The sequence below is a fragment of the Lagopus muta genome, chromosome 15, assembly GCF_023343835.1.
Source record: "Lagopus muta isolate bLagMut1 chromosome 15, bLagMut1 primary, whole genome shotgun sequence".
NCBI lineage: Eukaryota > Metazoa > Chordata > Aves > Galliformes > Phasianidae > Lagopus > Lagopus muta.
The window spans coordinates 2,388,468-2,873,187 of record NC_064447.1 but is presented as its reverse complement, the minus strand read 5'-3'; the positions used below and the strand labels follow the sequence as shown (position 1 = coordinate 2,873,187).

At 50.5% G+C, this 484,720-nt stretch overlaps 16 protein-coding genes and 1 long non-coding RNA gene across 60 annotated transcripts; 6 read left to right on the top strand and 11 right to left on the bottom strand.

Annotated features, from left to right (window-relative positions):
* Positions 1 to 844: 844 nt before the first annotated feature.
* TRAP1 (TNF receptor associated protein 1) lies at positions 845 to 19,726 on the bottom strand. Its single transcript, XM_048961751.1, has 18 exons — positions 19,592 to 19,726; positions 17,087 to 17,254; positions 16,006 to 16,088; positions 15,470 to 15,610; positions 10,276 to 10,347; positions 9,553 to 9,713; positions 8,411 to 8,520; positions 8,158 to 8,231; positions 6,008 to 6,163; positions 5,582 to 5,702; positions 5,383 to 5,452; positions 4,877 to 5,024; positions 4,182 to 4,367; positions 3,512 to 3,650; positions 3,110 to 3,195; positions 2,425 to 2,570; positions 1,968 to 2,040; positions 845 to 1,686 (listed from the first exon to the last, which is right to left on the bottom strand). Exons 1-18 carry the CDS (start codon positions 19,668 to 19,670, stop codon positions 1,585 to 1,587), a joined length of 2,115 nt encoding a protein of 704 aa, XP_048817708.1. The 5' UTR covers positions 19,671 to 19,726; the 3' UTR covers positions 845 to 1,584.
* A 296-nt stretch (positions 19,727 to 20,022) lies between these two features.
* LOC125700672 (CREB binding protein) lies at positions 20,023 to 100,185 on the bottom strand. Of its 7 annotated transcripts, XM_048961733.1 has the most exons (32): positions 99,787 to 100,185; positions 90,921 to 91,456; positions 90,744 to 90,794; positions 75,482 to 75,658; positions 67,980 to 68,229; positions 67,361 to 67,474; positions 60,978 to 61,220; positions 60,270 to 60,369; positions 59,645 to 59,791; positions 59,082 to 59,199; positions 56,745 to 56,937; positions 56,517 to 56,570; positions 55,284 to 55,408; positions 54,514 to 54,702; positions 52,925 to 53,341; positions 52,114 to 52,293; positions 51,696 to 51,882; positions 47,593 to 47,711; positions 47,228 to 47,467; positions 46,655 to 46,743; positions 41,386 to 41,496; positions 40,620 to 40,676; positions 38,650 to 38,727; positions 38,121 to 38,188; positions 34,238 to 34,388; positions 33,289 to 33,435; positions 32,676 to 32,789; positions 31,738 to 31,903; positions 30,971 to 31,138; positions 27,438 to 27,599; positions 26,890 to 27,171; positions 20,024 to 25,386 (listed from the first exon to the last, which is right to left on the bottom strand). In XM_048961733.1, exons 1-32 carry the CDS (start codon positions 99,869 to 99,871, stop codon positions 23,212 to 23,214), a joined length of 7,293 nt encoding a protein of 2,430 aa, XP_048817690.1. In that variant the 5' UTR covers positions 99,872 to 100,185; the 3' UTR covers positions 20,024 to 23,211. The 7 variants fall into 7 exon arrangements, with proteins under 7 accessions (XP_048817686.1, XP_048817688.1, XP_048817690.1 ...); XM_048961729.1 differs by having other exon boundaries at positions 20,023 to 25,386; positions 52,925 to 53,338; positions 90,744 to 91,456; XM_048961731.1 differs by having other exon boundaries at positions 20,023 to 25,386; positions 55,284 to 55,378; positions 90,744 to 91,456.
* Positions 100,186 to 118,775: 18,590 nt separating this feature from the next.
* ADCY9 (adenylate cyclase 9) lies at positions 118,776 to 178,307 on the bottom strand. Of its 2 annotated transcripts, XM_048961736.1 has the most exons (10): positions 176,463 to 178,307; positions 148,029 to 148,201; positions 142,932 to 143,036; positions 139,204 to 139,421; positions 135,873 to 135,975; positions 133,509 to 133,717; positions 129,590 to 129,749; positions 126,504 to 126,652; positions 124,478 to 124,519; positions 118,776 to 120,936 (listed from the first exon to the last, which is right to left on the bottom strand). In XM_048961736.1, exons 1-10 carry the CDS (start codon positions 178,153 to 178,155, stop codon positions 119,748 to 119,750), a joined length of 4,041 nt encoding a protein of 1,346 aa, XP_048817693.1. In that variant the 5' UTR covers positions 178,156 to 178,307; the 3' UTR covers positions 118,776 to 119,747. The 2 variants fall into 2 exon arrangements, with proteins under 2 accessions (XP_048817693.1, XP_048817694.1); XM_048961737.1 differs by lacking the exon at positions 142,932 to 143,036.
* LOC125700684 (uncharacterized) lies at positions 155,267 to 158,278 on the bottom strand. The gene is made up of 2 exons (XR_007380016.1): positions 158,165 to 158,278; positions 155,267 to 157,950 (listed from the first exon to the last, which is right to left on the bottom strand). It is a non-coding gene; the product is annotated as an uncharacterized LOC125700684 (long non-coding RNA).
* Positions 178,308 to 190,375: 12,068 nt separating the features above from the next.
* Positions 190,376 to 209,348, bottom strand: SRL (sarcalumenin). 4 transcript variants are annotated; one of them, XM_048961747.1, is made up of 8 exons: positions 209,126 to 209,348; positions 201,759 to 202,730; positions 200,154 to 200,252; positions 199,500 to 199,595; positions 196,332 to 196,367; positions 192,681 to 192,797; positions 192,020 to 192,253; positions 190,376 to 191,389 (listed from the first exon to the last, which is right to left on the bottom strand). In XM_048961747.1, exons 1-8 carry the CDS (start codon positions 209,184 to 209,186, stop codon positions 190,578 to 190,580), a joined length of 2,427 nt encoding a protein of 808 aa, XP_048817704.1. In that variant the 5' UTR covers positions 209,187 to 209,348; the 3' UTR covers positions 190,376 to 190,577. The 4 variants fall into 4 exon arrangements, with proteins under 4 accessions (XP_048817704.1, XP_048817705.1, XP_048817706.1 ...); XM_048961748.1 differs by lacking the exon at positions 196,332 to 196,367; XM_048961749.1 differs by lacking the exon at positions 201,759 to 202,730 and having other exon boundaries at positions 209,126 to 209,336.
* A 1,312-nt stretch (positions 209,349 to 210,660) lies between these two features.
* TFAP4 (transcription factor AP-4) lies at positions 210,661 to 217,106 on the bottom strand. Of its 3 annotated transcripts, none has more exons than XM_048961759.1 (7): positions 216,884 to 217,106; positions 213,694 to 213,859; positions 213,405 to 213,503; positions 212,857 to 213,027; positions 212,311 to 212,448; positions 211,123 to 211,281; positions 210,661 to 211,029 (listed from the first exon to the last, which is right to left on the bottom strand). In XM_048961759.1, the coding sequence occupies exons 1-7, from the start codon at positions 216,970 to 216,972 to the stop codon at positions 210,835 to 210,837; spliced, it is 1,017 nt and encodes a 338-aa protein (XP_048817716.1). In that variant the 5' UTR covers positions 216,973 to 217,106; the 3' UTR covers positions 210,661 to 210,834. The 3 variants fall into 3 exon arrangements, with proteins under 3 accessions (XP_048817716.1, XP_048817717.1, XP_048817718.1); XM_048961760.1 differs by lacking the exon at positions 216,884 to 217,106 and adding an exon at positions 215,466 to 215,954; XM_048961761.1 differs by lacking the exon at positions 216,884 to 217,106 and adding an exon at positions 215,245 to 215,951.
* A 2,705-nt stretch (positions 217,107 to 219,811) lies between these two features.
* GLIS2 (GLIS family zinc finger 2) lies at positions 219,812 to 223,145 on the top strand. The gene is given in 8 exon segments (XM_048961755.1): positions 219,812 to 220,069; positions 221,135 to 221,234; positions 221,236 to 221,505; positions 221,604 to 221,774; positions 221,890 to 222,023; positions 222,176 to 222,294; positions 222,384 to 222,991; positions 222,993 to 223,145. Coding segments are annotated over 7 exon segments (1,536 nt in total). The 5' UTR covers positions 219,812 to 220,069; positions 221,135 to 221,153.
* A 1,881-nt stretch (positions 223,146 to 225,026) lies between these two features.
* LOC125700675 (mitochondrial import inner membrane translocase subunit TIM16-like) lies at positions 225,027 to 262,498 on the bottom strand. Of its 4 annotated transcripts, none has more exons than XM_048961745.1 (31): positions 262,342 to 262,498; positions 259,229 to 259,325; positions 258,909 to 258,983; positions 257,187 to 257,257; positions 256,877 to 257,060; positions 256,146 to 256,222; positions 255,102 to 255,152; positions 247,988 to 248,074; positions 247,386 to 247,468; positions 232,143 to 232,197; positions 232,010 to 232,067; positions 231,785 to 231,930; positions 230,732 to 230,827; positions 229,891 to 230,010; positions 229,682 to 229,817; positions 229,422 to 229,597; positions 229,224 to 229,332; positions 229,042 to 229,128; positions 228,799 to 228,941; positions 228,464 to 228,568; positions 228,276 to 228,361; positions 228,038 to 228,179; positions 227,850 to 227,939; positions 227,663 to 227,779; positions 227,459 to 227,594; positions 227,293 to 227,384; positions 227,140 to 227,226; positions 226,348 to 226,432; positions 225,995 to 226,134; positions 225,640 to 225,705; positions 225,027 to 225,183 (listed from the first exon to the last, which is right to left on the bottom strand). In XM_048961745.1, exons 5-31 carry the CDS (start codon positions 256,971 to 256,973, stop codon positions 225,097 to 225,099), a joined length of 2,754 nt encoding a protein of 917 aa, XP_048817702.1. In that variant the 5' UTR covers positions 256,974 to 257,060; positions 257,187 to 257,257; positions 258,909 to 258,983; positions 259,229 to 259,325; positions 262,342 to 262,498; the 3' UTR covers positions 225,027 to 225,096. The 4 variants fall into 4 exon arrangements, with proteins under 4 accessions (XP_048817702.1, XP_048817699.1, XP_048817703.1 ...); XM_048961742.1 differs by lacking the exon at positions 262,342 to 262,498 and adding an exon at positions 261,776 to 261,909; XM_048961743.1 differs by lacking the exons at positions 225,027 to 225,183; positions 225,640 to 225,705; positions 225,995 to 226,134; positions 226,348 to 226,432; positions 262,342 to 262,498 and adding exons at positions 226,734 to 227,068; positions 261,776 to 261,909.
* VASN (vasorin) lies at positions 233,872 to 247,371 on the top strand. Of its 2 annotated transcripts, none has more exons than XM_048961752.1 (2): positions 233,872 to 233,952; positions 238,656 to 247,371. In XM_048961752.1, exon 2 carries the CDS (start codon positions 238,666 to 238,668, stop codon positions 240,727 to 240,729), a length of 2,064 nt encoding a protein of 687 aa, XP_048817709.1. In that variant the 5' UTR covers positions 233,872 to 233,952; positions 238,656 to 238,665; the 3' UTR covers positions 240,730 to 247,371. The 2 variants fall into 2 exon arrangements, with proteins under 2 accessions (XP_048817709.1, XP_048817710.1); XM_048961753.1 differs by lacking the exon at positions 233,872 to 233,952 and adding an exon at positions 238,142 to 238,293 and having other exon boundaries at positions 238,656 to 243,842.
* DNAJA3 (DnaJ heat shock protein family (Hsp40) member A3) lies at positions 261,954 to 274,613 on the top strand. Its single transcript, XM_048962234.1, has 13 exons — positions 261,954 to 262,009; positions 262,517 to 262,812; positions 262,902 to 263,026; positions 263,162 to 263,245; positions 264,108 to 264,314; positions 265,341 to 265,493; positions 266,816 to 266,963; positions 267,783 to 267,847; positions 268,687 to 268,815; positions 269,238 to 269,353; positions 270,101 to 270,198; positions 272,665 to 272,769; positions 273,566 to 274,613. The coding sequence occupies exons 1-12, from the start codon at positions 261,954 to 261,956 to the stop codon at positions 272,754 to 272,756; spliced, it is 1,569 nt and encodes a 522-aa protein (XP_048818191.1). The 3' UTR covers positions 272,757 to 272,769; positions 273,566 to 274,613.
* Positions 274,614 to 274,730: 117 nt separating this feature from the next.
* Positions 274,731 to 279,349, bottom strand: NMRAL1 (NmrA like redox sensor 1). Its single transcript, XM_048961762.1, has 5 exons — positions 279,117 to 279,349; positions 278,792 to 279,030; positions 277,852 to 278,101; positions 276,980 to 277,170; positions 274,731 to 275,665 (listed from the first exon to the last, which is right to left on the bottom strand). Exons 1-5 carry the CDS (start codon positions 279,154 to 279,156, stop codon positions 275,495 to 275,497), a joined length of 891 nt encoding a protein of 296 aa, XP_048817719.1. The 5' UTR covers positions 279,157 to 279,349; the 3' UTR covers positions 274,731 to 275,494.
* Positions 279,350 to 279,468: 119 nt separating this feature from the next.
* Positions 279,469 to 296,255, top strand: NLRC3 (NLR family CARD domain containing 3). Of its 4 annotated transcripts, none has more exons than XM_048961739.1 (19): positions 279,469 to 281,250; positions 285,986 to 286,146; positions 286,247 to 286,507; positions 287,267 to 289,010; positions 289,311 to 289,397; positions 290,078 to 290,161; positions 290,476 to 290,559; positions 290,885 to 290,968; positions 291,275 to 291,358; positions 291,714 to 291,797; positions 291,981 to 292,064; positions 292,929 to 293,012; positions 293,104 to 293,187; positions 293,350 to 293,433; positions 293,690 to 293,773; positions 293,889 to 293,972; positions 294,146 to 294,229; positions 294,300 to 294,383; positions 294,498 to 296,255. In XM_048961739.1, exons 2-19 carry the CDS (start codon positions 286,140 to 286,142, stop codon positions 294,586 to 294,588), a joined length of 3,282 nt encoding a protein of 1,093 aa, XP_048817696.1. In that variant the 5' UTR covers positions 279,469 to 281,250; positions 285,986 to 286,139; the 3' UTR covers positions 294,589 to 296,255. The 4 variants fall into 4 exon arrangements, with proteins under 4 accessions (XP_048817696.1, XP_048817695.1, XP_048817697.1 ...); XM_048961738.1 differs by having other exon boundaries at positions 285,983 to 286,146; XM_048961740.1 differs by lacking the exon at positions 291,275 to 291,358 and having other exon boundaries at positions 279,470 to 281,250; positions 285,983 to 286,146.
* Positions 296,256 to 298,176: 1,921 nt separating this feature from the next.
* Positions 298,177 to 353,817, bottom strand: CLUAP1 (clusterin associated protein 1). 3 transcript variants are annotated; one of them, XM_048961756.1, is made up of 13 exons: positions 353,756 to 353,817; positions 353,466 to 353,577; positions 351,455 to 351,539; positions 349,298 to 349,477; positions 348,168 to 348,263; positions 337,525 to 337,608; positions 335,399 to 335,532; positions 334,169 to 334,310; positions 317,481 to 317,553; positions 309,069 to 309,176; positions 300,721 to 300,776; positions 299,127 to 299,180; positions 298,177 to 298,693 (listed from the first exon to the last, which is right to left on the bottom strand). In XM_048961756.1, exons 1-13 carry the CDS (start codon positions 353,775 to 353,777, stop codon positions 298,544 to 298,546), a joined length of 1,296 nt encoding a protein of 431 aa, XP_048817713.1. In that variant the 5' UTR covers positions 353,778 to 353,817; the 3' UTR covers positions 298,177 to 298,543. The 3 variants fall into 3 exon arrangements, with proteins under 3 accessions (XP_048817713.1, XP_048817715.1, XP_048817714.1); XM_048961758.1 differs by lacking the exon at positions 299,127 to 299,180; XM_048961757.1 differs by lacking the exons at positions 299,127 to 299,180; positions 353,756 to 353,817 and having other exon boundaries at positions 353,466 to 353,749.
* Positions 353,818 to 359,764: 5,947 nt separating this feature from the next.
* Positions 359,765 to 363,976, top strand: LOC125700783 (glucagon receptor-like). The gene is made up of 14 exons (XM_048961937.1): positions 359,765 to 359,864; positions 360,164 to 360,296; positions 360,374 to 360,470; positions 360,606 to 360,713; positions 360,901 to 361,022; positions 361,102 to 361,208; positions 361,282 to 361,438; positions 361,783 to 361,942; positions 362,080 to 362,140; positions 362,218 to 362,287; positions 362,395 to 362,483; positions 362,615 to 362,753; positions 362,980 to 363,021; positions 363,150 to 363,976. Exons 2-14 carry the CDS (start codon positions 360,228 to 360,230, stop codon positions 363,219 to 363,221), a joined length of 1,293 nt encoding a protein of 430 aa, XP_048817894.1. The 5' UTR covers positions 359,765 to 359,864; positions 360,164 to 360,227; the 3' UTR covers positions 363,222 to 363,976.
* A 983-nt stretch (positions 363,977 to 364,959) lies between these two features.
* Positions 364,960 to 381,522, bottom strand: ANKS3 (ankyrin repeat and sterile alpha motif domain containing 3). 8 transcript variants are annotated; one of them, XM_048961930.1, is made up of 18 exons: positions 381,431 to 381,522; positions 378,288 to 378,374; positions 377,944 to 378,119; positions 377,233 to 377,431; positions 376,896 to 377,017; positions 376,394 to 376,475; positions 375,595 to 375,730; positions 375,139 to 375,297; positions 373,774 to 373,899; positions 372,480 to 372,595; positions 371,503 to 371,670; positions 370,878 to 371,002; positions 370,509 to 370,650; positions 369,746 to 369,918; positions 368,516 to 368,601; positions 367,580 to 367,663; positions 367,022 to 367,116; positions 364,960 to 366,827 (listed from the first exon to the last, which is right to left on the bottom strand). In XM_048961930.1, exons 3-17 carry the CDS (start codon positions 378,111 to 378,113, stop codon positions 367,034 to 367,036), a joined length of 1,971 nt encoding a protein of 656 aa, XP_048817887.1. In that variant the 5' UTR covers positions 378,114 to 378,119; positions 378,288 to 378,374; positions 381,431 to 381,522; the 3' UTR covers positions 364,960 to 366,827; positions 367,022 to 367,033. The 8 variants fall into 8 exon arrangements, 7 of the variants coding, with proteins under 7 accessions (XP_048817887.1, XP_048817890.1, XP_048817888.1 ...); XM_048961933.1 differs by lacking the exon at positions 381,431 to 381,522 and adding an exon at positions 381,343 to 381,424; XM_048961931.1 differs by lacking the exon at positions 381,431 to 381,522 and adding an exon at positions 381,028 to 381,308.
* Positions 381,523 to 381,606: 84 nt separating this feature from the next.
* On the top strand, positions 381,607 to 467,295 carry DNAAF8 (dynein axonemal assembly factor 8). Of its 14 annotated transcripts, none has more exons than XM_048961940.1 (33): positions 381,607 to 381,673; positions 382,453 to 382,634; positions 384,206 to 384,319; positions 385,461 to 385,937; positions 386,852 to 386,954; positions 387,336 to 387,474; positions 388,705 to 388,851; positions 389,621 to 389,686; positions 392,293 to 392,664; positions 394,423 to 394,579; positions 407,831 to 408,022; positions 410,594 to 410,761; positions 414,905 to 415,099; positions 426,258 to 426,402; positions 428,536 to 428,839; positions 429,736 to 429,870; positions 431,537 to 431,643; positions 433,008 to 433,106; positions 434,151 to 434,305; positions 435,654 to 435,801; positions 438,925 to 439,056; positions 440,504 to 440,698; positions 441,754 to 442,080; positions 443,650 to 443,712; positions 445,250 to 445,303; positions 447,455 to 447,624; positions 452,346 to 452,541; positions 456,023 to 456,117; positions 457,519 to 457,639; positions 459,478 to 459,692; positions 461,216 to 461,301; positions 464,517 to 464,586; positions 465,393 to 466,255. In XM_048961940.1, the coding sequence occupies exons 2-33, from the start codon at positions 382,488 to 382,490 to the stop codon at positions 465,468 to 465,470; spliced, it is 5,172 nt and encodes a 1,723-aa protein (XP_048817897.1). In that variant the 5' UTR covers positions 381,607 to 381,673; positions 382,453 to 382,487; the 3' UTR covers positions 465,471 to 466,255. The 14 variants fall into 14 exon arrangements, with proteins under 14 accessions (XP_048817897.1, XP_048817900.1, XP_048817899.1 ...); XM_048961943.1 differs by lacking the exon at positions 381,607 to 381,673 and adding an exon at positions 381,698 to 381,970 and having other exon boundaries at positions 392,296 to 392,664; positions 465,393 to 467,295; XM_048961942.1 differs by lacking the exon at positions 381,607 to 381,673 and adding an exon at positions 381,700 to 381,970 and having other exon boundaries at positions 429,739 to 429,870.
* Positions 467,296 to 471,206: 3,911 nt separating this feature from the next.
* On the bottom strand, positions 471,207 to 483,535 carry SBK1 (SH3 domain binding kinase 1). 3 transcript variants are annotated; one of them, XM_048962249.1, is made up of 4 exons: positions 482,917 to 483,535; positions 474,042 to 474,244; positions 473,751 to 473,953; positions 471,207 to 473,035 (listed from the first exon to the last, which is right to left on the bottom strand). In XM_048962249.1, the coding sequence occupies exons 1-4, from the start codon at positions 482,976 to 482,978 to the stop codon at positions 472,247 to 472,249; spliced, it is 1,257 nt and encodes a 418-aa protein (XP_048818206.1). In that variant the 5' UTR covers positions 482,979 to 483,535; the 3' UTR covers positions 471,207 to 472,246. The 3 variants fall into 3 exon arrangements, with proteins under 3 accessions (XP_048818206.1, XP_048818207.1, XP_048818205.1); XM_048962250.1 differs by lacking the exon at positions 482,917 to 483,535 and adding an exon at positions 479,240 to 479,421; XM_048962248.1 differs by lacking the exon at positions 482,917 to 483,535 and adding an exon at positions 475,018 to 478,970 and having other exon boundaries at positions 474,042 to 474,239.
* Between the last annotated feature and the right edge of the window lie 1,185 nt (positions 483,536 to 484,720).

Sequence of the window (484,720 nt, the reverse complement as noted above, 5' to 3'; positions counted from 1 at the left end):
AGCATCCAGCTTCAGCATACCAACAGACGCTACGTTTAGCTGCTTTATCAATAAGCACCAGGTGAGCAGCCTGCAGGCTGATGCACTCACCTGCAGCACTGTTAGCATCAGAAAACCAAGGGTTTCCATTTCATCAGTCTGTTCTCAGGAAACACGCTGCAGCACAGAGGGCCAGATGTGTGGCAACACCATACGGCTTCTTTCATGTGCCTTACAGAGCTCTGATGAGAATCTACAACCAATATTTTTTCCTGTGTACTGGCATTAATTTTGACAGTGAAGGATCTTACATCTTGAGAAAAAAGAATGCTGCCCCATCTCCAAAGTCTATACCTGAACTCTACATGCGTTGTCTACTTTCAGGAGCAAAACTTTGTGCGTATTTACCTGTACCAGCTTAGCTGCTGGCTTTCAGTACAGAGTCCCTACACTTAACCAAATTCAGTTCCAGGATCTTAATGTGGCAACTTAAGGATAAGCCAAAGAAATATCACAGCTGCCTCAGAGGCCCTGGTGAACATGGAGAAGAATTCCTGTGAAGCAGTTTGCATGGTGTGAACCAGACACAGTGGGACATCTCTTCTACCAAGCAGCCACTGCTTCTCAGAAAATAAAAATCAAAGAGAGAACCTCAATTTTTCCAAGCACATAGCTAACACTTTATAGCTGGAGTGTCTCTTTTCCTTCCACACTCTGCTACAACCTCCTATTTTCACAGCACTCTCTTTCCACCACTGTCCAACACCCAACATTCTGCAGAACCAAGTAGCTTCAGAAGAGAGAACTGTGACATCACCAGCTCTAAGACACAAAGACCAACAGAGTAAGGGGAAACCAGAAGAGCTTTGGAATAGAAGCAGCATTTATTTACCATAAATACAGGCCAGCCAGACATGCAATTTATCTCAAGAAGAGATAAAAAAAAACCTTGGAGAGCCTCCAGAAAGCCATACCCTGGAAAGCTGTTTCCCAGTTACTTCCCATTCTCTGCAGCAAGACAAGGATGAACTCAACTATCCAGCAGCTTGGTGATCTTTCCTGCCATGGGATTGTACCAACATGTTCAACCACCAGTACCTGCCTGCTAATGACAGCAATCAATCTCTGTGCCTGGTTAGAGGTGGAAGCCTCTTGACAAATTAATGGATTCTGCCAGTGCTAGTGTAGAGCACAGTGGTGCACAGAAATTCATTCTTCAGTGGACAGAGGGTGCACTAACCAGGATTTAACCAGGACTCTTGCTGCCAACACCTGTTTTGGGAAAGGCCATTTCTAGAAACAGGATGAAATGAGATTCTCAAGGGTTGTGTCAGAATTTTATGCATATTGTTTTAGTTGTCATTGCTGCACTTTGCTCCCACTGAGAACAGTGCACTTTCAGCAGGCTGATAACACAACCCAGGAATTATAACTGGCTCCTACCTGTGCAGTGGTGGCTGGAAGTCCCCTGCACTGGCCGTCTGCTAAGTGAACCCCTCACTGTACAGTGCGTGCAAGCAGATGCTGCAATAGCTGACACAGCACAGTGACTGTACTTGAGGAAAGAGATATCAGCACAGAGTTCGTCCTTAAATCTTCTAGAACTTAGTTCTTCTCTAGGATTTTGGTGAGGAGTTCATTCAGCCGGCTCACCATTGGTCTGGGATCTTCATTCAGTCCTGCTGCTATCATGGCATTCTCATAAATCTGAGAAAAAGAAGAAGAGCATTAAATGGTCAGGAAGAACGAGGTGAACGAATGCTGAGGGATGGCACACTCCAGGAGGTGCACGTTGAGACCAAGCAGAATTTCTAGGCAATCTGCTAGGAACACACATGAACCACAAGCAGCAGAAATACCAGAGTGGTGACCATAGAAGAGTGATAATCCAGCTCTGCTACAAGGGCTCCACCCCGCTCCCTTCCACACTGCCTGCAAGGTGGCTCTGGGGAGGATGGCGGTGCCTTTGGAGAAGGCCTGGCTCTCACCTGATCAAGCAACATCTGGGCCAGATCAGGCTGACTGTCCTTCAGCTCATTCAGCTTCTTAATCAGAGTGTGACTGTAACAATAAGAGATCAATATTGAGACTTAGCATTTTTTGGACACGTAAGAAATTTCTTTCCAGAATGAGCCCCTAAGCCAAAGTGGGACAGAAAATGTTCTACCAAAAGGACAAAACAGCTCCATCTTCCTTGCTCCTGTTCCAGGGGTTTCTCTCTTCTCTCCCATCCTGACCCTGTAACCCTGACAGTCCTTGAAGGCTGAATACAGTGAGGGTGGGTGCCTCACATCCATCATGCCATACAGCCTCGCAGGCTAAGGAGCTGTACCACCCTGCACTTAATGGAGAGAGTTCTGCTACCTGGGGGCTTTACTTTGTCCTCTTCTCTACCTCCAGCCCAGCAGGAAGGCAGTGCTTAGCAGTGTTACTGCAATCCCTTACCCCGTGTTGATCTCCAGGGTGGGCTGGAGGAGCTGGGCACGCTCCTCCTGGGTCTTGGCCAGCTGCTGCATGCGAAGAAAATGGCGAGCAGCCCCCATCTCCAGCACAGTGATCATGGCAGGGTGGGTGTCCAGCCGTGTGGTCACCTGTGGCAAAAACAGCAGTTGAGATGGAAAATGTGGGTTAGAAGTAGGGGATGGTAAGGGATTGAGGGTCTCCTCAGTGCAGACCCACACCAAGACTGCACAGTTTGTCCCCATCCCACAGAGCTGCCTAAACAGGCAAGGCAGCTGGCATCCCAAGTGGCTCCACTAGTCCATAAGCAGTATCTCACAGCTGGATCCAAAACATTCCTTGCCAATAAGCCTTTCTAGTCCACAGGCAGGACAGTCAACAGCATGTTCTGCTAACTTCAGTATGAGTGACTAACAGGGGCTCTGCATATCACACATGAAGAAGTCACTATTCCCACTGCCACAGGGACCACCCAAATAACAAATACCAGCATTCACATCACTTATAGAAAGGAGGCAGAGAAAAGAATAATTTCTCTCAGGTTCCAAAAAAAAACAACAACACCCAACAAATCTGTAGCAGCAGATCCCCAGTCAACCTCTACCTCTTCCTCCTAGAATGTGCTCTCTGTGGATCTTCTGTACTCAGCTACCCAGTGAAGAATACCTACCTTAACACCAGTGACTCGAGTGCCTAAGGCATTTCTCATCCAGGCCATCAGGTCCTCAGCTTCCACATCTGTCAGACGTTCTGCAGCTAGCAGAGGAAAGAGGGCACATTTGCTCATGCACCTTCTGTATGTCAACAGACACTGAGTCAATTTCACACTCCCATTTACAGGCTCTCTTGTAGAAACGGGAATGCAGCACCACTCAGCAGACGCCTGTGTGCATCTCCCTGCCCCTAACTGTGCCATAATGAGAGAAGACAAGCTCTTGTCCTGCCTATGCTTGCCTCCCTCTTTCAAAGTGCCAGGTGTGTGCATACTCATATAGTCAGGAATTGCAGTGTACCCTCACAGCCTGACACAGGACAGCATGCAGTGGGACAGGACAGGGGAACCCCACCGTACCTGGGCGACTCTCTTCAAACTTCTCTTCCTTATAGTGATCAACAACAATGTCTGTCTCCACTGAGATGAGCTTCTTCTTGTCAAACTCCCGAAGGTGCAAGAGTGTCAGCTCATCAAATTGCTCATAGCAGAACAGGACCTGTGCCAAAAGAAGACATGCAGTTTGAGACCTAACAGCACTTCCCTTTTCCAGAGGCAACTCTGCACTAAATGGCACAAACATCACAAAGGAAACCAGCAGGTTCAACTCAGAGCTTCAAATAAAAGCAAACCCTTGAGGGGCTTTGTTACCATGGATGGCTGGGCTGCAGCTGCCTCCCAGGGAAGCACCATCCTGAAAGGGCCACCTGCCCGCAGAGGACACCTCTAACAGCACTGCACAGCAGCTCCTTCAGCAGGGTTCAGTGAAGGTAAATCACAGATGTCAGAATGAACAGAAATACCCAGGTGCCTGTGTGAGTAGCAGCCCACCTGCACATGTGCCATAGGTCCCTCGCCTAATAACCTGACCCCAGGCTGCAGTAGCCAGCCCAAGTGGAGACAGAGGGATGAAAAGAGAGGAACTACCGCAAGCCTCACTGCTCTGCTCAGCTCCAAACCCAGCTGAGCCCTGAGCACAGATGCAGGAGCTCAGCCAGTCCTCCCTGGCCACAGCAAACCGCTCACCTACCTCTGTGTCCTTTTTCTTCATGGCCTCGAAGTAGGGTGAGTGTTCGGCCAGGTGCCGGTTGGGTGCACACAGGTAATAGATGTTCCTGCTGCCCGCCTTCATGCGCGAGGCGTATTCGGTCAGGCTGCTCAGCTGGCCTGCAGGCAGGGCGGACGATTCGTAACGCAGCAGCTTTGCAATGTCCTCCTGGAAGAAGTGTGATCTTGTGAGCCGAGGGCAGCCCACAGAAGCTCTGCCTGACCACTCCCAGTCCCAGGGCATCTCTCTGCAGTGGGTACTGCTGCAAAAAGGCTCAAAGGATTCTGAGTTTCCCCCTTTCCTGATCCAGATATTATGGAAGCAGAAAAGTGACCTAAACTTGATGTAGGCCACGCTCTCCTGGAAACGGGAATCCAGGCTGAAGACAACACTAGAGGGAAAGCTCTACTTTATGGTGGGCTGTAGTTCAAATTACAACAACAAGGGCTGACAGTGTGTGGATACAAAGATTCTGCATTGTCTCAACGTAAGTGAGAAGCACTACTTAGCCAGAAAAAGCCAGAGTTAGGATAAGGTGCACTAGGGAACCCTCAGGCCATATTAGATCCATGAACAAGAGTTATGAGCACGTAAGATTCACAGAGAAGTAGCCATCCCCCTCATCCCAGGCAGCAGCCAACACTTTCTCAGCTTCAGCGCATCGGGACAGCTGGTACCTTGACATCCTGCTCTGCTATCGTGACAATTCCCTCTCTCATGAATACTCCGTAGTCCTCAAAGAATTTTGCGTATTTCTCAGGGTCCTTCTTGCTCTGGTCAACGAAGAATTTGATCAGCCTCTTCTGCAAAACATCTCGGAGCTTCCTGCAGCAGGAACAAGCCTTTCTGAAGGTGGCTGCTAGACCAGGGTGAGACTCTAAGTGAACATCTCACTCCCCGTGCAGTGTTTCAGGGATGTACTTGGAAACATAAGAACAAAGAAGAAACTCTAGGGCCACTGTCTCCTTTCCCTCATGGTTCTACATCTGTTCTTCGTATTTCAGTCAAGAGTAGCTCATGTGCTGGAGATACAGCTAGGGCTGTGGCACAACTGCACTGCTGAAGCTGCCATTTTCAACATGAACATAACCAACCACACATGGGACATTCAGCACACTCCCACAGCTACCCAACAGGAAGCCAGAAGAGCCTCACCAGTACACAGGATCTACCTCTTGCTTACCTGATGAGGGCACTTTCCTGCAGCAGCTCCCTGCTGAGGTTCAGGGGTATATCCTCACTGTCTACAACACCTGGAACACAGAGCAACCCTTCAACAGTGAGGCACACACGAGCGCCAGGCTCAGGCAGGAAGCAGCCCCCCCCTAAGCCCCAGTGGAAGCCCTGCTCTACAGGCTGCTATTCCTGTTCCCAGCACACACCTCGAAGGAAGCGCAGCCACTTGGGCAGGATGTCTGCAGCTTTGGTTTGAATGAGAATTTTGCGGCTGTAGAGGGCAACGCTGGAACCCATTTCCCTGCTGATGTCAAACATGGATGGTTTCTGCAGGAAGAAGAGACAGAAAGGTAACACCAGCTCAGCGTGCCCAGTCATTAACTGCACACCACGCTGCGCCAATCGGTACTGAATGTAACAGGAGCTTAAAGCGTGGCTGTCTCCCCTGGGGACCTGAGTCACCTTCAGCTCCTGCCACGGCTCACTACCCCTACCATCTCCCTGTGACACCCAGCCCACCACAAAGATGCTACGCTGGATATTCTTTGCAATTCTGCAGCCTCAGCTGCCTCCTCTCCATACAGAGCACTGCTCTCATCTCCAGAGGAGCTGCACAGTTCCTGGACACATACTTGCTCAGGCACGTAGAAGATGCTGCGGATGTTGAGGGGTGCATCGGTCTTGTAGTGCAGGACGTAGCGGGGCTTGTCGTAAGCCTGTGCTATGAAGCGGTAGAACTCCTCATGCTGCCACTCCCCGATGTCCTTCGGGTCCAGCATCCACAGTGCCTGTGGAGGAGCAGGGAGATGAGTTCCCATCAGCTCTCATCCCCGTGAGGTTTCATAGCACAGGGCTCCTCTTTCAGAAAAAGAGCTACATTTTCTCTCAGGGCAACAAAGCAAAGCAATATCATCTTCCAAACAGTCACACTCCTCTGCACAGCATGAAGGCAGTGGGATGTAGCAGGGTTCACACACTGACAAATTGCTGACCCTCAGTTGATCTCTTACCACCTTCCAAGCAGGCACTCTTGCCCTACAGCAGACATAAGGCAGATTTGTCTAGCCCAAAACAAAAGGGATTTGGCTAACTTCCATCGCTTCACATTTGCCAAAAGCATCCTGAACAGTAAGCACAGCTCAGCTGACTAGCAGTGCTGGTCAAGCATCTCAAGGCTCAGTCCAACAATGAAAAGAAAACTGAAGTTCAGCAGGAGGAGGTTCTGTCTATTTAACAAACACTGGGACCAATTAAGAAACTCTTGCTTCCAGACAGATGAGCCCTCTACACTTAGTGCCACTTTCACCATTTGAGCTCTAATGAGTGGCAGGAGTAATCACTGGTGGCAATACAAACATCCAGCAGATTAGTCCAAAGGATGCAATTCGTGGCAATCCTGCTGCTTTTGCCTCAAAACCTCGTTACACAAATGGCTTCCTAACACTTCCAGCATCCAGGTGCCCTGGAGGCTTTGCAGGATCACAGGTAGGACTACAGACTCAAGTGGGTACTAAGATGCTTCACAGCAGCTCTTAGATAAAGTCCTGCTTTCCTAGAGCCCTACTTGTAGCTACAGTTACCACAGTTAAGACCATAAAAGCCTCTAAATCTACACTGTCAGCTACATGGCAGGCATTCAAAATCTTATCTATCTAACCCATGCTAGGGATCTATGGCTTTGTTTGCAGTGAACTGATGTCGATGTGTGGAAAAATGGGGAAACAAACAAACAAACAAACAAAAAACCTGGGTAAAGAGGTCTGAAATAGGAATGTGGTGAGAATAAAGCTGCTGCCACCTCCCAGTGTGAAAACACACTTTCTGATAAGACAACAGAATTACTCCATTAATTACTTCATTTCACCCCTTGCTCCAGTACAGCTCTTCTCTAGGGAGTGTGCTCTATTGATTGTCAGGCAGGAAGACCAAACAGCTGTCTACATCTATTTCTACTTTTGTAATTCAAGGGAAACAGCTAGAAAGCCTTCGAAACAGAAACATTATAATTGTAGGAATCCAAACAAACATCAGACACTAATCACACCAATTACAGAGCATTAAATAAATTAACATGATAAAATGTTTCAGTACATCTTAGCGACTTGTCAGTGTCACATTTTATGAAAAAGCAAACAAATACACCCCCTCCACCTACTCTCTTACAAGAGGAAGATTGAACCCACCAGAGAAAGAAATGCTGGAAGAAAATGATACATAGGTGGCTTTTTCTTTAAATTTATTTTAAAGATATAAGATTTCAAGTAGCAGACTCCTGCAATTGGGCCAAGAACTCCTGCCTAAGGTGGGCCTGGCTGTATGATTACATGGTCAGTCAAAGAGCTAAGCAGAAAATGAGGTGGTGAGCTAAACCACCAGGAAAACCAACCATTCACCAATGTTGGCTAACCCAAGAAGGGCGGAAAAAACAACAGCAAGAGGTGTCAGCACACACTGACATGCTATCTGGCTTCAACAGTTAAAAGTAGTATTATAAAGCATTGACATAATCACGTGGACTGGGAAAGAACCTGGAAGGTACCTCTAAATAAAAACTGCTTTGCCAGTCTACAAACGCTCTCTCAAATACAAAATAGCAGCATCAGGCACGGCTTGCATCAGATTGCCTCCTCTTGCTTTAATTAACTTGTCACTGCATGGCCTGCAGTGCTCAGGACAGCCCTCCCCTGACTGCCAGGGACAGCAGCAGCAGCTTTGTTTCCTGCCTCCAGCAGAGGATTACAATGGACTCCACGAGCAAGCTGCCCATAGCCATCCTTCTCACCTGCAATGTGTTCATTCGTCTCCCGTTGAGATACAGAGGGAAGCTGATGAAGTTGCTGTATTTTGTCACCACCTCTGGAACGGAAAAAAAAAGACACTGAAGAGTCATGTTGGTGAAACCAACAGAGTAAGAATTCCTTCAGTGAACGGTGCTGCAGGAGAGGAATAACACTGTGAGTTCACCTCCCAGCCATCGAGAACCAGCAGGTCCCACACATCCACAGCACACAGCAGCACTTCCCTCCTCCACTCACCCTTGACTCGGTCTTCATTTGCAAACTCCTTGCAGTCTTCTTTCAGATGTATAATAATCTTAGTCCCGGTTCTGACACCAGATGCTTCTGCGATCTCAAACATTCCTGAGCTAGGATTAGAAACAGAACCCGTGTCAGCCTGTGCCTCAGCCACATCCACTGCGGGACGTGTAATTAAACTGGCAGCTCGCACAACACTTCAGCACCAAGAGGAAAAGGGGAAAAAAAAACATCTTGGACGTCAGAATGTTCTCTGTGCCTGTCAGAGAACTCCCCAGAGAGCGTAGCTGTCTTTCTATGGAGAACCTGGGCCCCAGGACACAGCTCTCTGCAGACCAGTAGCCTCTACAGAAAAGGAAACAAACTTCAAGCAAACTGCAGCTTGCACAGGCCTAACCTTCAGCCACAGCTTGTTGCAATGAAAAGAAGCTGTGCTTTAGTAGAGACAGCATGTTCTGGGTGACCATTCCTACCATTCTGCCAAGTGAATGCCATGCAAGAATGACAACAGACAAGCCTTCAGATCGTACAGAAATACAGACTGCAGTGCACATCAGCTTGCTCATACCCCAAAGCAGTCTGCAGTCTCAGTTACAACATATTTTTTCAATAATTGAAATAACTCAGTAAATACTTTATTTCTAGGAGATGGTGAAGGGATGCAGAGCTCCTCATTCCTAGGAGCTCCAATTTCAACTTGGTGCAGCACTGCACAGCTCTGCTGTCACAAACGTTTGCAACTTGTGAGCAAGAAGCAAAGGCTGAGCACATGGACCCAACCGTGCCTGCAGAGCATTGCATGAGCCCTGCCTGCTGCCCTCAAGCAAAAAGCCAAGGATCAGCCAGCCTAAAGACAGTAGGTTTGGAGCACTGCAAAGCCACCCGCCTGCCAGAAGGGAAGGCACTGGAGAGGCAGGTACTTGCTTTGTCCATACACACCTACTGTAACAAAGCAAGTTTGTCCCTGTTCACCCTGGCACATTTGGCCACACTTTCTTGCCATGTGTAACCTGAGCAGGATGTAAGGCAGTAAACCCAGCCACGAAAGAACACACAAGCCCCATCTTGCTTTGCACAGCTTTCAGCTTGTGCCTGATCTGGACACAGCCCCTGGATGCTTCCATCCCCCCCTGCAGCCTTACCCATCTGAAGACCAGTGGTAGCCCAGGCTCCCCGGCTCCGCAGACTGTGAGAACACCTCCACTTTATCAGCCACCATGAAGGCTGAGTAAAAGCCTACTCCAAACTGGCCAATTATTTTACTGCTGGCTTCAGCTTGGCTCTGCAGTGCATCCAGAAATGCCTGAAGGAACAAAGGAGGACACATAAACCACCATGCAATGACTGCATCTCTGGAAAAGGGGGGCAACGTGCACTGCAACTAGCAGGAAAGGAAAACGAGCAAGGGCTCGGTGAATGAGGAGCAAACAACCTCAGAGTGGTGACTCCAGAGATAGGAAAAAAAAGTATCAGCTAAATACATACAACAATTTGCCAGCACAAGGACACAGCTGGTGCCCTCACGGATGCAATGGGAACACCAAATGAGCCTGTCTCCCTGCACAGACATGGCTCGTGGATGAAGGCAGTTACCTCTGGGAGCGAGGGCAGCCAGGTGCAGCAGCATTGCACACAGGGCCCATTAGAGCAGCTTTGGTACCACAGGTCTCCCTGGCACACAGCAGAGACCATTGTGGGCTAGAAGACTCCATGGGAAGGTTTCACCTTCCAGGAGGGTTGTAATTTCCCAGCTGGGCTGGGGGCCAAGGGAAGAGACAGAGTAAGAAATTACAGGGAGAACAAATGTGGCTGTAAGTGGAGAAGCCTTTTCTAAGGGAAAGAAGGGGCACCTCACCCTGAATTACCTTTGAGCCTGATCGAGCAATGGTACCAAGGTTAGAAACAAGCTCCTCCTGGGTCATCCCAATGCCTGTGTCCTGAAAACAAACAGCAACAGCCGCTGAAATAACAGTAGAGAATTGCTGTAGCAAACAGAACCCAAGCAACTTCTCCTTCTGATCAACAGTCTCTTCCAGCCAGTCAAGCAGTAAATGCAACAGCAGCTTTCAGCTGTGACAACACCTGCACCAGGGCAGGACAGCAGACTCAAAAGGCTCAGAGCAGGGGCCACAGCTGCTTTGTGGCCATAAACCACCAAGACGTTTAGAAACTCAAGTATTACGTGGAGACAACACAAAAACCTGTCAAGACAGGCTGGTTTCTGCACCACTAACAACACTGCATGCCAGTGTTGGAAAGCAACCTCAGCCCAGGTCTCAGCCTCCCTGCACAAGGAGCTGTGCACGAACACTCCATCCCATTCCTGTGCCAATACACAGGAGAGGTGAGGAGCAATGAGATGCAGCTTACTTCCAGCCAGCAGCGGCAGAGCAGCGAATCCCTCAGACCTCAGGCAATGCAGGCTCCTGGCTACAAGGACCACATTCATTCATCTTCATACAGTCCCTGTCTTTTCCTGCCCCCCCTTTTGCCCGTGCTCCAAAAACATGAGAACAGACCTGTCAGCATTCAGGTCCCCGACCCTGAGAGCTGCAGTGCTGCATCCCAGCTGGAAGCTCCTCACCTTGCGGTGCTCTGTGCCACGTTCTCTGAGCTCAGTAAGATGGCAGCAGCACAACTGGCTGAGTGAAAGGTGATTCCTGTCGATGGGAAGAGCTCAGCTCTCCTCACGTACCTGCAAGCAGCTGTCAAAGCTGGCAGCACCGCGTGCATCCCAAATACTGACACACTCACACTTCACTGATGCAGGGGTGGCAGTTTGGTGTGCTGGACTCAGCAAAATGAGTTTGTCTGGAACCAACTACTGTGAGATGGCTTGGGGTGGGATGCAGGGAGATCTCATGCACAGCATGCCTCTACCACCCATATGGGGCACTCAGTGGACCTATTTACCAGTAAAGTAAGGTGGTGTAATTAATACTAATATAAACATTTTAATCTGGTGCTTAAGAACACCAAATGCCCAAACAGTGGACAACCTGTGAGATTACCAAGCGAGGTGCTGTGTGAGCAGACGTTGCTCTGCATCCCCCCACCTTGCAGCCCAGCAGTACCTTCCACAGGATTACACACAGTGAGGGCAACCACACTCATCTTGTTTGAGAAGACGAATGATGCCAGGTAACAGCACAGGAGATGAAAAGCCAGGACAAACAAACAGATTATGGCACAACCTCAGGAATTTGACACGGTTCCTTTCCCCCGGAAAAAAATAGAAGCGCAGAAAAAAAAATGTTTTCAGCATCTGGTTCAGGTTTGGTTCGTGCCAGACCCTGAGCAGAACACACTTAACTCCTCTGATCCGCTCCTATTTATAGCGCAGCACGTCATTCCCAAATTCCACTCTGTTAAAAAAATACCCCATGAATATATTTGGCTATTTAATTCCCAGCCAAACTTACTGCAAAATGCTTAAGGACAAAAACTGGAGTCCAAGCTGATGAGGGTGAATGCAACGAGCAAAGAGCACCGCTGGGCTGTTCATAGGGGAAGCAGAAAGCATGTGCTGATGGCCAAGCAGGGATGTTGGCGTTTCCTAAGGCAGGAGAACTCCTGAGTGGATTCAGAGGGGATCCCCACTGAGATTCACACTGCTCCTGCAGCACCTGTGCTTCCTGCAGCCAGGTTCAGTGCTGCGCTGCACAGCTGCCTTCAGCAGATGGAGCTGCTCCCAGTGCTGGGCTGTCTGTAGCTCTGCAAATACCTCTGAGCTGTGATCAGGCAGCAGAACTGCGCTCTACCACCATTACAGCTTCATTCCCACATAGATGGCTTCAAGTCCTCCCTCCAGGCTCCAGGAAAGTTTTACCTTCCTAAGAATGGCGGTGGGAGCAGAGCTGGTCGTACAGCCATAGAGCCGACAGGCTGCAGACCTCCACAAGTCACCAAACATGAGGGATACGTTCAGAGTTCAAAGCGTGCAGCTTTGCACACAGCTTCACAGCTGAGAACCAGCTGCTGAGCAGCACAGCACAGGACTCAGGGCACGGACACCTCATTAGCTGGCAGCTAATTACAGAAGCCCACCTGCTGCTCTGCTGAGCTGCAACCTACCCACCTGGTTCAACTGTCCTGGGACTTCTCAGGGCAGCCCCAGTGCCACCCTACAGCACTGCTCCTCTGCACTGCACCTCTGTGCTTTCCCTGCGCTTTGTTCCAACCTTCCTGCTGTGCGTGGTGGAAGTTTGCAGAGACCATTCTGTGTGGTTTCAGCTGGATGGCTGCATTCATCACCTGCTTTGTTTGCCCCACAGCCCTAAGGACTCCCCTGTCCTCCTCAAAAGAACATCCTCGGCCCCAGTACCAGTCTCATCACAGTTCTTGCTTTTGCACTGTAATATTTGGTAAATTAGAAAACTGTACACAATCACAGCAACAAATCGAGTTCAAATTAACAAATTGCTCAGTTTAGCTGGTAAACAAGAACCTGGGTTAAGTACCATTATCTCTGCTCATCACCTGAGACCAACCTAAGGAATTACAGAGCCTCGTTATACAAAACAATCAATTAACTCAACAGCCTGCTGCCTTGGCCACAGTTGTACCTGAAAGAACGCTTGAAGCCCAGAACAGGGCAGCAGTCTAAAGGAAGAGCCCCAGGTTTTGCTTCCTTTCCAACGCCATCTCGTAACACTGCAACTTCATCCACAACAACGCCGAGTGCTGCAGCAGACTCAGCTTCCATCCATCCAGGTCCAAATGCCTGCTGTTCAGTAAAGCATTTCCTTTCACGCACGCTAAATTTCCCCTATTTAAATGTGACATGTTCTTATTCTGGCACAAAGAGGAAGAAAACAGAAGATTCTCCACCTCTTTAGCCACAGGTTATTCGAGATGCATGTGCATGTGCAGACCCCTGGCTTTTTGGTTAAAGACAATGCAACACCTGGAAGCTCTAATCCAGCCCTGCAATCAGAGGCACGCATCTCTAAGCTTCACCCCAAGCTCAGCTAAGCACAGAGAGCCTCACCCCTCCACCTCCACTTCTACTCACCCTGCTCCCCCACACCCAAGCAGCAGATGGATGCTGCATGCAGCTAAGGACCCTGCAGGGCTCCCTGCTGCAGCCTGGTAGCACAGCACAGCTGCACAGACCCAGCTTCCACCCGCACCAAACCCTTGGGATGGGTGGCTGCCCCTGCACTGAACTGCTGAAGACCCACACACAGCACTTCTCTCTTAGCAGACACAACGATGGCAATGCTTAGGGAGGATATCCCTCAACGAGGACATTTAATTAAATCTCTGAGTCCTGCAATGCTTACAGCTGAGGTCCTGGCAGAGAAGCAAGCAGAACCGCAGTCACTTAACAGAAATGAATGCTGTCCTTCACTGGAACTAAATGATCACCCCCCGGAGATGGTCCTGTTACAGGGGCACGGAGTGTCACAGAGATGCCACACGGCTTGGAATGGGAGAGAAGGCAAGATTCACCAGCTCCATAGGCACAGAACAGCACAAAAACCTGAGAACAAGGACTGGGGGGTCAGTGTGAGACAACAGGAACCTTCCCAGAGAAAAGTGGGACACCAGACCTCCTGCTTCTGCCCTAGCGAGTCTAAATGTGTGCAGCAAACAAAATGGTGACTATGAGGCACGTCCATCTCTGTCTCAACCACTGCAGGCAAATTCTTTTGCACCTTCACATTCCTGGAAGGTAGGGAACTGTTCTGAACGAGGCTTGGTCCGAGCAATCTTTATATATTCTGTACATTTCTTCAAGAGGTTATAAATAGAGCCCTTGCTGGAGATAAGGAGCTTTAGGCACTACTGAGAAGGCAAATCTATTAAATGAGATTGGAGCAGTGCTGTTCTCTCTCTCGAAGCACGGTGTTTCTGCAGTTAAAGGCTTGCTAGTTAAGACTCATTTAGTCGCATTAGAGATGCACAGACAGCCAGATAGGGCGTTATAAAAAGACAAATCCCTAGCAGCTCTAATTGGGTATGATGTCAAACACATCCAGTCTGAAAGGTGGGCAAACAGGCCTCCCAGCCAAAAAAGAGGACAGCTTGCACAGCCACAAGCTGTAAGCATGTCTGGATGGGGTCAGAAGTGATGTGTGCACTACGATGGCAGAAGGGAAAGACAAGAGCAAGATGACTTCAAGCAGGGAATCATCCCTAAGTGAGAGCTCCTTAATGAATCAGTGTTATACAGCAGCCAGAGGAATGCAGGAGCCAGGTGTGAGAGGGGAAGCAAAGCTTCTGCATCCTGATTTGAGAATCTTTGGGTTGACAACCACGTTGCCCACTAACAATCACCAGCATCCCCATGGCAACCACAGCTGCTTGTTTGGCAAAGAGACAGAAGTATAAAATAACTGAGCAGCCTCTAACAGTGACTGCTTTTGTCACACATGAAAAACACTGCATCGCGTGCTTTGTCTGCGCCACATCTCTTCTGGACTGCTCCCGCCACTCCTCACTGCTGTCTGCTTCATTCTCTGTTCTCCTGAGAATAGAACAAAGCTGCACTCCCACAGCTGACACCGTCCACGAGGAAAGCTGATGGCTTGCCTTCTTTGCATTAACATCTTTGCCACAAAAACACCAAACACAAAATCACCTGAAGCGGGAATATGCAGAGATGACGAGCAGTGGAGGTTCTGACCACCACCCTGGCTTCTTTCCCAGCGACCCATGTGGGAGGTAAGGAGCTGCCATGCAACACCTCAGCCTTGAGGAGAATTCCTACCCAAAGGTCACAATGAAACCAGGATCCCAGCTTTTCTACTAGTAAGAAGTGCACATATAACCCAGGAAGTGCACCAGAAAAGATACTGGGAGAAACACGACTGGGAGTTCCTGAATAGAAAACAATTAGAAACAAATTTTTCCACAGGGACAAGTGAGGAAACAGATAAACTGATCCAGAAGTTACAGCCCCATGAAGCATCGTCCAGCTGAGGGCAGAACTCTGCTTCAGGCAGGCTTGAGAATCCAAGGGACTGCACTGCCACTCAGCTTCCACCAGTCTCCCACCAAACCCAGAGGTAAGAGCAGTGAGGAACAGCACTCTCCTGTTACCAAAGAAGGTACCTGGATGGTGATGGTTCCCTTCCCACTGTCCGTCTGCAGGTGAATCTCCATCTCTGGCAAGGCCTTCCCTTCTGCCATGAGCCGATGACGCAGCTTCTCCAGCGCATCGCTGCCATTGGAGATCAGCTCCCGGATGAACACCTGAGGAAGACCCAACCTGACAGCACAGCCCAGCTTTGCTCACTGCACAGAGCTCCCAGCAGCTGTGGAACTCAATGCCCACCCACAAACTAATTCCCAGCCCGCTGAAAGGTAACAGCCTTTCCCCATTATCTGCCAGGAGAAGGGCTGCTCTGAGCTCACTGGTGAAGGGCTGAGGTTCTGAGGAGCACAGAGGCACCCCGGCCATACTTAGATCTCCTTTTCAAAACACATTCTGAAGGTGTCTTAAGAAAACCACATTCAAGAAAATGTGGGATGTGAATAGCACAGGATTTGCTGGGAAACTGAGTGAGTATGGGGGATATAACCCATGACACAGACAGGGCTTCAACAACAGAAAATCTGCCAGCTCTGGGCAGGTAGAGGTGCCCTACCTCCTTCTCCGAGTACAAGGAACGGGCAACAATATCCAGCAGTTTCTTTGTTTCAGCCTGAAACTCATGCTTGGAGGCTGCGCCTAGAATAAAATCACAAACACACACGTAAGGTGCTTGATCACTTTCCTGTGGGAAGAAAGGCAAAACTGCCTTCTCACCATGTGCTTCGGCTGCCATGAAGCAGGACTGAACACAGGCAGCTGTGGCTTCAAAGGGGTGACACCAAAGCTGCTGTTCACACACCCCTAACGAGGCAGCACGCTTGCCAAGCAGACACTTGGCCTCTGCACCTCAGCTCCTTTCAGGCAGACCTCAAGACTCACTGCATGTTGGTCACAAACTCCAGACTGCAATCAGTAAAGCCCAAGTGAAAACTGATTCCAATTCCCCTTGCTCCTAACGTGTGCCTCCTTGCAACCCCACACACTTTCTGAAGCATCTCCTGTAGCTTACAGCCCACCTTCCATACACTTCCCAGACTCCACCTGCATGTGCCCTGCTCTGAGAGCTTCTACAGCTCTAAGCTGGCATTTCTCATGCCCAAACAGCTCTCTAAGCCTTAAACAGAAACATCCAGATTCTCCAGTGTCTCTGTGGGGCATGCTTGGGAGTCACTTATGCAGGTAGGGACCCAGAAAGAGACAAACACAACACAATACCTCAGCTGAAAAAACCATCCTTGGCTTTTTAAAAACAGCATTTCTCCTGCTAGAGGCATCAGAGAACCCCAGAGCCACACAGGGAAAGCCATGATCCACCCACCACACGTCTGTAGTGCCTTGCTGGTGGGCACCTATGTTCCCCTGTGATGGGGGCTAAGCTGGGCTGTGGGCAGCAGTAGGAGCAGCACACGAACCCTACTGGGGCTCCACAGCCTGCAAGCTGCAGAAATACTTGCAAGATAAAACAATGGGAGCACAGAGCCAAGATGGTGTTTCTGTGCACAAATAACTCACGTGGCTTTGCTTTAAAGCACCTCCCTGCAGTGCACAGTTACACCCAGGCAACATTTTCACACTGCTCTGGCTCTGCCTGCAGCTCAGGAATGCTCCCACAGGACAGCAGCATTCATGCCCACCTTTCACATTCTCTGTGTTGCTGATGATGGTGTGCAGAGGCTCTTCTTCCTTGCTCTCTGCCGTCTGCGTGCTGTACGTCCGGCAAGCAGAAATGCAGGCAGCAGGAATGTGGTGTGGGAGCCTCCAAGAATGGAGTCCTTCTCTTTGGAGGCATGCTGGTCCTTTTGCTAGAACACACAATTCAAGATATTTCAGTGTGAATCAGAAGCAGCAGCACCCTCTGAACAAAAATCCTCGTCAGAAGATGCAATTTCTAACTTCCACCATAAATTAAATGGGGAGGAAGAGGCATTCTGCAACCTCCATTGTTACCTTCTCTGGATACCAAGCTAACAAAATTCATTTCCTTTTGCTCATTTTCATCCCTCCAACAGCACTCAGTTCCTCTGCAAGCTCCCAAACCTCAGGGCAACTCCACCAAGCCCCGCTTTGCCAGTGAGAGTCAGCTGAGCAGCTCCTTCGTGGCAACAAACACTGGGTCTGTGACCATCAGAGCACAGCTAACAGCACTGGGATTACATCTTCCAACCAAGCCAGCTCTGGGATAAGCAGCACATGGAAAACAAGAAGTCAGGAAACAGCACAAGTCTCATTAAGAAGTGGGATTCCCTTTTCTCCTACTTCCAGCCCTCACTTCACGATGCTCAGGTGAACTGAAGTCTTCCCTGTGCTGGGAGATGGAACTAGAGCCAGAGCAGGACACAAGAAAACCATTCCCAGCACTACAGAGCTGCCCAATGCCAAGTACTGGGGGTTGTTTCTCAAGTGCCCAAGTGCCGGCTGCAGCACTCAGCTGTGCTGGGCCCAGGGCAGGACAGGAGGAGTGAGTGTGGGCCTTCCCCAGCCAAACCCAGAGCACAGAGGAGCTGGGCTCTGTCAGGAGGAGAGGCACGAGAAAAGAGCACACCAGTAGCCCTTCATGCATCTGAGCACCTCCCACACAAACTGCTCGCTCTCGGCACCACAAACCTGTCCCAGTACCACAGGACTCATCCTTACCCCTCCCTGGCTGCCTTTGCTGGGTCCATGCAGAACACAGAGCAGCTCGTGTGGCTGCAGCTGTGGGACACGCAGAGCTGTGGCTGTGCTGCAGAGAGAAAGGCCTGAGGCAGCTCGGCGCTTGCAGATTTTATGCCCACACCAGATGCTGTAGAACATCAGGAAACACGGCACTTGTATGTATGCACACATGCAAGACAAGCTCCCTGGTGAGCAGATAACAGAGGGAATGCTGCTTCCTCACCGACATCCAGAGGAGCAGCAAACCACGAGCAGCTCCACACCAACCTCAGGGTGCTTTCTGTTGTCAGAGCTAAAGCAGCAAGGCCCCGGGGCTGAGCAGTGCACCCCCAGCCCACAAACACCAGCTGTCTCCACAAACTATCTATACTTTTTCATGTATTTATGTTCTTTTTTTGTCTCCCCACCACTAAAGCGCAATAACAAATCACCACTCATCAGTTTAGAAGTTACTCTGGGATCTGTGCAACATCTGGCCTTATCACCCTTAATTAACAGCCTGTCCCGTGTCAGGCAGCCAAGGCTCATTAAGTGCAAGCTGCAAGGCTTTCAAACCATTTCTCTCCTGCGAAGCCTTCGCCTGGCAGCAGGAAAAAGCTCCAGGTGCTTCTGGAGACAAATTCACAATTAGCAGCTCAGAAAAGCAAACGAGAAAGCATCCTGAGTTACCAAGGTAAAGCAACACACAGAATGAGGAGCAGGGGATGGATGGAAGGCCCAGCTCAAACCTCGGCTGAGCACTGAGGGCAGCTCAGACCTCTGGGTGCAATTCATCAGATGCTGAGCACTGCCACAGTCCCACAGCTTCCCGTGCGCCCCATCGCCACCCCACCTGTGTGTCAGTGGGGCAGGCACCTCTCTGAGCCTCGTGCACGGCGCTGTGCAGCGCAAAGGGAAGAAGCCTCCAGATCCCTGTGTCTCCTGAGCTCAGCCGTACCCCAGGAAGCGGCCCTCGCACCGGGCACGCAGCCAACCCAACAACGGCAGCTCGAAATGCACGGCGGGTCACTGAGCGCCAGGCAGCGCTCAGCTCAGACCGCACAGAATTGAGGCCAGCGGGCGCTATTACCACAACAACTTCATCCCCGTGCAGCCACGAGCCCGAAGGCGCTCCTGCAAAGAGGACGAGGCGCTCACACAGAACAAGAGGAGCGCGGCTGCGTCCCGCACAGCCCCGGGGAGGAGGCTGCGCTCCCGGCCTGTCCGCTCCTCCAGTGCCCGTTTTCACCCCGCACGGCCCAGAAGCGCCGCACGAGGACGCCCCACAGCAGCCCGACACGCCGCACGGTTTCCTTCGCCGCGTCTCGCCGCAGCCCGCACAGACGCGCTCCCGCGGAACGGCCCGGACGGCACGCGGAGCCCCGCCGCTGGGCGTGAGTGCTTCGTGCGAACGGGGCTCCGCCGCCCCAGCGCCGGGCAAGGCCCGGGGCCGCAGCCGCAACCGGGCCCGGGAGCGGAGCGGTACGGCACGGCGCCCCGCTCACCTATGGGCACCCGCAGCCCGGTCCCGGCACGCAGCAGAGCCGCGAGGCGCCGCCCACTCCGCACCACAGCCGCCGCCATGCCGCGCTCCCGCCTCACGCGGCGCCGCTGCCCCCGGCGCGTAGTGATGACGTCACGGGTCAGAGCGTGACGCGCCACTGACGTCACCTCCCGCTGCGCCTTCCCGCCCCGCGGCGGGGCGGTGTTCGTCCGAGCCTCGCCGAGGCGGCGCGGCGCTGCCCGACACCCGCGATCCCTTCGCGAGGGAACGGCGAGCGCGTAGCAGAGGCAGCGCTGCGAGTCCGAAGCCGCGCGCGCAGGGCCTCGTGCCTGCAGCCCGTCCTCCGCACTGGCTGGCGCCGCTGTCGCACGTGGCGCTGCCGGCTGTTAGCGGCGGCTGCAGTCATCCCGGTGCAGCCTCTGCATCGCTGCCGGCGCCTTCCGCTGGGCTGCGCTTCCGCCTGGAACAAACCCCCTGCTCTCCTCGGAACCCCCGCGTTGTGCCCAAGCCCCGAATGACTTCCGAGCCCGTTCGAACCGTTTCCCCCCACCTGCTCTCCTCGCCGCCGCCTCTGTCTGATCGCAGCGCACCGCCGTGCTGCGGCCCGGGCCGCGCGTGTGGAACGCTGCACCCCGCCCTCCTGCTTTGGTTCCGTTCTGACCATTGAGCCACAAACTGCCCTCCTGCAGGAAGCCTGCGGCCCCAGGTGATCTGGCGGGGATCCTTTGCTCTGTTGAGGCTCGTTTCTATTCCCTGCGTGCTGACCCAAAGGCACATGGAGCTGCCGCAGCCATGGGCCGCTCCTGGCTCCAGCAAGGGATTCCTGTCCTGTCCCCAACCGTTCTGTACCTGCTGCGTGCCCTGCAGGACGGCTCTTCCTCCTCCTGCCTGCTGCCGCCGGCAGCCCCTCACCCCCCTGCTCTGAAGTATGCAGGAGAAGCAGCAGCAAAAAGCGTGGAGATAAAACCTCAGCTGCTGTTATCTGCCACAAGAAACACGCTCACGGCTCCTTGCTGTCACAGTGGCAAGCTGGGTCAGCAGCAGAAAGCACAGTGCATTGGAAAGGTAGAAACGAGGAGCTGCGGCTCAACGTTCAGATTTGAGCTCTTTTCCCTCCAGAATTCAGCAGTCTGTAAGGCAGGAGGCCTCAGCCACCACCTGCAGCCACGAGGACCCAGCACCAAACACATCCTTGCACTGTAGATGCTCGTGTTCCCGCAGTGCCGTTCCTTACCAGCAGCACAGCCCCATCAAAACAAGGACCTGAACAAGCCCAACTTGAGACACACTGAGTTCTGTACCCAGGCTCCAAGCAGGCCAAGCTTCCTTCATCTGCAACCCAAGCTCTGCATCTGCATGTTTCACTTCAGCTCTGTGCCTCCCTGCTCACACCTGCTGCTCTGATCCGAAATCAAGGAGCCTGGGTTGGGTCAGGCTCTGCTTCAGCAGCCAGGTGGAAGCATCCTTCAATCCAAGCAGTTTTACCAGCTTTTATTAGAAACACCAGCACATTCAAGGCTTCCTCTCTTTGATCACAAATACAGTATTTTCCCCCTTTTTGAGTACGCAGCACGAAACACAGCATCAGGGCTTCCCAGCTCGTTTCCTTTTAAGCAGTGATTGCTTTTGGATTAGCTTCGGGTTGGTGCTCGCTGACCTCACCCAGCCCCAAATTCTGACACACAGAACTGCTGAAAACAGCCGTGTGGGCAGACGAACCCAGCGGTGGCGATGAAGGTCCAACAGCTGAAGGTTTGCAAGAAAGACTTCAGCAGAGCCTCGCTGTAGTTCAGGAGGGAGCAGCGCTGCAGTGCGCAGCCGTGTGCAGCACGGGGATAAAAGAGCTTTCAAGAGAAAGCAGCGCTGCTCCCCCATCCTCGCCCAGCAGTGCTGCAGGGGATGCTGACCTGCTGCGAGCCGGGCTGGAGGAGCCCTGGGCCACGCGTGGGCTTTGTCACAACTCCGGCCTGGGGGGGAAGCGGCCCTGGGTTGGAACTGGAAGGAAGGAATGCGGTGGGAAGGGGGGGGGCAGCGGCCCAGGAGCGTGAGCTGACGGGATATGAAAGGGAACATGTACATGATTTGTTATTTTTTATTCCACAGAAAACCCTCAAATCTAGACTCAGAGTTAACAGCAGAAAAATAGTGTTAAAGTCAATAGGTTCATATTTTACCATAGACTAAATAAATTAGCCTAGAATTCACTCCATCCTCTATTCTTTTTTCTCCTTTCGCCGGTGATCCTTCTCTCCATTAACGCGGTTTTTAGAAAGCAATGGCTGTTAATAATTTATTCCAGTTGCCCCTCATGGATGAAGGCCTGTCAGCATTAAAGGGTTGGGGCACCGATCCCCTGCGCTCCCCTCCCGGCCCTGCAGCCATGGCCAGCAGGCAGCGCTCCCCGCAGCCCCGCCGCTCCTCCGCAGCCCCGTCGTACAAAGAACATGATCCAAAAATAGATAAATAAATAAAAACCTTCCACATTCTTACATGGATTTTTCTTTTTTTTTTTTTTTAAAGAACAGAATACATGTTAAAAACTTCAGTAATTTATATCAATTTTTTTTTTTTAAGCAATACTTTATATACAATGGAAAAAAAAGACATGCATAGTCCAAATACAATGTTGAAAACAGCATTTTCATAACAAAAAACCCAAACACTAAGTGTTAATACCATGTACATGGATTCAAGAAGGACCACCCTTTTTGTTTTTCTGTTGCACACAGTTTATTTAACAATATGATATTATAAGTAAGAAATGAGTTTTTTTTTGTATTTTTTTTTGTATTTTTTGTTTTTTACCATTCTATACAGTGATTGAATCTTCTCGGATTTTCTTATTTATAGTAATTATAGCGCTCGCATGATTTACACTAGAATTGCTTTTCCTCATTTCAAGTTTCACATAGAAGAAAGAAAGAAAAGAATGCTTCTTCTCTATTCAAATCAGCACGGGCTAAGAGTGATCATCCCTATTTTCACCTAAAACCAGTTTTATCAGAGAAACAAAGCAACGATTTCTACATCTGCGAGCCCAGGGTCGTGGCTCCGGGCGCTGGGAGTCCGTCCCATCTCCCACCTGACACCTCCAACGCCTGCACAGTTTGCTGTAGAAAAGAAGGAGCCGTTCCCAGGGCGGCCGCCCCGCCTCAGCCAACAGTTTGTGAATATTCTTCTTTTTTTCTTCTTTGAGACGCGACGTCTTGGAAATACAAATAAAAAATATGAATATAATGAACTTGCTTTCACCCCCCCGCCCCCCGTTTAAAAAAAAGGTATGAGTCAACAGCAACAAAAAAATAAAAACCAAATAAACCCACAAAAGAGACCAGATACCTGTAACTGCCTGGCGTTAACAAAAAATATATTCTTTGTATTGTTTTCTTCTTGTTGTTTGTGGTTTTTTTCCACGCTCTGTTGGTTTTTTTTGTGTGTGTGTTTTTCTTTTAAACAGCAATTCGTCCTTCCCCGTGTAAGGAAGCAGCAGTTCCATCCGGGATCCAAAACAGCCCGGATGTCTGAATTCTCAGTACAAAATGTCCAAGAACACCAAAGGAAAAATAAAAGAAAACCAACCCCCAAGAACCCCCCAAAAATAAAAGTGATGCTCCCATAATGCTACAAACCCTCCACAAATTTTTCTAGCGTGTCCCCGGTGGTGTCACCGACCAGAGACAATTCGTTTGACAACGCACTCCTGTTGGGGGTGTTTAGTTGTGGAAGCATTGCACTCTGTTCCGGGTTGCCCAAGTGTCCCTGATCCATGGAGCTAGCCATAGTAACTGCGAGTCCCGGGTGGGGGGAACCAGTCTGGGGCGAGACGTGGTGCGGCGACGGCTGGGGCTGAATCCGTGGGGACGGGCTGGAATGTGGCGGCTGGGACTGGGGGCGGGGAGACTGAACGGGCGCCGGGGAGCGCACCTGGCTGCCGAGGGAGGAGGCGATCTGCTGGCCGGGGAGATGAGACGCCTGCGGTTGTCCTGAGAGCATGTGCTGCTGTGGGCTCATGGGGTTGGGCTGGCCCGGAGAGCCTATCTGCTGCTTCATCTGCTGCTGCTGCAGGATCCTCTGCTGCAGCGCCTGCTGAATGTTGGGAGTGCCGTCCGCCCCCAGGCCGGGCTGGCCCATCTGGTTCAGCTGTCCCATCTGAGCCATCTGTCCCATGGACCCCCCCTGTATGGATATGTGCTGCTGCATCCGCTGCTGCTGCATGGCTTGAGGGTAACCTCCCGGCCCTTGGGGCTGCTGGAACTGGCTGTGGCCGGCCATCCCCGCCGCCATGCCAGCCCCTCCTTGCTGCTGCTGCTGCTGCTGTTGCTGCTGCTGCAGCAGTTGCCTCCTCAGGATTTCTCGGTACTGCGGGTGATTCATGCTCGCCATGCTAGTGTTGTGGCCGGGGTTCATGATGTTGATTCCTTGTGCCTGCGGATTCATAGCTCCTATCCCTTGCTGCTGGGGAGGAACGCTCGGTCTCTGCACTCCTGCTTGCATCGCGTTCATGTTCTGCAATCCCGGCTGAGCGTGCATGCCCGGCTGTTGCATGCCGGTCTGCGGCTGCTGCATGCCGGCCTGGGGCTGTATCCCCGCTTGCGGCTGCATCCCGGGCTGGTTAGCCACGTATTTGGCCGTTCTTTGCTTTATAAAAGCTGCCATAAGCTGAGGGTTGGACTTAAGGATATTAAGAACCTGTTGCTGCTGCTGCGGAGAACTCGGCGATTTCAAGGTCCTCAGCAAGTCCTGAAGTGCATTTGGAGGGATGCTCCGCGGCGGCTGCTGCACGCCTGGCATCCTCGGCCCGGCCACTGCTTGCGCCGTCGCCATCGGGATGACCGGCCTCGCCATCCCCGGCTGCATCGCCTGCTGCTGCGGCATCGGAGGCGACTGCCACTGCCCAGCCTGCATGTTGGACATCACCGCGCCGCCGACGGGGCCGGGCCGCGCCACGTTCATGCCGACCTGCTGCATCTGGCTCACCGAACCCACCGTCGGGTTTACCAGCCCTGGGCGACCGGGAGGCAAACCGTTGTTGATGTTGTTGACCCTGTAGAGCTGCTGCTGCTGCTGGGCGGCCTCTCTCTCGATCTGCCGAGCTGCTTCCACCGCGGCCGGCGGCGGCTGAGCCGGAGGTGGAGGTGCGGCGACCGGGTTGGTGGGTTTTCCTGTTGAAACGGTGGTGGGGGGCTGAGTTCTGGACACGTTGGGAAAGCCAGCCGGTGACATACTTACGGGGGAAGGCTGGGGCTGGGGAGGAGGCTGCGGCGTCTGCGGCGTACTCGGCTGCTGAGTGGGGGTACCAGGCGTTGCTGAGGTAGGAGAAGGCAAACTTTGCTGAGGCACGTTTCGGGTGTTCATGGTAGCCATCCTTCTGCGCATGAGCTGAGCCTGCTGCAGGCGGTGCTGGATCTGCTGCTGCCGGAGCTTGTGTTTGATGTTGAGACAGAATGGCACGGGGCATTTGTTCTCTTGGCAGTGTTTGGCATGGTAGCAGCAAAGAGCTATGAGCTGTTTGCACACCGGGCAGCCGCCGTTGGTCTTGCGCTTGCAGCCCTTGGTGTGCTGGACAACCCGCTTCATCTTCTGGCAGGATGGCAAGGAGCAGTTTGCGTTGCGGCACTGACAGGCGTGGACAAGGGACTGAATGCAGCGCTGGATGCTCAGCCGTCGCGACTCCTGGGGGCTCTTCGACTGCTGCTCCCCTTGGCTGTTGCTCTCATCATCCAGACCCAGGCCCCACTTAACCATCTTGTGGTCATGGCTCTTAGTGTTGTAGCAGTTAATGCACAGGTCGTAGTCCTGAAAGCAAAGAAAATCCAGAGCTCAGTTGTCTGCAAAGCTCCACCTGCGGCACTGGGAGGGGAGAGCAACACCACCCTGGCGTGGAAGCACACTTGGTTTCAGCAGGCACAAACACAGCCCAACAGAGGCAAGACAGCCACCCTGTGCTGTGAAGAGCTGCTGGTTTCCATTTATGCTGGGTGCACTGAGGTGCAGAGGTGGCTGCACAGCCCACACACAGCACTGGGATCGACTGGGAGAGCTGGGCAAGGAGGGCAGAAGCACCATCAGCTGCCTCAGCAAAGCCAGCTCCAGTCCCAGGCCCCATGGAGGGCAATAATGCAATCAGGCACTGCTACCGTGCCTTCACTTTCAGACACTGCAGGTTTGGTTGTTCTGCTGTAGGCTTGGTGGGTTTTCCCCCTTTTTGAGGATGGCAACTTTACGTCTCTGGAACATCTACCAGAGCACTTACACAAGGGGAGCCAGAACAGTGCAAGCAGCTCTGAAGCGCTAAGAACCAGGGGTTTGTCTCCATTCTTGCTGTAATTACTGACTAATAATTACTGACCTGAAATACGTTTTTTAATCTCTAAAATAGCCCCTGAAGCAAGTGCAAGTTTCATGGCAGGACAGACACTTATCTGAAAACCCGCTCAAACACCCACGTTCTCACTGCCCTGCATGCTTTTTTTTTCTGCTAGAGAAAGATAATCCCCCCTTACACACAAGTAGCCAGAAGAAACCTAATGGCCACACTTCCTTTCACTGCTTAACTCCAGCCTTGCCTCAAGAAGCCCTCTTCAGCGCTCTCCTCAGAGGGATTAATTAAGACTCTTCAACCACGAGGCTGGCAATAACTTCCAGTGTGAAAACGAGGTTGCACTTATTCAACAGTTTTTAGTTCAGCTACAGCCAGAGGTCATCAGCAGCCCTCTGGAGGATACCTGCCCCTCACGCCCACCCGTGTGACTCCACACGTAATTAACTGCTCTCTAACACAGCTCAGTAGAAGTGATCTATACTGTAACAGGGCCAGACATCAGAAGTATAGAGCCAGGTTAGGGAGCAATTATTTGGGTTGATCCAAAGGGCAAGCAGCCTCTAATGCTGGGCAGAATTGAAAAGCCTCCTCGCCCAGCTGCATTTGCCTGGCTGCACTCAATGCAACGCCAAGCACCACATGCAACGTGGAGCCAACTGTCTCGTGGTCATCAATTTAACATGGATGAGCCAGCCCTGCAGATTCAGGTTACTCTGACACTATCACTGCCCTGAAATTCTGCCACAATAAGCTGAAGCCTGCCTATGCAGAGGAGTTTGATGACACGGGAAGCAATTCCCCTGCGGCCATTCTAGCACACTACAGCTTCCCACGTAGAAAAACAAAGGCATCTACTCTAGAAGAGATTAATCACAGTGGCAGTCGCCTTCCCTTAAAGCTTCACACTGCTTACATCAGGACAGGGTTAATTTTGAGGACATCCAGGTGAGAAGTCGTCCCAGGGGATCTACACATACCTCACAGACAGTGCAGTGCCACCTGGTCTCCACGTGATGCTTGCACTCATTGCACGTGTAGACAAAGCGGTCCTGGCCCTGGGTGTGCAGCTCCACCAGCATGCAGAGCGTGGACCACTTGGATCGGCGCAGCGAGGAGAACTCCCAGTGCTTATCTCTGGCTAAGGTGAGGAAGGCATCCCTCCCATCCATCAGATCACAGCTCAGCAGTGGGTCGGGGTCCACAATGGGAGGCAGAGTGTTAATTACGGGCCCGGCATGTAAATGAATCACAAAAAAGACCTGCAGATAAACGGGAGGGAGGGAAACGAATCAGTGATGTTAGGTGATCTCGCAGGAAAAGCTTGTGTTCTGTTGCAGAAACACAATGCTGCAAATGTGATCTAACTGACTTGGCTTATAGTAATCTCACCAATACGTCGTTACACAACTACAAGAAACCTTCAGCATAATCAAAAGCTTTACTGCCCCTAATTTTCCAGTTCTATCATCACGCCTCTATTTACAGGAATCGAGTTTCCCCTGCACGCAGCACGTTTTGACAGTACCTCTTTATGCTTCTCCATGGTGGCATACAGCTTCTGAGACAGATCGTTGGACACGTTTGGCATGCTGGGTTTCTTCTTGTTAGCTCTGCTGATGCTACTCTTATTCTTGTTGGTTTTTTTGTTGTTCTTTTTCTTGGCGTTTTTGCTGTCACCCTGGCTTCCCTGCAAGAAACACACGGGGAAGATGTTCGACTTTATCGAGCTCTCTCCCATTCACTGCAGCTGAAAGCAAAGCACAGCTGCTGTCAGTAACAGAGCTTTGGTCCAAAGCCTGAGATCAGCCACACTGTGCTAAATGCATCCCATCTTCAGGACAAAAATCAGAAACCAACCCAGCAGGAAACAGATTTCAAACGTGCTTTAAAAATAGTCTTGATTTTTTTAAGTGTACACATACAGTAATTTGTGTCTTCTTCCTTCTCACCGTACTTCAGCTTCCAAGTCTCATACTGAATAAAATGTGTTAAAAATAAAGCATACTTTCACAGATTCTGCAAGTGCAGCACTTTGCTTTGTTGTGCATTCAGGACTTCACACACTTGCTCAAGTTCTAATTCATTTAAATCCAACAAACCGAGAGACAACGCACAGAAAAGGAAGCACAGGACTTGGATCTACCAGAACACATCTGTCCCCACCCTGAAGATGTGCTACTGCATAGCAACTCCAAAAAAAACCCCAAATTCCAAACACTCCATGCCTTCACTTGTGTCTAAGTCACAACACAGGTCCCAGGGAACGCAGACTGAATGCTAAATATAAGCAGGGTGATAAATAGCAGATGGTGCTGTTTGGGTGACCTGGGAAAACAGACATTAATGTGCCTGAAGAACTAAATAGAAATAAAATAAAGAAGCCTCCTGTCCTCGCAACACAGCACTCACCACAAGTGCAAACCCTACCTGCTACCATGCTGGTTGGCATAATGTGAAAACAATCCTCCCATATATCTATATATGTATGTATACACAGACACACACACACACAGGAAAGTCTCCTGAACGCTCTGTACAGGACAACAGGTTTTATTTGCAAGGGTGTTTATTCACACAAAGCAAAAATATTCCAACTGAGGAAACAATTCTGCACTAAGACTGCATGCCTCACTGCCATCCTTCCCTCTATGCACTGGGTTTAGACACAACTTCCCTGCCAAACCTCAGGCTTTCAGTAACTGGTTTTAATGGCTTTCTGATCAAACCTGGTTGGAAATTAAAGCCATTCTACTTCACACGGAGCCAAAGCTCCGTGCCATTTGAAGGCATTTAGCACTGAATTCAGTGCTGAATTCAGAACTGTGGTATATTCCCATGATTTCTCCTCCCCAACATTTCCTACTGCTTTGATGGAATTAGGGGTTCTGTTCATCATCTCTTCATCCTGGAGCATCAACACAGATTTTAAAATTAAAACACCAAACTGAAGAATACAGGGATAGAAACTTAGCTGACACTGTAATTCTAAGTCTCCTTTCTGCTACAGAGCTCCTGGGGTGGGTCCAGAGGAGGGCCACTAAGATGATCAGAGGGCTGGAGCACCTCTCCTAAGGAGAAAGGTTGAGGGAACTGGGACTGTTCAGCTTGGACAACAGAAGGCTCTGGGGAGACCTCACTGTGGCCTTCCAATACTTGAATGGAGCATAAACAGGAGGGGGAACTGCAGTTTGTAAGGGTGGATGGCGATAGGACAAGGGGGAATGGTTTTAAACTGAGACAGGGGAGGTTTAGGTTGGATATGAGGAGGAAGTTTTTCCCCCAGAGGGTGGTGAGGCACTGGCACAGGTTGCCCAAGGAGGCTGTGGATGCCCCATCCCTGCAGGCATTCAAGGCCAGGCTGGATGTGGCTCTGGGCAGCCTGGGCTGCTGGTTGGCGACCTGCACACAGCAGGGGTTGGAACTGGATGAGTGCTGTGCTCCTCTGCAACCCAGGCCATTCTGTGATTCTATGACACTATGATTCTATATCTTTAATTTATACTTTAGTCAATAACACTACTCAGCAGCTCAGCCTGGTACTTTTGGTACCTGGAGAACAGATCCCTTCAGGTACCATTGCCCAGATCCAGCCAGCTCTGGCAGAGAAGCTGCCAGCAGGCCGGTCAGAGGGCCTTGTGCCTTCAGAGCCTTTCCCAAGCTATGTCCCACCCCTCAAACCTCTTCTACCTGCTTCCTGCAGCAGTCTCACACCAATTCCTCCCCTCCCAGGGGGCACACTTCTCTCTACAAAGTGATGCTGCTTTAGGTGACAGCACTGGAGAGCTTCCCCTGTTTTCCTTACTGCTTCTCCTGAGCCAAGGGCCAAAAGCACGCTGCTGCTTTTCTGGGTGACACCTTCAGACATTTGGATGCAGACTTTATCCCCCCCCACCCCAAGCAGCATCAGTGCATGATGTGGAATGTACAGATGGTAACAGTCAAGGCTGTGTCCTCCCACGTGAGGCAGACAACTCACATGAGTCTAACAGCTGTTTCTAACTTCTTAAAGCCACTTTCTTCTCCACCCCTTAGATGTACCTGTGTACACTGGTTCCCCCCCTAGAAGGACCATGCTATGATTTATTGAAAGCAATACTGTGAACAAGAGGACTGCAACGTGCATTTCAGGCCTTGCCTTTCAGTTCCTTCTATGCTGCTCTTTGTTAAAATATCTCAACATTTTAAATTATGTTCAGAATAAAAAGGTGAAAGCCATTAACTTTACAGCTCCATAAAAACAGCAGCAAACTAGAGCAGCTTTGAGGGAGCTGCTAAGGTTTAATAGAAGGAACTTTCTGACACACCTCCACATCAATCACACGTAACACACACAGCCACAGCACAGGAGCAGAGCACAGCTTCTCCCCAGTTAAACCTTTGGGTTCCACCTTCAGTTCAGATCTTCCTACTCTATTTTCAAAATATCTGGCTGTAAATCACAAGCAAAAAGCACCTTTTGCTTGTAGGTAAAAGCACTGTGACCGTTTGGTTGCAGATCCAAACAAATATAAGTAATGAAATTCTGGCCAGGAATTAAGAAAAGATTTTTTTCTTTAAGTTACTCAGAGATGCTGATGAAGGGAAATCACCAGCAGGATCAACACTTCACACCAGTGCAAAGATTACAAACAAAAGAACTGTTTGTAATTTAGATGTGAAAGAATTTTCTCCAAGGGAGTGCAAAGTACCTCAAATAAAGGTAAAATCCAATTCAACTCTGAAAAATATTGCATCTTTCAGTAATCACCTTTGCAAAGGTGTGAACCAGGAGCTCAACCGAATGACTGCAAGCAAATGCAGCAGTTGTGGTGTGATCCCAAAGTGGCTCAACACACTTCTCTGAGAACATGAACGCTGAACTACACAACTCACCTCAAATCCTCACAAAAACAACAACAATCCATCAGTGTATTTCTATCCAACAAAAAATTCCAAAATAGTGGCAGAGGAACCCCAGATGTAAGAATGACCTCTTCAGCTGATTAGCCAGCAAACCAGAAAAGTGTAGCTATCAACTTTATGATCCAGAAGCAAGTACAGCACATGAAGCTAACTCACCTCTGTTGTTTCACTAGCTGCAGTGCTTTCTTCCTTCTTCCTTTCCTCCTCCTCCTGCTCCAGCTCTTTAATGCTTTCTTCCAGCACATTGGGCCAGAAATCACCTTCAAAGTAAGGCAGCTCCTTGGCACTCGTCAGCCTGTCTTCAGTTGCTTGTTTGAAGATGTCCTGTTAAGAGCATCACAGAACATCAAGAATAAATACGTGGAGACCACTTTGAAGAGATGGGAGAACCAGAGACTTGACTCAGTGCTGCACGGAGCCGTGCTTTGCTTCTCCTTATTTTCTGCTCTGGGAACTCCCGCCATGTTTTCCTACAGCGTGCTCTGAACTGATGATGAGCCCAACCTGTACAACTTATAACCATGTACCACGACCCTCAATGATGCACAGCTTCCCCAGATCCTATTTTCAACGCACTGACAGTCCAAAAGGACTGCACCTCCTGCATTTCTATCCCAGCTGTTCTCTAACACTGGTGCTCAAAAGCTTGTAAGAAGATTCCCCTGGGTGAAACATTCCCCTCGGGGTGAAATTTGGTTCTGGTGGATTTGTTAGTAAGAAATTCTCCTAGGACAGAAGGCATACCTTGGGAAATTTCAATCTGAAAGGCAGAACTTCCAGAAAATTTAATGAAAAGGCAACACTGGCTGACAGTAAGAATGCTTGCACAACACTGTGACCGTTCTGCATCCGATGAGACAGTATTGGCCATCTTGAGGTGAAAAAGTGGTAAGAATTAATACAGCAAATGAACAGCAGCAAACCTTGTAGTCATGAATGATTCTCTCAGCAAAGGCCTTGTCCAGCATCTTCTTATACCATTCTTGTAAGCGTTTGGGCTTGGGGATTTTCTGATCAGGTGGATGGCAATGAAAAATATAGTCATCTCCTTCACTCGGGGGACAGGCCCAGATGTGTCCTGTCACATACCTGCAATTTACACACACAAAGGATCCTTAACAGTACTGCCCATCACCTTACAAGCTGAAAACAAACCGAGATGTGCATTCAGAATGTTTTTTGTTCCTCTTTTCTTTTTAAACAAAGGTGTTGAGGCAACGACCTGTGTTTATGCAAGAGATGGGAAAGAGTGAGGGATATGAATGTGAAGCTTCAAAGCTCTGAGTAACCAGTGAGAGGAAGAATCACAGAATCACAGAATCACCCGGGTTGGAAGGGACCTCAAGGATCATGTAGTTCCAACCCCCCTGCCTGGCAGGGCCACCAAACATACACATTCAGATCAGGTTGCCCAGGACCCCGTCCAACCTGGCCTTAAACACGTCCAAGGACGGGGCATCCACAACCTCCCTGGGCAGCCCGTTCCAGGGCCTAACCACTCTCCTTGTAAAGAACTTCCCCCTAACATCCAACCTAAATCTTCCCTCCTTCAACTTGGATCCATTTCCCCTAGTCCTGCTGTTGTCAGCCCTTTTGAAGAGTTTACTCCCCTCCTGGGTGTAGGTTCCCTTCAGGTATTGATATGAATGAGCCAAGAATTGATAAGAATGAGCCTAAGCAGTGAAATGTCTAGGAACCCTTATTGACAAAATCCAAACTCTCTCCTCTCTGCAGAAAAGTGTTCCACGCGTGTCAGTGGGCAGAAGGAAAGAGCCTACTGCTAAGTGTGAGGCTACTCGGCCTTGTGGACGAACAAAATGCTACGTGAGAAGACTGTTTTCTTTGAAAAGCTTTCACTTACCCAAGTTTCTTCACGTACTCCAAGTATCCAATGAGGATTTCATGATAAACTGCAGTTCGGAGACAACGGGGGCGGAAGAAATGAATACTATCTAGATACGATATGTACACACGTCTACAACAGTGAGAGAAGAACGACAGAAAGCATCAGGTACAGCTGAACTTGTGTGCTGCCCACCGAAAACTGACTTGTACAGTAGATAAATCTACAGCCACACCAAAGAAAAGGGATGATCAGGGATTGTTTGACTGAACAAGTGAGCATCTTGCTGTAGTTAAAATAGTCCTCAAAAGCAGAAGGCTGGCGATGCTTTTGGGACAGCAGGAATGTATCTCAAAAAGCAAAATTAAACAATAATAATAAAAGATTGTTGATATCGTAACGTTTTTTGCTGTGATATTTGATTTCCCCTTTGAAGCCATCTGCAGTCACACAGCAGAACTTAGGGAATTATCACAGAATCACTGTTTGAGCTGCAGGGGATCTCTAAAGGTCACCCAGTCCAAAATCTGAGCCTCTCTCCCACTCTTCCGTATTTCAAAGTGAGCTCCCAGTGAACGTAGCTCAATATCCTCCTTATCTATAAGCCACTGATACAGAAATGAAGCAGTACCTTGTGTTTGGAGGGGGGCAGTCCGAGCCATACTCCTGCACATGCATGCCAAAGAAGCAGACATCTACTCCATCTATCTCCTCAAATGCAAACAGAGCTTTGGTACGGTAAGGGAAGGATTCTGACATCTCACCAGAATCCACAAATCTGAAGAAAAGGGAGATAGAAAGGAAAAAGAAATCAAATAAAGCCAGTGATAAACCACTATTCTTCCAGCAGAAGGAAACTCTCTTATTTTTAAGTTCCTCTTAACTCATTAGAAGCATTTATACAGAAGTTAAACTAGGGTCAAACCAGAGCTGTATTAAAATAGAGAGCTGTCAATGCAAGGCCTGTTGCTGTAACACTCATGAAGAGAATTTCCATACAGTTAACACATGACTGAATAGCAAAGCACCGAGCAGAAGAGCACCCTCAGAAACCACCAGCCTTTAAACATACTGCAGAGCGAAAGATCTGATGCCCTCTGATGACGTGATGTCAATGCTGGCTTTATGAATTAAATCCAGCATACTTCACAGAATAAACATTTCAAGCTCCTCGTTTATTAAGTAGATTAAAAATAACTTCTGAAAACTCAAGTATTTATAAATAAATTGAAGGAACAGTGAGGACCAAACCGTTCCAAACTAAACTTGAATTCAGTAACACCACCAAAGCCTGCTCAGATTCTCTCCTGATTCAATTCAATGAAGCTGCAGTACCATAACCAAACCCAGCACATCCCTCCACACGCCCAGCAAACAGTTCACACACAACACTCAACCTCCTCCAGGTTCAGCTGCTACAAACTGCTCTTCCTTACCCTTCATAAGCTGCCTGCTCATGCAGCACTCTCCAGTATGCGCAGAGGGATTAAGGTGCAAATCGCCACAGCTTTGCCACATACATGCAGGAAAACATTGGAATGAACATTTAAGACACCATTCATTGCAGCTAATAAACCAACCTGGATTTCATCCCTGGTTTAACTTCTACTGTCTTATCTGAACTTGCTACCACTCTGACAAAGACCTCTCCAGCTTCAGGATGATTCTGTCGCCTCAGAAACTTGTTCACTCTGTCTTCCAAGTGGTTTCCTAAGCGGGTGGTCTGCAGCCCTGGAATTGAAAAGAGAGAAGACAACAGCACACATGAATTGCTGTGAAGCTCAGGTCAGTCCCCACGCCTGTTAGGTGCCTCGTACCGCCCTGATGCGTTTACGAGAGCTGCTTTCTTCCTCTGCTTTCCCTCCGCATGACAACAACCACGTTTTTATTTCTACAGCCAAAACGGGTTGCTTTGCTTTCTGCAGTGTTTTTAACCAAAGCTCAAGCATTCGTACCCTCATGTGGAAACTCAAACCGCAATAGTGGAACAGTTCCTCACTAAGTGCACTAACAAAGGCGGCTTCACGTCGCATTTTTAAATCTGTGGGCTTATTTTACCAGTGCTGCACATGTTTCCTCCTAACACCACCACAATCTGGCTGCTTGACAGAGATGACATCACTGTACAGATCTGGCTCGACGCCACACCTTTTCAAGCAAAACGAAGCGAAGCAAAGCAAAGGAAACGAAAATGTGACTTCAATGGAGATTTCACTGCACTTTCTTTTATTTCCAAGAGAGCTTTTGGATGGAAAAGTTACAGTAACCTGCACAGAAAGCTTAAAGGGCTCTTGCACAGTGACGACAGAGGTCTGTACAGTTCAAGTTGACGTGCTGCCCAATGCAGTCTCCAACCCTGCACACACACAGTTGCCTTCTGTGAGCACAGCTGCTTTGGTAGCACTGCAGGATGCGACCATTTCCAAACAAAACCCACCACAAATTACAGAAATTAAGATGAGAATTTCAACTTCAGTAGCAAAAGGAAAAGCAGCATGCTGTTCTGACTTGAAGATTAATGACCATTTCTCTTATTCTACTGTTTGCACATATTTCACCAGTGAGTGTTTCTGCTTCATACTACGGTCCACCTCCTGCCTTTGTGGAACAGGTGGTTCAATCTCCAGGTGTTCATTCCATTTCACTAACATGCCTTTAACTCTCAGCTCTCCAGTGCTCCATTCTGCAGGCATTCCCAAGCCACCAACACGAGGCTGTTGGTGCTCCTGACCACTGAGCTCGCACACGAATGCTGCAGAGAAATGTCTCTGCTGGAAGTGATGCTTGGACACCAATCCTGGAAATGAGCTCTTGCTCTGAACACACCTGGCTCCCTTTTTAAGGAAGCCATACAGCTAAGTGCTTACTTTGCAGTCAGTTTACACAAGCTGTAGAGCACAACAACCTTGTTTTACACCTTTTTACCTTGCCCAGTTCTACCATTAGCAGTTATACTGCCAGCAACCACAACATAAATTGAAAGAGGCCCGGAGTGAAAATACACTTATTCCCTTAAGCATTTTCTATATGCTGACAGGAGATATTGGGCTTTCTACATGTAACAGAAGGTGGCTGATTTAAAGGAAATTAAGCTATGCTCCAAAGAAATGATTTGGTTTTGTTGATTTCTCTCAGAACAAACAGGAGAAAACAGAAACAGCTCCGTTCCAGCTAACAAGCTGGTACAATTTCAGAAAGCTCTTTCAGTTGGATCCACAGTCTTACTGTGTTTTCTTCCTACCACCTCCCTAACGCTGAGAACCAAAGACTATCTCCCTCCTCCTTATGCTGTAACGCATAAAGATGTGAAAAACTGAGAAAAAAGGCCAAATAGGATGGATTTTAAAAGCAGCATTAAGATTATACACACTGTAAAGCACGGATCCAAACCCCAGGTTTGGATGGTTGAAATGTCAGAACATGAGAAAGCCTTTTAAAAGCACCTGCATTTTACTTGTTAAACACGTCTAACAAACTTCCAATGAAAGCTCAGCGCCCAATTCAAACTGTAGCTCAAATCTGAAGAAGGTAACCACACCAACAACAACATGGCAGGCTTCCAGGCAGCCTGCTGCAGAGTTTTTGCTGTTGTAGCAATGGTGAACATTTGTTACTGGGTGAGCAACAGGACAGACAGGAATCCAGTCCCATTTCCAGCTTACTGGGACTTTTGTAAGGATGCCTCAAGTGCCTTTCATTTAATACACAGTAGGAACAGGTTTCAGCTGACTGATGTGCTTTCGTGAGTGTTAGCAGTGGTGCCAAGCTTGAAAGACTACAGAAATCTTGGTGGTGAGTTGGTATGGGCTTTTATGAGGAGTGACAGGAAGGGGAAGAAAACGCGTTAATGCTTCCAGCATTCATCACCTGTTTGCTTTTAGGTCAGCAGCCCAAGTTTTGACAAGAGGAAGCTTTCCTTCCCTGTTCCTGCATTTCCATCAGAGGTCCCCAGAGCTGAGCCCACCAATGGGCTACACATCATCATGGGACAAAGAATAGATGGTAGGCAAGGAGTAGGGAAAGGAGATTAAGGGAGAAGCTTTCCATTCCTTCCCTGTCCTAATGCCCCAAGAACAAAACTACTTCAAACTACACGCTGGTTACTCAGACATTTCCAAGCTTTGTTACAGGAAAACTGCACACTTGTAAGAAATGGCACATGTAAGAATTTCAATCGATACACTCTGTAAAGTCAGCATATAAAAGGAAAGGCAGCTATTTAAAATGGTTACCTACAATGACATTTTTATTTCTTCACTTCATTAATGTTCTCTTACAATCTTCATCTGTCTTTAATGAGAGCAATTTCCATCTTTTCAGCAATAGCATTTCACATGTCAGGTTACCCCAGAGATGGCTCTGATTACTGTAACCTGATAATGCTGTATGAGCCACGTTTCCCCCCCACCTCGAATATCCTGCTTCAAATCTTCTATGGTGCTGAAAATGCAATCAACACATGCAATCATATCAAGAACTTAGCTTAATGCAAAACCACTCCTTTATTAGAAGGAATTTGGAAGAGTCAGGCTTGCAAACTTTCAGTACAACAAAGTAACCCAGAATTCAAAGCACCAAAGAACAAGGGAGAAAGAAGTGCATCCACAAGTGCTTGTCAATGAAGTTTGTGCCCATTTCTTCTGAGTGCACCTGAATCACTCTATTTCTAAACTCAGTCATTTTCCACTCTAGGCTGTTGATGCTGCATTTCCAATGCCAGTCCCTACCCCTTTCTTGTTGTTGTTTTTGCCCTCCACTACAAACAGAAGTCATTAAGATGTGCTCTGATGCAAAGAGTGTCTGTGTTAGGATTGCTCAGGAGATGGAGACAAGTTGACCCAGAAGCTTTTGGCACACTTCTCAGTGACATTTCCAACAGGTTATAACAGCAGGTACTTGTAAGATGGAGATTATAACACTACAGCTTACTTATTCCACTGGACAGTTCTATCACAGTCCACTCAAAGAGCAAGAAAAGCTCTTCAAACACATCAGTGTTTGGCACCACCACAGTGCACCTGAAATGCAGCACAACCTGTTACTACTCGTTACTTCCAGTGCACAAAGGTGATGGTGATTTACTGTTACTTCAACACTACAGGGAAACGTGTCTAAATACAGCCTGTAAGTGCATGCAGCCTGTTTCTGTTTCCTTTTTTCCCCCTTTTTACCTCCTCTGTCTTCTTGTTTCTTTTGCTTTTTGTCTTGGAAAAACAGGCACACAGATGCCAAAGGCCTCAGGCAGCATTAAGGCTGACTACAAACTCAAAGATCAAGTCTTTAAAATACTGACAGCCAGCAAAACCTCAGGTGATGCCATTCCCCATTTTGCAAATGCTCCTGTACTACCTATCATGGCAAGTCTCAATCAGAAAGCTAATATTTGACAAATACTTGCAAAGGAAGAAATCCTTTGGCAGAGAGAATGAAAATCAAACACAGAAATAGAAACATCAGACTTACTTTTAGCACTGAACTTGTTTTCTTTACGTGTTCTACCAGTTTTCTTCAGACAATTATCACACACAAACCTGAAGAGAAAAAACAGAAGTGCCACAAACTTGACAAATCCAATCCTGGCTGCATGCAGCTCAAAGTCTGAACCCATAATTTTAACCATCAACGTACAGTGTATTTTCCTCTGGATTTGACCTTTCCATTTGAGGGACTTTATGCCCTGCTGTGTCAGTTTAAGTCTGTCAAACAGCTACACCTGCATCTGTGTTTTTTAGTACACAAATCTATTGTCAATCAGGTCCCACTGCTTAGAACCACAGAAATCTGAGTATGTAACAAATCTGTTTCATGTACTTTTTCATCTGTATGTACTGAAATGAGACCAGACATGCAAAAATTTAGAAATGCTTTGTCCATTTGTACTCAGCTATTAAAGGACAGTGTTGCATATTAAAAAGCAAAAGCAGAAAATCTTAATTATGAAAACAACATCAGTCTTATCACACAAGGCTTAGAAAGCTAAGAAACATCTTACCCTGAAGGCCAAATAATATCATAATGTAATACACAAATCTGGTGCATCTTCCGACCACACTCTTTGCAGTCAACAAACCTGAGAAGGAAAAGGAACAGCCTGTCACTTCTGTTGCTAGGCAGGTAATATTCCAGAATTCAGCAGAAAGAACAACAGCCAACCCTCCACTACTCTTCATGCACATAGAAGACCTGCAAATTTAGCAGTTACAAGTGTCAGATGTGAGCTCCTGAGTTCTTCTTGTGGTGTTCAAGAAACGTTTAGATGTTGTATTGTGGGACAAGGTTGAGTGGGAAATATTGGTGATGGGTGAACGGCTGGACTGGATGATGTGAGAGGCCTTTTCCAACCCTGGTGATTCTGTGAGTCTACGATCCTATCTTTTTCTAAGCTGAGCTCTGAATTTTCCCAGCTTCACAGAATTCTGCTTAACAAAACCTCTACAGACTTAGCTGTCAGTTTCTGCATCAACCACAAGCTGACTAAATGGTTGCTCAACTTACTGTAGATGTACAAGGGAGTCACTCATGAATAAGCACGCCAAGAGGACGTGTATTAACATGCCTCTGCCTGCACGGGTCTGCAGTGGAGTTTTCTGATTTTTTCTTTTTAAGATACTTCAAAATAAATGTCTCTTTTGTCTGGGCTGCCACAGTGTTTATGGACTGCACCGCAATGGTGAGCTCAGCAGCCTGCCTGTAAAAGCAGAGCAGCTCTACCAGGTACCTGCAAGCATCAGAAAAGAGGAACAAACTGCCAGAGAACAAACGAGCAGTGATTAAATCTTGCAGCAGCCACTTAGGGACAGCAGGAAGCGTAACACTGCTGCTACAGAAATATCCCATGTGACTTTTCCAAGGCTAACAAACTCACGAGAAGGATGCCCCTTCCAGTGGCTAAGTGCTCCAGTGAAGTGAGAAAGGAGTTCCAGGAGTCTAGCTAAATGGGGAGAGAACAGCAAACTGCCAGGTGCTTGGGATGAAATGCTCACTATGATGGAGGGCAAGGCTGTGCAGCACAGGGCAGAACACACCTTAGGAATTACTTCAGTAAAACCAGCAAGTAAGTTGCAAGAAAGGAAGTTACTTCAAACACTCGCCAGCTTTTTGCTTCACACAACCTTAAATTCCTTCAAGCTTTCTACCCCACCTCTTTTTTCCTCAGCATTCAGCATGTATAGCTGGGTTACAGGAGGGACAAGTTCCCCGTGGGGTTATGGCAAGGCAGCAGGTCAACACCAGGAAAAGAGATCATGCTCTTCTGTCACTCCCATGGCAATGCCATTCTGGTGCTTGCTGGAGCTTTACTGAGCCAATTCAGCACTGCAAGGATGGAATTCCCCCTGCTTATTTTGTTTGTCCTGGGTTAGTTTGTCACTTTATGATGTGGGCATCCACCAGTCTCTGAATAAGCTCCAAGGGACAGAGCAGCACAGAGTGGTGGGGCAGAACCCCGCAGTGCAGAGCAGGACCTTTTTCAGCAGTGGCAGCCATTGGAAAGGTCCACATTTAAAGAAACAAACGTGTAAATTTGCCCTTTATTTGTAGGATATTAACAATTATTCTAAACTAAGGAACAAAACAGCCCTCTTAAATTGAAGGCTTCTGCTGAATCTGAATCTCTTCTGCTAGAAGCACCCATATCTCTAACCTCCTCCTTTTTGGCTACCTGTAAGTACCCAAACATTGAGGGGAAGAGCATGGCACTCAGATGTTAAGGCTTCTATTTCAGCCAAACAGAAAGAGGAATGGCCACTGAAACAGGGTCACACTCAGGTCTTGGTACCAAAGGCAGACACCAAGATCACATGGGGTGCTGTGAACTCTGGAGAAAGATTTCACCGTCTGCTTGGGCAGAGATGGAAAAAAAAGGAAGAGCTCTTTATTCTCTCTCTCATTTCTGAAGCGCTGGTTAGAGGAGAAATGAAAGCTGTGAGTGATCTGAGCAGCAAGAGTGGCCTGGTTACTTACGGCTCAGGATCTAGCGTGTCGTTCTTCTTCTTCTCAAACTGATCTTTAGAGATGGTTCTAGAGACAAAGAGTTAACATGAAAGCTCAGTAGCACTGTTTTATCAGAGGCTGACACTATATCATGCTATTCTGAACTGCAGCAAACAAGTAAACCAAATCTGAAGGAACTGTATCAGCTTTTGTTTTCAGAGAATGCAATTCATTTTAAGCTATAGAAAATACTTTCCCCATTTCATTTTCTGTGGTAAATTAAAACCAAAATAATAAACAGCATATATGTAAATTTAAAATATCAAGAAGGAGGCAAGGTACAGCCAGTAAAGCAGCCACCCTCCAAAGCAGCTCGTGCTGCTCATGTGTCTCACAGCACCCTTCTGGCTGGGTTAAAGGCAAGCCATTGGTTTCATAAAGAAAAGCTGTGCTTTGCAAGGTGAGGCACCAGGACTGGCAGAAACCTTTCATGTGAGAAGAGGCCCAGGGACAGTCACAGCACAGCCCCCTTCTCCCCCTGAGCGTGCTGCTCAGTGCCAGCCCTGCAGCCTGGGGCAGCTCTCAGGCAGCACAACTGGGCACCAATGGCACCTGGGCACCAGGCACAGGAACAGCCATCAGATCATCAGTTACTGCAAAAAATCACCCACTACTGAGAAACACAGCATGTCCCCACCGACACAAGTGGCCACAGTGCCAAGCTAGGCATCAGAACCACCCACTGCCCCTCCTTTAAGAATAAAACAAAGCGTGAAGAAGAAAGGGAACTACTTACGTTTGAGGCTGGGAAGGGTCATCACCCAGGGTGACATTCTCCCCCTGGATTTCAGTGAAACACTTCTCACAGAAGTGATACCTGTCAGCAAGAAGGCCATATTTGGGTGAACTGGTCCAGCCCAACACACAGCCACCCGAGCACGGAGGCAGCAACCAGAGCAGGGCAGATCGCACGCCGAGGGGGGTTTGTTGGTTGATTGGTGGGTCAGTGTGCACAATGAGGAGGAACAGGGGACGGCAGGGTTAGAGAACAGGGGAGGGAACAAACAGCACAGACGTAAGAGGTAAGACGCAAACACCAAGACAACACAGAGCAGAAAGCCAAGGCAAAGCACAGATTAGCATTCGGTCTCATTTTATACATTTCGGCCATCATTACTAACAGAGTGGAGGGTCAGATTCCAAATTTGGGCAGCATTAATGCAGTAGCTACCAAGCGCTACGTTTACAGAGGCCTCAAATTGAAGAATTTGGATTTGATTTGCATTGCTTAAGAAAAAAAAACATTGTGATTGCAGGCTTGAGACTGATTGGGTTTCCTTTGGTTAAAAAAAGCAGCCTGTCAAGAAGCCTTAGGAACACACTTGTACAGGTTTAAGCAATTAGAAAATATGCTGAAAGCATTTACTGGCTGTCAGTAAAAACTATAAAAGCAGAAACACTTGGTATTGAAAAAAAAATAGCTATTAAAATATTCAATTCAAAAGTTATTTGACTGTAAGAATAAATGTGACCAATTGCTCAGCTTTTATTATTTAATATAAATGAAACCAAATCCATACTCTAGACAAACATTTAACAGAAATGCAATTATGGGTCAGAGTTTCCAGCCATTTATCTATATAAATACAATATATGTATATATGTGAACAACATCAAATATTGTACATACATACAATATATTTATGGGTACGTTAACGATGTGCAATTAAACTTTACAAATCGAATACGAGACTGGAGAGAATTTCTGGTCCCCAGACCAAGAGCCAATCCCGCCGCACTCAGCAAACCAATGGTTTCACAAACCAAGCTGAGTACATTGGAAGGCAACTCCACAAAAATACAATCTGCATTTGAAAAAAAAAAATATCTACGTTTCACAGATTAATTTTTTTTATTTATTTTTAAATAGTTCGTTTTGTTTTGCTTCTGATGAACTGGAACCAACGTTGTCCGGGTCATTAAAAACGAAAGGCTAAATGTTTGGAAAGGATATGAATTCACACATGAACAAAGGTAACAAAGAGAGGCCACAGCTGTAAAATGCAGGAAGGCCACGAAGGATCATCAAAATAAGGGAGCTTTATGGAGGTTCAAGAGTGAGAGAGTATAAGCAGCAACGGCAGCACAGCAAATGCAGTTTTAGTACTCAAACACTACAACCGTACGAACGGTGAGCACCAGAGGCATCAAACGAGACTCAGTGTCACAAGGAACCGACAACCGAAGGGATGGAGGTCAGCAGGCAGCTCTGTCCCTTACAACACATCCTCACACGCCTGAACTGCTGTGAGCCTGGGGCAGATCCCAGCACTGCGCTTCCCAGGAGCCAACCACAGCCACCGAGTGGCCTTTGCTGAATCGCACAGGCTGGAACTGCTTGCTGTGGCAGAGGCAGGCTGTGACACCAGCGCTGTGTGCCGTGAAGCACCAGGTGAGCAGCGCCTGGTCCTTGGGCAGCACCCAGCACATCGAGGGAAGGAGTTCTGAAGAGCGCAAAGCCAGGGCCGCGTTAAGGCAGCACGGTTTTAGGAGCCTTCCAACCGCTGCAGCCCTGCCAGCTTGGCTCTGGCTCCAAGAGCCGCCCAGCTTGCCAGGAACCACTGAAACACAGCAGCACGCTCAGAGCTCCTTCCACACGGGGCTGGGCGTGCAGTGACACAAAGAGGAAGGAGGGTTGGGTTCCTTCTACTTCACACAGCACATACTGACCGAGCCGTGTAATAACTTCACCAGCAGGGCAGTTGCAGTTTTGATAGCAACCACGTGAGCTCAGATGCCTGCTCCCTGCTCACAGCCAAGCGCACGCTAACTGCCCATGCCTCATCTCCTGCAGGTCAGCTCAGCTGGGATTAAACACATCATCCTCTCGAGCAAAACCAGGAGCTGCTAATGCAACTGAACGAGGCCAGGAGAACAAAAAAAGATCGATTCTGTTCATTTGTAGTCTTTGGGAGTGATGAGTGAGTGCCTCATGATGAGCACAGAGCAATTCCACAGCAGAGCTTTTGAGGAGTGGGCAGCGATGCTGCACCTCCCTCGTGCTGAGCCCACACTGCCCAGGTGACAGAGCCACAGCAGGGCCGGGGCTTATCTGCTTTTTACATACTGCCAATCCATTCTTGTTTCTTACTACGTCATTCTATACAATTTAATTAAAAAAACAACAACAAAAACCCCATGAGCTCACAAACGCTGACTCTCAGGGTTGATCATTTTAGGAGTCAAAGGGAGAAGCAACGAAACACAGGATGACCCAAATGAAGGGGCTTGTAACCAGAAGAGCCCACCGGCACAGCTTCCATTCATATTTGGTTCAATTTCAGCAAACCCAGACGTAGTTAATTACCACTCATGTTCAGAACAACTGACACAACCACCCCAGCTCACACGGCAGCCACCCTGGGCTGCTCCGTGCTGCAGAGCCAGGCCTAAAGTTAGCAAGAGTTCAGCCTTCATATGTGGTATTAAGATGGAGAAAGAGAAACTGAGATAGAGTGAAAATGAATCATCTGAAGATCATGAATGCTGGTCCGTAAAGTAACTCAGGTGAAATAATAACTAAGTTATTATGAATATGGACCCGCAGAAATGGAGACCTTCTTGTAATTTATTGGTTTTTTTGCATGCTGCTACAAATATTCACCAAACACTTGGGGAAGCATACGACATTCTAGCTGTAACAGTCAGACAATTCACGGAAGGTGCTCACTGCAACACATGAAAAATGGAGAGCTTTTCAAATGCAGACTGTTCAGGTGACTGATTCCCATCTATCAGAGACAAGTCACATTATGGCTCATTATCAAAGTCCTGAGAAGGCTCATCTGTGTCAGCACACCAATTTCCAACTGCAACTGAAGTGTATTTGAAGGAACTTTTAGATTAGCAATTGGACACGAGGACTCACCTGAAATACCCACTGCTTTACCCACAAGAAAAGCATGTTCTCTGAACCCTTGCTCTAACCCAAGCTTCTGTGTTATTTGTGGAAGCCAAACGGTTCTATTCTAAATGATTAATTTTCAATCCCTGAATTGCAGGGGCAGAGTTCATTTATTGAACAGTGCCTAGTTCTTCTTAGCTGCAAATACACCTGGTTTCCAGTAAGCCCAATGCTGTCTGCTCTGTATGCTGAAGAAGTCAGGAACATTCAAACAACTACAGTTTTGTTGGAATGACAGATTTTCTTTCCACTAATTTCTTTGTTAAGAAAAAATTAAGATGTGAAAACCACTGTCACAGGAAACAAACTGACTGTTTTAGAGTGATAGAGCTGACGAATGAGAGGTCTCTATGATCCCATCAGCCAAACACACGCTTCAGAATACAGCGACTGAGCACCAGAAATACCTTGTTAAACTAACCTATAAAAAGATTTCTCTCTTGATTTTAGCAGCCTGAAATACAAACCTCAAAAACAAGCCAGGAAAGCCCAAATCCAAAAGCGCCCTACTCTTTCTCAATACACCTGTGCCCATTCCATCTCTGTCACTGCCCACTGACACTGCAGTGAACTCCCCTTTCACAGCATCCCTTTCTGACCTGCCACCACCACCCTTTACTTCTAAACCTTACACGAGGGACCTGCCTCACCCCTAAGAGATGGGAAGCTGCCACAGTGCATCACTGAGCCCCGAGGAACCCAGTGCAGCACCAACCACGTGCTTCACATCAGCACCAACACAGCCTTCCATTGAGCAACCGGGGTGATTTAGCACCCAAACAGCTTGAAAGAGAAATGACTTCTCCAATTATTTTTGAAGTTGCTATTCTTTTTATGCACCACACTACCCGGATGTATAACATGACAAGCATTTTAAATCCTATCACAAAGCACCGGTATTTAAGGACCACACTGAAGTACTATCCATTTAAATGCATTTTATTGCTGTACTTCTCTTCAGACAGACTTTTTTGAGAGTTCAGAGCAGCTGTGTGAAACCTTTTATGATTGCTTGTGAATCGACATTCCTCCCTAACAACACTATCTGCATTGCTCTGTAACACTGCAGTCTACCTCAGTCCCAACACACAGTGCAAAGCAACACCTTTTCATCTCCCACATCTGTGCTGCTCCAGCTCAGTGGTACACAACAGTCTTACACCATCTTACAATGCATTTGGTGACGTAGGGACAGCCTGCAGGGAGACTAAATGCAGGCACTGACTGCCTGGATTCATTCCATAACTTTGCTCAGACAACAGCCTGCTGCACACTTCAAAGCTGGCATGGCTTGCGGACTGTGAAACCCTCAGAAGGAAATCTTTTAAACAGGGAAATGGAAGCTGGTGCCACAGCACATCTATAGTTTATCATTTTTTTCTTTTTTGGGGGAAAAAATAAATGAAAGAAGGCAAAGTGAGAACAAAGCCATGTTCTAAGTTCGCTTTGTTATTCAGTACAGCAGTGATTTACGTATCAAATGGAAAATATTACAATGCTATTGGTTAACAATCATACATCAAATCCTAACAGTAACAAGGAAAAAAAATTCAGCATCAAGTATTATTTTCTGATATTTCCATGGAGTCCAAGAAGTTTGTAAACATAAGTCCAAGCTAGTTTAAAGAGAATTAAGTACTGAGAAGATAAAAGAGAGACTGCTAAACTTTATTACTGTACCATACACTTCCTAAACTCTGACAGTAACTCAAAAACAAAGCTGCACGTTTTTGTCATTCTCCAGACCAAGGCAATTCAGCCATCTCAGTCCCTCTCGGCAGTTCCACCTTTCTCCCTTCAGCGTGCCCTGCTATTGGTACTGAGGAGAACACAGCACTTGCACTTCAGCAGCACGGCCTCGCCAACAGCAAGCAGCTAAGCATCACGTCTATCTACCTGCAGTACAGCAAACTAGAGGGGCACCTGCAAAAGGACAGCATGCAAGGGTAAGCAACCAACTTTCTCCTGACTGAGCAGACAAAGGAAAGAGAAGGTTAATAATCCTCCTCCACGCTTGCAGACAACACAAACAATACTGCTTTCCTGAGTGAGGCAAAAGAAAAGGAAAAAAGAAAAACAAGAAAAGCAGCCAAGGACTTACCTATTCTGGTAGCTGTAATAGGCAGCATCACGAGGGATAGTACACAGCTGCTTGCCATAGCAGCACAAGGTCTGTGGAGAAAACTCATACTGCAAAAAAATGGTGAGAAAGGAAATGTTAAGATGTAATTTTTTATTAATCAAATATCTATTAGGCTAACTTGAGGATATCACAATACATTGTTATTACACTTTCTTAAGCTACTGTGAATATACTAGCAAAGCTCTCTTAATAGAATTATAGTAATTGGCTTTATGAAGTGAAGAGCTGACTTCTCTAGCCACCTACTTGACTGCAATGGACAATGGAAGCAAAGAATTTTAGTACTGCTTTGATCAGAAAAGGCCTTCTCTCTCTGAGGGAGATACAGACAATGACAGACTAACAGCAAGAAGGATACTACTAATGCTTTTTTTTAACTCATAGTGTGGTGAAGAAAAGTCCAACCCTCACAAGCCCGTCCGTTTCTTATTTCAATTAGAAAAGCTAAGGGACTACACAAAGCACACGTCTGATCAGTTCAGTCAGCTCTATGGAAAAGCATGACTGCGCCCGAGTCCCTGGCAGACCTACCTTGCGCCCACAGCAGTAGCCAAGGGATTGCATAACGGGATCAATTTCTTGTTCAAACACCTCTGCAAGTTTAGTGCAAAACTTATAGACCCTGGAAGTCTTGCGATTGTAAAGCCAGGCGTTGTTGAACATCAGCCAGACATCGTCCACATACTGCCAGGGCTCCTGGTACTGCCCCGTATCCAATTTACGTTTGATGGTTGAGAGGTCCATGGGATTCTTCACAATGTCAAAGTAGTCCTTCAAACAAACACACAACGTCTCTCAGATACCGACTGTTCACACCGCGTTGCGCAGAAACAATGAAACGTTTGTGTGAGCAAAGGCACAGCAGTGCAGCACTTGGTGTTTCACTGCCAACTCACCGGAATCCCTAAGAGCTGGGGATCCACGGGCTGCCTGAAAGGCAGAGACTCCGGGTCCTGCCGGTACAGGGCTTCCAGCGTAGGCATCAGCGCCTGGCGCAGCTCCTCGGGTTTGAAAACTGTTAATGAAAGATGGAAAGATTAGGAAAATTCCTGCTGGGTATCCTATCCGCTTCATTCCCCTAGAAAAATAAAGAATTGCTGTAACAAAAAAAATCCTACAAGTGATTTTCTCATCTACATTGCTGATTAAAAGCAACATGTATCATCAAGAGACGGCTGAGCAGCTTTTGCATTTAATTGAATCATACTAGATTACATTCTCAGTACAGGGGGATAAGAACAATTCAGTGATGCATCTTCCAGAGGATGCGAGATTTATCCAGAAGCAAATTAACCATCAACATGGATGAAGCTTCACCATTCACAGAGGAGATCAACAGCGTATTTTCTCTTTCCCTTCTGACACCGTTAGCTGCTCCTGTGTCAAGACTCTTCCAGTAAAGGAATCCCGAAGAGCCAGCTCTTCAGAAGGTAACCAGATGTCTTGAGAGCTGGCACAGGGATTTTCTGGCCATGGCATCCAAACAGTCCCAGTCCAATGGACCGTTAATTGGTTTTGAAAGTGTCAATACCTCCAAAATTTATATGCATCATTACAACCACTTGGCAACAGTGGCATGGCAACAGCCGTGTTTCTTTCAATAGTGGATGACAAGGACAAGAAAGGCAATGCATTTTCTGAAAAATAATGATAACTTGGAGAGCTCTTAGAACATCTCAGCAGTGTAATTACATTTATTTCCTTAGGAACAGGGGCTTTAAATAGGGAAGAATGCCTATTATTCAGGAAAAAAAGACGACAACTTAGAAGAGCAGGATGGCATTTAATATTTATCTACCTGGCTGAAATGAGAACAAAACCAATAAAAGGGAGCAATTAGGAGTTCTCTTGAAAGCACTTAAATCAATAGGGCTACAGTGACCCCTTTGAGGCTGATCATTGCTTGTGTTGTTCAGACGGTGCTTTATTAAGATATAAATTGGATCTGGGAAGGGAAATTTCTGGTTAAAAAAACAATGGATTTTTTAAAATTTACTTATTTTTTTCTTTTTTTATTAGTGTTTTATTTCTGAGAGGATTTCTTCTCATCTCAAAACACTGAAATAAAGCACTGGAAGTTGATGCAACTCAACAGTTTCTGAAGCATTAAGGTCTCAACGCTTTCAGGCACCTGTGGATGCCGAACCTCCTAGAAATCATTAGGCAGGATGAAAACTGTCCCTGCAGGGCAAAGGGAAGCTGGAAGACAGTTTGAATGCGCTGCCTGTAACTGGGAGAGGATTGCTGCTTGTTACAAGTGGCAACAGCCAGCTAAATCATGGCAAGGGCTATGCAAGCTGCCAGAGGAGCTGCAGCAAGGCCCTGCTGTATGCCTGCATTGAGCCCTCACCAGCTCTGCTCTTATGGCACCACACAATACGGCCGTCACTTCAGCTGTTCCACCACCTCACTCCCGACAACAGTGATTTGCTTCCACTGCACAGACACTTTCCCATGGAAAGAATCCTAATATCTACTCTCAAAACTGTATAAACAAAGTTGTGCTACAGAATTCGAGAACAGTGGGAAATACAGTCTAAGTATTCTGTCCTGTTTCTGCAACTGTTCATTCATGTACTTTATAAATTTGATAATCCAAATGACCTCATGTATTTGAAAGTCAGAAAGTCTCTTTAATGATCTATTCTGGACATCTGCTTGACTCTGCTGTACGAAGTTTCCCTGCACTGACCCACACAACAACACACCACCAGCTCGAGCATCCCTCCAAGCACATCTGATCTCACTTTAAATCGGAACAGCAGAGCTTCAGCAGAACTTCTGTTAAGTTCCTTAAAGACTGACGATCATTCCTGAGAACATTTCTCATCTACTTTCATTTTGGTTTAAAATACAGATGTATTCAAAATCCAGTTATTCAGAGCTATGACTTCACCTAAGAATATAAAGAAAAGTTGCCTTCATCTTTAGCTCCTAAGGTGGTGACTAATAACACAGCACTGGAACACAGCTTCCTTCTATATGCAGATCTTACAGGAAAGTCACCGTTCTCTCCTCTTCCTCAATTACATGCCCTTGGTTCTCCTCCTGCAGTACATCTCTGCGAGGAGCTGGCACACCCAGTTATCCCAATTTTGTCTGGGGTGTGGAGGTGGTAAGAAGAAAGAGGGATCTCTGCCTGCGCCATGATGTGCTACCTGCCACAGAAGAGCAAGATGCTCCCTTTTTTAACCTGTAAAAAAAGTTTCATTTCCACAAATAGGAAATTCTGCTTATAATTACTAAGGAGAAAATTCTGAAAGGAAGATGAAGACATCTTCAAAACAATAATACACCCGGGAAGCTTCACTCAAACCAGGCCTTGCATTATTATGACTTATAATAAAGGAAAAAACCAATAAAACTCATCTTGCAGGCCATCAAGCTGTAAGGCAGGCAGCTACGATGAGAAGAGGTGACAGGATCACTTTTTCTTTTGAGAAAACTGCAAGGGAAGAGGCAAGCAAACAAAAGCCTTCCCTTCAACCTCCAGTGCTCAATACAACTGGTTGTGTGGGGTACTGATAGACTCCAACTGCACAGCAGAAGCCACTCAAAAAGACACTCCTTTAAAGGCACAGGTGAATCTGTTCAAACACAAACACACCTGGTGACTGTTTGCTAAATCTCACAGCACACACCCTACAACCACTTCCAGCTCTGAGACTCTCCCCATAGCAGCTGCAGCACCAATCTGCATCCCAGGTCACTCTGGAGTGCAGCTCTTCATCCCTCCCATGCTATCAGGAGTCTCAAATACCAATGGAAAATGAAACCAATGTAACAAATGAGAAAGCATGAGACGAGTCTCATAAGCAGTTTTAAGATACCATAAAACCTTTAAGCACACTTCACTGTATTTGCTCTTGAATACCTCTTGGTTTATTTTGTGTTTAAATGCAAACGCTCCGTTAAAGTTGGATGAACTACTAGGTGAGAAAATGGCTCAGCTTAAAATTGTGCATGCAGCTGTACCTGCCAGGGCTGCACATAAATTACTCTATATGGCTACTTAGCGACAATATTTCTAAGACAAGAACTGTGTTACTAAATGAGGTGCTGGAAACACACAGTAACCCAGCCTGAATCACCAGAATGACAAGGTACAGCTCTGCAAGAACCATCTTCTCCCAGCTACTGCCTCCATTTACTTGCAAGAATACTGAGGAGAAGCAATGATTCTTTCCACTGGGACTCAACTTGTTTATAATTGTTAGTTTGAAACGGGCTCTGCAGCTCACTCTAGTTTGGCTGGCACACTGTGCTACAAACAGAAATGAACACCTACAGGAAAACGTGCTTTATTATAAAACTGTGTCTAATAATTAAATACAATACAAGGCATATTTATAAGAGATCAAGATTCAAACTGTACAAACTAAAACTATGTTTTCTTGATCACATTCATACATCTGTAATGTTCTTCTAATGTAATCACATGTAGTTTCCTTTGAAAGTAAAGACAAAATGAAATAGAATGCAACTTCCCATTTTCTTTTTTTTGACATTTACATTATGTTGAAAGCTTACCTTTGGTCAAAAACTGAACACAGAAACGGTCATCTCAAAAAACCAAGTGTCGAGACAGCTAAGGTTTTGAGTTTGAGTCCAAAAAACCTTATCTTGCCTTCATTACAAAGAGAAGTACTTTATTTTTGGCCGTTTTCTTTAGCAATGGATATTTGTTTTTTCGCATCTATACTGAGCTACTGGGAAAGAGTTCTGGCCCAGACGTAGAGGGAGAGATTCATGCACGTCACCCAAGCAGCAAGCACTCCCTTACCTCCTTGGTCCTTCTGGGCAGAAAGTGGAACAGCGAGGACACTGCTGGCATTAAGAACACAACACGCTACTCTCACCTCTGATTTGAGTAACATTGGAGGAATTCTACTTTCAGAAATAAACAAACCCCTCCCAGCAGGAACAAAGACCGCAGAAAACAGAAGGGCTGCATCAAACAAAGTATGCAAGAAAAAAGAATCAGTTTTCATACACGTACTTTTCTTGCGGGGCTGAGACGGTGATGTGGATTGTGAACTGGTTCCATTAGTGCCACTTTCCTCTTCCTCCTTGGCATCTACTTTTATTTCAGGCTTCTTTTCTTCTATTTCCATTGGCTCTTGTTTCAGCTCAGTTCCATCTGTTTCCTCTTTTGTTTGTGAAGATCCTTGTAAATCCTCCTCCACCTTAAGAAAGGAGGCAACGAGATGCATTGTTACATCTGTGACTCAGGCCTCAGTCATTCAAATATTAGCTTATGAGATTGTCAAAGCACTCTCCATCCATGGCTTTCCTCAGGACAGTTACTTTCCAGTAACTACCCTCTTCTCGCCCCTTAGCTCATCAATTCAGACATATCATCAAGTGCTTTTATATCTATCACTGCTTTCAGTTAAGCTGTATAGAATCTCATTTACCTCAGTCTTAGCTTCCACTTGTGTCTCACTAGTCTCTGGCTCAGTTTCTTCAGTTTTAACTTCTGATTTGCTTTCTAGCATTGGTGCATCTGGTCCTAGTTGCTGGGAATTCGTATCAGCACTAGCAACTGAGGCAGGGGTGGGGACCCTGTTATCAATACTAGCTGCTGCCTGGGATAGCTGTTGTAAAAACAGTACAAAAGAAAGACACTGCATATATAGAAATATTTTCCTTTACTAAAAAATGAACAGCACAAAAAAGAGACATGAGATGATATTCCAAAACAGTGCAGAACATGGATATAGGAGCTCACTGTAGTCAAGTTTCCACAGAACACATTCAGTAACTCTGCTTTACAGAGTAAGAGCAAAGGAAGATCTCTGCTCCAAACAAAGAGGCTTCTTTTACAGAGAAAACACCTGCCCAGTAAAACATGGTATATTCCTCCTCACTACAAAGCTTAAAAGAAAAAAGCCTACGCAAATTTTATGATCAGAAAAGACTGATTCTGATTAAGGCCAGATATTATATTAGGCCTGATATTCCTCATCTTTCTAAACACTGCTGCCATTTTTACTTTGAGCAGATTGAAGTCATTCATTACGCCCCCCCTCCTTCAAACAATGCTGAGATAATCTGAACACACGTTTTTACATATCTGGACAAGGAATCCTTTGCTCTAAAGTAGAAGCTAGAATCGACAGCCATACAACGTAGGGACTCTACACGTTCACCATGCGGTGCTATACATAGGGAGGACTTCTGTGGAACGCCACGACACAAGAGGAAACACAAGTGGCTGATACTTACTGGAGTGCCAGGTGGCTGTGCCTGCACAGATGTTGGCTGTTGCTGGGATGGCTGTGGGGTTGGCACAGACTGGGGCTGAACCGGGGTCTGAGGCTGCGGTGTGACTTGAGCCTGCGCTGCAGTCTGCCCCGTAGGCGTGCTTTGTGTTTGGGTCGCGTTGGGAACAGAACCCGGGGTCGGTGTAGGGGTTTGTCCTGAAGATGAGACTGGTGTGGATGGCTGAGTGGGTGCTGCTGGCTGAGGAGGAGTCATTCCAGTCGGTGTTTGGTGCTGAATAGGCGGCATCCCAGCAGCAGTGGACACGGGAGGCGTAGTCTGATGCAGAGGTGGCTGGGTCACTGGTGGGCATAGCTGACCACCCTGTGGTCCTAGCATGTTCATGGAGTTGGGAAGAGCAGCACTGGGAACCTGCCCCTGCTGGAGGGAAAGAGATCTTCTTACAGACACATCACTCCCAAAACTCTGGGAATCACAATCAACGTTTAAGCACTGACATAATCCTTAAAACACATCTAACTGTGCCATGCAGATGACTGTTCTCTCATTTTCCTAATCATTTCTGTCAGCTTTTATTCAAAGACCTTGATGCTAAACTTAGATGTGCCTCACGCATCACTTTCCACAAACACTACCAGTGCACAGAAGGAATCCTCACAGTCTGAGTAACACAAACCTGCAGACAGTCTCTAAATCATGTCATTAGCTGGGCAAAGGTCTCACTTTGCATACAAAACAGCTTCATGCGAATACACATTCTAGCTCAGGACTAGCAGCCCTGCTCTGGAAAAGAACACATTTAATGGCTGCCCTATTGCAAAACACAAGGCTTAAGATGCTTTTTTTGCTTTTAATTTAAATTAAAACTTACTTACTACTTTACATACTATCTATGTAAAGTCAGTTGTAAGAAACATAAGTTCAGGATTCTGTTGTTTGTTTTTCCCTGATGAAGTTGGTCAAGTAACTGAACCAGGGTCCAAGAATTTACAGGTGCTTCATCGTGAGGCTGCTCAAAACTTGCCTTGAGCTAAGTCTCACAATCTAAGTTTCCTCTCATTCGATGATGGACCAGAGCACCTCAGAGGTCTCAGCTAACCTACTTTACTTGTAAACCAGGCAAAAAACAAACAAGAAAAATACAGCACCCAACAAATCTCTTCCTCTGACATCATCCATGAGCCCTTACTTCGCTGACGACGATTACAGCAGCAACAAAAGATCTACTTGTTGGAAAATGTTTTCTGCTTGGAAGTAGGGAGGTTACAAAAGATTTCAGAAGACCTTTCCCAGCCACTTTACTGTAATTCTTGATTTAAAGTGGGCTAATAAAGTCCACACAAACCCAGAGGTGTGTGTTCATATGTGCCCCACAAACAATTTCTAATATTCTCCTGAGCATCTCAAACAGCATATTTTTCAGAATTTACATTGGGAATTATAGGACACTGCCCAGTTAGCATATGGAGGTAATGCTCCTGGAAGTCATGAATTACTGCAATAAACAACAATACACAGAGATACGCAAATAAAACACATCAGACCAAAATTATGAAGAGCATTTAATGCAGGTATTAGAAAATACATCGTACCTGTGCCACCCCTGCCTGGGCTGCTGACTGACCCATGCCAACATTGTTCACATTCATAGCCCCTGTGGAAGCTGGAAACTGATTCTGAGGCAGGAATTGGTTCTGGGTAGGAGCCTGACCCATCATGTTGTTGGAATGGGCTCCCATCATGTTCTGTGGCTGAGGCATTCGGGAAGGAGACATTGCCATCTAGAAGTCAACAGCAAAATAAAGATGTTAACATTTTTTATCACGCAGCAAGACGAAGGAAAATACCATCAAAGTAATGAGGCAAAAGATGTGACAAACAATAAAACGAAAAATGCCTTCAGTAAACCAAATGGAAGCGGGTATACGCACATAATGTTAGCATTTGTTTCATGGTATTCAAGAGGGCGTTATTTTGATACAATCTAATATTCAAATTATACTAACACTTTAAATATATAGGTGTTTTGTTTTTTTTTTTTCCCTGAAGAATAAAAACATGTTTTCTTGGAGGAATAAAGTACACGTACTGCAGCGAAACAGCTCCTGAAAGGACTCTGCTCTTCCACAGACCTGCAGAATATTGCAACTCTGGTATTTACCTCTCCAAAGACGTTCTTTTAAGACACGTAAATAGTGAAAACAAATGCCTCAACAGAAGCTTGACAGACTCGGTGCATGTTCATGAAATTATCCTACAATTTACAGTCCTACTGTGTGACATGGCCTTTTCAGAACAGCGTTAACGCCGTTAAAGATCATCAACCAATTCTGAGAAGAGCTGGGTAACAACAAGTACGAACCGCAGGAACAGCGCCCATGTTGTTCATCTGCACAGGATGGTTCATTGGAGAAGCTGCACGGGGTCCCATGGGTGCTTGTGACATCTGTACATTCCCTATGGACATGGGGTTAAACTGATTCATTCCTGCAAATGCACCCCCAAAACAACTCATTAGGAACAAGTCATCACAAATGACCTATTATTTATGACACTACTATAAAATTTGCATTTCTTATGGCTAAAATTCAACTGCCCTCCGCATCACCTTTTTCCTTGAATGTTGCTTAAATTACTTGGCTTAAGAAAGAAAGCAAGATGCAAAAAATGTTTAGAAGAATGCCAGTTAAGGAGTGTATAATTAATGGTGGCTTAAAGGTGAGCAGTGTGGATGATCTGTAACGACACAATGCTGTATATAATAATATAGGATGGTTTATTGATATAAAGTAATTGGGGATACTCTTCTGAGGGAAGCTGAAACGGTAAGTCTGAGGCTTGGACTCTTTGGGAGAAAGCTACCCACAATCCCATAGCCCTAAATTAGTGATGGCAAACATCAGTTGCACAAAAAAGACAAGAATGCCTTTTTAAATATACTTTCTCACCAGAAACCAAGACAGAATACTGTCAGTTACACACATTCTAGGATGTGCAGGGCTAAAGTGATAAGTTTCCAGCCACAGGTGTATTTGGGGCTTATTTAATGATAAAAACATACCGAAGCTCTCCTGCTCTGCAGTTATCATATCTCTCCTTGCCCTCTCCTCTTTTTGAAACAACTGAACTACTTCCCAGTCACTAGCAAAGTACTGAGCATCTACTGACTTAGATTTACCTTGGATATAAAGAGAAAATATATTACAGTGAGAGTGGCAAGGCACTGGAGCAGAATGCCCAGAGATTTGGTTGGTGTGGTTGATGTCTCATCCCTACAGACTTTCAAGGCAAGGCTGGATCAGGCCCTGAGCAACCTGACCTAGCTGTGCTGTCCTGGTTCACTGCAGGGGAGTTGGACCAGATGGCCCTCAGAGGTCCCTTCCAACTCTAAGGATTCCATGATTCTATGACTGCACTGAGACCGTTACTGTCTCAGAGCAACAACAAAGAACACTGCTGAAAAAGGGACACCCAGTAGTTTCCCCCCCCCCTCCCCCCCCAAGTGCAATTCCAAGATCAAAAGAGACGATCAGCATTCCCCCTAATGCTTTATTTTGCACCCACAAAGTGTTGTTAGAGAAGAAAACACAGATACCTTGAGAAACCTGCATACGACTTATAGGCACAGTTGTCATGGACATCGGCCCATCTGCAACAGAAACAGACAAATGGTCAGAGAAAAGACTCAGTGTCTGAACACGAGATTAGTCCGAAAAGCACAGGGGCACAAACCCTGCAAGGCTGCAGCCGAAGCATAAGAACCAAAACCCCTTTTGCCCCACTTTGCTTTCCCTGGTGCCTACCCCGATGCAGAAGCACTTACTGGGAGGCCTCACAGGCTGTGCCTGGCCCATGGCAGCAGCCACCTGTGGGATGCCAGGGGGCTGAGGTCCTGGTGTCTGTAAGGCTGGCTGCGTTCCCAAGATCCCTTGTTTATGCAGACGAGACCTCCGCTTCTCTTCGAGCTCCTTTTGTATCTTGTAGATTTTTTCTGCTAATAAGTGATAATATTCATCCTAAAAAAGAAAAATAGCACTCGACGTCAAGTACTAGAAAGCAGTGACAGAAACCATGCAAGTCTACCTGAATAGTCAGCTGATTTGCTTTTGTTTCAGTTTTTAATGCACAAACCTGCCAAGGTGAACAGGAACTACTTCTTTTCAGAATTGTCAAATCAAGACAGTCTCATCCCTGCTTTAACCCAGATAAGCAAAACCAAGCTCCCAGGAAACACTTAGGAGACTCGGCTTCATGACTATTCACTGCACCTACTTTGTGCAGATTAGCAGACAAAGGAGGACACTACAGGGCCTCTGTTGCTTGTAGAAAGCAAGATTCAGTTTCTACATGTTAATGATTTTTAAACAATATTTTCCTAACAAGCATTTCCACTAATGCACAGACAAAACAAAAAGATGTCCCTGGAAACACAGTTATGCAAAACAAACTTCTGGAGATAGGTGTTAAGGACAGATCAGTTCTTAAATAAAGATGGGAACTGCTTTTCCTAAAGGGCCTGATTACCGACAGGCATTGCAGGGAATAAGCAAAACCAAACAAAACCTCAGAGGAATGGAGAAAAATCAGTGAAAAATAATCCTCAGGCACAGACAGCTAAGCACTACATCTGCACAAGACAAAAAAGAAATCCATTTTACTGAATCTACCCTGACAACAGATCAAATAAGGCACTCACGCTGCACAGCAAGGGAGACAATTTTGCCTGCCAGCAATTGCTGGACACATCTGCCAAGCGTGAGATCACACACCTGTTAAAGGCAAAAATAATGCCACAAAGCCCTGAGAGCACATTTATTCTGTGGGACACCCCTGCCTGTGAGCCCAGTGTTACACGGAGCCAAGGCTCAGCAATGTATTTGTCTCAGAATTGTTTTATCCGTATCAAACTGAACTAGAATTGGTTATTACAGCAGGATCCAGCTCACTTCAGAAAATCAGGATGAGATGAGTACCCCTCATGAGCCTTGTTAAGAAAGCCCAGCCTGCTGTCCACTCTAAGAGCACAAGGAGCCCCTTTTTCTGCTTGAACGCTTCACCTTCCTACTTGTGCATTTAAGACTGTGCTACTTTCATAACACAAAGACTCCTGGAAAGGGATGTATTTACAGGGAGCACATATTAGTATGCAGTTTGACACCTTATACTGACCCATTTTTCAATGTCAAAGCAAAACTAATGCTCCTCAAGAAGAAAGATTGAATTCCCCATGCAATCACGCAGAATGTCTTAACTATTCCCTTCTTCCAAATTCACTGCTTTGGAGCCAAGTAAGTTAAACAAGTTCCCATAAAGGAGTCTTGTGCCAACAAGGCTCTGACAGCTGTTCTACGTGATGAAGAGAAGATACTTCTGGGTATGTGCCTCTTATCTAATGACAATACCCCAGCATTCTAAACAGGGAAGATGTCACTAGCTATCAGTACAGCACTACTGTTTTTACCTGATGAAAACTTTCAGGGAGTGGTTCCTTTAAGGTGGCAAAACTGCACTGACATAAAGAAATACCATGTTCACTGTGAACCAACAGGGTTTTGTTTTCTGAGTAATACAGATTTGAGCTGACACCTCACTGGAGACAAAGAATTCATGAACAGGTAATTCTGACTTGTTTCCCATGCACAGGACAAACACAGGCAAACTGATCTCTTATTCCGTTAGCTGAAACTGCTAGTTGTCTTTGCCAAATCACCCTCAATGCTGCTGAGTAGCAGAGAATTATTACAACACTGTAGGTAAAAGGTAAGCAGCTTAACATGACTGGGTCCTAGACAAAAGCTCCAATGGTAAAGAGGCATCAGAACTCTTATCTACAGAGACTTCCACAAAATGGAACGTCAGCAAGGGAGGCATCAAGAACTGTAAGCTGTGCTCAAGTTTTCTTGTGCATCAGTCAGACTTTCAGGGGAATGGAAAATGGCCAGCACAACGTTGTTTTCACAGACCTGCAGGAGGTGAATTAGTTTGGAGTGACGTTAATCAGAGAGCAAGGTGCCACACAAACACTGCCACAGACAGAAAGCATGACTCCACTCATCAACACAACGGTGAAATTATTTTCTGTGGGTTTCCTTATGCTTCTAAGATTGGCAATACAACAGCTCTTGAACACATTCTGGATACCCAGACTGAAGCAACCTACCCTACTGTTGGCAGATTCATACATATCTCCTTCAACTTTCCTTGCATAAGCCACCAAGTTCTCCATGCGGCGATCCTTCAGTGCTGCCGGATCCGGAGTGGGGAAGATGGCTTGGACACTACAAGAGATGAGAGAGAATAAGAATTCCTCACAGAAAAACTGGTAATTCTATACAGCTTTATAACCTTCACTCAGCACGTTCCCTTATACATCAGAGATGTAAAAATGTATCAAAACTGGTTAAAATAGAATCTATGTTGTATTATTCCCCACAAGTTTAAAGCAAATCCAGTGATAAAAGAATGCGAGGTTTGATAATCTGGAATCTAAATACTTCTGTTTATTACAGCAGAACAAATTTACTAGCCATATAAACTACTTCATCCCTTAATGAGCAAGGAGAATGAACCAAGGAGGGGAGTTGAAGACAGTGGCTCACTATCAACGGCACAGTGTCAAGAGCACCACTACTTTCATTAACAACTTCCCAGCTAGGAGAACTGCAATACTGAAATTACTTAAAAATATTCAAGAAAAAATCCGTGGTCTTAGTGAATACTTACAGTTTATGCACTAAATGATTGCGCAGGTCCTGAGTGACATGTTCATGCCATGCTTTCCTTACCCCGGTGCTAGAAGGAGGTGCAGCTGTTGGCATTGAGCTGAGGTTTCCAACATTGCCAGAATTTGTGCCATCATTCATGAGGGGGCTAAAGCAAAGAGAGGAAGGGGCTGTTAAAGAATGCAAGTCTCTGTAGTATGTCTGATGCAAAAGTAGTTTTTAATTGCTTTCATCACTTGTAGTTATTGCATCAAACATTCTGTAGGTAAAATACCGATAGCAACTCAACGAGCTACAAAGCATACAGCAGCAAAGCCCAGGAGCTTAAAAGACATGATAAAAATTCGTATCTGCTAAGGTATTTGTACATTTAAAAATACAACACATTCTTCCCTTCAGAATTTATTTAAAACCACTAAATGTTCTGGGGATCTCCTGGTGAACTCTTCTGGGGATCTCTAAAGTGGTAGATGTAGAACTGAAACATGAAAGAAGAGAGCAGCTATAGATGTGACTGATCACTTCAAGCAGCAATGCAATTAGTTTCTAAAGCACGCTCTTTATTTACATTCATAAAGCATGAAAATAAATATTTAAGTGAGCAAGAGTGAAAACGTGTGCATTACTTATTTGTCCCAAGGGATGTTGGAAGAGCAGTTTCAGAAATTAGACTAGCTTGCTGGTCTGTTGTTATTCCTCCTGTGGGAAGGTTCATCTGGTTGGCTCCTTTGAGACAAAATCAAACGTCATTCGTACCTGGTTCACCATTTTGACAACAGCACAAAACTACATTTAACAGACAACTGGTTAGCCAAATAAATAGTGTGCCAAATAGGCACTTTTATGTTAGTTCCCACTGTGGTGCATATGCACAGCTACTGCATATGCTAATTTCAGTTTGAACATCTTCTCCTAGAAAACAACGAGTCTATGAACATTTAAGTCATAACCTTTAAATGTTAGTTCTAGAGGACAGAAAGATGATAATAACAACTAAGTTCCTGAAAGAAGCTAGCATTTGTGATCGTCTGCTAGAGCAAATAACAAACAAAAATTCTGACAGAATTCTATCTAATCACCTTAAACAGCAAAAAGCTGTGGACTGTACTTCAGAAGGAACTTAATCCACTACCATTTAGCAGAAGGAATGCATACAAAGCTTTCTAATATTCAGACATAAATGAATGTTAGTGTTTAAATAGTATAATTTTTAAGTTGCTAATCAGCATTAACAGAAAGTCACCACTCTGCTCCTGTGAAATACAATTCATCCTAAAAAATCCATAGTTTGGTTTATTTAAACGCCTTCGTTTCTTGGTATTTTTTCCACCTACCCAATGCATTAATGGTCCTCATTTGCTGGTGAGCCTGAGGCTGTGCTGGCTGTTGGCCTTGTACCTGGGGCTGCAACTGTGTCTGAGGCTGGTTGCCATATGGGAGTCCAAGAGCAGCATAGGCTCGTTGCATGGAGCTGGGGTCAATCGGATTAGGATTACTTAGCGATGGATTATTCTGCTGGCCTGTTCCAACTGAACCAATGGAATTCTGCATTCCACCAGCTGGAGACCCTAAGAGGGCTATAAAAAGAATAATAGAAAATTGAAACATCAGTGAGGACCATCAAAAACACGATCCCATGAATCAGCAGAATACATGCAGTTACATGCTATATATTTTTGTTCCAAAGGCCTGAATGACGCCTGAGATGCCAAGAGGGAAACTGACTCTGAATCCACAGGACAGAAATTACCAAAGCAACTGATGCACACAGGCTAAAGAAGTGCTGTAAGTTTTAGGAGACAAGCCCATAATGACCATAATACACATGAAGCACAGACTCTAAGGTGAAGTTGAATAGCCTACTTGGAAGGGTAGACTAAAGAAAAAAAATCCTCTACTACTTTCCTTCTGACCAATTCTATTTTAGGTCAAAATATTTGGCACCAGAAGAGAGATCCTGAATTAAGGATCAGCACATTGGACACAAAGCTAGTATTGAACACCTGCTGGTAGGAATTTTCATTCTCAACAATCATTGGATGAATTGGCTGAAGGATGAAGTTAGTCTATAACCAAAAGTTTTTCAGAGTGACAAAAAGCCCTGGTACGTTTCAGACCGTAGTTATAGAATCTAAATCAATGTGGAGAGTCAAAGCCTGCTGCAGGTTTTGGTAAGCAACTTCTGTCATAGTATTTAGGTACTCAGTAATCTATACGACCAGCACAACCAACTGACTACTCTCACCACAACGATGTATGAAAGAGCCATTTTCCACGTTAGACAGGAAATTGAAACTACAAGGAAAAGCAGTTTAATACTAAAGCAGGACTGAACAAATAACTGTATTCCAGCCCCACTCCAGCTGCCATTCCAAGCAGTATTGTGTTTCTCTGGAGGGTCCTTCATTCTGGAGACATTGCACAGTGGTAACTGGGGCTCTGGTAAAGGAAAACATACTTCATGTTTTCCCCCTCAAGTAATTAAGGATGTAATACATGCAAAAGATTGTGATTCAAACATAGCAACAATTAGAGCTTTTAATACAGCAACAACTGAAGCACCGAGAGGCACGTGGTTAGGGAAAAAAAGAAGTAAATCAGGAAAACAGACCTGAGACATTAACTGCACTCTAGGCTTTCTTAAATCCTTACCACTATGGAAACAGAGAACCACTGAAAAGGACACACACACTTCCATCTTCTGCCCGAGAGAGAAAAAAGGCAAAAATATAACAACACCACAACTGCCACATGTATCACAGATCCACGGTTTGCCCTCTCCAGATGGGAATTCAATTCCATCACCTTCCTAAGAAACACAGATAAGCACTGACCCCCTCTCTGCCCTCGGTCCCACAGACCCTCAGTGAGGGCAGAGGAGAGACTCCAGCTCTTCAGACAAACGTTCCTGCAGAAGGAGCACAGTGCAGCGCTTCCAAAGGGCATTCTGCCAGGAAATCCTGCACCTCCCCAGGATTCCTCCATCTCTGAAATCCTCAAAACGCACAAGATGTTTAAGAGACTCACGCCATCTAAGATGCCTTTGCTCTAGCGTAAGCCAACAAATAGGAAGTCCCAAAGAGGTTAAACCACACACTGCTTGTGGCACTTTGGAATTCCAGAGGCTTTGGAGGCTGCTGTGACTGCAGAGGACCGATTTGGGACCTAACAAATGAGACTGTAAAGAAAAGCAGAAGAAAGGATGGTATTTCTTGAGGAAGCTATGATAAAAACCCATGTGCTTTCAGTGCTGGTTGTAAATCCAAGGCCCATCTCCACAGATGTGGCACAGTGACCACAGGTGAAGCTTAAGTTTGCAAGCAGGAAGAAGGCATCCAGTCACCGCACTGAGGTCAGCCAAGTGCCTCCCCCCTCCTTGTGCTCTTTCATGAGATTAAAAAACAGAACAAAAAACAGTTTTCTTGGAAAACTGATACCACCTAAAGAAAGACGTCCTGGCAACCTGACAGACATCCACGTTGTGGGAGATGAGCACAGGCAGCACACAATTTGAAACAGTGGTGATTTGCAAGAAGTTCCATGAGTGTGCACGTACCTACTGAAGCATGCAAAACTCCCAACACTCAGCCAAATGTTGCTCCAGTGCTTCAAACTGGAAGAGCTTCTTACAGGACAGCCTGTGTTCTTCCAGCTGCTGGTACACTTATAATGCTGAGATGAGGGCTCTGACTGCTTGAGGTCAGAGCTTCTGTCTTTTATAGCTCAATTGCAAAATGTATTAAGTCTTTTCACAACAGAAGGAATCTGATTTTCAATATGTTTTCTTTATTTTCAGTGCCTTTTTTTTTTTTTTTTTATAAATATATATATGAATGCATGACATCATCTCAATCTGTCCAACAAGATGGAGGAAGACAGTATTAAATTCCACACTGGACAGATCAAGTGCAAATGCAGTCCTCTGTGACCTATGCCAGAGGAAATCGAGCCAATTAAAATAAATACGAAGAGTAAAACAGACAGGAGTTATCAAATTAGCTTACTTACTATACAGAGCAATGTCTACTGTGATTTTTCATTAACTGATGCTTCAGACCTTGCTAAGTTCAAGACAACTCCATCCACACTCAAATACTTTACAGACAACCAAGCTTCTGTTACAAACTCCCATGTTCATGGACCTTAGCACTGGAGGTGCAGACAAGCAGAAGTAAAGCAGCAGTTGCTGAAGCCTCCTTGGGCATTTGCATTAGGATGTAATCTAAACGACCAAGCACTCCTGCCTGCAGGATTCCTGCATCAGTGTGCAAAGGGGATAACACTACCTTAATGTAACTAATGCATGTTTTCTAGAGGCAGCATCCCATCCCACACTGACAAATTTTAAATTCAGAATCCAAATGCCATTCTAACTATGAATGTCCAGCACTTCCCTAACCTGGCCATCTCACCAAAGGGAAAACATCAATAAATTTGTGATGTCTGCTCTAAAATGTTTGTTTTACTTCCATGTTCTGGAATTAAAACTCATTCAGTGCTGAAGTGCTCTGTCCTGCAGCTTCGCACTCTCATCATTGTAGCCCTTCTTAGAGGCTGGAGCAAAGCCTCTGCTGGGAACCTTGATTCACCTCAGCCTGTCCTGCACCCAAAATGAGGCAGGTGTACACAATGTAAGCATACATGACTGCTGGACTGAAGGCTGTTTCATGAATCAAATCCTGGGTGAATAAAGAGGACATGTGCAACCTAAAATATCAGCATTACGTTTTATCAACGATGCCATTGAAACTTTTTAAGTTAAGCATTAAACTAAAAGCCTTCACATTATATTGTCATTAGTCAACAGATGGAACTTCAATGAATAACTTCTAGCTGGTAGGTCACCATTCCACATGATTTCCAGCATTACAAGTTGGGGGAGGAGGGCTGAAATGGCCATTTTGTTTGCAGAACTTGTAGTTACTGACACTAGGACTCAAGCAAACTGCATTTAACCCCCAGTTTCCACAGGAAACAGTGAACAAGCTGCTGCTCATCACCTCTCAGCAGACGTGTTTCCCTAATACCTTCCTTCTCCTCCACAGGTCAGCTCCTGGATATCTGACATCCACAACTTCCTTTTTTTGTCCATGCTCCGTAACTTCCTCCCTCAGCCCCCTAATACTGAATTCCTTTTCCCCCATCCCATTCCTCTTCCATCTTCATCCCTCAGTCCATATCTTCTGAGTTTCAGGCCCTGCATGCTCTAAAATGGCGTTTTCAGATGATCGGTCATCTCTCATTTACTCTCTTAATTAATCTCTTTCCATCCTCCTCATATTTTTCTCCATGATCAATAATGCCTCATTAATGCTCCAATAATAAAGAAGTACTTCTGGTCAAAACCAATCCTCCAAACCCCAAACACCTGTACCAAATTTCAGGTCATTGCTTGCAAACACAGCAGCCTTTAGCCTGTTCCAAAGAAAAGCTTACATTTAGTGTATGCAAAAAAAAAAATATAACAATAAAAAAGTTATTCTGCAGTTTCTCCCTAGACCCTACCAGACAGATACACGGCACACGTGAAAAGTGCCATTAGGAACAGGAAAAACATTTCAAACTTGTCTTTTGCACTGCAGCTCATAATGGCACAAATGTGCCTTGAAAGAATCTGACATGGAGTGGAGTGAGACACCTCTAAAGAAACAGCTCTGTTCTAACAAACTGCAAACCAGCAGCAGGCATAATGTTCCCAGCTTATTCTGCCATACGTAGATCCCTCTCTCTTCTCTCAATTCGTAGATGCTGTCATTATTTGTTCCTAAGAGAACACCCATTCTCTTCAGTTCTTACACTAACACAACTTAGGTCTCACCTGGTCAAGCAGAGCATTTTCAAATGCACCTGTTAATGTAAATTACTTAAACTTCCTTGGATGTCTCAGAAGTGTTACACCACATAGCACAATTAAACCAGCAGTTTCAGCATTCATCTTTAGCCTTCAAACAACCCATGAGGTCTCACAGGTATGACTGACACAACTCAGGGTAACAAGACTTGCACACTGAACAGCACAGATTCACGCCAAGTGCTGTTGGATTATCAACTACTTGAACAGAGGCAGATTTTGTACGTATTTTCTCCTGCCTACAACAGGAGCAGCAAAGACTGTATTTATTTATCCACTGTAATTCTACTGCAGTCAAAACACGATGCGTTCTATTACATCTCACAACCGAGTTACCTTTAAAGGACTGCTTTTTGATTAAATTGCCAACTCTTTTGCTAGGTTCTGTGAATGATGTAAAAGCAAACACTACCCAAAACAGTTTTCTACTGAAGCCTGTATTAAAACAAAAAAAAAAAACAAAACCACCAACCAACAGCAGAACAACACAAACAATTCTACTGTGTTTGATAATAACTGTGCTGCCTGGGTATGTTATGCACAGACTGTGCCATACTGGAAAGCAAAGCTCTTTTTCAGAGACCAAACATAACAAATCAGGTGCAACACATTGGTTTTCACACACAAGAAATATTTTGTTTGTGAAGGAGAAGTGGTAAAACAAAAACAAAATCCTTACTTCCAAAGCAGCTCTATGACTTAATTTTTTAAAAAATTAATATTTTTGGAGGGGAAAAAACTCTCCTGGAATTACAATGACAGCATCTTCACTGGTTAATGTGGACAGACTTATCAGCTGTTCTCCCCTTTGCCTTCATCTCACCAAACCTAACAGCTCTTCTCCATCCTCCAGGTTTATTAGCTTTCCTCACTGTAGCCTCCACCTAAATGGAAATTAGCAGAGTACTTCCAATACAAATCTAATGTACAAGCTGCACAAGTCCTTCAGCTATTCCCCACTTCTTAACCCTTGTTTAAATAGCCTTAGGGTGCAACACTACTTAGACTTCTAAAACTGCTGCATCTCTGCAGTCAAATGTTCTACCTCAGCACAGTTCAAAAGGAATCTACCAGCCTAAGTTCAGTATTTTCTGTTTCAGAGCAAGAGGGAAGAAACACCCTAGGAACTGACTGTCCCTAAACATCAGTAACAGCTAAGCCATAATGAAAAATAGGCATGGGCAAAAACATGATGGTTTGCAGACTAGTCAATACCAACATCACATAAGCTCACCAATTAAGATGCCCAGACCTTATCTTTTTCCTGTATAAGAATACAGTTCTACAAACATTTTTAATTACCGTTAAATCAACACAGTGATATTCAGAGAGCTAGAGCACCTCTCCTATGAAGAAAGGTTGAGGGAACTGGGCTTGTTTAGTTCGGAGAAGAGAAGATTCTGGGGAAACCTCATTGTGACTTTCCAATATTTGAAGGGAACATATAAACAGGAGGGGGAATGATTGTTTACATGAGTGCATAGCGATAGGACAAAGAGGAATGGATTTAAATTGAGATGGGACATTTAGGTTGGTTATTAGAAGGAAGTTTTTCCCCCAGAGGGTGGTGAGGCACTGGAACAGGTTGCCCAAGGAGGCTGTGGATGCCCCAGTCCTGCAGGCATTTAAGGCCAGGCTGGATGTGGCTCTGGGCAGCCTGGGCTGCTGGTTGGAGACCTGCACACAGCAGGGGTTGGAACTGGATGAGCACTGTGCTCCTTTGCAACCCAGGCCATTCTATGATTCTATGATTTAAGTTATTTCTGGCAGCATGAAAAAAAAAGTAACTTCATTTATTCTTACACTGCACATGTGATTAACTCCATTTTAACAGTATAACTTCATTGTGACAGAACAACTACTCACGCTGTTGGTTTCTCTTGTCACTGGCATTTTTCAAGGGAAGGCACACAGGACAGTCGTGCCGAGTACAATTCTTCCAGTGGGAGATGATTTGTCTCGAAGAAGCACAATGAGCAACTGTGACAAGGAAAGCAGTAAGATTAAGGTCACTTCCTAGATAACTGGTTTGAATAAACTCTTCTTTTTCAGAGCCATTCTACTTCCTCCTCTACAAGCAATTATTTAAATACAACTAAACACAGCTAAATGCAACTAAGCATTTTTGAAACAACAATGTCATTACAAGTGTAGGAAGCAAGTGCTAACATTTAAGACATTCTATATGACTGAGTTATAGGCAATTCCACGTGAATATTGCATCCTCTTTATACAAAGAAGACGAAAGACCCTCAAGCCTACTGTTGGTGATATCTTACTTCTGGAAGGCAAATACTGCATTCTGTTCTAAACAGAAAAATGCAGAGATCAGGAATTGAAACCAGGGTAAAGGTAATGAAAAAGGGAGTTGTGTAATTAAGAACTAGTTATTCCAACTCATCTGCGTTGAGCACAGGGGTCTTCTTGAGAAAAGAGAAACACTGCTGACAGCTGCCCAAGGAACAGCAGTTTTGTCAGCCCTCACCTTGACAGGCCTTCCCAGCCTGGCAGTGCGTCATGTGGTTGAGGACATTCTTCATGGTTCGGCAGTGTGGCAGGGCACAGGCTCGCACCTCTCCGTTGGCCTGCTCACGCCTCTGACATTTGTGGGCATGAAGCAGCAAAACCAACTGCTGCTGGATCAGTTTGCGCTTCTCCGGGTCTGCTGTGGGCCCAGTTGCCATGGCCTGCGTTGGTACAATCCCCACTTGCTGCACTTGACTTTGCATCTGGGACTAAGAAAAAAAAGTCAGCTTAGCATCAGGTCTCCAAATCTTAATTCTGACCTTCATCTTCTATAGTAATTTGAGCATCACAAGCCTGCCCTTACATGACAGGCTCCAAGGATTATCACAGCGTTCTGCAGCATTCTCAAGTATTTGGTATTCTCATTTCAGAACAACAGAAATATGTTGAGGAATTCTTCTGTTAAAACATCTGCATTCAATATTTTAATTAAAAAGCCAACTACGAGTCTTCCATTTATTAGATAGATTGTAACTGCAACAGGTAGGAGCTCCTGTATTATGTTTTACTATTATTGGCAGTACAAACACAGTATTAGACACTTCAACCCCAGTTTACTCTACGTGAAAGAGGTCAATAGAAGAAGACCACAACATTTACACGACTGTCTCTATATGGTACAGTGACAAACAGTGGATTTTCCAAGCCTAAATTAGCATTTCTGCTCTTCACAAACGAGCACTGACATTCCTTTCATAGCAAAAATGTCCAAGGTTACGTGCATACAGTTCACCTCCAGGAAGGGTCAACTAAATCTGGACTGCATTACGTCTCCCCAAGTGCTCTAGAGTTTACTACGGAGCAATGCTAGGTTGTGTCAGCTCTTCGACTCTGCTGCTTTCTATATCTAGCATCCATTCCTCACAGCCACACTTCTGCAGCAATGCTCACGTCCTGCCTGACAGATCCAGCACACACACACTCAGATCTTAAGCCCACGACACGGCTCCTAAAGGACTGGCAATGCTTCCTCGACACGTCCTTCCTTCAGCACACACTTGGGAGTTTCTAAATTACCTACCTTCTGAAGGACAACAGATGCAGAAACCCTATCTTTAGGATGTTCTTATCCCAGAGATTATTCCACTACACTGAACCCACTCACCTGCAATAGCTTCACTAGGAGCAGCAGATATGACAGAAATGCTTAAACCTTTACGACTCAGAGCCTGAGTTAATCTCATGGATAAAGACAGAACTACACCAAGGAACACCTTGATTACATGTTGTTACCAGAATGTTTTAAAATCAGGTTACCAGAAAAAAGACTTCACCAATTCCCAAGCTACCTAAGAAAAGCTGCTGTTTAAAACACACAAGTACAAAATAACTACAGGATTACACTGAGAAGGCAGCAGGTGAAACACTTCAGCGCTTTCTACACAGCTACTGACCAAAGCCTGCTTCCTACCAGAGAAATCAGCCTTACATGACAGAACACGCCGTCAGCAGCCCTCCTACTTCTGACCTTTGAGAAACATTTTTCTGGTAGGACTCCCCGGAAAATACAGTAAGAAAAAAAAAGAGGCCGAGGCAAAGCAATCTGCTGACGCTCCTGGGGCACGCAGATCTAATTTTTAAGCCTTCAGTTTCTGCTGTGAACAAATGCATGTGAGCAGACAGGTTTTGCTGAAACAGTCTGTAGGTCACAAATAGGAAATAATTAGTTCAGCCAATCTGCAGAAAAATACGAGACCGTGCCAAAGAAAATCCTGTTGGAAGTGATGTTTTCATCCCAGTCGAAGAATTGTTTCCCTAGCCAAAATCCAACTTCTGTTACAGCTCTACCAGCTAACAGGCACCATCACTGCTTTGTCAGCACCAACACAACGCCCAGAGCCAAAGGGGTTTTCTGAGCAGAGAAGAACAAGCAATCTTGATCAAGCTGAGAACGTCTGCAGATAGGAACAACCACAGAACACGGAGTACTACTGAAACTCAACAGGGTTCTGTCAGTCACTATTCCAACCCTGCTGAGTCCTACACTGCAAATACCGTGATTTCTTTACCATCTCACTTCCAATGCATGGCTGCTTGAGCAAGTTGGTCTCTTCCCTTTTGCCTTTCAAGAATGGCAATCTGCAGGACCAGTGCAAAATGGGAGATGCCAGGAAGTTACCCCCAAAGGACACAGACCCTGCAGAACAAGCAGGAGCCTTCACACTGTTCACCCAAATAACAAACACCCCTCTTGACCAAGCAGGAAATTCAGGCGCTGCTGCTCCTGCAGTGCTTCAGCTCTCAGATGTGCAGGCAGGAGACAGTTTTGTTTCTCTTGCCACCTTGCTGATCTCCACCACAAATCAAACATATCAGTAACTGAAAATCTGCCAACAGCCTCTGACTGACAAAAGCTTTGTTGACCAGATTTCTAGAAACACAGTAATGTGACCCTTCTGTAGCATACAGTAATGATTAAAACCATTTAAAATTATGGAAGCTCTACATTCTGCAAGATAGCACTGCCCTGTGCCTGCCCCAAGGAGCAGAAAGAGCCTGTGCTTCTGGGTAGTGCAGGCACACAGGTATCTCATGTTCACGGATGTGGAAGGATGGAAAGTGCCCTGGCAGCCTCACCAAGATGACCACTAACCCTCTGAGTTTTGGTAAGCTTGTATTCAGAAGCATCAACACCCTTTCTTGATATCAAGCACCAGCTACTATCCCTCTGAGAAAAGCCAGCACTGATTTCAGTAGCACTGGCAACCTCTCAACAGGTAAACAGCTTCACTCATAAGTCAGTGTCTGTCAGTCACACTTTCATATAGCATTGAATTTTTACAATAGACTTCCATAAATTCTTCTTATACACATGCTCTACCCTTCTCCCTGATAACTACTAGAAAACTACTTCCCACCATCACTCTGTTAGACTAAATTCTGCATTAAAAAAAAGTCTGTTAGTTCTTTAAGACAAGTTTGTGGTCAAAGTGAGTCCAGAGTGAGATGATAAAGGAGGTGCAGTCACAGCAGATGCCCATTTGGATTGACACAATTTGCTCTGCAGACCTTTCACTGCCCTAACCAGAAGACACCAGCAAATCAGTTAGCACTTTATAGTTGGGAATCTCTCAGTTTGTGGATATCCAGGGCTAAGAAAAGGTGGTTATTTACCATTCACAAAAGCTTTGTTACATGCGATCCACATGTGCATTCTATCAATTAAGCCTTTAAAAACACCAAGCCTCACAGTGTCTGCAGGAAGCAAGGCTGCGTTCCACCTCTGCTCACATGTCACAGAGACAAAGGCAAAGCATACCTGAAAGAGAACCCGAACCAAACACAGCCTCACAAAGTAGTTGTCTTCTCTGTGAGGATGTCAGCTTTGGTGGCACGTCAGCCTGCCAACAGACCGAACCTGAGAGCCTGCAATGCAGCTTGCAAGTGAGAAGAGAGGCAGGATGCCACTTCTCAGCTCCCACACCCAAAGCCGACACGATGCACCCTAATATGATCAGTGTGTTTGGAATCCAATACTTATTTCTCTATTTTAACAGCTTTAGCAGTGCTGTGGCTGGAGGCAGGGCTTTCATGTCAAGAGTGAAGAGCAAGATTTCCATCTTTCAACTTTACACCAGCCAACTTCCACCTCTGAAGCTGGTACTGGGGAATGAGCCTTTTAAGACCTCATAGTAGCCACAGAAACGAGAAGGCTCCTACAGTCCTGCCACAGAAGGAACCTGAACAGTTTGTCCTCAGTGGCTTTTAACCCCCGAGAGAGTTTTCTTCCAAAAGCAGGAAGTACCACACTGTTATGCAGTTGAGTGTGCTGGGAATCAATGTCTGTCATATGGGTTCACTTTTGGAGTTTTATTTCCTCGTCCCTGCAAGCTGTTTGAAGAGCAAATGGCAAGAAGTGCACATCAAATACGTGTTTCAAAGCAACAAAAAAGGAAAAAAACACACACAAAAATTTGCAAAGTCCAGCTCTTACAGCCAGGCAGTGACCTGAACAAGATTTTAAGAAGGATTTATACAGGCTTCACTGGGTGATAAAACAAACTGAGGAGTGATTAATATTACACCCCCAAGTAGCAAGTCCATGGACAGCAGATGAAAGAGAAGTCATTAAGTGAAGGAAAGCTACGTTCATCAAAGTTCTGATCACCTCATCTGGTGGAACAGCACAGGGGTGGCACTGGATGTTCTCCGCCATGCTTCTCCTCCTCTTCAGCTCTTTGTCAGCCAGGCATTGTACCTACAGATGGTACAAGAGCTAGGAGATCCCATAGCTCCACTTGTGTTAATTAAACCTGGCTTTGGAGCCTAAAAGCTTTCTTCCTCTATTTAGCAGGCCCACAGCAAGACATCTATTACACCCTCATCCCCATCTTCGCTAAAGACCCTTGTTTTCCTCTCCTCTGATCAAAACCATTAACAAAGAAATCCAAAGGACACAAAAAAAAACAGAACTGAGAACTCAACCCAACATTCAAGGCATGCAGCCCAATAAGAGATCAGGAAAAAAAGAGCAACAGAAGACAAGCTGCTCAAATTCTAAGTAGAGAACTGAGGATACATTATTTTGTTAGCTTTCAAAAAGTAATATTCTCTCAACTCCATCTGCTGGTCAGGAGGGTAACGGTGAAACCACGCTGGTGGCAGCCAAACTTCATCCACTGCACCTCTAACCCTCAACAAAACACCAGATTCACTGTGATGGCCATGAGGAAGCTGCCCTGGAATACACCATGCTGCACACACTGCAGAACTGCAGCCAATTCGATGGGAGAGCCCAGCAGGGCTCCCCTCACTGACTGTGTGCCCCAGAGCTCGAGCACCCTGCAAACAGCAGGCTGTACCAAGTGCAGGCATGGCTCACTTCCTCCATCCAGAAAGCCTGGATCGCCTTCACTGCAGCCAAGTATGGCCAAGCCGGTATCAAACAAGTTAGTTACACAATCTCCATTTGTTGTTTTCTTTGGAAATGAGCCATCTGCTCAAGCCTTCAAGCTGCACATCCTGTAAGGAGCCTGAGCGTTCTTCCAGCAGCCTGACAGAGCAGTAACTACAGCTGCCCACTCCAGGAAGCTTCCAAAAGTCAGAAACATGCAATGAAAATGTAAGTTGGGAGTTTTGGAACTTCAGGAGCTGTTCTATACGTTGATTTTTTTTTGTCCCTTACCTGGTAAAATGGGCCATCAATTCAGTAAAAAAAATCCAGGCAATCAGCCCATAAGAAAAACTGACACAATCCCAGATCCACTACTATACTGTTTGGCCCCACAACCAAGAAAACAAAAAACAAGAACACCCAATCCACCCTGCTGGCACTGAATATGAATACCTTAAAGCTGACCTCTTAATCATTTTAATACCGTAAGGTTTGTTACTTCTTTCCTAATTAAAGAGATTATACCAAATGTGCTTCTCAGGGCTCAGAGTTAGGTCACAGAGCAAAGCTTCACCATTCCATAACTCCTCTCTCTGATTCACACGCTCTTGTTGGTAATCAAACTATTTAATGCCTGCTGGAATCTGGTTTCTCAACCCAGACACGCCATATATAACCAGTGGTTTCATTCACATGGGATTGTTTCTCACACAGGATATTATTGTGGGGGCCCTTTAAGATAAGGGCAGCACAGGGAGCTGGTTGGCAAGATAACAGTTCCTGTCAATTAAAAAAAACTGGAGGTCCTTTAAACAGAAGTGACAAAGCAAGGGGATTGCAGCGAGAAGATGGGGTGCTGCACCGCTCCTACTGTATGCTGAGTAACACAACGGCCCTTGGAAGGAACAGCATATGGCCATGTGTGCACCATGACCAAACAGTTACACTGCTGCCAAGGAAAGGTTAAATTTTAACGTGTCTGGCATTTATTTGTTTTAAATTCTTGGCTTTACAATAAAACATTCAGATGGAAACTTCTGGTATTTTAAGCTGAAAGTTCCACCCCCATGAGGAACAAGCTCTGAGCCTGTGCCACCAGTAAGTGGGGCTGGGACTGCTCAGCCACAATGGCTCTCTCTCTCTCTCTCTCCATACTGGACAGAGGAGGAAAGAGATTGGACATACGAAGCTTTTTGACACCCAAGATGGTTTTGTTTGCTCCCTTGGAAATCTCGTATTTTCGACATTTTAAAGAAAAAATGCAACTGAAAATACTAAAAAAGTTTCCTCCATTTCCCTCTGTCTCTTGGTAAAAGAGGGAGAAAGGAAGCAAAGTTTCTTCTTTTACTTCCTCCCCCATCAGTAGAGAGCCTCGATGGCAACTGCCTTTCCTTCACTTCGTCTGAGTATCTGCCACTTCCCCTGGGCCAAGATGGGTGTGCATTAGGAATAAGGTTTCCCCAGAACCAGCTGTTCAAAAGAGCACACAAGCAGGCTTCAGAACCATCCAACCACTCAGATACCAAACTCTGGGCAGAACTTCAGATTCTCTGCCGAATCAGGGAGTAATTCATTTGCTTTGCACTTGATCCTAACTTAAAATATTTTTAAAACAACATCATTAGAGCATGCAGCTCTTTGTCTTCTACAAACATTCCGTACGAGTGCAAGTGGCACTCTGAACTCATCTCAATTCTAGTTGGCAGCTCCTTTCCATAATCAGAAGCAGTAAATTACAGATGATGAATTACACCAAGATGTTACAGTGCAGCTGAAGGAGAATTAGGAACTGCTCCTCTAAAATTCAGGAGAAAAGAAGTTTACCACATGCATTCCTGCTCATAAATCGCCTTAGCAGCTGCAGGCAGGTAGCAAATTCACTGGTAGAAGATCAAGCATGGCTTGTGCCAAAAAATAGCTGGTTTTCGAGTTAGATTAAAAAATAAGCAATTTGCATCTTATGGAAGGTTTTACGAGTTTCTATAGTAACTGCTACCATGTTTAAGAATATAAAATGCAACAAGCCAGAGTTTCCATAGAAACAACACAAGCAGTTTGATTAATACACAGACATACTGAGACAAATGGGAGTATTTAATTTTGTTTTATAAAGCAAACTCTAGTAAACAGGATACTACAAACTTGGGCAAGATATCCTAATAACTACCTTCATACGCTTGGGTGCTGCAAGTCATGCACAATATAAATTGAAAAGCGTGCAGTGTGCTTACTATAATACAGACTGAAAGGATATGAAAGCCACTATTTGGCTTCCAGAGAAGTTCATGGTGTAACCAGCACACATTTTAATTGATTGAGGAATTTAAACCTACAAGCAGTACTTGCAGGGAAACAGTTTTCATCCAGTTTGGAAACAAACACACCAAACAAAATGAAAGGATGTAATGCAATCTCATAACAAAACACAGTGTTTGCTTTGGAAATTAACTTACAATAGGAAAACAGACAAACTTCCCATGTGCTCCACAGAGCAGCAGTGAAGAACTGTAGGGGCAACCTGTGTTTAAGTGACCATGTCCATAATGCTGCAGAAGCCATTACACCCCAGAATTCAGGATGTACAACGAGGACACAGCCACTGAGGGAAGCAGTAAGGTACAACTCACCATATTGGGCACACTGGTGACTGGAGTACTCTTGATGTCAGCAGGGAAGGCAGACAAACTGTTGGCCATGCCCGGCTTGTTTGGTAACTGAGGATTCACCCCCGTTGCTCCCATCTGTTGCCCTCCAGTTTGACTGAAAGGCTGCCCAAAGGGGCTGGTGTTACCTGCCATTCCCATCTGCAAAAGAATGACATTATTGTAACTTTATAGATTCTGAAGGAACATTAAAAAAAAAAAAAAACCAACATGTCAAATACTCATTTTTGTATCCACAAAGGCCAAATTCTGGTTTAAATTGTTCAAAATTAGATTTTCAACTTCAAAACTTTAAATAAATAACAATAATTTTAAAAGATATATCAACATTTGGCTTTATGCAATCTCCCTGCGTGCATCTGAAGATATGCAATTTAACTAACAAAAACACTGTACAAATGCAAAGGAGACAGTAAGATTACTCCTCCCAATCTGCATAGAGGAAAAAACCTACTTTTTCCAATGCTGTAACAACTCTCGAAAACCACACAAACCTCAAAAGCACTTTGCTGCATTCTGAGCACAAAGCATGACTTTGTGTGCAGAGGGGAAGGGAACACACCGAGCTATCAAGTAAATGCTTATCTGCTTGTTTGAGCAGTTGAGGGAAAAGGTCTAAACAAAAGGCCATCTATGGCTGATATCCTCCACAGCTCACAGCCCCCAGACCCTGAGGAACAGCAAGCTGAAATACAGCTCGTGCTGAACCACTAAGGAGAACAGCGTCCATCCCAAGGAGCCATTTTGTCTCAGCAACAGCCTCCAAGCGGTGACATCTCCATCAGCTGAGCCACTCAGTATCACAGCGGACAAAAGGTCCCCAGAAGACAGGAATGACTGCAGCTGAGCTCCCACCCCTCAAAGGAACGCAGCGTAGAGAGTGGAGCAGACAGCGTGCGTGTGTTCTTCACATCGGGAAGAACCCTGGATGACTTTGTCACCTGTCAGAGCGCCCTGAACGGAAACCAAGCAAGCCTTTGTTTGAAAGGCTAAATCCCATTTCTCCCTCCCTTTGACCTCCGCAGCCCTCCCATGCACCACACGCTGCGCTTCTGATCCGCTCCCACTTCCCAGGGCAGCTCCTGGGGCAGCAGGCAGGCCGGCCCCACAGCCCCAGCACCGCCAGCAGCTCTGACAGCAGGGGCAGAGTCCAACACACAGCTCAGCACTGCCCTTTGGCCCGGGCCTGAAGCCTGGTGTCAGGATGCACAGCACTTGCTGCTTCGTTTGCACCAGGAAAGACCACAATTCCAGCTCAGCTCTTACACTGAAGGCACTGCAAAGCCCGACACGTGCAAAAACAGAAATACAGAAGTGCTTCTGAAAAAAACCCACCGTTCTGACTGAGGTACCTATAGCAGAAGCCTGGACAGTATCACCTGCTTTCTATACAAACGGTTTTCTTTTCTGGACTTGCAAATGAGCCATAAGTACAGACAGCCTGCAGTATCACCTGAAAGTTAAATCGGTGCTGGGAACACACCGCTGCATGTCCAAAGCCATTTTCATTTTTTCTATTTATCCAGTAAGGCCGTCTCTGAAGTATTCATAGCAAAGCATTTAATAAAGATACCCACTTGTCTCAGCCCACTATTTCACACCAGGTACGAGAAAGGACCGTGCAATACCCAGAGCTGCACACTTGTACCCTGACAGCCTACCAGGTTCTTCTGGGTGAGCACAGAACATTTCATTTTAAATTTGCTAAAATTTGAACCACTGAGACTATCCCAAAGCTGTGCGGCCTTGCAGCCCTAGCAGGTAACATCATCCTTGCTTTACCATTTCGTAATGTTTCATTTTCAATAGATTTCGTTATGAATCATATCAGAACTAAGCAGAACAGCAACAAAGCAGCCCTTCAAGTCACCTAAATCGAGCGCTTAATACAACGAGGATAATAATTGCCTTTCTAGCTGATTGCTGAGGCACAGATATCTGATCACAATTCTAAGGCATTCCTTGCTGCTCATTCAGCCTGAGCTGGGAGCAGACTCCTGCACAAGGAAGGGAACCCATGGCTACAGTTACACCAGCCTAAAACTAATGTACCTATCTGATAACATTGCACATCGTCAGACATCCCCTTTCACCTTAACTTCGCTTCTGAGCACTACTGCCTCAACACTCCAATTAAAAAAGGTATCTCAGGAGTGGAAACTCTTATGTGGCAATCCATGAAGTAAATATGGAGACAAAAGCCATGAGACCACGCACCAGACAAGTTCATTAGAACTCACAGATGTTCCCAGGCTCACCAGCTGTGACACTTTTCAATCCCATTTCACGTGGGAGGAGCTGAGCTTCTCAAAGGAGACCAGGAGAAGTGCACAACACGAGAACAAACTCCCACCTGTCTGTAACAGCATTCAGCTGAGGCCACGATGGAGGAGGAGCTCTAGCAAAAGCAGCTGCCAAAGAGCATCAGCTCCCAGCACTTCAGAACCACTGGAGGAGGAGCAGGGCACACAGTGCAGCTGCAACCTCCCCAGCAAACAGCTGGGCAGCAGCTCGGCACAGGAAAAGGAAGAGTCAGATCCTCTCTGTAACAGGCAGTGAAAACACGGCCAGGCATCAGCTGGCACTTCCCAGTTAACAAACCCAACATGAGTTCTATCTAGAGCAGCAGCAGTTAGTTGAAATCTCACAGACAGCAAGCAAACACAGCCGTACAACTGCACACGTGCAGCCAGGGTTTCACACTGCTCATTTGTTCTGCAAAGCGAAAGCAGCAGCTCACAGCAAAAGCACCAGAAGGCACACAGTGCCACGGCACCCTGCCCTGCCCCAGGAAATGAGGGAGGAGAGGGGGACAGCGAGCCTCTGCGTCTGTGCTTCTCAAACAACTCTGGTCCTGGTGTGTTGGCTCACACGGAGGTGCACGGATAACCCAGCCATCCATAAAGCTAAGGCAGCACTGAGGGCCTGGTAAGCCAGGCAGCAGAGCCACCCCGTAGGGCTGCAAGAGCCTCAGATGCACCGAGCATAGCGCAGGCAATCCCAAACACATTACTTCTACTAAAAACCCATTCTTCTCAAAAGTACGATAAATGCTCTTCTCCTTTAAGGTGGAAGCTGCATTTAATTGGATAACCTTGCTATCCCAGAAAGACAGGCAGATTCTGCTCCCCTTTTTCATCACTATGGAAACTCCCTGAGATGCTGCGACCTATTACTGAGGACGGGTTGGAAACCAGAGCATATCACCTGACTGACACAAACCAAGGAATTCACCAACTTCCAAGCTGAAAAAAGGTAAAGCCTGTGTTTGGCCAACGTGGACAGCAAAGGACACCTCATGCTGCAATGCACTGGGCAGCGGGTGAGGGTTCTTCTCCTTGTTTTGCTTTATAGCTATTTCGAGAGCAGAACTGAGTTCCATTCCCTCTGGTTCCTGGAGCTGTCACAGATGATGTCTGAGACCAAATCTGCATACTCAGAGTGGATGGGACAGAAACGCGCGCTCAGGAACTTAACTCCAAGCTACACCAGCACCAGATTGCATCTGAATGCTGCGCCACTTCTATTTTTAAAGCTTACTCGCTTCCTCCCTTTATTACTGCTGACAAACCACAGTATTTCCTCCCGCCAGCACCAGGAGTTCCTCCCCCTTTGTATCTGAGTGTCTGGGCCATCAATAAATCCCATCCTTTCCTCCCACTCCGAGTTTTTATTAACTGTCCCCTCACCTCTGCCTCTGCCGCCAGCTCTCATCCAGGCAGTTACTTCATTACCACTCACTCCTCGGAGGCTTCCAAGACATGCAACCAATACAACATGCTGCAAAATCCATTCACAGTTATAAGCACAATTTCCTAGTCAAAATCCATGTGTTTTCTGCTTTTTTTTTTTGTATTCTATTACTACTTAAATTTCCCCTCCAACATGCTATCATAAACTACAGAGCTATATATAAAGTTCTGCTCCTCACTACCCTTTTTCCTTAGGGAAGAACTGTGCTCTCTCTTCTGCCACCCCTAACCCATCTTTCACACCAGGGCTTCCAAACTTCACAAAAGCTCTGGCAGGACAGACAGAAGTTGCTGTTAGCTTTCCTGCAAGAGAGAAAGCCATCCTCATTTGCACACCACAAGAGATGTGCCAAGCAGCAGCACCTACCTCTGACAACACTCCTGCTTTTGTATCTTGCACCACTGTTGCCCACTTACAGCTATTTCTTTAATTATTGGTCCTGCCAGATAATTAAAGAAAAGCTTCTAAGTTGGAATAATTTCAAACTTTCATTAAGTTCTGAATCTCTGACTCTTCTGCACAAGAATGGAAGAAGGTTACGGTGGTCCAGTAGTAAGAAAAAACAAGAAACCCAACCAGACACAGCCTAACTTGACATCAGAAAAAACACAGAAAGGTTGGCATGGAAAAAAAAACCTCAAAGAACTCAAAGCAATTTGGGTTCAGTGGAAAATACGCTTGGCTGAAATAATCTCATTATGATGTAATCCAGTAAACTAAAATTAAAGTTATCATTAACTTATAATGTAGTATCTTCTTGATTTTTATCTAGAAAACAGTCTGAGAAAGAAAGGAAGTCAGCTGGAGGGTTTGGTTGGACCGGCTCTGAAAGTAAAGCTGCAAAGGACTCCAGCTGCACACGTGAGCTGTCAGTGTGACAGCAGGGGGATGACAAGAAGGCTGGTGGAGCACACAGTGACATCCCTGTGCTCCCGGCCTGACCAGAACACTTGTGCAGCAGCAACAGTCAGGCTGCATCAACTCCTCACAAAGGCTACACGAAAATGACAGGATTCTGAAAGGCCTCAAGAAGTATTCAAAGGACTAATAGGCCTGGCTACAATACGTAGTCTAATTGCAGTCTAACAGCCTAATTTAGTTAGCTTATTATTTAAGCTTATTAATTAGCTTATAACATCAAGTAATGATCCTAAAGTACCAATTCTGGGAATAGAAAGGTATAAATATGTACCACCTAGCAAACACACATCAACAGGCAAAATGTGAGGTCCTTCCAACCAAAAATAAGAGAAAGGGTAAATGACCAAACACCACTGAAACTCTGAAGATTATGCAGACCTTTTAAGAAATTTTTCTACTTAAAAACAGGGATTAGCTGCCACAAGCCACACAGCTTTCAGTGAAAGGTGGGATTTTGTATCGCTGTTGTTATATGCTCAGTTCTTTATAATGTGGGACCTACTGATAGAAAGGGAATTAGAAGTTCTGTTCTGCTCGCCTAGACACAATGCAGAAAGGTGAGAAGAAAACGTCCTGGCAAGCAAAAACAATGTAAGAACGTGACCATACTGCCACCTCCACTAACCACCAAAGCCCAGGAGAGCAGCGCTGCAGAACAGAAACCCAAAGCTGCACCACAGCAGAGCACCATCCTCTGCTCCACAGAACAGAGGTGGCTAAGCTCAGCTTCAAGGCACTGCTCCTCCCAGCAGCAGGGCGGCCCATGGAGCTGACTTTCATGCATGCGCTCACTCAGCCCAGCAGCAGGAAAGCAGCTTCTCCACACTGACTGCTGTGAGGCCGGCCAGGGCCCCTGCTCCTCCCCTTCCCCAAATCCATGCTTCACTCACCGCTTTGGAATTCACCAATTTGACCCATTTTTGTTAAAGGCCTTACAGATAAAATTGATTTCCTAAGCTTGCTGCGTAAACAGATGGACAGGTGAGCTACGGTGCTCCGATCAGCATCACCACGAAGAGAAGGCACAAAGATTCTGCCACTTCCCCCAGTGCTCACCAGGCAGTGTCTGCAGGCGCTGAATGAGCCCCCTTAGTGCTGCCAGCACAGCACAGAGGTAACGTGAGGATGGGGCAGGGAGCATGATGGTGCATGCAGGGGATCAGGAAGGACTCGGGCCCGTATAGTAGCAGCATGAAGGCACTCAGCCCACACCACACTTAGGTCTGGTCTGCCTGTGTTCTTGGCAATAGGAAAAGAAGAATGGGAGAGTCTCTATTCTGCCAATTTGCTCCTGTACCTCTCACTCTGACAGAACAGCTGCAGCAGGAAGACAAAGATGCCTTTTAGCAACCAGCACCATCCTTATATCTCTCTGAATTTAGTCTGTGAGACAAAAGCTACAAATGATCTCTAAGCTCAGATTAATCATTTACATTATTATGCCTGCAAATAGAACATATATGTCAGAATTAAGGAGTGTAGAGGGAAATCGGGCATCCTAGATGTGACCTGGTTTGACAAGAGGCCAGGTCACAAACTAAGGGCAGTGTCACCAAGCGGGGCACATGAGAACTGTGTGTTCAGCAGCAGGAATGGCTCCAGGAAGACAGAGCTGTCACTGCTTTCCCCTACATCTTGTGCATCTGCAAGGAGAGATGCTCCCCCTGTTTCCTCCTATTTATCCCTGGAAGAACCTGACGTGAAACACTATGCTAAATGCTAAGCAGATAATAAGTGTTTCCACCTTTCAAGAGCTACTTGTGAATGATGATTCAGTTTTCTGAACGTTTAATCTACAGCTTTAAGGTTACGCCATAATCAAGAGCCTTAGGTTGACTGAACAGCCGTGCATCACATATGAGCATCTCAGAGAAAATGAACCAAATCTTTCACAGCCACTGCTGCTCAGCATCTCACACGCCTCATCCAAAATCCCCTATTACATCACAGGCATACAGGGGATGTTATTTTTCCCTTGTATTTTTTTGAAGAAACAACTAGCATGACATAAGAATCCTGCACTTCGTATTTTGACCCAGAGATTCAAAAAGCATCCTTTGGGCTTGGCATGCAAGGAACAATTTCACACAGAGGAACAGCTGAGCACTTCTGCCCTGAGCTCTGCTGCTGGCAGTTGCCACAGGAGCAGGGATGGTCCGAGCTCCTGTGCCTGCTGCCACCAGGTCACACACCTGCATACTCTTTATCCCACCCTCCTGTAGGTGGCATCACCAAAACCAGTCTCTTAACACACTACCATTGCACTGAGCCTTCAGGTTCTTTGCCATCACTGAATGTGCTTAAAACGTGGGCTTTCAACAGATGCTTACAAAGCTCAGCACTGTGACCCCCTTCTCCCTTCCCACCCACTGATGCCTTTTTGCTCCCAGAAACAATATCACCTTGCTTTGTTTAAATCATTTTAGCTTACCTACGATTTTCCTCACTTTGACAGAAAGGTAAGGAAATGGAGCACTGAGGTGTCCTGGTGCTCACCAATGATAACTGGCAGCACGCAAAGCACTGGCAACGCAGGAGCAATGTGTCGTAACGTAATGGAGGAGCACCAGGAATGCAGGCTGACAGCAGCCGCTTTCAGCACTGTTAGTCAGCAGCAGGACAGAGCTGTGCATGGTGCCCTCCTGCCTTCCAGCGGTCACCCAGTGGGAGGCAGGCAGCCCCAGCTCCGTGCTGCCATCCGCAGCGCCCCAGCCAGCAGGACAGCCGCCAGCTCCCGGCTCGGCCCCTGCAGCCAATCCCTCCTGGTGCCTGCGAGCTGCAGCCCCGCACTTTGGACTCTTATCTCCCTCTGGAATGAAACACAAAGCTATGGTGCGAGGCAAGGTCCACCTGGCTGATCATGGCTACCAGGGAAGCATGACAGAGAGGTCCGGTGGGGATTTGTGCACGCTGGTGAGGAGGGAAGGACAGGCTTTCTTTACTACGCTGGCACCATCTTCTATCTGTTTGCTGACAAAAATGATGTCAGCCTTTACTAATTGCTGTTTTATCCTATAGGAACACGTTCCAAAAGAAAGTCACCATGGTGCTTGCAATGTAAATGCCAGAGGGACAGATGGAGAAGCAAGGAAAAAATTAATCATTTTGTGGCAAAGAGCCAACGGCAACACCAAAAAAAAGAAAAGGAATTCAGTTTGAGTGCAAGAATGGAGACAAGGCCACTGCCTGCACTGGAGGAGCGCGCCTCACCCCCACCAACATGGCAGGTTGACAAGAACAGCACTTCAAAAATACTCACTTTTAAAGTCAATTAACAACAAGGATGCCTTAAATAAATACACAGGAACATAATTTTTAACTGTTCAAGAATTAGTTCTGAGAATTCCATTGTAAGCTGCCTAGCAGCACCCAAAAGATGCCTGTCTTGTGCCACCTCCGCTGCCCTTGCTCACAGGCTGCTCTAATGAAAGCCCAGAAACAGATCCATGAGGTTCTACAGCATCTTCTCTTCAGTACCAAAGAAATGTAAAAAAACAAAAAACAAAAAACCAAACAAACAAAAAAACAGAAAAAACAAACCCAAAACAGCAAACCCCGCAGATGCAGGAACCATTGTCATTTGCAGCACCTGTTATTATAGCAGGAAAAACTGAGTAGAGCCAGAACTGAAGTCTAAGAAATACCATTACGAGGAAGCCAGGTGCTTTATTGCCACTTGTAGTACGACTTAACCTCTTCCAAGAACTTCTCAGAGGTGAAAGACAAATTTAAGCATTGCAAGGCAACAAAATGTCTTAAAAACCTACAAATATTCCAGCATTATTACTGACATAGAAAGGTCAGAATTTTGTGGAGAAGTGCTCTTTAGGGATGTCTATACAGAGAAAAAAAAGCATTTAATGTGTTCAAGTTGACACTTTCAAAAAAAAACAAAAAAACACAAAAACCAACAAAACACGCTTAGTCTGTATGCATGCATGCATAAAACACTTTTAGACTTCCTTCTGAGAAGGCCAGCACAGGTTGATAAAATGGGATACACCACAGGAAGAACTAAAGCCATTTCTGCACTGAGCATCATTGCTGTACATCAGGAAAGCACAGCTCCGAAGGCTCACTGAGTGCTGTAACCTCAGCAAATAAGAACTCTAAGCTTTAATGAACAATTAGCAGCAAGTGACCACGCATTCTAATCACTACAAGAGCTTTCATGGCTTCCAATCAGAAAAAGGCACCAGCAGCCCTACAGAGTGTCTCAAACACCGTGAGGAGAGGAGCTCAGCTTCCTTTCCTTCCCTACGTGAGCTCCTCAGCAGACACAAATCCTGCAGGAAATTGGTTACAATGAAGGAAAAAAAACCACAGTGCTTCTAAAAGACATAGGTAATTATTGTATTTCAACCCAGAACCAGAGGAAAACAGAAATCAAACCGACAAGGAACAAGTTTCCACTCCAGGTTACAATGCATACACAAAAAAGAGTCAATATGGTTTACTGAAAACAACCACTTAGCTTAAATATCATAGCGTGACATTAACAGTAACCAGAGAGAAACCTAAATATAAATATTTTATACCATTGAAATAATTTGCAAGCAGTAATTTTAAGATCCAACTGTGTTTATTTGGAAACACCACACAGCATGCAGAGCTGCCCTGAGAGCTCCGGAATGCTCCTCTCAGAGGACTTCACAACTCACGTGAAGCAGCCCAGAGCTCTCAGGATGTTTTAAAGCCAGGTGAAGATGTGACGGTCATGTGGAATGCATGTGTTTAAGCAGGGTGGTGAGAACAGCCCAGGGCTGCAGACAGGGCTTGCAATGAAGCAGGAGGATGCTCAGAACAAAGGGCTCAGCACCAGCCGCGCGCTTGGGCACACAGCACAGAACCCCAGCGTTAGTCTTGCTGAGTTCTCCAGCCCTTCCAGGGTACAAAGATCCTCTCACTGTAAAGGGGTTATTTCATTTATCCTAATTGCCAAAAGTTTCAAAGGGCATTTGTTCTAGTTTGTTTGTGTTTAAGGCCTGTTTGAGAAGGACAGGATACGGCCGGGCCTGCACTGGGCTGCAGCTGTTCTGAGAGCTCCTCTGCTTCACACAGGGATCTTTCTGTCAGTGAGCCCCAATATTTAGTGTGCCTTGCCTCCATTACGATTCACTGCAAACCAGTTCATGCTGTGGCACTGTATGTGGCACAGCTAAAGCACATACATGTGCTCAGCAAAGAAAAAATGCGGTTCAGTGCAACTACGGCTCTGGGCCTGAAGCAGCACCAGCACGCAGAGCAGCACACGTTTCCAGGTGCTGGTCCCAGGCAGCTCTTCTAAGTAGCACAACTTCCAGAAAAAACACCCAAATCCTCATCCATCTAAATCTCAATTCTACCAACTATTTCCAATCTCAAAACCACAACTGGGATTACACAGGAACACTGACAACACAAGCAGTAAGCATGGCACACTGCTCCCTCCTGCAGCTGCAGCAACTCCCCAAACAGGCACACCTTCCTGCCACAGTATGCCATACCATACATGTCATTTGCAAAGTTTCTTCCCTTCTCTTTGTTTCTAAGAAAAAAGGACACCAGCATATAGTTCCCAGGCCATACCACAGGCTCTTTGACACATTTCTCTACATACTTACGACCATGCGATTCACAGTGCCATCACAGCTCACTGTCACACACAAATGATAAGTGCATTATGACATAAGGAGAAGGTTTTCAGACCTCTTAAGAGATCTCGTCACCAAAAATGCTCCTGCGCAACAGGATCTGTATGTACAATTGGGATTTATTAGAAGAATTACTACAGAACAGACAATTCCTTCTGCAAGAAGCAACCTGCAACCTCTACACAGGCACACATCAATAGGCAGGCTGCCCTCTCTCAGAGAATCTTATCTCTGTGCATTAGAAAAAACAAATTGAAACGCAGCAGCAAGAAGAGACGTGGAATCAGCCTAAAAATCAGAAAGAAATCATAATGAGGATCTGAAGGTTTGTCATCTTCATAAAGCTTTGGAGACAATATCACTTTTAGTCTGTGGGTTCCAAAGAACTGGTGGCTCTCTTGATTTTACTACCAAAGTCCTCCTTCACATACACTACTGAGAAACGAACTCAACTCCAACACCAGAAACAGAAGCACTACATAACGCTAACCTAAGTGACTGAGAGTTGGTGGCAAGATCCTTAATGTCAGTGCTGCGTTACTGCAGCAGAACACAGCAGCACAACTCCGCTCTAAGAAGACACCGAAATATTTCATTTTCGTCAGCTGGATGACTTGATGCAGACCGGCTCCTCCAGCCCGAGCTGGAAGCAGAGCAGAGGAAACCAAGCTGTGGTTTCCCATGAAGGCTGACTGCTCCGTTTCGCACATTCTTTCAGCCTGCAGCATTAGTCAGACACAGCACGGGTACCGGCGTGAGCGTAAGAAGCAGGCAGAAGCCAAGCAGCTATCGCTTCAAGGATCTTCAATGACATTGCACAACTGCAAAGGCAATTTAGCTCGCGTACTAGAAATAGGAAACAACTCGATTCCAGGTGCCAGGAGTGACTGCTGTGGCAAGAGAGCATTTTAAGTTACCAAATCTGGTGTATCAAGTGCCAAGTCACCCACCAAGCACCGCTTTACATGGCCATGTTTCAAACCAGAGCTGCGTTACAGATATCTTCATTTTACTATGGGTGAGTTTTGCTGTTAGGCACTTCTATATATTTATATCCTCCTCCTGCTTGTACTACAATAAAGGCACTGTAAAAAAAAACCATAAAAACACTGCTTTGGTCATCACAATATTGACTAGGGAGCCGAGCAGCTGGTCCAGTCGGTGAGCACACAGCAGCAGGGCTGGGTGGGATGCGGCTCGCGTGGCTACTCGTGCTTGCCAGGGGCTCTGCTTGCAGCCAGCCTGCTTGGCAGCCTGCTATGGACAACGTCGAGGATAAGCTGCAAATTAAGCGCAAGTCATGGTAAAACAATTCAGGCAGATCCAGACAGATTGAGAGTCACCAGAGAAACAAACGGCAGCAGCAGGCTGCGAAAACAAACACGGCGACCACGGAATGTGAACGTCTTCGGCTGACTTAATTCACAATCAGCGAGTGCATCTCAATCTGCTACTCAGCAACAGCAGCCAGCTAATCTCTTCAAATCTTTTTTTCCCTCTTATTTGCCTTACCTCAGATTCCTCAAAACACAGAGTCAAACATTAGGACGCATACAGAAGTCTTGCTCTTGTTCTTCAGAGAAGTTCACTGCACCATTAGATGTCCTGAAGATTACTATCCAACAGCAAACCACTGCTCAGCAAACTACAGGGAGCAAAACCGTGACTGTGCACTGCTCCAAAGAACACACACATACACACACAGCCTGGAAACAGCAAAGAGCAGAATCCAGTTTTTACACAGCTCAGCACCAAACCATGACACAACCGGTTGTCCTGTTGGCAGACATTACAAGGGATGTGACTGTGTGCTGAGCTCCTCCTACTCTTTCATCTCAAAATTCTGCTGCAAAGTGCAACGCCATGCGGCTATTTTGATTAAAATAAAGTTAAAGCCACGAAGAACATGAATTAATTAGGTCAATAAAGTTAAGAGGCAAGACTACACTGAATTCATAGAGAAATCTAGCACACTAGATCTGGTTTTTGCCCATTAGTGCCGTTTTGAAACGCTAAGATTTGGGTACCAGAACTCTATTACACGTGCCAGATTCCCAGAGGCAATGGGGCTTAAACACACTGCACACAAGCAAGGAAAACACAACCAACCATTTTCCCGTGATTGATGTGCTTACAGGCTCAGACTAAGATCTGACCAAACAGTGACATCCATGCACACCATACAGAGCCCCAAAAATCAGACCAACCTGCAAAGGAAACCAATCTCAACGTAGGTTTAGTAGTGCTGAGATCCACGCAGAATAAAAGGAAACCTTCCCAGAGCTTTCACAGCAGCAATAGGAAGAAAGGAACGCACCACAGCAAGAGGCTGTGTGACATCCAACCTCTAAGAACAACTTCCAGCTCCAGTGCCAGCCACCAGGAACCACACAGAGATTGAATCTCCCTCATTTTATAACGATGAACTCAATGATGATGGCAACAGAAGAGCGTGAGGCACAGAGCACGTCTGCAACGAAGCGCTGGTTTCTAGGGAAGCAATAAACCATCTGCTGAGCTTTGTTGCTACATAAGACGTTCCAAAGCCGACAACCTTCAATCTTCCACACCACCCCTAACTTAAGATGATTCTCTAGATGGTCTGAACACGTTTTCTAGACCTAATGGACTTTGCAAAAGCGATTACAACAAAAAGGAACAATTTCACCAGTGCTGGAAATGACTGTGACTAAACAACCTGTTCCTCTACCCCCCACCCCATGATATTTGTTCAGAAAAGAAGAATCCTTCCGATCTTTTCATCAGATTTCTTAAAGAACTTCAGCCCAAATGAAAACTATCCTTGCAGCACTGTCCATGTCCCACAGTTAGAAGCAAAACTGTTCCAGGAAAGGAGTCTGGCAATGGCTTGCATGAAGAAAGACACAGCAGTGTACACAGCTTTCCTCAGAGGCTTCCGTAACATCTCAGGTCAAAATCACAAGGCAAGCACTCCATATAAACCCACAAACCGCAGTTATGGCCAATAGAGCATTCAGATCCTTGCTATACTAATCTGGTGTATCTGTAAATAACTCACACAATCTTTTCAACAGAAACATCAGTTTCAGAAGAACAGACAAACCTGCTGAACTGTTTATTTACATTCCTTGAAAGCCTTCATCACAACTGGCTGACACACATCACCGTTAGGACCCTACTAGGATAACAGACTCAGCGATGGGAAGAGACTGCAGTAGGATGCCAAACTGAAATGCCTATTCCAAAAAGGAAACAACAAAACCAAAAAAAATGGAGAACACCTCTGTTTGTGAGATGGAAATCCAGGGAGCAAGACGTTCGGAAATGCACTACACAGCAGGAGAAGCCGATGATGTAAGGACCAGGGATTTTCTCACTACTCTTTTCCAAAGTAATTCTTGCTCAATCTAACTTACTCCTTGAACTAATGCTGAGAACACCCAGATCATCTTCTCAGCTCCAGCATCCCACTTGCAGCTGGCTCCAGACTATGGCTCACGTCCATACATTTGCACTGGCCTATTCCTTACCAGGAGTGGACAGGCTTACAAGAAACCATGGGACCACAGAACCTCTCCCATCAGTTTCATACTTGGTCAGATAAAACCTCAGGCAAGACCCTTTGCTCCTGCGTAATTCAACTTGGATTAGTTTGCATCAAAAATCAGTAGCTTAACCACACAACTATGTTGTGGCTAGGGAAAATCTGCTCCATAAATTTATGGGAAAAAGAGATAAGGTTAAAATAAAAAAAAAAAAAAGAAAAAAGAAGCAAGCAGCTCCTTTCTTTCTGTTCAGCCCAATCCCTCCCCATGGCCAAATTAACTGATTTGGGGCTGGAAACGGATGCACTCATTTTTCTGTGCTCTGACCTTCACTCAGATCACAAGCATCTCTGCCTTCAGCAGCGGGATCCCTTTTGGTGGCATCAGAATGCTCTTTGTACTTTTATGTTTGAGAACCAAACAAACCACCCAGTACTCCACCATCCATATTTCTTAAGAAAACACCATTCCCAACTGGGCTTTCTTTTGTCAGGCAGTGCAATTTTTTCCAGAATTCTTAACACAATGAATTAACACACGCACACCAATAAATTACAGTGACGAGTGGTGTGCGGATGGATGAAAGATTAGAGATGGAATTCCTTCCCAATAACAGAATATTTCACCATCAGAATCCAAGGGAGGAGCTGCACCAACGCCACACCAGAGATGAGGCCCAGTGCTACCCAGCTGAGACAGAAGGAGCAGCACTCTTCACCTCTAATCACATCTCTGAGCTTAGACCAGTGATGTCAAGGGCTAAAAAGCAATGACTGTATCAAGCAGGGACCACAGCAGTGCCCCAAGACACAGGTAGAAGCTTCCACAGGTATGCACACTCCCTGCCCCAGCCTGCAAAGGCCACTAAGTTGCTTCTTGCCAATACTGTCCCTCCCTTTTGTAGAATTCAGATTAGCTTTGCAACCCATGTAAAATTTCATGTTTCCAGATTAGTGCTCCTGTATGTGAAAAACATTCAGTGCACAGCTACTGACAGCAGCCCTAAGTGCTATACCTCTCCCTCTTCGAACTCTAAGATCTCACACTGCTTTAGAGCACATTGCTGTCTGGCAGATATAACGAGATCCTGCACAGAAATAATTACTTGTCCCCTTTTTTTGCAAATTTAAGCTGTTCTTTTCTAATCCACACTGCTAAGACAAAATCCAACGTTTAACTCTCAGGATGTGTTTTCACACGATCGCACTGCTGATCACACGACAAAACCAGCTTCAATATTTCATACCACTGCTCTCCGAAACCGGTAACTGCAGACTCAAGAAAGCACATTTTTTAGTTCTGCTCCTCAAAAATGGGCTACTAATTTTTCAAAACACCTGAGTGGGAAAAATGCAAGTGCAAAACACGGAATACGTTAAATTGTGTACATACTTTTGTAATTGCTCCTGTCTGTGCTGTGTTCAGCCCGGTGTGACCAGCCATCTGTGGAGACACTTGGGTTAAAGTCTCTGCCAGCACACTGCCTGCATTCCCCTGCATGGCAGGGGCAGAATATTGCATTCCTGCTCCCCTTCCTCTTCCAGCTGCCCCAAGAGATCCATTCATTACCTGCCCTTGTCCTTGCTGAGGCTGATTCATTAAACTGTGACCAGAATTACTGTTGAGAAGGCTCTGGTGTGTCTGACTGAAATTAGTATTCATACATATTCCAGGTCCAGTCTGTGATGTTGCAGGGCTGCTCGTCACCATCCCCACTTGTTTTTGTGCTTGAGAGTTCAGTGTTTGTGATGCAGGTGTGGTAGGTCCAGAGGTGCTGGCAACTTGCTTTGCCAGGCCTGAAGCAGAAGAGTCTCCCTGGTTTAATGGGCTCTTACCCATAGCACCCAGGTTGCCGATGCTCGCACTGTTCGGCTGCCCCTGCACTTGACTCCCGACTCCCTGCTGGACAGGGCTGTTTGAGTTCACATTTCCAATTCCTGGGTTTAAGGAAGAGCCGCTGCCTCCCCTTAGAAGTTCAGAAAGTTGTTTGTGTTTGGAAGCTGCATCTGGAACGAGGTTCCCACTGCTATTCAAAAGGCCCAACTCGCCATTGGGGATCAGCTCATCAGGAAGATCATTTTCCAAGTCAAACAAAGATCCAAAATCTGCAAGTTAAAACAGAAACACAAGTAAGGAAAACATAACAAGTAAGTGACTAAAACATTCATCTACAGTACTTTGTACTGGTCTGAAACAGCTGTGCATTGAGGAATATCTTCACCCAAGACAATCAATGCTGTCGGCAAGCGAGTGAGTGCTCCCATGACAAGAAGTCCAGGGCCCTTCAGAAAGCAGACAGTACTACTTACTACATACACGCAGAAATAAAGGGTAAAACTTAAGTCATTAAGTATTAGTTTTATTGCACAACTTGGCGAAACATTTTACCATGCTTAAGAAACTGAGGTGGCGGCATCTTACCCAAGTGCCAAGTCTCTTGTGCCTACGCTGAAAGAACAATACAGAAGTATCAGGGGAGGTTTTCTGATTGACTTATGCTCTCCAAACAGCTATTACATCACGTCTCCAGCCTCCTGAGTAATCCCAGGCCACTGCATTCCACCCCAAAATCCCACCACAACACTGCCACTTGGGTTTGCATATGACCTTCCAGCGAGGCCTCAAAGCTTAACCAAAGGGAACTATGCCTCTTGGAAGTGCTGATCCCAGCCTCACACATCAACGTGTTCAATATCAGTCGCTAAGTTCTTTCTGTTCGTTTGTATATACTATGATGTGCTACATCTCAAAGGCTCCTGAATGACACGCTCAGCATGTTCTTCTCACAGTGCCTCACTTCTCACACCCTCAACAGCTCCAATCACTCAAATTGCTCTCTAAGTGCCCATCCCTCATTTATCATATCCCGTATTGACAGAGGTAATCCACATATGCTCCAGATGGGCAAAATAAATCAATCAAGTCTTCATTACAGCCCTTGAAGGAGCTGCTTTGCCATGCTGCAACACCCGAAGTGAAAATACCCAAACACACACCACACAACTCAGTTGTTTTCATTTATTTAAAACAAGCAGCTCAAGTTCACCAAAATGTTTTACTGCACATTGTCAGCAGTGTCTGTGCAATGATGTTATTTCAGTATGCAACTAAAATGTGAAGTTATTTGATTGGTATGAAGGTACTTACTACATATTTGTAGACATAAGAAGTGTGTACATCCATATTAAGAAAGGAAACACACAAGCAGACTACCCCAGCTCATCAGTTCAAACACAGAACATCTCTGCAAAGCTTCCCAATCTGAGGACAGTGGTTCTAAAGCAACCACTCATTACTATTATCTAACAGGACTGTATGAAGGACTGTATGCCTCTCCAAAGCCAGCCCTGAGCAATCCTCATCCGTCACAGCAAAACTAAATCAAAACACTCCCAGGTTAGAGTAAACAGGAGTTATTTTCTAAAGACAGGAATCCCTAATGCTGTATAATCTTAAAGTTCAACTCGGTGCTCCACCACGAGCAATCAGTGCATGGCTCAGGCTGCAGAACTGCCCTAAGAACACCCCACGTGCATTTAGGAACTGAAACAGCAAAACTTGCAGCACATTTAACCTGTACGAAGAAGCCAGGATGCCCTACTATAAACTTTCAGTCCATTGAAACACAGTGCAGGCCATCAGCACTCAAATTTTCAGTTCATCCTGGAGAACAAGCGTTTAGCTGTGCTGCAAAACGACCACAGAGTGACATTAACCATCACAGAAAGGCGCACCCAGGCTCGACCCCTGCCTCTCCTGAGCAGCACGTCCTTCACAGCCCTGCCCCTGTGCCAAGCCCATAAGCCCTAACACAACGCTGTCCCTCCTGCTCTCTTCCAAGCAGGGAAGCAGTAAGCCAACATTTTCTGAAGCCAATTTTGTGCGCTGAAGTATTCATCTTCCTTTTCTTATGGAAGTAACCCTCGACTCATTCAGGTCTCCTTTTCCACCTGCCTTTCACAGGAGCTCCTGGAGCACTGCATCTCTTGGTGATCACTTCACCACCTCTCCCCCTCTTTCACACACAAGCCTGTGACGCTACTTACACTGCAGTTTGTGCCTCTTGCAGTGCATTTTATCGACCTTTCTTCTTACAAGCCAAACTCATGTCAAGCTCTCCCCCCACAGCTGTCTCTCCAAGCCCCAGCACCCACTCCCAGTGGCTCTGCCTGGGCTGTCCCCACAGGGGCTCTGCAGAGCAGCTCCATGGATGGAGACACAGCACTGAGGATCTGGGTACCTTGAGGCTCGCCTCACTTCTCCAGGGAACCTGTGTAAACCCCCCACTGCAGCATCCTTACACTGCTGCAGTAAAACTGCTCGTGCTTCAGGAGCAAAAGGTGGTGCGTGAGTATGTATGGCTGGGGGAGACAAGAAACAAGATGTGAAGACATTGCTATAGCTAAAAAAAAAAAAAAAAAAAAAAAAAAAAAAAAAGGAAGCAGAAAGTTTTTTTCCAGTCCCACTTCCAAACTGAACACTGCGCTCCAGCATCCTAGTGGTTTTTTTTTCGTCCTGCTGCCTGGACGCTTCACCATGCAGTCAGAGCCAAGGGCTGGAAATGTTTTTGCAGCTTATGAGAAGAGTGAAGAAAGCATTTGGGAATACCGCCTCTTAAATCCCGACACATCCCGCCCCTCTTCAGCTCCTGTAAGAAGTCTGTACATTCATGTCAGGCACGGAAAGTTTACTGCTCTGCCAGCAGGAAAACACAGAACAGGTAAACAGCTTTGCATGGCAGCTGTGTAAAAACTCACTGTTCAGATGTTCAGGCAGGAATTAAGCATTCTGCTTTTATACTGCAATCAGAACTGCACATGTTACATCAACACGAGGTGTATTTTACAGCAGTTATACGACAGAAAACAAAAGCCCACCTAAGCATGTCCACCAATCTATGAAGACACGAGACTGTCTTGGCAGTTACAGGTATGTGTGTCTATGCACACAAAAATCTGTCCTAACAGAACACAACCCATTTCTGCAGCAGCCAAATGAGCAATGACCTCCAGCACAAAGGCAGAAGGTCTCCCCCGACACAGAACCAAACCTCGTCCGTCAGGAGGGAGGGAGAAGCACCGAGCAATTCAAACTCTGCCACTTTTCCCAAAGGCCTCCTTTTCCAAGCTGAGAATTCACTGCTCTCTGAGCATCCATTTGCACACAGGAGATAACACGCTTGAGACGCACTCTCTCCTGATTTCAGACTCACGGCTGCAATGTTGCTTTACTTTCCTGGACAGCACTTCCAGCAACCGCTACAAAAATAAAACAAGTTTCCTCCCAGATGTTTTCAGAACTGTCACACTCTCAGGTAGAACACCGCCATCCATACAACTACTTGCAACTGTTACCAGATTCTTTCCTATCCTTTCAAAGTCACGCTGCCCCCTCAGCTGTCTGGAGAGGTGGCACATCCTGAAGTATTCCCTTCCCTGCTCTCTGCCTGGTATGTGGAAGACATTAAAGCAGGTGGTCAGCTGCTTCAATCCAGTCTCAGCTTTGTGGCATGACTACTGTTTGCAACGTGACAGGGCACCTTCCCATGCACGGGGCCACGGCTGAAGCTGCATGCAGGTCCCGGCAGGCAGGCTGTATTCTCACCACGCCGTTCCTTCCATGCCAGCTGAGCTGTTACATTGCAACGAGCCTGGGTTTGTTTTGTGAGGCTGCTTTCAGACCCCAGCAGACAAAGCCCCAACAGTTCAGGGCTCAGCGGCTCTGCAGGCCCCTGGCAGGTACCCTGCTCAATGGGCACACTGTTTGGGGCAGGCTCCCACACCCAACCCACCCCATTTCAACAGGCAAAGATTCTGTGATTTATTGTTTCACAATAGCCAGCACATTTGAAGTTCTAAGAGCAATTAAAAATACCTTTTTTTGGGAAAAAAAAAAAAGATTTCCAGTAAGGAAGTTTTCCATTAATGCCCTCACCTGATGAGGCAAACATACACCAATCTGATGTGCCCAAGCTGGTGTTCAGCCACCAGGCTGGGACAGACAGCAGTGGGGTATGTGGGGCAGGTAAAGAAGCCCAAAAGGCTGGAAGGGGGAAGGATTTACAGCCAAATACTTCTCCACAACTGAATGCCACGTAGGGCACAGACAAGAAGCAACGCGGTGGTAAGTTCCTAAATTGGATCTGCTTGGTCCACTAACCAGAAGGGACACTATCAGCTTAGAACCCAGCTCATTTCATGAACAAGGTAAAGTAGTTTCAAACTCACAGAAAAATCTCTCCACCTGTTTTCGTAAGACTTCAGCAACTAAGTGACTTTTCAAACCTGAAGCTCATTACACTAAGCAAACAAATCAGGAAGTTAATGAGAAAGAATCTGTCCTCTGCTAGCCTCTATGCCTCCTCCACCAGCACTCAGCTTCAGAACTGCTCCTGACAGCAGGCTGCCAGCCTGACTTCTTGGGACACGAAAAACGCACGTAGCTGGATCCTCTAAGCCACATCCAATGGGCAGCACCAAAAAGCTGCCTGACCCCGGGATGTCCAGCTGCCTTCTGTCCCCAGCTCTGCCCTGCTGCCTTCTCACCACCCTGAAAAACAGAACAGAATAAGCTGAAACACACACTGATAACTGAGTTTAATTCCTTGCCTCTTCCCACCTGCACTCTGTGTGTCATCAAGTCATAAACCCAAGTTTGTCCTTCTACTGTATTTATTCAAATCATCTTCATCTTTTCATGCTCACAATGAAGACACAATGTGCTAAAGGTCCCCAAAAACACAACACTAGCTTCTGTCAGATCTGCTTCTACACGGGGGAAAAAAGTCATCAATTACTGGAATGTTCTGCTATTAACACAAAGTAATACGTAAGGGCACGTTAAATGTCCCTGGTACCAAAATGAACATACAGAAGAAAATTAAAAGAAACCACATTCAGGTAAGTGAGCATCTTATCTCTTCCTGGATGCCAGAGGGGAAAAAGAACACATAGAAAAGAAAAACGAAACCACAAAAAATGCGTGGCAGAAGAAACGCAACGTGGTCTGTTCTGGAAGCATCGGACGGCAAGCGCTGGATCCGCTCTGCTTTCCTCCGGTCCTGCACAGCCCCTCTGTAACTATTCTTCCTCTCAATTGCTTCCCAAGGTGTCTCCACTGTTTTGACAGTGCTGCTATGCCTGCTCTCATGAGCAGCTTCCAGTCCTACCCAGCAGCACCAACAGCAGCCTGCGAGCCGGCACAGCACACGCAGCTCTCGGGCTGCGCAGCACAGCACAGCTTGTCGACCCGCCTTGCTGCAGGAGCAGAGCTGCAGGCAGGAGTTAGCTTTGCTTTCAGATCACCCTGGTGAAGATTAAATATTTTAGGGTTCTCGAAGCACATTACTGGAACTGAGGCCTCGCTTTTTCATCCTACCACAAACACATGAATCTTTCCCGGCATCCTAATTTAACAGCTGACAAAACGTTGAAGTTCGAGGTGACCATTTCAAGCAAAATCACGTGAGATGCCAGTAATAAACAGCAGGCACTTGCTTAAGGCAGCACGAAACGCACAGCAAACCAATGCCAGCACGGGAATGCCCTCAGCCATCCCACACCATGACGGATCTACACCGTGCCACCCTCACCACACATCTGGAGAAGACCCAGTCACAGCTCCCCAAGATTTGCATTATCTCGACAGCCTAACGGTGACTGTGACGCTCTGACACTCCCTGCCTACCGGCTTCTTATCAAAGACACGGGTCGACACGAGGTGCTGCACATTTTAAACGGCTCAGTCCTCCATCCTCCTCAGTGTGAGTGACGGCAATGGCAGGGAGAGCTCCGTCCTTCCATCAGCCCTGGAAGGGCTCACCTCTGTGCAGGGCTGTCACACAGCAGGCCTACCTCTGCCCGGAACAGAACAGCGAGGATTAACGTGCACTTACAAGTGTGTCACAAACCAGAAGCAGTATGCAACATTACAGTAAAAAAACAAGTTTTGTGTCTCCTTGTGGCTGCTGCAAATCACGAAGTGATGGATGTTTCCTTTCTCTTTCCTTTAAAGCTTTTTCCCTCCCGACTTCTGGGACCAAATGATAAGTGAGGGCAGTCTGTCAGCAACTGCAATTAGGCTGTGCGAAAGCACAAATCGCAAACGCGCCGAGCACACAGAAGGAACCAACAGCACGCAGGCACTTGAAACTTTTTTCTTTTTAGAATACATCTGACTCTCAAGAAAGCTTCCAACTACAACTGACTGAATACAAAACCGGCATCTGCTCAAATCTGCCTTACTGCAAAGCACTGATTTCAGTGAGCAGAGGCTGTTCTGAATCACTCTCATTAACGCCTTCCTCAAGGAGTCCATGAAACTTAGGAAATGACCTCGCAGCCACCACAAGGCAGATTTCCACATCAGATTTCCAGCTTTCTTTGCCCCATTAGAGAAAACTACACCGGAGATGACACAGAAGTCGTGTCACCCGCACATCAACACCCACTACAGCACTCATCACACACGGACTCTCAGGTGCAGCACAGGCAGGCAGGGCTGCAGCCTGCAGCGGTGTGGCACTGGGAAGCCTGCCCCGCTGACAGCAGCTCTTACTGACAGCACGGCCATTCCCAGCGAGCTCCCACAGCTGTAGGGATACCCTCAGAGAAGCAATTATCTTTGTATGTGGATATGGACATTATCGCAAATCAAAGGGACCGGACCTACCCGGATAATAATGGGAAAGTCTCTTCTCAGTGAGGATTTTGAAGAGCGTGTGTGCCTGGGTTAAAGATTTAGATTCTGAGCTCCCAGTGGCTGAATTAGCACTGATAATATAGTTCCAGATTCCTTTTGATTCACACCCTGGCTCTACGCAATAGTAGTTGTTTGAGACATCTCTATTAAGGACAGCATTCCAAACGAAAGAATTAGGTTCTCTCTGCATCTCAGACATCTGAGAAGACAGATGGAAAACATAACATATGTTAAAAGGAAGATTTACAAAGCAAAAATTCTTGAAAGTGTAAATCAAATTAGGATGGAAGTGTCAAATTTCTAAGTCGTCCCACATGTTTTTTCATTGTATAAAAGACAAACTGCAGAATTTTTCCAATCCCAAATTCTCAGTTCCCTCTGATTCCTCATTAAACAGCACCACGATAACACAGCAGTGCTTCCGCACGTGTTATTCTGCTAGCAGGTAACGACAGAGAGCAAAACCTCCACTAAAAAAAGACACCAACAAGCGGTGAAGTTTTCAGCGTGAAGTTACAGACACAAAATCTGAACACAGCACATCGCCACAGCAATAATTAGCAGCGCTGGACCGGACTCATAACTTCCAGGAGCACCCGGACAGAACAGAAAGCGAATAACCTGCATCAGACAACTGGGAATTATCTCACAGGAGATCTGCATGGTCCAGCAGGGCTGACCCCCGAGCGCTGCCTTATTTATTGCTGTCTGTTGTTGGCCCAGCATCTCCAGCAGCTCTATTGCTACTGGCCAAGGCAGCACGTTCATTTGCGGTGTTAATTTCAAGCATTTAAAGACAAAAAAAGGAACCAACGTAATAAAATCCCAGGCATATACACAGCTATCACTCTAAGCATGAATTGAAAGAGAAAAAGCAGAGGGGGACGAGCATAACACTACGGACTGCCACACAAAACGAGCCCGGCGGGTTATCTGCTCTGCTCCTTCACCTCGTGCAGACGCCGGTGTCAAACTCCTCGGAGACACGCAGGAAATCCCACCCTGCACACAGACCAACGGTACAGAGAGGTGCTGCGCGCAGGGTTTGTGCCGGGAGGAAGGAGCAGCGCGAGGCTGAGCAGAGGAAGCAATGTGCAGCGTGAGGCTGCGCTGGCTGTGCCGGCGCAGATGACAACAGCTGGAGCGGAGTTACGCCGCTCGAGTGCAAAAAGCCCGAGCCGTATCTGAATCGGGGCAGCTCGCAGCGGCGTCAGGCTCTCATCCACCATTACACACACCGGGCAAGTCCCGAGTAACAATACAGCCATTAAGCACCGGGCTGCACGCGTCCCGTCAGCGCGAGCACCACGAGACAAAGGGAAACCCCGTGAAATAATCACGGCCGCAAGCGCCCCTGGAAAGAAGCGGGCGACGAGAAAACGCTTCCTTGCCGACCCGGGTCCGCTCGCCGACCGGGATTACCCTCCTCATCCCGGAAAAGGCCCGCGTGCCGAAGCGCTCCTCGCCGCTACGCCGCGCCGACGCCAAACTTTCGCACGCAACGCGACCGAAGGCCTGCGCCAAACTTTCCGGCTACGCAGCAACGCGCGCCTCCGCAACGCGCGGCCGGCGGCGGCCCGGCGGACGGCAGCCGGCGCGGATCGCCCGCCCGAGCGCCGGTCCGGCCGCGGGCTCGCCGCTCTCAGGCCTCGGCCGGCCCGGCCCCGCCGCTCGGCGCTCCCCGGTCCCGCCCGGCCCCGCCCGCCCCCCCGCCGCCCTCGCCCCGCGGCCTCACCTGTGCTGTCGCTGGCGGAGAAGCCCGGCGAGTTGAGCTTGGCTCGCTTGGGGTTGGGCGGCCCGTCCAGTAAGTTCTCCGCCATGCTTTAACCGCTCGCGGCCCGTCCGAGGCGCTCGGGCGCTCCCGGAGCTCGGCGAGAAGGGAGGAGGAGGAAACCGAACAACAGCGCCGCTCAGTGCCCGGCCGGCGGCGGCCCCCTCCGCTCCCCCATGGCCGGGGCCGCCGCCGCAGCAGGCCGCAGGGAGGAGGGCTCGGGGCGGGCTGGGGGGAAGAGCCCAAGCGCCCCCTCCCTGCCGGCCCGGCTCCTCCCGGCCGCTCCCCCGCCCTGCCGCCGCGGTGCCCGGATGGCGGCCCGGCGCTCACTCGGGGAGCATAGCCGGCCCCCCCCCTCCGCCGCTCCGAGCCCCGTCCCCTCCCCTCCGCGCCGGGGTTGGAGGGGGGGGGGGGAGAGAACGCTCGGCCTCGGCCCCGGCCCCCGCCCGCCGCCGCCCCCACCCCGCGGGGCGAGCCGCGGCCGAGGAGGGCGGGGGTGGAGGGGGGGATTGAGAGGGGGAAGGAGGGAGGGGGAAAAAAAAAAAATTAAAAAAAAATTAAAAAATTTCGGGGGGGAGGGGGAAAAAAAAAAAAAAAAAAAGCCCCAAAACAATGAGCCCGCCGCCGCCGCTCCCGGTCCCGCTGGCGGCGCCCGTTCGGCCCCGGCCGGCGCTGCCCCGCCGCCCCGAGCCCCGCTGCCCGTTGGCGGCGCTCCGCGCGGCTGCCCCGTGTCCCTGCGGGCGGCCCCCGCTGCCCCGGCCCGGCCCGGCCCGGCCCCGCTCCTCTCGCGCCGCGCTCCGGCTCCGCGACAAGATGGCGGCTGTTGATTCCTCAATTAAAAAAAAAAGTTTTTTTTTCTCTTCTCTTTTCCAGAGACCATGGAGGCGGGGCCGGGGCGGGGACTGCGCGCTGCGTCACCGCGCACGGGGCACGCCTCCCGCCCCCGCCCCCGCCGCCGCCGGAAAGGCGCGAGCGGCGCCGGAAAGAGCCGAGCTCGTCCTCAGTTGCTCCGCCGCGTCCTCGGGGCGGGCGGCCTCGGCCCCTCGTAACGCCCGTCCGTCACCTCCGCGCCCTCCCCGCTCACCTCGGTCTGACCCCGCCGTCGCTCGGCACCGCCGCGGCCGCCCGGTCCCTCACGGTCCCCCTCAGCGTCACCGTCGGCGTCCTAAGCCCGCGGTCCTTCTCCGTTCCGCGGCGGCTCCCCTCGCGGTGCCCTCTCGGTCCCTCCGCGCCGTCGGCCCGACCCACCCCCGCCCCGTTTCCCCTCGATGTTCCCCTCGGCCCCGCGCAGCAGCCCTCCGTGCCCCTCTCGGCCCCCCGCGCGCAGCGGTGCGGCTCCGCCTGCTCCTCCCGGTGCGGGCCGTTGGGGCCGTGCCCGGCTGCGCCCTGCGTCTCCCGCACGGCCTTCAAACGGCGCAGAGGCCGCAGGGCCGGGGCCGCGCGGTGTCCTCGCCGTCCCCCCGCTGCGCCCGACTTCCTCCGGCCTATCCTCCCTGCTGCCCGGGCGGTGAATCCCCTGCGGCAGCCCCTCGTGCCCTGTCAGAGCACCCGCTCCAGGTGTGGGTTAAGCAGCCCGCACGAAGCCGTGGCCACGCTGAGGGGTTTCTCCCTGCGCATCCAATGTGCCCAGTCCTCTGCGGCACAGCCGTGCACCAGGGCTGCTCTCAGGCACCGCAGCCATGGCGCCAGGCGGCGGAGGCTCCTGGCTTCAGAAACACCTGCATTCTGTCTAGACAGACTTCCCTGGCCGAAACAGGTTTGTAGGACTGGAGCTCATGTGCTTCAGCGGATTTCCATACTGGTTCCCAACCTGAGAAGCAGGTCCTATAAGCCCCGGTGATGTGCCGTGCCAAAGCAGCAGAGCGCCTCATACCCAAACGAGATGCTCAGGGCTGTTCTCAACACCGATATATCCACATGTTCCCAAAGGCCACACACCAGGGGAGGACGGACTGAAGGGTGGCACTGACACAGCGCTGAGGATGCTGATGAAATCCATAAGCTGGGACAGATCAATCAACAGCTCTACATTGGTTTAAAGGAGATCGATAATGACACCTTTAGCAAAGGGCAAGTCTGTCTTTTGTTTACGACTCAACTCGTATTCATTACATTTACTTCTGCATTTACATGCGTTTCATTACATTTACTTGCAAATTCCGTATTTATTTACATGGTTCCTGTGCAAGATGAGGTCTGATTATCGTCACACCAGAAGTCTCTCACAGGCCTCTGCTCCTATCACCCGTCCCTTACACGGGCAGTGCTCTCTGGTTGCCTGCCTTACCAACGTTTCCTTCAAAGGCAGAGCATTCCCATGTGCTTTACGGCTATGTGGGACAGGGCTTTGGAGGCTCACAGTTCTTCTAGACATAAGAGCGCAGGTTCTGAACTCGGTCCTGCACCAGGGCACCAGTCCTTTGAGTGGAAAGCTCCAGGTGCCTGCTAGCTGCTGGTGGGCATGGTCTGTGTTAGCACAATGGGACACGAGCTGTTGGCTTCAGGTCTCAGCTACTGCCCTGGCTGTTTCAAATCTAGGAGTAGAAAAATGCCTGCTTGTCCGTCATCTTAAAAATGGGAGCAACACAACCACAGAGGAACACTTCATCCCTTTGGTGAGTAGTGCACCTAATACACAGAAATGAAGATCTGCAACAGCTCTCGTCCAGCAGTGTTTTGCTGTAATGTAAGGCATCTTCTTGTTACTGGAGGTGGGTGGATGGAATTCAGGCCAGCCTGTCCATCAGGCACAACAAAAGACAGCCGTGCCCTTTGCTGTCCACTACCTGAAATTTCTAAAAGTGTGGTCAGTGCGTTCTGAGCTGCTGCTGGGTGACTTTGTGCCCCTTCTTTGCCCATTATATCACTTGTGGCCTCGTAAAAAAAAGGGTTTGCTGGAGCAGCCCAGGAGATCCCCATGACGCTCTGCTTCCCTCTGGCCCCCTTCTGTGCTGCTGCAACGACTCTTCAGCCCTGGCATGAAGTCAGGATGGGGACTCAGTGGGGACAGATGTGGGTGGATACACATCTTACCTCCAGGAAGGTATTTGTGCTGCCTGGCTATGGGCTGTGTGCTGCTATTGTACCAGTACAGAGATCTGGCTGTAAAGTTGCTGAGCAGAGGGCTCGGACACCGCCATCACTACCACCATCACCACCACCACCACAACCATAAGAGCAGCTTGCATACCAGTGTGCCTGCCAGGGCAATGCTACCACCTCAGTGCTGGGCATGGGGAGCAGGTGGAAGCAGGCTGCGAGTCCTCTCCCCTTAGCTGGGAGAGCTCCTTCACCCTCACAGAAATACCACAGAGATGAAGTCAGAGGGGGCTGCGAGTCCTGGGGAGCGTAAGGAGGTGCTTTGGAGGGAGGGAATCCCATATCCCAGGGCAGCAGAGGAGGGAGAGGATCCTATTGCTGCTGTGCTGAGGTCTGCTTAGGGTGGCCCCAACTGCCTCCTGCCATGGGATCACAATAGTGTGGTGTACTGTCAGGAGGAAAGGGAAGGCCTTGACCCTTAACCACAGCCGCCCCTAGAAACAGTGTAATGATTACTTGTCCAACAGGCTGCCCAAATAGTATAGGAGCACTCAGGGGAAGAAAGGTACAGCAGAGCATGGCACTGCAGACACACACCCAGTACTACCAGTCGTGGCTCCCTGCTCCCTCAGCCGAGAATGAAGCATGGATTCCTAAGGACCTCACAGGCAGTGCTCAGGAGCAGGTGCTTAATGGATAACCCCTTTATTCAGGGACTGGATCCAAGAGAAATTGCATAATAAACTCTGCACTGCTGCAGCCCATTTCCAGACTTCCTGTCTCCAAAACGAAGCTGCTTAAACACACAGTTCCCGCGATCCTTTCTTCCTGCCCATAGCCAAAACAGGGAAGTATCATTTCTACAGCAGGTGACCCCAGATCCTTAGAGCCAAACAGTTAATGATGTCTGAATAACTGCTGAGGAGCTCCGCTCTGTAACTTGTAATCACTGTGGTATCATCAGTTCTCAGAGGGAAACAGTCTGCTTTTCCTGGCAATGTTGTCTCAGCGGTTGGTGGCCTTACCTGCTGTGTTTGCTGCCCGGTGGGGCTGTCCCAGCAAATGGAAAGCCCAGCATCCACTGCCTCCCCTCCTCCCAGCTGCTGAAGGAGGTGCTGCCCATCTTCCCCAGCACATCCATCCGCATGGATGCCACCTGCGCTCACAGGACTGTGGAGCAGCTTCATTCCATCTAACTGTTGTTTCTGGCTCCTGATGTTCATTGCACGTGTGAATTCTTGTCGTGTTCAGGAAGTGGTGGTAACCCCCAGGACCGCAGTCGTCGTGCTGCTTTGTGTGTAGCTGCATCCCTGTGCACTTCTGCAAACCCTCCGTCAGGCTCTGCAGCCCAAGGAATTAACACCTCAAAGCCTGCCTCCTTCATTTCTGTGGAAGAAAATATCTGCGGGTGGCAACCCCTGCTTCACAGGTGCCATCCAGTAACGTCATGCTGCCAAGCATCAGCCAGATGCCATCCTTGTCTGTAGGCATTTATCATTTTAAAGCAATAACATCAAATCCAAGTGTTTAATAGAGCCATGTGGGGATGGGATGCAAACCGGGGCATTACAGTGAGCTGCTCAGAACTCTGCCCATCATCTGCCAAGAGCCCTGGTGTGATTCCAGCGCAGAGGAATCATCTGTTTAACAAGTACAGATCTCACAGAAGTGCCAACAGCTCAGGGTGCCATGCGGTCTTCTGTCACCAGCACAAGCAAGTCCTTCCCTAGGAGTGGTCCTTTCTCCTCACATCCCACATGTGAAGCCCTTCTGGGCTGGTGCTGGCCTGTAATTTGGCCATGCCTAACAAACTGTTAGGAAAAATGTGTATAAATCTGTCTTTAGGTTCTTATTCTGGGTTGCTGCTCTCAGAAATCATGGTTTGCACTTTGTCTGAGAGACAATAGTCCATTTGCTTTTTGAAAAAATAAGTCACTTAATAAGTCAAAGTGCTATGAAAAATATCTGTCTTTGGGCTCCGCCACACTACAGCTTTGTCTGCCTGCCACCAGCTCTCGCCCAGCTTCACAATCCATCTGAACATGATATTTCTGTCCATAAAATAGTAATCTGTGTAATCTCAGCAAGTTCCATGTCTGCCAGCTTCCTCTTAGCAGTTGCAATTAGTGGTTTATGTGTGGCTGAAGCCTCCCGGGCCAAAATAACGACACGGAACCCTTTTTTCCATGCTTATCACAGTGACAGATCCCTTCCACGAGCACAGTGAAACGCAGGGGGCCCCAGGTACACTTGGCCATTCAAGATGGATGATTTTGGAAGTTCTCTGCCATGAAGACTTCACCTTTCCCACCCAGCTGGTGCCTCGGCCCCTTCTTTCTTCTATCCACTGCACAGCGCTTGGAGCAGTGACACATTAACATACCATGAACGTGGGGGGTTGGGAAACTGCCTGACTTCTTAACAGGACTCTTCAGATTCTTCCTCACCTGTTTCATTCCTCTTTATTCTCTGCACATCCTCTTCATTCCTCTGCCCTTTCCATGAGCCCTTCTACAGGGCCAGGATCAAGGGCTCAGCACATCTTACCCCACTAAGCGTAGCCCCATCAGGTGCAATCCCAGTGTTTATTAACCGACTTGGGCAGACTGTGTATGTCTTTAGTGAAAGTAAATTCATCTCTCTAAATCTCGTAGTTTGGGTCTTTTCCCTCCCTGTGCAAAGGTTTCTGTGTGGATTGGTAGCTGTGCTTCCATGCAAGTGTCCAAGATGGAAATCGTAGAATCACAGAATCCCTGGAGTTGGAAGAGTCACTAAAGGTCATCCAGACCCACTGCCCTGCAATGAATTTGGACACCCACAGCTCCATCAGGGCTCAGAGCCCACCAGCCTGAGCGTGGGGGTCTCCAGGGATGGGGCCCCACCACCTCTCTGCGTAACCTGTGCCAGTGCTTCACCGCCCGTATTGTGGAGAGCTTCTTCCCTCTACCCAGCATAAATCTCCCCTCTTCTAGGCTGAAACCATTCCCCCTTCTCCTATCACAGCAGACCCTGCTAAAGAGTCTTGCTCGCTTTGTGTTCTAGCTGACAGCCCTGGTTTTCTGCTGCAAAACATATGGGATGGTCCCACAAAAACTCCACCTGAGCCCTTAGTGTCACCGCCATGCTGTGAGTCACCTCTGTGCAGAACTCTGGGGAGCCTCAGCCTTCCGAGCCCGGCCCAGCTGTTCTCCTGTCATGGAGGGATGGGCCCCCCAGGACCAGGAAGCCTTCCTGGGCTGGCTCTCTGGCTGTCCTGCTGAACCAGTTCCAATTTGTATAAAATCCTTCAATATTCATCAAGGCACGGAACCCATGGAGCTGGGTTGACAAGGTGAATACATTAACTGCCTGTTTGTTCCTCCGGTCTGCTCTTCCTCTAGCACAAGGGTTCTTTCCATGTTTTAGATCAAAACTTCCCTGGTAGAGAGGATCCTGGGTCCTCTCTCTGGTCCAGAGTCAGGAACTGGATTTCCTAGGGAAAATCAGAATGACCTCTGGTCTCCTCCTCAGCAGTTTTTGGGCACTGAAGAATTGGTTGATGCTTTTCTTCACTTCTTTCTAGCCAACAACACACTGCAGACAGAAGTGCTTTCCTGCAGGTAGACAGCCCTCACGTGTTCAGGTGTTCAGTGATTATTCAGAAGACCCCCTGAGGTTCCATCTCTGGGAATTTGGGGAGCACTGACACATTTTAATCTGCTCACTGACAAACAACTCGTCTCTGCGCTGCGTGAGCAAAGTTTTCAAACAGCTTTGGAGCCGGGCAAATAAAAGGAGCGAGCAACGACAAATAAACCAAATGGCATCACTTCACCAGCTCTCTCCTCTCTGATTTTTTCATTTCAGTTTGACTCAAACCAAATCCACCGTTTTGTTGCTTCTTTTCTTCCAGATACGGCAACAACCAGTTCAAAGCATCCACTGCCTCTCCAGCGCCGTGCTTCCTCTGGAGAGCTTCCCAGGTAACACCTGGCTCTCACGCATTCACATGGCTGTGTCCCATTTCCCTCTGACCTGAGCACCCGAGTTCCCCCATGTATGGCAGAGCCAAACCCAGCCCCTTTCTGCCCACTCAGCCCTGCATTCCTCCCAAACACAGAAGGAGGCTTCAGCTGCAGAAAATTTTCAGCAGAAACTCTTGGAAAGGGTGGATAACAGCAGGACAAGGGGAAATGGTTTGAAGTTGAGGGGGGGAAGATTGAGGTTGGATGTCAGGGGAAGTTCTTTACAGAGAGAGTGGTGAGGTGCTGGAACAGCTGCCCAGAGAGGCTGTGATGCCCCGTCCATCCCTGGAGGTGTTCAAGGCCGGGTTGGATGGGGCCCTGGGCAGCCTGGTCAGGTATTAAATGGGGAGGTTGGTGGCTCTGCACGCAGCAGGAGGTTGGAGCTTCATGATCCTTGAGGTCCCTTCCAACCCTGGCCATTCTGTGATTGTGTGAAATCACCTTTAGCTGTGGATGTGCACAGCAGTAATGGGCTCGGGCAAACATAGAAATAATTGTAATTACTGCCTATAGCTCAGGTAAAGGGTATTGGAGAGGGGCAGCAAAGCCGACTGTGGGAGTGTGATAACCAGCACTGGAAAATCCGGGGTAATTTCCACTGGAAAACCTATGTGAGAGCACCTTTGATGAGGTTCTCTGTTGCTTTCAAGGTTATCAGAAAAAACGATCGCCCTCTCAGCGGTGATGTCCCATCCTGTGACATTAATGGCAGGAAAATTTAAAGCCAAAGGAATCTCTCGGCACAATATGTAATTTGCCTGGGGAAATTAGTTTCAAAAAGGATCAGAAAGTTAAATACTATTGCTGGGCTTAAAACGAAGGCGAATAATTTTACAGCCAAAATAATGTTTTTCTATGATAAATTATGTAGAAGGCAGGAGTAATAAAATGCTGTGCTCCAGGGGATAACGCCGTCCCAGCAAAGGTCAGCAAGTGCTTTCAGTGCACACGCACATCGCCGTGCCTTAGTCCAGGTGCACTGCAATTTGTGTGGGCTTTGTGTCCTTGATTGTCACCCAACTCCTCGAGGCCCAACGCCTCGTTGGCGGCACCAGGAGCCGACGTCCCTTCACGTGTGAGCCTGCAGCGCGCTCCCTGTGCGCTGCTCCCATCCTGTTTGTGCACTCAGCCTTTGTGGCGCCTCACCCTGCGATTTGCCACTCCGTTGTTCTGCTGTTACCACCCTGCCTCTACTGACAGCAGGATTAACTCCTCAAACCCACCCTGCCACCCTACGCCACCGCTTGCTTCCTACGCTGAACTCAACAGCTCATCTTCCAACGCGTGCGGCCACGCGCTCTCCAATACAAGAAGATGCCTGGTGCTCATCTGGGGCAATTTCCCAGGCTGATACGAGTTTGAGAGCTCTGAAATGCTCTTGTGAAATAAAAAAAGACCCAACATTTTTACAATGGCTTTCAGTGACATCCTGAAATGCTCAGGTGGAATTTGCTTGTGAGCTTTGTAAAATTACCCTCTAAGAGAGAGCAAATAGGGAAGGATTGAAGCTAGGAAAGTCCATTCACATTGCTGAAGTGCTAAAACAGGACAGAGCTGTTATCTTCAATCCGTACTACCAAAGCAGCTGAGGACAGCATGAGATAGAGGATTTTGCAAGGGGGACTCTTCCAAGAAGACTTTATAGTGTAAAATACCACAAAGCACACTGAAGCCAGCACCAGCACATTCTTAGAACCACAGAGTCATTCAGGTTGGAGAAGGCCTCTCAGATCCCCAGCTCCAACCCCAGCCCACCCCCCCATGCCCACATCCCCACAGTTCTGGAGCACCTCCATGGACGGTGACCCCATCACTCCTGTGCAGCAGTGCCACTGCAGCACCGCTCTTTCTGAGCAGGAACATTTCCTAACGCCCAACCTGAACCTCCCCTGGTGCAATTCGAGGCCATCACCTCTTGTCCAGGTATTGTTGTTACCTGGCAGCAGAGACCTTAGAGCAAGTTCATTGCCACGAACCCAGCCTACATGAGGAGAGGCACATAATTAATTAACAGGCTACTAATTAAAACTGAATAGTACCAGATTCAGAGCCCAATCTGAAATCTCCACTTGTTGCCGTTGGTATGAACAGCCCTTCTTTTCATGCAGTTTGCAATCTCTTTTCAGATGGCTTTAACCCAACGCCAATCTGTTGTGTTGGCCATAGGGCTGGGAAGGGGTTCGTGCTGAAGACCCCTATGAAGTCAGTTTGCTTCCCTGCTCTTTCAAGAAGGGAGCTAGGTTGGCTAGAAATAATCAACCTGCTGTTTCTTCAATCATATCCCTATGAAACGCACCCCGATGAGCCCCTTTGGGTTCTTTGTGTTTGCCCTTCCCAGATCTCAGCTGTTGTCCCCATGTCCTGGAAAGCAATAGCTAGATGTGTCCTAGGGACAGATCCTGGACCACTGCTTGTCCTGCTGCTCACAGAGCTCCGTACACAGTCTGGCATCCAGGGCTGCTCCCTTCACAGCTTCTCCTCCTACCAAGGCCAGGACACATCCCTGCAGGTCCAGCAGCGGCTGGGCAGCTCCAGGCACACAGACCCCATCCTTCCTGCTGCACATCCTGAGCTTTTGGGAGGAAAGAAGTCTCATTCTGCTCCTCTCTGGGTCTGTAAGTGGCTGCTCTCAAGACATGGCCTTGATATTCTCTTCACCTTCAACGCCTCAAATCTCTCTGCTTCTTCTAGAGCAAAGACCCCATCTCCCCCCTCCTCTGCATCTCTCCCTGTGCCAGCAGGGACCCTTTGCTGTCCTGTGCCAGCTGTGACCTCCCACTGCAACCCCGGGACACCTCTATACCCTTGGTGATGAGTTCAAACCATTGCCCATCCGCACTCCGAGCATCAAGCCCCACTCCTGGCTCTGTATTTCCCTGCAGTCCAGCTGACACCAATGGATGAGCTCTTGGTGAGGCGCCTGTTTCCCCAGAAACTGCATTAAAATGTGTGCTGATGGTCCCTGCTCACACCCTGGAAGCACAGCTACAGTCAGAGCTGGTTTCCAGCACCCGATGTTGCTGTACGCCCGCTCTCCCCATATTCTCTGCTTTTTTTTTCCTTAACATTTGAGAGGGCACATTTTATTTTTCCAGCTTTTCTTTGCGACTGCACAGAATAGATGCATTCCCAGCGATGACAGCTGCGCATCTCATGCGTTTGTGTGGCCACAACCGGTGGCTTTAAAAGCAGCTTCAGCTCAGCCACTGCCCAGGATCCACGTGAGGCTCACGGGGCTGATGCGCATCGGAGCTGCCGACACACGGCACGGAACACACAGGCCTAAAGTCCCTAAAATTATCCCCCGTTGTCTTTTGAAAACGTCTCCACCCTCCATTCGGAATGACAACTTTTGGCAACAACGGGAAAACAGAAATGACAGATGGTGACAAAATCTGGTACACAAACATGGCAGAGAAATAAAATGAACGTCACCCACTCTCCCGTTTGTGCTCATCGCCGCTTCCGAGCCACCGGAGTCGTGAGGACACACAGCACAGCGCATTGGGGGCCAACGGGGCACCGCCTGGGGAGCAGAGCAAAGCCCCCACCGGGGGGAAGCAGCTGAGGGGTCCCTCAGCAACAGCCCGCCCTGCAGCCGCTGCAAATCCTGCCATAAAGCACCGCGTCCGCTGGGAGCCCACCTGCATCTCACCGACATCCTCAGCAGAAGGTGCTGCGTCACCCACAGAACTCCTTTTATTTCCCATAGAAACAAATCGGCCCTTTTTCCCCCCCGCTGCCTTCTGCAGTGACCAGCATTGCTGCCCTGTTACACGTTTCGTGTGGAGGCCCGTGAGGCTGAGGCCGTTCCTCCCCTTCATTCCCTGATGGCTGCTTGCCCGCTGATGCAGAGCTGTGCTGACGTTCCTGGGGTGAGTTTTGGACCTAAAAACATTGCAGAGGGCCACAACAACACCCTGATTCTCCCGAGGGAATACAACGCATTTTTCCCAAATAAATCATCAGTGTTTCCTGCAAAAAGAAGTACTTTTGAGCCACTGCCCCCAGCGCTGGCTGAGCTAATTGTATAGATCTGCATACATTTGTAATTATAAATGAGGCCAGCCCTCCTAAATGAAGATTTCCAGACTCCTCCCTTTATATGCCCCAGTGTTGATTTGCTTACAACACTGTCAGATACCACCTATGTGTGATGAAACGCATTTGCAGGGCCAGAACCAGCAGAAATTCACATGAAAAAAAACCCTAAATTTCAGCCAGAACATTTCAGTTGCTTACAAGGAACAAAACACGTGCGCTCTCAGAGCATGTTCAGAAAGCACAAACCGCTTCTGCAAGTCCTGCACTCAGCCCAGCAGAAGGCAGCAAGGCTGTGCTGGGCACCACGCGCATCTCCTGTGCAGGTGTGCCCTGGGTGGAAGCTGCTCCATTGCTCTGACCATCCCTGTCATCCAGCTCTACTTCTTCCAGCCCTTTACACAGTGTACTGCATGCTCCAGCCCTTCATCCAGCCCTTCATCACTATTTCTGATGCTTGGATCAGACGATCTTATCAGTCTTTCCAACCTTAAGGTTTCTGTGATTTGTTGGGGAATCCAGCAGCAAGGAGCAGCCAAGCCCAAGCCTTCCATGAAGACCAGGGCTTTCTGTTCTGCCCTCTGCCCTTCTAAAAGCAATGCCCCAGCCTGACCTGCAGCCTCGGCCGTGCTGTGGGGCGAACACCAGCCATAGGGCTGGGCCTTTCACAGGTGCTCACACAGTCAGATCTACAGCCTTTTGGAAGCATCCATCCAGGCTCGCTCTAGACATCATCTCTGAGTCACCGCTCATCCTCCCTCCTTTCCTTTGCTCTTAGTAAGACCAGCTTTGCACACGCTGCTGGTGTCCGTGCAAACCAGCATCTCATGGCCCATCTGTGGGCTGCAGACAGCGCTGCACATTTCCAATGGGAATCACGGGACGGAGATCAGGGTGTCAACGAAAGCACAGAATCATCCGGGTTGGAAAAGACCATCGGGATCCCCAAATCCAACCACCCACCTGGCCTGACCTCCACACCTCCCTGCAACGCCTCCAGGGTTGGGGATGTTGGGACTGGGAGCCTCCTGCCCAGCCAAGTCCTGCCCGTGTTCCAGCCCAGGCTCTGCCCGCCCGCTGGACATGCTCTAAGTTCACAGTGCTATAAATACCCTGCGCAGGGCTTGGCAGGGCCGCCCGGCCGGGGGGGTTAGCATTAGCGGCTGCTAAACTGGGGTTTAATTGCAATTAACCCTTTGGCTGCGTGACTCCATGTAAGCAGATGGAAATAAGAGGAATCCTCTGATTCCAAGCTTTTCTAAAGCCACAAGAGTGCAGCAGATTCTTACATTGGGTCGGTTCTAGCCGGAAGCCACCCAGGGCTCCTTTCCCCCCAGTGGCATCAGGGACATGCAGGCTTTGGCCCTGCTGGGGCTGGGGGCAGCGCTGGGGAGTGGGGCATGAGGTGGTGGAGTTGGGGTCTGCCCTATGGGATGGTGACAGGGGGTCAGCACCACTCACATTCACATCACCCCAAACCCTATAGGATCCCACAAGACCCAGCCCAAACCCCTGAGGGCAACAGAGACACATCCAGGTAGGACAAGGCCGTGATTTGGGTCCCTCCCCATCAAGGGGCACATCGACCCCGTGTCCAGCACATCCCCATGCTTTGTCTCAAGTTGGGGACAACTCAAAATGCAGAGCCTGGGGTGTTTCCTGCAGCGGGGTGTGAGGAGGTGAACCACCGCGATGCTCCCATTGCCCACAACCACACAGATCCACTTTCTGGTGCCTGCTGACCCACTGCCCTGCCATGCACCTCAGCTGATTGGAATCCTCATGCTGCTCTTATCCTGCTCCCAGCACAAGGGGCGGCGGCAGCGAAGGGCTGGGGGTGACCCTGCAGCTCTGCTGAGGCCGAGCACCATTTGGTGCACACGTGGGCTCAGGTCCCCATCCCCAAAGACACAGAGACCCAGTGGGGTCATGGCCTGGGTCCGAGCTCTCCTTTCAGCTGGCTGCACAGGGACTGCACTGAAAAAGCCATATTCCCATCTTCAATTTTGCACTTTTTGGGTACCTTTGGACCAAGCATTGGTGCCGTCACTGCATGGCTCTGCTCAGCTCCCTCTGCTGAATGCCTCCTTGCCTCCATTGGCTATGGAGCAATGTCAGGTGCTCAACTGGCCCAGTTTGGGGGTTTGGGTTGTGGTTGCTGCCACCAGCACTTGGGGGTGCCGGGCAGGGTGCTGCAGGGCCCCAGCTGCACCCAGCTCTGCTCCCTGGGGCGGCACTAGGGGGAGGTAAAGGCCAGGACATGCGGGTGCTGCTGGCACCGAGTCCCCATGTCCCCAGAGCCACCCTGCCCAGAGCTGCAGCCACCTGTGGGCAGCTCGGCCGCATCTGCCCCGGTGCTTTGGGAATCGATCCCAGGGCTTTTCTGCCTTCCTGCTGCAGGTGGCACAGGGGCTCCTAAAAACACCCCCTGCAGAAGGAAAGCAATGCATGGCACACAAAGCAGGGTCCAGTGGGTAAAAAAGGCAAAACACTTCCATTCTCCAGGAGAGGTTCAGAGCCCAGTGGCACACATCCTCCTCTAACACGAGACAGAGAGCTGTAACCACACACCACACCGGTAAAGCTCCGCACGATGCTGCCGACCACAGAGCAGTGCGCTGTCTCTGCACATCCCCCAGCCCCCACGAGCCCTGCAGACTCCCCTGCTTTGGCCGTGAGCACCCACAGCCACCCCCGTGCAGCGCTGCCCTCCCCGCAGCCACATCTCCGTGCCGAGGGAGCAGAGGTTTGGCTTCGTCCCCAGCACCTCCTCACTCCTTGCTAACGTACGAGAGTTTCCAGAGTTCCAGCTCACAGCAGTTCCTCAACAGCCGCTCTTAAAGCTGTGCTGCAGGAGAGCCAGGGGGCCGCAACCCGATCGAGATGCTGGCGCCGGCCCAGGGAGGCTGCACGCACAACGGCGGCGGGGCGGCGGCTCCGGGCCGGGTGACACTGGAGCCCCTGCGGGAACAACGTGTCTCTGGCGCGGTGGAGCTGGCGGGGCCGAAGGCAGGGGGGGGCTGTGCCGTCAGCGCTGCGCTATGCGGAGCAGCTCCGGCTCTCCGGCCACGTGCGCTCACGACGCAGCGATGCGATGCCGGCCCCGGGCTGCGCGGCTCCGCGGCCAAAGCGAACGCGGCTGCTCGTCCTACAGCCTCGAGTACAAAGCATATGCGGGACAGATGGATATGAGGCTTATCAGATAATTAAGCATGGTAATGAAGTTCATTTGCATCCAGCTCTTAAATTCCCATAAACTCGGCGAAGCTGTGAAATGAGAATTGCTGCTCGACGCCACAAAGCAACGAAATTTCGTTACCGAAAGCCAAACAATGATTAACAAATGAGAACAAAAGCCCGCTGCGTTCCCAAGCCGTGCACATCCTTGGCTGCACCCCCAGCAGCCCTGCACAGCATTAATTGAATACAAAGTGCTGGTGGGCCTTTGGCCAGAGCCATGCGTTATAAAAGGGGCAGAGCTGGGAAAGCACTGCTCCAGGGGGAGAGCTGGCCCCAGAGATGGGAGGCAAGCTTCTGCAACAAATGGAGAACCAGTCCATGGGGTGTTGGAACTGTGCAGGTGGCCCCTGGACTGCAGGTTTATGGGCTGGGGAGAACCCAACAGCACCCAGAGCTTGGGAAACCCCGAAGAAAACCCCACAGACAAACCATGGAATGGGGCAAGGAGTGCAGCTCACTGCCCGCTGACCCCAGGAGGACACAGCGTCAGAACCAGGCCTGCAACCCACAGCAAAGCTGGAACCAAACAGAGCATGGAGCTCCTGCAGCGCCTATGGGCATGGCAGCAGTTGGGAACAGCGCATCTCCCCCAGCACGGCCCTCTTGAGATGCTGAGAAATGTGGCCCTAGGAGATCTAGGGCTTTTCTTGCCCCTGTTAAACTAAATGCACACATGAGCCAATATCCTTAAAGACATTTGTGTTGGATGTGTCCTTCATCGTGACCTGAAGCAGAGAAAGAGGAAACCCAAAAATAGGGCAACGTTGGGAGAACGCAGACCTGGAAAGGAAAACAGAAAGAGCAGGTTTATTTGAAATACTGTCATAAGATTTATTAAAAACCATCCCTTGGCAGTTCACAATCACCACGACCTACAACAGAAATCCAGCAGGTAACACCTGAGCAGCTCTCAGCCACGGCAGCAGGATGACAGCCAGGGGCACGGGACACACATCCAGGCACTGGTGGAACACTGCTGCTGCCCACCGGCTGTATGGAGTGTGCTCTGCTACTTACCTCATCTTTGGGAAATAAGGCTGAAAGCAGAGGAAGGAGCAATACATCAGCACTCGCAGAAGAACCAGACGTCACTCCTCCATGGCTCCAGGACAAAGCTGGCAGCAGCGTGGACCCAATGCTCCAGGATCCGAGCAGAAGGTCTGGCACAGCCCAGCACAGAGGTAGGGAAAGGGATGTGGTGAGGGTCATGGATGTCTGTGCTCAGCAGTGCCAGGAGGGAGCAGAGCAATGGGGCTCCGTGGGATCCCGAGGACACCTCCAATCCTCCAGGCCAAGGTCCAGCAGTGCACAGTCCTCCACCAAACCACAGCTGAGGGATGGGAGGGCTGTGGTGGCAGGGACACAGTGCGATGCTGAGCCACCTGTGGCAGCCCCAGATGTGTTCTGCTCCATCTTCCCTTCTGACAGAGCCACAGGTACAGCTCAGCTCGCCTTCACCAAGTCCCAGGAGAGCAGATCCTTGTCCTGTGGGCTCTTGCTCCACAATAACGACATCCCAAGCAGGCCGTGGCCGTGCAAACAAGGCTCTGCTGTTCCAGAAGAAAGCATCCACACCGCCTGCTAGAGAACCACCGCCTGCTGCATGCCTGCACCCAGCACAGCAGCTCTGGGCCATGAACTCCTCCAGCATTTCAGACACCGCCTAAATATGTGCCTCATCAGAAATCAACCCGGCAGATTCATGGGTTATCAAAGAAACACTGAAAAGCCAGACTGAAAAGCGAGGGCTCAAAAACCACCGCTCTGAACCACAGGGCTTTGGAGCAACGGGGCTGTGATGGGAGCAGTGCTGAAGCAAAATCAAAACAGCCAACAAACTTCAAGTTGACAAAATGTATTGTGGGTTACGTTCTTGGCTTTTCTACATCTAAGGCAGCGTGAAACGACCTGCGATACAGCAAAACAGTTTAATATACAATGGATTACAGATCGGTAGCAATGAGTCGGAGGCAAGACGCGGTTCTCTATGTACAGGGAGAGCTCTGACACAGCCCGCCTCCATTTCTGCAGGCAGGAGCAGCACTGCTGAGAGCCACGGGGCTGCGTGTGCAGGGCTGAGAGCAGACACAACTCCCAGCCAACCTGGCTGCTTCAAGTCATGGCTACGATCTTCTTTTCCCTATGCAATCCCACATTGCGCCTCAGCATCGCAGCAAGCACAGCCTCACGCTGCTGCGACTGCAAGTAGCCGGCCCCCACATCCTGCACCACCTAAAGCTGTGCTTCAGCAATGGGAAAGTCACACAACCGCCACGCTCTGTAGCGCTTGACTGACCGGCTGCACGTCCCAAAGGCAGAGCTGACCTGCTGCGTGCTACCAGCCAGCACCAGCTGCTCACACACCGCTTTCCGCTCCGAAATGAAGCAGAATTTCTCCTTCTTTTGCTCAGCCACACGGTCATCACCCATCACAGCAACTCCGGGCCCTTCTGTTGGGAAATGCAGATGGGGGCAGTGGAAGCAGCCCAGGTGCTGAGGAGCAAACAGTGCCCAGCTGTCGCTCTGCACAGAACTGGGGTCCCCACACATCCCCTCCAGCTCCAAAGCCGGAGGCAAGCGGGGAGACCAGAGGCAGCTGCTCTGCACAGAAAAGACACCCTGAGCTGCTACAGCTGACCTCAGGTGCTCTCAGCCTTTGCAACAGTGCAAAACAAAGGTGTGAAGCACCCAGCTGCTCCCTTGCAACACAGCAGGGTGAAAGTTTAAGAAACGAGTTACAGTTCAGTGATTTCAAGGCCTGAAGAAGGGATACCCCGAGAGTTACTTTCTGAGAAGCCCTTTTTCTGGCACCAAGCAGACTGACCCAGCTGTGGGGGAGGGTTTTGGCTGGGGGAGCCTCCTGGGCCCACGTTGTGACCTCTGAACCTCAGGGCTCTGCAGCAGCAGGAGCTGCCACACACAGCACTGTGCTGCTGCTCGGCCCAGGGGCTGACCCGGTGCTTTGGGAAGCAGCAGGCAGGGCTCTTCTCATCCCCAAACCAAAACCATCAGGCATAAACCACCAGGAACACCACCTGCTGGCTTACAAACGAGAAATTCATTTTCACGGAAGCAGCTGCGAGGAGGAGATGAAGGTTTTTGCGTGCTGGAAGAAGATGCCACCACAGAAACCACCGAGAACCATCCTCTGCACCCCGTGCTCCCCACAGCGCCCCATGGCACACACAGCCCCAGCTCAGGCCTGCAGCAACCTCATCTCTCTCCGTTAGGACAGTTCAAGACTCCCATTTCTGCTGGGCACCCCAGCCCTACCCAGCAGCATCAACGCACCCATAGACAGCAATGCAGCATGGGAGCAAACCTCACTGGGCAGAGCTCTGTGCAACCAGGGGGAAAAGAGAAAGGTGGGTGGAACGACCTTGAGACCCCAAATATAACACCAGAAGGCAGGTAAGCAATTCTGCAGCACCCTCCTACTGTAAGAAATACTGATAAACATCCAACTGGAACGAGAATCAAGAATACATTCTTCAGATGCAAGAGGTATTTGTAGAGTTATAGGACCTGAAAGGTGGAAGTGCAACCAGCTGGGGATGGGTTTGGGCAGGGGAGAAGGAAGGCTGCTGTAAAACTCCGTGTTACTACAAACTTGGTAGTGCTGCTTGGCAGAAACAGCTCCAAGAGTACGGGGATGTGCACCCCCTGGTTTTTGTATGCTGGGAAATGGAGCAAAAGAGATTCACCCAACACAACTGAGAAACGCGTGAGCAGCAGCTCTTGTGAGAACAGCGTGCAGAGTCTTGTTGGAGCTAAGAGAGCCAGAAATCCCCCAGCTTCACACTGACAAAGGGCTCTGTGCTCACTGGGCAACGTGGACGGAGCTCAGAGGGCTGAAGAGGAACGCAGCAACGTATGTATTTATTACTGGAAGTCCAAAAATCACATCAGGAGTAAAAAGAAAAACCAATATATGCTCTGAATTTGGGTCGGATGGAGAGGATTAAGACACACAAGGATAGGCAGACAGCACAGCACATCACCAGCTCCTCCCTGCCTACAGAACTTATTTGGGGCGCAAAAATTCATTCATTCTATTTGGTGTCGCAAGGAGACAGTGAAACTGGAATAGCTGAATAATGAATATAATGAACAGAGCCAAAGTGGGGCAGCGATGCGAGCAGACGGGGCGATGGAAGCACAGAGGGCAAAGTGGGGCAGTGCTCCTCTGTGCATGGGGACCCACACAGCCATCGGAGGGCTGGAGAGCATCGTGCTTCTCAGCTCACCCAGTGATTCTGCCCTGTTCCTGCTTCCAGCAGGGAGCATGCTGTTCTATTCCCTGCTGCAAGAGCGCAGCACAGGGGGCACAGCCTGAAAAACCATCGTGCAGCACCGTTAGTTGAGTGCAGAGAGAAGCTGGGGAACTCAGAGGCGTGGTGTGGCTTGGGAAATTCCACTGGTTTGGGAACAAATATTGCCTGGGTAACATCCTCACAATGCTTGGTGGCTCAAAGAGGCTGAAACGCTGCCTTATGAACTTCCATTAAACCAAGGGACAAATTTCATCTCTCCTGATCTCCACCAAAAAAAAAAAAAAAAAAAAAAAGGAAAAGAAAAGGAAAAAAAAAAAGAGAGAAAAAAGGAAAAGAAATAAAATAAATAAATAAATAAAGGCATCTCCAAAACATTTATTTGACTTTTCTCTCTCTCTCTCTCGGATCAGACCAGCCTAGAGGCACCGACCTCACCTACCTTCGCCAATTGAGCCGGCGAGCGGAGTGACACGGAACACTTTTAGACATGTAAGACCCAAAGAGCAACGCTCTGCTGGGCACTCGGCTGCTTCTGGAAGCCTGTCCCCAGAGCTGGTGCAGTCCAACCCCTGGTTCCATTCCCACAGATCAGTAACTCAATGGCTATATGGAAAAGAAGTGTATCCAAAGCACACAGCGGCACATTAAGTTTGAAGAAAGCATCGGTAAAGGAGAATAAAACTACAGCAGTTGTTCAGCCTACTCTACCTAAACGTTGAGCCACTGCAGAACTCCTCCTCCAGCCCAATCCAAAGGAAAATTCTGTCACCCCCTTGCCAGACATTCTCTTGTGGTACGTTACTGGCACTTGATGTCAGTCTCACACGGTAGATACATGCACGTTGGTCTGCGTGTTTACATACAAAAGGTCTGATAACAGTAAAATATTGTTCAGATAGATATAAAAAACCCAAGGAGTTGCATCAGCCAAAAAAAGTGTTTTGTGAGAAACAACAATAAAAATGATATAACCACAGCTTTTCTTTAAAATTAGATAAATACCCAAAGCTATGATTTCACTTGGGGCCTCTGTACCTTGACAGGGAGTCCAATGGAGTATATCTGAAGGCACTTAATATCCTCTACTCAGCTGTAAGATGGTTGCACAGGGAGCTGGGGAGCTGGGGGATGTGATTTGGGGCATGGAGGAGAGAGATGGATGAAAACGAGCCCTGAGGAGCTGTGATCCACACAGCACCAGGCGCCGAAATGAAAACAAACGTACAACCCAGGTGTTGAGAAGGTCTCTCTTGAAAAAGAAAACCGCCAATTGCAAATGTCTTTGTGTTTCTATTGACAGAGCACTTCATGCAACTCTGACAGTGCATCATACACTCTTAGAGATATTTAGCTTTGTCAGTTCATTGACCTCCTCAGTTCCTGCTTCCTCACAGTCAGTCTTCTCTACAGCTTTGCCAAACCTGCACCTCTCTTCTGCTTTCGTCGACTCTTTCTGGAGCTTCTTGGAGGAAGGAAGAGCGTCCTTGGTTTCTGAGTTATCTGTGCCATGGGCTATCTTATCAGAATTCTGTACAGAAGGCACCAGGTTGGCAATCTCATCGGTCGGAGATCGCCCAATGCTGCCATCCACCTGAACCCGAATGTCTGGAGATATGGACAACTGGTGATGCGGCACCATCCCGTTGTCCATGCACTTGGGGTACAGGTAGGTCTTCATCTGACCTTTCCCCTTCACATTCACCGTCCCCCTGTAGTCAAAGTCATACCCCATCTTGCTCAGGATGCGGTAGCTCTCCTCACTCACCTGTATGCGACACTCGACGCCGGTGGTGTCCATTCTGCTCGCGATGTTCACAGTGTCACCCCAGATGTCGTACAGTAACTTGGTGGTGCCGATGACCCCCGCCGTCAGGGGGCCGTGGTTAAAGCCGATCCGAAGTTTAAAATTAAACCACAGCATGTTGTTGTTGAAGTCATCCACCACTCGCATCATTTCTTTGGCAAATTCAAACAGGGTCTGCAGATGCCCGTGGGGATGGTTGTTGTCCTGGCACTGCGACGTGTTCAGTCCCGAGGCAGCCATGTAGGTCGCCCCGATGGTTTTGATTTTCTCGATGCTGCTGTAATGCGGTTTGCTCAGCAGCTCGTCGAAATCCCCGATCAGTTCGTTCAGCACTCTGTAGCACTCCTTGCCTCCTTCGTAGTTCTCTTCGTAGAACTCGCTGAAGTTCACAATACTGGCAAAGATCACTCCGCCGCTGTCGTGGTTTTTGGAGTAGCTCTGGGAAACCTTCAGCTGCTCGGCCACGTGGTAGGGGATGATGTTCCTCAGCAGCCAGTCGGCTTGATCCCTCATGCTCTGAATTTTGGTGCGATGAAGATCAGCCTCCACGTCCCCATGGTAGTGCAGGCGGTAACTGACCTCGAACTCTCGGTTCAGGAACCACACCAGGAGCAGCAGGAGGAAGACCACCAAAATCACTTCCTGACCTATCAGGTCTGCAGGCCTCTTCACGTCGGCTAGCATCGAGCTGTTGCAAGGATTCTTCCTGGAGCTGGAAGCAAGAGAAGGGGGAGAACATAAAAGGTGCAGTGAAAAAACACAGAGCTGGGCACTGCGGCTCCTAAGCCAGAAAAACGTGGAGGAAGCGTAGGGCACATCCTGAATTAGAAAAGGTGCTTTGAAATCTTCCTCTGCTACTAAGATGGCTAAAGAATTAATTTCATTCTTAAGCTCACCAAGCAGTGCCTTAAAGGGAACCATCAGGTTTGGCAACGCAGAAACTCCCCCACCTCTACGTTAGCATGAATTGTAAACATTTCACTATGGCAGCAGTTACTGTTATTTATAAACACCCAATTTTAAAACATGCAAATACATACACGTATAAATGCTCAATGATGGTGGTGTGTTTAGCTACATGGTGTGTCTGCATGTCTGCCTGTAGGTACGTGACGTCTGACTGCATGAGGTTCGCAGAGTTCATCACTTCTTTGCACTACCTCCAACACTCAGCAGCACCTGCTTTATGATGTTAGTCTGAAAAGACACCAGCTATGGACCCTGGGAACTAAGTCTGAACCCACGCAGATCGGCACACAGCTTTTCCAGAGCCACTTAACCACATTCCTTCCTATAAAAGCATTTCTGCTGAAGCATGAGACTGCATTTGGGTCATTTGGTCATTTGCAGTCTCATTTGGTTTGATGAAGGAAAGCATCACATCCACATTCTGCTTGAAAAACAGGAAGACAACCCATATCTCAGCACTGTCTCTTCCTCTGATGAAGGTATGTTAGCAAAAGAGATCAAAACTCAGAGCACAGCAGTCGCAACAAATCAAGACAACTCTGAATTGGTTTCTGTAACGCAAACATTCCCAGGTTCAGTTCAGTTCTTTATGCCCATGAAGGACACACTTCCATTTCTGCAATCAAAGTTACCAGCAGAGCCACGTTCCAGACCCAACTTTGTTCTCTGGATGCTTCAAACACCTGACTGACAGCGCAGCCAGGGAGGTGTGATGGAGCAAAACCAGCGCAGGTGAACACACGCCGTCCCTGACAACATCCTGTTACATCTCCACTGACCACCATCCTGGGGAGCCTATGGAGGGAGAGGTACTTAAAGCAAGCACAGCTGAGAAGCTATAGGCTGAGTTCCAGATTGCTGCTAAGGCTGTGTGTTATGCTGGGAATCATCCCTCTGTTTTTCAGCCATAAATCTCACACATCGCCCAGGAGAAAACAGAACGAGGGGGAGCAGGTGAGTACAGCTCTGTGAATAAAGGAGGTAGGGAGCAGAGCTGGGCCAAGGAGCACAACACAGGTTGTGCTCGGAAAGGTTGATTATCTTCTGTGTCATGCAGGGAAAGATCTGAGCAATGCCAAGTTACTCCTCTGAGAGTACATGAGTTTGATTCAGATAATCTGCTCTAACATCAAGCATCCCGGCCACCGGGATTTATTTAAGTCATTAGAGGCTTTTTATTTAGTGTTTATTGTACAAAATGCCCTCAAAGTACTTTAACTCCTCTTAAATAAATTAGGAAGGCGTCACACGCTCTCCATTACAAAAAGCAGCCTGTGTGGAATGCCAGGGCTGCCTTGAGGAGGAAAGGCTGCTCCATTCACAGCTCCACAGTGCTGGCACCCACCAGCTCCCAGCCATCTCAAGCACCAACCTGACCTTGCTCCCACACAGCCCGCAGATCTGCATGTGAAATGAGAGTGACTCACTTGTAAGCTGACCTGATTTCATTAAGAAGGTAATGGGTTAGTGTCTCAAAAAGGAAGGTGTGGGATCTTGTCCAGAGCAGGCGTTTTTTCACCTCCACGTGCATGGGAACAGAAAGCCTCACTGCTAAGCTGACAGAGGAAACCACCACATCCATGTGAAAATCACACTGCTCGAACATTGCAGCACACAGACTGCAGGTCATCTCATGCACTCAGAGATGACCAATGCTGCCCTGGGGAATGCAAAGAAGAACAGAACACCACGCCTGGAGCAGGAAAGGATCACACAAAACCAAATCCTCTTCAAGCTCCAATTTTACAAAGCGTTGCGACAAAAAAAATCATTTTGAAAGACATTGAAACTGAAATCTTGAGCTGATGGTGCTCCTTTAAGTCAAACTTTAGAGCATTTCCTGGCACAGACACTGAACTATTAACTTGGCACCTCCATCCAGCCTGGGCTCAATACAGAACAAGTGAGAGCTCCGGAGATAGAATCTCCTTTGGCTTGATCACAGATCATAAAGATAATGGCTTTCTACTTACAAAGATTTTTGGAAAGCCGTTTTGCTGCTGAGCCAGTAACCTATGTTTGGATTTGGATTTCTTACTGTATTTAAAGTGGATGCATGCCTGCTGGTCTTAAAACAGGCCGTCACGGTGGAATGGTGAGAAAAAGGGAAAATCAAACAGCTGCTTTCAAGGGAGAACATCACAGTGAGGCATCCTACAGGACCCCCAACATGAGCAATGAAACGCTTCCACCACGAGCAGCCCACTGCCCCCTGCCACAGCGCACTGCTGCTCTGACGGAAGAAATGAATGAGAACAAGAACTATTCCTGCTCAAAGCACAGCAGAACCTCTTCTGGGCTGAAGAACTGGTCTGGAAAAGGGGACAAATCCCATGTTTGGATTTATTGAGGACAGCACAGACAGTCCAGAGATGAGCTCTATGCTAAGCCTTCATTACCATTCCTAGTATCTTCCTTCCCATGCTGTATTAATAATTATCTCCACTCCTGATCAAGAGGAGGGAATGGCTTCATCAAAGGCATGCAAATACAGTTTGTCTGGGCCTCTCAGAGCAAAGGAAAAGCTTTTGTGTTGACTTGGGTGAGCACAGAACCTCTTTTATTTATCTATTTCAACGAGAAATGAGCAGCACGAAGGTTTGTTAGGGCAAGAGGGTTTCAACCTTTTCTTGGTACACCACTGGAGAAGGGGCTCATGCAGAGCTCCAGAACTGCAGTGTGTAACTATGCACACTGCAGAGACCAGGCAAGTCCAACTCTGCTGCAAAGCAACAGTGGAAACAACAGAATTAACTCCTACTTCTAACATACGAAGCAGAGAAAAATGACAAATGAAAAATGTCATTCTGAGCAACACCAAACTTCACAAACTAATGAAGAACCACTGAAGAACCAAACCCAGGTTAACCCTCAGGCACTGCTCTCACCCCATCGCTTTACTTCATACACTGCTCCTTCTCCAAACTCTTTCAGTGCTTTGTTCTACAAAGTCAAGCAATCCCCGTTCTTTGGGCTTTGCCTTTCCAACCGTTCTGGCTTTGGTGAGCTGGAATTCCCTCACAAACGTGCTCCTCTCCAGTTCTGTCTCCTGTGAACTGGGTTTAAAAGGAACTGAGTACATGACAACGCAGTGATGCGGCGTCAGCTCCCCGATGAATTCTGTCCGAGTCTTCTAGAAAGGGAATTATGAACACAGGGAGCTTAAACACAACCTGCAGAACTGATCTGATGGATTCCCACTGCTGCCATGCAAAGTTTTGCTGCATAAAACCGTTTGGAAATGTTTCTCTAAACACAAAGATGGTCATTTGAGTCGAGCTTACCTAAGGTTCTGTGCCAAGTCTAGATGCAAGGTTTCCACAGAGCTGAAATAGAAAAGCACTGATATCAGAAGGAAGCACAAGCAATAAACAAAGCGTCCTGCCAGAATTCCTGGCTGCATTTTGAACTCTGGTGCAGCCAGTAGGAGCACAGGGGATCAACTCCAAGCAAAGTGGGAATGTGAGTTTGCTGCAGCTCCTGCTTGGAAGAAGCAACCATGGTCAGATGGAGAGATGCACACATCTCTAAGGAATACCTGATGGTAACGAAGGCAAGGTGATGCCTGGAACAAGTCACTGGTAGAGAGTCCAACCTACCTTGGAACACAGAAAAGCAATATCAGAACTCTACAAACCAGCCATGCCTTCATGCTTTCTCACCAGCAAAATACAAAGCTTTGTAAAAAGGCAAGAACACAAACAGGGAGCCTCTCTGAAAATGTTGTGAATGACAATAATTCAAAAATTGCATTTTTTATAAGGCAATGAAGTATTACAGCACTAAGAACTAGTTGCTTTTGGAAAAAGTACAGAAGGGATTGGCCTGTGATGCGTGTGCATTACTGCTGTGACAAAAATACTGTGCAGAGCATTGGTAAGAAAGGAACAAAAAAGTCATCATTATCAAGTTCCAGGGAGACACAAATTCAACCCTGCTGTTGTCCAGGAGCAGTTCTAAACGGGGCTGCTTCTCAGGTGAGCAGAACAGCTGTGCCTATCACCCAGACTATTTTTTGACATGCAAAAACAACGCATTGCATGAGTTCTGAACTCTGCCCATTAGCAGACAAGTTGCTATCCAAACCTGAACCAACACCACATTATCTTCAGGAAGATTTCTTTACATAGTGTATCTTAAACATTCATAACCACACCTTCAACAGCCAAAGGTGATGCTAGGAACTGATACGCTGCAGGGTCTCTCTGCCTGCGAACAGCTTTTCCCAGCCCCTTCACAAAGCCCCCATGTTATCTCCAGCTTTGTGTCCCTCCCTCTGCACAGTCACAACACGGAGCCCACCTACAAGCTGATGTACATATTGCACCTGTAATGTGTTCTGAGCAGAAACTGAACGCTACTTCCCACCACAGAAGCTCAAAAAGGCTGCCCTGTCCTCTCTGCCCAAGTGCTGTGCTGAGACAAAAAAGGGATTTTCTTTAGTATGAGCTGGAAACCATTTCTCCACAGGCACTGCTTTGGAGCTGTTCTCTCTCTATGCAGGGACATGCTCTTTGTCTTGCAGCCACCTCTGACTTACTCACACTCTGAGCAGCTGTTAAGGGGTGACTTCAATTCTGCTCTTTTAATATAAATTGCATCAAGGTTAAAAGAGTCCAGCAAACATACTGAAAGAGGGGACTGGAAGATAAATACACAAAACATGCATCTGAAAACTATACATATATATAGATATCTTTAAGGCTTTTCACCACGTGGGTGGCTCTTCAGCCTCTGAAGAAGGGTAAAGCAATGGCTTTTGACAGGAACTAAAGGTCCAGCCTAAGAAGCCCCTGCAAAGTCCACTCCATGGGAAGAGCGCCCAAAGCTGTGATATTTCTCAAGCCATCAAGAAGTGCAGGTTGGTTATAAAAACTCTGACAACAGGAGCGGACAGATGGCTGGAAGGAGTCCCTTGACTGTCTTGGTGAGAAAATAGAAGGAGAGTAATGCAAATACATTCTCCTATGGAGAAAGCTGTTTATCAGAGGGCAAACTGGAAAGCCTTGAGGTTACTTCACATTTACTTTATCCCTTCAGTTTGTGTTTTGCAGCACCCCCTGGAAAGACAGGAAAGCAAGAAAGGAAGCAGGACAGCACAGCTCCATCAAATCTGAGTGCCTGCCTTCCGCAGTGAAAAGCTCCTTCCAAAAAAATGCAGATCTCTCCCTGGATCAACTTATTACTTTTGAGACACCAGAGACATTCATGGCAGATACTAATATGGCATGCATATTCTCTGCCTCATTTCTGGCAGAGAAACACAAATTCCTCCTCCCGAACACCGTGGGCGCTGGGTGTGATGCTCACCTGTCTGGACACAAGGAGACGTAGAGCAGAATGAGCAGCACTGCTCCTACTACGGTTGCCAACAGAGATCTCATCCAGGAGCTAAGCTGGCAGAAGTTGCAGTACTGCACAATGGTGATCAGAATGGCACAACACATAAACATGGTGTACTGCAACAAAGAGAGAGAGCGCGAGTTAGCTTCGTCGTGCTGACTGCAGCCCTTCTGCACAAAAGGGTGAGGGAATGAGACATGAAAGACCTCGTTGCCTTGTGTGATATGCACACTGAGTTGTGTCTGTAATGCTGTGGCTGTAACAGGAGGCAGCCCTTGATGACAGAGGTCTTTCCCTTCAGTGTGCAAGCACGTTTTCAGCACATACAGTTTGTCACAGTTTTCCCCAGATGGAGTTTTGCATCACCACACTACACCACTGCTTCAGTGCTATTCAATACCTCCAGCTTACCTTTGCAAAACACTCAGCGCCTCTTCTTATTCAAAGCAAAAAAAAGAAAAAACAGAAGAAAGGAAGAAAGAAAAAGAGGGTAAACAGTCACATGAATCTCCTCACTGGCTACTGGGGTTAGATCCCATTTAAGATCCCATATTTTAAGCTGGACACCAAAATTCCACCGCATTGGAAAAGTGGAACACATTCATCCTGAGAAACATTGGCTAGCTTTTACAGTGCCTTTACAGCACCTCTCAGAGGGTGTCATCCTCCAAGGTCACTCCAAGATCATCCTGCTGCCCAGCAGAAAGAGCTGCTTTGATTACAGAAGAGAGGTGAGAGCTGGTGCTCAGTGATACCACCACCTGTGCCCGTTTGGAAGGACATCAGGTTATCTGCTCCTAATGCCCTGAGAATCTTTTCATCTTTCCTGGACAAATGAAAGGCAGAACAGAGCTATTCTCCAAATGTATCCCTGAGATCAGTGCTGCACTGCTCAAAGCTCTCAAGCTTTCTGGTTTTATCAAGAACACCAAAGACCATCCAGGCTAACCCAGAGACTCCCAGCTGCACGGTGGAGCTGTGCTCTGCTGCCTACTGCACCTTATGGCACCAAATGATCCTTCTCTCCCACTTTGCATTTCCTCTACAGCTGAAATGCAGAAAATGTAGATTAGGAACGCTGTCACATACCAAACAAGTGTGTGATTGGGCTGCAGACACAGCATTTGGGAAAAAACCTCACAGAATTTACCATCTGTAAACCAGACCCATCGAGTGGGTTTTGTTGTTTCATTTAATGACTCAAAGATTGAAGAAAACGAATTTCAGAACCGTCCATAAAGAAACTTAAACCTACTTTTTTCCCCCCATTTCAGGTCTCCTAAAGTGGCAGAGCACTGGTTCTCACTCCAAGTGATGCCCCAGCATGAAGCCAGCCTATAGAGGGTCAGTAAGTGCTGTGTTTTACTATGTATGCATGGCTTTGGAAAGTTTTTTTCTTCATTGCTGTTTTTGTTAATTTTGATTTTGATTATAGCCAGGGAAGATATAAAATGCTATGAGTACAGAAAAAACTTTGCAAAACCATGTCATAGTAAAAGATGACACTTACCTGACCCTCTATAGATTGATTCCACTTCCTAAAGCTCCATGATGGATGGAACATCAGTGAGCACAAGATGGGTGGGGGCATCTCTGGGAGAGGGAGCCAACAGCCCCGCAACTCTGGAGTGCCTGCAAGAGGAAAGAAAGCAATGCTCATTCCCAGCTTGGCAGTGAACAGCACCATCTCACTGCTGCTGCCTGAAGCCTTTAGACTCAGCACCGTGTAGGATGAGGTACTGAGAATGCACTGATCACAGAATGCCCTGGGTTGAAAAGGACCTCAAAGATCATCCAGTTTCAACCCCTCTGCTATGTGCAGGGTCGCCAACCACCAGACCAGGCTGCCCAGAGCCACCAATAACGTGGTTCTCTCAGCATTGCTTTTCCTTGTTTGGAGAGGTGGTCACAGATGGTGATGAACGGGATGATACAAAAATCAGTGCACAGAGAAATCAGGGATTTGAAGGCTTTCAGGCCTTGTCAGTGTAAGGAAAACATTCCCACCATTAGTTTGCTGGTCCAAAACCTTGAAAAGGCACATAGCTTTAAAATAGTTTGTTTTGCTTAAGTAAAGAGAGGTAACAAATGCAGGATGATTTTAAACGTGAGATGTCACAGATCTGCAAGCTCAGTCCTCTGCGACTGTGAATGCATGTGTGCATCAAAACATCTGCCCCACACGTCCCCATGGAACAGACAACAAACAGCATCTGTGATGTGTGATGGGAAGGAGGGTCTGGTTGGTGCCTGCACCAGGGCACTGCAATGGTCACGGAGCTGCAGGTGAGTTCCCTGAAGGCTCACCCTGTGCTACCTCAGAGAAACTAAGTTTCATCTCAGTTTCTCATCCATTTTATTCATAGGGTTTGTAAGAGTTGATTTCATACTATTCTCAGCCTTTCAATTACACTGTCCTCCCCCTCCTCAGTATTTATCTCCTCAACCCCCACTTAGGACTGGTTCTTATCAGACACCCAATCCCTGTGCTCCCATCTCTGGTTGGGCCAAATAATCCACTCTCTTGCAGCTCCTCCTGGGAAGGTACTCCTGTATTCCCTTAACCCTTCCTGCAGCCCCTCACAGTGATCCTTTATGCACCCCAAGAGCCATCTCCTTTCAGTTTCACCACTTATCTCTGCAGATAACAAAGCCCCATGCTAAGTCTGGTCTTACTGTCAAATTCTAACTAACACACAGGCAAACATGTTAGGCTCACAGATGGCTCAGACTAGAAATTCCAAATCAAAAAGCAGAATAAGACACTCCATTAGGATAAGCACAAACACTGCAGAAGTGTTTGCAGTAAAGAGAAAAAAAGTATGCATGCATACAGGAATTTTTAGATATTCCTCTTTTGTTTGAGAGTTTTCAAGCAGTGGACTGTATGTCACACTGTATGTCACACAATAAAATGTGCATTTCATCATACACAGAAGCCCTGTCCCTCCAACAGATCTGTAAGAAACAGAGGTGAAGGAGGAAGGCAAGCAAGCCAACGAGCTTCGTTACATCCAAACCATCAGGTTATGAAATGGAGTTCTGCAACTTACATGAATGTTTGTTTCAAAATCAGAGGTGAAGTGTGAAAAAACTGCAAGAGCTGGGAGAGACACCAGGATGGCACCGAGGAAATGCCGCGGCAGCCAGCCGGAGATCAGCTCCAGGAGACGCTTGGTGCAGGCCATCACCTCCTCCAGGAAGAACACCATCCTGGAACAGACAGAACCAAGAGCTTGGGTTAATTTCAATCACTTCATGGGGCTGATTCACCTGCAGTAGGTTCACCAGAGCTGTGAGGGCAGCTTCCTGAGGGCAGCTCCACAGAGAGGCTTCTGCGGCACCAGACTGTTTGGTGACATTAGAACAGACAGCGCACGGCTGTACGACTTCCAGCATCGCCCTGGAGCTCAAGGAGCTCTTCTCCCATTTGATACGTTGAAATCTGGGAAATAGACCTAAATTGGCAGAAAAGGAGAAACGTGGGTTATGGGAAGGAGGATGCTGTAGGACGGCAGCACCCCACCAGGGGGTGCTCACACATCTCTTAGTTCTACCGAATGCGGTTCCCTCGAAGCCAAAACCCACAGCACTACTACATCACAACAGAGAATTTCTAAAATGCATCGAAACAGAAAACCTTATAGGAAGCAAAATAAATCCAGAGCCTTGCAGAGTAATTTCTGCCTTTTCTCAGGTGCCACACGCTGCCCTGCACAGTGGCTGAGCTCACTGTGCCTCCAGGCCAGGCTGCCTCCGAGTGCTGCTGGAAACGCCATCCAAGTTCATATCCCACAGACACAGCAGCCCTGCAGCAGCCCATGGCTCACAGGGAGCTGGGTGCAAGGCCCTGCACCACAACAAATCCCTGCCCACCAGCAAACCTGAGTGGTTAATCCCAGCATGAGGACACTGCTTTATTTAGGCACTGCATGCTTGGAGAAGCCAGCACAAGCTGCAGGACAACTCCACAATCCCCAGTGGTACCATTTACCTTTTGCATTAATTAAGGCTCCACACTTCAGACCTACAAACCCTCCCAGGGCAGCAAAGCCCAGGCCTACGGCACAGCCATCCCCTTACAGGAGGGCTGCAGACACAAGGTGGCCATGGGGCACACGGTGGGACGGTGTGGGCAGCTCAGCGTGCCGAGATGCTGCAGTGCTGAGCATGGCTACACAAACTGCAGCCCAAATCAGTAACTTGGACATGAATGATTAATGGCTAATGGAGAACATTACTGGCAATTCTGTGCTTACTGGCAGCTGAGAATCAATTCCCGGGTGTGAAATCCAAAGCTTTTGGGACAGCAGCAATTTGGTGGGATATTAAATACCAAAATCCCAGCCGGTAGAAATAAAGGTGAACAGAATGCATCTCCTGCCTGTGCACCAATACTCCATGCACATCATATCGCTAACAGAACCCTTTCATTGAGCTCCAGTTGCACAAAGTGATTTTTGCTCCTGGTCATGAGGAATTTAGGAGGCGCCAGCGGGCCACAGGGCTCCAGCAGCTTTGCGTGTTACTGCAGAGGAACGGGCAAAGTGCAGTCTAACTTTATCAGGCAACAGCAGGTTTCCATCCTCCTGTTTGGACCGTGCTTGCTTCTTTTTTCACCTGGAAGATTTGGTTTGCCCTCTGTGAAGGTAGGTCAGAACGGATGAAGTCACCAGGTGCTCCGTTTCCCACTCTTCTGAACAAGAACTCTTCTGGCACCCAGAGATCCTCGCTGAAGGGTGCTATCAAAAGCAATGCACGTTTTATCAATATGTAACAAGTTTCACTTGAGAACAAGGACTGGATGCCGAAGGGGTCTGGCTAACAAAAATCTTTATACCTAAAACAGTGGGCAGATCTCTTTTACCTCTATTCCTGTGATGCACTCCCAAGAAAACCCAAGTGAGATCTCACATGCTGTCATATGCTCAATGGCATTTCCCAATATACTTATATAAAATACCCGAACTTGAAGATCCCCTGCATTCTAACTGAACTCACACAAGCCCAAGCAGTCATATTCCAAGTGGGCAGAAGGACATTCTATCAGCACTCTATCAGCAGAACTGGAGGTGACACACTCCACATGCTTCCAAATTAAGCACTCTTTTTGCATGTGGTGTTGAACAATTAATTCTAGAGCGCCACTTGTGCTAACAGTGGGATCCTCATCTGTAGGCACTCCAATAATTTATTAGCAGGCACTTCAGAGAAATCAAAACATCCTCCTCTTGCAAGCCTTGCTCCACGAGGCCTTCTGCTCTCACCCTGCTGGCTCTTCCTTGTTTCTCATCGCACAGCCAGACTCGAGCCCTCAGCCCCCAGAGCTGTGCTGCGCGCTCCCTGGGCCAAGCACTGGATGCAATTAAAGCCAGACTGATTTAAAGGCAGGGGCGTTGTGCACCATGATAATGAAAACACAATGAGAAACTCGGGCAAGGATTTTTGTTGGGCCCAAAATAATCCCTTTTCCTGAAATTCTGGGATTGCACCCAGCATTGTAGGCCGATCCCCTCCCTTAAGATAGCTCTGTGGCATTTTGGGACTGCCATCTGGGATGACATTTCTGCACAGGAAGCTCTGCACTGTTTCTGTGTATAACAGGCAGTCAGAGCAAGCAGCTCTTGCTTTGGAGAGGGAAGAAAGATGACACTCCTCTTTCTGCTTAAAGGATGCACAACATCCATCCTCCTGATGCCGGCAGGCCCCACGCTTCAGCAGCACCAACAGAGCTGCCCATGAACCCCCTGCTGTGGATACGGAACGCAGCGCACAATTTAATGCAGCCTGAACTGAATGCAGCCAGCACGTAAGGCACAGCCGTATTTTGAAAGAAAGATGGGGAAGTGGAAGTTGCTACACCTGTGCAGGAGTGTGTGCCTCAGGCTGGGGAGACACCAACACGTATCACAAACTCAACACACAAAACCAGTCCAAAACCCCAAGCAAAGACCAGTTCCTACAAAACACAATTCTGTTCAGAACTGAAAACCTACCAGAAAGCTTATGTGCTTTTCATCTGCTAAAAGAGGCTCTTATTCAGTGTAAAGTAGCAGGCTATTGTCAAGAAAGTACTTTGAGTGAGGTCTCCTCAGTTGGAGATGATCCTTTTCTTCACTCCCTTAGATACCCTGATCAGCTGTGAGCACAAATTACATCTCTCTGAAGGATGGTGGTGACGTGGGCCTGTGGTAGCAAACTGCTGAGAAATGTAACTGCAGTAAAAGAGTCTTCTTCAAGCTTGTGTGAAATAAGAAAAAGTAAGTGAAGATAATAATCTTTAACCAAGATAATGAAGCATTGGAAAAATAGTAAGCCGAAAAAAATGCCAAAATGGAGCTTTTCAATATGGTACCTGCAAAATGAATAAACACCAGTTCCCTCCAAACGTATCTGAGAGCAGAAGCAAGCTCTACTGCAAAGCAGATAGTTCAGTAGAGCTGAACAAACTGCAGGGTTCCATCCCACGGCCCTGAGCCCAAACGAGCTGCTCACTGCTGCCCTTCTGCTCCTCATCCTCAGCTAATGGAAGCTGTGCTAAGGGAAGAGCTGCCTGGGCCCCAAACTTGCACCACTGCAGCTGCTCCACAAACTATGCAACTACAATACAGTTCAAGTTATTACACCAAAATACACCTGGTAGGAAACACCAACTCTCCAAAATACTGCCACAGGTGGTAAGTGACATCCCTTTACTTCAAAATCCCAGCTCTGCTTGCACACCTTTGTAGGTATACTCCAATTACAGCCTGATTCAGGTGACTGAAGTACAAATGAAGTACAACATTTAGCTTGACCCTGAAGTCGGAATAGAAGCTGCAATGTATTGCTTCTTCTGAAACAACAGAACTGCTTCTAACTCGTGATTACAAAAGGATTTAAATTTACACACGCCTGCTAGGTTTGCAGAACTGCAAGTAAAGAGACACATTTCCACACAGCACCCATTCAACACGCTCACGTGTGCTTTACCTGACTGAGATGACAAGGGACAGCACCTCCAGCAGGATGGCAATGACAAACACCACGACAGCAGCGGGTGGAGGAGGGGATGCCACCATGCCATGCTTCAGGAAACACGTGACAGAGAGGATGAGGAAGACTGTGGTGGAGAGGAACACGTCCAGGAGGGAGCTGAAGGTAGCGCTGGCAAACGTCTTCACAGGTGCATTCCTCATCACCTGGTGGAGGGATGATAAGTACAGACTGTTACTGAACTCAGCTGTGCCACAAACAGCAGCTCACAAAAACAGAGCAATGCAGAGCAGTTTGCCACTTCATTAAGCCACTATAAGTACAGCGTTCAAAGCAGAAAAAAAGGAACAGAAGGGGTGGTGTGACAACAATGAGGTCCCTGGGAAGAAGCCTGGTTGGTGGCACAGCCCCCGGTTGCTGTGCAATTACTTTCATAAAGACCACATAAAAAATTGCCAATTCTACACAAAGAAACATAACCCAGTATTACCAGCAGAGAAAGCTGGAAGATTTCTTCCAGTATTTTCATTTAAAGTAATAATAGATCGTACAATAACAAGAAGAAATACAATCCTTTGAGTTCCAATGGGCCTTTAAGCAAACCCTCAGCAGAACCAGCTCCTCGCTGAGCTCCCCCTCTCAGCCAGGATTCAAAGCAGCAATCAGGACACTGTGTAATCTGCACTGATTTGAGGACAGGACAGCACGTCCTGCTCTTCCCCATCCCCTGGCCACACAGCCAGCTCACCCCACGCTGGCCCCAGCACCCGTACAGCTGTAGTGTGCGCTGGTGCGGCCAGCCCAGCTGAAATCCAGGCCGTGAGCTCCCCATCCCAGCTCTCTCCAACCTCACAGTGCCTGAACGGCCCTTCAATCCTGCAGCACAACCCCTTTCACCCACAAAGTCACACAAGTAGAACTCAAGGAGCGAGCACTGCATCTGACAGTGCCAGCACCGAGGGTGCCCTAACTGTGCCATGGAGCACCCGACTTCCCAACCAAGAGGCTGAGCAAGCTCTCCCCACTCAGGAGCCACGGCAGAGCAACCATGCAGCATGGAATGAAAGCTGCACAGAGCTAGGCCAGCAGCTGTGCTGACAGCCATCCCACTCCCCAGGACAGGACCCCTTTTGTTTCATGCTGGGCCGCTGTTGCGCCTTAACGATTTGTTTGCCCCAGTGATGCGAAGCTGCTTCACAAAGTGAAGATGCCCGTTTCCAGATAGGTTTGCATAACCGCCCTCAAATTAACAGCTTATCGCCAACAAAACACACAGACTTCACTCCTGCTCCATCCTCTATGAATTTCCTGCACACCCACATTAATAGGCCAATCCACACTGACGAGCACTGCTTCTCTTCCCAGCCTCCCAGTTGGAAAGATCTGGGTTTATTGTTTTTCTGTACAGACTGTACAAACAGGCCAGCAAACAGTGGTATAAACACTGTATAAATACTGATTTATGAAAAGAGCAAAAAACACTCTTTATCCAGTCTTGATTTGCTCTTGTTGCACTCAGTTCAGAATAGAAAGGGAAAAAAAGCCCCCAAGAGCAAAACAAAACAGATCAATACTTTATGCAGGTCAGTAAAATGAGCTGGCTCACAGCACCACAGCCATTAGGAGGCAGGGGAAGCAACTGTAACTTTTCAGCTGCTTGTGGAAACACAGCCTGAGTTAGTGCTTATGTCCAATGCTGCTACATGTAAACGTGCAGCATCCTGCTGGCTCCTCCCAAGGGGCAGCAGTACCAGCTGCCATGGAATGCCTGCAGAAATAGGAGCTCCCAAGGGGATAAAGGACATTTTTTAATTCCCTGCAAAATCCCGAATAAGGCACCGAGTTCCTTTCCATTTATGCAATGCTCCTTCCAATTACAGCACTTCAAACTGCCTCCTTCTGAATGCTGCACAGTTATGACGTTGAGTCCAGACATGGTTTGAGTACCATGAAGATAACCAGGAGGCTGTGGCATGACCAAGGATCAAATTCAAAGCTACCATTCTCTGAGCTGGAACACTCAGTAGAAGGCAAGTAGTCCTCTGCTTTCATCTTCCATGGTCCAGTGGCCTGCCTAAAGCATTAACACATTAACTTGAAAATGGAGAAAAGGCAAATAAGGTGCTGAGTGTATCCTGGTGGGCTGTGAGAATGTATACCCACTTCAAATACTGCACTAGACTCGGGGTATGGCACAGGACAGGTAAACTGAGACTGTTCTCAGGGGCAACAATATCAAGCAGTGCATCACATTTGACATTTCCTGACACTTGTCATCAGCTGCAACGAAACGCATCAGAAACAATCACAGATATTGCTCAGATGGATCACAGGAGAAAAGCAATGCCAGGAGGAACGCACCTCTTCCTGATAGCTCGTCCTGTAGGCCATCTCCAGATCCTGATCCAAGAAGTTCAGGCTCAGCTTACTGATAGGCGGTTTAAAGAAGTAGTCCTTCATGAGGCTAGAGAGAAAACAGATGGAGTCAGCACCACTGAATCCAGCTGCAGAGCCACCATTCCATGGCTCTGCTGGCAGGGATGCAGGCACAGCCTTGCAGTTCCCACCACTGCTCTCAGCCATGGCACCCCTTACCCACGCTGCTCCTCAGATGGAAGAGATAGAAACACGGCAGAGCTGACATGTATTTTCAGGAAGCTGCTAGTAAGTTCTTCTAGAAACTTAACAGCCTGACTGCAGATGGCTACAGATAGCTGTAATATAAGCTAGAGGATGGTAAAGGTTAATTGCTGCCACAGACGCTCAACCCTAGGAGACGCGTGGCTGCGGGTTATTTATGTTGTAGGTGCAATTCTGTCGGTCAGAGCAAGCCAAGGATGATAAAGGTGACAGAGTGTTAGAAAAAAACATGGCTCGTTTTAGAAAACAGCACTGTCTTGTTATTCCACGGGCACCACAATAACTCAGCTGGGAGCGCTCAGCGAACCATCCAGGCTGCAGAATAACGCAACCCCAGGTGATGGATGGCTTAAATTTACTTCTGCCACAGAAATGTGAAATTGCCTATTGGTACTGAGAATTACTGCAGGGAGCAGAGGAGAAGCACAAGGCAGCACCACCAGGGCTGGGCATTCCTCCCCCCAGTCTTCCAGCACCGTGTGCAACAAGAAGAGCCTTCTAACATTGAAAACATGAAGAAGTTGTTTCCGTTTCCCACCTCTGAGAGCAAATCCAGAGCGCTGGGGAGTTCTGTGTGAGTTGTAAGAGGTTTATGGCAGAAGATTCCCAGTGACATCAGCGACACTTGGCACAAAGTTTTTGCTCTGTGCCCGCGCTTTCACGGGAAGGTGATGCCTGCTGCTGCCATTTACCTCTGGGACAGCCCACCATCCTCTGTTCCACCCTCATCTGTGTCTTCAGAATGCACTCTCCTTAAGAACCTCCCCTTGTTTTCAAGCAACTGAGGTTTTTGGAGTAGGGTGGTTTAAGCATTCTGTGCTCTTCCTGCCTCCCATACCTGTTATCTTTTACAACGCACAGCAGCATGCAGACTGCAAGGACTAAACGGGGGTTATTTTTATAGCGGCTGTAGTAAAGCCAAAGTCGAAGCTCAAACTCTGCACTGTTTGCCAGATATATATAAAATCAACTTCCAAGAAAAGGCAAACTGATAATTTCTACGAAAAGAGTTCTGTTGTAACGCAGCAATGCAAAAATGCCCCACCAACTGCAGCCTTATCACTGCTCCTGTTTAGTACTTCTATTACTGTTATTAAAGGTCACTGGAACTGTGCTGAGATATCAGCTGCAATGCAAAATATGGGCATGGCAGGAGAGCAGCAGCCCTACGCACTGCTGGAGCACGATGAATGCCAACAGCACCCAGCTCCTGCCTGCACAGAGGAGCACACAGGCTCCCAGCTCAGCCCCGGGACGTGTTTACCTCTTCCCAGCTGTGCAGGAAGCCTGCATGATTAATTTATACAACTCATCACCATATCTGGGTTAGACATCTTCTGTTAGTGCCATGCACAATTTCCATTGCAGATCAGCACACCTGTGCTGTGCAGCAAGACACGAAGTGCTCCCACTGTGAGCAGAAGCTCCCACGTGCTGCTGGGGGCTCTGCAGTGATGTAACAGCAAAGCAGCAAATCCTTCCACTGATGGCTGTGAATGACATCAATCTTCATGACAAGTGACTGAGTTTGGATGCCACCACCTTGACACCCTGACCGAACTCCCATTTCCCATTCAAGCACCCTCACTGGGACTAGATCTGAGACCAGCCATGTTACATTCTGCAGCAGGGAATCAGGAATGTTTTTAAATGACTCATTACATATAACTCCACATCAAGAAATGTTAAAAAGGGCTGATTTAAAACGGTAGACTTAAACCATTCGGAATAGACCTAATTAATCCAGAGATTATTTTTGGAAAGTTATGTTTACATGAACTGAACTCAGCAGAGAAGTTTCCCTGGCAACAAGAAATGGCCCACTTAATATGGTAATGATGATATATAGTTGAGAAAAAAAATGAAAAAAGGCTTTGACTGATGCCAAATCACAGTCCCACTGCTTCCTTTTGCCAAATGAGAAGGAAGTACCCATTTTGTTCACGGAGGAGGAAAGCTGCAGGAACACAAGGGCTGGAGGTGGGTATCTTTAGCAGTCCGATGGCATTAACCTGCCTCTGTGTCTTCAAATTGGCCGCATGCTAGTTACTTTTTAAACAAAAATCCAATTTGTTCTTCCTGATTTCTGCAAACATTCCGACTTTCACAATCAGTCTGTCTTCTAAAGTATCAGCTAAGCACTTACTTTTCACCATTAGTGACAGAGCACACATGGGAAGAGAAACCTGAATTCTTAGGAAGCTGCCCCTAGGAGAAAGGGAATGTGAAAAACAAACTAGAAGAGAAGAAAATGGGGAGGGACTGGAGTCCCCATCTCTCATTCCTCTCTGCTTTGGTCATGTTTTCAATTAAGACACCACAGTCACTGCTCTAAACAGCCGGGAGTATATATGAGCATACAGCTTCAAGGATATTTAGATAAAGTGTCCCTCATCTGAGTGGAAGCAGCGAAGCAAAAATAAGAACAGTCATAAATAATAACAAACCTACATTATTGGTTCAGCTGATCCCATCCAATGGCTGCCACAATAAGGGAGATTCAGTTGGGTGTTTACAAAAGCACACACACCACTGAATTCTGGAGAAGGTATTTTCCTCTGCCCAAAAGAAACCTTTGAGTTTGAAGAGTGAAGAGAGGCTAACTTCATAAAATGCTGTAGGGTCTGGGAGAATTCAGTCCTAAAAACTCCATCTCCGGAGAGTTTCTGTCTCTCCACGTGACTTCTAGTCATCAGCCACACAACATTATCAGATGTTGTTCCCTTGCTATGCAAAAATGTGAGTTCTGTGCTTCAGACTGCATGCCCCACTTCTAATCACAGAGGAAGGTACATCTATGTGTATTGGGAAGAACTCCATGCACAGAGTTCAACTTCAGGACAAGTCACTGAAAGATGACTTTCCATTTCCAAAGACTCAAAGGAAGAATGTCTATTCACCACGGAAGAAGAATGATGAAACACGTTATGTTTTGTTAATGACTATTGACACAAGACAAAAAAAAGCACACAAACACTGGTTAGGCATCTGGAACCCGTGTTAATGCCTTCTCTCCTTCAGACACTTTTACAATGTGCAGTATTTTCCTTACCTGTCCTCTTTAATCACATCCACAAAGTGGGCATCTGTCTTTTCTCTGATGTTTTTGAACCTCAAAGGGAGGAGAGCCGACTGATCCAGACTCACTCCCCCCCATCTTCCTTTCTCTTGCAACATTTCATAAAGTGAGGTTTGACTGTTGCTCAGCTTTTCTTCCTGTGGAGGACTCAAAAGTCCATTCTGGGTCTTTGGACTATGTCCTCCTGGAGCCTGCATGACAGAAAGCAAAACAGACACAGGGAACATGAATGGTCGAGAAAACAGACAGGAGAAACTGAACGGAGCTGAAGTCAAAAGGAGCTTTTCTCTCAGCACATAGAATGCTTACCTGGTCATGCCAAAGACCTCCCTCCACCTGCCTTGGAATCACTCACGTCTGCCAGAAGGCCATGTCTATTTAGGTCTTGTCCTTTTGCTTTCTATGTCCCCCTTCCCAAGGCACCAGAAAACAAAGCACATATTCCCACGTGCAACGGAGACCAACCACAATCCAAACTTCATTCACTCATCTTCAGGTCAAGACTCTCCTCCAAACCTCCTTAAACACCCATGTGAACCATGCTGCCTTCGCCCAGGCCATGAGACAGCCCCTCTGCTGCCCCTTCTGCAGACACAGCCCTGCTGCTCTCCCAGGAGCAGGACCAGCCCTGTGTGAACAGCCTCTTTGTGCACCTCGTTATCCTGCACAAAATTACCCTGCCAAAGCCACATCTTCACTGAGCTACACCTCTTTCACCATTGCACTGATAATATATTTTTCAGTTTTGACACCAGCTTGCAATACTGCTGAAATGCGCAGTATTATCAAGCCTGCCTTCATTCCTTTCAGGATAGAAGTGAGTTTCAGCCAAAAAAAAGTTGGTTCCCCCCCCCCCCCCTTCATGGAACTTGCAACTCCTTCCTTCACATTTTGTAATGCACTCAAGCAAATCCAGGATTTTAGACAACTAAACAATGGAATGGAAGTGAGCTGCCATTAGTCAGGATCATTTTATAACTTCCAAAAGCAAACACGTCCCAAACTTAGCACATCTCAGTGCTCATCTCCCCTCTCCACGTCTTATCATTTCCCACGTATCATCCATCCCCGTCCCCAAGCCCACTCCTGACAGAAGCTCCTTCGCTGCTGCCCGCACTGCAGGCAGCACAGCTCCTCCAGAAGACTATTCTTGGATGTCCCTCGGTGACCATAAATATCACATCACCCCATCACGCTCTGAAATATGTTTGAGAGTCGACAAATAGCTGGTTTATGGCCGTGCAAAATTAATTGAAGCTCCTCGTGTCTCTATGGTGTAAACCACACAAGGAACACGAACACGGGCAGGTACAGCTGAATGTGTGCTGGCAACTGTTAATATATCATTTCCAATTTTTTGACAGGAAGATGTTACAACAACAACAAAAAAAAAACCATTCTTCTAACATAAGCATTTCTGGTATCCACTTTTCTAGTTGAACAAACACAACAAAAGCACATTTTGTGCATGTTAAAAACCTTCATGCCTCACTTCTCTCATAAATAATAACCAGTGAAGATACCAGACAGCAGCAGCAGAACATCTCCATGAGCAGAGTGAGAAACTGCTTTGCTTGAAAAGCAGTAAGAGAGGAAATCTGTCTGAGCAGCTCAAAGAAAAGCTACGTGTGCTGTTTGCTTCCCTGCCTGCTCTTTGAGCTCTTCCAAAGGATGCAGTGAAAATGTCTGCTCTTTCACAGAAGGTCAGCTTGGACTGCTCTTGGCCTTTTCTCTTCAGCTCTTTGGCAAAGGCTCAAATCCCTAAGAAAATTCTTCCTTCGGTCAGCTCAAGGTTTTCCTGTGCTGTCTCCACTCTGTTAATCTTAACAGGAGGGGATTAGAGTTCGAAACTGCTTGTGTGTAAGAAGAAAATCCCTACTTAATAAGTGCTGCTCGCTCCAGCACTGCTGAGGTTCCTGATGGCAACAGGCTGTCAGCTGTGCTGAGCAGAGATGCAGTGCACCACGGCATCACCTCCTCTTCTGAGAAGACTTGGGGGCTTCAAAGGACACTGGGACCCATCCCTGCAGGTGCCAGGCAGGATGCAGTTCAGAGCAACCTGATTGTCTCATTCAGTCACTGGCAAAGGTGTCTGAGGAATTGGGGCTGGGAGTAGGTGGTCTTTGAGGTACCTTTCAACCCAAGCCATTCTGTGACTCTATGAAGGCCTGATAAGTGGTTAACATCATTTTTGGAGCTGAGAGAACAAGAGGGGATGTGAACGCTGCGGGGCCAGGCACAGCGAGAGGAGGAGAGGGGGGAGAACAGAGATGAGCAGAGGGAGCTGATGGCTCTTCTTCCTAACAGAGCTGAGACTGCAGAGATCTGTAAATCCAGTGCCGCAGCAACACTGTGCATCTGGCTGCTCCTCAGGCTTTTATTTGAATGGGCATCCCAGACTTACTGGATAGCCACAGAGCTGCTCCAGGTTTGGACTAGCAATACACAACCTGCAAACACAGGAGGGACACGTGATCGCTCTCCACTAGCATGTTTCTTCCACTGAAACCACAAGCATTTATTCAGTGCTGCACAGACTCTTCCAAGCAAGGTTTGATGACTCAGTCATTAACATACCTGAGCCTAATGTAGCTGCAGTAGAAAGAAACTTCAGACAACAATTCTGGTGAAGACAGCCTATGACACACGAGGTGGTTGGTAGCAGAGGACAATCTGTTAGCAGTCCTGCAGACCCTCAGCAGGAGCAGCAGCTGGGGGAAGCAGCATCTCATGCTCACCACCTCAGCAGCCTGGAAGGTCTCCCACAGCATTTTGGCCTTGAAGCTGTCATGCTGTTCAGAGTCCTGTACCTCCTGGCCACTCTGCTCCATCTCCCTCAGAGCTGCAGGGATTATTTTTTTTCCCTTAAGCTGTTTCTTAGGAACCCCAGCAGAGAACACGGCCTACTGTGCCACAGACCATTTACATAAACGCTGGCAAGTTTTCCATTAGCGCTATACACAAGTAGAGTTTTACAGACAGACGGGAAGAAAAACAACCAGATAGCAATCTGAGCATGTTTATAAAGTGAATCTCCCCAGCGAGGGAAAGCATTAAACTCATCTCAAAGCCTAACAGAGAGTTGATGAGCATTGCTATCAGTCTGCAGCTCCATTTTCCAGAAGGAAAGAGCTGGGAGACCACGAAGGCCAGGAACGACAAACAGGCAGTGTCTGGTACTGTAGAGGGAGTGGGTGGCTTCAGCAAGAATATCTAAGCAACAAGCACAGAAAACAATCTTGCCAGCAGCATGGTGTATTTGTCAGAAAAAAAGGACAGGAACAGAGTTAGGTACTGTGAATTTCTGCTGTGTGCATGAACAGGAATGGCTCTTTTAGAGCTATGACACAGGGAACACTGGCAAGACACTTGACATGTGGCCAGGTGACATACAGCTAACAAGTGTAAGCAGCAGAGAGTGATGGTGTTCTTTGTGCCTCTTTCCCTGGCTACCCTCAGCATAGTTTAGAGTCCCAATTTTAGGTCCTTCTCAGCATCAGAATGGGCTCAGAAAACCACTGATTCTTTTGAAAATTTGGGGGGGGGGAGGGGGAAGCCCAACTGAAGTTTAGAAAGCAACTGCCCATAATTGGTTCTGCTGCTGAAGAGCTTGACTAAAGGAACAGCGATGCGAAAAGGAGGCGGCTAAGTGAAGCAGAGAAGTGAGGAAAAAGAAGGGAAGCGGTAAGTACTTAAATTACCTTTGTACTGTTTTTATGCTCATCCTGACAACCATTTTGGATAGCTCCTTCGTCTATGCTGACATCGCAGTGGGGAACAAGGGTGGTACTACATGAAGGGCAAGGCTGCAAGGAGACAAAAAGAATTTAGCTGGGAACATTCTGGTGTCCTCGTCATGTTATGCAATTCATAATGTGGCCCACTTGTATGCTTGCTGCGTGGTTAAAAGACAAACAAAGCAAAAGAAGGGGAAGCAGGGAACAGAATTTTAAAGGACCAGAATGCACCATTTCAAAAACAAATCACACATTTTTTGTTTAGTAAAGCCAAACCTGATCCAGGAAAGCTTTACTGGAATCGCTGCTTAATGGCGAAGGACCACCCCAACAAGAACAAAAGACCCTTCAGTGACCAAAGTGCAATTACCTCATCTAAAAAGTGCCTGCAAAAGGATCTGAACGGCATGGTGACCTGCTGAGGGAAGACTTAGGACAAAATGCAGCACATTCAAGCAAAGAACACCACGGTGCTATAAATGGCAAAGAGAAATGGAAAGCAACGCATCTGAAATGAGTAGAGGACGATACTTTCTCACGTAGCTCTGCAACACAGGGGAGCAGAGCTCTGGCTGTGGAATGCTGTTGAACCCAAACACCGCCCAAACATACAGGAAACAAGGAAAGCAAAATCATCAGGACTTGTAACTTGCAGGTTACACATTTTGGAAGCAATCTAAAATGTCATGGTTTGGCTTTTAAAACAACTTATCCCACTGGATTAAAATGTGATGACCTTTATAGAGGAATGAAGCCCACACCTCATCTTGCAAAGTCCTTCAGACTTGCCTGCCATGCTTGCCACATGCAGGCAGGGTACTGCAGGACAGGAACACTCCATGGATCCCTGGTAACAATTCCTACATTCTTGAGACAGTTTGTTACCAGGCTTGCCTCAGGTCTACTGATGGATGCAGATACAGCAGCCCCTAGAACAGCACGCCAATTTTGGCTCACTGTGAGGTATGGGTTACCTACAGAAACTTCCTGATACAGCTTCCAACTCGTGTGTTTTCCATCACCTTCCCTGTCAGGAGGGACTGCTTGAAGTCTCTGCAGTGCACCTTGCTGCTGTCCCAGAGCCTCCACAGCTCCTCCCTTAGGGTTTGCTCCCCTTTGCACAGCACAATGCCTTTGTCTTTTCAGATTTTCACATTCGCTCCAAACCCCTTTTCCTGCCTCATTCCACACCAGAATTTCCACAAAGATTCACAGATCGTAACTTTCAAGGTTGTCACAGCACTTCTATCTGCCCACTCTTTTGCTGCTCCACCTCATCACTCAGCGATGCCTCTCAGGAGCTGCCAGGAGGAGCCTGAGCCCCCGAGCAGCCAGCCCCACACACACTGCAGTTCCCTACCAGCTTCCTCACCTGGCAATGGATGAGCAGCGTTCATCCAATGCTGAGCTGGTACAGCCTGAACAAGTAACTGCACTTACAGAGAGGAGGAAGTTGGTTCCTAAATGGGTCCATTTAAAAACAAAAAAAGCCAACATTAAATACTGTGAATTCCTTGAGCATTCTGTGGAAGGTGACCCCCATTTGATGCTGGCATAAAGCAGCAGGACCTACCTGTGTGCTTAGCTGCTGGGGTTACACCAGAAGATGACAATCTCAGAAAAGAAGCTTCACCTTTTCAAAAGAAGCTACCTGACTTATGCCACGTGTCCCAGTCAATATCACTAGCTCTATGCTCTGCTGCAGACACTGACACAATCTTGGTGTGGATGTGGCCCAGTCACAATGAATAATTCAGCAATGCACTTTCAAACACCAGGACAAGCAAATAAACCTCCTGATTTCACACTGACAGCCTCTGATCCCCAGTCCAGTACGGCATTTCACGATACATGATAGGGGAAGTAAATTGACACCAAAGTGGTAAAAAAAAAATACCATACTTGATTAAGCAAGTTATGGTGTTTTCATGCAAAAATCAGCTGCTAATAAAGACTTTCATTTCCAGCATCTTTCCTCACTGTTTTAATTATGTACCCAGTGCACGTCCCAGAACTCGCCTTTCACTGAGATCCATAATGCCATGAGATTTGCAATCAAGACAAATGCAGACACAGTGAAGGAGAAGAAGAAATACAATTCCTGTCATGGATCAATTACTGTTGCATTCTCCTTCCTGACCTTCCTTAACAGGTCTTGTCCAATAGCACACCCATTCCAGCCCAAAATGTGAAAGTCATCCTTCTCATCCAATATGGCCACTTACTTCCTTTGAAACAGAAATATTTCAGCTTGCCTGTAATTTTCCCCCCCCCTTCTTAGTCTCTTTTGCAGAGTTGGAGTCATCTCCTCCCACACTGACACTGTTTACAGCTTTGTATTTAAAACAGTTGGCATGTAAGTCATGATTCTTTTGCAAATTATCATGATTCTTCTGCAAATTCTCCCTCCAGACCCTACCAGAAAGCTGCAGGCTTCAGAGGAAAAACACTGTAAGAAAGAAACCCACTCCTTTTCAAAAGCTGTGTTGAACTGTAATTAAATGCCACAGTTGTTCTTCATGGATTTTACACGTATAAATACATATATATATTGTACATATATAATGAAGAATAATGACTTATTACCACCACTCATGTGATTGCTTCATCACTACACTATGGTGTTCTGATGCATTTTGTGGCACGTGTTACAGGGATGCTCCTCAAACCGTAAGGGAAGGCAAATTTCAGTTCATTCAGAATTCATGCCAGCAATGTCCTTTGGGGAAGCAAGCCCACTGCTTTCCAGGCTGTCTGGCCACCTCTGAAATCACTGTAACACCTCCAGAGCTCGTGGAGATGAACAAAACTGCATGCCTACAAGCATAGATTTGCTGTAATAGGAACACAACAGTGCACAGGGTATCTGAGAAGGCTGAAACTGAGCTGGCACTTGTCCTAGATGCTCTTCTGAAGCAATTTTCCCTCTTGAACAGCCAATTTGAGCCTCTCCTTCACTTATCTGGATTGCCATGTTTGCACTTTTGCAGTGCAAAAGACCAGCATCAGCACTCAAACAGCAATTAACACCTAGGCAGGCCATCCCAGACCAGAACAATCACAGAATCATAGAATGACTTGGATTGGAGGGGACCTCAAGGATCATGAAGCTCCAATCCCCTGTCGCACACAGGGCCACCAACCTCCCCATTTCATACCTGACCAGGCTGCCCAGGGCCCCATCCAACCTTGAACACCTCCAGGGATGGATGGGGCATCACAGCCTCTCTGGGCAGCTGTTCCAGCACCTCACCACTCTCTCTGTCAAGAACTTCCCCCTGACATCCAACCTAAACCTTCCCCCCCTCACCTTCAAACCATTTCCCCTTGTCCCGCTGTTATCTACCCCTTCAAAAAGTTGACTCCCCTCCTGTTTATAGGCAAGAGAGGTGATGAGCAGTAACCAAAGCACATCCCAGCATGGCACGCTGCTGGAACAGCGATGTCTCTGTTACCTGTCCTTCTGCAGGCTGAGTCCTCCCTGTTGGAGGAAGCACAAGCCAGAGGGCAAGCCGATTCTTAACACCAGATTACGTCCTGGACTTGGGTCATCTGAACAAGGACCACAAGTTAATACATAACAAACCCCAGCAGGTCCCAGCTGCATGCAGCTCAGCACTGAACCTTGCTAGTTTCACTGCCCTCTGACTGAAGCTTGCTTTGCTGTCTGGTGTTAACAAGGCACACTTGTTTTCTCACCAACAGCACTTCCAGTCTTACTGCCGCATTTAATCTCTCCTCTTTCTCTCACACTTCATGGATGGGCATCTCAGCTGTTACTGCTACATGGGACCTTTGCACAGCCATGCACCTCACAGCACAGAGACTTACCTGTATGCACAACCACTGAATGCTCCAACGATGCATTTTCCTGCTTTTTTTGCTCGTAGCTTTCAAGAGACAGCTGGCAAGGATGCAAATATGCCACCCTCACTCTTACACGGGAGTAGAAGTAGAAAGGTACTGCCAACAACCTGGGACCAGTCAAACCACATACAGCCCATGCTTTGGCTAGACACAAAGATAGCCACAGCTGCCTTCTGTGTCTATATAGTCCTGGTCTGCTCTGTCAGGAGCTCATTTAGCTTTGGACCATACCTTTGGACCAGCCTTCCAGCTTGTCACACTCGTGATCAAGTGTTTTTACTCCAGAATTAAACACAAGCACACTCCACGCTTTCCTGACCCAAATGGAGCTGCAGGAAAGTCACCTGCCACCAGCTCTGTCAGCTGAACAGCAAAGCTGTGCTGGTGAGGTCCTCCCAGCACTGCCCATACACCAATGACTATGGGCATTGACCTGCAGACAGCCTGGCATTAGTGCCTCATTCAGCAACCCAACGCCAGGGACTCAGAGCAATCAGAGAACAGGCATCTGTTGTTTGGGAAGATTGAGAGTAACAGCAAAGCTTCAAAGCAATATACCTTGTTTCACAGATTCCCTTGTCAAGAGCTTTCATAAGAGGTGAGAACATAACAAAAGTCACCATTTCCTTAAGCTGTATCCATACAAACACTGCCCTCCATCTTTATATAGCTTTCTAGAGCAAGCAGATGCAACAGCCTACCAGAACGTGCTCTTCTGTAATGCAAACAATCCTTATTATTTTTCAATGGCTATGTCAGCTGCAGGACCATACAGAAAGGTTCCCGAGTTCACAGCACACCTTATAAAGGGAAGGCAGAAGCAGAGCTCAGCAAACAGAAAATCATAAACGCTATGGCTATGGGAGCTGCATGCAGCATAGCTTCTTTTCCCCGTAGCACCATGACCACCGAAGAAGCAGCGCTGACCTCTTGCTTCTAAAATACAAACATTAAGGAAACTGTGCACCTGAAAACACTTCAGCAACGCCCACCTTATTTTCAAGATTGTTTGTCAACTGCTAAACATTGCATCGTGCGTTTTTTTCCTGAAGCTACACTTTGTACATATACACACATATACACTCACGTATACATGTGTATATAAATAGAGCAAGCAACTTGTAAGCAAACTGGTGAGGTTTCCCATCCACACGTCTCTGGGCACAGTCTGAGCTCTCTGAAGCAAGGACTCACCTTTGGCTTTTCCATGTGTTTGAGAGCCTTTGTGGAGTCAGCGGCGCTCTCGGCTGAGGGAGCTGCCTGCATCCTGGCTCCATCCCCAGCCTCCAAGCTGGGAAGCAAGGCTTGCGAACAGCTGCAGTGGGGTTCCTTCACCTTCTGACCAGAGATCAGATAGGTCTTCAATCCTAGAGAAAAGATATAAACAGTGAGAACTGCGAGGAAACAAAAATAACACTACTTTGGACTTGTCAGATAGGAAATAGAGTAGCTAGCAAAGCACGATGGGGGCTCGAGAACAGCACAGAAGGAGTATCAGGGAACAGACAGTAGGAACACACTCTGCAAAGCAGTGGCAACCAGGATTGCCCAACATCTGCTGCCCCAGATCCCAGAGACTGGAACCCGCAGCAGCAGCCATGCCTGACATGTGCTTGCTTTACTCCATTTACACTCAGACGCTCTGGAAAACAGAGCTTAGGCTTTAGGCATTGGCTTCCAAGCTGTAATTTGAGCTGAGACATTAACTCTTTACTTTTGGAAAGGGTTTGCAGCCTGTTTTTCAGCGAGATCTGGACTGACATTGCACTTTTGCAAAGCAGCGTGTGTTCCCCCCCAACGCTCTCCATTTCTCGCAGAGATGTGGCAAAGCTCCCTTCATGCTTGGAAAAGGAAATGGCGTTTCAGTGCTAGAAACTGTCGGGTTCTCCTAGTCAGAGCAGACTTCACATTTCTAAAGAACAACCTCAATCTCTCACGCCCACATGCTCGCCCTGCAACTGCTGCATGAGCTGAAGCATAATTGGAAGCCAGATCCCTTATTAAAGGCCAGACCGGTAAATACTGTGCTGTACCAGGCCGGTCTGCACCAAAAGCCTGCTCAAAAAACAAGGATCTGAGTCTCGTTCTTAATATTCCTTATTTTCTTTTCCTTGTCTAGGCACAAAAACTCAGGGCTGCAAATCACGCCTCTTCCTGCGCTGAAATGCTCGGCTTAGTTGCCATCATATGGGAAATCTCCCACCTAGCACGGATGGGCACTGCCACGTCTGGTGATGTGGAAGGCGCCAGCTCAGAGCTGAGCAGTGCCCCTGGGTTGGGGTACAGGCTGACGTATGGCCCTGCCCCCCGCGTTGGGCTCCCACACCACCCCAGAGCTGAACGCTCACTGCCCATCGCTGGAAGGCCCACTGACACCACGGCTGCTGGCTCTGCATTGGGCTCAGGAAATCATCCCCACGTGCTGCCTGTTACGGGATGTCTGCCCCGCTCCCATTCACACACAAGGCTCTCCTGACAACTAACTGCGTTCTGCTGCCTCCTTCCACAGGATGAAACCTGGAAGCAAACACAGCGAGCTCCAGCAGCTTTCTGCTCCAATAGCACTGACGTTACGATAAGGTCATTCTCTTAAAACTTTCTTTAGAGAGATTCTATAAACATCCCTTCACCCGTGACACGTAACAAAGACAGTACTTTGTCTGTAAGCTTTCCAATAAAAATAAGTCAGACATGCTGATAACAGTTTTTCAGCTCCTCTGTGCAATTCCCAGCACCTCCAGCCCAGTCCGTGCAAGAACTGACACCCATGTGGCCATGTGCTCAGGGCCCTGGGCATCCTTATAGGGTCTCAGGGGCAGCTGGTCTCTATGCTGGCTGCCCCAAGCCTCACACACACCCTGGGGTACAAGATCGAGCATTAAGCTTCCTACTTCTATTTATAAAAGCTATCTTAAAGCAAGAATGCTATTATTCCTTTTTTTGTGTTGCTTTTTCTTTATTCTTTTAAGCAGGTGCATTTTCTTTGTTCTTTCTTCATGTTTTTCTCCTGTCTTAACGCACTGTGCAGAATTATTTTGTCAGCGCGTGGCATAAAGGTAAGATTACCTCCTGTTTGAGCTCCGTGCTCGAAAAAAGCAAAAACGTCCTTGTGCTGCTGTAACCAACCTCATTTGGAAGAGCAGCCTCACACTTCATGGCAGCTTACTACTGCTGCCTACCTAATACTTGGTTATTGAATCCTTCTTATGATAGGAATGCTGTACGTGCTTTAGTGCTGCTTGCAATTTGGTGACTCTTCACAAAGGAGCTCCTGTTCAGTCTGAAATGCTGTGGTATATAACAAAAATTATTAATGCAGCTGAACTGCACTGATGTAAGTAATGTGTATTACATGCACAGTGAGCTAACGCAGCCATGGAGCCATCCCCGTGCAAACAGTGTGTTGTACAACATCTCAAGACACCACAACGAGGAAAGACACGTCGGTTCTGCAGCTTAGTAAAGTAGAACTCACGCTGCCTCCCCCTCCTGCCAGTCTCCATTTGATAACGATCCCCTTCTCCTGGATTTACACCAAGCAAGTAAAGAAAAGAGCCAAAACCGAGCTGCCTGGCAGCCAATCTGTGCAGCTGCACCCTGAGATGGCTCCTGGAAGTGGCGCTGGGAGCAGGCTCACTCCTGTGGGGAAGTCCTACAGCTGGCTGGGGGCACAGCGACCACCTCAACACACACCTGATTTGGGTATTTTCCACCCAGGACAAAGTGAACACCACTGCTCGTATCGGAATGGCAGGAGTTGCCTCCTTCACCTGTCTTCTGAAGATGCAAAGACACAAACTCATCCCAATACTAAAAATCCATGCCACATACCAACAGCTGATACCACATGTGTGCACCCTCCAAGCATGTGATTTTCTGCATGCACATAAACCAACAAAATTATAAATAGGGCTGTGCATAAACATCCCCATAGGTGAGCCAGTTCTGGCAGTGTGAAAACTGCTCCTCTGGGGAGCATTGCTTGATACCAGGAAGGAAAACAACTCTCTCTGGCAAACCATGTTCTCCCCCTTCTCTCTCTACCCTACTGAACCTCATATGCTTCTGAAACCCTTCCTGTGCAGAACAGCCCCCAGCAGAGCTCCGTTCTGTAAGAATGGGACAGCCCCTCCAGCAGTGCAGTAAGCCCTGCATCACACCAGCCATGCCCCCTTTTGCTTCATATTAACTATTCTCTTTCATTATCCATCTTCCCATTAGTTTCCCTTAAGAATCCATGCACTTTAATCATTTAGTTGTATTTCTTTGCAAATACTAAGTATGCAAGCATATGTTCATAAAATAGTTAATTGAGCTCTGTTTCCACAGCCCCCTGCTTTTGCATTATCCACAGATGGAATCTGCAGAGCTGCCCCAGCCTGCAGTGACCACAGGCCGCTACTCAGTCATTTAACAGCCACTTGGTACAACTCTTACACAAATATCTAGCAGTGTATAGGCAGCTGATACAGAAAGGTGAGCATTTGGGGGTCAGCTTTTGCTCCTTTCTTCCCAAACTTGTTGGTGCTCACTCACTTTTAGGTTATGCATCTTCATCACTTCTTGCTTTCACTTTTTGATAAAATGCAGTGCAAAACTTTCCCTACAAAGACATCATCTCCTTACTTGGCCCCAAATATGGCAGCAGAAGAGCTGCCATCCAGCACCTGCCAATGCAGAGAAAGGGAGCCATGACCTAAGCTGGGGTTTCCTTGTATCATAAAATACGCCACCATACAGTTTAATGCTCCATAAGATCAAATATTGACTGCAATTATTACCGCTGGCATCCAAAAGCACCCAAAGGAGCTGCTGATCAGATCCTGCTCAGCATGAGGAACCAATGGACAAAACTTTCCCCTCCTGTAGAGCACCCAAGCTCCTTCGCAGCCACCCAGCTGGGCATCTTCAGAGCAGGACCCAGTGCAGTGCCAAGGAATGCACAACTCCAATTGAAAAGCTGGGTGCTACTGCTGCAGCAACAATTGCTTTTTTCCCTATTTTGCAATCTTCATTTGCCAACAGATTGTTACGCTGAAGAACAAACTTCTGAGAGTTGTCCAGTCTTCCTGAAGATTGCAGTGATTTCTTACTCAAGGATGTGCGTGCTGCAGTGAAGCAAGCAGCAAATGCCCGAGGGCCATCCTTAGCTGGGCTGCTAAGCATCTGGCAAATACAAACTGTGTGATCACAGGACGTGGGATATCCCTGCAGAACATCTTCCAGCCAACTGAACTTCCCGAGATGTGAGAGCAGAAGCACCGTGTGCCCGTGGTACCTCTGCAGCTCAACCTGCTTAGGATTTGGGGTTTTAGGACTCGAGGATACAAAGACTTACAGGCACAGCCTGAATTCTGGCAAGCTGTAAGGCTGCAGCAGGTCCCCCAACAAACCTATGGGACACATCCTGCTGCAACGCACGCAGCCCTGATGCTTGCACTCTAACAAACCAGCCTACCTGGAACAGCACACGTTGAATGTATGGAGCAGCATTTCCTGTGGCTAAAGTTAGAATGGAATTTATGAGCCAACTTGTTATCTTAAGCCTCTGGAAAGTAGAAACAATGATAATAAGAAACAGAACTTTTCAGGCTGGAAATACAAAAGAAACTCCCCAAAAAGGAAACGCCAAACCTATCTTTGTAATCCCAGAAGAACTGGGAAGAGACAGAGAAATCAGAGGCATCTTCTATGCTGTGGAAAACCAGTTTTCCTTATACCTTTGTTTAGCAGAACACTTCTGATCAGCTAACAGACAGCAACGGGCTTGGAAAATGCTGATCAACAACACATGTGCAGTGTTGGTACTTGACATCTGCAAGCTGTAAGTGGGAGCCCCATACCAGAACACAGAGAACACATTTGTAGGGCTGCCTTTGCTCGCTTGCTGCTCCACTGGTCTGCTGACAGCGTGCCAGCAGCAACGGGTGGGCAGTGAGAGCTCATCCACCTCACTCCCAGCTGGTTTACCCACCCAGCACACTGCCTGCCACGCTTAGGGAAAGAAAGTACAGGTTTCCATCAAGAGGCAAGATGGGGATTTGGTAGTCCCGCCTGGGAAATGGGTGCTCTGCACAAGAATCCAGGCTGCTTATGAATACAGTTGCAGGTAACACATGATCTCTATTCCTATTTAGGATTCCTCACAAACCTTCAGAGATGCACGGCATCCCTACACGCCGTGTATTGGGGATGAGCTGCTCCATGTGCTCTCTGCCTTGTGCCCACACCACTCAGTTCTCCTGTACAACCTGCTGCAGCCTTGCACTCTGGGATGGCTTTAGAAAGACAAATTCCATGATTTGATCACACCCATTAATAAGCATCTCCTATTATCTTACTGGTTTTACTTTTCACTTATTGACCACTCCACCCTGTGGGAAGGAATGAGCACGGTGAGCAACGATGCCATTTCAGAACCCAACAGGTACCACAGCAAGAGTCAACCATGCACACAGGAGCCTGGCTCCTTTGGGGGGAAAGGGGAGAAAAATGCCCTCAGAAATTACAATATTCCTAACACCCAACATGCTTTCTGAAAACGTACCCAAAGAATTCTGGGGACAGCCTGGTGCCCAATGGGGCTGCTCCATGGGAAGGGGATGGGTACAGGATGCAGAGGCACAACATGCCTCTTCTGTGCACTGCAACTCTTTCTTTAGGAAAAAGTGAGGAGGTCACATTAACAGAAGGTTAATACCAGAAGGTATTTTCTTCCAGTTCTAAACTTACTGTGTAAATGTGTTTTTTTTCTAAGAGTACCTCCAAGGTTTAATAACACACGGCTAAGGCAGCAGGCAACCTGAACTCCTGGCTGATGCTCAAGGTACCAAAGGCAGGAGCACGCTCTGAGCCCCAGCAGTTCCTACATAACATCCCAGTGTTATGAGCATCCCTGTATTACCTACAATCGCTGCCAGCAGCCACGCCATGGGAATGGCACAGCAGCCAGCAGCACGGCCTGGAGGTGGAGGTGGGCTCCCTGCACTCCTTTCCATCCAAGCACAGCCTGGGGTGGGCAGAGAGGGAACTCCAGCTAAAGTTCCCACAGCTCCAGGGTGCTCAAGGATGGGAACTGATTTCTTTTAAACCAAAATATGGCCGGACAGAAAGCAATTAGGAGCTCATCAGCAATTTCACACTGGAAAATTTCACCTATCCTTGCGATGGGTATTTTAGAAAGGAAACAAAGCAAGTGTGTACAATGCACGGAAGGACTCCAGTACGAAACAATAGTGTGATGCAACCGAGCCTGTCCAGGCACTGGGTAACAGAGCGAGCTGTTGTGGCTCCTGGTCCTAACGGAGTTTTAATAGAATCCAGACAAGAGCACGCAGCAAACAAGATTTGAGAAGCCTCAGTTGTCACATGGCTGCAGTCTGTGTGCTGACAGGGCCACAGGCAGGCAGTCGCTCCCCAATGCAGCACAGCATGAGGGCAGGCTGGCTGCCAAGCACCCACCAAAGCCAAATGAGAAGGGCAGGCAAACCTGCCGAGGCTTGATGGGCTCTGCTCATGCCACTTCTTTCTGGTTGGAAATTGGTAACAAATGGCAGCCTGATGTTTAGAAGGTAAAGGAAAAATAAAACAACAACAAACAGATGCAATATTCCCATCAGCTGTTTTCTAATCATTGTTTTTTCCAAGCAACGGATCGAATGGTATTGAAAGCACACAGCATGCTCCAATGTTTTTGCTTAGGTCACAAAAATAGATCATCCCAGGGATCTTGTGACCACAAACAGGAGAGCTCTAACTTGCCAGTTCCCAAATATCCATCACTTAGGGGTAAGAATGAGCCCCCTCACATCAGTACTGGGTACACACAGGTACGCTGTGCCACATCTTCCCTCTGCAGAAAGCAGCAATAACTGCAGCAGGGAAGGCACTGCAGAGCTCTAAGCATCGTGAGCACTGCCTCCCTCCTACCTGCTCCTGCTCAGTATCTCAAGGAAGATTCCCTCAAGCATTTACCTGAAAGAACAAGACAGAAACATCCTTTGGACAACGAGAACATAGTGCGAACTTTGACCAAAGTGCATTCACCCAAGTGACACTGAGAAAAGGTTTGTTCATTTGATTATCCAAAGTCAGCCTCAGGAAGATAGAATAAGCACCCCCAGAGGATTAAATCTAAAGAAATAAGTTTGCAGATCACAGATAAGCCCATCTGTTCCCCCTGCAGGGTTGCCTGCTGCAGGAACCCTGCTGCCTTCAGGGCTCCCCATGCAGGTGGGCTGCAACAGACATGGTAGCCATGGAAGTGATGGTGCACTGCTGGGTGCAGGCATGGCACAGTGCCACCCCTGCACCGTGCCTTGTGCAATACGGGCAGGCTTTTGTGATTCAAGGTGAGCTGTTATGAATAGCTCGTGCACTGCTTGTTTACACATGGTCCAGGGTTTTAAACGGTTACTAATTCAGTACTGAAAAATAAAATGCAAATAACAGTGCTGCAGGAGGTACTTTGTGCAGCTCCTATACATTGTTATGGCAAACAGGTCAGGTGGGGAAGAAAGGAGCGCTGCCACCATGTAAGCACACATCACCACACAGCTCTGTTTTCAGTTTGATTGCACATTCCAAGCATGAAGCATTCACAGCACAAAGGATGGAATCGTTGGAGAACCACTGCTGAGGAGCTGCTGCTGCCAGATAGCGAGTGTTGAGTCTCCCAGACACAGGGCATCAGCCTTTCCAGCAGCTCATCACTCCTCCTTAACCAACAGATCCAAACACCCTCCCCAGAATAAAGCTCCAGCCTCCAGCTCCGATCAAGAGGCACCTCAGATCTGCAGAACCACTGCACAAATAACGGCGTGCTAGAACTGACCCGAGCAGTCTGATACAAACCAGTGTACAAGACTAGTTTTGGGACATGCTGAGTGCTTCATGGTTTTGCAAAGATAGAAGCACATATTTAGGGATGTTACAGTAAAAGCAAGTGAAAACAGAGCTCTTCTGCTTTACAGTGAAATACAGGAATCATTTATAGACAAAGCAAAGTCCCTTCAATAAGCAATATGTACAATTCCTGAGCAGGTACTTCGATGCTAATCCTGCCTCCCAACACTCAAGCACGTTCCTGTTCTTATTTTACAAGGTCAACTTGTTCCAAGATTCAAATGACTGCATTTACTACGTTCAGATATTTTGATACAATTCTGTTAAAAGCTGGGAATGAGTGCATCAGCCCCTGAGCGTGGTTTTGGCAGCTGGGGCCAGCGCTGTGCTGTACCTGCAGCTGAAATCCCTCCTTGCTGAACGGGGCTTTTTAAGAAGCTTCAGCATCACCTCAATGTGAAGTGCAGAGGATACAGGGAAAAGATCTCACTTTGGGCCTCCAGAGCGAGCTTCATACGAAACTGCACATTTAATTGTCCAGACCTGTGACAGAAGCTAAAAACCACCCAACCTAAAAACTCAGGTGAAAGCACAGGAACAAACACAACATCCCCAGCCCAGCAACGCCTACGTAGGAAAGCAACACTGACAGAAGCCCAAGGAAGGCTGAGCATTCCCCCCCCCCCCCATGACCCAGGCATTCAAAAACAAAATTCCTCAATGCAGACCGAGGCATTCTGCGGGATTGCTCCCTGCCTGAGGGTAGGGATCAGGGTTTCAGAGAAACGTGATGAATCACAGTGGTTTTTAGCTTATTCATCACAAAGAACTGCTTTTTTTTTTTTTTTTTGGTTCAACTGATAACTTCGGGTTGAAAACAAAAAAGAATTACCTGTTATCTAATCTAAGAAACACTGAGCCTGCTTGAATGAGGGGAATGCCTTTTCTTGCCTTCACATCTGCATACACTATTTGATGCTGAGGGAGCACTGCAGAACAGAGTGCCAGCACTTTCCAGCACCTCCCCAAGCTAAGCAGCCCCATCTCTTGTTTTAGAACCAGCTGCATAACTGGAATATCACAAGGCAGCTGCAAAACTCACAGAGATGCATGGGAAGTTTCAAAACAGGAAAACCAATGGCATTAAAATCTGCTTTCAGTTTGCACGCCTTCCTTCCAGGAATCTGCAATTAAAGAACTGACAGGGTGACAATAAAGGCACCGATCTCATACAGTGACTTTAAAGAGAGCACAAGGCTCAGGTTAGTGTCAGGTTATCCAGGACTTATGTCCCAAATCCCCACCACCAAATCCTCAACCACACCAGTCTGTCTCTCAGCTTTCCCCTCGTTTCTGCCTGCAGGGTTATTTCCATGCTGATTGGCATTTCCCCTCCTCCTGGGGAGGCTGCACTTCTTCCCATCTTCTGCACTCGCACATCCTTCATTCTTAGCCAGAAACATGAAGCAGCAGCAACATGGAAGAACTTTATGTCATAATGAAGAGTCTCTTTGTAAATGACTGAATCTAATCAGCTTTGTTACACTTGTTTAGTCATTAGAAAGCTAAAAATTAGACAAATAACTTGAGAAAAGAGATTTTTAATACACGTCATTGCCATGGGCAGCATGTAGGGGAGAGACTTTTCTCAACACAGGATACCTTAGAAACACCAGGAAAATAACTCTAAAGCAGAGCATACAGACATGCAATGCTAATACAGCAGTCTTCCACTGGAGCTTATCTTGACCACCTTCTTGGCAGCAGAATCCAAAGTTATGGCAAACAGGGCAAGGAAAGCCCACCCACACCATGCAGCCAGTAATTTCAGGTGCTGGTTTGCTGAGCTCCCACCACCAACGCTGTGGGTCCCACTGGGCAGGCAGAGCCCTGCAGGCTGGTGTGTGGTCGGTGGGTTTGCCTCCATGCAGACACTTCCTAGACTTCCATTCACATCTCTCAGAGCATGAGACTTGAGAAGGGAGACTTGAGAAGAGAATCCTCCTGCACAGCACATAACCCAACCTAAAGCAAGCTTCTTGCACTGGCCCGTAATTCGATGTCTTCTTTCCAATTAGCTGCTGGATCCAAAAAAGGACATTGTAATTTCTCATCGATCCAGGCCACTGGGATTTCATACCACAGTTCTCTTGGGAAACCGGAACGAGAGCACATAAGCTTATAGCTGAGAAAGGAAATACTTTCCTAATAGTTACTGGAGGGATCCACTGAGTCACAGCCATCCACTGAAGGCATTACACAACTGGATGTCCTGTTCGGAGAATCCAAAGGACATACAGAAAATGGAAATCACACAGTGCTACAGAATTTCTCACATGAAGCTTATGCAATCTTTTTTTAAAATCTATGAAGCTGTCGGAATCTTAAGGAGCAAGCTCTGGTTTTGAACAGAGGTGTGCTTTTCATCTTCTACGTCAAAAGCATAAGAAGTGGTTTGCTTTAGAGGGAAATGGATTATTTCAAACCTGCTCTCCCATCAGCAGCCTGGCACAGGCACAGCATTTGTCTTTCAGCTGGGGCTGCACAATGCACATCCCCATAGGAGCTGCGCTTTCCCCAGGAGGCCAAAAACCAGCAAGCACGGAAGAAGCCTGGAAAAAAAAAAATGTAGCAGAAAAAAAAAACAAAGAATCTTTCGAGGGGAAGGCTGTGTTGCTTTCAGACTGCCACTTTATCTCCTGGAGGGTACAGCAAGCTCAGGCAAATGTGTGCCAACTCAAACAGGGGAGGGTGCAAGCAGCAGCATGCCAGCCAGGCTGGGCTGCACACAGTGGGTGCTCTGGGGGCTCAGAGGAACAGAGCAGCACCAGGAATCAAACACAATCCGATGGAAAAAAGCCTGGTTTCAGACAACACAGAATAGCTGCTGCTCTCAAAGCAAATAAATAAAGACACTGGGTTCTACTCAATTACATCGAGGTCTATTTTTGCCCGATGCCCTAAAAAAAGGAGCACAAGGGAGGCTGTGGGATCTCCATCCTCAGAGATATTCCCAAGGCAGCCAGGCAGGGCAGCAGCAGCTCCAAGCAGATCCCTGGGAGCAGGGCTTGGGGCCACGAGCTCCAGAGGCTGCTGTAACCTGCACCATTCTGTGAAGCCAATCAGCTGCCGCATGGGGAATTACTGGAGTCAAAGACGTGCTGTGTGCTGGCTTGGGTTAGATTTCATGGATCCTGCAGGTGAAGCTGTAGAAAGAAGGGAATTTTCCTAGTTTTCATTATATAATATTTCAAAAGCCCTCTTCATGCCCTGATCATACAAGGACAGGTCACAGCAAGTCAGCTCAGAGGAACTCCTTCAGTTTGGGTAAATCTCAAACCGACCGAAACCACAGCCTAGCCCCACTCTGCAACTCAGCATGGCAGCCTTACAGCCATCCCACCTTCCATGGGACTGAGTGCTGCAATAGGCACTAAAACATCTTCAGTTCCAGTTTCCACCTGTTTCCTTCGAGGAGTTACTGCTGGCTACAGAAACACCACTGCTCATTGTTGCCACACTCTGCTTTCTGGCTCATACTTCTATGCAAAATGCAGACCATCTGCATCGAAATTATCAGTACGTACTGAAGGAGTCGTGAAACACCCTCAGCAAGTGGCCTGCATGGAGAAAGTCCTTCCAACCACTCCCAATAAGCTGCAATGAGCTGGATTTCGACTCCTGCCGCTGAAACAACACAGATCTGAGAAGACCTGGTTCATCTGGTACATAGCACAAAGGTTACACCTGAAGAGCTGCAATTTTACACACCGAAGCAGTGATTTTCATCACTCCCTCCATGGTAATTTAAAGCAGGGCAGTACAGCTAACATTGCTCCATGCTGGTGCTGCTACAAAGCAACACGAAGCAGTTGTTTTTTTGGGAGCAGGGCGCACAGGCAGCCAGTGAGCAGCTGAACCCTGGTCACCTCTGTGCAAAGCAGCTTCAGCTGCACGTTGGCTGCACAAACCCCAAGTTATCCCCAGCACCTTCCTTCCCTCACTGTCTCAGAAGTCCCCAGCACCCATTCCAACACCAGTTAACACGATGAATTCAAACTTAAAAACCTGGGAACAGCTCTCACAGCTCCGAAGCTGCCACGCAGATTTTGCTGCTCTTTCTCTGCAGACAGGCAGGGTGCACTCGAAGCAGCTGCCTGCTTTCCAGTTCAAAAGAGCAAAGCTCTTATCTCCACTACCATGCACACCTCCAGGTTGAAGGAGCACCCGGTCCTCAACCCAACGAGACAGCATTTGGATTGCCACTCACCATATCTCCAGAAGCTTCCCTCTAAGGGTGTATATCACAGCAATACTCCCTGGTTAAATGGTTAGTCCCTGTATTTTACAGGCTTTCCTTTAGAAATTTGTAATGCACGTGGAGTTTTGCAAGCAAACGTTGAAAACCATCAGGGATTGAGAAAACTGCAAACAGTGAAATCATGTAAAGACCTCACGGTAAAGTCTTTCTGAATTCGGGTTTAATTGGAATATAGCAGCCTAGGAAATTATGGTTCTAACCCACAAACAAGCAAGGGAATGTTCAGTAACCCCAGGCAAAAATCCCCTGGCCTCCCAGCAGCGCAGTTCAGGCCGAAGCTTTACATCTATTTATAGACCTCGGGCACATATCACTACAATAGCTGATTGTGCTTTGCAGCTGTTTTGTATATCTAGAAGGGCAGGAAAGAACAGACTGCACTTTGATCATTCCCTTTTTTGGAGTATTAAAACAACAACAAAAAATGCCATTGGAAAGGACTCGGTATTTTTGAATCACAAGGGTACCTGTTCCAAGAGCCGCAGCTCACGCTCAGCAGGGAGCGCTGGGCCACACAGCCCATTGCTTACCATCACTGCAAATACGGGCTGCAGAAAATATCTGTTCTGGGAGCATGCAAACTATTTCACCTATCACGAGAGCATATGCCAAATCTACTTACAGGGATCTACTCCACAGAGCATCTGCTGTGAAGTGACACACGCACGTAATTAAGATGCAAACTGAAGCACGTAGCATTGCTGGGGAATGCAAGAATGAAGCTTTTGCTCAAGATACTGTTGCAGGATAAGAATTAACTACATGCAACCTGTGAAACCTGTTGGTATGAAAGCTCTCAAAACACACGCACTGAGCTAACGCTGCTGCACACAGAGGTGCAAACTACTCACAAAGATGAAGCCGTGCCTCCTGTGCTGGGAGCTCCATGCTCAGGGCAGCATCCAACCGCTGCTCGTGCCAGAACAGCAGCACGCACTGCTTTGTTATCCATCATCCTGCCTCCTTAGCACTTGCTCTAACAACAAACTAGCCTAGTATGTTAAAAAGAAAATACAATCGTGATAAACTCACCCTGACACAAGGTGCTAAGCCATTCTCAGAGTAAACAGTCCCAGCCATGGAGCAATCAGCATGAGCAAGTCACCTCTGTGCTACGCACAGCACTCCCCAGTCACACATCTGGAGGATGCTCATCGCTGTGGTCAAACAAAGCTCATTCACTGGGCAAAAGGAGAATGGAAATGAGCACCAAGCAAGTGCCTGAAAAGGCCTCACAGCACCATATCCATCCTGCCAGAAAAACATTTCTAACCGACTTCTGATTATTGCAATAAGATGTAAGATGGGATATCCCATGCGCTGCAGCTATCTACATGAGTTTGAAAGTTCATTCCCGTGCAGCCACATGCACTGAATCACACAGAATCACAGAATCACCCGGGTTGGAAGGGACCTCAAGGATCATGTAGTTCCAACCCCCCTGCCTGGCAGGGCCACCAAACATACACATTTAGATCAGGTTGCCCAGGACCCCGTCCAACCTGGCCTTGAACACGTCCAAGGACGGGGCATCCACAACCTCCCTGGGCAGCCCATTCCAGGGCCTAACCACTCTCCTAGTAAAGAACTTCCCCCTAACATCCAACCTAAATCTTCCCTCCTTCAACTTAAAACCATTTCCCCTAGTCCTGCTGTTGTCAGCCCTTTTGAAGAGTTTATTCCCCTCCTGGGTGTAGGTTCCCTTCAGGTACTGATAGGCTGCAATGAGGTCACCCCGCAGCCTTCTCTTCTCCAGGCTGAACAAGCCCAACTCCCTCAGCCTGTCCTGATAGGGGAGGTGCTCCAGCCCCCTGATCATCTTAGTCGCCCTCCTCTGGACCCTTTCCAAAATCTCAATGTCTTTCTTGTACTGAGGGCTCCACACCTGGACACAGTACTCCAGGTGGGGCCTCACAAGAGCCGAGTAGAGAGGGACAATCACCTCCCTGTCCCTGCTGGCCACCCCTCTCCTGATGGAGCCCAGGATCCCATTTACCTTTCAAGCTGCCAGAGCGCACTGCTGGCTCATGTTAAGTCTAAGTACACAAGTAGTTCAAAACACTGCAAACAGACTGTAAGAGATGAAATTAGGACAAAAAGAATACCATAAGCAAAGGGGCTGATATGCACCTCTGCTGCATCTGCCTTATTTACTTAAAGCACAGTTCACAGGGATAGAGGGCTTTCTCTTTTTTTAATGTTTGAAGAGAACTTCAGAAAACATTCTTGACTTCCAATAAGGCTTTCAGGCATTAGTATTATTATATAATTATATAATTGTAGCAGATAATACACTTTACATATATCATACATTGTGTTGTATGAATTAATGTATATAATGCAATACTATATATTAATGTTAACTACATTTAGACATCAACATACATCTATACATGAGCTACAAACTAACATATAGAATAAGAATCTGCTAAATACGTTATTTATATCAGGATAATACAAAAAACACCTCGGCACCACCAAGACTGCAGTGGCACTGGCAGAGCAAGCCCTTATTGCTGAACGTACAGCAGGGCTTTCCTGAATGCCTTTGAGCAATGATGAAGACAGCCCTGGAGCACTTTACCCTCAGGTTCTGCTGCTGACACACAGCTCAGCACAAGAGGCTCCCATGGCTTTGGTGCTTTCCTTTTCTGCACTGCAATTCAGGACTGAACTCCTGCATTTCAAAAATTGATCTTCTACAAGCTGGAGAAGCTGAAATTTAGCAGGAAGGTCTCTCACATTGTCCCTTCCACACAACTTTCAGCCAACCATTTTTTTCACCTATAAAATGAACTCTGCAGAGCAGACTTAGCCGCAGCCATCACTGGAATCAGATGAGCATTACCTGCGACCAAGATAACAGCTCAACAGAAGGACGCCGTAACACCATTTCTAAAGCAGAGCACGCTGAGCATGAAGTTCAAATGTCAGGTTGGCTCCATCTGGGCCAGGTTTCAGCTAGGAGCAGCGCAGCTACTGCAGGGCCTCAGCACCACCGGGGGCCCACGTGGAGGCACAGCCACATCCACCCCCAGCTCACTTCCCCCCATGTCCCTCTCACAGCCCCACGTTCCCTCCTGCTGGCACGCTGGCCATCGCACCATGGCCACCGTTGGCCCACAGAACGGCGGAGCACAGCAAGTTCCACGCTAGGCCCACAGTGGGTGCTAAACTGCTCCAGGTGCAACATTCTTATCCTGCACAGCACAAGCAGCAAAGATCAGCCTCCAAAGAGCCAGCAGAGCCAAGCCCCGGCCCAGTGGGATGCCCACGACCAGCAATATCAGCTCCCAGCACAGGGCAGGCAGCCCAGCACCCCGAGGGCAACAGACCCCGCAGTCCCACTCAGGCCCTCTGACTCAACACCCAGGAACGACTTTCCTCCATGGGACCAGGCAGCCAGCCCAAGCCCAACGCAGGGCAGTGACATGCTCCTAGGGCTACCAGCTCCCTGCCCGCTCCCTGGGCCTTGGGGCCGCGTGCCCAGCGCTGGCACAGCAGATGGCAGCCATCCCAGGCTTCCCAAAATATCGGTGCAGCTGCTCACAGTGCTGCTCTCGGACTGGCCACGGTGCCTACCAGCAGGGCTCGAGAAATATTTTTACAATTAAGACATTACACACAGTGACCACTATTTATACTTCGATATGTCAGCCTTAAATATTTACTTTTCCACTCACTCAGTTTGCATTATATGCCAACAGATCGCTTTCTTGCATCATTTAAAGAGCTTATATGTACTTAAAATTCTCTCAGCAATAAGGCAACAGCATTACTGTAAAACAACTCCCAAGGTAAACTATGAAGAAAAAAAAAAAAATCTTTGCTACTTTTTATCTAAAATAGATTTCTACTGCAGAGATGAACCTTTTTTTTTAATAATAGATTTGTTTACCCTCTTCCGCGTGATAAAGTAAGAGATTATTTAAAGAAACCAGAACTATTTTGAACTTTCAACCTCTGCCTGGGCCTTACAGCTCTGCACGGTGCTCACCCGTGGGCTGGCTGAGTCCCACCCTGCTGCCCGACGGCCCTGGAAAGGATGACCCTGGTTAGGGCAAGGAAATGTTTGCACTTTTAACCATACCACATCCCAGGGCTGTACTGGCAGTTACTGGACATTCTTCCCAGAAAGCAGCCTGCTTGGCAGCCGTATTTCAACATGAAATTGTTTCCTTTTGCAGTCCCAGAGCTGAGTGCTGCTGTGGGCACAGGCACAGCCTCGAGGCCCTGGCAGATGATGGGGATGCCCATCGCCATTCCTCTTGCTCCTTTCCCATTCCTCACTTGCTGCAAAGTACAGAAGAGATGCTCCAGGCTGGATATCACGCTTCTTTATTGTTTTGCTCACTGCAGATCCCCTAAGTCTAGAGGTAAAACAAATCTGCTAGGCTAGAAAAGGTCTACAGATGCCTCTGAGCAAAACAGAGCCAGCTCCTTCCCAAGAAGGAACAGCTATCCTCACCGCTTCTTTTGCCACTGATAATCACATCTTTAAGTTTTCCTGCTATTAAAACCTTCTGAAGTAGATTTTAGAGAACGAAGAGCCCTGAGATTCACTGTCAATCCACCAAAACACAGATTGTGTTACGCTCCAGATCATCTCCCATATAAAATCAAAAGGATGACTGTGACCCTTTCCGATCAAACTTCCAGCTCATTCCTCAGCTCTCCCATCCTGAAGCATGGAGCGGCTGCAGCGCTGCAAGGAGGAAATGGCCACCTGCAGGCTCTGCTGCATGGCTTCCATTCCCCTTCCAGCTGCCTGCTCCCATTACCTCACTCACTCCTCCAGCCATCCCAGGCATTGCACCGGCCCTTTTTGTGCCTTCCATCTCCAGCCTCAGAGCGGAAACCTGGAAGGAAGGGCTGGAAGGAAGGGAAAAAGGCATGGGGAAAGTGAAGATGCTGGAGGCGTGCAAGGAAATAGTTTCTAAGGCTTTATTAAAGCTAAAACACTTTTTCCAACTGGCAATTGGAAAGCAGAAGTAATCCCACAATCCTAACCCACGTGAAGAAGGGAGGCCAAAATCCAGGCAGCCGCTGAGCACCACCTGCATTGCACCACCAACACAGAGCTCACACACTGCACCTCCTCACTCACAGTGCCCACCATCCCTGCAAGAAACAGCACAAGTTGAAGTTTTGCAAGAAGGCGAACTCGAGGCAGAACCTCTGCTCACGCAGTGTTTGTTAAAAGAACCAGCCTCTTGTATGCATGCATTTTCCCTTTTATTTTTTTTATTTAACATGAGTAGATGCTCCATTAATGAGAGGAGAGGGGGCAAAGGGGAAAACAACACAACCAATGAGTGCAAGCAAGAAGGAGAGCAGCAGCAACTGCGAGACAGTGCCCAAGAAGTCAGGGCTGCAACACACCCAGCACAGCTCGCTTTCTAGCAAAACAGCACCAATGAGGTGAGCAAAACTAATTAGAGTTTGCTTTTTCCTCCCAAGCGAGTTAGAAACTTGGGAGTTCACAACCTGCAGGTAGATCCAAGTGTGGTAGGGCAGAGCTTTCATGGGCTCCCAACTGAAACACCAGGGACAGCAAACGTAAGATCAGGACTTGCGAGAGCTCAGTGCAACACAAAATGTTTGAAGTGCAACAAGGTTTGCAATAGAAATTTAAATGGTTAGATGTGGCACTGCTACATTAGAGGTGGAACAAAACCAAAGAAAAGACCCAAGTTCCAAACTCAAAAATAAATACACTGAGGAAACTGGATGCAAACACACACTGCAGCTCTAAGTGTGAAATGTGCCCTTGTGTAGCTTAATGAGAAAACTGAAGGGAACCAAAAATTAAGCAAGTGGTTTTTTTAAGCTATTTTTATTTCACTTCCCTGCAATGAAGGAACGGCCGACACAATGGTAGCTCAGGTAGCTGATGTTCATCCCCAGAGCTCAGAGGCATTACATCTAAGCTATTGCCAGCTTAGGCTCATCAACCCTGGAGAACACTCTCCTATACGCACACACACAGTTTCCACCACTTGCCAACTCTGTCTCAATCAAGTTTATTCTCTTAATCTTTGCTGTGAGCACTTACCATACTTATCTGCTTATCAGTGAGCAAGCCTATACAATCACACCACCAGATAACGATAAAATAAAAATGAGAAGAGAAAATATTTGAGAATGTTTCGCGACACCAACATTGACATAAGGTCAGAGAGATCGGCTTTCCCTGCTCCTGGGTTTTTGGGCTTTGCATCCAAAGCACCTCCAAAAATGACACTGAGGACTACACAAGAACCCCCCTGGTTCTTGTGTTGTCCTGGTTGGCTGACTGCAGATCTCAGCATCCCTCCGACTCACCTTTCTCCACCTCCCCCCATCACCTATGGCAGCACAGGGCTCCTCGCTGCATCCCCCAAGATAAAATCTAATGGGTAATTACAGATAAAAAGAAAACTTAGGATAACTATTTCCCCTTCACAGCTTCCGTCCCGTTAACATATTTTGCTGCTATAATGCCTACGGGGCTTATCTTTGGTTGCAGGAGAACAAAGAAAACAAACAGTGAGCATTTATCTAAACAAGCCGCAATATTTTCAGAGAAGCTGCCACGGTGCTATGGGGCCTTGGGAAGCATGTGAGAAATGGGTTGAAAGCAATATTGCTATTATTTCTATAGCAAAAAGCCATTATAATGGTTTATATTATAATACCAAAAATCCTACCTTCTCCATGTCACAACATATCTGCCATCAGCAAATGGCACTGAGATGCTGCTAGGGCTCACACTGAGCCCCTGCCCCCAACCCCAGCAATTTAGCCTTTTGAATTAGTAGCAAACAAAGAGTAAAGAACATGAAAGTACATTAAAAGGAGGAAATAAACTGCAGCACTCCCATCAGATCGGCTGCAATGAGATGTAAATAGAAGTACGAAGTAATTTGCAATAGGGGGGGGGAACTGCTGGGTTTGTTTACAAAGGAGCCTGGTGCTCCTCCAAGGTCCACGTTCCAGCCTGAAAATAACTCCTTCCAACTGCTGTCAGGTGGGGGGAGGCGACGGACAGGAGCAGGGTCCTTCCCCAGAGCACACAGCAGCTGCCTGGGAAAGGCAGGGAGTGACCAGGCATCAGAAGGGAAATGCACCCAGGAGGACCCCCAGCACCTCGACATGGACTGCAGGAGCAGCACCACCCCACGCTGAGCAGAACCTGCATCCAAAACAGCTCAATGCAAGCAGGGTAAATAGACTGACCCGATCTGTCAGTCCACGCATGGGTCAAGTGGAGGCTCTGCTGAGTTTTAAAGGTCTCAGGATGTACCTTGGGGGAGAGGATGCTGAAAGAGCAGCAGAAAGCATCTCAGCTGAATTGCTGCAGTTTGCTCTTTCTGTCCCCAGCATCCAAAACGCTCAGTTCTGTTCCAGGAAATGTCGCGAATCGCCCCAAACGCAGCAGAAAATGTTAGGCCATTAAAGAATCACTTCCTTCCTCCCAAATAAATGTCATTTAAAAGTCCTCTCCTTTCCAAAACTGCTGTAAAGCTGCAGTAGGAGGAATAAATCATTATCTTTTTTGTATTAAAGGGGAAAAAAAAAACCCAAACACTGGAAAACAGCGCTGACAGCAACTTCTCCCTTCCAGAGGTGGAACACTGGGTTCCCACCATGAGCACAGAGCTGAGTGCCAAGCAGAGTGCTGCAGAAAGAGTCAGGCATCACTGCTACCATAGCAAGGGGCAGGCAGAACAGGGCACAGCATGCAGCTCACTTCCTGCACAGTTCCCAGCCAGCCCTGAGCTCCTGCCTGGCACACGGTCTCCTCCACTCCAAACACATTTGGGATGTGTGCACTTACTGTAGTACCAATGGGATTTGAACCTGCTGTGAGAGCTGCAGTGCAGACTGCAAGGCAGGAATTGTGGTTTGGGCACGTCGCGTTTTGCCGTGACACTTTTGGGCTGCATCTGGTCAGCATCCCACCAACAGGTGACATAGCAGTGCACCAGGGGCACTGAAGCAAAGTGCTGCAGCAGCTTTGCTGGAGCAGGAAGGAGCTGCACAAAGCACAACCAACCAAGCCCTGGCTGCAGCTGTAGCTGGGGTTCGATGACAGCTGGCATTCCTCCACAGGCAAATTATTGAGCAGGCACATCAGAAACTAACCCACTGCAATGAAGGGCTGGCAGCTGTTTTCCAGGGCTGGACTGCACAGCTGCAGATGGGGAAGGAAGTATGGAGAACCTCCAGGCAGCTCCCAAAGCAAGGCCATGCCCCAGTCCCACCAGGGCATCCCCTCCCACCCCCAGCAGCAACACAGTGCACGGCAGAATTCCCAGGTCGTGCACCCTGCTTCTGCAGCTGATTTGTATCCCCTGACAAGAGAAAGGGGAAATTCTAGAGTAACATTTCATCCTCTGTTTGTTATGGTTCAGCTATAAAAGTATCCACATTATACATAGAGTCATTTTCTTTCAAGAAAGCCTGAAATACGGGGTCTGGAAGGCGGTTTTCTTCAATATACACAACATGGTAAAAGCCACTGCCTCCTCTACCAGTCAGAGCAGCAGTGCGGAGAGAGAATTACCAGATGCCTTACTGCAAAGGGGTCAGAAACAACGTGCCATCAGCACAGCCCAGCACTGCACAGCCTCTGCTGCAGCCCTAGCTCACTCAAACTCAAGCTGTACGTCCTCATAGCCATGTACAGCTGACATTTATACCATTGTCACAGCATGGTTTGAGTTGGAAGGGACCCTAACAGCCATCTTGTCCCACCCCCCTGCATGAACAGGGACACCCACAGCTCCATCAGTGCTTGCAGTCCACCCAGCCCCACCATGGGGGTCTGCAGGGATTTGACATCACTGCCTCTCTGGGCAGCCTGTGCAGTGCTGCACTGCCTGTATTGTAACAAACTGCTTCGTACTCCATCCAATATTAGGTTCATAGAAGTCAAATCAGAGCCCTCAAGTTCGGTCCCCAAATACAAATACAACACAGTTCACTAAAATGTTTGTACATACAGTACTGAACAGAAGGACATGAAGCGTGGAAGCCTAACAAGCAAATATACCCAAACCTGAAATACCTTACTTCTACATTTTAAAACAATTTCCAGCTCTGTCACCTCTTGAAACCTCAGATATGGAAACATCTCCCATGACACCTTGAGCACAGGAGATCTCTACAAGGTCCCAGCCAGGTCAGAAGCTTCAAGGCATCAACTCCATGGACCTACACTGCCAGCCAAACTCGGAGCTCAGTGGGGTGGAGGAGGTCCAGCCACAAAGTTCAAAGGCCATTTGCTTAATCCAGGCTTTTCCTAAAGGAAAGCTCAACAACAAAAAGCTTCTCTTCCAAAAAATACCCATCTACCACAGAAATGTTTGTATTGACCTTCCTAAGCCTCCATAAAAAAAAAAAAAGACAAACAGCCAAAGAAAACCAATCTTACAACCATACAAAACAGGGAATATAATCAAAGACCCCAAACAAAGCGCTGCTGTATTTTTTCTTCAGCAGACAGACAGACCCCCAGGCAGCACGTTGACAATCTGACTATTGAGGTGGACAACAGGGACAGTGCTTGCACCCACAATGACATTCAGCAACATAAAGCCTTCAGATGGGAAAGGAGAAGCCATGGGGTGCCAAGCTATCACAGAAACTGAAACCAAAACTGGAGAGATTCCTGGCAAACCAGCATAAACACATGGAAGTGTTAGTGTATGTATGCAAAGAGCAGAACTGAATGTTGTCTTTTGGTTGTTTTTGCTCTTTTGTGAAAAACAATAAAGAAGGCAGACATGCTTTGCACCATCATTTCACCAGGCAGGATTTCTAGATGACACATTCCTGTTTGCTTTGGTTTGGAGGTCACACGCAGCCTGTGGAATGAGACTTCAAGGTTTTCAGACAGTAAGCAGCAGAAGGGAAGCCTCCTCTGTGCAACAAAACAGCTCTCCAGACAAGGATTCCCACCATGACTTCTGGAAAGCACTGAGGCCACGGGCACCCAAACCTCCCTGGATGGATCCAGATGTGAGGTTCAGCTCACAGAGCATTTTCAGAAACACCCTCAGGGTGCACATACTGAAACACCATCCACAACTCACAGCCATTTCACACCATCAAGATTTTGAACTCCCTTGGGAAACGCTACCATGGAACACCAAAGCGTGAGCAAAGCTTCCCGCAGAGGTGGGTGCATGTGACTTCAGCAGCAACTCCAGGCCTTCTGTTTACAGCTCTGTGCCCACGGCAAATTCCAGCACTGTGATGTTTCATAACCACAGACGTACACGTTCGCTTCACATCCTCAGCAGAAAAATTCAATTAGCCATCGCTACGGATTCCAGAAACCGGGCTGAGGCGTGGCGGGTGCTCCTCTTAAATGCTTTACTGGGATTATGAAACGACTATTAATACATTTTCTCATCCTCGTGTGGTATTTTTAAGAAAGCTCTCTGCTTCCAGTTGGTGCCAAGCAGCAAGTCAAACATCAAATATTATTCATACTGTCTCATTAGTATCCTACATGTACATACGTGATAAAATCTGTTTCATAATGTATCATAGGAGTGATGTTAGCCCCAAGACGACGACAGTCAGACTGAAAGCAAAACAAGTAAAAGCCTTTTACATAACGTTATTAAGTAAGAACCAAGTTCTAAAGCCTAGCGATAGATGGGAAAAGCCACCAAAGTCCTAGGCCAAGGCCTGAGAGCTGCTAGCAGGACGTCTCTTAGCAAGGTTCCCCCTCCTGGAAGCTGTGGCCACTCTTTCTGCTGCTGCAGCCCAAGCACTGACTTCCTAGAAGCACTCCCCTCCTGCGCAGCTCCCGTTGTCCAAACAGCGGATATTCAGAGCTAACAGCACACCCGGTCTCCCTGCAGTCATGCCCTTGCAGCAGCATTTCCTCATGACATCCTGTCCATAACACTGGCTGTGGCACAGCACTTCCAGATCTATCTGCTGCAGTCCCATCCAAGTCGGTCAGAGGATAAAGATGCCTCGTACCTCGTGGGATGGACCTCACGTGGCCATTAAACAGCAATTCAAATAAATAACTGCAACAATTGGACTCAGGAACAGCTACACAAAAACTACAAGGGAGCTAGTATACCTAACATAGCATACAGAGAACAGCTAATTCTATTCCATGCATTAGGAATAAGCATTATGCAGAGGGGTAGCAAAGCCCTAGACTACAGCAAGTCAGGATAAGCCCAAGTGCAGCAGCTGTGAGCACAGACACAAAGGAAACAGTCAGCTTACCCTTGGAAAACCTCAGGTAGGCAGGGAACTCCAGCAAACACCCTCACCTCCACTGCCAACCCTTAAATGAGGGCTGGAAAGGGGTGGATCCTGGCCCCAGCCCTTCCAGTCACTCAATACATTGCATGCACCTGAGCTCCCCTGGGCTGGCCCTGCCTTCCCCCCAGGTGCTCAATCACTGCTTCAGGCCATGACTTAGCATTTCCACTACAGATGGTATTGATTATTAACTGGTTTTCCTTTCCTTCTCTCCTCCTTCTTCCTGTTCTGAAAGCATAAGGTCCCATTACCTCTTCAGCAGACTTGACATCCCTGCCAGTTCCTCTTCCCTGCTCCAATTTGGAGGATTTTTCTCACAGCAGTGCTATTGCTATTTCATGACCATAACGTGATCTCCAAATGTATCAAGCAAGCTGAAGACAACAGATTCAGCAGTGGTTGAAGACAACAGCTTGAGCAGTGCAACACAAGGAACGAGAAGCGCTGTCAGACTTGTAGCACATATTTATGGGTGTTTAAATGGTTTGCAAAGAATTCCCACCTAAGTTATTGGAGCAAATACAAACCTAGAAGTTTGAAGGAGCACTTTGAACCCGAGGGATGCTTGCCTAATGAAAACAGCTGGAACATATTGGAACCAAGAAACCTGTCTTTCCCTACAGCCTCATACTGGGAGACTGAGCACTGCAAGGCTAAAACATTTTTGGAAAGAAGGAAAGAGAAAATGTGTTCAGCGCTGTCAGCCTGGGTTGAAGGCAGCACAGAGGCTCTTGGCTCAGCAGTCCTACGGCAAGCAGCTGCACTTGCACACCCTGCACAGCCTCAAGGCAAGTTCCAACCGACTCCTGCAGGGCTGCCCCACGGCAGGTAGGTCAGAGTCCACTACAGTGTTAATGTGGCAGTGCTGATGAGCCGGCCCCACAGCAGCAGCTCCCGCTGGATGTTCAACATTTAAAGGCTGGGATTATTGTTATTTTTCTTCTTTTTGAAGGACAGAAGTGAGATCAAAAATGGTCTAAAAATAGCAGGGAATTTTCAAGTGTCAGCTGCAACGGAAGCAGGAGTCGCTGTCTCTCCTTACAGAGCCAGCAGGGATGGAGGCACAGAGAGCCACACACTGCAGAGCGGGGAGAACAGCTCTAATACACCAAATTGACACTCTACAGCAACCTACAGAGCCATGAAATCCCAATGGAAGTGGTGCTTTAAAGCTGTGGAAGGAAGTTCTTACATCTTCCACCTGCCAGAGGGAAAAGCGAAGCTCAGATTGTGAAATAACTGGAGGGGGGGGGGGGGAAGGAGTTTAAAATAATCTATTCAAATCACACATCCGTCATGACAGGAGATGAACATAAATTATGTGTCTTTCGCTGTGTTTTGTCTTTTCCGTCAATCTTTCCCCCTGATAACCCTCAATATGAAGGGTTTCACTTAAAGAATAGAAAGTTCTCTTCCATTCCAACAGTCCCTCACATGCCTCTGATGACTGAATGGAGTACATAGAGAGCAGGGAGTTCAGGCTTGTGAGCTGCAGCGCACCAGCCTGCATGTCAACAACGATATTTCAGGCAGCCCAAGAACCAGAGTAGAAAACCTCTGCAGACACCATCACAGAGCCAGGCTGTGTCCCGTGCAAGGACAGGGCTTACACATGGCTTTTCACTGCCTGCAGTTGGAAATCGGCGATCAGAACTCAGAGCCTCAAAAGCCAACAGATGAGTTTCCCCTAAATAACAAACCAGCTTAGGGGTGAGTCCTCTCAAGACAGAGGTATTTTTCCACTTGGTCTTGGTTGAAGAGCCACCCAGCAAACATCCTTCAGCATTGGGAGAAGTTCATCTTTCCACGTCTCTCTGCCTGGCACTGAAGGTGATGAGCACCAATACACAAACAAAACCAACCACGTTTACTTTCAGAAGCCCCTTCATCCTATCAGGCAATATTCTGAGGAAATTCAACTACCTAGATCCCTACAGCAGGGGGCTTGGAGCTACATGACCTTAAAGGTCCCTTCCAACCCAAACCGTTCCATGATTCTCCAGTGATTCCACGAACTCCTGCCTCAATAACAGCAGCGAATAGCTCAGATGGTGTAAAAATGACAAGCTGGCTGCTCAGCTTGAGACAGCCTGGGCAAGGAGCTGCCTAGTGCAACAGCCATGAATGTGGGGGGAACTTTGACAACAGTGACTTGCACCAGGCTAACAGCACACACACACCTCCCAAATGGAACCACGGCTCTGTCACACGATGCTCCATAAACAGAGCCAGCATTCTTCCCCAAGATGCTCATGCATTTTGAGTGCTCAAAACCGGACGCCGGTGACCCTGGTATTTCTGGGAATGCGGCTGGCTGGCAAACAGTGAGCGTGACCTCCTGAGCAGCAAGAGGGAGAAATGCAAACAGACGAGAAGAAATGGAGCAACAAAGAGCACAACAACAACATTTCCATAAGGACTTTTTATATCCTGAAAGGAGATCTCTGACTCCACAGAGGAGCCCAGAAGGGACACGTTAATGTCATCGTCTCATGTATTATGTGACTCTTGCTATCTCCCATAGCCCTCAATAAATCTATTTGCTGGGAAGCTTAGCTAGAAAACAGAAAATGCAAATTGTCTGAAATGCTACAGCAAAAGACACAAAGTGGGCTCTGGGGTTTATCCATAGAAGACATCACAGCAACACTGCTCCCCTGTGCCTCCATCACCTCCATGGGGACGAGGTGCAGTGCGGACAGCAGGGCTGAGCAATCTCACAGTGACAGCAGACAGAAATGGGCAAGCGCTGCAAGGCCGTCAGTGGCTGTTTGTCCTTGCAAGTTTGGTGGGGCAAGAAGCCCTGCTGCTCGAAATAAGAAGACATGGAAGCATCCTATCATTTATCAGCCAAAGGGGGAAGAAAACATAATTTCAACCTAGAAACTCTGATGACCCTCAAAGCAACATGAAGAAAGAGAAACTGAGTTATGTCCTGCATCCTCCCAAACACAGGCAGGGCAGCAGGAGGATGACTCAGGCACCTCTGCCACCGCTGTACCATGTCCCAAAACCCAGGGCAGAGCTCACATCAGCATGAGCCCTGAGCCCTCAGCACCCCACGCTGCTGAGGAAGAGCTGGCTTGGCAATGCTGGCTCAGCTTCAGCTAGCAGCAACGGCAGCACAGGCAATTAAGAGATAATTCACCAGGCACACGACATAAAAAATAGGATATCATTAAGATACCAAAGGTTGAAAGGAAGCTGAGAAGTGAAGTGTTGGTAGGGAAATAAAGCTTATGCCTGTTATCTCTGCAGCACTTTGATACTTGAAAAGAATAAGACACATGACATAATTAACCACAACAAACTTCCTCTGTTCTGCTGCTGCTATCAACTAATGCTCAGGGAAAACAGTAAGGCAACGGAGCTGCCTGAGCTGCATCAGCATGCTGCAGGGATAGCAGCCTGCTCGCAGGAAACCCAACCAAGAACTGAAGTCTGAGAAGGATCAAGAAGCAGCAGAGCTGGCACAGGGTACCACTGCTCTACGCAGTGCTCCTGTGGTCTCCTAGAAAACACGGACAAATGCACGCAAGTATTTCAGAGCAGTACCGTCAGTCTCCACAAGTCCATTCACGTCACTGTGATGAATGACATTGAGCACAGCTATAAATTTAGCAAAAACACTTAATTTCACTTGCTGCCAGCCCTTCACTGCATCTAGCCATAAAGTCATATGGAAGAAGGAAAAGAAGAGTTTAAACACCGCAGGGTTGTTTCTCTACAATCAGTACAGAAATCTGTTGTTGATGCTATTTTGTTTGTCGCCAGAAAGGCAAAATTCAGCTTGGGCTAACTGAGAGATCACAGCTGAGCCTTTTTTCTCCAAAGCACACTCCACACGTACGCATCGGCGTCGACCCATTTCAAAGAAATCTGTATTTTTAGAAGTCAAACACAAAGCTCAACCCCAGCGCACACATCTGCTGCGGCTCCACGGCTCCCAGCCGCCAGCATCCGTGTGGATGTTTGTCCTCCCCACGAGCCTCATTTCATGCTGGTGCTGCATGCACACAGCTCGTTCCCCAAAAATAAGTCTCTGTGTCACACCCCCAGCAGCACCTGCCAGGCGAGCGCTGCCGTGGCTCCCGGCGCTCTGCCCGTCCTCATTTGCTGACCTTTCTGCAGCCACTTTGGCCTCGTCCCGTACTTACGGCCCCAAACCTCTCCCTCCCCCACCCACAACGTTCTCCTGCAACTCCTTTGGTTCCTTCCACGCCATTTTCCATTCTTTCCCTATAGAAGGGTGTACATTTATAAACAGAACAAACAAACTCACGCCCTGTTTAAGGGCTTGCTACACAAGATTCTAACGAGATTCCGTGCTCGTTTTCACTTTTCTATGACCGGGGACAAACACCCCTGTGAGCCAGCAGCACGGCCATGGGGGCAGGCAGCTCCAGAGGGAGCTGGGCCAGCGTGTGCAGCTCTGTGCCACAAGCTCTGCCGGGAGTTTCATTGGAAAGACAGTGCTCTGCAGAGAAGTGATCACCAGCCCCTCACTCCAGCCCTACGAGGAGCCAACTGATCCCCAGCTTCTTGTCCAAATCACCAATCTGCAGTTTCATTCGGAGCTGCAGACAGCACAGCATCTGCCAGCACGCTGAGCCACCCCACTAACTTTTTCCAGCGTCACTCTGAGCCGTAACAACTCGCTATCAAACTGCCAAACTCGCAGCGCTCGCTGCGTTCTGCGAATCCAGCTGTCAGCTTTCCCAAGTGCCTCCGCAGTCCCAACTCTTTCGGTGCCAACAAACTTTTCACAGATGCACATAATTTCACCAAACACATATGCTGTATGTATGGCACATGAAGTCAATTAACAAGTTTATTTACTGCACTGAAGGATGACACAACAGCACAACAAAAACCTCTTGCAGACAGCAAGCGCGTTCACCTTCTCCTCCCTACAATGCTACATGCTCACAAGTAGTTTAAAGGAGTTTTGAAGTCAAAGAGTGCTTTGAGTACTCCCCAAAAAAAGGCATGAGCTCCTTCACGCGCCTCATCACCACATCCTTCTCTCCAAAACTCCTTCAGCACCGCTGATCCCCAGCACGCCGACATACGCGTACAGCACGTTCAATCTGCAAGTCCACAAGCCCAAAGCACGCACTGGGGAAAATATATTCCCTTGTAAAAGGAAAAACAAGAGCCGAGTACAAAACAACAGCACGTACCTTTTAACTGGTCAGCCACCACGCTCTGACCGACCCGCTCCGTCACTTTGCCATCCTCCATTTCATAACGGTCGTCCAGATATTTCGCAGTAGCTTCCGAAATATGGACTTTCCCAGCCACCCCCAGCTGCTCCATCAGATTGGCCAGGTTGACGTCGTTGGACCACACGTCGAACTTGAACCTCCTCATTCCCAGGATGCCGCACAGCACCGTCCCGGTGTGGACGCCGACTCTCATGTTGACCATTTCTTTTTTCTCCTGGCAAAACTGCTCAATGGCTTTGATCATGCCCAAGCCCATCTCGATGCAGCAGTAAGCATGGTCGGCCCGTGGCTCCGGGCAGCCGGCCACGCAGTAATAGCAGTCCCCCAGCGTGCTGATCTTCTCACACTTAGTGTCCTCGCACAGGCGGTCGAAGCGCCCAAAGAGGTCGTTGAGGAGCCCCACCAGAGCGTGGGCAGATTTATTGGCGCTCATCTTAGTGAAGCCAACAATGTCTGCGAACAGAATGCTCACCTGCTCTATCTGCTGCATTTTAAAAGGCCGGAATATTATGGGGGTTTTCTGGATGGAGGGCTTCTTCTTTCTGTTCTTGGGGCTCGAGGTGGAATGACGTTTGATGGAGTTCTCGCTCTCATCATCGCCCTGCTTCATTAAGTCATCTGCTATTATTCTGGGCATAACAGAGTGAATCATCCTCTCTTTCAGGGCTTTTTCCACTTCCAAGTCTTTCCCGTGCATGATGGACTGCCCCACCTTCAGGAACGTGCTTCTGGACCTGACTTCGGACATGATAAATAAATGAATGCCGATGGCGTGGATGCAGATGTGAAGGAAGGCTTTGCTCAACAGCTCCCAGTAAACCACGCCACCTCCGAGCGGCGTGAAGCAGTTCTCATCGCGGAAGCGATACCCAAAGGTCTCAAAGAGGACCGAGTAGGACAGCCCCAGAAACAAGCTCAGATACAGGGGTAAGTGCATCACCGTGTAGAGCAACAGGAGCACTTCAACACACATGGAGAAGCTGCCCACCTGCGACAGGCAGGTGTCTGCGGGAGCGGCCGGGGCCGTCCGGTTGGACACATCACCGCTCCCCGACAGGGGATCCAGGGCCTGGAACTGCGGGGCCAGCGTCAGGGCGAACACCAGGAGCGTGAGCGTCAGCGAAGTCCACACGTAACGACGGGCGTAGGCCTTGGTGAACGTGAAGGCAAAGAAGGCCAGGCACACCAAGAGGAAGCACAGGGCCGGCACCATGAACACCATCCGCTTCTCCCTCATGTGCACGCCGAAGTAGATGCCCCAGAGCAGGCAGGCCACGCCGATGTAGAAGAGGGCGTAGCGGAAGCGGCGCTGGGTCTGCGGGAAGCAGCGCTCCATGCACGCCTCCTCCAGGTTGGTGGAGTCGAACTTGGGGTCCCACCACCGGGACGAGGCTCTCTCGAAGAGCTGCGGCAGTTTCTTCTGCCGGCGCGGGCCGGGCCCGCCGCCTCCGCCCGCCCGCCGGGCGCCCCCCGACTCCCCGGAGCTGCAGCTGGACGAGATGCTGTACTTGCAGCGCTTGGCCGAGGCGCAGCCCTGCTGCTGCCGCGGGTTGATCCTCACCGTCACGCTGTTGCTGTCCCCGCTGGAGTCGCAGCTCACCTCGGTGCTGTGGTGATGCAGCAGCTGCTGGTGCGGCGGGGAAGCCATGTTGTCGGTCCCTCCCGAGGAGCTCCTCCGCGTCGGATCCTTCGGGGCCGGGAGCGCGGAGGGCCGCCGAGACCGCCGCTCAGTTTCCCGCCCCGGGCAGCGCCGCAGGGCTCCGCCGCCGGCCGGGCAGGGCACGCAGCGCCGGGGGCCGCGGGCAGCCCCGCATAGTCCCGCCGCCTCGCGCGCCTCCGGGCGCCCCGCGGGGCCGCCGCCCGCCGCCCGCCGCCGGGGCGGGGCGGGACGGACGGCCGCTCAGCGCCGCGGAGGGGCCGCCGGGCCCCCGCCGGGAGGGGCGCGCTCCTCCATGTCGGCCGCCGCCGGTTCCTCTCCGCGCCAACGGCCGCCGTGCGGGCAGCGCTCCCCTCGCGGCCGGGCCGGCCCCCGCCGCTCCCCCCCCTTCCCCCCGCGCCCTTACTCCGCCGCGCCGCCTCCGCCCGCCGGGACTGCCCCACCGGCCGCCCCCCGCCGCCGGGCCTCGGGCCCCGCAGCCGCGCGTTCCTGGCGCCGCGGGCGGCGAGCGAGCGCCTCTGGGCGGACCCTCCGCCGCCGCGGGGCCGCCGCCGCGCTCCCCTCCCGCGGGGTGGTGCCGGCGCCGGGAGCCGCGGAGCGGAGCGGAGCGGGAGGAGGAGGAGGAGGAGGAGGAGGCGGCGGGCGGGGACGCTCGCTCAGGCGCGGCGGAGCGCGGCGCGGGCGGACACCGCCTTCCGCCGGCGGCTGTCACGGGCTGCGGGCGGCGCGCGGGGCTCCGCGGGGCCGCGCCGAGCTAACGGGGCGGGGAAGGCGCGCGGCGCAGCCCTACGGCCCGCCCGCCGTCCTGCCTGCCGCTATCGGGGCCGCGCCCCGCGCCGCGCTATCTCTTCCTCCCAGGCGCTGCCCTCCGCCCCGTCCCGCACGGCCCCGCGCCGCTCCTGGCTCGGCCGTGCTCCGCTTCCTCGGGACCGCGCGGCGCAGGGACCGCAGCCTGCGCTCGTCCTTAATACGGAGCCGAGCGACGGTGCGGAACGTGCCGCGTTCTTTTGGAACGTGTTCTCGTCTCCTGACGCGCTCGGCCGCCGAGGCGATCCATAACCGAGCAGCCCCGTCGCTAGCGGTCGTTGTTTTGTTTCGGCTGTGGCGCCGCCGTCCCGTCCCGGCTCAGCCGAGCTGGGCGCTGTCGCTTGCGGCCTGCCTCGGGCTCCCCTGGGAGCGGCCGTCGATTCGCCCAAACGAGCTTTCAGTACTTCGTGAAGGAATCCTGAAGTGTGCGGGGAGGAAGAAGGGAACTCGGGAATCATTAGAGCCCGAACGGTTGCTGAGTGCCTCAGGGTGTCATTAAGAAGAACGGGGTGGGTGTTCTTCCAGGTAGAGACGTGAGTTTTCCCTCTGGCACGAACCAAGTCGTGACTTCGCTCTGTTCCCTTGTTAAGTAAAGCATTGGTTGTGCAAAGTGTAGGAAAAGCTGACACTATTGTATCTTAGTACTGAAACGTGGGCTTTAATTCAACATCCAAAGTGTAGAATAGTTGTCATTCAGGTTGGAGAAGGCCTCTCAGATCCCCAGGTCCAACCCCAGCCCACCCCCCCATGCCCACATCCCCACAGTTCTGGAGCACCTCCATGGACGGTGACCCCATCACTCCTGTGCAGCAGTGCCACTGCAGCACCGCTCTTTCTGAGCAGGAACATTTCCTAACGCCCAACCTGAACTGCCCAGGCACAGCTTGCAACCTCCCATCCTATCGCTGTTACCCAGGAGCAGAGGCCGACCTCCACCTCACCGCAACCTCCTCTCAGAAGGTACAGAAGGTGATAAGGTCTCCCCTGAGCCTCAAGCAGACTGTTCAATCCCATTTGCTGAGCTGCTCCCCATAGTGCTGCTGCTCCCCACCCCTCACATCTCTGTTGCCCTCCTCTGGAAGGTTCCTGCTTGCACTGTGAGCTGCGCACAAAGGCAGGGCAGCTCGAGCACGTTTACCCTGTACACATGAAGAGGAGACTCAGAAGCAACAGAAATGTGTCTTGTTCCCGTTGTGCTCCATAAAGTAGGACTCTGTGTGTGCTGAGAACAAACAATCACATCAAAGATGCTGCGTACATCACAAGGTTTAACCGGAGTGACCCACATGATCCCAGGTTTTGGTTACTTGCTGCTCAGAGACTGCTTTTGATCTCCACTAATTAAGTCATCTCCTCTTTCCCAGCTTTCACATGCTGGCTTGGAGGACAGTGAGATGGGATAAAGTGGGACCGACGAGACACCGGGCTGGTCCAACCCCACTGGGGAGCTTCAGGATCACCCTGTGTCCTCTGCCCCAAGGAAGCTCAGGTGTCTGAGTAAATTTCTTTTAAACCCATGCCACTGAATCCATGTATTTAGTCTATAGGATTCAGTTTACTTCCCTTCTCAGAGGCACAGCTTTGTCAGCTCTTCTGATGAGCTTTTGTTTGACATTCATAATATTGTACTTCGCTGCTTATCTGGTGGAGCTGTGCGGAACTGTTCGGGGGGGCTCTGAAATGTGGCAGCCCACATGATGCTTTTTTAGGCTTCGCAAGCCGCCTCCACGAGGCACAGAACACGGATGGGAACCGCCGCCAGAACAACACCGGTACGAATGCCTGCCGTGGTGTAGCTGTGCTCTTCAGGAGTTTGTGCTTTTGTTGTATGCTGGCGCAGGGAAACTTACAGCCTGGAAGAAAGGCAGCACCATGGATGTAGACTGTTCATCTCATCTGGCTCTGGAAACAGCATAAATACTGAAGGAAAATATGGCAGAACCTGTTCAGTCCATGCAGAGACAGTAATGCTCAAGGGAGAGGAAGAGATGCCCCTTCCCCGCTGTCCCACGGTAACAGAGAGCAGCATTCGCCCTCTAACAGACTTCTGCTCAGCATCACTGCTGAGCTTCTTCTGGACAACCTCTGGGTTATGGGGAAAAAAACAGACATTTCTGACTTGTGCTTACAGATGAGCAGCTAAACAGTAGGCAGTGTTTTGGATGATTGTCACTCCTCTTAAATTCAGATTCACCGTGATGCTCGCCTCACTTTTCCATGAAAGCAGAGTGCAGGGCTCACCTTTGGCATCTTTTCCATGCAGAGCAAAGGAAGCTGAGTAAGTGGTGCATTCTTCTTACTTCCTCACGGTGGGCAGGTTCTTTGTGACTGCTCTGTATTCTCATCCTTCTTCAGAAAGGGCTCAGATTACCCACGTTACCAAAGCAGCTTCGTCTCCCAGATGAGATGCTCTGCTGCGCCGTGCCGGATGCACTGCAGACCCTGCTCACTTAGCAATGTCTGCCGCTGGGACGTGGCTTCCCCTGAAGCTGCCTTTCTGTAAGACGAAGGCAAACTTCAAGTTTATTGCTCGTTCCATTCATAACGAGAAGTTCCCCTGACTTGCCAAGCTGCTGAATCAGCTCGGGCACCTCACCCTTGAGTCAGCAAAGCCCGAAATAGAAACTCGCTCTGTTTCCGAGCACAGGAAGCACCACTGTTGTCTGCAAACACAGCCACATCCAACATGGTTTTTTATAACTCCAGCTCCTCGCTGGAGGAACTTGAATGACATCCTTAAAAACAAAACAAAGCAAAACTGTTTTCTTACTTGCAGTGGGGAAGTTCAGATCGGTATGAATGGAGCTGCACGGGGTGGAAGCTCTGAGGAGCGAGCAGTGGGAGGACAAGTGGCAGGCAGGGAGGCCAGCCAGCATCAACCCCCAGCGTGGCTGCAGCTGTTCCAGATGGTCAGAGCTGGGGACAAGGGACAGCCAGGCCAGAGCAAAGCCCCAGGCCATTGAGGAGTGGTGTCAGAAACTGAGGAGCTAATTGGAGCTCAGCTGTGCAGATGTCCATCCGAGATGCCCTGAGCAGAGCAGAGTCTTTCCCTAGCAGGCCACGACCATAAAAATAGCTAAAAGCAGTGATCGTGACCAACACTTGCATTCAAGGGGTGTGGGCTTACTTAGCTGTAAAGTCATCAGCAGGACTTCCATGAGTAGGTGGCAGGCAGTGAGAAGCCACGTACAACCAGTCTGTATGTGCTGCACTGGGGAGGAGTTTCTATGACTCCAAGTCAGGCCACTGAGAAATATAATCCCAGTGTTAATTCACATGTTTTCCCTTCTCAAGAGGCTGAGCTCATGTTTTACCTTGCAGATGCACCATTAACCATTTCCAGCACACCACAAGACAAAAATGGCAAACAACACCTTTCTGTTATCGCAGCTCGCAAATTTGAACAAGCTGCCATCACAGAATCATCATAGAATCATCACAGAATGGCCTGGGGTGAAAAGGACCACAATGATCATCCAGTTCCAACCCCCTGCTACCAGGGGGTTCCAGTCCACCAGACCAGGCTGCCCAGAGCCACATCCAGCCTGGCCTTGAATGCCTCCAGGGATGGGGCATCCACAGCCTCGTTGGGCAGCCTGTCTTCACTACACGGTTTCTGTGGGAAGAATCCGAATGGATGAAGGAGCTCTGCTGCATGGGAAGGACCTCAGAGGACATATCAGCCATTCACATTCCCAATAGGCAGTTTCCTCTGAGCGTGGCACTCGGGGCAGAATTTTCCTGCATTACTGTGGAAGAAAGGATAGAGATTTGGGGAAAAATATTGTCATTTCTGCAATGCGGTGTGGAACTCAATTCTGTCATTTTCTGTCTTCTGCAACGGCACGACTGCAACTTGCAGCACGTCTTGTGTTTGATGCTTTGGATTATTCGGCTGAAAAGAGGTGGGGAAGAGAACGTGCAAGCACAATTATGGCCTTATGCAATCCTCTTGTGCACACTGCATGGGTTTTGAAGAAAGACCTGCTACAAATCCACCGAAAATCCTAGCTCCGGGCCTGAGTGCCACAGGGAATTACACAGCTTAAACCTCGGTGCAACATTTGCTGTGTGCACTGAGCCCTTTTCTGAGCGCAGGTTTCTGAGGATGAGGGAATCACGACGTGCTGCTGTTCCTAAGCATTCCCATCTCCTCGTATGGCCGCTTCATCCTTCCAATCTCTGAATGTCGCAGTGTATTTTAACTGCAAATCTGTTCTGCTGTGGCGTGGGTGCCAGAATCATGGGGAAAAAAAAACAACGAGAGAGAGAGAGAGAGATCCGTGGCAATTTTCTATATTTATTTTGCCCAGAAAAGATAGGAGAGAGGCACCTGCTCAGCTCTGTGCAGGATTTCATGGGCTGGCTGTGGTCTTCTGGGCACACAGGTGGCATATGATGTCCTCTGCTCCCCTGGGGCAGACAGGTCTATGTGGCAGTGCTGCGTGCTCTGCCAGCCCACAGCGCTGATGAATGCTTATTTCTGTGACCGTTGCTATAGGCAGACATTCCATAAGCTTGGAAAGAGCACATTTCTACTGTCCTGAAACAGTTTATGTTTGCCCAAAACTTCACTTCATTGCTTCTGAAAGCAGAGCAGGTGGGACACAGGTGTCTCTGTGTCCACAGGGCAAGGTGGGAAGAAAATGATGCTGCAAACACGAATGCACAGAGCTTTGGTGCAGATGGTGACCCTTGGATAGGTGAGTTGGGGAGCAATAGGTACTGAACTTATACTGAAAAATGGTGGAGTGAGAAGTTACAGAGTCTGGCAATGACTAACCAGATGCAGGTAGAACCTCAGAATGGGGCCCTAATCCTTTTATAAACAGGGAGCTGGTTAATGGCAGTACTGACAGCCACACGTGATAAGGAATCATCAAATAATCCCCGTGCTCAATGGCACAAACCCAGCTCTGAACGGCACAGTCAGAAAACCCATCACCTCCACAGGCTTTGGGGACACCGAGGGGTTCCTCCAGCCTGCGGCTCTGGGGGCTGCATGGAGGATTTGCACCCACAAGCAAGGCTTGGGCTGCGTTGGCTGGGTCAGGACAGCTGTGCTGATGGCCGAGGGCTCGTGCGCCCTTCAGGCCCTATGCTCCAACTCAGGCTGCCCAGCCCTGCTGTGCTCAGGCTAGTGGTGCTAAGTGGCTTTTTCCTGCCTGCTGATTCCTCCTCTTTCACCCTCCTTCTTTCTGTTTTGGCTCTGTGGAAGAGCAGTGAAAATATCCTGTTCCTCTTTGCAGGCCGTTCAAGTAACACAAATTTATTAAATCTCATTTCGCGATGCCCCAAAGGCACAAAGGGTAACGAGTTCCGTGTTTTAATTTCAGATACCCCTCGTTAGCAGAGGAGGAGTTTCCCATGATCTTCCTGGCCACTGACAGGACTCCAAGGAGAAGCAGGCAGGTGATGGTGACACCTGGACCACGCAAGAAAGAAGTGCACCTCACGTCAGCCCCTGAGCCATGAAGCACTTAATGGAGAACCTCCCTTAGTCAGGATTCTCACTTCCCCTCCTCAAAGCGCCCAGCTCAAATCCCAGGACTGGGCTCATCGCAATGGAGGTGTGCTGGGTTCTCACCAGACGCTCCATCGTGCCCTGTCTCCTCCGTGCAGAGCAAGGAAAGCTCCAGGAGTCTTCTGAGTAAGTGGGAGAGTTGATCCATTGATCAGCGAAACAGCAGGATCAGCTGGACCGAGGTGTCTGAGGGTCTGAAGAGCTGCCTTTAAGCAGCTTTGTGCACACAATAGATTCTGAGCTATCTGAGTTAAAAGGGCAGAATGTCCTCGCTGAGAAATGCAATTTAGAAGCCCGACAGCTTGAAAACAGCTGGAAGGCTTTGGGACTTCCTGGGGAGAAAAAAAAATCACCTCTGGCTCAATGAGACGTGGAGGATTTCAATCCCACAGTGGAAGTTTTTGGAGAAAGTTAGGACTAATGAAAATGGAGGATTACAGTTTCAACTGTTTTGCAATCGTTGGCCTCGGTCCTTCAGACACTTTCACACATGCTTAACTTTAAATGTGTGGTTAGCTTTGCTGACCTGAATGGGATTATTTACACGTGTAGATCTGAGGACATGCGTAAATGTTTACAGAGTGGCGTTCAGACCGTAGCATTTGTCACCAGAAGTGACACCGTGTCAAGGTCTCACCATGGGCTCACAGAGATCCTTCGTGCTGGAAAAAAAACCCACAGTCAAAAGCTGGGAAATCCAGGAATTCCAATTCCTGAGCCCATCTTAAATCTGCTCTCCTGTGAATGGGACCTTTTGTTGTGCCACATCAGGGCGCTGTGCCACCGACTTGATTTGGCTGCTGTTAAACATGCACCCTTGTGCGTTCTGACTCTATAGGAAGATGCTGCGTGCCCAGATCTGAAGGATGTCAGGGCTGGGGGCTGGGAAAGGACACCTGCCCACTGGTGGGGCACGAGGGGTTTCCTCCCTGATGGTTCCCCTCCCTGATGAAAGCAGAGCATCAGAAGTGTTTCTTGGAGCACAGGAGCACGTTCTACCTGCTGTGATGTGATCTGCTGAGAGCCTCCGAAACACCCATAAATCACCTCTGCAAACTGCGCCTCTAACATTTATCGGCTTGTTTCTGTCTGCAAGCCAAAGTGCCATTAGACTGACTCATATTTTGGCATTTTGTGTTTGTATACAACAAGATGATGTTTGCAAGCAATGGGAAAAAAGAAAAGAAAACACAAGGAAACCCTTCTTGGGCAGCACTGCCATCCCTGCAGGCCTGGCCCTGCTCTGCAGTGTCCCCAAGGAGCAGAGCTCAGCACCTGCCTCTTCTTTTCTTTCCCTTTCCCTTTCTTTTCCTCTTCCTTTCCCCTCCCTTTTCTTTTCCCCTCCCCTCCCCTTCCTCTCCCCTCTCTCCTTTCCCTTTCCCTGTCTTTTCCCTTTCAGTTTCCTTTCTTTTCCTTTTTCTTTTCCCTTTCCCTCCCCCTTTCCCTCCCCCTTTCCTTTCTCTTTCCCTCCCCTTTCCCTCTCCTCTCCTCTCCTCTCCTCTCCTCTCCTCTCCTCTCCTCTCCTCTCCTCTCCTCTCCTCTCCTCTCCTCTCCTCTCCTCTCCTCTCCTCTCCTCAGGGCTCAGCCAAACACCAGGCACTGTGGATTGGAGCTGGGAGAAGAGCAGTGTGTGGGGCATGGGAAGGGGGAATGCAGCAGCCACCGAAGCGGAAACTCTCGGATGCAGATGTGTGTGGAAAGCCAAAGAGCTGACAGTTTACTCTTCCTTCCTCCCACAGCAACACAACTGCAATGATTTTTTAATGACAGGTAGGACAGGAGGTGGGCTTCTGGCTGGAAATCCTCTGTCCTGCTGAAAAACACCAGATTTAGGAGCAGCAACCATTAACCACGGCATCGAGAAGCATCGGGCAGCACCCTCACTCCCTGGGTCACCTGCAGGGGATGCTGGCACTGCAGAAGGTCCCCCAGTGACTGCAGGAGCAGATCTGGTGGCTGCTGCCATGCTGCTGTGCTTTTCCTGTTCCTCCCACTGCTACTCCCGCTAATATTAGCAGCACTAATTGCTCGTCGCATACCATGCGTGTGCATGTTAACATTTCAGAACGGCTAATCGTTGCTTTCTGTAATTAAACGGCCACTAATGAACGTGCTGCAGAAGGAGCAGCCTGTTGGGTTGCACCCTGGCTCCCTGCAGGGCGCCCTCGATCCTGCTCTGATGCAAGGCACTGAGCCGCCAGCTCCCCATGCATGGCTGGCTGAGGAAAGGCAGGCACCCTTCCATGGGAAGCCATACCTGGAGAGCCATGGGGCTCCCTTCACTGCAGGGAGAAGTGTTGGCCTCGTGCTCACTGTGAGAAAAATCAACTGAGTTATAGGCGCTGCTCCTTGCCTCTGCAGCATAGAAACAGAAACGACATCAACCTCATTGCAAAAAGCCAATGGTTTGGGCTGGAAGCGGGTGGCCCTTCAGTCCCTTCCAGCATAAACCGTTCTATGATTCTGTGATACTTTCATCCCTGACATGCAGCAATGCTGCAGGGGGTGATGAGGTTACAGGTGTTACTCTTCAACAGGCAAAATACAAAAGTCTGAGGGAAGCTTGTTCTGGATTCCCTCATGCAGGGAGCAGCCCATCAGCTCCACACACATCAGGGCAGGTGAAGGAGACCTCAGGGCACTCCACGGGGCCAACAGGGCAGTGGCACCATCACCTTGTGCTGAGTGCCAGCAGTGCCACTGCTGAGCCCTGGGCTGCAGCACGGCGAGGCTGGGAGCAATGCTCGTGTTTTCCATCCAAGGGATGCGCCAGAGCTGCTGCCAGCACTGCGTCTCAGGGGAATCAGTTTTCATCCTGCCAGGAGCATTAATTTCTCATGATTCACATCTCTAAAGCAGCTTTGGAAAGAAAATGTGCTTTCGCTAGTCAGACCTTCACGCACGTCAAGATGCCACAGTTTTTTCCAGACTTTCCAAAGGAAGCCACTGCTGAGCGAGACATTCCTCCTCCTCCTCCAGCTTTCCTGCAACAACCCTTTCAGATCAGTGAGCTAGACAGATTGTTGGAAGGACACACAGACAGAGCTGGGCAGCAGGTCCCCAGGCAGGTCAGGCACCGACCCAGGCAGTGCTCCAGGGGCAGAAGCCACAGCCATGAAAGATGTTGGCTGCTCACACGCATCCCTGGGCTTTGTGACGGGGACCTATGCTTGGGGGATCCTCTGTGGGTCAGCACTCCTCCTAGCCCCTCGGAAGGAGACACAACCCCCGCTGTCTGCTTTCCTTGCCTACCTCTTCCTCAACCACAACAGTTAGAAAAACTAAGCAGGCACCCATGGGGAGTGAGTTTGGAAAAGATCAGGATTTATTAAACAGGCTGATGTTCAAACTGACAGTTTCATCCAAATGCACATGATCTGGGCATCTACACAGGCCTGTACCCCAGCTATGCCACTCCCAACAGCATCTGCCCAGCACCCTCTCAGGATAGATGCCTGCAGCCCTGGTACTGGGACATAGAGATTTGGGGTTTCGAAGCAGAACACCAAGGTCTCCACACTCCCCTTCCCACAGCTCCCACAGCTCCCCTAACACAGCTGAGAGGGGCTGGGCTGACTGATCCCACAGCTGGGACCGGCTCAGTGTCACCTGCCCCTCCAGCATGGGGCCAAGGCTGTCTCTGACATTGGGTCTGTCTGCCATCGCTCTCATGTGGAGTGCTGCGTGGGGCATTGCATGGGAACCCCAACGTTCCCTACTGGGGAGGGACATTGGAGGGACATGGAGGAGCCCCATCTGGGACCCTCAAGCTCAGGGGGTGCATAGGGCGTGAGGATGGTGGAGAGAGGGGTGTAAATAGGAGAAGGCAATGAACACCAAAGACAAGCTGGAGCAAAAGGAAAGGGTCTGGGAGAAGGATGGGAGCATCCTGAGAGCAGAGTAATGCTGCCTTCGGGCCCAAGGCCATAGGGAAAGACTGGGCTCCTTATGGGGCCTGAGGCACCCCAGACTGAACCCACCAGCTCTGGAGGGCCAAAGACCGCAGAGAAAGAGATGGCACAATGCAGCACTTGCAAATAGAAAGTTTGCTTCTCTGCGCATTGCTTACCGTGACAACGACACACGGTGTGACAGCAGGAACAGCAACAACATCAGCACATTTCTGTCAGTGTTTCTACTCCATTAGCTCCTAAGAAAACCATGCAAATTCGCCTGGCCGAGGACAGTGAGAGGCGAGAAAGTGGGTGAGACAGAGAGGGACGACGATGAGCAATGGGATCACGTACAAGAAGGAAAAAGGAACAGAGTGAAGGGAGGCAGCAGCTCCGGGCAGGCTTGAGATCTCACAGCACTGACTCATGAGTGCATCACTTCTCTCCAGGCTATCCTGGCTGTGTCCTCCAACACTTCTCCTTGCCTTCACTCATTACCTGCAGTCCCCTCCCATGAGACGTGCCCCTTTCCACACCTAGATATGGAGGTGTCTCCTCGTAACCAGTCCAGCTCCAGTCCCACCACCATGCAGAGGCAAGGAGTGTGGGAAGTCCCTGGGTGCAGTCCCACAAGCCCACCACGGCTCAAGGGACCTCCTGACAGCACCCAGCCCCACTGCCCAGGGACATGGAGCCCCATGGATCTTCTCTTCACCCACATCCCATGGGGCAAGGGAAGACAAGGGGTGCTGCCCTTCACACCCTTCTCATCACTCCAGAACCTTCCATGTCCTTCGTTCTCTTTCCTTCATTCAGAGTCTTTGCCTTTTTCTTGCCTCACCTGGCACCGTCATGTCTTCTTGTTCCTAACAAAGGTAAGTCCTTCAGCACCAGAGCTTTCCTGGAGAGCAGCATACTGGTCATCCATTGGCAGATTGCTGGAGTGCTCAAAGGCACCATTCTCCATCCAAGCCTGCCTCTTGGTGGCTTGCACTGGGCTCAGCGCCAGCCATAATCTCCCAGCCTTACTGCTGGGTTTCCAGGTCAGCTCCCAGGGGAACATCACCTTCTTGAAGCAGTGCTCACTCTCCCATGGCTGCTGGGACTGAGCGTCGATGCACAGAGATGAGCCAAGAAAATCACGGCTAATGCGGGTGAAGTCTGGAGAACAAGCCACAGAAACCTGCCTGGATTGTCCTGGGGAGAACAGGTCAGCAGAGGGGGGAAAGAACACGGCTGGTGATCCTGCATTCCTGTTTCCCTCCGCAGAGCACAAAAACATGGGGGTTTGACTCAGAGAAAACGTTCAACATGGACTGAAAAAGGCCTGCTGACACTCAGGCTTTGCTCGCCAGTAAGGATTTTTGAGGTTAATGGCAGGAGCAGGCACTAGTGCCTCATCTCTGTGCTGACTCAGGGAAGGAAGAGCTTGCTCACAGCCCTGCAGGTCGCTGTGATTTGGGGTGCCGTCCCTGTTCCCCCAGCACAACTAGGCTGTTTCCAGCAGCTCCTTTCCAGACCACTCCTTGCTGTGACATGGACTTGCAAATCTCATCACGACAACCCGTCTGGAGACACAAATGCCCCTGCAAACACCCAGCGGGGGGGACCGAATCCCTTCATATGGCTCACATCCAGTGAAGGCTGCAGAATCAAGTTCAGCTCAGCTGTTACATGAAAGGAGAACTCCACCAGGCAACCTAAAAGTCTCGGAAGGAAAACCAGGGTCGATATTTGCAGGGATTTGCAGGATGTTTGTGCTGTGCCCCAGGGCTCCTGCTGGTGCCCCCGCTTTCTGTGTCACCGCTGTGCTCTCACGTCGTGCCCTCATTCTTGCTCCCTGCCAGCTTCACATCTGCAGAGGTTGAAACTCCTGTTCGCCCATCTCGGCACCAGTGAAGAAGCATCTACAGTTCTATCTCACCACACATTTCTCATACTTACAGCCTAAACATTGCCTTCTACGCGAAAGAACAAAGATAAAATGTCAGGAATTCACAGTTTTTATTCTCTTTCTTATGCCCACCCATCTTCCCCTGCCATTGATGTCAATGACTCAAAGTCCTCATCGTACAGTAGCCTTTGCCAGTGTGGCACTCAAAGGGTTAACAAACCATGGCTTCTTGGACAGATAAGACATAAGCTCATTCACCGGTAGGAACATGAGGATGGTTATGGTACTGAACACCTTATGGCTTCTTGTAGCGATTCTTTGGGGTTTCGCCACAGCCGGTGACGTCGCAGGAGAGAACGTTGGGCTTCTTCCCCAAGCCAATGCTTCCCAGCAGATCGGGAAGCTCACGAGTGATGGCCTTCTCGATCTTCTCTAAGTAGCACCCTCCCATGTAGGAACACTGCTGAGACAGCAGCTTAAAACCAGTGATGGGGTTGATGCCAAAGAAGTCCTTGTAAGCCTCGCGGTTGGGGAGGTCAAATTTGCTGACGTTGGTCTTCGCCAGAATGGACTTAAAAATAAAGAACTTGTCAGGATCTTCCACAATGTCTCTGAACACCAGTTCTCCATCGCTAAAGAAGGTCATTTTGTCCTTGTAGGTCTGCAGATAGCGATCGACCAACAGGGCGTGGATGCGCACCCGGATGGCGTGTTGGCGTATGAAGGCAATCTTATTTTCCATCCTGTTCTCAATCACCTGGTTGAGATCTTCCAGGAGCGATATCTCTTCTTTGAGGAACAGGTCTTTGTGGGTATCCGGGTGGTACTCGTGGGGCCAGAAGGAGCTGACGTACACCCTGGGAGGCTCCGTGACGTTGATCAGAGGAGCCAGGCTCCAGAACAAGGCTCCGTAGACCCTCATAAGCTCCTGGGTAGCCAGGCTGTCGGCTTTGTTCAGGATGATTCGGATCTGAGACTCGCGGCCCTTCAGCTGGCGAAACAGCATCTCCAGCTCCAGGCCCACGTCCAGCTTCGTAGGGTCAAAGACAACAAAGATGAGATCAGCTCTGTCGATGAACCACTGGCACACGTCGTTGAATGGGTAACCTTGGAGAGAGGAAAGAGAAATCCAGCAGAAATGGCCAGCAGGGGGGAGTCCCTTCTGATTAGGGGATAGATAAAGCTTGCTGTCTCACACCCTGTCTGGCTTAGACAAGGTGTGAGGCACAGAAGACCTCTCATGCAGCACAGAAACTGTTTCGTAAGTGCTAAAACACTTCAGAGCTTTTTGGCAGGAAAGCTCATTCCCGTGTCTGAGCCTGTGTGCCTCCCTCAGCCTCACCTCTCCAAGCCCTTTCTCTCCAGGGAGACCTCGTAGTGGATTTCCAGTACCTCAAGGGAGCTTATAAAAATGATCTAGACCAATTTTTTAACAATCTGATAGTGACAGGATGGAAGGAATGGCTTTTAACTAAAGGAGGTGAAATTTAGGTCAGATGTTGGTGGAAATTCTTTATTCAGAGGGCAGTGAAGCTCTGGCACAGGCTTTCCAGAGAAGTGAGGGTGCCCCATCCCTGGATGGACCCATGGGCAGACTGACTTCTCCAGCCCCCACGGTGTAGGAACAGATCCCTGCTGTAGCTTAGGGCTCTTCCTCAGTGTGTCAGACATCTAGGCTACCCGACATACAACAGCATCCTTCCTGGAGCCCTTTAGGTGAAGGCAGAACACCCCTACCTCGTTCTTGCTGCTTGCGGTTTTCAATGATGCCTGGTGTGTCCACAAAGGTGACTCGCTCCAGGAGCTTGTGGGGCACCTCTATTCCAATCAGCTTCTCCAAGAAGTTCTGCCCAAACTTCTCCAGGGGAGAGAAGGAGCGTGCGCTGTCAGCAGCCATCACGATGCCCTCGATGGTCTTCAGCTTGGGGCCGTGCATGATGACAGTGAATTCAGAGGTGGTGGGTTCTGCTCCTGTTCAGCACAAGAGGAGCAGCAGAGATGTGAAACCCATGCCAGGCCCTGGACATTGCAGGCCCAGGATGAGGTGGGGATCTTGGAAGCATCCCTTGCTTGACAAGAGATGCTGGAGGAACACGGGAATTGGGGCCATGACGTTGTTGCCAAAGCTCTGTGGAACATTACAACAGGGCTGTTTTCTGCAGGGACAGGTCCTTCTGGAGGTGGTGTGGCTGAGAAGGGTGCCCTGGAGAAGCACTTTCTACTCAGCTCCCATGGTACAAGTTGACATGGGTGGGAGCAGAGAGGATTGGGAAGGGCTTTTCTCTTGGGAGGCTGAGTGCACTGGCTCCTGGTGGGGAAGGATGGGGAGAAGATGGCGAGGTGCCCTTGCTATGACTGCACCCACCCTCAGGGTGGAGGGCTGCAGTGAGCGAGGTACCTGTGTAGAGCTGGTAGGGGGTGTCATCCAGCCCGAGGAGGTAGTTTATCATGGAGGATTTGCCAACGCTCCACGGTCCCAGGAATAACACCATCGGCTTGGAAGTGATCTCCCCATCTGCAGAGAGGGGAAATAACAAGAGGAAGTGAAGAAACAATGGCTGTGGCTGCTGTGCGCCGTGCATTCCCTGCTGTAATGAGCATCCCATCTGAGCAGCACGGCGACGAAGCACTTGGGGAGCCGTCTGCTCTCCCAGCACCGCTGCCACTGCTTGGTCACACTGAGCCGTGGCATTGCCCAGCGAGCTCCGTGCTGGCACTGCAGTGAGATCAAAGCCTGTCTGCCCTGCTCCAAGCTTTGGCCCTCATGCTATAGAACAGCTGGAAGGTCCTTTTGTTATGGTCTCGCTTCAGTTTGAGTTCAGTTGGAGTGAGCACAAAGCTGCAGGAGTAGTTTTGGAGAGCAGGTGTCACAAAGAACCAGACATGCAAGGGATGTAGCCATGCTGCAGTCAGGTGGATGCCTTGTGCAATGGAGCTGGGGTGTATGAAGGGTGCAGGGCTCCAGCCCAGCACAGGGAAGGCAAGCTCAACTAACAGCCCTGTTCTGTGCCTGGGAAAGATGGGAGGAGAAATAACCACGGTCCCCATTCAATCCTGCAGCTTGCTGGGAGGCTCAGAGAGCACAGATGAAGGCTGCCACGGGGCCCATGAGGACCTGTTCCCACATGTGATATCTGCCTATGACCAACCCCTGCTCCAGGGTGCTGGGACTGACTGCTACCATCAGCCCATGCTGCCCAGCCCCACCAAGCCCCTGTGGTGCCAGCCTGCAGGCCGTGTCCAGGGAACGTGCTGCAAGCCCAAATCAGGACAGAAATGGAAGTGAAAATAGAAGGGTGAGCTCCCATTTCTGGCAACCTTTCCCATACCCTCTTCATTTCCAGGGACCACACTGCTCCATGCTGCCACCCAGACAGGAGCAAGGAACCGCACCAGCAGGCAGAGCAACCATCTCCACGTCAAGGGAGCCCCAAAGCCAACATGATGATGAGCTCTCATTTCCAACGGTGGTAGAGGACACTGCTTGGCAGCTTGGCACACAATTCATCCAACAGCACCCCCAGCACCACTGGAGAAAAGGAACAGGCTGGGGATGTCTCTCCATGGGGCACAGCCTGTGGCTATGCAACTTACCCCCTGCCCAGGACAAGGCATCCACAGTAGGACCAGCAGGACTGGCCCTGAGCCCTGCTTGTTCCATGAGGCTGCACCAGCCAGAGCCCTGCAGTGGGGTCACAGCCCCAACCTGGGGCAGTCAGAACCAGCCCCTGCTGCCTTTCTCTGCCAGCAAACACACAGCCTGCCCACTTCTGCCTCCCTGGAACATTTGGGATCTGACTTTCCGTTCCCATGAGGGATAAAAACAAGTGTTGAAACCTCGGGCTTTTCTTATTAATTATTCCTCTGTGCCGCTGTATCGCTGCTCCTCTGTTTGCTTGCTGGCTTTAATTGGGTTTCGGATTATTATTGTGATTATCCCCTGTGATGTTGTGCCAAAGTTTTGAGGCGGGTCCCCATGTGCTCTTTCATAACAGGCTCCTGGCCAGGTGCGGCTACACGCAGGCTGGAGCCGGCAAGCTCCAGCTCCATGCATGGACCACAGGGTTCCTCCAGGTGCCATCCTCATATGCCAGGGAGGCAAGGGCTGTGCCAAGGCAGGCAGCCCCTCTGCAGGTCACCCAACCCCTCTCCTGCTTTGCTTTTGGAAGCTGCCGGGCCTGGAAAATGTCACCTCATGAACAGTCTGTCCTTGCTGCCTCCCTGGACATGGGAACAGGGAGCAAAGTGCGTGTCCCACCATGCTGGTGCTGGCCTGTCCCCCACTCTGCCCCTCCCGTACGGGTTTGCTATCACCTTGAAGGGGCTGCCAGGGAAAAAAGGGCTCGGGCAGCTGCCAGCTCGTGCACATGATGACAGCAGCTCCGCCGTGCGGCTCTCTCCAGCCACCAAGTGGCTGCTCGCTCCCAGCCCAGCTCACACTGAACTCTGCCACTCGTCTCAGCTCATTGCAACTCATCCTGGTGACTTCTGCAGACCTCACACCGGTAGGTGATCAAGCCCTGCATGCAAGTGGGGGAATCCTTGTAGCCCTCTGCTTTTCATCCACGGCTTTGCTTAAATCACAGTAACCACTTATCTAAACCGATAGGTTTCTGGAGCACAAAGCATGCTGAGAACCACAAAGCACCCAGTGAACAGAGCCAGGGACGCTTTGCAGGGACTGTGCTTGCCCTTAGCCCACGTCCTGGAGCACTGTTGCCCCTGGAAGGGCTACTGCCCCAAAGAGGAGTGCAGAGAACTGCTTCTCTCTGTTATGGAGGGATCATTTTCTACAGCAGTGGCTTTTTGGGAAGTTCTGTGCTGCTTCCAAGGCCAGAATGCCCTCAGGAGGCAGCCCTGATGCTCTGGGGCTGGGATCCCCTCTCCTCACTCTTCAGCCAAACAGAAGGATGGCTCAGCCTGTGGGGCAAGGATGACCCTTCCTGAGGTGAAGCAGAAGGACAAAGCCTCCCTCCTCTCCTCACTCAGGTTGCCCCAAGTGCCTGCCCTCAAACCGTGTGGGTTCAACCCCCTGGGCAGGCTCTCCCAGCATCACTCCCTGCCAACCACCCCTGTGCCCAGACACTGCCAGTCCCTCCTCCAGGGCAGGAACAGCGCATGTGAACCCACAGCAGCCACGGGTCTGTGCACAACACACGTACCCAAGGATGCAGGGAAAGCCACACGTGGATTCTCACCTCCATGTCATGCATTCACCCCCACGTGTGCACACCCACAGCAGTGCGTACGCATGTGTGCCTGCAGTGAGACGCAGCGAACGCAGCTATCTGACATGCTGTTTATACCTGCACTGCTCCCCACTGCCTGCACGCTGGCATCACAGTGAGCCAGCAGCCCCTGGGCTGCACCGGGGCTCTGCCGTGGTACGAAGGAGCCTTTTTGGGCAGGGGCTGTGGGTAGGGCACGAGGTGGGATTTCCCAGTCGTTTTGCCGCAGTACGTTGCAGCAGGGACGCAGGGGGAGGGCAGCGCTTCTAAGCCTCCCTCCCAGCCCCGCTCCTGCGGGCGTTCCTGCCGGGGTCCGGGCGGCTCAGCTGGGCACGGCACGGGCCAGCGGGCAGCACCAGCTCCCGGGAGGGCTGCGGCCGCCGCGCAGGGGCCGGGCGGTGTTACTGGGACAGCTGCTGCCGGGTCATCGGCTTAAACTGCAGCCAGGGGGATCAAGGGGAGGCATTCGGGGAAGTTTGTGCACGTAGCGGGGCCGAGGGTGGGAGGAGATCACCCCGCAGGGCGGGCTCTCTGCTCTGACCCACGGGTGTGAGATGGACCCGCGGGTCCACCGCAAAAGCCTTTGGGTCGTGCATCGGGGAGCTCACGCCTTCCTGAGGTTTGCGCAAGAGGGAAAGGTTTTAAAAGCCCAGGGGAGGTGAGGAGCGCTGCGGGCAGCGTGGTGCTGCTGAGCTCTGTGCTGGGTGATGTGGGACAGAGAGCGGCTGAACCACGGCTCTGCTGGGGTGAGGGAAGGGGAAAGGCTGCTGAGGAGCTCAGGCAGCGCTGGCAGCATGCAGGGGACGGGCAGCGATACCAACCTGTGGCAGAGGAGCCCAGGGTGCGTCCGGGGTAAGCTGTTAGCAGGGGACACGGGGAGAGAGAAAAGGTACCGTGAGTCGAAGAAGGGATGCGGCTGCCTGGGTCTGGCCCGGGCCGGAGAGGGAGCTGAAGAGCGGCCCTGGCCTTCTCGTGGGTGGGACAAGCCAGCAGACGGCCACGTTTCCAGCAGGAAAGAAGGAGTTACAGTTCGTGAGCAACGAGACCCGCAGCTACCAGGACGAGACTCCAAACCCAGCCTGCCCTGCACACAGGCAGCACTGCCACACCAGCGATGCGCTGCTCCCAAACCTGCCCCGCTCAGCTGCTGCCTTCCCTGGCAGCACTCACCAAGCCAGCGGAGCCGTACAAGCCACGATCAGGACAACCAGCAGCCCAGACATGTGCCCCAGCCACGTGGCAGTGCAAGTGCATCCATCCCCGGCGATGGCAGCTGCCGGCCATTCCCCACACAGGCGTGCTGCTTGGCACACGCACAGCAGTCAGGGTCTCTGGAGCACACCATGGCCCCGCAGCAAGCTGCCCATCACCGGGCTGCAAGCTCGGCCAGGAGTAGGCATGGCACAGCAGCCCAGCCGTCACCAAGCACACAAGCAGAACCAGCACATAAGTGTAATGACAGAGCAGACAGCCTGCACTGGGCTGGGGATGGGATGGAATGTCCCTGCTGTGAGCACGGGGCGGGCGAATGCTCTGGGATGTGCTCAGACCCCAACACATCTCAGCCAGGCTCATGGTTCCTACTGTGGGTCCCTCAGGACAGGTAACATTTACTCAGTACTGCAGCAGGGAGACCCTCGCTGGGGCCAATAAGGAGCAAAGCCAGAAGAAAGCAGACAAAATGGAGGACTGCCATGTAATGGAGGGGTGAAGGAGAGTGTGGCAGCACCCCTCTATATTGGCTTACACTTCTAAAGGTCAGGCATATTCCATGACACTGCTGCCCTACTGCTCACCCAGCTGTTCTGCTCTTCCCAGCCAACTCAGCCTGCAGCTCTGTACCCCCTCTACACTACAGGGGATTCCCTGCAGGGTGGCTCAGGGCATCTGGTTCACAGGGCCTCCCCACCCTAACACCAGAACCCCCTTTAGATGATAGGCAGGGCTAGGGCTTACCTCACCACACAACAGGAGAAGCTTAGAAGGCTCAACTTCGTCCTCACCCATCTCACAAACCCAAGAGGACTCCCTCAGCCAACCCTCCAATTTATCTGTAGGCTACTCTAATTACACTGTTAATGAGGGGTTGGGAAAAGCTGTATCAATGGTTATAAAAGGCAAACAGCTGGGGTTGTTTGGGGGGTAGAACAAGCAGTTCTGATAGAGGGAGGGCTCTTATAGCTGCACCTGGCTGAGCTGGGGGGCTGCAGGCAGTGTGGCGTCCCTGTGCTAGGAGTGCTAGGAGCTAGGAAGCTCTGACTCCAGGTTACTGGCTTTGGTCACACCTGTGCAGCAGTGCATGGTGAGAGATCCACCCAGGGCACCTGTCAGCCTGCAGGATGCCCTGGGGGTTGTTCCTCAAGGGGAGAAGGAACAGGCTATGGAGTGGTGGGGTGAGATAAGGCTGTTGAAGAGCACCAGAAGCTGCCCTGATGAGACCTGCTGGGTTTGAGAGGGGCACTGCCTTATAAAGTGTGAGGTTTGGTGGGTCCCAGGGGCTCTCAGCAGGGGCTGTCAGTGCCGTCCCAGAAAGGAGCAGAGAGGTGCCTGCTTAGCCATAGGATGGCTCTAGGGCACACTGGGATGTCCTGAGCGAGGAAGCAACCTGTACACTGAGAGCTGGAAGCTGCATCTTCTGGAGGTGAGCAGCAAAGACAGGGTAGGAGGCTGAGAACCCACCACCTCCAGCCAACTCCTAAATGCAGTGCCCCACAGTGAGCTGGCAGCAGGTGCTGGTTGCTGTGACCCCCAAGCTGCCCTCCCACGTGGCAAGCAGTGTGAGGCAGGCCCAGGCAGCACAAAGGCAGCGACACAGAGCTGGCTGCAAGAGCAGCAGCGCACGCCTCATGTTGTATGAGCCCTACACCCACCCACCCCACAAAACCCATGGGTGAATGGTAGCCAGTGCCAGGGTGTGGGAGCAGGGCTGTTACTGAGGGCTCTACAGCCCTGTTCCCTCCCCATCCTGCTGTCCCCCATGGGTATCCTGTTCTTGCTCCTGCCTCTCTACTGGGTTGGCAGATGTGCTGGCCTTCCAACAAAAGGCCAGAGGTCTGACACTGGCCTAAGAGTGGCATCTGGGCTATAGTGGGGTCCCCTGTAAAACAGAGGTTCTGCTCTCAGAGGATGTATCCCATAGGTTTGCCCATACAGGCGTGGGACCCATAAAGCTTGGAAGGAAGGTCAGGGCCATTTCCAAGGCATGGGGATACGTGACCCCAGCTCAGGGCTTCAGCAGAGGTTTCACCTCAGTGCACTGGGGCCTCGGACTGGGCTGGAGACACTTGTCTGGACAATGTCCTCAGGATCACCAGAGCCAACGTCAGCCTGTGGTTGTTCACATCAAATGGGTCAGAAGAGCCTCCAGATCTGTGAGCATCCTGGGGCTGGAGCTGCACTTGCCTCTTCTGGAGGGACACGTTTACCACTGGGGCTCAGCCCAAGCCAATGTCCGTAGCCACAGGGACCTGCTCACCTGATCCAAAGTGCCTGTAGTTGCCAAGGGGTGGAAACTCTAACTCCCAGGATAAAAGAAGGCTTGAGCTTGAGGGATACCCAGCCCACGTGGCTGTGTCCCATATGGAGCAGGAAGGATGCCAGCTCCAGCCACCACCAGGAGGCTCAACCCCAGCCTTGAGAGGTCCTAAGCTTCCTTGCCAAGTCTGTCTCACTAGGCCATGATCTCTGCTTGGCATGGGTACAGAGCATTGATGTTGAGCAGGTGGAGGACCCAAAGTAGGCAGAGTTCAATGTTCAGCCTACACAGATGGTCCTGACAGCAGATGAGCTAAGGCAGATGCAGGAATGCCTGCCTCTGTGCTGGGTTCACTAGGGCATGTCCTCCAAGCCCAGCATGCTGGTGGCCTTCTTGGGGAGCTGTAGAGGAAGCCAAGCCACCTGAGCCTTTCCATGACCTGCTCTGTGTGCTGCTGTCTGAATGCATCCCAATGACCTGACGGTGCCAGAGACCTGGGTGCCCACAGCATTACCTGTGATCTCATGCTGCCTCAGCTCATTGTATCTGTAGGACTGCTCCAGGGGCTTGATGGAGGCGTGGTAGATCTTCCTCAGCCGCTGCAGTACTCCTGGAGGAGCAAAAGCATGCACACTGGTGACAGGCAAACCCCATCCACCCTTTCGCATCCCTTCTAGGTACGATGCTGGACATTCCCCGCAGACCTTGAGGATGACTCAGCTGTAAATAAAGGGACGCATCTCACACTTGAAATCCTGTGCAAAATGATCCAAGTCACGCATCTTGAAGCCCCTGCCCTGCTGATATTTGTGCTGCTCTTGCCAACAAGTGATGCAGGAACCTCCCTCGTTAATGCTGTTTAGCACTTAACACTCATAATCCCCAAAGCCTTCCACCATGGTGCCCAGGGACCTGGTGGCAGGCATTTCCCAGACAGTTATCACTCCCTTTCTAGTTTTCACTGACAAAGGGACCAGCAGAAGCAAGCCTGATAAGAATAAACCAGAATTCATAATCAGAACAAAAATCAAAACCTTTTATTACGAGTTGCCCCAAGCTTCTCTGAGCAGCAGGGAGCAGCGTGGCTGCCTTGGGCCAATACACCAGTTACCAGCCCCCTAGTTGAATGTCTCTGTGTGCCCTCGTATGTCAGCGTGGGTCCCCTCACCTGAGAAGTCATCTGCAGGTTTGTCTTCGTTCAGCTTGAGGGTGTTCTCCAGGTGGGACCGGTCACGCTTGGTGGGCTCGCTGGCATCCTCAACCTCTTCTGGAGGGAAAGACAGAGAGAACTGTTATGGCGGGGGCTGATGGCGAGGGGCAGTGCGGGCGCTCACACAAGCTGTGCTGGGGAGAGGCTGCTGGGGAGCACGCACATCCCGAGCCCACCCTGCCCGGCACCCACAGCTTCGGCACACCGCTTGGTTTCTGTTCCGCAAATGCTCCTAAGGGGTTTGGTCAGAGCCGCCAGGGGAAGTGCTGTGGGCAACTGCTCTGCTCCGAGGAGGGGCGGTGAGGGAGAGGCGAGGGCCGGCGCCCATGGGGAATGCGAAGGACGTGCCTGGAAGGGGCTCTCGGGTGCTGGGAGTGCTGGGTGGGAACTGCGGCACCTGCTGCCCGCGGGGCCCCTGCCCAACCCGCTGCTCCCCGACAGCTGCAGCTCCCCTCGGCTTTGGGCACTGTGCTCTGCCTCTCTCCCTGTCCACTCCTCAAAAATCACACGTCGAGCTGGAGGTGGGAAGGCTTGCAAGGTTCTCTCCTGCTTCTCCACCTCTGCGTCCTGCCAGGCTGCAGCCCTCCATGGGCACATGCTGTCCCTGCCTCCTTGACTCGGCAACGTGTGGCAGGAGGTGGCCCTGGGCTCGCTCCCCAGTGTCCCCATGAAGGGGGACAGAGGTGTCCCCAGTCCGAATGTGCTAGCAGAGCCGGTACACCAAGGGCCCCAAGGGCTGGGCTATGGGGGCAGCACCAAGCCCCACGCTGAGCCTCAGGCTGGGGTGCTGAGGAGGACCTTTTGACTTGCCAAGTACAGCCACCGAGACCAAACTGGGTTTTCCCTCTCGGCACAAATGTAAACTTTTTGAGCTTGGATGTTACAGAAGGAAGCAAAAAAGAATCAGCTGGGTCCAAAGGTTGCTGCCTTACCTACGGGGCCAAAGTCCGCAAGCATTTCTAGTAAAACATGGCAGGGGGGATCACTTTTCCTGAGCTAGCTGCCTTTGGCTGATTGGACACACCCTGCCCACGGCCAGGGCAACGCTTCAGCAGCTCAGCAGTCTGAATTAGCTCTTTGCATCTTCCCTACAAGGCAAGGGCTGAGGGCCAGTGGCTGATGGACGCGGGGCCCACCAGCTTGGGCAGCGTCCTGCCTGTGTGCCAAGAGAGCCGGGTGAGTGAGCTCTGCGGGCTGATAAATGTCCTCTAACAGCTTTGCAGCTGCTGAAAGGGATTGGAGGGAAGAGAGATTCTTATATGTGTCTGCAGATGAGAAGAGAAGTCATGGGCTTAAAGTGCAGTGAGGGAAATGTCGGCCAACCTCGGTATCAGCGCAACGAGCGCCGACGTCTGCAGGCTCCCACCTCGCCATCGCTGCCCACGGCACGGCCTCCCACCCGTGCAGGTTAAGGGCAGGACAGGAAGCACAAGCATTAGGAGAGGGCCATGCATTAGGCGCAGTTTAATGTGCCAAGCTCAGCTCCGCCAGGTTTGATAGTAGGTCACTCTCGATGCCCTCTGCTCGCTATGTTACAGCACACGGAGAGAAAAAGACTCCAACCTATCTGGCTGCGCCGGGGCTCAGCGGCAGCGGGGCGGGCACTGGCTGGGCTCTCCATTTCTGCTAATGGTGCCTTGTCTGCCGGGGGGTCTCCCACTGCTGCTGGTGGGTCTTCTGCTGTTGGAGGGTCTTCTGCTGTTGGAGGGTCTTCAGCTGTTGGAGGGTCTTCAGCTGTTGGAGGGTCTTCTGCTGTTGGAGGGTTCTCCAGGGCTGCTGGTGGGATTTTGACAGCTGTTGGTGGGTCTTCTGTTGCTGCTGCTTCTTCCACTGCTCTAGATGGGTCTTCTGCTGCTTCTGGGCTGCTGCTGCCAGAGCCAGGCTCCACGTCCCCACAGGGTGGGTGATGGCAGCTGGCAGGGCCATTCCTCTGCTCTCCCTCATGGCCGGCTGCCTTGCCATGGCTCTTTTCCCCTAATGTCTCTTCTGCGTCAGTCCCTTCAGCTCCATCCTCCAGCCCCTCTGGACTGGCACTATCCTCCTCAGACTCTCCCTCCTCTGCAGACTTTCCCTCCTCCTCTGACTCTGCTTTGCCTTCATCTTCCTCAGACTCCCCCTGCTCGTCATCTTCCTCTGAGCTCTGCTCATCCTCTTCCTCTCCTCCCTCGGGAGCAGACACTCTTGGCTCCTTTTCCTCTGAGGCCACTTCCTTGGTGTCGGCCTCCTCCTCCTCCTCCTGGCCACCATGTTGTGTTCCATGCTCTGGGGCGGCCTCTCCCTCTGCTCCAGGGCTGCCCAACGTGGCGTCCTTCCCTGATGACCCATCAGGCCCCTCCTGGCCCTGCCCTGCAGCCTCGCTCAGGCCTCCCTTCATCTCTTCAACCCTCTCGCCACCTCCCTCTGTGGTTCTGAGCACAGAGATGTTGGCAGCTCCACCATCATCCTCCTCCTTGGGGCTGCCACTGACGGCCATCTCCTCCCCATAGGGCTGTGCAGCAGACAAGGGGCGTTGGGTGGCATGGCCGACATCTTCATCTAAACGATGAGAACAGCTCGGTCAGTCTCACCCACGCCCGCCCGTGGCCATGGGGGACAAGAGAAGGCTTGGATGCCATCACCAAGATTTTAACTCCTGCTAAAGCATCTCTGGCTCTGGCTCGCTGTCCTGGCCATAGCAAGAAGCTGGGCACAAAGAGGCGTCTGCGGGTGGAAGCGCTGATGCTGCCTGGATAGGGGAAGTGTCCCCACGGCTGCACACCACAGCCACCCATGGCCGTGCAGCCTGTGGGGTGCTGCAGAAGCTCTATGGGGTGGTGAAGCGGCTCTGAGAGAGGACCCAGCTGTGTGGGGAGCTCTGAAAGCTGGGAGCGAGAGGCCAGGGGTGCTTGGCAGGCAGAAGGGTCCTCCCCAGCCCTGCACAGCACGGTGGGCTCTGCCTTTCCAGTGCAGGGCCTGACCCCGCCGCGGGCATGGAGCTATTTATTGTGCACGTCCCTTCATTAGGAAAACATTTGCCACTCCGTGCAACTGGCTGGAACACAATGAATTTGTTCTGCGGGCCGGGAGCAGGCATCTGTATTTTCCATAGGCCTCCGACTGCAATTTAACATTAGTCAACGGATGCCAAAAATAAAATATCAACAGCTATACTGTCTCCGTTACAAACAGTTGCTGCTCGTCTAAATAATCCCCTGAAAACTCGAGTGCCTGCATACCAGGGAAGTGTTTCAGAGGAAAATAATGCCTTTGTACTCCAGCTGGCAAGCAGATGCCAACCGGGAGCAAGGCCACCGCTGCCCGGGCTGTGGTCACGGCCAGCAGCTCAAGCATTGCACACAGCATGGAGCCAGCCCTCTCTTGTAGCCTTGCACGTGGCATCCCACACCTCTGTGCTGTGCCAGGGACCCACAGGACCCTGCTTGCCATGACACCCACTGCTTTGGCAGCACGATGGCATGGGTGTTAAACCACCCTCCAAGCCACCCAAAGGGGAGAGCTGGGTGAGGCGTGCTCTGCTCACTGCACCCCAAGGGTCCCCATGGCAGATGAGGACAGGGATATTCTCAGCGTGGCCCTAAAATAACCAATGAGCCAAAGGGCTGAGAGGGAAGTGCTGCTTCCAGGGCAGGTGTTTGGGGAGGGTCAGGGCTGGTGAGGAGAGGCTGGGCAAGAGTATGCAAAGGAGAGCTCACTGGGGATCCCTACGTGTCCCTTTTGAGTGGATGCAGAGGACAGATGTGTCCCCTGGGCATTGACATGCTGCATCCCCTGTGCCCAACTGTGGGCCACATACAGGGCACAGGGAGAAAGGAAATGTTCTCCATGCTCTCACACTGGGATATTCCCTGCCACGGGCTTCATTTCCCGTGACCTTCATGGAATTACATAAAGCCCCTCTCCCTCTCCTTCTCACTCCTGTTTCCCCTACATGGTCTCCAAATCCATCGCAAGGCAAATTGTGCTGATCTGCAGATGGCCGGCTGGTGAGCACCGGGTGGCTAAATGGGCCGAAGGTTACGGGCTTAACACCCTTCTCCCATCCTCTGCGGGCTAAAAATACATCCAGCAACTGTATAGTGGGGTCAGCAGCAGCTCAGCAGGGCAGGGGCAGCACCGGACCCTCACTCTCAGGCACCCACTCGCTCATCCCCGGCCCTTTGACCAAGGGTGACACCCTCAGCCAGGAGCTGTCTGCAGCCCCGTGCACCCCAGGATGGAGAGGGACAGCAGTGATGTGCAAACCTGTTGCAAGGTGACATCAAGGCTCCCCTTGTTCATACCTTGCATTATGCCAAGCAGCGTGGAAGAGAAGACCTTGAACCACTCACTTTCAGAACCCTTGGTCCCTGACTGGGAACACAGCAACCCCGTCCTCTGCTGTGACAGCAAGTCGTGGCACAACCGCAATGGAAATCCACCAGTGGGATATGGGACACCGGTGCTGCTGCCACAACAGCCAACATGGGAAGCATGGGGACGGTTCCCCATCCTACAGCTATGATGCATGCATCCCTTCCTGCTGCCGTGCCTTCCTGCCTTCCTTACCCTTGCATGGGACTATATGGAGCAGTAATGCCAGAATGAACAGAGAGAGCCTACCTCTGTGAATGGCATCAGGGCTGGAGACAGCCAGGAGGGACAGATGGGCACAGGTGGCCCTGGGAAGGACATTCTCCCCCTCCAGCAGAAATAGGAGCCCCGAGCGTGGGGACGGCAGCGCGCGGTGCTGCAGGGATGGCTTTTTGCACGCCTTCTTCCCCTGCCCGAATCTCAGCCCCAGCAGCATGCAGGGAGTTATTTCTGACGACGGCTGTTTGGGGGATCAGCAGTTCTGCAGTGGGAGAGTGCCCCGGGAGGTGCAGAATGCCCCAGGGGAACCAGATGCCCTTAGGGGTGCAGGGCCATGCACGAACCCTGGCTTTGCCCTTCCCCAGTGCCCTGTGCTCAGCACTGGGGCTCCCTTCCTTGCTCACGTTTTACACCGTGGGGAAAAGCGAAAAGCCAACATTAACCAAGAGGAAAAGCCAGCGTTAACCAAGGCAGCCTGGTTTCTCTTCTGCTCCTCAAGGCGTGCGAACCCAACCCAAGGGAAAGCTCCAAAATGGGTACCAATAGCCAGAGAGGTGACAGCCACCATCTCCCACTAGAGTGGCTCTCCCCCTGCATTGCCAGTGGGGCTCAGGGGGATCCCACACCCCGGGGTGCACATCTGATCCGGGAGCCGTGCCCATCCTGGTGGCAGTAGGAGTGACAGCAGTGACGATGGCACTACCCAGGGGGACACGGGCACGAGGAGCTGCACGGGTTGAAAGGAAGCCAAGGCCAGGTCCCAACTGCCAAAGCAGTATTTCTTGCCATCGCTATTTTAACGAGGCCTGGTCAAAGAGATGTTCTGGTCAAACGCACTCATTCACTTAGAGGAACGTCTTGGTGCTATGAAAGAAAGACGCACGTGTTTCCTTGTGGGGAATTTTTAGCAGACCCAAGGAAGCCGCTCACCTGTCTCTCCTCTCATTGAGCACAAGTGAGGCCGCACTGAACCTAAAATCTGTGCCCGGTCCTGACAAAGTCCTGCAATGGGCCAGGAACGTAGCTGGGCTCAGAACCACCCAACACCTCCTGGGATTCCCCCAGGAGACAGCGGCCACACCACAGACCCCCTGCAGGCACCTCCTGTGTCACGCAACATCCCTGCCCTGTCTGCCCATGCCTCAGTTTCCCACTCCATGCACTCCCTGCAGCCCTGGGGCATTTTTCCATCAGTTTTGCAGGAGAAATCCCTGTGTGAAAGCTTCCTGCACACAGGAGGAGATGTCTGATCTATGCGGATCACAGCAGAGACATAGGAAACAGATTTGTCAGGCTAACTTGACCTGGTTTGTGGAGGAGATTTCAAGTTTAGCTGGAAAAGAAAATTGGCTGTTGATTTCTATAAATAGTGGGGTAGGGCTGCATGATATTTTGATTAAGAAAGCAGGGTAAGGAAACCTCAACGATTAAAACCAGGCTCGGGGCTTGCTAAATATAGAGAGGAAAAATGGGGAATGGTTTCTGTGGGGTGGTTTTCTGATTGCTTCCCACTGGGGTGCTCACCCCAGGGTTCCTATTGGAGCCTTGGAGGAGAACCTGAGCCTGTGACCGCTGGCTTGCAGATGGCACAAAGATGAGGGAAGTGGTGAAGGAAGAAGCGAGATGGGAAATTGGGGTCTGCAAGCGAGCAGCCAGCGAGGAGCAGCTTGGATTTTGGAGACAGATGGTGCCTTGCCCCACATGATCCCTAAACTTTCGGGATTGTTCAGATGGCACCGAGCCCCAGCAGTGGGACAACAAGCCAAATTCAGCTGGGTCCCTAAACCAGGGCTTTTTTCTGTGGGTGCCAGCACCCGGCCTGGCTCAGAGTGCCCACCCGGAGACTCCCCAGCCTCTCCACCAGCCCCTGCTAGCACACGAGCACACCAGCTTCCTCGGGCTATCACTTACAAGGGAAATGTCCCTGCAGCTTAAAATAGCCCAGCAGAGCCCTGCCAAGCTGCCAGCACCCACTGCCATGCAAAGAATGGGACAATTCTATGAGCAGTTTGCTCACCCTCAGACCTACTGCCTGGGTCGGGATTTGGGACCCCACAGTGCAGCAGGCAGCATGCAGGTCTGTGAGCAGAGACATGAGGTTTCCTGACGTCCATCCACCCTGCCTGGATGGACGTCACCTGCATGGCATGCCAAGAGTGCTCCCACAGATGTGGGGTCTGGTGGGACCAGGAGTCACGTCGCACCAGTGTGTCCAATATCTGCCTTGCTTTGCTCAGCCCATAATGTGGAAGAGAGTCAGGATACCCGTGGGGATCGGGATCTCTACTGTACAAGGAGATGTGACAGGGATGTAGGTGGCACAAAGCACTGAGAGCTGTGGCATCCCACATTCCATGTGTCTGCACCAAACAGCAGTGGTGCCCATGGTTGTGCTGATGCTTGGCTGGAGTACAGTGACCCCACAGCTCTGGGGAAGCCCAGTGCCCCTGGGGGGCAGCTGGATGGGATGGAGATGGAGGGTGCCTGGAATGGCAGAGCTGGGGTCACCATTGGGGTGGTGACACGTGGCAGGTGGAGGAGCTCACCTCAAGGAGTCACATCCTGAGAGCTGGGGCCTGCCCTGAAGTGAGAGCCCATGTCAAAGTGACATGTCCTGGGTGATGGGATCACCCCGAGATGCCATGAGGATGTGGTGGTGGAGCTCACCCCGAGGTGACACATCCCAGGCAGGGGGAACAAGGTGGGGTGCTACGTCCTGAGAGATGGGGAGCGCCTCAAGGGTGGCAGAACCCACCACAAGATGACACTTTCCAGATAGACATTTCCAGACAACACTTTTGAGGAGGGCTTCATCTCAAGGCTCCACGTTGGGTGACAGAGAATCACCCCAAGATGCCACAAGGACGTGGTGACAGCCTGCCCCAAGGTGGCACATTCTGGACTGAGGCAGGAGGGGGAGTCCCAGGGCATGGGGGTGGTGGCCACGCTTGCTGTCACAGGCAGAGCTCTGTGCCAGCCCCGTAACACCCTCGGCACTCACTGCAGAAGGGCACAAGTGTGCCAGGATTTCCCTCAGCTCCTTGCCCAGCTGGAGGTGGGCAAGGTCCACGGCGGGGAGCTCTGCCAGGCCCGGCCACGTGGGCCACGGGCCCTTCCCACCCTTGGGAGCAGTGACAGGGCCCCAGCAGCCCCAGGCATCACCAAACCAGCGTGAAGTAACAGCCTTCAAAATGGCAGCGGCAGCCAGGGTTGCGGGGTTAGCTGGCAGTCAGCGGGGAGCACATCCATGAGCCCGGCTCTGCCCAACCCATCTATCAGACCACCGGTCCCACAGAGCTGCCATTGCACCCCACAGCACCAGGGTGAGCCCAGGCTGGTCACCGTGTCCTCCAGACACCCTCGCAGGGCCACCAGCCATGCCCAGAGAGGACGCCTCCATCACTCATCCCCATCCACAGAGGCACCCCGCTGCCAGCAGTGCACATCCCTCACCCCAATCCCCTTTTATTCACCGGAACGATCAAAGATGCCCTTAAAAGGCTAAAAGTGCACTGGGCCGGGGGTGCGGGGCTGCAAGAAGGCAGCAGCTGTGGGTGCTGCCCGCGGGGCCGCGGGGGCCAGGCGGCCGCAGGAGCACAGTGTCCCCTTACACGGCTGTTTCCATACTTAGCTGCCCCCCGGCAGCGCGGCTGCCTGAGCTCGGCCAGGCAGCGAACCGGCCCAAATTAACTCAAGGGCAAACAAGGGTAACGGCGGTGCCCCAGGGGATGCCACGGGACCGGGTGAGCAGCAGGGTCTGGAGGTTACCCCAACGTCTGCCAGATCCTCGGCGGGTGAAGGTCCTGTGCTCGGTGCCCTGGAGCCCTGCAGTCCTCATGCAGGGGCTGCAGCCTGGCAGCGCTGAGCTGTGCCAGCACCCATGGGTGACGCTGCCCCCAGCACCCCGGCTGCAGCACAGCCCCTGTGCTCACACTGAGTGCAGAGCAGGGACCCCAACCTATGTCCCTGCCAGCCACTCCTGATCACACACCACCTCGGTTCTTCATGTTCCTACAAGTTTTGGGGGTGCCAGCATATCCTGCTGGGAGCACCCACCTGGGGTCAGGCTGGGCTCACCAGCCACCCACAGCCCTCTGGGCACCCGCAGCCCCATGGGCGCTCATAGCACCGCGCACACCCCCAGCCCTGCTGGGCACCCGGAACTCCACGGGCACATGAAGCCCTATAGGAGCCCCCAATCCCTCGTGCACCCACAGCCTCACAAAGCACCAACAGCCCCAACGAGCACCTACAAACCCATTGGGCACCCAGAGCCCCATAAACACTCACAGCTTCTCAGGCACCTACAACCCCAACTGGGCACCCACAGCCCCATAAGGCACCCACAGCCCCTCGGGTACCTGCCGTGCCGAGGAGCAGGAGCGAGGCCACGCAGCAGCACAGCAGGTTGAGGCGCTTCATGGTGGCTGCCAGGAGCTCTCCGCCGCTCGCCGCCCGTATTTATACGCCGGGCCGGGGGCCGGGCTGCCGGCTGTCGGCTCAGCCCTGCGCACACGCCGCTGCCTCCGCTCCCGGGGGCCGGCAGCCGGGGGACGGAGCGGCAGCGCTGCGGTGCTGATGTCGGGGAGGGGTTGGCACGGCGGCGCTGCCGGTGAGGTCACACCGTCCCACGCCTGGAGCCGTCCCTAAGGATGGGCGCAGCCGCTGCGCAACGCCCCGGGGACATCCGAGGATCGGAAGCCCGCTCGCAAAGGCTGAAAACGCAGAGGGTGGTGGGGATGGGGAAAACGGTGTGGAGCGGAGGGCACAGCGGGGATGTGGGGTCCTTGCCAGGCTAACCATAACCTTAATCCTAACCCAGGCATCGTGAGTGGGAGATGGAGGGACCCACAGCCGCAGCGGTGCCCCCCAAAAGGCACGGGAGGGGATAACTGTCCTCAAAGCCCAGGAGAGACACGGCGATCCCGATCGGCCACCTGCTGGGGGACACCGGGTGGGCACAGAAATCCTCGCTCCTGCCACCCTCCAGCCGAGAGGTGTCATCAGAAGCGGCCCCACAGCCCCCCCCAGCGCGGTGCAGGTGAGCCAGGCGCTGCCCTGTGCGCCCTGGACCCGGACCCACCCCCAGAGCCCACAGAAGTAACGCTGGGCCGGAGCTTCTAAAAAACAAAGTACAAACTTTATTTTGTTTCTTTACAAAGGCACAAGCCTCTTTTTTTTTTTTTCACTTTCTTAACAAAATATAATAGCTTCTCAATGAACACAAAGACCTGAAAATCGTAAAAAAAAAAAATACAAAAAAAAAAAAAAAATTAAAAAAAAAAATGAAAGAAACCGAGAGAGAAACAGCTGTGGCTGGGGAGGAACCTACCAAATACCAACAAGGCTCTACACACGACTGGCCTAAACCCTACAGCCAAACGGGGGGGAGGTTGGGGGGGGAGGGCAGAAATGGGGCCCCCCTGCCCACAACAAAAAGTAGAAGCGACACAATCACGAAACAGAAAAGCTCTTCTGACCTGACGAACCCCGCAAACCGGATTAAGTGCTTAAAGGAAGGAGGGGAGCAGGAAGGGGAGCGCCGGGGGGTGGCTGTTGCAAATGGAGCCCAGGACCCCCACGGCACCGACGCTGCGGTCACTGAGAGTGCCCCCCCTATTCCCCCCATGCTTAAAAATGAAACTTTCAAACAGAATGAAAAAAAAAAACGAGAAAAGGAATCAAAAATCCCAACCGCCCCCCCCACAGCGTCCCAAGGGAAACCCGGCTGGCTTTGGTTCTGCAGGGTTTCCTGCAGGCAGGGGGGGAGTTTGGTGGCACCAGGGGGAGCTCGGACCCCCCCCCAGCCCTAAGCCCCTTCCTGAAGCCGCTCGGCTGCACCCCGCTTCCAGTTCTGTCCCCCCTCGCTGCCCCCCCCCCGCCCCAGCCCCCCCTTCTCCCCGCTCGCTGGGAGCTGAGCACTGAACGGCGCCCGCTTCCAGCGTTACAGTATTGGAAAAAGGTCATAAAAGAGACCCAAATCGCGACGTATTTTTTAAAAATTTCAGCATATTCTCTGACGTTTCCCCCCTTCTCCCTGCTCCCCATCCCGGCTGCCGGCCAGGGGGTGTCAGGGCAGCTCTCCTTCCCCCAAAGGGTCTTCTTTGCTCTGGTCCATGGAGTCACTGTCGTTGCCCTCCGTGTCGGAGGCGGTGTCGGAGGCGGAGGGCTCTGCGCAGGCACGTGCGGGCGTCACGATGACGGCACGCCGCTGCTCCTCTTCCTGCAGCTGCTTCTCCTGCGTGCCCTCGATGTGTTGGATGGCCTGATGGGGACAAACAAAGCCATCAGGTGACGAATCCCCCCTAAGCTTTAGGACTCCCCCCACACACACACACACCCCCGCGGCGCTCTCTACCTGAACGATGGTGTCCAGGTTTTGCCGGGACGTGGAGACTGTGTTGATGACCGAGGACGGGCCCATGGTGACCACGGTGACATGATGGGAGGGAGGCGGTGCTGGTACGATCACAGTGGGGTGGTGGGTGGGCGCTGGGGGACCGTGTGCAGGCAGGAGCTGGGGACAAAGCAAACCCTTCCATGAGCCTCCAGGACACCCAGCATGGGGCGATGGCTCCATCCCCAAACTCCTCACCCAGAGGAGTGAGGCTCACCCATGAGCAGCAGCCCCCCAAGGTCCCCACACCCCAATGCGACCTTGCTGTCCCCGTGCCATTGGGGATGCTGTGCCACTGTGCCCAACTCAAACATGAGGTAACAGGCTCGGAGCAAGGAGAGAATCAGGAAAGAGGCAGCCTCAGGGATGTGGAGGCCCTGCACCCGGGCAAGGCAGTGATGAGGAGAGCACTGAGACCATAGAGCTTCACCAGCAACTCAGCTGCTGCCCACCTGCCCAGCACGGACACATGCTAAACTGTGGCATTGCTTTGGCAGAGCAAGAAACACAAGGCTGAACTCAAAGAACTGCCCATACCCTGAAGCTTTAGACTTTTGAGAGGCTGAAGCCAAACCCCAGCAGCCCATGCACACTAACTGTGATCGGCCAGACCCGCTCAGCTGGGAATGCACCGCACCCCTCGGAGCTCCCTGCTAAAACAGCGGATGCAAAGAACCGCCCTAGCAGGAGGCTAAGGAAAGTTCACCTAAAAATAGGCTGCACTTCCCCGGGAGGGATCCTGCGGGGAACATCCCTGCAGAAGCCAGACTGCAGAGGAAGCCAAGCTTTGTCACTGCCTTTTAAGCTCCCCACACTGGGATCCTCCAGCTGAAGGAACCGCTCCAAACCGGGGCGGCAGCGCAGTGCAGACGAAAGCGCAGGCAGCATTCTGGCACCACACTTGCCTGCCTCCTGCCCCAGGCACAGGGAGCACAGCCTGGAGCTGAGTGTGCAATGCAGCACTGCACCAACCCCTTCTCTACTCCCTAAAGGAAAGAGTTTTGCTGGGACATCACTGTGCATACAGCACAGCCTCCCATAAGCGCCGAGAACATCACTGACCTGCTCTAACCTCTGTACATCATTCCTTGCTCATCCCACAGGAAAGCTGCAGGGACAGGAGGAGCAGTGGGGTGCACCCACACTCACCTGGGTTCGGATCTGCTGCTCCCGCTCCAGCTTCTCCTGGTGCAGCAACCTCACCTGCTCCTGCTGCTGCTGGAGCTGCACCTGCTGAGCAATCACCTTCAGCTTCTCGGGGTACATGTGGGCCTCCAGCGAGCGAACCTGGAACAGAGAGGGACACGGTGAGCTGTGGGGAGTGCAGCCCATGTCTTGCACACACCCCGACACAAGCTGGGCTATGCCTGTCTGCAGGGTCACGGTGTGGGCAAAATGGGGACAGAGAGCAGGGCTGAGCGTGGGGACATGCCTTACTCACAGGGTGGTGAGGCACTGGCACTGCTGCCCAGAGCTGTGGGTGCCCCACTCCTGGAAGTGACAAGGCCACGGATGGGCCCTGGGCAGACTGAGCTGGGGGGGCACATCCCACAGCACGGAACCAGATGGGCTGTGCGGTCCCTCCCAGCCACCCTATGGCTCTATGGTTCCATCATCCCCACGGCACAGCCCGCTAGAGGGCGAGCCCTCCCCACACACAGCCACGGCGGTGCTGTGCTGGCCCCACAGCCTCACCTGCTCCTCCAGCATCATGCGGACCGAGCGCTCCTTGTCCAGCTGCTGCCGGAGCTCAATCATTTCTCGCCGCAGGTCCTCAGCCTTCTCATCCTCCCAGATGTCCGGTGAGCCGATGCCCTCATCTTTGTCCTCTGCTCGTCGCCGCTTTGGGGAGGAACCGCTGAACTCCTGCCAAAGGGATGTGGTGTCAGAACACAGGGGTTCCCCTCAATCTGGACCAGGGTGGGCAGTGCCATTCTCATGGCCATCCCCAGTGTCAAACCCACAGCTGAGAGCTCCTGGGGAGGGCGAAACCCCCACGGCCACCCCAACATGGGAATCGCAAAGAGAAACATCTGGGGATACAGGCAGCATATGAAGCCAATGCCTCCATCCGCTCTGCTGGCCTCCCAGGAGGGCGTGAAACATCTCCACCCTGCAGTTACTAGGATGGGGTCTCACCCAGATCCCAAGGAGAAGCAGTGGTGCTCTGAGCCCACCCAAAGTTGTGGCCATCCCTTCCCTGTCTGCACATCACCGTCCCCTCCCAGCGCCCAGGGCAGCACCTGGATGAACCGCTTGAGCTGGGTGTTCTGCTGTAGTAGTCGGGTCTTCTCCTGCTCCAGGGAGAAGATGTACTCAGCCGTCTGCTGGAGGATGGCCGCCTGCGGAGGAAGCCAGGGGCACGGTGAGGCAGCACAGCCCGACTCCGAGCCAGGACGCAGCCCTGCTCCCACCCAGCATCTCTACTGGAGTTCCCTGCGAGTGCCACACACAGCACAGCCTCCAGTCCCTCCTCCCAGCACAGCTCACCCAACGCATCGCCCAGTGCCGTGGCCCCGGCTCCCCACTCACCTTGCTGAGCTTCTCCCCGTCCGTGTGCGGGATGAGGGTTTTCAGAGACTGGAAGCCAGCATTGATGCTCTGCATCCGCCTTCTCTCGTTGCTGTTGGCGATCTCCCTGCGTATCCGCCGCTCCTGGTCCCGCTGGGTCTCCGGAGTCAGTGGGATGTTGGCCAGGCTGTGAGAGGAGCTCCACGTTAGGGCTGGGGGGACGCACCCATGCGCGCCCCACGGGGACCACCTCGCTCCATAACAAAACCCATCCCTGGGCAGGATGGGGAGCAGCTAGATGCAAGCGGGCTGGGGATAACTCTACACCCACAAGGCAGCTCTGGAATGCTGGCAGGAAGGGGACCAGCAGACGCCTCACCAGCAAAGCGGCATCTCCGCGGTGCCGCGCTGTGCCCACGTGCTGGCTGGGACCGCCGGTTGCGTCCCCGCGGGGCCACCGGCGTGTGTGGCCCTGAGAAGGAGGCTCTCTCCGCCCTGCTGATGGCTTCCAGCTGACAGCTCCCGGCGGAGAAGCCCCCGTCCCGCCCAAAGCCGCAGCTCCCGCCTGCTTCCTGCGCTCCCTTGCCCCGCAGCTGGGCTGGGAAACGCCCCAGGGATGGGGGTCCGGCTCTGCGCCCTGCTCAGCTCCTGTGGGGGCCCTGAGTCAGTATGGCGAGCTGAAATCCCAGCACAACGGGCAACGGGTGTGCAGAACGAAGGGGATCTGCAGCGGGAGGGGAAGGGGCAGCACGTGGCCCTGCATCTCGTCTGACCCACGCAGAGGACGGCGATGTGGCGGTACCAAGCCCTGGGTGCCAGGTGACAGCCGGGCACACAGTGACGCACACTGCAGCCCATCCCCGTGGCACAGCCAGGGCCACACAGTGCCGCAGACAAAACAGCAGGGGCAGGCGGCCGGCACGGGGCAGATAAGAAGCGCTGGTCCCACACGGTGCATTGAGATGTATCCAGGTGCCAAGTGGTGCCAAAGGCCAGCGGCACGGCACAGTGACCCTGCCAAGGGGTCCCAGGGACACCGACCCCCCCAGGGCCCAAGGATGGCTGTGGGGCCGCCAAGGCCAGCGCCCAGCTGCAGCCCCACACGGGGAAGCAGCCAGTCCGCCAGGGCCAGGCAGCATGGAAGCAGCTTCTGAAATGGAAAAGGAAGAGGAAGAGCCAGCTTCCTCGGTGGCGGACCTCTCGTAACCTTCCCCAGCTGCTCTTCCTGGGGAGACTTAAAAAGTGACAGCTAAATACGGAAAGGAGAAAAAGAAATGCCTCGATTCAGAAGCTGCCACGCCATGAGTGGGTGCTCGCCCCACGTGGTGCCCGGCCACTGCCCACCTGTAACTGGCCATGGTGCACAACACAGCCACAGTGGGACTTGCTGGCAGTTCTTCTGGGTGCTCATACCATAAAGCCAGGGCAGGCAAAGCCCTGGAGCATCCACAGCTCCATCCCTGCACGCAGCACACGTGGACACAAGGTGAGGGCTAGGCAAGTGGAACTGATCTCTCCCTGCCTGTCTGTGCAGAGGCACCCTGGTGCAACCCAGCAGGATGTCATGCTCACCTGGACCTCAAGGGAAGCAAAACTGCAGAGGGTCAGAGCCAGCCGACCATCCTGATCACAGGGACACCGTGTGCACTCATGGGCATGGAGGGCATCCCTGAGCACCCCGAGCTCTCAGCGGGGTGCTCTCAAGCTCCCTGAGCTCTCAGGCATGGCAACCCTGGGGCTCCCGAAGCTTGCAGGCAATGCAGTGTGACACCGGGCTCACAGGCAGGGTGTACCCGGGCTTCCCAGACTGCAGGAAGGGCAGCGTGTCCCTAAGCTCACAAGAGGCCATCTCCAAACCTTCTAAGCAGAAAGGGATCCCCAGGGCTCCCCAAGCTCGCAGGCAGGGCAAGGCGTCCCTGAGGTCACCGGCAGGGTGCACCCAGGTCCCCAGGTTCACAGGCCAGGTGTCCCTGAGCTCGCAGGTATGGCATCCCCAGGGCTTCCCAAGCTCATAGGCGAAGCAGGGTGGCTCCGGGCCTGCAGGCACGCCGCTCCTGAGATCCCCGTGCCCACAGGCAGGGCGTGCCCGGGTTCCCCACGTCCGCAGCGAGGGCAGGATGACACCGAGCTCGGCTGGGCGGCCCCGAGCACCCCAAGCTCACACGCGGGGCGTCCCCGAGCTTCCCGAGCTCGCAGGCAGGGCTTCCCCGGGGCTCTGCAAGCCCCCGGGCGGCGCAGGCTGACGCCGAGCTCGCACGCAGCACGTCCCCGGCCGGCGGGCGGTCGCAGCGCACGGCCCCGGGCCCGCAGGGCGCTCACGAGCCGGGCGGCCCCGAGCACGCGGCACCTCGCCGCCGGCCGCGCTCGCAGCAGCGGCGCGCCGTTCCGCAGCTCCAAACCCGGCCGCCCTCCCGGCTCGGGCTCCGCTCGGCGCAGCACGCGGGGCTCCGCTCCCTCGGCCCCACGGGCGGGGCGGGGCCGCCCCACGCTACGAGCGGGCCGCGAGGATCCGGGCGCGCCCCGCAGGCCTCCGCCGAGCCGCGCGGGGACCCGGCGGGCCGCTGCGGCCCCACCCGCGGCCGAGGGCGGAGCGCCGCCGGGCATTCCCTGCCGGCCCGCGGCCCGCGCTCGCTTTGTGCCGCGGCGTGGCCCGGCGCGGCCTAGCGCCGCTCCGCCGCACTACATGTCCCGGCAGCCCCGGGGCCGGCCCGCCTCCTCCGGGAGGGCTGCAGAGTCACGGCCAGGCCCGGCAGTAAACACACCCCCCCGCCGCACGCCCCCCGGCAGCGCCCCCCGTTCCCGGCGGGCCGCTCCCGCCCCCCCTTCCCCGCGCCCCCCGAGCCCGGCGCCGTGAGATCCCCCCCCCCACCCCCCCGCTGCGGGGCGTCGCGGGGCCGCGGGGCCGCGTGGTCGCTGTCGGGGCCCGGCCGCGCGGCCCCATGTGCGCGGCGGCGGCGGCGGCCCCGGGAGCGGCACCCACGTGCGGGGAGAGAGGAGAAGCGGGGATCGGGGTGGGGGGAAGCGGTGCGGAGGGGGGAAGGGGGAAGAGAGCGAGAGGGGGGGGGGGGGAGGGATAAATAATAAAATAAAAAAGAACGGAGGAAAAAAAACGTTATTTTAAAAGGTTTTAAACAAAATAATAAATGCATTTTAAAAAAAAAAAAAAAAGGTGGAAATGAATAAAGCGCTGCGGAATACTGCTCGCCCCCACCTGCACAGCCCGCCGATGACCTCCTTCTCGGATTTCCTGAAGTGCTGCAGGGAGGGCATCTTCTGGGCGGGCACCACGAAGTACTCCATGCCGGGCGGGGGGCAGCGGGAGGGCTGCGGGGCGCCGCTGGGCGCGGGGCCGGGCGCGGAGCGACTGCGCCGGGGCTGGAGCGGGCGTGTGTGTGTGTGTGCGTGTGTCTCAAGGCGGGAAACAGCTGGTGCGAGCACAGCAGCGCTCCCTCCCCCGGCGGCGCCGCCTCCGCCAGCCACCGGCCCATGTAAACAAAGGACGGCGCGGGATTCGGCGGGGAACGGGGCGGAGGGGGGAGCGCGGGGCCGGAGGGGCGGCGGGGCGCCGCTGGATGCGGGCGGGCGGCTCCCCGCGGCGCCCCGTCTGTGCCCGAGCCGCGGGGTGCTGGCCCGGATGGTCCCGTCCCGGCGCCGGCCCGTCCTGTGCCGTCCCGTCCGAGCCTGGCCCGTTCCGCCCCGTCCTCTCCCTGCCTATCCTATCTCGTCCCGTTCCGACCCCTTCTCTCCCTGCCCCATCTCATCCGATCCTACGCTACCCTTTCCCACCCCCGTACTGTCCCCGCGCTGTCCCCGTCCCGACCTGTGCCACCCCGGCTGACCCCGCTCAGCCCATCCCGTTCCACCCCGTCCCGTCCCGTCCTATCTCGTCCCATCCCGTCCTGTCCCATCCCGACCTGTCCCACCCCCATCCCACCCCATCTGATCCCGCCCTGTCCCCACCCCAACCTGTGCCACCCGCTCTTGTCCCTATTCCATCCCATCTTGTGCCACCCCTTCTGATCCTACCCCATCCCATCCCTTCCCATCCCCATCTTGTCCCATCCCATCCTCTACCACCCCTCCAACCCTGTCCTCATTCCATCCTGTCCCCATCCCATCCTGTGCCACCCCATCCAACCCTGTCCCATTCCATCCTATCCTACCCCTGCCCTATCCTGTCTCATCCCATTCCGTTCTGTTCTATCCACATCCCATCCCGTTCTGCCCTCTCCCCATCCCATCTGATCCTACTCCATCCTATCCAGTCTTCCTATACTGTCTTCTCCCATTCCCATTCCCACCCCATCTGATCTTGTCCCCATCTCAACCTGTGCCATCCCTTCCAACCCTAATCCACCCCGTCACACCCCATCCCATTCCACTTTGCTCTGTCCTGTTTTCTCCCATCCCATCCCATCCCATCCCATCCCATCCCATCCCATCCCATCCCATCCCATCCCATCCCTGTCCCACCGTGTCCTGTCACCATCCCGTCCCATCTGTCCCCTCCCCATCCCAACCCATGCCATCCCACCTGTTCCTGTCCCCACCCTGTTGTGTCCCATCCCTATTCCTCCTCATGTGACCCTGTCCTCATCCTGTCCTGTTTCCATCCCATTCCGTGCTATCCCATTTAATTTTGTTCCATTCTATCCCATCCTGTTCTGTCTCATCCCATTCCATTTTCTTCTACCCCTATCCTATCCCATCCTTCCTCATCCCATCCTGTGCCATCCCCTTTGATCATACTCCACCCTGTCCTGCCCTGTTCCCTCTCCATCCTGTGCAACCCCCTCTCAAGCTATTTCATCCCATTCTGTTCCATCATTGCCTCATCCCATCCTGTACTGTCCCCATCCCATCCTGTGCTATCCCATCTCATCCTATTCCATCCCTTCCCATTCCCATGCTGTCCCATCCCACCCCATTTGATCCTATCCCTGTCCTATCTCATCCCACCTGTCCCATCCCCAATCCGATGCTTTCCTCATCCCGCCCTGTCCTCATCCCACCTGTCCCATCCCATCTCGCTCTGTTCCATCCATCCCATCCTGTCTCATCCCATTCCATTCTATCCCTGTTCCATCTCCACCCTGTCCCCATTCCAACCCGTGCCATTCCATGCCATCCTATCCCATTCTGTCCCATGCCATCCTATCCCACCCTGCCCCGTCCCACCCCATTCTGTGCCGCCCCGTCCAACTCTGCTCCATTCCATTTTATCCCATCCTGTCCTATACCCATCCTACGCCACACTGCCTGACCCTATTCTATGCCTTCCTGTCCTCACTCTATCCTCTGCCCACCTCATTCTGTGCCACCCCCTCTGACCCTATTCCCATCTCACCCCATCCCATTCCACTCCATTCCGCTCTGTCCTGCCTGATCCCATTCAATCCCCGTCCCGCCTCCACCCATCACCCCCCACCCCCATCGAGGCCGCACAGCTCACAGCCCCCACGGGGCTCACCTATAGGGCCGTGCCCTCGGCCCGGACCCCCCCCCGAGGCGGGTGACGGCAGCCCTCCCCCCTCTCACCCCGGGGCCGGGACCCGGAGCCCCACGGTGGGCGGCACGGGGACAGACGGCTGACAGCTGCCGGCGTGCCGGGCGGGGCGCGGCCGTTGGGCGGACGTCCCCGGGGGTCCGACGGTTCCGCCGCGGGGATGCGCCCGGAGCTCAGCTTCTTCGCCCACCCGTGACCCCCCCACGCGTGACACGGGGCGGCGCGCCCCAGCCGCGGGCAGCCCACATCCTGCCCCCGGAAGGAGCCCCGGGGACACCCCCCGCCCTCCTCCCTTCCCCCGCGGGGGGTGACGTCATAGGGAGGCCCTGCCAGGCGTGACGTCACGGAGCGGCGCTGCCGTCACGCGGGACATTCGCTCCCCCCCCCCCCCACGCCCCCTAAAAAATACATCGAAGTTAACGAAGAGCGGGGGTTTGGGGGGGGTTCCATCACCCCACGCGGGACACCCCGCGGTGACCCCACGCAGCGGGCGGGAGAGATCCGTGTGCGGGCTGTGCGGTGGGGGATCCGTCCTCCTCCCACCCGTGGGTTTTTCTTTTTTTTTTTCCCCTCTCCAACCCCCCCCCCTCCACGCGGGGCGGGCCCAGGCATGCGCTCAGCTCCCACCCGCGAATGGCTGCCGGGGCGGCGGCGCGGCGGGGCCGGTCCTAGCGGGGAGCGCGGCGGGGCGGCCATAAATCACGGCGGGCAGAGCCCCCGCCCCGCCCCGGGGCTGCCGGGGGGGGCCCCGCCGCCACCACCACCGCCACCAACACCGACACCACCACCGCCGGTCCCGGTCCCGGTCCCCGCGCAGATGTGGTGGAGCCGCCCGGTGTCCCATCGGCGGGGGGGTCCGCTCCGCCGCACCCCGCGCTGAGCCGCCCGCAGGTAGGGATGGGGATGGGGATGGGTCCCCAGATGGGTGACAGCTCCGCCTCGGGGGGTGGGTGGGTGAGGGGGATGGTGTCCCCCCGCTTTTCTCGCCTTTGTGTCACCCACCCGTGACCGCGTCCTTGCGCTGTTGGCACGGGGAGAGGCACCCCCCCACACACCGTCTGGGTGGGGGGGTGATGCTTTTTATTATTTTATCAATGGGGAATCACTGATGCCATCGGGTCGCCGGGACCCCCACGGCCCCCCCCGCTGCCGGAACCGGCAGCGGGGGGGTCCGTGGGGGTCCCGATGACCCACGGGGGATGTTTAACGGGGGGGGGGGGCCCGCCCCATCGCGGCTCCTCCGCATTCCTCAGCGTCTGCGCCGAGCTGGAGCCCGGCCAGGGTGGGGGGCCCCCGGGGCGGCGGCGGCAGCACTGGGGTGGGGGGGGAAGAGGGAAGCCGTGTGTATGTGTGTGTATGTAAAAACCGACGGGGGGGTTGGGGAAGGAGAGGTTGGTGGGGGGGGGGGGGGGACGACCGGACCGTGCCACGTGTGCTGGGTGCGCTGTGCCCCCAGCCCGGCCCCACGGCCGCAGGAAAAGGGATGGGGGCACCGAGGGTGGGGTGGGGTGAGGAGGAGCCCGGGGGGGGCCCCCCCCGCAGCAGCCCCTGCGCGGCCCCCGGCGGGGAAGGGGCCCCGGAGGGGGGGAGGAAGCCGGGGATGGGGCCAGCGCGCTCGGGTCACGGCGGGGCTGGAGCCGCCGCCGCCCTGGGAAAGGGCTCCAGAGGGCGGGCGGGCTGGCGGGGGGGGGTACTGTCACACCCCCATAGCGCAGTCTTTTCCCCCCCCCCTCCGGGGGCCCGCAGCTCCCGCACTGCCCTTTGCCCGCAGCGGAGGTAGTGGTGGTTGTTGTGGGGGGGGGGGGGAACAGCAGCTCCGTGCCAGCGCCCCGCGGCCTTGAGTCCTCGCCAGCCCCGAGGGAAGGGGGGGGGGTGGGGATGAGGGTGGGGGCATTGGGGGCTTTACGGCCGTGCGCCCCCCTCCCCCCCGTACCACCACGCACGCCTTTACAGCAGCACCCCCCCGCCCGGCGCCATGCATTCGCTGGACGAGCCGCTGGACCTCAAGCTGAGCATCTCCAAAGTGCGGAGCGCCCGAGAGAAACGGGAACGCGGCCCCCCCCGGACCACGGCCCCGTGCCGTTCCCCCCTCCGCCGCCGCCCCCCCGCCGGTCGGGGAGAGCCGGGGCTCCGCGCGGGGGGGGCGGCGGGCAGGGCCGGGCCCCGGGCTGTTGGCACACTCCAAAGCGCTGGAGAAGCGCTTCCCGGCCCTCCCCGTCATGGACCTCAGCCTCTCGCCCCCCCCCGGCGTAGAGTCCCCGGGTGGGGGCAGCGCTTCGCTGTCCCCCGAGCGGCACAGTGACCCCCCCGTGCCCGCCCTCCCCCACGTGAGTACGGCCGCGCGTCCCCTCCCCCTCGGTGCCACCCCGTGGTCCCGGAGAGGAGCCTCACATCGGCCCTCACCCCCCGCCCCGTCCCGCCGTAGGATTTCCAGTCCCTGCGCTACATCGACGGCATCCCCGGCTCCTTCCAGTTCTTCCTGCCGCTGGGCGCGGGGGGGGCTCTGCACCTGCCCTCCTTCCTGCCCCCCCCCAAGGACAAACGCCTTTCCCCGGAGCTGCCCCTCCCCAAGCAGCTCGTCTGCCGCTGGTCCAAGGTCAGGCGGGGGCATGAGGCCGGGAGGGGGTGGGCTGTGGGGCTGGTGGGGGAGGGGGGTGCGGGAGCTGGGGCGTCTCCGGTCCTCCCTCACCTCCAGCGTCCCCTTCCCGCAGTGCAACCAATTCTTCGACCTCCTGCAAGACCTCGTGGACCACGTCAACGACTTCCACGTCAAACCCGAGAAGGACGCGGGGTATTGCTGCCACTGGGAGGGCTGCGCCCGCCACGGCCGCGGCTTCAACGCCAGGTGGGTGTAGGGGGGTGGGGGGCAGCAAGCCGTGCTGGGGCTGTGGGGGTGGATGGCGGTGGGCGATGGACGGCACCGAGCTGGGTGTCCCCATGGGGGCTGTGGGGGGGCTGTGGTGCTGTTCTCGGCTCCCCCTGATGGTTCTGGCGCAGGTACAAGATGCTGATCCACATCCGGACGCACACCAACGAGAAGCCGCACCGCTGCCCCACCTGCAACAAGAGCTTCTCTCGCCTGGAGAACCTGAAGATCCACAACCGCTCGCACACCGGTGAGCGCTCGGGGCGGGTTGGGGAGGGGTGGGGGGCACGGAGCTGCCCTCTGCGGGGGGCTCAGACGCAGCGCTGTGCCGTCCCGCAGGCGAGAAGCCCTACATCTGCCCCTACGAAGGCTGCAACAAACGCTACTCCAACTCCAGCGACCGCTTCAAGCACACCCGCACGCACTACGTGGAGAAGCCCTACTACTGCAAGATGCCGGGCTGCCACAAGCGCTACACGGACCCCAGCTCGCTCCGCAAGCACATCAAAGCCCACGGGCACTTTGTGTCCCACGAGCACCACGAGATGCTGAAGGCCCACGCGCCCCCCAAGGGCTCTGCGGACGCACCCTACGCCAACGGGGCGCAGCTCCTCCTGCCCAACCCCGCCGCCCTCTTTGCCCCCCACGCGCTGCCCGCTCTGCCCCTCCCGCTGGCTCCGGCCCCCCTCGACCTGAGCGCTCTGGGCTGCGGGGCCGGGGGTTCGCTGCCCGCCCTGCCCGGCCCCGCGCTGCCCCTCAACGGCCCGCTGAACTTGGCCAAGGGTCCGCTGCTGCCGTCGCCCTTTGCGGCCGGCGGCCTGGGGCTGCCTGTCATGTCGCTGCTGGCCGGCGGGGCGAAGGCCGAGGCCGACGAGGCCGAGGGGCGGAAGGGCGGCAAGGAGGGCCGCAAGGCGGGCAGCCGACGGACGGAGCCGGGCCGCCTGAGGGTCCCCCCCCGAGAGCCTGGCGCTGCTGCCGGGGGCCGTGCTCGACCTCTCGACGGGGGTGGGCACAGCGGGCAGCCCCCCTGAGGCGCTGCCGCCCGGCTGGGTGGTCATCCCGCCCGGCTCCCTGCTGCTCAAGCCAGCCGTGGTGAATTGAGGGCTGGGGAGGGGGGGGGGAGGCAGGCCGAGACCCCGGCGTCGCCCCCAGCATCGCCCCAGGCCCCAGCTTGCGGCCACGTTAACCTTCACGAAAGAAGAACGGACTCTTCTGAGAATAGCAATAATCCCTCGGCGACCCCACGCTGTCGCCCCGGCTCTGGGGGGTGCGCCTGGGGGCTCTGCCCCGCGCCGGGCAGCGGAGACGCCGCTATTTATTTATCGCCCAGACCCCCGCGCCGACGGAGCCCCGCTCGGGCTCTTCGCTCTCGCTGACTTGGCGTCTCCCTGCCCCGGGCCTCGGCCCCAACGCTGCCGGCGTGGGGACCCCCAGCTCCACGGCCGGGCCGCCCCGTGCCGCCACCCCCGGCCACCCCCGTGACAAGGCACACGGCCGCGTGTGCCGCTCGCCGTGCCGGCTCCGCACCGGGGCAGAGCCACCGCGTTTAGCTACGTTCATACCTAAGCATGTACCGCAAGCGCACGCAGGCAGCGCGGGCAGGGCTGCGGGCAGCTGCGCGTCGGCACCGGGCGGCTCAGCGCTGCTCAGCTCTGCGCCCGCGTTTGCAGACGAGCCCCCGGAGCCGTGGGGCGACGCTGACGCAGGCTGGGCTCTACGCTGCCGGACCCCATCCCGGCAAGAGGGAGAGGTTGGGCGCAGCTGGGTACGCGGGGCCCCGCTCAGCGGCACCGAGAGGCAGGAGCCTCGGAGACGGGGGACGCCGCAGAGGTGCCCCAGGGCTCCATCCCTGCTCCCGCAGCCCGGACCCTCCTTTTCTGTGGGACCGCCCTCCAGCACGGGGCACAGCCGCCTCCCTCGCCCCGGTGCGCGCAGAAGGTCCGCCGTACCTCGCCCTGCCCACAGCTTTCTCTGAACCGAGGGTCTCCCTGACCCCGACCCGGCTGCAGGGCTCGGGAAGGGCCCCCGGCAGTACGCCCCGCGGGGAGCAGGTCTCCCCACGTCACTGTCCTCGGGCCGGGGTGCGGCGGCCGCCCGGCCCTGCCACAGCATGGCATTTGCCATCGACCAGGCCTCCCCGGCCGGTGTACGTTTTCTTGTTCATTTGTTGGTTTGTTATTGCACATTCCAGGTCATCAGTATTTTAACGGTCTCTAAGTGCCTTTCTATTGTAGTTTCTGGGTTGTTTTTATTTTCCTCCTGTTGGGCTCCATCGCTGTTAGCATAGAGTTTAAGGACTACAGAAGCAAGAGATAAGCTAACGATTATAACACTATATTCCTCCATGGGAGAGGAAGTTTATTAAGAAAACAATAAAGTGAAGTTGAAGTAAGTTCCTGTTTCGGTCTGCAACCACGCTGCCCGCCTGCGCCCAGGGCCCAAGGGCAGCAAGGAGCCAGAGGTGGGGACAAAGCACTGAGCTCCTGCCAGGGAACCGAGGGGAAGTGGGTGACACGGCTGCCATCACCTCACGGCTGAGGGCACAGCTGGCCCTGCCTGGCCTCCTGGGGGGAATGCAGTTGGGGACAGCCCTGCCGTGTCCCCACAAGGCTCCTCACCGCCGTGCCTGACCCAGCGCCCGCCCCGCTGCCCATCTGCATGCAGCTCCCTGCTCTCACGTGGTGCAGAGCCAGAGGCATGCGTGCAGTCAGGCTGCGAGCATCCAACCCCCACTAAAATAGCTCCTGCGGCCTCCCCGGGTGTGATTTGAGCCCTGGCTGCCCTGAGGCCAAGCTGGGGACGCCCTTCCTTCCCAGTGCCACCGCCATCATCTGCAGGGCAGAACTCAGCCCATGCCGGCCCCCTGCGCCTGGGTCAGGTTTCTGCACTGCACACCAACAGCCAGGGCACAGCACCAGGGCAGCAGCACGGCTGGGGCCATCCCCTGTCCTTCCCAGGGAGCAGAGCAGCCAGGCCAGGTGGTGGAGGACACGGCGTTTATTGGCCACCTATAACTTAAGGGAGAGGGAAGCAGGGATACGAGTGACAGGAGTCACGTCTCGGCTTTCCAGCCTTTCTCCTTCTCGTCCTTGGCCTGGATGCGCAGCTCCTCGTCCAGCCGCTCCTTGGCTCTCACCACCTGCAGGATGAGGGGACGGGCTGATGCACAGGGCAGGGATGCACCCACGTCTCCCTGCCCACCAGCACCGGGCTCTGAGTCCTTCAGCAGGACTCTGGAAGGGGTTCATCCATGCCGACTGCTAGTACTGCGGGTCCCTCAGCTCTGTGCTACCCCACAGGCATCCTCAAGTGCTGGAGGGCCTCCAGCGTGATGAAGGGTGGGGATAAAACCTATCCCCAACCCTTTTCTGGCACCGTTCTGCTTGGTTGGTGCCAATAGCCACCATTCCCTCCCTCAACAGCCAGGAAGAGGCAGCAAAACTCTCCCTTTGCGGCCCACTGATGGGTTCAGCCCAAGCAGGAAGTGGTACTGCCCCAAAACATCTGTTTCTGGAAGGTTCCTGCCCAATCAAAGGTAGCTAGATAGGCTGAGGGCAGAGCTGGGAGACTCCACAGCTCTCCTTCCTTTACTCACCTTGGACTGTAGGTAGAAGGAGCCTCCCACCGACTTGTCATTCACCTTGAATAAATGGTCGTAGTTCTGTCAAAGGAAAGCCTCCGTCAGGAGCTGCCCCCTGCACTCGCCCTCCCCAAATCCCAGTGGCCTCTGGCTCCCGGAGGTGAGGCTGCTTCATGCAGTGGTGACAGGCGCCTTTGGAGGAGCGCGTGCCCCTCTCCAGCAGCTCTGCTGGGCAAACCGTGCTGCAGCTGGAGCAGGGAGACCTCTCCCAGGATGAGCCATGCCCAAGGACTGTACCCACACACTTCCAGGGGCCCCCACTACCCCGTGCCAGCTCTCCCCAGCCGCACTGCTCTGAGGGAGCCTCTACCTTTTGGATCTCCTCCGGGTTGAGGTTGGAGACGTTGAGGATCTGCTGAGCTTCCTGGAGGCTGATGCCAATGATCCTGGAGGCGGCGGCGGACTGAGGCCTCTCTGAGCGGCCCCGTGCATCTGCTGCAGCTCGGCTCGCTGCCCGGGGACACCGTCAGTCCTCCACCCACACCCCCAGAATCCCCACAGCCACGGGGCTCCCAGGCAGGGCTGAGCCACCAAGCCCCATCCACGCCAGCCGCCCACTCGTTCCACGGGGTCACCCAGCTCCCCTCCCGGCCCCGAGCCGGGAAGGTGGCAGCAGGAGGGAGGTGTCCCCTCCCTGCACGAGGGGCCGGGCTCAGCTCCTACCTGCGAACTCCTGGCGCAGCGCTCTCATGAAGGCCCGTCCGACCACCTGGGCCCCGACCAGGATGATCTGTGCCAGGTACTTGGCCTGCGGGGACCGGCCGGCTGTCATGGCCCCCGCCCCACCGGAGCCCCACAGACATCCTGCCGCCCGCTGGACCCCGATCCCCCCCGGCCGTGGCCCAGAACCGCCTCCGCCTCCCCTGGCGCCGCCGCTCCGCACCCGACCTCGTCCCACGTCCGCCATCCCCGGATCTTGATCCCCGCGCGGCTCACCGAGCCCTGACCCACCCCCTCCGGCCCCGTCGCCCCGTCCCAGCCCCGCCATCCCCTCCCCGAGCTCTGCGTCCCCGCTGGGGCCGCATAACGACCCCCGACCTGCCGCTCACCATCGTCCCCTCCGCCGCTTCCGCTCCCCGCGAGGACGCGGGGTCAGAGAGCGGAGGGCGCGGGGCGGAGCGTCGCCCTCCACCGGGCGACGGCGCCCCCTGGCGGCGGCGCTGAGAGGGGAGGTCCAGGCCGCGGGCACCGCGCACGCGCGCTAAAGAGGCGGAGAGCGGCCGCCATTTCCCCCCGCCCGCCCGCCTCCGTCCCGTCACACAAGCACAGGAGCCACGGGCGGGGTGCAGCGGCTTTAATGGCGGGGCCGGTGCCCTTGAGATGGCTCCTCTCCGGCGAGGCCCGGCGTCCGCGCGGTGCCGTGAGGTCCGCCTGCGGCCTACTCCTGAGGAGGCCGGGCTCGGTGAGGCCCGGGCCCGGTCCTCGCGGCCTCCCCCTTATCCCCGCCTCGCTTACCCACTCGGCCTCATCCACGCCTTCGAAGGAGTCCTGCGGCAGCGGGTCGCGGCGGTTCCCCAGCCGAGCCACCATGGCGCTGAGGAGCTGCGGGAAAGCAGGGCTGTGGGTCGGGGCATCACGGGGCTGCGGTCCCGCCGTCCCCACACTCACCTCCTCCTTCTTCTGCTCGTCCGTCTTCTCCCCCAGATACGCGGCCGCAGGGACAAACTTCCGTGCCGGTGCCTCCCTCGGGGCCTGGCTGACTGTGATGGCAGTGTGATGCGGGCCGGTCCCACAGCCGGGGGGGTCCCACGCCCGCGAGCCCCCGCGCACCCACCTGGCTCCATGCCGGCAGGACGGAGGTCAGCGCGGTCCTGCTGTCCCTCCGCTCCCCCCAGCCAGGCGCCGGCGCTCAGGGCCGGCTCCCACCACACGCGGGTCGGAGGGAAGATGTCCTCTTGGAAATACTCTTTCTGCAGGGCGCGGCACAGTGAGGACGGCCCGTCGCTTTGTCCCCCACGCGGCCGAGCCCGGTGACTACCTTGACGCGAGGCACGCGGAAAGCCACCGGCTCGAGGCTGCCCTGCCCCAGCCGCAGCGCCCGGGCGAACTCCACCTCCCGCACGTCGCATGCTGTCTTGCGCAGGAAGACGAAGCCCTGGAGGAGCAAATGTGTGAGCAGGCTGGGAGCAGGGCAGGCGGCACGGCCCCGGAGGGCCCCCCCTCACCTTGTGGGGGTCGCTGGAGGTGAAGCTGTTGCACTCGAGGAAATAGGGTGGCTCAGGAGTCACCTCGTAGAGAAAGACTCTGGTGTCGCCCTGGAACAGTGGGATGGGGCTGGTGTGAGGGCACGAGGACCCCATACTGTGGTGCCCTGTGTGAGGAGCCCCCTAGAAACAGACAAGCTCCATCTCACCTTGCCGGTGAGGAAGACAACACTGGTGTCCTCATCGTAGAAGGGCAGGAGTGTGGATGGGGCCACGTCGAGGCCGAGAACGGAGAGGGGCCCATCAGGCAGGGCCTGTGCACGGTACAGAAGGATCTTCCTCTCACTGCGGCTGTGGGGGTGAGCAGGTACAATGGCAGAACATGGTGTGTCCCCATGGTGGGCACTGAGGAATGCCTCATCCCCTGGGGACCATGCCCGCCCTCACCTGTCAAAGCCGGACACGAGGAGGAAATCGCCTCCGCACACCCAGACCACACGTGCCCCACGGCCTCCCTCAGGGCCGGGACCCTCCTGTAGGGGAGAAGGAGGGTGACTGGCAGCACGCCCTGCCCAGCAGCTCCCCATGGTGGAATCTGTCCCCCCCAGCTATCCCATCCCACACTGTGGTCCCACCTGCTGGGGCTGGGGGCTGCACCGAGGCTCATAGAGCCGCAACCGGCCATCCTTGCTCACTGTCGCCAGCTTCTTCCCGTCGGGGCTCCAGGCCAGGCTGAAGATCTGGGAGATGGAAGGTGCCTCTGTCACAGATCTGTTCCCCAGTGCTTGGCTGGCCTAGGGGACTTGGTGGCCAGCTATGTTGCCTTTTGGTAGCCTGAAGTCACTCTCTCCCGGCACCATCTCAGCACCATAATTCAGGAGCCAGCTTCAAGCTGCCATCCAGCCGCACTGCAGTGTGGTAGCCTCGTATGTCTGAGTGCCGCGGCCCCCCTGGTAATCCCTTCCCCTACCTGGTCCGTGTGTCCCTGCAGGCACAGCACCTCCTGCCCAGCACCCAGCTCCCAGATCCGCACCGTCATGTCGTAGGAAGAGGAGACGAGGAGGTCGGCTGCCACAGGATGGAAGCGGATGGAGTAGATCTTCTCTGTGTGCCCTGGTGAGAAGAGCAGAGTGCCAGCACTGGGACAGGGACACCAGCAGACCCACCTGTCCTCACTGCCAGTTCTTGGGCTGTGTCCCTGCACCACGCTCACCTCTCAGCACGGCCTCAGGCTCCTGCAGTGTGTCCTGCAGCCCGCCCTCAGGCACCCGCCACAGTCGGATCTTGGCATCCTCCCCGGCTGCAGCACCGACGCAGGCAGAGAGACACAGGCAGGGGGTGAGCAGCAACGTGGGGCACAGCCACCCATGGCAGAGTGCTGGTGCCAGTGCGTACCGACTGCAAGGCGCCGTGGGTCAAAGGGGTCCCAGGAGAGGTCGGACACTGCTGCACCATTCTGGATGGTGGGCACAGCCATGTCGGGGAGACGGCCTGGTTTGGAGAGCTGATGGAAAGCAAAGCATCACCCGGGGCGTCAGGTGCCAACGCGCTGCTTGCAGTGATGGCACCAAGAGTTGCTCCTGACTGCAGTACCTCAAGGACAGCGATCTGGCCACCAGCAGAGAGCAGTGGGAGGGCAACTCGCTGGTGGTTGGCGCAGAAGCCATCGCTCTCGCCCGGCGTGGTGAGGCTCAGCCCCCGCAGGTTGGTGATGTGGGTGTCACGGTGCAGCACTGTGCCCTGTGCGTGCCGGAAGCGGGAGCTGGGCCCTGCATGTGTGGATGCTGCTGAGTGCCTCGGCTCCTCTGGCCACCTGGACCAGTGACACTGGGCCCACCCTGCTGCCCGCTCACCCAAAATACTCTGCAGTGACTTCTGGCTGGGGCTGCTGATGAAGCCGCTGGAGGGGGCGGTGCTGGTGGAGAGTGAGGCGCCGGCGCTGCTCGGTGAGGTCAGCGAGCCGGAGGGCGAAGAGTAGCCACTGCCCTCCTACAGGAGACAGCGGTGGGCAGGAGGTGCCCCCCAGCTCCGCCAGCCCCGACCCCCTTTTCCCTGTGCTCACACTGCGCTCAGTATCCACAGGGCCGTCACTGGGCAGCTGGGTGCTGTGCACGGCGGCGATGAGCGGGGAACAGAAGGTCTGCGTGGGTCTCCGTGCTGGGTGCAGGCTCACCCTGCCCACCTGCCAAGCAGCAGCACTGTGACCAGCAGGCATCAGTAGAGGAGAGCCTGCTGCAGCATCCCAGCTGCTGGCTGTGTCAGGGAGCTAGCTGGTTCATCCCCCACAAAACCTCCTTTTTCTCCCCCTGGTTTTGTAATCATCCCCACTGAAACCTGCTGCTTGTGGTGTCTGGCTTATGGGGGTGCTCCTGATTTGCAGGAGGCCTCTCTGGCTCACAGCTTTGGAATCCTTAAGTGGTTCCAATACACATTTATAGCGTCTCAGAATGTCTACATTTTTAAGGAAGGTGGAGGGGAATGCCTTTTCTTGATTAGATTTTTACTCTTCGCTGCACCTAGATGGAAATTAGAGCTCAGCTGACTGCAGAAGAGCATTTCAGAGCAGTTTCTTCCTGGAAAACCATTTTAAACTGGGTGGGAGCAGATGAGATCTCCTGAAGCTGCGTCTGCATTCAAAGCCAACTGCTGCAGCCAAGGTGCAGGGCTGTGCATCTCATCCTCAAACGCTTTTCCCACTCCACAGTGAGGAGGGGGCACACAGCCCGTGTGTTCTGCCACCCCAAAAACTCCTTGGCTTTTGGCAAACGTGCAATTTGTGTAAATCTCCACTCCCCTTCCATGCACGTCCTGGCCCCGTCCCAAGGCAGTGCAGTGGCTGTGCCAGCGCTGTGCCCAGCCCCAGGTGCCGCCACCCACAGGGACTCCTCCTGGCTGCCACTCACCTGCTGACTGTCCCCTGCCCACCAGGACTGGGCATCTGTGGCCGGCAGCATCCCAGCACAGTCAGGGAACAGATCCTCGTGGAATTCCTGGTTGGACTGCAGGAGAGGGAATGGCAAGACCGGTGTACTGAGCCGCTGTGCTTGCCTGCACATGGTGGGACATGAGCTGCTGCTCCACCTGCAGTCCCTTGCTGTCACTGAGCACTGGTAGCTCCATGTCGGATACCCCTGGGCACCCTGGCGGTGCAGAACCTCAGCCCCAGAGCTGCATGCTGGAGCCTGTAGGTGTCAGATGCTGCTTGGCTTTGGGCTGTGCTGGGCACCCTGGGAGCATCCAAGTTCTGAAATGCAGCCCCCAGCTGCTGGCCTGCGGCTCCTGGCATTGCAGCTTTGAGCACCAGCCTCTGCTACCCAACACCAGCACCAGATTTCAGTTCCCAGCCCAAAGACTTCAGCATGTAGTGCCCAGGTTTCATCCCCCACAGGTTTCTCTCACCTTAGCCTGGAAACCCGAGTCTCCCCTTATCCCCACCACACCTGGCTGCTCTCCATTCCCCGGCAAGTGAATGGTGAGGTGGTACCCATGAGGTCGCACCAGGCACCCCACCATTGTGCCACCCATGGGGTGAGGGCAAGGGGATGAGTTGGGGGCTCCAGAGTGAGTGGTGGCTGTCTCCATTTCCCCAGGGGCTGAGCCCTGCCTGTGGCAGTGTCCCTGTGGGGGCAGAGCCCTGGTCCACCCCAGCCCGTGGCCGCCCTGCAGCAGTGCTTACGCTCTGTTTCTTTTTTTAAACGTGGGTTTTTCCATAATAGTGTCTGTTTACTGAAAAGGGCATTTTCTTAAGCTGCCACCCTGTTTTTTTTTTTTCTGTCATTCAGAAAAATGTTTCAGGGGAATGATGCCAATGGAAGGAAAAACCTGAGCACATTGGGAGCACCTTTGCCCTGCATGCTGTGGTGAGTGACAGGGAAAGCACCAGGGCACGAGGACGTGGGGTCACAGGGACCAAGCTTGGAGCTGAGGCTCTGTCTGATGGCCCCACATGCGCTCACCTTGCGAGGCACAATGTAGCTGACAGGGACAAGGAAGGTGTCGGTGAGCTGCAGGACGCGGAGCACCTCGCACGCCATGACATCCAGGGCCAGGCGGGGAATGGTGGCCAGGCCCCGTGTGTGTCCCTCCATCAGGCACTGAGTGACTGCGGACAGGCAGGACAGCCTTGGGGTGGAGCAGGAGTGGGGGTCAAAGCACCCCAGTGTAGGATGCGTTCTGTTTACCTTGGGTGAGGGCAGGCTGAGCCGATGCCACCTCCAAGCAGTACAGGAGGTTTTCTCCCTGGCAGAGATGAGGAGTGCAGTGTAAGCAGGGTGTAGGATCACATTGCTGCGTCCTGCCGCCCCGGCTCCTCACCTTCCCCGCCAGCACCAGCAGCCCCGTGTCGGCGTCATACAGCGGGATCACGGCCCTACAAGGAAAGGAAGGTGCTGAGCACTGCGGGATGGGGCTCAGCATCTGCCCTGGCATGCGGCAGCACCCCGATAAAGGCAGGGCTGGATCCTGCCCTCTTGACCTGTTCCCCCATGGCACCCCAAGCCCAGTCCCATTTTCCTGGTGGTGCCAGCAAAGTACTGGGCAGGGTCCAACCGTGCCCATGGCAGCAGGGAGTGCTGGGTGCCCCGGGTCTGGCACATGGGAACGGCCCTTGGCATCTCCCCCATTTACAGCTTCCCACGCTACAGCCCTGCCACGCTCAGCCCCACTGTGACAGCTTTATGGCAGCAAGACCTTGGCGGCGGCCCACAGTTCCTGAAGTGTACCAGTGTGTGGCACGGCAGTGAGAGCACAGGGCATGCAGGTGCCACCACGGATGAGGGAACCCGGGGCCCACCCGGCCCTGCAGGCACAGCTCTGGGCTGCCCTGGCCAGCTTGGCCAGGCTGGGGTGGGCACGGGGCCACGGGGTGCAGCCTGCACACCACACACCTCACTGGCACACGCTGCCCCACCAGTCCTGTGGTTGGGGCTGCCAGCTGGGCTGGCTGGCTGCAGTGTGCCTCATCCCTGTCCTTGTCCCTGTCCCACCCTGCACCCGGGGGATGCTTGGTGGCCAGAGGGGACATGGAGCACTGAACCCCTTCTCTTCCTTCTCCACGATATGGGTGTGGAGGAGAAAACTCCAGAGGCAACTTTCAGGAGAACAAAGGGACAATATATTACTTTCGGGTTGACATTTTTGTGGTTGTGCCGGCTGGGGGAAGGGAGCACGTGCGGTGCCGGGATTTTACACGGATCGACTTTGAGGAAACATAGCCAAACAAAGGCTGCCCGGCCCCGCAGCCCTGCACCACGGCGGGTTCCATGGCAGGGACAGCGCGGGGCAGCAAGCTGACATCAGGGGAAGCCCCAGCCAGCATGGCGCAACCCCAGGCCTTGTCTGTTGGCACAACGTGGACAAACAATGCTGAGTGGCTGCGGCAGGCACGGGGATCGCTGTCGTCAGCCCTGCACTGCCACCACCACCAGGGGCAAAGGCTGGGACAAGGGCAGCTCCGCTGCTGGGACGTCTCGGGGTGGTGAACGTTATCCTGCGGTGCTCAGTGCAGCACTGCTGTCACATGGGCTTCGCCCTTCAACAACGCGCACAGCCCCCGTCCCTACTGCACAACAGCAGTGTGCCCCAAAGCACTCTGATCCCTGGCCAGGCAGGTAACAGGGTAATGGGGTAGCATGGCACTAGGGGTGCTGAAGACACTGGAACACAGGAGGCTGGGATTCCCAGTGGCCATGGGGCAACTGGGACCCATACTTGGGTGACGGGTCAGCTAGGACATGCTGAACAGGAGTTGCTGGGATGCCCAGCCCTGGTGCTACAGGGCTGTCAGGGTCTGGAGGTGCTTGGGGCACACGGGTGCCACACGGGGAGATGCCCGTACCCACACCGGTACCCGTACCCACACCCGGGGTGCCGGCGGGTCCCTGGGGTCCCCCCACACCGGGCCCCAGGTGCGCAGGGGGCGGAGCCTACTTGGAAGCCCCGCCCCGCCCCTCGCCCCCTGGTCCTCACAGCCAATAGGAAGGCGGCGGGAGTGCTGGCCCCGCCCCCCAGCGCCAGACCACGCCCCTCGTCCTAAAAGCCGCCCCCCGGGCCCGGCGCCGCCAGAGAGGGGAGCGTCCGCCCGCCGCCATGGAGTGAGTGTCCGGCCCGGCCCCGCCCGGCCCCGGTGAGTGCCGCGACCACGGGCCGGGAGGGACCGGCAGTCTGTGCTCGGCTGTCCCTGCTGGGTCACAGCGTGACCCTGTCTTGGCTAGGGATGGAGTCTCGGCGGCAGCCCGGTGGCGTACGGGGACGAGGACGCTGGTGGCCGGTCCCCAGCACGGTGGCCTCGTGGGTCTCGTCCCACGGGCAGTCCCTGGTGCGTGTCCGGTGCTGCCTCATCGTGGGGAGGGGTGAGGTGCGGCGGGGGGGACTCCTGCTGTCCCCAGGTGTCACTGCTGCTGGCTGGGTGACAGTGACCCATCCTGCCAGCAGCCAGGCTCCAGGATACGTGTGGGACCCGGCGCGGTCCATCCATGCGTGCCAATCCCAACGCGGCAGCAGGGCTCGCTGCTCTGGGGACAGCAAGCAGGGAGCCGCTAGCGTCCGATAGGGAAGCGTGCCAGCAGGGCCGCCGGCCATGGGGATGCCCCACCGGCTTCCTGCTGCGCCTTCTGGGGTGACCCCGGAGCTGCCACCCTGCCGGCCGTGACAGGGGCTGAGCATCCCTCACTCCTCCCTTGTGCCCGCCGAGCCGCCAGCAGCACCTGGGCATCCCAGCGGGCGACGCTGCGGTGACAGCACCGAGCAGAAGCGCGTCCCCGTCCTCGAGTGAGCCTGTCCCGTCCTGGTGGCGGCGGCCTGGCCTGACCGAGGACCGGGTGCTGCCCACACGGCGCTGGGCCGTGCCGCCGTGACGAATGACACTAATTACTATTTTTCCTCGCACCACGCCAAGCCCGGTGGCCCAGCCGGGTCGCCCTGACGCAACGCTGCCTGCCCGGCTGGCTCCGCCACCCGACGGGACGCGGCGGGAGGAAGCGCTCGGGGACAGCACGGCCACAGTCAGGCCGCAGGAATCCGCGCGTGGCAGCGGGGCGGCACCGCCGGCTCCGGGCGAAGCGGCTCTGCTGGTTTTTCCCCTTCCCGGCACCTGAGAGCGTGGCCGGGTCACCGGGGCAGGAGCGGGCCGAGGGGCTGGCGCGGGGGGAGGCAATAAGCAGGCCTGCATTCCTCCCTGGCTGCTGCGGAAACTTTAATTAAATAGGGAGGGAGCGCGGGAGGAGGTGGGAGCTGCGGCGGAGGGCGACTGGAAGGGAAAGGGGGGATTGGGGGCTGGTCGTGCAGCTCCGCTGGGCACGGGGAGGGGGCGCGCACCGACACGGGTGTGTTGGGGGCGTCAGGGAGGGCCCCGCGATGCTGGGCCCGGAGCCGGGGAAGGCCCCGCATTCCTGTGCGCGGGGCCCGGGGTGGCGGTGGGGATGGAGCTGTGTGTGCCGGTGCCCACCGGGCTGGCTGCGTGCCGGCAACAACGGCGGCTTTGTTCTGCACGGGGAGCCGAGCGGACACGGGGCCTCACTCACCGGGCTGGGGGGACAGGAGGGGTGTCCTGGCTGTGCTGGGTTCAGGAATCCACTGTGATGTGGGGTGCAATGAGAGCTTGTGGGACTGCGCAGTCCCCTCCGGCTCTTAAGGCCCAGTCCTGGGGTTCAGGGCACCCTGGGCTCAGTTGGGCACAGACCCAGGTGAGCACACAGCCCTGCAGGCACTGCTGGTACCAGGGATGTTCATCCAGTGGCAGGGCCACCATTAGCTTCCTTGTGGCAGTGTGGAGCTCCAACTGCCCCCTCCTGCCCAGGTGTCACCCTGCAGTTTAAGGCTGGGGACACACTACTGTCACCACAGCAGCCGGCGCTGCCACCTACCCTGTGCTGTGCCTGGCTGGCATCAGGCTCTCCCTTGGGCACAGAAAGGGGTGCCATGTCCCCGTGTGCACCAAGTGGACACCCAGCTGCTCAAACCAGAGAATGGGAATAGTGCTCCCACTCCCTCAGGCTGGCAGGGAAAGGCTGTGCAAGAGGGGAGGCTGAGCCTGGATCCTCCTGCAGCCGGAAAATATGAATAATTCGGCAAGTATCTGCGGTGCAGGCCTGGGGAGCTCAGCCAAGGAGCAGCGGGCCGCTGCCAGGGCAAGATGGCCAAGCACCTCTGGGAGAACCACTTCTCCCCGGTGCGGCCGTGCTGCCCCTGCCAAGCTGCCAGGCTCCAGGCTGGGCTCACCTCTTGGCCCCACGTGCCCATCGAGGGGCTGGGCAGCGTGCTGGTGTGTGCCGCAGCAGCACGATGGTGCTGGCAGAGCGGTGGCAGAGGTGTGGAGCCACAGGTGGAGCGCGTGGTGCCCGACCGGCAAGGCAGGATGCTCGGCCGCGGTCACGACCCAGCCCAACCTGCTCGGGGCCAGTGAGCGGAGCCTGGCAGCTGGGGAGGAAATGCCAGCATAATTAAAGGGCTGAGAGGCTCAGAGTCAGCAGCTGGTTGCAGCACGGACACGTCAGCGAAACCCGACCCTGGCATTGCAAAACCAGGTCCCAACCCAGGGCCTGTGCCCCGCCGGCACCATGCTGCCCACCCCGGCAGGCAGTGCCCCGCACCGTGCTGCCCTCGAGGCTTTGGCTATCCCAGCATGCCTGCTGTCCCCGCTCAGCTGCCCCATGTCCAAGCTGAGGGTTGGTGCTGTCACCTCCATCCACCAGCTCAGTGCTTAATGCCAGCAGTGTCCCCCAGCCACACGAGGCTGCGTGATGCTCTTGTGGCACAGCCCGACCACCATGGCTATGGCTCGCTGGGTACCCTGCCCCAGGGTCAGCCACGCATGGGGTGTGGGCTGGGGGCTCAGTGACCGTGACCACATGGCCACAGAGCAGCTCCTCCCAGTGCTGGTGTCCCTGGGCCAAGTGACTCAGGCGGCTGTGGTGACCCTGCCCAGCGGCGCGGGCGCACCCCACCCTTGGGCGCACCCCAGGCCCACAGCCTCCTCCTTAACCCTGTCCTGCTGCAGGCGAGCGCGGTGATCTGGGGGGATTTGGGGTGTGGTGTTGCCCCTTGCAACAACTGGTGCTCAGCACAGCCTGGCTGAGGCCCCCCGTGGCGAGGCATGGGGCGGCCAGCAGCACGTGCTGCCGTGCTACCCGGTAGCCCCCCGCGCACAGCGGGGCCCCAGTGAGTTGCAGGGTTTTATTTGCCTGCAGTTATTAACGACTTTCAGCAGCCCGGCAGGAGGGGAGGAGGTGATTGGCGTGCTGGGAAGGGGCTGCTAGGGCCATGCACCCCCCGGAGCCCCCTCTGTCACCCCATGTGCCCTGCCATGAGGTGATGAAGGAGGCAGGGCCCTGCCCCTCCTGCCCTCAGCCCTGCGTCTCACCCCTTGCCTGCACTAATTAGGGCTGTCATTAAAAGGGCTGAAAGACAGGGCTGAGAGACGAGCCGTGTCCTGAGCAAGGACATCAGCCAGGATGTCTGTCCCTGGGACATGGGCACAGAGGAGCTGGAGCAGGGCTTGTTCCAGCCCTGCTCACACCAGGAGCATCCTCTCCTCGGTCTCCTCTGTTTCCAGTCAGTCAGTGCCAGAAGGATGGGGACTGCAGCCCAGGGGCTCTGCAACCCAACGAGGTCAGTGCTGTGCCAGAATCTTGGGATGCCAACAGAGGAAGCTTTTTGGGACGCAAAGTCGCCACGTACAGCCAGGGATTTGGGAGACAAGAGCACTGGAGGTCTGCCAAGGGCTGAGCCCACTGCAGGGTCACAGCTTGGCCCAGGGCCCTTGGAGTAGGACAGGGCTGGGCAAGGTCTCCCCATGGCCCATCAGCAGTGCTGCAGTCCCCAAACTGTCAGACCCCACTCTGCTTCTTTGCAGCCGTGTCCCTGAGCCCCAAGCCACCCTGCTGGGGCAGGGACAATAGCTGCTTTGTCCTCACACCAGTAGCATTTCATTGGCCCGGGTCACCTCACGCCGGTGCCACTGCCTTTGAGTGCCACTGCCACCACCAGCTCCTGTGCTTCCCTGGTGTAGGCGAAACCTCCAGCTCTGGTTGCTGTAAACAGCATCACCATCTGAGTACCTCAGAGTACCGACAAACTCCCCAAAACGCTGTCCTGGGTTTCAGCCTAGTGCTGGGGGCCACACACCCAACCCATACGGGCCACCTCACAGCTCTTACAGGGTGAAGCAATGGCAGGGGCAGAATCCTATGGTGTGGGGTCCCGGGGGGCTCAGGCGGGTGGCTGCTGCACGGACGGCACAAGGAAAGGGTTAAGTCCTGCTCGGCTGCGGGAAGCAGGGCTGGCTCCCACCCCCTTCGCTGGCGGAGGCCGAGCCGGGTGCGTCTGCTGGGATGGAGGCGGCGCGTCCCACATGTTTGGTTTGCACCCTGCCGAGAGCAGCCGGGAAAGGAGGGGCCCTTTCCCTGCCGCCCGCCATGCGGGTCGTGTTGCCCCACGAGCCACGACACCACGCATGGAGGAGCTGGGGGTGCGTGGCTCTAAATCCAGGGGATGTGGGGAGGGGGACAGCGGAGCGCTTAGCAGCCCGTGCACTGCTTTGTGCATGGGGCAGAGCAGCAGCAGAGGCCTTCAGGCTCTGCCATGGTCACTTTGGGGCTGGGGTGTCCCAAGCAGGGAAGTAAGGGAGGTGGGCAGCCGGTGGTGGCAGGGCTGAGCGCAGCTGTCTCTGCCCCACCAGGAGCCAGGTCAGGGGTTCCCACACCAGCCTGGCCTGGCAGCAGTTTGGAGCCAGCCCCTTCCTGAGCGCTGCCCAAAATGCTGTGTGCTTTGTGTGTGAAGCCATGCGTGCCTGGGCGACGGTATCCTCATGCAAACCTCTCTCTCCCACAGAGCTGACACCATGAACCAGCTGGTCCTTTGCACGCTGCTGCTGCTGCTGCTGTTGCTCCCTGGGCAGCCGGCACGGGCATGTCCCACAGGCTGCCAGTGCCAGGACCCCACGACCATCCTGTGTGCGGCCAGGCGGGGCCACACTGTGCCACGAGGGCTGCCCCCCAGCACCCTCTCCCTCTATGTCTTTGAGAATGGTATCACGATGCTCAGCGAGGACAGCTTTGCAGGGCTGCCTGCCCTGCAGCTCTTGGACCTCTCACAAAACAAGATCACTAGCATCCAGAAAAACATCTTCCAGCCCCTAACAGAGCTCGTCAACTTGGACCTGTCCTCCAACCAGCTGCAGGAGATCACCAACGAGACCTTCCACGGGCTGCGGCTGCTGGAGCGGCTCTACCTGCAGAAGAACAGGATCCAGCACATCCACGCCACCGCGTTTGACACGCTGGAGAATCTCCTGGAGCTGAAGCTGCAGAACAACCAGCTCCGGGCCGTGCCTCCGCTTGACCTGCCCAACCTCCTCCTGCTGGACATCAGCTGGAACAAGATCCCCACCATCGCGCCTGGCACCCTCCGCGCCATAAACATCGAGTCCCTGAAGATCGCAGGGCTGGGTCTGACGAGCTTGGACGAGGAGCTCTTCCAGCCCCAGAACAACGTGCACGAGCTGGACGTCTCTGACAACCTGCTGGAGCGCGTGCCGGTGGTACTGCGGCGCCTGGGCAGCCTCACCAAGCTCAGCCTGGCCGGCAACGCGCACATCTCCCAGCTGCCACCTGAGGACTTCCGTGGTCTCCACAACCTGCAGGAGCTGGACATCAGCAACCTCAACATCAACACCATCCCTCGGGACTTCTCCAGGTTCTTCCCGAGGCTCCGTGCCATGACAGCTTCCGGAAACCCCTTCAACTGCATCTGCCAGATGAGCTGGCTCGTGCAGTGGGTGAACGCCAGCGGTGTGCTCCTCCGGCGGCCCGAGGAGACACGCTGCCACTTCCCCCCAAAAAACTCAGGGAAGCTCCTCCACCACCTGCAGTACGCCGACTTTGGCTGCCCCACCACCACCACCACCACTGCTGCCACCACCTCCCCTCCACGCACCACTGCGCCACGACCCCCTGTGCCCATTCCCACTGGCAGCCGCCCGCCGCCGGAGCCCAGCACCACCACCGCCACCCTGCAGCCCCGCGCCGTCCCCTTCAGCTCCACTCCGGTGCCCTTCAGCCTCACCCCAGCTGCCAGCAGCCCCCTGCCGCAGCTGTGCCCCCCACGCACGTGTTTGAATGGTGGCACCTGCCAGCTGGGTGCCCACGGTCACCTGTGGTGCCTGTGCCCACCAGGCTTTGCTGGGGCATTCTGTGAGGAGGAAGAAGAAGAGGAGGAAGAAGAGGAGGCGGCGGCGAGAGGCACAACGCTGTCTCCAGCCACACCAGCAGCACCTCCGAGCCGGAAGATAAGCATCACACAGGTGAGCAGCACCTCACTGCGGGTGGACCTGCAGAACTACTTCCAGTCCAGAGCCCAGCTGAAGGGCATCCGGCTGAGCTACCGCAACCTCTCTGGGCCGGAGAAGCGCCCTGTGATGCTCCGCTTGCCGGCTTCTCTCTCGGAGTACACAGTGCGGGCACTGAAACCCAACTGCACCTACCGCGTGTGTGTGGGGCCGCTGGGGGAAAAGGGCTCCAGGGAGGAGTTCTGCGTGGAGGCGCACACCTTGCCGGCGAGCCACCAGCAGCACTCACCTGTCACCCAGAGCAAGGACAACAACCTGGCCCTGATGATCGTCCCCGCGCTGGCCGCCGTGCTGCTGCTGGTGGTGGTGGTGACCGCAGTCACTTACTATCGCCGGCACCGCCGGGCCAAGGAGCACGCAGGGGGCGGGGTGGAGGCCGGCCCGCTGGAGCTGGAGGGTGTGAAGGCGTGCCTAGAGAATGGCGAGAGGGGCGGGCACGGCTGCCGGGGGCCTGAGAATGCGGTGCTGGCGGGTGGCCCCGAATGCGAGGTGCCGCTGATGCAGGCGCACTACCCCAGCAACAACAATGGTGCGGCGCTGAAGCCCTCCTACTTCTGAGCCGGGAGCGCGGCGTGGCACCTCCAGGCCGAGGAACGGCGGGGAGTTAAATGAGCCGAGGCAGAGCCCAAACCCATAACGTGCAATTCTGAGGGGCTTACACACGTGGGGAGCAGTCACCGATTGCACCGCTCGGCCTAAGCGCCTTGATTCCCGTGACCCGACGCAGAACGCAGGCAGCGAAGGTTTTGGTTTTTAACTCGGGTTTGGGTCGGCCTTCTTGTTTTAGCGAGTGCTAGGAAGGAAGACAGAAGGAGGACGGCGGTGACTCGGCTGAGGGGCGGCGATGTGCTGGCAACAGGGGCCCCTCAGCGGAGCGTGGCCGTGGTCCCCACTCCCTGGAGCTGATGTGAGCGGCGCGGCCCGGCTGAGGAGCTGTGCACCTCAGCACTGCCGGGCTGAAGGACGCGCCGCGCAGGCGCACGGGGAACCAGAGCTTTACAAACTCAGAGAGAATATTTATACGCGGTTATTTCCCATTTCTTCTGGGAAAACTTTTTCTAGTACAGGTTTTGTAAGGCAGACCAGAAGGATGTCATTTTGTAAAAAAAATAATAAAAGAATAACAACAACAACAAGAAATCCTGCCCAGAGTTGGCAAGGCGGGGGCTGCAGGACCCCCCAAAGACTGTGCAGCATGGTTTGCCCCAGGGCCGTGCCCGTGTCCCCGTGTCCCCTTGTCCCCTCCTTGCTGTCAGCAGATGACTCAGAGCACAGAGGGTGGTTTCCCCCATTCTGAGGAGGATCCCCCACGAATCCACCCCCCACTGCGAGTGCTAAGGAGGTGTCACCAAAACAGAGGCGGCGAGCTCCGAACGCGCCCCGGCCCTGCACATCATCCCGCCTGACTTCATCGCGTGCGCTGCCAGATGGCTGCGGGGCGGCGGACACACAGCCCGGCCCACCCCGATAACCTCCTGACGTCACCCTCCTCCTCACTGCAGGGCTGAGGGGCTGCGGGGGGCTCTGCTGGCGCTGAGCCTCCAGCCCTGATATGCCTGGGACGAGCGTGGCCAAGTGCAGCCTGCAGCATGGTTGCAGCCTGCAGCGTGGCCACAGCCCCCTGCCCAGAGGCTGCGACCATGGCCAGGGCTGGGGTAGCCACGTTGGCCCCCACTCCCGTGTGTGCGCCCCTGGCCACGCTCGTGTGCTGGCTACGGCGGGGGCTTGGGGCCGGCACTCGGTTCCTGCTGCCAAGTGCTTTCTGTTCCAACCTCTGGTTTTAATCGTTTTCCAATCCTTTATCTTTCGGGCTGGAATTTTCCAGGTTGGGTCCCTGCCCACAGAGGTATGTTTTATTTGGAGAAAGTGAGCAAAGCAGGCTGAAATGCTGCCACGGCCGGCTGCCGAGAGGGCTGCGGAGCTGGGAACCCCTCCTCAGGTGAGCGCCCTGTAGCCCCCGCCTCGCTGGGCCCCCTGGGTGCACCCATAGGGCACGGCCCCGACCCGGCCTCGTGTGCTCTGGATGCAATTAGGGGCGCGGGGCGGCTGCGGGGCTGTCTGCACCCCCCCGGCTCCCAGGTGGGTTTCCGGCAGGGCTGGCTCCCATTAGGGCCGGCACAGCGGCGGCGGGGGCCCCTCTCCGGCGCGGGCGGGCAGGCGTGAGGGCCACGCTCGCCCGCTCAAAGGGCCCATTGTGGTTCTCTCCCCACAGATTTTTCAAATTAACATCCCAAATTCCTCTGAAAATTGCTGCTGTGTAAATATTTTCACTGCAAGCTTTGTATATTTTCCAGCCTTGCAAGGAGAGCAGAAAACTCCCTGGCGGAGCTCAAGCCCCGTGCCGGCGAGTGGTGGGTGCTCCCTGTGTCACCACTGTGGCCCCAGCCAGGACTGGCTATGGAGCCCCTTCCCTCTGTGCCCCTTTCTTTTCCCTTCCCATTATTCCTACGGGCTCCAGGACCCTGCTGGTTTGGCAGCTTTCAGCAGCTCTTAAGCACTGTGCTGGCACAGCGGTGCCACTTGGTCCCCATCCACCCGTGCCACAGCGTCATCGTGGTGGCATACAAGGATACTGCTGGCACATGGCACAGCTTTCATCTTGCACTTTGGGGTTTCATTCCACAACCCTTCTGCTGCCACCTCCCTGCTTCCTCAGCACATAGCTGCTGTACCAGGGTCCCCTGGGCACCATGCTGGGCACTGTGGCTGAGCACAGCCCTGGCATGTGGGAACACAGCAGCGGCAGCAAAGCATGCTGCACTGTGGCACTTGGATCCCGATACTTGGCACACACTCCTGAACCCACATGACTGCAGGAGGTCAACTGCACCCAAAAAGTGCTGTTGCAGCCCCAAAATTGCCCTCACAACCCCAAATATGCAGCCTCAAAACCCCCGCAGTTCCCTACACTAAGTGCAGAGTCCCCCCGCCTTCTGCCAGCTCCACTGCAGCTCAGAGCAGATGAGCACGGCACATTGTGCGGCGCTGCTAATTCCTCCGAGCTGAATCAGCGCAGGGAATGGATTGCAAAACCCCCTGACATGAAACCAAAAAAAATCCCTTTTGCTGTTCAAGCCCACAGAGTGGTCATCGAGTGCCCTGGGGACAAAGCACTAAGGCTGGGGCTCAGCAGGCAGTGGGACACATCATGGTGCCCCCAACACCTGGCAGCCCATGCTGGGTAGCCATGGCTGCAGAAGTGCCCTGGCAGGGCACACGGCTTAACAGGGCCACAGCAGGGGTGCCAGGGTCCCCAACCCCCTGCCCCGGGGTGAGGGATGTCCACAGGGAGCTGGAGGAGGGTGGCATGTGTGTCAGTGTCCTGCAGCCCCCGCGTATTGTGGTGAAGCCTTGGCTGCCAGGAGGAGCTTGTGGAAAGGCAGAAATATTGCCGGCTTCCTGGAAAGCTGACGAGGCCAGGGCTGGGGAGCGGCGGTCGCCCGCAGAGGCGGCTGTGGGCCAGCACGAGGCTGGGATGGGGCTGTGGCCCATCTGGGAGCGATTTCGGCAGTGACGGAGCTCACCACACTCCCGCCAGAGCAAGGCACAGGGCTATTTTTACACGGCGTGATGAGCGCAGCCGGCTGCGGGGCCACACGGCGTTAACCCCTCCAAGCAGCAGTGGGGACACCTCCATCACTCCCTGTGCCAGGCGCGGGCACCAGGAGCTGGCAGAAGAGAGAAAAGCCTGGGGGTGAGGGTGGGGGTTAGCAGGTATGCTCCTGTTTTGGAGGTGGGTATGGGGACAGAGATTCATCCTGCTCAGGGCTCCGCCACTGAGGCATTGCTGATGGGGTGGGTGTTGTTGGAAAACCCCAAAATGCCCCGGAATCATAGGAAATGGCTGCTAGGTGCTGGGAAAAGCCAGCACATACGGCTCAATGGCCACGTCAGGACAGGGGGAGGTCCTGCTGGAGCTACTGCATGGGGATTTGGAACGGAAATAACCCAACGGGGGATGTGTGCACCCCTAGGTTAAGTCCCATTGCAGCAGGGAGCCTTGAGAAGCTGAGGGTGTGGGGATCACATCCAAATGTGCATTAACAGTCCCATCACAGCCAATGAGTGGGGAAGTGACAGTGTGACACTGGAGGCGTGTGCCTTGGCATGCATAAAAGCTGGAGCCCTGCAGCTCGGAGATGCCGAGTGAGCAAATCCTCAGTCTGAGCTCTGGAAGGGTGATGGGCAGTGAACTGAGCCTGTCCGGGTCAGCATCCCTGGGGGGAACCACCCTGCACATCTTGCAGCCAAACAAAGCTTGAGCTCTCTAAAACTGCCTTCCTTCCCTGCATGTGCCGCCCAGCCCTGAGGACTTCACTCCACGCAGGGCCCCGTTGCTTGGCCCTCCCAAAAACTGTCCCTGACCCAGTGCTTTCATGGCACCTGTGTAGCACAATGGGAACGTGGTGGCACTGAGGGGTGTGAGGATAGGCACCGTACAGGGATGCCAAGCAGATGGGGCTCCTGGCAGATGCTCCTGTCTTTAGAACCCAGCTTCCAGCATTTTTGGGTTTTTGGGGACACTGTGCAGACCTGGTGGTGCAGCACAACAAGGCACCACTGTTCTCATTGCCGCCGCTGTGTGGAGATGGCACCAGGCTGTGGGCTGCTGCATCGGGTCTGGCCACTGACCCCGCAGCTGAGCCCGTAACCCAACCCCACCGGTGCTGGTTACAATTTAGGGCAACAATAACCTATTGAGGCCTATTCCTGCTGCTCCTTGATCTAATTAAAGAGGGCCAGAGGGAAGACAAAACCCGATTCAAAGGGAGCAACAGGCGGCATGCTGGGGATGGCGACATGGAGTGGGGCTGGGGCCACCCACGCCTCCTGCCACAGGGTTTGGGCTGTGCCAGGTGTTGCTGCCCCATGCTTTCACAGCAAGGTTTCTGCACTTGCACAGCTCTCACCCACACAGGTGAGATGGGCACCCCCAAAACACACTTAAAGATGTAGAAGAAAAACTGGGGTGCCCCTTCCCCAGTGATGTTGGGCAAGAACACAACTACCCATAGGGCTCAGTGGGGGCATGGCAGTGCGTCGGGGCTGGGCCTGCTGCAGCTGTTCTCTATCTGCTTTGGGGTGCTACTGGGTACGTGAGGCCACACAGGCGAGGGGCCCAAGGCATGCTGCATGCTCCCCTTCCTGCCATCCGGCGTCAGTAATGAATGGTATGAGCTTCCTGCCCGCCCACTGATTGCTTCCTCAATGAGCTGCTGTGCGCCGCGCAGCCTGCATGCTCAACACCGGGCAGTGCTGCTCAATAGCTGTGTGTGCCCATGATGGAGAGCCAGGGCCCGGTGTGCCCGTGTACAAACTCCATCATGGACAGTGGTAGGATGGAGACGGCACAGCAGGGAAAAGATGGTAGCAACGAGCTGGGGGGCTGGCACCTCTCAGATGGTGCCTGAGAGCAGCTCCTCCACACCCGGCCCCGAGGTGGCCGCATCCCCAGCTGCGGTGGGGATGGGCTGTGTGTCTGTACTACAAACACCTCCCTCTGCTCACTGCTCCCCAGAGCCAGGCCCCGTGTGCTCCCGGCCCCTCTTTGCCGCCGCCTTATCAGCACCGACTGCCATGCAGCTGCAGCCTCACGAAGCCACGGGCTGACACACCATGCGCTGCCTGCCAGCCACATTCCTGGCGGCCGATAAAGCCGGCAGCCAAAATAACTGCAGCCTGCGCAAACAGGACTGAGTGCGGCCCCATGTCTGGATCCAATTTAGATGGGCTGGCTCACCCCAGCTGAGTCTCTGTGTGCACAGGGGCCGAGCAATGGTGGGCTTTGGGGTGATTCCTGCAGGCACTGCACAGCTGTGGGGTTGTGCATAAAGGACTCTGAAGCATCACACCCATTAGCTGCGTGCCACGTGCGTGGATCCCCTGGAGGAGGTTCACTCTGGGCGCTAATGGCACACAGGGAGGTGGCTGCAGCCACAGCCCGGGAGCACCCTGCTAGCACTGGGGAGGGAGTGTTTTCCCCTGCAGCAGTCTCACTCTTTTGGAGGCACAGCCAGCTGAGGCTGCCTCTGCCTATTGTCCCAGTGTAACCAGCAAGCCCCGAGCCCTTGAAGCTTGCAGAAGATGAGCGATTCTTTGAAGCCTCCTGCTCTGCCACCTCTGGCTTCTCCCTGGCCACCATGCTAGGCTGACCTTCCCAGCAGGGACATGCCAGCACTTTCACACCACAGCAGCGAGCATTCCTCTCCCCTCCTGCAAGTCCCAATTGCTGTCTAGGGGCTGATTGACATCTCATGTGGGGACACAGTAGGGCAGCCAAGTGCTGCTTCTGCTGTCACAGCTCACTCAGCTCCTTGCCAGAGGCCATGTACCAGCACCCAGCTGCTCCAATCACCTAGCCTGCTCCATCACTCTGGTCTGTGATGGAGCCAGCTCTCTGTGCTGTGAAGGTCCCAGTGTCCCTGCTGCTTTGCCAGCGGCTCTGGGGAGAGCCAGAGGCTTCCAGCACAGCACAGCAAGGGCCTTGCCCCAAGCCTCCATCACTCTGGCGGGATGAAGACACTACCTTCTCCTCCACCTGCCCCTTTGAGTAGCTCCCATCTTCCTATGTGCACCATAGCCAGCTTGCAGGGGTACATGGGAGCAATGAGGCCAGCCCGAACTGGGGCATTTGTCACCCTGACAGCCCGGGTGGTGCCACAAAGACAGAAGACATCATCATCACACCTTGAAAAGAAGCGCTGACCCCTTACAGCCCTGAGAGCCATTGTACCACTTCCCAAAGGGATGCCCTGAAGGCAGCCCTTGTCACTGGGCAGCCCCTGAGCTGCTGCACAAAGTGTCTAGCCCATCACAAGCAAAGGGCGGGGGCCAAGCTGTGCCAAAGGAGTTCACCCGCATGCAGTACTGTGTCAGAGTCCTGGCTGTTCTCAAGCAACATATGCCACCCACAGCACACGCAGTCACTGCCAGCACTGCTGTTGCCTGTCACAGTGCTGCTGAGGACACAGACGTACTGTCCCTGACACTGCCATCTCTCACCCATCCCAAGTGATTGGTGCCAGGGACATGGCCGTTCCATCCCCAGCCTGGCCCCTGGTTTTCTGGTTAAATGCTGCTGATGCCAGGGGCCACTCACCAGCTCCTGTTGTGCTCACTGCAGGTCCCCAAGCACTGGAGCACATCCCCGCTCAGCACTGCTGTGCTGCTCCGCGTCCCCCCTCTGTCACCCCATGTTAAGTCCCCATCCCTACCCAGATGAGGTATCCAGTGCCAAGGTGAAAGTCGCACCACTGAACTTCCGTGTGTCCCAGAGCTTCACTTCCCGCTCACGCATCTGCAGGGACAAAGACATGGATTGCATCAGTGGCTGCTTGCCTCGCTCCCCATCCTTGCTTTCCTTTGCTTCCATGTGATACAGCACATGGCCAGCCTGCTCCTGCTACCAGGGGTGACACAGCTGAATGCACTCAGCACCTTGGGCTGCAGGTGCAGTGCAGGGCGGGCAGCAGAGGGGCTGTGGGTATGAGGGCCAGTGGCTGCTGTTAGCAGCTCCATGGCCGGGAGAGCCCAGCACGGCCCGACATGGCTGCAGCCAGGGTTCTACAGGGACAGGAGGTGGCTGGAGGCTCTGCTACCCATAGGGACAGAGAGGAGATTTCCTCCTTTCCCAAGACTGCTCTTATTGAGACAGGTCCCTCTAAAAGCCCCTGGGACTGCCCTTGCCTTGCAGCCATCGTGCTGGATGGGAGCCCCATCCAGCGCTGCAGAGATCACAGGGAGGCCGTGCTGTGGCCTTGGCACAGGGTGGGAAATCCCGGCTGGCACAGAGCTGCCCTCCCAGCGAGGCCCGTACCTGGCTGAACCCCACGGAGATGAGGCAATCGCTGGCTCCCATCCAGAGCAGCCGGGAGTCCTTGTTGTTCTCATGTCCTGGGACGCTCTGCAAGGCACACAGCAGACCAGCCATCAGCGCTGCCACTGCCCACACCGTGCAGGACCATGCTGTGTGCACAGCTACAGCGTGACCGTGAGCAACTGCGGGGCTGAGTGCACAGGGCAGAGCTTCTCCCCACCAAGGGGTGCCCAGAGTGCCCGTGGAGTGGGGATGGCCTCCATGGTGGGACTGTCCCTGTGGGGTCATCTCGGTGGTGTTGATACGGTCACTGGGGTGAGTGGAGAGTGGAAGCAGGGAATGTGAACGTGGTGGGATGGCTTCTGGATCCCACCACCACCCATGGCTCTTCCTGCACCAAATGTGGAGCCTGGGGTCAGCGTGCCAAAAAGCTGTTCCATGCTGGCAACAAGATGCATGAGCACGGCTACTGGCAGGGTGCAAGAGGGACTTACTTCCCCAGTTGTATCCTGGGCTCTTCATCCGTGCCAAATCCCAGCTCAGGAGGCAGGTGCCCCACGTATGTCCAGAGGCTACTGAGACACTGATGGTAAACTGCCCTACCCAGCAGCCCCTTTCCCCTTGTGTTGCTGAGAGGCCAGGACCCCCAGCGCACCCAGACTTTGCCCTGTCCTCTGCAGCACCATCCCCAGTCCCACTGCTGGGCCCTGGTGCAGCTCTGCTGAGGACAGGAGCGGAGGAGTTACAGTGCTGGCTCTCACGTGGTACCCAGATGGGCCCTGCGGTTCCGGTGTCCCAGCGGGACCTTGCAGCAATGCTTGCTGTGCGACACAGGAGGTGCTGGAACTCCCTCGCTCTCGCTTAACCAGCGCCAAGAAAACAGCCCAACCACCAACGCTTCCAGAGCCATCACGGAAAGGCAGAGCTGAGCTGAGTGCTGTGCTTCCAGCACCACCACACAGCCCAGCACTCCTGACTCTGCTCCCTGCAAAGCATACCCAGGGTGGGAGGCACGTGGGGATGGCATGTACATGCTCTCCTGGCACCTGGAGGAGCTGTGCCCCACAGAGGTGCTGTGCTTCTGGGAGAAGCCCTGCCAGGAGTCCCCTCAAGGCCCAGCAGGATGCCTGCTCTATAGAGGAGCTGCTGGGGCCCACAGCCAGGGTGGGAGAGGGCACAGGGTGCCAAGCACATCCCCTGCCAGGACAAACACAGCCACGCCAGCCAGCATGGCCTGTGAGGAGCCAAGCCAAGCCTGGCGCTCCCTGCAGCAGCAGCAAGATGTGGGGCAAGATCCAACGTATCTCCACTAGCACCGGAGACCTCCCTGGTGGAACAGACCCCCGATGTCATTCTCCTTTCCTGCTTGATCCTTCCCTCTGCATCCTGCATGGCTCCAGGACCAGCATCCCTTCAGCCCTGTCCCACTTTCAGGTTAAGCAGGTGATGTGTCCCCTGTGCAGTGTGAGGGCTGCGCCACTGCAGTGAGGACAAGGAGGGCCCCAATGTGGGGCAGTGAGGTAGATGGCTGGGGGCTGCTAGCCCTCCCCGCCAGCTCAGCGCCTTGCTGCTAGACAGAAGGACGGAGCCAGTATCAGTGCTGAGAGGGGAAGGAAACCCTGGGAGCCAAAGCCAGGAGAGCTGGAAGCCCAACCCCAGCCAGGATTGTCGGCGAGGAGATTGCTTCTGCACCTGAGCCACACGGCTGTGGCAGCCAAAATTTGACAGCTGGAGATTTGAAAACCTCATGTGCCGGCTCTGCTGGCTCCCAGTCCCGTGGAGCAAGCAGCACCAGGGGAGCCAGGGATGTCAGCCCTGGTGGCACAGCTGGCAAAGGGCAGGGAATGCTCGGTGGCAGTGCCCCTCTGCAGCACACGTAGCTCAGCGGGAGCTGTGACACCCCTGTGAGCAACGTGGTGGAGCCACGGCTGGTCCCCAGCTGGGTGGGATGGGGCAGAGCATGCCAGAAGGTGCCTTCGGATCACTGTGCAGAAGAGACGGTGCTGGGACCCTCGCCCAGCCCAGCCCAGTGCCCTGGCGGGGCCTCGCTGCTCACAGCCCACGTTGCGCACGCTGCGGCGGGGAAACATGTTTTCTGCATTAGTTCCATCCCGGGCTGAGCAGTACGTATGTCAGCAAATATGCGGGAGGCTGGGGCCGGGGCGCTCCGGTTTCGGAGGTGGCTCAGACACCAGGCTGTGCAGATGTTGCCAGAGGTGAGCATGCAGGGCCAGATGGCGCGCGTGCCGCTCCACCTAGCGGCAGCCGGTCCCGGGGGGCCCCCAGGAACCCCCCACCTGTGTCCTATGCAGGAGGCAGATGCCGAGGTCAGGAAGGGGTGGTGTGAGAGGGGTGCTGTGGTTGGGTGAGAGTCCCAGAGTGGACGTAGGTCCATGGGGCTGCTGGAAATGGGCAAGAACGCAGGTTTGGAGACAAACGATGATGGCAGTCTCATTGTGCACACACTGATCAGCTCATCCCCAACACCTTCCTGCTCCCCATCCTGCCCTGGCACTCACACCAAGTCCGCGGGGTCCCCAGCCCTGAAGAGCCCCATGGACGCTGTGGGACACGGGGTGGCTGAGCACTTCACACCATGGGGAGCATGCCTGGCGTGTCAGATGCAGCTGTTGGCAGCACAGCCACAGTGGGTCAGCGTGAGCTGGCAACAGCTGCCGGCAGATTTCGGCTCCTTGGCTGCCTAGGAGAGCCTGACACAAAGCAAAAGCTGCTTCTGCACGAGGGTGATCCCAGCCTCTGCCTGGAATATTTACCTTTGGCAAGGGGCTGGGGAGCCTAGGGCAGGGCTAAGCAGCAGGGGGAAGCCCCTGAGCTCCCTTGGTTTTGCCATGCCCACAGCTGGCAGACTGCAGGTATCCAAACCCTGTGGAGAAAAGGATGGGGAAAGCAATTGCTGCCACCAACAGGCACGAGCCCAGGGGGCAGAGGAAAGGCTTCCAGGGGAGCTGAGGGGGTTAACCATGGTGCATCCTCCCCGCAGAAGAATGTGATCTCCCCTCGCTGCCAAATCCCACTCACTCAAGAGGTGGCCAGGAGTGCAGAGCAGCCTCTGGCAGGCCGGCCCACGTCTGCAGAGCAGCTCCTCCAACAGAGGAACACAGGGAGGGGATAGCACAAGGCTGGAGGGGCTGCTTGCCCCCAAAAGGTGGCTTTGTGTTCAGAAGCTGCACTCCTCCTGAAGCAGAGAAAGGAGGTGCTGGAATTCAGCAGAGCCAGCCTCTCTGAGCAGCCGCATACGAACTACTCTGCTCTGAGCCTCACGGCTCTGCTGAGCCTCACCAAACTACAGCTGCTGGGCATCCAAACGGGATGGCAGACAGAGCTTCTCTGCAGCAAAGCTCCAGCAGCCCTATGCCAGTCCTGATAGGGGAAGACTGGATTTAGTTTGTGGTTGCCACAGTGGAGAGGGACCAATGCGGCACCCTCTACCCTCTGGGCAGTAAGCTAGGAGGCTCCCATGACTCCCCAGCCCACATCAGCAAGCAGTAGCACAGTAAGGCTGTGACCCACCAACCCCACATGGCCTGTATGCCTGCAGGACAGACGGGCACCCAGTGCAGGGTGAGCCCTTTGGCCCACGTAGTGATGCTGGGACTCGGCCCGAATCCTCCTTGACTTCCCCATATCTGCAATACCAGCGGCATTCCTGCGAAGGATAGCCGAGGGGGAAGCAGAGCAGAGGAAATATAAACAATCCCGTGCAGTTACGCTGGGGAACAGAAGCATGAGAGCGCGGAGCGCGCAATGCTATAAATAGGCAGCCCAGAGCTTGGCCAACTTTTTCAAAGCTTCCCACGGTCTCCTTGGGAATGTGGGATGCTGCAGACCTTCCCTCTGCCCAGAGGAAGCTGCTGCTGAGGCTGGGAGTCAGGTACCCCCAGGGTGACCCCAGCGTGGGATACCATGCTGCTGGGGTGGGGAGGCAAGCAGAGAGCCTCCCACGTCCTGGTGCTCCTTCCCCTGCTGAGCGGTGCCCAGCTGGACCAGCAGCCAGGGACAGAACCACCGCCAAAGGAGGATCCAGGGCAAAGGTGTCACATCAGGGTCTGCGGGGTCCAAGTGGTGGACATGGCTGGGTGGCTCCGGCCTGGACATCCACCTTGCCCTGGCACTGCCCTGCCTGCGTGGCCATGCTTGTGTGATGCAGAGCCAAGGCAATGGCTGGGGGAAGAAGGGCTACAGGGGAGCCGCGGGCAGAGGAGGGCACCCCCAGATCCCTACCTTTCCCCATGACACGGCCTGCAAGGCAGGGAAATAACCCTCTGTGAGGATGAACACACCCTGAATTGTCCCCAGCTGCCCTCAGCCCCGGTCACACAAGCATTGTGCTCCAAGGGAGCACTATAAAACGTGAGCACAGGCGTGCACTCGCCCGGCGCGCGCGGCCGTTCCCTCGCCCCCAGTTCTGCCAAAACAGCGTCGGGGGAAGTTTCTCGTGAGAACAAGCACAGTTCCTCTCCATCCCACACTGGCTGCGCTCAGCCGTGGCCCCGCAGCACGGCGTATCGATGGCGCCTGCCCCAGCCCCATAATGTGAGCCAGGTGCCGACCAGATGCACGCAGCCCTGCACATGCCATGCAAGAGCGGGGGTGGATGCGGGACACCGCATGTGGGAGGCAGGGCTCTGCTGCACCAAATCAGGACGCTGGGAAAGCAATCAAAGGAGACATCACCTCCAGCACTGCCAGTGCTGTAAGCCAGATGCCACTTGGTGCCATTCCAGTGACTCACCTGCAGTGCTGGTGCTCTTTTGGCACCCTGACCCCAGCCTGGCACCGTGATCCCAACACTGTCCACACTGCATGAAGGACCACAACTACTGCACAAGCAAACCCCAGGGCTTGGTCTAAGCGATGCAGGAGTGCCTGGGGGCAGGATGCTTTGTTTCTAGTTGCTGCAGGTTGGCAAAAGCAGGAGGGGAGAAGCACCCAGCCCTGCCACGGCTGCAGCTGGGAGAGATGGGATGAAATCTTCCAACACAAAGGTCAAGGCAGAGAGGGAGACAGCAGTAATTATTACAGCAGTAATAAGCCCCGAACCCGTGGGAGGTGAGGGGAAGGGAGGAAAGAGTGGCCTTGGGAGAAGTCAAGACGTCGGATGGGACATGCAGGACCTCACAAAAGGACAACACCCAGATGGAGCAGTGCGGGAGGCACGATGCAACCAGCTGCAGCAAAGAGGTGACCGTGGGCCCCATAGGGCCAAGCAGCCACTGCCTGGGGCTCCTGGCCACTCCCAAGGACAGCTTGAGGTCCCAGGCGTGGCTGCAGAAGGCAGGCAGCCCACACGTCCTCTTCACCATCCCGTGGTCCCTGACATTGCGTGCACTGCACCCGCGAGACCCAAGAGTGACATCAGCCCCGCAGCAGCCACCCCTCCTCCCTGCTCCTGAGGCTCCACTTTTAGCTCCTTCTCTTCCTTTTCCTCTGCTCTAAAAAAGGAATGGTTTAATGAGGCAGGCTTGGCAAATTAAGAAAACCAGCCGGAGGAGCAGCTCTGTGCTGAGCTTTGCTTTGTTGGAAGCACGCTGCAGAGGGATGGAGCTGTGCTGGCAGTATTGCTGAGCCTGCGGCCACGACTGCAAGCAGAGCCGGCTAGAAACCCATCGCTCACCTCCTTCACCACAGTGAGAACCAGTGGGTCTCAAAGCTGGGAGCTGGTGAGGCACTGGCACCACTCAGTGGCCCTGACAGCCCTTGGTTTTGTAACCACGCTGCCCCCAGGGAGCAGGAGCCCTTCCAAGCATCCTGGCCCTCCAGCAACAGGGGGAAAAACACAAAACACAGGAGCGTTATCCCTCTTGGCTAAGCCAGCTCTGTGCAAACTTCCAAAGGATTTATAGCATTTTAAAGTTTTCCCCTTCAGCACAGTACTTCTCCAAGACTAAACATCTTCATCAATTCTCAGCCGGACGGGGTTATGGCTGCGGTGCTGCGCCTCGCGGCAGCAAAGGTGCATATTTCTCTTGGCAACCTCCAAGTGCCGGCAAGGGCTCAGCGCCGGCCCTGGCCTGGCTCAGGAGGCAGCGGAGGGAAGTGAGCTGCCTGCTTTGAACAGACACCATCATTCACACGTTATTTTTAATAGCTCAGCTAGACAGAGTCCACCCGCCCCAGGAGATTTGGCTGGAGCCCACGGAGCTCACAGCATCACAGAAACACCGTTATACAAAGCGACAGAACTGTCAGGGGAAGAACCAGGGGGCAGGGAGAGCAGGGAGCTGGGGGGGAGATGTGCAGTGAATCTGGGAGCAGAGGCTGGCTCCTCCCTGCAAGGTTGAGCAGCTCCCCGAGCCATTCGGAGGGCTGGGAGTGCTTCATCCTGGCTTGTTTGCATGTATAACCGCTGGATTTATGCTTAAATACTGTGTACTGCTGTATTTACAAAGGCTGCCTCAAGGCACCTCTCACACCTGCAGAGAGCACCTGTGGACATTGGAGGCTGTTGGTCTCCAGAGCCCAGGGGCAGGCACACGCTGGTGCCAGGAGCACACTGCAGCCATCCCATCCTGCTCTCTGCTGCTTCCCTCCCTTCCCAAAAGCCTCCCACCCCTTCTGCACGGGGAAACGGCGGCTGTCAGCAGCCAGAGCCCCGAAGCCACAGGAAGCCTCTAATAAGAGGCTGTTTAAACTTGATGTGGATGGCAAGACCCAAGTCATCTACTTATTTCCTAATCACTGTTATTTTGCTGAGCTACGCGAATCCAGCTGCCCAACCTCACCCTTGGCAGGATTTTATTCCCAAAATCCTTTTGCTCAGCTCCAGCATGGCAACACAAAGCCCAGGAGCCATTCTGGAGCCCTCATGCCTGAATGGTTTGGGACTGCTGTCTGCAGGGCAGATAGGCAGCAGTGCCAAAGCCCCTTTGTTGTCCCCCCTGCCAAGTGAACTGAGGCAGTTCACCAGGTGGGTGAATGGGAGGGCAGGAGTTCCATGTGTCCACAGTGGGCTCCAGCAGACAGCCTCACTGCGAGCGGGGCCTCCTGCAACAATGTGAGCCCTGCTGGGGCTGGGTGGGTTGGCTCACTGCACACCCCAGGTGGACAGGGCTGCCTGCACCGTGCTGCACAGTGCAGCTAGGAGGGACAGTACCTGGGATGCAGCTGGGCTGGCTCGAGGGTCAAAGATCCGCAGTTTCTTGTCCTGTTGAGATAAAAAGAAAACAAAGAAGGGTTAAGGACCCTGGGGCCAGCAGGAGGTAAGGCCGCATTATGCAGACAGCTGGAGGGAGCCTCCTGCTCCAGCCCCTCCCCCAAAGCCCACTCCAGTGGCTCACAGCATCCTGCAGGTCCTGCCCCACGGCTGGGCATGGGCACACCCCACGGCCTCACTGAGGCCATGACACCTTCAAAACTGCTCCAAAACACTCCCAAAACTGCTCTGTCTCCAGAGCAGAGCCAGGGTGGCTGGAACTGGACCTTTCAGCCCAATCCTCCCAAATGCTCCCTAGCATCCCAAGGGCAGCATAGAGAGCCTTTCCCTGACTCAGCTCTTCAGCCAAGTGCCTCAGGAAGGGTTGGCTGGGACAGTAGGAATACGTCCTGGTGCTAGGCCTTTTCCATGGGCATTTTGCAGGGACAGAGGAGCATCGGGAGCCTGGTCTGCATGCTTGACCTGCACGCCTGGTCCCATCTCAGGACCACCTCCTTGCTTGGCATGCAAGCTCAGTCTGCATGCTCAGCTGGGCTTGCACAGTCAGTCCTTGCTTGGCCTCTACACACAGCCTGGGGCCTGCCTGTGCACTCAGTCTGCATGCAAGGCCTGCACATGCCCTGCACGCTGGCGCATCCAGCACCGTGCACAGCCGTTGAGCAGCAGGCGCCATCTAGTGCTGCCATCCCACTCACCAGCCCCAGTTCTGCCCTTTCTCCCCCAAATGGGGTCACCATTCCCACCCCACGTTCCTCGGGTGTCAAGCAGATTTATGGTCACCAGAGACATCCCGTGTGGGTGACAGGGTAGGTCAGCAAGTGCTTTGCCAACAGCCTGATCAGCATCTCGCTTAAGGCAGTCAGAGCCCAGCAGGTGGCAAAGGAGGAGGGAGAGGAGGAGGAGGACTGCCCACTCAGAAACACAGTGCACAGCAACGTCACCATGCACAGATGAGGTTCCCAGCCCCATGTGTGCTCCACTCACCTTGCAGGAGGTGCCGAGCAGGCGGCCGTCATGCTTCCAGGATATGCTCTGCAGCTGGTCCCCATGGGCCTCCAGTGCTGGGAGGGGAGAGAACGGTCAGAGCCTACCAGGGGCTGGCACAGGTTCTGTCCTCTGATGTACGGAGCAGGCCCTTTCCTGCCACCCTCTGTCTGGCAATGCTTTCCTTGCAGCGGGAGCTCAGCTTGGCACCATACTGCCAAACCATGCTGGTTTTCCACCTGAACAATTTGTTTTTGCCAAAAGAAATCCTTCTGCTTCAGAAGAACGCCACAGTCAAAGCAGATTTCTCTTCCCCAGATGGACCTCATGTTTGTCACACAGACCACAAGGCCACCGCTGGTTTCCTGAATTCAAATCCTTTCAGTTCAAAACACAAACCAGAACAGTGCTGGCACACTGTGCCCGTGAGCCTTGCCCACATGCCCACCACCTCACACTGTCCAGGGAGCAGCACCCTTCATCCAGCCAGCCTCCTTTCACAAGCCTTTCCACTGAACCTTCAAGACCCAGAGATCTCAGGACGCAACCCTCCATTACTGCAGAGCTTCTCAGGTGCAGTGGTTTGGCCTTTCAGAAGGGCCGACAGCAGCCAGAGCAGACGTCAGGGCCTGCTGAGGGCACAGTGTGAGCATCCCCACAGGGATGAGACACCAGGCCAGGTTGGCTCAGGCACAGTTTCTCTGCTCCCACACCCATGGGGCTGTGCCTACCTGTCAGTGGCTGCTGCTGCCCCATGTCCCACACAGTGACCCGCTTCCCCACGCCACTGGTCAGGATGCCATCTGCCGTTGGGTGGAACTGCAGCATGTCCACTGGGCCCCCGCCAGGACCCAGCGTCAGCCCTGCACTGCTGGGCAGCTCCTGCCCTTCCTCAGGCAGGCGCCAAACCTTCACCTGCGGCACCAGAAAACACGGTCAGACCCTGGAGGCCCATCCCATCTGAACCCATCTCCCCCCACCCTGCAGCAAGGCCCAGGGACAGGCTGGGGAAAGCCACATGGCGCTGCACCTAGCACTCACCGTTTCATCAGCAGAGCCCGTGGCCAGCAGGAGCGGGTCAAAGGGTGAGAAGTCAAAGTCTGTCACTGCATCTGGAAGGTGAGGAGAAGAGACTCATCCCCAGGTCACATGCAGACGACTTTGGGCCCTTCCCATGTGCATGCAGACAGTCGGGGCAGAGGCATTTCAGGGCAGCATGCTTTGCTGTGACCCCCCCATGCTGACCCTCAGGGCCTCACACTCCTCTGTCCCCACAGGCAGAGCACACCAAGCAACCCGCAGCTGCATTTCTCTATTTAAAACAGCTTTCATTTCACAGCAGGCACCCCCACGCCAAGCCCCCGGCAGTGCAGGGTGGTAGAAGTGCCAACGGCGCAAGGGCGCCCGCATCAGCCCCATGCACCCAGCAAACAAGGCTCCTTTGTCCCAGCCCTGTGCGGCGTCAGCAGAGCCCCACAGGAGCAGTGCTGGCACCACACTCTGCAGCCCCTCCAACGCGTTCAGCACACGGGTGAAAGTAGGTCACTGTGTACTTTTCCGCTTCCACGAGGCTGCTGAGATGCAGGCCCCGAAGGCACAAAATGAAAGGGATGTACTCTGGCTCCTGACTTATCTGCTGTGTTTGCCCTGGGAGGAGAAGAAAATCCCTTCTCTGCTTTGAATGCAGAAGGGAGGCGTTTCCCAGGCATCATCAGCTTCAAAGGGCTTCTGCCGAAATCCCATTAAGGGCTGCGTGGCTCCACTGGCCCCTGGAGCGCTTCTCTGGGAGCACAGGCAGCTTAGTGGCACAGGGACACCCGCCAGACAGGGCAGAGATGGAGCTGGGCAAACAGCTTCAGGAGGGACACGAGCCCAGAGGTGATGGGCTGAGTCCCAGGAGGGACGTGGCCTGAACCATAGCCCAGGGTAGCTGGGAAGCTTCAGGCTTCCTTGTTTAAGTGGCAGTTTGGCTGCTCTGATGGCTGTGATGGTGACAGGGCACAGCTCGAAGCCTCCGGCTCTCCTGCAGCAGGAGGCAGCACAGAGAGGGCCTCAGTGTCTGGCTAATCTCCCTGCCTTGGCTCACCTCACTTACAATGGGAGACTTTCCATCGTTTGCCAGCAGGATGCAGCTCCCATCTGCTGCACCCTGGCTGAGTGACTAGAGGGGCTGCCATGCACAGTCTGAGACATGGTGGAAACAGCACAGCTCAGGCACACTGTGTGCTCCTGTAGCCATGCCAAAGCACTGCGTGCACAAAGGCAGTGCTGGGACTGGCTCAGCAGCCTGCTCCCATCTTGTCCCTCTGTTGCAGTTTTGGAGAAATGGGTGCACACTGCACTCTAGACCCCAGAAGGGTGCCCAGACTCCCCCGTCCCCAGATGCCTTCTGCCTCTGTGGCACACACTGCGCTGCCAGCAGCAATGCTGCCACCAGACCATCCTTCTCCCCTCATCACCAGGTACACACTGCTGCAATCACAGCTCAGTGTGGGCAGCCACACTCTGCCTCGGGGCTGCTTGGCAACTGCTGCTTCACAGGTCTGCTCCAGGTGCCTTTGTGCAGGGTGCTTGGTTTAAGTTAAGGATTAGAATTATGCTCCCAGAGTGCTTTTTACACTAGTCTGCCCCACTGACATTTTGTGCAATGAGTAACACGGTGAGGGTGTGCTAAGAGAAGCTCCCCAAGAACTCAAGACTGTTCTTTGTAGGGACTGGGATTGATTTCTTTCCTCTGTAGAAACCCAGCCTTGCCCAGCTTACCTGAGTGGCAGCAGAGCTGAGACACGGTCCTCTTGCCTCCATCCCTGCCCTCCAGCAGCACAATGCCCAGCACCCCTGCAGAGAACACAAAGCAGCAGCTCACCGCTTGCCCGACAGCCTGGACATCACCCATCAGAGCTCCCAGGAAGCCCCCACAATTTGGGACACTTGCAATTCAAGAAAAATGAAGAGACAGTGGGGTGGACAGCACCTTCAGGGGACTTCAGAAAGAACCAGCTCCAGGCCACATGGGCCTCTCGTGCCCCAGGCAGCTGCACCCAGCTCTGAGGGCAAAATTACACCACCCCCAGGCACCTCACCTGCTGCCTCGGCACTGAAGGCGACCCAGTGGCAGCTGGCCTTCACATGGTTCCCATAGGATGCAAGAGAGCTGGCTCGGAGACCCCCGATCCAGGCCTGGGACGGAGAGAGAAACCTGTGTTAAGAGATGGCACTGCTTCGGGGAGGCGGTGTTTGGAGGGCTGGAGAGGAGAGCACAGAGTGGTGACACTGCATCACGGACAGCATCAGTGCCAACAGAGCCCCTTCAACGAGTTACACAGCAAGACCTGGAGGCTGCTGGAGGCACAGCCACGAGGTTCTGCCCTCCAGGAGGGATGGAACAGTGTGGCCGTTTGTGCCCTACAGGCACAGTCATGACCCCTCTATGGGCTGGGGTTTGGGGCCAGCTGGAGGTTAGGGACAGCGTTGCCACCACTCCGCAGAGACAGGGATGGGAGCAAGCAGCCCCACTCTGAGTGCTGCCCCTCCATGAACCCATCCAGGGCCTCAACTGTCCTGTGGTGGGAAGGGCTCAGGGGGTTTTGCATAAACCAGTGGTGGGGAGTTAGGGATGTTGAAAAGGTCTCTTGGGCTATGCTGAGTGAGGCACTGGCAATGGCAGATAAACCCCTTCGGCAGCACACATCCTATGTGGGGACACAGCCAAAGGACTTCCCCACAGCTCCTGAGCCGAAATCTCACTCTGCTACTCGTTCTGCAGCATCAGCAGGGTGCTGAGAAGCCTTGTGACACCGAATACAATCACAGCTCCATGCCCAAGGGCCAAGTCCAACTCTGCACAAACCTGACGCTGGGCATCATGCAAGCGTCCCCATGGCTGCAACAGAAGCCTACAAGTCCTGCAGCTGTGCAAAGCCATTTGCAGGATAGGAGCTGCATGGCCTCAAATGAGACCTGAGCTTCCTCTCCTTGCACAGCTTCCTCTTGGGGCCCGACAGAGCAGCAGTTCCTGCAGCACTTCCTCTGGTCCTTGTCACAGCTCACAGCATGGTGGCAGGCCTGTTAACCCTTTCTATGCCAAGGGGAGGCTCCTGTCCTCAGACTGGGAGGGTCAGTCAGCTGTCCCCAGCCACAAAATGCCTAGAAATGTCACAAGAACACACTGCCAGAGGGGAGAAGCATCCAGCTGTGATCCTGATGTCACATCACACTTTCCCATTCAGTCAGGTCAAGTGTCCGTCTTTGCCTCAGTAAACAAGCAGCTCTGCTCTGCAGGGATGCAACGACACCTGAGCCTTCTGCCCCACGGAGCGGGGTCACGGCTCCCAGCTCCCTGCACCCGGATGGGAAATGCCATTCAGAAGGCTCCTTCATATACAGCCCACGCATACATACACAGCAAATGACTCTCTGCACCCTGTCCTCAACATCTTGCAGAGCACCCCAGCGCTGGAGTCGACAGCACAGTGCCAGGGATGTGCCTGCCTGCGGGATGCTGTAAACTCCCATTGCCAGACCCCCAGGCCCTTTGAAGTGGAGCTATGACAGTCCTGATGCCTGCATGTGCTCCCTGATTTGGTGCAGATGTCACCATGACCCTTCCTGTAGGACAGGCCAGCCTTGCATAAGGATGGTTTGAATGGGAAGTTAAAGGGAATGTGAGTGCTGAAGCCAAAATGCCATGAGTTGAACATGTTGGTGGCCAAAAACAACAAAACCAAAAGACTTTCAGCAGTATCACCCTCCCCACTTCTGGTCATATAGTCTATACCACATTCTGCACCCATCTGTTGCCAAAGCACAACGCATAAGCAGAGTGGTTTGCACCATGCCACCAGCCTGCTGGCTCCAGGTGCCCAGGACAAGCTGCACACGCCAGCAGTGCTCAGTGACACTCAGCACAGCCCATCCCTGAGTGAGCATCTCCTCCCCTTCCCTTCTGAGCGTGCAGGGGATGGGGATGCAGGGACAAGGGCAGAGTGGGCCCTGCAGCCAGGATGGGCCACGCCACTCAACAGGGCTGGTTGTCCAATTTCACCACGGGGCAGAGACCTTGCAGAGCCCAGCGCCGGGCACCGTGTGGCTGCACACCACACGCTGAGAGGATACACTATCACTGACTTCGTGGGTGCTGGGACCCGGCCCCAGCCTGCAGTGCTTCCTCTCTGCCTGCGGAAGCGGGGTGGCACGGGCAGGGCGCGGTGCTCAGAGACCAGTATTGCACACTTCCCTGCCTGATACACACATTGCCCGGGCAGGTTGGGCACAGCCTTACTGCTGCCAGCCGGGAAGCACACGCACGGCAAGCGGCACGCACCAGGTGGGCGGCACGCCTCGCCTCCGCCTGGGTCGCGGGGTGGGGAAGAAGCACCGGGGAGCCTGCGATGGGCAGGAAGCGCCCGCGGCCGGGAGCCCGGCTGGGCATCTCGTGGCTGCAGAGGAGGAATCGCTTAGGGGATGCCGCCTGCCCCGGGAGACGGCACACGGAGCACACGGAGCGCCCGGGCAGCCCCGGAGCCGCGGGTACCGAGCACGGCCGCGCACGGTCCCGCCCCGTTAGAAGAGCCCCGGCTCGCCCCCGCGTCCCCCGGCACGGGCCGGCGGGGGGTGCCCGCCGCGCTCACCTCCCTGCGGGGCAGCCGGGCCTCGGTGTGCCGGAACTTGGACGCCCTGAAGCGGTTCATGGTGCGCCGGGACCGCCGCGCCGCGCCGCCCTCAGCCCTGCCCCGCCAGGCCCCGCCCCGCTGCTCGGCTCGGCGCACGGCGGGTTCCCGTTCTGGCAGAGCTGCTCCACACAGCGCGATGTCGGCAGGCCGCCGCCCCGCCCCCAGCAGCGAGCAGAACCGCCGCGTGCGGCTGTCAGGGAAGCGGAGCCCCACACCCGCCGTGTCACCCGCCCGTTCCCGTCCCGACCCGCAGCCCGGTTCCCGCACGGCGCCGTTTCGTTCCTCCCGCGCCCCGCACGGCGCTTAAAGGAGCCGCGCCCGCACGGCGCAGCGTGCAGCCCCGTTAGCATCGAGGCACGAAACCGGCACGGCCCTGAGCCGGGTGGCCGAAGGAGAGCAGTGAGGACGGCGCTCTCCTCAGGAATCACGGCCGCGCGGCCGCCATCTGCCCGTCCTCTCTCAACCGCACGACCGGGCCCACGCGGGCCTCGTCTCGCAGGGCACCCCGCGGTCGGAGCCCGTACCTCTGCGAAAGCGCAGCCGCTAACGCGGGCGGAGAGGGAACCGGTAGTGCGGCGGCGTTTGGCGCTAACCGCGGCCGCCGAGGAGGAGGAGGAGCGGGTCGGAGCGCGACCTCGCCCGCCTGCCGCCCCCTCGCACCTCCGTTCCCTCCTCACGCGTTCCCGCCCCGGCTAACAGCGCTCCGCGCACGCGCAGCACCGCTCGCCCGCCGGCCGCTCCCGCGCACGCTCTCCCTCCTCGCGCACGCGCAGCCCGGCCCGACGTGGCGCAGGCGCAGAGCCGCGCGCGGGCCAAGATGGCGGCCGGGAGCGCCTCGCGCTGGCTCGGGGCCGCCGCTGCCGCCGCCGCCGTCAGGAGCCGCGGGCCGAGGGACGGGCGGCTGCCGCTGGTCTGGATCGTCCGAGGGCTGGGCGCCGCGCCCGGCCCCGCCGCCCGCCGCCTCCTTCAGCCGGGCGCCGGGCCTCAGCACGCGGGTGAGCGGGGAGGAGACGCCGGGCCGCGGTGCCGGTGGTACGGGCTGCCTCACGGCCCCTCCGCTCTGCTCCGTTCTGTTCTCCCGCAGGGACGAAGCGCTTTCCCGCCGCCTCCTTCCACAGCAGCGCGGCCCGTAGCAAGGAGGACTACTACCAGGTGCTGGGAGTGCCGCGCTCCGCCACCCAGAAGGAGATCAAGAAGGCGTACTACCAGGCACGGCACGGCGGCTGCAGCCCCGCAGCGCTGCGCAATGACGGCAGCCTTGCCGGGATGCTGAGTGCTGGGCTTTGCCCCGCGTGCGCTGGACGAAATTGATCCCGTCTCTAATGCTTCTTTTTTCTCCTTCAGCTGGCAAAGAAATACCATCCGGACACAAACAAGGACGACCCTAAAGCTAAGGAGAAGTTTGCTCAGCTGGCAGAAGCCTACGAGGTAACATGCAGCATTTTGCCATCGTGAAAAGGAGAGAAGGTTGGAGCGGCACTTGGATTAGATGGGGGGAGATATTTCCTCCTCTTGCTTGTGTTTGCATGCACAGTGTCAACGTGTTCCATTTTACACTTCAGCAGCTCTGCCCCACTCATCTCTCCAGCAAATGATCTCCCCCACATTTCCAGCGTAGCTAAACATGCTTTCAGCTCCTTCCATTTTTTCTTGCTCTTAGCAGTGAGTGATTGGCATAGATAGGAAAGATGGTCACTGCAGTGGAATTACATCTTAAATGAGCAAACAGAACAGTCAGCAGGTAGTGGCTCTTTGAGGAGGGTCCATTGCACTGTGCTCTGCCTTGCTTTGTGCTGGCTGTGCCTCTCATGGGCTTCCAAATTCACCCAAGCATTCTTAGCACCAGCTTCTAAGAAATACACAAATGATCACGTATGTAAAGTAAGTTATCCTTGCTTATCACAAACTGGTAAGAGTTTGCCATTTTCCTGATGACAAGATAGCACAGAAGAAGGGGCTTTTCATTAACTCATCCGCTCACAAGAGTGGAATGCTCTTCACAGAATCACAGAATGGCCTGGGTTGAAAAAGACTTCAAAAATCATCTAGTTTCATCCCCCCTGCCATGAGCAGGGTCGCCAACCACCAGACCAGGCTGCCCAGAGCCACATCCAGCCTGGATCTGGTCCAGGCTCTTCCTAACGACACAAAGGTTTGAGTATCATAGCGTTGGTAATGCGGACAGCTTGGAGCTCCCCTGGGGCTGCCTCTGTACCAGACGGTGTGCAGGGCTCTCTGGGTTGCCTGGGATCTGAGGAGTGTCCTGATGGCATCGTTCCTTTGCCTAAAGGTGCTGAGTGACGAAGTGAAGCGGAAGCAGTACGATGCTTACGGGACAGCCAGTTTTGATCCTGGTGCAGCAGGTGCTGGTGCTGGGCGCCAGTACTGGAGCAGCGGTCCATCGATTGATCCAGAGGAACTCTTCAGGAAAATCTTTGGAGAGTTTTCAGGATCCTCCTTTGGTGACTTTCAGAATGTCTTCGACCAGCCGCAGGAGGTACGAAACGGGTGCATTTCCTGACTGCAAAATGAAAACCACAAAAGCTGGAGCGTGACACTAGGCTGTCACAGAGTGAGCTTCAGCAAAGAGTTTGCTTCTGAGGTGGTCAGCATGTGAGCGTCCTGTTGTAGGGGTGGGAGTGTTTTTGTAAGCCATGGGATGCATTCTCCACAGCAGTATTTTTTTGTGGGCTTCATCTGGTGTTTATTCACACCGATCAGTGCTGCCAAACAGTTTCTATCATTGTAAGGCATCTTTCCTGCTCTGATTTGTTTTACATGTCTGCTTTGTAATGCAATGCTGAAAACCACAGAATGCCTTTAAACTATAAAACAAGCCTTCCAGCGTTGGATTTGACTGCTTAATTGGCTGAATTCTTCAACTTAATTGGCTTAACTCTGCAGCAGAGCTCATTTTAAAACCTATTTCTTGTTCTTTGTACTGCGGCTAAATGCTATTGAAGCACTGACAACCTTGATTCAGGTAATGCCTTCAGAAATGCTTGGTATTCAGTACTTCTGTCTTGACTAGAAATGACTTTTCTATGATAAACAGAAATTCCTGTTGTGGAGTCGTCTTTGCTGATGACTTTCTTTGCTGAGTAAGGAGCTCATTGAGGGAGAGCAGATGCTTTCATTAGGATTGAAAGCCTCTACCTGTCCCCATTGCTGTATTCCCTTTAAATAAAATGCTTGGACGTATTAAAGGCCTTTTCTAAGAACAGAAAAACACAACTTCTGCTTTCCTCTTCTCTATTAAGCCATTCCTTCTACAAAACTGGTATAATCATCATTGCTGTAACGTCTGCCATCCTTTTGTGTCCCTTCTTATTCATATGGAACAGACTCTTTCTTCCCAGAACGAGGCAGAGCACTTCTGCACATGTTGTGCACCCACCTGTTTCTTCTCCCTTCCATTACATGGATATAATTTAAGCACTGATATTTGGCCAAAACCAATTCTGCTTTGCTTAAGATCCCATCACACATCGGCTGAGGGCTGATGGCAGTGTTTCCTGTACAGTACATCATGGAGCTGACGTTCACACAAGCAGCAAAAGGCGTGAACAAGGAGATCGTGGTGAACATCAACGATGCCTGTGAGCGGTGCAACGGGAAAGGAAACGAACCTGGCACCAAAGTGCAGCGCTGCCACTACTGCAATGGCACTGGCATGGTGAGTCTTAAGAGACAGCTTCTGCTATGCTTTTCTTGGCACAAGTCACTCCCTTCCACAGTTCCTCATTAACATCAGCTTATCTTGAGTGAAGCCAGGCTAACGTGGACTCGATGTCATCTTCACTGGGGATATTTATTTTAAAAGTGTGCTGGCAAGCTAAAAGCAGGACCAGGTCATCTGGCACTGCGTCCAGCCAGCCATATTTATGGGATGTAACAATTCTGAAACTACTTAGGGCTTAAATAGAATACTTTGAATTGAGGGGGTGAGGAGAGAGGAAAGCAAGGATAGTTCTAGGGTAACCACTGAATGAGAAGTCACTTGCTGCTTAGAGTAAGTAAAGAAATATCCAAGCTTCAGCCTTCAGATTCCTGTGCTTCACAGCGGGAACTGGCAGTCAGTCTGTAACCAGAGTAGGTTCCTGCACAGAGAGGGTATGGCTGCTCAGAGTGGGAGGCAGGCTTTTCCCACTGTCTCCTCCTGTGTTTCAGCCTGAGGGCTGCCTTTCAGAGTTGGGTCCATAGCTTAGTCTCCATAACTTTTTCCTGGATGGTGGCGGTGGCAATCGGACAGATCAGTGTGATAGGAAGAGGTGTTTCACCAGAGATGTAATGACCAATGGATCAGCACAACAAAAAGGTGCTGTAAGGGAAGGGAAGAAAATGGCTTACCTGTATCTGAAGACTCCAAGTTCACAGGGGAAAACTCCACCAAAGAGGGCTCTCCATAAAGAGATCCTTCCTCAGAGGCAGTCAGCTTTTAAATAAGGTCTAAGAGAGGTGCAGCCAGGCTCCAGCCCTTCCCATCACACAGCTGAATTGCCTTCACCTGTGCTCCCTGGGCTGACTGGTCCTTTCCCCAGATGCTCAGTCAGTGGCCTTGGCTCAGTTACCATACAGAGGTAATAATTCATGAAAGTGAATTGCCCTCGGGCTCTTTGGAATACAGATGTTTGTACTGCCTTGTGAATCAGCACTGCAAGGAGCTTCATTCTTGCTTCTGCCTCAAACCCTAGAGGTGAATGTTGTCTCACTTCACCTGGCCATGACGTGCTTGCTCATAGCTGTGATGGTTTTCAGTGGAAACCAGATATGATTCTGATATGACAACTGAATCTGACCCAGCTTCTCACAAGTATCTTTGGATTTCTGAGCCACTTAGCACTGTAGGGATGGAGAAGGTATCACTGAACTGCCCTATCAGGTTTGTGCTATCAGCAGAGCCCAGATATGCTTGCCCAGTTGCTCGTGTGGAAGTGAGAAGTACCATCTTGGTAGCAAATATCTGTATGATCATTTGTGACCTGTTTTCTTCACTAGGAAACAATAAACACAGGCCCTTTTGTAATGCGCTCTACGTGCCGAAGATGTGGAGGTCGTGCTTCCATCATCACAACTCCGTGCGTGGTGTGCCGAGGGACAGGGCAAACCAAACAGAAGAAGACAGTGATAGTTCCTGTGCCAGCTGGTCAGTGTTGGGTTGGTGTGCTGCTGTCTGTTATGCTGACCACAGTTCTTTCCACGAGGCTGTGAGGCACTTACCTGTAAAGTGTGGCTTTCTCTGCCAGCTGCAGGTGTCAAAGCAATATAAAGATGTTTTGCTTTGGAGAAGTTATCTTAAGAACAAAGCAGACTGATAGCTTGGTCATTGAAAGTGTTCATGATGAGAAACTTTCTGACGGTGCATTCGTACGTGGTAGATAAAAATGTTTGCCCCTTTTGGAGCTGAAGTTCTGGTTCTTGTATGGATCCTTCTAGACAAGTTTTGAAGAGTGAAACTTTCAAAAGATTTGGTCAACTTGCATTTCCCTTTGTTCTGGATGAAATTGGTGGGGATGGGAATCTTGAAAGCCTTCGCTTAGCTCAGAAAAGTTTGCTGTTTGCTTTTGTCAGCGGAAGGAAAAAAAAGAAAAAGGAGCAGTGGGACTGAAGACTTGATGCCTTGGGACTGCCCTGAGCATGGAGCTCTCCAGTAGCTTGCAGAGGCTGCCCAGTATGCCTCAGTCTGATGCATTTCCTAGAAGAATTCTGTAGGGCTTGAGGTTACGAAGCTGGGAAGGGGCCCCCCTCTGCTTGGCAGCAGCAATCTGAGGCACAGCTGTGTGCCGCTGCACCTCCCAGACTGGGGCTTGCTGTGCTTTCTGCTGGCAGTCTTGTGCCTCTGCTCCTCAGGTGCTGCTGAGGTGGGATGGCAGGGGGTCTGAGCAGAAAAGCTGCAGGAATTGCAGTAGCACGTGGGTTACAACACAAAATAACTTTCCTCTCTCTCCCCTTTTCCTGCTTGCAGGTGTTGAGGATGGGCAGACAGTTCGGATGCCTGTAGGCAGGAAGGAAATTTTCATCACCTTCCGGGTGCGTATTGTTACTAATGCTGTATTTTATTCCCTTCACAACTGTGAGGGAAATCTGACAGGAGAAAGCAAGTGATCCTTTCAAACAGCTGAGGTAACGTGATCCATGTGAGCTTGCAGAAGATGTGCACTGTAATGTTCATTCTGCTCCTCAGGAGCTGCGCTGCTTGTTCCAGGATGAGGCCTTCATGGTCGTGTGCATCAAAATACAGAGCATTCTCAGTGCTGTGAGATTTTGATGTGGAGATCCGAAGGAGCTTTCAGCTTGCAGTGCCCAGCAGGGCTGCAGGAGTGCACACGGGAGGCTGGGGGGTCAATTGTCCTTCTGCAGATTTGCATTAAGTGCTGCTTTGCACATTTGTTGTAGCTGGGGCTCTCTTCTCCTGCAGGTGCCCTGTTACATGCACCTCTGTCTATGAGAACTTTTTCCATCACCTTCGTGGTGCAGGAGAATTTAATTCTCTTCCAGCTTGTGAAGCTACTACAAAAGTTCTTGCCTTCCTTCTCTGGCTTTCCCTTTTTCAGGGTCCTGGACAAGACAGTGTCATCTTTGTCTCTGCAGAATGGCACTGATTGTAATGAACTAACAGACAGGATTAGTGGGGGAGTTGCAGAGATAAGCAGACATACTCCCAAATCTCTGGCTAATTAGAGTTCTGTAATGATCTGTGTTTTTACAAAAGACTGAACATTAAGCTAAACTTCTTAGTCATGACCATGGATGTTAAGAATGTGGCTGCTGCTTTCTGGTATGTTTTCTGCTGAGATCTTTCAAAGCAGTTTACCTTGTTACCTTTGTGTTGTTCTGCTCACTGTGTTGTGGAATTACCTGCCTTTTAGGTTCAAAAAAGTTCAGTGTTCAGAAGAAATGGAGCAGATATCCATTCTGACCTCCTTATTTCAGTAGCACAGGCTGTTCTGGGAGGGACAGCCAGATGCCAAGGCTTGTACGAGACAATCAATATCACAGTAAGTAGCGTGGCGTGGAAGAGCTCTGCCATCAATCAATGTGGGGCATCAGAGCCTTTTCCTTTTCTGTAAAGATGCTGTAAATCTGAGTCTATCAAGATCAGCTTTCAGACTTGTTAAGGATTGAGTGTCAGGTAGTTTGTGACCTGCTTTGGTCACACCTTTACAGCTCGCTGTAGGGAAGGAGGGGCTGGATGGATTGCTGCACAAATCCCATCTAATACCTTCTAAACTGTGCTGGGTTCTTTTACTCTGTCCTGAAAAAGCTTTTCCATCAGTATTGATGGAAATTTGCCACTGATGTACCAGGTCTGCCATCTTATTTTGAATCTTGCTAGAGAAATAGTTAATTATGATAAACATGTAATAACTATATACATGCATACAGTGGAGTAATGAATGTGGCACCTCTGCGTTCACAGATTCCCCCTGGTATTCAGCCAGACCAGAGAATTCGAATGAGTGGGAAAGGCATCCCCAAGGTTAACAGTTATGGCTATGGAGACCACTACATTCACATAAAGATCAAAGTTCCTCAGTAAGTAATGCAGCTTTCTGTGAAGTCTTCAGCTGTTTGCAAGAAATTGGGCTCAGGAAGATTTTATGAGGATTTCTCACTGCTTTATCAAGATCTGTTTTGAGTCTTCCTTGGACAGTTACCTTAACTTCTCTGCTTTTTATTCTAACGTGAAACAGATTCTCTTTTGTAATTGTAATTTGGCAACCCAGCTGTAAGCAATCCTAAACCCCAGAAATATGTAGGTAGCCCCATACCTGCATGGTATTGGTGTTCATGGTGTTCATGGAGAACTGCCAACTTCTGTCTGGATCCCAGTGACGCAGATCAGCGTTCTGGCTTCTGACACATCTGTGCTCTTAGAACTATAGCTTACAGGTCCTCAGAAGGTTGTTGCCTGACACTGGCTGCCCTCTGCTTGTGTAGCAAAGCAAACTCTTCAGCTTACATTGCGCTAGTCAGCCAAGGAATTGATTCCCTGAGCTCTGCCCTAAGATGTTCCATTGCAGCTCCACACAGTTCCTCTCAGCACTTCAAGAGATTTGGGGTTTTTTGGTGAAAAGCAGTGGATAACACCCGTCCCACTGGGATGATTTATAGATTGCTCACATGAGAGCACCATTGGGATTCTCAGTGAATGCCAAGAGTGTTCGTCTCTACTTCCAGTAGCTGCCTCCTGTGCTTGCTGCCAGAGGAGCCTAAGGAAACGTGCAGATACATTTGTCTCCAAAGGCAGCCATTACCAGTGCTTCTGTCTTTGACCTGCAGGAGGCTGACGGATCGCCAGAGAGCCTTAATGATGAGCTATGCTGAGGATGAGACAGACGTGGATGGCACAGTGAATGGAGTCACAAACACAGCATCAGGTGAGCTGTGGGAACGAGCGTCCCTTCCCCGTGGAGCTGGTGTGGGTGTGCTCAGTGCTTCCTGGGGGCTCAGGCCCAGGAAGGTGAGCTGAGGTGGCGTTCAGGTGGTGTTGGCAGCACAAGCTGCCAAGCACGTTATTTTAGAAGTCATTCCAGTGTGATGCTGATAGGCTGCAGCATAAAACAAAGAAGTAGCCTCTTCCCAAGAAGCATTACTCTGCTATTCACTGGGCAGAGTCTGTGTGACCGAGGAGTAGGTATTGAAATACTGCAGGGTCCCAACAAGATCTGGTGAGTCTCACTACAGTGATGGACGCCTTCTACTGCCTGCTCTCACCCCTGTGCCAGTAGTAACTTCTTCATTGCAGAGGAGGAGAAGGGAACGTGCTTCAGGCCAGCTCTCTGCATAAGAGAATCAGTTCTTCTCAGTGCTTGCTTCTGCCTGCAGTGGGATGTTTCTCCTTGAAAGCTGAAGGGGAACATTGCTGTCAAGGTTGCTCCGAGCCATACTGTGTGCGCGTGGGGAAGCCTTGGATAGAAATGTTCATTGGTGCTGATGTTGGCTGTAGTCAGCAGGCAGCACCAAGCAGGTAGAGATCATGCAGTTAGCTGAGAGCTTTGTAAAGCTGCATTTTCAGCTCCAGATTAAAAAGCTGGATCCAGCAATTGTGTCTCAACTCAATAGGTCTCCACTGAAACCTATCTGGCATCAGTAGCAGCTGTTCTGCTCACAGAGAAGCAAAGTCACTTCTAACACATTCTTGGCAATATCAAGCTAAGTATCTGCAGGTAGACTAATAATCACATACAGAAAGAAGAGTTGAACTCACCCAGCTGATCAAGGAGCTCCCTGGTTACACAGCTCTTCAGGAAGCAGCCAAGATCCAGGGGATGCTCTTCCTTCAGTGGCTGGCCCTTCTATGAGCCCTGGAGGGATCTGCCCTACCTTGGCCCCCTTCTGGTCACACAGGAAGCACAGGTGCAAACAGTTCCTGTGCTCCCTGGGCCAGCTACACCCCTTCACCAAGTGCTCAATCACCAGTTCAAGCTGTGGCCTTGCAGTTTCCTTACAGCAACTAAAGACAAAATATATGTTGAACAGTCAGGAAAGGCAAGGTTTGATCTTTTCTGCTAACAAACCAATGTTTTCTTTGCTCATACTGGAACAGTGAGCTTTTTAATGCCTGATAGACTATGGTTTGTTCTTGTATGAAACCAAAATGGGCATTTATGACTGTGTGCTGCTAGGCAAAGGAGTCTGTGAGAGCTGCCTGGATCCTGGAAACTCAGGTCTTCTCAGCATCACATGCCAAAACCTGAGGATGTAGGCTGAAGTTCAGGATGTTGGAACGTGCAATGAACTACACTTACCAATCTTTTATAGTGCTTTGATAGCACAGAACTTAATGGGATTGTTTTTTCCACTGCAAGTAAACATTAGAGATCAATCTTGAGAGGAAGGGCAGAGATCTCTTAAACACAATTAAGCAACAAGTTGGATTAAAAGCAGTGCCAGTAGTTTGCAGTTTAGAGACAGGCTGCTGCTGAACACTTATCCTTGTTCAGGGAGGCAGAAAGTGCCCTGAGCAGAGGGAGGCACGTTGTGCCACAGGCCTGAGCATTTCACAGCATTGCATCAGCGTGAGCTCGAGAGGCAGCTGGGGGAGGATGGGGAGGGCTGGGCTTTGTGTCCTCTGTGCAGAGAAAGCTTGAGGAAGATCTGGGTTTTTTGTTATTGACGAACTGCAGATAAATCAGAGTGGCAAATAATGTTGGGTTTTGGTGTTTTTTTCTTGCTGTGGCCACTTCTCAGGGCTTTTTCTAAGAAAGAAGGACTTGCTGGATGCTGCCAGTAAGATTCCTTATGCAGACATATGTTCTGAAATACCTGTAGCCTTCATTTTAGCCTGAGTTCAGTTTCTCCTTGAGGCACAAGAATGGCTTATGACAGGCTCCTGCTGTGGTTTCACACTGCTTTGCAGCAGTGATGGCACAGGCAGTGAAGCGTGGGGACACAGGCCATTTTGGGGGCTGCCATGCAGGTCTTTGTTCCGTTAGGCGACATCCATCTGTAGTGAAGTCACCAGCTTGCTTTCAGTGACAGACTCTCACTACTTCCACGCTTGTGTTCAAAGCCTGTCCAGCCCCTGACTTGAGTGTGCAGCACAGGAGTTCCCTTGCTGGTTGGAGGGCAGGGACCAGGGTCATTCTTTCAGAGTTCTGGGCTCCAGGCTGTGCAGCACTTTTCACTGCAAGTGCTCCCAGTCCTGCAGCACTGCCAGGCAGGTGCTGGTGGCCCCTCATGGTCAGAGGTGTCCAAGTGTGAGCATGCTGGCAAAACCAGGCGGCTCGACCATTCCCAGTCTGGAATAACTCTCTCCCTTTGTCAGGGGTGTTGGCTGCTGGTGGGAGGTGGAGCAGGCTGAGGAATGTTTCTGACTGCAGCCCTTTGCTGTTTGTGTCCAGGTGGCAGGGCCACGGCTAGTGCTGACAGGCCTGAGGCTGAGGAGAACAAGGAGGGATTCCTTTCCAAACTTAAGAAAATGTTTAGTTCCTGATACCCCATCTGAGGTAGGAAGGCTCTTACGTTTTGTCGTCGTCTTTCCCCCACACTAAGCAGAATTTGCCATTCTTGAGAGGTAGAGGAAGCAAAAGTACAGCATTGCTTCTTACTTAGCCTCAGGCCTTCCAGCCACTGATGTGAGAAGCCCTAGCTGTCCTGTGTGACAGGAGAGAAAAGCCAGAAACCAAACTGCATCATTGCTGCACCAAAGGGGAAATGCTGGATCCATCCACAGGGAGGTGGTTGGCCTCTCCTGCAGCCCTGCTTCCACGAAGGGCTGTGCCTGATTCAATGTGCTGGGGGTGTTTTGGTGAGCTGGTGAACAGGGCTGGGCACTGCTGCTGCCATGCAGGAGCTTGCTGGGAGGCATGGCTGGGCCTGCAGTGCTTCCAGTGCTGGTCCTCAGGCTGGGCTCACCCCTAATGGGGGCTGAGAGCACCAGAACCTGCCAGGAAGGTTCAGCTGTCCTGGAAAGCACAACGAAGCCCATGTCACACAAACAAGCAGTGTTGTAGCTCGGGGCCCAGCTACCTTTAATTGGTGTTGGGGTGTTGTAAGGGAGCTCTGCAGGCTTGAAAACATCTCTTCAGCCACAGCAGACTGGTGTTCTGGATTCCAGGGTCTCAGCTCAGCTTCCTCTCACTGTCAGCTCCAAGTTCATCTTAGCTGTAACTAATGAAGCCTGACTGCAGTTTGGGTGTGAGGTGCTCTCACTCCTGTGCCTGTAAGACAGTCTGGAGGGGCTGTGCACTTTAGGCTGATGCATTCAGGAACACCTTAGCATTTTGCTTGCTTCACTTGCAGGGAAACGTTCTACTGGAAACTGAGAGCCAGCGGCAGCACATCATCTAAGCAGTTGGGGATGAATCCTGGCAGCAGGCACTGGAGTGAAGGATGTCAGTCAGTAGCACACTGAGAATCCCAGCTGGAGAGGCCACAAACCACTGAGGCACCAACAACCATCATGATTCAGAAGCAACCCGCTGTCCTAGGAAATGGTAACGAAGGAAAATGCCAGCCCTGCAGTAACGGAGATATTTCTTGAGGCTGCTCCACTGTCCCTGATGCCACTGGAAGTTTATTTGTTAATAATAGTAAAAAATTGTTCAGAATCCAAAGCAGTGGAAATGTGAAATAAAAATTGTCCATCCAGCACAGAGCAGTTTGCTGTATGGAGCCTGAGATTGCTGCTGCTCACTCAGGTGCCCTCATGAATGCTAGATGTGCTGTGTCAGCTTGGCACCGCGTGTTTTCTCCTAGGAGGTTTGGTGCATCAGTGACTTCTAACAGTGTCTTCATGACACAATCTCCCTTTTGCTGGGCCTGTCAGAGCCCTGCTGCCCTGGCTTCCTCAGCAGCTCTGGGGGTTCTTAGTCCTGCTCATTTCCTGCAGTGATGGAATCTGCGCTTTGCCTCAGGTTTCCTTCCACACCCGCCCCAATTAACTGAAGTCACAGCACAGACAGCGTTGCTCCTGAAAGGGTGAAAGTTAATCACCCACCTCTTTGCCAGTTTGTCCAAACTATTTTATTACATTAGCACAACACCCACAGCATAAATGATTGGTCAAAAAGTCATTGTTGCTACATGTGAGAACAGAGGTGGAGTGGATCGCCCCTACAGGCGGAGTTGAGCTCTTGCAGTGAGTATTTTCATGGTTAGTGTAGCCTGCTGTTTGCTGTGCTGTGCAGGCACCATCACCCACAAACTGATCGATCAGCTCAACGAGAACGTCGCAGCCCTGCCCTTAATTTGCTGAAATAAAGCACGCGTTGCCTCCTGATTAAACTGTCTGTAAAGTGATTCTGTATTCATGTAAATAAGATGGACTTGATAAAGATATTTAACATTCGCCGTGCTTTGCTGCCTTGTTTACTCTTCACACCTCCTTCCTCTGCTGGTTTGGCTGTTCCTAGGGCTGAGAGGGCAAGGCTAGATAACACAGCATCTGTCTCATGGCTGCAGCTGATCTTAAGCACAACAGCCATGTCCCAGAGCTCTAATCCAAGTGATGCCTTTGGGGGGATGGTGAGGAAAGCTTTGTAAAGGAGTCTTAAATGTGAAGGTTGGACCATCTGGCAGAAGTTCTACTCGGCTAACGAGGGTGGTGTTTGAAATTGGTCCTGGAAGCCCAGAGGCCAGGCTGCAGCTGCTGAGAGCTGCCTAGCTTGAGGAATTGGGCTGTCGGCAGGAGCCTGGCAGCACAGCTGCTGGGTTACACAGCACAGTACCCTCAGTGCTGGCAGCGAGGCTAAGGACACCTCTTTGCCAGGGTGATGCTAACACAGGGCACCATCTCTGCAAGTGTGCTGCTATGCCTGCCGGCTCACCTGTGGTGCCTGAACGCGGTCCAAGGAGAAACCAGAGCTGCTTTTGGGTACCTGGAATGTCTAAGAGAAGGCACTGCTTTTCTGGGCATAGAGCTGCTGACATTTGAGTGCACCACGCTGTGCTTAAAGCTGCCTAGGAAAAGTGACCCTGAGAAATTAAGCCACCGCCCCATAGACAGGAAAACACCCCAAATCACTGAACACCTCCCTGAAGATAGTGTGTAAAGTAGTGCTTCTCCCACCTGTCTGGAAGCAGTCTCCACCAAGCAGGGTGGCTACAGGTGCAGCACAGCTCTTCCCACCTCTCCCATCAGCACGCTGCTCCTGTGGGGCAGCCCCCAAGCACTAAGAGTCAGCTGCATGGCTCACGGCCAGGATCCTGCTATGGCTGGAGAACAAAAGGTCAGAAAGCAGCCTTGTTGTCTGCCAGCCACTGTTGGAAGGTGCGGGCCTTGGGGTTGAGTTTCATGGTCAGCTCCACATTGCGGTCTGGCTTCAGGGCGTAGAAACGGAACATTTCAGCCAGCTCCTTCGCTCCAGGGAAGCCAAGTTTCTCGTACTCCTCTGGGGTGATCTGCAAAGAGAATTGAGCAAAAACAGTCTCCGTAAGACAGAGTCTGCTGGGGCCTTTCCCTTACACCATGCAGGGAAGCTCAAGAGGACTGCGTTAATTTACACTGGAGAGGGGGGATCTGCTGCTCAGCAAGTCCATTTAGTTAAGTTTGTATAAAGCAAACAGCAGCCCTGTGGGCAGAAGAAGGGGTGTGTGTAGGGGAAAACATGCAGCACAGATGCTCAGGCACTTTCCACACGCCCCAGCTGCCTCCCAAACCCACAACCATTCGGCAAGGCAGCGTCACCGAGCCCAACCTGCTCAGTGCCAGCACAGCCAGTCAGGGCTGGGGGTCAGTGCAGCCACCAGGAACTCCTTCCTGCCCCAAGACCATGGCTGAGCTCCTCTAGAAACATTGCTTGGGGTATCTGGGGAGAGCCCAAGCACCTCAGGCTGCCAACTGGTTCCACAGGACATGCTGTCCCTGCCCGAATCACTGTTTCTGCACTGTGCTGAAGCCTTTAGGTGGCCTGGGAACAAAAGGGCTGCTCGTCTGTCCCAGGGAGAAGAGAATCTACAAAGAGCATCTGAGGTGTTCTGTCCTCCAAGCAGAAAGCTGCTGCATAACCTGCCTGTTTTAACAGCTGCTCAAGCACAGCAGCACAACCAAAGCACAAAGAAATAAAAGAAAGCTCAAGAGGCACTGAGAGTCACTGTGACAGTGCAAAACAGAGGCTTTGGGCTAAGAGGTGCTGAAGGGAGGGACAGGCAAATACCTTTTTTCTATGTGCCCAGCCCCAGTAACAATCACCCTACGGGGGCAGTGCCTGGAGACCTCACACCTCTGTTATCCCTCAGTCAAGCAAAACCTGCCCACAAACGAGTCATCACAATGACAGGGCAGTTTCAGCCCTAGCACGAATTCCTAGCAGCACATGGACAGCAGGGCATATCCTGGACTGAGCAGTGGGCTGTAACAAACCCATACAGGGGGCTGTAAGGGCCCTCCACCCCAGCAGCTCTTGATGCTGCCACAGGCGAGGAGCTGCAGCTGTGCCAGGGCAGGGGCAGCAATTTGCTACAGCTGTCCATGCTCAGACCCTCAACCAGAGCCCACGCCATTCCACGCCAACAGGAGAGGCTGAGTGTGCTCCTACACCACCACCACATCCACCAGCAGCAGCCCGGCTGCACAGACACAGAGCACCCCACTGCTGAAAAGGCAGGGGATCATCCACCCACTGCTCCAGCCCCTCCTTCAAGGCAGGCTGCAGGGCTGTGATCCAGCTTCCCTCCACCTCGAGAGCACCAAACACGCTGAGGGACACTTCCTACCTTGGAGTCTTCCACGGTCTTGCCTGTCTGCTGGGAGAAGGCAGCAGCATACTCTGCCACAGTGAGCTTGCCAGTGCTGAGCCCAATCACTTGGCCTATGTACTGCTCTGGGGACTTCAGCAAGCTGAGCACAATGGGCCCCAAATCCTCCACCGCCATCCCATCCATGGGGGTGTCCCCCATGGGCAGTCCTGTAGGGGAGAGATTGATCCCAGTCAGAACAGTGCCAGGGAGCCCAGGATACACAGCCTGAGATTTTGGCACCCAGCCTCTGAACACAAGGTGAGGAAAAGCCAATGCATTGGCATTCCAAAGCACAGATGCACCCGCTGGGCTGAGCAAGGAGATCATCGTCCCTACAGCCAGAGCAGCATTGGGACTTGCCTGTTAGTGCAGTCTGCCCTCCGACCTCCACAGGTCACAGCACAGGGTGCTGAGGTATTCCACGACACCCTGGGACCTGCAGAGAAGCCCCCAGCTCCTCACACAGCACTGAGGTCTCACTATCTTCTTGCAGACCTCCAAACAGGCCCAAAGGACCGCAGAGCAGCCACAACTTGCTGCTGTCAAACCAGGACATGCCTCTTTCTGCTCCCCATCAGCCTGCAGTGGTGCTCTGAGTACCCTAGCAAAACACCAGTCAATAAGACACTGTGGCACATACTGGTGCTCAGACTTTCAGCTTCCATGCAGGGCTGGACCACTACCTTGGGTAAATCCCCAGCCAGCGGGGGCAGAAGCACACAGGGTTATGGTCACGCTGCTCACTGTGGAGAAGCCCACAGGAGGGACAGTTTCTCCAGCCCAGGGAGCGTGGTGCGCACTGGAAGCACTAGAGATCGTGAGCTGCAGAGCTAGCGGTCCCATCTTACCCAGTAAAAACTTGTCTCCCTGCGGGGCCTTCTGGGGTTTGAAGCTGGAGAGGAAATTCTCAAAGTAGAACGGCAGTCGGACGGTCGTGGTGGGCACATTGACTGCACGGAAATATTCCTCCACCACTCCTTTGCCATCGAAGTGGAGCACCTCCAGGTGGCCCTTGGTCAGCTGCTTCACGTTCTCCAGGCCACTGTACACCACGTGCTGCAAACCCAGGCGCTTCGACAGGTCAGCAAGACGCTTCCCCTGCGTGAAGCCACAGAGCCATGAGGAGGAGGGGCACGGCTCCCTTGGCACACACACAGGCTCTCATCCCCACACACCTCTTTGCTCTCCCTTGCACCGGGCAGGAGGGCAGTGCCCAATACACCAGCTGTGCAAGCTCCTCAGCACCTGCTATCCTGAGCTGGCAGCTGGACACAGGCCTGAAAACGGCCAGGAGCCTGGCCAGGTGGAGCTGAATCCTCTGCTAACATCACCCTGCACCACGAGGAGCAGGAACCTCTGAGCTCCTCCAGCAAGCACGCAAACACCAGCCCCGAGAACCTGCCCTAGCAAATCTTATCCTCCAAAACCACAAGCCTGCCATGGGGTGAATTCTTCCCATTGGGAAAGGCTTTGGGATTTCTGATTCTACAGCACGTTTTGGCCCCAGTGCTGCAAGTGCAGCAGAGCACAGACAGCTGTGGCTCAGCACAGGGAGGCTCTGGAGGCAGCCTGCCCACCCCTGGGCACAACTATGTACCAAATCTTGTGGCATCCAGCTGCACCCTGATGGCACCAGATCTTGGAGCCACAGCTAAGAGGAAACAGGGGAGAGCCCAGCCTTGCACAGACCGGGGCCCGATTCCTCCATGAGCCCTCATCTCTTTCCCAGCCCGGAAGCCCACACCAGGGCAAGGCTGCACCGCTCTCCCAGCCCTTGTTAAAGCACGCCTGCGCGATTTCCTTCTCCTTGCTGCAGTGCTCCCAGAAGTTGGTCACAACGAAGGCTCCGTACGCGCCCTCCAGGGCTTCCTCCAGAGTCCGCTCATCGTCCTGGTCCGCCCACACCAGCTGTGCGCCCCGTCGCCGCAGCTCCACCGCCTCCTTCCTGCCGGGGCTGCGGGTCACCGCGCGCACCACGAACGCGCCGTCCTCCAGCAGCGCCCGCGCCACCGAGCCACCCTGCGCCCCTGCGGGGAGAGCCGCGCAGTGAGGAGCCGCGCAGTGAGGAGCCGCGCAGCGAGGAGCCGAACCGCAGCCCCGGCCCCGCACTCACCGGTGGCTCCGAACACCACGATCAGCTTCTTGGCGGCCATGGCGAGCTGCGGGGCGAGAAGAGCAGCCCGTGTGCGACCGAGCCTTCCTCGGCGGCGCTGCTCCGGGCGCGGACAGCGAGGCTCGGCGGGATGCGCACCTCGAACACCGATCGACTCGATGCGATCGGCCCTGCCCGGCTCATGCCCTGATGCTTTCGTTCGGCTCCGCCCGGATACATTCGGCTCCGTTCGGCTCCTTTCGGCTCCGTTCGGCTCGGCTCGGCTCGGCTGGGCTGCGTTCGGCTCCGTTCGGCTCCTTTCGGCTCCGTTCGGCTCTCTTCGCCTCGGCTGCGCCGCCCTCGGCTCCGCTCGGCTCTGCTCGTCCCCTTCAGTACCTTCAGCTCCGAAGACGTTCTCTAAGCTTTTTCAGACATTTGACCAAGTGGATGCTTTTGGTTCAGCTCGCAATACGTTTCCTTAAAGTTTAAGCAAATCTTGGCAGAAGTGATTTCGTCCTTTATTTATTTTGGCAGGTGCTGAAGTCTGGTATAGAAAGTTGGAAAAGAATAATGGAAAGAGTTGCTTTTTGCATGGCTGGATGCTGTGTGCACGTAGGAATTGGCCCTGCTTGAGCCCTGACTTGCTGTCCTCGCTCCTATATGTGCTAGGTGTGCCTTCACCCTCAGTGCTTTTAGCTTTGGGTGTGCAGAGCCAGCGATTGGACCCCATGGTTCCTGTGGGTTCCTCCCAACCTGGGATATTCTCTGGTTCTCTGATTCTGTCCCAAAATCTGGGGTCCAGCAGGAGGGCTGCAACGAGCTGACACTGGTGGGCACACACTGCACTACCAGAGCTGCTGGTGGGACTTGGGGCAGGCTGTGGGATGTGCAGCTCCTTGGGGCTGGCATGGAACAAGGTGTGAGAGCTCCCAGGGAGCAGTGATCCGGCCTGGAGCGTGTCCTGGCTGCTCAGCATAGAGCATATCCCACAGTATTTCAAATAGACACCACAAAATACAGTAGATAAACCTCACTACGCTGTGGAATCACAACTGAAGGGACCTCTGGAGCTGCCCACCAAAGCAGGTTCCCTTCAGCAAGTTGCACAGGAAAATGCCCAGGTTGGGTTTTGAATATCTCCTTTCAATACAACAATTTGAATATTCTCTTCCAGAGAAGAAAACTCCACAACCTCTCTGGGCAGCTGGTGCCAGGCTCTGGGACCCTCAAAGAAGTCCTTCTTCCTGTCCATATGGAATTTCCTGCGCTGCAGTTTGTGCCCCTTGCCCAGACACTGGGCAGCGCTGAAATGAGCCCAGCCCCATGCTCCTGACCTGCCTTTAGGTATTGATCAGCGCTGATCAGATCCCCCTCAGCCTTCTCTTCCCCAGCTGAACAGCCCCAGGGCTCCCAGCCTGTCCCCATCAGGATGTGCTCCAGGCCCCCCATCTCTGCACCCTTCATTGGGCTCTCTCCACCAGTTCCCTGTCTGCCTGGAACTGGGAAGCCCAGCCCAAGGTGCAGTGTAACTCCCTAAGGAGAGCAGAGAGCACCTCCCTCGCCTGCTGGCCTCTCTGCAATATCCTCCAGGGTTCCATTGGCCTTCCTGGCCACCGGGGCAACCTGCCGGCTCACGGTCAACCAATGGACAACCATTGGTCCACATGGCCATGAGAGCACACGGCACTGGGATGCCCCAGGGCTGCAAGGGCCTTTGAGCAGCAGCAGCTCCTGGGCTCTGCCATCACCGGCCGACCTGTGGTGTTGCTTTTGGGGGGTTTGTTTTCATTTGGACACGGCTCGGCCAAGCTGTGGCAGCTGTGGCTGTGGGTTTCTTTCTAGGCCTGCACTTGATTTGCATACACAGCAGCCACAGGAAGGAAGATAGAGCAAGACCCACGGCAGGAAGGGGAGAGGAGAGAGCTGAGAACGACGAGAGCAGCGGGGCTGGCACGGTGCCGTGCGGGGTGCCCACCTCCCCAGGCACTGCTCCCAGAGGGGCAGGAGCACAGCTTCCATCCTGCACCTCGTGCTCCAACATCTGGGCAAGGAGAGTGCGAAGCTCTGGGGCCATGGAGGGGCCTCGGGGATGCTCCCACCTGCAGTAGGATGACCTCCCTGCACGGGGACCTGGAGAAGGTGTCACAGCGCCAAGGTAAGGCCTGGGGTACGTGGGGACAGAGGCATTCACCTGGCTGCCCGGCGTGGGGTCAAGATGCTGCAGCCCTCTCTGTGGCAGCCATTTGCTGTGGTGCCGGTTTTGCTGTTCAGGATGTCCCAGCTCTCTTCTCCCAGCCAGCGATGGGGAGGTTAGAGAGCATTCCTACGCAATGAGGCACCGATGGGGACCTGTTCCACATCACCAATCCTGTTCCCTCGTTTGCTGGGTGTACATGGAGTCAGTGCATCTTCTTGTGCAGCGTGGCTCTGTCCCCATGTTAGAGATGTTTAGACGAATTCATTCCTCTTCAAAAACAGCCAAAGAAATGTAGCGTAAATAGAACATGCTATTTACATAGCATAAACAGGATGAGATAAGGATCCTTAATTTCATCATGCTGCTTGTGAGCCCGGGGCATCAAAGAGCGAGAAAGGCTCCTGCAGCTGGCTTGAAGCCCGATCAGAACTTGAAAGCTGAGCTGCACCCATGTGTCCCTCCTCAGGGGTCCCTGCAGAGCTCAGGCGCAGACAGTGAAGCCGAAGGCTCAGCACCCAGTGCCTCCTCAGGCTCTTTTTGCCCATGGGGATGCCCAAACCTAACGTGTGAACCTCAGGCACCAGGGCAGGTCGAGGTGACTGGCTCAGCAGTGTGGCTGTGCCCGGCTTGCTGTGCTGTGGGTCGGGTACCACCCAGCTGCTGTGTGAGGATTAATCCTGCTCTTATGTAAGCACTTCAGAGCACGAGCCCAGGAGGTGTGGGACAGCCAGGGCAGGGGCTGGCTGCTGTCACCACTGTTGCAGCACCTGTGGTTCGACCGTGGAGTGGAAGGCTTACCTGAGGGCAGACGCATCATTTGGGGCGGGCTGGGGAGATCACAGCACAGAGAATGTCCGATGTTGCAGAAAAGTTTCTTTCTGGAGAGCTTGCTTGCTTGCAAACCCTAAAGGTTTGGGGTCTGCATCTTTGGGCAGGCACTTTGTGACCAAAGCCTGTGGCTTCTGTCCCCAGGGCACAGCACCCGGAGCTCTGCCTGCCTGTCAGGGCTCAGCCTGACCCTGGCCTTGCTGACCTTGCTACTGGTGCTCGGTGCTTGTGCTGATGTCCTGAGAGCAGATCCCCTACACAAGAGGAGCAGGGACTGCTCACAGGGAGAGGATCTGCTTTTCCATGAGCTGTGCATATGTATGTGCTGAAGAGTGTCCTGGGCCATGGTCAGGTCCCTGCAGGACATCACTGGTTGTTGAGAAAGTCCTCCCATAGTGCAGGGCTGGCAGGAAACTCATTCTATAGGTATAATAGTTTTGGATGACGTGAAATCCAAACAGTAAAATTAAAATAAGGCAGCACCTTAAAGCCACGTGTAAACTTAGGTGGGTGAATCCCCTGCAGATCTGCAGGTTCTGTCACTGGGTATGATGCACAAGATGCTTCGTTGCTTCAGTGGAATTCTTTTCCATTCTGCCGAAAGGTGGCAGCCCACCTCGAGCCTGAGGATTTGCTCAAACCATCAGCAGGAGAGCGGCTGCAGGCACCAGCCTGGACATTTCTTGAGCTTCTTGAGGAAGCTGCCCTCCATGCTCGGTAACTAAGCAGCAGGAAAAACAGAAGCATCCAGCGCTGCTCAGTGATGTATTGGTGAGGAGATCTCCACTCTCACAGCAAGAGTTCCTGGCACCTCCCATGTTACCTTAGCAGGAGCACTTTCCTGCTTCTGGCTTTTGAGCTCATCACTGGTTTTTCCTATGGCTGTGAGTCCCTGGTATCACAGGGTATGTGACCCTCCCTCGAGACCACAGGAGCAGGATGCCACTGAGACATGCACCAGGAAATGGTGGGAGATGGGCTGCCTGCTCTGCTGCTGTGCCTGGGTGAGGGTGAGCATGAGAGCAGCAGGGCTCGATGCAGGGCTCGATGCAGGGCCCAGGGCACTCGTCCTGCCTGCAGCTCACTGAGCACCCAGCAAGGCCCAGCGCGGCAGTGATAAGATGGGAGGGCATAGAACTGTAGAATCACACAATTGTTTGAGCTGGAAGGGACCTTTAAAGGTCATCTACTCCAACTCCCCTGCAAGAGAAGCTTTGTAACGTACCTAAATACTGCAGCTCAGCCATTTTCCATTGTTTCCCATGTGTGGGCAGCCTGGTGCCTACAAAGGCTCCGCGCTGCACCAGTCCCTCCCAGCAGCACGGAGCAGCTCCCCAGGCAGCACAGCTCTGCACCTCGCTCACTCAAACCACACATAGAAGGCTCTACCAGGCCTGCTGTGTGCGCAGGAGCCCCAACCCCTGGTGGGTGTGCTGAGAACACGACCGCACACTGACAGCATGGCTGTTGCAGGAGGGTTTGGGGCTGAGCAGTGCAGCCTGGAGCTGCAGGGTTTTATGGCTTCGATGAGGCACGCAGCATCCTGCCTCTACCAGCACAGAGCAGCAAGTGGCACCCAGCACCCTCGTCCTGGGGCAGGATGGGTGCTGCATCCCCATCACAGGAGGAAGACCCTGGAGGCCGGGAGCAGCAGAGAGCATCACGAGGCTGCTACCTCCAGCCGCCCTCCTGCTGCCACCATCCCAGCCCCATCCCTCATCACGAACCCTTCAGAGAGTTTTTTTAGTTCCACACTGGCCTTTCAGGAATACGAGCGTACCTCCACAGAGCCAAAGATGAGCAGAAGCAGGCACGTCTTGCTCACACGTTCTGGTGCCAGGCGCAGAATGCAGGGCACTGAGATGTGGCAGCAGTAGGGCTGCTTGGCTGTGTCCCTCTGCTCCCAGGTGTGATGTAGGAGGTACTGCCTCAGCTCTGCTAAGAGAACAGACAGGTACTGACCAGACATCCTCAGATGAATGAATTTTCTGTCGCAAGACAAGCAAACCACTCCACACACACTGCTGTGCCCCCGGACTGCCAGCAGAAGCATCCCCACACATTGCCTCCCCGCTCACCCCAATGGTCCCTGTGTCCCCACAGCCCCATGTCTGGTGGTTCCCCTCCTGGGACACCCCCCAGCAATGCAGGATCCCTCTGGAGGCAGCGCAGCCCCACGGCATGGCTGGGTCCCCACTGCTGCAGCTGTTTGCAGCTTCCTGGCCCGTGTAGATACGTATCACTGTCACCTACCTGGGCCCCAGGAGTGAACCAGCCCTGGAGCTGCAGTCACGGCAAACTTTTATACAGAAAGTAGAAAAAAAAAGAAAAATGCTGCCTCTGCATCATTTCTTCTGCTGCTTTCTTCTTTTTGTCAGATGCCTTCAGCTGAGCTGAGCCGCGGCTGCTGGTTTTGTAGCAGCAGGATTCCATTTTGATGTAGCACCAGGAGGCATGATTAAATAACCTCTGGCCTTAGAGCAAGTTCTCCGCCATCAAAGGGCTTTTCTCAGCCAGCCAACCATGTTTTGGAGGATGACAAGGAAACATGCCTGTAGGCAGCAGAAACCCTTTCATTTTGGCCACGTTACTGGGTGCAGAGTGAAGATGAGAAACCCAGGGACTCCTGTGTGCAAAGATTTAATGGAAGCTTCCAGGCCGGTTAGAGACCAGAAGACATTAAAGAGTGATAATTTCACAACGAATTCTCACTGAGCTTGTTTAATTTATGCCAATATCTTAATTGATCACAGGGCTGCCTGGGGGATGAAAAGAGAGGCAGCTGAGGAAGGGGGACCAGCGGGGAGCGCAGAGCTCTACAGCCAGGGGTCAGAGCTGGGCAGCTGAGGAGGAGCATATAAGTCATACATGGATCTCCTGGCAAGAGGATGAACGGGAGAGACTGCAAAGAGGGTGCCCCGAGCATCCTCACTTTGTACCGTGGATGATAAACTCCACCAGGTTCTCTTGCTCTGAGTGACATTTATGCTTTTCCCCTGGAAGAGGTCAGGTTTGTTAGAGCAAAGAAAATGAGAGCTTGCTGTGCCTGCTGGCAAGGCAGCATCACTGAAGTTTGCTCAGGAGTGGGTTTGGGCAAACAGCTCCACCTGCAATCCTCCTGGCAGAGCCTGGCACACTTTGGGGTGAAATGGCACGGATCTGCACAGCCCTGGTGCACAGGGCTGCCATGCACTTACAAACCAGCAAGAGGTGAGTGGTTTGGCACTCATCTGCAGCAGAGAAGGGAGAGGGAGCAGGTAAGTGCTGCACTGTGTAGTGATTCACCAGTGCTGCTGAAATTGAGTGTCTGCAGAGCTCTGCAACAGGATGTGGTGTTTGCCACCGAGCTGCTCGCTGCGATGCTGGCCCTGGACGTAGGTAGCTTTGAAACTGAAACGGGCCCTCTGTCATTCTGCTGCTGCTGCCCCACAACTTCCTTTACAACACAAAGGAAATTCTCAGTTTGCAGTCCTGCTGGCCTGCAGGTGATGATGCTGGCACCCAGACACTTGCCAGGTGCTCTGCAGATGGCAGGGAGCTGTCACTGTATGAGCAGTTAGCACAGCCACAGCATGCCTGAGAAAGGCACCTGCAAAGTGGTGCTGGGGAAGGCACCAAGCCTGTGGGATGCGAGGTGTGGGCAGGCAGGCAGGGATGCTGCAGCATGATGGGCTCTGCCCTGGCTGAGCACACAGCAATCTGATCTCCTGCTTGACCCGAGCCAGAAGCCAAGACGAATGCTGGTGGATTTTAGCATCAGAGGACGACGTAGGGCAAAGCCAAGCACAGGCATGCTGGTGGTGGGGAGGGCAGTGCCAGCTCGAGGCGGCTCCCCACCGTGTTTCTCCTCTTGTTCCTGCAGCAGGATGGATAAAGGCTGAGTGTGGCAGCAGGAGCCTGGGCTGACGTGCTGCCTGCCGCGCGGTCCATGGGACGGTGGTGGGTGCAGGCTGAAGTCTGCACTGCTGTGAACACTGTGCTCGTCGCCCCAGCACCGCCGATGCCACGGGACGCCTCTGATGGAAGGTGAGTGGTGCCCAGGGCAGCAGCACAGACATGGAAAGCTGCCGAGCAGCGTGCCCAGGGATTGCACGAGCCGCTGCTCTCCTGCTCTCCTCTCCTGCAGAGGCTTGGATCAGTCGCTACCGGAGGCAGCTGATGAGGTCCATCTCACCACAGTTCCTGGAGGAGATCATCGGCCACCTGCAGAGGCTGGACCTCCTCACAGTGGAGGAGGCTGGCCGGGCGCAGGAGGCGAGCTCCCTGCCCGAGCAGGTGAGGGCCGTGGTGGACATCCTGGCTGGCAAGGGCAGCCATGCCTCCCAGTCCCTGCAGAGCTTCATCGAGACCACCAATTCCCAGCTTTACCTCCACATCACTGTCTATGGTAGGCAGCCCACGACGGGTGGGATGTGGGGTGTCAACGTGCCTGCCCTGGCATTTGCTGGAGCACCTTGAGATGCACACGGAGATGACAGGAGCCATGCCAGGCCTCAGGGACTATTCCTCCTGCCCGCTCTGGCACGCTTCTCTGAGCAGCTTGAGAAGGGGGGAAAGCAAGCAGAACATCTCAGCAGTGCTGATCTGCTGCCTCCGGGCTTACACCCTAGCTCTGAGACATCTCTGCTCCTTAATCGGAGCTGGCAGCCCCAAACACCAGCTTCTGCTCCCCCAGAGTCCCGTTTCACATCACACTTTTTATCAGCATAAATAACTTGCTGGGGTTCGGGTGGTGATGAGGCAGGGCTGAGGTTGAGCCACAGGTCAGGATCAAGGCTAGCAAGGACAGCCAGAGTCATGAAGAGGCCAGTGACCACCAGGTGAGTGCACAGTGATGAAGCGGGTCTGAGGACAAGCTGGAAAAACAGCTCATGGGTCAGGATCCAGACCAGCAGGCACAGATGTGATGGACCTGTAGACATGCACTCCTAAATGTAGCTCAGGCAGGTGTTAGAGGTTCGGGCCTGAGTTTAAACAGGTTTCTGGACCTATAGGGGTGAGCAGAGGCTGAAGGTGAGGCTGGTCAGATCCCCAGCACCTTCCTGCCCAGGTAAGGGTCTATGAGGTTTCCCCTCCTCATGGGAGTGTCTGCATCTCTCATCTGTGGTTCTTCTCCTTACCTCCTGTTTCATTTCTCTCTGTGCAGAACCGATGGTGCAGAAACATCTGGAGAGCCTCCAAAGCTTCTATGAGAACAGCTTGGAGATAGGTTCCCTCCAGCGCCTCACAAACCTGCTGCTAGTGGAGGGCTTGACTGACATCCAGCAGAAGGAGCACGACATCCTGCAGATGGAAATGACCAAAGGCCTACAAAACGTATCCAAGAGCATCCCTTTAGAGAAGCTCTTCTTGCCCCTGTCCAAGGTCAGCATCCCCCCGCGGATCTCTGTGACCACGGGGGTGGCTGGGATCGGCAAAAGCACGCTGGTGAAGCTGTTTGTTGGTCGCTGGACAAAGGGCTTGATCAACAGGGACATCATGTTCGTGCTGCCACTCACCTTCCGGGAGCTCAACACCTACGAGAAGCTCTCTGCCGAGAGGCTCATCCGCTCCTCGTTCCCCCACATCACCGAACCCAACTGCATCTCCACGGGAGCTGCCAGGACGCTGCTCATCCTCGACGGCTTGGATGAGTTTAAGACCCCTTTGGATTTTTCCAACACGGTTGCCTGCACCGATCCCAAAAAGGAGATTCAAGTGGACAACCTGATCACCAACATCATACGAGGCAACCTGCTACAGGAGGCTTCTGTCTGGGTCACCTCTCGGCCTGCAGCAGCCAGCCAGATCCCCGGCGGGCTCATAGACCGCATGACGGAAATACGGGGCTTCAGGGCTGCAGAGATGAAAGACTTCTTGGACCAGATGTTCCTTGACAACAGAGACTTATCCAGCCAGGTTCTGCATCACATCAAGGCTAACAGATCTTTGCACATCATGTGCACAGTTCCTGGATTTTGCAGGATTTACGGCTCTTCAATTGGTTATTACCTAAAAAACAGCGCCGGTCAACCCCAAGAAATGACAGTTGCTCCTAAGACCTTGTCAGAAATCTATTCCTATTATTTTAAAATGGCTTTGAGCAGCGACTGGCCAGAAAGGCAGAGAGAAACCCTCAGGATCGAGCAAGCTGTGAACAACAGCAAGAAAGTGATGGGCAGCTTGGGCAGGCTGGCCTTCTATGGGCTGCTCAAACGGAAGCACGTGTTCTACGAGCAGGACATGAAGACGTACGGCATAGACCTCTCCTTGCTGCACAGCAGTTTGTGCAGCAGACTCTTACTCAAAGAGGACATGCAATCCTCCACGGCCTATTATTTCTCCCACTTAACCATACAGGAGTTTTTAGCAGCTATTTATTATTACACCGCTGCCAAGCGGGCGATATTCGACCTCTTCACGGAGAGCGGGATGTCCTGGCCCAAGCTGGGCTTCCTCAACCACTTCAAGAGCGCCGTTCAGAGGTCGCTGCAGGCTGAGGACGGGCAGCTCGATATCTTCGTGCGGTTCCTCTCCGGGCTGCTCTCTCCGCAGGTGAACCAGCTGCTCTCCGGCTGGCTCCTGGTGAAGGATGAGCATAACAGCTACAGGAACCAAGCCATCAGCTTCCTGCAGGGCTGCCTCAACACAAACTACGTTATCTCCTCGCAGACGGTGAACACCGTGCACTGCCTGCACGAGATTCAGCACGCGGAGATTGCTAAGGCCGTGGAGGAAGCGATGAAGAACGAGAGCCTGGCAGGGATGCTCACGCCAGTGAACTGCTCTGCCCTGGCGTACCTCCTGCAGGTCTCTGACGTCTGCGTGGAGGAGACCAACCTCTCCAACTGCCTCACTTACAACATCTGCAAGAGCCTGCTCCCCCAGCTCCTCTTCTGCCACAGCCTCAGGTGGGTCGCAGTGGAACAGAGAAGCGAGCAGGGACACTGGGCTGCTCCACGTGTTGCTCAAACTCCCCGGTGCCTGTGGGAGATGCGGGCCCACCAGTGCTGCCCAGCAGCAGAAAGATGTCCTGGGGATGGCACTGTTACAGCTCCGCAGTCCTGGGGAAGTCAACTCTGCTTCTGCACCTCAGTTTTTCCACCTAAGGGCAGATGTCACAGGACAGCTGTGTCCCCACGCGGTCACAAATAGTTCTTTCCTCACTTTTTGTTCTCTTTGCTTTTGCTCTTTCCTTCCATTTCCTCCAGGCTGGACAATAACCAGTTTAAGGACAACGTGATGGAGCTGCTAGGCAGCGTGCTGAGCGTGAAGGACTGCCAGATCCAGAGGCTCAGGTAGGACCTGGCCCAGGTGGAATGAGTAACTGCAGAGCAGAACCAGGGCAAGGGGCCACCCAGTCGGCTCCCACCAGCTGCTGGGTGAAAAGGACAGCCCTGCCCCTCAGCCTCCTTCACTTCACCCCTGCTGTCTGCTGGTTCCCCAGCACAGCTGCCATCAGCAGCCCTGCGCCCACCCCTTGTGCAGGCTGATTCACCCCAAGCCCTGACCGTGCCACCCACCCCAGCTATTTTCAGCCAGCCTCCTGCCTCCTTGCTGTTCTTAAACCTGTAATTTGGGTAGCAAGCACAGATTGCTTGTTCTGATACACCGCCTCCCGGGGCTGTGACTGCTGGGCACTCCAGGCTCAGGTTAGACCAGCTGATGCCTGGAGATGTGTTGCCCCCAGCAGATGTGTCTCCAATTTCCCATCTCCCCTCCTGTGTCTGTGGCTGTGCATAGAGCCCCCTGTGCTGTGATCTGGGCAGCTCCCTTGTTCACTTCATTAATTAATGTGAAGTTCAGAAACCCTCCAACTTGTCCCTGCAATCCCACCCCCCAGCAGAGCACACCTGCAAGTGATGCAAGCATGGCTGTACCACAAACCAACCTGATGCTGCCCTCTGCTTGCAGACACACAGGGGTTGTGAGAGCCTCTTTCTCCCATGACAGACTCTTGCTTTCTTTTTCCGGACAGCCTGGCAGAAAATCAGATCTGCAATAAAGGTGCCAAAGCACTGGCCAGGTCGCTGATGGTGAACAGGAGCTTGACAGCGCTGGAGTAAGTGCTACCCCTTCTGAACCACATAGCTCCTGTAGAGCCAAATCCCACCTGGCCAAGCTGGGAACGACACCCAGCTGTGTCCCAGGGCAGCAGAACCCACTGGCTGCTCACAGTCCCTTCATGTGGGCTTGTTAATAATATCAGATTGACAGCTGGGCACTACCAGCCTGGGGGTGAGGGGAAGTCAGCCCTGTGGCTGAAGGAGCAAACTGCTGGGACATCCCAGAGCAGGCAGACAGCTGCTGCTCTTGCTTCTCTACCCCCATCCTAACCTCATCCTTTCTGCTCCTCTCTCCCCTGCCTTGCCTCAGCCTGCGAAGCAACTCCATCGGCTCGTCGGGAGCGAAAGCATTGGCTGATGCACTGAAAAAAAACCAAGTCCTGCTCTCTCTGAAGTAAGTCTGCAGCACCAGCAGGAGAAGAGGCATGGGGCAGGCTGTCCACAGCCCTCATCTTGGTGTTGTGAGTTGTGGGATCCAGGCACAACCTCAAGCCCTCAATCAGAGGGGTCTTAAATCACCACTGGGATGCAGGGCAGCACAACAGGAAAGCAGACCCTGTTGTGCACAGTGAAACTGGGAACCCCTCAGTGCAGCAGCAGTGGGATCCTGCTCACCCAGCACCGCTCTAGTCCGGGGCATGTGTGTGTGTCCAGGTGGGTGCTGTGGTTAGAGATGCCTCCTGCCCAGCACTCACTTGCAGTTTGCTCTCTCCTTGCAGCCTGCAGCACAATGTGATCAAGGAGGAGGGTGCCACGGCCCTGGCTGAGGCTCTGCTGACCAACCGCAGGCTGATAACCCTGCAGTGAGTGACCCCCTGCTCCCCCAGCCACCAGCAGACCCTGTGCTGGTTCAGGCTTGGCCACGTCTCCCTGTGCTTTTCCCCAGTTTACTGTCCCCATGCCACCCCTGATAGCAAAGAAACTGTCACAGCCTCGTGGACCAGTCCTTCAGGCACCTATTTCCTGACCTGAAATGTCCTCAGGGTGCACGTAGGGGGGAAGAGCGCTGCCAGAGCTGAGAGCAGTGCACAGGGGAGGGAGGGGACAATGTGCCACTGATGGAGCTGTGTCTGGGGCTGGCTGATGCTCCTGGCTCCTCTCCCTTGCAGCCTTCAGAAAAACTCCATCGGTGCCCACGGTGCAAAGAAGTTAGCAGAGGCGCTGGCGCAGAACTGCAGCCTCAAGGAGCTGATGTAAGAGCTGCGGGGCAGCACAGGGCCAAGGGATGACGATTCCAGCGCTGTGCTCAGCTGGGATCCATGGGCACAACCCTTGGCAGGGCTCTGGGCTGTGCTTTGGGGCAGCCGCTGTAGGTGGAGGTGGGAATGGCAGCGGAGCGCCTGTTGGATGGGCCTGGTGCAGAGATGCTTCGCGTATCTGGGAGGGAGCAGGGAGCCAGGCAGTGAACAGGGAGGCCGAGCCCAGCAAGGGGAGGCCCACAAAGCTGCTTGGGTCCTGGGCAGGGCAGGGCTGCAGACCCCAAGCTGCTGGCAGGAGCTCTGCTTGCAACACAGCTGTTGGTAATGCTCTCTTGTCCTCATGTCTTAGGCTCTCCAGCAACTCTGTAGGAGACAGCGGCTCGGTTGCCTTGGCTGAAGCCCTGAAGGTCAATCACAGTCTGCAAAGCCTCGAGTGAGCGCTCCCTGCCTGGTAGCCCTGCTGCCCCACTGCCCCTTCCACGTTTGCTCCTTTAGCCTTGGCTCCCCGCTGTGGGAGCTGCCAGTTCCCCGGTGAAACACGGCCTCTCACCCCAAACACAGCCCCACAGCGATGGCTCAGCTGTCCCATCCTAACGCCTCCCTCTGTCTGTGTCAGTCTGCAGAGTAATTCCATCAGTAACACTGGGGTCAGTGCGCTGACAGCAGCTCTCTGCTCCAACAAGGGACTCATCGACCTCAAGTAAGTGATGGCCCCACTGGCCACCCTGTCGGATAGTGGCTCCTGCAATGCACAGCCCTCACAGCAACCAGGACATGGGGATGCCAGAGCTCCTCGGCATGCAGGGCTGTGCCTGGCTGCTTCCACAAGTGCTTTCAGATGCTGAAAGCAGCTTTGGTCCCTCTGATGGCTGAGAGCTCTTCTTTGTGCTCTTGACTTTCTCCCCATGAGACTGTATCAGTGCAGCCACGTCACAATAAATCGCAGTGGGGGAGGCTGGGAAAAAAGCCTGATAATCCTACAGTGTTCACATATGCTGGATGTGCAGGGAAAACTAGCAGCTCCAGGGAGCGGGGCACATGTGGCAGCTTCAGCCAGCTGACAGCCAGCCCAAATGCACAGGGGAACAACCAGGCAGCACTGCTGTGCTGTGCTGGAGCCCTGGCACAGGCTGCCCAGGTGCTGCAGGGTCTCCTCCTCAGAGCTCTCACAAAACTGCCTGCCTGTGGGGCTGCGCTCTGCTCTGGGTGTCCTCCTGGGGCAGAGCTGGGGCAGAAGGACCCTGAGGTACCTCCAACATCAGCCATCGTCCTCACATCTTAGGCTCTCCTAATAGATTTGGCATCTAGTAGTAGTTAGAGCTTTAGGACAGAGTTTTTGTGCACAGCCCCGCACCACAAAGCCAGCTCTCAGGCTTGTCTTCTAGGCAGGGACGAGGAAAGCTGCGGTTTCTGTTTCACTGCGGGCAGCAATGCAGGGAACAGAAATGCAGATGGTGCTGGAGATGCTGTTGCAATGCATGGCTGCAGCCCTGGAGAGGGGCCAAGGGGTGGTGGGGAGCGGACGGTCCCCCCATGCTCCTCCCCAGCCCTGGTGTTTCCCCAGTTTGCGGGAGAATTCCATCAGCAAGGAGGGCGGCCCCGCCATCGCCCATGCCCTGCGCACCAACTGCACCCTCAAGAAGCTGGAGTAAGTCCAACGGGCCCGGGGAGGCACCCAGCCTGCTGTGCAGGGCCGTCCCAACCTGTGTGTGATGATGTCCTCTGTTCTCTGCCTCCAGCTTGGCAGCCAACCTGCTGCATGATGAAGGTGGCAAGGCCATCGCTTTGGCCATGAAGGAGAACCGGGCACTCACATCCCTCCAGTGAGTTTCCATCGGACCCGGTGTGTCCCTGATTTGCTCTCCCACAGACTGTGCCATCCTGGATGCACCCACAGGGGTTCGCTCTGGGTGAATGGGTGCTGAGCACAGAGAGGGATTGGGCCATCCCATAGCCACACACTTCACACCTTGTTCCTCTCGCAGCCTGCAGTGGAACTTCATTCAGACGCAAGCAGCCGTGGCCCTGGCACAAGCACTGCAGTCCAATGGCAGCCTGGTCAGCCTTGAGTAAGCATGGATACGGTGGGCAGGTTCCAGCACCTCTGGGCAGCATCCTCCTATGGGCACCAGCCAGGAGTTAGCTTTGCCCTTTGCCTCCTCCATGTGCCCCATCCCGTCCCCATCCCTGGTCCCTGGTTGGGGGTGCTGGATGTGTGTGGCCCCCCAAGCACTCTGGCACACCACACCCCATTCTTGATGCACTTTGCTGCCCATTTCCCTGCCCCCATCTGCTCAGGGCACACACAGTATTTGCTTGTCTCAGCTTGCAGGAGAACGCCATTGGGGATGAGGGAATGGCCGCCCTGGCTGCTGCACTGAAGGTCAACACTACGCTGGCAGATCTCCAGTGAGCACACAGGCTGTGGCAGAGCCCTGCCACTGTAGCTGGTCTGATTAGCACGTCTAATTAGCACACAGCAGCCTCCTTGGGACACACACTGAAGGACTCTGTTCTCTTGCAGTCTCCAGGTAGCTTCCATCAGTGCAGCCGGTGCCCAAGCCCTAGCGGAGGCCTTGATGGTCAACAACAGCTTGCAGGTCCTGGAGTAAGTGCTCAGCAGGGCAGTGAGCACCCATGACTGTGATGCTGCCCCCTGGGGTGTCTGAGATCCCCATGCTGGGCTCAGCACAGCTTGCTTCCCATATCGTGTCCCCCTGCTGGCCCGGGGCTGCCTTGTAGAAGATGTGGGTCCTCCTGATAGCCTGTCTTGCTTTGCAGCTTGAGGGGAAACTGCATCAGCGTGGCAGGGGCCAAGGCAATGGCCAAGGCATTGAAGGTGAACCGCAGCCTCCGCTGGCTCAAGTAAGTATCCTGCTCCTAGGGATGAGAGGCAGGAGCCTTCCAGCCCTCCTGACCCCATTGCCCACTGCAGCCTGCAGGAGAACTCCCTAGGCATGGATGGGGCCATCTGCATCGCCACCGCGCTGAGGGGCAACCATGGCCTCACCTACGTCAAGTAAGTGGTGGTGAGCACTCAGCTGGATGGTGAGGGATCCTCCCTGGTGCAGGGCTGGGGAGCTCCTCTCACACCCACCGGGGATCCTGAACTGCTCTTCCTCCCTGCTCCCAGCCTGCAGGGGAACCGTATCGGCCAGTCGGGAGCCAAGATGATCTCTGACGCCATCCGGACCAACTCACCTGACTGCGTGGTGGTGGTGTGAGGGCATGCAGCTGTGCGAGGAGATGGCCGGGGGGGGCAGAGGACATCCTTTGGCTCACTGCCCACCCATCCAGGGGAAGCTGGGGCAGGGAGAGCCCAGCAGCTCTCAGTATGGCCCCACAGGGGCTCACAGCTGCTACTGCGTCCCTGGGCTCTGAATCAGCAGCACAGGAGGGTTAGAAGCTGGGGAATGCACAGTTTGCCTGTTCACTCAGGCGCTGGGGGAGCTTCAAGGCTGCATAAATGGATGAAAAGGAAATGGGAGCGAGGAGGGGGCAGATCCTACAGGGCAGGTCCCACAGGCACACGGGTGACTCGACTCCATCATAGGCCAGCAGCCCTCCCTTGCTGCAGTGCTGTGCCTGCAGGCTGTTCTGTACCATGCACATCCTGACTGCACAGGAGCTCTGCTCACAACCCACCTGAAGATGTTGTAGGCAAATGCTACAGCACCCCAGCCTGGTCCCAACACACTGCTCCAGTGCCAGCCCTTCTCTGTCTAGGCCTGCTAGGGATGCCCGGAACACTGCATGAAACAGCAGCCCCTCCTCAGGCAGCCACACAGCCCAGTCCTGTAGGATGCTGCTGAAATCCTACTGAGATGAAAAGGCTGACATTCCCTTGTCCCTGCAGAGCAGGGGCTGCTCCCTGTGCAGCTGTGTGGTTTGCCATGCCCACAACAACACGTTGGCTTTGGCTGAGCAAACACAGTTCCCGAGTGTTTGGTACTGCTGCCCTACATCATGTCCTCTTGGAGGAAACAGGGATCTGAAGGCGCAGGAGTGCAGTCACTGAGAAAGGCCTTGGGAGGAAGGAAGGAAGGAGCAGGAGGAACAGCACTGCATGAAGATGGGCCATCTCCAGCACGCACACCCTGGTGCAGGAGTGCCTCAGGACAAAGTTCTGTCCCTCAAGCTGAGGACCACTGGGCTCCCTGCTCTTGCCATTGGGTCACCTTCCAAGCAAGTGGCTGCCGAAAGCAGAGGTGCCAGGTGATGCCTCTGTGTGTGTGGCAGGTGTGGTGGCTCTCAAGAAGGTGCTGGGTTCGCAGCTGGAGCAGCAGCCACTCTGTGCAACCCCCCCCGACCCCCACAGCCAGCAGCCCCTCTCCCTTCACCTCCCAGAGCCGCACTCGGACACGTGGAATCAGGGCAGTGAGCAGCTGCTCTGAGCACCTCTGTGAGCTGAGCCTGGGGGAACGCTGGGGTGAGCTGTGCCATATGTACATGCTTGGAAATAAATGAGATCCTAGCTGAAAATACACTTTGCACTGCCTTCCTCTGTTGGTTGTGGGTGATCACACAGGACACTGAGGTGCACTACCAGACCTGTGTCCCTCTGCCTGGATGGGGACCTCACACCTCTTCCAGTGTGACTGTTACATCTCAGGAGCTGGCTCGCTTTCTCCAACAGGAAATAATGGCACTGAAATCCTCCCTCGGTCACCAATACTTCAGAGCAGACAGGCTTGGGGCCAGCTGTGCCTAAACCCATTTCCCAAGGTTTGGGAAATGTTCCCCAAAATGTCAATGGGAAACAGCAATCGGCAATCCCAAGCCGCCTCCTGTACCCTGGGGCTCCAGGACATAAAGGGTTAACACCAATTTGAAACACATCCATCAGTCTGAGCACACCTACACACACCTGGCTGCATGCAAACACTCCTGAGCTGAACGGGGCAATTGCTCACGGGGTTCCTTTCCAGCAGTGCTAGGGGCAGGCTGCTCTTGCCCTGCTGCTCATACCTGGTAGAAGAAGCTGCCATTGGGCTGTGCTGAAGGCTAGGTGGCAGTGCTGCCTGAAGAGACCCTGGCTGTGTGCACACGATGCAGTACTTCAGCTTTCCATTTCAGCCTATGGTACAGGAAAACAGCACAGAAAACACGCTCTGAAACCACACTCTGAACTCCAGCACTGCGCCCAGCCTCGTGGGCAATGTGCCTCACAGGTCAAAAGCATCTTCAGCACCCAGGGAGAATCAGAACAAATTCCCTAAGTAACATGGAAGAGTATTTTCAGCACAGGTGCTAAAACCAGGACATTTCAGGCCCTGGGAGAAGGGAATGCAGTCAGCACGTTTTGCACCTTGCTGGCTGCCAGAGGATCACCCTAATGGCTCTGCAGTAGGTGCCCAGCACTGACAACTTCCTGCTTTGAGGTGAAGTACCAAATGCCAATTAACTGTACAACTAAAGGTGCAAAGAGGGGTCCTAACCACCAGCTCAGCTCGAGCCCATAGGGCTGTGTGCGTTCCAGCACGCCGCAGCACTCACACACGTACTGTTACTACACAGAAGTCGTGGACTATTTACCTGTAAAGCTTTGGCACATCCTGATAGGGCATTTCCAGTTCTGAGCTCAGCTGATGAGAAGCTACTTTGGGTGTTAGAGATGTGAGAGATGGAAGAGCTCCTGGCTTTTCAGCTAACTGCTGTGCGTTCCTTCCTTCAGCTCAATAAAAGAGGGGTTGGACTTAGGCTCTTCAGATGGAGGGAAAGCAAAGTACTTTGCTGGCATGAAAAAAAAGGATGGGAGAACAGCCGAGCTCTTGTCTGCTCTGATGAACACACACTGGAACAAACTCATCTAATCAAGCACTGATTTCTGCTCCTGCAAAGACAAATCACGATGCTAAAGCAGAGCTAAAAGACAAGAGGCGATACAGCAGACAAACTCCAGCTTTTGCTTTCACTGATGGCACAAGTATCACCCACTGACCTCCTCAGTCAGCTCAGCACTTCTGCCAGCAGCAGAGCACCAATTGGGTGCCTGTGTGCCTGTGCTAACATCCCAGTGCCACCACTGCCCCATGCTAACATCAGCTCCTACCACAGTTTGTCATCTGCCTCCTGCCCACACCTCTTGTTCCTCAGCAGGAAATGGAGAATCTCTCATAAACATTCCCCCCAACAACCCTTTTTTCTCCCCTCCCCCCCCAAAGCATGCAGGAATTTACTATATGGGATCTTAATCACTGTTCACTGAAACAGGACAGGAATCCTAAAAGCTCTTTAGTGAGGGGTAGACGAAGGGGCAATCTCATTCCTATTGAAAAATCAGGCTAAAAACAGTGAATGATTACTTACAGAAAATACAACTGTTCTCAGTACATGGAGGAATGTTTTTCTCCAACAGAAAAAATGAGAACAGCATTACCTATCAGTCAACTTCTATGCATTTTTGGATTCGGGTCCCCACAGAACACGGAGAAAGGTTGAAGAACAAAAGGAAGCAATAGCAACCCAACTTTGGGGCCATTTGAGTGCCTAAAGCTCAGTCTGCTGCAGAAGGGTAATTAAAGGGCTAATTTCCTATGGATTTAATCACAGCCCAGCCTCACACAGTTGCTCTGAGGACACTCAAGCACGGCTTAAGCCTGAGAACAGCTCCCAAGGACACAGCTGAAACCCTGAGAGATGCTGCACTGAGGCAGTCTTTGAGGATCCTTACACTGGTTTCCCAGTTGCAGCCTTCTGTCTTAGGCCAACTGCCCTTTGCAGATACAAGCCCTTGGTGAAGGAAAGGGTACATTTAGGACAAATAGATTATTTAAGCCACTTTTAAAATCAATTTGAACGCGTTCCCAGAGCAGCTTTTATCCAGCTTTATTAAGGCAAAAAAAATCAGTTTGGTTATAATAAAGTGCAGGGAAATCAAGCACACGATGCTCACTGGAGTGAGACTTCTGGCACTGCAGTGCATGAGGGCCAGTCCTAATGCAATTATGGAAATAACAGCACTCCACATTACTGTGATTCTCATTATGGATAAACTGCTCATACTTTGCAGTCACAAGACTGGCAATCCAAGTTTAATTTTCAAGTTTAATGAACATTATTTACCAACTCCTGAACTGATGCTGACGAGCACTTTTCAGGTGGCAGGGTGCTATTCATTCCTGGCCCACGTGCCCTCCAAAGCATTTCAAGGTGCCTCCTGGTCCTGCTGCTGAAGGGTCAGAAGTCATTATCGCTTTCCTCCAGAGGCTCTGGCTTCTTTGCTCGATGGCTGGATTTGCTCGGGGAGATTTCCATGCTGTCATCTTCCACATCCTCCTCCTCATCTTCGTCGTCATCCAGGTCAATCTCGCTATCCCCCGACTCCTCCTGCAGGAAAGCACACAGCGTTCACCACCACTTCAGCTCTCAGGTGTGAGGCATTTTGGGCAGCTCAGAAGCAATGGTGCTCCTGGCCAGCACTCAGCTGCTCCCTTCCAATCACACACCTGAGGTCTATGGGAAGGCCACGTGTCTGCACAGGTGCAGTTCCAGCTTTGTTCTGTCCCAGGTAGCAGCAGCAGGCTCTTCCAAACCAATGGAAGCCCACAGCTCAGCACCTCTGGGAGCAGAACGTGCTCCCATCAGCAGCTCCCAGCACTTCACTCAACATGGGCTGCTCCACTCAATTCACAGCAAACACCATTCCTGACTTCTGCTGGATCTGCCATATCAAAAGCCTTGCAGAACTTCAAAGCCATACCTACTGTGAGGCCAAAGAACCAATGCCTAGTGGAAGAGAAATTGCAGGAGAGGAACCCACCTGTGCCTTGGTGACGGTCCTGTGCTTGCCTGGCTGGGCTGGGGCAGCTCCCCCCTTGGACAACCAGAGTGGGAAGAACAGGAGAGGCAGAGCAGGAAAAAAAATATGAAAAAATACAAGAACATAAAAGAGAAAAAAAAGGAAGTAACCAGAATGGGAGCAGGAGGGAAGGAGGCAAAAGATTACAATGGAAATGGGGGAAATTGAGGCTGACTGTCGAGCACAGGCAGGTGCCCAGAGAGCTGCTCACCATATGGTAACCCTGTCTGAAACATTCTCGATACGTGGGGCTGTGCTGATGGAGACATGGGAAGGGACTAGGAACAGTGTGTGGTAAAAAGGGAAATGGAAAGGGTGGAGAAGTAACAAAGCTGGCAAGGACATGGTCAAGGACTGTTGGGCAATGCTGTGACTGAGGGTGCACTGTCTTCACCTGCAGCACTGAGCCTATCCAGAAATGGGTCCAAATACCAAAGGCATAAAGCACTACCCAAAAGGCAGTGTCCAGCCCTAGCTCGATCCATTCTGGCAGAAGCAAACAGCAGAGCGTGGTCTGTGAGCTCATTTCCTGAGAAAAGGCGAGGATGGACAGAATGAGAGGCAGAGCTGAGAGGATCAACATGGTCCAGCAGTGCAGGGATGGCTGAACTCTGAGCACGCCTTCCTTGCTGGCAGGCAGTGCTGGCTGGGATGTCAGGCAGAAGGGCTCCATACGAGCTGTACTGGCTCTAACGTGAGCTCACAATCATGTTTTTAAGTGTTTGTACCACTTCCTAACACAGGTTGGGCTGTGCCAGCTGGCATTTTCTCAAACATCACCTGGGATCAGGACATCCCCACAGATCCTGGCTGTCAGCTTAGATACAGGCACCTTTTTGGGATAGAGAGCTTGCTGCATGGCTGCAAGCCATATCAGAACAGTTGGCTTTGAGGCCAAAGGCTGTTTTATCTTCTAGTACAGGTGTAGCCACTTAAGAGTGCCCAGAGGCATAAAAAAGTCACTCATACACCAGAGGCTAAGCACAGCAGTAAGAACAGTGCCTGCTCTACAAACCTAGTTGCCATCTGCTCATCAGGTCAGCTTTACCCAGATGCAAAGCTTTGACACAGCTGTATCTGTGAGGCAGGGAGTCCAGGGCTCCAGCTCACACTTCAGCTCTCATCCCTGTCCCATCAGCTGCAGCACTGGTGCTTGAGATGCTGTATGTTAGCACAGCTCAGTGAAAGGGCTCCAAGAGGTACGATTTCAGAGTAAATCAGGAGATTCACACCAACACATACAACTCCTGCTACACTGCACTGATCCCCTCCTATTAATCTGCTCAGCAAAGCAGCATCCCTGTAGCCTGTGTGACACAACTTACACACTGCAGGCTGAGGTTAAAGCACAGGGCAACGTGCAGAGACCTGAAGAGCAAAAGAACAATGGAAAAGTATGTGCTGAAAAGGAGAGAGCAGCCAACTGAAGGAGGGGAAATGTGAGCCCATGGCACAGAGTGAACAGGTAAGAATCTGTGTCTCCAGCTGAGGAGAGGGCAGGTGCTCTAGAGCATTGTCAGAGGAGCTCTGCAAGCACACAGGATTGGTTACTTACATCTTCCTCTGTGTCTCCACCCTGCATTGTTCCCACGATCCGGGCACCAGCTCTTCCTGCAGAGCAAAGAGAATCACTGTGAAGACCAGGAAATGAAAGATGAAGGTCAGGGTTTCCTTTCAGAGCCCAACCAAATGGCAGTGAAAGGATGAAGTCCCAGTGCATGTGAGGCCACTGTGCCTGCTAACCCAGGAGAAGGTGGGGAGGGTAAGGCTGACAGTACTGTATTGCTAGAGCTACCTTGTGCAGCTGTGACAGTCCTGTAAGCCAAAGCACAAAGCAGGTTGAAGAGATTCATATCTTAAGATTCAATACACAAGGAACTCCACAGCAATTTTTGACCACTGTTTATACCTTTAGGCAAGGCTCCCCCATCACACAGCTCCATCTATTTGGCTTACTGGAAATTTGGCTAAGAGATTATATGATACACAGATATTCCTCATCAGAAGAACATCCTAGGGTGTGCAAGATCTCAAATTGCTAGCAGAAGGATGTAAGAGCTGGAGGTTAGAAAGTGAAGTCAAATGAAACCCAATCAGAAATACAGCAGTGATTTCTCACTTCAATCAATCAGAACAAAAGAGGGACACTTTCTTGTCTTCAAACCCAAACAACCTGACTGGATGTGCTCCTGGGCAGGATGCTTGAGCTCATGCTGTTTGAGTAGAGGGGGGTCAGACTAAAGGCTCTCAAAAGGTCTCTGCCAACCCAAATGATTCTGGCATTATCCTCTGCTTTAGTGTACAGAGAACTAATGCCTGGTTTTTGCCCCTGGTAAGCCCTCCTATGCTCAGATCTTTTCTGATATTCCATCAGGGACTGACATCTCAAAAGAATCCTAGGCAGCGCCAAGGCAAACCTCATGAATCTCTTGCTGAGAGTACGCTGTGCAAGTCTGAAGGGGCAGTTGGTCGTAGGGAGTTCTCTGAAAAGGGCTAACGTGCTCAAGCCTTCCTTAAGTGCTTTGGGATATGTAAAGGCCTTATGAAATGGTGAAGATGCCAGCATGGTTGTCCTTGCCAGGAAGGGAAGCTGGAAGGGGTGCAGCAGAGCTGTGATGGGGAATTCCCCATGGGGCTGGCTCAGCCTCGCCTCCTGCAGCCATGGCAGTCACTGACTGGATGCCTATGGAACAACACTGCTGTCCCCACTGCATCTCCTCATCCATTTATCACCCCATCACCAGTTTTCTCTGTGTCAGTCAGATATAGATTTTTCACATCTATACAATATATACTTTTTTTTTAGCATGGGAATAAAACAACATAAAATACATCCTGTCCAACCTCCTTTGTAGCTCTCAGATGAGACAGGACACATTGCCCCCTTTGTAGGTTGATTTGGGTTAGCTGTAGAAAACTGCTGCCTACCTCACCCAAAAACAGCCCTGCTGTGTCAAGACAGGTAACTTATATAGGATCTCAAGCCTTTAAATAAGTGGAGCCCTCTGTCGATCCAGCTGCTGACAACACAGGCAGTGGAGAAGGAATATACAACAATTCCTGGACAGAGGAGCCCTCTTCAAGCTTTAGAGACATTTGCTCTGATAAATGCTAACCTGTAAGTTCAGAGATAGTTATAGCAGACACCATTAGAGGACAACAGAGTAGCTTCTTTACTCAGCATTCAGGCTGGTCCAAGAGTTTAACTGCTATGCAGAAAGCTCACAGCATGAAGTCCTGGACAGGGAATGCTTACCTCAAGGAGAAAGTAGCAGGGAGCTTGTGCAAGGTGCTGATAAAACACAGCAGAGAGAGGCCCTGAATATAAAGAGAACCAGGGCATCACGTGAGGAGAGCCACACGCTGCTGCCTGAACAGGAGAGAGGGCAGATTTCCTATGTCACAGGAAGAGCTGTGACCAAGGTGGGAGCCCTGTTTGAGCTTTCAGACATCAAACTCCACATCTGTGTGTGTGGAAGCATGAAGCAACAGACGGCCACAGTGCATCGCCCCGTGTGCTGGAGGGGAGGAAGGAACAGCAGCATGTCTGCCTGCCCCAGGCAGAGCTGGCAGCCACGGGGCTGTTTGGCACTTGAAATGTGCAGGGCTCTGTTTAGCTGGGCTCAGCTTGCTGTGGCATTAGTGCTGCACCGCTCTGGCCAGAGGCTCATGCAGCTTCCAGGCAGGTGAAAGCCTCTTATGTTGGCTTACAGACAATGTGAATTCAGCTGGGACAGGCTGTACAAAGTGATAATTAGGTAAAATGCTCATAATGAACAGACTGTAATTCACTGCACCTTTGGATTCAAATCCAATCACAGTACAACAGCCACTGAGCTATCAAGGATCAGAAGTGAACGTGCACTCACGATTCTAAGCCTTCTGCCACTCTTCCTCTGCACGTGATGCTCACCACTGCACTACCTGGGCAGCTGCCTACTATGGATCCACAGGACTGGAATGATGTATGTCTTCTTACCCAGTGGTGGGTACGTGTTAACCCTGTGCCTGGCAAGGAACTTAACCTGGAAACCCACCATGAGGGGAAGGCAGATTTACAGCTGAAACTTCTGCCTCCACTTTGGAGATCTGCTTCCCACTCTTAATGCAGATTTCTACTGTGAGCTCCCTTAAAGGCTGGATGTTGTGTTGAGGGACATGGTTTAGTGGGAGCTATTGGGAATAGGTGAACGGTTAGACTGGATGATCTTTTAGGTCTTTTCCAACCTTGGTGATTCTATGATTCCCTCTAGCTCCCAGCTTCACCAAGAAAATCAGGATAAGTCTTTCAGCTGACCTTTCTGATCCATGCACCCTCTGGGAACTGCCCTCCTATGCATCCTAGCCCTCAGCAGCAGGCCCTGATCTCAGCAGCATTTTCCAAGCATTGCTAAGGCACAGTGATGAATGAAGCACGCTACAGCTGCTGCTGTAGGATGAGTGTATTTCTATTTCTTACACCCTCCATGAAAAGAAAATCAGCTTGGAAGGGAATCACCTGCCTCAACCCCATTATTTCAGCCCTACAACCCCTCCTCCTTCTCCTCTAGGCCCAGTGTTGCAGTGGCCATAATAGTGCTGAAAGCATACAGACACACCTCCTCCATCCCAGCAAGCACAAAGGTTTGATGACACAAAGCACACGGCCAAAGACATCTCTGCTGGGAGATGATGATGATAATGGGAGCGACTTCCACTTCAAGTTACGACAAATTCAGTTCCATGAATTCCAAACTGAAGCCCCTTTTCAGTGGTGCCCAAAACACTTGGCTGTTCCACTTTCTTCAGCTGCATGAGCCTATCCAGCAGCTGCCACATCAGCAAACAAACACTTTGCAGACCCTTACCTGGATGATAGGAACTACAGAGGTCTGCACAGAAATGCATTAAGATGACAAGAGCTGCTGTGTTGGTGTTCTTCCTTCCCAGACGAGTTTCCTCAGAGCACTGCAGTCAGATCCCCTGGCTCCTGAAACAGTGCTGACAGTTCTCCCTCCTCTTTGACCTGATGAAGCCCCAGTAAGAGTCAAATCACACTTTGTGATGTTCCCAAGGACAGAATTTGTTGATACCCTCATTGCTGCTGCTGAACATGCTGACTGGGGGGAGTTATGGGAACAGTGAAAGAGGAAACCGCATCCTGCACCAAGCTGCATGGCAGCAAGAGGCAGCTCTCCCTGTATGGAAGGGGCTGAGAGATCAGGGCTGGAATCACATGTGTCAACAATGCCTGGACAATTGCAGTGGGCTACAGCACATTTTTCCCAACAGAATCCCTTTCCACTAAAGCCAAGAACACAACACATTGAGAAAACCTGCAGAACTGTTGACCATCTCTTGTTTGTAAAGATAAATGCATGCATATATTGATTTTGGACTTAAAACTGTAATTTCCTTTAGGAACTGAGAGAAGGAAAGAAATACAACTAAGATTTAATGTATGTTTTTTCAAAGAAGTGACATCCACAGGAACTGAATGCAGAAAGGCACCAAGTAAGGAGCAGGCAGCTCTTGCATATTTGTGACTGAAACCATCAGTCCTCCTTCCCACCAACTGCATGCCCCTAGCTTCTGTGCACTGGAGGAGGCTGGAGGGAAGTAAAGAGCTCTAGAAATTCAGCAGCAGAAGCCTGAACATAGTTATGAGCTGGGGAGAGAACTGCCACAAGTCTGACCACTTCCACTGAGAACAGATCAGGACTTTGTGAGCTGAGGAGGCATTTGGAGCAGGACTGTGCAGACTCTCCAGGGAGGATTTCTTGCTGCTTTGACAAAGTTCCCATTCCCTCTGAAAAAAGTGAGGGCAAATTCATCCCTGTGGCCTTCACCCAGCACACAATCTATCTTTGGTTCTAGCCCTCTCTCTGCAGCCAGCTCCTACTTAATCATCACCAAGGGAAGCTTAAGAAGTAGGCCAGGGAAGCTAAAACACTTTCTGCCACAGAAGCAGCATGCTTCAGACGTGTTGCTCTGCACACATCGCCTCTCTGAGATCCATCTCTCCAGGTCTGGAAAGCCCCACAGGCACGGAGCAGCTGGCAATTGCAAGCCCATGTCTGTGGGTCACTCTCCCTGCCCATCCCTCTGTTTTGACTGCTGTATATTTGCTTCCACTCCTTCCAATGAGGTGCACCTGGCTTTCTTAAAAAAAAAAATCTTCTCTTCTCTGCTGCCTCCTGACACATTCATTCTCAGTGCATTAAACACTGCAGGTTTTCACAGGCTTTTATCTGTTCACTCGCAAGCAGGCTCACTAATAATCTGCCTGCAGCTCTTCATTATCACGCTGATCCTCTGGTCACTCCTGTGAAGGTAAGAAGCTCTCCCTGCTTGTGGGAAGATGATTTGCAGAGCAACATTCAGCACTTGATAAAGCTGTTTTCTTCCAAGAAAGATCAAAGAGAGCTGAAGCTCTCAGATACAGAACGGTCTCCGTAGCCCTAACATGACAATACTGCTCCTCAGAACTGACACCACAAAGGGAAACAACATTTGGATGAGTGATCTGTGGGAGCTGAAGGCCCTGGCAGCATGGAGGATGCTGTAGATAGGCACAGCACTAATCCCTTCTCTTCCATTCAGTAACACTTCCAGTGCCTACCTCGTTCCAAGCTCAGTGTGTGTGCCAGTGCTGTCTCTGGCTCATGGTTCCACACTGTGCTTCAGACCTCCAGATGAATGAGACTGAAAAGATGGATCTGCATATGTAATTGCAACATCACTGTAAAATCCACTTTAATTCAAGGGGAGATTGGATAGGTTCTTAGAAAAACCCAGCATGGTAGTTTCTACATCCCCAGGACAAGGCTCTGCATTTGTCTCCCAGGCACCTGTACCATCTGCATGTGAACAACCATGCTGCTCCAAAGCACTGGCCTATGCCTTGCTTCAGGGAAGAGGCTTGTCTGCATTGCAGATGGTTAAGATCTTGTAACACTGCAAGATCCCCTTTCTCCCTGGCTCCCTGACAAAACTGAGTCTTATTCCAAACACCAGCACTAACTCACAGTTTGACCTCAGCAGCTCAAGCACCTGCAATTTTGCTTGCATTACAGCCTCACTTATCTACAGCCAGAGAGAATAACTGGATGCAAATTTTTATTCACATTTACTGTACTCTAATTAAAAGATGCAGATGACAAATCAACACACTCTTTTACTTATTAAAGCAAACGATTAGCAACACATGGATTTATTCAGGAAGTCACATCAAGGAGACTTGCCTGTAATTGTGTACCAGGTTGGATATGAGGAAGCACTTCTCAGAAAGAGTGTGGGGTGCTGGCACTGCTGCCCAGGGGTGGGGGAGTCACCTGGAGGTGCTGAAGAGCCGGGGGGATGTGGCACTGAGGAGTGGTCAGTGGGCACACGATGCTGATGGCTGGATGTGATGATCCTTGTGGTCTTTTCCAACCTTAACGATTCTGGCTGTATGAAAACAAGCTGTCCAGCACCTCCCACTTTGGTGACTCTCTTCCCAGCCCTTTGCTGTCACTCACATGCTTGTTATCTCCTTGTACAGAAGCCTTCCTGGCTTCCTAAAGCTGGACTTGCTGCACTGGAGAATCAGTGTAAAGATTTAAATTCAGTGGAGATGAAGGCTCCATAGCCCATTTCAACTCCCTGCCTAACCAGTCTGCTCCTCTTTGTACATGGGAAATAAAGGTTTGATTTTCTCTGTGTACAAGAGCTGGCAGCCTGTCATGTCTCCTCCAGCTCATGCTCTTTTCTGCTCCATGGGAGACTAAATCCTATACCTTCAAGTCTTTTAATTGGCAAAAGAATAAAACCAGGAGCGATACTGTCAGAGCTGCATTTAGTTTGAATGTGACTGCATTTAGACAGTCCTGCTGAAAGGACTTGAGAGAGAAACTATGTTGACTTTTCCTCAATTATACCAAGTGGCCTAATGAGAGTGATTATCTCTCCCTATGAATCTTGCTCCTCTAATGGTGAAACACATTGGAATACCTGCCCTCTTATTACAGCAGGAGGAAGTCTTCTCTAAGAGTACCTAATAACCTGTTAATTAGAGATATAAAACTGAATCACATCACAGGAACTGACTGCAGCAGTCTGTTTCTTTGCAGCAAGAGAACAAACAAAGTGATGCTTCTGAGCTGTATAACAAGACAATCCTTCAAAAGAAAGCGATTGGAATCTCTCGAGCTTAAGCAAAGAGAAAAAGTGGTAATTAATAAAAATAGTGTTCTTATTATGCTGCCTTAAATGCATTTTAAATGGAAACTACCTGTGCTGAAGGACACGTACAGACTGTGTGTTTAACGACAAATGTTCAGGCTCTATTTGACAAAGAAGCTGAAGCACCTTGACATTAATCTCAGGTTCTCACATTGTCTCCAGCACTTCAGTTTGTGAGGGTCACAGTCAAACACAGCACCTCACTGCTGAGGAAGGACCAGAAGAGCCCATTTACACAGAAAGAAGCAGATGGGAGCCTGTACCTAAGGCTGGAGCTGCTTGTCTGGATCAGGCTGGCGCTCTGGAAGGAAAGCTTTGACTCAACAAGGCAGAAAAGCAAGCTGATAATGCTTCCCCTAAGTCTAACTATGTTTGCATCCACCCCTGCCAGTACAGACTGTGCTGGAGCACAGTAGGACTGAAATGCAGTGAGTTAAAATGAGAGAATGCAGCCTTTCTCCTCCTGGGTGAACTGTGCAGAAGGCATCTCAGAAGCCAGAAGCTCATCTGGAGCTGGTTCATAGAAGGTGAGAAGCAAAAAGAGGACAGAGCCAAGGGATACTTCCAAATTACACAAAGACACAGTGAGCAAAGATCAGCACGGCCACCAAGTAGTTAGCAAGCTGCAAATGGAGAACGTGCAAAAGCCAGAGGATAATCACATGGCAGAAGCAGCTTATGGAAGATCAGGAAGAGACCCACAGAAGCTGCAGCCAGCATCTGGTTGCTCTGTTGGAATGCCTGCTCAGGAGAGGCATCACAGGCAGCTACAGCCAGCCCTAAAAGCAGCGTACAGACTTTTCTTTGAGAAACTGTAAAAGCTGTTCACCCATATGAGGGCTTCTGGCACTTCTTAAGAATTTTCAATCGTTATGAGAAGCAGAAATGTGGATAAAAGTGCTTGAATTGTATTGATTTGGGAATTTCAGGTTCCTGCTCTGGTCTCAATAAGAAAGAGGAGAGCAGAAAGCACATCTGCAGCCTATCCAAGCAGTAAGTTCTAGCAGAAGTAGTGGCACATGAAATTACCCACACTGGCGCTTCATCCAGAGCCCAGAGAGGCTTTTGCTGATGCTCAGAATCATTCACAGCCAACAAGAGCACCACTACAAAATAACTTGATTTTCTGGTTTCTCTTTCTTCCATATAAGTGCAAGACAGACCCTCAGTCTGTTATTTTTCTGAGTTGCTCCTGATCTGGGCTCTGTGGGAATCAGCAGCCAGAGGCTGAAGTTCCACTGTGCACAATAGCAACAGAAGTCAGATGTCCTTCCCTGGCAGAAGTAACTCAGGGGTGCTGTGCCCACGGCTGTCAGTGCAGGAGGCTTTACAGACTCACTAAAGGTCTCATTTTGAAGATGACCCTACCATAGGTAACGTCTACACCTGGAGGGAAATGAATGCTTTGCCATGAGAAATATTAATACCTTGCTAAGGCTTTGTGCAAAGCTACTTCTGAACCTGGAAGGCAATACCAAGGAAGGATTATTCTCCCTTTTTTTTTATTTCCTTCAGTAAAGCCTCCTTAATTTGCTCCCTGAAAGTATTACATTTTCTCCACACGACACTGACCACTTACAGCACACAAAAACAGAGCAGAGCCAATGCCCTTGAATGATAACTGTCTTTTATATCTAAGGTTACTCAGATACTTTGAGCAAGTCCTTTTGAATAAAGGCAGGGAAGGAGAGGAGGAAGTACCTGGCACTAGCATCTCCAATGCCATGTGCTGCTTCCTGAGCTGCCTGTCCTCCACTTCACTGTCAGAGCCTTCATCATCCTGGATCTCCACGTCAGAATCATCATTATCTGGTTAAAACAAAAGCAGGATACACATTGTTCAAAGCAATCCACAACAGCCCAGAATTGCAGTTGCATACCAGAGATGCTAACGCTCTCTTTGTTCAGAACACAGCTCTGCTGACACATGCAGGGGAACAGCCAGCTTCCACATCCTCACTAAGGAAGATATCTTCATACAGAAGTGCCAAAGAAGTTGAGATGAACAGAGTGTACAGTATTAACAACTGTCTTGAGACCACCCTCAGATCATGCCAAAGGCAATGTTCTCAACACACTTTCAGAGTATGAGCCATACATACCATCAGGAGGAGATATTGCAGAAGCTGAGTTTCTGAATGAAAGTCTTCTAAAAGCTTTTGGAACTCATTGATACATCTCCTATTGTTTCAGCCTGCCATTAGCGATACCAAAAAGGTCTCCTTGGACTCTTTGCCTTTCACTTAACCATAGGTTAGAAACACATGGGGTGATGCTCCAGTAAGCAGTGCTCTGCAGGGCCTCAAGGGATCCGTGGTGCTGTGACAAAGCCAGCAGGACTGGGTGTGAAGTCAGCACTCCAAAAGTTGCTCATTGTTTACAGAACACAAATCTTTCCTAAGTACACCTAATTACACACGGCTGAGCTGAAAATGGAAATAACTAATTGTGATCAGCGATGGGCTGGTACATCCTTGCGACACTTAATTATCAGGCAATACACAAATATCATACATTTTTCCCTTTTTTTTTTTCATTGCAATATTAAGTTAATGACAAAATATAGCAAGAGATAATATTTGATACCCTGGTACAACTTCAAGGCTCCAACAGCACTAGCTACAATTTCTGTTTGCATTGCACTTTCTTCTTTGGCAGGTGATCGAATCACTGTGTGACCTGAATGCTGCTTCTGCCTGCTGGTATTCAGGAAAGCCAGGTTTTGTTCAGGCAACCCCCTTGGGAAGACCCACACATGGCCTAAAGAAAGGATTCAGGGCCACATCCTGTGCAGACCTTCATCAGCACTATGACTGACACGCTCTCCTCCCTTCTTTTGGGCTTCTTTTAACCCCTTTCTCCAGATTACATCACATCTGCTCCTCCTGTTTCTCAGCCCTACCACCTGGAGCTGAGGATGCTGCCTGGGGCCCTATGACTGCTGTGCCCATTGCAGAGCACCATGCATGCCCCATTAGCACTTCCTCCTTCTCACCTGGCTCTCCCCAGCTGCCAGCTGAGCGTGGGCTAATGGAGCTGCTGCTGTCTGGCAGCAACCAAAGTGACAATGCAGTGAGCAGCCTCTGGGGACAGGACCTGGAGCCCTCGCCCTGCAGAGGCACCGCGATGCCGTTCTGCACTGGGTGAGGCACAGCTCGACCAACCCAGGGCTTTGATTTTCCATTGTGTTTTTCAGGAAACTGATTTTGTAACCATTTATGGCAAACAGCTCTCAGAGAAAACACGCAAGACATACTTCCCTTCAGACAAGGGTAAGATGACAAGGACAGGAATGGATCTGCCATCACCCCTTTGCCGTATGCAGAAGAGTTCTCTCTCACTCAGCTGTGCCATTTCTCACCCAGCTCAGCTTGCAAAAAGGAAGCTCTGCTCATTATGTAATTCCTCACAGCACCTTTCCATTGGAAAGCAGGCCCAGCAGTGAGATCCCATGGTGAGCAGCGCTTTGAGATGGAAGTGGTACCTACTGCAAAGACAGAATCGATGGCCAGAGGGCCTCAAGCTGCTGCTTTATGAAAGGAAATGGCTTCAGCACAGCTTTTTTTCCCCACAACCAATCTTCCTTCACTCAGTTTCTCTGCTCCTCTGAAGCCCCCTTCTTACCCTACTGCTTTTATCCTTTTCCTCTGCTGCCTCGGATGCTTTAACTCCCCTCAGCCAGCAATCAGGCTGCAGCTCTCTGCATTCAGCCCACATTTAGGAAGCAGAGGACTGCTGGCAGCCCCCAGAAGCACACTGGTACCTCAGCTCCAGCACTCAGCTCTCCCAGTGTGCATACCAGGTCACATCAACACCTGCTTTCACTCACATGCTTTGCAAATCCTTCATTACCTTGCAGTAAAAATGAAGAGAAGGGTCACCAGGTGAACTATCAGTGTGTAAATGCAGCGCACCATATTTGCAGCTGTGCTGGGACTTGGGAACAAATCTTGTTATGGAGCTTAAGAGTTGGGGCTCTCTGAGCAGCCTTGAACTGTGCAGCACAGAGCATAACATGGAGCTTCACCATAGTGAAGGTGGGCTGCAGGAACAGAGAAGCCAGAACTGCAAAGGCAAATCCAGCAACAGCCTATGATCCTGAGCCTCCTCTGCCCACACCTGGACAGACAGAGAGAACCTCTCACTGCAACAAAATCAATGCATTGCTCTAACCTGGTGCTTTGTGACAGTTGGCTCTGGGTCCCAGCACCCAGTCCAGCTCTGCCTGGCATGCAGCAGGGTACAACAGCACCAGGCCACATCACCAGGGACACAGAAGCAGAGAACATAACTAAAAACGTATTTAAATACACAGGATGAAAGCAAGCTGAGCCCAGGCTTCCTAATGGGCTGAAACAGCAGGTTGGTCCAATGCTCTGAGTGACCCGTCCTGCATACAGCAGTATAGGATTCCCTCACCCCATCGTCCTCGTTGTATTTGCCCAGTATGCTGTGTTTGCACCAAAATATGCTGGATCAAAAAAAAAAAAAAAAAGAAAGATAGGAAAAAAAGGGACCATTTAGAACATTTCACTTCATAATGTACAGGAAAAAAACAACCTGCTGCTTCAGGAGAGGTGACAACCCCTGCGCAACACTGAGCAATAGAAAGGAAGACAAGGAATGTTCCTCATGGAGAAAATGCAGATTTCTCAGCACCAGTATAAAGACAGAGGATAATAAAGCACAGGACTTGCAGTTCCCACACACTAGTACGTGATGTGCAGAACATGTTCTAAGGTAGCTGGATTATGAGATTTGCATGGCTGTATGCGGAGATTGTTTGACTTTCAGCAATACACTGTAACCCAGCAATCCACGTGCCCAAATTCAGGCCAATGCTGGCAGCTTACTAAAGCTTTAGCTTGGTGCTTTAACAAGCTCCTGTATTTTGATATGAAAGGACAATCCAAAGAAATGCCCCACAAACTGCATTTGGCCCAGTTCCCCACTGCAGGGACCTCTCTACTGCACAGAGCACATTGGTAGGATATCTGACTACCCAAGAAAGAACACACTGCGACCTTAAACTCCTCTTGCCTTAGATTTCAGCATTTTCACATCATAAAGGTGGCTTTTAGTCAACTAAATTCCACCGAATCACAAAATGGTTTGGGTTGGAAGGGACCTTTAAGATCACCTCCAACCCCTGCTGTAGGCAGGGACACCTCCCTCTGCACCAGGCTAACAGAAAGCACATCCTGTCACAGCTGAGAGGCACGAACCTCAGAAGATGCCTTTTGTTTCAAAGCACACCTACTGTGTTCAGAACAACTCACGGCAGATACATGGACTGATCATACGAGTTTTAAACGATTAAATGTAACCTGCAAAGTCATTTGATCCTTACAGAAATACATTTAATAAGTAATATGAAGTTTTAGATCAGGGGAAAGAAAAAAAAAAAAGAAAAGAAATGGATTCAGGCTTTACTGCAACCAAAAGGATTGATGTGCAGTTCCCACCTGAACACTTCAGCTCACCAAAGCCACATTCACATCTCACCATACCCAGAGAAGTCAGTTGCGACTGCCAGCCTGAACACTCACACCTCTGCAGTTCCAACAGAAAGTGCAATGCTACAATGTGATGGACAGCACAGCAGTGACAGTGGGGTAGCAAAGTCAGAGGCTGCAACAAATGAGGATAGGCCGAAATGCAGCATCTGTGAGCACAGAAACAAAGAAAAGAGTCTAATCACCTTTGAAAGGCCTCAGGTAGGCAGGGATCTCCAGCAAATATCCTCACCTCCACTGCCAACCCTTAAATGAGGGCTGAGAAGGGGTGGATCCTGGCCCCAGCCCTTCCAGTCACTCAATACATTGCATGCACCTGAGCTCCCCTGAGCTGGCCCTGCCTTCCCACAGGTGCTCAATCACTGCTTTAAGTCCTGACTTAGCATTTCTGCTACAGAAAGCAATGCTTTGATACACACATTTCAGTAGGGAACTTCTTCTGTCCTTAGCACAAAATGCTCATCTCTGAGAAGTCACCTTGCTGGTGGCAGGACTGATTGAGGTCCTCCTACCAACTTCAGCAGTAAGGGTGCATGTTCAGACCTTAAGGCATGAAAATTGAGCACAACATCCCAGCAAATACCCAGCAGTGGGATGCACAGTTAGCTCCAAGTGCCCTTTCTTACATCTCTATTATTTTAAAATGGCTTATTGCTACTGAGCCCAATCTCACATTTTAAACAGCATAGATAGCTACACTGCTGAGGGGAGCAATAGGTCTCTGTCACCTGAAATCACTGAACACAATCCCCCGTTCAACCTAAAATCATTGAAAACAATTCCCGTTCAACCTGGGATTTGGAGTCTTGGCACAGGAACAAGGAGCTAAGATCATTTTTGACCAGTTTTACAGAGGGGTCATATTCAGTCACCATAACAGTTTCTAACAATCTCAAAGGCCAAGAACCCCTCAGAGCACCATTAAATTAAATGTGAATTTGCAATTATTTTATGAGCAAGAGGCAAGATAGCTGTGCACCAATTGCAGTCTTCCCTTAGGAGATGCATGTTTTTAGTACTTGGCAGCTCACTGCTCTGCTACAGGGTGACGAGCACTCCATGTTCAGCAGCCATCAGTTTTTAAGGCATCACTTCTGGAGTGGAAAGACTACAAGGGATTCAGTGCATCACCACACTGCAACAGTGCCATGTGATCTGCTACCCAAAGCCTAGCATCTATTTGCTCCGTTCCACTGAGTAAGATGATAGGATCCAGGCACACACTGCTTGCTTGTCAAAAAAGAGTTTGCTTGTCAAGTCGAACAGGGAAGGAAGCACACTGGAACAGGTTGCCCAAGGAGGCTGTGGATGCCCCATCCCTGCAGGCATTCGAGGCCAGGCTGGATGTGGCTCTGGGCAGCCTGGGCTGCTGGTTGGCGACCTGCACACAGCAGGGGTTGGAACTGGGTGAGCATTGTGCTCCTTTGCAACCCAGGGCATTCTGTGATTCTATGGCATGATTCTAAGACTAGTCTGAAGAAATGTATTTCAGCCTAGAGCAAGGTTCACTTGTTACTTTTTGCTCAGCAAACACTGGGGTTTTTTCAGCCTAAGGTGAATATGAAAGAAAGTATACTGACTGTGTGCTGCAGCCTGCGGCCTTCCTGGTCCCTCTCCTCTCACATCACACCATTAGCACAGCAACACTTCACATCTCTACACCTGCTCTACCAACAGTTTTTGCACTGTCTCATCTATTCCCAGAGTCCCTGCCCCTCCAGCCATGGTGACACCAGGCCCCAAGGCTCAGGCACTGGCAAAACACATTGCTGTACTGCTGCAACTGCTTCACCGCACAGATTTCCATCAGCAAATGCTGCTCAAAGCTGCATCTGTATCTGGAGTTCAGCATCTCCATCCAAGCTTTTTTCCATGTAACTTAGTGCTTTTCTGTATTTTTTTTTGTTGAGTTGTTTTACAAAGATGCCCAGTGAAAAATGAAAGACAATTTACCATGCGTGCTAAAAAAGCCGTGCTAAACACTGCTGCAAATCTTATTCAAGTACCCCAACACGTCCATAGCCCGTCTAACACAACTCAGCCGACCTTGCACAGCTCTTCCTTGCATTAAATACCATGCAGGTTTCTCTGGTGTTAGCTGAGGCTGAATGTAAGCTGAGGGCTGCCCAGAATCCCTGCAACTTGTTCCACAGAGAAAGGCGCTGTTAATTTGCAGCCCTTCTTGCCAAATTAGCAGCAGATAAGGTCAAAGGATTCAGACAATAAGACGACTGTATTGATTACAGAGGTATGCAAAGGTGAGGGTGCTTACAGGGACAGAATGAACACTGACTTTTATCAGTTAATGGTAATAAATTTATCACCAGACTCCAGCCTATGCTGCTTGAAGGGCCTCATTAAGTGCTTTGGAGCTCTCAAGGGCAAAGTGTAATGAGAACCTTCCCTTTCCCTCTGTGCACAAGAAGAAGGCACATGCCCCAAAAGTCTCACCACATAGATGCACTAAGGTATAAGTACTTCTGTTGTGCCTTACACCGCTCCCACGCTGCATCTGCTGCTCACAGCACTCACTGATAAAATCACTGATTCCTGGGAGCCCTGCACTGTAGCAACTCCAGCCCATGCAGTGCTCTCTATTTCCAGTGCAAATGTCCCAAGCAGCCTCTGAGGCACCAGAGATGCTGCACTCATTCTGCTGCTGTTTCTCTCTTTCCTCTCATGTAAAATGTAGTTTTTCTTGTCACAAGGAGCTCAGGGTTCTTCACTGAGATGGCACTGTGCCATTCAGGGTACTTACCTTTGCATGGTTTTCTCCAAACAAATCTCTTGGTTTTAAATTCTACACAGGACATCGCTTCAACAGTGAGGAGAGTGGGGTTGGCCTTTGAGGAAGGCACGATTTGGTCCTGATACTTTTATGTTAGCTAATGGGGATCTCAGCTAGTTTTACAGCATTCAATAAATTAACTTTACAACATCCAGCAATGAAGCTGCATTCCAGGTTCACTGCTGGGAAAACAGCCAAATGCAAGGCCCCACTTACACCCCTGCAGCTCCACAGGTAACAGCAGGCTGCATCTTAGGAAGATGACGACCTACCGAGGTGATGGGACAACAAATGAATCAGTCTGCACTGAAAACCAGGCTCCTGTTGCTCCTATCACTGGAAGAAACATTGCTTTTGTCCATACAGTACTCGCATGAAGATATTAAGGCAATATTGGTATAGATCATTAGAAGTCATAAGCGTGTTCTTAGGTACAGCCAGATAACTTGCTGAAGGATAAGGTTTGTATTATTTCAGAGATAAAAAATGACCAAAGAGTTTTCCAAGTGAAAATCCACTGACAAGGAAAAAGATTGGGAAATGTTCACATTCACAGCGTTCACATTGCTAATTATTGATGATAAATGTTCTTCCCTCTTGAACTTGGAAACTGTCCCACAGCAGGACCTGGCTTTTTTCATTCAGGTAGATCCTGGAAACAACTCCACATTCTTGTAGTTTATATTATGAATCCTCTGTTTCAAACAAAACCTCTCTTTTTACTGCACTGGCATAAGGAGATGAGATGAAAGACGGTCAGAGATGAACAAATTTCCTCTTCCACAAGCGTGCTCAGAACACATCTGCCCACAAACAAACTACAAAGCATAACTCTGATGTCCTTGCCCAGTTTTAGCATAAGCTCTCTCTCTGATTCTGAGAATCAACCCTCCTCTTACTTTTTTCACTACAACATAAAAATGCACATGCTGCAATTTTCAATTCACAGGGGTAATTAATGGTGAACTCTGCTGACGCTTGACTTGGAAGAAGCAAAATCTGGTTTGTTAGCTCTCTGCAAAATCTCAGGAGGTTATTATTCCCTTCTGTTCTTCAGCTAGAACTCTAATTAATTAGAAGTAAGTTTAGAGAAAAAGGAAAACCTCAGATTTTAATTGCATTCACAATTTGCAGGTACACTAAAACCAAAGAAATGGGAGCAGGCAGATGTGGCTCACACTTGGATGATTTGTAATGGCAGAGAGAATTACAAGCAGCCTTTTCACCTGTGAACATGATGTTCTGATAGATACATCACAAAGAATTACTCCAAACACAGCCAGCTCCACATCCAAGGCGGCAGAGGAACTTACACTCTGGTTTAGACCAGCATGTGTCTACCACAGGGCAGCCAGGCAGTCCCACAGAGCAATGAGGCTGCCTGCCAACACCAGCATCTCAATGGGCACAATCCTCTGACCAAGGCTGTTAGCAATGCTTCTTCATTAGTTCTACTGTGCTGGCCTTCATCCACAGCCTGAGGGGCTCGGAGGATAGCAAGTAATAAAATGGAGCATCTGCCTGCCTGCTGCAATTGCACAGCGTGTGTAGAGAGGGACTGCTCTCACCTCTCAGCACTGCAGGCACCACTTGCAAGGTGCAGCATCTACAGCCCTGCACAGAAGTCAGGTTCCCTATTTCATGGCTGTCCTTTTATAGTTACTATCACTCCACTTTTTCTTATACACCTGTTGACTCTGTCATCCATCCCATGTCCCCATGCTTCAGGCTTGTTTGGGCATATTCATACATCAAGTACATAGCACATAATTTTTCTGCCAATGAACCCAGGGAAGAAATCCCACTTACTTCCACTCTTAAGCAGGCGTTGTTCCTCCTCCTTCAGCCTGTTCTGCATCAGATGCAGCATGTTTGCTGCTTCCTGGAACAGGTGAGAAGAACTGAATTAGAAAAGCTGCCCCGTCATCCAGTCAAGTAGCTAATGGATGGCCCTACAGCAGCACTTAAGGGCTCTCACAGGCAACATGAAACAAGAAAATTTCATCATTGAAAATATTTTATGGACAAAAAATCTTGAAGTTTGGGAACTCCTACTTACTTTGCCCACGAGGTCAGGATATAAAGCACAAACCCACAAACAGTGCACTGAAAATCAACCACATGTTCCAACCAGGTGCAACTTCACTTATCACACTGAAAATGAGTTCACTCATCTTCATCCCAAAGAACATCACAACCATCACAGAACAAAGGGGACTCTTTGCAAAGTGACCTTCGGTAGATTTTTTCAGCCAATATGCCAATAAGCAGCAGAAGTGGTTTGTGAAATGACTGCAGCTTTCTCATACACAAACCATAATGGAATCAATTCACCCGTTCCCATGTATGCAAACAAAATGGGAAGAAACAGCCCAACAAATGAGCTGAAGAAGTACACTAATAGGGGCACTGTGCTATTGTACAGAGTTTGGGTGCATAGGAGAGCCATGGCAGTGAGACTACATAAGGTGGTCTGCTGATTTCTAAATGTAGCAGGTTGTTAGGTAAAAATATGCTGAGGAACCCTGTTGTAATGACAGTATGCTAAAGTTGTGACATAAAGGCTGCTAAGAGCAAATGGAAAAGGGCAAATGGAACAGGGGTTGCTGTGCTAAGGAGGAGAAGCAAATCGCCATTCACAAGCCTTCAAATGAATGACAATGGTAAAAGAAAGTGTTAGGACTTAAGGACTTAAAAAGGACTTAAAAATCCTCAGTCCTGCAACTGATAAAAACTGTGATGGATCAGAAAGGCAGGAGTAGGCTGATGGGAGCAGGGCAGTGGTGGGTAGAAACATAGAATGTAAACCAGACACTTTCATTCTAGCATCGTGGACTGGTAAGAAAGCATGCCTGCCTCTGTAGGCAGTAACGGATGGCAGTGAGTTTCATCTTCTGGGATGAGCATCACAAGGTGGACTAAAGGTGAGAATGAGATGTTGGCAGCCAGGATCTGCAGCATGGGCCCTTCCCAGGAGCTCTCTCTGCAACACCATCCCCCAGTATTTTCCTGCCGAGCCACCAGCTGCTAGTTTCTTTTTCCACCTCTTCCTCCCTATCTGGTTTCTCCCATCACCCTTAAGGCTTAAAGATAATCAATGAAAGCACAGAAATGGATTAAACAAGTCTTGCACCCTGCCCCAGCAAACATTTCCAGCACAGCCCCCATGGCACCGTGCCTTTGGGAAGAAGGGTGCAGGCAAAGGAGCAGCGCTGAGCAGCCTCAGTCTGACTCTGTGTGCTTGCACAGCACACATGGCAAAGAAAATCAAAGAGGGGTACCAAAAGTCAGGGCACATCCCAGATGCCATGGGGACAAATGCATAAAATTAGAAAACATCTTTAAAATAGACCTGTTCACGGACTAGGGAAATGATAAGAGCACATGCTCAACAGGAGTTGCTGCTCGAAGCCCTGACTCACACAGTGCACAGCAGTGTGCTGCTGTGGTGGGCAAGGAGGGGGGTAGTGCATCCTTCAGCTCCAGCGCTGATTTGTGTGCTTAAAACAAGAGAAGTGGAGTGTCAGGAAATCTCTTAGCATGCAGCTGAGGCTTCTCCCCCCTCCTGCAGGTACCAGAAACACAGCTGACCTCGCAGCGAGCAGCTCAGAGCTCACTGGCAGCAAACATGTTGATTTTCTTCAGGCTTAGATCCCTGCACAGCGTGATGTGCGGTCCGATAAACACCACAGGGAGCTGCTGAGGCTGTATGCCACCATCCTGTCCAGAGCTGCTCTTCCAGCACACGAAGCAATGTCACCCGAGGGATCCCAGCAGAGCAGCACCCTGCCCACCCGGTGGCACAGTACGGGATGGCACAGTGACAGCGTGGGGTCTCTGGGGCATGCTGGCAGCAGCTGGGTGTGCAGAAGCAGGTGAGCAGCAGCCAGCATTGAAGCTCTGCTCAGTCTCTCTGGTAAACAAACGTGGCTGAAATGCTGCAGGCAAGTGCTGCACATAACCTACCCCCCCAGCTAAATGTGTCCAAATTTAGAGGCAGCATATGCTACGGAATCATGGTGTCAAGTAAACACAATTAGCGTGGTGCCAATGAATGCAAAATCAGAGCCAGTCTGCCCCCATCAGAACATGCCCCTGGGCCTTCCAGGACACCTGGGACTGAAAGTCCTGTCCTAAAGGCAGATGGATCTCTGCTGAGATTCAGCTCTTCTCTTCGATATGCAGCCCTCTCCAGATGTAGATCTACCCTTTACAGAGCAATCCTGCCAGTCACCTTGCAGGCTCAGTGCAGGCAGCCCAGCGCACTGCGTGGCTGTGCAGGATGCTGACACAACAACCCAGGCTCCAGGGGATGTGAGGAAGCACCCACCCCAACCCCTGCTCCCAGCAGGATTGCAGCACTGTGTGTGCCCCAGCTCTTTGGGTGCTAACAGACTCCCAGGACAGAGACTGCTCAGTTTCCAGGCAGCCTGCTCAGTGCTGCTTGGCCAAAGGGGAAGTAATGACCTCCAGATCAAGTCAGAGCCATTTTGCACTGCTGATGACCTGTCCATGCATTTAGCACACAAGGGTTCTGCTCAACTCCACCATAAATACACCACCAGGCATCCTCAGCAGCCCTGTGGGACAGACAGAGCCCAGCCTGCAGCGAGATGCAAGAGAGAATCCTTCTGGTGACACAGGAGGCTTCCTAAGCAAATGAGCCCTGCCTGCATTTACAATGATCTATGCTTTCTTCATGCTCATCTCAAGACTGTCCAACTGAGCAAGAACGTTATTCATCTCCAGCACGACGGATGCACTTTTCCAAGACAGATGTGTGTTCTTGATAGAATGGGGCTTGAATGAGCACAATGCAGATACTCCTTATCCTCATGTATTTTAACCAGCAAAGCAGACAACTTTTCCTCTCGTATCTGGCTATGAAATTATTTGGAAAACAGCGATGAGACACAACATGTCTGCTTGGCAGTGCTTTTCTATAATCTAATCCACTGCCTTGCAGACAAGTGAAACTTCAGCTGCAAATTCCTGCAGTAGAACAAATGGCTTTGAGAATCCTTCTCCAGAAACCTGCACAAAGCAGAGCCTGAGAAAGAATTTCTCTTTGACTGGCTTCTTATTTCATATGAATTCCAATTTCTTGAAGAGGGAGACCATTAAACACCATGTAATTATAACCACTGGCAAAGTCCACACAGCTGAGTGCTGGATCTGGGCACCAGGAGGAGAGCATTTTGCTTTTGTTTTGCTGTTGCTTTCAGACATCCAGACCCATTTGCCACCGCATTAGAGAATGCCCCCCAGCAGCTGACCCACACATCACAGCAGCTCTGCCATCCACTCACTCTGTGACTAAGGGAAGTGACCCACGACTTCCTGGCAGGCAGTCCTTTCTGACAGCACTAATGCTGCTGAGCGTTGTTCTAAGCAATAAAATCAAGTTGCTGAAATCATTCACTTGTAGACAACTCTTACCCCTTCAGAATGAAGAAGCAGCAAATCTAAACAGGCTGGGGAGAAGAAAACCAGAATTGATGTACTATTTGATCACTGAGGGCATCTCAGTATTTTCTTCTTAAGTTAACACCAAAATCGTACTGGGGAAGTTGTGGAGAAAATGCCAGCAGGATTTTGAATACAAGGGACACATTTCATGGAGCCAGCTGAGAGACAGCATGGTTACCACTGAACGGAGACAAAGAGAAGAAATGAAGAACAGACCACAGGGATAACTGTGAAGGAACGCCAGGATGACTGGTGATGGCTGCTTTGCTTTTTGCTCAGATGCTAACATCTCAATTTTTGCCTGGGTTATTTCTTCTGTTCTCAGCCATCCTCCAAACCCCAGAAATCTCTCTCAGCATCTTAGTAATGTTCCCTTCTGGTTTTCTTTTTTTTTTTCCCCCAGTGATTTGCTAGAGCATATTGGTAATCCTCCTGCTCTGTAGTGCACTCGAAGGGAACCAATTTGAGGATGGATTGAACGACTCATCTTCACCTTGCTATTAATCTCAGCAGCCGTTTCTGGCTTTGTTATAGAACAAAGCAGCTGAGATTAGCTCTTGCTGCATGCACACAATGGGATTTGTTTTTCATAATAGAGTGTTGCCACTCATTCAGTAGGGGTGAGATACAAGGACTTGGAAAAATTGCTGCCTGAAGAGAGAATGTGACAGTACTCCTAACAAGAGGAAGGCTGCTAGGTGCAGCAGTGAGTGGGGATCACGGTGCCATGGGCTGACTGCACAAGGTGCAGCCTGCCTGAGCTGCTCCTGAAGACTTGCAGACAGAGCTTCCTATCCTACTTTGAATCACCTCACCCCATATGAATATCTGGCTTTGTGATTCCATTTGACTGCAACGCTTTGAAGTTTTTCCCCTTTCTTTGAACAGGCTGCCCAGAGCTGTGGGCGCCCCATCCCTGGAGGTGCCCCATTGATGGGACCCTAGGTGGCCTGAGCTGGTGTGGGACAGCCAGCCCATGGCACAGGTTGGAACTCGATGATCTTTAAGGCCCCTTTCAACCCAACCATTCTGTGATTCGATAATTACTATTCTGTTGAGGAACGAAGACCCTGGGAGACAAAAAACGCACCTGAAAAAGTGAGGCAGCAGAATGCTTGCCTAGAGACTTGCTGATGGACCAGGATGTGCAAAGGAGCATTGTGAGGAATGATGCTGACAGCCTGAAGACATGGGGGCACTGGGAAGAGTGGGAGGGGGCTCTGCTCTGTTCTTGGCTAAGGCAGTGCATGCAGGAGCCCAGCTCTGGTCCTGTACACATGCACACGTCAGAGGGAACGAAACAGGAGGAATTAGAAGGTGAACTTCTGGTGTGCAGCTTTGAACCCAGCAGGATTACAGACCTATGGAGAGAAAGTCCACAGGCTCGCAGTGCTGCAGCAGATGGAAACAGGCGCCCCAGGAGCCGGGAGGGGAGATGGGGAGCAGCAGCTGCAAAAGGAGCGATTTTTGGATGCACTGAGCTGCCCTGCAATAAGTGCAGTAAGAGTCACGTGTGGTTTTGTCCTCCAGCCCTTAGCTGGACTGAATACAAAAGCCACAACCCCACTGTGTCTTGGTATTAAATCAAGGACAGTGCTTTGGGGAATGTGGTCTCAAAGAAGTGAGCTGCTGCTCTATTAGAAAAGAAAAACTTCTCCTAGCAGATTCTCTGGAACCTCTTATCAAGGTTCACACTAATAAATATTCAACATTTATTCATCTTTACCATTTTGGCCCGAGGTGTATTTGCAAATCACCACCACCGTCCGTTTCTTTTTATTTATTTTTAGAGAAGTCATCCTTCCAGAGGATGGACAGACACTGCATCAACTGGAAACCGTCAGCCTCCATTACAGGACCATCTGTCTCCTCCCTAGTCTCATTATTGCCATCTCCCTCAATTTGATGCTCTGAACAGCCATCGCCTCTCACCATTAAGAGCCATTTTACAGCAATCATTTCTACTGAAACACATTAAGGCATACTCGAGAGTATTTAATACACATAACTGACCCTCACCACAAATTCACCAACTGTTGACACAGCACTGCCCCCACCATGCGGTGGTGGAAGGAGAGGAAGGCAGAGAGATTCATTTCTGCTGTGGTGTCATTATTTCACACAATGAATTTGACTGTCCTTTTTCAGAGTACGTTCTTACCTTGAAACTTCTTCAGTCGCACCCAGCCATCACAGATTCCCCTGATGAATCTACCTAGAATTGAATTTTCTTGAAAAACAGCAAATCTTAACGCTATTTTACAACAGTTTGGTCTTATGCTGTCTGTTTCCTGCCTTCAATCCCATTAGCTGCTCTCTGTGCTGAAGTGGTCACTGGGAGTACTGTAATAGACATCGCAGAAGTACTTCAATACATGTGGAAGAAAAGCATTGGTCATTTAAGCTGACAGAACAGCTCTTAGCTGAGCGAAGCACTGACACAGCGCTGAGAGAGGCTCAGCATTGTGACAAAGACCAAACCAGCATCTGCGTTCATCTCTTCACAGCACGTGGGCAACTCTGCATCCTCCCCTAGAAATTCTGACACAAACATCTTATTTATCAAAATGAGCAACTAAATCTGATAGGTCACTGCAAAGTGCATCTGCGTCAAGGACAGTCACAAAAAACCACTAAGGTTTGCTCAGAAGGCTTATCTTGAGAAGGAGATTAACTCAACTTTCTTTGTGCTATCATAAAAGCCAGGGGAAAAGAATAAAATATTCCCTTATGCAATTAAACTTACTAGAAGAGAATATACATCTTCCTAAAGGTCCAATAACTACTTAGCAGTTCTGATTTCCTACTCATAAACACAACAACAACCACTTCACACAGAACAGACAAATGGGAGCTGGAAGGGCACAGCACACTTCATACTGGGAAGCAATGAGGCAGTGCCCTGAGATGTCGGTGCAAGCTCTCCTGAATAAAGAGACTGTGTGTGAAGGTCTCACCTAGAAATTGATGCAACTCAGAAGGCAGGACTGAACATAAAGAGCAAATCAGCTCAGGGAGACAAATTCTTGCACTATCAGTAGAGTTTAATGACTTGCCCTATAGACTGGAGCGTCCTATTTCTGCTTTATGTGAACCCTCCTTGCTGTTTCCCAGAGCTCTCCCCTCTTGTTCTTATAGAAGAAAATGGTAATTCTCCCTGTGGCATACTTCTTCATCCTGTACAAAAGCTTTCTGCACAGGTTTCTACACCTTCTCCAACACCTACACGTTATGCTGTTCACTCAAATGCTCACCGAGCAGCTTCCCCCGAGGGGCTGTGTGGTCCTTGGAGGCTTTCAGGACCTGACCAGATTAAATCTTGTGTAATGTGCTCCAATGCCATAGCTGACCTTGGGCTGGAGACCTCATGAGGTCCTCTCCAACTAGAATTGATCTGTGAATTGGTGATCGAGAAAGCAGCTTTAATAGTTATTAAACCCTCTGAGGTTTTTTTTACTAAAAAAAATCATCTATCTCCAATAGTCTGCCCTGATGCTGTACTCTATTTGTTTTTTGGCTACGTATTATGATGGATGGCAGCTCAAAGAATTTGACACAAGCTACATGAAGGCTCCTGAGAAGGATGGCAGCTCAGCCCCCTGCAGCCTTACTCCTTCATTACAAGCCCTACCAGTCCTAAACTCAGTGCTGTCCTTTCTTCCACAACCTTCCCACCCCCCTCTTCCTAAGCTCTAACTATGAGGGTCCCCTCCTGCAAGCACACACACACACTCTTTCATCACAGCCAGTTTCCCCTGCACCCAGGTGTGCATTTTATACAGCATGGGTCATTTCTTCTCTGATTCATGTAATTATTCTCTTACCTCCTTCTATCCGGTTAACAATAAAAGGAAAAAGGCATCATAAATGCAGAGAAGCCTTCACAAAAAAAAAGCAAAAAAGCAGATGACATTTATACCAAATGTTCCTGCTGAACTGGCTTTCCAACGCTGCTCCCAGAGCACTCTGCTGTGCCACCAGCCAGAGCCAGCCCACTGCTCACATCAATTGGGCCATTTGGATGTGAGGAATGTTGCAACATCAAGATTCACCAGAATAGGTACAAGCATAAATGCCTTTTTAGGCTGGTTGAAGCAGTGTAAGTGTGCTGCCCACGGGCACATCTACACTAGGTTTAGTTTCTCCTTTCACGTTAAGATCCAAATTCAATGAGGCTGACGGAAGGCCTGTAATTAAATGCCCCAAGAGGATGTAAGAAATCCTCCTGAACCACCCAGGAACACCAATCAGAGCCGAGGAGCAGAACATTATAGGCAATACAGCACTGAAAACACTGCTGAGGATTTCTATGACCACCTATGACAGAGCACAGCTCAACAGGATCACGGACAGACAGAAGGGCTGGAAGGGAACCAGTGAGACTGCAACACAAAGCGAGGTGAGATCACAGGGCTCTAACTCATCCCCAGCCCTGAGTGATAGAAGCAAGCAGAACTGAGAAAGAAAGAAAAAATTAAAAAGGACCCAGACTAGCATTTTCTGCCCAGAATTTTCCAGCTGAACTGCTTGCATACAAGCTTCAAGTCAGCACTAACACTCAGGAATTCATTACTGTCTGAAATTGTGTCACATAGGATGGGCTGTATCCTGAGATTCAAATGTAGCCATCATTAGATGTAACACAAGCGTACTATTATTGCAATTCCTCTCTATTTTTCCAATTCCCTTTTGTGGAAGACGTGAATTACAATGACTCAATAACAGCTCATTGAGCATTCCCTCCAGGTATTATGCTTTATTGTACTAACTTACTAGCAATATTGGTTGGACGTGTGATTTATTCGAATTAATGTACAACTCTGCAATGTAAACCTGAGGTCAGTTTGCAGCGTGTGAAGAAATTAAAATCCCAATTGGTATTGATTGGAAGTTAGTAGTCACAGCTGTGTCTCATTCACCACCACAGAGCAGGCACTGACTGCTAGAGTCTAATGTCAGGATTACCTGCTCCGTGCCCACAGGCAGCACAAGCCCTCTGTGTTCCCAGGGGTACCATGATTATTTACTCTTTTCCAGGATAGCATTTATTTCACCAAAGAGCAGTAGTTCTTGGTGAACCTCATGGTTCCAGGAACTGGTCACGGCATTGCTGCCTTTTGTCCAGAGATCAATTAGTTCCGATACAATCCATGTTTCTTAGAGCGAATAATCACCTCCTAACAGGTGGCTGACATGGTTTATTTCTTATTTTCTACCCAGAAAGCCCCACATTAAGAGGGAGTGCCAGCAAGCCTCAGTCTTAGCAGTGCTGTTGTTGGAGACCAAGCATCGAAAGTAGAGACCAGGGGACAACACAGGAGATCCCAGCTCCTGCTGTCAGGACAAGGCTGTAGCTACGATGTTGGAAGACAGGAAAAGAACTCTTCTTAAATTTCCCTTTGTGATGGTTTAGAGAAGAATAAAGTAGACAACACTACTGATGCAAACAGATCTCCCTTGATAGGGATGGCATAGTACCCTGATAGAAAGATGTGCTGTGGGCCCCAGGATCTCTTACCTGTCCTTAATCCTGATGCTCAACCCTTCTCCAATGCTTCTGCAGTTTCATGGCTCACAATGTAGTATCCACCTCAACCTCAGAATCAACTCCAGTGAACCCCAGGAGTGTTCTGGAGTATTCAGGGAGGGAAGTAAGGGAAGGACTCTAGAAGTTGCCATAACTCCTAGTGCCAGCTCAGCGTGAGGCGGGCATTAGGCACAAGGGCTCTGTCCACGTCCACCATTCATAACTGTGCAGTGTTTCCTTTTCATACATTTCACAGAATTAAACTAGAGATTGCTTCCACACAGCTGGAAATCTGAGAATTACCTTACGATTGAACATCACATTCTGTTTTTCACTTTGAGATTATGCAAGCCTGTGTGAGTCAAAATGCTACTTTTCCTTGCTGCTTTTCTCTGCTGCTAAGTACCTCCTGCATTTCACATACACCATTTTAACATTACCTACTTGTGTCACTTATTGCAAATCAGTTGCAAAATGTCAGTCTCAAAATAAGTGTTATTTGACCTCTCTCAACCAACTCCTTGGTTTGTAACCACATAGAGGTTTCTGGTAATGATTTCATGCGTGTGTGTGTTGATCTCCAAGGAAAAAAAAACAAACTTGATCCACGTGATCAGTGTTGCTTCAGGTGAGCTGTGATTGCCTCCTGTTTTGAGCACAATTCAAGCTAGATTTCTGTTACACAATTCACACGTCTGAAATACTTTTCAGTACTCAAAAGCATAATACAGGAAGACAGGGGAGGCAGAAAAACTGTCACATAAATAATCCTCTTATCCTATCTTCTTAGCAAATAAGACTGGGCAAAGAGAATACTTAAAAACTAAAATGCAGAAATGCACAAAATAGACCTCGTTATCCTGTAATGTTTCTTCAGGAGGGAGGTTACTGCAGGAGAAATTCAGCAGGACAAGGCCAAGAGCTGAAAGTCAAGCAGCTACATAGCGTCTGATCTCTAACAGCTCTGACCCATTTCCAAGCTTTGCTACCACTGAAAGCCTCACCATCTCACGCCTCACAGAAACAAGCTCTGGCACCACAAGGAAGCTGCTCATCAATGACCACACTGTGCACTCCGTGAGCCCTGTGCCCCCGATCCTCCTCCGCCTGCAGAGCAGTTCATACACAACAGGACCAGCTTGTTTTGTAGTGGCAGCAGCAGCACAGGCCTGGAGCAGCCTGTGCAAGGGGTCTGTGTCTCAGCACAGCACCCAGCTTGGAAACTCAGGACCCTCTTCACTCTTATTGCTGAGGAGCAGCTGGAGGCACAATCTGAGTGTTGCTGCTGGTCAGAAAACCTTCCAAGTGATGAACCTGTAACAAGCAGCTCCTTCCAAAAAAATCACAGCAATAACAAGTGCAAGAAGATTTAGCAGCTGCCCTGGGAAGTCATCCTGAGTCCTACCAATCCCCTCCACTCTCTTAATGAATCCCACTTCTCAGATCTGTGGCTGAATTTGATGTGAGAATGCATTCCTGCATCACCCTCCTGTCACCAAGCCCCTGCCACAGCACTCCTAGCTTTTTCTCCTTTATCCCCAGTGGCCATTGGCCTATTCAAAAACCTCTCTGCCTTCCCACACATCTTTAGCCCATGGAAGTAAATCTCACCTCGGGCTCCTTTTTAAATTTACTTAAGTCAGTGAAAACAGTGTTGTCAACACAGAGTTGCAATTCTGCACTTGTATCTCCTGAGCTATCAGAAAGTAGTTAAGACTTCATGAATATCAGTTTTGTTCTCCCCAGGCCAACCTAGGGGGTATCAGGCATTAGAATACAGCGTGGTTTACGTGGCATTTTTAGGGTTTTAATCAATTCCTGTTTGATCTCCAGGTCTGTGAAAATAATAAGTTCTAGAATCTGTCAAGTATGAAGACCATTAGGGAGACAAGGGCGAGCTTTGTTTACCCATCTGGCACATCAGATATCAGGGGAATCCTAACAAATACACGGATCTTTGAGGGCTGAGCAATGTTCATCTCAGCTGTTTTCATTTCCCACAAAGTTTGTGCTAAGGTTTTTAATGTGAGGCAGTATGAACGAGGCACCAGGAGCAGGCAAGCACACAACCACTGCAGGGCATTCAGAGGGACCCCTGAGACCCAACTCTAGTTGCCATGATATCAGGGAGCTGCAGACCTTTGCTTCAGTGGAAAGAATGCACGGGGCAGCAACTCCTCGTGCAGCTCCATCTCGTCTGTGATGCTCTTCACACGCCGTGCCACCTTTTCTCTGTCTCCACAATCTTCTCCTTTTGTGAGACCGTAATTTCTCAGGCCAGCAATTTCCTGTGCTCCTTCCTCCTATGCTCAACTGCCCTCACTCTCCCCCTCTGCATTGCCTTCCTCCTCCTCTTCCTTTTCCTCATTTTCCTGCCCCTTGGGATTTGCACGTCTCAGCCCACCATGCTGTCAGACTTGAATGCTGGACTGAATGCCAGAACAGAAGCAACAACAACTCAGATGCCTGTGCTTACTTTTACCTCTGATATTCAATGTCATTTAGCAACTCTGGACCAGGACTGCTCTCCTGGTACCTATAAAAATGCTACCAAGCAGTCATAATTCAAGTGTACATTAGAAGATTAAAGACTGTAACCAACCACTTTTCATATTAAACTCCTGCCTGGCTATTTCAGAAAGCAGTCATTGCAATGGGAATGTTAGTATTTCAAATGGGACAGTACAATGCAAAAGATATAAAAAGCAGCAGAACCCAAGCTTATCTCAGAGTGCAGCAGATGTTGGGCAGCCCTTTGTGTACATATTCAGAACAAAACAGCTGCTTCAGGCACGGAGCTCTGAGAGGAAAGCATTAGGTCAATGCAGAAGGGCTTTTATTTGGGCAGGGTGGGTTGCAAAGAGAAACTCACAACACTGCATTTGTGTGTTTGTCTTTTCCCTTGCTCAAACTTTCATCACGATGCACTGCTTACTGCTTACTCAGCAGAATGATGAAAAGGAAATGGGTTTCAGCCACCTCAAACCAGAGAGAAGGACTGAGTGGCTTAGAACATCTTTGTCCACCATTCCATTGTATTTCTTAGTTGAGATTTCAGTGCCATCATAGAAGCAGTCTTAAAACACCCTATGAGGAAGCAGCTGAAGGAGAAGAAAGCACTTCAGCAATGTCCTCTGAGGAGAACAAGAAAGAATAAATTCCACCTAGCAAAAAAAGGCCAGCAAATGCTACAGGATATTGCCAAGTTATTTTGGCACTACACAAACTAGTTCCAAAAAAGTCTTTTTAACTGGATTAGCCTGCGTTGTCCTTTAAAGGACGGGCATCCATTACAGTCTGTAGAAAAACTCAGCCCACAAATCTGAAAACCCCATAAACTTGGAATTTTATAGCAGCCAAAGTTCCAATAACTTTAATGTCTAACATCAGAACCAATTTCATCATAAAAATGGGGTAAAAGCTACCGAACTGCACCGACTCTTTTTACATAGTAGAAAAATAAGAACAAATCTTCAGGAAGACGTGGCACATAAATCCAGGCTTCTGCAAGAAGATGGATTAACAGCGTGAGCAGCACAAGAGAACAGAATAAAGCAGGTGATTGAAAATGAAAAAAGAGGGAAAGGAAACCACAAAGACAAAATGCCCTTATTTAAATTCCTTGGATCCAATAATAAATAGTGCATGACAGTTTGTCAATACATATGAGAAATTCACCCAAAGGAGGAGTCATGTTAGGACTTCCGACGTGCCCATGAGCAAGAGTGGAGGGCAGACATAATTCCAGGTTTCTCATATGTTTCAAAGTGTTTCCACAACAAACAGGCAGGGACTCTGCAGGTGGTAATTTCATCATCAATTAACTGTTCAGTTCTGCCAATTCATTTGGCTGAGATTCAATAGCAAGCCTTCAAGATTCTCCTAATGCTGAGGGATGTTTCTCAGCGCAGTGCTTGGCAGGAGATGTCTGCCAGCTGTCCTCCAGGCAGCGCTCCGTGTTACTGCAGACACTGGGCTGGAAAAGGGATGGGAATGTCCAGGTTGGACGGGGCTGTGAGCATCCAGAGGGAGGTGTCCCAGCCAACAGCAGGGGCTGGAATGAGATGATTTTAAGGGTTCCTTCCGACCCAAACCATCCTTTGGTTATATGAAGCTCAACACCACAACAGCACGGACTGCAGAGTGCTGCTCTCTGTGCAGCCATACATTCACCACTTGAAAGAACAAACCAAAGAAACCCACACAGAGAGCCAGCACCGTGGTTTGGAAAGGCCACGCTGTTTCAGCTGCTCAATGTCACTTAATTAAAATTGTGTGCTTGGGTACAATCTTTAAATCACTTTTCTAATTAGGAAATGCACTCTGGCCTATGTCATTAGCTGTGCATCGTCAGCAGGGTACCAAAACAGCTTTGAGGCTAAGGACACTGAAGATTAGTCTCATTATTCAGCAACGGCCTCTCAATCAGAACAGAAGTTCCTCTCAAAAACATTCAGTGAGTCAAAGAAAGGGGTCCAGAAATCAGTTCTCAGTACTGAACAGCACCTAGAGTGCTGGTTTAATCTAATTACATTGCCCTTGCTTTTTCCTAGCAAGCTATTTAACAAAATGCATGGCAGTGATAAAAGAGTTGACTCTCACTTCCACTACAGAAGATAATTAAGATTTGTTTGGTGGAACAAAAGACAAATACAACTGAAAAAAAAAAAATCAACACAACTTCCAGTGTGTTTAACAGCTCAAGAGGCTGCATATCGAAACAGATTAAATGCAATTATCCTTGTTATTTTTCCTCTGTTGATTCTGAAAACGATACAGAGATGATAATCTCAAAGACAGCACGCAGCATCTGTTTGGGGCAAACTGCTTCTGTTCAAGCTTGTAATAAGGCACCCACTGTTCTGCTTCATGACCTTGCAGCCAAAAGTGAGGAAATACTACCTGAAAAGCAGACCAAGACTGAGTGAGATGCCATAATGCTTCCAGGTTGGCAAGAGACTGATCACTGGATTGCTGCCCACAGGGAGACGTTTGGAGCCACGTCCTTTAAATATTCTATATATGTTAGATACTCCAGCCTTCCATTCTTGCTCTCTATGCTACTTTCTTCTTCCTTTTTTTTCTTCTTCTTCTTTTTTGGTATTCCCAAACACTCCCTAAGGAAACAATTTAACAGACTAATATAGGAGCAGTGAATTGAGATAACCTCAGGCTCCTTCCAGAATTAGGATCAAGCTATAGAGTTAGACTTGAGAGGTGAACTCCATGCTGGTTGCAGCCAACACGATGCATTTTAAAGATGCTTTAAGCACAGGTAACTTTATCACTTGAGATCATAGTAAGAAACAATCCAGTGCAGGCCTCCAGTCAGGGCAAGAACATTCCAAATGCACAAGACCAAAAGGTATTTTAACATCAAGCACATGTAAATTAAAGATGTTGCCAGCTCTGATGCTTGCTAATCCATACCACACATAACAAGTGACAGAAGTAGGCTCAAAATCCACATCTTTTTGTCACAGCCTAATTCTAGACAATGTCAATGTATTGCTGACTGCTTACTGTCGTGGATGAAAAGCCAAAGGACAGGGGTGGATTCTCTTGGTGTCTCCCAGAAGGAATGAGCAAAGGTAAAAGAAAAGTGCTCTTCAGATTCTAATCACAGGAGCACTCCTGAATGACAAAGGCTTTTCCCTCATCTTATTATCTTTTAATAAAAACCCTCCCAAGAGCTGTAAGCCAAGTCATTACTAACTTCTGTGCATGAATTTATAAGCAGTTCCAGGTACTCACATTCAAAACATTTCTACTTTTGGTATTAAGTCTCAGCGACATTTGAACAGAAGGGAAAAATATAATCAGATTTTAGGTTTCATTTCAAGATTAGGATTTAATAGAGGCCTTTTTTTTTTTTTGGCAAAAGATACGGGGAAGAACTAGAGCACTATTAAACAAGATGTGAAAACATTAAGCTAACTACAGGTTAGAAATGCAGAATAGCATCTACAGAGATAGCTTACAAAAGGGGAGATTAATGGGAAATTGGTCGGCAGCGATTAACAAGTATCTTAAAATAAAGGTTTACTTTCTCCTCAGGCAAAAATGCAGCAAAAACATTTGATCCTTCTGAACAAACTACAGTATGCTGCTTTTCCTGTGTCCAAGAGGCAATGGAAATGACTACGTTTCACCCTTCCTGCCTGAAGGTCTGAAGCCTGGGGGTGAGGCGCTCTGTACTTTGTGCTGTGCAGAGACAGACTGAAGCAGAAGAGGGACTATGAAGTCACCATACCTTATTTCCAGCCTGAATACAGGTCACATATATTTTACTATAGCTCAATGCAAGTATGAATATTGAGGGCCAATTATTTAAGGTTTATTGGCCGCTTGTTTGTTTTCAAATCAAGAGGCACACAAAGACACGGCCACAGCGAAAAGTGCAGCCACAGGCAGACACAAGGAACGTGCACAGCTCCCCCTTATTTCTGCCAGGAGCAAGGGTGAGTTGTGTTGACAACATAAGTAATGACCTGCATTAGGAAAAGCCAAGAAGTGGAAGCACTGGTTCACTCAAACAAAGCACAGCACACCCACCAATACTAAGGCCCAAGGGGAGATCACTCACTGAAATCTCTCTTCACAGTGCAAACAGAAAACGTACTGAGTAAAGGCTGCTAGAAGAAAACCCAATATCAGTAAAACATGAACCTGCAGAAGCTGAATGAAAGGCTGGCTGGAAGTGCTGCAGTCCAATGAACACCCAAAGGAAAGGAAAGCATCAAGTAGGATGAGACAGGGATGTGTATTTTCTACTGAGAATCACACTGAGCCAATACAACTCAGCAGATCAATGCAAGATCAAAACAAGAAGTCTCTGTGAGAGAGGATTCCAACTTAACTCATCTTCTCAGTGATACTTTTGCTATGTTTTCATTGAAGACAACAACTGTGACAAAACCAAAGCCTTGCTGCTAACAAACCCTTACACATCAGTCGTTGGCAGACAATAAAAACAAGTGTTTAAGAACTCTTAGCACATAGGGTGAGCACAGCAAACAGAAAATGAGGAATACTGAAAATATTCTTCACGATCAACCTTTCCCCCAGAGGGTGGTGAGGCACTGGCACAGGTTGCCCAAGGAGGCTGTGGATGCCCCATCCCTGCAGGCATTCAAGGCCAGGCTGGATGTGGCTCTGGGCAGCCTGGGCTGCTGGTTGGTGACCTGCACACAGCAGGGGTTGGAGCTGGGTGAGCATTGTGCTCCTTTGCAACCCAGGGCATTCTAGGATTCTATGACCAAAAAATGACATTTGAAAGAATCAAGGGAAGTGAAAGAAGCATCATTACATTGGTTTAACTTCACCAACTGAAAAAAGCAAAGGTGTATCATGTCTGAGAGCTGTCACTGCTGCACGTCAGTGAACTGCCAGTCATTCAGAGCTGGTTCTACAACAAGTAACAGGTATTACAGCATTTTCTGCCATATGGCCAAGGACCAGAGAACACAGAGTCTTGCTGAGCATTTCTAAGCTGTTTTACCTCAAACATCTCCTGCTCAGTCCGACGTTGATTGTCCAGGAGCTGCTCCTGGTAGGTTAGGTTATGGAATTTTTCTAGGTAGCTAGTGTATTGCTTCTGCAGTTGCTCTTCAATCTTCTCATATTCATCCATAAAAGCAGGACTGGAGACAAGAAGAACAAGCTACTCAGAGAAATACAGACCTGGACATGAAGAGTTCTGAAAAAGCATTCTCATTTTCACAGCTGTTTTTCCACGTCTACAAAACCAACCTAAAAGGACCTTCTCTTTTTAAGGTTACACACTACTTCAAGACTAAAAGCATAAGAGGAAGGAAAATTATCCTATCCTGTGAAAATTTTACATAGCAAACAAAGGTCAATTTGTATCCACCACTACTTCTTTCCAAACACATCACCCTCCTGTTCCATAACTCCAACAGGTGTGCTTGTTGTGTGGCTGGGAAGCCACTTCTTCATTGGAGACATATCTGCAAAGCTATGCTGTGTCATTAGAAGCATAACTAGTGCTGGCACTGATGATATGCTTTATCACAGCTGCGCCCCACAGAATGCTTCTGCTGTTTGATGCTTCCCATCTACCCAACATACTTCCACTGAAGTGTTACAGATCAAAACATGAGTATGAATCCACTGTTATTTTTTCCACCACTCATTTTTTTCTTATTTATATTTTCTTTTTTCTTCTCAGAAACAGAGAACGATCTTTTACATTTAACCAAAGGGGTGTGGAATCAACCCAAATGGTGAATCTGAACACTTTGATTTTATGGCAGGCTGTGTCATATGTATCATATGTGCCCAGAGGAACATATCCCAACAAGAATACCAACTTCCCTTGGTGGCTGGGAATGTTAGAAGCCTCTGGGAACAGGGAATACGTCACCTTCAGCAGAACCATCTGGCACAATTTATGCTCAAAGACAGCATAAAAACGAAATGCTACCTGGCCATTGCTGTGTGCAGTTCAAGCAGCAAGTAAGTTGCCCCCAAATAATACCCTGGGATTATTAAGAGCCCTGATAATCTGATTTCAAATACAAAGAAACTGGAAAAAAAAAAAAATATTACAATCTAGATTACACACAACAAATGACAAAAATCTTTTCCACGTGCCACCATCTCAGTCTCATTCCAGACTTCACTCCTTGCTGCTTGAAGCACTGAGAATGCACACAGCATCTCATGCCAGTGCTCATGCACACAGTAGATAATCAGTTGTAACCGTTACCGAACGCTCTGCAGGGTCTGCAGCCTCTTCTGGCTTCTTTCCAGCTCCAATTTCCTTTTTTCAATCTTGGCTTCCAAATTGGCTTCGTCCAAAGCCACATTGCTCAACATGTCCTTGGTCTTTTGGACCTCTTCCTAAAAGAGAAGGATGGTGAACCAAGGTCTGCACTGGAATAAGTACAGTTATCTTTCAGACACTGATCTGCATTCTTTCTTACTGCATGCTTTCAAATAACTTTATAACAATGAGGTAGAAGATAAACCAGCTTTTTTGTGGTCAGGATAATGAACTATCTGAACATTTACTAATTAGAACACCTACTTTTTTCTCCTAACATTCTTAAAGAAAGAAAAAAAAACAGCACCCAGAAACACAGCTGTCCTGGGCTTCAACTTTTTCCTTTTCATCAAAAAGGAAGGAACGATGCCGTCCTCACAAAATCTGACAGGACACAACAGGTAAGCATCTGAATAAACATGGAAGAGAAACGCATTTATTTCTTGGTACCATTTTAGTGAGATTTTGGGATTCTGTCAATGTTTTTTGTTTGTTTTTTTTTTTTTTACCCTTCCTGATAAAAGCCACTTTAAAAAAAGAAGTCAGTCTATCCCATTGCCTTCACCCTTCCCTGAGTCCTGCTGTATCCATCTTTTCAAAATCCAGGAAGCATCCCAAGCACTGTAACACATTACAGGAATAAGGAGGGGAAAGTGGGAATACTTCAGCCTGCCCAAAGAAACGAGTACCTTCAGTGTGCTCCTGCCCTAGAAACTGTGATGAGTGAGGGGGACAGAGGACTTCACATTTGCTGAAGCTCTAGCAGTAATTGCTATGTGCTGTTCAGCTGCAATAAGTCATTTCAGTGACTGCTCCAGAACTAAACCAGCTGAGCTATGTGCTACATTGATATTCTCAAGAAGCCAATTGCTCTAATATTTTCCTTTTAGTTTATTAGCACTACTGCCTAGAATATCAATGCACATTAACATTTAGAGTTCATATGGACTGCAAGTAGGAAGAGAAATATAAGGAAAGATTGCCTGAAGCATCTACTGCTTATACACTGGCTTTTTAAACATGGAACTCCATGCCTTGTAATTACAGAACTGGATAGGATACAGTTTGCAGCTAAATAACTTGCAGTATTCACTAGAATTTAATTAACTACTATACTTGCACAGTGCCTAGCAGGGCAGCTACTGGCCCAGAGATACAGAGCCCAAGCACTGGAGCAAGAGCAGCACTCCAGAGTCGAGGTCAGACCAAGGCACCTGTGAAACTAGAAGCACAGTGATGCCCAGCCATGCCCCAGTCAGCACAGCACCTGCTCTTCTCATCCCCTTCCCAGTTCAGCTATCCTGCTTGCAGAGCCCAGCTTCACAGCTCCAGGGGTACCAACACAATCTGAGTTCCAAGTATATCCCTTGTAGCTCCTTGTGATCCTAATAAGTGGTTTAAACAACGACGTCAACTCCTGTGCTGGTGAAGTCTATCATTCCTCTAGAGCTTCTGAAGCTGCTGCTGAGCCCTTGACAGAGGCAGGGAACATGACTGAAATGCAGAAGGGGCTTCCTTTTCTCCCAAAAGGGAAGATGTCCTTCAGTGCAGCTGATGACTGCAACATGAAGGGTTTGTCAGCAGTCACCAGCTGGAGGAAGGTATCAACACGTGAAACCAACACAGCCATACAGTGCAACAAGCTAGCAGCAGGGCTGCTCCTAGCACCTTCCTCTAGATGCTGCTAACACAGCACATCTGTGCTGCTCTAGGCTGTGATTTCTGAGTGCCAGCTCGCAATCCTCGCTGTGCAGACACCTCTTCCACTCTGCCAAGGAACTACCAGTTACATTTAACAGGTTTGTTCGCTTTGAACAGGACTTATTTACCAATAAACCACCAAGATGATCAGTGGCTCCTCATTACCATGACACAAAGCATCATCACACACCAATCTCTGCCTTGATTACTTTGTGTTTACACATCTAATGTCACCTAAAGACCAGTACCCACATCAGCCCTGAACGGAAGTTCCACATTACCTGTTAAGTATCCAGGTGGAACATTACTTAGCCCAGCAGAAGGGAGGAAGGATAATTCTGCAACAAAATAAATATCAGTTTGCTTACCAGCACACATTCAATGGCAACTTTCATCATCTTCTCAGCTTCGTTTATCTCCAAAGGTCTGGCAATAGATTCTGTTCTTGCTTCCTATGAGACAAAAATACATATATAGATTTAAACACGACACCAGGAAGTTAATATTTACAGAGCAGAGGATGGCCAAACAACAATAACTCAATTATCTGCTAAATAAATGCTGCACAACTTATTATTTATGCTCTAAGGCTCAACAACCAAAAGAATGGGAGGTTGTGAAAGGGTCAGTTAAGTGAGGCCGGGGTCAAGCAATTAAGGTAACTTTCCAAAACAAGCTCTGTTATCATTTCAACTGCAGCTATTATTGAATGCACATTTTGTGGAAAATGCACTGGTTATCAGGTGTTAAACAAAACACACTACAAAACAAGATATCCTCACCTTTACAACACAGCTAACATAGGCAGCTGAGCACAGTGCCACATTTGCAGAGACAGAAGCAGAAGGAACCCACTGAACCAAGCCAGGCCAGTCAGCCCCTATGTGCTTCCTACAGCCACATGAAAATGAGGTGATGCAGATGTATGGGTTTCTGCAATTCTGGGCCCAGGTGATTCAACCTCCTCCTCAAAGCAGCACTTCTTGTTTATAGCCCAAAGGAGGAAAAAAAGAGCAACCACCCCAAAACAAATGCCCACAGCAGCTCTGGGGACAGCTGGGCTTAGTACTCACCATGCCCTCATCTGTACCTTGTCTTACATCAACCTGGCTGAAATGAAAACATTTGATTGGTTGCTGATTTAGGAGAAAAGGTGGGAGGTTTTCCCAGCTGGAAGTCCTTAAAATCATCTGATGTTGGCAAACCATTTGGTTACAGGTGGATCAAGACAAATAGCACCTCTCTAGAGAACGCCTGATTAAGAAGCTGGAATTGATCATGTAAGATTGATGGGTCTTCTACCTTCCCTCCACCTCCCATGGAATTTCCATGCACAGACCACAGCCTTCTTGGAGAAACCCACACCAGTTTCCAGCAGGAGGCTCGGCCCTGCAGTCACACCTGCTTGCATTGCCAGGCAAATGAAGGGTGGTGCTAAGGTAGAAATCCTTCCAACTGCTGGACCAGTCAACCAAACTGAGAGGAGGATGCAGGCAGACCACAGCAGCTTCCCACACATACAGCTCCCTCCATTTATTTCATGGATGTTTGTAACAGCTTCCCTGTGTGTCTGTCACTGGGACACGTCCTGCAGCCCTATGAGAACTCTTGCAGGGAAAGCTTTAACCTGTAGCATCTCTTTTGACGAAGGGCCCTGCAAATGGACGCACTGAACAGGGCTGAAAAGAAGGTGGCTCACACCAGTGTGCTTGGAGAAAAGCAAAACATTCCACGAAGACTAGGAAGATGTTATGGAAAGCACTTCCTTTGAAACACCAAAGCTGGCTGATTACATCACTGAGCCATCAGCACGCTGAAGACAATGACTTCCAGGTAACAAACCTGCTCTGACACTCTGACTCCCCACAGGAGCAAACCAGGCATGCTTCCCTGCCAGCCCCCCTCGCCACCACCACTACTTCTTACCCTGTATGGAATACACTCTGACATGGCAACTGGCACTTTTAAAGCTTGTGCTCGTGGGTACAGACAGGCTGTACACTTAAAGCAACCCAACGTTTGTACATTTAAAGCAATGTACTCTTCACAATTAGGTGTACTGATCAGAATGCATACTATAATACGCAAGAGGTTTCCTTTAAATTAACCATTAAAAATAGAGTTCTCAGGAGAGGTGAAAAATATAGAAAAAATTATTGATGCCAGAGGAGCTACGAAGCAGAACAATTTAGGACTAAGCCTGGTAATTACAACTTAGGAAAACAAACATATACAAAAGCAGAGAGGTATTTGTGGACAAACTGGCTGTTTACCACTTACTGGTGCTTCCTGTTCCAAGTGTTCAGAGCTCCCTGGCTATAGTTTTACATGATAAATACTAATTAAAAATCACGGAAGCCAAGTGTAAAATTATTTTTGATGAACCAAAGCTGACAATTATTAAAGAAAATGCACAAAAGCACATAAGAGATGACATTGGCTGGCACTTCTACCCACTCGGGATCAGCTATTTGGCACAGCGTGGAGCAGCTGAGATTTTAATTCTTCAAGTTTTGCATCTCGCTTTGGACGAAGCCAGTTGGAAGCACAACCAAATGCACTGGCTGCCTGAGACCCAAAAACTTGGTTTTCTTTGGAAATGAGAATGTCATTAGGAAGTTGGGAAGCTGTCAGATCCCAGCCAGCTGCCTGCCCACCAGGCAGAGCCCAGAGCCCAGCCTGACAGAGCACTGCCTATGGGGAGCAGAGCTGACCCTGAACGCGCTCTGCCCAAGTTGCACCAGCCTGGGCATCACGAGTGAAGACAAATTCCCTTAAAGCAAAACTGTACTGCAGTTGTTTCAGGAAACACCACTGACCCCAAAGCCTTCAAAACACCATCTGTGTAAATAATTTACTCAAGTGTCCATCCCTGCTGAACGCTGGTGCCCTGGCTCCCCCACCAGCTAACTCACACCCACTGCATCACGTCCTGTTGGCACATCTCCCTGGGTGCACCAAGGCCATCCCAAACTCACAGGCTGCCTGGTTACCAAGTAATGTCACCACACAGAAAAGCCAAAGGCACAGAAAGCACAGCCAGGGTGTGCTAATGCACCCCACCACTGCCTTCAGAGGTATTTCCCCCCCCTCTAGGAGCTTTATCTATGGTTAAAAATGAAGAGCTGCTACTGCAAAAACAAGCCTAGCAATTATCCAGTGAATCCATTTCCAATCAGCTATAGTTTTCCATCACGGTGCCTCAGAAGCAGACAAACCAGGTCCTGGCATGCCTGATGAATGGGGAACAGGATGTACATCTTCTGAAGTGCAGTAAGGACTGAAGGCGAGTAATTAAGCACGACTGGCACACAAGTCACTCATGATAAATGTTGTGTAATACATGTATATCTTGTGCAGGTCTAGCAGAGGTTTCTAAACATCTTTTTTGTCATAAGGAGCAGACACGAAAGCTTTCTTCCAATGTACAAGTCTCTGTACGAAATGTTTTCTGACCCCAAGTTAAATCCTGCCTGGCAAGCTGCAAGACTGCTGCATACATAAATACCTCCTCACCACCACCTTCTGCTGCCTTCAGGAGGCATTATATCCCACACTCTCTCCAAACACAGGTTTTGTAACTGCTGCTATCCGTGCAGGTCATAAAACTCTACTTTTAGACCATTCACTATTCAGGGAGTCCATTAACATGCACTGTGAGCCCATTTGGCCCAAACAGAACGCATCATTAGGCGGAGCTCTGCATGAACAGGAAGGTAAGGAAGGGACGTTACAAGGTTCCTTCAGAAGGCCTTGATTATTTCCACTACCTAGCAGCCTATTTTCTTCCTCAGGAAATTAAAGCCCAAGCTAATTGAGGTTGCTGCTGTTTCCAGGCTCCCATGAAGCTGTGTCCCTGTATGTTCATTGCAGCCCGCAAACAGCAGAGGCGTCCCCTGCCTCCCCTTGGAGCAGGGGCCCCAAAGCAGGAGGAGGCTAGCGATGCCTCTTCCAGTAAGAGGCCAATGAACATGCCTCCTGCAGCACAGCCAAAGCTGCCTCTGTTTCCCATTCCAGGTAGAAATGGCCTTGGGCAGCACAGACGGCTGGGAGCATGGTTGGTGTTTGTATAAAAGGATGAAGAGCAGAGTGCCCAAAAATGCAGGCTGGCAAAAGTCTGCTCAGCATCTCCTTTCAAAGTGTTTCCTTTCCTTATTAGTTACAATAAAAGGAAGGCTTCAGGAAGGTTTATGATCTCTTCAGAAAGAAAAAGCAGCAGCAACAACACCAGAGTGTGTTCCTCAGCATCTTTCACACCTTGACTACAGGCAAATGCCCCAGCAAAGCTGCAGTGAGGCAGGAACAGACAGCAGGTGTGCAGCACAGCCAGCCAGAGACAGTTCAAACTCACAACTCACAGCAAGGCTGTGACTTCCCTAAGCACTGCCCTGCAATGTGGGCTGCTGTTCTCAGCACAGCTTGGCCATGGGGTGGCTGCTGTGCTCAGGGACAGAAATACGGAGAGGCTCTGTGATGCAGAAACAAAGGCAATTTAAGTCAGCGCATTTTCCCCTTATGTAATGGAAGTTTTGACACAGCCACTCTCGTGCCTGACGAAGGAAGGTTAGGAACAATGAGGAACTCGAACCTCACCAAGCATTCAGAACAGTGCTTGTGATTTAGCCCAATCATCAAGTGGAACTACTTGCAGTCATGCAGGCTTGGCAAATTCTTTGACATACAAAAGATGGTTTGGATGCAATTTTCTTCCCAGCCATGCTAGAATGGTTTGTCAAAACCATCAGGCGCTGAGCTCCAGGCATTCAGATATCCCAGCTAGTTGATAAAACCTTCCCTGCACTGAAATAACTGGTTCACAAGATGCAAAGGTGCCACCTCTCTGTTTGCTAATGATGCTAAGCCAGATGCTAATGGGAAGTTCATTAGAAAATCCTTTGTTATGTAAACCACATAACCAAAAATGCTATATCCACATCATATATAGCCATGGTTCTGGTTAAAGCAATCCAAAGTGTAGGGCAGTCTCTGCTCGACTTCTCTGTGCAACTGCAAGGTTTCATTTTGGCTTCTCCCTTTGCATTCATCCTCTATGCTCAGAAAGAGTTAAGCTGGGGTTTGGTCTGAAGCAGCAGTTGGAAAAACCCACCTGCAGTAAGCCAGGTCATTCTCCAGAGCACTGGACATTTCAAGCCACCAATTTCCACTGGAAATCACTTTACCTCTGAGATGTGCGTGGCAACTTTGCAGCCAAAGCACAGGAAATGAGAGAAATTAGTTTACCCACTTCCCCCAGGCAGCACCAGGTGCCCAGAAGGAACATTTGGCAGATGGAAAATGCTTTCAGTGCTAAAACAAAACAATTTTTTGTAGTTAACTTTCATAGAGGACCAAAGGGAGCAGCTGCCATTCAGTGAGAGCCACCTCTGTCCTTACAGAGGCAGGCAGCACACAGCACCGAGTGGGGAGAGTGCTTTGGGGGCAGCTTTTCTGGCATTTAACTAATGCCATCTCAGTGCCACAGCTGGATCCAAATGCCTGTAGCTCTCCTGTGAGGTTAATCCAAGCACATCACAAGCTGAAGTTGGAAAAGAGATTCTCAATGGCTGCATCAGTGCTGGAACAAACTTACACTGTGTGCATACATAACAGTAACACATTCCAATGGCCCTCACTTAGAAATGTATCCTCAGTAGACTGGGGAGCATTTTGGCTGTTAAGAGCTTTAATCTACACAATTACAGAAACTATTTCCACAAGAGGATAGGAGGGACTACACAGTTTCAAGGTCACAGATGGAGTGAGAGCCAAGAAAAGAAGCAGCACACAGACCAAAGGGGCTGCCCAGCCTCAGCACAAGCAAAGTGCATCAAAAAAAAGACTACTACCACCTTTCTTCAGTTTTACACAGCTTAGAGCTAACTGAGATTTAGTAAACCCCCCCCTCAGAGACTGCAATTATTTCAGTTTGTGTGTGTTTTGGTCATCCTGAGCATTGAAAATGGTGCAAAGAGAGACAGGGAAGAAGAAACCTGAATAACAGACATGCCTTCCTACTCCATACCCAAACAAAACCCAGCATTACCAACCTGAGGGGAGGAATAAAAGCTAGAAAACCAAAACTGCAAGTGCCTTGCTCTTCTTCCAAAGCTGGATATAAAGGCTGTGAAAAATTAGGGCCATACAGTCATGCAATGCAGAATTCGTCCCAGTAAGAGAGCAAAACAGAGCTAAATACATCTCTGTGCATAGAATTTGTGCTGTGCATATTCAAAAACAGACTCTTTGAATTCCAGCTTTCCAATCTCTATGCTTGGACCGCTAAGAGTGGAAGCAGCAAACTGTCTCGCCAAAGTTTGGGCCCAATGCATTTTAAAACCAAAAGGCTTTCTGTAGGGCTGTTCGCTGCTCCTTCTTCTCAAACATAAAACCTGGATTCTTAGTGAAGCCAAAAGGGACACGTGTGACTTCCATCCAATGAGACAAGCACAGCTTTAGGTACTTGTTGTTTTCCTGCAGAATCTTAACCAGCTGCATCATAGTTTGAACGAAGCAAAGGAGCGCCTGCAGGTTTTGATGCTTTGATCCCTGCAGTGTTCCTAAATGAAGCACTGGGTGACCTTTGGTGGCTGTTTTTAACGTTATAGATTAATTCTGAAAGCAATTTACATATATACCAGAACGCAGACAGGAAATGATGGATTTATAAAGGCCTCAGAAAGGCACACTGCCACATTTCCAGGAAAACAAACACACTTCCCAATAAATACAGGCACGTTTACATCAACATGTACCTGCAATACATCTAATAGAGACTTTCCCTTAATAACTCTTCTCTCCTTCAGCTGAAATTTGTTTTCATTCAGAAAGTAATTTATTAAAGTGACCTATGGCTTGGAACAATCATTTACCTCATGCATAACAATTTTCCACACAGCTCCTATAGCAACTATGTGCAAAAAGAGCTCCTCTAAAGAAAGGCAAGGTTGTGACACAAATTAGAGTCAACGTGTCTACAGGAAATAAAAATGAGTTTTACTTTACTTTTCCCAGTGATCTTTCCCCAGGAGGTGCAGAGACAAGGAAAACAGATGTGTTCAACCCATTAGTGCCAAATGCCAGCATTTCCTTTACAGCTACAGGAAAATGAAGCAGCCTTCACCCAGGACAGAAACAAGACCTCAGCTTAACTAAGCCTAGGTACTGAGATCCTCCATTTCAGCATTTGGAAATGGATGAATTGGAGGGGAGGAATAAAAAAAAAAAAGGAAGAGGTTCAGGGAACAAAAAACCACCATGTTCTCTAATTCATTAGCACTGTATCACATCCATCAACACGTTTTAATATATGCAACAGGTTCAGCACATAAAATGTGATGAAGAAATAAACCCAACTGCTCTCCTATTGCTCTCTAACAGCACAATCTCTCCACCAACGCCATTCAGTGCGTGCATTACTTAGCCATGCAATGTCAAAAGAAAATAAGCAATGGAAACAATAATCTTCACATTAAAAAATAGTAGAAGTAACCTTCAAGGAATGGCAACTGATTTGCTATCTACACACAAGGCTCTAATTCCCCACGTGAGGTCACAACTCACAGCACTTCTGCCCACTTGAAACAGAGTGGGAAGGGCAGGCATAGGATCCCATCCCAGCAGGCTGTGGAGGAAAGAATCCAGGGAGGACAGTGTGAAATTACAGGCAATTCTTTCCTGCCCTCAGCACTGGCTGTTTAGAAATAACTGCAACTCCACCAGCTTCCACAGCCATTATCAGACTTAATGGCGATGGCAGAAAACAACTGCATTTGGCTCCCAGCCCCTCACTTGATGAGCTCATTTCATACTCAAGCGAGCTCTATATAGCTCAATTACTTTAAAATATTTGGAAGGCAAAATGAGGATGATGAAATCTAATCTATCAGGTTACAGGTAATGAATCACCTGTCCCAAGGTTACCATAAACCCCCTATTTTCCCAGTGACGCCCTGCCCTCCTGCCACCAACTTCAGGTAGGAAATCCCCTTTAGAACCCTGAGGATGCTGCACTGTAGCCAGGATGGAGCTGCTGCTGCCAGGGGGCTGCTTTGGGCTGCCACACTGAGCTCCCTTTGCCCTCCTGCTGCTCACACACACACACAGGAATGGCAGGGCTGGCAGCTCCCGGCCCCACTGATGAGATGCCCAGCTTACCTGGAAAGAAGTTTCTTTACAGAAGTTCATTGTGGAAACAGAAACGTGGTAGAGAAGTTCTACAGGATTAAAACACAAAGCCTGTGGAGTTTCAACAGCTTTCAAAGGCTTTTGCAGCACAAAAGGCCAAGCAGCAAGCTGCATGGTGGAGTGCTGAGCACGCTGCTCAACCAGCTCAGCCCTACTGCTCCACAGAGCTGAGTTCACCTCCCACCTGTAAGCTTGCTCTGTGCTTCCCTCTCCTATCTGCTTCTAGAAGCACAGAGCCACGTTCAAGTCTGAGGCACCATAGCTCTGCAAGGTTAGTGCTCCTGAACTGAATCACAGCTATAATGAATCAAAACCGTAGCATAGATGCTATCAGCAAACCATAAAACAGCATTTCCCCTTATTATTTAAGCTTTAGATGGGAAGAGAAAGCTATTAAACCTGTTTCACAAGCACAGAAGCTACAGCAGCCATATCCACTCGAGGGTGAGGTTTTTGCTCTGTGGCTCCTGAAAAGAAGGAAACAAAAGCTGGGGGAAACCTCTTCCATTAAGTCTCACTTCTGTTTTCCAACCTCTCCCAAAGGCACTGGTGTTCCTGCCTCCATCAGCTCCCCATGCAACAAGGGGCACGGCTGCCAAAAGCAGTCAATCTGCCCAGCACTGGTGTCGTGGCAATTCCCTGCTACAAGCAGCCTGTAAACAACTCAGAATAACAGCTTTAAGTTCAGTTCATTTTCAGGAGATTGCTTTCTCCAGCACATGGGCTGCAAATAATTTTCACAGCACCTAAACTGCCGTTTTGTAAAAAAAAATAATAACAACAGGTATATTTTTGTGAAGAGCCTTCCAATTCCTAGCAGCACACAAATTCTTCATCCCTTCCTATCAATTCACACGTTCATTATAAGATTCAACACATTTGCCAGAAAAAAAAAACCAAAACGAAGAGATCCCAGTTAAAAACACTCCGTGTGAAAGTGCTTGAATTGCTCCCATTTTACAACATCCTCTCAGCAGAACGGGGCACACAGCCCCAGGGAAAACCATTACCCACTGCACTCCCAGGCACAGGCCCAGCACTGGTTCCACTCCAAAGAGGCCATGGCTACTACTGGCTTTTATCCCTTTCTCTTTCAAACACTGCAAGTGCAGAGTCCTCGTTTGCAATAAAGAAACTGACAGCAACAAGAACCAAAAGATGAGTAATCACCATCACCAGTAATCTTTAGAAGGCAAGCATAAAGCCACGCAGCTAAAGGGAAAGCTGCTTAGTGCAACCTTGTGGCTCTGTAACCCCAAAACAAACGGGGTTTTCAGCTCCAACAAATCACTCAGAAGGCTGAAGCCAGGAACAAATCACAGGAACACAGCATCACAGCTTCTGTGCTGCACTCTGTTGTGCTTTTAAGATACAAACTCAGAGCTAACGAGGCAGAAGCAGAGGTTGTCTTTCCCATGGCAGGATTTCCTGAAGATAACAAATCCAGTCCGTCAGACCTTTTTGCAAGATGTAAACTGAGCACCTCTGTAAAATCCATCAGCTGCAGCTCGTGCCCTCAGTCATTACGTCATGAGAAAGACACTCTGTAGAGTAAATAATCAATTGTCCTTTTACAAACTGCCCTTTCAACAGAATAATGCTGAAGATCTCTTAATGGGTGCAAGGAGAAGTGGCTGCAACGAAGCACTCATCCAGCTCTTGATTTGTCATTCCATGTCCTCAGTGCTCTGCACTCGTGCAAGTCCCTTTTTGAAGGTCCACTACTGCAGTCACTTGGGCTCCTAAAAGCCTCAATTTCAAGAGATAAAACAACGCCCAATTTCAAAGCAATGCTTAATGACTTCTTAAACATGTGTACCTGGCCTGTACCTGACCTTTTAGCTGAGTTCCAAGAGGTGCTGCCCACACTAACAGCACAGCTTGATGTTCTAAAGCAAACATTAACACATTAGGTGGTCTTCATGTGAAAATTATTTCAAAGCCAGGATATTAAGCAAAGAATACCAGGTGAGAAGTAACAGATTAACCATTCTGTAAGACTTGTCTATGTTGAATTCAGGTGGATTATCACTCCTCTCTTCCTTCTAAAGATATTCATGTCTTTCATGTGGCTGAACACCACGCTGTTGTATCTTGCAGGAGAGGCAATGCTTCACACAATCTCTGCACTTCACCAAGAAGGATTTAAGAGCATTAGCTGCCAAGGCACACAGCCTGCTGCCCTTACAGGATGTGCTTCCCACAGCTCAGATGTTACAAACCTGAAGATGACCAAAAAATGATGCCAGAACTTCCAGGGCTTCCCTTGTCTAAGTGTCTATTATCAGTAAACAAATAACCTCCAGCATTACAGATAAGCACATTAGAGAAACAAATTGAGAGATTTATTGGCAAAGTTTGATGGCACGTCTGTGACTTCATGCAGTAGCTGGTGATTTTACAATTAAACTGAAAAATCTGTACCCTGCAGGCTTCCATGCCTTTCAATTACTGTAACAGAAATAATGAGCCTTGCACTTGGATAACTCAGAGCATTAATAATTTATCTTTCCAAATATATCTATCAGCACTGCTAGAACATAAACACAAAGTCAATATTTCCAAACGGTTCTACAGAGGTTACTTCAGTTTTCTTCTAAAGGAGAAATGCCAAACTGTTCTCTCAGTTTCACTGCAATCGAGTATTAATAAAACCTGAGTATTAATATGAGTGGGAAGAGAACATAAACTTTGACCCATTCCTTCAAGCAACACAATATTCATTTCAGATGCAGCTGTCACAAGCAGCTGCTTCCCTTTCTGCACCTTTCACCTCTGCAGCATCTAGTGAACAAATGTTCTTATCCACTCCCCATGATGTACTTACCCTCAGCTCTACCTCTTTACCAAGTAAGTCGTACAGACTTGCTCCTTTGGAGGTGATTTCAGAAGCAAGCTGCCTAGCTGCCTTCAAGTCAGCAATCTGGAAACACAGCAGGAGCACAGAATAGTAAAAGAGCATTCACAGTATCACAAAGAAAATCAACAACAGATTTTTCTTATTTTTGTGTTAAAAAAGGAGGCCAGCACAGAGACTGAAGCTCTGCCACAGCACTGAAGTTGTCCACTGGAGTCAGATTAAGCCCACCTCTGGGCTTAAACTTGGCCTTGGTTAAGCACCATTTAGACACAGGCTGCCTGGTGAGACCCCAGACACTTCAGGTCAGTGATAAAACCTCCTCAAAGCTGACTCAGCCACGTGTTGGTTCATGTGCTACTCATGGCAAACAGAAACATCTTCTCCTTCATATGCACAGGTGTGTACACCAAAAGGTATGTGAGCAGGACAGTGTGTAAGCACTGAGCAGGGATCGTCTAGAAGTGGTTTTCCACGTGATCTCTCTGAGGTGCTTTCCTCATAAAGAGGAATAATTGTGGTTCTGCCATCTTTTCAAGAACAGCAGTATTACAGTCTAACAGGCAGACACCACAGAGCATTGCTATAAAATAATCAAATTCTATATCAGGATATAGGAGAGGAGCTAAAAGTAACGAAAAGCAGCAACAAGAACTCTTGTTTAACACAGCGTGGCTTTCTTTAGTATCTCAGGAAGGCATTTAAGGGCTTGCATGGCTTTGATGTCTGTTAGGATAATGTGGAGATTCCCTTTTTGTTCAGTGCAAACTGGCCCAAATTCCAATGTTCAGTCAGTCTTCTGGAAGCTCGCACCGCCGCAGTGATGTTAGTAGACAGAAAATCACCTTCATCCTTGTGCACTCCAACATCTCTACAATTTTAACAGCATTTCAAAACAATTGTAACCAATTTGGTGCCACTATTTCTTTGTACTATGCTTCTGGATATGAGGACACAGAGATTGAAACAAGTCCTGCAGTGCAGCCAAGACAAAGCCATCCAACTTCCTTGTGAGAACGTTCTCTGACAGAAAATGCATTTGTTTTGCACAGGTTCACACAACACAACCTGCCTACACCAAGAGTACAAGTTTTCCTTACTTTTGAGCCAAGATCAAACTTGAATTTGCTGCTGTCTTCTTCAGTGATGTCTGTGCACTCCACTCCCTCCGTGTTCATCGCACCGTAAAGCACAGAGGTGACCTTCAGCAGCTCTCTCACTGCATAGCCATCTGCCTGGTACAGCTTCTTGGTGTTGAGCTTTATGTGGGCCTTGGTAGCCTTTGGAAAGAAAGAAACCATCACGCCACAAAGAACAACAAAATCTCCATTTGCCTCTTCTGACTTCACTCAGAAGCTCCCACTGGAGGCACTTGTCTGCTTCAAATAAATCTTCCTGTTTGGAAAGAGATTTTCTTAACCATATCACTGTGGTTTCTGAAGAAATCTTTCTGAGATGTGTGTACTTTCTGTATGCCAGAACATTTGCAGATAATTGCCAGAATGAAAAAACTCAAACTATTCATTAATTCTTCCCCATGTGAAGCTCAGCAAAAGCCCTGTGCACCACTTAAACTCAAATTAAGTTTAAGTGGAATGTAAGTGCTGCCCAGGCCTTGTGATGATGCTGCAGAGAGGTAAATTTCACCCTTAACGAGTTACAAGAATAAGATCAATTATCCTAATTTAACTGCCTTCTCTTCCAGCAGTAGCTTCAGAGTATTTTATTGTTTCTCAAATTATTCCCTGTTACAACATTACTGACTTCATTCTCTTGCCTTCCATCTCTGTAAAGAAAAAAGAAAGTCATTAAAAATTACAATACCCTCCTTTTATACTTCAAAATAGCAAAGGAGAAAAGCGAGCATCATAGAAACCATGCATCTGTCAGAGAATGGACACAAGTGTGGTCCTTGCACCCCCTGCCAAGTGGCTGCACCTCCCTCATGCGTGCAGCACAGTGAGAAGAACAGGTTATTGATGCTGTGCACTCCGAACAGGGCCACTGTGAGACCTGCAGCACAAAAACCCTCCATCGTTTTGGAAAATATTGGCTGCCACGACCTCAGCTGAACCAACACGGAACGAGGAAAGCCAAGCATGTGCTCTTCCCCTCTCCTTCAGCAGAAAGGATCTAAAAAAACTGAATTGTGGAAACAGTGGGGATTCAATTTTAAGAGAAGTTTGTCATTAAGTGGACAGAACCTGTTAAACATCCACTGCACAAAGAAAACCTACACACCACGCCATGAAGGATGTGGTTAAAGACAGGAATTCCAATTTCAGCTCCATTCAGCCTCAAGAGAGAAAAATCAATGTCAAGCAAAAAGAAAAAAAAAGTGTATTTCACTCAAATTTAGGAAAACAGAGGCAAAGCCCACATAGAACCACATGTATTTCCCAGACTGCCATAATGGCACGGCTTGTTCAAGCAGGCAGCCTCATGTCTGAGGTGTAACCTGCTATTTTACAGCGGTGGTAAAAGATTTGTGCTGAGCAAAATATGCCTCAATCTAATGAGAAGGTATGCACAACAGAATGCTAAAGTCTGATTCGATACCGTAAGGAAAACGTGGCACCCAAAATTGTCTGTACATAACCAAGAATCTCTTCTGAATCTGTTTTAAATAGATCCTCTATATCTTTCACTCTTACCTTTTTTCTTCCACTCCAAGAATGCAGTGATGAGGATTAACACCGTTTTAGCATTAGATGAGCAGTTCCTGATTGTGTAAAGCCAGATGCAACAGCACAAGACCTCAGTAAGAACCCGATTTCTATGCAAGCTCAGGGTCACTGCCACTGCAGGATCCCACAGGGCCTCGATTTGGAGCCATGCAATCACAAACCCAAGGGAGCAGCACCAGGCCCCAAACAGCCTCTGAGTCAAGCAGGAACATTCCTACCAACCTACTCCTGGGACTCAAATGAAACTACACGCAGGGTTAGGGATGGAGTTGTATTGCTTCTCTCACTGCAGCAGCTGAAGCTTTACTATCAGTAAGTCCTAAAATAAAGTTCCCTCTACTTTCCTCTTTTTTTTTTTTTATTTTCAATCCTGAGCAGAAGACTCTGGTCAATTTTACAACCTGAATGTGATTACTTTGGAGAGGAAACAATGCTGCTTGCTGTTTGACACACATCACAAGCATACAGTACAGCTCAGCCACCCCTCACAAGGAAACTGTAAGGGATTAGGGGCAAAATCATCCACACCAACATGGAACAAGCATTTCAGTGGGAATTAAGCTGACGTACCATGAACTGAGCTACAGCCTTAATGAAGAAAACCCGGTCCTGTTCTGTCTCAACATCAGGGGGAATGTCAGACTGAGGTTCATACCTGTGGAAGCACACATGGATTCGGATGAGAAATTCACGTGCAGGTTAAGGAAACTGCTTCACCTGAGAGGCAAAGAAGTGAAAAAAGCCAACATGTATGAGCCTGGCAAACAGCTCCTGCTGCAGCTAGGGCTGTCAAGGCCCCACGGTGCCACGCTGGGGCTGTGCCCAAAACGCACAAGTTGTAAAGCCTGAGATGTTTCTCCATCAGGAATTGGTCCTTTGGGACACTAAATATGTATTTTCAATCAGGGTTCTGCAAAGGAGCAAAATGGAGTTGGCAATATCAAGTCCAGGAAACGCCTAGAAAATAACCTCCTACTTAAACCACAAAGAGCTGACAGCAACCAAACTGACCTCCATCACCTGTGGCTCCACAATTCAAAACCACCAGGTTAATACTGCTAGCTTTCAGGTGCTGAATGAAAATGCCCTGTGCCAGCTTGCTATTGCTGGCAGTAACAAAGCCAGACGTGTTTCCAGCCTCTCAAAGTACTCAAGAGTGAGGTCCCTGCCCTCAGAGATCCTTCCATAAATATTACTTTCAAACCCAAATGAAACAGAAAGAAAAGAAAACAGGCTGAAAGTTTGTGAACTGCTTTTAAAAAAACATCAGTGAAATGCAGAAGCTTCTAGAAGTCACCACCCTACAGGATCCAGGGAAGAAAAAAGAGAAATTCCTGCGATCTTATAAAAGGCTCTGAGATTTCCAACATTCAGGCAGACAAAAAACCCCAATCTTCTCTTTCAAATCATGTTTGCAATTAAGAGCAAGGTACGTGCAAAGCATCCTCTGTGCTCTAAAGTGGAATCAAAAGGCTTCTCAAGCAGAAAAGCTGCCTGTTGCTGCATGAGCCTAACTCTGAACAGAGAGGGATGCTGGCGTTCAGTTGAGGTTTGGTCTGAAATGAAATCACCTCCTGTCAGCTGTCAGCAATGTTACAACACACCAGTTTGAGCTTCGTAAGCACGTGGGCACATTAAAAAATGCTATTTTAAAGAGCAGCAGCTTTAATTTCTGGCAATTGTCGTGTGGTGGAACTGCTACAAACCATGAGGGAACTTCTATTTATGTTCTGAAACATGAGGTGAAGGCAACAAGTAACGCAGGCACTGTGTGTAACAGGGTAAAGAATGTGTAGGTAACTCAATTCCAGCACTTCTGAATAATTTTATAAGTATTCCCCTATTTTATTTTATTACTATTGTGACAACATTCAGGAAACACATCCACTACACTTAGATTCCCAGCTGTTACATTAATTACAAATTCAGGCCAAAGAAACAGCAATTAGGCAGGCAGTTCACTGTCATGGTTCATGGTTCACTGTAATATTGCACGTTAGGAGCAGCTTTGGTTGTTTTTCCACTCACGTGGAGGAAAGAAGATAACTTGATTAGGAAGTCACGTCCCATAAACACTTAAACAAAGTTTGTCTGTGGGTTTGGTGGCTGTAAAAGTACAGCAGGACAGCAGTAGGTGAGCATCTCTTTTTGAAACAGCACAGACGCTAAACGAGGCCGAGGCAAAGCAATGGCAACCGCAATAAGCTCGAAATTGCGCCCCGAGGGGCCGCCACTGCGCATTGGCACGGCTGGGGAGCGGGGTCCTTTCAGTGTCTAAAGGGGCAGTAAGGACGAAGGGGACGGCCTATAGCAGGAGCTGCCGTGGCAAGGCGAGGGGAAACGGTTTAAAAGGAAAAGAAGGGGGATTTAGACTAGATATAAGGATAGCGATTAGGCAGCGAGGCACCAGCACAGGCTGCACAGAGAGTTGACCGTGCCCCGTCCCTGCAGACCGCCAGGCGAGGCCGGGCGGGCTGTGAGCCGTGGGCCCCCCTGCTCAGGAGATGGGAGCAGCCGGGCTTCGTGAGGCGGTTCGACGCGCACGGAAGGCATCTCGGCACACCGCACAGCCCGTACCCACCTCCTCACCAGCCACAGCAGCAGCTCGGCCACCAGCGCGAAGTTCGGCCCGTGGAAGTTCTCCATGGAGACGAGGCGGGGATAACCCAGCGCCCGCAGCATCTCGGCCAGGTCTGAAAGAGAGCGCGCGGCGGGGCTGAGGCCTACCGACATCGGACGGACCTCGGCAGCCGACCCCGTCACGTCACTACAAAACGCTCCGCGGAGCGACAGAGGGATTTGGAAAGAGCTTCTCCGTAAATCGCAGCCGCCCCCGGGTCCCGCCGTGCCCGCCCGCCCCGCGGAACTCACTCCGCACATCGCGGTACGACATCGCGCCAGGCCGCGCCGCGCGTCGCTAAGGCAACGCGGTACGGCGCGGCGGAGGGACCAAACTTAGGCGGAAAGCAAAGAACCTGGGCATCCTGAAAGCTGAACGTGAGGCAGCAGTGAGTGATCACAGCTCGGAAAACAAATGGGATCCTGGGCTCCATCAGCAGAGGGGTGGCCAGCAGGGACAGGGAGGTGACCGTTCCTCTCTGCTCTGCTCTTGTGAGGCCCCATCTGCAGCACTGCGTCCAGGGCTGGAGCCCCCAGGACAAGAAAGACAGGGAGCTGTTGGAGAGGTGCAGGGGAGCCACAGAGATGATCAGGGGCTGCAGCACCTCCCCTATGAGGACAGGCTGAGGGAGCTGGGCTTGTTCAGCCTGGAGCAAAGAAGGCTGGGGGTGACCTCATTGCAGCCTGCAGTACCTAAAGGGAGACTACAAAAAGGAGGGGAGTCAACTCTTGGAAAGGGTGGATAACAGCAGGATGAGGGGAAATGGTTTGAAGTTGAAAGAGACAGGATTGAGGTTGGATGTCAGAGTGAAGTTCTTTGCAGAGATTGTGGTGAGGTGCTGGAACAGCTGCCCAGAGAGGCTGTGGATGCCCCGTCCATCCCTGGAGGTGTTCAAGGCCAGGATGGATGGGGCCCTGGGCAGCCTGGGCTGGTATGAAATGTGGAGGTTGGTGGCCCTGCGTGTGTCAGGGGGTTGGAGATTCATGATCCTTGAGATCCAGCCCTGGCCGTTCTGTGGTTGTGTGGTCTGTGCTCTAAGGGGATTGGCCTGGTTTCATCAGGCCGGCTCTGCAGTTTGGAGAAGCAGTGCTCCACTTGCCAGCTCCAAGCACTCGAGATGTGAGATCCAAAGCGCATGTATCACCCAATTGGTGATAAATGTGCTGCTCACCTCAGCTCTTCCTTTCGTACTCAAACACGAATACCAGGCAGCACAAATGTGCTACTGGAGTGGGTGCAGCTTTGGAGCAAACCGGGGTGCACCGACGAGCAAACCACAGCTGCAAAGCTGTGCCCATACCACAGCATGTAAGCCCACCTCCATGGCCCGTCTCCCATCTCCCATGGCCACAGCACGGCCCAGCTCACACCTAAGGGCTTTTTCTCCTTCACCACTACAAAAGCTGGAGATTTTGTTGGAAAAGAAGCTCCTGAAAAGAAGCCAGTGCAAACCATGCCTTGGTTTGTGCAGCAGGGAGGGAGATTTCTGCAGCCAACAAGGAGATGGATGGAGAAGGTGGTGCAGTCTCAGTGCAGGGACAACCCGACCTTGCAGCATGCATCTGCTTGCTTCTTCCCAAAGTCCAAAGAGAGAAAGAGCAATTTGGTCACATCTGCCCACATGGGATCCCCCTGCAGCCAAGAGAGCTTTCTACTGCTTTGCCCCATTATCATCATTTTAGAACCAGAGGGATCTCACCGGTCTCACCCTGCTCCTCCATCTGCCACCATCTCCCTTTTTGGTTGTTTATTTTCATTTTTAGAGCTCTACTGTTCTTTGCAGTAGAATGGCAATGCTTGACATTGAAGTTACTCTCATATCCCTGTAGCCAAATTCTCACATCCTCACATCGCAGCACCTGGCACACTGTCCTTAAGCATTTCTTTTCCATAATACTTTGTGGAGAGCTGCTGCTTTGCATTGCTCCCATCACACGCAGCCCAGAGGAGCAGCTGAGATTCCTGTGCCAGATCACTGCAGCAGGGACTTCTGATGCTCAAAGATCCCAAATGAACTGCGCTCAGCAGCAGGCAAGCCATGCGGGGCAGCTTGGGGACAATTTGGGGACACTTTGGATGCACCCTGGAGACACTTTGGGGTGTAGGAGCACAGGAACAGGAGCTGTGGTCACAGAGCCCTCCTGGGCAGGCTGAGCCATGGCAGCAGAACTGTGCCCATATCGCATGCAGGAGGCTCCTCTGTGCCCCAGCTTCATCCAAACCCCCACCCTGCCTTGAAACGTACGTATCTAAAGCTGAAAAATGTTTACATGTATGTATATTATTATTAATGAGAGGAAGAAAAGGCTTGGGTTGCATCTCATGTCTCCAGAAGAAAGGATGGGACTTGTAAGGAGCAATTCTGAGCTAAGGAGGATGGGGGACAGCTGGGGACACAGCACAGCTTATGCCAAGGGACCACAGGGATGTGGAGCTCTGCCTCCGGGGAAGGGAAGCATCCAGGAATGTCATGCTCCCAGTAATTACTTTGCACGGCAGCTCCTGCCTGTGCTGGCATTAAGGGAGCTGGGAGAGCCAAGCAGCAGCCCATGTATCAAGCAGAAGGGGTAATAAATCAACCGCCTGCTTGATCACTCAGCAGATAAGCAAGAGAGGCTACTTAGGGTGAAAAGCATCCCCAAGCAAATAGACTTCCAGATCTATCCCAGGCTTTGTCTGACGGATGGGGACAGCAGGCACTGGGCTCCCAGCTGTAAGAAGCACAGTGATATTCCCACCTTCCAGCAGCTCCCTTCAAAGCTGAGTGACAGCGGCCCTGCCTGAAGCCAGCTGGAAGAGCTCATCTCCCCTGCATTCACCTCATTTTGGGGTGCCCAATGTAAGGTGCCTTGGCACAGCTGCATTTACTGGCAGCATGGGGCTGGAAGCCCAGGTCATTACCACTGCCATGGGAAGGGATCCTAAATCACGTTCTGTTCATCGAAAGTTATGGTCTTTCCAGCAAAGCCAACATTTTGGCTGCTGACCTCCATGGAAGGATGGTGGTGGAAAGCCCTGCCCAGCAGCAATTCCTGCTGCAGTGAGGAAATGCAGGAGATGCAGCTCGGCTAAAGCTGGGTTTGTAGAGTCCTTGAAAATCCTTTATTTTTGCAAAGCCCTTCCAGTTTTACAAGAGAGTACAGGGATTGGAGGCTGCAGTGCTCCCACCTCTGCTCCCACGTCGGTGCTGAAGATGCCCCTGCAGCAGGGCTGAGTCTCTTGGGACAGCAGCAAGTGTGCATTTGGGTAAGGAGCAATGGGATCCTGCAGGCTGCCCAGCTCCCAGATTTTGGGGAGCAACATCTGCCAGGTGTGTGTGTTGCATTTATCCCATCCTGCTGGGCCAGCCAGGAGGACAGCAGCGGATGGGATGAGATCTGCTTAAATAGGTGGGAATGGAGAAGTCCCACCCAGCTTCTGAATGGGCAGGAGCAAAATGAGAGCTCTCTCAGCCCTGAATTACGGATGCTGGGGTTACAGCGGCCACACCACGGTGTAAGGATGCAGCACTGCCTGCTGAGCCCTGACATATGGAGGAGGGCAGGCTGTGCCCTTCTGCAGAGGACGGGTACAAAGAGTCCAGCTCTGGGGCAGGATGTGAATATAGATGACTTTCACAGAAGTTCTTGATCTTATCGCTCAGCCTTCCTGTCTGAACGAGGCGAGAAACTCGGTGGAAGAGAGGGGGATTTGGGCAGCTCTGAATGCAGAGCTGTGACCCAGGTTCTGCTGCAGGCCACTGGGAGTGATGCCAGATCCAACAGCAGCCCTGTGAGCCCAGCACAGATCTGTCAGAGCAGGCGGTGGGGCAGGGAGTGTCGCAGCCTCCCCAGGGGCACGGCTCCATCCCATACACGTGTGTTCCTTGGGATGCAAGGACTCACCTGGTCCGTGCTCAGAAAAGCATCTCTCCCTGCCCCCCAAGGCTCTGTGCCCACCAGCATCTCACAAAACTACTTTTAGTGGGAATAAATTCTCTGCAAAACCCACAGATCCACACGAAATCCATAATGATCCCACCAGTGGGAAGGGTTGCAGAGGTGCTCAGCTGGTACGGTCCTATTGTAAGAAAGACTCTCCAGCATCTAATGGCACGAAAGGCTGATTTTCCCCTGCTCTTTGCAGGAATACCCCAGGGCACCACCCTTATGTGGGCACAGGGCAGTGAGCAGTGCTTCCCAGAGGGCAACGAGAGCTGTGAGCCGCCCCACGCTCCGTGCTGAGGAAAGGGAATTGCTTTGGGGTGAGTTTGGGGGCAGAAGCGTTAATTCTGATGGTGGTGCACCAGGAGCACTGCTGGGGGATGTGGTGGCACTGGGTGGGCACTGTGCTGCTCCGGGCTCTGGCAATTCTGGAGATTTGTTTTCAGCATCCATCCCTGCCTGAGCCAGGGAGATGTGAGCAGGATCCAGATAGTGCTGAATGCGTGCAGAACCGTCTGACAGGAGCAAAGCCCAGGGCGAGCAGCTCTGAGCTTCCACAGATGTGCTTCCACAGCGCTGCACTGCACTCTCACAGCTACCTTTGATAGCACCACCTGCTGATATAGAAATACTTTGCTTTTTAAGCGACCAAAGCCCATCCAGAGCTCAGGGCAGGCGTGCAGAGCAGAAGCCCCAGCGCACAGCCCCATGCTGATGCTAGATTTCTGTACCCAGCGAAGCTCCAGCACCCTTTTCTGAGAAGTTCACTGAATAATTGCAAATCAGGACGTGTTGATTCACATTTCTGTTCTGCGAATTGCTGCTGTGTGAGGACCAACAGTGCTGCTGCACTCAGGCTGTGCCTCCGCTCGGTGCTCAGCTCCCCCAGGCACCGTGGGGCTGCACACGGCAGGATGTGGGGCACAGATGTAGAGAGCCCACACAACCCTAAGCAGGGACAGGGACACTGCTGTTCTGGAACAGTGTGGGGAGATGGAGCTGGCTCACATCCAGCCACGCTCAGCGGTGCCCCATGGCCAGGATCCAGCCCGGCTGAACCGCAGTCGCTATGGAGACCCTGCCTGAGGGCATCAATATGGAGAGGCACGGTGAGTTCCTCGTGTCCCTGCTCCACCAGCCCCAAAAGCCGAGCTGCATCCAGCCCTGGAACACGGGAAGCCCAGCCAGTGGCCCTCATGGCCAAACAGTGCCAGCAGCCAGCAGCCCTCCTGCTCCCAGGGGACCCTGCAGGTGTGTTCCAGACCACCGAGCATCCGTGTGTGCTGGCACCAACCACTCTGCTGTGGGATGGCGGCCTCATGATGCAGGGCCATGGGGAGCCTGACCCCATCCCAGCCCCAAATGTGTGCCCCGGCGTTCTGCTGTGCCCCAGGCTCCCAGCACAGCCACATCGCAGCAGCTGTCTGCATCCAGGAGGAGAACAGCAGAGCCCCGGGGAAGCAGCACAGCAGCAGCGCCCCATGGCCACGTGCCTCCTGCTGTCCGTGCTGTTATCCCCACTTCCAGCAAGGCTGCTCTGCGGGGAAGAGCCCTTCTGGCCCAGCAAACACTGCCTGCAGACACAAACACTCCTTTGCATCGCCCTGTAGGATTTGCAGCATCCCACAGTGGCGTGGTGGGCAGCACCGTGCTGTGCCCTGTGCTCAGTGATGCTTGTGCAGAGAAGCCCCACGGCATCCACCTTTCATCTCCACCCCACACTGCACACACCAGACACAGGGCCACTCATTTCACAAGCTGGGGAGGGCACCCTGAGGGCACACATCCCCCCGGGCAGCAGGTTGTGTTTCACTCCGAGCAGCCAACGCTCAGCCCTCCTTCGTTTCACTTCAGCAACAGATGCAGCTGCTAATTGCTCTGAGCTGCTTCCCTTGTGCAGAGCCCACCGGATTGGTTTCAGGGTAAACATCACACCCTTTGCACAATGAATCGATGCCATCGATGTATTTAGGGACACCCTGTCCCACCTGCTTGCCCCACACTTTGTCCCTGCACTGCCTGCCAATGACTTTGGTGGACACCCCGGTCCCCCAGCACTGCTGCCCGCTCCCTGTCCCCATGGGTGAGGTGACCCCAGCAGCACCCCACTAAAGCACAGCCACCACAGCGGGCACAACACCCCGTGCCCCTCCCTGGGCTGTATTAAAGGGGTCCGCACCCCTCACCCCTCTGTCACCACCTCTCCAAGGGCTCAGGGGACCCCTTCTCATCCTCGCCTGTTCCCCCCCCTTCCCCACTGAGCCGCGCTCTCGGTGGGGCGGCCCTCATTGAGCCCCGGGAGGCGGTGCCGCCCCCACCCCCCCTCCTCCCCCCCGTCGGGGCTCGGCGTTGGTGGGAAGCGGCGGGGCCGCATTCGCCGCCCGTTCGCTGCCGCGTTCGCGTCGCTGAGCCCCGGGCTGCGGAACGGCCGCGCACGGTAAGGGAACCGGGGGGCTGCGGGGGGAGCCGTGCTGAAATGGGGGGGTGCGGAGAGATCGGCACCCCTCGGGGGTACTGGGAGCCGGGTAGGGAGGCTGCGGGGGGGCTCAGCCAGGGGGATGCGAGGCGAGGGAGAGCTCTGATGGGAGGGAGAGCTCTGGGGGGAAGGCTCCGGACCCCAGTGGCACCCGCCGTGCCCCGGCCCCGCCGCCGACCACCTGGGGCAGCCGGGCTGCGGGGAGCGGTGCGGTGCGGTGCGGTGCGGTGGCGGCTCCCCGAGGTGTCGGGGTCCGGCAGGGACACGGCCCGGGGCTGAGCCGGGACCAACCGCGGGGAGCAGAGCGCCGGACCCGGCACAGCCATGAGAGACGCCCCGGGTCCCGGGTACCTCGTGCATCTCGCGTGGATGTGCCTCTTCTCTGCCGTGCCGGTAAGGGGCGGCCGTGGGGACCGGAGCTAGGGGAGGGTTGCCCTCGGGGCGTCCGTCTGAGCCTCTCTGCGCCGCAGCACGGCGCGGCCAAGGTGCTGGAGAGGACCTTCGAGGAGTGGATGCGGTACCGGGATGAGTGCCTGCGGAGGATGGCGAGCGAGCCCTACCCCGCAGGTACGGCTGGCAGCGGGGCCGCTTCGGGTCACAGCGTCACGCCCCGAGGGCTGCGGGTCTGTGCGCCTCGTGTGGGGCAGCGGGGAGGGCTGAGCTGCCGGCATCCGACTGTCGGCTTCTCCCCATCGACCCAAGGGCTTTTCTGCAACCGCACGTTTGACATGTACGCCTGCTGGCCCGATGGCAGCCCCGGCACCGCCGTCAACGTCTCCTGTCCCTTCTACCTGCCCTGGTTTGAGAAAGGTGACGCTGAGCCGCGGCCGTCCCATAGCTGGGGCTGTGGGGTCTGGGGCTGAGCGCGGTGGGTCGGGATGAGAAGGGCCGGGAGCACGTGTGGCACGGGGAGGGCAGTGAGAACATAGTGCCTATGGGTGCCCACTGCCATCTGGGGGCTGGGCACCCCGAGGAACTCTGTGCTCCGTGCCCGCAGTGAAACACGGGTTGGTGAGCCGGCGCTGCGGTGCTGACGGGCAGTGGGTGATGGTGAACGGCAGCCAGCCGTGGAGGGACTACTCACAGTGTGAGGAGGAGCTGGAGGATGGCGCCGAGGAGGTGGGAGCCTGGGTGGGGTGGGGGCACCCCAAGGTACGTGGTGGGCAGCGGGTGCTGAAATCACAGGGCTCGCCTGCAGGAAGGCGCCCGCAGGCTGATGGTGAGCTTCAAAGTGCTGTACACCGTGGGCTACGCGCTGTCACTCCTCACCCTCATCTCCGCTCTGCTCGTCCTCACCGTCTTCAGGTAGGAGCAGGGCTGCGGGCCATAGTGTGCCCTGGGTGCAGCTGAGGGCTGCTGACCCTATGGCTCTCCCCAGGAAGCTGCACTGCACCAGGAATTACATCCACGCCAACCTGTTCGCCTCCTTTGGGCTGCGGGCCACCTCGGTGATGGTGAAGGATGCGCTGCTGGAGAGGCGCTGGGGCGCAGAGGTGCTGCAGGTGGCCGATTGGCAGGCACTGCTCAGCCACGAGGTGAGGGCATGGGGGGTGTGGGTGCATCCAGAGGGTGGGTGAGCTCTTGGGCCGTGCACCCAGCCCATGGGCCGTTGGTGTGTCCGTGCAGCCTGTGAGCAAGTTCCTGAGCCGCTCAGGGATCCCATAGGCAAACTTTGGTGCTGTTCCCCCACTGTGGCTGAGCACTTTGTGCCCCCGTTCATTGTGAGGGAGCTCTGAGGGATGCATGTACCTCACAGTGGAGGCCTTGGTGCACCGTGCACACCCTGGCTGAGCTCTTGGGGCATCCTTGCGTGTGGTGGGTGAGCTCTTGGGGCACCCCATGGACGAGCCCCCAGCCCCACGCCGTCTCTCTGTGACAGGCAGCACTGGGCTGTCGTGCAGCACAGGTGCTGATGCAGTACTGCATCCTGGCCAACCACTACTGGTTCCTGGTGGAGGCCGTCTACCTCTACAAGCTGCTGATCGGTGCAGTCTTCTCTGAGAAGAATTACTACCGGCTGTACCTGTACCTGGGCTGGGGTAGGAGCCACCCGGGTGCATGGTGGCATGGGACCGTTCCTGTGCCCCACTGCTGCCCCACAGTGTCCCCAGCCTGGGGCCGGTTTCTCAGCTCAGGCGGGTGCTTGGTTTTACAGGGTGTGCTGTGTGACTTGCAGGGACCCCCGTGGTGTTTGTGGTGCCCTGGATGGCCGCCAAGTACCTGAAAGAGAATGCAGAGTGAGTGGCTGTTTGTGGGGCCTCATCCTGCACCCCAGCACCTTGCAACCACACCTCTGTCTGTGTCTCGTGGGCAGGTGCTGGGCGCTGAACGAGAACATGGCATACTGGTGGATCATCCGCATCCCCATCCTGCTCGCCTCCATGGTAGGAAACCCCTGCGACAGTGCTGGAAGCTGGGGCAGCCCATGGCTGGGGTTGGGGTGAAGGGAGGGATGGCCCTGCTCCATGCATGCCCCGCACTGTCGCCCCAGATCAACCTGCTGATCTTCATGCGGATCCTCAAGGTGATCCTGGCCAAGCTGCGCGCCAACCAGAAGGGCTACGCCGACTACAAGCTGCGGTGAGCGGGGGCAGCAGGGCAGCCTGTGCTGCTTCCTCCATCCTGTGCCTCATTACATGAGAACCTTGAGCTCCAATAAGAGCTGCTCCCTGCTGGCTGCCGTGCCCATGGGAAACCTTGCCCTCTTTCAGGCTGGCCAAAGCCACGCTGACACTCATCCCCCTCTTTGGGATCCACGAAGTCGTCTTCATCTTTGCCACCGATGAGCAAACCACGGGCATCCTGCGCTACATCAAGGTCTTCTTCACTCTCTTCCTCAACTCCTTCCAGGTGAGGTGGAGCCACAACCCATCCCGATCCTGGGCCATAAGAGTTGGGGGCCCTCTCTCCCTTCCTTCTGCCCCGATGGTGACCCAGCTTGGGACAAGGACAGCCCCCTCTCCCCAACCCATGTGGGCAGTTGGTGTGCCTGCACTGGGAACGCTCTTAGGGACGGCCCCAAAGGCAGCACAAAGCCCCCATCCCAGGGGACTCACAGCCATCTTTGTTTCCATAGGGGTTCCTGGTGGCCGTGCTGTACTGCTTTGCCAACAAGGAGGTACATGGCTCTGGTTTGGGGTCGGGGCTGTGGAACGGAGTAGCTTCAACTTTGGCTCATGGGGGTGGGTGCTCTGCTCGTGCTGGGAAGGGCATTGCCAGGGAAAAGCCGTGGGTATCTCACCCCAGGTGAAATCAGAGATGAAGAAGAAGTGGCAGCTGTGGAAGCTCGACCACCCCACGCTCTGCTGCACGCAGTGACAGCAGCACCGCAGGGCTCTGCTCCTGCTGGAGGATCCGATTCCAATGCTCACAGTGAGGGAGCAGCCACCAGCAGCCCCACGTGCGTGCAGAGCTGCAAGGAGCAGAGCCTGCTGCCACCAGGCCCAGCCGTGCACTGGCACCCTACCTGTGCTGGCTCCAGTCACATCCCGAGCTGTGCCAGCACCACGCTGGGCATTGCACTCCTGCTCTCCTCACCTAAGCCAGGGCCACCTTGCCACCTCTCTGCACCGAGGTGCTGCAGCAGCTGCTTACCACCGCCCTGCACAGAGCAATGCAACCCCCACCAGCCTCTTCTTGTCCTGCCAGCTGCCAGCTCTCCTCCCCAGCACAGCACCGCAGCACCTCCTGCAGCAGCCTGAGCCCTGACACTGCATCGGCTGCAGCAGGAGCTCTCTTCCCAGCTCTGGTGCCCCCATAAAAGCTGATTGCAGCAGCCTCCCACCCCCAGCCCCTCACTCTTCCCTTGGGTAGCAGAACAGGTCTGCTGCCGAGGCCGCAGCTCCCATCACACAGCGCTTTGCTGCTCCAGCAGCAGGGAGGAGGCAGCTCTTACTCCCAGCTCCATGCAGGTGAATACGGGCGGTTCTCCATCCCTGGGAGTGTGGCCCAGCCCCCGGGAAATGCAGAGGTTGGAGGAGGCTGCACCAGGCTCTGTGGCTGAGCAGGAGGTTTGCCGGACAGCTGTAACCCCTGTGAGACCATTTTGCACACTGACTCTTTTCAGATGTAAATAAAGGTTTATTTTTCAGCAAGCAGAGCATGCCACTCGTATGCTCTAAGGGAGGGAAATGGCTCCTGGGCACTGGGATAAGTGCAAGTGTACACATACAGCTGAATTTATGTACACATTGCTGGCTCCAGGACAATAAACAGACAGGAAGAGCACAGGGGCTCTCAGTACCTGTGCCCAAGATGGCACCGTATTCCTTTTCCGTGGGTTACATTACAGGTGACACGAGGAGGAAAGCAGCAAAATAAACCAATATAGTGATAAATAACCCAAAGAGCACCTACAACACACAACAGGCCTGCTTGGCACAGAGTGAGGAGCTTCCCCTGGACAGGACAGGATTGCTGCCTGGCTCCCTCTCTGCCCTCTCACGCTCACAGCAGCATGCACATGGATACTGCTATGGGAGCTGATGCCAAGCTGCCTTGGGAAGAGAAAAGCAGGCTGTTCCAGGATGCAGGGACTGCAGGATCACATGAATGCGAGAGCGTGCCTATATTGCTCCTCTGCCCCCAGTCCAGAGCCCCAGCACAAGATCACAGCTTGGCTGAGGTTTTGTGAGCTGCCTTGGTGTGACTGCGCTCCCTCGAGTCACAGGCTGGAGCCAGGCACAGGATAACATCTCACCATGAGCAGAAAATCCCAGCACGTGGCTCAACAAGGCCTAAATGCATTTCTGAGCTACTGCAGAGACAACTCCTGCCACGCAGCCAGGACAGCGGGTGTAAGAGCAGCATGCTTGGTTACCTGTGTGCACTCGCTCCATCACCACCTGCCCACAGCTGCTCCCAGTCCGTCTCCCCTGCTGGTGCTGTGAGGGCATCACCTCCAAGATGAACCAGACAGGGATTGGGAAACAGGGACCAAGCTGTCCCAGAAGCTCACGGCATGCAGCCCCCTGCGGGAGAAAGGTGGAAGCGCTGCACATTCCTGAGATCAATTAATAGGTTACTCACAGTGCCACAACTCCCTCCAGAGAAGCTCACACAGGAAGCACCAGAAACAGGTTTTCAGCTTTTATTGTTTTAGCTGAGTAACAAATGTTACTTAATACAGACAGCTTGGCTCCAGGTAGCACCAGACACCCTGCTGCTTGCACAGCTGCCCTTTCAGCACTGAATACTGAATTACCGCCCTGAATGGAACACTACTCTATAAAACCCCACTCCTGGTGATCCCCCTTGGGGCATCTGGGCTCCTGCAGAACCCATCCCGTGGGACTCCCTTCTTCTTTCACACTTACCGAGTCTCCGGCCCACCCGTACTCCAGAACAGGGAACGAAGGACAAGAGTCAGATGTGAGCAGAATCAACGCCCCAGCTGAGCACACTGCAGGCTGTACCCACCTCTGCGTCCCCAGGTCGTCCCCAGGCAGCACAGTCACACTTAGATGCCATCCCCACCAATGGGGGACTGGGCTCCAGCTCACCTGAACAGCTGTGGGCAGCTGATCAGAAGTGACAAGCTCAGCGGATGGAGCAGAGATGGATTGTTGTGCTTTTTCTGGCCCTTAATCAGAGGTGCTGAAAGAGCATGCAGTTTCTTCTCAAGGAATAGATGGAGACCATTACAGATTCCTCAAGGCCATCAGTCAGACAGAAGATAATTCTCCCCCAAGACTCAGCAGTACACAGGAACAGTCACTGCAGTTCTGGAAGCCATTTCACATCCATGTAGCAGCCACCAGCGCCCACTTGGACTCAATGATCTCTGGAGGTCCCTTCCAACCCCTACAACTCCATCATTCTGTGATTCTTGCCCAGCTCCAAGAGATCAGGCAGTCCCCCCTTGGGAGGCAGCCTTTTCCCCACACCTTTTGTTTGCCCCATGAAACTACCTCACACTGCCTACACCAGGATATCTCAGCAGGCTTCTTTCCCAACGCTGAAGCCTGAGAACTAAGAGCAGGCAGCAGCCAAGGACTGAAGCATGGCAGTGCAGCTACATTTGAGATGGGATTTCTTTTGTCCATCTTAACCAACCAATCCCTCAGTCCTGGTTCTGCCTGCCTTGATGCTCTGCTGCTTGCCAGAGGCAAAGCAAACCAAACAGTCTTGAGCTTTTCCTTCTCTCTCATGCTCTTCCAGGGACACATCTGCTTTGCAACCACTGTCAGTGCTGGGATCCTGACACCAGCAGATCTGACCACCGGAGTCTGCTGCTTGTAAATGCTTGCCACAAAGCATTTACCACAAAAAAGACCTTTGGAAGAACATGATCAAAATGAACCCTGAAGGGGGCAAGAATCTGAATTGAACCAAGGCAGGCTAGCTGAAGGGAGTAGTTTTGAAGTATAGAACTGAGACAACAGCAGGGAAGAATGTTCCAGCTAGACTTGGCTGCATGTGTTTCTCAGACATCACCAACTCTGCTCACTTTACTCATCTCACGAGCCTGCACTCCTTACTGCCTCAGACACATTTTCTGTGTCAGCTCCTCAGCAACTACCACTCATCAGTTGGAGGCCTTGGGGAGGATAGGACGAGGAAAAGGATAATTAGTCGATGGCTGTGGGCAGCTGCCAGCTTTCTAACACAATGTAGCCCTGAACAACAAAGGCTGCAGGAAGTTGAAGGCAGATAAATCCTTTGGGCTTCTTCTCTTCACTTGAACTTCTGGTACAAACAGCACAGTCCTGGGAACCTCGACAGGAACCAGGCCCAGAGAGCTGCCGTGCCCTTGTCCTCCGCCATCCCTCTTCCTCCTGGCACGTTCTGATGGCCGAGACCTTTGTCCACACATCTGCCAGCTGTCACAACGCTCTGCAGAGCTGCGGCTGCCAGCACAGTGCTGTGCTCCTTCTCCCTCCACGCTCAGATTCCGGGTGGAACAGTCACCCGACGTCAGCATTCCTGCAGGCACCAGGAACAGCAGCACAGTGACCCTTCCAGCAGAGCACACAGACAATGCATTTCCCAAATGAAAATCCCAGTCAGAGGCTATGACAAGCACTGAGCACGTGCAGCAGACAGCTGCTACCTGCTGTAAGGAATAATGCCCCCCCAATCCCGCAGCCCCTCTGTGGCTGTCTTTAGTTCCCACTCACCATCCTGCTTTGTTATGGCTCTAGCCAGCTCTGCGCGCCCTGCCCTGGGGCCTGGAGCCTTTGGAGGTTTTGAGTTACCATCTGCAGAGCTTTTCCTGAGGGCAAACCAAAAGCAAAGAGTCATTATAAGCTGCACCTGCATGTAAGTCATTACAAGCCTGCAAGTGGTCAAGAACAGCCTGCAGACTGCTATCCTGCCTTTACCCTTGCAGCTTTCAGGGCTCTGAAACAAGAGCCCTGTTACTTGGACAAGCTCCTGTCTTCAGGACACAGGGTTTCCAAACCCCTGCACCAGCAGCTCTGATTACTGATCAGTAGGAGAGAAATGGGTTACGGACTCCCTTCTCTCAGATCAGATCTGTCAGCAGAGCTCAACATCTACAGTGAGAATTAAGTGCAAGAAAATGCCAGTGACAGCTTTATAGCTAGGAGACTTCCCAGGATGAGAGGGGGTTACTAGGTTCCCCCCAACCCACGCCTCTGAAATGATCAAACCCTGCCCTGCCACACCTCCCTCCTCCAGCAGTCACGCCATGTGAGCAGACTCTCCCCCCTTACCCATTTCTCCCACACATCTCTCGAGGACAGCTGACAGCTCAGGCAAGCTCAGAGACTTCAAGGACAGTGGCCATCCTTCCCGTGCTGTAAGAAAGGAGCCACACATTTGTCAGTGAGCCTGTTCTCTGCAACAGGCAAGGGTTTGGTGCTGCTGGGAAGTACACCAAAAGTTGTTCCAGTTATGGGTTGAGTCACAAGTGAAGAGAGATGTTCTTGCGACAGAAATTAAGTATTTGTTTTCAAGCAGCTCTACCACTTGTGATTTCTCCCCCCCAAAGCACTGGTTAGATCACAAAGAAAGATCTCAGATTAACTGCAGTGGACTGAAATCATCAGCTCTGCCCATCTCACTTTCACCACCTAGGCAGCAAAGGACACTGCATGTAGGGCAGCATGACTGTTTGCAAGCTCCCTGTGGTAAGGAGCTGCTGGGCCAACCCTGTCCAGTCACATATAGCAGCTTGCCTCAGTACACGAGCAGCACAATCCCCCAGACCCGGTCAGAGACCCAACAACCATCCATCCCTTCTGATTCAGACCCTGCTGTAGTGCACACTGCTGTGACACACCTGAGAGACCCACACTGCAGAGCAGGAAGGAGAAGCTACAGGCACATGAAGTAGGACTCCACTGAGTGCCTGTGCTACAGCGTTGCATTTTTAGCCAGAAACAACTGCCAGGCCCTTGAGCTTCCCACCTGCAAAGGATCAGAGCCCCAGGGAAATTCTGTTGCAGTGAAGAGGCAAGACCTTTATGCTTAAGTGGAGCTGTTTAACTGCTCATCTGTTCCCATACTACATCCAGTGTCAGCATCAAAAGACAGGCATACAGCCTGCACTGGGCTCTCCCACTGTATGCTCACCCCCTGCACCTGTTTACCCACCCTGCACCCATTTTAGTTTAGCAGCTCTTCCATTCCCAGCACTTGAATCTCACCAGTTCCCAGCTGCCCCTTTGTGTCCAGCACTCTGCCAGCTGCCTGCTCTTGTGTTAGCCGGGAGGACAGCTCTGCTTGACAGGATCTGCCAAACAAGACAAATAAAGCCTGTTAGAGGTGCACAGGGTGCTTTCTGGAACAACATGCTGCTCTGCGGCCTCCTACATCCTGCAAGTACCTGCTTGGGATGCCGAGGGACCACATCTAACGCCCTGGGTTACAAACTGCTCCTTGTTCCTTCCCAGGAAGAGGAAGACGTGCCCCAGACAAAGCTCAGGGCGCTCTCCACTGTGCCCCATCTCCACAGCAATCTCTGCCCCTGTCCACAGAGGAGCTGCGGGGGGAGAAGAGAAGGAGGGGGCGGAGTGAGCAGGAGAAAGCCTAAGCCAGGGGCACCTGGTTTATATGAGAATCAAGCCCAATCCAATGTTCCTAGCAGACAAATGAAGCTACCTCAGGACAGGGGCACGTGTAACGTTTGGATTGACGCCACACCATCAGTTCAAACAGTGCAGCCTCAGCTCCTCAGGGGGAGGAGTGCTCTGGGAATGTCACTCTGCTGTCCTTTGGAAACCAAAGCCAATCCCTGGCTGCCCCACTGCCCTGTTGGCTAGGAACTATAGCAGTAGGACCATTGTAATCTCAGTCCTACCAGCCAACAGACCAGAGCCTGTGACAGACCAGGAGTTCAGCTTGGGTCAGGAGAAAAGCACCAGAGAGGCAGCAAAGGATATATTACAAGGAAGGGAAAGATGGAACTCATAGGCAGTGGGCAAGAACAAGGCAAGCTTTTTCTGTCAGGCATCAGAGGCAGGACTCTGAAAGCCCTCTAATACTATTTGGAAGTTAGAAACTCTTTCTTGCATTCATGCAATCACCAAACTACGCCCTGGTAATCAGGTTTCACGTAAGCATAAACAAACTACTTCAGCCTTTGGTTTCAAAGGTGAAGGTGCTCAGCTCCTTTGAGTTGGTACAGGAGCACTCAGCATCTCTGAAAGGCCGATTGTGAACATTCACAATCCACACATCTGACTAAGGGTCGATATCCATTCTCATGGCTGTGACTTTCCACTAGAGAAAATGAAAGAGAGAAGGTTCAGACGCCTAGTGAGCTCTCCTGCCTCACACTAGCAGTTACCTCTAAGAGTGCCAACGTCTGATCTCTGCATTGCCCAAATTCCCATTTTCTCCATTAGCTTCAGTACCATTTTCTGGGAGCAACTTACTTGATCTGGTCCAGCAGGACCCCAGCATCCTTGGTGACAGTCTGAGCCTCTCGGAGCTGGCACTGCACAGCATTCCAGGTCTCATCTCTCTCCATCAGACAGCTTTCTGCCACTGCACGCAGCTTCTGCTCTTGGCATACCTGGCCCTTCATCACCTCCACCTCTTCACATCTCTACAGCAGGGCAGAAAGGAACAGATGACTAGGCTGTAAGTACTGTACATCACTACCAAACACCTGCTCTGATATCTCTATCTTTGTTGGATAGGGTCCCTATAAAAAGCTTGCCAGAACCAACAAAAAGGAAGCTGTCCCACTGTTCATACGCTACAGATTCTATCCAGAGACCAACTCAAGGTTACAGTTTCCTCTTGCTCTCTATTTCCAAAGACATTCAGTTGATCCTATTTTCTATACTGATATAAGCCTATCTGCTAATGACTGGCCAACTTCACATACAGCAACGCTACCAAAAAAACAAAAGCAGGCATTCAATTCCATTCACCTTCTCACCCCTCCTCCTCTCTGCTTTTAGTTCTCAAGCAGAAGAGAAACAGATGAGAAGACTTTGCAAGCATGAAGCAGAGACAGGAGTGTTTGCTCTTATGGGTTACGGTCAGTGGACACAGCAGATGTTGAGTAGATCTTGTGATCAGTTATTTGTTCCTTCAACCCAGTCCATCGGAGGCAGAACATAGCAATATGTTGCTGAGCATTCCCTAGAGCATAACGTGCCACTGAACATCTCCCAGCAGCTTTCTTACCTTGTGCAGCTGAATGGCCAGCTCCTGCATCTCAGCTTCCAGCCGATCCGCATAGGCCAACTCCAGGGCATCACTGGGCGGCCGAGCATTGCTGTGCCACCGGGCAATAGCTGAAGTCATCTTCCTCTTGGGTCCAAACAGCCTGGTGGAAGAATGGCAAATTCAGGGGGCAGGCACTGTACCACCTGAACACCTCCACAACCTCCTGCCTCCTTCGAGCACCTCCAACAAGAAACTTGCTGCAGCCAGAAACTAAGGGATATGGGATTTGTGTGGGAGGCTGCCTAACTAGAGAAACACCAGCTAAGCTTTTTTGACCAGGCTGCACGTGTGGCTTTAGGCAGGAAGAACTACCTCACAGACACTCACGTGATGCCAATTTCCTTCAGATCGCTCTCTGTGAGGGTCAGGAAGATGCGGAGGTCAACATCCTGCTCTTCAAACACTTGCAGGTACTTCAGGCACCCAATTTGCTCAAGGAACGTTGCAAGGTCCTGCAGCACATACAAAGCAAACTATTTTTACCACCACGAACAAAACCATTACCACTCCCTTTATCAGCAGCAACATGAGGAAGATGCTGCTATGCCTTCCTAAGTTCTAGCAACAATCTCTACTTTCCCTTAACTGCCCTTCTTTATAATCACACAACACAAGTGGACTGGCCTGCACATTGCAGTCATGACATCTTGTAACAAGTGCAGAGAAGACAGATCAATCAACACTTGCCCTAGGCCCCATAACAGCCCCGAAGGGATCTGGAATACATCTCCAAGCAGTAACATCTAAACTGGCAGTTTTTCACACCAGAAATCACTCTTTCACAAGCATTTATACCTGGACAGTCATTTGGCATCAAAAACATTTTAGGGTCAGCTTCCCTCTTATCTAAGAAGGCCAGGAAAGCAGCTTGGATAACCTCAAAGAAATCCCCAGTCTTGACACAGTGATGCAATCTGCATCACTTCAGACACAGCTTTCTGCCCTCAGTTACCTGGGGTCCTGTATAGGCAGGGGGCTCAGGAAAGATGAGGTGCTGACTAGAGGCTCCAGCCTTCCCTGGGCAGTGGCTCCACTGACCATCACTGTTGCTGTAGCGATTCTTGACCTTGAAGCTTTTGGCTTGTTTCCTACTAGGAGGACTGCCTGCATGGTCAGAATCCTGAAGAAAAAACAGGAAACAAGGTGAAGGATGGTCATGCAGAGATACCAGGATCACAAGTGCAGGCTCCAAGTCCAAAGCTCTGAATCCAGGCAGGGGCCTACAAACACAAGCAATAAAAGCTAAAGACAGACATTGTCAGAAAGGGTTGAGTCAAATCACTGTCAAGATGGCAGCATGTTATAGTATGACCATCTGTAACGGTGACAGGCTCCTACAATCCCAGACTATGAAGTAACATGCTGCAAAGAGCAGCAGTGAATCCTCCCTGAACCACTACAATGCTTTGAGCTTCCTTTGATGAGAAGCACAGAGAGGACTTGTGGCTCTTCTCTGCAGCAGCCCAGAGCTGGCTTTAAAGAATGAGCTGTGACTTGAACCACAGAAAGACTGTCACCTCTTCTTCCCCTTTCATGTTTCAGAATCGACAACGTAACACTGTTGTGCTTCTCTAAACCTTACAGAACTGCCCGATATCTCACCAAGCTGGAAAGCACTGACACACTTCTAGTAAGAGACAGACACCCTTTACAGACTGCTAACCAGATGGCATTCAAGGAAGTGTTCAGAAGCAAGAGAGAGATTAGAAAAGTACTGATCCACCATCAACAAGCTATGCTCTCCAATAGCTGGCTACCAGCCAGAGATCAAACAAGCCAATCCCCAAGTAGGGAAGCTTGTTTTCCTGTCCCAGTACACCAGCCATCCTCACTCAGCCTGGTGCTACGGCCTCCTGTGGAGGTAGCAGGCTGTGGAAGGGTGACAGCACAAGCCAAGCCAAAGGTAGACAAAAAAATGCACAACCTCACCTCATTGCTTTCCAAGGAGCCTTCACTGCTGACCCCCAGGGCTTTGGTCAGGCATTCGCTGCTGCTGCTGCTGCTCCTGATGGCTGGTAGGTTGTTGTTGAAGAAAACATTATCCTCTGGAAAGGAACAGGGGAAAAAAAAAACCTTCAGGTTGCACTTGATCACAGTCAGGACTGTTTGGCCACATAACAACTAGTGAGATCTGCTGGGTGATAGAACAGAAGCTTTGCTTGGGTTTCCTCTTCACATGCAACATTCATGATACAAAATGATTCTGAGACAAATATCACAAGCCTGACTCCAAGCACTAGACTTTCTCTGAGCCAGTTTAAGCACCACAGAGAGCAGGAAGGCCAGGCGTGGATGCTTCTGAGTCTCTTGATGGCTGAGTGGAAAGGTGGCTCATTGCCATTAAGCCCACACTCCCCTTACTAAAACCCAGGAAAGATCTTTCCCTGAGCACAGAGCCAACAGTGCCACATCATCCTCTGTCAATGTAGGAACTGCCCATAATACCCTTCATTGTACTGTTTTACAGGAACAGAGAATGGTTGAGTTCGAAGGCACCTTCTGAGGCTGCACTGTCTGAAAATCACACTGAAGCCAATTAGAACCATGTAGAGGAGCATATTCAAGGACAGAGACTCTGCAGCTCCTCTGGGCACTCTGCTCCAGTCTCAGACACTCACATAGTAAGAAAACATTTTCTTAAATTCAGAGGGAAACTCCTCTATTTCAGCCTGTGCTTATCACCCCCTGTTCCATCACTGGATAGGAATTGACAAGTGTCTGGCTCCACTATTCATTTATTTGTACATACTGATACTCCCACAGAGCTTTCTCTTTACACTAAACCATCTTGACTCACTTGAGCATTTCCTTGTGAGGGAGATACTTCAGCCTTCAACATCTTAGTGGCCTTTCCCTGGATTCTGATTCTTTTTCGCTCAGGGAAAGTCTTCCTTGCTCCAGACCTGTTCCTGCTCCAGATTCCAGGTTCTGGGAGCTTACTACTACAGACAAAGGTAAAGCCAGCATTCAGAACCTCACTTTTTTTTTTCCTCCCTGTCCTCACACTGTGGCATCTCACTCTGCTTAGAGAGTTGAGCAACCTCTTTCTGGCCACTGATACAGTGGTGTGATGATACAGACCAAGGTCAGAGGTGAAGATCCAGCGACCACAGCTGCCTAACAGTCTAAGGACATTGGGAAGCAAAGATGGAAGCCACAGGTCTGGTCTCACCACCCAGTTGTGCACAGCAAGTCACATTCTTTTTCTAAGGTAGTGACTTACCCCTGCTGCTGCTGCTCTCCACATCTTGCTCATTAATTGGAGAGGTCACATCCCTGTTCCGGATATCATCAGCTTCACAGCTGCCATCATCACTGAAGGTAACATAACCTTGAGGCAGGACTTGCTCTGCGTGCAAGAGGAGAGGAGAACAGAGCAATTAAGATGCAAGTTACCAGGGAGGTTCCAGCAGAAGGAGCAGTAGCTCAGGTATTTGAAAATAATCAGAAGACCTGTTTCAACTAACAGAAGCCATTTTTAAAAAGCACACAATTGGAAAATGCACACTGTTCTGCTCAGAGAAGCAGAATCATTTCTGACAGGTTCCTGGCAATGCCAAAGTATCTGCAGGCATGCCAGCAGTCACATACAGAAAGAGCAGATCTCACCCAGCTGGGAAAGGGGCTCACTGACTGTACAGCAATTCCTCTCAGGAAGCAGCCAAGGACCAAGAGATGCTCTCCTCTCTGTGGCTGGCCCTTATTTGAACTCAGAGGTTCCACCCTACCCTGGGCCCACCCTCCCTGGTGGCATGGGAAGTACAGGTGCAACCAATTTGCCTGTGCTCCCTGGGCCAGCTACAGCCCTTCACCAGGTGCTCACTCACCAGCTCCTCATGACCCAACACATCCCCCAAATACCATCTACAGTCTTCCCTACATCAAATCAGCTGTGCTTTATTTACAGGCCAGCACTGATGAAAAGACAGAGGAAAGAGCTGAAACAAACTCAGCAGAGATGCACCTCACTTATGAAGCAGCTTTCAGCAGTTCTCCTCACACCCCCACCACTAAAGTGGGAAACCCACTTGTTTAAGAAAGCAAGATACCAACCTGCCTCCAGCTAAGCACACCCTGCAGAGCTAACCTCTCTGCACCTGTGATAACAGCCCAGCAGCATCCCACTCATTTCAAAAGCTACTGCTTTGATACCTACTGCACCATGGACAGCAATTGTATCAATGTTAAAAGAATGAACTAAGCTTTGAATATGCTCTTAAATTCCTGGTTTTTTTTTTTGTTTGTTTTTGTTTTTTTTTTAAGTAATATTTCAAGCATGAAGGAAGACAAAAGAGAGGTCTGGAAGCAGCAAGTTCACTCTCATTATCAACAAGTTGTTTACAACTTATCAACAAGTTGCTGTCCTGCATACAGCATCCCATTCATCAATATCCAGCTCAGACCAATGCACTCAGTGGGTTTTGTTTTGTTGTTGCATAACCTTGTAGGAGGGAATTAAGCATTTTTGTTTCTGTATAAGTCACGCATCAAGAACTCTAATGAAAAAAAATATTGTGCTTTACAGCTCCTTCTGTGCCAACTTGAGAAATCACAAATGACTCTCAGCTAGGCTCCTAACCATTCTTACCATAGCAAGATTGCTTCTTTCCCCCAATTCCAACTGCTGTTATCTTAGCCAAAGCCTGGGGTCCATCGTGGATGCTGGGACCCTTGGTCCTACGAACAGGTCTCTGCCTCTGGGGAGCAGAGCACGATTCATCTGAGGAGCTCAGCTCTTCATACTTTCCTGTGGTCCAAAGAGAGATTGTTAGCAGCATGGTAATTCATGTACCTACTTACTATTGATCCTACAAGAGCAACAGAAAAAGAAAATGTTATAAGACAGGAGAGAGTTTAACTAGGTCAGAAAGGGGCCAGTAAACCATAACAAAAAGAAGTGTTGCATCTCTGCCTCTTACATCCTCACAAGCACTGGAAATTCCAGGTCAGAGCAGCTAGTTTTACCCATATATACATAATGCCACACTGATCAAGCACCTATCTTCAGGTTCTATCTTAAAACAAGCAAACTAAAACCTGTTACCTGGACCCCTGCAGAACACCTTGGGCACTGGGGCTGCGTGCAAGTCTATCAACCCCACAATCTTTGTATGCCCATACTTCATGGCCAGTGTTCGCGCCGTGGCTCCAGTGTTATCTCTGGCATCTGCCTTCACCCCCTACAGGAAAACAGGCATTTGGAAAGCTTATAGCAGGTCACTATGAAATAAGATACTCAAGACAAATTGTCTTAGTTTCTCAAGCCTACCAGAAATACAGGCTCACCTTTGATAGTTCAAGCTCCACTAATAAATGCCTTTGTTGCCTCTCTAATAATTTGCTCTCAACAATCCCCAAACACGAAGCAGCTTTCTTACACAGCTCTTGTGCACTGCCAGGAGCTAGCTGGCTTTTTTTAATCTGAATGCTTTGCATTGCTGCCTCCTTCTGGAAGTAAGCTGGGCCATTAAATGAGATATTAAAAGCTAATTGTTTGACACTAAGACACATGAATGCCAATAAGCTGCAGGGCCAAGGCAAGATGTCCACTAGCCCAAGCGTATAAGCTTGTGAACACAGCACAGAGATTACTGAATTAGCTGCTTCCTGATTGAGCCAGGATTCAGTCACATCAGATAGACCTTACACCTGCTTGTGAAAGGCAAGCATTGTACAATTAGAGTACTAGCCTTCAGAAAACAGATGCTTCCAGAAACGTGGGGCTTCAGATCAGAGATGACTGTCAAAGATCAAACACTGAAAAGATGGATATTAGCCTTGTGCTATTTCCTCTGAGGGTCAGAACTACAGATTTTCATTTAGAGACCTGTCTGGACACTCACATGATTGAGAAGGTACTGAACAATTATCTCATGGCCAGAAGCAGCTGCTTCCATCAGAGGAGTATATCCATACACAGGCTCCCTAGAGAGAAAAAACACACAGGAGCTAAAAATAATCAAAAAGAAAACACGTTTCTTTTGTTGACATACTGTAATTGGCTTCACCTTTATCTGAGTGATATGTTGGCCATTCTACTGCATTCTGGCCTCTCAATAAATACAGCAAACATTACTCTGTACAGAAACAGGCTATTCCTCCAGCTGCACTCCTACCTCTCAGTGAGGAAACCCCAGGACCTAACAAAGCAAGAACCTCTTGCTGTTCTTAGGCAATTGAATGTGCATAAACATACCAGCAGATCTCAAAGTCACAGGAATTCACCGCACACTTCAAAATGAGTTCAGAAGGTGCTGTGCTGTTTACTTTCAGTTTACCCCACAACTAAGCCAGCAATAAATCTCATCTCCCTTGACAGAAATTAAGCAATAGATTCCTCCTTACTTGCAGTTGGCATTCGCCCCGTTGTCGAGTAAGAACTTGACCATCTGCTGATGTCCAGCACTGGTACAGTGAAATAAGGCAGTCCAGCCATGAATATCTTTCATCTCCAGCTCTGCGCCTTGCTTCAAGAGAACAGAGAATGTTCTTTACTGCATCCCCTCTGCTGGGTCTCTTAGCCACTGCCCCTCTGTGCTGCGATACCAAGAGAGTTTAAATCCCTGTCAGGAAGCTGGACTCAACAGAACAAATAACACAGTGGTTGCAGCTGATGAAGAAGCCTACTCTGTGCATTTAAGCCACGTGGCATGGCTTTACCTATTCCTTACAGAATACACACCTGGAGAAGGAAGTAAGCAACGCTTTCATTTCCACAGCTGGAGGCTAACATGAGCGGTGTCTGCCCCTCTGGGGTTGGGATGTTCACATTCACTCCTGCCTCCAGCAGCAGGTGCACAATGGTGTCATGGCCAATGTAGGAAGCATACATCAATGGAGTCCAGCCACCACAATTCTTCTTATTTAAATCCACGTCTCCACTAAATAAAAAAAAAAAAAATCAGCTAAATTACTGGCCTGGAGCTTGCTTAGGTGCCTGTAGTCTCTACTACCATCACTATATTGAAAAAAAGACTTAAAAATACATCATCCAGCACTGAAGGCTGCATGGGAATTCCTGCCAGCTCTGGAAGCTTCCATCAAATTACTGAGAGCTGTTAATCAGCAGCCTTGACCCCTCCACAACTTTGTGCCTAAGGACACATGCAGAGTTCCACAGGGTTGCCCCAGTGGCAAAGTTAGACCTGCACAGCAGAATCATAGAATGGCCTGGGTTGAACAGGACCACAGTGATCATCCAGTTCCAAACCCCTGATACGCGCAGGGGGGGCAGACCTGGCTGCCTGGCCTCGAATGCCTGCAGGGATGGGGCATCCACAGCCTCCTTGGGCAACCTGTTCCAGTGCATTAAAACAAAACAAAAAAAAACAACAGAGAAAAACCTTAAGTCCCTGAGAATAGCTGAGCTGTGCTCTCTCCAACCCCTCCTTACCTCTGAATACACTCCTGCACCACTTCATACTGGCCAATGGAAGAGGCTGTGTGCAGATCCAGGGGAACATCCAGCTCTTCCCCACACAGCATCTGACCCACGCCGTGCCACATGGACAGACTGCGGCTCAGCAGCTCCGACTCGCTGGCTTCATCGCTCAGCTCCGACATTCTGCCCTGAGTAAACAAAGCAAAGGAGACTTTCAGAAGCTGACCTCTGTCTTCCACAGAATCCTGCATCGCCTCTCAGCTCTGCAGCTCTAAGGTGCCACAGACTTGGAAGGTGAGGTCAGCTCAGAGGCACAGAGTTTCAAATTGCTACCTTTACTTCGATCCCCTCCTTACCCTGATGTGGTGTGAAGAATTAAGGCTTGTCAAGGAGTTTTGGGGGCAGTCCTGTCTTGCAGAAGTAGACTCTGGGATTTGAACACACTGGAAAAGAAAAACCAATACTAAAAACATTTTTCAACTCACATTCTAAGACTTCAGAAAGCCTGGCTTTACCTCCTCCATTTTAATCAGAATATGCCTAAGGCAGCTCTGGATAGTTACACAAAGAGAAGGCATTAAACTCCTACTTAAGTGCCGATGGCACACTTAGTGCTGCACAAAAGAATGCAGTCCTCAGTCTGCATGTTTCATAATTCACAGAGAGAATTAAGAACCTGTGTCAGGAGAAGCACTAAAAACACCTGACCTGAAGCACAGCCTAATCTAAGGTTTAGCCGTTAATAACAACTGCCTGCAGCTCTCAGTTATTTACCACCACACCTGAACAGGCTGCACACTTCATTATGTCATCGGATCATAAGCAGATTGCTTCTGCTGTCCATCATTTCTGCAGCAGCCCAGTCCTGTCTGTGAATCCTGGAAACTGCTGCAGTGCTTTGAGCAGCAGTGCACCTGCCCCACTGCTATCTGAGCACAGCCACCTTCTGCAGACAGTAACTTAATTACAACCTAACAATTTCAGGACTGCCTGAAAGGTTTATTTTCCATCCACAGCCTTGGGGAACAATTCTTTATTAATAATTTTAACTACTCACAGGAGAGCTTTCTTGTTTGGCACTTCATAAAAAGCTCTTTGACACAAATGCATCCATCATCTGAGGTCTTCAGCCGTGCTTTCAGGCATCAACTCAAGGAGAAGTGCTGTCTCAACACCTCAGTCTTGCTGCCTCCAGTGCAGCACTTCTGGGGTTTGACGGATCCCACCATATATTACATGGGGTAACAAGCTAACAGAGACATTTTTCTTTCCTGATAACTTCTTGCCATTTAACTCCTCAGACCGATTCATACAGGGGCTACACAAACATCACATTTGGCACCAATTAAAAACAAAGGAGAGACACCATAATTAGCTTTTCAGTAGCAGCTGCTCTTTTGATGGTCTCAGCTGTAACATTAGAAAGCAAACAGGATTTGAAAAGAATCAAGAGACTCTCCTGCAAGAACCAGCCCCTTTCCTGACACCACAAAAGTACTTCAACTCCTATATCTCCACTTCCCATCTGATTTTTAACTCCCACATCTTGCTTCCTTACCCTCTCAACCCCTTCATTAATTTCTTAGGGCCACACAAGAACCACCCTCTCTTCCTGATCAGTATGTATCAGTAATAAATCATTCCCTCCTCAAGATTTCTTTGCACAAGCACCTGTTCCACCTAATGACAGCAATTCCTATGTATCACACTGGCAGGCATAAGCCTCACGCAGGAATACACAGGGCTGAAGACAAAGGACTGAACATCTTGAACCTCCAAAACAAAACACAGAGGTATGAAGGGATACAAGTGGATTGTAAGCAGAAGTAGGATTGGTTCTCATCACAGCTGCCTAAAACTTCTGGTAGAAGTCAGAAAGGCATGTTCACAAGTGGTAAGAAGAGATAAATTCATGACAGTCTGTAAATACACGTTCAGATAAAAATAAAGCTTGCTGCTTTCCCTGCAGATTGCTTTTTAAATTGGTAAAGACCAAACATCAGTGCTTTTTACAGTTAACATATCCAGAACCTGCCTCGTGTCAGGTGCAAGTTACAAACACAACCTTGGCCAGCTGTCAAGGAGCAATGCTGACATGACAAAAGTTATGCTCAAAGCTCAACTCCAGAACATTCGAGACTCTCAAACTGATTCCTACTAACCCAACTCTGCTCGAAGTACTTACAGTTTAGAGTTTAAAACAAATGAAGGTTTCACTCCACACTAACCTGAAGCATGATGTCAACTGAGCAGTCATCTGAGAAAATACAAAGAACTACTGAATGGAACCCTGAGAACAACAGAAGCAATCAGAGACTAAAGACTGGAAAGAAAAGACTGACTGAGGGTGTCTGGTCTAAAGAAAAGAAATCTAGGGATATGTTAAGAACTCTCAAGCACATAAATGGCTGCTGCAAAGAGAAAGAGGTCAGATGTAACCTGCTTCTTGTGGCCACAATGGATAAGTCAAGATGTAATAGGCTTAAATAGTAGCATAGAAGACCTGGGCCAAAATGCATAGGAATTCCTACATAATTAAGAACAGATTGTGACAATCAGAAAGGTCAATACAGTAGAGGATCAATAGAGGAAATAGAGGAGAGCAGTAGCAAAGGGACCAGCACAAATGGAATGGTGTTACAAAAGAAAAGAAGTGCTCACCCATCTCTGGAGATGCAGGCTTACAGGGAAAAGTCCACAACAGAGAGATCTCCAACCAGAGACCCTGCCCCAGTGGCAGTCAGCCCTTAAATGAAGTCTAAAAGAGGTGCACCCAGACTCCACTCCTTCCAGTCTCACAGCTAAATTGCCTCCACCTGTACTCCCAGGTCCTTTCCCCATGTCCTCAATGAGTGGTTCAGGCCATGACTCAGTTCCCATACACAGAAGTACTTGGATGGGTTACCACTAAAGATCTGACGGTTAAAAATAAACTAGATGTCACATCCCACCTGCCACACTAGGTCAACACCTCAGGAACATTTACAGACTCTTCTCACATTATGGCAAAGCAATTCACTTGACATCCATTGGAAGCCTTCCTCAGCCCCACGAGCCAGACTTCATATTTCAGTGCATCATCACTTATGGACTCACCAAGATCAGAACCCTGCTGCGCTGAGCCTCAGAGCAGGCAGCCACCACACTGCCCTGTCCTCAGGGTGCAGAGAAAACCAGAATGCAGGAAGAAAGAAAGAAACAGTAAGAACTGTCATGAACTTTGCAGCGATTAGCACCTTAGCATCCCTCTCAGACGGATAACTCCAAGAAGCGACGTTAGAGAAAAGAGCTGGAAGAGCAGCATTAAAACCTCAGGGGCCCTCAGGCCCCAGGAGGGCAGGCCAGGCCTACACCCACCGCGGGTCGGCATGACAGGGCGAAACGCTCTGACCGCACTGCTGCGGGACCCACCGAGGCTCCGGGCAGCGCAGCGCTGGCCTAGCAGACCGCTACAGACAGCCGGACCCCGCGCGGTGACACAACGCGCCGCGCTCCTCACCTGCACGCCCAGTGGGCTCCACTACCGGAAACGCGCGCAAAGAATACTGGGAACTTCCGCCCCGCCGCCCGCTAGGTACTGTGAGTCCCAACTGGCGGAAGAGCTAAGCCCCTCCCCCCGCGGCAGCGGGCCAATAAGTGATGCCGCTCGCAAGGGGCGGGTTGTCGAACAGCCAATGAGATTCGAGCGCTGCGGCAGGGCGGGCGCTTGCAGTAGGCGTTCCGCTGCCTGGCGGTGGCTGAGGTAGGGGAAAGCAGCCCCAGGAGGGCGCGGGGCTGTGCTGTGCTGCCGCCGTGTGTTCTCCGTTTATCAGCTACTTTTCTTCACCTCGCTCCGCTGTAGGGGCCGGGACGTACGCTGCGCCGCTCAGAGGCGCCCAAGGGCCGCTGTGAGGGCAGGAGGGCCGGGCCGCGCTGCTCGTGTTGCTATGGCAACGCAGGCGCCGGCTGAAGTGCGCGTGCGCAGCGCTCGCCGCCATCTTGGCAGCTGTTGGTTCTGGTTGGTGTAACGCCCCGAAGCTGCCCGCCTTTCTTAGGAACGGTACTGATGCGCGCCCAATTTTGATGACCTAGAAACCACACAACTGTGGCAACAAAATTTAAAAAGTGAAGCTTTTACGAGCGGGTTAATTTTCTGACTTGTTGGAACAGCAGTAGTGCCCTGTTGAGCTGTCCTGGTTGCTCTTACACATAAGAAGGAAATGTGAAGAGGGAGCTTAAATGTATTTTAATTGGTCAGAATCTAATAGATCATCTGGTCTCAACTGTGTTGATACAAATGCAGTGAAAAAAGCCAGCATAAACCACTTTATCTATCATTTGATCTGTGAGGATGGGAATGTGAGAGAAACAGGGAAGTAAGGAACAGCTGAGGGTGGGCAGCCCTCCCTGCCAGGGCAGCTGTGAGAATGGCCTTCCCAAAGGAATCACAGTCCTATCATGGGAGCACTGAGGGTTACGTTGACCCTGAGTGCACACGCTTTGTTCTTGCTCTGTACTGATGTTATCCTTTTCTCTCTTGAGGTGTGCTTTCATTTGGTGGAAGGTTGGATGTTTAAATGGCCTCAGAAGGGCAAAGTGAGGATGCTGAGCGTCCATCTGAGCTTCCTACGGCTCCTGTTGGGAGTAACAGCAGGTTTCGATGGGGAGACATACTTGCTGCAGTGAAAGATCAGCTCCCATCTCTGGACTCTGACACTTCTACAGTAAGCACTGCAACCTGACTGTCTTTCTCACTGGCTTTTAGAAAAAAATCCCTGTTCATCGCAGGGGAGTTGGACGAGATGGCCTTCAGAGGTCCATTCCAACTCTAAGGATTCTACGACTATGATTCTATGTACTTGTTTATTCTGACTGTTGTTGTGTGTATATTAATCCACAACCTTTTATTTTACCTCTAATAGTCAAAGCATAATGACCATCTTTTCTCACCGTATTCTTTGGAATTGAAGGTGGGACTGATTTTTCCAGGTGCTAAATAATGCCAGGTTAGGAAGAGATGGGTAGAGGGCATCTTGCAGAATGACCACACACATTGTTTTCTGTTCTTTAATTCCATCTGCAAGGAAATATAATGCTGTTAACCTTTTAATAGAAAGCATGAGATTTATAGAAACTGTGAGGCATTTTTCACCGTGCTGTTTTTTTACTTGCTGGGTCCTAATGGCTGGGACAGGCTGCCTGCTGACAGCTAAAGATCTCTGCTCACAGGACTCAACAATCTGGTGAAAATTCTATTTTAGTTACTTAAAGCAACCGTAGCTTTTTAATATGTGTTTATGCAGTATAGATTTAGGGCCAGCCCTCAGGGATGATTTCTGGTCATTCTTGTTCTATAGGCGTACAAAAAAAGTTCTGACAAAGTGGTCGTTTTGAATCTTCGTGCCAAATAATTTATAACTCTAAGTCATGTTGAATCCTTTTTTTTTCTTTCACTCATAAATAACATCCAAATTCTTCTGTCACATGTGGAACAAATTTCCTGCTGAAGGAACTGCAGCAGTCTGCTTGGCACTAACGTGCTACCTTTAATTTGCATTCAGGTCTGCTTGTGTGATCCCTCTCCTGCTTACTGTACAACAGTAGCTTGCTGAGCCTGTGGCTTCAGAGCTGCACCTTTGTCCCAAAGGTTCCCACTTGTGGGAAGATACATTTCTGTGTCTGGGATCTGTACCCCTATGGGCTGTGCTCCTACCTTGAGAGGAGGTGCTGACAAACAGCACGTTTTGAAGTACTTTCATTGCCCTGAAATGCATTTTATTAAAAGGAAAGAAGTTGCACTGGAATTTCCTCCAAGTTAGGAAAAAATAATTATGTCAGAGGGAGTTCTCCAAAGTGTGAGCTATGGAAAATGCATACTCAGATAAACCTGGAAGCTGGGTCCTGGCTTCTGAGAAGCTGCTTATTCTCTTTTTGTTGCCTGTGCGAAACAGTTGATCTCAAACACCTGTCTTATGTTCAGATAAGGGTTTTTTTCCAAAGCTATTTAAATTCTGCCCAACCGAGTGCAGCAATTTCACATCTGATGTGTTTTTGTTTGTTGTTTTTTTTTTAATTTGTTGGGTATAAACTACTGTTGTAGTTTGCTCAGATGTTAGGTCAGTGTAAAGCAGCCTGAGCACTGGGCTATTGGGCTGCCTAATGAAGGTGCAACTGAAAAGAAAACTGGTTTCTGAACGTCAGTCAGGTGGTGACAACATGGAGTTTGTCACCACAAAATGGTGAAAGTCACATTACAGGTTTTCATTTAACTTCTCTTTTTTTTTGTCGTTGATAGTCTGACTGTGAGAGTGATGGGGAGCTTTTCATCTTCCAGCGAGAGCAACCCAACTTAATTCCTGACCTGTCAGATGAGCTACTGGAATTTTCCCTGGAAGACTCAGACATGCAGGTTGTGACCTTTGTGTGCAGGCTGTATTGCTGTAAACCCACCCTTCCATCTGTTTCCAATACAAACAGCTGCTTTTATCTGACCAGTTTGACTGAGTGCTGTGACAGAAGAGCATGGAGTCCAGTACTTTCTCCCATCAGAAGTTAGATCTTCTCCCTTTAGTGACCCTTTTAAGCTGTCGTTTTTTAGATCTCTTCTTCATGCTATCGTCTCTTAGTTTTATTTTCCTTTCACATTTTTGAGACAATGACACTCCTTAGCTCCAACTGACACTGATGCCCTCTTTTATTAAAATGCTAACTAGCCTTTTCTTTGCTCATCATCCTGTCTCTCAAGGAATTTTTCAGTCGCTTCTAAATCTAATCTTGTTCTGAATAATGTACATAATAAAAAGGGGGAAGGTATAATTTTTTGTGTAATAACAAGTGCACACTGAGATACAAATCACCAATTTCTAGTCAGAAAGATCATACAAATACTTGTAGGCTGACAATAACACCAAGTCCTGAAGGAAGATGCTGCTCACTGACTTTATGGACCTTTCTGTAATAAGCTCAGTACTGGAAAATTACCTGCAGCTCAGCTGCTGAGGAGTTCTACCCTCAGTTTGTGCATTCACAGAAGCACTGCCGTGGCTTCTAAGTTTCTGAGGGTTTGAAATAGTTTCAGCCATTACTTTGTGTATGCAGAAAAAGAATTACTATGGCAGTATATTAATGAGGATCAGTATGAAGCTTATCTCTTGTACTGCTATTCTGAGATAAAATGTTTACATTACATCTGCAGTGATGAAGACTAGCCGTCATAAGAAGTTATAAGAGAAGCCAACTGAACCCATTTCATCACGGGAAGGCCAACTTACTGTGCTGCTTTTCCCCATTCATTAATCTCAGTGTAAGAAATGTTGTATGGTGAGCAGATAGAGGGCTAATAAATGTCAAGAATGTTTTTTAGCACATCCTAAAGCTGTAGTCTTTGCAAAGTGAGGTCTTACTGCTCTGTGGTGGATGTGGTTTGTGCTGTTACCAGCTGGTGACTGAGCTAGAGCTGCTATCTGCCAATCATTTGTTTTGGTTTCCTGTCAGCTCCTATAGCTCAGGAGATGTAACTTTTTGCATGTATATATTTCCTTTACTGGTAGAAAACACAGGAAAAGAAATGGAATGGAGATCTGAAGAGTCTTGGCCATCGGGAACAAACAGATGGTGCTCAAGTCATTTCAAAAGAATATGTTCAAGTGATTAAAGACGAGGCTTCCAATCTTTCCAGCCATACTGAAGAAATTCCAAGCCAAATGGAAGCTGTTCTTGAAGAGTCTCTTGCAGATTCCACAGATGGCCTTGAAGAGGAAGAACCAGGAAGGCAACAAGCCAGGGAAAAAGGGAACTCTTGCCTTAATACATCATTGTTATTGGAGGAACTGTGCAGTAAAAAAGAGAGAAGAAAGCTGATAGAGACAAAGATACTCTCAAAAATATTTCTAGAGCCATCACCAGGCCACGCTGAGCTAAATAATAATCCTCCCTCATGTGGCATGAGCAGAAGTCTGGAAAGAAGTGCTAAAGAAGAAACTTCTGCAGCTGGCCATCTTCAGGAACTAACCCATCTGTCACTGCAGGTAGGTGCCCAAACAGTTTCATGGAGTGCTGCTCATTCAGTAGAGAAGCTGCTGTATTGCTTTGAGAATCCTGCTAAAATAAGAAACCAAAATGCCAAACTCTGCACGTGACAGCATTTTACTTTGTTGCTTTTGTTGATGTCCTGAATCTGGGTTTTCTTGGGTCACGTGCTATGCAACCTACCAAGAAGCTGTCTTTGTCTCATGGGGATGCCACTGTGTGTCCATAATGGTAGCAGAAGTTGTTGCTCAGTAGCATGGTTAGTGATCTTATTCACAAACACCAACCATGGCATCTGTCCCTAGGAAAGCAGGGATCTATTTTGTTAGTTAAAACAATGAGCTTTTTGGCCTTCCAGCATCTTGTCTCTTCTGTAGCACTATGGTAATATCAATTCACTTGAATTATTCATTTCTTCCTTAATGTTTGTATTATATAATGAACATATGTGTTGCTTGTGGAAATGCTAAGTTACAGCCTGAAGCAGGGATGGAGCACCTGGTGGGAAGGCAGGGCCAGCCCAGGGGAGCTCAAGGGCATACAATGCACTGAGTAACCAGAAGGGCTGGAGCCAGGAACCTCCCCTTCCCAGCCCTCATTTAAGGGCTGGCAGTGGAGATGAGGGCACCTCCTGCTGGAAATCTCTGCCTACCTGAGGCCTTCCAAAGGCATGCAGCTCCTTTCCTTCGTTTCTGTGTCTATGGCTGCTGCATTTGGGCTCCTCCTCGTTTGCTGTAGCCAAGGACTTTGCCACTATTATCATCCCATTATAATGTTACACTTCTGTATTTAGTGTGTTTATGTATGGCAGAACAGCCAAGCAGATTAGCACCAAGAGCTGAATTAAAGGAGCTTCTATTTTGTAGCAGCCTTTTGATGGTGATTTTTCCATCGCAGTCTGGTTGTCTTTCAGAATACCGAGAACTGGGATCTAGACAAGACTTCTGCAGAGCTGAAGCAGCAGAAAAATACACACAACACTCATGCAGAAATTGCCTTCTCCTCAACAGATTATGGTAATGCTGTTCAACTAATACCAACTACACTGAAAATATGTAAAAACAAGTAAAACTCAGTTTTGTATATTTCTCATTCCCTGCTACATCATCTTGGATGTGGAGGTGATAGTGGTGGTGGGTTTTTTTGACAATTTCTTTAAAACACAAAGCTTCCTCTGGGTCTTGCTTTTGTGGTTTGAAATCAGTGCTCTGTGGCCTGCAATGGCCCAAGGCAAGGCAGATAAAAGTTTGCAGTGTGTTTAGTCAGAGCTGGATGACAGTGGTGTCTTTATCCCTTCTCTCTGGCTGTAGAGAAAGGTACAATGGTGAAAGGGTATATTGGGCAGTTCAAAGGCAGAAGACCACAAATGATTATTTCTTTCTGCTGTTCTCCTATAGAGACCTTCAGAGGTAGATCTGAAAAGCAGCTCATGGAACAATTAGAAGAGCTGTGTGACAGGCAATCCAGGACACTGTCTTCACGCTGCAGGTGGCCATCAGCCAAAATCTCCATTCAAGAAGAGCAAGAGAACAAGAAGTAGGTCCTTCCCTCCAGTTGTCATATACAGTAGGTAGTCATTATTAGCAGTAAAAGCTCATGTTGTGGCTGGAATATGCTACAGCGGTGTTAAAGGAGGAAGCTGGGTCTTGGTCATTCACATATGCTTGATTTTTAACAGTCAGTATCCTGCTACCTTAGCATTCTCCACCAAATGGGAGTTTTGTCTACATCTTAGCAGACACACTTGAGGAAATCAGGGGAGCAAAGCTGAGCAAATGGTCATGGCTGTGTTTTTTGTAGCTTTGGTACTTCTAGGGTTTGCAGTTTCTTTTGCTGCTCCCAATCTAGCTGAAGTGTGAGATGCCTTTTTTCTCTTTTAAGGTATTCATTTAGATGTCAATGTGTTTTGCAGGGTCCTTTGTGAAGGAAAGTGGTTTCCAGACTGTTCAAAATCACTGGTAGTGGTACAGAGATGTATAGGACCTATTGAGTCAAAGCCTGAATTGCAGATCGAGCACCTGGGGAAAGGACCTGGTCAGCCCTGGGAGCACAGGTGGAGGCAATTCAGCTGTGTGAGGGGAAGGGGTGGAGCCTGGCTGCACCTCTCAGACCTCATTTAAGGGCTGACTGCCACTGGGGAAAGATCTCTGGTTGGAGATCCTTTCCTTGTGGACTTTTTGCTGTGAGCCTAGACATTCAGAGATGGGTGAGCACTTCTCCTGCCCTTAGTTATTACACTTCCTCTGTCACCATTCCACCACGTTGATCCTTCTGATTATTGCAACAGGATGTAACAGTGGAACAAGCCTATTAAGTGAAAGGTGAAAAGCATCCTTGCTGCCAGAGCAGGGGAAGCCATGAAGGTGATTTGCATTTTCTTTATGCTCCGAAGGATAAGATGGGATTGCCAAAGGAGGCAGAGAGGAAAAAGGGGCCTGTTTTTGCTGATTTGTGCTGGGCTCTTTTCAGACTTACATCTTCTTTGGTACTGTAACTGTCTGCCTTTGTTCTACAGAGTAGTTTTATGATGTTGGCTTTTAAGAACAAAATATCCCTCATCATGCTGCCAGTGATCTGTATTCCTAGGGGAGCCTGAATCTTACAGTTCAGCTCTGAAAGGTGATGGATAGTAGGCAGAATAAGAGACTGCAGTAGCTGAGCATTAAGCTCCTTTCACAATCCAATTTTTATTGTAATCTGTGCCCCGCAGGACATCTTGTGTTGATAAGGTGCAGGAAATGCTGAAACAGTGTTTTCTATACTTAGAGATGTTGCCTTCCTCTCATCTTCACCAAGTTCTCTGAGGATGGACGCAGTGAGATTGCAGTGCCTGCCAGAGCCTCTAACTGTGTACATAGATTTAAGAGATGCTGAACCACAGAAGTTGGTAACGTTCCCTGATGAGAAACAGAGGTAAATTCTGGCTTTGTTAGTAGTGAGAAGTCAGCAGCAATCAGTGGAGAATTGAGATGCAGACAGAAGGCTTCATTCTTGTGAAATGTAACTTTAATTAAACTTCTATGACCTTAGTAGGAAAGCATAACCCATAGCAGAGCATGCAGGTACTCTGAAGAGAGGAATAACTTTTCTCAGAACAAGTACAGGTGCAGGAAAGGAGACAAACACAGAAAAGACATGCAAACCTTCCAGGGAATAACACTTAGAAAGTTTTCCGTTCTCTGAAGAAGTGAGCAGTGACTGCAAGGCAATGCTTGCAGCTGTTGGTTGGAATTGAGCTAGCATTCTGACAGCTTTGATTATGGAATGGCTTTGCTTGACTATGTTCATGGCAAGCAGCTGTTGGTGCTGAAATCTCTGTCTCCCATGTGATAAGGAGGCCCTATATAGTCAGTTCTTGGAAACTAAATTCACCTCAATCTGCAACAGATTCTAGCAAAGGTGTCTTTTCTTAGAGGTGAAGGTGCCTGAGATAGCTCTGCTCCCTTTTCGGGATGCATGTTTATGAGAACCCTCTTTAATAAAGAGCAAAGTGCAGCTAACACATGACCTAGGGGTGCTTGAATTTTTTTTTTTCTGGGATAATAACATCAGAAACTATCAATAAGGCCTAGAGATCTGCCCAAAAAGTCTCTCCTCTTTTTCCTGGTGGCCCTAAAACTTGAATCTTGGAAATGACCACAAGTCAATGCTCAGTTTGAACACTGTCCAATTTATTTCATAGTGCAGGTGACAGCTCCACTGATGAAGATGAGACTGTGACTGTTATGGACCAAGAAGAGAGGAAAATGTAAGATTCTTTACCTTGACCATAATTCAAGTGATGTGATAATTAACTTCTGAAATTAAAATTATTCCTTTAACAGTGATTAGAGTGAGGGCTCACACATGAAAGTATCTCTGTTTCTTGTATTTACATCAGAAGTGTCCAGCCTAATAACAGAAGTGTTTCAGCCTGGACCCAGAGTTCTCTTGCATGCTAAAGATACTGAAGTCAGACACCAACTGTCAGTGTTTGAGGCTGTGTGGCACCTTGCCTCTTTACAGCTGCGTGACAACACTTTAAAGAAAGTAGACATGAGTGGCTGGGAAACCTGGCTCTTTCTACAGGCAGGTTTGAGTGCTGTGAGAGCTGTTTTAAATTTCAAAAGACTCAAAACCCGACTTTCAAAATGTTGTAGGGAATTGACTCAGTCACACCTTTATTTTTAGAAATAATAAAGTAAGCTGGAATGTTGGTTTAAGCATTGAATACATTGTGTGGGCAGGGATGCTCACAGCTCCCCTTAATTGTTCTTACATGTGTTCTTATGTACAGTTATGGAATCCTGCACTGTAGATTCTTCAATAGGCATAGATGCCAGGCCTTTCCTGTTACTAAATTCAGGCCTTGATTCATACTCATAGGTGGTTATTCATCCCTTTAACGTGAAGTAGGTATGTCGGATCTTAAGTATCTGACTGCTTTTATCCTGTGTTATATTTAGAAGCCTGGTGCATGGAAGTTCGCATTTCAGCAGTGCAGTGGGCAAAGAGGAACATTCTGTATTGTTTTGCCTTTGTTTTTAAGTAGTCTGAAAGAACAAATGATTCGACAAGGAACAAAGCCAGCTACTCAGCATAATTTGTAACATCTAATCCCAAACCAGCATAAAGCAGGGATGAGAGATTGCTTGGGGAACTCTCGCTGGCACTGACGCAAATGCAGAAGTTACATCAGTGTAAATCTGGAGTGATGGAGAGCAGAGCTTAGCTGAGTGCATTTTTATCTGTTTTAAAGTTGCTGAAGTAAATACACGTGAAACACGTGGCAAACATTCAGTTCTGTTTCTAAATAAGAAAGCCTCATCTCAGAAGGGTGAGATGCTAATCTCCTTAATGTGAGTTCGGTGCCATTTTCCATCTTACCTGGATGGAGCTATTAAACAGAGCTGCATGTTCTGTAGCACAATGTGCTTCCATGTTAGGGCCTTAAGTAGAGAGCGATGATAGCTGGGCACTTTCTTAGCATAGAAAACCACTGTTAATTTATCCCCTGAGTGCTCAGATGATCAGTGCCATCCCTAGCACTATGCTGTAAGGCTGTTGTCCAATACGTGCTTCCATCCTATAATTCCTGCTTTATTTTCTGACTTTACTAAAGCAGGCAGGAGAGCATAAGGCAAAATTGGTTTTCTTACTAGAAACAAAGGTCAGTAACACTCAGGAACTTACAGATGTGTCGGTAGAATCCTTCTTTCTTTCTCACCTGCTCTGTTCTTGTCTTACTCTGTGGTAGAGCTCGAAGGCCTGAGGTTGGTGTTAACGTGCAACTCTGACTGTTTCAGGATATTCTTCTAGATTCAGGAAGGAGAAAAAAAAGAAACAGCAGGAAAGTAATCACTGGCAGCCCACACCTGTGCAGATGAATTCCACTCGCAGCTCAGAATCTGAGTTCTTTGTCTTGTAAATGCAGGGAATGTTGTACTGCCCACAGAATGTCTGAGTTGGAAGGGAGGAATCGTCAAGTCCAAGTCCTGGCTTTGTACAGGACCACCCAAATATCAAACCACACTTCTGAGAATGTTGTCCAAACTATTGTGGTTTAACTTGGGAGGCAATTAAGCAAAGCCCCGTACACTGCCCAAAACTTGAACTCCAGAAGTCTTGATGCCATGACCAATTCTCTTCTACTGACCTTGGTATCCATTGGGAAGGGGTTAATGTACCTGTATTACTTAGGAATCTTTAATGCTGCAGCTGTCAATGTTAAATGTTGATACAATGGCTGGAGAAATGAGTTTCTTAATGAGGAAAAAGTGCTTTCTGGATTTTCTTTGTTCTTATCAGCTGCTACTTAGGAGTAGCTGCAAATTGGTGGCAGTTTTGTAGTAGATGACTTGGGAGCCTCATTGCTGAACAGAGCTACAAGGCAGGAGAGCCCTATCTGCTTACCCTGTCATGATAGGGCACTTCACATGGGAGAACAATCACAGTATTGTACTACTAACAGCTCAACACCCCATGGACTGGGAGGAGACACAGGTGAAATGAAGCTAAACACCTCAAAATGCAGTGAGTTATTAGATGGACTCTTCCTGTATGTGTGTTTGAGTTCCAGTGCTCATATCCTAAGAGGACAGAAATTTGCAGACACTGATTTCCATGCTGACATGCCTTTTGTTCAGGGCTCTTATACTAATTCTCTACTGACTGTAATCCAGAGGAGGGAAACAAATTCCCAATAAGATCAGATCATGTTCTGTCACTGTCTTGTTTGTTGTTTATGTGCTGGTACTGTTATCAAAGACTATTATCTGTGTTGATAACCCATCCTTGTTTTAAGATGCCCCTCATGAGAAATTCTTCAGTGTGGGCTTTTTTTTAAATGCTCTATCCTAATTAAATCTTTATTAGCAGGAAGAATTGGTCAGGGAAGTGTCAGCTACTGCAACAACTCCGTAGAGCCCGTAAAGAGGCCTCAGAGGTTCTTCACAAAGCATCTGCCCCAGCTGGAAGACTCAAGGGCACAAAACAGGATCCAGAAAGTCTGGAAGAGATGGATGCCTTTAAAGTCAGTCAAAATCAAAATTTTAAAGTGAAAGAAGGGATGAATGAGGTCATTACCAGGAAACTGGTGAGGATGGAGCCAGAGAAAAGAAATTCTTCCTTGTCAAGCCAGAGAGACAATGGAACTGATATAGGAACAAAAAATATAATGAAAGCTGAGAAGGTTCAACATTCAGGAAATGCTTCAGAATCTTCTCTACCTACAAAAGAATTTCCAAGGTATCACACAAGAAAAGTCACCAGTGATTTTCATTATGGCTTATCAAATTATGTGAGATTAAAGAACACTACTTGCATGGGATGCGAGTTGGAGCGAAAGGTTGTCTGGTTTTCTTACCTAGGAAGTCAGCTAAGCCTGGCAGCTGTTGTAGAACATTGTGGATGCAGACAGACTTAGTAGATCAGAGAATTGGACTGAGATTAGACCTAGTAAGTTTGACCACTTCCTCTAGGTTTTGAACCTAGATAAAAGGAGGATAACAGCATTGATCTGCATTGTTAAGGATAAAACAGATTTACTGCACAAAGTATCATAGAAAATGGATCTGGAATTGTCTATTCCTTTGCATCAGTGTAAGCTGAGCTACAATCTAATCCTTTCTTCCTGATCTTTATGCAACCTAATCTCAAAATCTTCAATGGTGAGGATTCCCTGTCTCCCCAGGTAGTACATTTCACTGCTTGATTATTCTTACAGTTTGAAAGCTAGCAGTTCATCCAATTTAAATTATCCTAGCTCCAATTGAAGTTATTACTTCTTGCATTCCTGGTAACATGGAAAATGACTTATTCCCTTTCTTGGCATAAAAAATACCTGTGCAAACTGGAAGTTGTATAGTGTCTCCTTGTATCTTCATTTCCCCTGAACAAAGCGATTCGAACTGTCATGAAGGGAAGAAGGGAAAGAACTCAGAGAGCAAAGTGTAACCAGGAGGAGCTGGTTATACCACAGGAACACTCCAGAAAGCTAAAAAGGAGAAACAGTAACAATTGAGGCAATCAGAGAGCTTGCTCCAGTTATTCCTCAGGCTCAGTGAAGTGCATTCAGCCTGAAGTCTAATTTCAAACTGAGATCAGGTGGCCGACTTGTGTACCTGCCCATCTATTTGGGAGATCTCCTTTATGCTGAGTTATATTCTGCCCACTGTTTTCAGCATGACACTTAATATTTTGATATGGCTCACAAGCCCTTGGAAAAAAATTATAATCTGCCTGCTCCAGAGCCTTATTTTTCAGTGTTAACAGTTGCCTACCACTTAAACACTACAGCTAACATGTACTTGGTTTAAATGGCACGTGGTTCACTGTGGGTTGTTTTGTCAAGTGACTCCTGATATTAAAGCTCAATGCTGCTATCAGTTCTGTAAAATACCATTTTGTCTGCCTGTTAGCCTGCCACATAGATGTGGCTTGGCAAGCTGTTGCTGAGTAAAACATCAGGATGGTTTTAGCAAATTTCAGTTTTCTTATAATCATTGGGTACCTGAGGCTTGCAAGCTTGTGAAGAAATTGAACTTAGTGTTTGCTGTGGAAATGGCAGATGAAATCTTGCTGCAGACATCAAAATACAGAAAGGCAGGTCCTGCTTCGGGGAAAACTTGTCACTGTTTAGCACATAGAAAAGGAAACAGAGTCAGAAAACTATTTTGGTGAGGGGAAAGGGAGTGAAATCTTGAACAAGTCTCTGCTAACTGGCATGTTTTGGTATCCAGCCAGTTGTCACCACTTATCAGAGGTTTGAGGTCTGCTCTTTTCCTTTGCTATTTTTACATAGACAGTTTAAGCGATGACAATTTCTTGTGGTCCTCTACCTCCAACACCATAAGTGCTTTTTAAGACTATTCCAGCCTTTCAAATCATGATTCACCCTCAAGTGTATGGTATAAATATAAGGGGAAAAAAATGTAATCGGGAGAACAAGGGTGTCTTTCTCCCAAGTAAAAAGTTAAAGCAAAGAAGTATCTGTATATTTTTCAGGACAGAAGACAGTAACAGAGAGCTATCCCAAAAGGAAGAACAGATGAAAGAGAAGCACGTGAGATGCAGATTCCAGGAGCAGCTGGAGAGATGGCAGCCTCAGTCAGTTTCTGGAAAGCAGCCCATGGCAGAGAAAGCACCTGTTCTGTTCCACATGGTTAGTAGTTCAGCATAGGACTGTCCCTTTCAGAGTGACTTCCTGGCCAAATTAGATGTGGTCCTAGAAGCAAGAAGTCACTGTTGTTGCACTATTTAAAATCTATGGGATGTTGTTTTGTTTTTTGTGGAGCAGCATTACCTGGGTGGACAAGCAGTCCTACAGCTCTTCTCTCATGTTAGTGACATTTCTTTCATCTCTCCTGTATGAAGTGTGCTCCTTGCATAGCTGCCCACCAGGCTTGGTGTATGAGGGCATGGCAGGAGTCCTGGCTTGCTGAAGTCACCAGGCTCAGGGACATTTCCTTCGCTGGAGCCAGACTTTCACACATGATCTTTCATAACTTTTTAGAAAAATATGTTTTCACTGTTGTACTTCTGAAACAAAGCCTATGCTGAGTACTATCTAGCAGCTTTGTATTTCTCTTCTGTGGGCATTTTTAAATAAACTCTCATTGAGAATTGTGATTTAAATAATAAATCTGGCTTTTGGCTGGAGCCCTGATTAGGGGAACATGAAATTATCCTGTTTTTTCCTAAAACATGGCCCAGGGAACAAAGCAGGGTTCCTTCAGAGAAGGTTTGTATATGTAATCCTATTTCATCCTTGCACTGATCTCAGTGAGCAGAGAATGTAAGAGAAGATAGGCTGCACAGTTTGTCCACAGGTGCACGGTAAGGACTTACCTGGACCAACAGCACTGATACAGTGTGACCTAAGCTTAGGGCTGGACTATTCAGCTGTGCTTGGTTTTTAATGAATTGAATGCTGCATTTCTGCAGATTAAGAGCTCACTTTTCATGTTGGATTAGTTGCTGTCAAGAAATACAGGACCAACAAAGTAGCAGGTGAATTCCTCCTGTATCGAGCTGCTCTGGAATGGACAGTGCACTGCACAGGGCTCTGTTCCCTTAACACCTTTGGTCCCTGTTCTGAAGGTTGCAGAGGTTGTGAACCCAGCCCTCAGACTTGCATCTTTCTCAGTCTGCTGGGAGGTGCTTCCAGATTCCAGTTAGCCCTCATTAAGATGCAGGCACTTTCTCATCAGAGATGTACTTGAGCTTTGCTAACTCATTCCTTGCAGCGTACCGAGCGATTACGGGATTGTTCTGCATCTTGATCGTTTCCCATATTTGCTGCACTGACGCCAATGAAATGAAGATAAAGACCTGGTACTGCGGCTTCTCTCGAGTGCAGCTCAGGCTGTACCTACCCTGTAGTCTCCCTGTAAATGAATCACAGTGCAGATGTACCCCTCATAGCTTTAACCATATTACTGCCAGTTGGTCAAGGCAGCGTCATAAGCTAATTGATGCGGCCCAACTGCTGGCTGGTCCCTACAGCAATGGTCAGAGTGCGTGGGGGAAACATGCCCAAACCTATGAGGCACTGTTGATAGATACAAAAGCAGTGCAACCCATCATTTTTACTGCAGCTATTTTTTACTGCGTCTTTGCTCTTATTTCTTCTTCAGCAATATTCATTATTAAAATTAAGAATGAAAAATGGATCAGCATCATCCATCAAATGCGAGTCATTTGTAAGATTACTTGAAATTTGTCTTGACAGCAGCCTTTTTTATCTTTGAGTTAGAACAGGTTTCTCTGTTGTTTTTTTTTTTCCTCAGCTGTACACAGGAAGGCAGAAAAACTTGAATGTTTTGACACTTAAAACTAAAGAAGCTGTAATTTGGCAGCTGCTTCTCTCAGTGAAAATATCTAATATCTATATATAAACATGTATACCCAAAGAAGAAGCAAAAATGTTTGACAAAGTAGCACGCTTTGAAACTTGTTTTCGAGTCCTTTGTTTTGGCAATGATAGATGTTCAGATCTGGAACACTTGTCATAGTTTCCAGAATTCCTCTGACCATTTTTTAATGTACATAAATAATTGAATAATAATCAGAGAGGAAGTTTAGAAAGTCTGTAATTAGTGGAGCTGAGGCGCTCGGAAAGAAATGTGAAAAAATACTGAATAAAAGCTGCATTATAGTTACTTTAGAGTTCTTGTCTAAAATGTAAAAGCAGTGAAATTCAGATTTAATATTGCTGGGTTTTAACCTAGTTCAGTCAGGCTCTGCAGTCCTCTGCACTCTGTAGGATGCACTAAAATAAGCAAGGATCGGGTTTGCAAAGAACACTTTCAAAGCTGCACGGGTGACTTGAGGTAGCAAGAGTTCACTTTCAGGGTCTTTCAGCATCTAAAGAGGGGGCTGATACGCAGTGGCATTTTTGCATTTTCAAGACAAGCAAGTATCCAGTTCCCATGAAAATTGGCAGTTTCATTCTCTGAATTCTACCTGTCATTCAGATACCAAGAAATGCAGACTGCTCATGCAATCTGACCCAAATCTTACTTTCAAAAATGCATGGTGGAGTCTAATTTATTTATTTGCTTATTCTGCCCTCACCACAACTTTCACTGAAACTTAAGGCTGACATAAGTAGCTTTCTTCTGAAAACAGACCCTTAGCCACATTTTAACCTTTAGATCCAGTTCAGAGCTGATTTAAGCATCTGCTGTTTTGCTGAAAGCCAGCACTGACGTAATCTGTGCTGTAAGGTCAGGTTGAATTAATAGCTTGAAGTAACATGTAGGTTTTGGTCAAGTGTTTGAGCTGAGCGTTATTTACAAGGGAGATAGAGAAGGAATGTTGTGCAGTGTGTGAAGCAGTTAAGTGGAAGGTGTAAAGAGAAAATGGGTGTAGTGGAGATGTTAAGTCAAGACTTAAAGCAGTGATTGAGCTCCTGGGGGGGAGGCAGGGCCAACCCAGGGGAGCTCAGGTGCATGCAATGTATTGAGTGACTGGAAGGGCTGGGGCCAGGATCCACCCCTTTCCAGCCCTCATTTAAGGGTTGGCAGTGGAGGTGAGGTATCTTGCTGGAGATCCCTGCCTACCTGAAGCTTTCTTAGGGTAAGCTGACTGTTTCCTTTGTGTCTGTGCCCACAGCTGCTGCACTTGGGCTTATCCTCATTTGCTGCAGCCAAAGATTTTGCTACCCTGCTATTATTGCTGTTCTTTCCATTGTGTTATAGTGTTACAATGGATTTGGCCTGTCATTTAAAGGATCTTGTCTATTATGATAGAGTAGCTTAGTACTAATGTTGATTTCCATATTATATTGACATATTGGTAAGATGCAAGTAATAATAGTTGCTTTTGCCTGGCTCAAATCTGATCTATCTATTTATTTTATTGTTAGGGAGCAACACAAGCAGGTTGCTCTGTAAGGGAAAGCGCACCAGGAGCTAAAGGTGACAGCGAGGCAGGTAGGGATGGGGACCTCACTGTCAAGGAGTGCAGTGCCCAGAGGAGCAGATCAGGTCCAGTGAGGGTAACCAGCTGCTTACTCTGCAATGATGAGGTAGGTCCAAGAGCAAGGCAGCAAAGCCGGATTGGTGAATTAGGGGCAGAGTTAGATGAGTGAAGCATATGGCCAGGCACAGCTGTACCTGCAGTGTAGCTGGGTCAAGGACAAGTAAGTGTCTCAGCTTAAATGCAGCTCAAAAGCAAAGAGAGAGTGGCCCAGCGGAGGCTTCATGCAGGTTTTGTTTCTTGCAGCAGCAGCAGCAGCATCAGAAGTTACCCAGCTGTGCTGTGTCAGAACTGGCCTTGAACACAGGCAGCTGAACTGCTGCAGAGGGTGGTGCTCATGGCCCTGATGCTTCTTATCCATCTTTAATTTACCACACAAATGTCAGTTTTTCTTAAATTCTTACATTACTGGGACAAAAGGCTGTTTTACAGTAGGGCTACAGTTTGATTCTCTGTTTACCTTTTTGGCTTTACCGTGATATGGCAGAACAAGATCATGGAGTTCCAAAGCTATTAGGAACCACCTTGTTACCAGTACCTTATAAACACTGTTTTATCTACCTCATACAGTCAAACTATTTAGAAAATGAATGCATTGACTCATACTGAGGCATCTAATTTTTCTTGGCTACACAATCACTTTGGCTAACCTTGTGTTAGTAATTATATTACTGTAATCATCATCTTATTGCAGCTTAGCCTTACAGCTGGCTTACTAAACAAAAACATTCGAGCATGCAGCAATCATTCTAGCTTAACAAATACATCATGCAGACACTGTCTTTTCCAAATTGCAAACGTAGACTCTATAACCTTTCTCAAAATTGGCAGGATTGTGTTTTTTATATTAGTTTATCTTTGATTCAGCTCCTTGATGTCAGGTAAAATTCTTAGACTTAAACTTAAATCTTATTTCAGTTAGGTGATCTTGATGCAGTAACTGAGTTTTTCCATATCTGTATTCCTTGAATCCTGATCTTGTAACTTTAAGTCACCTTGTGACCAACTGACACTAAACTAAAGCAGTCACTACACTTATACCTGTGTGAAGGCAACTGAACTGACCATTTAGCTCTTCTCATTTTACCATAGATTAAAAACAAAAAAAAAACCAACTGTAAAAATTAGAGTATTTCCTACACTACATCTTCTTCTGGCGTGGGAGCTGAGTTTGGCTTGTTTTTCCCATCTTCTCAGCCTTGGTCTGACTCTGGGGTTGTGGCCAGCAGTGATGTGCCAGGCAGCCAGCAGATGGCCCCTGCATTCCTCCCTTTTCATACAGTGAGGTATTTAATGAGTTCCTGGAGCAAGGCTGAAGTCTTTTCTACTTAATGAACCTGCTGTCTCAACTCAAGAAAGGCGTAAAAATAAACGAAAGCAATTAGAGATGATGTAGTTAAATTTAGCTTGCAGAAGAAGGAGGCCAAAATTCCTGTTTGTGCCATCAGTCCAGCACACAGGATTTGGAATCATGTGGAAGTTCCTAAGAAAATGTTCTTCTAGCACAGGCAACTGTTACCTGGCACTGAGCCTGTGTTTCTGGCCTCCTCTTCATCTGCCCACATAGTGCCAGAGTAAGAAAAGGGAGGATTTGCTGGCATGCTTTCTGGTAAGGTTAAGCTCAGCTGGTTTATTCTCTCCTTGGTTGTAGTTAGCAAGCTAGAGGAGCCGAGGCTGCTACTGCCTCCGCTGTGGCCCACGATGGCAGAGATGCATCAAGATTTGCCTTAACAGGCAAAGCAAAGAATTCTGGCCTTAGAAGCCTTTGTTGTGAACAACTTCCTTTACATGGCAGTGTGCTTGCTTGCTCTTTGGTTTCTCAGAGTAATTGATGTTATAGAAGCGTGTGCTTTGGCACTGTTAGAGTACAGTTAAGGCAAGTTAGGAACTTTACACCCTGCTGACACCACTCCTGTGCGTACAACCAGAGCAGTTAAAAATGGCATATGCTCACCCTGCTTTAATAACCTCTTGTCTGCTTCAGCAGGTTTCTCAAGCCTCAGACCTGCATCTAGGCTCAGAACCAGGAAACTCTCCTTCTGTACTGAACACAGCAGGACCACCAAAATGCCATATTTTCCATTTAAATTTCCGCACAGACCCAGCCTGCTTGTTTTGCAGAAGTTCCCACCTTTGTTTGTTGCATTTTCCAGTTCTGGATTGGATGGGTACTCAAGTCCTTCCAAAGAAGAGACTGTTTGTTTGTTTTTTTAGTGTTGTTTCTCTGTTGCGAGTTTGAAAGGCCCCAGGAAAATGTGAAATATTTAGTACTTTATATTCCCTGGCACATCTTGGAGATGATTAAAATGAGTTTAGGCTTATTATCTAATGTGCTTATGGATGATCTCGACAGACTCGTTGTTGCTTAAGGCAGAGGTTAATCTAAGTAAAAAGAATAGTTTCCAGAATTACATGCATGAACCTGCTGCCAGTAGAGGTCCTAAACACTCCTCTATTTACATTGCAGAATGCTTCAGGTTAAACTTAAAGAGAAAGCAATAAAATAAAATGTCCATGAGCTAATATCTATTTTTTCCTGTAGAAGAGGGCAGGAGGAGAAAGATTCTGCTGTATCTTGTGTCTTTTTTGGGTCTTGTTCTTTGACAGGTCCTGTGTGTGTTGGCAGGAGGGATAGCTAGCATGAGGTCACAAGGCATACGGCAGGTACCAGTCACATTTATGCACTTAGGGCAATACTTTCTGCCATGCACGTCTGGGAACTCAGAACTCCCAGTGTAATCTCACAGATGTGATCTGTGTTGATATTTGTAACCGAAAGGAGGCTGAATGCAGCCCCCTGCTTCTCTAAGTGGCTGCACAGGCATGGCTGATATGGCTGTAATACTGTTGTTAAATAAGCCTTGTGGTTTAAATGCATTCCTAGATTTTCTCATGCCCTGTTGTTTAGTGTTACCATTTGGATTGGACTACAGCCCTACGCTGAGGGATAAGCTCAGTCATGGCTTGTAAACACATTATTACAGAAATAATTACAGAAACATTATTCTTAGTGGCAGGGCTGTTGAAAGGAATCCAAGGCTTTATCTGAAATTACCAAGTGGAAGAATCCTGCAGTTATTTTTACTGCAAAACCAAAAGCTCTGCCCAGCTGTGTGCAAAGCACCTGGAGTAACTACCAGATTCAGTAGGGGTTGTAAGCAACTAGCAGCTCTCAAAATCACAGATAACCCGTGTTAATTCTGCAGGGCAGTAAACAGGTCCAAAGAGTTGCAAGTATATGGAGTTCTGTAGCTGGATGCAGGATCACAGAACCTGTGTGACAAGCTGGATACACTCTAAATTGGAAGCTGATGTGTTGAAGAGTGCTGTGACTGGAGGAGTTGAGACAGCATAGTTAGCTCCTCTCTTTTTTTTTTTCCTGTGGATTTCCATAGGATACCAGGTCAATGTACATAAAAAGATGAATTTATCACAGTTAAGTGATAAAATGAACCTCCTGGAGTATCAAACTAGAGCCCTGCCACCAGTATTTAAAGCCAGCCGTGCCAGGAGCACGTGCCAAACAGCAGCCTCACTTCCAGGTGGCTGAGGACCATTCTGTGCCCTGTGCAGTATTTCAAAGTGACTGTACAGCTTCCTTCCCTGCTGCATGTACGGCACGTTTTGTTTGAGAGGCAGCTGGAAATGAGCTGAAGAACAAAGGAGGAAGGAACAGAAATGAGTTTCAAAAGTGTCTTGATAATTTTACACCATTCCTTTTCAAAGTGTGCTACAGGCTTTTGATAATTAGTGTTGTTACAGAGTAACCAGGATAAGGAAACATTACGTTCACTTTGCAGTTTCATAGAGAAATCCATCCCAGAGCCAGGAGTAAATTCCCAGTCCTAATTCCCAGTCCTGCCCTCACATGAGATCTGTAATTAAGCTTCTTATTTATTTCAGCTGCTGTTTGTTAACCACAAGCAGGAACTCAGTAGAGCAGGAGCTTTTTGTTCCATGTGCTTGGAACACCAGCACAGCAAGGCTCTGAATCCCTTTATGTCAACGCCAATTGTGGTAAAGACACTGCTGGTTTTCAATGGTTCTGTCTCAGAAAGCAAACAAAATCAATGGGATTCAGCGCTACTTTGATTTAGATTTTAGAGCAATTTTCAGTGTTTGTTTACCTGAGGAGCTGAGCCCTTTGTCAGACACTTTTCCCATGTCTAGCAAATATAGAAGTGTGTAAAACAGCAGCATCTTACTGTTCACTTGTGCCAGTTATGTGCGTGCTTTTAGCTGCACTCAGATTTGTTGCCGTTTATACTTTTTTTGTGTCTGTGTGAATATATTTAGGTGAAAAATACCCATTTCTAAACATTTTTTTTGTTAACATACTTCATTACCACACAAATGCTCTGTGTTCTCAGGAGTGTTAGAATTATGCTGGCATTGTCTTCAGTCATCTGAAAACTAGGCTGGTATTTGACACATGCTCCTAGCAGGCGTGAAGAACTCATTAGCACATAGAATGTTCTAATTATTTCAAGGAGCAATTCTGTCAAGGAAGTCGTAGTCACTCCCTGCTTTCCCCATCACTGCTGACTGATAGGTGTTCTTTTTTCATTCATGGGATTACGATCTAGTGATCTCAGGCTAACTAGGGATGTGCATTAGCTGGTTGTGTAAGATAGTAACAATATTCCAGATCCAGGATAAAGTGAGAAATGACAGAAGTCACGCTGGTGTATATGAGAGAGTAAGCATGACAAGGGCAGTGCTGTGAGCTCGCATTAGGAGTACTGACAGCACAGCCAGGAGTGAGCAGGTTAGGACAGACAGCCTAGTCTAAAGGAAAAGATTCTTCTTTGGAAGCAAATGCTTGTTTTGAAAGCAGAATAAATGTATAATGAATTTTGGTCCAAAAAGCCTTCTGCTGCCTGTGATCCTGAATGACCACACAGTCATGCTCCTAACCACACTCTTTGATAATGCATTCCTTGGGCTGTGTCCTTGACTCTTATGCCAGAAGGTTTATACGTTTTCTGCTAGCACAGATGAGCTATTAATTCTAGTGAAGTGGAAGAAAATTTCCTTATAGGGAATTGAGACTAGGATAATATGGACAGGGTGGGAAGGGATTGCTGTAGAACACAGCTGTGTTTTTAGCCAGAAATATAACTGATCCTACCTGCCAGCACTGTGGTGGATGTAAGGCTGCTTTAGGTGGCATTTCCAGTTGGCAGTGCTCAGATGGCAGCAGCATAAGAAGGTGTGCACAGTGAATTTTGCTGTCTGTGGCGCTTGTGCCAAGCAGAGCTTAGTGTCACATCTGTGTGTTACCTCTGAATTGTGCTCCTGTATGCAGTAATTTCTGCTGATGTTTCTCTCTGACGATTTGCCCTGTGCTTCAGCAGAAGCAATGGCTGGCGTTAGCCCCTCTGTGGTGCCAGGAATGAATGAGGAGTTCCTTCTGAATCAGGAGGCATTGTATTCTCTATGGCCAAAATTAAGATTAACTATTCAAAATAGGAAGAAAATTCTCAGCAAAGAAATATTCTTCATTATTTTTAACTTAACCTCACACAATATGTAATCCCCTGGCTGGAGATCACAGTAATCACAGCAATTATGTAAACACAGTAAATCATGCTTCCATCATTCACCTCTTTGAATTCCTACAATCTTACTCTGGCAGAGTGATCTGCTTTGGAGGATCGTTCCTCCTCCATTTTGGCAATCTGAAGCCCAGTTCAAGTCAGAAGATTTCAACAATATTTTGGCACCATCGTATTTTTCAGGTCCATAACCTCAGCACGTTTGATATTCAGAAGCCATTCGTGCTATATAGAGTGAATCTAGTAAAAATTGCATTAGCAGAAAGACCGTTCAGCCCATTAACATCAATCATACTCTCCTTTTTGTTATTAAACGCTGCCTTCATGCTTACAGCATGCTCTGCCAGTTGCGTACAGGGAACGCAAATACTTTCCTCATTCTCATCCATTGCTTCCACTTGGCAACGACAAAGCAGTTCTTTGAAGGGTTTCAGGGTTTATTCCACAACTTACTGCAGAATTTCAGATAATCTAGCAGATGGCATTGTCATCGTTTTTCCATCCCCACAGAATGGAAATGAACAAGCACGTGGTATTTCCAATACGTCTCCATTGAATGCAGGATTTTTTTAGACACCATGAACCAGTGTTATCTGCTTTGGTTTAGGGAGAGAGGTGGAAATGTGAAATGTATCCTAACTATCTACTGTCCTACATTAGTTCTATGGAGAATAGATGGGTAACCACATAATCAGCATGCTTGTGTTTTGTACTGTGAGCTCTGCCCACTGCAAAGCAGGAACAATTTCAGCAGAAGAGCAGAAGAGCACAGCATTTTCATTAGAGAAATTAGCTGGAGCTGCTGAAGTACCTAGAAATCAGTTCACATTTACAAACGCACAGCAGATGTATCCTTTGGCAGAAGATTTCTGCAGTCAGTAATTTGCCATTCATCAGGGATTGCCTCTGAAATCTGTGATCCAAGCTAGGGTGCGGATGACATGGAAGGATAAATTTAGATGTGGCTGAAAACAATTATTCTGAGTAAGCCTCTAGCCAATGAGAGTAAGATTCCTTCTCCTATTCCTCTCCTCCCCCCTCATTCACCTCTTCCAGAGAAGAAGGAGGAGACTTAGTAGGCATAACTTAACCTGTTTTGCACACAGGGGATGCTTTGGTTTAGCTCTTGCTGCTGTAGGGTCTTCTCAGCATAGTAGGAAGTAGCTTTTGAATGTGGTATCTTCCTTCAGCATTAGCATCAGTTGAGCTTGTATTGCAAAACGTGCTAGAAGGGAAACGCTGAAGTTTTCTTTAGCTCCAAAAGCAAAACTGGCTGTAAAAAGTTTGCTTCTCCCTGACCTGCCTTTCCGCTGGGGGATGACCCTCAGGCTGGGTGAGCTGACTCTGATGAGAAACACTGCTTGCTTTCTTAGGTCTCTCTGAAATATCTAAGTGAACTTCCCAGATGCGTGCTGTAGTGCAGTTTTCAGCAGCAGTTGGATGGCAACTGCTGGTGGTTGCTCTCAGCCCTGTGCCTAACTGGGAACCAGCGGCACAGCCTGAGCCGCCCCTCAGTCACTCCACCCTCAAACAGCTTTGATGTTTCCCACTTTTAGGACAACAGAGCTGTTTGTCCAATCCGGTATGGAAGCATAGAAAAAGCAATGCCAACTGGTCTTTTCAAAACCTATCAACAAAAGCATCATTTAACCAATTAGAGCTGTTTTATTAGAAACAAAATGACATTAATCTTGGCTGACAAACTTGCCTCTACTAAGCTTCAGCTTGCTGTGGTTATAAACAGCTCCAATTAAAAAAAAGAAAAGAGAGAGATAAAATAGCACTTCTTAGATGATTGATCCCTTCAGATGGTGTCTTTTGAGGTTTTTTTTTTTAGTGATGTAGTTTATTTTGGGGCTGTGCCTCCTTGTGCATAAATTCAGCACTTCTGTAGCTGCATGCTGCAAGATATGGGTATCCCTAAAGTATCTTGCAACTCATTTCACACTTTTTGGTGTGGTTTTTTGGTGTTTTTTTTGGGGGGGGGGGGTGGGGGAGGGAAGGAGGAATTACTCCAATTTTTCTATGAAGTGACAGAAAGAAGCACGCTGTTCTTTGGCTGCATGGTGTGCTGGTGTTGCTTCTTGCGCTGTTCTCGTATTAAGGTGGATGAGGATGGAACGGAGTGTGAAGGGACATTAGAAAACCAAGCTGAAGAGTTGTAAGCAGCAATATTGTAAACTGCAATTGCAAAAATAAAATAGCAAGCGCTTTGGAAATAGGGAATTTTATCTTATTTACTCCGTGGTAATTGCTGGTACTTGAGTGCCATCAGCTGCGAGCCTGTGTGTGATTGACAGCACAATTCTAGCCAGAGCAGCCAAAAATAGCCCAGGATTTGAGTCATTTTTGTCTTTTTTACAATCTAATACTGTCACAAAAGCTAGCGTAGTGTGTAGAGAAATTGGACTCTCTTATAGATAGACTAGGGTAATGGGTCTAATTGGCCAATGCTGAGGGAAGGCATATTAAGAAAGCACTTAATGTCACTGACTTAAGCAGTTCTTGCCTGCAGTTAGGTAGAATGAGCTCCTTTTCAGTTTTTCGTTCATTAATATTTCTGCAATTAACTTTTATGCCTCAGTCCTTGCTGGAGTAAGGAGGCTGACAGAGGGAGGAAAGAGGGGGGAGCAGCAGCATTCAGAACCTCACTGCTCTCAGGAGGAACCTCAATAAGCAGAGAACTGCAATTCTTAGTAAACTTTCTGATCAAAATCCTGTGCTGGTGGGCCAAACGAGTTTGGAATAGCTTGAAATTGCTGCTTAAGCATCAGTAGATGCTGGTTTAATCTGTAGCTCTGGAGTCGCTGCCTGTCACTTATGGTGCTGCCAACGTGCTTGTTGAGACAGCAAGGAGAAAGCACTTCTTCAATACAGAATGCAGAAGGAAGCCATACTTTCCTGAAAATCTCCAACTTTCATTTCAAGCCTCTTTCTTGGAGAACTGTGGTGGTTTCCAAAGCCCTGTTAGCTGCTCAGGACTACATCAGTGGTGCAGATCTGCAGCATCAGAACGTTTGTGACTGTTTAGTACTAATTGCAATTTTCATTTGGTGTTTTTAGGTGGCACTGTGTCTGTGGCAGACACATTAGCAGCAAAATAACTGGGCAACATGGTAGGTCTGCTTGTGAACATTCTAATTCAGAATTAAAGTGGCTTTAATTGGATTTAGCTTATTTTGCTCCCAAAGTGAATTCAGGTAAATCAAATTAAGGTTAATTTGGTGTAAGGGTGTGGGCAGGCATCGTCATTAAGGGCTCCTTGGAGCACCTGAGAGCACAAGTGCCCAGCTGCTCCTCAGCACCCTTCTGCCCTCACTGTGTTCTTGCTGTGCTCACAGAACAGGGTGCTTGCTGGGCTCGCACTGTGCTAGGTCATTTCAGATGAATTTTCTCACCTCAATTAGCAGTTCAGTCTGTTGGCTGATTGCATTGACGTGCATGGGAGACGTGGTCACGGTGCACTTTGCTGACCCTGCACTGGGGAGCACAGCCTTCATGTGATGCTGTAACAAGTAGCTGGGAAACAGTTACACCATAAACAGCTCCAGCTCTTTGTAAATGAGTACCTGCCATACCCCTAGAATGAACGCTCACAGGGCGCCTTGGGGAGGCCCTTAGGGTCCTTAGTAAAGGATCATAATTGTTGAGAAGCAACGCTCTTATGTATACTGGAAATTAATTCTGATTTTGAGTCTAGCTTCCTAATTTACAGGAGGAATGTCGTGGCAGCAGAATAGAGATAGAAATAGCAAACCAGCTAACAGTTACAGCAGCAGCTACTGCATCTTTGGATAAAGAATGGAGATCCCATAAACTATAATCTCATAACTCTAGCTTGGGGTTGTTTGCTAAAGAATAGGTCCCAAAGGAGAGGGATTTGCATCCTGAATAACCAAGTATCAATGTTAAAGTAGAGAAAAGAAATGAGTTCAGCGAAATGTAACATCATCTGTGAATGAGGCATGTTAGATGAAGCAGAAAATAATGGAGAATTTTGACACTTCTGTCATGATTGTTTTGAAAGTGTTTCACTGATTAAAAAAAAAATTAATGCTGAATCTTAAAGAATGTAAAATAAATTTGATCAAACTACATTCAGCTGTGACCACCTGGTCTTCCATTTAAGCAGCAGTATGAGACTAAATGAAGGTAACAGCTCTCCAAGAAAATCTGGGGTATTCCAGAAAGTGTCCCTGATATAATGACCCACCTTCTATGGCTTCTGCTTCCTCCCTAATAAATACTCACTAGATATTAATTGCCCCTCTCCTGTGCTGACAACGCGTTTAATTCATCTGGGATAATGAATACAGTTCCAGTAATCCAAATTAAATTCATTTTCTTTTTTTTTTTATTTTTATTTTTTACAGGAAATCTCTTATCTGCCAGTTGTTGACAGGTTGCCTGGACCAGACAGTGTGAGAGACGAAGAGCTGCTGCTGACAGTTTGGCTGTGGAGCTGTGGCCGGGTACCCACAGATGAGAGCAGTGGGGGCACACATAGCACTGCACCGAGAGCAGCTGCCTTCTACCATGCCCTCGTGACATGGCTTCTGTCCCTGGTGAGTACATGCAGTGACAGTGCACAACAGAAGCTTCTGCGTGACAAAGGACGTGCTTTTCCCTCCAGTGAAAAGGTTCTTGAAGTTACCTTTTTCCAACAGCTGCAGAACAGCTCAGCAAAGGGGAGGTGATGTCCTAACTTGCCCTAAAATAAGTAAATCAAGTTCCAGCTGGATCACACCTGTATTTTACAAAGAGCATGGTGCCAAAAGTAAAATTAAAAAGAAATGTTTTCATTTTTTGTTTCTTTTTTTTTATAGTGGTGAGCTAAATTAAAAATAATCAGAAGCAACCAGTGAAAGCAGAGGACGAGTTATTGTCCTCATCCAAACAGTCATTTCTTTTGCTTTTCTCACAACTTCTGTTAAGAACAGATCCTTTCTGAAAGTGAAGGGAGCTGTAAGTAAGCATGGTCTGCTTCATCTTAATTGTCCTTGGGTTCACACCTTTTTCTCTTCCAAAGAAAACCCCTTTTCCTCACTTCTATTAATCTGTTGTTACTCTTTTCTTCTAGGGGAAGAAATAAAACAAACCTTTTTCTTTTCCTTCCCCCACCCCTCCTTGGTTGTTGGCCTCATTCTTTTCCCTGCTTAAAGACACTGATGTATCAATTCATGCACTCAAGGTAAATTTCACCCTGAGTGGACAGCATGCGCATGGCTTTTAAGTCACTTAAACTCCACTTAAACACTATTAATTGTTAATGATGTTCAAGCTTCCATTAGAACTTTGCTAACATTCTGTAATGTTAGTTCAGTACTAATGAAAATTGCCACTTGAGCAGCCCCAGAGTCTGAATCTTCCATTCAGAAAATAGTTAGCTCATGAGCAGCTGAAGTGTGAGCTTTCTTCCCTTTACTCCCACATAAAAATCCTGAGCTCTGATTTGCAGCAGCTCTCTCCAAGCATGAAAGGGTATCTCAGCCTCCAGGGCTCAGTGTTGCTTGCTGGGACTGTAGGGTCAAATGTTGTGATGGACTTTGTGCCTCATACAAACTGGGATAAAAGCCACAAATTGATTTCATAGGATTGTAGCATATCCTGAGGTTCCCAAACAGCTGTTGGATAGCAGTGAGAAAGAATCTGCTTTTCTTCATTGAAAGAGAAGTTCAAGCATTTTAGACCCAATTCTTACCTGCATCTGTGTAATCCCACTGTCTTGCTGGTTTCCTGGCATGTGTAAATCAACATATCTGTATTGATTTTCTTGAAGATATGTTGATTTCTAACAGTGGAGAACATAGTCTTCCAATCATAAGCATTCCCCAGTAGCAGAATTACTATGGAAGTTCCTTTGCAAAACCACTGTTGAAAGCAGTCAAGGACTTGGTAGTGCTATTATGGGTGATGCCACTGACCCATACAGCACTTTGAAAATGCACTCCTGCCCTGTGCTAAGAACATATTTTTAAAGGCACTCATCTCACTGTAAGTAGCTTTGTTTTATATATGCAGTAAATACAAAGCTGTTAATTCATCTAGAGATCATAGCAATGGTATAAACCATGACAAGGCTCAAGTGCTTTCTGTGTTCACCAGAACCCTGGTGAAGAATTGCAGTCCTTTAATGCAGACTTCATGTAGCACATGATGTGGGTGAGGGGTCTTTGTCTCACGTGGCTGCTTCTCTTGCTAGGCTGCTTTGATTGCCCGTGTGTAATGTTCACATACTTCTTTGCACTCTTTCTCCTGCTACCCAGGTCTTGGGATGCTTTGCAGCACTATGATGCCTCCCCAGGCTGTCTCATTCATCTTTTCTGTCTCTTTTTCAGCCCAGTTTCTGATGTATTCTGCTCTACTTTAGGCAGCGTTATGAGCCAATCAGTTATCTATTCTCCTGAAGCCTTGTCTTTGGTGCTAAACTGGTATCTTTAGAAGATGGTGGGATTGGCAGAGGTCCCTTTTGGGTCTAAAACAAGGGGATAGATATGTATATTGGTAGATAGAATGCCTCTCACAGAGGAGTACAGGTGAGAAAATCCATCAAAAAGGAATTGCCTCAAGTCCATCTACGATGTGGTTTCACTGGATTGGGACTGATAAGGCTTTGACCATTAGTAATCACTTATATGAGCGATGAAGTCTTATTCTAAAGCCTGTACTAGCTCCTCAGAATGATGTAATCAATTAGCATTGATTTTCTTGAATTAAGTTTGTATTATCTCATTACAGTTAATAAAGGCAGCACACAGCACCGCTGTGACATGAATGGGCAGTGTTGACAGGAACTCTGTTCTCAGTTCTTGCTTCACCTGGGAGGAAATGTAGGTTCTTCCTTTCACGTAGTGAAACTGGTGGAAGTTAGAGTGTGCAAGTTATGGGAGTCCTTGCTGACAAAATAAATCCTCTGACTTACCAAAGCCTACATGTTATTCCTATTTAATTTGTTGTTATTGATTTTCCTATTGGCTAAACCTCAGCCTAATCCACTAATCAAGTGAGAGTGCTCCCCGGATTATTATACGTTATGTGGCTCTACTTAAAAGCAACAGAGCAAGATAAGGGGGTTATCTTCAGCCTCTAAGTACAGCCATCTGTAAAAATGAAATTCTGTTCTAATGGATTTACAGGTACCTCCTGTGAAAATGAAAGGTGGACCCAAGGCTCCATTTCAGGCAGTATGTCTACAGCAGACCTGGCAAGAGGACGGATTGGCCCTGTCTGCTTGTGTAATGCCAACAGATGAATCTCCAACCCAGGACTTGATGCTGATTAAAGAAAGGTTAAAGAAGATTAAAGTAAGGAGCATTTAAATGTGCAAGTTGTGCAGAACTGCCATAGGGTGTTACCACTACCTTTCACTAAGAACCAGGCTTGGGTATGCCAATTTAAGCTCAAATCTCAGTGGCCAGGATAGAAAAGTGTAAGTGCTGCTCTAAATTAGAATGAAGTCCAGTACTGTGGGAACTGAAGGACTGCTTGCAGCTAATTGCCAGCTCAAGCTGCCCTCGGTTATGTTGTGCAGATGAGAAACCAACTCTGTATAGCAGTCTTTTGTTTCTGCTGCTCATTAACTGTTAATGTGTTTTTTGGTGGCTGTAACCTCATGGTGCAGAGATTTGCCTGGGTCCAGAGGAGACCTATCTTTGACATATATTATGTTTTGTGCTGTTATTTTTTTAACCACGTGAAGAATGTGAATTATGAGAGGGAATACTGTCTTGCTATTCAAACTCCCAAGAGACAGGACCCAGAGAAAGGACCTGAGATCCTGTTCCTTCTGTCCTGCTAGACTACAGTGTCTGTCTTGCACAACGAAACAAGCTGAAAGGTCTAGCACAAGCTGAAATCTAGCCTGTGTATGTGACACGTTGTAAAATAAGGCACCATATGAGCTTGTGTCCTGAAAACAGGGAAGATATGATATAGCAACTCTGGGCCATAATTTGTTGGTTCTGTTTCTTGACACCTGATTTGGACAAGAAGATTCTCTGAGCATCTTGATGCAACTGTTTTGTTTTCCTCTTTTAAATACTGCTTGTTAGGTACTGCCCTGAGACCTGCTGTGGCCTTGCTAATCCTGCCTGGTGCAGACACCTACACCTATGTTGTATTGATGGATGATATGCCAGGTGCATTGGGTGAACAGTGATCTTTGCATACCTGTGATCTCCCACAAGTCACTTGCATGAATAATGTTCCTGTTATTGAATAGACTTACCTGAGATGCTTGCCATGTGCTTTGTTGGGTATGCAAGCATCTCCCAGCTCATTCAAAAGCAACCCTTGTAACTTTGGCAAACTGGGGCTGGGTTTTCTATTCCTACCCAACATAATTCTTAAGTGGAAGAAGAGGTATGAACATGTTTTAAAAACATGCTTAAGCTTTCCTTGTTCAGCTGCAGCAAGCATTCTTTGCTTGCAACTGTCTGCCTGTGAGCAGTACAGATTGAATTTCCCATGATGTATCATAAAGTATGACAGCTGCGGCTCCAGTGTCACACAAGTAAATGATTGATGCTGCCAACGAATGTCGTGATTAAAATACTACTGGAAAAAAACCAACCCCAAAACAATAAGCAACTTTTCTGTCATTGTTCATCCATCTCTTGGCAAAAACCCCAGGGCTGATGAGAGAGAGCACCCTGCTGGACTGGGCAAGGGCTTGATGTTGGTTGCTGTCGAAGGTGACTGAGTTCAAGCAGCATTCTGTGAAACAGAGAAAGTGGAGGAACAGAGACTGACCTGCCTTCAGTCTGTTTGCCTTCTTGCTCTCTAATTTCAAGAGGGGAGTTGGCCAAGGCATCAGAGTTGTTGAGCACAGAGTGTGCTCAATGTATCCAGTGTCAAGAAATTGAACGACCTGAAGCTGCAAGCTCAGGTTGCACTGAGGGTTTGGTTGGAGCTGGGCAGGGTTGTATCACTGGTTGGCAGAATGAGCCATTTGAGTTTCCGGTCCTTGTATAAATTGTAAATGCTGTTTTACTGCCCTGTTTACAGCCATGGACAGTGCTGTTGAGTTCAGCTGGTATGGGGGAGAGGTGAACATGCCGCTCATTCCAATGGTGTTGCTCGAAGCAAGAGTGTGTAACGGAGGTTTTCTCTCATTAGAAGCTCTACTGGATGTCATTGTGATAACAATGGCTTTTGTCAGTTTTGCTTTCTTGAGGCATTTGTAAAGCTGCTGCTCTTTCCCCAACAGAGATTTAAGTTGATAGGAACAACAGAAGTCCTTCAGAAATGTCAGCCACAGCAGAGACAAACAGAAAACAACAGCAGCTCGTTCTGTCTCCCCATGAGCTGTTATTGGAGAGAAACATGGCAGGCTTTACTTTCCTCACACAGGTCTTCAGTCCTGTGCTGTAGAGTTAATGTAGAATGTTTTAATGGTTGAACTGGCTAACAAAATTCTTCTGTTGTGACACTTACTGGTTCTTGTTGTCTCTTACGGCACAGTGAGAACCAGTTACTTGCTTTACCTTCAAAATATGAATAGTCAGGAAAAATAACTGTTCCTAAGCATTCTTGATACATCTGCTGACTAAAAGAATGCTGGAAGGTTCCCGTTGTTTTCTCATTATGATGAAGACACGTCAAGTAGTGTCAATTTTAACTGATAGCATTATGACAAATTGATGTTCTAATGTTTGCAATGTGCAGAGTCCATATTCGGTGCTGAAGATGGGCACTCACAGACTGCACACAACACATTAGATGCAGAAACTAGGAAAGAAGTGTCCAACTTTGTGTCTCTGTATCTCGCTGACAGCAGCAAAATGACAGTTGTCCATAGATTTTCTTCAGAATGCAACGTGAATGTGATTTTTACAGCAGACACTGGGTTGCTGGTCTACAAGCCTGAGGAGCTGATTGTATTGAGAGGGCAAGGTTTCACTTTCTGCAGCTTTCCTCACTGATAATGCCTAAGCCTGATGTGGCTGAACATCCTGAGTGCATCTTTCACACGATGCTGAATTTACTACTGGTTTCTCAGAGGAAAAAGTTGTCTAAAGATCAGCTTTTGGCTTATTCGGTTACAATGGCATCCATTCCTTTATCGAGGGTTTCTGCAAGGTTTTATTCAGCATACATCATTCTGGATGGTGTGTTTGTTTGCCTTGTTTTTATTTATTTAGTCTTCCTTCCAAACAACTGATGACAATGAGGCACATTAGAATATTCCTGCGTGTTTTTGGTTTCTTGGGTTGTTAGAACAAATGCTTATGCACTCGCCTCTTGTGATTTCTGCATGCACATTGAGTTGTGTTTACAGGCACGTGTGATGGGAATTGGATTTGTACAGAGAATGCTTTCTAAGAATCTGCTCAGCATTCCCAATGAGGCACATTAACACATGGTGCTGCTCTGCACACGTGGATCGTTTGATGGCTCTGGTGGTTTGGAAGAGCTCATGATCTCCATTGCTGGATCTGGGGGCTTTTTTGCAGACCTTCACTGCCTGAGCTCTCCTTTCTGGCTGCTGTAATAGATGAGGTAGAAAAAATGCTTTGCATAATTGCTGCTTCTGTTCATTTCTGACTGGGCCTCATTGAGGTCACAAATTTTGTTCTAATTAGGAACCAACTTGCAAGAACAAAGGGCTTAGAGGGGAGGTTAAATGATGGAAGAATGTAACAAAGCCGCGCAGTTTTCAATATTAATGCTATTATCAATCTTGAAAATATTTATTAATTTCAGGATTTTTAGTTTTTATCCTTATGAAACCCTTTGCAAATCAATGTTTTGTTGTGTTTGACTGCTTTATAGTCCTGTTTATGACATTTTCTCCCTCTTCAATATGGTATATAAAGTGATTCAGAATAATACTGGTGGGCTGACAGATGTCACAAGCCTGTTATTTTGTACCAGTGTCTTACTATGAACTCTCCCATCGTCATCTATGATGGAGTTTTGTAGCTGAGCAGTCTGAGTGTATCAAGGACTCTGATTAGCAGTGCTGCTAACCATTCTCTGCCCTTCACCAGAGGGGTCTTAGAGACAAGTCTGTATGGGAGCACGTCCCCAGATTGAGGGGGGAGCCTTTCTGTGCAGGCATGACTGACTGGTGTGGACAGCATTTGCTCTCAAGCTCCATCACCAGTGTCAGAAACCCAAGCAGTGTTAGGCCTTCAGTTCTGATTCTGGACCTGGAAGTGGAAACTTCTATAGTTTTGCAGCAGAACTGGGGGAGGAGTGCATTTTCTGTGGGTAAGGGGCCAACTTTAGAAGGTCTGGGTGTAGGGATGGAGGTTGTGATGGTTTGGGAGGCTACAAGTTAAACGAGGATTTGGGTTTGGAGGCATTGAAATGCAGTTGTGTGGTAAATGCACGAGGTTGGGATCCTTGCAGGTAGAAAGAGCTGCTGCAGGTATATGGTGCAGCACAGAGCAAGAAGCCTCTGCTGCCATCACTGATGCATTTTAATTGGTGATTCTTTGCAGACTAAAGAAGATCTCCAAGAAATGTCCATTTTTTACCAGAGGATTTCTGAATTTCTATCCCTTATATGGCTTCCAGATGTTACCTGGTGGAGAGCAGAACTGTGCAGTTGCTTCCAAAGCCACCTATATCCACTTCTTCCTGAAATTCCCTCTGCCCTGCTCAGTTACATCCCTACTGTTAATCCTGATCCTCAGGTACTGTATACAAATGCTTGGACTTGATATTTTTTTTCCTTCCTGTGTCCAGTAGAATTCATCCTCCTGCATTACAGATACTTTGGTTTGGTTTAGCTGAGGGCTGAAATCTCTTTGAAAGTAAATGCTTGTAAGCAGTGTTGATTTTTTGCACGGATGTGTATGAGATTACAAGCAGACAGCACTGCCTGAGATCAAGTGGTTAAAATCGCTTGCCTAGAAGTGCCTGGAAGAACATTCACCACCTCATGCTATTCAGAAGTAGAATGATCAACTTTTCACTTCTGTCAGCTTAGCAAGTGCTCCATAAGAGGCATTCAAAGGAGTGAACCCTTCCAGTGATTCATGTGCTTTGTGCTAATTGGAGGAGCTAATTCCTCACTAGATATCAAACGCTGCTGTTAGGGCTCTATCCTACATAGTTCAAATATTTGCACTAGGTTTTCAAGGAATCTGTGAACACTACCTGATTTCTATGCCTTTTGAGGAATTGTTCTACTTGCCCATGACATCATCAGCATTGAGTTCATGATTTTTTCCTAGTGTTCCTAAATCCTGAAAAAATCAGGAGATACAGGTAAGATACTAGGAGATACTAGGTAATGGTAAAGACTGCAATTCTGGTTCACAACGAAGTTTAGTTCTGAAAATAATGTAGCACAACAACTTTCCAGTAATCCCCCAACCTGATTGAGATTGCTATTACAATGTGAGAATCAATGCCATAAAGCTTAGGAGCTTAGCAGTGCACTTAGCAATTTGCCTAAAGGTTTATCCCACTTCTGTGAAGGGAGAGGAGGCTTAATATTGTTGATTTGCAGTCACTGTAGCTTTCAAGTACAGGCAAGTGCAATAAAGCAAGCTGACGTTCTTGTAAAAGATAAATCTGCTGTATACTTGTAAAGCATCATTGAAAACTGGGCTTTTATGCAAATCCCCTATTAGGGGAATTATAAATCATTAGGAGTTGAACAGTGAGATAGCTGGCACTTTCTGGAGGTGGATCTTTGCCTTGATGCCATTGAAAGTGGAAGTCAATTTAAAGGCCACGTTCTCTTTCTATGCTCAAACGCTCAGTGCCACCCGGGTTTCCAGAGTGGTGTTACACTGTGACCACTCTGTATCACAGCTGCTTAATAGATGTCTTGCAGTTAAATAGGAAGGCTGCCTTCTCTGAGCAAGGCGCAATGAGCCGGATTGTCAGCAGGCAGCAGCTAACCCTGATGTCTGCCCTGAAGCTTCACAAAGTGCTACCAACTGAGAATGTTCCCCAGCCTCATTAAAATACCACCAGTGTGAGTTCTGTACTGAAAATTCAGGATCGTATTTTTAACTTCATTGCTTTGAAGACTTTGTTCAAGGCCTGTGATTATAGGTTTTCATTTTTCTTTATTTATTGTGGGGTGATGTATACAAACCTGAATTGATCAAGCACTCAGTACTGGCTGTTGGAAAAGCAAGCAGTGAACGCCCAGCTTGCTTCATGTGAAGCACAAGTCCTGAGGAGAGGAGGAAACAAATGGGTAAGGGAGGAGGGAAGAGGAACACCAGGTAGAACTGCTGTCTGCTTGTGTACTGACTAACTGTGTGTGGCTTTACAAGCAATTGGTAGCAGTAATTGTAATTACATTTAAGCACTTTGTTGGACTGTAAGCCAAGGTCTTGCTCTTAGCCAATTGTTCTAGTGTTTTCTCTTCAGTCCGTTCTGAACTTGGAACAAGTTGCTTTCTTTCTTGCTGTCTTTCTTTCAGGCTTTCTTATTAATACAGGATATACAGCCTATCAACCTGCAGTAATTGACTTTAGATATGGAGAGTAAACTCACAGAGCATGAAAACCCCAGGTTAGGAAATGACATCATCCTCATAGATGACGTTAACTGTGACATTCCTTGTCAGCAAAAGGAGAACTGTGCCAAAATGACATAGAGATACTTCTTGTTAAGCCTTAGAATGCAAACCTTAACCTTGGGGACACAGGAGATGCATGGCCAGCACTGGTGCTCGTGTGCCTCTTCTCATTTGTTTCAATACTGTGTGCTAGGTTCTGTTGTACTCTTCACAGTGTTCTGGACCCTGGGACTCTTGCCCAGGGTGCAGCCCTAACTCCCCCCAGCAGCATATATATGCATGTATATGTATATGTGTGTATCTAAGCTCCAGAGAAATGCTTTTGTTGTACTTCCTGGGGATTCGTTTCCTATGTGCTCCTTTAGTTAGTTTCCCTCCTGACTTCCAGCACAAGGGTTGTTTCATCTTCTTTTTTAGACAGTAGTGCCAGTTAAAGGCAGGTCTACACAAAGTTCCCTCTTTGCTTTTCACTGAAGCAAAACTCTGTTGTTGTTGTTGTTGTTGTTGTTGTTGTTATTATTATTATTATTATTATTATTATTTTAAGCAGTTTTGGATAAGCATGGATAAGAATTCCAGAACTGGATCCAGGACACCAAATTTGCCTTGATGTTGCAACTCCATGCTGTGAAAATCTTTACGTGGCAGAGGCTGAACTAACAGGAAGTTTGATGTGTGGGTGAGGGCTTCCAAAATGTGCAGCAGCTCTTTCATATGGTATTTCTATAACACAGATGCAAACTTAGGGGATTTTCCTGCTGGCTGGCAAGTAGGTGGCACCTGTGTGTTACCAGAAGATCTCTACGTGTAGATCCACGCAAGACTGAAACAGCAACGTTGTTCTGCTACGTGGTTGATGAGATTACAAATCACTTCATGCTATGGCATGGGTTCATCGCTTGTTCCTTTGTGCATTTATGGCACCTAATGTGGGCATGGGTGTGTTAGTCTTTGAAGACAAAGTGAAGGGCATTTCAAAACAGTATTCCAGATCCACTGATGGTGACAGCGTGCACAAGGTGACCTTTCCAGTTCAGGCACTCAGGTTAAATCCTTGTCTGGGATGTTCCAGCTCTCTAAATTGCATGGAAAGAGGAAAGCTGCTCGATGTGAAACTTCAGCGCCAGCAACAAATCTCCCAGGAGATGCAGCAGAAACAATGCTTGTGCAACATTCAAAGCAAGAGTGGAAAACAATCTGACAAACTGAGATGCCTCAACAGAATAAGCCAGGTCATGCAAAGAAACTTTCTGGGTTCTTTACTTTTGCCTAGAAATGAGGATGCCTTTTCCAAACTAAACCTTTCCCCTGGTTCCAGAACCTTCTAGAGGAGAAGCTGGAGGGGAAAAAAAGACATAGAAAGGATTACTTTCACCTGTCACATTTCCTTCTGCTCCTCTCCATACAATACATCCTGTAGGAAATGTACAGCTCTTATTTTGTATTTTACACTGAGCCTGACAAGAAGACCCTGAGCTGTACAGTTTGGATACTGTGATATTGTTTCTGTGCTGAGCATCGTGGCTGCTGAGCCTGATGCCAAGGCTTCAAGGACTTGATCACAGAGCTGCTGAACAGAGTGTTAGAGTGCTGGACAGGTGCATGAGGGAGGCAAAGGACCCAGAACAGCACCACCACATCTGTTTGCCCAAATGAAAGAGTCACTGGGGTGTTGAGACTTGCATCGTGGCATGCATTGGCCCCTATGACCTACAGCTCATCCAGGGTGAAGTGGTAAAACAGATCTGTTCATCTTGTCCTTTGTTTTCCAAACTTTGCTTGTGTCTCATCTTGACCTGAGTTGGCGTAAGGGTCCGGCTTTTGTCTAAAGCACCTTGAATCTGCTGTGCAGCCTGATAAAGTCATCTCGATAGCTTTGGTGAGAGCACTTACGTACATTTCGCACGTCATTTGGCTGATGAGTCCATGTGGAGATGAGTCACCTGTGGGTGAGGCATCCTGGGGCCTCTTCTATATGCATTTATATAATTGAATCCCGAGCTACACAGCTGTATCTCAGAGGCTTCACGAGGCAGAAGTGGGGAAGTTGACATCCTGCTGCTAGCTGAGCCCTGATAGTTTGTCATTGGTATTTGTAAGTAGAAAGCCTTCACCTTTTGGATGGAGGAAGGGCTACACTGATGTCTCTCAGAGTTGATATAGCATGGAAGACATAGCTTGGGGAAGAATAAACCATTGTAGTTGTTCACTTTTCCTGAAATTTGGAAGCTCACATTTAAATTGTGGCCATTGTCAATTATTGCAGAGGACAGCAGTTTAAAAGAACCATCAAACTAATGTGCTTAGCCATTACTACTGTGTGTGATGGGCAGAAGAGCTGGAAATGAGTCTCATCCTTTTCTGTGTTTAAGACATCTTTGTTTATTCAAAAGGGAGGTAAGAGGAAGTGGAATGCATCTTCACACTGTCTGCAATGCAGTCACCAGCACTGCACGTTTTCAGTGACAAGTTCCTTAATTAGCCCTCTCTGTCCTCAGCCTTTCTGCTGCCTGGCACATTCCTGCTGTTCTTGACTGTTTCCTGCACTGGATCTGGAGCAATCTGAAGTGAGCATGCGGAATGGGAAAGGAAAGGTGTGAAGAAAAATAAACTTTGTGTTAAGCTGGGTTGCACAAGGAATACTGCACTGATGCATTTGGATTCAAGACAGTGGAGAGAGCAGAAGGTTTGAGGATCATTGAATTGTAGAATGGCTTGGGTTGGAAGGGACCTCAAGGATCATCAAGCTCCAACCCCCCTGCCACATGCAGGGCCACCAGCCTCCACATTTCATACCAGACCAGCTGCCCAAGGCCCCATCCAACCTGGCCTTGAACACCTCCAGGGATGGACGGGGCATCCACAGCCTTTCTAGGCAGCTGTTCCAGCACCTCACCACTCTCTTGGTACAATAGGATAATGCAGTCTCACTCAAGTGTATGATGTAGAGCATCACATCAAAGTAAGCCTTGCCTGTGTGTTAGTGCTGAGGCCTTTGCTAGATTGGGACTGCTAGTGCTTTGTCTGCTGCTGTGGTTGGTGGAGCTGAAAGGAGATGTACAGGATTCACAGTCTGACTTTGGAGGTAGTGGAGGATGCAGCATTGTTCTGAGAGGGCTTTGGGTGCTGCCTCAGTCAGGGCAGCTGAGCAAGTCTTCGTATTGGAAAGCTCTTTGTGTGCAAGGAGATGAGATGGTGGAGTACATAAATTCTTCCTACAGTTCCTGTTTTCCTGCTGTGGCTGGGAAACAGTCTAGAAAACTCATTGCAACTTGAAAGACTCTCTTAGATCATCTGACAGCAAAAGCTATTTATTTGTTCTCAGAAATGAGAACAGAATACACTGTAAGCAAGAAGAAGAGACATTAGATTTGGTCGTACTTGTGTATGACAATTAAAGATTCATGCTTTTGCTGTACACAGCTCCGGTCTTCTCTGAAATGTGCTTATTCTTCTTTCTGCTCACTGTTTTGCTGTGGATTTCCTTCCCATAACTGTCTGGCTTCATCCTGGTAATGTTGTCTGAAAGAAAGCAGTGGCTCTGGGTTTCTTTTTAATGCTCTTTGAAGAACGATATCTGTTCAATCTGAGGTGTGTTGCAAATTGATTCTCTTTCTACTGTTTTAAGGTAGGAGAAATCAGAAATTGTCCCTCCTCCCCCCAGAGAAGGATACCTTCTGACAAAAATGAATACCCATAATGGGAGGTTGCAGACAGGCCCTTCCATTCCTGCTCCTTCTGATAGCAGCAATACGTATGGAGAGGGTATCAGTGCTGTAAGAAACTTCATTTATTACATTTGGAGGTGGTGATGGCAAAGTGATTTGGGCCTTTGAAGCATGTCAAAACCTAGGTCAAAGTATCCCAGCGGCTCCTGTAGCTGTTACTGGCTGAGTGTAGGGTAACTTTTCTCCCTGGTGTATACTGTGAGACCTAAGACTGTTTGAACGTTTTGCAGAGTCTTACAGAAGAGGCCTTTCTGGGTTGGTGTTGAAGCTGGGCTGCTTCTTTACTGTTCTGCACTGTGCACGGGAAGAGAGACAGCTCAGCACTCAGATGACACATCAGCTAGACTGGGGGAGACTTTCTGAACTGCTGTGTTTGCACTGAAGCTCTACAGCTCCTGTAATATTGTTGGAGGCATAAAAGAGAGAAACTGGCCCTGAGGTGAAACTGATGTAGTTCTACTGCCCTGTCTCTCTTTGTGCAGTATTGAAAGTAGCACCAAAGATGAAAGTAGCTTAGAGCTGAATAGTGTCAAAATCACCAAAATTATTTTGGGAGGAGTAAGGTCATTGGAGGAAGGATCACTTGTGCATTATGCATCAAATAGTTCTTAGAATATTGAGACAAGCTCTGACTCGATGCAATTCTCTGCTACATGCATGGGAAAGCTGTTTTCTTCCTTGCATTGCATAGGAAGGTGATCTCAGGAATTACTCTCCACTTACATTACATTTCTGTGAGACTAGACAAAACAGGGGCTTTCACACTGCAGTCATCTATGCATGTTTCCCTACCCACGGGGCAAAAAAAAAGGATTTTCTGGGAGATCTGAGACTTTTCAAGCTTCATTTTCTACTGCTTTGTGAAATCTCATTCAGGTTGGCTGCTAGAAAACAGAGTCTGACAGATCATAGGAACAATCTCCTGTGGGATCGATTCCCTAATGCGTGTGGCCACGTCCCTGCTCTGATGGGGTGGGAGGCCAGCCATTCTACAGCATGCTTGCCTTGCATCGCAGCTGATCCACAGCTTGCACTTTGAAACTCTCTAAAGGTCAGCTTTACCTTAGGGTTCACAGCTTGTATCCTCTCTGTCTGGGTGGTTATTATGAAGATCTCCATGGAAATATTGGCTGGAGTTGCTTTGACCACATATAGCCCTTATCTTTTCTTTCTTGGAAGTTTATAGTCTTAAAGCATGCTCAAGGAACAGCTTGAATAAGTAAAGACTGGAGTCTTGCTACGTATGTGGTTTGAAAGGCTTGTTTCTTCCCTCTGTGCTGACTGCACAATGCCAGCATTGCACACAGGAGCTGGCATCGAGTATTGGAACAAGGGAAGATCTTCCATATCCTGAAACCAGCGGTTTTCTTCTGTTATTTTCCACAGTGACCAAGGGTAATATCAAGGCTGATGGACAATGAATTGCAGGATGAAATGAGCAAATTGTTGAGAGATGTCAAAATGTTCATTTTTGTGTAGTTGTGGTGACTGAAATCAGGCGAAAAATGAAATTCACAGTTCTACTTTTAGGGAAATATGAAGCACAGCAAGTAAAGGAAGGAGGAAACTCAAAAGTCTGCTGAAGCAGAAGGGCAGGTGACCGAGGGATTTTAATGTTATCCAAATTCATTTCATTTCCCAGTTGTTTTTAAACATTTGTAGGATGAAGCACTTAATTTCTTTGCCAAGCAGTACAAGGAAAAAAAACCCTCAAAAAAGCCACAAGTAAATCATAGAATCATAGAATCATAGAATCACCAAGGTTGGAAAAGACCTAAAAGATCACCCAGTCCAACCGTTCACCTATTCCCAATAGCTCCCACTAAACCATGTCCCTCAACACAACATCCAGCTTTTCCTTGAACACCCCCAGGCTCGGTGATTCCACCACCTCCCTGTGCATCCATTCCAGTGCCTGACCACCCTTTCTGAAAAGTAATACTTCCTCATGTCCAGCCTGAATCTCCCCTGCCGTAGCTTGAAGCCATTCCCTCTGCTCCTATCACTGATGACACGAGAGAAGAGGCCGACCCCCAGCTCACTACAACCTCCCTTCAGGAAGTTATAGAGAGCAATGAGGTCTCCCCTGAGCCTCCTCTTCTCCAGGCTGAACATTCCCAGCTCCTTCAGCCTTTCCTCATATGGCCTGTGTTCCAGACCCTTCACCAGCTTTGTTGCCCTTCTTTGAACACGTTCCAGGGCCTCAATATCTTTCTTGCAATGACAGCATCGTAAGTAGCTCATCCTCCAGAATGGACACTTCATGCAATTGGTCCATTTTCTGTTCATAGTCTTATTGAAACCATGTTGAAATAGAATTTTTTTTCTTTCTAAAAGGTTTTGCAGCACGTGACTGAAACTACATGGGGAGACAGGTTTGTGGCTGTTGAAAATCAAAGCAGAGACTTGGAATAGTTCCACTACTTTTTGTTTTGCGCCTCCCAAGCCTCATGCCTCCAAAGGGACATTTTTCTCAGTTTTGGGATGAATTGTGCCCGGTGCAGAGACACGGTGCTCTGTGGAAATGCATCTGTATTTCTGGAATGCCTCAAGAGAAGCATAGCTATGAATATCACTTTTTCCCAAACCAGAACTTGACAAACTTGTCTTCCAGAAGCTGTGCTCCTTTCTGGGCTATGGCCTTGCTTATGAGGCATTACAGTCACAGCAAATTCTCGTGAGTGACATATCCTTAAACATCCTTAAATTTGCACTTGTACAGGTTGCTTGCTTGGCTGCCCAGAAAATGGATGAGAAACAAAATAAGGTGCTGAGATTGGGAAATGCCACATTTCTTTAGTGCTGTGACCTAAATGCCAGAGCCTTTTGCCTATTCAGGACTAAATGACACGATAAGACTCGCACATACGTGCTATTAGGGCTGACATGAACACAGAAAAATGTGTCCTGTTTTGGTTACAGCCATATAGAAAACAATGCAGTTCTTTCCTTGTCCTTCAGTTTGGTTTGTCTATTAGAGCATTTGCTTTACAAAGCTCTTCTCTGCTGGATTCCCAGCGTGATCATGGAGAATCAAGGCCTCAAGCTGCTGAGCCTGATCCTGCAGTGCTTTTTACACGCAGCTCCTGTTCACGTTAGTGGGCAATGCCCACACTGCAGGGCCACAGTTTTGGACCCTAGGAAGGCTCAGCCTCTCAAGAAGCAGCTGCAAATTCATGTTCTTGGGATATAATTACAGCTGGTGATACTGATGCAAGAAAGCAAATTATAGGGTAACAGGACTTGGCTAATAACTCTCATCCATTAATGTACATTCTTATATATTCTCCAGCCATAAAACTAGCCATACTGATTTTTTCCTGGCTCTTGATTTGAGGGATCACAATGACACACAGGTAAGAGCTGCCTTTCATGTGTTTCAGGCAGTGGAGAAGATGTTTGCAGTGCCAAGTGGATTTTACTGGCAAACTGTTGAAAGTGATGAAAAATGCTGCCCTAATGGCAGTGACACCGAGGTAAAATAAATGAATAAACTGATCACGTTTAAGTGACCTGCAATGTTTCAGTCTTTAGGTTTAGGTACAAATACTCAAGGTATTTTTCACTCGAACTTGAATGCATCAACTGAGTCTTTTGTGTCATCAGTATTGATGTAGTGATTGCTCTGAGCCACAAAAGATCTGGCTATGAAATATGCAGGTTGAAGAAATTGCTGCAGAAAGGAACAAGAGGGAAATTCTGATAAGCTGAAGATAGATGACTGTGAGTCAGTGTGCAACACAACTTGCACCTAACTTTGCTCCATGTACTGTCTACCTTAGCTACACTAACTGCCTGTGTTGGGGAAAAAAAGTCTATATACTTTAACCCAGAAGAAGGTAACTTGAATTAGCTCATCTTTCCCTCTGTGTAGGAACGCGCACTGAAACGTACAGGACTTGTATGTACCCATGTTCGTTGGTAACTGTGGTAACTCACCTTTTTTAGCTCTTGTGCAGCACCACGTGGCATGTTTGATCTGACAGAGTTCGGTTTCAGTTAGGATTGATTCAGAGAGATGGAGATATCTTACGTTCTTCCTGAACAACAAGTTTGGCTGATGACTGAGAGCAGTTAGCGTACACCAGGCTTGCTCCTGGAAGATACCTGAAGACCACAGTTACTTGTTAAAGATGCTGGGCACTTGGCACAGTCAGGAAATACCTTGTGTCTTGTTACAGCTCCTCAGTGTTTCTCAGAAGTGGGTCCATACAGAACATGGCACAGCAAGGGCTGGATGCTCCGGGGGGAAATGGCACGGCAGGAGAATAACGGCAAGGCAGGGTGCAGTCAGATGTTTCCCAAGGAAGGCAGAGCAGGTCCAGCAGCAGTAACCAGGGTCAGCCATGAGCCCGTAGGGACCAGGCCAAGTAGGAAAGTCAAGTCAGCAGGTTAGGATAACAGCCAGAATCAGTGATATACGAGGCTGGGCACAGGAAAGCCTCAGAGGCCAAAGCTGAGTGCCTGGCTCCCAAGCTCAGGGAACCAGGCAGTTGCTGAGGCTTTTCAGTGTTAGACAGCTGCAATATCAAGACTGGCCTGGAGCCCAGGCAGCTAAACCCTGGGGACTATCAGAGCTGCTACAAAAACATGCTTCCTTACTGGCTGCTGCGAGCATTTGGTTAGTATCAGGAGAGCTTGAGCTAGATGAACCTAAAGAAAAAGAGCTTTTATTCCTAATTGGTACACTTTCTTATGATTTAAGTAAATTTATAACTTCATTTATCATGATATTATAAACCCTGTTATGTGTTTATGGGGGGAGTAGCATTTCATTTAAAGCGACCAGGAGTGATGAATTCATTTTGCGTTCAGCGCAGACATAAAGCTTGCTGCTGGCAATAGCACTGTGTGTCTTTACACCCAGGAGAACCATGCACAAATTTGAGGCCAATGCAATCGTGCTTGTCTGATCTGCACCTAGACAATTCATTACCTGCAGTGTGTGAAGCACCACAAAACTTTCTGGTGTAAAGCACGTGCCTTTTGAAGCAGTATGTTTCTTTTCATAGGGAAATCCAGAGCTCAGAGTTGTTTGTTTTCCTTTAGATTGCAGACATTCAGTACATACAACTCTATGTCTTTCTGTTTGCCAAGATGAGCTGAATTGGATTCATCTGACAAAGAAAAGCTCAAAATGTAAATCTGGGGCAGTGTCTGTCTGATTTATTTTTTATGTTAATTTTGGTATTTTTGTAGGTATAAAGAAACAACTAATTGGTCTATTTTAATTTAGCCATCTTTCTGTAGTATACAAAGTTAAACAGCAGGAGTGATGCACTTTATTCTTTGTCCCAGAGAACACGCAGTTTTTTACTAGTAGGTTTATGTAACAAAAGGCACAGCTGTATCAGTAGTAATACATAATCATTATTCAATCACAGCTACCATGCTTATTCAATCTGAAGGTAAAAACCTACTGTGCTGAACTGCACGTAAGCACAGAAGAAAGCCTCTTCGTAGCTCTGATAGTGCAGGCAAGGCCTGAGAATTAAAGGTGAGCGGAAGGAATGCAGCTGTGAGGTCACTGTGGACTTGGAAACATTTTGGCTCATTCCACCACTGTGCTCTTGCTTCCAGGTTGCCATGGTGTTGCCGTTTGAAGCTCTCTCCCAAAGATCCCTAGCTGCCCATCACGTGTTGCAGCTGGTGCTCAGCTCTGGGCTGGATACCTGTGGACTCCACCTGCTCTGCTCTCAGCGTGATGTGCTGCTCTCTAGCTCAGGTGAGGTCTGGTTTTCCTTCAGAGATTCCATCCTGTGATGGTGCTGAGGGGAAGAATCACCTGGTGCTGTGGACGTAGGGAAGAGAGTAACAGATTTCCAAGAGCCTCACATCAGTGCTTGTATCTTTGCCCAAAGAAGTGATCGAAAGAAGCAGCACAAGGTCTGTTATCGATTCCTAGTGCTGAATATTCCCCCGTTGATTTTTTAGCTCTCAATATATTTTTGTGGCTCGAGCCTGTTTCTTTTTTCCTTTGCAGAGGCTTTCCCAGATTCCAGTGCTCAGGTTTAGGCTCATGCAAATTAGATGCACTAAGTTTCCATGGATTTTTCTGGAGGTTTTAGCTATAGATACTCCAACCTCTCTTCCTCAATTGCCCCCCTTCCAACTCTTCTGGGACTTCAGTCTTAACTTCTTCAGGAGCACGTGCAAAAGGAAACTAGTGGCCATTTGTAACTGACATTTTGGTGATGGCTTATCAGACAATGCGTGTCACAATTTGTGAATAGAAGACAGTCTGAGATACGACAGCAGAAAGGTGAGGCAAACAAAAGCTATATTGGGTCCCTGATGTCAAATCCCAAAGCCTTTAACGTCAGACACCAGTGTTTTCAAATATTTGCCTGTGCCAAGTCTTCATATTTTTCCATTTGTGAAGCAGTGATAATGAAACCTGCCTCAAAGCGTGTACAGCAGATTACTAGTTGCTAATGGAATATAACCCTAGAACAACAAGCAATTATACCAGCAGCAAAATGTAGAGATGGCTCCTGATGTACTGTGGCTAGTGCTTTCTTTTAAGCCAAAAAGTTCTCCTGAGAGGTTTGCATGTGACACCACAGTGAATACAATCAGTCTCTACTGGGAAAGTTCTAGGCAGACTGAGAGAGAAACAGGCTTCCTTCTGCTTAGACAGAAGATGAATGCAGACCTGCTTAATTAGAGAGAAACTCTGCAATCTTCCTACCCTTTTTTACATCTGAAAACCACAGGAGCAGACTGCCTTAAAAATGGGATTGCAGTTGTCTCAGCATTGTGCGTGTAATACATTCATGCTGATAACTGGAGAAATGAAGGAGGACTACAGAAATGAGTAAGAAAACCATAAAATCACCAGTCATTAAGAACTGACAGGCAGCAGATCTGCTTCAGTGCTCCCAACTCTTACCATTATTAACATTTTGTGTGAAGAACAATTAATTTCAGCTGAGAACTGCTCTGTGAGTTTGAAGACTGGATTATTTTGAATATTTTCAGACCACTTCTCCATTCTCTACCTGTTCTGGAGATTTATGTTCTGCCTTCTGATTCTCATGCAGCTAGTGATGTAAATGAATGCATTGAAGTGTCAGGGAAGAGAATGACAAGTCTTTCTGCTTTTGTACAGTAAGAACTGGAGAGGAGCCAAACTTGCTCTTTTCTGGGGTTACTTACTGAACCCCAGCAGTACTGACAGTGAGCATGGAGAAAGGTTTGTCAGAGGTGTAAGGAAGAATTACTGCAGGAAATGAGGAAAGCCACAAATCCTGGAAGGGGAATAAAGCTGGCTCAGCAAATATTGGAATACATCTTTATACAGCATAGGACTTGTTTATATGTTTATAAACATAGGACTACGTTTATAGAACATAGGACAAATCTTTATTTTATACAGAGGGAAATAAACCAGAAAAGATGTGGATGGATTTTCAGCTTGCAATCCTCTCCCTATTTTCCCATATCTGATGAAAATTACGGAAAGTATTCTTCTTCTCAGGGCCATGTTCTTGCCCTGTCTCCCCTTCAGACCCACCAGCCTTCCTTGTATGAGACAGTATACAGCACCAGAAGTTAAAGTGCTGGCTTCTGACAGCTGGCTGCTGCTCAGTAACTAACCCTATGCACACCCTTATCCACAGCAAATATGAAGCATCCCACTCTTTTTTTCTCTAACAGGTAAGCTGCCTTGAGCAATCTCAGATTTACAGTTGGGTAAAAATGTGCAGCTGGTTGCCAGTGTAACACCTGCAGGACAGATAACCTGTAGGTTACTTTGTGCCCAACTATGACAGATCTGAAAAAAGCACTGGAGTGGAATGAATGACCTTGGGGTGGGCTGTTCCATGTTTTATTTGAATGCATTTGTCTTTCACAGGAAAACTGCCTTCTTCCTATGCTTCAGAGACTGACAAGGTGCTGGCATTAGGGGTGAGAGGGCCTAAAGGAGTTAGCACCATGCAGAATATCACTGGGCCATCTGACCCGCAGCTGGCTGGCGTGACAGACTGCAGTTCCATCAGTGCCATCTACTGCACGAGCCACACAGAGCCTCTTGTCCACCTGCCCCAGCAGGACAGCTGTGTGCACAGGGAGCTGTGCCTCTGGTTTGGAGGGAGGGCTGCTGATGCAGCACTGCATGGTGGTATCCTGGATCCGACTCCCAGATACAACAGAACAAGGTGAGGGTGCTGGCCTGCATGTTTTTGAGTGATGGTAGTTCTCCCAGGCAAAGCCGTGTGGAGGACAGACAAGCACACAGTTGGCATGCTTTGTCTTTATTGGTCTTCTGCCAAAGGTCTGAAAGAACAAGAGTGAAGGATGGGATCTGTATACTGTTTCAATTTTCACATGGGTTACTACAGTCTGTAAAAGCACATCTCTCACATCCCTGTCTCCCCTCGATATGTCAGGTGTGGGATTCCTGCAGTTGCCTCCCATCAATTCTTCCCTGGAAGACCTTCAATTCCTACACTTGCAACACCTTCTGTGTCAGTAATGGCTGATCAGCCTGGTTTGAAAACTCCTCTAGCTCTGCCTGGTGTTGGAAAAAGGCTGTAAGATTGCGTGCCATTGAGCAGCCTGTTCTCCAGGTGCAGCTCTGCCCTTTGTCCCTTTCATATTAACAGATTGGAGATAAGGAGCTTCAGATGGAAAAGGTTCTTGGGAGGATTATGACAGAAGTGTGTGTGAGAATGAAGGATGGCTTATAAAGCAAATTGGCTCTTAAGCAAATTAGCGTGAATAAAAACAGCTTAGGAACTGGTGGCATAGCAGTGGGGTGCCAAAAAGTTTAAGGAACTGGAAAGACTCAGGAGTCTGGAATCTTGCTCTTGGATAGAGCTGAGTATAGCTGCAGAAGGAACTGGGTTATTAAGTAGCTATTAATCCATCATGCACCCTTCAGCAATATGTATTCTACTGTGCATAACTACAATGAGGCAGGCTGTAGCTCCCAAAGGCTCACATTTCTGTTCAAGATAGCCAAACCTCTCCAGTGTTTTTTTTATTCTTAAAGTTGCTTGGTTTGTGACATTGGTGGTGGTCTGCTATAAAGTCTGCTCGTGGCCTTCCTCAGCAGAACAGAGGTGCATACATCAGGGAAAAGGAGTGAAAAGAGAGAAGAAGAGAAAAGCTTCTGTTCAGCTCTGAAGTCAGCACTCAGCAGCCCTTTCACATTGTCCACAGCTGCAGGAAAGCAGAGGGAAGCTGGGTCAGTAGTCTGGGGATACCCTTGGCTCTACTCCTTCCCAGCACTTTTTTTCCCTCAGTAGCCTTCCTACAGTGCAGAATGATCACTTACTTCCTGACAACCCTGCTACTTCCCAGATGGAGACTCAAACCTAAAACCCAGCAGTCTCACTCAGTCCTATGAATCCTCTTCCTAAATGAAGAGCCCTGCTGTGCTTGAGGTCCCTTTCCTCAGACTGCTGCTGCAAAGACACATCAGAATAGGCTGGCCTGCACAGGTCAGAGAGAAGAAGCACTTGCATTTTTTTGGGCTTCTGAAAGACACCCCTTGGGTTTTTCCAGGCAGAAGTGGATCTGGGCCTCAAAGCATTTGGCCTACAGTGCTTTATCAAAAGATTTGGCTTAGGGCTTCAAGGAATTTCCAACAACTGGGGTAATATGAATCTGAGACACCCTTTCCTGGCTGCTCTACAGGGCTGTGTAATAGTCATGTGGAGTGCCAGCCACTGGGTTTTTTAGGCCTTAGGCATCTCCTTTCAATATAACTGAATTAAAGATGTGTTGGTGTGGTGGAACTCCCCTGCAGCTCAGGCAGTGCCCTGAACCTGCAAGTTCTGGGCAGGTTTTACAGTTCCCAGCTGCTCAGTGCTGCAAGCACACTGCTGGTGGCAGAGAGTGAGGGGTGAGGGGCTCTACAGCCTTGGTGCTTTCTGCTGTGGGGAGGAGTGCATCCATGTGGAGCTGATCTGATGCCCGCAGAGGGGGTTATGTGTCAGAGTTTGGCTTTGTTTCCTCATGAGCAACAATTCATCATTTTTAGTTTATGATATGTAAAACTCAATTTGGCCAACTTTCATTCTTTTTATTTTCCTCAAGGATGTTTTTTTTCCTACAGAGATGATGAATTCTGCTCCTCTGGTATAACTCAGCCAGTCCAGAGTGCTGCTAGAATTGTGCCCATCTCCTAATGCTGGTAATTTGACCCGTTGGGAGATCAGAATACAAGCTGCACCTCAGAATTCAGTTTGTCAGATTTTACTTGCAAATACTAGTGGCTTCTGTCAGTCTCCTGGGAGTGAACAAGCAGGATGTATTCCAACTCAGTAGCAGGGGAATGAGGCAGACAGGTTTGCCTGAACAGCCTGCATTTCACAGACCTAGCCAAACTGTTATGCAGACTGCAGTTTGCCTTCTCAGTCCCTGGCTTTCTGAACTGCACCTTATGTTCGCTGTGCCGTCATTTGGTCTTTTTGGGTATGCAGGAATGTGGAGAGGTTTCACTGTGATGAACATCTGTGACAGTCTTGATGGTGCTTGTTACCCAACACGAAGCAGCAGAGGAGTACTGTGATTGATTTAAAACTACTTAAGTTCTGGCTAAAGAACCAAAAGTAAATAGCAGCTGTGATGTATCTGCAGGGTAGGAAAAACACTGATAATGTAGCCTGACATTTTTTTATTTCCAAACTGGCCACTTTGTATTAGGTTGTGCTATTGAGCAAAGAGACCCTTGGAGGGAGTAATAGAAGAGACAGTCAGTCTGAGAGAACTTGGTGTAGCTCATGGCATTAACAGGAGGCTGGAATGGCCTTTCCGTTACAGCTTTCTTGACCCTGGGTCTGTTGCAGAAAGGGGGTTGGACTCAGAACCTGGCACAACACCTTTTAATATCTGCTGTTTTTCTTTAGGTCTCAGAGTCCTTCATCAACTAGAGAAGAAGCAGATGAGGAAAAGGTTCATCTCCAGGGCATGGTGCAGTCTCAGCCTCCAGCAACGCTTGTCTCACCTACCAACGGTTCGTAATAGGGAACTAATCTTGAGGTTTTATGGCTCTCCTTCACTGACAGTTACCTCACTCCAGTGCACCTGTTTCAGGAAATTCTGCCTTACTCAGTGTTGTGATCTGGCCAGGTCCAGAGCCAGAAATGAATTTCTACTGAAATGCTGTTGCCTAAAATGAAGTGACAGAGAACTGTTATCACATCATCCTCCTCATGGGAGCAGCTGCTTGAGTCCTGTAGGCTGCTTAGGTTTCACTTAAAAACGCACACACAAAAACTCCCACAACAAATTTGTGCTTGTAAGGGGGCTGTTTATCAAGGAACTATTGTGATTACCTAACAGTGTCCTTAGACTGCTTGCTTAACTGATCAGAAATCAACTCTAGACCAGTACAGGTAGCTGAAGGTAATAGGGTGTGAAATAGTTAAGAATTCATTCAAGCCAGGACTGACTATGTAATCAGAAAAGAAAGCATTTAATGGGACTAACATTAACTATCACCTGACTCCTCTATCCAAGTGCCCTTTGTAGGAGCAATCTTCTGGCTTCTAAATTTCTAGCTAGCTAGCAGCAGCTTGACTGTGTTCAAGGGAGCCTGCTGAGCACTTGGTGTTAGGACCGGCTCTGAGGGATGGGAGAGGTGTCTGCTGCAGATGGGCCAGTGTGCTCCTCATCTTCTGCAGTTGGGCCTGGCAAAGCAGATCTCAGGTGCAGGTGATTATGAGACAATGCTATTAGAACATTGCTATCATGTTTCTACTCCCACAGTTGAAAAGATTTCCACAGGAAGAAGGGGAGGGAGAGGGGGGGACAATATCAAAAAGCACAGAGGGGTGTGGAATCTCAGCAGCTGTCAGGGAAAGGATGACTGGAGGAAAATAGGATCATACTGACGTAGAGAGAAGGTAAAGAAGGTTATATTCCTAAAGGAAAGGAGTTATGAGAAAGGAATGAAAACGTAAGATGAAAGGAGGGGAAAGTGACAGGAAAAAATGGAAAAAGGAAAGAAAGGAAAGTCTTACCTTTGAGATGCAGTCTCTTGTTTAACTGGGCATGTTAATTCAAGTAGGTTGGCATACAGCCATTGGCTCCATGTTATTTGGGATTGGTATTGATGGCAGCTGGTTGCTGCTGATGGAATGACTCACATTTTCTGCCTCCCCTTCCTTTTATGGCTATTAATGATTCACATTTGATGTGGGCTGCTGAGTTATACTACACCACGTTCCATCTGTATTTGGGCTCAGGAAATCACTTTCAGGCTTTTCTCCTCAGATAACTATCATGACTCTCAAAGAGAAGCCAAAAAACTGATCTGGGAGCAGACACCCTGTGGTGTGTTAAGCAAAGGAAACATTTACCTATTCCTTCCACCAGGTCTGCAGCAGCTTCTCCTTGAGATGGAAAGATGCACCCATGGAGAGCATGCAGAACAAATATGCTGCTCCACCCACCAGATGTATACACTTCATCTCAGTAAGAAAAGTTCTATCGACCCTAGCAGATTTCCCATTAGTTTGGGATGTGTGCATGTGAAAAAAGAAAAAAGTTTGTTTTCTTTAAGTGTTATTTGCTAGAGATGAACCGAAATCTTACCACCTGCAACTCTGAATTTTGTTTATTTAGAGCTTTCTTGGAAGTTACAGAGATCTGCCACCCTGTTGGCAGTGAGCTTGGAGTTAAACCTGAAAAACAGAAGTTAATAATCTGAGATTCTAACCCACTATCAACTCTAGTTGCTTCTATGGACTTGTCTGGGGTGAGGAATACAAGCAGAGCACAAGTAACCAGATCTAGTGGCTGAAGCTTAGGTAGGAGGGAAACTCAGGTAGTAGAGAGCAGGCTGGTGCCATTAGGATCACCAAAGACAGGAGTCTGTGAAGCCACAGGTGGTACCAAGCAAGAGTAGAGTAACATCATGATCAGAGGCTGGTCCAAAGATTCTGTAGCCTATGCCACGTGCCAGCCTCTGGGATGAAGAGTAAAGACTGGGCTGAAGAGGTTCATGCTGGTCAGGGTTGTGTAAATTGTGGTCTTGCAGACTAGCAGTGGTAGCAGAGAGGAATAGCTGAGGCTGCCTCACACGCCTTGTAGTAGACAAGTCAGCAGCCAGTCTTGACCTCGTTTAGTTACTCATCACTTTGGCCAGATTTATTCTTAGTCTTCTGGGGATCTCAGTGCTGTCAGCTTGCTCAGGCACAGCCTGTTAGGGGTGGACACAGGGCCGTCATAGGGCCTGAGAGCACAGATAGCTCAAAGATAGATGAGTAGCTCGTGGATGGCTGGATAGACTTTATGAGATAGAATGTCTGGAGCAGGTGATTCACAAAGAGATTACTGATAATGCCATAAGCTTTACTGTTGTATGTTGGCTCCTGAAAGCAGCCATTATAAGATGGATAGAAGAAATAAACCATGAAATACGGTGTCTCTATTTGGGATGTGCTTTGAGTAGGATCTGGCTGCTGAGAGTTTCTTTGCAGTAATACCACAGCTTTTCTTACCTCCTCTTTGATCTAGGGGACATCATTTTGACAGTGTCACCTCTGGTACCTCCTCATGTGTATGGTAACGTGATTGCAGTCTGTTCTCGTCGAGGGTTTGCTCTGCAAGGAATCAGACAGCTGCAGCTTTCACACAAGCAAGCCATTGTGCTGAGCATGACAACAAGTCAGGTACCAGACAGAATGCACTGCTTGGTTGTATAACTTGGCTTCACATTTTTGAAGCTTACTGTGTTGTAAGTTGATGTGTGAGCTGACACTTCTTTAGCAAGTGTTCTCGAGGGCACTCATCATCTCTTTACCAGCACTCGTGTTCTCTATGTTCCTGTGAGTGGCCTTCTGGTTACTTTCAGTGCTGATGGTTTGGTTTTTTTTCATTAGTAAGAAAATCCCACTAGACCTAAGCCTCTCACTGAACCTAAGCATAAACAGACTTGCTTCTACTAAAGCAAGCATTAATTTTGCCATTGATCTCAAAATAAGAAAGAACAGGCAGTTCGTAAATGTTTCAGAACTTTCAGAAATGAAAATAACAATTTCTGATCTGGAAACCTGTATTCAGAACAGTCTTTGTCTAACAGACTGATGTGTGACTGTGTGCTTCACAGTCCCTCTGGGTCTGCTTGTGGCCTTTCAGCATGAGGCAGTCCCCTAACTTAATGCATTCAGATGGCTTGCAAGAAGAGCTTTCCTATCGTCAAAAATAACCTTTTTCTTTCTCTCAAGCTCTGTGTAACACGGTAGATTTGAGTTGAATAGAGAGAAGTTGGCATTTTGACATGTCAACCTAGGAAATAAATGATCATAAATGCAAAAATACATTTGAGCTTGTACAAGAAGTCCATCTCTGTACTGTAAATCACCCAGGAATCCTGTGACGCTTTGTCTTACAGAGGGCTGTGTTCCTTCACTTCAAATGTTCACACTTAGAGTTGTTTCCTATGTTAATAAGGAAATGTTTCATTCTGCAAACTAAACTGCACAGAAGCCTTCTTTTCTGCTTGTTCTCTAATCAAGCATGAGGAAGAACACTTTCCCTGCCCATTATATCTTGTAGAATGAAAGCAATGCCTATATATGGAATGCTACAGCAAAAATGGGCAGATATCTGGGGCATGCTCCTAAACGGCTATTTCAGAAGATAGCAGCAGAAATGATTGTTTTAATGTGTTCTCTGGTGCTAAGTGTTTCAGGACTTGGGGTTCAAGATCATTTTTGAATGAGTAATTTAGAATACTACCACTTATTCTCTGCATTTATGACCATTGTGGTTTTTGTTCAGCCCAGTTGTAGAGCAAAACATTTTATGTTGTCTTTTCATGAGATTTAAGTTAAATTCCTGTGTCTCATGAAGAGATGACAAATGAACACCTACTGATACCTACTATATTAATGGAAGTTAATGTGGTTCGACTGGTGTTGCTGTGTCTTCATATGCCATCATAACTTCAATGTTTGCTTGAGCCTTGTAGTGCTTAAATCTGGATTTAGTCTTCTAATCTGGTCCTTGTTATTTCAGATTGCTCTATTTTGCCCTGGCAAGATTTCTAGTTTTCCTGAGAACAGTTCTGCACGAGGAGAGCTTTCTGCTGAGCCACACATGCGCTGTCTGGTCTTGTTGCTGAGAAAGGAGGATGCTAGTCATCATATTCTTGCATTGGTAAAAGGTAATGCTTTCAGTTCTCAAAAACCTCAGCATTTTAGAGCATTTGAACTGGAGGTTAAAAGCCTTGCCAAATTTGTTACATTGTGGGAAGATTTGAGGATGCTGGGGCCTGATAGTTTTGCCGCCTGAATCTCCAGGCCCATTTTTCTAGATCAGTCACTTCTACATATCCTACACAGCAGATGTATCTTTGTCAATTACTTGATCTTTAGCACTGAAATCCTTTTGAGTTTAGAATCATAGAATAATTTATGTTGGGGGGGGGTGTCAGAAGGTCAGTCACCCAATGTCCTGTTCAGCACAGCCTCATCAATTCAGACCAGGATGCTGTAGGCAAGTCAAGCTTTGGGGATCTGTAAGGGCAGAGATTCCACCACCTCTCTTGGTCCTCTCTTCCAATGCTTTACTCTCCACATACAGCACTGTTTTTTTCCCCTTATGTCAAAGTGGAACCTCCTCTGTTTGAATTCATGACCTTGGCCCCTTGGTTTCCCACTATACACCTTTGTAATGGGCTTGGCTTCATGTTTTCTCTTAGGTATTATTACTTCCCAGAGGAGTAGGCTGCCTGTCACTGGGCCTGAGGATATCATGCAGTCCTATCAACCACAGCCCGGAATTCTGTGTGCTTGTGACTTCCAAGCATCTGAACTGCAACTTATTTTATATGTAGAGACTGCCAAAAGAACAGACATGTAGCTGCCCCCAATCCTCTTAGTTGATTCAAACCCTGTTCTGATTCTCTGATTCAGGATGAGAGTTATTTAGTTTTCTTAAGGATAAACCAAGATTGGCCTTAAGTGGGGAAAATCACAAACAGCAGCAGTGATCAGCACAGAGCAGAGAACCCTGACCTGCCTGCTGCTTCCTGCCCTGGCAGTGGGCAAATTGCCTGCAGCAGGACGTTCCATTCCAGCATCTCTTTATTCACAGCCTGCCCTTTAGACTGCTGGGATAAGTGGGTCTCTGTAGCCTGAACAGTTCCAGAACAGCTGCTGACCCCTCCATTACACCACAGCAGCTTGCTCCTGAAGGAGGCGTTCATCCATTGCCTTTTATGATGTTTACCTCTTATAATCCATCCACAGTAGAAAAGAACATCTCAAGTTTTTGGAGGAAAAATAATAAGCTTCAAGAAGTCCTCCTCTTTTTCTTCCAAAGACCATCACAATATGTTCTGAAAAAGTATTTAGACACCATGGATTAATCATGGCAGACTAATTACAGCACCATGTCCCTCCTGCCTGCAGACCTAAGGAAAGTTGCTCACTAAAGAAAAATAGCTTCTGCTTTTTCCCTCAAAAAGTGCTGCAGATGACATTCACAGTGTTTGTTTTGCACAGCAAAATTTGCACTAGAAATATCTCTGTGGACACTGGGACAAAAAGTGTTCAGGAAGGGTAAAATATTTGCTCCTATTGTAGAGCTGTCAATTATGGTTTTTTTTTTTCCTTTGTAGAGAGATTTTGCAAATGCCTCTTTTGTACCCTCTTTGCTTCAGAAGTGATCCAGAGAGCTAGCTTATTCTGTATTCAAGAGCCTTGGAGAGGAAAGTTGTTGTTGCCACATAAGCTTTGGCTTAGCTTCTGGGAAGTGTAGGACAGCACTAGGAATTGAGTAGGGTCAAAACCATACTAAGCAGTTTTGTATGTTTAATCAATAAACCCCTGATAAGCAGTCACTTCTTTGATGTTCACCACTGCTCAATCTTCAAAGCAAAGCAAACTTAGCAGTCATTCTTGAAATGGAGCAGAGAGATAGGTGCCTACAGGAAACATTTCTGTATCAACACCATCAATTTTTGACCAAGCTTTCCTTTGCTATGTTTGAACAGGGAGCAGATAATCACAGAAGTTACAGAATCACAGCATGCTTTTGGCTGGAAGGGATCTTAAAGACCATTTAATTCCAACCCCCTGCCAAGGGCAGGGACGCCTCTCCCCAGCTCAAGCTGCTCAGGGCCTCATCCATGGCCTTGGGCACCTTCAGGGATGCAGCATCCCCAGCTCTCTGGGAAGCAGAGCCAGGGCCTCACTACCCTCTGGGTAAAGAATTTCATCCTAATATCTAACCTAAGTCTCCCTTTTTCTAGTTTAAAGCTACTACCCCTTGTCATAGCTCTACAGTTCCTGGTAAAGAGTCCCTCTCCAGCTTTTTGTAGGACCCATTTAAGTACTGGAGGGTAGCATCCTTCAGGTACTGAAAGGAGGTTTCATTTATTTTTGCCATCTGAATTTTAAAAAGCAGGTGGTTAGTTGTCAGTGGGACAAGCTCAAGTCTGTGTCAGTGCCACGTTTGGTATCTGAGGTTTGTCATCAATGTCTACAGCTAATAATCCATTTTCCATGCCATGCTGCAGTAAATTGTTGGCAGGCTTGTAGAATGGAAAACAAAGATATGTGCAAAATAACTTTAAAAATAACAAACCTTAAAAAATGTCTGAAATATTATTGTAAAACACAACCAATTGTTGTGAAACTGCACTCTATGCCAGTATGTTAGTGCACAGCCTGTGCATAGCCTGGCCCTTTGGGAAAGAATGGGAGCGATGGCTGTTAGTTTCCAGCACTTAGTACTTGTAAAAGTGCAGTTAAGATATTTTCCAGACTGGGATTTACATCTATTAACCTTACAATAGCTCTCTGGCCTCGTGGTGCTGTGTAGGATGCAGAATATTGGCCTTGCCACTGATACTGAGGGTCTGGACTCAAACAGTGGGTCCAAAATTAGAGCTATTTTTTCTTGTGGGCAACAACTTGCTTAGGACACCTACGGCAGTTCAGGAGCTGCGTAGGATATTCTGTGTGTGCATTCCTTATCTCAGTCCACTGCCTGTAGCTGAAACAAATGAGTCCTGGTCAGAAGGCAGAGGTGTCTCCAGAGAAAGCTGTGACCAGCTCTCAGCATTCAACAGCCCCCTTCCTGACTGTATGTGAATATGGGCTGGGGAAGAGGGAACGATAGAACTGCGTTTCATGAGGCAAGCTCAGTGTGACCCCATATAGATGTCTCTGTAATGCATCTGTGGTCAGATGAATCAAAATACTTGATAAGAAGCGTGGTTTTCATGTCAGACTGCATCACGGGGCTTTGTGCTCCTCACAAGCTCTTGTTTTGTGCACAGGACTGATGAATGAACTGGCACAGCAAGGCCTCCTTGGCAACAGGCAGAGCAGCTTGCCTGCCACAGCCAGGCTGGACTCCTCCATGTGCTTCCATGTGGCTCCTTACACTGAGAACTTGCTGCAGATGCTGGGTAGGTAAAGGCTGTGGGAATGCAATATTCTATCTCTTGTAAGGTCTGACAACCTTTACCAGAGGAATTCCCTGATTAAGAGCATTAGGAGAATGCTCATTCTCTACAGTAACTCATTTAGTGTTCCAGTGTCCTTCAATTGTAAAAACTCATTGAATGTCTTCTACTTCTGCAAAGCGAATGGAAGAATCCATGGAAAAGCAATATGGAAATAACTTTGAAGTAGATTAAATAATGTATTTTTACTTACATTTACATTAAATATGACCTGACAACAAGCAGTGAAGCCTTAAAATTGCCAGGATTAAAAGAATCCTACCAATGTGTATTTACTGACACAGTTCTAAAGACAAGTCAAAATATTCAAATGAGATAAATCACTCATTCAGTATGTAGAACTAGGATTTGCTGAAGTGATGCACGTAGGCAGCTGCAATTCCTTCTGCAGTTGCAGAGAAGGCACTTCTTCATTTCTCTTTACTCTGAAGCCCTCAATTTCAATGCATGCACTTCAATTCGTGTCAGTAACTCATTCATTCAAAGCTGGAAAATTGATAAGGTTTGGAAAAGCAAGTAAACTTGTTACAGGCTTATGACTCAAATGGGTTGGAGAGTCCTAGAACTACTTGTTCTATGTGCTTGGATGTTACAGTAACCAGAAGGTTATTTTGCTAACTATGGGTAATGCTGCTTATATACCACTCTTCTGGAGAAGAATTTTTTCCTTACATCCAACCTGAACCTCCCATGGCACAACTTGGAGCCATTTCCTCTAGTCTTATCTCTCCCTACAACCAAATTAACATAAATTGTGAGGGGGGGGAGGAATCCAGTGCATGTCATTCACTATTTTCTTTCATTATGAAATGCGAAGATGTGGGAATAGTTAAGTACATGGGTGTTAATCTGTACAGTTGCTTAAATATTCATGCACTTGAAACAGTATAGAATAAGCCCAGCTTTCTGATGGGACTGGGAATTCTGCAGGTTGTGTTGTTCCTGGTAGGACAATGGATATGTGCATAATACAGTGTCTCCTGCTTTTCTGTCCTCAGTTTCATGCTGTGTAATCTCCTAGAACACAAAATGAAGTATCAATTCAATGCAAAGCCAAGCCTTAGTTATCAATCTGACATTTATGCCTTAAATCATTTTGCTACAGATCTATCAACACTGTTTAACAGTGCGAATAAGGACATCAAAATTAGGGTTTGAGTATATTTGCTTTACATGCCAAAAGCAATTCCAGTTAAGGGGTGTGACTAATTAGTGAGGATTTGCTGTGATTCTGCTCCTTACATGTGTTTCTTTGTTCAGCTGTGCTGAGCTGCAGCCTCGCAGTGATGCACTGCCTAATAGAGAATTAGCCAGTTCCTTTTTGCTAAACAGGAATGGATGCTTGTTTATGGGCAGTAACTACGTTTATTTGGATGATGTCTCTGGACAGGAGGAAACTTCAGTGCAGTTCCAGACCCGTGTAACATTCCTCTGGATTTTTTCTGCAACCAAAGATTTGCTTCTGATCCTGAAATGGAGCAAGTAGTCCTGCTGACACTGGTTGGGACAGATGCTATCAGCAGTGCTGGAGAACTCCTTTGCCAGATCCTTCTTCCTGAGAGCAGTAGTCAGCATCAGAATGCAGGTGATTGCTGGCAGCTCCTGGGGGAGGCTGTAGAAGTTGGTCAGGAAAGTTGAGCCTGTCTGGCTGCTTTTATCATAGCCAGAAAGCTTTGAAAAGAAGAGATACGTATTTAAACAAATGATTTCTTCATTTACCTGCCAGAAGTGCTGAAGAATTTGTCATGGCTAGTTAGTGGGCAAGGCTGCTTTCCATTTGACACAGGCGGGCATTTTCTTCAGAGAGGGTCAAAATAGTTCCAGTATGTGCGAAGCCTTTTATGTTTTCCCTGTCTTCTGAGCAGCGAGAGAAAATGCAGCTGTGCAGGGAAGGCACAGCAACAGGAATTCGGAAGCCACAAATCCTATTATTGCTGGTCCACTGACATCCTTTGTGACCAGAAACAAGACAGCACACCTCTTAATGCCTCATTTCCTCATGCAAAGGAGGAGTAATGACACTTGTCCCGTGCATTAAATGATCACAAATGATGAGTGCTGTCACGTGCTAACAAGATGAAGATTGTATGTAATTTCATGATGCAGATTGCATTAGTGTGCAGTAATGCAGTCACTGCCCTGATAAAGGGCAGAAGTCTGGCATACTGTCTGCATTCTTATTCTATATCCTGTTCTCTTGAGGTGGGGCTGTTTAGTGAGATCTGTATCACAGTAGGCAAAGAGGAGATTCCAGCTGACTGCAACTTCCAGCAACCTGAACTCATGGACTGACCCTGTAAACATCATGGAATTGTTTGGGTTGGAAGGGATCGTTAAAGGCTGTCTGGTCCAAGTCCCCTGCAGTAAGCAGGGTCACCTACAGCTCTGTCAGGTGCTCAGAGCCTAGGCCAGCCTGACCTTTAATGTCTCCAAGGATGGGCAGCTCTGAACAGACCGTTCCACTGTTTTACCACCATTATCACACAAAAAAACTTGTTTTCTTACATCCAGTCTAAACCTCCCCTTGCAACTTTGAGACTTCTAGTCTAATCGATTAGAGCACTTGTCTCCAAAAGTACTGTGACTTTTATGAAACGTATGCTGTCAACTGATACTAGAAATATTTCCTTTGACTTGCAGAAGGACCTGATTCAGGGTTTGAGCTTCTAGGTCTCAAGTGGTTGCCCCGTCTCACTCGGCGTCAGGCAAAAGAAGTAACCCCTTTTGAGGTTGGAGATGCTTCTTGGTGGAGAAGCCTTGATACACTGATGTCTAATCCAGTCCTTGTGTGTGCGTTACGGCGGGTCAATGCCTTCCAAGCCCTTGAAGATGCATTACAGAGATTAACACAGTGCAGGGAGGAGCTAAGCGACAGTGACAGTGCTCTGCAGAGAGTAATGGCCTTGACCCCAGAGGTAGCATTCAGACAAGCCATCCTTTTCTTCACAGAGAAGGAGCTGGTAGCTGGTAAGCCATGCTTTTATTGTTTACACTGTTCTTAGATATAGGCTGTATGGGAACTTATTGAACTTGGATGAATAAATCCTTTTCTAAGTTTTTTTTTCTAAGGCACAGGAAGACTTAATTATTTGGGTTTAAATTATTCACTTGGCTATATAATCAGGGATATTAAATCTGCAGGAGTCAAGTGAGGTCATCTGCAGGTTGGCCTATTAATATAACACATGGCCTGGTTCCCTTTCTGAAGGTTTCTGGGTACTCAAATGCTTAACAGACGTCACAGGAGTTACCAGGACCAGTAAATAATATTCTTTCTGTGTATAAGAGGCCGTGATCTGTCCCATCTATGTGTGGGCATGTCATTGTCATGCTTGACTTCTTCAGTCTAGATGCCCCAAGCTTGCCCTATACTCAGGGAGATGAAGGTACTTCCAATCTACAAGAGCTGAAGCAAGCAGATTTTCTTGAACTTCTTTTTATGCTGGAACAGAGTGAACAGTTCATGAGGAATGGAGACCTCTGTTGTCAAGACTTCTCAGACTTCAATGATATATGCTAGCATTGATCTTTCAGCACTGAAAACCTGCTTGTTTCCTGCTGTACCAAGAAATGTGTAGCCCACACCCTTTAAATCATTGTGCAGACTGAGATATTATTCATACTGGATACTTTTGACCAGCAGTGCATGAGCCCCCACTGTTTTCTTCTGAAGTGGAATACATTGGATGTCACCTAAGCTCTTGGGGATGCTTCACTCCTTACCCCCAAGATAAATAGTTCTGAACCTGATGATTTCTGATTGTTCAGACACATAAATAAATGAAGATTGTGATAACACCACATATCAACTGAGAAGGAATGGTGGAGTTCCACAAATGCATTCATGCTTTGTAATTTATAGTTCTTCTCCTATCTTTTTCTGAGGAAGAAAGGTCCTTTGTTGTCAAGACAAAGTTAGATGCTTGTGTCAAACACACTGTGCTTGTGCAGTGCAGAATAACAAACTGGCTTTGCTGAGTAGGAATAAGAAAATGTGGTGGTGTCAGGAAAAAATCACTCATTCTAGTATCACAAAAGTCAGATCTGACAGTGAACTATGTGGGTGTTTTGTGTGAGTTTGGAGAGCAGAAAGAGGAAGCCTTCAAAACAGGGTGCAACAGACATCCCAAATTACTGCATAAAGCTGTAGGACTGCGTGTACTGCTATCCTTCACTGACGTTGTCTTGACACCAGAAGGCAGGATAAGAAATCCAGAACTGTGAGATTGATTTACTGAGGGGCAGTAACAATCACAATATCACCTTTCCCACCACGACACAGCTGTGTCTTCTCACTATGACTTTAGCACTCTGCACTATCACTTCTATAAGGTCACTGCATCTTTCCTCCTGTCTGTGTTGTTGAGGGAGGAGTGGAAGGGTCTTTGTGCTAGAGAACAGCTCTTCAGCATTTTGTAGCAGCTGGAAGCTCTGCCATTTCCCATGCTAAACAAGACTACTTTCCTTAGTCCCCACCTCCCAAACAGTAAAGATTCTTCATCAGTGAATCCACAAAATCACATCTTCCTTTTACAGATCCAGAACACCGTCCTACTGCCAAATACCTGCCACCACCTGGCAGGACATCCAGGGCTGGAGGTAAGGTCAGACGTGTGCACCAGTTCCCTCTTCAATAACAAAAAAAGTACTACTTTGTACTCTTAAAATAGATGGAAGAAACAATATAACTCCAAGCCCTCTGTCAGAGTCGTCAAAATAGAATGGTGAAGCTTTGGTTAGACATCATTATCCTGGGCAATTAGGAAGTAAAGGTTGGATAGCCCTGCTTTTGGTACTGGGGGTGGAAGTACTGCTGCAGAATCACCTTTATTCTGCAGTTCTTTGTGTGCCTCAACCACTTACCTGTGGCTGGTGTGGAATGTAGAAGAGAAAATCTCAGCTCTTTAGTAGCACTTTTCAGCTGTCAGCAGAAAGGATAGTGGGAGCCTATAGAGGGGTGCTGGTCTTCATTCCCCAATGACTGAGTGACAGAAATCAGAGCAGAGCACACATTTCCTAAGCCTCAGTTAGGAGCTCTGCTCTGCATTACAGTGCACCAAACCAGCAGGCGCTTCACAGATATTGGTTCTTCCAGATCACTCCACTGCTGAAGAGAGTAAGTGATACTGTGAAGATGTGAGTTAGAAGTTACAAGGCAAGGACCTCAGAGCTGCTTTCACCTTATATATTCTCTCTTAACATTTCCAGCAACATAGAATGCACCTTTTGAAAGAAAAAAAGTCTCAGTAAAAGAAAAGAAAAACTTACCTTCCAGATAAGTTGCTCTGGGAGACAGAAACACATGGATTCCAGACAGTAATAAATACGAAGGGATGGTGATTGCTTTGTTTTGGCAAGCAAATTTTGGTTTTTCTACTATCTACCTTGCACATCTCACTGGTTAAATTTGCCAGTAAGGATCAATGGGAAGAGAAGTCCAGGATTCACAATTCTCAATTCCCACATGCCTTACGTTTCCCTCACCTTTTTGGATCACTTGCAGGTTTATCATTAGACTGAAGGAAACATTTTTATGTGGGCTTTAGTTATGGCTCACTTACACCTGACTCCTTTCACACTGCTTTGCTCTCATGAGGAACCTCTGAAGTCGACCATTCCTGTCTAGGGAACATCAGGTTTCAGATCTCTGCTGCTACCTAAGTGTGTACCAGAACACACAGCCCTTCTCTGCTTCCAAGGGCAATAAGCAGTCCTGGGTTTCATGGCATTTTCCAACTTAATTGTAAAATTCTGGGAGCACGAAGGTGGCTTATAGGCATAAAATGCTATTATTTATTTATAGGCATAAAATTCAGCCGCTCCCTGAAATGGTGACTGAGAAAGAACACAAAGTGTAACCGAGTCACTGTAATTCGGTCCTTGCAGTCCTTTTCAGTGCATGCAATTGGGGTCTCTGAAGAGGGGGTAAGCACTACATCTCCCAGGATGTTCCAATACAAATGGGTTCCCAGCATGTCTGGAATCAAGCCATGCATTTCTTGGTATCACATTTTAAGATGAGCGTGTCAGAGCAGCCTTAGCTGCGTCATGTAGAGATAGTGGCACTGTTCTCAATTTACTATCCCAGATTATACATATATGTACTTACCCACATCTCTCTGCTTCTCTTGCTTAGTGGAAGAGACCCAGAGATGCCACGCAGAATCACTGTTTGCCTACTTGCATGCAGGTGAGAGAAGAGCAAATTGAGAAATGCGGTTGGATTTTGTGAACCTAACTCATGTAGATGTACCAGCCAAAAATAAGTGGAAGGATTATACCAACGTTTCCCTTGGGCTTGAATACTGGCAGTGATGCTCATTCTCTTTTCTAAGCTTGACAGGAGATCTGGTATTTGCTTCTCTTCAGTTGACACTATTTTAAGCCGTGCTCGTATATGAAGTGTTTTATATGAATAAATACGGTGCTGTGACTCAGTTTCATCATCAAATCAAAACGCATGTGGATAACTGTGAGGAGAGCTGTGGAGTCATTGGCCGTAGGAAAGGATCTAAAAATATTGTACGTATGTAACAAACACCAGGAAGATTGGGCAAGTCCAGGAGAGCTGCAGAGCAGCCGGAACCAGGGCTGGATGTGTCTGATGGCTGCCAAGCAGGCCTCCCTGGTAGCACATGGTGAGCAGGGGCCGTTCCTTGGTAGGCAGTGGTGTGTTGGTGAATGCTGGCACTTACAGTCACCGGGGAGAGAAAACCACCTCTGGCTAGCAAAGTGTCCCACCTTGGTTTAGGTGCTTGTCTTTGGGCAGACCAAGGTGGCACAGGGGATAAGGAGATCCCCTCCTGAGGTGTCTCAAGTAGCATAAATACGCAGCATGCAGTGATTCTCACGCCACAGGAATGAGGAAGCTTGCCCAGAAACACAGCAGATGGTGGGGAAAGCAGCACGAGGGCGATGCGCGTTGATGTGAGCTCCTACAGTTGATATGCGAGCAGCTGAGTGGATCTGAGTGCCTCACTCTGCTTGCAGGCCGTTGCTATGGCATTTACATCTTTCCGCTCAAGAAATACGTGGAAATGAAACCATCAGTTCTTCATTAGGAGGCCTTTGTGTAGGATAAGGGTTGAGTTTTCATGCCAGATGGGGTCAGTATCCTGGCTTTTTATTTTTGATCCCCTATTTCTCTGTCATTGAATCACCAACATGCTTCTTGCTAATTGAAAATATCCGTAAGCACCGAATTTCATGCAGTACTGTTGATGCTTCATTGCATCAACATCTGTATAATTAGTAATGGGGTGTACAGGAAACATGAAATGGTGCTTTATGTACACAAACAGATCATCGTGCATCAGTTTTAACAGCTTGCAGTACTGCTACCTCATGCTTCATCTAATTGACGTGGGTAGGAACTGGCAGTTAGTGGGTCCTGGCTGACTGCTCCCAACATTGTGGTGGACAATAAATCTTCAAGGGTGTCATCAAGACAAAACCTTAACTACAGTCCCAATAACACAGGGGCTTAGATTTAATACAGCACTTCAGATTGGTGAAGCTAATGATTTGAAAATGCTATCATTTAAAGGTGAGATTAGGTGTTTCCTGCCTTTGGAGAGGTTTGGTGCCACCAGACAGTCAAACTATCGTGGTCCATTTTGTTTCGCTTCTGTAGCGTATGGCTGGCAGGTTTGCTGGGGACATTTTATCAAAAGCCAAACCTTTTTGCTGAAATTTCAATTTTAGATGACATGATCCCTCTTATAATAAGGGTTACAACATCAGCTGGGATCTGTCACACTGTTAATGCCTCCCTGAAACGTAGCTCTAACAGAGAGGTGCAGAACTCTGAGAGATGAAACCATGAGGAATGAGAACAAAATAACCGCTGAAGGATTTCATCGTGGAATCACTGAATTGCTCAGTTTGGAAAAGACCTTCAGGATCATAAAGTCCAACCTCAACCCACCCGTACTGCCCTAACAGCCCCCCACGGCATCGTGGCCCCGAGCACCACATCCAAACGGATTTTAAACACACTCAAGGATGAAGTGAAGAATGTTTTATCCTGCTTAAAGCGTTCACACACAGCATGAAGGAAGGAGTCTCGTGCTGCAGACCTGCCAGGTAGAACTTTTGGATTTGTTGAGCAGGCTTCCTGGAAAAGGTCTACAAGCCCAGACTGCTGTAGATCGTTTATACGTATATATATATATATATACACACACACACAGCTTTTTTACAATCTTGTTTAATTCAAATTCCTATGAACTTCATGCCAGTTTTCTTCTATAGGCGCCTGTCCTGGCTCATACACAGAGTTATCTGTTTTGTCTGTGCTTTTAAGAGCAGCTTTGGGTTTCACCAGTGTGCTTTGTTACAGGAGCCCAGATCCTCTGCACCGTGCTGCTGATCAAACCTGGTGCCTGGAGCCATCATCTTGCAAGGATCCTCCGAAAGCTTGACCTAGAAAAATTCACTGTGGTTGGGATGAAACACGTACAGCTGGAGCCAGACATCGCCTTAGGACTCCTTTCTTCTGAAACAAAACAGGTTTGTTATGAACCTGGCCGTTCTGTGGTCGTGTTTAGGGTTAGAATGGGAAAATATGTTTGCTAGTGAGTAATCCATTCCTGAAAGAGCAAAAACTCCCATCCGGGATTTAGTGGTTATTGTTAGAAGTGAGCTATATAGAACAATCAGATCTGTACAATACCAGGCACAAAGCAAGCTGACATGCTGACAGTTTCTTTTATCGTTCGCCATAAAGAAACAGACCTGGTTTCTCTAAAACAAAAGTTCAGAGGATCTGGGAGCTGCAGACCTCCCAGGAACATTAAATTGCTAATTTATAGTGCTCACTCTTAACTGCAGAACAGGAGTCCCCTGTTTCTTCCCTGCAGTCAATCCAGGTAGAGCATCGTTCAGAGTGTGCTGTGCTCTGCCCATGTGCCTCATTTTCCTTCTGTGTGTTTAAATGTGGGAGCTGGGAAACCTTCTTTGTGCTGCCAGGGCATATGTACCTCTAGAGCCGGGTTACATTTTGGTACTACATCACATATGCAGTGGAGGCTTTGTTCCAGAAGCCTGTGTTCAAGAGCCTGTAAGAATGACCTGCAAACAGAGAAAATGGGGTTGCTGTTATTTCTGCTGTCTGATAGACAGTGAGGAGGGATTTAAACCTTGGGGTGTTTAGGGGGGTTTGTCAGCTAAAGATAGACTTGTCTGCTCTTCTGTAGCACTGGGAATTCATTCATCGCCCAACGTGGAAAATACTCATCTGTTATCATCTCAGAATAAAGGTATTGTGGAAGTCAGGAAATGGAAAGCTGAGCATTGCAGAGGAGTTAGATTCCTTTTCTTGAAAAACAAAATCCTTGTTAGCTGATTGCTTTCCTGAAGACACTTAACCAGTTAACTTTTATAGAAAGCAAGCCTTTATTATGGATATTGCTCTTGAGTTAAGTTGGAAGAGTTTAAAGCACACAGTGTAGAAATCATTAATAGATTCTAGAAGAAGACTGGGAACGTCTTCAGACAGGGCTCCAACGTCACCATCCATCAGCAAAGATCATTACTTTCTGCATGATAGCAGTGGAATGGGGCAGAAGCACCTGGTTTTTAATTATTCACAGATCTCTGCTGAGGGGGGGACAGTGGCCACTAGAATTGCTGAGGAGGTATTTCCAATAAGGTTCTTAATTGCACAACTAAACACAAAAATACTTAGACCATCGTCTGAAACAGAAGGCATTGCACGAAAGCTAAATGTCAACCTCAGGGAGAAATGTAGACATCCATAGGATACATTTGAAGGGAGGTTATTTCAGGAAAAAATTCTCTTGTTTTCAGAGTTCCCAAACTGAGTGGAGTGGCTGTTGTGCATTGATTCAGTTTCCTTGGAGAGTTGGTGGCTGAGTTTAAGAATTGCAGAGTGTTGGGCTTTTGTCCATGGAAAAAAGCAGGGCTTGAAAGTGCACAAATACTGATGATAGGCTGCTTTTAGCAATGAGGAATGGATGGTAGGAAATGTTTTCTGCTGTATGGAGGCTCCTCTTCATTTTTAGAACATACCCAAAGTCTTTCATCACACAGGGCTGAGCTCCCAAGGTAAGCAGAGAGATGGTGTCAGATGAGGGGTTTGTTCACTATAAGCAATGCCAGCATCTCCTTCCTCTTTCAAATGTGTGCCTTACCTGCACATTGGCCCATATCCTCAGCAACATGCTGTCAGACATCACTGCTTTTTCAACTGCAATGCTAGCATTTAGCTTCTAAGCAGCTTCTGGCCTTTGGCCTGCAGTAAATAATGGGCTGATGAGGTTACCCAATCACAGGAGATGCAGCAATGCTTTTTACCTGAAAGCTAATGATGATGATAATAAAAACAAAGGTCAGCTAAATAGAGCAGACATTGCCTTCTCAGCTTTTACCATGACCCAAGAGCGTTAAGACTGTGAGAAGCAACTGCTCCAGAGGCAGTTCTGCTATGGAGGTTTTCCTTTCTGCATTTATTCAGCAGATCCCAAACTCACAGCTGTGGCTGCTAGCTAGGAAGTCTGATTGTACAGCAGGGCTGATCTGCTGCCCTTGGATTACCTGCTCTGACTGCCCATAGCAAGTCCCCGGACTCAGTAACATGATGGATTCCCTCCAGCCTTGCCTTGAGAGTCTGATGCTGGAAGCAGAACAGTTCTGCTGTTTTTAATCCTGTAGTCCTGTGGAGCCAGCGCTCAGCTGGAACTTCCTCTCTGTATGCATCAACAAAATTGCTCCCTGAATTCCAGGCAGCTGCACACGTGCCACCTCGCTGCAGCTGTTTGGTTTGAGGCTGGTGCAGAGGCATGGTTTGGCTGGCAGCGCCCTGCCCGGACCTGGGGGTGCAGCACAGGGAGAGAAGTCACCTTGTCTCACTGACACCATTCTAGCCATCAGAAACAACATCATCATTAACCTGAAGCCTGCTCGTTTCCCAGGGAAAAGCTGAAAGAAGGGATACAGAGACAGCAGAGATTGTTACATAAACTTAAAGCACTCTGTAGGGTCTGGGACAAAACAATTTCATTTGTTGCATTCTTTTTAACAGAAACCACCTCTGAACATTTTCTTTTGCAGGTGTGTGAGGTGGAGTTAGATGAAATGTTGTATCTACAGCTTTGGGAAGTTTGCATGGAGACGTCATCAGTGTTCTGTGTCTCCCCAGCAGAAGTCCTGATGACGTCTTAGTAAAGTGGATTATGTGCATATATTTTACACTATCAAAGTTTTCCAAGCCTAAAGGGCTTACTTAGCATTATACAGAACTGAATTAATGTCACACATTTGCAGTATGCTGTGACATGTGGATGTCTGAGCCCTCATCACAGCACAGCTCTGAAACTTCCCTCTGTGTTCCTCCAGCACAGCTGTCCCTGCTCCCCTTTGTCTGTGTTCCTATGGGCTGGGATCTCACAAATATCACAGGTTGTATCAGACCTCTTATCTCAATAACCAGCTTAAGAATGGGGCATCTCAGATCATTCCGCATTTCCAGATACAGAGGAGAAGATTGGGATTGAGCCAATGATTTTTCCTTTATAGCCTGCTTACAAAAAGGCAGTTTAGGGGGAATGTGAGTGAGAGAAGATTTGGGTCAAAGTCAGTGAATGGCTTCATAGGATAGAAAAACAAAAGATGCCTCAAAGTGTTTTATTTTCATATTTTTGAAAGAAAGGATGGGATTTTCTTTTGGAAATGTTTTATCTTGAGAATTGCCATTCTCTGGTGCTTTGAAAAGATTAAAAAAGAGAGGAATGAAAACCTTTGGGGAACTGAATGATGCGATTCAGCTGAATCAAGCAAGAGTTTTTCCTCCAGCTTTTAATTTCTTCACCAATGGCTTTAAAAGTAAAAAAACCATAGCTTGGTTTAGCCAGCAAGCTGCAGATGCTGTTGTGTGTATGCACAGTGCTGGCTGAGATACTCTGCATGCTGGCATTGCTGCACTTGGTCACTTGGAGGGCAGGGAGGCAGACCTGGGTGCTTCTGCCACTTCTTTAGGATGAAGGGCTCTGAAAGAGCCTATAGCTGCTGCTGTGGATCTCACATTTAATGGAAACATCTGCAAAGAAGCTGGCTCTGCAAGGCTTTGTTCAATGAGAATAGCAGGGTCCTGGACTGCTTTGCTCCTTAGCCACCTTCTGCCCTGGGCTCTCGCTGTCTTTCTCAAGAGTTCTCACTCGTTATGTCCATCCCTGGCCAACAAATCACTCTCTTGTCACTAGTGCAATGAGTGCTAGTGCTTATTAACACTCATCCTGAATTAAAGATCTCAGGATCCTGCGGCCTGCACAGCTAGGTGAGGAATCTCTTTGCTCAGGGTGAACTGGCAACCTTTGTAAAGGAAAAAAATGGTAGAGAAATTTGCAATGGAGCACACATCATACCAGGGGGAAAGCCAGGAGTTGAGCTGCTTTCTTTCAGCTCCAGTCCAGTGCCCTGTCCTGAGCATCCTTGTTTAAAGCTCACTGTTTCAGTAGCACTGATCCCATCTAGTGTATGAAATTCTGCCAGCCAGACTCACAGCACGGTGTGTATTGGGGCAGTGGGGGGCACTGCTTTCATGAAACTGAGAAAGAAAATTCTGCTATGTCTTCTTACCTAAGCAGAAGAACTAAATGTGGTTCCTTATCCTAGAACGTATACATGACCATGATGATATTTCTACTGTCCATCACTTTCCTACCCATATGTCACACTGAAGGTGCTGTGAAAAGGGCATCCCACAGATCAGTGGTTGAGCACTGGGCACTGAACTTCAGAGAGACTTCATTTGTAGTGGGTAAGGACAAATGGCAGCTCCAGCTCTGCTGTCTGTGTTCCAGATGGGAGAACAAGTCACAGCACAAGGCTTCTTTTCCTCTTAGGAACAGGATTTTGTTTCCTTTCTTACTGTGGGGATTTTAGGATATTACTGCAGAAGTTGTGAAAGCTGCTATGGCTAAAATACGAGCTCAGTGCTGAACTTTTCTTCATTCCGTGCGTGCCCAAGGTGGGAACTGGGCCTCCCATTTCCTGGTGAATGGCACAGCAGGTACACGAGTTGGTGGCCATTGCATGTGCTCTGGAAGCTGTGCGTGCAGTGCCCACTAGCATGAATGTTGCAAAGGGAAGAGAAAGCAAGGAATAATGTCAGGTCTGTTTGCTTCAGAGGTGGTTTGAGCCAGAGGGTTGGGATCCAGCACTCATCTACTGCATTTATTGTAATCTGTTCCCTCTCTGCTGTTTCTTTCCAGGATCCTGCTGTTCTAGAAGCTCACTGTACCTACCTTACCTCAGGCACTTCTCTTGTGCTGTGTCTTCAGAGACCAAATGCTGTGAAGAAATTGATCGACATTCTGGGGCCAGAGGACCCTCAAGTAGCCCAAGCACTAAATCCATGCTTCTGGAGGGCTCAGTATGGCATCAGCACTGTCCAAAATGCATTTTATGGTAGGTTTTTGTGAAGGCTCAGATAAGCTAATGGTAAAAACGTAATGTACTGTTACCCTCCTGCACTGTCAGCACAGATCCAGCCTTGGCAGGCAGTAGTGACCATTATTCCCTAGAAAGTTTTGATTGTGTTTTTGGTGGCTGACCTGAGTACATCTCGTGCTATGAAATATTGCCCCAGAAGATACATCAAAAAGTTATCTTCTCAGAACAGCCCCACATCTGTCTTCCATCAGAACAGATTTCTTTTAATCTCTTCCCTGCGTGGTCATTTTGTGATTTTAGCTTGGTTATTTTGTACTTATCCCCAAGAACCCATTTGTCTCCATGCTTCTGACTCTCTTCCTGGTAACTATATAACTCGCTAGCCATCTCTCACAGAGGGATAAAAGACTCCAGGATACCAAGTTCCTGTAGTGTCTCAAAACATTAATGGCTGGCTAGAGGGAGGTGATCAAAAACTACTCCCACTGAGGAGAGCAGGTAAACTCAGCTGTTTTCCATTCTGAGAGGCTCTTGCCAGCTGACACATCAGCTAGTCAGCATCCTTGATGCTGCACCAGCCACAGTTCCTCCACCAGCAGCAGGAGGAACGAGGATGCTGCCATGATTGGAACAGGAAACAGCTGAGAGTGCAGGTGAAGGAGGGGAGAATGAGAAGGAGTGCTGAAGAGAACCAAGGATATCATAATGGGGGATCTGGGCTGTTTCGATAAGGAGGAGCAAGGATGTCATTCAGAAATTCATAAGGAATTAAGCGTTATTAATTGACAGCTCATTAGTAGTTTGTTTTTCTCAATATTGTGCTGGATGTAGTTAAAGGAGCATAAAAATAACACAATCAATAATTTCCATAAAAACAGTTGAGCTAGCAGAGACTGGATGCTTTTGGTTTCCAAAAGAAGTTTCCTGTCAAGATCCACTGGATTAATTGGTGCTCTCTATTACACTCTGTATTGTACTCCCTCTTTTTGTCCATATTGTGGTCTTCTGAGGAGAACTCACAATCAAGAGCCCCCCACATGTAGCTGTGGGAAGAGAATCAACTCCTTGATGTAGAGTTACTTTTTGTCAGATACAATCATAGTCCTTAGGACCAAGACTAAACCAAGAGAGATCTCCCACCACAATTACTCATAGGTTCTCATTTGTGGGAGTGACAGGAGGGCAGGTCTACCTACATAAGAGATGCTCGAGGCTTCTCAGCCAGTACTTTTCCACTATACCCCTGCTTCTTTTGCTCTTAAGATTAATGGATTGTCTTCCTGGGTTGCCTTGAGAATGAGAACTCATCAGTTATGGGTAATATATACCCCAACTTAATATACCCACGCAACACCTGGAGCTTCCCTAGCACAATTCTTCTAAAGATTAGTTTATATCAGCAAGGGAAGCTGACTCTCAGCCTGTCTCTCACTCAGAGGTTACAGAGAGCTGTGTGTTAAGGAAGGCCTCGGATGTTTTCTGAGAGATTCCCTTCAGATCCCTGCTTCCTTCCCCGACTGGGCTAGGCACAGAACTGAGCTGGTTGGCTCCCACCTGCCTGCAGAGACCAGACTGTGCATTAGCATCCCAGCTCTGCGCGTGGCTCACAAAGCCTTAATTGCACACATTCAAGGAAAACGGTTGCAGCTGTAGCTTATGCACACAGCAACTCAAACCATGAATCTGATCCAGCTGCTACGCCAAGGAGGAGCCTGTCCTTAAGGACCCTCAATGCCTCGCATCTCCTAGAGTTTGTCCTCCAAAAAGGAAGAAATATTTGTGTCCAAGTTAAGCAGGAAACGTCGTCAGTGCACAAGTGGTCATCTGGGGGACAGTGGAAGAGCTGCTTTCCTCGCAGAGAGTGCCGTGTTTCTTTGGTTTTGCTCCAGCTGAGGAAGGTCTCTAGCCTGTGCCATTGTGCTGAAGTGCAGCAAACTCCAGCTGTGTTTCCTCTGGAAGGGACTAGAGAAGTTCTGGTAGGATGAAGGCCAGGTTTGGTGATAACAGTCAAACCAAGTAAAGCAGTTCTAATATTCTGAGGCTCAGATGTAGAGGTAACCCTGCATTCCTTCCATCTCTCCAGTATGTTATGAAATCACTGTGCAGTGCTTTTTCTCAAGCCCAAAGAGCTTCTTATACAGCATTACACCTTGAGAAAAGTAAGAGTAAAACGTTGCTAAGAGTAGCATTGGGAACATTTGTGTCCCCTTTGTAATGGCACCAGTGATTTAAACAGGGAAGGTTTGACACAGAGGTACATAAAGCACACAGCATGACTTATACACCAGTGACATATACAATCTCAGGGCTGTAAACTACTGTTAAGCACTCTGGCTATGTGATCTTAGAATTATGGCTGCCCACGCAGGGCTGAGTGCTCTAGGAGTTGTAAGGCACCATTTTTTTTTAAATGCACAGTTTGCAGAAGTGATTTATTTAATATTTCAGAATAGATTTGCCTTTTGTGTATTTGTATCCCAGCAGTGTGGATCCATGCCGGCACGCTGACAGTCTGTCTGAACTCCGCTTATTTAGAAATAGCTTTTCCTTCTCAAACGTTTTCCACTCACAAACCTCAAAACCTTCTGAGCAGTGGTTTCTAACACTGTGACTTTATGGAGAAATACTCAGCTGCTGAGCTGGAGGGACCTGTAAGTCACTGAGTTCAGTTAATCTATTTCCTCTCATAAGCATTCACCCGAATTTGGGTTGCTGTTAAAGAACTTCTCAGCTGGAAATTTTCATACGCTTTCGATTCTAAATGCAGTCATGCACAGATTGTATCTGTTTGCTCTTGTGCCAGTGCATGTACTGCAAGTAGTTTTCCCATCTCTGACCTCTTCACCTTGCTGTATTCCTTCTTAGCTTTGTGTTACGTTGGGTTAATCAGGCAGAGGGCTTTAGTTCAGACTCTTCAGATGATTCCCCGCTCCTTCTCTGACCTTCACATTCATTCTTCGTACCTCTTCCAGTCTCAGTCTGCTTTTCAGGACTACAGGTGAACGGTGCAATGCACTGCTGTCAGTAGTGTCTCATACTAATCTTCTTTCTTTTGCTCTGCTGTACAGGAGTCACCAACATGGTAGGGCTTACATTATTCTAATGAAGTACAGCTGGTTTTAGTAACCCGTAGCTCCGTTCCCCACGACTAGCCTGACATGATCCAAGAGCATGGGGAGAACAGGGGGTTAGACGTGGTGTTACTGACTCCTTTATATGATTCCCTTGACTACACTGTTAGGAAATAGAGGGAGCCTTATTTACGTGGAGGACAAGGTGAGTGATAATGGAGCAGAATCAAAATACCAAAAACGCAGTGGAATTATTCTAAATATAATGGTTCTAAATGTTTGCTGTTACTATACAGAACAGCTGGCCTTTAAAGCAATTACTTCAGTAAGTTGCACGCCATCAATCTTTCAGGGGGATGAGTGCGAGTCCAGAGAATGTTTAATTCATGCCCTGAAAGAATCTTCTCATTGTATTTATCTCTCAGGCTCCAAATCCTACCAAATATCTGTGCGGGACATGAAGCTGTTTTTCCCAGAAGGTCTGTGCTGCGCCGAGTGTCAGACACTGCAGGAGGAAGAGGTAGGATTCTGCCCTTTTCTCAAGGGTCTCCTGCTGTGTCAGAGCCATGGCTTTGGTCCTGCTAGCCCTTGATTTCCTTCCTCTTACACTTTAGGTAATGCTTTCTTGCTGTGTTTCACCGGCTGCCGAGATTTCCTTCTCCTCTGGATGTCCCTGCCACGATGTGCTAACTTTGTATTGACCCAGACACTCTCAGAGGAAAAGTGCTTTTTCAGATGCATTTGTTCAGTGACCTGTGCTATAAATTCAGGAAGGCTCCGGGCTGTTGCTTTAGAAGCCAAGTTCCTACACTGAGCCAGCATCGCTTTGGAAGCAGGTCATGGGGAACAACACCACCATCACCCATGATAGTTTAGGCACAGCTGACCCACAGGCTGATTGTTACCAGCTTTTCACATGTAGCGTTCAGCAACTGAGATGAAGTGAGACAGCTAATAAAAGGACTCGCTGGCTGCTGAACGTATCCCGTGTGTGCACATGCTCCTGGTGTGCAGCACTGCCCCATGGTGTGAGAAGGGTACTGGCCCACATAACCTGCCAACAGAGGTACCAACTCACAGCACTGTAAAGACAGAGCTGTCTCCAATTGGACTCTCCTTGCTGTAAGTCACAGGCACAGTTTGCTGCTGGATGCCCACATCTTCCCCTGCCTGTTGAAGGCATAAAGCCCCAGATTCTTGCCTCCTGTATTGTTGGCAGTGCCGAGAAGCCTACCAGCACTTGTACAGCCAGCTCTGCTCTTCTGGCCCTTCACGCAGTGTAGATGCTGGTCTCTGCTTTGAAGTACCCTAATTTGCCAATGGCTAAAATGAAATGGTCGGTCTTTCCTCTTCAGCTAGTTTTGTACTAGCTAATCACTAGTTGACCACTCTGCTCGGCTTCTTCTCAAAATCAGAGAGTCTGAAGTGCTGAGGTTTGCCCACAAAGGGATGGGATCAAGTAGCAGTTCCCCCTTTGAAGAGCTCCACGATGTGGCCATCCTTCCTCTGTGACTCAGTCTAGAATATCAGGACTGCACTGTCCTGGGACGCATGGCTGTGACAATTTGTTCCATGACAGAAGGGAGCTGCTACACACTACTTAGACACTGGGTAAAGACTTGGGGTCCTTGAGTTTCTGGCCTTGAAGAGCTGGGAATGGAGACCTTAGAAAGATGTCTGGATGCAAGATACCACACTTAGTTAAGTCCCAATAAGAAAGAATGCATGCAAAATGTTCTTTTATCTCCAGACAACCAGGTGTTTTCTAGGCTGGTAATTACAGGAGCACACAGCACCAACAAAACCTTCACAGCTTGTCTGAATCAATACTTGAGAAGTGCTGTCCTTCCTGATTAGGTGGCAGTGCTCACATGACTTGCCTCTCTCTCTCTCCCTCCCCTCCCCTTCTTGCTTCCTGCAGATCTATAACCTGAAATGTGACCCCATAGTCAGTGTGGAAATCAGCAAGCAGCGCAAAATCATAAAAGGTGGAACAGGAGGGAAGCTCAGTTTACTGGGCTCTGGGCAACCACGCGATCTTGGTAAGGAAATGCATAACTCTTGTTGTAGATTGAGGCTGTTGTTGATTAATTGGATGGCAAGACAAACCATCTGGTGGCAGCAAGATTTGGTATTGACGTCCTTTCAGAAGGGAGCGACAACTCTGAGCTACAACGAACAGCTCTGGTGGAGTCCAGCCAGTTAACTCTTTGCCTGCTGGGCCTTTCTGTCACCACTTCTTTTATGGGTTTAAACATAGGGCTGATGAGAAGTGCTGATCTTGTCACCAGCAGAAGAAAAAGCACTGTCAGCACAGATAACATAAGCAACAGCTGAACTATTACTGTGTGTTTTGCCACAGTGGTTTGTGTGTCCATTCAAAGCTCAGGAGCGACCAAGGCACCGCAGTGATGAGCGACAGGGAGACCTTTTGTTCTGGCTGTAAATAAGCAGCAGTTTGTGCATGGAGTGCTTTTGGCAGCATGGGATTCCATCTCTTGGGAGTGGGTCTGAGATCTCGTTGGGTTCCCACAAGCTGCTGGATGTCTGCCAGCTAAAAAGAACTTCCAGTTACTGCTGGTCTGAGTTTGTTTTTGAGTCAGAACCTCAGCAGCAGGCCTGTCAGCTCCCTCAGATGTTGGTAGTTTCTCTGGTTCTTTTCTGCTGACTGTTCTTGATAGGTGTGAATACGATGCAGGTTGTGATGCTCTGCCTTTTATTGCCAGGAGATGTAACTCTTATATAGATGCTTCCGTGTTGGGATCCTGTGGGCTGATCCCAAGCCTTTATACCAAAGTGGTGACCAGGCAAAGTATCCCTGTGGTATTTACAGGGAGCAAAAGTGTTTGGAATTGTGTCCTCTGAAGGAGGAATTATCAGTAGGTTCTTTCCATTGCCTTCTGTTGGCTCTGGGCTGTGCCCTGCACATACTTCATGATCCTGGCAAACGATCCTCACCTGAGTCAGGCCATATCTCCTCCTTTTCTTGTGCTCCACGCTGATACATCAGAGGTTGGCTGTGTGAAGGTTTAAGACTAAACTGTTGGCTGGGCTGAGGTCTATCTTGCAACATTTCTGCCATTCCTAAGCCAGTGTATGAACCCTGAAACAAGAGTAATAATAACACTGCAGAGCTGCTTGTGGAAATAGCGTGAGTGTTCTGCAGGCTCTGTATGGCTGAATCTGGGAAGCAAATCTCAAAGTATGTGCCCTCAATTTCCTGCTTTGTGAGAATCTCTTTGCTTTGAAGATTTCTGAGCAGAGTGAAAAGGAAACCAGTGTACAGCCCTGATGTGTTTGTGTCTCAGAAAATGTTTTTCAAAGAGCTGCTGTCCTGGAAAAGCAAGCACACGTGATGCCTGGGCTGTCAGGCACAATACAGTGAGTGCTGCCAGCAAGCCAGACACATCATTCACTTCGTGGCCTCCTCTTGGACGCTAGAGGTAGCTCTTGCACACGAGGAAACGTCTCCTTTTGGCAAATAATGATCACAAAGCCTAACGGACAGACAGATTTATCGTGGGGAAAATATGAAGTGCATTAAATCTTATGTATGTTGCTGAGAATTACATTTTGGATTATGAAAGCAGCTGGATTAACAGATTTCTTTGCTTGGGAGAAAGTAAGTGGAATAACACCTCCCATAGCAAACCCACAGCTGTCCTTGCCTGACTCCTGGAATGGGGTCACTCCTGCTGCCTGGTGATCTCCAGATACACGCAGGCACACAGCATTTTGGGATGAGCAGCCACACCTGCAAACATCCCAAATGACATAATAATGCCTCTGGTCTCCTGCTTACGTGTTTGTGGTGGTGAGGGTTAGCAGTGGAAGGGGGTCGATGTAAAGCATCTGCTGTGTTTTCATCTTTTCCCATCAGATCGGCCGCTGCTCGGTAACCTCTGCCAAACCACCTGCCTCATCCTGCCGGCGATAATCCTCCGGGGCTCAGACCCCCCTTATGTTGAACTGCTCCATCAGCTCACTGGCAAAGGTTTCACGGTGACTGGAGTGCGCCTCACTGTGCTGGATGCACCACAGGCTCACTGCATCTCAGAGATACTGAGCAGAGCCAAGTGCGGGGTGGCAGCAAAGGTATGGAGTCTGGATTTACGCTTTGCTTCCTTCCCCGTGGAAGAAGAGCCATTTGATGCAGTGCTGTTCTAGCTCTGGGTAAACCAGCTTTAGCACAGCACTGCAATCTGATCTCTTATGCACTAGTAAGTAATTTGGGCAGTGTGCCTTGCCAGCTTCTCCCTACTTTGTGTTCCTGTATCTCCATTAACTCACAGACACCTGAACTTGACATCGTGATGTGCAAACATAACCTTACTGTGAATGCTAAATCCCCTTTAGACATTTTCTTCCATTCACCTCACAGTGCACAGTTGCTGCTGTTATGTATGTTCTGCTGTTGTATCTTGTCTTGTTCTTCCCGATAAATACAGTTTCTATTTCCTTTTCTGTAATCACACTCCATTAATCCTCCTCTACGATGCTAAATAACCCTTCTGCTTTTTGGATGGTGCCCTGGAGTTCTGGGCAGAGATTTCATTTCATCTCTCGTTCTGCTGGTGATGACAACTCGCACTGCAGTCCAGCATGGGGTTTAAGCAAGTGCTCACGGGGTGTAAGCACAAGGTTTGCTTCTGGGGCGAGCCAGTACTTTGCTTTACAGCTGTTTTTCTCTTTATGCTTGGTATAAGATAAACCCACCATTCCAGGAACCTTGCTAGAGCAAAGCAGTAAGGGGGAATGTGCAAGAAAACATTGTCAGGAGCAGACAGTAATCAACAGGGGGAGCTACTTAAACTGGCAGTAGCAATCAACAAAGGGCTGTCAGAGGCATGCAGCAGCTCCAGTGAAGAAATAAAATCATTTCAGTTTCCAGCCCATCAGTACTTATGAGTGTCTTAGGTGCAACCTATAATAAAGCAGGTTAGATCTTTTCAGGTTGTGATTTTTGAAACTGACAGCATCCCTTTGAAGTACATCTGTACAGAATAGCAATTACATCCAGCATCCAATTAGTCTGAGCACTGCTTTCTCCCCCTGCAGCTCCCCCGAGGATGCCGTCCCTGCGCACATCTCTCCAGGAAGGACAAAGCCCAGGGGTGCGTGGGAAGGAGAGGGCAGCACGGCCCTGCTCCCCTGCTGGCCATGCAAACACGTCCTCCTGTCAGAGATGAATGGCTGTGGGCAGAGCTGGCGTGCATCCACCAGGGACTGGCACTGCTGAGCCAAAGGCAAACGTTTACAGCATCTGCTTTCCCTTGCCAGCAGGGCGATGGGCTCCTCCAAGTGAGGAGTGATTCTGCTGCGGTGTCTCAGGCATTTGCAGTTATGTCCACGTTCCTGCTTCCAGCAGAATTAGTGACTGAGTATCACACCCAAGACCCAGCTTATTTTCACTCTGAGAGGAGAGAGCAGCAATAACAGCATGCCATAGGAAGGGGTGAACCGCCAGTTCAGACGTGATACTCCTTCAGCGTGAGCCTCTGCTGCTCTCCTTCCTCCCCTCACACAGCAGTTATCTCTGCTGTCAGCAGCTCATCAGTGAGGCTTACAGCCTTATCTAAGCAGAAAGCAAACCAAGGCTGTGCTCTTCTCTCTCTCAGTGCTCCCTCTTAATGGATGGTTTGTGCCTGGTGGTAGCAGCAGAGCGAGACAGCGCAGTCATTGGCTTCGACTCCCTGCTGGACAGGTAAGTGAGGTACAATAACACTTTAACAGCACTTTTTCACCACTGCCTCATTTCTCTACCAGAGGGCGTGTGATCCAAACCAGGACAGCTGGCTGCTCTGTAATTCACTTGTGGTTTGGACTCCCACAGTGTTCAGTGCCACTCAAAGGCAACGTGTTCCTCTGAAGGAGGGCACGTCACAGGCACAAGGGATGGTTGGGCTGAGTGGTCCTAGTTATCTTTCCAGCCTCAATGATTCTATGATTGTTTTAAGTCATGTTGTTTTCAACGTACCGACACGTCAGAGTGCTCCTTAGGCTGAAGTCACGCTCAGGATGCTAGATAGTGAGGTGTATGCTTTGTTAAGGGCTCAGAGTGTCTGTAAGGCTTGGCAGCATGGTTCCAAAATGCAGGGAATTCTCTGAGATAAGGGCTCACGTTGGGAATAGACCTGCTGAATCGATATAATTCCTAGGAGAAATATCTTAGCAGATTCTGTTTGCTATGAAGAAAAAAAAATTGTTTAAAATAAACGCCAGAGAGCAAAATCAGAAATCAGCCTCGTGAATAAATCACCAGAAACGCTGGATTTATGAGCCTGATAAAACAAACAGAACTCCTCTACAGGGACTGATTAGTGAAGCAGGCTGATTATCAGGCCAATTAACCCACTGCTTCCCAGAGGGAAAGTTTCCATGCACAGGGGGTGGTATTTAGGAACGAAGAGAGCCTCCAGGAGCCCCAGAGATCACTGCTGGGGAGGTTCTAGGAGAGGGCTGTCAGTGGGGCCAGGAGGCAGCACAGCATCCCCCCCCTCTTTGTTTTGCTGTCGGAGTCTGGGTGCGACCTGCAGCACAGCACTTCTGCCTGCTGTAGGTTTACCTTGGCCTGTTGATGTGTGCGTGCATCCTGGAGGCACCCCCACGGGGCAGGAGCTGCTCTGCCATCAGCCCTGCTGCCAGAACTCGTGCAACCATTTGAAACCAGTTCTACAAAAATACTCTTTGTTCTGGATGGTGCTGGTGGAAGGGAGGGGCAGCGGGGTGTTGCACAGGGCTGGGAGGTGGAGAGGCACAGATCCTTGGCTAGATCAGCTCCAGCCAGCAGTGCCCTGCTCCACCGTTAGCCATCAGATGGCTTAAAGTCAGCTTTACAAACGTCTCTGCGAGCCAACCTGACTGAAGCGGTGTCTCACAAGGACACTTCATGCTAAGGCATCTTCACTGCCTAGTTTATAAACATTTCAGAGTAACATCTGAGGTTAATTGCACTTATGCCTCCATCAGCAGGAGCCACGTGACCTCTCCTGCACTGAGTACATCACCACGTATCTGTATCACTGCTGTGGCCCAGGATCCCAGTACCTGCCCTGGCTCTGCTGCGCTGCTGAAGCACTGCAGTGAGGGAGGTTATTTTCCTGCCCTGGGATCCGGTTCACAGCTGAGCCACGTCACTTAGGCACTGTGCCATAGGGAGAGACACGGCCATCCGTGGGGATGTGAGGGCAGAGCAGGGCTGTGATGAGAAGGAATCAGGTGCTGAAGGAACAAAGCAGGCTTGGCTAGTGCAGCTGCTTGTTCTGAGCCTGCTGGAGCTCTGCTGTGCCAGCTCTGTCTGTGGCACGTGAAGAGAACACTCGGAGGAGCAGTTCCTTAAGGGCAGCTGCAGGCTCTCATAACTGTGTGGTGGTGTTCAGCAGCAGCAGCACCCACCCTGTGCACTCTGCCCATTCTCTGGGTGTCTGTGAAGGGATTCTTTCCGCACCAAAGTGCAGGAAGAACACAGGAGGGGACAACTTACACAGGTGGGGGCACAAAAGCAGTCTGTGAGCTTGGTTGACCGCAAAGAGCGGAGCCAGAGTGAGATGTAGGAGGATGCCAAGGGCAATTTGCAGAGCAGTGGAGTCAGGTGTTCGGAAGAGGTGAGGGGAAGGGAACCACAGCCTTGGAACAGTGGGACCAGGGCAGATCCTGGGGGAGGAAGTGACGCAATCCTACCTACAGACAAGGAAAACAGATGGGAGAGTTGCCTTTCTAGTTCTGCCAGCACTCAGATGCCTAGGTCTCCATTAGAAAGCATTTGAATTTCCCCTGTCATAACTTGTTTTTAAAGCCAGATTTCCTAGCTGCAGGGTGGCAGAGGGAAGAATTTACAAGCAGGCTCAAAGCAACAACTTGGAGAAAGGCTCTGCTTGGTGTGCGTGGCAAACCACATGTAGTCGCCTTAATAAGAGATGCTGTTTTATAGTGACCACAGTAGAAATTACTCCTTTGTGGTTGTCTGAGCTCTCATAAAGCACTTCCAGGTGCTGGTAAGATTGCTGGGACCCACCTGTGTTGTGTAGGGTCCCCAGGAATTCAGCTGGCTTGCGTTGTGCTGAGCTCCATCAGCAATGCTGGCCTGAAGCACACCTAAACCCTGGCTGCAGGGGAAGAAAATCAGAGTGCAGGCAATCAGAGCCAGCTCCAAGTGCAGAGGAACTTAGCTGGATGTTGTGCTGTCTGCTGAAACGTTCTTACCAAGTGTTAATTGCTGTTAGCAGGGAGCGATGTTATCCCTATAGGAGGCTCGTCTCTGGGAGGCTTTGGAGGGAAAGGAGGTTTAGAAATCAAAAGAGGAACGTGCAGGATGTGAAATCCTGGGGCTGATGGAAACCACTGGAGGGAAAACTGTTGCCGAGTGCAGGAGCTGGGTGTGGGGGCAGGGAGCTGGAAGCACTTCCAGGGGCTGAAGGCTCTGCCCGTGCATGGGGTTGGCTAGGAAAGCAATTTTGAGCTTTGTGTCGTGCCTTGAGATGTCTCTAATATGTCTTGTGGTCAATTCATGTGATTTAAAGGGGACCAAAGCACGAGGTGAGCAGTGCAGTCCGCCCTGCTGTGAGGGGCAGCACGGGAAGCCTTCAGTGCCTGGGAAAACACATTGGTGGTCTTTGGTGAGCAAAAGGCCCTTGCACAGACCTGGCATATCTGGATGTGTGCGTATTCCCACTGCCCCACAGACCCCATTATGCAACGGGTCATTACTGTTTGTTTGGAGGCTTATATTTTAAGAATCCAAATCCATTTATACAAAGCTTTGTAAAACCCAGGATTTAGCTGTGTAAAGAAGTTCAGTAACAGATGCACGCGGCCAGAGCTGCTGGCACTGAGCGTAGCCCTGCCTAAAGCTGGGTCATCAGCAGTTTCAACAGCTTAGATGGCAAAATAACTCTGCCTTCCCTTTGTCTTTACCCCCAGTGTGCGTTGGCAGAAGCAGTCGGTGCTGGACGTGGCGCAGCATCTCCTCTATCCTCAAAATGAGAAACAGGCAAGTAGAGATGGTTATGGAATAGATGGACCTTTTGTGTCCCTGTGGTGAATGAAGCTTATCCAGAGGGGTCGGATTTTAAAAGAAAATGTCAGTTGGGTTGTGTGGCTCTGGAGGAGCAGCCCAGCTGGCAGAGGGGCAGAGCTCAGACTGAGCCATTCCTGGGGCAGTGCAGGCTGCAGGGCTTCTCCCTGGGGCTGCAGGAAGCACAGCAGTGAGCCCTGGATCTCTTCAAAGGACCCTTTTGCTCCCAGGTCCACAGTGGGTTTGGAAATCACAGAGCCAGGTCTGTGCACCTGGGAATGGCTGCAGCTCAAAAGATGTCCCTAGAAGCTGTGTTTGATCCTCTGATCTCTTGCTAACGAGTTTATGAAATGTCAGCCAGGCTTTCCAGGTTACAGCTAATGAGCAACACCATGATATCAGGCAAAGTTCAGAGGGTTAAGTGAGCACAGATTGCAAATCCTCACGGTCTGAGTGGTGTTCACTGGTGGAGCCACGCCATGGGAGAGAAAAGGAACTTCATACCGACTCCCATTGTGATCTGGGAATAGGAAATAGGATGAGAATTCAGATTTCCAGATGGAGACTGTTACAGCTGTACCTGGGAGAGCTTCTCCCTGCGTGCAGCTGGGGATGGGGCTGTGGGGTGGGACCTACCACCATTAGAAGGGCAGAAGAGAGGAGGTAACACCCCGTGGGGGAATCACAGAACCATAGGACAGCTTGGGTGGGAAGGGGTCTGCAGGGAGTTTCTTTGCAATGCACAAAATTCACAGCTCTCCTTTTCCTTCTTGTCTCCTCAGGCTGAAGAGCTGCTCTGTTGTCTTTTTGACTCCCTGACATCTGACAGCAGCTTCCGCATTGAATCCCAGAGCTGCTAGCTGCTGGTCACAGCCCCCAGGTAGCCCATAGGCCAGTGATATTGCAGGGGGTGTCTGTGCAGGTGGGCACAAAGCTGCTTCCAGCCTCCAGGAGCGCCAGCTCCTGTTTGTCATTATAATAAATTCTGAAGCATCCTGTTAGATGAATGAGCGTGGTGAAGGATCAGCGCCCAGGAACAAATCCTCCTGAACTGCAGCATAATTTCTAATGGAGTGCATTCATGATCTGCTTGTGTTCACGGAGGATTCATCGGACTGGGGTAAAAATCAGGAGTTAAACACGGGGGCAGAGGTTCTCTGCTGTCTCACTCTTGAGCATATCGAGACTCCATGTTCTGATGCTACCGTGGCCTTTGAACTGAAGACAGAACCCCAGTAAATGGCATGCAGATAAAAGGAGGGAGATGGGCTCCCCTGGGAGCTGAGCGTTGAGGGAGGCTGGAAGCTGGGCAGCCCAGCATTCACGTGTCCCTGCTCCCTGGCCCTGCTGCCAGCTGTGTGCCCACCCAGCTGCCCAGGCTGCCTGCTGGGGCCGTGCATCCCCTGGAGAGAAGCTGTGGGCTCTGTGTGCCAGCTGTCCCCATCCCTTGGGGTCCCAGGAGCCGCTGTGACCCAAGGCCTTTGCAGCTCCTGCAGCTCAGTAAGTAGGTCATCTTGCTGCACTCCAGCGCGCTTCTGTTGTGCCTGCGAGCCACACACGGCTTTGAAACAAATGAGAATGAAAAGGATGCTGAGGTAAACCCCATCTGCAAACACAGTGGGAGCCGTGCCTCAGTTTCCCAGTCATGAAACTGCCTCACGCCTCGGGCACCACAACAGAAATGGGGCAGCACTGGGTGCTTTGGGAGCATCCTCAGTCCTTATTGTAACACCCAGCTAATGAGGCTCGGCAGGATGCACAGAGCAGGGAAAACATCATCCTCCAGTATTTCCAAAATGCCAGCATCCCATCGTGGGCTCAGCAGCCGTTCCTGAGCACCCCTCTGCTCTCTGGAGAGCTGCAGGGCCCCATCCTGCTGCCCAGTGCCACAAACAGCTGCAGCTCAGCCATCCTTCCTGCAAACTGCCCCAGGGCCACCAGGATCTGCTCCTCAGAGCTGAGGAGTGAATTAAGGATGGCTGGAATGAGGAGAAAGGCAGATCCGATTGGAGATTGCCAGCTTTGCAGCTGGCTCCTACTTGCAAACAATCCATTTAGCTTATGAAAGCAAGGAATTGAGTACAAAACCCCCTAGATTGTTTGCTTCCTAGAGAAAGAAAAGAAAAGAAATGGAATTTAGATTAAAAATTATGCAGAATAGCATTAATTCCCCACCCTCCCGTGCCTCCCCTCTAGCTGGAAAACCAGAGCTCATCAGAATTTGGCATTGTTCCGCTGCCAGCATGGAGCTGCCTCAATGGAGGAGATAACATACAGGAGGTGGCACTCGCTGTTAACTCCTTCGGGCCCTGCAGGGCCGTGTCCCCTCCCCACCCTGCACCGGCTGTGGGGAAGCAGAGCTCTCACCTTGTCTCCTTCCATCCTATCTATTCCCACAAAGCTGATGTCCCCGTGCACCAGGCCTGGTTTGTGGCTTTAGGTGATGCCCAGTGCCATCGTGAGTGCAAACAACAAGGAAGAACTCAAAATTAATGAGCAACCGGAGTGCAGCGTTCAGATGTTCCACTTTCACGTCCCCTCTCCACTGTAACTCAGCTGAATGAAGCAGCTCTGCAAGCAGGTGCCACCTGGCATTGAAACACTGAATATGGGGATTGGATTTGGGCCGGAATGATGTTGGTTTTTTTGTAATATTTACATTATTCACCCTCCAGAAAGCAGTTCCTGCCCCAGCCCCTCCCAGAGCTCCGAGGGAGCAGAGCAGAGCTCCCTGCCCAGCTCTGACCCTGCAGCACAGCTGTGCCATCGCTCTGCTGCTTGCAGCAGCATCTGCACAGTTTTAGGTCATCCTTGCTGCCCAATTCACGTTGCACTGTCAGCAGAGGTGAAGGAGCACACGCTGGCCCTGGAGGCACACGCTGGTCACATCATTGCCTTCACCTGCCGGCTACATCCATCCATCCGGGGGCACTGGAGGATGCAGGACACCACGGGGACGTGGCACGGCGCAGACCTGCAGCATCCTGGAGCTGCCGCCTCCCCCACCGACCCAGGCTGAGGCCACGGAGCGGGCAGCAGCCCCTCTTCATCTCATCTCCCCGCGGCATCGCTGCAGCAGGAGCTGCTGGTTAATTGGCACTTGGCAATTCCCCGTGGACAGGGACTGGAGGAGCACAAAGGGCGATTTGTCTGCAGGGCTGCGAGCTTTGATAAAGCAGAGCTGGGGATGACTCAGATGTGGGTAATTAAAGCAGTTGAGGCTCTGGTAGAGATATCGGCTCTGAGCTCCTTCAGCTGCCGGAACTGGGGCGCACCGAGCCCAGGGCTGGCAGGGCCACGAGCCGATGGCACCGCTGCTCCCTGAGCCTGAGCGCAGCCCAGCGCCCTGCTGGGCACACGGATGGGGCCGGGGGCTGCGTCCTGTGCTGCTCCGTGTGCTGCTGCTCTGGGCTGAGCTGCTGTAGCTGGCAGACTTCGCTGGGTGGGCAGCAGGAAGCGCAGGCCCTCCATCCTTCCTCCATCCTGGCCGCACAGCGGTGCTCGTCCTGCACAGCCCATCAGCCAACACCTCGCTGTCTTGAAGCCTGTCTGGATGTGAGGCGCAGCCCATGGACCCAACCTGGCCTCGTCTCTCCCATCCCTGCCTCGTGCCTGGTGTGGCACTGCTGCACTCCGCTCTGTGCTCCTGGGAAAGGCTCCTCAGGAGACCCTGGGTTGTGGCACAGCCAGGCCAGTCCCACAGGGCTGTGGGAGCTGCACCTCTCCAGCCCAGAGGAGCTGGAAGGAGGGAATGCGGACAACACAGCTCACTGTTAGCCAGCACTGGGAGCTGGGCGGCCGGGCAGGTGCAAGGCTGGAGGTGATGGATGCTTCTGTGAGGGGAGTGCTGATGGGCAGCAGGAAGAAGCTCTGTGCGAGGAGGTGCAGCCCCAGGAGAGAGAGCTGAGCTGTGTGTGTATGTGAGCACCCGTCCCTGGAGGTGTTTGGGGCTGCGGTGCCTGCTCTGCATCCATCCCTGCTCCATTCCCTTCTCCCTGACTGGAGCTCCACCTATCCATCTGTCCATCTGTCTGCCTGTCCATCCACCTGTCCGTCCATCCATCCATCGACCTGTCTGACATCCATCCCACCCTCCAGCAGGAGCTGCCTCCTCCAGCACGGGCTCTGCTCTCCCTCAGAGCTGCTCTCCCCCCTCAGCACTCAGCCCTGGGATCCAGGTGGGTGCAGAGGAGCCCCTGCCAGCAGTGGGACGCAGTGCTGCCCGTGCCCCGGCCTTTGGCAGTGAGCTGAGGGCCGTGAGGCTGACCCAAATGCTTGCACCTGTGCTGGACTATGGGGTGCATTTGGAAGCTGAGCAGAGGGGCTGTGCAGCCCTCCCACCTCACCTGTGAGCTTTTGTGCCAAAGTCTCTTTCCATGGCGGTACCTCCAGGGCTGCAAACAATGAACATCCACCTGAAGCGTGCTCTAGAGGTGTTCTGGCTGGCTGTAAGCCCCCGAGGTGTTACAGGTGGTGTAGGCTGCTTATTAAAACCCCCATCCCTTCCCATTACATCTCCCATCCCATCCCATCCTGCAGCATCTCCCATCCCTGCCGACGTCTCCCAGCTTTGCCAAGGCTGGGATGCAGCAGTTGCCATGGCAACATGGGAGGCCGATGGAGCTGGAGCCCACAGTTGAGATGTTTGGGCTGTGGGGGGGGGGCTGTGCTGGAGGTGTTCCTTCATCCCCTCATGCCTGCCCTGGGCCTCATTGCACCCTGAAACTTGTCAACCCCCCCAAAAAAAGCCCACTGACAAAGCTCCAATTTTTTTTCAGCCCAAGAATGCTGTTGGAAAAAAAAATGTCAATTTTCTACTTTTTTAAGAGGAAAATTTTCAAAACTCATATAATTGCAGCCAGGGTAGGGGTGCCAGCAGCCTCCTGGGTGCCTCTGCCCTGCACCAAAATCCGCCTGAGCCCAAAGGGAGCACCAACGGAGCCTGGGGATGTTCATAGGGCTGCTTCCACTGGGCATGGAGATGGGGTGGAATGGGATGGAGTGGGGTGGGGTGGGATTGGAGGGATGGGGTGGGATGGGATGGGATGGGATGGGATGGGATGGGATGGGATGGGATGGGATGGGATGGGATGGGATGGGATGGGATGGGATGGGAAGTTCAGCCTGCCACCAGCTGAAACATCCTATTTTGGGCCTGTATTTCTCCCCACCTTGGGATGGGTTCTCATGCCCATTGCAGGCAGCTTGTCCCCACAGGGCCCTGACAGCACCCAGCACAGCAGCCAACAGTGCAGAGAGCAGCAGGGCCCTGAGAAGGGCAGCCAGGGGACAGCTCTGAGCAGCACAGCAGGGGCACCGGGCCTTGGCAGCACCCCGAGGTGGGGGCTCAGGTCTCCATGAGTCACATTTGCTCCCAACATTGCTATTTCTGGAAGCTCTGGCAGCTGCACGAAGCGCAGTGAGGAATCACCTCCCTGAGCTGCTGTGCATCCCCCAGCATCTCCACACCACTTCAGAGCCACCATTGCAGGGATGCATCCTGCACAGTACGTGGTGGTGGCACCGTATTGCCTTGTGAAGGGCTGCTTGGGGCTGGTTGGCTGCGCTCTGAATGAGCTGCCGGGTGGATGCTGCACTTTGGGGGATGCTGTGCTCTGGGGACACCACACTTTGGGGACGCTGGTTTGAGGGATGCAGCAGTGCTGGGGCACATGGCACAGCCCCAGGGAGCTCTGGGTGCCAGGGGGGTTGGGGTTGCGGGGCCACAGCCTGCGGGGTGATGGAGCTGCTGAGAAAACGAGATTGGAGGAGAGCAGAGCAGCGCGTGGTGGAAGGGCTGAAATCAGCACAGCGAGTGAGGAGCACCTGAAGTCCGTGGGGCTTGGGGAGGGGAATGGGCTGGGATAAATGGGCTGCTTTGCTCTGAGTTACCAGCAGTGCAGCTGAGCGGGTGGGCCGAGATGTCACAGCGCAGCTCGCCTCTCATCTGCACAGGGCCGGGAGGCTCCTTCCAGCACAGCCTGCTGACAGTGACATTGATTTCCCGGAGCTTTGGTGCGGCCAAATCTGTATTTTTAGCTGGATAAAGAAAAATAACAATAATCACGTGGCCGAGAAATGCTTTCCCTGCCCTGATGTGAGGGCGTTGGAAGCAGCAGACGGTGGTGGCTGTGCAGGGCTCGTGCCCACTCCCCGTGTCCCCACTGTGAGCCCGCCTGCCCCAAAGCCCCGGCAGCCCCATCCAGCATCCCTGCAGACATCCGCCTCCTGCCTGGGTGCTGCCTTCATCCCTTCCTCCCCTCTCTACCTCTCCCTCCTCCTCTCCCCCACCCTGCTCTCGTTTCCCCTAGAAGACTTTAATGAAATCTGCCCTTAATTAAATCCACATTCATTTGCATAATTAGCAGGAAATTGAAATTAGCCTGCCGACGTGGCTGGAATCCACGCTGCGGTGAGGCGGTGCCATCGGGGCATCGTCCCCACGACCCCCAGCGCTGCCCACCGCTTCGCTTCTCTCTACAAAAAACTCTCCGCCACCACTCAGCGCTTTTTTGGGCTTTTAGAACGATATATTTGTGTCTTTTTTTTGTTTTTTTTTTAATGTATTTAGTTACTTTTTTTTTTTTTTTTTTCCTTTTTGACAGTGACAAACTGAGGTAACGTCTGTGACACTACAGCCTCTCCTACGGGAAGAAGATCCGGCGCCCGGCGGCCGGGGGAACCCGAAATAAAAACCCGAAACCGAGCGGCACCGCGGCCATCGGCACCGGGGCTCCTTATCTACATTATTGCACGAAAGATCGGGACGTGGAGGGACCTAAGGCAAAAAGGAGGACGAACCGCACCTAACATCTCTACATCTGTGCAGTGCTACTTCTACCACCAGACCTGGGCCCTGCGGGCGGGGGGACACAGGGACACGGGGACACAGGAATACAGGGATACGGGGACATGGGGATATGGGGATATGGGGACACAGGGGCGTGGGGACGTGGGGACGGGGCAGCGGCGCCGGTGGTGGGGGCGCAGGGGCGGTGGGACCCCACCTGCCTGGCGACTGCTGTGTAAACTGCTGCTGCTTCGGGAGCGTGATGATAGCCCTTTGTGCGGTAGTTGGGGGCCGGAGGGGACAGCGGCGTGGGGGTCCTCAGGGTGACCCCGTGGCTCCCAGCTGGCTGTCCCCCCCTGTCAGAGAGCATCGCTGCGGCCATCGCTTCGGGCAGGGAGGATGGGGCGGCACGCAGTGACACTTGCTACATCGTGGCAGGGAGCGGCCGGGGGGGTCCCCTCCATCCCGGTCCCCTCGTCCCCTCCTGGTGCCCGGCGTGGGGCGGGGGCCACCCCGAAGGCCTCCTCCAAGCGTGGGCTCATCGGCCTTCCCAGGGTCCCCACACAGCCCCGTCGCATTGTCAAGGAGGACCTTCCCCCACAGCACCGTGGGGGGGTCCCGGAGGGGCAGCGAGGCCACCGGGATGGGGACGGCAGCACCGGTGCCCCCCAGCTCCTGCCCGCTGGGCAGATGGCGGCACCGGCATCTTCAGTGCTACTGAGCGCAACCAGTTCTGTCCTCTTCTTGTTTCTGTGTATGGAGGCGCAGCCCCCGGCCCTGCAGCCACCCGCAGCCAAGGGATGGGACGGTGCCACCGGGAGCGGGGCCACGCACCACCCCGCGCCCTCAGACACAGATCTCTATCGCTGTGGCCAGCACCATCTGCCCCTTGCCCTTGTCCTGCCGTCCATCTGTCCTGCTGGCCGGGCCGGACGAGGCCGCGCTGGGCTCGGGGCCGTTGAGCCGCGTGCCGGGGCCGTCGGTCAGGATGGTCCTCTTGAGCGGGGCGGGCGTACAGGAGGCACCAGGCTCGTGGCGGTGCGGCCCGGCGGGCAGCTTGTCCCCGGCGTGTTTGCGGGAGCGGTAGGAGGGCCGGCGGCGCACCTCGGCCATCAGGTCGTACTTGATGAAGTAGAAGACCTCCTTGACGGGGCAGCGCTTCTCAGGGTCGAGGGCCAGCAGGCGTTGGAACATGCGCAGCGCGCTGTCCGTGAAGCGCCGCCACTGCGAGGGCAGCCCCGCCAGGCGGCCCTTCTGCCACCGCACGAACTCCTCAAAGAAGGTGTCGGAGGCGGCCGCCGCCTCCCAGGGGAAGTTCCCGGTGAGGACGCAGAAGATGAGCACCCCGAAGGCCCAGACGTCGATGCTGGTGTCCACGGCGAAGCCCTCGGCGCGGCCGGCCTGGCACACCTCGGGCGCCGTGTAGGGGATGGTGCCGCTGATGCGCTTCACCCGACAGCCCACCTTGCGGGTCATGCCGAAGTCGGCCAGTTTGACGCGGCGGCAGTCGCGGTCGAAGAGCAGCACGTTCTCTGGTTTGATGTCCCGGTGCACCAGGCTCTTGCTGTGCATGTAGTCCAGCGCCAGGCCCAGCTGCTGCACGCAACGCTTCACCATGTCCTCGGGGAGCCCCACCTGCGGCCGTGGGACACCGTCACTCCGTGCCGCCCCACGACAGCCCACCCGTCTGCCCCCCGTCTCTCTTTGCACCTTTCCTGCTCACTGCCCTGCCTCCTCCTTCCTGAACCTTTTACTGTGGGGGAGAAGAGACACGCTGCAGCAGGACTAAGCCACCAGGGCCAGCTGATGGCTGCCGTGCCTTCTCGAGGACACGTGATGTGTCCCAGGCCACCACTTAGGGGAACCAGATCACTTAGAAGATGTGCGACGCATTTCAGACCACCTGTGGGAAGGGTTATGGGTTCCAGGCTACAAGTTCTATGTCTTGGACAGCACTATGGTTGTTTGATGGGTCTCAAGCCATCGCTTATGGGTCCCAGAACGCTCAGAGGATGGGTTGCATGTCATCTGGGGGGTGGCCAAGCCATCAACTATGGGTCTCAGAACACCCAAGGGATGAGTGCTGGGTCTCATGCCACCAATGGGAAAGGTTGTGGGCCCCAGGCCACCTACAGGATGAGCAGTGGGTCCCAAGCCTGCTTTCAGATGCTGCACTACCTAGGTGTTGGCATTCTGCCCATGTACAGATGTGCAATCTCCTCATGTGGGGCTGTGCAAACACCAGGGCCCCTTCTTATGCCACCAGCAATGTGCAAGCCTGGGCACAGTGACCTTATCCAGGGACACCAAGCCCTCACATCCCCAGCCCAGCACCCAGAACAGCTCTCACCTGCGGGGGGATGATGTCAAAGAGGTCCCCTCCTGGGGCGTACTCCTGAGCGAAGACGTAGCAGTCCTCTGTCTCGAAGACCACGTCGAAGACCTTGATGATGAAGGGGCTGGAGGAGAGCGTGTTGGTGATGCTGAACTCCCGCAGGAAGTTCTTCAGCTTCGTTTTGTTCTTGTTGACGAACTTCAGGGCCATCTTGGTGCCTGCAGCGGGCAGAGGGCCGGCTGAGCCCGTGGCACGGCCGATGGCGATGCGCCCCCGGGAGCCGCGCCTGCCCCCCGCTCCCCTCACCTGTGCTTTTGTGGGACACCAGGTCCACCTTGCCGTAGGTGCCCTTGCCGAGCTCGCGGATGAGGTCGTAGTGTTTGTTGATGTCGGTGCCCGAGAGGGTGCGGATGGCCAAGGACTGCATGTCTTCGGTGATGAGCGGCACCCCGCAGCACGCCAGCTTGCGCGACGGCTCCTGCTCTATCGATCCGGCGCTCATGGCTGCGCTGCAAGGCAGAGGTGCGTCACGGCTTCCACCCCTGGGGCCTGGCCCTGTCCTGTCCCACAGCCCGTTCTGCCCACACAGAGCGTCCCTGCGGAGCCCAGCACTCCTGGGACCTGCGATGCCACGGCGCCGCAGCTCATTGCTCCCACACATCTGCTGGCATTGACTTCTGCCTTCCCATCCGTCAGCACCAACTTTTGGCCACCTAAGACTCCCCCCACGCAGAGCCCCAGAGCACCCGGCACTCCCAGCTCTCAGTGCCACCCTTTTCTCTCCCTCAATCCTGGGCTCCGACCCGCTGCTCTGGGACTCCACCAAACACAGCTCAGCTCCCGCTCCGCGCTGCTCTGCAGCCAAACCACCCTCTGAGCCCCAAAAGCACGAATCCAGAGCCCCATCCTGACCAACACCATGGGAACGCAGCCAAACCACCCCGCTGCCGGCTCGCCCCGCGCCCACCAGCATCAGGCACCACAGGGGTGGCTGCAGGAAGGGGATGGAGCGTTTTGTTTCGTAGCAGATTGACAAAAATCATGGGACAGCAGCTGGGCGGGCGCTGGTATATATTTAGATTTTTAATGTGGAAAAATAAACCACAACAAACAACTCAAAATATGTCCCAGCAAACCCGGGCCAAGCCTCGTCCCCAGGTCCCAGGAGCGGGGCTGAGCCCCACACGTGGCCCCACGGGGCTGCATGGAGAGAACAGAGCCAACAAAGAGGAGCTGGATAGAGGGCATGGAGGGGCAATCCAGAGGAGAGCAGAGCAGAGACCTTCACGCACAAACGCCTCCTGCGCAGTGACCGGCTCTCCCATCCAAGCTGAGCCCCATCCCCACCCTTGTTTCTTTCCACTCTGGCCCTGCTGCTTCTCATCCCAGTTCTTTATTTTTTCCTTTCTTTCTTTCTTGGGAAGCTGGGCAAAAAATAGAAAAGGAACTTCAACATCATGCTGTTCCAAAAATGTAACGGCTTGACTCATACGATCTCCAAAGTGGCTCATCTCCACAGAGCTTTGTTGGCCCCGTGGAAGAGGAGCAGCATTTCGGTGTCTGGTTCCTGGAGGTGGAGGTGGGTTAATGCAGGAGTGCAATGGATACGGGGCTAAAAACAGCTCGCAACATCCTGCAAGAAGAACTTTGTCTGCACTTGAATTTACAATCCTGCTTGTCAATGGCTGCTAATTAACCTGTGATGAAAGACAATCATTCAAGCCAGCAAAGTTCTTTAAGAAAAAAAAAAGAGGACAATCTGCCAGTGGGATGGGAGATGGGAGAGTGTGTGCTGCACAGCAGCTCACCACGCCACGGGCTGCTGCCCTGGGCCTGGGTGCCTCAGGGTTCGTGCTGCAGAAACACCTGCAGCAGAAAGGGGCATTGGAAATGGGTGCCTGGGAACAAGAGTGTCCCCAAGGATGGGTGACCCCAAGGACGGGGTGTCCCCAGGGATGTGGGTGCTGCTCGCATCGCTCCCAGTTTGGCCACAGTTCCCCCAAAAGGAGGTTGGGATGGGAACGTGGCGCCATGCCATGGAACACCCAACAGTGACGATGGCTGGGACACCAACAACACCCAGGCAAAAGGAATAAAAAAGGACAGGCAGAAGTTTTCATTAAGAAGGAAATGCTTTGAAAAGACGTCGGTTTCTGTGCAAACAGGGGTGAGGATGAGCTTCCATCCGGCTCTACACAGAGATGAGGGTGGTGGGACCGAGTCCTGGGTGCTGTGGGTGCTGGCGGGGATGCAGCACAGCACTGTGGTGAGCAGCACTGTTGTGACACGAAGCCACGGCGATGCCAAAGGCACAGCAAAGCCACCGCCGGTGCCACGGGTCCCCACCGTGCGCTGCGGGCGGCTCACGCCGTCATCTGCGTGTCCTGAACCATTTCTCCTACTATTCAGACTAAAATTGCTCTGTGTTTAAGCTCGAGAACCATTTATCTCATTGAGCGAGGAGGATAATCCACCCACCGCTTCCTCGCTCCGTGCCGTGTATTTATAGGCAGGCGCTCCTCTCCCGGCGCCGGCTGGCTCCGTGCTCCCCGGAGCTCTCCGGCCCCCACCATCCCCGGTGCCACCCGGTGCCGCTCAGCCTCTGGGTGCATCGGCTCTGCCAACGACCGGGAGCTCATTGAGGAGAACGGGGCCGGGAGAGGAGGCTGCAGGGGAGCGGTGGCCGCTTGGGAATTGAGATGGGAAGGAGAAAATAACGCCCCGGCTACTCTGGGATAGGAAAACCTTTAAGAGGAGGAGCGGAGCGCGGCGGTGGGGCTTTGGGAAAAGGAGGGAAGGAGCACGCCGAGCGGGGCCGGGGCTCTGCGGGACACGGAGCGAGGAATGAGAAACACGCGGCAGCGAGCAGGAGCCCCCACGCCCCGGCGGAGGAAACTGAGGCACAAAGCAAGGAAGCGACTTCCTGCGGCCGCACAATGTGCGGGGCCACGACCAGCCCCGGGCGTCCCGGTTCTGCCTCTGCGCCGAGCACGGAACGGGGCCCTCCAGCACCGAGCGTCAGCAGCAGCTCTCGCTGCCCGGCAAGGCGCGGTGACACGGGGAGCATCCGGCAGCTGGGGTAGGACGGGGTCCCCTCCTGCCACCCCGCATCCCACGAGGAGCCTGCGGCCGGTGCGGCGCCTCCTGGAGCCCGGCCTGCGGGGAAGGATGCTGCAGAAGAGCTGGCGGCCAGCCCAGCGCTCCGCACGGTGACTTTGCCGGAGACGTCGCTCGGCAGGACGCGTCTGGGAGGGCTGGGGGACAATTCCCACCGCACATCTGGATCCTCACCCCGCAGCTCTGCGCTCACGCGGAAGCGAAGGGACAGAAGCAGATCTCACCTGTGCCCGGCGCAGCCCCGCTGCAACCGTCCCACCTGGCGACGTCCCCGCGTCCCGCGCCGCCCTGGCGATGCTCAAACCGCGGCTGGCTGCAGCCGAGGCCGAGCCGCAGGCTCTCCGTGCCCCGCTCCATCGGCAGCTCTGCCGCCTCCCGGCTCCGCTCTCGTGTGACCCCATTACGGGAACATCGCAGCGCCTCGCGGCTCCTCGGTGCCGTGGGGAGCAGCGCAGCAGAGCTGCATTATTAGCTGCCTTCCCTGGGGCACCGGGGCATTGCTGGAGTCCAGGGACGTCACAAGGGCACCTCTGCCTAATGAGGCCGATGGCGGCGTGGGGATGCTTGGGGTGCGTGTGCTGGGCTCGGTGGTGTAGCAGGGTGAGAGCCACGGGGCGAAGCCAGAAGGTGACCAGAGCAGGGGAAAAAAACAGGGCCCAGCTGATGTCCTCACTCCGGTCCCTCATTTTCTCTGTGCTGTCGTGCAGGACTCGCAGACCCTGTGCCACACGGCTGTGCCCTTCACCTGGACCAGATGCTGGCCAAGGGCAGCAGCTGGGGAGAGCCAAGTGACACGGGAACACTGGCACAAGCAGTGCTACAGCAGCAAATGTGTGCAGGGAGATGGCACCTTGGGAGCTGCCCCACGTCCCACAAGCCAGGAGGAACAAGGAACAACCCACAGCTAGATGATAGGTGGGCCGTGGTGCCTTGTCCCCTTGTTCTCCATGGTAGGGCTCCTGACCCTGCACAGCAGTGGCCTGCAGCATTTTGGAAAGCATTGGGAAGCGCTGGCTTGCCGCTGGCCTTCAGCCTCACACCACACTGCCCAGATCTCCACGAAGCCACAGTGGCTTCCTGCTGTGTGACACTTCCCTGAGCAATGTCACCCTGTTCCCAGGGATCTGGAGTTTCCCATTCCGGCTCCATGCCCAGCAGCAGCCCTGAAACCAGGATCAGCTCCAGATGAGCTGATGGAGCAGGAGAGTGCGGGATCCCGGCTCACGGGAGAGGCCTTTGTCCCAGCACAGCCGTCCCAGCAGCAGCATCCCCTGCATAAGGAGCCATCTCCTGCCCTGTCCCGTCCCACCATGCGTTCCTCCAGCCCCGGTGACTCCACGCTGCTCCTCTGAGGCTCTTGTGCTGCGTTCCCTGCCCTTGTCTCCAGCAGGACCTGCACTCTCCCAACCTCCGGCTCCTCCTGCTTTCTCCCAGCCCCACCACCGGCACCAGGGCTTTGTGATTCCTTCACCATTGGTTTCACCGCCCTCCCAAAACTCTTCTACCCAGCGGATTCCTTTACACCCCAGGAGGGCAGTGGGGCTGTCACCTTGCTGCAAAAGCAGCTCTGGGGCTCCTGGTGCCCCACATGAGCCCCACCGAGCGGGTGCACCGTGCAGAGCCCAGAGAAGGGACCTCACCTGGGCTGCAGGGCTGGGACGAGTGCAGGGCTGGCGGCTCACGGCGTCAAGGCTGTGATTCCCCCGGAGCCCCCAGCCCTGCACAGCGGCACGATGGGACGGGGCAAGACGGGGACAGCTGTGGGACGGACGGGGACACCGGGCTCTCGGTGCCCCCATCCGCGTCCTCTCCCCACATCCAACCGCCCTGCACCGCCGCATCGCTCCGTATTCCCAATAACCCCGTTCTCCCTCGTGTCCTCGGCGCGTCCCCGGCGTGCCAACGGGCGGAACCCATCGCCCCCCGGCTCCGGCCTCGCTCCTCCGACCGAACTCCGTTACCCACACCGTTCCGGAGCCCGGCCCCGAGTTCGGCCCCGCAGCCGCAGGGCAGCGCCGGGAGGGGATGCGGTGCAGGTGGCGGCGGCACCGGGCGGGGTCCGCCCTGCGGGGCGCGGGCTGCGGGACCCCGAGAGCGGTGGCAGCAAAGCGGGTGGCTGTGCGGGGCTGTGTCCCCAAATCCCCCCCTACCCCCTCCTCCATCTCCTTGTTGCCAGGGGTCGCGCGTGGCCCCTCACCCCCCGCGCTCGGGTGATTTGATGGCGACGACGATGATTTTTATCAGGATTCTTCCGAAATGGCGCTTTCCCCACCGCCACCCGCTCCCCACCGCCTCGCCGTGCAGACAAAAGGGCCGCTCCGCCGCCCGCACAAAGGCGAGCACCGCTCCTCCCTTCTCTTCCTTCCCCCCCACCCCCCCAGCCTTACCGGGGGCAGCACGGAGCCGGGCTCGGTGGCGGATGGCGGCCGTCAGCCCCCAGCGCGGGGCCGCTCCGCCGGGTTCATCCCGCCGCTCCCGGGAGGAACGGAACCGGAGAGAGGAGCGACGGCGGCGGCGGCGGCGGTTCCCCCCCCGTAGCCCCCCGGTAGGGCAGAGCCGCTCCGCCCATAGCACCGCCTTCGCCATCCACGCGGGGAGCGGGACACGCGTGGGGGAATCGAATCCCGGCCGCGTCCCTCCCCCCCACCCCCGCGTGTCCCGCTCCCCTCCGGCGACGTCCCGTCCCCGTCCCCGGTCCCACCCTTGGGGATGAGGGCCGGGGGGACCCGAGGATGAAAGGCACCGCGACCTTCCTCACGCCGCGCCCATCGCTGGGGATGGAGCGGGTCCAACATCCCCCCCCCCTTCGCACCCATCCGCAGTGGGGCTGTCCCCTCTGTCCCCTCCCTGTGCCACCACCCCCCAGCTGCGGTGTTTGAAGCTGCGCCTCTGATCTCTCCAGCTGTCCCTATTTATAGCTGTTTCTAGGTCAGGTGCAAGGAGCGGCGCTGGGGGGAACCTGGATGGGGCCGGGTCCTCGGGACGCATCGGCTGCCCTGGGAACAGCGGGGGACAAAGTGGGGCCGGCGGCAGAGGACAGGGAGCACTGAGAGAGATGCCATTTGCAGCCCCTTCGCATTTGGGTGAGCGCATGGCACATCCTGCAGTGTTCTGCTGGAAGGGTGTCAGCTCCCTGAGGCTCTGTGGGGCCCTATGGGGCTTTATAGGGTTCTGTGGGGCTCCATCCTTCCCATCAGACGCCGCTTTGAAGCTGCAGAGAGAGCTCCAGCACGTGGCAGGCATGTGGGTCACGCACGGATCGAATAAGAACAGCAATAACAATAACACCCGCCACTGTTTGCATCGAGCTCGTGGTCTTCAAAGCACTTAAAGAATATTAATAACTAACGACGATCAGCAAAATGAAAGGAGATGGCTGAAACGTGTTTGTCACATTTGTCCTGGACCATCCGAGTGCGCCTGGGATTCCTGCTGCTGCTCGGGGGAACATCCCGCCCTGCGCCAGCATGCGCTCAGTCAGTGGGGAAATGACCTGGAGAAGCAAATCATGGCTCTCCAGGAATGGCTTCCCACGTTGCCACGAGCAGCACAAGGACGAGCTGGGGACGTGCAGGGCCCTGTTGGGGTTGAAGTTGTGTGTGCACCACGAAGTGGAGACCAGCCTGGGTCATGCGTCCCCGGCTTGTGGGTAGAGGTGCTGTGAATGCCTCCCCTGTTCCTGGAGAGGTTTGCTTCCGAGCATCTCTCGCTGGCAAACCAGAAGCAGAAAGTCCAGAACGTTTCTAACAGCCTCTCTGAATTCAAAGCTTGTTTGTCCCCTTGCCCAGCGCTGGGAGTGGGGAGCGGCTCAGCCCAAAGCGAAGGTGCTCCCAACGCTTCCGCAAGCTGTCACGCCTCGGTGCCATGAGCCGAAACTGCCCGGAGCCGGCGCGGGGATGCTGGGAAGGAACGGGAGGGAGGGAAGGGAGGGAGGGAAGGCAGGCAGCGCGCAGGAGCGGAGCACGCCGGGAGCCGCAGCGGGAGCACAGGGAGCAGCTGGGGATGCGCTGTGCCCCGGGGAGCTGCCGGCGGTGCCTCCCTGCTGCCTGAGGGATCTGCCCCGTCTCTGCCCCATTGAGCCCCTAACCCTGCTCTGCCTTGCTGGGAGCTGCCAGACCTCTGCTTCTCATCCTATTGTGGCCCGGATCCTCATCACAACATAAAGGGGTCAGCGCCCTCTCAACCCCGGGTGGCACCTGGCCAGAGGGGCTTCCAGGGCGGAGCAGGGCCGGGGGAGCTGGTGATCCCCCACCCCAGGGCTGCTGCTCCCAAGGTCCAGGAGGGGATGCAGCACACGCTGCCATGGGCCATGAGCTGCAGTTCTGCTTTGTGGCGGGGGCACACCGAGCTGCTGCCAGCGGCCATCAGGGTGCTGCAGCCCCTCCTGCAGCCCCTCCTGCAGCCCCCAGGCCCTACCTCTGCTCCTGGGGGATATAGGAGCAGCAATGGGATGGACCCCAAACAGCTGAGCAGGGGCACAGCCTTCTGCTCGCTGCCCCTCCCCCCCCCCCCCCCCCCCCCCCTTGGGGAGGGGAGGGGGGCATGAGGCCATCAGGGCTGCTTGCAGGCAGCTATGAGGCAGCGCTGACTGAAGCATAATGATGACGAGAGAGAGATCAATTTGAAAAGGAACAGGGTGCTCTTCTTTTGAGCGGGATTCTTCTGAAGCAAAGCAGAAGGGCAGGTGGGATCTGGGGTGTAGCGGGGTCACAGCATCGCACTGCTCTCCCTGGTCTGAGAGTGAGGCTGCAGACAGCGGCTCAGTCGCTGCTCCTGGAGCACGGCACCGCACGGCACGGCACGGCACGGAGCCTCCGCTCGCAGCCCGTTCCGCTGGCACCATCTAGCGAGGGAGAGGGGACCGGCACCCGTCGCGAGTCGGAGCGGGAGCCCACCCGGCCTCAGCAGCCCAGCAAGCCGCTCTGCCCCGTCATTAAGCCCTGGCTAGGATGTCGGGATGTCACCTCCCTGTGCCGGTTACCCGCGGCCGCTCAGCCCTAGTGCAGATCAAGCTGCGGGATGGGAGCTGGGAGGGTCCAAGGGCTGCTCTGCGCCCCTCTCCATCCGGCAGCCCCATCCCCCATCACCGCTCCCAGCCCTGGTGACCTGCATCGCTGCACCGTCCCAGCTCATGGGCTCAATGACATCAGATCAAGAACAGGATTGAAACACTAAAATAAATCCTACACCTTCCAGCGTACTGGTAGGAAGGACAGGAGGACAGGCTCCTCACAGCGTGCCCAGGACACCGTGAGCCCACCGAGGACAAGGCACAGCCCTGCTGGTAGCCATGCTCCTGGCACGTGGGACGGTGGCACAGGACAGCAGCCGGCAGTGGCCCGGTGCCGGGGAGGAGCAGCTGGGCACGGCGTGTGCCGGTATTCACACCTCGCATCCTCACCGGCTGTCCGGCTAATTCAGGCACCGTGTGCTGCCTTGGCTGCCGTTCAGCAACGCGGATGGGAGAGGAGGTTGTGGAGCCAGAAAGCAGCAGGGAGGGAAAGAGCAGAGTGCCGGCACTCGTGGCTCTGCCCCGGGGTCTGTCCTGCAGCGCTGAGAGCAGGGTCACAATCAGGTGAGCCGGTGCAGGAGGAACAGCACCAGGTGCTGTGGTTGTCCCAAGGCTGGGGACGGCCAAGCAGGAGTTGACACACTGAGCGCTTTCCTGGTGCACAGGGATGGGTCCAGAGGGGGCACGGCAGTGCCCAAACCCCACTGTCCTCTGAGCTCCCCAGGCTGCCAGGCACACCTGCGTCCTGCTCCTCCTGAGCTGCTGCAACCTGTTGGGATGTGGCGGGAGGTGCTTCCCAACCCACAGCCCTGCTCCCACTCAGCACGGCATGGCACATGGCACAGTACTGCACATGGCACGGCACGGCACATCATGGCATAGCAAATGGCACGGCACATGGCACAGCACACGGCACAGCGCAGTGCCAAGGCACAGTCCCCTCCGTCCAGGAGACGCTGCATCTGCTCCAATGCAAACTTTGGGCTCAGCAGGAGGGTCTCCATCAGCCACCATTCCCAACCCAGCCCCACGCCGCGTCCCCGCAGCACTGACCTGTGGAGGTGCAGGGGCTGCAGCTCCTCTTTCTGGAAGCAGACGAAGCAGAAGGAATCCATCGCTCAGCTCCGGTGGCCGTTGCACCTGGGCGAGGGGGACAGTGGGCCGGGCAGCACCGGAGCTGCGTTGGCATCTTCCTCGCCCTCAGCAGTGCCGCTGGTGGGGCTCACCCAGCCAGTGCCATGGTGCTGGGGAGCCTCACACCATCAGGCTGAGCTCTGGGGCTGTTTGCTCACCACAAGAGGAGGCAGCTCTGGGCCAGGCTATGACCTGCATCCCTCTCGCACCGGTGCCCAATGCCGTCCCGGCACCCATCTTGCAGTTGGCACCGGTGTTCAGCGGGCACACGCGGGGATCTGGGATGGCATTGCTGTGGGTGAGGGCTCCGCTGGGGCAGGATGAGGCCCCGTCTCAGCCCCACCACACTTCCAAAGCCAAAGGATGCAGCTGCCCCTCTCCGGCACCCACGTGGCAGCCAGGTGCCAGGCCCCGGTGCCCCCAGCTCAGTCACGACAGTGGCAGTGCAGGGGCTCGCAGTGAGCAGGTGCTCGGTGTGCCCACGGAGGAAAGTTGTGGCACGAGGAGCCGTGGCTGCCCAGGACCGGTCTCACAGCAGAGCCGCCGCTCGCTCTGGCAGATCAGCAGCGTGTGGGTATTAATAGCTCCAGAGCCATGCGGTGAGGCTGGGAATTAACTCCTCAGCTGCCGTTGCCGGTGCCATGGGGCCCACCAGCACTGCGGCGGAGTCCTGGCAAACTCAGCACAGCGGTGCCGGGAGCCAGCCCCTCACCCCAGCTGCTGTCCTGCCCCTGGGGCAGCTCCCTGTGAATGGCAGTGGGAGGACACAGAGAGTTTCTCCATCAGATTTGTCATCACTCCCCGGGAATTATTCAGCGCTTTGGTCTGGTTGCAGCACATTTATCCCAGCCACTCCCACACTAATGGCAAACATCGATGGGTTTTTAACTTCTTGTGGCCGGAAAGCTCCCAGCCACGCTGTGCTGAGGGGAGCGTGGCTCTGAGCCCCGTCCTCGGTGCAAAGCTCTCAAGGACCGAACCCAGAGGGCAGCTATCCCTAACTCACATCCATCACCTTCATCCGTGCCCCCAGGGGCACGGATGTCCACATACCAGCATCCCACAGGTGTCATCAGGAGCCCCTCTGCATCCCCAGGGCCCTGGCACCCACCCAGGCACTCACTCACTCACAGCAGCATGGGGAAAATGTTAAAATTTAATGCCTCGGCTAATGGGCCGAATGGAGAGGAGCAGGAACATGGAGAGAAGAGCTGCTCTCCCAGGGAAGGGAAGAGGCAATGGTGCCCAGCCATGGGAGCCCCTAATGGCTGCTGGAGGGTACTTGCACTCAGAACCTTTACCTGCTGTGTTTTTTAATAGCTTGCTCAATGAACAAATTGCTTATTGCCAAGCACACACAGGGCATGGTTGGGCCACACAAAACTTTCCCTCACATTTCAATATTGCTTTATTGTACTTACAAAAGATGGTTTAACCCTTTCCATGAAGTCAGACCGGGTGGAAGCACTCAGTTGTCCATGGCACTCAGAATGAGTTATGGCTCAATTTGTGGCAGAAGCAATAGAACGAGATGAAAACAGATACCTGGCTGGGTCTGAAGCGAGAACAAAGATAACCAGGGGATAAACCATGCAGCAAGGAACAATTTTCACTAATTCTTTCCCCTTGGCCTCCCAGTGTAGATATTGGGTTTTTTTTCTCTTTTTTTTTTTCCTCTCCAAAGGATGTTCCATGGCTTTTCCCAACTTGGGTCGACGAGAGC

Coding starts and splice junctions, on each gene's coding strand:
- SRL (XM_048961747.1), bottom strand. CDS start 209,186: ATGAAGCGCCTCAACCTGCTGTGCTGCTGCGTGGCCTCGCTCCTGCTC. Junction 202,731..209,125: donor CCTGCTCCTCGGCACGGCAG/GTACCCGAGGGG, acceptor CTCATCGTTTAG/ATGAAGATGTCGGCCATGCC. Junction 196,368..199,499: donor GAGGCAGCATGAGATCACAG/GTAATGCTGTGG, acceptor CCCTGCTAACAG/CTTACCCCGGACGCACCCTG.
- SBK1 (XM_048962248.1), bottom strand. CDS start 475,246: ATGAGCCACTTTGGAGATCGTATGAGTCAAGCCGTTACATTTTTGGAA. Junction 474,240..475,017: donor GGAGGCGTTTGTGCGTGAAG/GTCTCTGCTCTG, acceptor CTTGCAGCGCAG/CCATGAGCGCCGGATCGATA. Junction 473,036..473,750: donor TTGACATCATCCCCCCGCAG/GTGAGAGCTGTT, acceptor CCACGGCCGCAG/GTGGGGCTCCCCGAGGACAT.
- NMRAL1 (XM_048961762.1), bottom strand. CDS start 279,156: ATGGCCGCCAAGAAGCTGATCGTGGTGTTCGGAGCCACCG. Junction 278,102..278,791: donor AGGAGAAGGAAATCGCGCAG/GCGTGCTTTAAC, acceptor GGCTTCACGCAG/GGGAAGCGTCTTGCTGACCT. Junction 275,666..276,979: donor AGACCGTGGAAGACTCCAAG/GTAGGAAGTGTC, acceptor TTCTCTTTGCAG/ATCACCCCAGAGGAGTACGA.
- VASN (XM_048961753.1), top strand. CDS start 238,157: ATGGAGGCGGCGCGTCCCACATGTTTGGTTTGCACCCTGCCGAGAGCA. Junction 238,294..238,655: donor CACGCATGGAGGAGCTGGGG/GTGCGTGGCTCT, acceptor TCTCTCCCACAG/AGCTGACACCATGAACCAGC.
- LOC125700672 (XM_048961728.1), bottom strand. CDS start 99,871: ATGGCGGAGAACTTACTGGACGGGCCGCCCAACCCCAAGCGAGCCAAG. Junction 51,883..52,113: donor AAGTGGAAGCTAAGACTGAG/GTAAATGAGATT, acceptor TCCTTTCTTAAG/GTGGAGGAGGATTTACAAGG. Junction 32,790..33,288: donor TGCCCCCCTCCAAACACAAG/GTACTGCTTCAT, acceptor TCACTGTTGTAG/ACGTGTGTACATATCGTATC.
- NLRC3 (XM_048961739.1), top strand. Junction 286,508..287,266: donor CCTCCACATCACTGTCTATG/GTAGGCAGCCCA, acceptor CTCTCTGTGCAG/AACCGATGGTGCAGAAACAT. Junction 291,798..291,980: donor CACAGTCTGCAAAGCCTCGA/GTGAGCGCTCCC, acceptor TGTCTGTGTCAG/TCTGCAGAGTAATTCCATCA.
- LOC125700783 (XM_048961937.1), top strand. CDS start 360,228: ATGAGAGACGCCCCGGGTCCCGGGTACCTCGTGCATCTCGCGTGGATG. Junction 361,209..361,281: donor CTCGTCCTCACCGTCTTCAG/GTAGGAGCAGGG, acceptor GGCTCTCCCCAG/GAAGCTGCACTGCACCAGGA. Junction 361,439..361,782: donor AGGCACTGCTCAGCCACGAG/GTGAGGGCATGG, acceptor TCTCTGTGACAG/GCAGCACTGGGCTGTCGTGC.
- TRAP1 (XM_048961751.1), bottom strand. CDS start 19,670: ATGGCGGCGGCTGTGGTGCGGAGTGGGCGGCGCCTCGCGGCTCTGCTG. Junction 16,089..17,086: donor CAACACAGAGAATGTGAAAG/GTGGGCATGAAT, acceptor ATTTTATTCTAG/GCGCAGCCTCCAAGCATGAG. Junction 5,453..5,581: donor GTGGCTGCGCTTCCTTCGAG/GTGTGTGCTGGG, acceptor TCTGTGTTCCAG/GTGTTGTAGACAGTGAGGAT.
- LOC125700675 (XM_048961742.1), bottom strand. CDS start 261,835: ATGAACCGCTTCAGGGCGTCCAAGTTCCGGCACACCGAGGCCCGGCTG. Junction 248,075..255,101: donor CCAGCCCAGCTGCATCCCAG/GTACTGTCCCTC, acceptor TGTGCCTTGCAG/AGCGTCCCAGGACATGAGAA. Junction 229,333..229,421: donor GCCAGATCGCTGTCCTTGAG/GTACTGCAGTCA, acceptor GCTTTCCATCAG/CTCTCCAAACCAGGCCGTCT.
- DNAJA3 (XM_048962234.1), top strand. CDS start 261,954: ATGTCGGCAGGCCGCCGCCCCGCCCCCAGCAGCGAGCAGAACCGCCGC. Junction 263,246..264,107: donor AGCTGGCAGAAGCCTACGAG/GTAACATGCAGC, acceptor CTTTGCCTAAAG/GTGCTGAGTGACGAAGTGAA. Junction 267,848..268,686: donor AAATTTTCATCACCTTCCGG/GTGCGTATTGTT, acceptor CCTGCCTTTTAG/GTTCAAAAAAGTTCAGTGTT.
- ADCY9 (XM_048961736.1), bottom strand. CDS start 178,155: ATGGCTTCCCCGCCGCACCAGCAGCTGCTGCATCACCACAGCACCGAG. Junction 126,653..129,589: donor ATTTTGAAACAAACATTCAT/GTAAGTTGCAGA, acceptor TCTTTGTTGCAG/TACACCATGTTTATGTGTTG. Junction 124,520..126,503: donor GTCTCCTTGTGTCCAGACAG/GTGAGCATCACA, acceptor TTTCTATTTCAG/CTCTGTGGAAACCTTGCATC.
- CLUAP1 (XM_048961756.1), bottom strand. CDS start 353,777: ATGTCGTACCGCGATGTGCGGA. Junction 348,264..349,297: donor AGTTTGATCTTGGCTCAAAA/GTAAGGAAAACT, acceptor CTGTGTTTCCAG/ATTGCTGACTTGAAGGCAGC. Junction 298,694..299,126: donor GGACCGTCACCAAGGCACAG/GTGGGTTCCTCT, acceptor GCTTTCCTGCAG/GAGGAGTCGGGGGATAGCGA.
- ANKS3 (XM_048961929.1), bottom strand. CDS start 380,811: ATGGGAACTGAGTCATGGCCTGAACCACTCATTGAGGACATGGGGAAA. Junction 378,120..378,287: donor ATTCTTCACACCACATCAGG/GTAAGGAGGGGA, acceptor TTGTTTACTCAG/GGCAGAATGTCGGAGCTGAG. Junction 373,900..375,138: donor AAAGAAGCAATCTTGCTATG/GTAAGAATGGTT, acceptor TCTTGCACGCAG/AGCAAGTCCTGCCTCAAGGT.
- TFAP4 (XM_048961759.1), bottom strand. CDS start 216,972: ATGGAGTACTTCGTGGTGCCCGCCCAGAAGATGCCCTCCCTGCAGCAC. Junction 213,028..213,404: donor AGCTCAAGCGGTTCATCCAG/GTGCTGCCCTGG, acceptor TCCCTTTGGCAG/GAGTTCAGCGGTTCCTCCCC. Junction 211,030..211,122: donor ACCTGGACACCATCGTTCAG/GTAGAGAGCGCC, acceptor TGTCCCCATCAG/GCCATCCAACACATCGAGGG.
- DNAAF8 (XM_048961940.1), top strand. CDS start 382,488: ATGGCCTCAGAAGGGCAAAGTGAGGATGCTGAGCGTCCATCTGAGCTT. Junction 431,644..433,007: donor GCTTGTCTCACCTACCAACG/GTTCGTAATAGG, acceptor TCCTTCCACCAG/GTCTGCAGCAGCTTCTCCTT. Junction 457,640..459,477: donor TGGGCAACCACGCGATCTTG/GTAAGGAAATGC, acceptor TTTTCCCATCAG/ATCGGCCGCTGCTCGGTAAC.